The sequence below is a fragment of the Perognathus longimembris genome, chromosome 11, assembly GCF_023159225.1.
Source record: "Perognathus longimembris pacificus isolate PPM17 chromosome 11, ASM2315922v1, whole genome shotgun sequence".
Lineage (NCBI taxonomy): Eukaryota > Metazoa > Chordata > Mammalia > Rodentia > Heteromyidae > Perognathus > Perognathus longimembris.
This window is the reverse complement of record NC_063171.1, coordinates 48,788,961-49,365,676: the sequence shown is the minus strand read 5'-3', so window position 1 is coordinate 49,365,676 and position 576,716 is coordinate 48,788,961. Positions and strand designations below refer to the sequence as shown.

General features: G+C 36.8%; 2 protein-coding genes, 1 long non-coding RNA gene, 1 other non-coding gene and 1 pseudogene across 8 annotated transcripts; 2 read left to right on the top strand and 3 right to left on the bottom strand.

Annotated features, from left to right (window-relative positions):
- Nucleotides 1–66,010: 66,010 nt before the first annotated feature.
- On the bottom strand, nucleotides 66,011–66,768 carry LOC125360214 (annotated as a pseudogene).
- A 28,715-nt stretch (nucleotides 66,769–95,483) lies between these two features.
- LOC125360314 lies at nucleotides 95,484–95,590 on the bottom strand. Its single transcript, XR_007212704.1, has one exon. It is a non-coding gene; the product is annotated as a U6 spliceosomal RNA (small nuclear RNA).
- Nucleotides 95,591–103,717: 8,127 nt separating this feature from the next.
- Gpatch2 (G-patch domain containing 2) lies at nucleotides 103,718–242,962 on the bottom strand. Of its 3 annotated transcripts, none has more exons than XM_048356630.1 (10): nucleotides 240,825–242,553; nucleotides 231,874–232,587; nucleotides 226,450–226,511; nucleotides 223,966–224,148; nucleotides 223,426–223,505; nucleotides 152,909–152,976; nucleotides 147,765–147,804; nucleotides 138,156–138,220; nucleotides 116,447–116,535; nucleotides 103,718–106,260 (listed from the first exon to the last, which is right to left on the bottom strand). In XM_048356630.1, the coding sequence occupies exons 2-10, from the start codon at nucleotides 232,569–232,571 to the stop codon at nucleotides 106,040–106,042; spliced, it is 1,506 nt and encodes a 501-aa protein (XP_048212587.1). In that variant the 5' UTR covers nucleotides 232,572–232,587; nucleotides 240,825–242,553; the 3' UTR covers nucleotides 103,718–106,039. The 3 variants fall into 3 exon arrangements, with proteins under 3 accessions (XP_048212587.1, XP_048212586.1, XP_048212588.1); XM_048356629.1 differs by lacking the exon at nucleotides 240,825–242,553 and adding an exon at nucleotides 242,799–242,962 and having other exon boundaries at nucleotides 103,719–106,260; XM_048356631.1 differs by lacking the exons at nucleotides 103,718–106,260; nucleotides 116,447–116,535; nucleotides 138,156–138,220; ... (1 more) ...; nucleotides 152,909–152,976; nucleotides 240,825–242,553 and adding exons at nucleotides 221,211–223,292; nucleotides 242,799–242,962.
- Nucleotides 134,529–135,179, top strand: LOC125359103. The gene is made up of 2 exons (XR_007212489.1): nucleotides 134,529–134,934; nucleotides 135,001–135,179. It is a non-coding gene; the product is annotated as an uncharacterized LOC125359103 (long non-coding RNA).
- Nucleotides 242,963–243,227: 265 nt separating the features above from the next.
- Nucleotides 243,228–377,966, top strand: Spata17 (spermatogenesis associated 17). 3 transcript variants are annotated; one of them, XM_048357762.1, is made up of 10 exons: nucleotides 243,228–243,341; nucleotides 253,623–253,712; nucleotides 254,785–254,866; nucleotides 265,804–265,854; nucleotides 275,993–276,096; nucleotides 298,762–298,885; nucleotides 317,058–317,264; nucleotides 322,273–322,421; nucleotides 333,870–334,005; nucleotides 377,884–377,966. In XM_048357762.1, the coding sequence occupies exons 1-10, from the start codon at nucleotides 243,274–243,276 to the stop codon at nucleotides 377,962–377,964; spliced, it is 1,092 nt and encodes a 363-aa protein (XP_048213719.1). In that variant the 5' UTR covers nucleotides 243,228–243,273; the 3' UTR covers nucleotides 377,965–377,966. The 3 variants fall into 3 exon arrangements, with proteins under 3 accessions (XP_048213719.1, XP_048213720.1, XP_048213721.1); XM_048357763.1 differs by lacking the exon at nucleotides 254,785–254,866; XM_048357764.1 differs by lacking the exons at nucleotides 322,273–322,421; nucleotides 377,884–377,966 and having other exon boundaries at nucleotides 333,870–333,999.
- The last annotated feature ends 198,750 nt before the right edge of the window (nucleotides 377,967–576,716 follow it).

Below are 576,716 nucleotides of genomic sequence, written 5' to 3'. Positions count from 1 at the left end.
TGTTCTAGGGGCTGAGAATATGGCCTAGTGGCAAGAGTGCTTCCCTCATATACATGAAGCCCTAGGTTCAATTCCTCAGCTCCACATATATATAAAAGGACAGAAATGGCGCTGTGGCTCGAGTTGGCAGAAGGCTAGCCTTGAGTAAACTGAAGCCATTGACAGTGCTCAGACCTTGAGTTCAAGCCCCAGGACTGGCCAAAAAAAGAAAAACTTTTAAAAAGTAATAAAAATGTTCCAAATGGGGCTGGGATTATGGCCTAGTGATAGAGTGCTTGTCTAGTATACACAAAGCTTTGAGTTCGATTCCTCAGCACCACGTATATAGAAAAAGCCACAAGTGGTGCTTTAGGTCAAGTGGTAGAGTGCTAGCCTTGAACAAAAAGAAGCCAGGGACAGTGCCCTGAGTTCAAACCCCAGGACTGGCAAAAAAGTGTTCTAAATGTTGGAGTTCTAAAACTAATATGAGCTTTCTAGGAGTAATATTGAAATACAGATAAGGAGACTTTAAAAGTTTGCTGTCTCTTTTAACCATCAGTTATACACTCAGAACTTTTTGCTAAGGAAACAAAGGTATCCAAAATTGTTTTGATATAAAGGTGCTTGTCTCTCAAAACAGTGAGGGATTAGCTAAATATAAATAATTCAGTGACTCTTGTAAAGGAATTCTATACAGGCAATAATTTTTTTTTTTTTAGGAAACATAGGAGTGGTGGTTGTATATATTTTAGTTCAAAAGTATGTTTACAAAGAAACACTTGCAACAGAAAATAATATTGTTGGCCTTTAAAGCAAAATAGAATGGGTACACATGACAGTTCCTGCAGGAAAAACATTTACAGTATTTGTGGCAGAATTTATAATATATTCATCCATTTATCTCATTGATACACTATTAATTCACTTTAAAGAAAATGAAAGAGTTATGCCCTGGCATTATTTTCCATACTCTCACATGGCTGTGTGAGTGTGTGTGTGTGTATGTGTGTGTGTGTGTGCGTGTGTGTGTGTGTACATATGTGTATATGTGTTGAAGGTTTTGATCTGTTCTCTGGCTACATCTACTTAAACTGCATTTATCTTATTAAATAATAAAGTTTTTGAAATTGTCTGCTATCATCAAGGTAGTAATAACAACTTCCATTACAGAAAGAAAGACTATAGTCATATTAAAGAACAACGCACAGCTGTTAAGAAAACCACATGGCCTGGAGCAAGTGGCTCAGGCCTGTAGTTCTAGTTACTCAGGAGGCTGAGATCTGAGGATCACAGTGCCAGACTCTTATCTCCAGTAAACTACTCAGAAAAAGCCAGAAGTGACTCAATTGGTAGAGCGCTAGCCTTGAGCACAAAGAGCCTCAGGGACAGCTCCCAGGCCCTGAGTTCAAGTTTCAGAATTGGCAGAGAGAGAGAGAGAGCCACATGGTCTTAAATCCTCCTATTGTCTGAGAATGGGTTTCTGAAGGACCAAGGATTCCTTCCTCTCTTAATAATAAAGATCTCTTATCTTCCTCTGGAAAGACAAGCTGTCACAACAGAGCATAAGTGGGTGGAACTATAAGTTGCATTTCAGCAACCTTCTACGTCCGGCAGGATGGAATTCTTACACACCACATACATGCACACTGTTTCTTTCTATCAAGAATGTTCTTCTCAGTCTGGGAATATGGCCTACTGGCAAGAGTGTTTGCCTCGTATACATGAAGCCTTGCGTTCGATTCCTCAGCACCACGTATATAGAAAATGGCTAGAAGTGGGACTGTGGCTCAAGTGGCAGAGTGCTAGCCTTGAGCAAAAAGAAGCCAGGGACAGTGCTCAGGCCCTGAGTCCAAGGCCCAGGACTGGCAAAAACAACAAAATGGAATGTTCTTCTCAGCTGGGCACCAGTGGCTTATCCCTGTAATCCTAACTACTCAAGAGGCTGAGATCCAAGAATCGTGGTTTGAATCTAGCCTGGGCAGAAAAATGCCCATGAGACTTTATTTTTCCAATTAACCACTCAAAAACTGGAAGTGGTACTATGGTTCAACCGGTAGAGGGCTAGCCTTGAGCAAGAGGCTCAGGGACAGTGAGTGCCTAGGCCCAGAGTTCAAGCCCCACATCCAACCAACCAACCAATAAATAAGTAAATAAATAAAAGAATGTTTTTCTCTTTAAAACATTGCCTTTGTCATCAGATAAGAACTTGAAATCTGGCTAGCTTTCCCTTTGGAGGTTATAACTCTGGATATACCCATTCGTATTTGCATGAATCTTAATTCACTCATTTGCAAATGATAAGTAGTACTGTCTCTTTTAATAATTATTATAGCATTTAAACAGGAGCTAACTGTATGCAAGTGGACTACAATGTGCTTAATCTGTGAAAGGAGAAAAACAAATGAGAGATGTTGAGTAAAATTAAATTCCTGTGGCTTTCCAAATCTTACTCACTTTTGCAATGTCTAGCTCAAGTCCCAGTGCCTCTGTAACCTACTCTCTTTACAAATTTAGCCCATATTAATCTTATTTTTCCGCCAATCTCCATGTTTGTTTTCTGCTTATTACCTAGAGAACTTCATTACAAATTTGCTATAAAATTTGCTTTACCTAGATCAGTATTTACATATATTATATCTCCTAATTATTTCTTACTTCTTGTTGGATAGGAATATCTCTTTAACAACTCCTTTACCTTTTCCAGTTTGAATGAATTTAGCTGCTTTAAAGATGACTATCAATATAAGGACTTTCATATTTAAAATATCACCTCCCTAAAGACTTGTAATTTAAAGCACAAATATTACAAGGAAAATTTAGGAAAGTAAGCAGGGAATGCTGGCAATTCGGGGAAATGATTTTTTTCCCTATTGTTTCCTCTTCCCTTCAAATTACTATTGCAAGAGACAATATGACCCACTTTTCTCTGCTCTTTCCCTTTTGCTCCTTCCTCCCCATCTTCTTTTTCAACTTTATTGGGGTAGATTTTCCACGATGTCAAATTTGCCCCCTATAAGTGGGTCTCTTATTCCCAGTTTTGGATCTCTTATTCCCAGTTTTAAACACAGTGACAGATATTGGTTAGGTAACCAATAAGCTCTTATTGAAAAAAGGGAAGAGTTACTTAGCATAGTACATTGAAATTATTATTCAAACATCAAATCCCCTCAGGCAGATTTCCTGGTCTCCTGAGCACTATTTTGCCTCTAGGGCATAAGGAAAGGCAGAATGTGTTGCTGTTGTTATTATTTAGAGAATGGCGATCCTGAAAAGGTCTGAAGAGCCAGCAGCTTCCTTTGAAACCAGGGTGTTTTGAAGGTTGAATGCAGACAAAATAAATTCTGTTCTCAAATAGCCAAGTGTTCTTACCACTCCAGTTAAGAGCTGGACTTGTTAAATAAACATTTCTCTCATGTAGTAATGCACATGCCTCAGAAACATGCTGAAATAATGCACATTGAAGTCTTTTACAAATCCCAAAGCTGAAGTCAAAGGAAAGGAAGTGAATATTGTGATTGAAACTCACTTGTTTGTTTGTTTTTTTTCCTGGGGGGATGTGTTCAGTTTATGAACTAGAAACAATGATCATTCTTGGCTACCAATAATAAGAGGCAATATTGGAATATATTTTCTGGATGAGAATGTGGCAACAATTGAGACTCTTCTTTTAACAGGTAAAGTATATGCTTTTCTTCTCCCTGCCCCAAACAGCAAACAAATGCCATCCACAAACTTAAGTTACTTTAACTTTACTAAACACTGTTGTACTTATTCATATGCCAGCAGAAATCAAAGCACTATATAGAAGAATGACCAACACAGTTTATTTATATGCCTTACATCTCATTTTGTTTATATTAAGGCATGCTTAAGATTTTATCATTTTCCCACATGGTAAAAGTCTTGTATTATACTTCCTGTGCAACAAAATAGTCCTTTAATTTAGTGTTCAAGATTGTAATACACTATTTTTGTGTTATTCTCTACCAGTTAGTATTACAAGTAAAGATTAATTTATCTTTCTAGGATGATTTCAGTAGCACAGGAATGAGATCTATGAATATACCTAAGATATGACCATATCTCCCCCAGTCATCAATACTACTACTCCTCACAACCGCTCAAATCTCTTTCATAATCCACTCTTGGTTGTTTGGGCAGCTTTTGGTTACTGTAACAAATGACTGGGGTAATCACCTTATAAAAAGGGAAAGTTTGTTTTGGTTCACAATTTTGGAAGTTTCTCTCCATAGCTGATTGGCTCTGTAGCTTTGGGCCTCTAGCTATGCAATGCAGTGGGAACATGTGACTGAGGCAAACTGCTCACCTTGAGGTGGACAGTGAAAGAGAGGAAGAGGAAGAGACTCCTATCAGCCTCTTCAAGGGTCCCCCACCTCCAGTGACCTTACTTCCTCTTAAAGGTTCCACAGTTTCTCAAGAGCACCAGGAGCTGTGGACCAAAACCTTGACATGGAACTATGAGGTATACTTATCTAAACCGTAGCATTCATCAGAGTCCACCATTCTTAGGGTGACGAACAAGATCTAAACTGTAGCATTCATCAGAGTCCACCATTCTTAGGGTGACGAACAAGATCTTTATATTTAGCTTTGTCTTACTCTACGGTCAATTCTCTTGCCACCAAATGCACATTTTGTCCTAGCAAGTTGAAGCAGTTCATAGTTCCCAGGATCATCCCTGCTATTTCTGTTTCTACATATCTTGTTCCCTTTCTGAACATCACGACTTTGCTTCTTCTCTTCCCTTCTCCCGCTTCCCCTCATCCCTCTGCCAAAACTGCCTACCTAGAAAATACCCCTTTCATCCCTGAAAACTCTGTTCAGGAATCTATTCTGGGATGTGTTTCCTGTTTTGTACATCAATATGTACAAAATATCAGTATGTGCTTTTTGAGTTACTGTTTGTTGGGGGTTTTGAGGGGTACTATTTTTGAACCAAAAACAGAGTTCTATTACCAAACCTTTTATTTTTTATCATGATTATTTATTTACATGTCTGTCTCCCCTATGAAACTTGAGCTTCTTGAAGTCAGACACTATTCCTTCTTAACCCCTGACTCCCTTCTGCCTAGCACAAGATCTGTAATTTTTGTTTTGTTTTGTTTTTGGCCTCAGGCTGGGATTATGGCCTAGTGGTGGTAGAGTGCTTATCTCACGTACATGAAGCCCTGGGTTCGATTCATCAGCACCACGTATATGAAAAGCCAGTATTGGCACAGTGGCTCAAGTGGTAGAGTGCTAGCCTTGAGAAAAAGAAGCCAGGACAGTAATCTATAATTTGGAAGGCATAAATGGTTAATTTTATATTTTCAAACTCTATCCTAAGTTACCTCACAAATGATTTTCATTTGTTTCTATTGCCACCAAAGCCAAAACAGTGGAAGAATCTCACTATGTGCTTCTCCACCTTGGCCACAAGCTTCTTTTTTGTTGTTATGTGGGACTAGCAACAGAAGAGATATGCTAAGGGCACAGGGAGTATGGAAGATGCTGGGAAGATGTAACTAAATTCTAGAGACATGAAACCACAACCTTAGGTTTCTTCATAGTGACACTGGGGTTAGAGGTGGGGTAATAAACTAGGGGCTATTTCAGGTTTCCCTATCAGTAACAAAATCAAAGTTATGTTCCAGAGCACACATCTATGAACTCATCTATGACATATTTTCAAAGAATGATTAAGTGCACTAAGGTTTGTATGGGGTCAAAGAACAGCTTTCATCCCCTTTGTTATTCATAAAAATACACACTTCCCTTTTTACATTTGTACATGCACTTGAGGTCAGTATTATATTCTTGTTCATCCAATGTGATGCGCAGAACTTAGGGCTACTATGCATAATTTCTATGCTTAGATTCTTGGAAAGCTAAGAAATTCTTTCTGTTCTAAAAATAAAACCATTTTCTAAAGATATTCCATTTCACCAATAAGAATAATCACAGGGGACTCCCCCCTCCTAAGGTGTTATTTTGATCTTGGGAATTAAGCTGTAATTGAGCAGCTGAGAAAGATCTTGCTATAAATGTTAACGATGAAGCCAGCTTTTCTAATGAACTCCAGCTGATTTGCGTGGGCAGGAGAGATGAAAGAAGAGCAGAAGGTTGGAGGTTGGATTCCATATTAAGATGAATCCTATCTCCACAAATTCCTGCCCACCTGGAATCTTAGAATGAACCTTCTATTCCTGAAGAAAAGTATTTGCAAATACAGTTAATACTCTCAAAGTCAAATCATTCCTAGACTTGGAGTGGGCCATAAATTCAATGATTGGTGAAAGAAGATGACTGTGTAAACAAGACAGAGGTCACAGTGATGTATGTACAAGCCAAAGAATGCATGGAGCCACTGTAAGCTTGAAGAGGCAAGGAAATATATTCCTAGAGCTGCCAGATGGTTCCAGTTGACATCTGAAGTTGAATTCTAGTCAGCAGAGATGTGATGAGCCATATTGCTATGGTTTTAAACTAACAAGTTTGAAGAAATAACATAGGCTGTATGGCTCTTAATCCAGTAATTGTTTACCAAATATCTATTGTTTGCCAGGTTTTATGCTAGGTACTGGATGTGAAGTAATGGATAGACATTTTTAAAAATGCAGTATAGTTACGACTGCGAAAGTGCAAAATAAGTACATGTAGTTTAAGGACTCAGGGAAGGTTAGACCCACTTAAAGAAAACTGGGTAAAAGTGTCTCCACAATGCCAAACAGTATGGGAGATGAAAATATAAGATTCTAAGGAAACTACCCAAATCCTAAGAATTGAAGGAGCTTAGCTGGGCCTTTTTAGAATTCATGTATGAGTCAGGATAATTGTCAGATGAACGCCATAAGATGCCTGTTGTTCAGTTAGGAATGACAGCATGTAAAGTATTTTTTTTTCAGTTAAATATTAGAGAAGTTATTCAGAAGGTAATTACAAGCCTTCTGAAGAATTTTTGGAAGTGTGTAGTATGCTTAGCGTCATACCAAAGAGATGATCTTGTTGAATTGTAAAAAAATAAAAAGTGGGAGTAGGTTCCACACAGGCCTGTGGGAAGAGACGCAAAGACTGAGAAAAGTGACTGGATTTAAAATACATTTGAGGGAAACACATTATTGAACATAAATGATGGGGGAAAGTATAAAATAGACACCAAGAATGTACTTAGATCTTGGAGTAGAAAGTAGAAAGGAAACATATTTTAGAGACAATAATCCAAGATTCCCTTTGGCTTGCTGTTGGAACTACTTTTGAGGCCACTGTGTGGCCTTGTAGGCAATTGTAATGCACATCTGTGGATTTTGTATTCATGAACCAGCTAGCCATAGATGGAAAACATTTGCAAAAAGAAAAATCTTGCCTCTGTATGGAACATGTATGTTTTCCTTTTTATTATTCCCTATAAAGCATAGCAATGGAATCTATTCATTGTATTAAGTTTTATAACTAATGTAGCGATAAAGTTTATGGGAGAAGGTACCTAGGCCATATACAAATACCTTTCCATTTTATTATATAAAGGGCTTAGGAACTCCCATATCTGCTGAGGAAAGACTATATGAATATATATATATATAATGTATATATACACACATACACATATATGTATTATATTATGTGTGTATATACACAAATACATGTACATATGATTCTGTTAGTTATTAACAGTTCCTAGGGTTACTCATTTATTCTGTTACAACTTCATCATACCACCAAGTTACCAGATCAACGAGTTTGAAAGAACTCAATCTTGACATCTCCTTTCACTTCCTGTTCTCCTGTTCTCTCTCATCTCTGTTTTTCTCCATTGTTCATAACCTCTGTCCCTGATAAGGGGGACTATTAGTTCTTAGGTCTGGGTGAGGAGGTTCAGAAGCATACTGCTGCTGTGTATGTGAGCCTAATTCTTCCAAGAGTTCCGTCTGTCATGTACTTTGTCTCTCTCAGTTTTTAGTTCAGTTCTAGATCGAGCTGATTGGGAGACTCCTTAATATCTAACAAATAGGGCTTTATCACATAATGCCTTAGAGAGGAAAAGCATACAAAGTAGTTGCTATTCCTTTAATAGCATGATTGGTATAGATAAATGAACAAAAACCAGATATGCTTTTACCCTTGAAAAGTTTGTGCGTTTTGCTGGTTTTTGTATTTTGATAATTGATGTATTTTGAAAGCTTTGTGGACACCTAAACAACTGGTAGTACTTTGTGAAATGGAAGAGGCAGAAGCATACTAGATTTATTGATCACATGCAAGCAAAAGCATGAAAGCTCTCTTTTCTTTTACTCATCTAAGGATTGAACTACAAAAAACTTTAGTAATTAACTCATAGTAATAGTAATTAACTCAGGTCATTTATGTGAAAATGTTTCATATATTGCAAAGTATTGTGTAACTGTAAGCTATAAGGTATTATTTTAGGTATAATTAGTGCAAGTTCAATACCCTGTCTCAATTCTCATCTGAGCATTTAATATATCAGGAGTATAATAAAGTTACATAAGATAGAGACTAATCATGTACTTTTCTCATTCTAGAATAATTCTTGTAGAATTTCACCAAGTAGAAGTTAACATATTATTTATGTTTTCCATCTTGCAGCCCTTAACAGACTAATCAGTTCAATTTCCTTAATAGCAAATTATATTTCATTCCTGTAAATTATGGCACATTTTGTGGAGTTGACAAATAAGGAATAAATACTGATGGTCATTTAACTAAGTAAGATCTACTTAAATAAACTGGCAGAAAAAAATTTAGCTCATAAAATAATGGGTTTTGCTCAGCATCAGAGGAAAAAATGTACAATCTTTTAAATAAAAGTGATTTTCTGTTCATTAAAAGAAACATAAAAGTCACTCTGAGATTAAATTAGCCACCTCTTTTAGGGAAAAAATTATATGTACACTATTAACCTATGTTTTTAAGCCAGAAACTTGAGCCTGTATTTAGATCTCTGCTCAACCTGGTCTGCATTAAAATGAAGAAATTTAAAACAAATAATTATCACACTTTCAAGGTTTTTGCTATATACAGATGCAATAAAATAGCTGAATGTAAGAAATTTGAAAATGACAATTCTCATGACAGGCAATAGTAGCAGGGAGGCCATTAAAAAAAAATCCATACTGACCTCACTACTGCTCAACTTTTATCGGCAGTTGTCACTCATAAGGCGATATCGAATAAAAGCTTTCCGATCTCTAGCTTAAGTTTCCAAAGAAGGGAAAAAAATCCTATTACCTTCGAACCCTTCTCTCTAACGACCATTCTCTTCTCCTCATGTCGGCAGACCACTGACAGTTTCTCTGAGGCTAAATGTTATCTCCTCATCCCCAAATCTTCTTATTAAAAAGAATCAATTGTATAAAATTACGTGCTAGCTTATTGTGTTTTTCTTTAAGTTAGATTATATAGCACTCAACCCTATTTAGTTATCATCTCCAGCCTTCACAGGCTTAAATAAATTTTTCCGTAGCTGATACTTTACTGGGATTCAAAATATGTGTCTTTCCTTTTCTAATTATTTTTTTCCAGGCTGGGGGTCCAGCTTATGGCCTCATACTGTAAGCTATACAAGTGACCTACTGTCACAGCCCCAAAATGTGTTAGGAGAATGTAGTCATAATGTATGTTGAAAACTTAGTTTGTTTAAATGTTCTTGGAAACAAAAGATGGAAAAAAATCAGTTGTGGATTTTAGAACCCTTACTCATGTTAGATAATGTACCAGATTTATACAACTGAGTCTATGCTTTTTTTTTTTTTTTTTCTGGCATAGTGCTTGAACTCTGGGTGCTGTCATTGAGTTCTTCAGCTCAAGGCTAGGGCTCTACCTTGAGCCACAGCTCCACTTCTGGTTTTCTGGTAGTTAATTGGAAATGAGTCTCATGGACTTTTCTGCCCAGGCTAGCTTTGTTGTTTTGTTTTGTTTTGTTTTGTTGTCTGTCATGGGGTTTGAACTCTATCTAGGCCTGGGCACTGTCCTTGAGCTCTTCAGCTCAACACTAGTGCTCTACCACTTGAGCCATAGCACCACTTCCCAGGCTAGCTTTGAACCTTGATCCTCAGATCTGAGCCTCCTGAGTAGCTAGGCTTAGAGGCATGAGCCACTGGCACCCAGCTGAGTCTATAGTCTTTTAAGACAAAGAAGTTGTTGAAATGTTTATGAAGAAAGCATTTATGGTAATATTGGTTATCTAGATGATGTGCGATATTAACATTTGCTTGTTATTTTGCTAGGCTTTGCATCTTATTGTAGATATGGTCTAGAATAAAGGAGGAGCAGCACCATCTCCAGAGAAATCACCAGAGAAGGAAACTCATGAGATGTTGACAGTCGTGCAAGCCGCTGGAGCACAGTGCTCCCCAGCCCTTTACAAAGACACTGTTTGGGCTCATCCATACTTGATTTGAAACCTGGAGAGGAGTCTTCATGATATTGTCAAATAACATATTACTAATGGGTTCAAGAATATTTATGCAGTATTTGCTGCTACCTTTGCCACTTCCTTTACCCAATTGTCCTTTTCTGCGCCCTTCACGACCTTTTCCTCTTAAATACTTAAGGAAGGTATCAATTAGTGTCTTCGTAAAGCTCCTCCCACCCTCTCATGATCTACCTGACTATGGGATGAATTATTTTATCCCAAGAACGTTTTCTTCTACTTACTAACATCTTCACTGAGACATAATTTGCATATCATAAATTTCAATCTTACAAAAACAAAGTGATTTTGAGTACATTTATAGTATGTATGCCAATTGTCATTATATCATTCAACACTTTTTTTGTAGTGGGGGGTGGTATTGGTGTTTTAACTAAGGACCATATCCTTGCTAGACAGCTACTATACCATTTGAACCATACCTCCAGTCTTTTTTTGCTTTTATAAGCTGTCTTTCAGAGAGCATTTTTGCTTGGAGCCAGACTCAGACTATAATCATACACATGCCTCCTGAGTAGCTAGGGTGGTGACAGGTGCATGCGACCACTCCTCACTTGTTGGTTCAGATAGATTATCACTAACTGCACTGTCTTCAAACTTTGATTCATTGAATTCTGCTTCCTGAATAGCCAGGATTATAGGTGTGAGCCACCACAGGCAACTCCAGATCATTTTTTTTTAATCACTGCAAACAGAAACTCCATACCATTTTCATTTATTCCCTCACTCTGCCCAGCTCCTGGCAAATAATAGTTTAGTTTCTGTCTTATTGATCTGCCTACTCTTGTCATGTCCTATAATGGGATAAAAATACATAGCCATTTGGATTTTGGCTTCTTTCACAAGCAAAATGTTTTTTAATGGTTTACCGTGTTACGGAGTATGCCATTCCTTTTCATTGATAAGTACTATTTCATTGTATAGGTATACCACATATGGGTTGTTTGTTCATAGTAAATGCTTGTTGGAAATGTCTTCATTTCCTAGGTGCTAGAAATAGTGCCATGATAAACATTCACATGAAAGTTTTATATGAACATATGTTTTCTGTGCTCCTATGTGTATCTCTGCAAATAGAACTGCTGAGCTTTATCCTGACTCTGTGTTTAATATTTTGAAGAAGTGTCAAATTGTCCAAAGTAGTATATTATTCTACCATATCACCAGCAATGAATGAAGGTTCCTTTTCTCCACACCTTTGGTAATGCTACTGATTCATCATCTTTGTAATTATAATCATCCTAATATGAAGTGGTTACTCGTGATTTTGATTTGATTTCTCTGGCCAATGAGAAAATCCTGAACATGATTAACAAAAGCTTTTTTGTCATGTATATTGGGAGTTTTCAATTCAGTTCCAAATATTTATTTGACAGTGTCCAGATGGAGATATACACTGGTACAAAGATATAGATACATACATATATATGAGGTATAGAAAGAAGAATATAGAAAGAATATGTATATGCAGATATATACATATATAGAAATATAGAGGTATATATGTATATATACATATGCATGGGTATATACACCTATATATACAAATGCAAAATATGGATTATTTATTAATATTTTTAAACCAGCAAAAGTTTGTCTGTTTTTTTATTGTTCAGTGATAACTTACTTATCTTTATTTTTCCCCTTAGAAATCAATTTTAGAAAAGCAGCATGTCAGGATTCTTTATGGGAACAAATTTTAACTCAGATTGGTTGGTAGCTATATTTCAGCCAAGTTGATTACTGGGCCAGGAGCTTCAGAGTTGATGTTTGTGGAAGTCAAAGGTAGATACAGATCTTACACAAGAGCTTGTTCCCTGAAATTAGAGATGGATGAGAGATATGGATTTATTTTTCAGGATATGTTCCTTCCTGGATGTCAGATACTATTTGTCACACCGTAGATTTTGCTGTCTATCAGGATCTAGGTAAAAAGGTAATTCAGAGCTTAAGGAGTTTCTCTCCATAACAGCATTTTATCCAGAGAAGCAGTCTCAGTTTGAAAGTTTAGAAAGTTAAACAAAAACACAACAGTGCTCCTCATGATATTCAGTAGGTTAGTTATGCATCTCTGCTACTTCTTAACTCGATTGAATTATTGTCCCATGATGCTTTCAACAAATCCCTGTGCCCATGGGCTAAACATGTCCACATAGATGTAAAAAGTTCCCAAAGGTGGCAAATTAAGGAACCAGAAGAAGCCACTCAATAAAAGTTGCACATTATAATGTAGTTTGACAATATGCCTCATATGACAATATAAAGGCACCTTTGGTGATGCACAAAGATTATTTTTAGGGCTGTAACTTTGTAAACTAGTGAAATCGTGATTAAAACATTTATGAACATAAATGTTCATTATATGATTATATTCAGAGGTGAGGGAAGCCTTGGGAGGAGGGAAAGTGGGAGAAAATGAGGGAGGAGGTAACAATGTTCTACTATGTACTCATTACCTTACTTATGTAACTGTAACTGCTCTGTACATCACCCTTACAATAAAAGAAAATTTTAAAAACAGGATTATTTTCATAGAGAATAACCAACCAAGCAACTGGAAGTTGTTTTAATAAGTTATAGAATATACAAATCTATATGGAATGGATATTCAGATAATAAAATTAATCTTATAGGAAATGATTTTATGGTGTAAAAAATAAAAATATATAAAGTTAAGAATCATATAAGAAAACTATAGATTATGACCCATATGCATATGTACTTATATGCACACAGGAAAATATTGAATTCTGTGTAATGACATAAAAGAGGTTTTAATATTCTATTTCCTTTTCCATTTGTACTTTCCACAATTTGTTTTTAAATGGTAAATTACTTAAAAACCAGACAGAACTCATGGTGATTCATCTGATTTGCAAGAATCCCAGCTTTTAGCAGACAATAGTTTTTAAACATAAACTTATTATCATTAACGTGTTGTATGGAGGATTACCATTTTATAAGTCAGGTAATAAGTACGGTTCTTTTTTTATATTGCCACCCCTTCCTTCACTTTCCCCTGGTTTCACCCTCCCAATTCTTTTTCCACATAGGGTATACTGAATACCATGACTGCATTTGTCTACTTTTCCTCCTCCATTTGTGCACATCTTCCCATTGCCTTCCCTAAAAAGACAAAACAAACAAACACACCATGACCACTATCACAAACTATGACCACCAAAAAACCCATGGTTCCATTTCCTGGAATATTATTTTAAATATTAAGGATTTATCCCTTCGGATTCCTTCCTTTAGTCTAACTGTGTGTGAATTTCTAGAGTCTTATATGAGGTATCATGTCCAGTTGCATCTTACACATACTTCCACATATGAGAGAAAATATGGGTTGTTGGAGGAGACATATTTTTTCTGGTGAGACTTGACCTCAGGGCCTGGGCCCTATTCCTGAGTTTTTACACTCAAACCTAGCACTATATCACTTTGAGCCACAGTGGCACTTCAGGTTTCATGGTGGTTATTTGGAGATAAGTCTTATGGACTTTCCTGTCCAGGCTGCCTTTGAACCCCAATTTTCAGATCTCAGCCTCTTGAATAGCTAGGATTATAGTAGGCAAGAGAGACAGTATTTTAATAGGACTGATATTAAAGAGATTTGATGCATTTTAGTGAGGGCAAAAAAGGGATGAGCAAACACACAAAATTACTTTTTTTCTGCTCTGATTTCTTAATTTTTTTCACTTGAAGTGGTTATGGTGGAGTACTTGAGGGAATTTCTTTTCCACAGTTTCCTACTTCCACAGATAGCTTCTCCTATGGACAGCTGGTCAAAAGGAATTCCTAGAAACACTTCAGCCCTTGATATTGCTCTGATTCACAGGGAAAGGATTAACCTAGCTGATGGAGTTTCTAGCTCTGCTTTTCCTGGGGTTACTGCTCCATTTTATAGGGTTCCATCTTAGGACACAGCCTCAGTTTTCCCTGGTGATTTTTCTGGAGCACTGTGGAAGGTACCTCTGTGACTGTGCAACTGTGTCTAAGGTAGGGGAAAAAAATGGCCTAATCCACTGGGTGACATGAGAGATTCAACAATTCCATCAAGAACTTCAAATACAGCTCCACTCAGTAACAAGCCTGAGTTCCAAAATCTATAGATGGGGCTGGGAATATGGCCTAGTGGCAAGAGTGCTTGCCTCGTATACATGAAGCCCTGGGTTCGATTCCCCAGCGCACATACGTAGAAAATGGCCAGAAATGATGCTATGGCTCAAGTGGCAGAGTGCTAGCCTTGAGCAAAAAGAAGCCAGGGACAGTGCTCAGGCCCTGAGTCCAAGCTCCAGGACAGCCTAAATAAATAAATAAATAAATAAATAAATAAAAATCTATAGATGGCATAGAGAAGTGAACTGCTTTCTTAATTGTTGCCAGTGAACAACTTGAAACGGTTATACTAACTATGAAGAAACACAAATAACATTTAAGGCTAAGTTTAACAAACTGTCCACCATATCTACCAAAAGAAAACTAAAAACTAACAAATTAAATCAGAGAACTAAATCAGTGGAGAAGTATTCCATATTTGTAGATGATAGACTTCATATTGTCAGCTGAAGAGGTCAGGTTTACAATTCTTTAGCCTATAGATTCAAGGAAGTACCAATCTAAATTACAGTGAATGATTTTGTACACATTGACAAATTGATTGAAAGTTTATATAGAAAGGGCAGAAGTACTCAGAAAAACCTATGCAATATTAAAGTGTCAGAGCAAAGTCAAAGGACTGGCCCTGTCCACTTTCACCACATTGATTGTTGTGGTTGATTCTACTGACCTGGCTAGGTAGGCAGGGGTCCCCATCTTTCCTTACCTCTCCATGTGTTTCTGCTTAAGCAGAAACTCTGTTGAAGAGGATGATCTCCCCATACAGAGGAGGATCCTTCTCCATTCTCCAGAACAGAGCATGAGTAGCTGTGCTTTTCTGCCAGAAGCTTCAAATGAGCTTTCAAAGCTTACTAAAAGGCCACAGGGAACCAAACAGTGGGGTGTTGGTGAGTAGATAAATGAATCCATGGGACAGAATAGAGTCTCAAGAAATAGATCCCTTTTATCTTTGAGATAGGAAAAATGGCAATATGGTTGAGAATAGGCTTTGTAACAAATGGTACCAGAACAACTGAATATCCACATGCCAAAAAGTGAATCTGGATATTTTCAACATTCATATAAAATAAATCTAAGTGTATCAGAATATAGAAGGAAATAAAGGTGATTGAGGTGTTACAATGTCTACATATAATATGTAGGATATATTTACATACATATATATAAGTATATATGAATATATATCGGTGTGTCATATAGAGAGATAGATCACATATGTATACATATTATATATGTATATATGTATATATATATCACGAAAAGCATATTATATAAAATGAAAAAACTAGGGGGCTTGGGGTGTAGGTCAATGGTAGAGATCAGGCCTGGTATACCGATGCCTTAGTTTCAGTACTCAGTAACCCCTAAAAGAAAAGAGTGATGGGTTGAATTCTATTAAAATTTAAAACTACTGTATGAACGAAAGGCAACCCCTGTGACCAGGAGAAAGAAAATACTTGCACAACATATATTTGATGAATGAATAGTATCAAGTATATATTAGAAGAGCACTTAAAAACTCAGCAATAAATAGCCCAATTAAACTCTGTATCAAACAAAAATTTTATCCACGAAGAGTGGGTGTTGCTAATGAAATATCCCTTCACAAGTATCTCTGGTGAACCAACTCTGTAAAGGAGATATGTGGAGAAGAAAGTCCCTGGACAAGTCATGAGTAAGATACATGAGTTGAACCTAAGATACTTCGAGAGAGTCAATGTAGAGAGGAGCCTACTAATTTGTTTCTCTGGGACACAGTAAAGTTGTACAGCTCTCATCTCAAGTGAGGATATTAAATAAAAGGCATTGGAGAAGTTTCTTTGATTTGAGAAGGAAGACAAGACTATTCAAGAAACACCAAAGTCTAGCTCAAGAGGTAAATCTTGATTCTGTCCCTTGTAAGCTATGCAAATGTGGCCAAAATACTTGGGAGGCCTCTACTATGTATAATCATGGAACAAGCATTAGTTATTAAAGCAAAGGGAACATCCAAGAAAGTGGGCCATTTTTCTCACACTTTCAAACATATTGTTCAAACTCCAGACAGATCTGCCAGGTAATTCGTAGCAGTTTGGATGGTTTATGTTAAATGTTAAGCAAAGGTACCACCCAATTCAACCAGATCAAAGCAGGGTCATAAGTAAATATACAGGGAGACGTTATGGATGAATAATTGGAGATTAAAATGCCTTCTCTGTGTAAAATCTTCTGCAGAAAAGAAAAATGCTTCTTTTCTGTCCACAATGCAACAGGATATTTTTATAAGTAGAAATCAAACCTTGCACCACCCTGGTTTGATTATGAGGTAGAGAAATTGCTTCTACCACTTTGCTGTGACATATGCATTTGTATATAGCTAAGTTATATATCCATAGTTGCTTGGCTCCTTCACCAACCTTTCCATCCACCAAAAATGACTGGTAATTGCCATATTGAAAGTTAGTAATATAGTCATAGCTCAATAAGTCTGGTTGTTACTCTTGGTACTATCCTAATAGTTTTAAACATGCTAAATATTCATTTACTCATCAAGAAAGTAAAGAGCCAATATTGAAATTAAGCCTGTCTTCTACCCATACCTTGGTGTTTAGAATTGCATGTACTATAGAGAAAATTCAATTTTTCTTGTGAAGGTGGGGAGCCAAAAGCACTCGTTCAGTAAATGACTAATTTGAAATATTATAGAATCAGCACTGGGGAATATTTAAATTAGTCATCTGAGTTACTCAAAGTAAGCTCACAAAGTGTTTCTAAGTGAGATCTGCCTAATGCATTTTTGAATATGAGTCATTTTAAATCAGAACATTAACTGTTAGTATATGAATGGGCACTGCTGAAATATTCAAAAATAATTTTTCCCATTGATGAGTAAGTCAACCTCATAATCTTGTTTTTACTACTTGTTTTCAGAACACACTTTACTGGTGAGACCATGCAACATTAAATATCCTCCCTCACTATGTTTTTAATTTAATTAAGGTCCCTATTTTTCAAGAACTTTAAAAATATTAATACAGGATTATACTGAATAACAGTTTCTGTGGAAAAGTTTTAAGGTGTAACTAACTTGGCTGTTTATTCTTCATTCCTTTTGTCCTGATGGAAATTCAGCCAGGCATAGGATGCTTTAATTTGGAGATGAAGGTCTTTTGTTGTTGTTGCTTTGTGTTTTTTTGTTGTTGTTGTTTTTGTTGTTTTCAAATAGAAAGCACACCATTGAGACTATGAATCACTAAGGATAACATTAAATCTTTCAAAGAGATAATGTATGTCCCTGTGGTGGCTCAAGACAGTAACAAATGTTATATTTATAAGATGTGGAAATCTTTGTGGATATTGTCATAATGTAGTTCCAGAAAGGACAGGACAAGATAAACAAAATAAGAAGGCAGGATCTGCATAATGGTCTTTGCCATAGTATATTTTATATCTTATATTCTGGGAGAAGGGATTATGGAACCTACAGAGAAAAGATAGGTTTGGCGTATTTAAGACTTTAAGAAAATACTCTCCAGAGACAAACAGGCAATTGACACTGCTCTTAGCCCACATTTTGAGGGGAGGAAAAAAAATCCCCTTATGGAACTGTGAGGGTTATTCCATTTGTTTTAGAGTTCATGTTTTTCTTAATCATTGCATTAATGTTAGTCCCTCGGGATGATGGAGCTGACAGAGGACAGTAATGTCAACCCATCCCTTTGGGCTCCACTGGCTGGAAAGGTCTACTTGCAGCCGTTCCCTGTAGCTCTTCCTCAAAGCTTGAGGCCTTCCAAGTCTCTGAGTTTATCTGCAGACCACTTATGAGCAAGTGACTTTCTGTCAATGACCCTGGCTCACCTTGCACTTAGTTTTGAAGTGAGTCCTACTTTTAGACACTTCTACCTGTCTACCCCAAACTTGATGGATAGGAGCTCTCAGATCCAGCAGGGTGGGGAGTGGTGGGTGTCTCTCACTGGGGAGAAAATGGATGTCCCCCCACAGAAAATGGGACAGGAAATAGTAAAATATTTAAAAAAGGGCAAGACATTCCCATGCTTCTCTTCTCTTGGGGGATCAGACTAGGCTTTATTTGTATTGTGACATGAAAAATAAATAAAATGCTTGAATATCCTTGAAACACTGAGCAGAATAGCAGAGAAAAGTGTTAGGAGTAAATGTTCAAATCTAGTTGAAAGAATAAGAAAATGGTGGTCACTTATGGGGAATATTTAAAGTCACAGTGAAGCATATTCCAGATGGATGATGGATGTCCACATGCGTTTGGGGAGATGGGAAGGATGAGAGCTACATTGCAGAGGAGGAAAATAGTTGATGTGTACCCAGCCCAGAGCCAAGTGGCTCAAACATCCCAACATTGCCATATTACATGGATTAATCTCTGAAAGACAAAGATGGAAAAGATGGACAGTGGGAAGACTAAGTATGATTTTTATTTGGGCTTGTGTCCTCTTGGATATGGGAAAAAGTTGAGGAAATGCTTACTTATTTATGAGTTGTGATTGTATGATGCAGTCACCTCTGGCTGCAAGGGAATCCGGGAAGCCGTCCATACAGATGGCTGTGCTGAGCTCAGATCTGTCACCTGGAGCTTCTCTACCTCAAACGAACCTAGAATCTGTTAGCCAGAATGAAGGATGTGAGTCTTCCTAGGTAGACAAATAAAAGTGGAAAGAGAAGGAATCTGCTATCAACAGAAATGCATTCTAAGTCCTCACTCTGTTATGTATCTTGAGCAAGTCAGTTAGCCCAGGTTCTCAGGTAGACTCAAGAGGGTTATGTTTATCTGCACAACAGCTGGGGTTATTGCAGAAAATGTCTGTGAAATATGCTTACTTAGCATAAGGGCTTGGTGAAAGCAAGGTCTTAGAAGTGTTAGTCATTAAAATTCTGGTCCTTGGTCTATTTCTATGAGGAAACTTCTAAGCAAGAAAGCCTCTTTTGAGTTACCACAGATGAGGAAAACCATGCAACCTTTGTTTTTCTGGGTCTGGCTTACTTCACTTAATACAATTTTTTCCATCTCTTTCTAATTCCTTAAGAATGGTACAATATCATTCTTTCTGATAGATGAGTAAAATTCCATTGTGTACATATACCACATTTTTTCAGTCCATTTGTTCATTGAGAGGCATCTGGACTGATTTTGTATATTGGCTGTGGTGGCTAGTGATGCAATGAACACGGTTGGACTGATGGCTTTACTGTAACCTTGCTTGCATTCTATATATGCCCAGGGGTAGGATTGCTTGGTAAGAGAGTAATTATATGTTATTTTTCTGAGGAATTTCCACACTGTTTTCCAGAGTGGTATCCTTTTTTGATTAATTGATTTTTATTATCCTCAAGTAGCTTTCAGGGCATCTTTCTTGCATTCTATTGGGTAAATGTCCAGGAGTGAGACTTCAATTTCAATCCAGATATAGTTTTAAAACTTTTCCTTTGTTTTGGTAAACTATGAAAAAAGAAACCAACGTAATGACCATAACACATAGATGCAGGTAGAGAGAGCTACATGGTGTAGGAATGCAAGTGAGCATGTACTGAAATCAGTCTTCTGGATGGGACCTGACTTTAAAAAAAATATTATTGTCAAGGTGATACACAGAGGGGTTACAGTTACATAGGTAAGGAAGTGAATTCATTTCTTGTCAATCCTATTACCTCCCCTGATTTTTCTCCCACTTTTCCTTCTCCCCAGTTCCCCCTGGGAGCTGACTTTTGATAGCAGCTTTATCATATATGGGCCATTGTCTTGCACTGAAAAAAAGTGCAAAAGCTCATTTTCCTAATTAAAATTGACTTAAATGGAATACTAAATTACAGAAGGCCCTCTGGCCTTCTGTAACTTGAGTGACCCAAGAATTGTTTTGGAGAATTTGGGCATTATTAGGGGTTTTATTTACCAGTTCTCTATTTTTTGAAGTTGATCATTAAATAAGCTTTGACTGCCACTTAACCATCCTGATATTTATTTTCTCATTTAAACAATGGTTATCTGCTACCTATATCATAAGATTATTGTGAGAACCAAGAACTAAACATAATATAACAAGTGTCAAATCTTGTTTCTCATAGGAAAGTGGTGGTGCATAATAGATGTTGAGTTGAAACTAATATTGCATGCCTAATACAAACATAAGATATACAAGGTAGCCTGTGTGGTAGGTCAAAGGAGTAATATAATTAAATAATGAGTTAAAGCTTCTATTCCTATAAAATTAAATCTAACTGTTCAGTCTACAAAGGTCAATGGGACATACCAAAATGCCTAACAGATGTGGGCATAAAACAGCAGAGGCCTAATGACAAAGATGATTGGTAACAAGAACCCAGCTTCCAGGAAACATCTGGAGAATTCTGAAGATTTTTATAGATACCTTACTGAGTTGTTTGATTCTTGTAAACATGAAAGCAGAAAGGGAATTTTTCTCAAAGATTAAGTTTTCTAGTCAATAAAATGTGGCTAATGATGATAATGACTTCGTATTCATGTACTCAAAGGAATGAAGTATGTAACTTAATGCAGAAACTAGATTGCTTTTACTCAATAAGTGGCAAATAATATACACAGGTGATTCTAGAGAACTTGGAAACACTTCGGATTAGCTGTTTAGAAACCCAAGTCCTTTATCTCCCTGCATCGTCAGGAATGAAACCAAGTGATTGAAAGACTCTCAAAGCTCCTTCTACACAAACCATCTCATTGAGATTGTGTCTAATGTTTCATGACTACGGTTTGGAAAGGACATGGTTCTTGCCTCACTATCAATGCTGCTGGGTGCCTTCCCAGCCCAAGGCATTGTACCTCCGGTGAAGCTGTGGGATGAAGTATAGAGAAAATATACTCAAACATTCTAAGATCACAAAAATGGGGGCTTGAATTTTGGCTCTGTAACTTAGCCTAGCCCTGTGCATGTTATTCAGCCCCTCTGAGCCTCTGATACATATGATACAGTGTTGTTGCAAGAAATAAGGGGAGATCTTGGGCAGCACCTAGTGCAAATATTAGCCTAGATTACACACATTCAATAAACAACAGCTACTTGAGTTATGGCTGGTATAACTCTCACTGTTATGACTGTTACTGTTGCTAGAACAAAGCAAAATAATGAAATGGCAATTCTTTCTAGCTCTCTCTTTCTCCCACTTTATTCCCTCTTTCTTCCGTCTTTTTCAAGCTCTTGTGAGGGTACTTCTTTTTCATTACATCTTACTTCCACTGATCCCCAAATCCAGTCTCAGAACTATTCATTGCTATCTCCTCTTCATATTGCCCTTGTTCCCTCAAGAACATTGAGATATTCCTTAAGTATTCCTTATCTCCCAAGGTTGACTTTCTGTATTTTCTATCCTTTCATGCTGCTCTATGCTATCTGTATTTGTAGCAAGACTATTTGGAAATAAACTTCATTTCACTTGAATTTTGGCCTGCGTTTCTAAATAAAACCAGTGTTTGAGTAAGAAATCAAATACAAAAAGTCCGTAATATACTAATATCAAAAAATAATAGAAAGAACAATGGAAAAGCAGTGAATTTATTCCCCTGCATATACAACAGATGTGACACAAAAATACATTGCAAACAACTCTCACCAAAGGATCAAGCCTTGCAAATTAGTCCAGCCCACCTTCCTTTATAACCAGTCAGCCTTAATCCAGGAGGCACTAAAATCAGAAATCTCTGAGGAATGGAGCAAAGAAGTTGAGAAGCAAGCTTCCTGAGATACTCCATTAGCAGCTAAGATGAGAAGCTGACATTTTTCAGACAGAGGGGCAAAGGTGAGAAGCTAGCCAACCAGAAAGATATCAGTTGAGCTGAACCTGTGATTCCAACTTAGATATGGACCTTGTTTGCCAAGATAGCTGTGTCTGAGATATCTTGGGAAGAAACAGCATTCTGGATTGATGAGCCAGACACAAGGGTTTGTAGATTTTAAAAGCAGTCCATCCAGTCTGTCTGCCCCAGACTTTGGTATAAGTCTATCTTGGACTGCACATGCAGACACAAGTTAAAAGAGGCCCACACTTGAGCCAAAATATTCCAATTTGGAAGCTAAAGGCTGCCTGAAATCTTATTCAGCACTTCAGTCCTTTACCCACACCTAACTTTGTACCCAGTTTGGGTTTATTTTTAATGTCATTTTTTTTATTTACAGATTGCTTGGAAGGCAAAAATTGGGAATTGCCCACGCTTAAACCCCACCACCGCAGCTGGCATGGAGTTTTACATACAGACCCATTCTAAAGCAATGTTTTCCAAAACTGATCAGTAAGATAAGCAATGCTTAGGGAATCTGGCTGGAAAGCTGGCTTCCAACTACAAGGTGCATGCCCTTGCATTCTCTTGTAGGATTCCTGGTACCTGGAATATTCACATTCAGGATCTGTAGCAGGTAATTCTTTTTCAGGCACTTCAGTAGCCGGGTGCCATTCTGCAACCTATGCACACTCCAGGATTGCACTGCTGGGCAGAAAACACAGTGTAAATTATTTATTCCAAAAGCTGGATTATGCCGCCAATGCATCCAAAACACGATCAACAACAACATTTGCAGAGTAGCCTCAGTTATCTTCATTTCCCCACATCTCTGTGTGCATGTGTTCTTGTTTCTTTAGTATCTTCTCTCACTGAACAAACACAAGGTGTGGTTTGGGTGTCATAAGACAAGAGCTCTTGCTAACATTCCCCCATTGCTTGCTCTGTCCTTGACTCTTCTCTGGTGCTTGTTGAGTTTGAAAGATCAAGGTATGAGAAAAAGCTACCTTTGGCACACAGGTTGGAAGAAAGATATGCAAGGAATATTCAGAATAGCATTCATATTTTTCCCTATCAATAAAGATTATAGCATTCCCGTAAAATGCCAGGCATTGGCTGTGCTGAGAGTGCAATTAGGAAGATGTTATTGCTGTAACATGAGAGAGCTCCATAGCCAATGGGCTTCATTCTAATGTGGAACTAGCTATAGTAGATGGTGCATACTGAGTTTAACACTGAAGAGGTCCATTTGTAAAAGGTGATGGTGAGGGAAAGGTAAGGTAAGTCCTAAGGTTTTGGTTATATATGAAATGTCTTTACTAAGTACAGGCTTGGTAGATCCCAACCTGGAGTAGTCTCTAGCACTGTATCTTGACATCAAAAATATACAAGGAACTATTTGAGCCCCAGAAACACAAAGTAGAACAAAATACTATCTATAGGAATGAAGAACAAGAAGCATGTTCTCGTGCTTATATGGTATAGAATCTGGTGTGGAATCTTAGGTGAGTTATTTCTTTCAGGTTCACAGTTTTTGATGTATAAGAGAAGCCAACTAAATAATCAACAAGGTTATCCTGTATAATTTCACACTTGAAGACTCTAAAAACCACAAATTGGTAAAAAGTTTGATTGTTATTTCACTAGATATGGCATTCAAACATTCTAAACTCTGGGATTGGCAAAGGACAATATGTCGAGTAGCCATTCCTCTTGTTGATTTCACTAGGGCTGTGAAAAACTATTTCAAACACACAAAATGCATAGCTATGCTTGACCAAGGGGATGTGATTTGAAAGAATGACTTCTAAAAGTACATTTATTTTTCCATGCAATCAAATCTTGCCTGTGGCTTTCCTGTGTGTGAGCTGACTACCGGTATGTTTGGTTAACAAAGTGTCTTTTCTATGGACCACTTCTGGATGACATTTGTCTGGGAGTCACCGGAATCCCAGAGAATAGGAGCCACTGCCAAGTAACTAACCACTGCCAAGCTCCCTTCTGATAACTCCAGCGAACTGGTGGATTGGAAAGAGGCAGACTGAGAGAGCAGCCATGGTAGGAGGTAGGGAAGATGTTACAGTTATGTAACAGTGGAATATCTGGTCACTCTAAGGGTACCAAGGGATAAATGAACCAACAGGAAGATGTGCTCCTTAGGCAGCAAAGCTGACAGGCAAGCCAATCACTGCTCCTCAGAGCAGCAGAGGACCATCCTGATGCCTCTCATCTTGACCAATGAAAAGCTCATGAGAGAGACCTGGATTGCACTGTGAGAAATTGTGTAAACCTAGGCTTAAAGAAGCTAAATGTTCCATCCTCCACCATATGGCACTCTGACAAGACCATCTCAGAGCAAACTGTTAAGAGGGGAAAATATGAGATATAAGTTCCTCAATATTTATGGTTGAGAATTCCCAAAGCTATGGTTCTGATTAGGTTCAGAACAGGGACTGGACAGAGACTGAAAACCCTTCAGGCTGACTTTGTACATTTTCCTCAAAAGTTTTTTTTTTTTACATTTTTCTTTTTTTTAAAGTTTTTATTATAAAACTGATGTACGGAGAGGTTACAGTTTCATACGTTAGGCATTGGATACATTTCTTGTACTGTTTGTTACCTTGTCCCTCATACCCCCCTCCCCCCTCCCCTTCCCCCCCCGGAGGTGTTCAGTTCGCTTACACCATACAGTTTTGCAAGTATTGCTTTTGTTGTTGTTTCTCTTAATTTACCCTTTGTCTCTCAATTTTGGTATTCCCTCTCAATTTCCTAATTCTAATACCAGTATACAGTGTTTCTAATATACTCAGATAAGATTACAGAGATAGTGTAGATACAATCCAAGAAGGTGATACAAGAACATCATCAACAGTATAAACTACAGATACACATGGGATGTTGAAAGTAGTTACAACTGTGATATAACAATCATTTCCATAAAATGGAGTTCATTTCACTTAGCATCATCTTATGTGATCATAAGGGTATAGCTATTGGGCTCTTGTGATCCTCTGCTGTGGCTTGCCTAATCCTGTGCTAATTATTCCCAATAAGGGAGACCATAGAGTCCATGTTTCTTTGGGTCTGGCTCACTTCACTTAGTATAATTTTTTCCAAGTTCCTCAAAAGTTTTGAAAGAGAGATTATTGGAATTTTCTCAACACAACCCTAAACAATTGTCCATATGGTATATCTGGCTTTAACATTTAGAAGATACATTCCGATCCTATGTATGCTTGTATAATAGTACATGCCTGTAATCCCAGCATTTTGAAAGCTGAAGCAACAGAATGGAGTCTGAAACTAGCCTGCACTACATAACAAGACACTGCAAAACTCAAACAAAAGTAAAGAAATAAAATCTACACACTGCTGCCTAAATGACTACTCAGAATTGAGTAGCAAGTAGGTACTTAGGTTAGGAACAGAGAAATGCCTCTATAGGTGAAAAGGAAAGTATTGCTTCTGAACTTAATCCCAGTCCACATTTGCACGCTGGGCAAAGCATTCCCCCTTTCAGGCTGGCTCAGGCACAAGCACGTTCATGAGGTCTGTTGCTGGTTGTCTTTAGGACCAAGAATTTTGCAGTGAAATGGGTAACAGAACAAAGATATTTTGTTCTTGTGAAAGACAGGAGGGAGCCCAGAAATCAGAGAGCATCATGGGAGTTTCTATCTCCACGGAACCCCCAGCACCTCCTGAAACTGAGTTGGTTGTGATTTCTTGAAGCTAAACATTTTAACAGCTCTGTGGCCAAGTCTGTTGATTCCTGTCCTCCTGGGAAGTGAGAATGACTTGGAGTAATTGTAGTAGTGAATGAAGAAGCCAAGTGAACTCGGGCTATGGTGGAGGATGACTGTTTTGTGAACCATGCTTTCTGTTTACAAAATCAGGGGTTGGGTGTTTGGTTCCACCCTATGCCCTTGCTCTCCCACCTATACATTTCACCAGTAATCTCCTTGCATAGAAAATGAGGTTCTTTTCACTCACCGCGAGCTGTGTTCTAAGCCTAGTTACTATGGTGTTTTTGTAGGAGTTGGGGAAGGCCACATATGTAAGAGATTCATGGTTTGTGAAGTTGAGTTAGATGTCTACAGCCATACCACACTGAGCGTGCCTGATCTCGTCTGAAGTTGAGTTAGATATTTGTGAAATATCTATTACAGTTCCAGCTACTGCCATGTGTGATGAGGATTTTAAAGTCAATTCCTGCATTCTAGAAATTCACTGGTGTATTGATTTTAAGAATATTTTTAAAGTATAAAAACTTAGCATCTATATCATGTAATATACCATCAAAAGTCAATTTACCCAGAGAAATACAGAGGAGAGGGAATTCATCTATCCCGATGGCAAAGGTCAAAGTGGGAAGCAACCACAAGGAAAGGCATCTGGAAGAAGTGATCAGAACCTGAGTCAAGGGAAGACTTTAGCACTTCCTGGAACAATAGAAAGAGTTAACTAGACAACTTCACTGCCCCTAGTTTCTCCTCTGCAAAGTAAGAGGACGTACTTGCATCTCTACGTTCTCCAAACACAAGCCAGTGAACAAGAAAAATCTGCAAGAAGATTTACCAGTGAGGTTCACCCACACTCTGTATGCCACCAGTGAATGATATTTTGTTCATTTGTGTTTTCTTCAAGTATGATATCATAACTTTCCTTCAAGGTTCCAGTATTTTAATAGGCCAACAAATTTAGGCTCAGAAGGTGTGATTTTGCTATTCTTACTTGTGGTAAGATATACGTCACATCTTTAAATACACACTTAGCAGCAGAGCTAAGTACATTCTGGTTGTTGTGTAAATAACCATCCCCAGGAATCACCCCAAACTGAAACTGATTACCTGCCTCTTGCTTTCAATCATTAGGTTATTTTACCATTTGCATAAGAAATCGCATGTGGTTTGCTCTGCCATATCATGAGACAGATGCAACTCTCTAAGAAAACAGAGTGATGGATAGGATACTTCTAAAAGGGTGACTGATAGTTGTTGGCCTTTTGCTGCTGTTCATTCCCTGAATTTAGGAGCAAGCTGCTTGAAGACATTCTTCTCTAAACCTACATGATAGAACAGACCAGGGAGGCTCGGGCTCCCTCTACAGTTCAGTGTTATTGTTGCAACCATCTGGGATAAAACCCCAGGCCAAAAGCTTGAAGCATGGTGGAAGATACAGGGGGCAAAAGAGGAACACAACTGTTTTTTAAACTTAATTTTATTGTTAATTTTATTGTAAATATGTACATATGTACATACATATGTACATATGTAAGGTAGTGAGTACATTTCTTATCAAACTTGCTAGAGTCCTCTGAAATAGCACTTCCTCCCTCCTTTCCTTCTCTCAAGCTGGATTGCATTTCATAATCCTACCAACATTTAAATCCCTTTTACTTCCTTCCCTGTCCGGAGTAACTGATAATGCCGATGCTTTAGTACCGGAAGCTGTTCTTCAATTCAGTTTGGAATGAGTGTTTCAGCAAGGGGCTACTGTGTTCCCACAGACGGCAGAAATCAAACAACACATACAAGTCAGACTTTGACCACCACTGGTCCCCAAAGGTTTCCCTGGAGTTTCTCACAGGATGGACGCCTTCTTTGCCTTTGCATGAATCCTTGTTTGCTGGCCAGATTCCAGCCCAGGTAATTACATCCTCCCTTACCCAAATCCCTCCTGGCGAATTTAGTCCTTTCCAGCGTCTTCTTGCAATCTTCAGGTTTTCTGTGACATTTTGCTCTTGACATAGCATTTTCGTGAGAAGATTTTGCTTTTCAGTGAGAGGATGGAGATGGCTGAGCCCTCTGGCATACAAACTACCCACCGAGGAATTATAGGACAAGGCAGAGGTGGAGGAGAAATTGTCTACAGCAAAACTTTAGAGAATGAAAGACCATTTGAGGTTCCTTAATCCAGCTTCCTCCCTCAGGTAGGTTTCTGATTAAACAACTGGTGATGATTTTTTAAAACTTTTTGATGTAAAACTTCCATAATCTTCAAAGAGAGCTAGACAGCCATCTTTTTTCTGAGCAAATGACTCAAACATCTTCACGTGAAACTCTTCCATCTATCCATGCTATGTTCTTGTGTTGGATTGATCATTGGTATATTACTCCATTACACAGTGTTAAGACCTAGGTTTTCATTGATGAGCGTTGGTTTGGGGATTAAAAAATACCCCTAAGGGCTGGGAATATGGCCTAGTGGCAAGAGAGTTTGCCTCATATACATGAAGCCCTGGGTTCAATTCCGCAGCACATATATAGAAAACGGCCAGAAGTGGCGCTGTGGCTCAAGTGACAGAGTGCTAGCCTTGAGCAAAAGGAAGCCAGGAACAGTGCTCAGGCCCTGAGTTCAAGGCCCAGGAATGGCAGGAAAAAAAATACCCCTAAAATAAGCCAGGTAGTGTTCAGTGCCATGACTTTCATTTCATGACTTTTAAATTGAGCTAAGAATAGCTATTGTATATTCTACTGTGATGGAAAAAGGAGAGTACATAAATCAATTCTTCTTAGTGTGAATATTATAAACCAAATGTGTTGTAAAATTATCCTAGAAGATAATGACATACTTGTGAAGTGTGTTAGCAAACATGGAGATACAAAGATGTCTAAGCAATGGCCCTGCCCTTACTATGCTTTTGATTGAATAAAGGAATCATACATTCTCCATTGCTGTGACTTTACCATGCTTCCTTCAGTGGCCAAGAACTATGCAGTCAATACAATGAATGCTTGGAGTTAAACACAAACATATGGAAAATACTACTGAGGGGAAGTTGGGCATTGAATTTTAGACAACTTCCTAGAAATGTTTGCATTTGATCTTTTATTATTATTTTCAAATAGCTGTACAAAGGAATTGCCATTTGATGAAGCATTTTATGAAAATAATATTCCTTGTCCAATTTCACTGCTTCCAACATTCTCACACATCCCTCCTCCACTCATCCTTTCCTTCCCTCTTCTTAATTTTGGAGGACAGACATGAGATTCTTTCATTGTTCCCCTTCTTCATTCACCTACACTTTTCCCTTTGACTTTACACCACATCTTTTGAGAACCTGCTTCCTGGCATTTAGTTTTGCTGAACTTTGATTGTGGCTGTCTAAGGAAGTACACTTCTTGAGTTCTCCCTTGAAACTATCAGATTTTGGTCACTACATTTGTAAACACTTGCTTAGCATCCAACACTTTTACCTACGCATTTGTAAGCTAAATCTACCTTCCACACATAAGGGAAAATACGGATCTTTTGTTTCTCTGGACCTGACTTACTTCACTTAATATAATCTTTTGCCAATTCCTTTCATTTCTTTACAAATAGTGCAATATCATTCTTTCCAATAGATGCATAGAATTCCACTATGTCTGTATACCACATTTTCTTGATTCATTCAGTGGCTTCTGGGTTGATTACATTTGGCGAATAATAATCTGGGTCTTTTTTTTTTTAGGATGAGTATGATTTTTATAGTGAAAGAAGGAGATGATAGTCAAGAAACTTACTTTTACTGTGTTTCCCAATCATTTGCAGCTATGAAACATAAATAAAATTATAATATTTATATAGCACACAGCCCAGTTGGGTAGAACTTTCAGCCTTCACTGAGCAAATACAAGTATGTTGAAGGTTGAAAGAATCAATATTTGAAACATAGAGACAATCCATTTGCAGCATATTATTTGTGAAGATTTGACTTGGAAATAATCCTCAAGAAAACAGAATGGAATTCTGTACATCTTAGTCAATTTTGTATCCCACACACTTCAGTCCTGAAATGTCTTAGTTCAATGGCAGCAGAGTGGAGAAGCATGGGAAAATCGAGATGGCTGGTCTGTAAGTGGCATGATTGGAGTCATCTTACAGAACTCAAGAGAAAATACAGGGGTCTAGAAAGACAAGTTGGAGACAAAGGTAGGAAGGAGACTTTTGAATAGTGAACCCAAGTCACCTTTACTTACTAAGGAGTAAGATCCAGAAAGATTTGGGAATAGCGTATTCCAAATGAGGAAAAGAAGTTAGAGGTCTGTGTAACGGAGTAGGAAAGAAAAGAACATCGAGACAAGAAACTCAAGAATATGACTATTTCCTCCATTGTCTGGATGGAAGACAATTAAAGAATTTGATGCAAGTAAATGAATTTGAATTTGAACAATTCTAAATATGTTCAGAACTATTCAGCAGGATATCATTAGTTGAATGAAAAATACAAGGCAAAAGTCATATTAATATTAATTAGCTGTTTTGCCTTTAAAAGTGTACTTAACCTTTTTCTCCTTGTTCTTCTTCTGCAGAATGAGAGGCCTGAAGCATTTCTTCATGCCTATCAATTTCCAGTATTTTCAAATTTTCTAAAACTTATTGAGCTTCTCATGTACTATTAGCAAGGCCTCATCCTAATTCCTCCTTCTTCTTAGTGCATGACAATATTTCACCACAGCATAACAGACTCCTTTCTTTCTTTCTTTGAAAATTTTCAGGTAGACTTTCTATTAAAGTACCATATATAAGTTCATAAGGTATAAGGCAATGTGTTTTTTCCCTATAGCTCCTGAAGAACATTAAGTTGGAAATTTCCTTACTCTCTTATCTCATATTTATCTGATTCTTTAGTGAGGAAAGCTGACACAGATTCTGTTGCAAGAAAGAATTTTATTTTTTTCTCCATTATTAATCAAAGCTGACATATACTAAATGTTTGACATATATTCGAATGATTGATTAATGTAGTGGTGCTGAAAAGACATAACTTGGATTTTTATCTTTCCCGCCATCAGCAAGTTAGAATCAGGTACATTATAACTAGAGACTGGTGCCATTTTATCTTTAATTGTTCCTTAAGAACTCTTGAGAATCTCTTTTGCCCTCTTATGGCTATTACTGTGCTTTCCACTCCCCATTTGTAAATGACTACCTGCCTAAGTTCATTTAAAAGCTGGGGAATCAATTGTGCTACCCTGTTCTCTTGCAGCTAGAACACCCACTGTTATGTGCAGAGAAATTTCATCAGTACACCAATGCAGAACCTCTGAGATAGAGACCTAGAATGAGTAAACAAGCACCAAATCATTTGGTAAGCTAAATGCTCCTTTATTGTGTAGCAATTGGTAAAGAACTTATTAATTAAGAATATAAGATAGAAAGAAATCTCCCAGGAGGCAAAAAGCCATTACAAAGACATTGTGGAACCAATTTAGCAGTTAATGGAATACTCATAGGTCCTTATAAAAAGGGGGGGTTACTTCTTAAAAAAAGAACAAATATCATCAGATCAGTGATATTAAAGATTAGGGGGAACATCATCAAAACCACAGGTAAAATCTAAAACAAATCACTTCATAGGCATTATTTTAATATAATACAATCATTTTATTGTAACATCTCTAGATCCTAAACACATACCCACAACCACCACAAAGCATAAAAGTATATTGAGATGGAAATGGAAATCAGACTAGTGTTGCAAATGAGAATTAATAGTACATTTGCTTTTGTTCTGAGACGGGGGCATGAAAAGCAAAATAAATAAATCATTTCAAATGCCTGTGAGTTGTTTGTTTAAGAAATAACTATCAAATTAACAAGAAATGCCAGTCTCCCTTCCCCTTCCCTTCCTTAATTGTAAGTTTCCCCCCTAAAGCTCATCATATTAGGACAATATTGTGTGTTAGACAGGGATTTGGTGAGACGTAACAAATACTGGGAACCACCAATATTTTGGTTCCTCAGGAATAAAGATGAGGATGTTAAGTAGTTAGTTCACTATGATGTTTACCTTCTGAAGGATCTGATGACATCAGACTTGTGACCAGCTGCTGAAAGGGGCCAGCTGAAGCAGTCTCCTTGACAGAGCATCACAGAGCCCCTGACCACATGACCCAAGCAGCTGCCTTGGGTCCCACAGAGACTTGTTTTATTTTATCTCAATAAGCATAATTTGATAGGGTCATATGTGCATAGCTATTGAGCCATTGTGATCCTCTGCTAAAAATATCTTGGACATATTCTAGTTATTACAAATGAGGGAAACCATGCAGCCTATGTTTCTTTGAGTCAGGCTTATATCACTTAATATAATTTTTCCAAGTCTTTTCATTACCTTATGAATGGGACAATGTCATTTTTTCTGAAGGAAGCATAGAATTCCATTGTATGTATATATACCATGTTTTCTTCATCCATTCATCTACTGAGGAACATTTGGATTGATTCCACATCTTAGTTGTGGCAAATAATGCTACAATGAACATGGTTGTGCTGGTAGCTTTACCGTGGCCTTGTTTGTGATCATATGGGTAAATGCCCAGGGGTGGGATTGCTGGATCATAGAAGAGCTCTATGTTTAGTCTTTTGAGGAACCTCCATACTGCTTCCCAGAGTGGTTGAATGAGTTTACAGTCCCAACAACAGTATAATAGCATTCCCTGTTGTTTACATCCCCACCAGAATCTGTTATTATAAGTTTTCTTGATAATGACCACTCTAACTAGAGTGAGGTAGAATCTCAATGCTGTTTTGATTTCCTTTTCTTTTATGGTCAGAGATGTTGAACATTTCCCTCATGTGTCTATTGGCCATTCTTATTTCTTCTTCAGAGAAGTCTCTCTTTAAGTCTTTAGTGCTGACGCAAAATGAAACCTGGGATATACCATCATCAAAGATGCATGATATATGTTAAGTGCATGGGAATAAAAGAAAAATACATCACCTTTTCTATTTTAGAATTCAAATCTAAGCTAGCCAAATTCCCTGTACACAAATGGTCCATGCATATGGTAATGTTTAGAAATATTTATTCTATGATTTGGGGAGGGTGTAAATATCTGTAATTACTAAATAATAGAGGAAGAACTAGAGTGATCAGACTAAGGGGAGTTCATTTACTGTAGGCAGATGTTCCAGCAGGTCCATGACTGTCTCTTCCTCTATTTTCATTCATCTTTACAGAAACAATTTCTTTCTTCATAATACCTTTTCATTGAGACCTCAAATTAGGCATCTCATCCTCTTAAAATGAGCCACTTTTTTCCCCTGCAAGGTCAGTTTCATAATTGTAACTCTGTAAATTTATATATGGAGCATTTTAAGAAGCACAACAACCCGGACTATCTCAAACTTTAAGTGACCCATAGACAAAAGACTTCACAAGCATAGTTTAGCATTTTTACAGTTCTCTGGAAAAACAGCACAGTTTTAAAAAAGACAAATTGCACAATCCAATTCAGGATGGAAATTACCACAAAGAAACGGAAATTAGCACAGGAACCTACCCGCAGTAGGTTATATCTACTAAGCTAAAAGAAAATCATGCATCTGGAAAAGAATATAATGTTTTTCAAGTCATTTCCTTTGAATTGGGATGGCTTCTGATTGTGGTTCTTCCTGCATCTGTTTTGACCACACTGTAGTCAAAATGAAGTCATCTACGTGTCCGTGCTGGGTGATCAAGCAGCATCCAAGATAGCAAGAAGGAGACGAGAAAAGAGCAAAGGAAAAAGAGTATGTCACATCCTGACTACAGGGGAACAACGCACAACATCTAATCACAGCAGTGCCAGGGAACTTGAACCTGTCCAAAAAGATCCCAAGCTCTCCATGTTTAATTGCCGTTGATGTGTGGGAGCCAGTCATGCATGACAATGCCCGCGTGTCTCCCTGCCTCCTGCCTCTGCTCATTCCTGTCAGCTTTCACTCCAGGTGATGAACGCGGGCCTCAGACCATGGAGAGGGGAGTCTGGGCCAGATAGAGGGTGGGGGGAGGTAGAGTGGGCTACAGAAGCCCCTCGTGGATGCAAAGCAGCTTGTATTCACCGAACCCATCTCAGGGAGCGAAGTCTTTAGAAATAGAAATGTTGCATAACTTGCTCCAGTCCCTAGTTTCCTTTCTTCATGTCTGTAGTGTATTTATTTTCCTTGAGAGGAAAACAAAACTAGGTCATGCCGTGCAAATGGGGAGGTCATCTGTGACCCGCGGTATGTCAATTGGCTACGTGCGAGCCTCCTGTACAGCCAATTATCTCTGAGCACATGCTTGAGGCTCTGTAGAGAAATCTGAATTACAGTTTAATAGTGAAGGGCGCTATCTTTTCTGGTGACTTGATGCTCTTAAACCTCTCTTTATGTGCAAGAAGAAAAAAAATAATGCTTCTTTTGAATCTAATAAGAAAAAAAAATATCTTGCAAGTAACAGGGAAAGCTGTAAGTCTCGTGTGACATCAGTAACTGCACTCACTTTAATTGTTCATTTATAGTGGGAAGTAGATCTAGAACTTCCCTGGACAGGATACTTCAAGACAAAGGTTAATGAGAAACTTCAAAGCATCAACATTCTAGGAAGGTAATCACTTAGCCTGACACCCATTTAATCACCTGAGTATTTTATAACACTCACAAAGTAGTCAGATTCTTCTTCTTTGTGACAATACAGCTGACATAAAGAACTTAAAGGAAAGGAGGCTTCAGTCCATAATCCTTGGTTCTGCCACTCTGGTCCTGCGGTAAGGCAGAACCCTAAGGCTTGTAGCAGAGGTTGCTTACCTTATGGAGAGCAGAAAGCAGAGAAGTAAAGGAAAAAACAAGACACAACATTCAAAGGCTCACTCACCCCTAATCACTAACTTCCTCCAGAATTAGGCTCACTTCCAAAAATTTCCACCACTTCCCAAATCATACTACCAGTAGGAGACCAAGCTTTCAGCACACAAATCTCTTCAACCATAGCCTGTGTATATACTGAAATATCCTATGGTTGACCACCCCATCCCCAAATACAGACAACCTTTATGGACAATCAAGAATGAAACACAGGGCTGGGAATATGGCCAGTGGCCAGAGTACTTGCCTCGTATACATGAAGCCCTGGGTTTGATTCCCTAGCACCAGATATATAGAAAATGGCCAGAAGTGGCCCTGTGCCTCAAGTGGCAGAGTGCTAGCCTTGAACAAAAAGAAGCCAGGGACAGTGCTCAGGCCCTGAGTTCAAGACCCAGGACTGGCAAAAAAAATAAATAAATTTAAAAAATTTTTAAAAAGAATGAAACACAATTTTAAAGAAGCTCTTGGCAGAATAAACTAGTGCTGTTAATTTTCAGGAACTGCTTTTACTTGCCTGTCCCTTGTCTACACTCTCCAAACTGCTGAGAACTTAACTTCCCTTTGGACTTGAATTGCCTCATCTCTGAAAATAGACTTCTCTACCTCATGGGGATGCTAGAGAGATTAAATGAGCTAAAGGCTAGTGATGAACTTCCTTCACAGGTAAGTAGGCAAATTTCAGCATTGTAAAGACAAAGATAAATTTTATATATAATATGTTGTATATACATTTTATATATAAGGGTACATTATATATATGTATGTGTCATATATATGTATATATACATATATATGTCACAAACGTGATGATAGAATATCCCTGAAATTACCAGGAATAGATTTAAGTACCAATCTGATTACTAATTAATGTAGTTTCATGCTGGTTTTCTCCTATCAAGTCAGGTTCTTACCTGGTAGGTTATTTGGAGAACAGTTGTATCATATACGTAAGAGTGCTGACAAGTAGTAAATCCTCAGCAAAGACAGCCTAACTTCCCACTCCAATGCCCCCCACCACCCCGCAGGTACATCGCTGTAACAGATTTAGGAATATGGGTAGGATGTTAAAAATTAAATCATCCTTGATGTATGTGTGATTGTTATTAATTGCCAATTTGACATAAACCATCTTAAAACTATTTAATATTTTTCTGAGAGAGAACTAAAAACCAAGGATGAAAGCAAGTAACTTTCATCCTGTCATAAAAACTTTTCCCAACAGTAAGAATGGGATTTAGTCCTAATCATATAACCAGTATCCATTCATTATAAAAAAAATAGCTAATGAACTGATAAAGTTTAAGAAAATGTGAGAATCAGGAAAAGTTACCATGTGGTGACAACCATTAGTAATCCTTGGTAGCCATGTTGAACATAGTGTTGCATATAATATTGTATTATATTGCACATAATATATTATAAATACAGTCATACAGTCTGGATTAAAGACTGTATTGCAATTATAATTTATTTTTTATCATTTGAGCTACTTTATAATTAAAACTTCTAGCCAATAAGATGTAGGCGGTCATATGCATATTTTCAGATCTGATTTCTGAAGCCTTCCTATGTTTGATTTACTGTTCTCTCCCATTGGGGAGATAAATATGAGGACAGTAACTTGGAAATCTTGGGTTGAAGACAGTAAAATAAAGATGGAAAGAAAAGTGTTTCCTGGTCACAGGTTACCGGAAACCATAACTAAATCTATACAAAATTAAGCCCCTGAAACTTAGAACTTAACTTTACAGCAACTCATATATTCTTTATATGAGCTTTTATGTTTATTGTTATTATATTGATTTTATTATTAATTATTATTATTATTTATTATTATCATTTATTATTATATTTATTCATACTTAAGGTTTTATTTTATGAGTCTTTTTATTTATATTATTTCTGCCTCATTCTCTCCTTTCCCTACCCTCTCTTCCTCTTCTTTCCCCTCTTCCTCTTTCCTTTTTTCTGTATGGAACTACTAATGAACTCAGTTTTGGAGTATAGACTTTAAGTCACTGCCCTCCAGTCTGATGGGAGGAAAATTCAGTTTGTGTGCTCATTTGGTTTGGGGACAAAAATCTGACAGCTCTGTCAAAGGTGTGAATATTTTGCTAGCAAGTAACCAGCTCTGACAAGTTGGACTTTATCATCCTCTGTAGCCCTGAGTGAGTGGGAGGCCTGTGGGAGAATGAGATGAGACAGAATTGGAGATGGGACTTTCTGGAAGTCAGGGGCGGTGGGGGCATAACTAGAGCATACATGTAAATATACAACCACCCAGGGTTCTTTAAGGTTCTATACAATTCACAAAATTAGACCTGGATTTGTCAAATATCAATGTCAGATGCTTTTTTCAACATAACCAGAAGTGCATGAGATTAGAAAGCATTCATTTTCTAGGAAATAGGCTATTTGCACTCCATATTCAAATATTAGACAGTACCAGTAAATGTATTCTATCTTTCATTCTCACAAGCACATATTGGTAAGCCATAAAGAGTTGAATGAGAACACAAGTATTGCAGTTGAAAGGCAGAGAGATGAGTAAAATTCTGGAATCATTCAGAAAAAAATTGTAGGAGGAAAGTGTGTTTTCAGTGGAATGTTAGAAGATGGGTGGAATTTGATTGTGGTAAAGAAAGGGAAACACTCATGAAATCAGAAAAGAGAATAGAAAGATAGTATCATAGGACGTGGACTCTTTTCTGATCCTGAGCTGACTCAGACGTGCTTTAAGAGTATTGTGATTTCTTCTTGTTAGAATCAAAGAACTCTAAGGTTAAAAAAGGCAATGTAAAAGCCTTAATCGGTCATTGTTTTCTGAAAGAAACAGCTCTGAGGAAGCCTGGTGAGTAAAAGCAGGCAAATGGAGTAGGTAGAACTGGGGACTGGGTTGGCACAGGTGCCTGGGAGGTGAGGGTGGTCATGAGAGCTGGTAGAGTATAACAGTCCTGGGGATTACTACAAAATGACACCAACTTGCTCTTTAATCTTCGTGGAAATGTTTTTCTCTCTTGGAAAGCCACTCCAATGACATATGTTACTATTTCTATTATGTTTTAGGTGATTTTACATTCAGTGTCATTCAATCTGTGTGCTGGAACTTTCCATTGCTCCAATATGAGGGAAAGGAGAGTTACGCTTCACAGACGGAGAAAAGGTTGAATCTTGAGGTCAGATGGCCTTAGAATTGAGTTTAAAAATCATTCTGTGTATTCCCGTGACTTCCTAGCTGAAGGTTACTTGTTTTGACTCACTCCATGCACTCATTCATTCATTCATTCATTCAAGAATTAGCATCTACTTGAGCACTTGAAATACTCCAGGCCAGGAGATAAGTATAAGATGATGCTTTTCTTACCTCTAAAGAGTTCACAGATCCCCAAACATCAAACAGTCACCAAATATTTTTTGAAAGAATAAATCCTTCATTATTTAACAACTCATTGGACATTTCCACATACAAAAGTTGTATCTTTCCCCCACAAAGGAGATTACAGTTTTATGAGCTGAAGTAGTTGCACTTGGATAGAACATTAGTTTTCATATGAAAGTGGCAATGGTGTCCTTAGACATGATATCAAACCAAACCCAGTACCTTTCTCCATAAAGTATACTCAAAACGGCAGATTAGCAGCTTCCACTTCATCCCTCTGGCTCAGAATCAGTAGAGACAAGATCTCGGAATCTCAATTTGAGGGGTGAATGAACAGTGTTACATTTCTTCTTACTGTTCCAGTTCTAGCCCTTGCAGGACCATAAACACAGACTAATCTCTCACTTAACTGTGCATCTCCGATCTCTCTCGTGCTCTCGCTCTCTCTCTCCTTCCCTCTCTCTCCCTTCCTCCCTCCCCCAGCCCCTCTCTCTCTGTACTGGGGCTTGAAATCAGGGTCTGGCTTGTCTCTGAGCTTTTTCACTCAAGGCTAGCCCTCTACCACTTTCAGCCACAGGGTCACTCTGGTTTTCTGATGGTTCATTAAAGATAACAGTCTTGTGGAGTTTCCTGCCCATGCTGGCATTGAACTGTAATCCTCAGATCTCAGCTTCCTGCATAGCTAGGATTTCAGGCATGAGCCACTGGCTCCTAGCAACCTCTCTCCCTCCCTCCCCACCCCCCCCCTCTCTCTCTCCTCTCTCTCTCTTCTCTCTCTCTCACACACACAATCCCTCCCTCCTACCTCTCTTTCTTCTTCTTCTTCTCACTCTCCAGCTACAGGGTGAGTAGATTTGCTCTGCCTACATGCATCTGCCATGAAACATTACCACAGGTCCAAAGCCAAAACTCAAAAGCTATGAGCCAAGATAAGCCTATTCTCTTTCAGGGTTGACTTCAGATTGTTTCTACAGTGATGGTAAGATAACTTACGCCCTCACCATTCCTACTGCTATCACTGGCCAAATCTGAAGAGCTCCACGTACAAGAGTTTCTTACGCAATGTGATTTTCGGTGCTTGTTACTACTGTTATCATCGTTCATTAAATATTAATCATTTGTGGTGCTAAAATACATATAAAATCTGCAAAAGGATGCTTAATTCCTTCCACTAATGAAGATTGTTTCTTGGAACTATTTTAACTGTTTTCTTAGACTATTAGTTCACTTAGAGTTTGGCCAATTAAATTACCCAACTCTTATAAATTGTATTTGTGTCACATATTTTTTTAAGGAATGTTCTCACTATATTGCTTCAACTAGTCTTGACATCCTCAATTCATTTGTCCCACCTCAACCTTGCAAGAACCTGGGATTAAAGGTACACACCACTATTCCCTATTCGTGCCATTGGCCTTCAAATCTTACTTTCATTCCTATAAATGTCATCAGCACTGTTTTGAATCTTATATCTATTACTCATATATTCCTTTCATAACAATGCTTGGATTAAACATTACAAGAAATATGGAAATACATAGTTACATAGTCTGGAAATAAATATGAATTATGGATCGTTGTCTGTTTCTGTTTGTTGAGCTCTCTTTTTAGAAATAAAATACAGACTAACAATATAACTAAAGCAGAGTCAGAGACAAACAGTGAGAAGAGAAAGAAGTAGAAGAAAGAAAGGAAGAGGAGAAAGTGATGCGGAGAGGATCCTGAATGTTTTTTAAAAGCAGGTACATTTCTATCTGTAGACCATATGTTAAAAGAAATGATTGCCAAGTTTTTATTTCCCATCAGGCCATTTGCACTCACACACTCCAATGTAGAAGAAAACAAATCTAATGAGAGTTTCCTGAGCAGACAGCTACATGAATGATAAAAGAAAAAAAATACTTCTTAAAGTATCTCCACACAAATTGGAATGGTGCACACTTTATAATAAGGGTAATGGTAATGGGGATGATTTAGAGGCACTTTAATCAAATGCTGTATTGGAATGTGGATCCCAGAGGTGAAAGGCAGTTATACCCCACCGTACCACCCCAATTCCATAGCTCAGCCTACACCGAAAGATTTCAGTGTCTTTGTTAAAGAAGATCCCCTTCTGAATTTATTCTATTTGTAGGAAATGGGATATCAGTCTAGTAAAGATAAGAAGAGATAAGGATAAGAATTAGAAGTTACAAGGGAAAATGATAGGTTGGAAGTAGAATGGGAAAGAGATATGTTTACTTGGAAGTTTAGACCAAAAAGATCCAGCCACTTGCAAGTGACTTGCAATGTTGTTAGTTCCATTTAAGTTTGGTGAAAGTAGCTAGACATATACATTCACACAAAAGCTCATTATTGACATTATAGAACCTCATTGCTGAGATATAATTTAGAAAGTTTATACAGCATTTGGAAACCCTCTTTCTTAAGTCTCTTATTCAGAGGAAGCAGATGATAGATAGTCTTATATCCAGAACTCTGCAGCCAGAAAGCCTGGCTTTGACTCCTGGATCCACTTCCCAGGTGAGTGATAACTGTATCACTTGTAAAAGAACAAGAACAACACATGTGGAGTTGCAGAGATACTAAACGATTCTATAGAAAGAGTTTAGAACAGGGCCTGACAAAAAGAAGTTGTCAGAAAGCATTTCCTCTTATCTTTGAGGGAATGGCTTTCAAGCAGAAAATGCAGCTGGAAAATTCCATTGGCCAGTGAGTGAAAGTAGCTCAGGGGGAATTGAGTCACACCATTTTCGGATACTCTTAATACTCCACTCAAGAGTGGAGTTGGTTAATGATTAGATCCTATAAAATTTTCCATGTCATGTGCCTTTTCCCCACCAGGCCATGGAAAGTAATTAAGAATTATGGGGAGCAGATTCAGTGAGAGGGAAGGCATGCCTTTCCAGGGACAAGCTCCAAACCCTGACGAGGTTATTGGCACAGGTGTCTCCTGCAAATAAATTAATGGGGAGGCAGATCCAATCATTAATCTGTCATCCAAACTTGGTGTTTAGAGTCAGTTGGGGACATGGGGCTTCCTTTGCCCAACCTTGGTGGTGTCTGGAGCAAAGATTAGGAAGCAATGTGATTTCATTAGGATAACAAGGCTGTTAAAGAACAATCTGGCTCTTTGCATGGTATTTATAAAGCATTTCAAAGAAACTGGGTTCTGACAGCTGCTGTCAGTCTCTCACACGGGAACTGTGGTGATTTATTGATACAGCAGGGGAGCTATTATTATCCTTATTTGTAAAAGTTTTACACATACTAACAGTCTATCTCATTGAGTTGCAAACTTTCCAAAGATAAATGCACCTAATTGCATGTTTAAATTGCCTCAGCATGAGGTTTTGATTTAACAGAATATAAAAATCTCAATTACATGGTGTTGCATGTAGTTTTATAAACTGTTTCAAGTACTTCTTTTTGTTGTGGTTGTTCTACAAAATCTGGTAGATAAAGTTGTTTTCAGTTACCTGCTTGTGGATTATCCACAACCATTTCCTGGCTAATTTCTTGCTGCTTGAGCTACAGAGCAATATAATATTGAAGAATAAGAAATAATAGAGTACAAGTTTTTAGACAGAGGAATGTATAACTATGTAGTACTCAGTGTCCCATTAAAAATGCATCCAGAGGGGCTGGGAATATGGCCTAGTGGTAAAGTGCTCGCCCTATATACATGAAGCCCTGAGTTCGAATCCTCAGCACCACATATATAGAAAAAGGCGGGAGTGGTGCTGTGGCTCAAGTTGTAGAGTGCTAGCCTTGAGCAAAAAGAAGCCAGGGACAGTGCTCAGGCCCTGAGTTCAAGCCTCAAGACTGGCAAAACAAACAAAAAAAATGCAACCACACTAAAATAGGAGTGAGTTTTTAATTAATTGTATCTACATCCATGCCACCCTCCTTCCCTGGTTTAGCTAATTGAGAATTGATTCTAGGTAAGTCAAGGATGGGGTAATTTCTTTTTTCTCTTGTGTGTTGTAGACAAATGGAGTATCGTTAGAGCCACTAGGTGACTAGAGGATTGCCCATAGCATTTTGCGTAGGGCAGGGGAGCTTCTGTGTCACTTTTGGGAATAGAGGTATCTATTCACTACTTTGTGGTTAGAAGAGTGGAATTTCCCAAAACATTTTTATCAGATCAGATGCCAGTAGAGTCACAGGATCATTGGCTTTTCCTCGGCTGGAAGGGAATTTTAGAAGCTGTCTAGCCCAAGCTCATTTATTTTACAATTGAGTTCACTGAAGCCCAGGGAGATAAAATGTCACATAGCTACTGCTGAGCCAAGACACGAAAAATTAGGAAGTGCTAAGTCTTAAATGTTTATGTTCACCCGTTATGCTCTAACCACTAGTTTCCGTGGCATTTAGGGCATCCCCAGCCAATGGGAAAAAATTGGTCAGTGTTGGCAAAAATAAAAATAAATAAAACACCTCTGTTGAAGAAGCCAAAAATAGGAGGAGGATAATAAAAAATAAATAATAATGTGTATACTTATCCTTTTGCAGTAAGCATGCCAGCAAGGATCACTTAGTAATAAGTAGTAGTAATAACAATAGTAATAATAATAAAATAAATAAGAATGTTGCCCTTGGCACAACAGCCCAACATGACTTTTTCTCACAAAATAAGCAGAATGAGCCAAAACTTATTCATCACTGACCACAATACTATGTAGCTCAAAGAACAGGACCTTGAAGTTTAATAGAGATATTGTTAGACAAATGGACCAAATATTCATGTATGTGGTGGGAAATCATTTCCAAGATACGGGTTGAGATGAAAAAGTTCTAATAAAAAATAAACTCAAGTCAAGTTAAAAACAATTTTGAAACATGTTTTCAGATAGTAAGAGAAAGCAAAGATCCTGACCTGGAGACCTCAATTAAAAGAAAAAGAAGCTCACCTAAAAGCAGTACTGTGTAGTTTGGTTTTAAAACCTCTCTCAAAGTCCATGTGTTCAAGGCCTGTTTTTCTTCCTGTGGTGGTGTTGCAGGCTACAGAATCTTTAAAAGGTGGGGTCTAGTGGGAAGAAGTAAGTTCACGGGGTGTGGCCTTAGGGCTGCTGCCTTCCTCTGTCTTGTTTCCAAGCTACCTTGGAGGTAAGTAATGTCTTCTGCTGCCTGCTTCCTCCATGTGTTCTCTCTTAACACAACTTTAGTAACTACAGGGCCAATTCATCATGGACTAAAACCTCCAAAACACATAATAAGTCACAAGAAATCTTTTTTTTTTTAAGTTGACCTCCAGTATTTTGTTACTGTAATGGAAAGCTATTACAAGCATTTACAGCATAGCTTATAATACATGAAGGAATGAGTACTTTGACCTCTTTCATGACTGGATGTAAAATCCGATTATTCTTTTTTAAGGCACATAAAACTGTTTAAGATAATTTCATGTTTAGCTAATTGGTATCATGTCACTAAATCATGCCAAAATACATGTAGCTTTACCTCTGTATTTACCATTACAGATGGTATTTCAGAGAAATCAAGTTGTCTTAAGTTTTGGTGACTTGATTATGGATGTTTGATCTTGGAGTGTAACTAAGCTGTGGCCTCAATCTTTGTCTTTTAATAGGTCAAACCTATCTTCAATAAATTAACATATGCTCAAGCCATGCAGGTTAGCATTCTAGACTAAAACTTAGGCGTACTTATCAGGAAGATGTTTTGTATCTTTTACAAACAGTCTACTAGGACATGGGTTGGGCTATCCACTGCCATTCTTATTCTGTGAAAATATTAAACTCCACACTTTTTAATAGTGACCATTATCAAAGACGTAAAGTTTGCATTCTGCATTTGTTTACCTAAGAATTGGTACATACATTAGTTTTAAAGCTCTGTGAGCAAGCCATGTTGGCACATGCTTGGAATCCCAGCACTCGGACAACAGAGGCAGGAGTATGACTGGTTTGTGGCCAGCTAAGGCTCCCAAGCAAGACGGTATCTCAAGGAAACAACAAGCAAAAGATGGTTCCTCCCAATTGCCAACTTTTGACCATATTGTGCACATCATTTATATGTTGTTGTACTACTAAAATATAAAAGTACTACATGACTAAGGAAGATATTTCCTCAAAACACCAATCATATATTCCCAATTTCTTTCTCAGATTAAAAGGGAAAAAAATGGTACTTCTAGTTACACATTTTGCCATCTTTACTTAAAACTGCACTTTCTGGCTGGGCACTGGTGGCTCATGCCTGTAATCCCAGCTACTCAGGAGACTGAGATCTAGGGATTGCAGTTCAAAGCCAGCCCAGGCAGGAAAGTCCATGAGACTCTTATGTCCAATTAACCATTAGAAAATTGGAGTGGCACTGTGGCTCAAGTGGTAGAGCACTAGCCTTGAGCAGAAGAGCTCAGGGACAGTACCCAGGCCCAGAGTTCAATCCCACAACTGACAAAAAAAAAATTAAGGGGCTGGAAATATGGCCTAGTGGCAAGAGTGCTTGCCTCATATACACGAAGCCCTGGGTTTGATTCCCCAGCACTACATATGTAGAAAATGGCCATTAGTGGTGTTGTGGCTCAAGTGGCAGAGTGCTGGCCTTGAGCAAAAAGAAGCCAGGGACAGCGCTCAGGCCCTGTGTCCATGGGACTGGCAAAAAAAAAAAAAGTTTAAAAACTGCATTTTCCAGCTTCCCGAAGGATATAATTTTGTGACAGTGATATCAGTGGCAGTCTCAAGTGAGTCTCCTTCAAGAGGCAGTGATGTCCACTTCCTCATTTTTCCCCCATCATATATCTTGAAATGTGTCTGTGCTGGCTGTTATCACCCAACATCTTGGACAGAACAAAAGTCATGTCCTAAAGATGCTGCAATGTGTAAGTAGAAGGCTACATCCCAGTGCCTTATTTGCTCCTGGGTTGACCATCTCCAGCTCATTTTTAAATGATACCAAAATGAACTGTGTAACTCACCATTGGAGGGCATATGATTTACCATAGCTCAATCTAGTCCGTAACAGTATTTAATTGTGCTTCTGAGTGAAACTCAGAAACAACTAGATTAATTTTCAGCGACCGACGAAGACAGAACATAAGGACTCACTACAGATCTCTTATGCATGCAATTCCCATTTCCTATTCTGTTAGTTAGTCAAAGGTTTGGTATGTTTTCTTTTTCCCAGCCATGACTAGTTTTAATCCTAGAGAACATTTCATCCTTGAATGCTAATTTTGTGGTTCTAATGGCAGGCAATTTGGGTAGGAAAATTGGCAGTATATTTGAAATTTAAAATAGAAGTTCTTATTGCTCCCTTACAAAACAATGACACCCTTTAAAGTACTTCCTTGGAAAATGAGTGAAGAATCAAGTGCCATCTGAAAGATATGTACTATATATAATTAATAATAAGCCTTTAAAAGTACAGCCAACCGGGGCTGGGGATATAGCCTAGTGGCAAGAGTGCCTGCCTCGGATACACGAGGCCCTAGGTTCGATTCCCCAGCACCACATATACAGAAAACAGCCAGAAGCGGTGCTGTGGCTCAAGTGGCAGAGTGCTAGCCTTGAGCGGGAAGAAGCCAGGGACGGTGCTCAGGCCCTGAGTCCAAGGCCCAGGACTGGCCAAAAAAAAAAAAAAAAAAAGTACAGCCAACCATGCCTATCAATGTGTGATATACAAAAGAAAGAGCTTTTTTTACTTGGACCCAAGAAAATAAGTTCTAATCTTGGTTCTGAAAACTATTGTATACTTTTGGGCAAATCAAATCATTTACTCTCTTTAAGCTTGTCTTGCTGATCTAAAGAAATAGCAATGATAACAATAATTTATAAAAATTGACATAAGTGTGAAAGAATAGAGGTAAAAATTATTAGCCCAATGCTTTTCCATAGAGGGGTGATTTTATAAAGATCAATTGAGCAAATCTACTTAATGGTATATTTGTGACAGTTTGAAGAAGACACCATTTAACAGACAAGTCCCATGTAAAAAGGCACATGGTGTATACTGCTCAGAATTCTCTTGAAATGAGGGCAGTGGGGCCAACCACCATTTGTCTTGAGAAATCAGCTCAAGGAAAGAGAAAAGAATCAATGATCATAAGCTGCCCAATGACACATTGAAGCTTCATCTCTAGCCATACTTGCTATGTAAAGCCGCATTCTTATTTTTAGGTGAGATGCAGAATGTTTTGTACTTTATCGACAGTTTTTATTAAGACCTTTCTGAGATGATGTATTTCCATGAAAATGCTTGTGTTTACTGAAGAGGTACAGAGGAGGAAGAGACGTTTCCCACACTAGCCACGCAAATCCTCTCCTCTGGCGTGATAGAAGTCTGGCCGTGGGAATGGTCCATAACACTGAAAGTAGCAACATTGTACCTTCAAGTTTATGAGTTTGGTAAGGATCAGAACACTTGAGTCCAGTGTACTTGTAGTCTGGTGTAGACATAGGGTGAGTACAAGGTGGAACAGTATCTGTGTGTCAGTCACAACTCAAGTAGTATATACTGCAAGATGTTCAGATCAGAGATATTCATGGGAGACAAAAATGATGAAGGCAAAGAATCATTTCCCAATGGTATCCATTCTCACCCATATAAAACAACCTCTTTATACCTGGTCCCATTCTACCATAGTCTTCCACTGTCCTGGCTCAGTACCAGACACATGTCGCAGAAGACAAGGAAGGTTTGGGTAAAAAAAATTAAATTTTCTACCAGTGGAGTATCTTTAATTATTTGATCAGAAGCATGGATAATGCTGACTACCTCACTGATTTTTGGACTACAAAGAAAGGTCCTTTGTCTAAAGAAAATACTCACGTGGCTGCCTGCTGAATTCCTCTACAGTTGGGTGCCTTAATGAAAGACTGCTTTGCATCACAGCTACTCAGAAGGCTTAGTTAGGAGGATCAAGAGTTTTGAGAGGGGCTGGTAATATGGCCTAGTGGCAAGAGCACTTGCCTTGTATATATGAATCAGCACCACATATATAGAAAAGGCCAGAAGAGGCGCTGTGGCTCAAGTGGCAGAATGCTAGCCTTGAGCAAAAAGAAGCCAGGGACAGTGCTCAGGCCCTGAGTCCAAGACTCAGGACTGGCAAAAAAAAAAAAAAAAAAAAAAAAAGAGTTTTGAGAGTAGCCTGGGCAAAGTTAGTGAGACACAATCTCAAAAACAAAATACAAAGCAAAAGGGCTGGGGGGCATGGCTCAAGTGGTAGAGTATATGCCTAGCATGCATGAGGCCCTGGGTTCAGTCCCTTAGACTACAAAAAAAGAAAAACTACTTGATCATCACCTAAATGTTAGGCACATATACATATTTATTATATAATATATATCTACCAACTGTAATAGATGAATTTATATATTATTTCATGTACATATAACACATATAATTCTGAGCATCTTTACACAAATTCTATAATCTGTTTTGATCATTAACCAGTCTACAATGGAGATAATTTTATGCTAGTCTGAGAAGTAGGAAGGAAAACAAAAAAGGAAGATCAGAGACATTAAGAAACATGAATAAAGTCACGAAAATGAAGCCAATAGATGAGCAAAGCCAGGTGTATCTGACTCTAAAGATTAGATTTGGATAGTTGTGGGCTATGGCTCTAAGACTACGGAGGCTTGGCTGTTGGAATATGCTCAGCCATTTCAGGACACAGCAGAACTGGGTGCCATACCCTCATCTGAGAGGCCAAGGTAAGCAGTGATTAAAGGTACCGAGAGCTACAGAATGACTTGTGTTAAATTCTCTATTGTAAGGAATCAGCTGTGCTGTTTCACACAGCGACTCCATAACGTAGGTGTCTTTCTCCTGAAGCACATAAGGAATGCGATCCTACTGTGCCTACTTACTCTCATGTAGGAAACAGTGTAAACTCTGTCTAATTGAAGTTTGGAGACCATCTCTCTCCTTTTGTTTGACTCTGAGCTAGATCTAATGATTTGATTCCCATAAGTCATGCAAGTCACTTTTAAGATCAGTTTGTAGAAACTGATTCCAACCCAGCCATCGATCTCCTCTCTTGCCCATTCATTTAGTCTAAGTCAAGCTGGTTGCCATATTGCACACTACCCTAAAGAAAAGTTCACTAGGCAAGGAACTGGGGCGTCTGACCAACAGCCGGTGGGAGCCTGAGGCTGCTTACAACCATGTGAGTGAGTTTGAAAGTAGATCCAGCAGGTTGAGCCCAACCTTGTGAGCAGCCCTGGGCTGTTACCTTAGCTTCCACCTTCTGGGAACCCTTGTAGGAAGGGAGGCAGTAAATTCTCCCAAGATTTCTGATGCTAGAAAGTGAGTAATAAGGGCTGGGGATATGGCCTAGAGGCAAGAGTGCTTGCCTTGCATACATGAGGCCCTGGGTTTGATTCCCCAGCACCACATATACAGAAAATGGCCAGAAGTGGCGCTGTGGCTCAAGTGGCAGAGTGCTAGCCTTGAGCAAGAAGAAGCCAGGGACAGTGCTCAGGCCCTGAGTCCAAGCCCCAGGACTGGCAAAAAAAAAAAGAAAGTGAGTAATAAGAAATTTATTTTTTAAAGCAGCTGCTATATTTGGAGAGAGGAGATAATTGATTCCACAATTTTTTTTTTAAAAAAAGGACATACCTGGAAATATAAAGAGTCTATACGGAATATTTGGTTCAGCAGAGATTCCTCCAAACCTTGAGTGGTTTTTATTACCTAAAAAATCATTATCTAAAAAATGGTGGAGAAGGAAGCATGTGAGAAACAGAAGACACCTTTGTTTAGATCAAAATACTTTCTGTGGTTTGTCGTGACACAAAGCAGCCATATCTTTCTATAACTCACTTCCCACTCTGTAGATCCATCATTTGGGAAAAGAAAATTGACTCAACAATAATTATAATAATGAATGGCAAAATACACTTGAGCCTTCTGCCTATCAGTCAGATGTCACATCTGTCACTGGGCTTCTAGACACTGATGTGACTAGTGTTTTAGATCAATGGACAGATGACGAGAATATGAATGATCATAACGGCAAGTGTCAACCTTATCCTTTTAAATACACTCCGGGTTCTGTAGATAACCTGAAAGGTCACATCGATAGTTGCCACCTGCTCTTGTCTCTCCTTCCCAACACGATCAGACAACATGGAGTTTCAGGAATGGAGAGAAGGAGCTGAAATTTCATCATAGATCTGGACACATCATTGTCCTATTAAGTAATAGCCACTCTTCTCTGCCTTTTGAAAGACAGGTCTTGCTCATTCCCTTGTTTTACCCTGGCCATAGAGAGAGCTTCATTTACCCAGATAGAAGACATGCTTTTATCTTTCCGCTACAGGGCTGAACTGAACTCGGACTTTTTCCCTGAAGTCAAACTACCTATAATACTTTATTGCAGTCATTTGCAGCAATGAAACTTCTCACTATCATCAAGGGCAAAAATCTAAGCTCATGATTTCATACTAAGTCCGGGGGAAACATCTCGAATTCATGAAATGCCTACATTTATAGTACACTTTAGAAGAAATGCAACTTAGGGCTTTTTCATACATATAGTAACTTCAACTAATTGCCAAAATAAAGTTTGCTCCCCCTGGCTTTAATGAACAAATTAGTAGCACTTGCTTTAGCAATACCATTTGCATAAAATTAATTTGCTCACGCCTTTAAAAATAGTGTTCAAAGTGGCTTCAACGTGCTCCCTGCCTATTTATACTATTAATTTGCTAAGTAAACCTTTCTTTTAAGTAGGGCAAAAGTGAATTGTCAGTCCAACTAAAGTTGAAGTATTCCCAACTCCTCAGATAACTGAAGTCCAGGTCAATATGTTTTTCTCATGTTAGGATATAAATAATACTTTGCTCTCAACAAACTGGTAGTACAAATATTTAGGTTAGGACCTGACTTGATACTTCATTTTTTGAAAATGACTGTGTTCCTAAACCCACTTCTAATTAAAAATAATGACCCACTATATCCATAGTATCTCAAATGTTATAGGTAAGAATCATGTTGAACTATGTTAGGTGCTTTAGTAAAAGAGAACAAAACAGAAGAATACAAATATAAATCTAATCATGTATTTTCCTCAACTGGGATGAAAATTCTAGGCCTTAAAAATAGTAAGTACATAGAGTAATTTGCTGTTTATGTGCTAACAACACTCTGATTAAGTGTGATTCGATAGAAGGAAAGGGGTGACACTGTTCCAAAAGAAATGTTACTCAATTGCCTGACCTATATAACTGTAACTCATATCTACATCACCTTTACAATAACAATAAAAATTTTAAAAATATATGTTTGTTCACTCTAAAATTTAAATGAAAAAAGAAATGCACACAAAAATTAAGTAGAATATTTGAGGAATACACTCACTAGCTTCACCTGCCAGAGTTTGTTAGACATGTGCGCGCGCACACACACACACACACACACAAACACATACACACATATCACTGAATCATATCTTTCTTTTGCACTTAGGACCTTCTACTAGCTAACCTGGCATGCTACCACTTGAGCAAGTCTCCAGTCCTCCTTTTTGCCGGTTATTGTGGATATAATATTGGGTTGACTTTTCTGCCAGGCTGGTCTTAAACTATGATCCTCCAGATATCAGACTCCTAAGTAGCTAGGATTACAGGAATGAGCCACAAGCACCTGGCTCCATCACATATATTTGTACAGTTTGAATTTTGCTTATCAACTTAGGAATAAAACATAAAAGCATTTTCTACATTATGAAAACCTTGTACATAGTTTAAAAGAGAAAAACATCTGTGTACATAATGACAGAAATATATGATGGTATATTGTTAACAGTTAAACAGGCATTGAGTCACAAACAAATCCAGTTCAATACTATTGATGCTTAAAGAAGTAAACAAAGAAGACTTACACGTGTTTGTATAAATATGTGAATTTATAGAAAGTTTTAAAATGTCTGTACATTAAGAATAGAATGCATAAACATAACCTAAGCATACCTTTGAAAATGCACAGGACTAACTTGGAATACTGCACCAGGGCCCACTAGCAGTGGAAAGCTAACAGGTGCAAATGAGACTCAGTTAGTATGATAAAATAAAGAGAACCAGTCCTAGTATTTTCAGATTACTAGGATTTTTTTTGAACTACTGTGGTTTGATCTCAGTGCCTCGCTTTTGCTAGCAAGTGCTCTATTAGTTGAGCCATGCATGAAATTTCCAGTATATTTTTCCCTTCATTTATTTTTCAGATAAAGTGTTTATCTTTTTGCTCAGGCCCAGCATTAGGCCTCAATCCTCGATCTCTACCTCCGAAGGCACTGGAGTTAAGAGCATGAGGCATCTGGTGTGGTTAGACACTTTTACAATGAAAATACGTACGAGATTACTTTAGTAATTATATTGTCATTTTAAATTAAAATATTATTAATTTTCTATCTAATAAAAAGGGGATGTGTAAAATGTACTTAGTTTAATGAAATTTGCTGAATGAACATGAAGTTTTCAATGAACCCAACAGTAACATTTTTGTCATCATTTAGTCAACTGGTAGATTGAGGTCTCCATAAAGCTCCAAAATTCAAAGCCTTTTTACTTATTCTCTACTATCTGGACCTGTTTATTTCTTTCTTCTTTAAGATAAATAGTGAACTAACTACACACATTCATTATTTCTTCAGTTCTAGACCAAATGGATGGAAATAGCAGGAGGATCAAAATCATAGGCCTGGTACAGCTTCATAATGGGGCTGTGAGGAGACGGAAGAGGAGGAATCCAACATGCTGAGCCAGCACATTTGTCTCACTAGCCACCTAAGGTCAAGAGAAAGGAGGTTTATTATTTAAGCAGAGGACAAATTGGAGTGATGGACCAAAAAAAGTATGAATAATTAAGCAGTCACAATTAGAACTTTGTTCACAGGTATGGTCCAGCTGACCATTATCTCAAGTTCCATTGGGTTGGATTTTTGTCTTGCCTAATAAGAAAGGGCTTGTATCAGAAAGTTAGATTGGACTCTTGACCCAAGGTATTTATACATCAATGCAGGAATCTAAGGTGACTTATGAGAAGAATGGCTCATACAGAAGACAGATCCAAAATGGAAGCCGAGATGCCAATATTTTCCTGTTTTTCCGTTACTCACTGGAGTAACAAAAATTGTGGGCCTAAATGGAGAGTCAGCGCTCTTCCCAAAATCAGTTTCTTTGTATCTGTTAATATGGCAGGCTCAAAAGGTTGGGCTTTGTGTGAGCATTAGCAAGAAGACAGTGAATGCAAGACAACATCTGGGGAATTTCCTGATTTGACTAAATAAACTGAGTTCACCTCATTGTTTCAATCTTTCCTGCTGATTAGAGTATAGCTAACAATTCAGTAATTTCAGTTTAACACAGTTTTTCATATTTTCGACACACCTCCAATTTTTCCACTGTCTTTAGAAAGTGAATGGTTCAGAGACTGCTACCTAGACCAAATCCTCTTGTTTAATGAGTTTTTCAATTGAAGGCCTCTGTACTCTATCAGACTCTTGGACATAAAGCAGCTCCTTAGCAATTGAAAAACACCGCTGTTCTAACTTCACTTGCTCACCCACTGTCCTCCAGAATCCAAAGGCTGAAACCTCGAGTTCAGCTAACTTGAAAGCAAAGGTATTGGCTCAGCAACCATTTTAATGTGTTGTGATTTTTTTTTTTTTTGGCCTTAAATTGTAACCATCCTAATAGGTATGGAGTGGTATCTCATTGGGTTTTAATTTGCATTTCTTTAATGTCTAATGAAGTTGAGCATCAATTCATGTGATTCTAATTTTATTCTTCAGTTCGGTATATTCTCAGGGGAGAGCAGCTGTGTACTGCTCATTCCTAGGGATCAAGAGCTTCAACTCGGCCCATACTAAATGAACAGAACAAGAGCCTTACCCACTTGTCTACCTCTTGCATCCAGCACAGAGACTAGCCATTCAACCAGTACTCCACTTTGAAGGAACCTTCCCTCACCTATCTGGAATCATGCTGACTTTTGCCATATATGTACCACGGTTCTACATCAAGTAGACTCTTCTCAAAGGTCCTGAGATTTCTGATCCCAGCCTCTGTTTCGTAGGAAAGTGGTCAATTTGCTCCTCTGTTGGTCAGTATTCTAAATATAACTTTGTGAATATGAAAGCTGATTGAAGGGCAAATGGAGTAAGTCAGGCTCTGTCCCTGTCATTCCTTAAGGGCATTGGGCCTGCACTTCCCCAGGGCTGAGATTCAGAGAGTAACCAGGCACCACTGTTGGACAGAGTGTAGAGTCTGTGAATTTGCACTGATGTTGCTGGTGCTGGTGGGCAGAATATAAGTATGTAAATCAAAGGCTGCTGCTATGACTACTGGTGATAATGGCGGTGATGATGAGGATGGTGATGATGGTGAGTTTACAGAGATTTGAAAAAGAGTGACCACCATTCCTACCAGACCTCACCCTTTTCTTTCCATTGATTGAAATCATGCTTCATCTACCAGGAGCGGAGGACCAGCGGCATTACACCAATTAAATAAACATCATTAAAAAAAAAATCAAGGGTCTTTTTTTTCTAAGAAAACTAAGGAGGTAATCATTTTTTAAAAATAAAAGTAGAATAAGAAGGAAAAATAATCACAAAAACAAGAAAGAGGGCTAGGGTCCAGCTTGATGGTAGTGTGCTTATCTACTAGTATGCAAAGGGCCCTGGGTTCTATCTACAGCATTGAAAGAAAAGTGTGGATTGAGAGTTTTATCCAAAGATCAAATCACAGCATTTTGAAGTATTTTCCAATATAGTTATAATTATTTATAACACATATACAGTATTTTTACTTAACTCCTACTTTTCATATTGCTGAACATTCACAAATTTTATTTTTTAATGTGTTCCTAACATTTAATTATCTATTTTTAATTGCTTTGGTCAACCTGATTCCCTAGGAAATTTGTTTTTAAATATTTTATAAGTTTTTGAGCTTTTTTTGTCAGTTGTGGGGCTTAAACTCAAGGCCTGGGTGCTATTTTTGCTCAAGGCTAGCCATCTACCACTTAAGCCACAGCTTCACTTCTAGTGTCTGAGGCATTAATTGGAGATAAAAGTCTCACAGGGACTTTTCTGCCCAACCTAGCTTCAAACCATGATCCTCAGAACTCAGCCTCCTGAGTAGCTAGGATTATAGTTATGAGCCACCAATACCCAGCTTGGTTTTTTTTACACTACCAAAAACAATGTGATAATTACAATGAAACCAAAGATTTTGAAGCAGATCTTTGAGATACATTCTCTGAAGTAAGCCTAAGAGATCAATAGGAAAAAACTTTTCTAAAAAGGAAGATTTTTTAATTGAAAAAACTTCAGATTTCTATCATAAAAATATGAATGAAGATAAGTTAGGGATAATATTTTAATCATTTACCTTGCAGTATTTGTTATGGCTTCAAAACAAAAATACAGTTATCTCTGAATAAAACAAACTGTAACCTGTTTTTAAACCTAAGTGTATACCAAACATTTTTGTATATCATTAAATGTGTTTATTTGGCAATATCTCCTTACTGTATTTCTATATTACTAAATTTTATATATTTTGTATTACTATATTTTATGACTGTTACTATATTTTATGAAATATAAGTACTCACTTAGCAATGGTCATTTAGGTATCTCTCATTCTTTACTATAAATAATGCTGAAACGAACATCTTTATTGACATCACATTACTATTTTAGGTTAGCTACTTGAAGTAAAATAGCCAGAGAAAGGCCATTAGTATTTTTATGTATGTGGCCATATTATGTTCCAGCAGGGAGGGGTTGTGTCCTCCCAACAGCTTCTGCATGACTGCACATCTGCAAAATGCAAATGCAAGCAACCTAATTATGTAGACTAGTCACACCTGAAACTCTTTATGCAAATGACCTAATTCCCTGAGGATCATCCCCAGGTGTATGGATTTACAACTGGAATCCCTTGAGGAGCTGTTCTTCAAGAAGTCAGTTTATATTGTGATTGTGTGAAGGCTGATAGAGAAAATGCAAACAATATAAACTTCCTCCACATAGGTATTTATCATTTCAGTTCATCTATCATTATAGACTATCTTGGCTAAACTTATGAGCAGAGGTTTAAAGGCCCCAAAGGGTCATTGTCATACACCTGTAGGATTTTCTCACTGCTTGAGTATTGATTTATCCATTTTGGAATTCCTTCCCATTGATTTATTAGGTCTATACATCTTCTAGTGGCCAGCTTCTGTCTATAAAAGGTGACTGAGGGAACTGTTTCACTATCATGTATTTTATAGCTCACTGACATTCATTGACTGACTCTTATTTCCCCAATGTTAATGCTAATGGGTGTTACAAATTGGCCTTGGTTCACTTTTGGCCTACACTTAATATAGTGTAGATATGAAAATAAGATGTAATTATCAAACATATCTGGAGAGAAGGTGTTTAGCAATACAGGTTCCCTGTCATTTAAAACAAAGAAGTACAGAAACAGAAATGGGCTATGCAAGAGAGAAATTGAATATATTATTTGAAACACCCAAATGCCAGGTACTGGCAGCTCATGTCTTTAATTCTAGCTCCTCAGGAGATTGAGACCTTGAGGACTGAGATTCAAAGCCAGCACAAGCAGTAAGACTTCATTGCTGAAGCAACCTACAAGGAAGCAGGGCTGAAGGTGTGGCTCAAGTGATATAAGTACCAGTTGAGAGCAAGCAATGTGAGCCAGAGTTCAATCCATGGAATTGGCAAATTGAAAAACAACAACAACAAAAGGCTTACGATAAAGGAATTTCAAACTGTCTTTGTGAAGTCAATGGGAAACTTAGGGTAATGTTGAGAAATTGAGACCGAATTTAAAACATTTATAGGTGAAGCTTTGACTTGAAGGAAAAGTTAGTAACAGGTCTATAACACTACTAATACTCAGAGATAGAAATTGGACTGCTGTTTAAAATAGTCCACAAGAAGTTTGGCTTTCTTTTACATTTACTTTCTCATACCTTGACTGTAGTAAAGACCGTCTTCAGCAATGAGCAGCATGAAGCTGTAGAATCCCAGTAGCCTGAATTGAAATTCACCAAGTGGAAAATGTGTGACTTTAGATAGCGAGTTCATTCTTTGTGTTCCTCAATTTCCCAATATCTCAAATGAGAAACAGAGTGATGACATGGAGAAAGTAAAGTACTTGGTGTGGTATGCTGAAGTTTTAACCTCATAGAGCTATTCAAGGGGCAAATAAAGTTAAATGAGGTTCTTATCTATGCCAATACAACTGGTCGTCTCCCTGAATGAGGAGGTTAAGAAACATACAGATGCTCAGGGAAGACCCAGGGAGGAAGCTGCCAGATCGGTAAGTCAAGCAGAGAGGCCTCAGAAGAAATGAGTCCTACTAACAGTATAATCTTGCAAGTCTGCCTCTAGAATGGTGAGGAAATTGATTTCTCTTTAAGCAACTTAGTCCATAGGACTTTGTTATGGCAGCCCTAGCAATCTACTTCAGCACTTGACACCAGTGGGTACTGAATGGACATTAGCACTATTAGGACAGGATTGGGAGCTAAAGGTAGAATCAGAGGTGTTTGGGTATAATCGAGGAGGAACTAAGTAAGGCCACTGGTATAGGGAGTAAAGAACAACCATCTGACCCAAGCAGGCATATATGATAAAGGCCCTGCTCTGTTTGTAATTGTCTCCAATGTTTCCCATTGGTAATTAGAGTTTTTTTTTAAACTTTCTGGACCTGACACGGGAGCCAGATTCCAAATGAAAATGGTATAACATAGTAACACAGTTGGACTTTCAACTCTATTGAGCCTCTCTCTGTTAAGGCAGAGAATCATAAAGACAAGTTTGAGGCAAGCCTGAGCTACACAGTGACACTCCTTTTCCAAAAAATAAAAAAAAGTAGGAGTAAGAATGACTGAACACTTAAATTATCCAAGATGCTGATCTCTGAAGTACTCTCATTTTAATGGGGTATTATGTAATACTGCCATTATAAATATTTAAGTATAATTCAGTTGAAGAAAAGTGGCTTGATTCATATGCCAATAACTACTAATAAACTCATTTATTGAGCAAATAATTATTGAGCTCTCACCATGTTCCAGTCACTATTCCAAGTACAAGGATTATAAAGAGTCAACAAATAGGAAAACTCCACTGTTCTATAGAGCTCATTTGTTATCTTGTTTAGCATTTGACAGCCTTGCTGTGCAGTGCTATACTTGGCATTTTACAGAAGAAGAAAACAAAACTTTGGAAGTTCAGCCAGGTTCCCAAAGTCACACAGCCAGCAAAGAGAAAGATCGAAGATTCAAATCCTTGTCACTAAAACTCCAAAGATCTGAGTAATATTCCTGTGTTTCTTCCATCCTAAGACTCCAACATCTATTACTGTGTGTCAAAATAAATGCCCAGGCATTAGGACAAAGTTCATAGACCCATGGAGACAGTGGCCTTGGTTCATGCCCTACTTCCATATTGCTATGCATCATTTTTGTTTGTGTTTTGCTTGTCCCCACTCTCACCCTTGCTTTGGTTTAACTTATGCCAGAGAAATGCATGGGTAAAGACTTCAGGGACACGGAGTAAATATATACCAATGACATTGTCCCTTTCTCTGATAAGAGTCAGAGAACAGCACGCATTTCTTTTCCCCTTGGCCTCTGTCTACAGGAGCTAGAGATCCCAAGTACAAACTTGTGGCTGCTGACCAGGTCGCCTCCAGGCTACCACCAGGAAAAGTCTGTCTCTTCTTCTTCTGAAGCAGTGTAACAACAATCCTTTGTACAAGGAAGACTCTTCAAGAGGCAAGGCTTACTTCACTAAGTTCTCACAGAAGTCATTCTGCCATTCAACACTGTGTGTAATTTGGCTTACTGTCAGAATGTGCTCACACAGGCTTGAGGTCACAGGGCTTTTTTTAAAAGGAATCTGGGTGTCTGTTGTTTTTTCAGATCCTTCTGAGCTATCTACATATCTCTACAGTCTTGGAAAAGCTCTTGTAGTGTTGCTGGTGACACCCCAAGTAAGCTGATCCCAGACCTTCTTCCTTCCGTGATTCTATGTAGAGATTAAAGCAATAGTATATCTCCCTGAGAATCACAACCTCCAGGCTTCAAAATTCACTTCACAGGAGAAAACAAATGATGATTGCATCTCATTTTATTGTATCCAATGGCATGCCCAGTGCCCACCAAGCAGGGAGGACCAGTGGCATCCTTAGGTTTAAGTACGATGCTCCCTCTGGCTTTCATCTGGCCGTACCTCACCTCAAATGAAGAGCTAGGCTTTGAGAGGGACAGTGAGGATGGACAGAAATAGAGGGACCAAGGGAGGACAAATGCAACAGTGGTTACTCACTAGTCACCATGTTGAAAATGAACTCTACAACTTCTGGGTGGGGGAGAGAGAGGGAAGAGGTGACACTGTCTCGAAAGAAATGTACTCTTTGCCTGACTTGTATAACTGCAAACCCTCTGTCCATCACCTTTACAATAACAATAAAAAATTAAAAAGCAAATGAAAGAAAGAAAGAAGTTATGGAGCAATCTGGAGTTCACAGCCCTCCCTGCTTCAACTACTGAAGAGGGAATTCTCTGAATGGTGGTGAGTCTGGGTATTGACTCTTTTTCCCAGGTTCTTCCTAAATTCTAGTCTGCCGAGGGCAAACTAGACTGCAGACCACCACCATTTACGGCCACCAGGCCATATGGGGTATTACTGGTGCTGCTAGACACACATTTGGGATGTGAAGAATGAATCGTCACATGTTCACAGTGCATACTGAGCTGCACTGGGAAGGGATAAAGGTCATGCTCCAAGCTGGACCATGGGAACATTCAGTGGTCTTTGTGTTGTGGTTGGAAGTTTAGGGAGACTGAGTCTAAGAATTGCAACATTGCAAGTTATCCTTTCCTGTGGTTAAGAAGGAACAACGTGGGGCTGGGGATATAGCCTAGTGGCAAGAGTGCCTGCCTCGGATACACAAGGCCCTAGGTTCGATTCCCCAGCACCACATATACAGAAAACGGCCAGAAGCGGCGCTGTGGCTCAAGTGGCAGAGTGCTAGCCTTGAGCGGGAAGAAGCCAGGGACAGTGCTCAGGCCCGGAGTCCAAGGCCCAGGACTGGCCAAAAAAAAAAAAAAAAGAAGGAACAACATGAAAGGGAGAGTGGGTAAGGGGGATGGAACCTACTGTTTTCATGAAAATGTATGTTGATTTTTAACTTCTGAATAATGACTATATGTGAGCCTCCAATTGCATCCATATTCTGGTTTTCACAAGTAGAAATAGGCTATTACAAATCACAGAAAAATGCAAAACCAATGGGTCTTAGAAATCACCTGGTGTGCTTGTTAGAAGTTCAGTTCCAGGCTGAAACCTTTCCAATACCCAGATTCTGTAGGCTTTGGTTGGGAATCACGAAGATGTATTTTATTAAATTGTGAGGGGGTTTTGATAGAACTAGTTCAACAACTAAGCATTCTTGATTAGTCACAGTTACCAGATGACATTAGTAATTTCACTGGCAAAACATGCTCAGGGAAACAGCTGAAAGGCAGGAAGTATCACCAAGAAATACAACTCTTATACAAAACAAGAATTAAAATATATTAAGGAGCATCATCTCTTACCACAGAGAACCTTTAAATGTTACATATTGAAGCACATAGCTTACGCTGGGCTCAGGATCCAGCTATTGTGAAAAACATTTTGACATGGATTTTTTTTAATTGCCTTTGGAGGTAGATTATGAGCCACATCAAAAAGTCAGTCTCATTATTTCCTATCACAGTTTGCATGTGACAATAAACAGCATTACCCAGAGTTATGTGTATTACTTAGCAGACTCAGCTCCTATGCTTTCCAAGTCAAATATGTAATAAAAGAAGATCTATTGTGTAAACACACCTGTTTATTTTAGCCTCCTTCTGAAACTACAGTAAAGCGATGATAAAGAGAGACAAAAGGCATTAATCTGCAAAAACAAAGAAAATGAGAAAGAAGATAGAATTAGATTTAGGAACCAATATTTTAGAAACTAGAAAATGGCCAGGAACTTGACAGAGCCAAATCAAAACAAACACTGAACCTTACATGAAGAAAACTAGGTGGCAAATTAATTTTGGCCTCTCAACCCTGCTCCTGAAACTAGAATCCAAAAGTAACTCAAGAAGACACTGTATGAGATGGAAAAATATTAATTGAAATTTTCTATAAGAAGCAACTAGACCCCGAATTTCTCCCTCCATCCAAGCAGCAACCCTTTCCCAAACCTAGCAGAAGAGGTGAGCACCATTCCCCAAATATTTCAATCCAGAAATTCTCTGTGTTTTAGAACACTAGTCTCAAGGCAAGACTAAATATCCTTACTCAATAAATGGACAATTAAACAGAAATCTTCTTGAGCATTGAGACCCCTGTTTTCTTCTGATTAATGACTACAGTTCAGACATGCACAGCTTGGTAAAGCAAGTGAGAACCTAAGAGAAAAGACAAGATGGAAGATACTGTTGCCAAGTATTCCTAGTGAAGTGGCTAGTCTACACTCGTCACCATATGGTATGGCCCATCAGACTTCCAGGGACCTTTCTAGTGATTTACTCTGAATGGATTCTAATCAGACAGCTAAAAATCAGCAAGCATATGAGAAAAACTTCTTCTAGGAAAGGCAGAGGAAAATCTTTCCATTGCAGGAAAAGCACAGAGAAGAGAGTTGGTTCAGAAAACGGATTAAAAACTCTAAAACAAATGAAAGCATACACATATATGCGCACACATATTTTCTTCACCTGTTCATTGGGTGTAAGGAATTTGAGCTACTATCATAACTTGGCTATTACAAATAGTGCTTCAAAGAAAAATAGGTATGCAGCGTCCTTCTAAATCATAGAGTAGTTCAATTTTTAGTTGTTTTGTTTTTTAGGAATCTCTATAAGGATTTCCATAGTCGTTTCACTAATTTAGTTTCTTGACTTCTTGAACCTGACTGTCCAATTCACATTGTATAAGCTCCTAGTTGTACTTCCTACATAAATTTTGGTTGTGAGAAAGTTTCTGGGCTGAGCCCAAAATAAAGCTCAGTGGTAGAGCACTTGCTTAGGATGCACAAAGCTCTCTGTTCCATCATTAGCATTTCAGGAAAACAAAACAAACAGCAACAGCAAAATCCAAAGACAGCTTGGTGCTAATGGCTTATGCCTGAAATTGCATCTGCTCAAGAGGCGAGATCTGGGGATCCTTGTTCAATGCCAGCCCAGGCAGACAAATTCAAGACGCTCTTATCTCCAGAGTCACCAAAGATGACTGAGAAGTCGTGTGTGAAATGGAAGATGATTGCCGTTGTCAGAGATAGAAAAAAATGGAGACATAGAGTTTATTGGAAGAAGAGAAAAGGGAATTCAAATCTTTCTTTTTGTTTCAGGTTTAACATCTGAAGAAAGGACCAGAGAATAGCCAGTTACATGATTTAAAGTTATACTTGGAAGCATACTTTCTATAAATAGCATTATATTTGCTTATAATCTATGCACAGCCTCCTAAATACTTTAAATCACCTCTACTTACAACAACTGATACAATGTAAATACAAGGTAAGCAGATACTATACTGTATTTATTTCATCAATGAAGACACAAAAAGGCCAGTCTGTACATGTTTAGAACAGACTTAGTTTTTTCTGTATATTTTTATCTATGATTACTGAATGCATGGTTGTGAAGCTTGCAGATATGGATGGCCTATGGTATGTATGTGTGTGTATATATATATATATATTTTATACATATATTATACAAATATATATGGGGAGGGAAGAAAAAGTAAGGACTCATTGAGAATCTGAATATATAAGTTCCTATTTTGCCTGGATGATTTATTTTTAATATAAATGTTAAACTTACAGGTCTCTAGAGGGCTAGAATCATAGGGGTCACTAAAGAAGGAATGACTATAAAGAATAGAGTCATGGAAAAGTCAGTTCTACGGTGTGAGGTTAATGCCATACATTATAACTCATGATCAGTTGAATTTTTCATCATATATCTAGCATCAAGAAACTGGGTGATTCTAGATGTAAGTATAAAAAAATCAGATTCGAATATGCTTAATCACTAAAAGACTTTATTTCATTAAGAAGCCAGCCGGATGCTGGTGGCTCATACCTGTAATCCTAGCTACTCAGGAGGCTGAGATCCGAGAATCTCAAAGCCAGCTAAGGGCAGAAAAGTCTGTGAGACTCTTATCTCCAATAAACTACACAGAAAAAGCTGTAAGTGGTGCTGTGGCTCAAGTGGCAGAGTGCTAGCCTTGACACAAAGAGGCTCAGGGATAGCACCCAGGCCCTAAGTTCAAACCCCAAGACCATCAAAACAGAAAAAAGAAAAAGGAGAAGAAGAAACAATTGTAAATAAGGCAAGATACAGGAGTAGTATGCCAGGATATCTGCTGTGCTTGTCTGAATTTTCTGTGGCTCTTACCTCTTCTACAAATTGAACCTGACCTCAAGTTAGATGCCTGGATAATGTCAAGAGGGCCACTTTAGTTTTGGATGGCATTGATTGTGCTCTTCACATGAGAAAGCATGTTTCCAAAGCTTCTGGTTTTCCCTGTCCCCTTGGCTGGAATTATTGACATAGATAAGTGAAGTTTCAGCATTGAAACGGGGCCAGGTTAGGCAAAAGAAGAATAGTGTAGACCTCTGAATAAAAGAGAGGTGAATGCAATGAGGCTAGAAAAATAGGAGCTGGTACTCGAAGCCATGAGGAAGAATAGAGTCATGAAACAAACACGGTTGTCTCTGTGGTATGAGGCTAATGCTGGACGTTAAAATGCAGTGATTAATCCAGTGTCATTATTGATTTGGAGCTAATTTTAGGAGATGCGCATCTTTCTGGAATTCAAAATGATTCATTGTCACATGATCTCAACATGAGCAATCCCTAAGCCATTAACTCTGTAACTCCCATTTTCTTTTCTTCTGTCTCTCTCCTTGCCTGGCAGAGCTTTGCGAAAACCACATAGGGCAGAGAAGCTGAGCCCTCCTGCAGTCCAGTTCTGCACACTGCAATTCCAACAAAGGCAGTGATTTGTGAGCATCAAGACAGCATTGACAATGGATGCTGGGGTCAGAAATAATTTTAAAATGTCAGTGGTCAAGGAGGTGGAATTCAGAGCAAACCCAAGTGGAGCATTTAGCTGTTTTACTGCTGCATCCTTTTAGGCCTCTTTCAGCTTATAAATATTAATTTAAAGACTACCAACAAGGACAGTAAACGGATTTAGGCATAAAACTTCCTGTCAGTGGTGATTTATATCCAATAAAAGGAGAGCAGGATAGAGAAAGCCTGCTTCGCTAAGTTTATGATAGACAATGAAATAGTACCATCAAAATAAAAAGGCTTTCAGTCTGTTGTCAGCTGTGTGGGTGTCTCCTTCCTTAATAAGCAGCATGCTGGAATTGTATTGTTTCCTTTTATCAGTGCTACCCACTGTCCAAGGAAACTTTTCCCACATTGCTAATTGAACTTGTACACATTGACAGGCCCACGGCCTAAGCATGAGAGAGAGATGATTACGACTTAAGAGATAATAGTGCCAGCAAGAAAATTAAAACTGCACTTCCCACTTTATATTTCAGTAGTGAAAGACTTCTACCCTTTGTACAGCCTACAATGGCATATTCATTTGTTTGAAAGATCTGTCCTCAAGTCCAGACATGAATGATTTAATGCTGGTGAATTCTATTGCCATACTAACAAGACTTCGGGAGCTCTGGACCATGTGAGCCTGCACGTGACACTAGCAGAACTGTTTCCTAGATTAGAGGCTAATCATTTGCCACATCTATATGATCTCTGCTGGGAGATTTCTTCATGTGTCTTTTCATTATCTACAGACCCATTGCTACTTTCTTCATCATGATATTTACATGATGCACAGCCTTGGGAGAGGGAGAGGGAGAGAGAGAGAGAGAGAAAGAGAGAGAAGAGGAGAGGTGTTGGGTCTCCCTCTGGAGCAATGGATAAGTTTAGAGCTTGGACGTTATCTCCTGTAACATAACATTGTGCATTCATGTGCTACCTGGTCATTTAGATATAGCGCCTTTCTGGCACAGGTGTCTATGTCTTCCAGCATCCTTGACCAGCCTAAGAATCTCACTTCAACAGATAAAGTACCAAACTCTTCATAGCTCATGAAAGCCACCTGCAAGGTGAAAGTAATTTAATATTTAACCTTTAAAAAAGACGAGTAACTACTTCAAGCCATAGTACATCTATTTCATAAAAATTTTCACCTCTCCAGCTACAACCAGTGGGAAACAAATAACCATTGTTGAAGGAAGATACTAAGGAAAATGTCCTGTCCTTCCATCTCCAGTTGTAAATATGTGGGCAGAATTTCAGACTTATGACAAAAAAGCAAAATGAACTAAATGATGGAGTGACAAATGATTGTCTCTTCTAGTTCTGCAACTCACAAGTTTGCTGAAATGTTAAGAAATATTTATAGGGCTGGGGATATGGCCTAGTGGCAAGAGTGCCTGCTTCATATACATGAGGCCCTGGGTTCGATTCCCCAGCACCACATATACAGAAAATGGCCAGAAGTGGCGCTGTGACTCAAGTGGCAGAGTGCTAGCCTTGAGCAAAGGGAAGCCGGGGACGGTGCTCAGGCCCTGAGTCCAGCCCCAGGACTGGCCAAAAAAAAAAAAAAAGATAAAAAAAAAAGAAATATTTATGGTAATCAACCCAATTAAAATATGATCCAATAACATTAACAGACAACTCAGTAAAGAAGATTACAGATTGTAAATAATCATATGAAAAGATAAACAGAATCGAAAATGGTAGAGTGCTTGTCTCACAAGTATGAAGCTCTGAGTTCAATTCCTTATACTGTTAAAAGAAAAAATCTATATTGATAGGCACCAGTGGCTCACGCCTATAATCCTAGCTACTCGGAAGGCTGAGATCTAAAAATCACAGTTTGAAGCGAACCCAGGCCGAAAAGTCCATGATACTCCTATTGCCAATAAATTTCACAGGAAAAGCCAGAAGTGGCACTGTGGCTCAAGTGGTCCAGTATTATTAGCCTTGAGCCAAACAGGCTCAGGGGCAGCACCCAGGACCTGAGTTCAAGACTCAGGACTGGAAAAAAAAAAAAGTATATGTTTACATAGCAACATAATTTAAAAGTGTTTTTAAGTTATGTTCTGAAATTTGCATGATGTTTAGATACCAGCCCAGGATTTCTGGCACTATCCTCTTTCCTTCTCTGTTTCTTTGGTTACTATTGCATGCATTGAGAACATAATGTGTTTGGTTTTTTTGAAGCAGTAACATTTTCATCTTTATTAGTCATCTTGAATGTCTATAGACTTAAGCCTTGGGTCCCAACAGCTTTCTCTGTTGAGAATTTTTTAATAGTCATTCCTAGGAGATGGCAGTTGTAGCAGCTTCTAACCAAGCACCTACAACACCTGTAATTGCTGTTTCTCACTGTCACCTCTGCAAAAACTTTTAAAAGCAGCTTTAGGCCAGTTCTGTGAACTTGGGGTCAGGCCTTCAAAGTCCTTCCAAAGCTGACAACAGAGATCCCAAACTCTACACACCAGTTTACAGCAAGAACTGGTCACCAGGACTCGGAAGGAGGCTGTGGGTTCTGAGGGCTGCGAGCTCCACCATTCCTACCACACTGGCAGGACCTCAGTGTAGAAGGAGCCTGCAGGTCTAGTGTCTCTTGCTCACCACAGCTGTTATTTCACATCTTTCCCCTGGATTTCTTCTGTTTCTTTTGTTCTTCATATTCAAGTATTTTCTGTTGGAAATAACCTGCAGGAGGATGCCTGCTCTTCTCGGCTTCCTGAATGAAAAGAGAGAAGAGCCGAGTCTTCACAAATTTCTTCACAAATTGCCGGTTTGTCTTGGAAGTCAGAGCCTTATAGAAGGCCCGTTCTTGGAAGTGGCCTTGCCCATTGGCCTCCCGCTTGATGTAGGAAGCATAGTGAGGGACAAAGAACTGCACAAAAGGGCCCGAAACATGTTCATTGATTTGTTCTTAAGTCTTTAACTCATTGATCCCCTGACCAAGGGAGGCTAAGATGTCATCCTGAAGCTTCGGCGGTAAGATGTCTTTTTCATCACCAACTGACAATAAGAAGACTCCTTCACAAAGATCCACCAGCAGCACTTAGCTCCATTTTACAGATGTGGAGGCTTAAAGAGATGAAGTAATTTGCCCCAAATCAAACAGCTGATAGCAGCAGAGCTGGGGTCCAGATCCAGGTCTGCCTGGCTCCAAATCCACGCACTCTTCTTGCTGCAGCATACCTCTTCCATGGGGCTGTCCATCACCTCCTGCTGAAAGCCCATTTGGACTCCAACCACGAAGGGGGTGGGGCAGCAGACAGTGGCCAGAAGACTCTCTGGAACAACAGGAATGTAGGTGTGTGCCCAGCTGAAGGGGTAGCGCAGCGCAGTGGCAGCATGGATGCACTGAGACAGAGTACTCAGCCCCATGTGACCTCACATGGCTCTCTTGGGGCCAGTTGAGGTTATTGAAAGCTACCAGGTCAGTGCTTTAGTTACCTTGGGAAATTCCTAGGTTCCAGAAATCTCTGTGCAAGGATTCCTTTATGGAAAGTCCCACAGAGGTGGCTGCTGTAGGCTTTGCAACAATGCATTCTTCAGGTCATTACTGCTCAAGTCACCACTTAGTCCCTTACACACACACACACACACACACACACACACACACATAGATAGATGGATAGATAGATAGACAGATAGATAGAAAGATAGATAGATGACAGAAAGATAGGTAGACAGAGAGAATCAGAGAGACAGGGAAGAGTCAGAGAGAGAGAGAGAGAGAGAGAATCAATCTCTGGCTTCTCTCTGCTAGCTTTCATGGCTCTTCATTTTTCCAGCCAAATTGCCCCTCACAGAGGCCAATAAAAACACAGATATGGAAACCTAGGTTCCAATTCTTAGTACCAAGCTAGCACCTCCTGTATCAGAAAGCCTGAGTCTCTGAGAGTCTAGTTAAATCCCCAGCTGACTGGAAGTCCCCTCTCAGCATGAACCTCAGGATCTGAAAATTCTATATAGGAAGGAAGTTGGGGGTGAGGATATTTTCCTGGAGGTACATCCCCTAATCTGCTTTCCAAATGCTGATGTGAGGGAAAACCCATCTAGCTTCCATCTAGCTGATGACCTAGTAGCAATAGATATACTAGTCAAAGGAGCAAAAGAGGGCAGACATGCCAGGCGAAGACTCACTATTCCTTGCATTCCATGGCTGGCCCCAGAATTGGAAAAAGAAAAGTCTACGAGCTACTTGAAAATTCCATACCAATATTGGATCCTTACTCTATTGTAGAATGATGAGCCCAAGGATAAGATGTGGTTGTGGATCTTTGTGTCTCTGTGTGTGTGTGTGTGCGTGCGTGCGTGCGCGCGCGCGCGTGTGTGTGTGTGTGTGTGCCTACATGACCAGAAAGAACTGGATGCATACATGGAAATCTTTATGTCTTGTTTGAATTCACCCATTATTAGTTAAATGCATGCAACTTCCAACAAATATTTCTTAGTTGATTATATTACATAAATACTTCTTTGCTTCTTACAATCACATAAATAAAGAGTCTCATAATCTAACTTTGTCTCTGTCCTGAGAACCAATGGGCTGACAAGGATGTAGATTATTCAGTCCATTAGAACCTTTCCTTCAGAGGCTGATAAATCTGGGTCTCACACTCCAGAACCATCACACCCTTTTTCCCTTTGTCCCAAGAAAGAATGAGATCCCTGCATCCTGCACTACCTGGTTTTGAGATTATACATAAGGCAGGGTAATATATCTAGCCAAGTCACCCCCGCTCTCTGTCTTCAGAGATTGTAATGTTGTTCATCTCTGGTCATAAAATAGATAAATAAACTGAATAGGATGAGTTTTATATAAAGAATCGTAGTCTTATGGATCCCATCATTTAAAAAAAAATTGAGGTTCCCTTAGGTTCCACTCCAAGGTCTCCACTTGGAGACCACTCCAAGATTAAGAAATCATTTGGACATATGTGTGGGAGAGAAGAAAATTGTAAGTGAGGAAAGACATTTTTTAAAGAGTACAGTATGGTTGAACAAAGCTTAGATGATAGAATTAACATGAAACAAAGGTCCTCTGAGGAAGATCTGTCTGAAAAGAAATGAAGAATACATAAAACTTTGTTTAATTTATGGAATTTATATGCTGCTGACCAGTAAGTATAAAGTTCCATTCCCTCGGCCCTCACTATCACTCATGTATTACTTGTCAGTAAATGTGAGGCACTCAGAACATAACAGCGCTGGCATTATTTCAGTTCCCACTGCAGCTTTACTGCACCCAGGAAACTCTGTAATCTTTAAATTCCCTCACCGTTAACATCTGCTGAAACATTATTGGTCCCAGCATAGCCAAGCTGCTCAAAAATTACATTTAGCAGAGTAGTTAATGCTAACAGTATAATTCTAAGATGCAACTGTGTTTGAAAAGAGCTTTTGAATAAGTGGGTTTCCGTTAGGTTTTCTTTCTATCCTATGTGTTTTGTGTTACAATCACATTAGCTGGGAGTGGTCCACTGAAAAATAGTCTATTTCATGAATACAGTTCAGTATACATCACATTATATTCTGATACTGTCTATGTTTTTTTCCCTAGAACTTTAAAAAGCAAATGAAATTCCATGGCAAGATATGACTGTAAGCATTTAGCAGTTTGAGTTAGAGCATGAATCAAGTTTCCATAAATTGCAGACATTTTCAGCACTATGTTAAGGTCTTTGGAACAATTTAAATCCAAATGGTTGCACACATGAAAAATAATAAACATATTGCTTGTGGCTTTTGTTAAGGAGCTTGAGTTTAATTCCAGAATCACAAAGCAATTCCTCTTTTTCCAAAGAAAAGTTTTTCTGGGATTTAAAAAAAAACTATTTTTGTTATAAATGCAATAGCATTAAGATTGTGCTGATGTACTTTAAGATAGTATATAGTTGATGTTTCATATTGACATATAAAATATGATTATAGTTTGCATTATAGAATATGATGCTCAAGCATTTTAAAATGTTGGTGCTTGTTTGATTCAGGAAATGCTTTAGTAACCAACTATTAAATATAAATACTGAATTGTTCAGTAAACATTAAAGTTTATTCTAGAGAAAATTCCTTCCAAGATTAAGATAATAAATTTTATTTTCTCTGCAAAATAAAAGTATGTAATAATAATATAACAACCAGAAAAATCAGATGGGTTAATTATTTCTAATCTTAGTGAGGACTGGAGACACATCTTAGAAGCCACAGAGTGTGGTCTCTTTTTTAAAAGGTAGTAGAACACCTATATGTGTAGAAAAAGAGTGCTCATGTGGTCTGGATATTAACTCCACTGACTTTCAGGTAACTTTTCTCAAATGTACAAGGTATGCATCAATGTGAGTGTCAAAAATATATTGTCTTCAAACGTAATTATATAATATCTGCATGCATGGGTGTGCATGCATGGGTTACCTCCTGAGAATTTCTACATTTGAGTCATGCCTAATAGTCTCTTGAGGTCAGGAAGCAGATTATATTCTTAGCTATCTCTGCAGGATAGATGTGAGGATAAAAGCACAATTGAGTCTCTTCTTATAAAAGGTGTGAGATTTATCTTCCACCAGCCTGCCCCTCACAGTCTCTAGAATCTTCATCTTTCCCAGGTTTCTTGTTTCTCATGCCCAAAGAAATTATGGCCACTAATCAGTGGCTATAAACTTCTGCCCAGAAATTCTTTATCTTGCACTAGCACCCTCTGTTTAATAGACCTTTTCCTTGAGGCTCACAATTCCTCTTATTCCATTTCTCAGGCTAGATTTCCGAGTTTGTCTACCTTCAGTTGAGATTTTGCAGCTTGAGTATGAGCTAAGGAGAGGCCCCTTATTCAAGTAGCCACTGCCTGCTAAGCTGCTTTTAGGTACAGGTCTTCAGCACAACAATGGCCCAACTGTGCTGTGACCCTTAGCACTGTTCTGACCATCAACTTTCATCTTCAGTTCATGGGCTCCCATGCTATGTTTTACTCTCTATTTGCAACCCCTTTGTGTCTTTCTCTTGCTTTATTGCTCTGGCCAAAAATTCCAATGCTGTATCGAAAGAAATGTAGATAGTGGAGACCCTAGTCTTGTTTCTTATTTAAAAGGAAATGTTTTTTAGATTTTTACTGTTTAGTATTTTTCATCATTTAGGCTGTAGGTTTGTCATAAACAGCCCTTATTATATGAAGAAATGTTCTGTCTATTCTTCGCTTCTCCAGAGCTTTTATCATAAAAGGATGCTGGAATTTTTTTTTCCCAGAGGCTTTTTCTGTATCTACTGAGATAATCATGTGATTCTTGTTCTTGATTTTGTCATTGCTTTCTGTAGATTCAACTAGCCTTACATCCCTGAGATGAATCAAAATTGATTGAAGTATAAGGGTTTTTAAAAATTAGTTCAGTTGGCAAGAATTTTGTTGAGGAGTTTTACATCTATGTTCATCAAGGAGATTGGTCTATAGTTCTATTTTTTATTGTTCTTGTTCAGTCCCTTTCTGGTTTTGGTATAAGTGTAATTCTGGCTTCAGAAAATGAATTTGGTAGTGTCCTTCCCTTTCTATTTCAAGGAAGGTTTTGAGGAGTATTGGTAATAGTTCTTTAAAGATTTTATAAAATTCGGGCTGGGGATATAGCCTAGTGGCAAGAGTGCCTGCCTCGGATACACGAGGCCCTAGGTTCGATTCCCCAGCACCACATATACAGAAAACGGCCAGAAGCGGCGCTGTGGCTCAAGTGGCAGAGTGCTAGCCTTGAGCGGGAAGAAGCCAGGGACAGTGCTCAGGCCCTGAGTCCAAGGCCCAGGACTGGCCAAAAAAAAAAAAAAAAAAAGATTTTATAAAATTCAGAACCTGTACTTTTCTTTGTTATATAGGTCTTCATTGCCATCTCAGTTTCATCATTTGTTATAAATCTAAGTGGCTTATATCCTCTTGGGTCAATTTTGGTACACGGATATTATCTAGGAATCTAGTTTGTTGACATAAACATTGGCAAAGCATTTCCTTATAATATTCTGAGTTTCACTCATATTTTTGTGACATCCCCATTATCATCCCTAATTGTAAACATACTCATAAAGCAACAGAGATGTATACTCTGTGTTTGAGCCAAGTTTGAATTCTCCTTCATAGAGGAGTCTTTCCTCATAATCATGCCCTATTTTCTTCACAAGGCAACTGAAATTCTTTGTTACCATTGAATATTTACCTTTGATATGGTTTTCTCACAGCCTTATACAAGAATACAAATGTTGGAAATCTTTATCCCATATTCAAAGTATGAAAACAGCCCAGCTACTCTTCAGTGAATGAGTGGATCAAGAAAATGTGGTATATATACACAATGGGATCCTACTCATCTATTAAGAAGAGTGGCATCACATCATTTGCAAAGAAAGAATGTAGAGAAAATGATGCCGAGTAAAATAAGTTAGGCCTAGAGAGACAAAGGATACATGTTTTATATGTAGAAGGTAGATCAAATGTGTGTGTGTGTGTGTGTGTGTGTGTGTGTGTGTGTGTGTGTAATATTAACTGAAGTATAGTACATGTAGCAGAGAATTCAAGTGGTGTCACTCCTTAGAACAACTAACTTATAGTCTAACAAAAGGAAACTGGTACTTAAGCTAGAAGGGAGCAGTCCAGGAAATGTGATTAGACAAAAGAAGAGCAGCAGGGAGAATACAGTCAAAATATCCAATCATGTCTTATGAAACTAGGAAAATTGATGGGATAAATATAATTGGAAGGGGTGGTGGAAACTGATAAAAGAGGTGATACTGATCAAAAAGCATTATACTCATAAACTGAGACATGGAATGGTAACCCCTTTGTATAGCTAAATATAATAAAATATAATTTTAAAAACTGGAAGAGGAAAAACACTGAGTTGTAAAAATTAAGTGAAGATTGTACTGCATTTTCCCACAAGAAGGTGAAGCTTTAAAACTATGCAGTAACTAGATAAAGATACAAGTAAGAGTACTCCACGGAGAAGGAACCATGTGTGTTATCATAAGACTTGCTATTTGTTTTGCTTCTTCTTGGAATTGACATATAATAGAAAAATGTATGGACTTCCTTTTTAAGGACCTAAGGAATTCTGACTATGAAAATTAACTGGAGAATTCTGACATGTTTTTCATGAACCTTACTGTTGAGTAGAGGGTTGATGAATGAGCTGGAATTGAACTGGCAGAGAGGAAGGAGTGTATTACACTATAATCTTCCCTTGGAGTCAGTCTCTCTCCTCTTCCTTTTTCTTTCTTCCTCTCTCTTCCTCTCTTTCTTTTTATATACATACATCTCTCCAATGCATTGTAGATTATTAGTAAGCAAAATTATCCTCATAAACGTTCTGTATCAATGAGAATAGCACTAATATATAAATTCTTTACGTTGAAAGTAGAATGTGAAACATATTAAATAGTCAAAAAATTCGTAATTCGATATTCAGCCTACTTTTTATTAAACAATTTTAACCTAGCAAAAGCATATGGAAGGTGTTACATTTAAATTACAAATCTTAAACTGTCTTAACATAAAATAAGAATAATCATTTCATTGTGAACAGGATTACATAAAATAATTCATCTAAAATATCCACTTCCAATTAGGATGTAATAGTTACTATTATTAATGCAAGCCAATGTTTGGGCAAAACTGTGTGGAGACATTGGAAAGATCAGTAGTTACCAAGAAGAGGAACAGAAAGGCTTTGAGGGGCACAGTCTTAGGTCATTGATAGTATGCTGTATGACACTTGTAACCATGGGTACAAACCATTAGACATATATGAATATTATTTCATGTATTGTAAGAAGTGCAGCATATAGAAGGTGGATATTGGAGAGGCATTGGGCAGATAGAGAGAAGTATGACAGCCTTACTATGAACCTAAAACTCGGTTGAAAATTAAAGTCTATTAATTTTTTTTCCAAAAAGTGCTTCTGAAAAGCTAATGTGAACAGAGCATTTACTTTTAACAGATTCCCCTCTAAGTGCTTTATTGACGTGGTGATATATTTCACCCTCCTATCAAATTTATGGGGAAACTGAAGCTCAGAGGGGTTGAATAGCTTCATACAGACAATAGAGGGTAAGTGATGGAGCCTGGATTCAAACTCATACATTAGGCAGGCTATGAAGTACAAAGCACTTCCAGTGAATAACAGAAAACTTATTATATCCCATGACAAGTGGAAATATTAGCAGCAACTGAGCTGGATTCACAAAGTAAGAGCCAAAAGTCCAGAAATATGGTGATTCCTCATAATCTAGTCTACTTCAGTTTTTGAAAAATTTTCTAACAATGTACTTGAAACTCATAGTTTAGATAAGGAAGGCTCACTAGCTTTCTATTTGGAGGTTTAAAATGTAAAAGCAGATTATTGGGGACAATCTCTCACAACAGTACTTGAGTGCACATGTTCTTTTGGCTATTTTGCCATTCAGGAACTTGACTGGAGGAAGTCAGCAATTTCCCTTTGATAAAGTCTCCTGAGGATTGAGACTGTAACTCCACGGGTGTAAATAAACAAGGGATTTCCTTGAAACTCACCTTGTTAGTGGCCACAGGTTACTGTGTAGACTTGTCTTGCCTAAACTAGCTAGCACTCTACCACTTCGGACTTTTTCTAAGTAGGTTATTGGAGATAAGAGTCTCAAGACTTTCCCTGCCCAGGCTGGTTTCTAACTGCAGTCCTCAGATCTCAGTATTCTGATTAGGTAGAATTATGGGCATGAGCCACCAGCTCTGGCTAACAAATCTCCTTTATTAGCATTTCTTTGTCCATGTTGCTTGCAGTGTTTGGCCTTCACTCACATATTGTTATTCTTCTCTACCTTTTCTCAGGCCCTACTTCTATGTTTTAATTTGTATATTCACCATTTTTTCTATGCCAGTATTTTATGCAAAATATTTTAACTTTTTTTAGTTCCAGTTCCTCAATTCAGCTCAATGTTTTCACAGCCAAGTGTTTGGCTAAAGCTGAGAAAATGCATTTGTAAGTCATCTTTTCTGACTTACCACTCAGAAATGTGTTTCCTCTTCAGTGACTGCTCAGTGATGGTTTCCATTTCTCCAGCTACATATTCATTTAAGTGTTTTACAAACAATAGAAGAAAGCACGCAATACATTTGGTCTGACTGTCTTTTATACTTCAGTTGTGAATTTTTAGAAAGCATATTTTGCTGAAAAAAGCATTTCTTTAAAAATACTTGGGAAAGAAACATTGAAAAATAAGTGGAAAATTAAAAGTCATTCTGTGTAGGTGTTAAAAAAATGACTCTGGGGTGTGTTTTAGGAGTCAATTAATATGCAAAGCAAGCCTTTGAATGCATCAAGTTTAACTTCCAAAGCAAATATTAATGAAACACCAAAATATGCCCTGATGATTTCTAATGCTAAATTTTAGTATGATAGTAGCTACAATGGCACCTAGATCAGGTTAAAAAACCTCAGCTGACTTTTACAGAAATTTGTGAAACATAGCAATTTGTGGATAATGTATGTCAAGTTCAAAGTTATTTTTATATAGGGTAATCAAAATTGGCTTAATTTAAAAATAATCTTCTAGCACTGACGGTGCAATGCCTCCATCATAAAACTGACATAAACACAGACTGAACACAAAACCAGTGAAAGAAATTCCCTTTCAGTTTTAGTAGATTACTTTCCAATTTAAAGCCATCTCTGTCTTACTGAAATGAGCTAAAAATGTATAAGACAAAGCAACCACATAGCCAACCATGAGGAGAAATAATTTTTAAAAAATATTACTGATTTAATTAAAAATATACACACCTGCTTTAAAATTCATTCTTACAGCTAATCCAATAATTACTTTACCTTATTATCAATAAAAAGAACAAAATGCAAACATCCAGTGTAAATGTAAAATAAGAAAATATTTTTTACATTTTGGAATGATATGTAGATTAAATGTCTTATTAGTAAATAAGAAATGACCATGAACATTTACTTTGTAGTTCTTCCATGTAAGCATTATGTCCAATGAAGACCAGCAAGGAGTAGGGGACTTGATTTTTCTCCTTGAAGAAACTAGAATTTCAATAGTTTGAAAAGGTGTGATGATTTGATATTTTCAGAATTTCTTTGAATATGACAGATAATTTGCAGAAAAAGATATGTAAAGAGCATAAATAATGACCACATTCTGGATGTGTTCATTTTGGTGAATCTTGGAAAACACCAGGTTATCTAGCTTTTCATTGGTGGCAACTTCCACATGTGTCAACAGCCAGATGCTAAGGCAAATTAAGAAAGAGGCAAGTCACAGAGGCCTGGGGCTCCTCCAAATTTGCTAGTGTTCTTCAGGACCTAACCAGGGAGATGTCTCTCTTCCTTCTGAGGGGCAGTCATTCCGTGATTTTCTCTGGCTCCAGTTCATTGATGACTCTCAGATCTCTATTTTCAGCACAGATCTTTATAAACCCTAGACCCGAACACATCCAGATGGCACCATTCAGATGCCCCACTGACATCTTTAATTCAATGTCCTGAAGCAAGTTCCATTTTAAGATATGGGATTTAACTTAACGTCTTTTCCTGCCAGGATGGGGGGAAGGAGTGACTGCTAGGGGACTACAGACTTTCTTTTGGGGGGATGATGAAAATATTTCCGATACACAGCTCCACATTAGTGATTTACACAATGGTTGTACCACTTGGTGTGTGTTACAAGAAGCCCCCTGGATTGTGTACTTTAGAGGAATAGATGTTATAATGTGTGAAATACATCTCAGTTTTTAAAAGAAAATTTATTGTCCTACCTATTCTAATGCCAGAATTCTTTGATATGAGGAGAGGCACCTCCTGTTATGAGAGTCACACTTCCAAGTCTGATGTTTCATTTTGTTCCCCTTGCCTCATTCTGTGCCCTACCAATCACAAACAATAATGATATAGTCTAAATTATAATAGTGGACCATCAGGTATACTTCAGCAATTACGTACATCATAAATGAATCGTTGAATAGCTATATCTTACAATCATCTAAATCTCATGCCTACTAATGTCATTCCTGCTATCCATAGATCCTAAATAGTTTATTCATTCAAAAGTTGTTTCTTTTGAGTATCTACCTAGAATAGGCTGAAATACTTCCTAAGTATTAAATTTTTTTAAAAAAATGAATAAGAAACAAAAAGCACAGAAAAATGGATACGGAAATTTCCTTTGCCTGTAAGAGTCACACAGTCTGGTAGGTAAATGATCTTCAGTCTTACTTCAATAGCTAGGGTCTTACCCCTGTATTGCTGTAACCTTCACAGCAAAAGAATATAACTGTTCTTCTCAAGAATCTTGATTCGTTCTGCCTTTATCTGGAGAAAATTTAAAAGAACATACCAGCCTTTTCAGGTTGGCATACAAAGTTGGGACGGCTGCTGTTTCGATGCAGGCCTTGTATCTATTTCCTGCCTCTAAGAATTGTGCCCTTGCCTTACTCTATACATAGGAACTCTTTCTTTCATGTTCTTCACCCAGGCCTGTGGTTCTCATGGCACCTCTGTGTCTCCAGCTGTTTAGGACATTGGTCAGTCTCAGACCTGACTCTAAGGCCAGCAGTCTTGTGGCCAGCCCTCCTGCCAGTTCTGTCTCTGCTTATGGCCTGTTCATGTCTTATTCTGTCCTTGCATTCAGCATAGATAACGAACCTCCTAGGACCTCCCTTTCTCTCACTCACTGTCTGTTCCCTGGAGCTTTCTAGATCACCACTCCATCCCCCTCTGGTTGGAGGATATGACTTTCTGTAGTTTGGATGACTATGTCTGTGGAGGCAGAGGAAAGAGGATGGCAGCCCAAGGCTGGAGGGCTGGCTACATACATTTAAACATCTTATCTAAAAGCAAAAGGACTGCGGATGTGGCTCAAGCGGTAGGGTGGGCACACTGTGAGGGCCTGCATTCAAACCTCAAGACCATAAAAAAAAACATAATGAATCCTACCTGCCAGTCTAGGAAAATGTCAGGCTAGCAATATCTGTGTTGTACAGAGACAACAATTCCTTTGTCCTGGCAGGAATGTGAAGTGTAAAGTATCCCCACCCGGCATTGCATTCCCAGCAAGCTCTGACTGTCCGGTTGGCTCCCAGCCCCTGCGCTGTATGTGTGTGGTGAAGGGATTGAGAGAACACAGAATGAGAAGCAGAGAGAAACCCAAGCGGCGAAGACCACTGGCTCCTCCAGAGCAGCTTGACTCTTCCTGCCTGGGCTGCCAAGTGAAGGCAGTGATTAATGAAGAGATGTCAGAGAGATAATTCCTGTAGGCAGGAAGAATGGGGAAGGATTTTTCTTACAAGTACAAGGGGCTGGAAAGAAGGCAACCAAGGGAAAGAAAGAAAAAGAACTTGTCATGATTTTAAGAATGCCAGGAAGAAATGGCCTGCCCTACCACGTTTACCAACCCATGCATTCACCCTATCCCACCTGCGTCTCTCAGCACCTCAACCTTCCACTTCCTCGGTGGAGCTGCAAGCTACCTCCCCTGTTATAAATAGCAGCACAGATGTTGACAGAAAAATGCTCCCTTAATTACCATACAAACTGCTTTACTTGAGTGAACCGTTTAAAGCAGCCTCCAAAGGAAGTTCACTCAAGCAATTCCGCAGATTACGGCTAATGAACAATATTTCCTCGCACCTATTTAGTGCTCATTAAAATGTAAAAGCTTTTCATTTTAAACAGACGCACAATAAATAATTCCTCTCTCCCCTCTCTGTGTCTGAGCAGGGAGGAGATGGAGCAAGGAGGAGAAGGGCTGGGCTAGGGATGGGGGGTGGAGGGTGAAGGAGACAGCATGGCAGAAAAGGGGGTTGGGGTGCGGATGGGGAGAAGGAGGTCCAAAAGATAGCGAGGAGGTCCCGGGAAGTGGCTGCTTTGGGGGGGAGGATGTCTCTGGAGTTCCTAGGCAGATAGAACCTGAGACCTCACAGGTCTTACCTGGTCTCGCAGCACAGGCAGCCAACCATGAATGTGGCCACCGGACACAAGCAATCAAGGGTAACACCAGGACACAGACGGGGACCCCCACAGGATAGCACAGGGCGGGGGGACTCTCAAAATAAGAAATGACCCAAGGTGGTGATCCTTCAGTTTGTCCCGTGTTTGTTTTCCTCTGTTCTCATTTGTTTTTAGGGCTGGGGTTAGAAGATGCATATCAGGCAAAGCTTTCTAGGCTACTTGTTCGTAGGTGGGAACAGGGGGAATCTATCAAAGGTATGCTTGTTCCAGAACCTTCTATCAAGCCCCACCCCTCAGGCACTTTGATTGGCTAACACACAAGCAGAGCTAAAGGAATGTCCCTAGAGTTCCACATGGGTTGGCATGGAGGGGGGCAGAAGGATTCAAAGTTTAGAGGACAGTGTGTGTTCTTGTTGAGCTAAACAGTAAGGGAAAATGGACCAGGGACCTAGTGAAATATGTCTTGAATGGATTTTAAGCCATCTGACGTCGTTGGGGGAAATAAGGAGCTGTGGAGTGCATGTATCTGTAAATTAAGTCAATAAGCAAAGAAAAAAGAAACATCAATTTGGTTTTAGGGTATAAATGAAACAAATTGCTCATAGGTTAACCATTGTTGCAGGTGAGTGATGGATATGTTTTTACTATTTTCTTTACTTTTTTTATTGTCAAAGTGATGTACAGAGAGGTTACAGTTTCATACGTTAAGCCTTGGGTACATTTCTTGTACTGTTTGTTACCTCCTCCCTCATTCCCCCCTCCCCCTTCCCCCTTTCCCTCTCCCCCCATGAGTTGTTCAGTTGGTTTACACCAAACAGTTTTGCAAGTATTGCTTTTGTAGTCGTTTGTCTTTTTATCCGTTGTCTCTCGATTTTTGGTATTCCCTTTCACTTTCCTAGTTTTTTTTTTATTTTACTTGGTTTTATGTATTGCTTATTTATTTATTTATTTGGTGCTAGGGATTCAACTCAGGACCCTGAACATGCTAAGCACACACTGTAACACTGAGCTATATATACCCCAGCACTCTACTTTTACATAAGTGTGAAATATTCCATAATAAAATAATTTAATAAAACAAAAACAACAACAACAACTAAAGGAAGTTTTAGGTGGATATGGTGACATAGGCCCATAATTCTAGCTACTCCAGAGGCTGAGGTCTGAGGATTCTGGTGAAGTCCTCCAGTAAGGAAATCTATAAGGCCCTTATCTCCAATTAAGCACACACACACACACACACACACACACACACACACACACACACACACTCTCTCTCTTAGAAGTGCTGCATAGGGAATGTCAGTAGTCATTATGCTCCAGTGTCATAAATGCTGTTACATAGTATCACAGACTAAAAACTGGCAACTTCATAGCCTTTTTCCAGACTGTCTCAAATACTTGATGACATAAATACAAAATACAGTGTATTCCAGTATTCCATAACTGCCCACAACGCCTTAGCCTTATTCTAGATCTCCTCAATTACTTATTGGTATCAGCAGAAAGGGTTTATAAGAGAGTGTCAGGCAGGGTTGGGCGGAAGGCCCACTAGTGTGTAGACTAGAATCACTTTCCCACAAACAACAAAGAAACCACTGGTCAAGAAGAACTAATTCTGCACTTGGCTTTTAACTAAGGTCATTTTAAAATGGTCTTAAACACCCATCTCATTTGCTTTTTTATGCCTGCCAATTTCATGTTGTTATCAAAGTGATTAGTTTGTAGGGATGGTTTATTAGGTAATCTTTCTGTCAATCAAATATCACTAGAGTTTTAGGGCAGAATAAAGGGCACTCAGCAATTTTATAAGGATGGAGAATTTACATTGTTATTGTATTCAAAATAGGTAAAACTCATAAAACTGGAGAATACAAAGATGAATCCATGTAAGTATTATTAAAGTTAGCAAAAGAGTTATTGGACCTTCTTGAATATTTATGGCTTATTTTCTATTAGGAAGAATTCACTTCCAAAGTATGAAGCAACTCTTCATATATTTTTTTGTGCCATTGATTCATATAGGCCCTTAACAATGTGAGAAACATTGTGACGGAGTAAATGTTTGCTTGGAGCTATGTTTACGAAGGTAAATCAGGGCTATCGCAATAGTCCTAAGAATCAAAGATATTTCTACAGGTAAGAATGTATTCACCTTATGCTGTTCTGGAAATCGAGCCACATGTGGTAACTGTATTTTGTAAATAATGGACCAAAGTTTGATAGTTCTTTTTTTCTTCACTTGTATCATGTATGTGTGAATAGATATTGTCTTTTTTTTTTTTTACAATATTACTATTTCTTTGTTGTTTGTGGGAAACTGATTCTAGTCTACACACTAGTGGGCCTTCCGCCCAACCCTTCCTGACACTCTCTTATAAACCCTTTCTGCAGATACCAATAAGTAGAACTAGAATAAGGTTAAGGCGTTATGGGCAGTTATGGAATACTGGAATACACTGTATTTTGTATTTACGTCATCAACATCATTAGATGTTTATGTCATTTAAAGAAGTTTAGGGAAATCTATGTTGTGATTACTTACTATCTGTGTTTATACAGAATAATTATGTAACCCAGCAAAGCATTGGTGGCTCCCACCTATAATCCTAGCTATTCAGGAAGCTAAGATCTGGAAGATCAAGGTTTGAAGCCAGTCTGGGCAGAGGAATCCATCTCCAAAATACCAGTAAAGAGCTAGGCTTAAATTGTGGCTCAAGCTGCAGATTGCCAGCAAAGCAAGTATGAGCTAATTGGTTTCTTTCTAGACATAAATATCAATACAGGAGAAAAAATTCTAACACATAAGAAGAGTTTGATAAACACTCAGCATTATTATCATTAGTAGTATTTCAAGTAGTTTTTACTGGCAAAAGGGGTTTTTAACCTGAAAAGGTTTCTAAAAATTGAAAACTCTTTAATGTATCAAATGAGGTTCATTAATGATTATTGTATGCATTGAAATATCAAACCATTTTAATGTTAAAATATTAATACAATGTGCCTTGAACTGAAAATGTTTGTCTTGCTTCTTTGAGTTTCACCTTGTTGTGGATTTTATAGAACTGAAATGTTGCACAAAACCTTTCCTCAGAAGAACTCTCATACTGACCAAGGGAAAAGAACAAAATAAAAAGAGTCTTCCAATGAGAATAAAAGACCCAAATAGTCCATTAAGCATCCTATACAGCAATCTGAATTTTGAGTTTAGTTTTATTCTGGAACATAAAGTACAAAAAGGAAAAGGACAACAGCATGTGTGTACACATTATTGTGACTAATACAAATCAATAGCCCACAGCCGGAATTTTGTGTTTAGATATTTGAGGAAAGTAGCCTCACATCAGAAACTCTGGGATATAGCCTCAATTATCTTTAAATTCCCCCAAATGCCTACATTTTTTTAAAAAAAGAAAGAAAAAGTATATTTCATTGATTTACAAAGGCCCATATAAATATAGATATGGTCTGACTAGGGAATTGTAAATTCAGTCTCAGGCGGGTTGCATGTTCAGCCTGAAATGAATCTGCAGAGAGAGTAAGAGCCGGAGCGGCTCTAGGGGAAATTTGTTAGAGAGCGTTCTGAAAGTCAGTGCTGCCAGAAAAATAAAAGAGAAGAGTTCAAGAAAAAAAATCATACGACGTTATGTTCAAATGACCACCACCCCATATTAAACAGCAGCATTTTAATTTAATACTTCTTTTATCTGCCCTTCTTTCTGCCTTGTGGATTTAGGAAAAGCAGGTTGGAGCCATTTAGAGTTATGGTTTCATGGATGTAACAGGAAATGGCAACATAGGCTGTCCTGGGTCTTGAAGGCAGAAGAGGAAAACAAAAATTGAGCAGGCTATCTTACTTGTCTCATTTGCCAGGCTCCATCACAACAAAAGTAAATGAGTTGTTTAGTGGAGATCGTTCGGAACAATGTAATAACAGCGTTTGGTCCATAGGCAGTGGGGACAGGGCGACTCCACCCCCGCCCCTTCCAGCATAATGTGGATGATAAGGGTGCGAGGGGACACGCGCATCCTGCTGAATATGAACAACAGATTTGTCAGTGTGTGACAGGCTGACAGCCCAGCTCCCAGCCGCATGTCCACTGTTGTTACATCAGTACCTCGACTAAGTATTCAGCAAAGAGGCAATCTGCTTCCTCCATTCATGGGAGGCAGGTTGCCAGTTCAAAAAAAAAAAGAGAGAGAGAGAGAAAGAAAAAGAAAGAAACAGTATTGGCTTCAGGCTGCAGTGCCACAATGCATTGAAAAGATGCAATGCAAACCTTTGCGTGACCCTCAGGCAACGTATCACAGGCCTTAGAAGTCTAACCTTCCAGCTTGGGTTTGCAAAACAAAGAAGATAAGCCAAAATGAGATCTAGGCTAGCAAAACATCATAATTTCCTCTGTCTAAGTGTCTCCAGAATTGGGTTCTGAAAAATCAGACATGCTCAACCTTGACAACATGAGTAGGGCTGGAATGAAAGTTTGCTCAGTGTTTTGTTTTGTTTTCTCTCAAAGTTATTACAGTGTTTATTTGGGATTGGGGGATGGGAGAGTCTATGTAAATGTGCCAAAATTCAAGGTGAGGACTCAAAGTTTTCATTTTGCTACCTGAGTCATGCTTCACTGATGAAATATTACACAATACAAAGTAATTGTCAGAATGTATTGATTAGGTTTCAGTCTAATCACTATTGAGTCTAATACACATCCGACTATTTTTACTCTGTCAAATGTTGGAAATTTGCAAATTGTCCATTCTCTAGCTCTAAAAATAAATCTACAGAAATGGATTTGAAGATAATCAACGTGACTAAAGAGTTGTATATGTTGTTTTAAAATGCTTAAGGGACTGAATTAAATATTTTGTGTGAAAGAGGGACAAATGAGGAACTGAATTCCTAAAGAAAAGAAATCCAACATGCCCTTGTATGATGAAATATTTTAGTACAGCATCATTTCTTACTTTGAGTGGCCTGGTACAGTATGTATGGGTGGCAATCTCTCCAACAGGTGGCAGAGCTTGGGGGATGGTGCCAAAGAAGTAAGAGCAAACATGATTTACATCCTGGTCTTCAATGGCTCTTTCAAAGACATTATGGCCCGTCAAGCCATTCATAAGCAGTATTTAAGAGTTCCTAAGTACACATTCACACAGGATTCCCTCAGGACTTAGGGGAAGACATTTCAGGTTGTTGGATCAATAATTATCATTCCATTTCATTTCAGGCCACTGTAAAATGAACTAGTGCTGGGATCTTCTAATACCTTTGTTCTGGGATGCAGCAGAGTGGGTTGGGTCTTCGGAAGATTGCATTGACTTTGTTTCCGGTATCGCTGGAGATGCAGGGCCCCATGCACCGACTACATGTACCATTCTGATTCTTATAAACTAGACATCCTTATTAGTCCTTAATGTGATAAGTCACTTGAGTTGTCTAAAGAGGTTTGATAACAAAGCAGTAACAAAATTATATGATAAACCATTTAAATCGGTGTAGAAATTATCTGTTTTTAATGCTAAGACTTAGAATCTTACAACATTGTAGGAGATAAAAATAGTCCTGGTACTCTTTAGGTGAAAATAAAGCCAATTTAAACGAACTCCACATGAAAATTTGATGATTTATAAAATACAAAATTCAGCTACAATGAGCAGGTAAACACATTGAAACTCTCTAAAAGGTAGGAACTATCCCCTGGAGTTATTTTGTGACTATCCACAGCAATTAAACTAATCTCCTAAATGTTTTCTTGCCTCCGCGACTCTGTTTTTTTTTTTTTTTTGCCAGTCGTGGTATTTGAACTCAGGACCTGGATGCTGCCCCTAAGCTTCTTTGTGCTCAAGGCTAGCACTCTACCACTTGAGGCACAGTGCCACTTCTGGCTTTGACAATGGTTTATTGGACATAAGATTCTCACGGACTTTTCTCCCCTGATGGCTTTGAACTGCAAATCCTCAGATCTCAGCTTCCTAAGTAGCTAGGTTTACAAGAGTGAGCCACCTGTATCAGGTCCATGACCCATATTTCACAGTCTTTTTTTTAAGTCAGTGTTATAATTGTTGTTTATCCTTTATCAACTTAAATTTTATCCAAGTAGTTATAAAGGAATTCACATTTTCTATCCTTGTTTTGTTTTTTATCTTACAATTCCATTGTCAAGATTTATAATGTTTATTTTTCTCCAGAGACTATTAGAATTTTCAAGGTGTTTTTTTCTTCCTCCTGAATATTGATTAAAAAAAATGCTAAGAAGCAGAAGCTGAGCTGTTATTATTGTGTAACTTGTTTGTTTGTTTTTTCATTTTAGAACCAAATACAGGTGCAGCCACTTAAGTGAGAGACTCATGCAATGCTATCACTTAAGCTTTGCTGGTGGCAAATCTTTCAATGGAGAAATTCTTTTTTTTTTGTTTTTTTTTGTTTTTTTTTTGGCCAGTCCTGGGCCTTGGACTCAGGGCCTGAGCACTGTCCCTGGCTTCTTCCCGCTCAAGGCTAGCACTCTGCCACTTGAGCCACAGTGCCGCTTCTGGCCGTTTTCTGTATATGTGGTGCTGGGGAATCGAACCTAGGGCCTCATGTATCTGAGGCAGGCACTCTTGCCACTAGGCTATATCCCCAGCCCCCTCAATGGAGAAATTCTGTTTTTATTTTTCTGATTTTATCTGTCCCTTCCTTCTCTCTATATTTTTTCTTTGTATACAGTGATATCTACCTTCATAGTTTCTTCTTCATTTTGCTGGATAACTTAAGTAATTTTCTCCCACCAGTTTCAAGCAATATGATTCACACAGGATTCAAAAGTAGTATGCCTTCTAAGCTAGGGCACATGTAAACGTGTCTTTGCTCTTGCTTTTCTCTTATAGATTTATGGCTATAAGAACTCTAGGTTCAGTTCTTTGTCTAACAGCTTTAACAACAGCATTCCAATGGCTTCTGGCACCCACTCGTTCTGAAAAGTCTGATGCCTATTTGGTTTGTGTTCCTTTGTAGACATAATAGATGTTTTACAGTGATACCACTACCCTTGGATTGTTAGGTAGGAGGAAGTCTTTCTGACTTCTTGCTGAGGATGACCTTGAACCTCAATCCTCCCAATTTTTGCCTCCTGAGTAGCTGAGATGAACAGGCATGGGCCAGTTTGTTTTAGTGTCTTTAGGTTTCATTTGTCTTCTTTTTGGGTCTGTGTGGGTACAAGTGGAAGGCATCAACTAACTTCTGTGCCACTTTTCAATGGTCCTGATCTTGGTGTTTGTTGCATGGTGATCCCAGGGAACAGCATCCTTTCTCCTGGGCTGCAGTTTCTTCTGTGTGATTCCATTTGCCTTTAACATAGGTGGTCCTGAGAGGTTCTGGTCCAGTGAGGATATCCTTTGTTGTTGTTTGCATTTTTGTTATTTTTATTTTTCTTTCTGTCCATTTTAATGGGTTATGAGGTAGGTTCATGGTTTTAGTCTATTACCTGGCATCAGAGGCCAGGGACAATATATTATATTATTTATCTTTTCATTCTGTCTAGAAAGAAATCTTTATTTTTTTCTGACACATATTCTTTTAAATTGCAAATTTTTAGCATTGGATAAAATATATTCCTGAGAGATTACTACTACTAGGCATGAAAACATAATTTTATAATTATACTGGGTCAACTTGTGAGAATGACATAATTCATACACACATACAAATATGTACATAATAATACAGTTTCTAAATAAATGAAATGATAACTACTAAAATTGTAAGAAGAAATAAACAAATTCCTGTTTAGAACTGGAGATTTCAATATGTTCTCTCAAAACATCATTCTAACAAGTAGATAGAATAACATGAATGGTATAAAACAACTGAACAAGAAAATCAACCATAGCTAAAATGTGGAACCAACCCAGATGCTCCTCAGTAGATCAATGGATCAAGAAAATGTGGTATATATACACAATGGAATTCTTTGTTTCTATCAGAGAGAATGACATTGCTCAATTCATAAGGAAATGGAAAGACTTGAAAAAGAATCATACTAAGTTAAGTGAGCCAGACCCAAAGAAACATAGACTCTATGTTTTCCCTCATTGGTAATAATCAGTATACATCTAGGATAGTCCTAGCAGAGGATCACAATAGCTCAATGACTATGGACATATGATCACATAAGATGATGGTAACTGAAATGAACCCCAAGATATGGAAACAAGTGGCTTTTCATTGTTGTCATTATTTTTAACATACTATTTGAAATTATTTCTTTTTTCTTGCATTTTTCTTCCCAACAGTTTAGCTCCTGTTGTACCCTGGGTATTGTATTTATGTTTATCTGAATTAAGGAAGGGAAGGGGAACATCAAAACGGCGAGACAACGGATAAAAGGCAAACCAATGTAACAGTGTTACTTACAAGACAATATGAAATGAACAGTACAACTCAGCAGGGGTGGGGGATTAGGGAAGAGTGAAGGTGAGAGTAAAATGAAGGAGGAGGTAACAAGTTTGATAAGAAATGTACTCACTACTTTATGTATGTAACTGTAACCCCTCTGTACATCACCTTGACAATAAAATTAAATTGAAAAGAAAAAAATCAGCCAACTTGACCTAATTGACATTTACAAAACATTTCACCCAATTACAGCAGACTGCTTAGTCATTTTGAGTATATGCCAAACATATCTCAAATTCTGACCCCATAAGTCTCAATATACATAAAAAAGTTCAAGGCATAAGCATATGTTTCCACCAAAGATTTTTCCAAGTTTTTCATGTTAGTTAATTCCATAATCCTACTTGATCAGATTCATGAGCCCATTAGATGGGCAAAACAATTCTCTTCGGAAGGTTAGTGCAGAACTTACTACATAAGATGTCAACAAAAGAGAATATGCTTCTCAGAAGCACAAGAACTTCCATCAATGTTTGATCCAGAGAATATGAATCTTACACAGACAACAGAAGCATGATACCTTCAGAAGCATGATAGGGATGAAGTTTCTTTTCTTCTTTTTCTCACCTCACCCAACTATTGCTGTTGTCCTGAGTCTTGTCTGTCCCAACTTATGTTGGACAGCCAATGATTTCAAGTGAAGTGATTGCTAGTCTCTGCTCTAGATTTTTACATTTAAGCTGTAATTTTTTTTTTACATTTAGGATTCTCCTGTTTGTTATTATGTCCATGTTACGAAGCTTGAGCCAACCATTAGGAATTAATCATACAAGATACACAGTTGGAAGTGTCACATAGAATTTATCATGAAGTTTATTGCCAGTGGGAAGAAGGTCCAGCAAACCTAAAACTTTATTTTAAAATCACAACTTTCCTCTTCTTTTCATGATCCAGTGTTCCAGAAGAAATACTGAATCTCTGAAAGTAAGAGCAGGGGATAGATTACTATGAAATGGAAGACAAATAGTTTACCATGCTAGAGTTTGGGGGGAACAATTTGTGTACCACTCTTCAATGTTTCTGTGCTACATTTGTACTTTAGTTTAATCTAGAAAACTAGGCATTAAAAGCCTGTTTCTTAACTCCTTAGCTTTAAGGAAGATATTTTGTAAGCCAATATGAATCCTATTTAACTATGCTTAAGAACTCATTTAGAGTTAAGTGGAAAAAGAAAGGCAAAATTGTTTGTGCAGATGTTGAGAAGAAATTCCATTGCAGCCAATCATCATTTAATACCCAGTTTTGACTTCTTGAGCAATGCTTTCTCTAAATCATAAATCAAATGTGTTGGCACTAACAATAATCTCTTAGAATATAAATGAGCTAAGCAAGAATATTAAGACAATAGAAACATTAACATTAAAAAGTCCAACATGATAGCAAAGAAAGGCTAAGGAAATGGGAATGCTATGTTAAATATTTTTTTATGGTTGATGTTAATGCAATCTAGAACAGAGACTATTGTGTAAAAATAAACTAAAATACAGATTGAGGTGAAAATATTCACCCATTTAGTTGTACGCATTCCTGTGTTTGCCATACTAATGCTTTGAAATAAATAAATGGGATTTTTTTGCCATTTAAAATATAGATGCCAAGACCAACCATTTTCTTAAATATGGTTTGTCTTATTCCAAAGACTATGAGAATACCATGCAGATTTTAAACAACTTATATGTACATTTTCCCATCTTTACTTTTGCTCATCTGGCACAACGATATATCCGAGTGGATGCCCCTGAGGTTTCTTTAAGACTCCATAGGAGACAGCTGATTTTGTCACTTCTGTAAAAGAGGTTTCTTTACAATTCGAACACTTAAAGGTTTATTGTTTGTTTCGGCAGTGGTGGGGATCAAACCCAGAGCCTTACCCATGTCTACGTAAGCACTCTATTATCAGTGGTGATGCAATGTATGGTTATATGGCTACCTTCCCAGCCCCAAAGCTTTATTTTTATTTATTAATTAATTTATTTTAGTCAATTAATTGATCAAACAAATTAATTGATTAATTATTTGATAATCAACTATCTATTGGTTTCTTAATTAACATTTTTTTTGAGTGAGGGACTTTTTACATGGTCAAGATATCTTTGAACATATTGTCCTACTATTTCAGCCTCCTGCATTCTGGGATTTACAAGCTATATCACCATAGCTGGCTCCTAAAGCTTTAGATAAACACTTTTTCTAAACTATTTTGTTACATAGCATTTCAATCCTCCCATTCAATCAACATTGGAACACTGGGAAAATAGGAGCACAGAAAGGAGGAAAGTAAGGCTTCTGAAAAGCTGAGATATCACAGTCCATTCTCTGCAGCTATAACAGAATTCCAATTACTGGTTAATTTTCTTTTATTGTCAGTCATGGGGCTTGAACTTAGGGCTAGGTACTATCCTTGAGCTTTTCTACTCAAGGCTAGTGCTCTACCACTTTAAGTCATAGCTCCAACTCCAGGTTTACTCACAGTTCCAGAAGCTGAGAAGATCAAGATAACTCAATTAGCCAAAATATGGAAACAACCCAGATGCCCCACTACAGATGAATGGATACAAAAAAATGTGGTACCTATACACAATGGAATACTACATAGCAATTAGAAATGATAAAATATTGGTACTCACAGGGAAATGGTCAGAACTTGAACAAATAATGTTGACTGAGACAAGCCTAGAACACAGAGAACAAAGGGGCATGGCCTCCTTGATATATGACTGTTAGGGTGGAGGTAGGGTCAGTAGGTCTGCAAAACAACAAACTTCGTGTCAAATGGTATTTCCACAGGTTTGGGTCAGCGACTTTACATTATGTATCTAAAACCAAACAACTACTAAACATAGAAAGGTCTAGAATAGACCTATCAGTGGATCACAATAGCTCAACAGCTATGTACACATGATCATATAAGATGAGGATAAGCAAAAATAACTCCAAGAGAAGGACACAGGAGGATTCTATTGTTGTCGTTATGTGTAATGTTCTAGGTGAATTTCCTTTGGCGTACCCTATGTGGTTACTATATATGATTTTGGTACACTGGGTATTATATATATATATGCCTACCTGATCTAAGGAAGGGAAAGAAAAACGAGGGTGTAAGATCACAAGAAATGTACTCACTGCCTTATTTGTAACTGTACCTCTTTTACATAACACCTTGTCAACAAAATTTAATAAAATTAAAAAATATATATATAAGAGATAACTCCCCTCTCTCTGGCGAGGACCTTTCTACTGATAAGCCACAGGATCACAAGATTACATGGGATCTCAGAGCCTCATAGGGCAAGAGAGAGAGAGAGACAGACAGACAGACAGACAGACAGACAGACAGAGACAGAGAGCAAGACAGAGAGAGAGAGAGAGAGACAGAAAGAGACAGAGAGACAGAGAAAGGATGCAGGGAGAAGACACTGAAGTCAATACTGTTAAAGCAATCCACTTCACAGTAACTTCTGTGATACCTTCATTAATATACATTATGAGCCCATGAGCTGTTCATCTCTAAATTTCCCAGTTCTTGATACTGCTACTTTAGTAATGAAGTTTCAATGTGAGTTTTGGAGAGGCATTCAACCATCACATCCATGCTATCCAGTGTGTGTGTGTGTGTGTGTGTGTGTGTGTGTGTGTGTGTGTAGTCTAGGATTTATGCAGAAGAGAATAGCTGCTGTTTCTAGTAGATCATGATGCACTTTGAAACCTGACTTTTACCTTCCCTTAGAAGTCACAAAAGACAGGAGATAAGCAGTTAGTGGCTTACTCTCAGCCATCTTGATATTGATAGGGTTTATGCAGACTTAGAGACCCCAAATCCTTCTCACCCAGTTTTAACCAGAAGTTTATCAATTGTTGTTTATGTTGAATATGTTAACATTGCCATGGTTAGTCAATATTCTACAAAAGTGATCCCAGTCATCACAGACAGACAAGTTGCTAAGAAATGATCAACTTAAGGAGGCAGTTAGTTGCAGTTTTTCAGATTTACAAACTTTAATGGAGCTCCAGCTGCCAAACAGGAGAGAATGGAAGCTCCCACATAAAGAACACTATTTGATCGTTTCATTTTATGGCAATGCGTCTAGCATAGGAAAGAATGAAAATAACCCTATGCCTATCCTAGCAGAGCAGGTTAAGACAGGATTTAAATCCTGTACCCTATCACTTATTGGGTGTCAGGATGGTTCCTGATGTTGGAATTTCTTCATTACCTTGCCCTCCTGAGCTACAGAATTGCATGACACAAACATGTTGATCCCTTCCCTTATACTAATTCTCCCTTTAAGACTAAGCCTTTCCACACTTAGCTTTGGTTCTATTTTTATTCCTATTATTACAGTGGTCTTTTGGCTACCAGCTGCTTCTTTTCAGCATTTATGAGGATTTAGCAGTTATTTCTTTTATTTCAGTGGTAGGGAGTCCAAAGTTCAACTCTAGCAAGGGGTCCATCACACTGAATTTTTGTGGATGGATTATGCATGAGGCAGGCCCACACCTTGGCTCTGATTTCAGCTTTATAGGCTTCCTCTTGCCTCAGAACCTGTGGAAAGTTGCTTTCTCTATACCTCCCAGAGTGGGTATATGGAGAGGGAGAGAGCAAGGCTTTAGGCTAAATTACCAAATCCTGTATTTGTCCACCAGCAGGCAATAAGTGAAGAAGCTTAAACATCGCATTCCTACTGTCTGAAGCCTGCAGACCCTGCAATCAAACACAGAGACCATATTCTGAAACAATTGCATCGGATGACAGTTTATTATGGAAAGAGTCAGTCTTCCTAAGGAAGCTTGCCAATAAAAACAAAGTGGAAAAACGAGATCTCTTCATAATTTCTACTTCACAAATTGTAATTTTGTAGGTGATAGCTGAGCTATTCAGATTTTACAGACTACGCTGGATAGATAGGGACACATTGACTCACACAGGCCCCAAGATGGAGAAAAGCTTGCAGGCATCCAGAAAGCTTCAGCAGAGATGGGCCACTTTCTCTGAGCCCATTTGAGTCTGCCCAGCGACTGCCTCTAACAGCACACTGACAACCTCTGAAGATTGAGTTAAACACAAGGTCCAAACAGCAGTCAGGACTAATGGGCTCCCTCTTATTTTGGTGTTAGAGTTGGGATTTATCATCCTGCAGAACGATTTTATAGACACCCCTGAGTCAATCCTTTATTTCTAAATCAGAACACAATCACCAGGTAGGTTTGACACCAGGTAAACTTTTGTAAAATGCCAGCTGGCCTCACTAAGAAATTACATTCGCCAGAAGGAATGTGAGTTACTTTTTCCTGTCACCTCTGGCAAACGCCTTGTTTACAGAGTTCTGTGAACTTTCCTCCCAGTGAAGAAATTTGGCCAAGGGGAGCCTGGGTGAAATATTTGCTTGAAAGCAATATTTTCTCTAAAATAAAACTGTACAGTCATTCTGACTTTGGACATGAAAACAATGTTTCCTTGGCGTTCTCCAAAAATCTGAGGAAATTTTAAACATCTTTTTTTTTTTGAGTGCCCCGGATCAAATCTAGGGCCTTATGCATAGTTGGAAAGCACTGTGTCATTGAGCTACATCATCACCAGCCCTAACATCACTCGTTTTTGCATGTAGTCATTGGGCCTATAGAACTTATTTGCTTGCTTATTTGTTTTAAATTATCTTAAAGTAGTTGTACAAAAGGATTTTAACTCAACATATACATTTATGAATATAACCCATCTTAACCAGTGTCACCCTTTCTATTGTTCGATGACTCAAGGACAATGGCAGTCTAGCAAATGTGTGTGTGTGTTTGTTTTATGTGTGTTTGAGAAAGAGGGAGAGGGAGGAAGGAAAAGGCCACTTTTTATTCATTGCTTTATTCAGTTAAATTATGATTATGGGCTATTTGTTATTATGCAATTTGATTTATGGTTCAAGGAACCTAAAATATAGCTAGAGATAGGAAGGTAGATAAAATGTAAAGAAAAGGAAAATAATTAGATAAAAAAGAAAGTGATTGCTCTTCTAAAGAAAGTGGAAATAGTATTTTCACACTGTTGGTAAGTGCCTAGAAAAATGTAAATGAAGTCTCAGACTGGTGGAAAGAAGTGAGATTTAATCCAATTTCAAATAGACAAAACTATTGAAAAAAATCCACTTTGCTACAAAGGGACAGTCCAGAAAATGGGAACCAATGCTTGCACATTTGAAAGTTCTCATTGAGTTAAATGATGAAGAGATTTCTGATAAGAATTAGAAAATATCTCAGATATATGGGTTTGGATGCATTGATAGCATTCTTCTACTGTGATCAACACTCATGAGTTCTCTAAGGGATTATAAACAAGTTCAGATCAAGAGTTAAATTCGATTACTTTGGAGAGGCTGCCATGGACCTTACATCTTAGCTCATTATTGATTGATCTTGTCAGCTATTGACAGGAAAGAGCAATATAGTTTTTGTTTTCCATCCAATATATTGGCATTTGATTAGATTTATCTTTAAGTAGTTGTACAAAGGAGTTGCCATTTAACAAAGCTGTTTATGAGTACAGCATATCTTGATTATTTTGATAAGTGGCACCCCTTTTAACATTCTCTCTCATTCCTCTCTTACCCACTCCTTCCACCACGCATCTTAATTTTATAGGACTGCATTTTCCCAATTTAAAAAGAAAATGGCATTCGAGTAAGGTTGGTATTCATCAGCATGCAACACTACACTGTGTCAACTATGTAGAGCTTCAATTTGCATTGAGATGGGTTTCTACTCTCATTGACTAGAGCCAGTAACAGTCTGCTGAGGGGCTATTTGAATACCATTCATGAATTTGTGTTGGATGGCTCCAAGGAGATGCTAAGGAAGTCTCTTGTGGGAAGTGAGTACTAGATAAAATCGTCACCAATACTTTCAGTGATCTCAGTGACTATATGATAGATACTCCACAAATACCAACAAGTGGTATTTAATTTGATAATAGGAGGTGGGCAGCTTATGCATTGGCAGAATATGACTATCATGGATTGAATTTTACTCTCTGAGCTGCTTGCTAACCTAGCCTATCTACCTATGTGGTGCTTAGGTTTTTGTTTTGTTTTGTTTTTCGGTCCTGGGGCTTGAACTCTGGGCTTCTGTGCTGTCCCTGAGCTCTTCAGCTCAAGGCTAGTGCTCTACCACTTTGAACCACAGTGCCACTTCCTGTTTTCTGGTGGTTAATTGGAGATAAGAGTTTCATTGGCTTTCCTGCCTGTGCTGGCTTTGAATTTCGATCCTCAGATGTCAGCCTCCTCAGTAGCTATGATTACTGGCATAACCCACCAGTGACTGTCTCGCTTAGTTTTTTTCACAGCTGTAAAAGTCCGATTAAAGAATGGGCCCAGAGAAAACCATGGCCAAACCCTATGCTTCCCATCAACAAAAATGGACAAGAACTCCATGTTAGTATAACAAGCACTGAAACAGCTTTCCTGGCCCTAGTTACTGCCAAATGTGATGTGTGCTTGGAGAGAGGCAATCAGAATCTTTGGTGTGTTAGAGCATTCTACCTACCATTACTTCCAGAGCTGGCTCAGATTACTGACTTCAACCAAGTCAGCCAGCTCACCAAGGACTATAGTAAAATCAAGGTAGGATTTCTTTTTATCTCCTTTGATTGGCTTAATGTTTTCCATTAAAATAGATCTGTTTCTGTTTCATATAACCCAGCTCCAATTTCCTTTTAATATTTAAACCAACCAATATATACTCTTCCTATTTTAAAACAAAGGGAATTCTTGGGAGAAACCTATTTCTTCTAGATTTTTGTGTCCTTAAAATATTCTTGGGGTTATTAAATCCTCTTTCTGGCTACTGTTTAGCAAACTACACTATTCATTGCTTATATTTTCCTTAAAGTCAATCCCTTTAGCCTTTAATCATTTGTCTTGACTTTTCTCTGAACCCATTCCAATTCTTCAAATTGCATATGGAGTGAAGGGCACTGACCCTGGACCCCAGTTCTTTAAAAGAAAAACCATCATTTTCTTCTTTATTGTTCTGGGAAATCATGCTTGGGCTTTGGTCCAAGGCTAGATTGTCAAGTTCATGTTACTTTGTGTCTATGAACAGGAGTCTGGCATGCTACGAGACACATATCAAGAGGTATTACCAAACGTGAGTTGCGTGGCGCTCACAAATTTCGAATTTGTTGTAATTACAAAATGGGCTGCATTGTTCTATGCCTGTATTTTCAAAGTGATTAATCCCGGTCAGGTTATACACACAAAATTAAAGTAATAAAACATTTCAAGTCCTTTGATATGATACAGTTTGTTTACAAAGAACGATTTTAATATTAGTTCCAACAGCTGATTTTATATGATTTAATGGTTTTTAATGTTAAGTTATGCTGCTTATAATAAATTACCTGCAAACAATAACATTGAATATATTTAAGCATTAAATAATTTGGACTTTCTGCTAATTTAGGAGTGGGATTTGTGCCAATTAGTGTGCATCAGAGATATATATCATCTAATATTATGAACCAGAAATGTTGAAGAGATCTGGTCACAGTTGCCTTTGAAGTTCACTGGGAAATGATGTACAGCACCCCAGTACAGAGGAGTTACTCAGAATTATCCTTTTTTTTTTCCTGCTAAAGCTGTGCATTTTGAAAATCTGGACACGGAAACCAGTGAGTTTTCTAAACTGGTAAAGGATGGACAAGTATTTTTTTTTTTTAAATATGGAACGCTTCACGAATTAGCGTGTCATCCTTGTGCAGGGGCCATGCTAATCTTCTCTGTATCGTTCCAATTTTAGTATATGTGCTGCCGAAGCGGGCACAGGATGGACAAGTTTTGAGTCTTCATCTTTTAACCCTTGGCCAGCTCTTCTTTCACTACAGCTCACCCCCTTACCCTCCCCCCGATTCTAAAGGGAAACAAGCTATTGGATCTCAAGTTGCTTTGTGTATCTTTGCTCATTCTTCCTCATTAGCAAGGGAGTTCTGATACTCTTGGGTTGGAAGCTAGTGGTAAGCTGGATGCATGAACAATTGCTGGTCACTGTGAGTGAATGCCATCTTTGCCTCAGTGGCAGCTGTCCAGTCTCTCAGCTACCAGCAATAGGTTCACTCACTCCAGTGTATGATAGAGAGAGAGAGAGAGTGTTCACCCACTCCAGTATATGATAGAGAGAGAAAGAGAGAGAGAGAGAGAGAGAGAGAGAGAGAGAGAGAGAGAGAGAGAGAGAGAGAGAGAGAGAACGCCACAAGATGGGACAGACAGAAGGATATAGCTTCAAATTATATTTCCCAACATTGTTCTGCTATTTTTTTTCTTCCACTTCTATGGCTTGAACTCAGGCCCGGGCACTGTTTCTGAGCTTCTTGTGCTCAAGGCTAGCACTCTAGCACTTGAGCCACAGCACCACTTCTGGCTTTTTCTGTTTATGTGGTACTGAGGAAGCCAACCCAGGGCTTCATAGATGCTAGGCAAGCACTCTACCACTAAGTCACATTCCAAGTCCCTGCTCTGCTATTTTTGAATGTCAAAGTGACTCAGTGAAAAACAGCATATGATATATATATATATATATATATATATATAAATATATATATATATATCCATGAACACATTTCAAAAGCAGAATTCTCAAACAATTTTAGAATCCTCTGTAATAATGGGCCTCCCCTGTTGATAGGAATGGCATGGTTAGAATTTGATTTAGAATTGGGCTCAATTTAAAAAAGAAAGAAAAAAAAAGACAGATGATGCATTTTGTATCATCTAATTTAGAAATGAGATATTCCTTTGAAATACTCTATTGCCACAAGAATTAGAAGTCACAATAGCTCCTTTAAAATTATAAATTCTTAGATGACTGCACAATCAAAGAAAATTCTGTGGGTCAAGTGTAAGGGTCCATTCCAGTGTTTTATAATACAGTTAAATACGAGCCACTATCCAGGAGAGAATTAGTATTACATAGAAGTAACAGAAATCTTCTTAATTTAGCCTGTACAAAAGGAGACATTTATAATAAGATAAAGGAGACCTTGTGGGATGGAGGATAAGTCCTCAGAAAAGAATTATAACCATGGTAGAATGCCCTGGAGTCCTGTATTAACCTGGACAGGCTGTTATTTTACCTTCTTCTCTGCTAATATAAAATCTAAAAACCGGACAATTAACTGTTATTATGATTTTAGATTTGCTTTATCTGAATCCATGATGGATATTTAATAAATACTGGCTTAAGCACTTCAGCTTTTATTTTTTTCCCTCTGTTAAGTATTTAATGATCTGTAAATAAGCACTTGAGAAAACGCTAACTAAAAGGGACCCTGTGCTCTTCTACAATGTGAAAAATCTGTGTGTCACTCCAATTACTCATCCTCTGATTCATCTGTTTGCTCATAAAATGTTTAGGCTTCCATGGAAGTATTATGTCCAGCAATATAAGGGCCAGTTCCACGGTGCTTCTCAGAGGAGAGCCACATTTTCTCACAGAGAACTGCTTTCCTCTACAATCCCAGTGGTGTTCCTGTCTTGGGGAGAATATCATACAACCTCATAGAATGAGGCCAACTCAGGAACTTTCTCTTTCATTTTTGTTCCCACTGATCTTCTAAGTATTTCCTTTATCTTATTTGTGCCCTCTCTCCCTCTGTACCTTCACTTCTCCATAGCTCCTGCATTCAGAACCAGACACACATCAGACAAAATTGTAATCCACAGTTGAAATCCCTAGAAATTTCTCAAGAAGCTTGAAGGGTGGAAACGTCTAGGTATTTCCCAGCTTAGGCAGCGGATCCATTAATGTTCTACCATGAAGACTGAGCTGGGATATGTGCAGCTGAACCTGATCTGGTTCTTCTAGGAAAAAGTTCTCTGGTGTCTCTTTGAGATTAAAGCTTAAAAATGCCAAATGTTTAAACTATTCTTCTAGTAATTCATTTATACTCCATAGTCTGGTAGGCACTGCCTTAGAATATGCTTTCAAAAAAGACGGTGAAAACACTGCATTTCCAGGTATGTCTTTAGCTAGTAGCTTATTGTTAAAATATGAACTCTTTTTAGAGTCATAGACTAACTTTCTCCAACAGTGCTGGGTTCTGGGTTGTATAGTTTGTTCTTATGGTTCTAACCAGAGCAGCAACAAAGGCAACGGCCATGCAATCACCAGAGAACTGGCAGGACAGGGGAGGAGATGACCTGCTTGATGATTTTGAAAGATTAGTTAGGTAGTTTAATTCTGGGCTTTTTCTTTTCTTTCTTTAATGTTTCAGTAGGTTTTAAAAGCTTAGTGTGTATTAAAACCTTAATCTCACATGTGGCCACAGGCATTAATTGTTAAAGATATGCCCATCAATGGCTATGAAATTAGGAAGATTATTTAATATGACTATTTTTACTGGGACCTGTCAGCAAAGTAAAAATGTGTTTAACACTCCTCTTCAACAATCTTTATCCATGATTTTGGGCAAAGAGGAGACAAATAGGAGTAACTTAAGCACTCCATTAGAAACAGGAAGAGAAAACAAAACCCCTTCAGAGTACTTACTATGTCCTGGACAGTACTAGGGTATGTTTCCTTCCTTTTCCTTTTCTCATCTCTAGGCATTCAAACTTACAAACATGTTTTAGCCAATCTCTAAAATGGGGCAAAAAAAACCATGAGTAGTGGATATCAACATGCAATTTTTTTTATAGTCTTCCCTTGCCTTCCTTCATCCCTTCCCTATAACATTAAAGCACGTGGTATACAGATGGTGCTCTTAGCTTTAATGAAATACAGCACATGCTGCTTTGATATTTAAGCCTGGATCTTTCCAGAACTGGTCAGTGCTCATCAAATATCCATGTGCTCCCCTACTGTGAGCAGAATCTCTATGAATCACTTGGACCAGTGTGGCTGTTCCAGCCAACAGATCTCAAACGGAAATTACATGCATCCTGCAGTTCAAGACAGTTAAGTGTGTGTGTGTGTGTGTGTGTGTGTGTGTGTGTGTGTGCATCTTCTATCCCTCTTTCCCTGCCATAGCAAGGTGGGGTACAAGGGGTCCCCAGTGCTCCTTTAGTGCTCAGGCTGGCAGTCACATACAGTCACCTGACAGGTGAACAATGAAGACTAGGATTTGGCCTCTACTAAGCAATGATTAATCCTTAGTCTATACATCTGACACTTTTAAGCAGTGGTCCTGGGGTGCTGCTCCCCCTTATTCCTGCCCATTCTGGCATTTTCATCATCTGCATGCTCACTTCAACTTTCTTAGGCAATCTTCCTTTATGCTAACTAGCCTAGGGATCTGAAAGACATTACATTTTACAAGGCAGAGCATTTGGTTTCTATCTTCCAAATAGTCAGATTCGAGAACGGACCGAGAGTGAGAGTTTCAAAATACTGGGTTATTCCTCTAAGTTAGAAATACTTCAGCGGAGGCCTCTGGCTTCTCAAGAAACCCTTAGGATTGACTGGTCTCCAGAACAAAATGACACCCAAGCTTCCCTGGGAGTTCTTCTGAGATTGCAATTCTGAATACACTTTTGTATTGTTTCAGGACAATCCTGTCTGTGAAAATGCCTCATACATCTCCCTGTATCTGAAAAAGTGGAGAAAGACTATTTGCTTTGATGTAATCAGATTCTCTGGAATTTAATCCTATATGCTATTTACGGCTGGGCTAGCCATTCGAAATTAAAATGAACCTTTCATCCATGTGTATCATAAATGGGCATTTATCAGGATTATATGATTTTTGCAATCCATCTGAATACATAACCAGAATTTGTTTTCTTTCCGTTTCACTATGTAATTACCATGCAACAATAACAAAAGTGACATGTTTGAAGAACAGATAAAATGCTGTAAATTGGCCAGTAATGGTGATATTTCCTCATCTTCTGAAAAACCCATTTATTCTCTCTCAACAAATCAAGGCACTGTCAGCCCATACTCATCTTGCGGCCAGAGGGGCTCCACCAATTTCTGGATGTAAGTGAGTCCTGGAATGCAGATGAGGCTAACTAACGAAGGCTTTCAGCGCAGGCAGCTGGTCTTTGCTTGCCTCAATTTCTAAATCACACATAATGGGGCCAAGACCTCCCAAGCACTAAAAAGAGCGAGCTGACATGCTGGACAAACTGTTAATTTTTTTCCTGAAGAAGCTGCTATATTGCACATCTGTCACCACAGCGTAGACAATTACTCACTGAGTCGGGAGGGAAAAAAAAATCCACTGCTTGTTTCTAGCTGAGTTGTTAAGGACTAGCGGAGAAACACAATAACGCAGGGAGGCAAAGCATGCAGGCTTCCCGTGTGCTGCTCCACAGATCTTCCCTCAGCTTAGAAAGCTGTCCTGGTACTATTAAAACATGTGAAGTACACTATGATATATCTGAAAAAATAAGACTGGACTTAGGAATGGCACAATAAAAGAATAGGTATATGAAGATCTGAAAGAGTCAAGAACCAAGCGTAATAGACTAGGGGCCATGCTGCTATATTGTTGATTCTAAATGTGTTAGACAGTATAATTCCTTAGAAAAACAAATTTGTAGCCCAACAAGATAAACTACTAAGAAACTGTCACTTGAAAGGTGTGGGATGAGGTCAAGGGGAAGAGGAAGGGGAATGAAACGAAGGGGGCTATGCAGTTATAATATTCAATTCATATCCTCTGAAATTAAGAAAACTGAGGGAAGGGCGGTGGGAAGGATGGAGGAGAATGAGGAAAGGGGTGGCATCAATCAAGATGCATTGTACTTCTAAACTGATTTGGTAACTCCTTTGTACAACTACTTAAAATAAAAATAGGATTAAAAGGAAAAGAATGTTAGAAATATGGAGGTTTTGCCTTTACATTTAGTACCTTTCCTGTTTGGTCTCCAGAACTCCCCATTTATCTGAATTATTCTATAGGTTTTTATAACTTCTACATGCAACATGGATTTCCTGTATAAACTCAAGTGAATGCCAGCCATCAAAGGGGAACAGGAGCATTCCAGACCAGCAGGTCATCTAGTGATTTAGTGGGATCTACTTTAGTTTTACTCTCAATCTGTGTGTGTGCGCGCATGCGCGCACGTGTGTGTGTCTATCTGTCGTCTCCTGAACTCATCTGTTCTTACTAACCATGAATTTCTGACATATAAAGGAATTTACTTCCATAAGGACTTAAAGAACTTTAGTTTTGAGAAGCATATATTCAGTTTACTTCTTTCCAAAGAACACTGGCTTTAGGAAGAAGCATACATTTCCTAGAAATTTAATAGGAAGATGGGAACATACTGAGTGAACATAGTTTGGATTATTTTTATTTGGAATACTATTAGAATTTTTTGGGATACTGGGAATTGAACTCAGGGCTTGACACAAGAGTTCTATCACTTGAGCCACACCCCAGCCCATTCGTGTATATATAACAGGGCTGCAACCTTAAAGCTAAAAAAAGAAATTCAAGCTTTGTATGTGCTTTTTTAAGGTGGTAGTGATTTATTTTCAAAACTCAAACCAAATACCAAGCAGCCACTAAAGAATCACAACTTGGTTTAAATTTAGCCTTCGATTCTTATCCAACTTCATTCTTCAAAACTTAAGGAGTAAACACATGGCATTCTGATAACCCAACCAGAGTGAAGTCTGTGAATCTGGGAATGATTTAAGCTGTCTGACAATTCAAAGACAGGAGACAACTCTAATGTACAGATAAAACTCAAAGTGGAAATAGTAGATCATACTCCTGGCAGTTAATGGCACTGACTCTCTTGAGACAAATCTGGATCTACTTAAAATGTCAGGTGTTTAAAGTAATGAGTCTTTGCTTAGTAGGAACCCAGCAGAAGGAGCCTTCATGGTCCACTTGTCAGCTGAGTATATATTACTGTGAGCCCGTTAAATAAATGAGTATTTAATACCTATTGGATAAAAAAAAAAATCCACTTACTTTAACAACTCTGTTTTTGGAGGAACAGATAAAATTTAATCAACATAAATAGTGAAATTCTTTTTATAGCAAAGAAAACTCAGCACTTTGATGACTTTTGCAAACTATTCAAAATGTCGAAGCAGGCTTATGAGAAGCACAACTTTACAGGAGGAAAAGTGACTGCACCTCATGGGACTCTGATGGTTACATCGAGGAACCAGGGAATGAGATCTGTGCTATGTTACAACCACAGGGCCCTTGTGTGGAAAGAGACCGGAAGCCAGTCTAGTTACAGGGGTCAAAAAAGTGACGTAAGTGTGGTAGAACTGCTCACAATCAGTTATTCGTATATGCATATATTCACCAAATTTCCAATTTTTTTGACTCTAATTTCTTTGAGATAATATTGAAAATTTCCAGAGCCTAGAAGCAGTAATTAATTTAACTCCAACTGTAGTATTACAACTTCATTGTCAATGGGTAAAAGGAAATCTTTGCATTTTTTCAGTGCTAGGGATTGAACCTGGGACCTCATGCACGCTAGGCAAGTGCCCCACTACTGAGCTAAATGCCAAGCTATTAAAATATTGCAAAGTGTTTTCACCTCTCTTTCATTTCCTCAAGGTTAAAAGGAAAATAATTGAAGCTTAAAGATGACTATATAAATAATATTCTAAACATTTTGTTTTATTCTTTGTTTTACTGTACCATTAATGGCATTCTGCCAAAATAAACAAACAGAAAAACAAAAAGCAAACTCAAACCATTCTTAGTTAACAACTTCATTTTTCAGTACCAATTGGGATCACTTTTTTTGACAGACAATATACAAATGAAAATGGTTGAAAAATATGTCAACAGTGATTTTTCTTTCATGAAATATCTGCTTAAAATGAAATGTACTGAAGGGAAGCAATTATGAGAACACTAATTGAAACATTAAAGCAAGCATATTAATGAAACAGTAATTTGCAATGATGTCTGTACATTGCATACACATATGAGCTCCAAATATACCCATATACACACATGTATTTTTAACGCATCTTACCATAATATGGGTTATAAAATCTATCAAATGCTGAGACCAATTTATTGGCAAATTTTAGTTAGCAATGGATTTTCTTTTGCAAAGGTATCTACTGGTATGAAAACAAATGGAATAAACAAAGCAAATTTGAGAGGAATGCAGTCCTAAACACTGTACTAGAAAAAAGGAAATGATATAGTTCAAGCATATGGTCTGGCCAATGTCAAGTATAACAAATACATAAAGCATAAAAGAGTCACAGTGGAAATGGAGTGGTCTCAGCCTGTCTTGGTGGTGGGAAGAATGCATAATTTGGACAGTAAGGAAATAAACCTATGCATTTATTATTTTTTTAGTACATCTAATGAATTTGTAGAAGATTGGCTTCATGAGGAAGAGGAAATACCTTACTACTTTTTTTTTTTTTTTTGCTGCTCCTGGGTCCCGAATGCAGGGCCTGGGTGCTGTCTCTGAGTCTCTTTGTGCTCTAGGCTAGTGCTCTCCACTTGAGGCACAGCACCACTTCTGGCTTTTTCTGAATATTATTCTGGAGATCAATGTCTCACAAACTTCTTGCCCAGGCTGGCTTCAAATTGTGATCCTCAGATCTCAGCCTCCTGAGTAGCTAGGATTACAGGTGTGGGTCATTGGCACCCAGTTATCACTTTTTAAAAGAGATAGGAATAATATATTCTAAACCATAAACTCATTTGATGCTTTGGGTTCATAGGTATATTAACTTACAAAAATTAATATAATCACATATAAAACATATGCTAGTGTGTCTCATATTCGGAGATATTTGATTTACGCTGGCAGTTTTACATTTCAATTGTGTTTATTTCTCCAGTGAAACTCAGGTACAAGCAGACCATCAAGCCTATGCTTCTCTCTCTCTCTCTTGCACTGGAACTTGAACTCGGGGCCTCATGCTGTTTTTTTTTTTTTTCTTTCCCCCCTCTCACAGCTGGTACTCTACCATCTGAGCCATACCTCTAGTTAAGCTTTTCTCACTATTCTCCTGCTTGGGCTGGCTTCCAAATGTGATCCCAGGGTCTCAAGACTCTTGATTAGCTAGGATTACAGTGTGAGTCACCAATGTCCTACCGTGCTTAGGGCCTGAGTGCTGCAGGCATCCTGTAGAGGAACAGGGGAAGCTTAGGATGTTCTCTTTTCACTACGGTGAGGGTGAGTGCTGATTCTGTACAGTTAAATATTTCAGGAGAATGCACTATCTTTTAATCCTCATGGGCCAGAGAAGGCTCTAGGAATCAGGATAAAAAAGCTCCTGCTCCTTGTGGGAAGTAAGAAGATAAGATTTTTTATTTCAAGGGGAGGGGTGTTAAGAAGCTCACAGATTTCCAGACTTTCCAGAATGGCAACAATGAGAAGCATTCCTGACGTCAGCATATGTTGAATTAGGAGCTTCTGGCTGGCTGTTCGGTGTATGAACCAGTCATTTTCACTAAGAGGGCTCTGCATCCATTAGAATTAGGGAGGGGAAAAAAAAGAAAGAAAAAAATCACAACCACCAAGTCCTTAGGAGCCTGAGGCCTCAGGGTTTGTTATCAGTGATTCAAAATTGAGCTTTTGGAAATTCTGGGATATTAGGAGATTAGGAAGTTTTTTTTGTTTTTTTTTTTTTTTTTACAAAAAGCTTTTTAATACACTGTTAAATACAATGTATAATGATTACAAAGAAGTTTCAAAACTTGTATATAATCTTTCCTATCTTCTTCACTACATAAATAGAATGAATATATGGAAAGTATCATTTAAAATGAGGATAAGTCTTTTCTAATGACAAACTTGTAGAAAGAAAGAAATCACGAAACAGGGTTGCTTTAAGTTAACACAAATACGCCACTGGAGGTATAGTGTCCTAACTGCCTCCTCCTTCATATTGTAATACTTCCAGGAAAGAGGGGAATCCTTAGAACATGCGTGTACACTTGACAAATCATTAAGGCTTTCTTTTGAATGGCAGGTTGATCTTCCCCTTCCTCGTTGGAAGAATTTGTTTTTTTTTTTCAAGTGAACCACCTGAGAAAGTTTTGTCACATGTCTATGCTTTCTCTACTGCCTTAAAAACTCCGTTTTGGCAATTTATAAAAATTAAAAAAAATAAAACTATTAGACACAGGATTCACAGGGGTTATCTTGACCTTTACTTAACCAACAAAGGCAATTATTAATAGAATAATAATTTGTTCTTTTAATGATGACAACAAATCAGCATTTTTTATGAACAATTTAGATTCTCTGGCATGACAAAGAAAATGGTCTGTAAATAACTCCATCCTAGGCACAGAATAGGACTGACTATCCTGGTTAGTTTGAAAATAATAGGTTATATCTGAGAAAAGGAAGGTTGGTCCCCTCTATTTCTGGTAAATAAGTATGTCAGGGAATGGTCAGAAATTGGAATTCTTGGGAGAGCCATTTAAGTCTTCAAATAAGTTGATTCGATAGTCTAATAACTTGCTTCTGTGATTAAAATTTAAAACCAGTTGACTACATCTTGAATTGATCTTTGGGAGATGAGAGGTAGACATTGGGATGAATAGAATTTACAGTCATGGTGAATTCAAAAATACATTTTTCTTTCAATAATTATTTTCTGTTTTAAGTGAGGTAAAATTTATAAAGTCTGCAGTAAAATAATGTTCAGGGCACTATGGTGATAACAGTGATAAGGTGTATTTTTCTCAAAACATCAAGGGAAAAATTGTCACTTGTCCTCTGTGAAATTCAGAGTACACCTAATGAAGTTAGAGATTTAATGGCTATCAACTCTTCTTAGAAACCTTTTGCAAGAAAGTTAGATTCAAGGACAGAAAATTGCCAAGCCTTTCAGAGATTTGTTTAGCACTTTATCAAACAGGAAACCAGATCTTTTGGGCTACCAGACCTCTTTCTAGACCAAATTATTCAGCATAAGCATGACAGGAAACACAATCTTTTCTGGCCTAGCCTAAATTTAGAAACTACTGGGTGTTCTCACACTTGCTTGGACATTAAACACATACATGAATTGAGTAAAGGGTTAGTAAGTACTGACATCTAAAAACCACAATAAATAAGAGATAAAAACTGTCCTTTATACCTAGAAAGAACTGGCAATTACTGAGCAAACTTCAAGGGCAGAGGGTTTAGCACCATGGACTCTGATGAAATTCTATCTCTCACTGTAGCAGGATTATCTGAAATTAGGAACTAGTGAGATGAATTCAGGGGGATGGAGATTTCTGCTTCAAACCCAGAAACTATCTGGTAATTTTACTACAATGGCGAAAGAATAGAAACTGTAAAGCATTCTTTTTTGTCTTCCTTCTTAAGTGGATTTTCCTGAATTAGGGGCAGTGGTTACAGGAGTGTTTTTTGGTAGAGGAAACCCAAGTCCTAATCCTTTTGGCCTGTGCATGGCTTGGATTGGCTCAGAGATGCCCTTGCCATCTCTCCCCAGGCCTGATCCAGGTGTCCAGCCCATATTCTGCAGCATTCGATTCCCGATGTTGCTTTCTAGGATTGGCTGGGCATTTTCACCTACAAATCCTGAAATGAGAATAGGACAAAGCAAGTTAGCATAGAGGCTGATGGAGATGTCTTAGACTACAATCAAATTTCTCTAAATTTGTTCTCAAATTTCGAAGACGGTTGTTTAGTATTCTTTGTATTCTATCTAGGGTCCCTATGGAGTAGAAGATAAGGGTCCCTATGGAGTAGAAGATAAGAGATCCAAGTAGAGGAAAGAAAGATCTTGCTTAGAAGATCTTGCTTAGAATTTTGGCTGTACCGTTTAATAGCTGGGTAGGTTATTTAACTTCAGGGACTTTTATTTTCTCATCAGTGAAAGAGTTGTAAATAACATAACCCTGACTATCCTAAGCAAAAGTATAATGTGATCCAATCATGTGGTTTTGTTTTCATTAACATACTAGCCAAATGGATTCTTGTGAAAATTGCCAACTTAGAAATAAAACAGTATCTAAGATTTGTTTAGTACTTTGTCTTCTAACAACCAAAACAACCCTCTCCCAAACAAACCCCAAAACAAAACCAAACCAAGCCAAAAGCATAATGTCAGCCCAAATTCCCATGAATTTATATTCTCTTACAATGTTCTTTCCTGTTATTTTCTATTCAGTCTATCCCATCCCTTTACTCTCTTCTTCCTCTTTACAGGTCCATGTTTTAATGACTACAGAAGCAGGTAAGGAGAGAGAAAGAGGAGGAAAAAAAAGGAAGGGAATTAAAAAAAAAAAAAAAACTTAAGTGAAGACATAGCAGTCTTCCCTAAGCCTTCAGGGATAAAGGCATCACATTTTTCAAAAATCCCTTGGATACTTGTGGTAGACCAGCTCAGTCCTGATTCTAGGAAAGCTCTACTGAAATGGGACCATTTCCTCCTAGACAGGCGCTTGAGTTGGGCAACTCATCACTTTCGAAGGCTCATATGTCAGACAATGTCAGACAACTGTTGAGCATACATCACTCTTGATCACTCCCTAATTCAGGATTGTGATGAGGCTTCTTGCCTACCCTTCTGAGTTTCTGGAGACGTGTTTCAATAACTGTAATTCTTCTTTACTACAGAGCAATCATAAGTTGATTTTCAAGGGCCTTTATGAAACAGCTTAAAGTTTACGTTTGGGAATAATGGCAATAAAAACCTTTGCCATTTGCTGAATTCATTACAGAGAATAATAACTGGGTTACTATCATAATCAGTTGGCTTTGGGCTTATTAAATGGGTTCTTAGATCACTGAAACAAGTTCCTTAACAATGGAGAGGACAAATCACCAACAACCTCAAGCCTGAATCACAATGGCTGATGTCAAAAGAAAGTTTCTTAGCTAAAATTTCCTTCCAGAAAATTTCTTCACTAAAATTATTTATTACTTGAGATAAAATATATATCTATATAATATCTGTGTGCATATATACATGTATATATATGAGAATGTGTGCATGTGTGTTAGAGAGAGAGAGACCAACAGAGACAGAGAGAATAACAAAATAGATCTCCCAGTCAGAAAAAGCAAAGAAAAGCCTTTAATAAAAAAATCTTGGTATATAAGATTGATCAAGATGCACTGTATTTATAAAATGCTTTGTTGAATGGCAACTTCTTTGTATAACTACTTAAGGATAATAAAATATGTCTTAAAAGCAATTAAGGTTTGTTTTTTTTTTTTAAATTGTGATTGTGACGACCACCAAGATTGCCAAGGTTAAGTAGGTTTATTGGGACAAGCCACTGATCAGGTTTGCCAGGGTAAACAGGACCATAGCACTGTGCTTCATGTCCCCGAGTTTTCACTGAGTGCATGAGTTAATTCTGTCCATAAGCTAAAATCAGATCAGAGGTCTAATGCTGCTCTAGGCCACACATCTGTTTACTCATTCTTTTTGGTACAACAGCTTGCAGAGTTTCAGCTGAAAATTTTTAATATTTAAGGAAAATGCCAGGCCAATTTAAAACATTTCTACAGAAATTGGTAAATAATGGTCAATTGTAGTCCTGCAGTGAGCAGAGAGTGATAACAGATTCACTATCATGACTCTAAAATGTTCCTATATAGGCAGGGAGACCTAGGGTGATCAAGAATTCATTTTCTCAAAAAAACATAGCATGTTTATTTTCTTATCTTGATAAAAATAAAATAAAATGCAAGAAAGCTGTGAAATACTTTGAAGAGAAAGAACATTTAATCCCTCACATTCCATATAAAAACACACCTAAAAAATAAGAAAAAGAAAGGAACAAGTGCTTCATTTGACATGGAAAATGATTCCAGTGAGAGAGAGCCCCTGTTGGTCTCTTATCCTTGTTTTATGAGATTAAGACCTGGGAGTGGAATAACTCAGTCACAGCGCAGTATATTCCTCAAGCACAATTTCCTTTTCTTTTGCTCCTGGCAGTGCTAAATCCTTTAAGTCCTTTCTTAGAAGGCTCTCTTTCTGCTCAGGCAATTGTAGAAAAGTAGCCTGCTAACCCTTCCAGTTCATGCCCCAGCTCCCACCTGGCCCGTCTGCTGGAGCGCTTGTATGTATAACAGCCGACTTGGGCCTTTCTCCTCCAACATTCCGAAGAGTACGTGGAGGGTAATTCACTTGCATAATTGGCTCAAGAGATGAAAATCTTCTATCGGTCTCTCTTAGCCACTAATCTATCCAGCTGACTGCAAGCCTAATTGGCAGCTTGTTTAGTAATTTGGCTCCTAAAGTGTTGTATTGATGTTGGATCAACAGCTGATGGAAGGGGAAGCAACACAGGCTGACTCCCATGTAACAAGCCAGTGTTGTCCACCGTCCACCGGTGTCCCTACCCTGAATTCAGAAGGCAGGTGTTAACTTACATCACTCTTCCTTCCCTCTTCTTCAGCCAGCTGAGGGGGCAGGGTTATTGTGGTTATTACTATTACTGATGTTATTAAAATTGTGAGTTAGAATATGATCCTACATCCTTGGTAACAAGGGAAATGGACTTTGATTATTTTTTAAAACTCCAGGAGTTGCATTAGCTAAACATGATTTGGAGTGCTATTACTGTTTGTCAAGTTTTCATTTCACTCTTTTATATTACAGTGTCCACGTGACTTATAACTGCTTGTTATGCTATACTATTTAAGTAATAGAAATATAATGTAAAACCAGTCTGTTTTTTTCCTTAAGTAATGAATTTGTGTGTGTTTGTGTGTGTGTGTGCGCATGTGTGTGTGTGTGTGTGCGCGCACACGCGTGCCGCACTGGTCCTGAGGCCTGAAATGAACTTGGGGACTCTTATCTCTAATGAACTACTAAAAACCTGGCTGACTTCAAACCAAGATCCTCATCCCTTAGCGTCCTGAGAAGCTAGGACTATAGGCATGCCCCACCAGCACCAGCAAGTAACGAAAACTTTGAGAGACAAAAATCCTATGGTGTCTGGAGAAATGACATTTTGGCTATACAGAATACATTCACATTCTATTTTTTGTGCAGTCACTGCAGCTTGAAGTCATACTCCCCTCCCAGTTTTTCACATAGATCATGTTCTATCACTTGAGCCATGCCTCCAGACTGGCTTTATTTTTTTTCTGGCTAATGAAATTAACTTCTCTCAGACTTTTCTCTTCAGGCCCAGCTTGGAACCACATTTTTCAATTCTTAAGTCTCCTGAGTAATTAAGATTACATGTATGAGCCATTGGTGTCTCATCAAAAATATATTTCTTGTGGAAAGATCATATATCAAAGATAAGCATTAAAAAAAATCTTTCAACAAAACTGTATAATATGCTTGCAAATGCATATGGGATGCTTACTTTCTATAAAATCAGCAAGACCAGTTATTATTTGCCTACTATAGAGCTGGCATGGGGAGCCCTAGGCTCAGACATGATATGATCTCTACTCCTGAAAACATTGGGTAACTGGAAATTTCAATGGTCAATCATACAGAGAAAAAGCTGGGTTGAAACATGGGTCAAGCTTATTCCAAAAGGCTTATATACCTTCCATTACCTTCACTGCTTTCCTACCAGAAATTTTAGTGGAGACAATGTTTCAAACCATTTAAAAAAATCATGGGAGGAATGTGTGAATTGATATGTATATGCTATTTGACATAGTTGGATAACAGCGTAGAATGACTGCAGTCTTAAAAGTTACAAATGTTTGCCAACCATCCATTTCTTTTTATCTTCTGTATCAGGATGAGAGGCAGGCAATATTGGCCTCATTTTATAGATGAGACTGATGTCTGGAGACATCTAGCTAGAAAATGTCCCAGTTAGAACTTGAACTTATGACATCTGAGTCTAATCGTTTCCGTTTCCATTAACTAAAAGTTAAACTTGTATCTGTCAACAATATTTTCCATTATGTTATTTCTTTGGCCACATTTTCTCAAAGGACTGAAGTATTATTCTACTTGAGTAATTTAAATTCCTGGAAAAAATAGTAAGTCTGATAAAGACACAGATATCTCAAGATTCAACTTACTTACTAAAACTCAGCTAGTCTACCTTTGTATGGCTAGTATTTAAATTGTACCTTATATTTTGGAGTTTATTCTTTTCACTCATTATAAAACTGGAGTATATGAACATACTTATTCTGGTTTATTGTGTTTACTGATACATCTAGGTTTATTTTTTTACTACATTATTTAATGCTTTTCCTGTGGGTTTTTTTTTTTTTTTTTTTTGGAGCCATTCTGGAATGGCTCCAAAACATAGGTTTTTGTGTGTGCAGGTTCAGGGCCTTGAGGTCAGGACCTGTGAGCCATCCCTCAGCTTTTTTGCTCAAGGCTAGTGCTCTACCACCTGAGCCACAACTCCAGTTATGGCTTTTGGGGAGGGGGTGGATAACTGGAGATAAGACTCTCACAGGCTTTCCTGCTCAGGATGGCTTTGAACCTCAATCCTCAGATCTCAGCCTCCTGAGTAGCTAGGATTACAGGAGTGAACCACTGGCACCCAGTGGAATCCACCACTTCTCTATAGCAACTTGAAACCTGAATATTATATTTCAATTCTTTCTGTGATTACCTTTAAAGATGCATATCCTACTTATTCTCTCATGTTGTATATGTTATAGTTGTCAAGAATTTTAGCTCCATCTTGCCTTTATATATTCATTTTAATCAGCTTGATGATTATTGACATTACTATTGTCTTTACTTTTATATATTATCAATTTATCTTTGAGCATGTATTCCATTTCTTTGCTTACTGCTTCTAATTTTGATACTATATTTTGCAACGGATTCCTTTTTCTTCTAATGAGGCATCAACTATAGTAATTACGTCTTTCTCTTTTATCCTAGGGCGGGACTGGGCCTCTGTACATGAAGCTTTCTCTTATTGTCTGGCCCTCTACAAACTGAGCCATGCCTCCAATGTCTTTATCTAAAAGCAACTTTCCTTCATTCTCATTCTTGCTCTTTAGTGTCTTTAATCGTCTGAAATTCTCCAGCCTCTCTGTTTATTTTCTATTTAAATAAAAAACTTTGTGTTGCTTTTTATTCAGTTTATTCAGCTTTTAATTATCCTTCAACATATTCTGTAATTATATAATTTCTTCCTTCCTTTGCTTCTTCCCTCACCTTTCCCTTATTTCTCCCCCCCCCCTCTCCCTCCTTTCCTTCCTTCCTCTATTCATCCATTTATCTATCTCTGGCATTTGAACTCAGGGCTTTTTTCTTGCTAAACAAGTACTCCATCAGTTAAGACATACCACCAATCCTTTAAAATAGAAAGTATCTGTTCTAACATTCTGGAAGACAAGATAATATACCGTGGATAAATATGTCCACTATTAAAAAAGTAAAAATATAATTATTGGTAAGTTTGGGCAAGCAAAGAAATCCACTATCTTCCAAAGTAGCTTGGTAACATCAAACATTTGATTACACAGGATGTGACTTTTATTTAAGTGCCTATGTTTGAAAAATATGCACCCATTATCATGAAAACTCTTCCTATTGAAATATCATTAAAATGTGGAAAAGGTTGAAAAAGTTACAAAGGGCTGCAATGGCCAAGAACTCACATGCCCATGAAAACAGAGTGTCTCTGGAGCAATGTCTATACCAAGACAAGCTTTAGGCTTTTCTTTTTTTTTTTTTTTTTTTTTTTTTTTTTTTATTCTTCAACTGATTTATTTTTTTTTTTTCTCAAATTTTTATTGTCAAACTGATGTACAGAGAGGTTACAGTATCATACGTTGGGCATTGGATACATTTCTTGTACTGTTTGTTACCTTGTCCCTCATGCCCCCCTCCCTCCCCCCTTTCCCTCCCCCCCCCAGTGTTCAGTTCACTTACACCAGACAGTTTTGCAAGTATTGCTTTTGTCGTTATTTCTCTTTTTTTACCCTGTGTCTCTCAAATTTGGTATTCTTTAGGCTTTTCTTTTACACTATTTGTAGTGTATGGGGAAAGTCTGATGTCTTATAAGGGATATTTTCATTATAATAAAATTATTTCAATAGAAAGCAAAAGTCATAAGCAATATGAATTGTGAATAACATTAAACAAATACTGTGTATTGAAAAAACGTTTGTATGCACTGCCCTCACAATATCTTAAAACAGAGCAAACATACCTTAAAATCTTTTTACTATCAAATCCTAAACAAGCTATGGCTTCTCTCAGAAACAAGGACCACAGGTAACATTGCCAACTGCGTTTTAAACAAACATTAATAGTCATATTCTTCTGATTTTGTTCTTTGCTTTTCTTCACCTTTAAAGATGACATTTTTCAAACAATAAAATGCATTCTGCTGGCAAACCTTCTTGCTTCAGTAGTTCTCAATTTTATAATAGTAAATCTACATCTTTTGCTACTGAGAGACAGCCTCTGTCTTTGGGTCTGTGACTTTGAATGAGGCAGAGAACAAGCTGTACATAAAAAAATCAATATCTACCCTTATCAATATTCATTTTACTTTGTCAATACAAAATACAAAGGTGAAAGAGCAGTAAATAAGTTAAAGCGCTGAAATAAATTCGGTGTTCCTGTCACAATTAATAAATGTGCAACTGATAACCACAGCTGGCTGGTATAGAGCTGGGTGAAATTATGCTTCCTGGTTCTTGCTAAAGAAAGGCCAGAACAATATTCAGTACCTTAGAAGGTAATTATGATCAGGATTTGGGGTTGTTAAGTTACTAGATGACTTAAAAATACTATTTGTGATGGATATAATTCATAACTTTATATTGAGAGGTTAAAACTGTTACACAAACCTAACTTGGGATAGGAAAATTTAAGTGCCTAATTATAGATCACTGACAAAATTTTGGTAAATTTTTCTATTTGTGGTTTCATTGTGTAATACTTGGCACAGACAGCAGGAAGGGCAATCAAACAATATTAAAGCTACCAATCTTTGAACTTTCTTTTCTTGCATTTTTCTAGCTCAGATTTAGTGTTAAATACATGCAAAGGGAACAGTGAAAATACTCACTTCAGTGTGTTTTTGGAAGATCTGCAAGGGGCCTTGGAAAATGGCAAGAAAATGTTTTGAGAAACAATTCTACATTGCACTCAACTTCAAGAATTTATGAATATGATGGCCTTTGTATTCTGTGTGACTACATTCCAGAATCTGAAAACTGTAATTTCCAGAGACAAGCTGATCTAGGATTCCCAACCTCATTATCAAGTATATTTATGCAAAATCACTTCTTACTTGAATTTAGGTAATAATCTTTACCTTAGCATTGATTCATTAGTATTAGAAGTTCTATTTAAAACTGAACTTTTAAATAACCTCACTTTCTTCCTCTTTGAGAACAGTTACACATAGTTTTGAAAAAATGAGTTAAAATTAGTAACATTTCTCCTACTGCATTGTTTTATGAGTGATTAAAAGAATATATCAAATTCCTGTGTATTTTACCTCTTAACTGAAGAAAATCTGGTAATAAAATAAAAACCTTGAATTTGAAAAAAATCACCATAGGTTTGAAATGCTGGATTAAGCTTATATCATAAAACTGTTTTAGGGTAGCAGTTTAATGCTTGTGCCTGTACTCTTATAAATGATTCCTACTGATGTCCCTGTGCTGTTACATCAAAATGCCTTGAAGATGTGATTATGTTATCCCTCCCTACCCCATCTGCACGGCCCCTCTTGTCCACACTCACAGGTGAAGTCTTCTCCCTTACTTTTGCCACTCCAGTGAGTTTGTCCCATTCCTGATTTGTCTTGTACTATTTCTGCTACTACTGTTTGAATGACTGAGAGAATTAGCGAGATCATTCACCTAAAGCAGGGGTGATATAGAATCTCAGACTGCCTTATGAGCATCTGAAGAACTTGTGGCATGGATTGGATCCAAAATGTGCTTGTATACTCTATATTCCTGCATTATAATAGCTAAATAAATTCTCTATAAAATTTAAGGCACATAAAAGTGGATTCATGTCAACATATGCAACAGGGCAGTTTTTGCATATACACATATATATGTATACACATACACACACACACACACACACACACACACACACACACACACACACATATCCAGAAAGAGGGCAGCTGTGATACAATAGATATGTTTGGGATCCCACAGATGGGGGCTTGAGTGCCCCGTCTTAGGCAGTTAACCTGTCACTTCTCTGCATTGGAATGTTGGAATCTGAAAAGTATTGCTAGTAACATCCACCTCGTGCAGTTGTTCTAAAGATGAAATAACTCTGGTACACATAGGTACTGAGTAAGTGGTAAACATCATATATAAATATAAACATACTTTACATACATTCCTAATTCTAAATGTTTAATCTAGTTAGGGGAAGACCAGGCATTATAACGAAATGCATAATATTATAATGTACGCCCTTTCATGAAGCAATGGCAGAGTGCTTAGGGTTAACTTATAGTTATTCAGCAGATTTCTGTGCTGTGGAACAGGTTTCCTGAAAAGACAATATAAGCTTTTTTTTTTCTTTTTCTTTTTGCTCAAACTAGCACTCTACCACTGGAGCCACAGTGCCACTTTTGGCTTTTACCATACATGTGGTGCTTAGGAATCAAACCCAGGGCTTCATGTATACAAGGCAAACACTCTTGCCACTAGGCCATATTCCCAGCCCCCAATATAATCTTTATATATTTTATTTCCTTTAATCCTACCACTCAAAAGCTCCTATTACCGGTTTAGATGCATGTATCCTTATAGCTCACCCCATGTTCTGTTAAGAATCTGGTTTTCATATTCTGTAATGAAAACCATTTTTCTTATATGTTTGCTCAAATGAAGTTAAGAAAAAGTTTATAAATCTAGATGGTAAAGGATCATAGCCAACAGGTCCAAGGGTAATTCTCTTTTGTAGCTGAAAACATTTCTTTAGAGGCAGAGCTGCATCTTGAATCCATTATGGTTAACCACCATTTAGTCATCATGTACAGGTGCTACATACATTTGAATGCCCATTGGGCCTCTATCACTGGCTGTCTGTGCCTCCCTTCCCACTGTTCTTGCATGAGACTTTAAATACATACTAACCTTAGTAACATCCCTTACTTCCTATGCTTGCCCCTTCCAGGAAGACTCCCAGCCCACTCTCATCTACCATGACTTCTCGCCACTCAGCAATTACAGTCTTTCCTAACCACATCAGTTATCAGAATAGCATGTTATTAGAATGACATCATTTCTAAGGTAGAAATGAAAATGTTTTTATTCTAATGCATGCATTGCCTAAGAAAATATGAAGCTAAGATTTCTGCAGAAATCTGGAACTAGAAACTACACTGGCACACTCGAATGCTACATTGCATCTACTACATCATGGAGCCTTAGGTAAATAGCTGCTGCTATCTTTTTGGAAATCATTAGTATTAATCTCTTCCTGGGTTATTTCTCATCCCACCCATTTACTCTATTATGTTCCCAACACGTCAGAATAAAGATACAGCCTTGGAACACTGTGTATTCTGGACACCTTACACAAAATTTTGCATTAGGAATAGATGTGTACAAATGTTTCATTGATTGTCTATCTGGAAAATCTACACAAGGAATAAGCAGCACAGTCTAGTACTAAAAATCTACACATGGAATGAGTAATATAGTGTAATATCAAATGCAAATGATTTGCGGTTAACAGGTTCTTGTAACTTCTTCAGGTTCTTTTTTCTTCTTCAGTAGAGTGATTAAGCATTATCTATTTTTTATTCTTAATGATTTATGAACTCTCCATTTGAGCTCCTCTGCAATATCTTTTTCACTTTACCTGTGGTAGGAGGGCCAGACAAAGGTGCGGCTTTCCTTCTTCTTTTGATGTCTCCTGTGCACAAGGATCCTAAGTGCATGCTTGTTTGCCTACAAGTAATTATCAGAAGAAAACTATTAACAAAGGAGAAAAAAAATGACACATAAATACACAGCTTGTATAATCTGAACCTAAATCAAAACATTCTCAACAAAGATAGAGCTGCATAGTAAAACCACCAATCTTGTTTATATCGAAACATAATTACGTTTGTTGACAAGCGATCAGCAGCTAAATGCGCCATCATAAATTGTTACTGGAATGAATAATATAAAAGGAATGCTTTTTAATTTTCAAAACTGGCAATCTTTCTGGCTCAACATAAAATCAAACACTGTTGCTTCTGACAGGAAAATAGCTAAGATTAATTATCTAAAGAGATCACAATATTGTTGCTAGGTTATCAATTGGTTACTAATGCTTTACTGTCAGAACAACATTTATTACAGGAAAAGTATGATCAATTTCTTTTAGGGTATTATGGAACAGTGAATTCTCTTAAAGCACTTCAAATAAATAAAAGGAAATCGTGATATTCCTGTCATGATGCATACAATTAGAATTGTTTAATTATTAGTGAGATGAGAAAACATAATTTCTACTGCTACTAAATAGTCCAAAATAATACTGGAAAAATATATATGTGTGTTGTGTATTATATGTATATACCATGTGCATGTACATATATATACACATATGCTAAACACACAAAGAAATAGTCACTGGGAAATGGTCTTTCTGCTACTCTTGCAAACAATTACAATTACATTGTTCTGTCTATTCTTGGCAACCTTGATGAAAGAATTTTTGAAAAATAAAAGATGGGGCTGGGAATATGGCCTAATAGTAGAGTGTTTGCCTCCTATACATGAAGCCCTGGGTTTAATTCCTCAGTACCACATATATAGAAAAAGCCGGAAGTGGTGCTGTGGCTCAAGTGGTAGAGTGCTAGACTTAAGCAAAAAGAAGCCAGGGACAGTGCTCAGGCCCTGAGTTCAAGCCCCAAGATTGGCCAAAAAAATAAAATAAAATAAAAGATGTCCCAACTGGAAATCAAAAATGGTTTTCAATTCGTGCAAAGACAGGATATAAAAACCCTCAAATTTTGTAGCTGCCACAGAAGATTCTGTGTTCATTTCCTGGATCATAATCCTTGATGTTGGGAGACAGCCTGAGATCATGAAATAGAAATAAATGAAGCCTATTTACTGTAGTACATGGTCTTTTGATAACAAACAGAGATATGAAGTAATGAGGTATAAAAGAAGTCACTTGGAAAACAACCAGATTATTGGAGGAAAAAAGGAAAACAAACCAATAGTAAAACAAAGTAAATAAAAAAGAGTGAAATAAAGATACAAACAGGCATTTATATTATATGCACACAGTAATAGTTTAAATGTAAAGAAAATTATCCTGGGGAGTTATTATTTCAAACATATATTCTACCTCCATTAGGCACAAAGTCACAATGAATGATTTAAATAATTCAAGGGTCTATAAGTAGATACACATCATACTTTACTAATGTAGTTTAATAGTAAATGAGCATTTATACAGTTTTCTCCTCCCTCTTTATTAAGGCCATAGGGTGTGAATGTGTGTGAGTGTGTGTGTGTGTGTGTGTATAAAATTCAGTTGATTAACTTCTACTGCTTTGCCATCAAAATGCTTACTATCATGCAAGACTGACATTGTGATTGGATTTTGAGGTGATGTCTACCCTCATGACACCAAGTGATTGTGGTGAGGTCTACTTTCTAAAATGGTACAGAGATTACTAAAAAATTAAAACAAAATCAGAGATTTTTTTTTGCAAGATTAATTCAGCAAGTGACTTTTAGTGTCTAAAATGAGTTCAGCCTATGAATCCAGATTGGTAGTGGAAAGATGGAGAGGAGGAAAGAGGAGAAACGGGCCATTTGGGTTCCCCTACTGGAAGAACAAAATGCCTGGTCAGGGAGAAGAACCTGTAAGTATAAGTAACAGTGACCAAGGTACACAATAGTGACCAGGGTAACAGGAAGAACCAATTTTATTACACACTATTAGAAATTGTATTAATTTGCCCACATTAACAATGCTAATAAGCATGTTGAATGAAACATGTACGTTATATACATGTAAACACACATATTCCTCAGAGGGGAAAATATTTTCTCTTGAATGGGAAAGCACCCTTCCAATCATCGAATTCTGATTTTACAAGAGCTATATTACAACTCTCAGGTTGCAGATAACTGGAGCAAATGTGTAGAGAAATGCAAATAAATGCACTGGAGAAGGATAGCCCTCTCTTCAGCCCAAACCATTTTAACAATGCTTCATTCCAGAATGTTTACTTTTCACTTCCTCCTTTTAGTTGGTTCTAACATCTGCTAGTTCCCGCATAAATTAAAGAACTAAGATCTTTAACACACATAATTTTACAACTCTATGAGAACCATCATTTTACTTAAAAATAAACAATTATTCTTTTACATATCTTATCCCTCTTAAAAATCTCTTCCCAGCACAAGTGCAGACGCTTCCTGCCTGCTGCAGCACACATACCTGAAAGGATCAGTATCTATCAGGAATACCTAAGGTGACAGGGAAAGCAACTTTCTGAAAACAAGAATGCAGATGCAAGGTGAATTCTCCAGTGCAGTCTTTCTGCTATCCAGTTTGTGAAAATGAACTCATGGAATATCTACTTCTGATCCTGTTAAATCACAGGATATAGTCCCTTGGTTTAAGATTCCTGTTTGGAAAATGATGATTAGTTCAAGATGGATGTATAGACAGCAGCATGTGGAGCAGGGTCTGCATGATATGGAGGGAGGAGGCTGGAGCTGGACCCTGGGGCTAGACGTGTCACTTTACAACTAAGGTGGAACCTTCAAGGTTACAGGAGAGAAAATAGACCCAGATTCACGGATGCGGGTTGGGCAGAGTAAGACGGGACAACAACCTGAGGCCACATTTCCACCCAGGATATTCCTCCTTATTCTAGTAAGTAAAGAATGGCATAAGGTTGCTGAACCACGATACTTCTTGGTGCTAGCTAAACCAGTGAGGAAGTGGACAGAGGTGAGAAGACAGCTTGCCTCTCTAATTCTGCATGATATTATTTTAAAAAACCGAAATGGGTTTTTAAATTATTTTTATAAACAGTTGAGGGTCAAACTATGCTAACCGTATTATTAGCCAGAAGTATAATAAACACATTATTAGAAATAATTAGAAGAAATACTTGAGTCAAATACATAGTTTCTTCAACCTGAATGAGTAATTTGTCTTTTCAAGAAGATTACTGCTGATGGGGCTGGGGATATGGCCTAGTGGCAAGAGTGCTTGCCTCGTATACATGAGGCCCTGGGTTCAATTCCCCAGCACCACATATACAGAAAACGGCCAGAAGCGGCGCTGTGGCTCAAGTGGCAGAGTGCTAGCCTTGAGCAAAAGGAAGCCAGGGACAGTGCTCAGGCCCTGAGTCCAAGCCCCAGGACTGGCCAAAAAAAAGAAGATTACTGCTGAAAATGACAGTTGGAATTTCTTTGGTTTCCTTTTCTTTTTCTATCTTTCTTTCCCCCACCCCCAACATGGTATCTTCAAGAGTAACAATACAATGTCTTATGAAAGAAAGTTTTCCAAACATAAGATTAAGAATCTTTTGTAAAGTATTGTAAGAAAATTACCCATCAGTTAGATCTGTGTATTTGTTTCAGATACAGTATTAGCTTGAGAGGCCAGAAGACAAATCACAAGTAGTACATGATAAAGGACTAATGTTTGTTGTTGTTTTTGCTATGGATTTTCCAGCTATGACTGGAAACATGATATTCCATGTATAATTTCTTAGAGTTATTCTAGTAAGTTCTAGAAAAGCAGAGTTGGAAAATAAGTGTTTTGCTTTTTAAAAGACTGCACTTGGCTTGCCCCAAGGATTGCAGCAAGGTATCCTTTCATATGGCATGGTAGAAGTCAAGCTGAGCATCTAATGTAGGGGATAAATACCCCCATCTCTCCCCGCCAAAACAAAAAACAGCCAGAAACAAATGCTAGTGGGAACCACCTTGCCTGAAAACTTGGCTTTGATAGGGGTTGACAGCACGGAAGCAGGCAGTGTCACACACAATAATATTAAAGAGAAGACAATAGGAACTTGTCCCCTCACTGTATGTATTTACAAATAGAGGCTTTTTAGAGAATTAGACCTAGTTAAAGCTGCCCCCTGGATACAATGTGTCCCCAAGTAGCCTCTACAAGCTGCACAGGAGAGACAAACAGATGTGACTGTGGCCCTGGCATTTGGCAAGAACACTCACTGTCAGTTAGAACAATATCCGCCTGGACAGGGCATCAGCTGCACAGAAATGAAGCAGGTCTGTGGTGTCACTGGAGGAGCAATCTGGTGGCAGAGGGAAGGACGGGGACTGCAGAGTCCCCGGCCCTGTGTGAACTTCCCTTTCTAGATCAAACTGCCCTTCCTCCCCCACTACTCAGTGCCAGTATGTCTCAATATATTAAAATGAACAAGCAGACAGCAGTATCTAGCTTTTTTTTCTTCTTCTACCAAAATGCACACTGTCAAGAACTTTCGAGAGTAGGTATGTTTCTTTAAAAACAAATGAACAGGGCTGGGAATGTGGTTTAATGGTAGAGTGTTTGCCTACCATGCTTGAAGCCCTAGGTTCTGTTCTTCAGCACCACATAAACAGAAAAAGCTGGAAGTGGTGCTGTGGCTCAAGTGGTAGAGTGTTAGCCTTGAGCAAAAAAGAAGCCAAGGCTAGTGCTCAGGCCCTAAGTCCAAGTGTCAGGACTGGACAGAAGAAAACAAAAAACAAAACAAAACAAAAACAACAACAAATGAGCAGGAAGATGACAGGGTCCTTGTTTCAAAACACTAGTCTCTCAAAGCCCCTACTGTACATTAGATCCCAGGTCATCCATAACTGCCTTTTGTATCTGGTATGGTTTCTCTCACACTCTATAATTCTTGGTTCTGGTTTTGGTAACCCAATGTCACATTCCGCATCAATCTCATTTCATTTCCTTTTGGGACAACCTTGTTCTTGGTCAGTGTGGTTAAAGCCATTTTTTTTTTTTGCCAGTCCTGGGCCTTGGACTCAGGGCCTGAGCACTGTCCCTGGCTTCTTCCCACTCAAGGCTAGCACTCTGCCGCTTGAGCCACAGCGCCGCTTCTGGCCGTTTTCTGTATATGTGGTGCTGGGGAATCGAACCTAGGGCCTCATTGCACTGAGGTTCGAATTTATGTTCTAGTGACCCAATCCATGCTTTATTCTGAATTTACCCTATCTCATTCTTATATCTTAGCTCCTTATATATTAGTGCATCGCCTAAACTTTCCCAGGTGATCATGTTCTGGCTATGAAATGGTGATGAGACAGCTGGAGTATTTACTTGAATTACTATCTGTTGTGTTTGGCTTCTGACTTACGACAAATTCATGTGGAAACAAAAAAGGAGCCAAAGCATCTCCCTCTAACTTGGGTCTTAATTTTGTGTTACTTCACTTCATGATACACTAATCTACTATGTCCAAGTCAATAAACGTGTATATGTGTTGGTTGAAAAGTGAATACAGTATCATAACAAGATAACAATTCTTTTTGTGTTTTAGTGTTTTGTCAGAAGTTCTTCTTTATGCCTCTCATTATTATTGTTTTTTTTCAAAGTGGTACTGGGGTTTAAGTTCAGGGTAGGAGCTCTGCTGCTTGAGTTCTTCCTCTAGTACTTTTTGCTCTAGTTATGCTTGAGATAGAGTCTTAACTTTTGCCTGGCAGGCCTAATCTGTGATCCTCCTATTCCACTTCTTGCTGTGGCTAGGATGACAGGCGAGCTACCATGCCTCACTTCTGTAAGTTGAGATAAGGTCTTGTGAGTTTTTTTTCTTGGGGGGGGGGGGTTGGCTTAACAGCTACCATCTTGCAGATCTACTAAGAGATTAGATTAAAAAATAAGGCAAAAATTCTATCGATTAGAAAGGTATATACAATGGAATACTGGGATGAATTTCTTTGTGAAAAGCAAAGTCATGCTTTTCAGGTTGTGGAAGTAAGGATGCTAATTTAGGATATGGTTTCTATTAGGCAGGTTTGTGTTTGGATGAGCAAGGTATCAGGACACATAGCTTCTGGGCTATCACTCCCACCTTCCCATTTTAAATCTGAGAAAAAGCCCTCCTGCCACCATATTACCAATGCTTGAGAGGGGTCTTCATGTACCTTTGGCATATTATTTAATTTCTCTTTCTTACATTTAAGAATAGTGAGCTGACTACAACTTGCCCATTTGCGTCAAAGGTGTTTTTCGAGACTTCATTTAGACAGCACTTGTGTAAAACATCTGGCATAGTGCTTGCATGTTGCAAGCAATCAGTGACTGCTAGCTATTAATCTTACTATTTCTAACATTGCCACTTTAGAGATAAGCAACTGGGCACAGAAAAGTTACATATAATTTATCCAGGTTCACAGTTATGATGAATTGATGCAGTTTATTGTATAATACTCCCAGAAGAAAGTTTTGGTCAACTGTCACTCAACAGAGCATACAAACACATGATAATAACACTTACATATGCATACTATCAATATAATACAATAAGGTAAGAGCTACAATCTTTTTTGTTGTGGTACTAGGCAGTTCTTTCTGTTTTTTGAGCCACTCTTGTGGCATTTGTTTGTTTATTTATTTTGCCAGTCCTGGAGCTTACCCTCAGGGCCTGGACACTGTCCTTATGCTGAGCTTTTTTTGCTGAAGGCTGGTACTCTACCACTTGAGTTACAGTGCCACTTATGGCTTTTTCTGTTTATGTAGTACTGAGGAATGGAACACAGGGCTTCATGCATGCTAGGCAAGCACTCTACCACTAAGCCACATGCCCAGCCCTCTTGTAGTCCTTTTTTACTTTCCTTATTTTTAAAATAAGGCTTTGACTTTTACCTGGCAAGCCTGAACCATGCTTTTCAAGTAGCTAAGATTATAGGTGAGTCATTTTGCTCAGCTAAGAATTAGGATCATTAAAAAATAACAAGGTTTTATTGTGTGTGCATGCACGTGGTTGTTAATAGAAGGGTTTTAATTGTTCTTTAGTGTTTGGTTCTGCTTGATTCAAATGTGCTACAGCATAAAGAACAAAACACCTATTTTCACTCAAAAGCTTAAAAGTCCACATGACCTCAATGCTGAAACCCACTGACATTCTTAAATCTGCCTGTTGCTGTGGATTTTCTCTTGGCAACCACTTGGTACTGCCTTCTTCTAGGATGTCTTCCATCTTATGATGTATTATGGGCTTTATCTAAAGCCCAGAGGGACTGTGATTTCAGTCATATCTTGTCTTGAACATTCAATTTCATTTAGATTTCCATAGTCCTAAATAACTCAAGAAAATAATTCTTTTTGTCCTGTTCATTGTTCTACATGGAGGACACCTGAAAGAGGTGGGGCCTTTTCAGGTATCTGTAGATGATCTGGAGATGGTTCTATGCAGCACAGGTACTTACTGCAACTTTCTGACTGTTATGTGCAGAAAGAAATTCTCATGTTTGGAGGAATATTGAACACGCCACAGGGAAAATTGAATTGAGTTCTGAAAAATCTATTTGGAAAAGCTGCCACCGTATCTTAGCGCACATCATGCTTCCCATGTTTGTTCAATTCTTTCCAATTTTGTAAGGAGCCTCTATCACCAAGAACACATTATGTATTAACACTACAGAACATATTTATGTATTTACACTGCACAGAATATTCTATCTACTGAATAAAAATTCCTTTCTGTGTTTTCTGATTCTGCCATTTTGGAAAGCCTGCTCTTTCTTCCTTCACAGTTCATCCTACACTCTCCAGTTTAATGCTTTCTCTTCTTTAAAGCCAGTTTAATGCTTTCTCTTCTTTAAGCTTCCCAAATTTCACTAGTCTTTGGAGTGCTTTTTGTATTTCTGTATCAATTAATGTGTGCATATCTCTGTCATCATACTTATACCCAACATGATTGCAAGTTGTTTTCAGATTATAGAGGGCTGTGAGTAGAATATATTGACAATAATGTGAGACCAATAACCATGTCTAATTCCCCAAATGAAACACTTTTGCTCCTGTTATATGTTGGACATATGAGAAATATTTACTGAAGTAAAACATATCAAATTACAGTAAAACTACTGCCTCGACATTGCACATGGCAAATAAATTTGCATTCATTCATTCATTCTCAACATTTTTTTTGACGCGTTATTTAAGTTCACTCAAAAATATTCAATAATTAGTCAGGCACTGGTGGCTCATGCCTTTGATCCTGGCCACTCATGAGGCTGAGATCTCATCCAGGAAAGTCTGCAATGAACTACTTAGTAAAAGCTGGAAGTAGCACTGTGGCTCAAGTGGTAGAGTGCTAGCCTTGAGCAAAAAGAAGCTCAAAAAGAGAGCCCACGCCAAGTTCAAGCCCCAGGACCAGCAAAAATAAAATAAAATAAAATAAATCAATAAGTAACAAATATTCTGTGAAAACGGAACCAGGTAAATGAGAGGATGGGCAAGGTTGGGGGAGATGGAGGGCAGGCAATGGAAGACATAAAGTATACATGTGTCCCCTTAACTCTGAAAGTGTTTTCATTCCCATACGGGTTTGCATTTCACTGTGTAACTTTCTGAAAAGAATGTTTTCCCTCTTCTTTCATATGAGTTTTTGGTAGGTGAATATTATGCCCATAAAACTTTTACAGAGTTGTTAGCAAATATTTACTAGGCTGTAAAACACCCCATAATACTAGATACCAGGAGGCTTATGATATGTATAAGAACATTAATTCTCAATAATCAAGAGGCAAAGAATTTCAGGGATCTCTCAATTTAATTCAGTTGAAATAACTGGAATGTTGGGGTGTACCAGTTTTTTAAAATTAGAATTTGTTTGCTATTGAAATATTTAAGCCAAACTTATAATTTCATTATTTCAGTTCTATTACTCACTGTATTTGAAAGAGCTCTTAATAAACACAGAGAAAATAATAGCCTATAAGGACTAATTTCAAATATAAACTACTTTTCATTTTCTTATTTGTATAATTCATTTCTTTCTTTAGAAAAATATCGTAGCCCCTGAAGTGCCAGACTTTGAAGTCAGGCCCCATTTTACCACGTGAACCCCATTTTACCACGTGAACTCCATTTTAGAATTGAACCCTGAGCCAATCAGATTTGTACCTGTGTTCTAATCTTGCTTGCTTGCACACCTGATTGTTGTTAGTTTGTTCTTTGCCTTTATAAGCCCTGTGTAATCACAGCTCAAGGCTCCCTCCTAACCTCTGCTGTGTCGGTGGGTTGGACGAGGCCCGAGTTGCAGCTCGCTTAAATAAAGCCTTGCCTTGCTTTTGCATTTCAGAATGTCTGAGTCTCGGTGGTCTTCTTGGTGGTGGTCTCACGACTTGGCACAACACCCCTATATTTCTTTTTCTGTGACATTAGGGACTGAACCCAAGGCTTTGTGCATGGATGGCAAGTGCTCTACCACTCGAGTACTTCAAGAACTTTTTCTTTGTTGTTGTTTACAAGTTATGGTCTCCATTCTCTTTGTCCAGTCTGCCTCAAACTTGGGATCCTCCTACCTCTCTCTCCTAAGGAGCTGGCATTACAAGTGTGATCCACCACACCTGGCTAAGAATCTACATTTAAAACTTTCAGTCATCAAGTTATAATGAATACCAATGATCAAATTAGTCATGTCTTCAGAATGTTGTCACTGTTTTTGGACAGAAATTAACCTATCTCAGTAACGTTTCATATAATTATTTTAGAAAGATCTATAACGTTGCTTAAGAGCAAGATATGAGATATCTGGAAGCAGTTGAGTTACTTTTTGGGGGAGGGGCATGCTGAAGATCAAGCACACATCCTCACAAGTCACAAGTGCCTGGTATATATATCCTCAGCCCAAGATAGCTTTACAGAGCCTAGAATACAACCTCCTTAGATACTACTAACTAGGACATTAGCTGTTCTTGAATCCCCTTGGTACCTCTTATTACCGTAAGAGATGGTCGGGTGCAAATTACTGACAGCTATGAGACACTACAATGTCAGTATTTGTGTGGGAAAAGCAAATGACTCAGCAGATGCTCCCAGTAAATATTGAGAGTCAAGATGAAAACAAGCTCATCCTGGAAGTGCTCGAAATGATCCAGCTCATAAATAAGTTTAACAAGACCAAGATGTACCAGTTCTGAGTGTTGGACCAGTTAAGATCTTATACCCTCTTGTAGTTGAAAAAGAATGAAAGCTATTTCCCAATTTAAAGTCCTAGAGTAAGAAAAGAGGTGAAGTAAAATTGAGAAGGACAGAGATTGCAGGAGAAAGGGAAGCAGAAGAGACACTTAAAAATGAGGAGAACAGAAGAGGCAGATCTCAATCCAAGGCCAGAATGTAATAGAGTTCTGAAGACAACAGCAGAACTCTTCAGCCATGAAGGTACAAAGAAAGCTATTTTGTCTCAAGTCTACCACCTAAAGGCACAGGAAATCCTATTTTATTTGAAAAACTAAACAATGGCAAAGCCTTTCCAATGACCACCATACAAAATTAGCAAAAGGGGGGAAAAAAAAAGAGTATGTTCCTTAGTAAATATAAGCACAGTTTTAAAAAGGTATGTCTAAAAGAAAGAACAAAAGAATAAATTGTAATTACAGAAATTAAGTGCCTGGATAAAAGGTTTAATTAATAAGAGAGATGATGTTATTCAGAAAACAATTAGATAACAATCATTTAAAAAATGAAACAGAACTAGAAAAAGCCTAAGAATAAGTAACATGGAGATGGACCATTAAAAACAACAAAAAATGTAAAGTATAAAAATTTTAAATATAAAAATAAGGTATCAAAAGTGGAGTAGTGTTGGCTTACAAAGAGGATCCGATACATAATATGCATTTGTGAAGAAAAAAACCTTTAAATAAATGAAAAATAGCATAAATTAAACATTGTGAAAAGAGGAAAGATATCAGAAAAATTTACCATTGGAGAAAATATTTAAATTTACCTAAAGAATGATTGAACATACTTTACCTCTGGGGTAATTCCCCATGCTGACTAATACAAGCCTTAAAGAAAAGGAAAATATTCATTGAACCTCCAGGCAACTCTTAGTCAGATAAGCATGAAAAGAAAAGAAATCAACCTACCAACAACAACAATAACCCATATTACATCAGATATAAAAAACAATGTCTTACACAAATGTAGTATCATTTAAGATAGACACAAAAAAAGAAGTAATGGAAAGCGTATCAGGCCAAAATGATCTTTAAGTAAACAGGGCAGAGATAAACTATAGGAACTCAGGAAGAATTATTTAAATTAATACTTCCAGAGGATTCAGGCTCAAAATAAATTTCAAACAATAAGAACAGAGAAGCATCAACCAATTGTTTATAAAGCTAAACAGAATTAGAACTGAAACACAGGAAACAGTAATAGCTTTGAATGACACATGCTTCAGATAATTTGTATACAGCAAATGGCAAAAAATTAAAAGTATTTAGGAAAATATAATAAATTTGTTTACTACTTTACAGGTACCAGAGTCATGATTTGCCTCCAGTCAAGTGCTTGGAGAAAGCATGAGAATGGCAAAGAGATCAGCACCAGACTTCAGTAGGACTTACAAGGAATCAAGAGCAAAAGACAAAAAAAGGGGAAATGTATCAATACTTATTGGCAAGCATTAAAAGTAAAGGTAATTATTAGAAAAAAACATGTTGCTCCAAATTTACAGTGTATCAGTGAAAGAGAGAAAGCAAGAGAGACAGAAAGGAGAGCAAGAGAGTATAAAAAGCCAGAGCAAGAAAGAAATGAGAAAAAAGTATGAGAAAAAAAAAAGGCTTCTCTTACATAAACACAACCAAATTTAAATAAGAGGTTAAATTAGTGGAGTGGAGTCAGGAGAAGCTTAACTTCTTTAGAAAAATGTTATTGCTAGGATTAATATTGTGGGATCTTACATCTTTTTATAGAATTATAAAACAAAATTACAGTTTTGAAAAAGCTGTCATTGAAAATGAAACCAATAAACCTGACTATAAACAGAAAAACCTGCAGTCAGAATCTATTTTAAGTTACATTAAAAGTGATCACAAACCCTAGTGAAATGCCCATATCCTAGCTACTCAGGAGGCTGGGAAGTGAGGATCACAGTTTGAAGTTACTCTGGGCAAGAAAATCTGTAAGACACTTATCTTAAATCAACTACCAAAAATCCAGAAATGAACATGTAACTCAAGTGGCAGAACACTAATCCTGATTTTAAAAATGCTCAGGAACAAGTCATGAGGAAAAAAAATTAAAAACTCAGGGACAGCACAGCACCCAAGCCATCAGTTCAAGACACAGGACTGGCACACAAAGTACATCTCTTATTTACATTTCTCCCTCAACACCACTGTGAATAGTTTTAATATGCTGAAACCAGTGAAGGAAATTCTAAATAGTGAAGTGTCAAATTTGAACTGGAACTATCAGTATTAACCAATGAAAGGAAAAAAAAGAAAGAAAGAAAAAGGAAGAAAGAAAAAAAAGAGGAAGGGAGGGGGGAGGGAGGGAGGGGAGAAAGGAAAATAAAATGACTAAAGGAAGGGAGAAAGGAAAAGAAAATGAATAAGGGGAGGAAGAGAAGGAGGGAGGGAGGGAAGGAAAGGAAAAGGAAGGAGGGAAAGAAGGAAAGAGGGAAGGAAGGAAGGAAGGAAGGAAGGAAGGAAGGAAGGAAGGAAGGAAGGAAGGAACGAACGAACGAACGAACAAAGGAAGGAACAAAGGAACGAAGGGAAGGAAATTAAATCCTAGCTGGTAAAGGTCTATAAACACAAAATGCCCCTAACACCCAGAATGAGGTTATAAACCTGTTCTCTGGTAGGAATCTGCACTTGGGAGTAATGGCTGACTAGAGGCTGAAAAAATCCAAGAGCAGCTGAGATTATGATATAAGTAGACCACAGAGTCAAGGCCAGTGACAAGCAACACAAGTGTAGCAACCTAACAGTCTTTTGCTAAAGGTTTCAATCGTAGCATCAAGTACAGTGATAACTAATGTTCTCACACATATCAAAAACATTTACAGTAAACCAATGAACTGGCCATTGCAAAATGCTAGTGATTCTTTGAAAGTTGAAAATAAAGGGACCCAGTCAGGTATTTTGCTTGTTTTTCTTATATGATCTGTACTATACAGTATTCAAATTGTTGAAAGGGAACATTTTAATGAAAATCCAACTGATAAACTATTAGAAAAAAAATGAAAACCTCAAAATGACAGAGTTAGCAAGTCATCATTTTACAACCTCAATCAGGCACTTAGAAAATAATGGTGTGACTAATAAATCATAGGAAGAGCAAAGGAGAGAGGTAGCAATGTCACCTCTGGACTTGCCAGACAAAACGAAACAAAACATGGCACCTGAGTATAATCAGTTCTTCAGATCTAAATGCCAATTACAAGGAACACAGGGACAAAGGACTGTTAAATGACACCATGTGGAAAGTCAGCGATATTCCTCAGATGAGGGACAAGCAAACTGACATCTTCAAGTAAAAACTTTTCCAAGGAAAAGCCAGGAAGTAGGGCTTGTAAGTCCAAGGTGATTTAGGAGACAATCAATACCAAATATATATAGATATGCACACAAGTACTTATTATTTATACCTTTAAGAAGTTTATACTTTTAAGAAACTATTATTTAAAGGGCAAATGTGATAATATTGCTGCAATTTATTTTTCAGAAAGTCTTTTAGAGAAACAGACAGAAAAATTTCATTTGAAATAATGTGGGCTTGGTGGTTGGTAGGAATCCAGACTAAACAAATTTGCCCACACATTGATACATTGATTTAAGTTGATATATACACTGAGCTTATATTATATCTGTATTACTATATATAATTTTTCATGAGAAATATATAAAAGCTGCTTTTACCCACAATGCAAGTGAAAAAGCATCCTTTTAGCCCTTAACATAGATAGTATAAGGTCATTATAGGTTATTCCAGATTTTGAAATAGACTTTATCATGTTAAGTGCTCAGATTGGAAATTCGATTAAGTTATCTATGAAGTCTAAGCCATCTAGTCTCTCTCTATATCCCTGCATTGTAACCTGTTGTAAAAATATTACAAAATCTTTATCTGGGGTTTATTGTCCTTAGAAAGGATAGTGCATAGTTTTTATTCCATCTTTCTAATTAGTAATTTAAGCATATGTTCAGCATTTAACTCTAAATGTTTGCCTTTTCCCAAAGCTCTAAGACAGCTGTCCAAGATTTGAATGCCAGAAAACATTTAAATATCAACATCTGTTGAATTATGTTAATTTAGTGTAATATAATTGGGCATGAGTTGGAATTGATCATAAGTTTATGAACTAAACAAAGGTAAATTCCCAACAATACCTTGGTATACAAACAAAAATCACTAAGGAGGAGTGAGGAAAATTATTTACTTCTGAAGAGAAAAGGGAAAAGAAAAGTAGTAGTGGTAAAATAATTGATAGTTAAAAAACAAAGTTTAACTCTGTGGGATACTTGCTATCTTGCTCTTTTAAAATTGATCTTATAATCACAAGGCAATGAAGGTGGCTAAATGGATGATAGCTTAATGTTTAATATTTGTTCATTTTACATATTATTAGTGTATTTCAATTATACTTATATATGCATTAAATTTAGACTGAAGGATATTTTCTGCTATTTTAAGAGTTGTAAATATTTAAGAGTTAATGTGGTATCAGTTCTATACATATTCAACAGTATTTTTAAATTGAAATTATTTTCAATGTGGTAGATACAATTATAAATTGATTCTGGGGATTATAAGATACAAACTGTCAAGTAGCAGCTGTTGTTTATTGTTTTACTTATTTCAAATAATTCTTGCAGTCATTTATTTACTTAATAAATTAGACTACTTGTTTGTTTTAGGAAGTATTCTGGCACACAGACACAGACATACACCCAGACACATAGACACACAGAGACAAACACACACACATGCACACATACACAGTGGATTAACAGATCCCAAAATGTCCTAGTAATGAAGTTATAATGAAGCTGCAGTAGTGACACAAGCTGTTGTTATGGCCCTGCAGGTGGACCTTAATCACTTCCTAGGGGAGCATCTCTGGGAGTTAAAGGTTACTTTTGTGTCCATGGCCATTCAATCACAGAACCAATTTGGAGTGCTAACTGTGAAATTGACACCTGTCCTTAAGGAAATGTATTTCAAACTACACTTACTTACTTTAGTGAGGGGTCTCTGGGACAGGGTATACATGCTATTTTCCATCACTAGTGACCACGGCCAAATTCAGCTGTATCCCAGGAGGTGAGATGCTGTGCAAAAATGTAGTAATTTAAAAATCCGAATTCATCTGTGAGAGAAAGAGGGGACCCAACCCATCAGAGTTTCCCTAAGGATTAGATGATTTTTAAAAACACATTTGCCATACTCGAAACATTACTTACTTCCACATGGAAAATTCCTTTTGCTTTCTTTGTGGTGTGTGTGTGTGTGTGTGTTAAACTGGAAAGTACCATGTAAAAACTCAAACTGGCTGGTTGCTAATTTATTTAGCATAATCACAACTTAAAATAATACTCTGTAGTAATTAATTTAAGATACTGGCAAGGAAGAATTTCCAGGATGCCAAAAGGACAGGAGGCCTGAGAACTGGCAATTTGAGGACAGTGTGGTTTTATAAAATACAATAATTCGGTCATGTAAAATGGATTAATTAAATCCCTTAACAACCATTTTATGTTGTATATGTGATATGTTTCCAATTATTCTAAGTATCTCTGTACCTAGAAGTTATTCAGACGTTTTTAATTAGAATACATATATAATTAATGTATTCCAATTAAACACATGGAATACATACATTCTAGTTAAAAGGAATATATGAATATTTTCTATCAGCTCATTCATGCATACATAAGAATGAGTCAAAATAATTTAAGAGATCTTTTTCTATCAGATGGGTTAAGTAGATTTATTTGTAACAATGAAATCTAATGTTAGTTTTAAGTGTGGAAACAAAATAAAAAATACTAGAAAATTTGAAGGCTAGTTCTTAAAATCATTTAAAACTATTATTTTGTACATAAAATAACAATATCAAGCATTACAACTTATTTTCAAAAGTGGTGTTAAATTATTATTAGTTTTAATATGACAAGGGAGGATTTGTTTAAAAAATCCTAAATTTACTAAAACAGGCCAGGTGACATCTCATTTTACACAACTTAAATGAAGCATCATTTACTTTTGTTGATATTTAATTTTGTTCCTTCATTTCTGGGAAAAGCAACATTAAACAAGTCTGATCCATACCATTATTCAGTACTCTAATGAACAGTTATCCTCTTTCAATTTATTAACAGCTGTTCAAAAATGTAGTAATTAATAGTTTCATTTATTTTTGGCAAACCTGAAAAATGAAAGATCATTTTGTATCTGTTGCAAATTAAGTCTCTTTTTCCAAACAACAAATGAGACAGGATGGGGGAGATGAAGTACACCAAATCCTTGAACAGCTTTGGATCTTAGAAGATCAAATACAAATCTGCTGTAACTCTTGTCTTGTTGCATCTGTAACACAATGCAGGGTTCTGTACCATTCTATGGAAATGTATGTGCTCTCTATTTTCGTCAATAGGAATATTCTTTTTATCTTGACGGAGGAGGGCTGACAAGAATGCATGTGCTGATGTGTGTGCCCATATGTGCTTGGGAAGGTGATGGGATTTGCTTTGCTTCTCATATTAAATCTATTGTCATTGTGCTTTTCATTTTAGGAGACTTTGTTTTTAAACTACTAAGTAGGCAAGAGGACAGCAACAAAAAAAGCACATTTCTTCCTTCCCACTAATAGATAACAGAAAATATTAAAGTGCATGATACTCAAGGATTATCAAATCTTCTGACACGAAGTAGATGAAAAACATCAAGATTTTGCAATAGAAGGCAAATTAACACACATACTCCAAAAGATATCAAGAAAATTTAGTAGAATTTAGAAATAGCCTCAATAAAATATTTCTACTTGATTTCAAATTATATGTCAATAGACTACAAGATGATTTTTTCTATGTGTGTCTAAAGAAAAATGGTAAAAATCATACCAGTAAGGAAGGAAATAAAAATCCTCCAACCGTTTTCTTCATATATATATCAAAGGCCAAAGTAAAGCCCTTCATATGATCTAAATAATTGAAGACTCCAGAAATTCATACTTTTCAGGGTGGGGAGCAAGGTTTTTACAGAAATTAAAAACTCATCATTAGAATAAAAATGTGTCAAACCACACATGACTTAGTATCAGGTATCCTTACTGTGTGTTGTAAACTGACTTTGTATCTGGGAAGGTGACATTGAACTTCCTGGTGGTAACCAAAGATTCTGACATGAGAGATAATGTGAAATGATTTTGTTATATGAAGCCCCCATATGTTATGTGGTAAATTATCCGAGAAGCCGCATATTGACGGATCAAATCTTGGGAGTTTTTATTAGAGCATTAGCAGTCTGCAGGCAGCCAGTTGTTACGAAGGCCTAAAGCCCACAAATACCCTTAGCACTGTCAGGAAACAGACCAGAGAGGAAAGAAAGAACAAAAACAATACCGAAAAACCAATTCAGCTTCAATAAAGACCTGAAGTGGGCCGCCCTGGTGACTGAATTTGAAGCAAGAGACAGGTCACATGACACAAACATGGAGACATGTGGCATGGTGTAATGGTGCCTGGGCTAGTCTGAAATAGGGTCAGATCAGGGGGCTGGGTCACAGGAAGCTCCCAGTCCCAGGCACTTGACTGACAGGTAACCTACTAGTGGGCCAAGGGCCCACCCCTGTCTACAGGGATTTGGGAACATCCATAACCTAGGGGTAGGACTTCCCTTCCTCTAGGAATTCAGGCAAACCTACAAAGACAGATGCCAGATAGTACAACTCAACATGTGGCCAATGATGGTGCTGGCCAGATCTGACATTTCTTTAAGTAGCCTTGGAGCAACCCAGTTCACTTCCAGCTCTGGTTTAAGAGAGGTCTCCAAAGATTGAATGAAAGCTTGGTTCTCAGCAGGTGGTGCTACTGAAAATGGCTGGAGATGAGGGTAAGGATGCTAATCCATTTGTTGGATGAGTTTTTAAGAGGTGGAGCCTGATTGGAGGAGGTTATGTCACTGGGTAGCATGCCTTTGAAGCATATATAGGTTAAATCTTGGCTCAACATCTCCCATCCTGCTCCTGGACTCTAGCTGCCATGAGGTGAGTAGTTTTGATCCATCTCAAATATGTTCTGCTAAAACGTAGGCCCAAAGAATGGGGTCAAATGGGATGGGCAAACTCTGTGACTCTTCTTAAATATCACATGAAAAATAAACTACAATAAAACCAGGTGAAGTATGAAACTGTAACCTCTCTGTACATCAGTTTGATAATAAAAATTTGAAAAAAAAAACAGGTGAAACTTCAGGGTAGAGAAGCAGACAGAGAATGCTGAACAAATATAAGAATAATCAGAAAACAAAGCAGTCATGATGGTGCCAACTTAGAATCCCAGGTACTGGGAGGCTGATTGCTTAGTGGCTCTAGAAGTTCTGGGTTTGGGTAACATATTAAGACTCAGTCTCAAAACAAAAACAAAATAAAACCCCAAACCTAACAAACATCCCCCACTCCAAGACTCTGAGCCTTCTAATCACACAGAAGCATCAGATGAGAATAATCAGTAAGATCTAAGCAACATGGAAAAGCCTAAGTCATCAACTCACTATAAGCATGTAACTGTAAGTATAAAATGTTGAGGAAACACATCAAAGGAATGCATGAGGTTAAGGTTATAAAAAAATCACATCACTGACTATCTGAACATGTCTGCTCTGTAAGGGGCCTTCTTAGGAAACAGAAATGAAGCAACAAACTAAAAGACAGATTATAAAAGTAACATCACTTGATTCAGTTAGATTTTACTGATATGAAAAATCAATAATCAGTGTATTCCCTCCCTCCCAATTTTATTATTTAGAATCTAATAGTATATGTATAAAAATTTTCTTTATAATAAACATAAAATGAAAACAGTACATTGCAATTTTATTAATGACAATTAGAATAGGATGGAATGGCACATTCTGATCATCACTGCTGATAGTCATAGGGCAGGGAGGAGATACATGAAGTATGAAAGGCAAGTTAAGAGATCTTGCCCTTGGAACAAGAGACAGGAGTAGAGAATACCCTATTAATGAGGTTGAAATTCCTGGGACAAGTAACTGATATTACGAAAACAACATGGGCTATGTTTAAATGAGATTGTAAAGGCTGCCTTTTTCATATTATTAGACAGCCTTGCAGATGAAAGAGACACACTTCTCCTGTACTGTCCAGGCATTTAAAGATCCCCAGATGAATATATTAAAGTAGATTTGGCAAAAAAGGAGAAAGGGCCTAAAATGGACACCCAGAAAACTAATCACTGAAAGGATTTCGTTAGCAATAAGCATGTCCCTAAAATCAGAGATCCTGGAAAGAAAAAAACCATAAAAACAATTCCCCAAGGAGCTGTGCATGAAATCCTCTACACTCTAGAGACTCCAGCCATAACTACATAGCCCTCTCTTTGTTCAGAGCTTTTGTGGGGAATGCCCTCTTTAAGAGCATGCTATAGTCACACACTTCAAAATCTCAGTTTTGAGTCACTAACAGCAGACCACCTGTGCATTTATCTTTTCTTACTTGCTTGGTCTATTGTGGAAGTAAATGATCCCACAATTTATTGATTTAATGCATTACAGTTCTCTTCTCTAACCTTTACATTTTTTCTGTAAGTTGAAAAAGGAAAGTGCAGTCAGTCATCCAAAAGGGTTAAGAAAAGTCAAGATAATATTAAAAATAGTAAGAAAGAAAATGGATTTCAAGAGAGGAATAGAGAGTAATGCATATAAATAAGGAAGGTGAAGAATTTTCATCTTGTATTTAATAAAGCTTAAAACAAAAATCAAACTTAAGTCATTCCTTACATTTATCTCACCTTCTCAAATTGCCTAGTGCCTAACAGACCTGGTGGTTTTACAGAGTTAAGAAAATAAAATGTTCCCAGAAGTCACTGAAAGAGTATATATGAGCAGAGGGTTCAAAAAATAAGAGATTTTTAGATTTAGGCACAGTAGTGTACTTGTAATCTCAAAACTTGCAAAACCAAGGCAAGGAGATCTTGAGTTTAAGGCCAGTCTGGGTTATAGTATGACCCTATCTAAACCTATCAACAAACGAAGCAAAGAAACAAGCAAGCAAATAAGGTGGCCTTGAGTTGGGATGTAGCTCTGTGTTTCCCTAGAATTTTGGTGTTTTATTTCTTAATTAAGCACTGAAAAATCTTGTATATGAAAAGCATAAGACAATATTTAAAAGAACATTTAAGTTATAATATTGAGAAAGGCAACATATACGTATAAATTGTCTGGAATATTTCTGGAGATTTAAAATTTCTGGAGATATAAAATTTATACCCACATATAAATATACATCAAAATTAGAGGATTATTTAAGATGCTCCATTAGTTAAATAATAAAACAAATACTGAAGATGAAAGACATTGTAATAGTGACATCAAAATCCTGAGCCCAACTTACTTCAAACTAAAACTCAGTTCTTAGCTAAATCAGTCAATGTGAGACAAGAATAAAAAACATTTCAGACATACAAACTTGTCCTCAGAATGCTCAAAAGAAAATGTGTTGAGATTCAGGAAAGAGGCATCTCACACATGACCACCCTCCAGCCCCAACACCAGGATGAGAAGGAAGAGCTATGGAGGTACATTAAAAGTGTAGCAGGTCTGGGGCAAAGATCAGAATAGACATAGAAAAGATGGATTTCAGAAGGATACTATAAAGAGAAAAAATGAGAGGAGTTGTATTCTAGGAAGGAAATGTTAATTAGGATGACCATATTGGGGGAAAAAATTTAACAAAACAGAATTTTATCAAAGCCCAAAAGTCACACAGAGATAAATAATATTAAAATGCATAATCACAATAATGAAAACAATGTATATGTATTTGGTCTTTTTTAATGTGAAGGATTTTCCAGTTTGAGAATATATCTTCAAATCTTGAAGATTTGATTTTTATTTGGTTGAATAAAAAACAAAACAAAGCAAGATGGAATTATAGCAATAGGATGGAAACAATGGTAAAAACACTTTTTTAAAAAACCATTCAACGCTCTTTTTGCATATGTTATCAGAATATAATACACATATTGCTCTCTCATAAGAGATGTAACCTTTAAATTTGGAGGAGAGGGGAATTCCACTTTCTTTACATTAAAGAAAGCTCTAAAATTTGTTAATGATGGGAGATAGAAATGTTTTCTTCTAAAAATTCATCTGACAATATTCACAAGCTTTAAATGATATACATAAAATAGCATTTTTTTATTCATCACTAGTAATCCTGAAATAGATTCTTGTAAACAATACATAAGATATTTAAAGTTGGCATTTTAGAACTGATAGTAACCCAAACTACAACTCACCACATTCCTTATTAACACCGGAAAAACCTGGCCTATAATTTAACGGTGAGAATAAATTGTGATTTTGAATGGCTTACCTGCTGGCAGTTTTCACAGAACAGTTTTTCTTGTGTCCTCTTTCGGCTCGGTTATCTCTCAGGAGCTGATGGTATGTAAAGTGTTCAGACAATGTTATAGAAGCAAAAAATATTTTCATTGTGGAAAATCTCATTCACAGGGATACTAATATTTTAGTGTTCACTTACATTACCTCTTTTTCTACTAGGTTCCTCTGAAAGTAAAGACTACTATACCTTTGCTAAAGATGCCACTACCACTGTAGCAGTGTCAGTAGAGTTGGCCATCTGGTTGGCAATCCCACCAACACAGTAAACTGACCATCTTCATAGTACACAACCCTGAAGCTGGAAGTCTAGAACTCAGGTCTGTCTCTTGTCCCTGGAGTATCCCTGGAGGAAGTAATACAACCTCTAGCATTGCATTAACTGAAGTTTGAGGCTGGCACTTGGGCTGATATGAAAGAACTAATAGTATTATGTTGGCAATTACTGACCTACTATAGTCAAGTGCACTTAAACATTCTATTTCAATGAAATTATTGGCTTGGAAATACATAATTAAAAAAACAATAAGCCTTTGACTGCCTCCTCAAGATGTTGTGCCATCCACCTCCCTTCAAACTTGATTTTCTTAATTGGAAGGAAAACGAAAGAAAAAGAAAATAAAAAAGGAGACAATACTCTTCATTCTATGTTCGCACAAACTGTAGCTTATGTGTGCAGATTTATATGGAGACTGGGCTAAAAATGATGAACAGCATTATTAGAAATTAACTATGCAAAAGTAGAAGCTTTAAAATAATGGAAAACAGACATGGGTTCTAATCTCAGCTTTGCCAGTAACAAGTCACTAGGCTTCGATAATAGTTTTTCTACAGTAGGTCTATTGTGTGACCTCAGGTAAAGTATTTAACCTTTCTAAGCTCTAGTTTCTACCTGTAAAATAGATAAAATAATATTGACTGGTGAGGCTGCTGTGAGTATTAAGTAAGATAAATCATGTAAAATACTTAGTGATATGAGACTGGAACATATACATGAAATGCTGAGAATGTGGTATCCATGTTACAATTATGATTACAAATAAGCAAACTGGTTGTCTAGATATATTCTGACCAGATTCAATTACTTTACATGAAGGATAACTGCTTTCCACTGTTCGATTAACTTCATTTAGAATCAATTATTACCATGTCAACAAGAACAGACATTAGATCATTAAGCACATGGTTAGAAAGAATGTCTTAAATACATCTTCAGTTAAATAAACACATATATCTCCAGTTTCTACTTCTTTCCATCCCAACTGCCACCATCTAGTCTAGACCATCTTTTTCTTTCATCTCCTATCCCAGCCTCCTTGCCTCCAGCCTTGCGTCTGGCTAATCCATTCTATATACTATAACCAATGAGCTTTCTCAAGCTATCTGATTTTTATCTTGTGCAAGGCTTACATAAACTTTTATAATATGATTATATCTGAGAGTTCACAATTTATTATTCTCCTGTGTACCACTGACCTAATGACATATAATCCCAGCCATACTGAACTTTCAGTGTGAGGTGTGTACCATGCACTCATGACTCATGACTTGCCCTTAGCTCTGCTTATTCAACTTGTCTGCATCTCTAGGATTCAGAATTATGTCTGAACCATTTTTAGTACTCAATAAATATTTGTTGAATGAATGACTGAATGTGTAGGTGATGGAATAAATAGGGAGTGTGATATTATATGATATGTATTTGCAGCTATGTTCCATTACTACTACTTATAGAAAATAGCAACCACTACAATAATAAAGTATATTAAAAATGGTGTTTACTTTTCTATAATATTTCAAGTCCATTTATCTTAAGTCCATTAATCTGAAAGTGTTTCAATTTAGAAATAGAATCAAGAACATTAAATTATTTCTAAAAAAAATTACTTTGGAATTTCTAAACCTAGTGCCTTAAAAATATATAGACACACAAACCAACACTTGTGACACACATAGCTAGAAAAGGAAATCTCTATCTCTGTTTTAAGTAATATTTAATTAATTTTTGCAATTTTAAGATAAAATATACTTTTACAGTTTTTCTGAAGTTTGTGTTAAAACAGTTCAGAGAGTTCAAAATGCTACTTACAGTGTGGTGAAATATAAAGAATTGTATGGTTTGGTTCATAAAGTGTAACCATAATGATGAAAATAAATATGTCTCTGAGAGACACCAGGTAAATAAATTTAAATGAGATAGCACATTTTTCTGAACTTTAACACTGTATTTCTTCATATTACAGCAATATTAAGAATGACTCCTGTTTCTCCAGGTGATAACTCTAGCCACTATATAAAACTAAGATTGTTACATATATATGTATATATATATATGTGTGTGTATATATATACACACATATATATGTAAATAAGCTATTCTCAAATTAGCTCACACTACCAGTAAAAATTTAAATTTAGTATACCTTTGAAAAAAATTTTTATGCCGGTACTAGGGCTTGAACTTAGGACCTTGCCACTGTCCCTTAGCTTTTCACTAAAGATAGAGCTCTAACACTTGATCCATAGATCCACTTCTGGTTTTTTGGTGATTAGTTGACAATCTCATGGACTTTCATGCCCAAGCCCATGCTGGTTTTGAATGGTGATTTTTGGATCTTACAATCATGAGTAGCTAGAATTACAGGGGGTGATTCACTGGCCCCTGGCCCCTGTGCAAGTTTTAAGATGCAGCTGATATAAAAATACAGACTCAGATCTCTGGGTCATAAATCAAAGAAGTTGAAATATAAACACAGATTAGCTAAAGAGCATTGTTGAAAAAAATTAAGGTCGGATACTACAGTAAAAATAATATATTTATATTTTAAAGATTCCTGACATATTTTCTTTTTAAAAAAGGAAATCAAGTTAAGAGTTCCTAGTAAAAAAAAATACAACTCCTTGATCCTTGCTCAAATAGCAAGAGCAGCCTATCTTACTTTGAGAAACTCTTCCTTCTTATTATTGGTAGCTTTTTTATTCATTGAATTCCTATCAGTGTCACAAGTGAGGTCACTTTTAAGGTTCTGACTCAATAATGTCATGTCTGATTAAAAACAGAACTTCTGAATATTGTGCACAGTGCTTCTTACCTTCCATCTTTCAGATTGCTGGACTTAGGCCAAACGGAGGTACAATTCCCTTATTAGTGACCTGCAGGTGTATATTAAAAATGACGTGTGTAAGAATTACATTAAAATGCACAAATGCATAACCTAGGCATACAACTTTTAAACTTGCTGAACTAAATAGGAAGATGTGTTCCTTATGGACAGTGATTCTTATTATTATAGAAACGGAACTAAGAGTTTCTGTGGCTATTTATAATCTTTTCACAACATTATCAAAAGTCTCAAATTCTTGCCACAAGAGGAAGAAACAAAAGAGCAGAATTCCTCTCCTCACTACCTGATACAGAGAAGGCATTCAAGCTCAGAGTGTCTCGAATGGAGTTCCTTTCAGTGAACTCCACAGTTATCTGCAAAGTATTTCAAGTCTCTACATGCTCGTCTAAACTAAGATCTATGACTCATCCAGACACGTGTAAAATTCAGCTAAAAAATGAAACTGTAAGATGCTGGGGGAGGCAAAACCCCAGAAATTAAATACACACATGCACACCTGTGCACACACACATATGTGCTTTGTATACTTGCTTCTCCCTCCTTCCTCCACTGGCTTGATTCTGACATATCTCTTTTATAGTTCCTTCTATGGGTTTCTTAACATTTACCAACATATTGTAAGTACTGCTTTTATGCTCATGTTAGAGAAAAAGATAGGCTGTTTTTGAAACACAGCGGTTTTTGTTAAAATAGAGTACCTAATGGACAATGGACAATAGGCCAGCTAGTTAGTTAATATGTACTGAAAAGTACGAGCACAGTGATAAATGGAACTGGGAACAGGATTAAGCCTCAAAGATCAGCAAGAACCAAAAATTATAATTTGAGGGAAAGGAGTGAAGTTGTTTTTATAAGAAATGGGGCTAATATTACTATTATTATATTGAAAAGTTAATGTGAGGAAAATAAAAGGTGACTATGCATGGTAAAAGTCATTCATTCATTCAACAACATTTTGTAAGATTTTTACAATTTTCTATGGTTTTATATCTCACCACTTGGACCTAGGTTTCCAACAGTTTGCTATGATAAAGTTATGTTTAAGTTGAAGTAACATACAACTAGCCCTCAAAACATAAATAATGTGTATTTATATGTACAGTTGATCCGATTTATATAGATTCTCCAATTATGAATTCATTCACTTGTTACCATCTATTAGTCAATGAATAATATCACAGTCATTCTTCTGGTCCTTTAGTAGTTACCCACACATAGGCATGGAAGAGTAAACACTGTATCACTAAAGTGAGTGCTGGAGCTAAGGTCCACAAATGTGGTACTCTGTCTTCCGGCTTCAGCTCTCATACTGTGAACAGGTAGGAATTTCTGTGTTTTGTTGAGCGCTATGTTTCTTTGCAATTTGAATTTTGTGGGTAATTTCACTGTTTTCAAATACACAGTGTTTAAATTCTGGCTATGTGTATAAACTCTGAAGTTTACAGAAAAAATATGAGTGTATCATTTAAATCTTACTTAGGCATGAGTTACAGGGCTATTGGCTATGAGTTCAGTATTCATAAGCCAATAATCTATATACAAAATAAGGGATCCTGAAGAGAAACTGTTTGTCTTTCTCTGAAGAGCACTGTCCAGGAATTAATGATTAAGTGTTTGAGCCTACTTTATATAATATAATAACTACATGATGAGAGAAATACCTACATTTCTTAATAGATGATCTCTCTAGTCAACATTAAAATCTGATCTGTTTGTTATAATAAAGTTTAAGTAAAAGTCTCATTTAAGTATTAGTTAACGATTATAGAACTTAAAAAAAAACAGGTCAACTTTCTTCTTTGTAAGTTACTATTTGCTTTTTTCAGTGCTGGCGACTGAACCCAGGAACTTGCAATGTTTGGTACATACTTTAACGCTGAGCTACACTGCAGTCTTAGCTATTAATTAACTTTTCATAACATAGTAAGTTCGACTAGTCAAAGTTTCAGCTGTACAATAAAGCCCAACTTAAAGGTAAAAAAATTACAGGGTTACAATGAGATTTCAAAAGATTACACTGTGGGATAAAGTATCTCTTTTATGCTAGGAGACAATATAGGTACTAGAAGCAGAATTTTGTGGTAAGCACTCTGTGTTTTGAGGGGTATGAAGATAAAACATCTAATTTTTAAACTCTCGATAATAAGATAAATGCATCACAGTAGAGTTTCCAAACTTACAGAAATAGCCAGAATATATTCTATATTGATGCAAGAAGTATATTTAAGAGGGTAAATCACTCATGGAAAATGACTACATAACAAAAATAATTGTAAATGAATTTGAATTCCCAACACATTTTTATTTTATTAAGCTCTTATGTGTTATGGAATAAGTAAGACATAATAAGAAATATAGTACAGATTATAATGAAACACATGACACTTCCTTTTGTAAGTCAAGGGAACTATGAAGATATCATAGATAGCAATAAGAGTAAGGTAATCAATGACTATTTCTAAACATAAACATAGGCAATGCCCCTTCCTTACTCATCAAAAGAAATGTTCTTCAAGGATTTGGATGTTATCACTTCCATATATTGGAAAAGTATGCTTTTATATGGATCATCCAGTAAAAAAAATAACTCATCATTCATAATGAACAAATAATCTATGCAAAGATTCAAAGCTTAAAATGCATATGCTTTAAAGCTTCTCATAATATAAGTCGTAAATTACCTTAGCATGGTGCAGAGAGAAAAGTAATACATTCAAAAGACAAAGGCACTAAATGACTTATTATGTATGTAAAGACAACTGAAATGAAGGGCAAGTTCTTGTTAAGGTAGTGAATCATTGTGCCATCATGGACACCAAGAGGAGATTTTAAAAATTCATGGTCTCCCTTATTGGGAATAATTAGTACAGGTTTAAGCAAGTCATAGCAGAGCATCACAAGGCCCAATAGCTATACCCTTATGAACACATAAGATGATGCTAAGTGAAATGAACTCCATGTTATGGAGACAATTGTTATATCACAGTTGTAACTACTTTCAATGTCCCATGTGTATATGTAGCTTCTATTATTGATGATGTTCTTGTATCACCTTCCTGTGGTTATACCTACACTATCTGTAATCTTATCTGAGTATAATGGAAACCGTGTATACTGGTATTGGAACTAGGAAATTGAAAGGGAATACCAAAATTGAGAGACACAGGGTAAAAAAAGACAAACAACTACAAAAGCAATACTTGCAAAACTGTTTGGTGTAAGTGAATTGAACACCTCAGGGAGGAAAAGGGTAAGGGGGAGGGGGGAGTGGGGTATGAGGGACAAGGTAACAAACAGTACAAGAAATGTATCCAATGCCTAACGTATGAAACTGTAACCTCTCTGTACATCAGTTTGATAATAAAAATTTGAAAAAAAATTCATTTACAGATAGAATGTAAATGTCTAAGAAATGATTGCCAAATTCTACAATTTTGTAAAGAATTTCACACATTGATCTTATATGTAACAAAAATTACTTTTAAAATATTTCCCTCCCTTAATTCTTTGAAACCATGTGTAGTAAGTCTCACACATGAATGTGTTCCAGGCCTTTCCATGAAGTCAGTCAATTTAGGAAAACTCTGGTGCTGAGGAACATTTATTTGTTATTGTGTAAACCCCTGGTATCATTAACTGCTTTAAAAATAAGCTGAGTACTTCAATTCTTACTGCATAAAGAGAGATAGACATAATAATGTTCACTATTCAAATCTTGCTCAGTTCCTATAGGATGACTAATACCTCAACCGAAACTCTTATAAACTTCTTATAGGCTTTAACATTCAGTAGCAGATTGTGCTCCCCATAAATCCTTAATTAATCCAACAATCTCAATTACCAAGTATTGTATTTTTGAATTAGTACTCAAAGCACCTTTCCTTATAACTTTACACTATTGACTGAATAACTTTGGATAAGTAGATCAGTTACACAGACACATGAAACAACCTTTGTCAATTCAGATGGAAGTCGAATCTTTTTTAAAGATTCTTGAAGTATAATTTGAAAAAGCTGAAGATGTTAACAAATCTACAAAATGGAGTGTGTGTCAGAGCAATAGTGATAATACAGAATGTTAATATAGAGTAAGCATTTTACTAGACATGATTTAAACTTCTATAATGAGTTGTAACATTCTTTGTGTTCAGATAATTAACACAGTGCTTTCTCTGACCTACATTAATATTCAGTCTTAGCATCATTGATGAGCAATTTTATATAATTATTTTCTACCTAGAACTCACTTTTAATCACAGAAATATAATTACAAACTAATACTTTCTACATCATAAGCATGATAATATTTCTGATAATGTTAATATTTAATGCAGGTTTATTTCTTTTATTTTCTCTTAAAAAAAGAGAATTCTGGGGCTGGGGATATAGCCTAGTGGCAAGAGTGCCTGCCTCGGATACACGAGGCCCTAGGTTCGATTCCCCAGCACCACATATACAGAAAACGGCCAGAAGCGGCGCTGTGGCTCAAGTGGCCAGAGTGCTAGCCTTGAGTGGGAAGAAGCCAGGGACGGTGCTCGGGCCCTGAGTCCAAGGCCCACGACTGGCAAAAAAAAAAAAAAAAAAGAGAATTCTTTTCAACCAAAGTACAAGTTTTTTTAATTTTAATTTTATTGTCAAGGTGATATACAGAGGAGATACAGTTACACAAGAAATATAGCAGATACACACAAATCTAAATGGGATAAAGATATGTAGATGACATGTAACATATATAGCATATATGACATGTATAACATGCATGTGGCATGTGTAAGACACAAGTATGACATGCATGAGACATATTGAATGTCTAAAATATATGGTGACATGGATGTGACATGGACATGACATGTGCAACACATGTGATTCATGACATACATGTAATAGGCATGACATGCACTGCACATGTGATGAGCATGTTTTGTTTGCATGTGACACCCAAGTGACATGCATGTGAAAGGTGTGACATACATGACATGTGGCATGTGACATACAAGTGACATGTGTGACACACTGTGCATGTGACACAGGTGCTCTGTGCCATGAGACATGCATGGTGTGCAAGTGGCATGAATGTGTGTCATGTATGTGTCATGTATGGCATGTAAAGCATGTGCATGCCATACACGTGACCAGCACAACATACAACGTGCATGCTTCACATGACATATGTGATATGCAACATACACGTGACATGTATATAGTACATATGTGATCTGCACAGCATGCGTGCAACATACATACCATGTGTATGCCATGTGATGTATGCTATATATGACTTGTGACATATACCATTTGACGTTTGTGACACACATGACATGAGACATGTGCATGACATGCATGACATGTGTGATGTACACTGCATATACGATATGCTATATGTGACAGGTATGTGATGTGCATGTGATATGCATGCCATGCATGTGACACACATGACATGTTAAATACATACTACACATGACATGCACGTGGCATGCGGCGAATGTGAATTGCATGTTATATGACATGCAACATGTGACATGCATACTGTGACACACATGTTATTACATGTATGTGACATATGAGGCATGCATGCAATGTATGGCATGATGCTACATGTGACACATTGAATGTATAGTATACGACATATAGCATGTGACATGCATGATGCATGTATGCCATATATGTGGCATGTTTGTGACCTATCTGTGACCAGCATGTGGCACATGTGTGACTAAATATTGCATATATGGCACATGTGTGCAATGTACTTGACATGTGTTACATACATGTGACATGTGCAGCATGTATATATGACATGCATATGATTTGTGTGGCATGCATGCACATTGCATGTAACGTGTATAAGGCATGTATGGCATGCGACACACATGACATTTGACATGCATAAGCATGGCATGCATGTGACATATATGGTATGCATAACACCTGTGCCCTTCATGTGGCATGTTTGTGACATATGTATGATGTGTGACTTAACATGTGTGCTATATATGGCAAAAAAGAACTAGGGTGGTAACTTTTTTCTCTTATCCCAACTACTGAGAATCACTAATAGGCAGATTAGAATCCAGGCTAGCCTGGACATAAATGTAAGGTCCTATGGAGAAAATAACCAGAGTACAAACAGCTGAAGTTGTGGCTCAAATGACATACTGCCTACCAAGAAATCACAAAACCTAGAGTACTCATTTAAAAAAAAAATAAATGATAATGAAAAGGTGAGATAGCAAAGCTCATGGGATGCCAGCAAAACAATGCTAATACGGAAATTTTGATCAGTGGACTTCTGTATTAAAAAAGATGAATTATCTTCAATAAAAAACTTTACCTGAAAAAACAATAAGCGGGGGATTTATTTATAGCCTTTTTCTCATAAAGCTGACCTACTATCCTAAAGGGAAATAGATAAATATTTGAAAGAGACTGACTGCTCTTTGGATTAGGATATTCCTTACCTGGCCATGCTCTGTCCGAGCCCCAGGGCTAAACCAATGGCTGTGGAGGAAAGAGAAGAGCTGTTAGTGGAAAATGGCTGGCAGTACTTGCTCTCACACCACCGATTTGAAAGTGTTCACCAGACTGATTTGCCACCAGCTACACAGCCTTAAATATGCTTTATTTTAATGGATACTTCATGTAATTCTAGACTTACACCAATTTTGACAGAAATGTAAGAGTGCATATAACCCAGTAATTTTCAATTTAATAAGCAAACTGAGTTAGAATTACATTTCCATTTAATTATGTTAACATAAACTGCTGGGACTGTATTCATTTTATGAATCAATTTTGGTTATAAAAATCTACAAATGCTATCATTTACCACAACTTAATTATAGCATCATTACAACAAATTACGACCTTTTGATTACTAGACTCAGAAAAAAAGCTAAAACCACCAGAATATTCTCTTGCGAAGTTTTGCTCCCAGAAACAGTGTAAAAATCCCTGGATTAAAAATCTGGACCAGTAGTCAAATGTACCTCAAATTCATTTCCTTTAAGTTACAGCAACCAGTAATCTGGCTGAGAACAAGATAACAAAATTAAAATGTCATTGAACAATCAAAGACATCCCATCTCTTCCTGCCCAGCCCACCCCACTTGCTACAGCTGCCCCTGGGGTTCAAAATTCAGCCCAAGTACTATCCTTCCATTGAGGCTTACTGAGTTCACTGGCAGCATTCTGTATAAAACAGAAGGCCCATCACTTTGAGAAATGATACTGTTATTACTGCTAAATTACGGTGGAAATTATTTTTTTCTAGAACCATACTACTACTACTAGAGGTACACTTTATCTTATTCTCATAAAACCTTTATGAGATTATGTTCATGTTCCAGTTGCAGGGAATTTGCTTCCTTCCTGTACAAGGGTGCAGGTGCTTCCTTCCACCACTATAACAGGGTATGGCTTTTACACTGGAAAGGCACATCTCCTGGTTTCTCCTCCCACCCCCAAATTCTCCATGGTTATTGTATTCATGAAACATTTCTCAAGCTCATAGATGGGAGTGTTCCCTGGCAGGGCAGATTCCATGAAAATGGAGACCTGCTGGTATTACAAGACAGTGTCTGGATTAACTACCAGTTGATTATTCACCAATATCGCTTAACGAATAGCTTGACTAAGAAATATTTCCATCCTATTATGGACTGTGTCTTTTGCTTTGAGGAAAAATATTTTTTTAAGAAATCAAATGAATACAACAGTTAAAAACCTTTCATAATAAAGACTGAAAAACTGCAGCCACTTCTCCCATTCCACTGAATGAAATAAAGTATTAATTGAATGATTCATATGTAGTTTATTAATTTTACATAGATTCTTTAGAAGTACTTTAAATGAGAGGAGGCTAAACGTAAAAACAGCAACACATGTGAGCTAAGTTACTAAACCAAGGAAATTACAGCAAATCAAAAGTGGCATTGATCAAGTTTGTCTGATGTAGTTCAACCTAGAGTTAAAGCCAATCTCCCTATGAAACAATAGGTGCTAGATTTCAAAGTATAAACGTATTCCCAATGAATATAACCTTTAATCCAGGCAAATCTTGCTTTGAGCAAATTTGATATTTACACAAAAGATAAAATAAGGGGTGCATATTTACTTTACAAAGGAATACATCATAGGGTTGTAATGAGTCACTCATGTGCATTTAAAATAAGTCTGATCTATATATAATTCCTTAAGCAAAAAAAAAATCTCATTTAAAAATAAAATAAAAGCAAACTATAAATACAAATTAAAAATCAAGTAATTGATCATATTTATCTTGATTTAAAAATAACTGCCTCTAAGTGGTTGAGAAAAGTTATAGAAAAAAATTATGGAACCATTTAAAAAGCACATAAAGTAGAGCTGAGTTATCAAAACAAACCTGTTTTCTCTTTACATGTAGTTTTTATGAGCTAGTCTTACATTTGTACACATTTTCATATCTGAATATTTTAAAAGGTAATAATTAAAAACAAATTTTGAAACTTAACTTTTACAGAAAATAGATACTAATTTCTCTGCTTCAGCAGATTGAAGGCTCTTGTCATTTTTGTATGTAGCTCTCTTGGAAAATGAATCTCTGATTTATCTGTGCTAAATATTTCCTGCTAAAATAACGTATATTAATGATTGGGCTTTATGTCTTCCAAGGAAATAATTACTAGATAGTTTCACAAATAGTACAATATTAAGGGTTATTTTATAAAAACAATTACATTTTCATTACTATAATGTTTTAGAAAAATTGTTGTAGTGGGGATCACACCAAGGACATCATTAATGACCTTTTTGCCAAATTAGTTCATATGTTCAGTGACCAAAGTTGTTTCTAGCATCTACATTTAGCTTTTGTACATTTCAGAGTTCAGAAACCCTTTTCACACAAATTGATAAATTAACATAAAAAGAATAAATGGAAATAAGTCACTTGATTATGTGAACTGTGGGTTTTATGCCAAATATCATGCAACCACTTTAGAGTAAGAAGTCCTGTTACTCATCTACTAACTACTAAAAAGGAAAAGAATTAGCAACTGCATGTCTGATTTGCAAAGTGCTGTGTGACATAATCAACAAATTCTGTTCCTCAAAAAGGACACCAGTGCATTTGGAAATACATGTTTGGAGCTGATGGTTTTATACTATATGTCAAACTAAGATTAGGATAGATGGAGATGAAGATTCCCTTTTCCCCCTAAAATGGGAGAAAGGTAATTGTGGGGAAAAATTAAAAAGCAGATGAATTTCAGGATAAGTGCATAGGCAGAAGCAGGGCTGGGAATGTATCAGAGTTAAGGAGCAGACTGAGTGAGAGAAGGACAAAAAACAGTAAGAACCCACTTAGTATGGCTAGAATATGGGGAAGTGCACAAGTAAAACTATCTCTAGCCAACCTGTACACTGACTATCTTCTGTTAAACTTCACACACACACACACACACACACACACACACACACAAAACACAATTTTTAGATATATCTTGCTATGGTGATGAAAGAGACAAAGTAAGGAAAAATGGTGTGTTTCAAAGCACAGAGATGCCAATCCCCAAAGGATGCTAATCCAAGATAACTTTACCTAAGACATGTGTGCACGTATCTGAACTAATGGTTTGTATAATTATTTGTATAAAATAAGGTCCTTTGGCAATGTCTTATAGATTTTTTTCTGTCAAGAGTGGGACCTCTGGGGCTGGGGATTTAGCTCAGCGGAAGAGCACCTCCCTGGTAAGTCCAAGGCAAGTTCAGTCCTCAGCTCTGGGAAAAGGGGAAAAAAAAGAAAACTATAAAAGAGGGGGACCTCCAACAAATATAAGAAGAAATACTCAACACCCCTGACAACAACATCACAATACTGAGATTCTACCTCAGTCCAGTTTGGATAGCGATCAGGACAATAACAGCAAATTTTCACAAGGATATAGTGAAAAATGAACCCCAATACACTGTTGGTGGGACTTAAACTTGCCCAACTATTATCAAAATTAGCATATGGGTTCCTCAGAAAACTAAGAACAGAACTAGTATAGATCCCAGCAGCACCATGCTTAGGCATTTCTCTATAGGTATGTAAGTTAGGATGTAATACGGACAGTTGCACAACTATGTCCACTGAAGGACTATTCACAATAGCTAAGCTATGAAAACAGCCTAGATACCATACAACTCATGAGTGGGTCAATAAAATGTGGTCTGTAAACACTTAGCTATAAAGAAAAAGGGAATTATATCATTTTTAGGGCAATAGATAGACCTGGAAATCATCATATTAAGTGAAGTAAGTCATGCTCATAAGGACAAAGGACACGTTTTCCCCTCATAAATGGATATTAGACCTAAAATATAAATATATATAAGCACATACAGAATCATATGTGTGTATGCATGCACACACAGGTGTACCTATCAATGTATGTAGTTAACATATGGTATACATATATGTGTGACACCTTTTAACAATTAACATGTACTTTAACAAAAAGGATATTAGGTAGTTGAAAATTCCTCATCTGAGGTATTAGCATTAGTGGGAGTTCACACACAAAAGGGGAAGGTAAGGGAGGATAAATACAGACAAAATAGTGTGTGTGTGTGTGTGTGTGTGTGTGTGTAATGAAACAAGACAAAGATGTGTCTGTTTTTGTGAGTGGGAAGGGAGGAGACGACGAATGAAAGTGGTATAGGGAAAATTATGGTCAACAGAATTATTTACATAAATGGACTTGTTTAAAAAAAAAAAGGAGGCAAATGAGTAGCATAAGAACTTTGGCTCTTAGTAAAAATCAAAATGTTAAAGCTATTAACCCTGGTCTTTCCCTTTCAAAGCTAATGAGAGATATGAATCAAAATCAACCATCTTGAGATTATGAGACAATAAATCTGAGGATGTAAAAAAAAATGGCAAGGATAATGTGATGTGGTCCCTCTAAATTATGCTGGTATTTGGTCCTAACTCAAAGTATGCTTTCACGTGGAGATAGGACCTTTATAAGCAGTCAAGTTAAAATAAGGTTAATAAGGTAGAGAAACAAATAGTCATTCCTTTTCATTCTCTTTTCTGACTTTTGTGAGAAGATAAAATAAGAAAAACAAAACAACACATACACACAAACTTTTGGTCTAAGTTACTGTTAGCTAACATATTCTGTTAATTGCATCTACTATATTCTAATAAGTAAACTTAAACAAAAAACCTTGAGTAATACATAGGATTTTGGTAGATAGTGGTAGATAAAGTATAGAGGGTAGGATGTGCAAGTGACATCTAGATACAAGGGCAAGGGTAAAGGCGGCTGACCAGAGGGCTTTAATACCAATCAGTGTCATGAAAATTTGCACATTTTCAGATACAAAATGAATTCTAACACATAAGCTTGTATTTCAAATTCTATCATAAACATAAAATATACTTAAACGTCTTCATTTAAATTTTGGGCACGGATTTAAGTTAAATTGCTCTTGCACTACTTACCATTAGTATATGCCATTTAATTTTTAAAAGATAGGTAAAGATTAAACCACCTTCATTAGCTGCCACTTTTTGTAAAGAAACAAATTTAAAAAAAGTGAACAAAGTTACAGAGATACAAGGAGCACTCACTCATGATGATGAGAATCTGGGGAAAAGTGAACCATCCTCTTGTTACTGACTGGGCCAGGACTGGGGACCTGTGGGGACATTTTATTTTATTTTTTTTAAGTCAGAGATTCGTTTGCAGAAAGACAGCAGATGATAAGGATGTGATAGATGACGACATAGTTGTAAACTGTAGCCATCAACATTCATCCTCGAATCCATGGCAAAAATTGCATATGCAAAAAAATATTATCTAATTCTTGGTTAAAAAAATGACCTTTGTAGTTAAACATAGATATTCTGCTAGAATTAAAGTATAAAAGTTATTCTTAAGAAACAGATGCAGGGGCTGTGGATATGGCCTAGTGGCAAGAGCGCTTGCCTCATATACATGAGGCCCTGGGTTCGATTCCCCAGCACCACATATATGGAAAAAATGGCCAGAAGTGGTGCTGTGGCTCAGGTGGCAGAGTGCCAGCCTTGAGCGGGAAGAAGCCAGGGACGGTGCTCAGGCCCTGAGTCCAAGCCCCAGAACTGGCCAAAAAAAAAAAAAAAAGAAAAAGAAACAGATGCAAATATTGTCCAACTGCACTGCACCTGTATTTAATTTGATGCTGAAAAGGGCTTGATTAGATCAGTGGATATTCCCATGAGCCACTATATTTTTAGTTAGTTCCTAAATATAAATAACATATATTACAATGTAAAATTTCAAATGCACACAAGAATTTTGGTCAAGAAAGCATTATTATATTATAGTTTGTCCACAAGTTACAAGTTGTGTATTTTCACTGAATGAAATATAATTTTACATAAGAGGACAGTCATATCTTACAATGTAATTTTTAAACAAATGGGAAATCCAACAAAGCTTTCAGATAACGTCTCGATATAAGCTACACTCACTTTTAAAGAATTCCACAGCATACCAATTTTACAGAAAGTTCTCAAAGGTAACTAAAAATAGCACCAAGCATAAAAGAACCTACCACCACAAATGGAAGGCATAAAACTGCAGTAAAACTTTAAGATAGGCTCTTTCATAAGACAGAAGATCCATGGTTACTTATAGAAATGCCATTTAGAAAGAGGAAAAAAATGCCTGATAAGGCAGTAATATACCTGGAAAGGAAACATTTTCAAGCATTTTATTTCTTCTTGTATCTCATGGGTAACAAGGATGCCAGCATACACTCAGGAATTCCAAGGAATGTAAATATATTGCAAATGCGCAGACAATGACATTGATAACGGACGGCTGGAATAGCACAGGTAAATGTGGCTTAACTCCAAGACCACATCCAGCATTCACCTCAGAATGTGGTTTTCATGCTACTCCAGTGGGCATCCCTGGAATGCAGTAATCCATTTTCTACAGTGGGGCTATGAGAAAAGTCGACTGTGCCTATGTCATGCTTTGTTAGAGGTTCATGATCACATTATCTCATGGTGGACCTGACACTTTTATTCAGTTTACAGTATGTTCTATGTACAGGCAACTTATTTCCTTTGCCAGGGCTGCTGACAACCTTTTCCACACTATATTAATCTTGTTTACTGACTTTATCTTGCTACAAATATCAGAAAACCGAACTTTTTATCTCAGAGAAAAAATAAACAACGTGTTGACAGAAGCAGAAGCTATTTTCAGGACTAAAATTGCTTGTTTACCTGAAGCTATACTTATGGAAAAATGTTTTGAGTCTTGCTCTGGCTTAAAGTACATAATCTGAAATTTAATAAACAAAGGAATTTCACATACACCCATGTGATAAATTGTCTGATGAAAACAATAGAACTGAATATAATAAAACAGAATTTATAACTAATTTATACCATAATACAAATGTAAGCTTTCACTCTAGTCAGAAATAATCATACTATGAATTTCTCAGAAATTGCACATGAGTATAAAAAACTATAAGTTCAATTCAATTTTCAGCAAATAATTCACAAAAGATTTACAGTATCAAATGTAGACATTTACATTACTTTACATATTTACCTAGTAATGGGGTTAAAAATAGAAGCAAATTATAGTTATTTCAAGTCAATTTAAGTTTTACATTAAAAGAATAAAAATATACTCATAGTTTGGAATTTTTAAAATGGAAACAGCATCACTGACATACAGTTATGATGGTGTTTGCATGTCTTTGGTCAGTCTCAAGAAGAACCTATTCCTGCTTTAATGACCAGACATGTTTATCTAAAGTCTCAGAATAATATGTTAAACGGAGAATTCAGTTGTGAAAAATCAAGTGTCAGATTAAAGCTGGAGTAGATTTTAAACTTTAAAACACTTTTTTTCTTTCTTTTTCCTTTGAGGCAAGATCTTACAATACTGCCCTGGCTGATCCTTTATCACTATGCTGAGATTACAGGTGTGTCCCAACACATGTTTAATTCTGTGAGCAGGATATCTTATAGTGTTTATTTGAAGAAATATATTTAAAGAACTGGTAACAGTTATAGCTGTTCTATGATGAATTATGGGTACACACACATAGAAATAAAATTAAGGATTAGGTATTGAAGCTCGGTGGAAGATCACAGCAAATTAAGGCTCAACTATCAGATCAAAGTATTAATTTCTAGTAAATAATTAGGAATGGTAATGCTTTTATTTTTGCAAACATTTCCTCTAGTAATGCCCTCAGGAAAAGACAGAAAGAAATCTCAACTTTTTCTGAGAAGTAGTATTTTCTCAATCAAATTCTTGTCATTATTAAAACTCCAGGAACAATTCCTTATGTAATTAGCCAATAGACAGTGATGGCAATCTTAGACATCACATTACATGCTCATAATTCTTATCATTTATTTGCTACATGTTAATTACTACACACATAATTATAACCTAAGGCAAGTAAGAATACTTCTTTCATTACCTATGCATACGATATAATTTTTATTTTTGGTCAGTTATGAGGCTTGAGCTTGAGGCCTGGGTGCTGTCCCTGAATTCTTTTAAGGATAGTGCTCTACCACTTTGAGCTACAGTACCACTTCCTACTATACAAATTTATAAAAATCCTAACAAACTTCAAAGCCAGATAGAAATAATGGTTACTAGACCACATAACTTTCATGTCATTACAATGTTCAGCATTTGCTCTGGTTTACAGTCAACTTGTCAACCTCTTATAAGCTGGAATATGGTAGCAAGAGATGAAAATGCAACAGCCATATAAATATCACAACTTAATTATAAGCTCAGTTAAGTACCAATATGTGGGAAATTCAGGTACATGATTCCTGATACCTTTCTCTGGGAACCTACTGTCTTGACCCTTCCTTGCCTATTATATCCTCTCCTCCTCAGTTTTGTCCTTATTTTTCAACTAGTCTATTTGCCTCCCAAATGCTATTCTGCTTAGGTACCCATGCCATCAAATATTTTTTTTGTGGCAAGCTGCCATTCAAAGAAGGCTTTTCAATTGTGTGCGGACTGCTCACTCAAATCTGTGCAGCCTGCAGCTGGAGGGGGGCACTGTCTTAGTCCTGCAGCTAGCTTGTCAAGCCCTAGAAGTTTCCTGTTTCTCTTAGGACAATTATTAATTTGACTCCTTTGAAGAAAGAAATAAGCCTTTATTGTTTAGCAGGCTCTGCATGACAACTTCTAGTATGTTCCAGAAATGTGTCAGTCAAGTATATGTGACAGATATTAAAGAAAACAAGTGAACAAAAACAATTTCAAAAATATAACTTTAACCCCTGGGGGAGAAAGTAAGAGAAGGATAAAGAAGTGGGAACAAATGGATTTTGACGGTTAGTCTGAAAGTTTATTTTCATTTAAAAAGGAAATACTATTCTAACTTTTTGAGAAATTTTAGTATTTATCTTTTATCTAACATATAAGAATAAAAGATTCTCCAAGGTCATTTCAATTGAGTGTGCCTATGTTTTTACAGGAATGTTCCAAGAGTTCTGTTACAACATGGTTGAAAGAGTAAAATATTTCATTTTGTCATCTACTCTCATAAAATTACAGAATGGTTACAATTCACAAAAGGCACAATCTATTTGTGGAATAGAAAACAGATTCAAGAAAATAACATTAAAATTACTTTTAAAGTCACATGGGATAAAGTAAAAAACAAATGGGTATTACTTCCAAACTAAATATAAAAATGCAGCATTTTGGGCAGCATAAATTGGATAGTATTGATAAAATTAAAGGGAAACAAAGTAGCTATCTGATTTAGGAAGAAGATAAAAAAAATCACCCCCAAGAAGAGAGTTATATTCAGCCTATCTCTACCTGCCCAAATTCATTTTACTAAGTTGCCAAATGTAGCTTTCTAAACTGCTGTTTTTACACACAGCCTTTCTTGTCCCCATGGTCCACTATGCTAAGTTGATGGCAAAATGAACACAAGTGAGAAATACATTGAAGGTTTCCTGGCAACACTTCTTCACTTCTTGCTTAAATGTCTAGCTCCTTATGAATACACTGGTTGTTCTAAGCTCAACACTATGGCTTACTTGACCAAATTCAACAAATACTACCAAGAACTTACATAGATACAAAATTATGCTTAGATTTACTACTGGTTTCTAGTCACTTGGGTGATTTCAGGTATATTATTATTTGATAAAAAACTGAGTTACAGAACCCTTCTATTCCAAATTTGTCTCCCGGGCTGGGAATATGGCCTAGTGGTAAAAGTGCTTGCCCCAAATTTGTCTCCTGTTTCTTAAGAATAAGATTAACATGAGAAATATTTATTTCTCAATAATTCATCTTGTATCTTCACTCTCTAGGACTTCTAGCAAAGTAAAATAATAGATTTATAGAAGGTTCAGAAAAGAACTTCATTATATATTTAAAAAAACAAAAAGAATAATAAGTGCATACAAAATGCATATGATGGATGTATAGTTATTGTAAGTCTTTACCTAATAGGAGTTAGGTCTTCAGGAAAAGCCTGCATAGAAGGAACATTCAAGGATAAAGATGTAGACTTTAGATATGGGGCCCTTGTCTGATACATAGCTAGTAAAAATCTTCTACCATTCTGTGGGCTTTCTATTTATCTTGCTAACAATGTCCTCTGCCATGCAGAAACTCTTCAGTTTGATGCAATCCCATTCACACAGTAAGAACAAGGGAGGGTATTCTTAGGAAAGGATCAAAAGGGCTCAATAGGTATGTGCATATGATCATATAAAATGATGCTTGTGGAAATAAACTCCAAGAAATGAAAGCCAGAGATTTTCAATATACTGTTTGCAGTTATTTTTTCTTTACTTTTTTATTTGGCTTATTCCTTCTGTTGCTGTTTTTGCTTTCTGTACCCTTTGTTTTATAATTGAATCTGATTTCAAGATAGAAAGGGGAAGCACAGAAATGGTTGGACAAATGGTAAACCAATTCAACAGTGAAACCTACTAAACACTATATTGGAAATGAACTATACAACTTAGGGGAAGGGTAGTCGCAAGGAAAAAAAGTTGGGGAGAATGAGTGAGGGGGTTGGCACTATTCAAAATGAAATGTTTTCATTACCCAACTTATGTAACTGTAACCCCTCTATACATCACCATTTCAATAAACTTTTTAAAGCAAAGAATAATGATTATTCACTTCTTGGGACAACTGGACTACCCAAGATTAGGAAAACTTGTACTAAATTGGTAAATTTACACAATATCATTTAGTTTTCCAATTAAGAAAATATTCTGAAATTTAGGATCTTATGTAACCTGAAAATGGCACAGAAATAAAAGCCAGTTCCTCCTCATCAACCAAATGTTTAAAAAATACCAACATTCTCAGGTAATGTTGCTCTTTTCTGCAGAGCTGACACTGGCATTAGGATGTAGGTGGCATGAAGTATTCATGGTCTCCATGCCATCTACACCATATTACAGGGGTAGAACACAGTGGGGACTGTGTTAATATTTACCTGTTAGTAAAGTCAAGGGTTCCATGTCGTTGGAATTCCCTTTTAGGAAGAAATTAATAATAAGCCAATAGAGGAGGGATAATGATGAAATGACACATCACAAATTCACATAATTAGTAAACCCAATCTTATTAGCATTGAGAGCAATAGTTCTTTACAGTTCTTCCCTGCTTATAGGATTTTTCACAATTAAGTTGCCGAGAGAAGAAACATCATTATTGCCAAGTCATAGAGAAGAGTTAATAATATGATGGAGGAAAGCAGGGTTGGTATCTAAGCTGTCATGTTGATCACCTAGGGTATTTTTTTTTCTTTCAGGAAGACAATACACAAATCAAATGTTTTTTTTTTGTGTTCGAGGATATGACATAGAAAATGGTGACCATCATCTAAAGTACCTGCTTGGGAAATCTTTAGCTTAGAATGATATATCCAGGGATACTTTGGAGCTGGCCTGTATAACTTCTGGTAACAAGTCATCTTAAGGGTAATCAAAGGGGCTTGGCAGCCCAGAAAACACCACATGTGCCAATGTTGACTTAAATCACAAATGGCCCACAGCTGAGCCTAATCATCACAGAAAAAGCAGTGCATCTAAACACTGTGCCAAACCCAAGTAAATACTTCAGGATGAGAATCTGAGAAACACGGAGGAAAGGAGGAGGTGGGGGAGAGAATGAGGGAGGGGGAGAGGAAAGGGCAGAGAGAGAGAGAGAGAGAGAGAGAGTTTCAACTGGTATTTTTTCCCTCTTTTTCTTCTTTCAGAAGCAGGTATCAATCTAAATGTGAGATTACACCTTTAAACCAGGAAGGTTTTTTAAAGAATCAAAAAGTCAGAGGAAATAAACCACAGAGAAGCCCAGGGCTTTCCTTTCAATTGAGGATTAGTCTCCCCAGCAGGAATCAGGATGCTGTCACAGGGTAGATGCTAACCTTACAGCTGTCAGCACCATAGGGAGAGGTGGATGGAGACATACATACACTTCATGCATTTTTGAAGTAATCATAGTACACTTTCAACAAACACAAATGAACATACTTCTCTGAGAACTGTTAAATAAAATTAGTCTCAAGTTGATGAAAGTTTAGAAACACCCATATATACACTTAGGTATATGACACTGGTAAATGTTAAGTTTTAAAATTAAACTAAGTAGTAATTACTTCACAGTGCATAGTTCTGTTCTTAGTTAAAGTATGGTCAGGCTGGGTATGATGGTATATGCCAGTGATTCAAGCACTTAGGAGGCTAATTTCAAGTTTAAGGCCAGCCAGGGTTATATAATGAGTTTGAGGCCAGTGAACACTACACACTGACACTATAAAACTAAGCCTAAAACAATAATAAAAAAAAAACCTAGTCAGTATTAACAATTAAAAAATAACAATTCTAGTTTATTATGTTAGTATTTTTAATTGTTAAATACAAAAATTCTCATTATTAGCATATAGTATTAATGAATGACTTAAATGTTTTCATAGAAAAGATTAATCTGCAAATTTAAAAAGCAAATATAAAAATACCTTTTTTAATTCTATTTCACAGTAGCATTTTTGAGTAAGAACTAAAAAAACCAGCTTATAATGATGCCCAATAGAGACAGTGGAAGATAGCTTCACTTGGCTTTCCAGAGTTAGTAGCAAGCTGTGACTGTCCTCTACCGGCTGACCAATGCTTCCTAAATCCCTCACTAACGTAGCTGGAGATATTACAATGGGATTAAGGAAGGTACATCAACATGCTTATGTGAAATCTATGTTCAATAAAGACCTGCCTCTGCAAATGTCAAAGCAATCAACAAAATGCATGTGTGTTTTAAAAAAGTTTCTAAGTTTATTTCAGTGCTTTATACTTAGGTTACGCTGCAAATCTATACAGCCTATAAAAATTCTAATTTATAAGCCATGATAGTCTAAATGTGGATTCTCTTATTTCACATCAAAGCAATTCATATCTACATGTAAAAACGAGTGTTTTCTTTACACACACACACTCCTCCTCCTCCTCAAAATTAAGTGTTTATTTAGGCTAAAAAATCCTACCTATCTTGGAGGCAAAATTAAAAAAGAAAAGAAAAATCTTTGAAAAAATCTGTTATGTAATAGTTTATGTTTGCTGGAGACATGGTACTTTAAAGAAAAAACTTTAAAATTTCTGTATTATTTTACCTACCTTACGTCAAAATTAATTTTATATTTGAAAGTGTTTGACACCTTGTATAAGGACATGTCAATTTCAGTATCTATAATGGAGATGTAAAAAATTCTGAAATTTTTGTCCAGTGGCCGTTAATATATTATAGAAACATATAAATTAAATAATACTACATTTAATATATTAATAAATGCAAAAACATGCAAATATATTATAATTATATAAGCAAAATATGTAATTATAAATATATGCATTTTTATATATGAGCTTTAATTATACTGTGTAGATTCCTATTAATAAAAGCTCTTCATATAAGGAATTCATAATTTTTACTCATCTATTAAACATACAATTATATACTTGGTCTGGTTTATCCATTACCCAATCTATCTACTTAAAATGTATCCAATAAAAATTATTATCAAACATGACTAGAGAGTCAAAAGGTGACTACATTTAGTTTTTAAAGTTATGGTCCTCACATGTAACAATATTCTGATATATTTCATCCCTTTTTTCAGAACTCTGCCCTATTTTGTTGCCTGTTCAAAATTGTTCCTAGTTATCTGGTTGACACAAAAGATAATGGCCTGCTCACTAGGCACTGCTGAGAGGTGCCACAGTGACCCACAGTATGCTCCTACCAACCAGAAATATGGAGCGCTGGTGTAACTCCTGCCAAAGAATGTGCTTACAAAAGTTTTATTCTCTACCTCTCTGTACATTCAAAACACTTTAAGTATAACATGTAATTATTGTAGGAAACTTCAATGAACGAAAACTATAATACAAGTTTTCAGGTCTCCCTTGCACTACCTACAATTTTACTGAGGTTTAACAATAACAACCAGAAAGCCATCAAGTTGTGTTCTTCCTGGTGCTAACCCGTACTGTTTATTATAAGAAAGGATCAAACTTAAGAAACAAAAGCAATACTCTATAGGTTTTCATTCCTAAGGAGAATTGTAACATGTAAGCACACCTTATTACACTGTTTATCTTCTTTGATGTATATTTTTGATAAAACAGGACACAAAGAAACATGGCACCACAATGAGATCTTGCAAACACTTTTGTGTATATAATAATTTATTAGGACCGCTTTGTGGACTAAAAGTTTACTTGTACATTAAACATTTAAGAATCTAAGTAGATTAAGAAAACTTTTATGTGTTGGTTATAAATTATTTGATACTCAGAATCACATGATCAACCTTCAGTATCTAAAGTTATTTTCTTTCCACATTGTTTAATAATGTAGCACAGGGCTGTCATTTATATATTTACTTTTTTGGACTGTATGTTATTTCTATTGTTTTTCAAAGTTTTGAAAGTTAATCTCTTACAACATTCATCTGACAGTGATGTTGTATACAACCTAGATTTACATTGAAACAAAAAAATAAAGATGTTTAAAAAAGAAATGTTTCCTAATTTAATTTGTATTATTGGCTTCAGTAAATCTATTTCTTGCTAATCGCTAACTCCTAACCTGTATGAGGTTGTGAAGTCCAGTTTCCTATTCATTCAAGAAGAGGCCACCCCTTCTACTTGGTATGGCCAGGCCAAGGTGTCTCCTGGAGCCTGTGGAGGACAGAACTAAGAGCAAAGCCAGAGGACCAGCTCAGTAGCAATCATTCTGACTGTGCCTGATCTTTTTCCATAAGGTAAGGGAGGAGATCTGAGAAATGTGGGTGTAAGGTCACAGAGGGGTGTCTGCCTCCTGAGACACACCTGGGGAGCTCACGTGTCTGGAGAACAGGATACACATTTGAGGTATTTCTAAAAGCAAGGAGGCCACTAACAGCAAGAGAAAATATGGCTGGTTCTCAAGGTGGGAGAGGTGGGGTATGTAGATGAGCACTAGGACCTAAGGAAGTATGAGGGCTTGAAGATCAGAGAAAGGGACAAAACCATGGGCTTATCTCCAATTAACTACCAAAAAGTCAAATACAGAGCTGTGGTTCAAGTGGTAGAGCACTGACCCTGAACAAAACAAAATCAGTGTACATAGATAGAGAAATGTTCATCTGAGAAGTCTGTCCTTCCAGCCAGTTACTAAAAAAAAAAATTGGTTAGGTTTGGTAAAAATCAATGGTCACTTTTTACAAGCAAGCATATTAGAAAAACAGACATTTATTTTATAAAATGTATTGAAAGTTAAAGAATGGTCATTTTATAAACTAAGTTAAAACCTTACACTTCCAAGTCTGTACTAGGGAACTTGGTAATTTCCATGAAGGTATGAGTACTGACTACATAGGCTGATAATTCTGATGCTTTCCAATTAGTGTAAAGGTCAGGAGTTTAAATAAAAAGAGTTAAATATCTTATCTATCATAATGGCCTCTAAATTGAATGTTTTACAGCTGATTTGCTTTTCTTGGCCAATTATAAGGTCCTGAAAGAAATGAACTTAGGACCAGTTCCTTCTATTGTTAATAACAAGGAAATGTGCCTTCTGTGCTCAGATTTTTTCTCTTTCATACACACAGACATACACATGCACTCGCACATGTGCACACACACGTGCAAACAGGCATACACACAATGTCTCACTTTCTCCTCCTCTTTCCTTCTCCCTTCCTCCCCCCTGCAATAATGCTTATGGATATGATACAATATAACAAGGTTGGTTTGGTATAAGATCAGAGAACACAGAGGAGCTGATCATGCAGGTTCTGTTGGCTTTGACTCTACAAAGCTGTACTCTATTTTTCTATAAGCAGCTCTCAATCTCCTCCCAGCTCCCCCCATCCAGGAGCTTGGACTCAGGGCCTGAGCACTATCCCTGGTCAAGGCTAGCAGTCTACCACTTGAGCCACAGTGCCACTTTCGGCTTTTTCTGTTTATGTGGTGCTGAGGAACTGAACCCAGGGCAAGCACTGTAGCGCTAAGCCACATTCCCAGCCCCATCCATGTTTATATTATTACAAAGACTGAGAACTACAAAAAGCTTTTCCTTATCCAGATCATGAGTACTGGTGTTTAAAGTTTCTTATTTAAAGATTTCTAATACTACATTTAGCATGGCAAATTAAAATTTGAAAGTACAATTTTTTAAACCCAAGAATTTACAAACATGTACCTGCTTAGAAACTGGAAAATATCTGTACATTAGTGAAAAAAATGAGAGTGAAAAGACAAAGTAATATTTTACTAGCATTATGAGACATTTAGCCCTTGTGGACCCCACTGAGAATCTTAGGGGAATTCTGGTGTTTCCAGCCTCCACCTCAAGAAACACTGTGACTGTTCAGGAAAAGGATCTGGTATCACCTGGGTACTTGTTAGAAATTCAAACAGACTTTGCTCCAAACCTACTGATTTAGAACCTCAGAAATGGAGCTTAGAGGTCTGGGGTTTAGCCCTGCAAGGTGATCTGATGAAGACTCAAGTTTCAGAACCACTGCCCCACACATTATGGAGTACAGGATAGCACAGAAAAATGCTAACAAGAAGGACATAAGAAATGCTTTCAAGTGTGTAAAAGTTGGCTGTAAAAAGTATAAATAAATGACCAGAAACCAATTGCAAAAAACAACACTGACCCTGCAAACAAGGAGAGTTTAATGGAAAGGTGACTTCTGTTCTGGCTGAATGGATATTTAAAGGGAAACCTAGAAACACTGACAGATTCTGTAAACATGTATGGCACCAAACCAAAAGTCAACATTTAGGTATGAAAAATGCACGTGGGGTTGCTGTTCCAGTGTCCATTTGCCTAGGTAATATAGATGCCCGTGGGTAACAGAAGATATCAAAGGTCAACCAAGATGATATATTTATGGAGAAAACAAAGGCACTTTTAAACTTCAGTTCTCACAATAATTCTTTCTGAAGGAGAACAACCCCCACAACTAGGCAGGCTTTGTTTAGCACTATGCAGTAACTGAGCAATGGGTTTGTGATGGTGATGCACCTTACTGCCTTGATGAACTCATTTAAAAACTGTGAGTAGACAACAAATAATATTCGGTTCCTTTCATTCTATCTATTAGCTCCAGCAACATCAATAACATACTTGCATCCATAATGACATGATGAATCTCCTTTAGGCTCCAAGCAACAATGTATATTCTAATCACCATATGCTTATATTGCTTAGGACATTATGTTTCCTTATCTAACTTCTCATAGACTATAAGCACCTAAAGACTAGGAATTATGTAATGTCTCTCTCATACATTTCCCAATATGATATCTGCATTGACCTCTCCATGAAGTTAACAAAGATATCTAAAATATTTTGAATCACATATAACAAAATCCTAGTTATGTTTTTAGTAAGCCTTTACTTGTTGCATAATAGATAAATGTGTACCATATACATGAATCGAAAAACCATTTGCTTACTGAAGGCAGCAGTAGAGTTTGAACTCAGAGCCTTGTGTTTTATCAAACAGGTACTCTATCACCATCTATATCTTCAGGCCGTTTCTACTTTAACTTTTAAATAGGGTCTCTCATTGAAGCTCAGGGACAGCCTGAGAAGCTTTGTATCACCACACTCAGCTTTCATTGGTTGAGATGGGATCTTGTGAACTTTTTGTCATGTCTGGTTATGAACCACAATCATCCCAATTTCCTACCTCCTAGCTACTTAGGATTACAAATCTTACAATTCATTGCCACCTTCCTTTAAAGACTTAGGTGAAGTCATCTAAAAACCATCGAGCAAACATTCAATTCTCCCACCAAGTTGTAAACTATAACTTAAAAAATCTTATGAACTAGGGAAAGCATGAGTTATTTAAGAAGATGGACAGTTGTCCATCTTTACCAGGGTACTGAAGGTCCAGTTAACTTCGTATTTTGGAGTCTATGTATTTCACATTCAAAATGAAATGGTTTCATTTTTGAGACAGGGTTCTGTTATATTGCTTGGGTTGGTCTTGCTTGACCACTTGGACTCAAGTGATCCCTTAACCTCAGCCAGCCTCAATTTCCTGAGTGCTGGGATCACATGCATGCACCACTAGGACCTGTAAACTACGTTCATCTGTTACACTATGTATAGTCTCTTTAAAAACGTCTAGTTATCTAAAGATATGAAACTTACCTATGAGTTCCCTCTCTACCCACCCCACCTGAATTAACCAAGACACTTGTTATCTTTATATCTGGACCCTTTAGAAAGTGGTGACCACATGTCACATGACCACAAATTGACTGGGTATATAATTCACTCCAAATGAGAGCTAAGTAACTTATTTTCAGTTCAGGTTGCAATAAACATGAGGCGTGAGGAGTAAGCTACATGGCTCAACATAGCAGCAAATGACTGGTGGTTCATGCTTTGCCACTGCCACACATTGCCACTTTTCTTTGCTTCTATCTACTCCCCTCTGTATAAAGAGTCTCTAATAAGAAAGTCTGACTCATCAGGATGTTGTGGGAATGAGCCGTTAATACTCATAAAGTGCTTGGAAACAATGCCTGGCATGCAGAAAGAACTCATGACAATTTGTTTCAGAACTGATGGTTAGGATGATTCCTTCCCTTGTTACTGGTTTCCAATCACAGGACCTAACAACGCAAAACAGAAAACAAAGACATAATGTTCTGTATTCTAGAAGGTAATCTCAAAGTGAAGTATCTACTTACTTGCAGTCCACTGCATGAACTGACACTGAAGCAACCTCCAACTAAAGAAGTTAAAAAGTACATTTAAGTTTACTTACAATAAAAAAAAGAGAAGCCTGTTTAAAATGTTTTTCATGGATCAGAAATAGTACCTACAATACGTGTTAAGTGAGTAAAAAGACAACTGGTTCAGGTTTAGTTTAAAACTAAAACGCAGCCCAGAGAGAAAGAAGAGCCTACTACAAACGGTGGCAATGTGTCCACAATGTACCTTTTCTTTTTCCCTTCACAAATCACTTGATTCACCTTTGACACTAATATTTTCTTCTTTTGTTTGCATCATGCAAGCCTTGCAAGAAAACTGTTGTTGTTCATCATGGGGCTTGAACTCAGGGCCTGGGCACTGTCCCTGAGCTTAAAGGCTAGTGCTCTACCACCTTGAGCCACAGCTCCATTTCTGGTTCTTGGGTGGTTAATTGAATATAAGGGTCTCATGGACTTCCCTGCAGAGACTGGCTTCAAATTATGATCCTCAGATCTCAACCTCCTGAGTAGCTAGGATTATAGGCACAAGCCACCAGGTCCCAGCTAAGCCTCATAAATTTTATATGGCCAGTTTACACCTCTTTAATCCTCAATTTTCCTGGCTTCAGCCATCATCTCTATATGTATGTCCATTTTGACTAAATAAGAAAATATGCTTCATTTAGTAAAGATGTACTTACTATATTCAACAGTTTGGATAATTCCAAGAATTACTGACATATAACAATGCCACTGGAATTTTACTTGCTAAGGATTTCACATTTCAATTTTTGTTAATTTCACTTTTAGTTGCTCTAATCATAATGAACAGATTATAACATCTAAGTACCTAATATATTTATTTCATTCAATCCTAAACAGAAGGTTTTTTTTTTAATTGTGTAGACATTACCTCTCTTATGCCAGGGTAATTTATTTTCAGACTAAGTAAGAATAAATTAAATGTAAAGTTTTCTCTCAGTCACTTCTCATCATAAAACGAACTGATTCTGCTTCAGTCAGGTTCACGCAGATATCAAAAAGCTAGAAAATTCGATATTGTCTGCATTCTTTAATAGAACTCAAGTCTTGCAAGAGAAGTTTTTAAGGGACACTAACAGGCATATGTTAAGATTACTCCTGATTTTTGGCAATTCTGACATGAATCATAATATGGGCCAAGTAAGCCAAAGGGTTGGCACACTTGAATATATCTGTGTCATTTAGGATTTAAAAATTCTGTGTAGGGTTGTTTGTAAAACAATGCTGTTATGTGGTACAGAGATGGGTTGAATGGTAGAATCTATTTTAGTAACTTTACAAATTCTGTAGTCTTGGGTTTATAGAACAACTAATAGTCTCAAAGGCCACAGTATTTTTAGTTATACTTTACTGAATTTTATGAGAAAAAAACATTATGTTGTGCTACATTTATCACATTTTGGGTACATGCAGCTCTCAGGGCAGATGCTTTGCAAATGTCAAGGGTATCTTATGCCTATATCCACTCTGCTTACTGAAACTTTGAAAATGGCAACACCCTAGACTCTTCACTATGACCAGAGCTTGAGTTGTAAGGTTAATCACCATGAAGAGCAGAAAGCCCAACCTTGGTGTTAAGATGGGCATAAATCCTAACTCATAATGTATACTCCCATCTCCTCATAGGTTCTTTAGGTTACTATGGGCCAAGTTAATGTCTATCATGAGTACACTTGGAGGTACTGAATCCTAAGTGTTTAAAATGTTATGAATGCCTATGACTTAACACCATATGAGTTTAGGATAGATTCATGGCTATGCCTCGGGCTGTCATTACTGCTCCCTTTGTCAACTGACTTTCTACTAGTCTTAATTTAGTCTTAGAAGGCGAATGAGAAGACATATCACTGTGGACAGAATCAGCCATTTAAATCTAAAGTGTGGGCTTCTATTTAGAATTTCTATGGATTTACAGCCAAGTAGTCTGATAGGTCAACGTTAAATATATGATTCTATACAGGAAAAAATTACTTCAGTTTTTCTTAGCAAATCAGGAAAAAAATTAAAATACTGAGAAGTCTGAGTTCAAGCACAATACACTGAAGTATTAGACTGAGAAAGAAGCATGACAGTAGCTTCCAAAGTGCTGAAGAAATTACTATATTCTTAGTAAAGGAGGTTCATTAATTTCAAATTGAGGAGTACTTTATGTGATTAACACAGTATATATTTGCTCAATTTAATATCTGGAGATGCTATCAACAAGACTGAAATGGACCGCCTATCTCAAATTTGAAAAGGGCAATGCCCATATTGTTCCCCTGGTACTATACACAGGCAGGTCAAACTTTTGTTCCTCTTGTCCTACAAACAATTTTCAAGCCCACGCTCAATAAATAAATTTGGTCTCAGCACTCCCAATCAGTGTAGCACAATCCCCTCAGTAGCAGACCTATGATAAATGGACTTATTTTCCCAAATCAAACACTTGAATTTAAATTCAGATGAGTTAATGCAAAGGTCAACATTGTAATCAGTTCTTTTGATCTTTATAGAATTTCTGGAGTAATACATAATAAATCTGAAACAAGGCAATTTGCAGCTCTGTATGTGTGGCTGGCAATAAAAATCTTAACGATCAGAGCCTTTATGTACTTAGGGAGCGTTTTATCGTAATGGCTATGGTGAGGGATTCAATGCATAGGGAACAATAGCAATAGATAACCCTGGAAGACTGATTTCTTGATCATTTTACAATTTATTTGGATATGAATTTATATAAAAACAATGAATATATATCTATGCTGTTTTTGAAATTGTCATTACTTTTATTATAATTACTAGTCTTCAGTTAGTATTTGAATATAAAATTTTCTTAGAAAAAATTTAGCATATCAGGTTTAGCCTAATGTTTGATCAGCATCTTTACTACCTTTATATTTTTTTTGGAATTTTTACATTAAAAAGTATATGAGGTTAAAGCAATTAAAAATTAAATTAAATTTCATGACTGATATGGAAAGCATAATTGGTTATGGGACAATGGTAAAGAAGTTGAAATGGTCTTTCAATTGAGATTTAAGGAAGGAAGGAAGAGAGGTTAAAAGGAAAAACAGATGAATAGGAAGTAAGGCAGACAGGCATAAGACAGACAAGACCTGTCAGTGCCGCCTCCCAGTGTTGCGGAGCTAAGTGCCCTCTGTGCCACTGGTTTTTGGGTGCTACTGAGTAGCAAGACCAGGCTGCCTTCCACTTTATATTGCCTTGAGCCCTCTGACAACAATTTATCCTACAGCATCTCAGATTTATCAACCAAACAACACATGATTAAGGATGGAAGTAAAATTAATTTTTATATTGAGGGCAGCAATGAATAAATCTTGTTCATTTAAAAATCAGAAGCCTTTTTCTTTAATAATATAGGCAATGATTACTCTTCTGAACAGCAAAACAAGGTTGTCAGCATAACTTTACTATACCAAAGTACAAGGTGTCTGCTCAACAGTATTCACCTCTAGAGGTTCCTCTCTTGACTCCAGTTCATTAGACCACTGGGAACAGTTCTGGTGGTAATCAGGCTGAAAAAGTACTTTCAATATTCAAGAAAAACCTTGCCAAAATATTATGCAAAAGCACTCTGAATTCTAGGAAGGAGGAATGTGTTATCCACAAAATTTGAAGCAGCTGTCCTAGGACAGTGCGGCTAAAGGGTGATAAGATTTTTTTTGAGAACCTCTAAAGTATTATCTAGTAGTATCTGTGCACTCATAATCCCTCTTCACATCAATTCCAAAAGCAAACATTCCTAGATCTATCCTTGTTAGTCCTAACAATGACCATGAAATGTCCAAAGACTTACAGCTAAACAATGTTTTAGGGACTAAATGAAAGTACCAGGATATTACAAGGCATTCTGCATAGGGTTTGGCCACAAAGCAAGAAAATTTAGAATTCTTCCAGGAAAACAAGTAAACAAACAAAAAACCCTTCATCTGTAATGAGTTTCTATAATCAGTTTTGTCCTCATTGCATTAATCAGGTTTGATTAAAATCATGGCTACTTTTAATACATTACTACACTTGTAGCTTGTAATAGCACACCATTTACAATTTGAGGCCAAAAAAAAAGAAAAGAAAAAACTTGACTCATACTGAAAATCCTATGTCATTTAAATTGAGATTTTTATTTTCCCAATAAAGCTGACAAAACGTCACTAAATCTTTGATGCTACTAGACTCAAGACAATTGGATAATGAGAAATGATTAGGAACCAGGTAATAACTGCTCTATTCAAATGTCTAACATGACTCTAAACTTCTGTACTTCCTAAGATAAATCAGCAATGTTTTTTTTTCTCCTGTAGTTTTTTAAATTTAGTCCATACAGATATCCTGTCACAGTAGTTTTAAAAAGTGCTGTTTTGTGCTACCTTCATCCAAGCAAGAGCTACAGCAATGGGTAAGCAGTACCCAAGAACGCACTTGATTGAAGAGGACTAGTCGGGAAGAACAAGTACGAGATGTAGGTTTCTTTTGTCAAAGTTCTGATCATAGAGCTACTTTTCCTTCCACTGGAATGGAAAACAAGGGCTTCCCCTTTTCCAAATTGGAAATGTTGGTTCTTCTTTCACTGAATGTCTTAACACTTACCACCCAGTCTGAAGAACTCACTCTTGGTTAGTGCTCTGAAAGTCAAGACTGGTACTAAAAGTATGCACTTTTCCTTTGCTGACCATAGCCGCAAGCACAATTAATTATAAGGATAAGCCAAGGGAATCAAGAGGCCACACACACTGGGATTGTCATAAAGGCCCTGATTTATAGAAAACTAAATTAGAACATCAAATTAGTAAAACATCAGACAAATATGACATAATTTCACAGATATCATAATATATTTGCTGAGTATGTAGATGTTAAACAACCTGTAATTTTATAAAGTCACGAGTGCCATTTCAACAAGTTTCTGTGGTTGAGAAGATGGCTGCGAGTCTGAATGCATGCCCACTGATCTTACCTGTGAAAGGAAGATTCTCTCACTAGTGTGCCTTTACATCACAAAGAACAAAATGACTATGTGTGTTGTGAACACTGAGGCACCTGCTTCTGTCACTCGATGAAAAATCAGAAATATCAATGCTAAAAAGAATACTCTGAATATGTATAGGCTTTATATAATGGATTCAAAAATTTATTCATTTAATTCATTTTTTTTTGCCTAGACTAGGAGGCACAGCAGTTTGATGATGTTGCTATTTTTTTTGTAAAAACAAAAGTAAAAATATTACCATAAAAGTTAACACCTGATAAGTTTGAATTGCCAGGTGCAAACATTTCTCCCTGTATACAATTGCTTGTTCTGTTTTCTTTCCTATGCAGCCTTGCCTAATGGCATCTAAACAGCTTCTTTTCAAATTAAGTTTTTGCTTAGTCCTCAAGTTCTATTTATTCAGCTAAGATCTAGGGCTAGTGTCTCTCAGTTCATTACAGAATCATTTACTAAGCACCTAGCGTATGCTAGACAGCTTGCCTTTCATGAGGCCCTGATTCAGTATTGCAAGTAACAGCAACAAGAAAAATCCAAACAAATATAAAACAATCACACAGGAAAACTTCATCAAGAAATGAATCAAAAAACAAGTTCCTCCTATGCAAACTCATGAGAGTAAGAAAAAAATAGTTTATTGACTGAAAACTTTCACTATATGTAGATCCAGTTTAGTTGGGTACAAATATCATGTTTTAGATCGATGGCAATTGCGTTATATTAGTAAAAACAAAATCAAAACTCACCTCTGATTAGCTCCTTAACAGAAGAGTTCTGCAAGAAATAAGTGTCTATTTTCCTGGTTTTGTTTCCTGTTTTCCTAAATGCCAGTCTCAAGAGCACTCTATTTCGATCTCTCTAAGAACTACATATGTGTTGCTAGTTTTCTTCAGGAATATGAGATGGATGGGATTGGGGCAGCACCGCTTAGTGGTAGAAACCTGGGTTCTATGTCCAAGGACAAGGGTCTATGACTCGTTAGCTATGATAGACAGCAGGTTTCCAATCTCTTCAAGCTCAATTTTTTCAATCATTTTCATAGGTCTTGAAGGTAACTATTTAATACTTAAACACAACAACCATATTATTTCTCAGTATAATTATTATTAAAATTATCTTTGTGCACTGTTCATCAAGTATTTATAGGTACCTGCTCAGTGTTGAACACTGTCTTCACCCTGGGTGTGTGGTGATAAATAAAATAGACAATCATTGACTTCAAAGTTGTTATGCCCACAGATTAAGACTGAGTAAAAACACATAAAAATTAAACTAAGATAGTCTTAAAAATAAACTGATATTAATCCCTCTAACTTAAATTCTTCTTTAGTAAAGGCATTCGTCCACAATTTGAACTTTCTTGTCCTTTAAAAGAATCACTTAGCAAAACTATAAAACAATATAAATAAAATAAAATTAAGATGTTTAACAAGGCTTCAGTAATGGCAATCCACTAAGTAAAATTTGTTTCCACAAAACAAAGTAGCTTACATTGTACCTGAAATAAATTTAAAGTGATTTTTAACTTCCATTTACCAGACAAAAAATTTGTCTATTTTACGTAATCTTAAGGAACACATCTAATATAGGCAAGAAAATATCTGATACTAGACTATATTTTTGTAATTATAGACTGTATTAAATTTAAATACATGTAGGGAGACAAGTTATACATAGAATTAAAATATGCACTTGCATGATTATCATTAGTTATTATATGTGATTATATAACATATAATCACAAAATCTGTGGACTTTACAAGTACAGCTAATTTTTCATATACTTACTTATTAGAATATAAATCTGCAAAATGATTCCTAAATTGAATTGTTTTATTTTAATCAAAACTGTTCTAGAAACTTTAGATTATTGAGGAAATAAAATTAAAAAATTTCACAAATTGTTACTAAAATAAGGAAACGCCTGGACCAATGGGACCAATGGTGAAGAAGCAGAGGCTTTAGAAACAGAAAAAAGATCTCTGCTCAGAACATGAATTCCTAGTGTTTGTAGGCCTGAATGAGTGTTCTATGCTTCCATTAATAAGAGCAAACACAGCATCTTATATACTCACTCATTTCACTCTCAGGATAGTTGATCAGTGATCAGGATCCTGGAAAAATCAGGCTACATAGGAGTTTGATTCAAATACAAACACTAAGACCCTATCTCACACCAAGGGAATGGGAAATTGGATGGTGCTCAGTAGCTTCTCCTTTACCAAGCCCTCCAGGTAGTTCTTATCCACAGCACAATTTGAGTATGACTGCTCTAGCTCAATGTAGTCGAAGAGTAGTAGTCTTCTATCACAACCTTGAACATAGTGCCAAGCCCCCAGTGCCAAATGGTGGAGCAATCTGAACATACATATAATTCTAGGCTGTATTTGAATAATAATATCATACAAAAATTGCTGTGCAATGTTAGTCACTTTACTTCCACTGACACAGTAAAATGATATAGTGGAAATATCAATATTAGCCCATTTCATGAGGGGCACTAGGCTATAGCCAGCTGCGCTATGTCTGTAAGATCAGATGTAGCAAAGTTGCATGCCTGTAGATAAGAACTATAATCATTACTATCAACCATTTTTCAATTAGTGTAAGATTGGACCCTCAGGAAATAATCAATGACAAATGCCCAGCATTTTATTAGTGTAAATTAAAATAATATCTCATTTTGCTATAACCGTGATATATATGTGTGTCTGTCTGTCTCTCTCTCTCTCTCTATCTGTCTGTCTGTCTGAGTGTCTATCTATTTATCTATGTAAGATACCTAAAAAGAATACTAGCTGACTTAATACCAAGCCACTTTGACATGTGTAAATCAAGTTTTAATATCTTCTCCTAAGAGTTGACTGCACCAGCTCCAACTAAAATTCAATCTCTCACACACAAAGACTCACATAATCATACCATTTAAATTGACAATTTTTTTTCTGGTTGAAGGTCCATGTGGCCTAATACAAATTTAGTACTAGACTTTCCAGAAGCAGGAGAGGTAGTATTGAAAGGAGCCGCAGAAGGACAAGGGGAGAAGAGCCTGTGTTCAACAGAGAATTTCGGCTGGACAGTGATGAAAAGTCCATATGTTACAGTGCCACCATAAATTATGCTAGAATGAATGGTCAGGCCACAGAGGGGTTCCAAAAATAGGTTGAAACTGCTCACAGCCTGAAAACAAATTGCCTAAATTCCAATATGAGAAATCAGTGTTCTTGACATATATTTTCATGTGGTCACTACTGGTGAAGCTGGGTCTACAGAGATGAAATACAATATGCTTTTGCTTTGAAATTGGAAGTTATTATTCCATCCAGACACTAAAATGCAAAGAAATCTGCATGAGTCTGGTGCCTCAAGGCTTGAAGATTTATGACAAAAGAAAGACAAAATAAACGATGGCATGTCAGTTGGCCTGAACCCTGGGAGTGAACCTGCATTCTGAAGAAATAGGAACCTCAGAATTCTTACCTTTTAATCATTTCAGAAGTTTGAAGCTCAACTGTATAATTATTGGTTTATCCAAAAATACATATTTAATGATAATAAGGGAAATACTATAAATCAAAAGTAAAAATGCCCAAAGGCTTTCACTATTCCTAACAAGTTCATTTTTCTTAAAGACATTTTAAATCTAAAATGTTAAGAAACAGATACATGATAATTTCTCTTAGATAATGACAAACAACAAAAAAAGCAATGAAAGCACACCAAAAACAGTTTACAATGTTTACTAAAGATGTCTGTAGTTAATAGGAAATTTAGTCACTTCTCAGTTCTAAGTCTTCAAAATGTATTTTAAGAAATCATAATGATAGTAAAGGAAATATATGTTAGATCATCTTCAGATAGCATATTTGAGACACAATTCTACATCTTAAAAAATTTGGCATGCTCTAAGGAAGACCAATAAGTCCACGGATGATATATTGATTAATCTTATCACAAAGATCATAAAATGCTCAAGTGAATATGGATTCATTTTAAATCATATAGTATTCAATTTTCAATTCTGTCAGAACTTTCACAGAAATATTTTTAAAACATGCAGACAATACATGTAAATAATGCAGTATTTAGAAGGTATTTGGTAATACTTTAAAAACAGTAAGATTCCAACATCTTTTTGTATTGTCTACCTCATTGTTTCTCAAGACTTAATGAGGATGAATTGCATTGTATCAGAGGAACAATAAACACATTCTAATTCAAGATTAAAAAACCTGAAATGCTACAGAGCACAGATTTCAATTGTGATTCCAGTTGGACTAAAACCATGTCTCATTTCAGAAATTACTTGGTAGCAACACAAAATAACATTAGCTCAGTTTTCTGAAACTGAGTAATATTTTCATATAGCTGAAAAGTGACCAAAACCTTCCAACCAGGATAAAAATGTCATATTGAACTATCAAGAGAGAACTAAACAGTGTAAAGCCATATTGTCCCACAGCATGAAACGATCAGATACCTGCCCAAAATGATGGACAGCTCTGACCTAGTGAACAGGCCAAAAAAAAAAAAAAATCCCATTTACTCTCGTCCAGATGGGACCAACTGGACGCTTCAGCGCAAACAACTCATCCTTCTTCGGACCTTCTTGTCCAGCTCTTGAGCTAGCTCCAGCTGATAATGATGAATATCAAGGCTACAGTAAAGTGGGTGACAACAGAAGCCTTGTTATAGCTGCCACTCTTTCAGTCTTGTCATTATTACACATTGAAGATTTATTTGAGTTTATTGTTGTGCACAGGGTCTAGCCATTTGCAATTCATCACTTACTACAGAAAGTTCAAGATAGTGGCTGAAGCTATAATTGCCACCTCCACCTGCTTCTGGAAATTATGAGGTCACTAGCCAGGGCAGCCCAGTCCTTACAGAGCCCAAAAAGTCACAGTAGCCTAAAAATAAAGCAGGATTCATCAGTAACCTGAGCATCTCCTGCTATCACATTAATAATGCTACATTTCCTAGAAATTAAGTTATATGTATAGGATAGCCAGTTCTATAGCAACACTAAAAGGTTACAAACACAGCAATGACATATTGAAACTACTAGAGCTGACACAATTTGAACATAATTGTTATTATTGTAAATGGTGTAGTTACTATGTGTTGATTCAGGGCCCATACATAAACCCATTGGGGTACATGTCTTTTATTTCATCCAATATACTCTTTTGATCTGCAGAACTCAAACTAGTCTAACAAAATCTGTTTTGATAGCAAACAGAGTGTAAATTCTGTATAAACAGAATCATTTTTAAAATTAATATTTTGATTATATTTGTAGGAGAGCTAAGTCAAATGTAAAGATAATACTTCACTTTAACATAAAAATCCTCATATTTGGATTTACATGTTATTATACTAGAATGTTAAATTTGATTCAGAAAAAAGCATAAGCATTCTTAATTTTTTAAAGTCTTTTACATTTACTAGGTTTTGAAAAAGATAAAAATGTTTCTTCATTTTCTCCACAAAAATAGCTGCCTGCCCTAGTGACACTCAGGTTTTACAGGCAATGCTACAGAATGGAGCTTATGTGATCTCCATCCTTCTAAAAATACATGACTCACTCACCAGTTTGCACAGTGTACAGATGGCTTGAAAATTTTTATGATATTTGAATCTTTTCCTGCCTGATGTTATACCACTACTTAGTTGCTACATCCTCACTGCTAATGGATTTCTAAAACCAAGATTTACTGAGATTGACATTTTTTGTTTCAGGTCCTCTTAAAAGTCAACTGGGCAAGTACTGCTGAAAAAGGTAAGCCAACATCACAATTTAATAGAAAAGCTCAACTATTTGGAAAGATTATCTACATCTTGTTTTATTCCCTAGAGTCTAATGATATTCAATAACTTCATTTTACAAGGTTATAGAGGAATCAAAGCTCTAAGTGGGAGCGTCTGTCTGCAAATTCTCACACAAGTGCTTTCACAGCTATACAACCACCCTGGCTAACGTTGGTTCCAATAGAACAATCTGTTCCTGATTGTATGTTAGAATACAAAGGTCTGTACATATCCTTAGAAGTTTGGCCCTTTTTCAACTTCCACCTTGACTATAACTTCTGTGGCATAGTGAGGAAAAACTAATGTTCAAAAAAACACGACAGTAATCTAACTAACAAATTAATATCTCAGTGAACTCTCCTCAGTCAGCACTGTGCAAGGTTGCAGAGAGAACTGGATCCAAGTGCCTTCCTCAACATCCTCCTCTGCTGGACCAGCTCAGGTTAGCATGCTACCTGCAGAAATGTCTACAATGGAAGGTTAAAGTTAACTAGAGTCATGGCTAACAGGACAGAAATTGTCTTCTTTTCTTGACCCATTTAAGAAATCTTTACAGTTCAAAAGAATCAACTACTGCTTTCAAATCAGCTGCAGAAAATAAAATTCCTATAGTGGCCAGAGTACTCAGCCATAGACGAGGGAAGCTGGAAGACCGATGTCACTGATACTTTGCCCCAAACCTGCACTTTACCACAGAGCTTAATAACTTCCATGCATGGCCTCCCAAGCTCTTGTGTGGCGAAGGATTAGTATATAGCTTTATAGGCAGAGACACTGAGGCTCAGACGGGGGAAAGATTCACCTACAGTCTCAAACTGGCTAATTGGTGTAAGTAGGTCTTCAATGCAGGTCCTAATCAAAATTCTTCACTTTGTATAACACCACAGGCAAAACTGATCTTTGTTTTCTAATACTAGAAAGTTTTTAAAAAGCTTAGTGCACACCCCTCCAGTACATATCTAAACCTCTAATGGCACTGAAACAAAAATAGAAAAAATCATAATACTTATTAGTTTGCTTTAAAAAAATTACTAGATGTAGTTTATGTGAAAGAGGGAATAGAAAAACCTACAAATTTAAATAAGTAACATTGCAATGTGTTGAGATATCTAGATTCACAGTCATATTTTCTTCCTCTTCTTTTTGGGTAGGGTAGTTATTAGTACAACCCTGAATTCCAATTTAAGAATGCTTTCTATTTGCTAATTGCCACTTTTGTACATCAGGCAATATTAGTTGTTTTGCCAGGGTTTAAGCTTTAAACAAATGGTACATATCATGTTATTCTGTAACTTGTTTGAGATCTACTAATGTTGGTACATGTAATGGAAGGTAGCTCATTCATTTTTTAAAATATTGATCCCACTGAATGAATTTACCACATTTTTTCCATTCTCCTTCAAATATACATTTGTGGCTTTTCTGCTAGTTTTATGCTATAACGAGGATTGCTACTATGAATGTTTCCTACTACAAAAGAACAAAATTTTCTCTAATGGATATACCTGTAGTAATTATAAAATTCATGAGCTATGTGTTCTTCTGTTTTTTTTTTTCTGAAAATTAAATATATCAGCAAATACTTCCAGAAACAATGTTTTAAGGTAGATCCTTACCTTACTGACAATGCATATTGTTATTAATTGTTGTCAAGTTGATGACTAAATCATATCCCATTGTGACTTTGACTGTAATTCTTGTTGAAAATACCTCATGTTTATAAACCACTATGCTTTTTCCCCAACCGTTTTCACTTACAAATTTTCTTCAGTCTGTAAGGTTTTGTGTATGTGCATGCATGTGTGTGTGCTTCCGTTTTTCATTCCATTTATATTATTCCAAAATGCCAAGTTCTTAATTTTAATGTGATTGAATTTATCATTCTTCCTTAATGGCTTAAAGCTTTTTTTTTTTTTTTTTTTTTTGCCAGTCCTGGGGCTTGGACTCAGGACCTGAGCACTGTCCCTGGCTTCTTTTTGCTCAAGGCTAGCACTCTGCCACTGGAGCCACAGCGCCACTTCTGGCCGTTTTCTGTATATGTGGTGCTGGGGAATTGAACCCAGAGCCTCATGTATAGGAGGCAAGCACTCTTGCCACTAGGCCATATCCCCAACCCCGGCTTAAAGCTTTTGGTCTTGTCTCAGAATTTCCTATTTGCCTTGAAGTCATGAGATTGCTCTCCAGTATTTACTCTAAGTATGCTTTAGCTATGCCTTTCCCATATGTGTTCATTTTACATAGAATATATTTTTTTAATATGCTATGAGGTAAGGATTCCAATTTCATTCTCACTACATGTATAACTGATTGTCTCTTCATCACTGATTAAAAAGTTCATCCTTTCTTCAATGATCTTTGTTTTATGTCAGATAAATATTTATGTTTTGGACTTCTGGCTCCTTTTCATTTGTTTATTTTTAATCACTTATACAATATCATGCTACCCATTATCATGCCCTATATGTTAATCCTTGAATTTTTCATGATATACTAATATTGTAAAATAAGCAGAAGCAAACTTTATTACCATTTAACGAGTAAGCTAAAGATCTAAGTTAATCTATAAAATGCTTCTGAATCATGATCCACATTTTATGATTCTCAAACCACTGATTTTCTAACGACTGACTTCTTTAAACTGTTTTCATGTTATCTCATCAATTGCAAATTAAAAAGGATACTAATTATTTATAATAGTCTCAGATTATTGTGGAAAAGCCTAGACTTTAGAGTCATAGCCTTGACCAAATCATTTATTTTTCTGAGGCTAAAGTTATTTCATCCCTACTTAAGCATTACGTTGGAGGATTCCTGTGTCTAGTAAGAGTTAATAAGCAAAATACTTAACATATATTATACACTGATAATAAATAAAATTAACCTTGAATACATATCAACTCATCTCTTATCAGTAACATGTGATTAAAGATAATACTTGAACAATAGAATCAGGAGTCAAATATACAAATTAAATGAACTATTCCATGCATTCGAATGGCAACTAAATGTCCAGGACTAATGAAAGAAACCCACCATTTATCATTCCATCAACTTCTGTACTTTAGATTCTTCCCCCCCCCCCCAACACATACACATCTATATTCTCATTCTCTCTCTCTCCTCTCTCTCTCTATATATATATATACAACACACATATGTACATATATACATACATGTCTCTGTGTGTGTGTGTCTCTCTCTGTGTGTATATACATATATATTTATTCCGTTCGGTGCTTTTTAGGGAGAATTAAACCCACCATTTGATATTACAACTATGTATTGAGGTTAACTGCCTGTTATAAAGCCAAATCAATTCATCATAAACAGCACAATTTTGTTGACAGGAGGAGCTCTGATGTCATCAACTGATATTTACCTAAAAACATACACATCATTTACTGCCTAAAACTAAATTTAGAGACTAAAAATCTGAAAACACACAGTATATCTTATTCAGCAAGATTCACGGTGTTACTCTATGTGTATACACTTAAAGCATTAGAGACAAGCACACTGCATTCATATAGGCTTTTTTTGTGTGTGCATGTTTGTGTGCCAATACTGGAGCTTGAAGAAGGCCTGTGCTATTCGTTAGCTTTTTCACTCAGGCTGGCTTTCTATCACTTGAGTCACACCTTCACTTTCAACTTTTTACTGTTTAATTGGAAATAAGTCTATCAGATTTGTCTGAACAGACTGGCTTCAAACTCTGATCCTCAGATACCAGCTTCTGGAGTAGCTAGAATTACAGGAGTGAGCTACCAGCATCCAGCCCTCTTTAACGGTTTTTAATTGCAATAACCATCTTGCTTTATTGTTGCTTTCAAATTTCCAATTCATTTTCATAAGTATATTTTCATATACTGCTATTACTCTTCCTCCTCTCCAGCCAATCATCTCTTCCTCTCTTGCCCCTGAGATAAATGCAGTAGTCTAGAAAGCCAAGTGAAGCTGAGAGGAAACCCCGGGAGGTAGACATCCATCAGATGGACTGTCATCTTTGTTCTCATCTTATACCTGAGCACACACCAGTTCTACTCTTTACTGTCAGCATTATGGTACCGAAAAACTGTACCCATCCTAGTGTACTGGGAGTCATGCTTAATTCTGCCAATTGCAAATGGCCTGAGAAGAACTCCTGCATTTGGAGAGGAAGCGAATGACTTCTACTTCACGGCACTGAAACACTGTAGACAGCCCCCTCCACCATAATGTAAATGCAACATTAGGATTGCTCAGTTTATAAGCCCATCCAAGCAGAGCTACAGTAATGATGTTGCAAGGAACAAAGGCCATTATTCTCTAACTTCTTCAGCAGTGGAATTTTTACTAATAGAATTCCTGCATAGAACTCTAGAATTGAGGGAATCACTATGACGTATGAAGGCTGAATTCCTGTTCTCTTAACCATTCTCTGGCACCCACACCCAGGCCTGAGGCAATGGATCAGAACAAAACTTCAGAAGACACAGTTGGAAAAGTACTAGGCCAGAGAACACTGATCAAGAAAATGTAATACTTGGAAAACTAACAAGGCCAGGAGCAACAACATTGTGCTTAGAGGAATAAAGCATCAGATGAGAAGCACAGCTCTGAATTTATCAGTATTCTAAATCTAAAGTTGCTCTGCTCACTGAATGTTCACTAACAAAAAGGAGACAGACAGACAGTCTTACACCATAGGGTTTGATGAGTCACTGACGTGCAGAGTGATCCTGAACAAATAAGGGCTCTGCACTTCAGTTTCTTCACCTATTACACAGAGACAATACTGTCTACCTCAAGTGGTAGCTGTAAAGTTTAACTAATGACTTGGTACATCAATACTCAGTAAAGGTCACTTATTTCTCCTAATAGTTAAGTTTGCAGTAGTAAACTGGAAAGTATAAAAAGGTTGGGGATGAGGCTCATTGGTAGAAATTGTATTTATCACAGATGAGGCCTTGGCTTCCATCCCTAGTACTGGGAGCAAAAAGGAATATATAGTATTTAGTATTCTATTATTAAACTTCGGTGATTCTTGTGCTGAGATCAAATATTTGAGGCAAGCTGCTAATGAACTCTGGCCGACACTTGAAATTCTAAGGATTCTTCTCCCTTTCTAATATACTTGTTCAAACTTCCATCTTGGATTGCTTTGCAGGATTCTACATTAATCTAAGAGATTCTGAGATGGATCAATAATTTGTCCATGCATTTGATGCTGTGCTTGTTACTCAATATTAGCCTTTTCCACAAACTAATTAACTGTGCGCCTCTAATTACTTAGGAATATAAAACACAAATCTGTGTGTATTCTTCAAACTTTCAATAGAAAACTTTGCTACCTAACATGTTCCCTCCATCTGGATAACAGCAACATTAATGAAACCAGTGCTTCAGTTAATAATACCTTTCTAAGACCTACTGTGATAGTAAGAAAGAAAAGATTTACAGGCTAGGAAGGAGTCCCATATATGCCCAGAAAGGAATCTAAATATTAATTTAATTGACATTGATAAACAAGGTATACATTTCCCTATTACTAGGAACACCTGGCATTCATCTTCCATTTATAACAAAAAGCCAAAACTTCCAGAAAAAAATAAAATATAGAAAACCAATCATTTGTGACCGAAACAAAATGATTTACAAAGTAAAAAAAGTAAAAAAAAGTGTTTCTTTCTCTTTTAACTATAATGTATAGGCATGACAGGAGAATGAAAAGATTTAAAGTAGTTTGTATAAAAAGGATAATTTATTCCAGAATAATTTACAGATGGTTAGGAATGTTGTGAATTACTCAAGAGTTCAAAAAGTTTAACATCTTCCTTGAAGTCTGATAAAAATCCTCACTTAAAAAGAGGATAACGTTATTTGCAAATTGAGCAAGAGAACCGGATGATAGCCATATATAATCAGTTGTCACCTTGCAGCTCAATTAGCCCTCATGTAAAAACGAGGCATGTAAGGAGAAATGAGGTTTTGACATTATCTCTGCCAGCAAGATAATTACACAGCCTTCATTTAACAGTAGGGCAACACTACTGTAGCAACAAATTAACTCAGCTCCATTTGCAATTCATGGTGTGTTTTCTCATTTAATACCATTTGTCTTACCCCAAGTGAATGTTTCCATTAGTTTTCTCCAGCACAGCAAATACACAGTTTGAGTCCACACATTATATCCCTGAGTCAAAGCTTACCTTCCAGCGACTCAAGAGAGCAAACACATTGTGCAATATAATATTCTGCGTTATTTTCTCTATATTGCTATTACTTTCTTCTAGTTTATGGCCAAACTATACACAGGAATATCTGTGTTGAACAATGAAGTACACAGAATTACACAATGTCTACAATTTATTCAAGAATACTATCTTTTCATAAAGAAAAATCAAGCAAGAAACACCAGGAAAGTACTAACTAGGTACTACCATCAAGCTCCAGGTTATTAATTTAGTCCATAAGGTATATACACATCAGGGAGGAAAAAAGTTGGCTTGTGTTAAGGTCTGAGACATAATTAGCTTAAAAAGACAACTCTGTAAACTTATTCTTTTTAACTTACAGGACTTACATTAAAAACTATCCCTTAGCTTCAATTTCATTGTCACAGTCCTCCCCGCAAAGTAGGCATATCAAGTTGAGTGTAGAAGGGAAATGCAAGTGTATATATTGCAAACACAGAAATCAGAGACTGCAGAGCTTCTATATTGTCATCAAGAAGCTGACCATGAAAATTTACCTTTCATGTTAAACGCTAGTGCTAACTTGATAGTGATTTATTTGAGATTTTGCACTGAGTTATTCACCACTGATTTAAAAAAAAAATGAGGCTCTAAAAATTACAGGAATCTTGAGTCCCCGAAATTGCTTTAACACATAAATTGAACAAAAAAATTGGAGCTCTAAAGCATGCAAATGTATAAGGCAAATACTTTTATCTACTTATAACTAATGTAAGAGAAAGAAAATAAAAATTATTCTTAGCAGGAGACTTCATTGTGAAATTTAAGGAAATTCCTAAAAAGAAAACCAAAACATTGCAGGTTTCATTTCATTTCATTTCTCACAGTAGTGGCTACCAAAAACAGCCACAAAATACTGCCCAATTTCATGCTCGCAGAGTTAAGGAATCAAAATAAAACAAAACAAAAACAGGTGCATATATTTACACAATTTATTTGCCAAATAGTTACTATAAACTATAAACCAGCAAGTTATCCATGATGGTTTATTTTCCTTCTTAAAACTATTAAGATAATTCAATATTTTCACATTTCAAATTGAGTAATTTTTCTACTGAATACATTATTTTTCTTTTTTTTTTTTTTTTTTTTGGCCAGTCCTGGGGCTTGGACTCAGGGCCTGAGCACTGTCCCTGGCTTCTTTTTGCTCAAGGCTAGCACTCTGCCACTTGAGCCACAGCGCCACTTCTGGCCATTTTCTGTATATGTGGTGCTGGGGAATTGAACCCAGGGCCTCATGTATATGAGGCAGGCACTCTTACCACTAGGCCATATCCCCAGCCCTGAATACATTATTTTTCTACTGAATACATTTAAGGCTCAAAATTTAACATATTTCGAGGTCTATATCTTTTCTGTGTGATCTAACCTGTCTACAAAGTAATTCCAAATGAAATAAATTTTTAAAAATGAATGTTTTGCTAACTCTTATTAAAAAAAAAAAACCTTACAGTGAAACTTCCTTAATACAGAAATTATTTCAGTACTTGACTGAACTACCCAGCCTCATCTCAAAAAATGAAAATAAGGAAAAAGTATAATAAAGATAATGAAAAGTTAAACGTTCCTTTCTTTTGTCCCACTGGCTAAACCAAATTCATCATGTGCTGTGGCAAGGTAAACTACCTTATCTTCAGGTGTGCTAGCTTAGCTCTAAAACTATATGTACTAGTACCACACAGGTCTCTATTTTCAACACCAAAATAGTAACTAACATACAAACATGGCAGATGTGCCACTATTACACCTTTAATAGTTGATCCAAATCAATATTTTGGCAAGACATGAATGGTGTAATATCTACTATACACACACGGTAAATTAATTTACTGACTCAATTATAAAATATATATAGGGAAATACTCATTCTTTTGCTTTGGAAAAGCATGTAACTAGAACATTGCATATAAGGGCTTGGATGGCTGAAGTGATAGAGCGTTTGCCTACCAAGCACTATGCCTTGAGTTCATACCTTAGCATTGCCAAAAGCCAAATCAAAATGAAAATGAACTAAACAAAGCCAACAATATTGTGTGTCACATCCAAGAAGAGAGTTATTATATACAATTTGAAATTTCAAAGGTTTTACTTCTAATAAACCTTACAATTTCTTCCAGTAATATTAGAACAATTATGTCAACTTGGAGACTAGGCCTTTAGATTTACAACAACATAGATATTTTCAAGGAAAATACTAAATGGTGTCTGATAGCTCTGAGTATATAACTATAATAATGTAAGCATCACTCAGCAAGTTATTTTAATTACATCTTTAAGTTGTTAAGAGTGCTGGATTTTCCAGTTCATGATCAGTATTATCATTAATGTAATGCTTTACAAATATATGATAATGCATAAACTCACTCAAACAGCAAAACAGTTACATATAAGGTACAAACACCATACCAAAGCTGGTTATCAGTGTAACGCCTACCTTCTTATATACAATTTGCTTGATGAACACACATTTATACTGCAGGTAAATGCACAGATAAAATTCCGTGTTATGTTTGATACAACATTTATTCATAGTATTTTGGCTTTAAATATATAAAAGTATCTATAGTCTTCAACACAGTTATTATTGAAATTAACTTTAAGAAAACTCCTTTTGTGCCTTAGAAGGAAGAATCTTTTGTTTACCAAGATGTTCATCTAGTATTTTTTCTAACAGTCTGAAAGAATGAGAGCCTAATACAGGGAATACCTTATATCTACATTGTAGAATATTATGCAATCATTAAAAGCTGTGGCTACTAATATGTCTTCTAAGTTAATATGCAGCATTAAAAGCTGCACATTCAGCATACAAACATCCATTTCAAAATTGACTTTGTTTGCTATATGTCAGGCAGTATGCTAGGCTGTGAACACAGAACTGTGAACAAAACCAGGTAAGAATCTCTAGCTTTCTGTAGTTTGTATTTTTATAAGAAGAGGCATGACTAAAAGCAGGTGCATTTTTGTTGTTGTTGTTTTTAAAGGACATTGAAGTGAGATACAGAAAAATAGAACTTGAGGATTGTATTCTTAAGTAGTCAGGAGATTAGGAACAGGAGAAAGTAACATGCATTTACCTGATGTAAGGGCATTACAGTAATAAAGATCTAGAGCTGCCTTTCGAACAGGAGGCTGCTGGACAGAAGTTGAGCAAAGACAAATAGCAGGAGATAAGGATGACAAGGGAAAGGTGTTAATGTACGTCTTGTCTTGTAAGCTATAGTAAGAACACTTTCACTATAGTGAGGACGGAGGCCTTTGTGGTGCACGATTGGGGGAAGAATATGATTGCTGAAACTAACATTTTTAACTTGGTCACTGCCGCTCAGAAAACATGTAAGAAAAAAAGGCAAAGCCCACGGCTTTTGTAAAAATCAGAAGAGAAATGAAATGGTATTAGAATAAGGAGGTAAAGATGAAGGGGATGAGAAGGGATCTGATTTTGAATAGATTTGATGACATTCACTAGGATTCACTGGCACATTGAAATACTGAGGCAGAAAGAGAGGAATCATGGATGACACCAAGGTTTATAGAATGAGTAACTAAAAAGACAGTACTACTGTTTACTGTTTAGGGAAAAACAATAGAGGAGGGAGAGGGGTCAGAATTAAACACAGGTTCTAGTCCAAATGAAGAATGAGGGGCTGGGGATATGGCCTAGTGGCGAGAGAGCTTGCCTCGTATACATGAGGCCCTGGGTTCGATTCCCCAGCACCACATATACAGAAAACGACCAGAAGTGGCGCTGTGGCTGAAGTGGCAGAGTGCTAGCCTTGAGCCAAAAGGAAGCCAGGGACAGTGCTCAGGCCCTGAGTCCAAGGCCCAGGACTGGCCAAAAAAAAAAAAAAAATGAAGAATGAGAAAACATATTCTGCAATCCAGGTTTTTAATTAGTTAAGTAACAGGCTTGATTCTGATTAAAAAATGCTAGAAAAAACTAAATTAAAAAAGGTATTTTACTCTAGTCAAAAATCTAGGTAATAAAGGAATACTTTATTATGCAAACCAGCAAGGTGTGCAACCAATTTCATGATGCCAGTATTTATGCTTATGAATCAAATAAGCACAGACTTTTAAAGAATATATATCTATATGAAATGAAGCCATTAAGAACATAAAAGACTATCACAAACTCATCAGACTATCAGGAGAAAGACAGGAGATCATAATTTAAACTGCAGCTAGTGAACAATGTGAAAGGCAAAGAAAAGTATGGAATTCTAGTTTATTTTTGGCAATGTTTGAAGCAAAAAAAAAAGAAAAGATACAGATCCATTACTTTGTAGATTTAGTATACATGACAGATTTTCCTTCAAATCCTCAAATATTTGAGTAAATTAATCTCTCTAGGCTTCACTTTCATCAGAAAATGTTTGCATAACAGTATTTACCTACCAAAGGTAGTGTGAAAACAGAAAACAAACATAATGCAAAACAAGTACTTAAAAATAATATTAGTGTTCTTCTCTGCTCCAGGTCAAATTTGATTTCTACCCTAAATCTGTCTATAAGTGTCTATCAGACAAGACATATAAGAGTTCTTTTTTTTTTTTTTTTTGGCCAGTCCTGGGCCTTGGACTCAGGGCCTGGGCACTGTCCCTGGCTTCTTCCCGCTCAAGGCTAGCACTCTGCCACTTGAGCCACAGCGCCGCTTCTGGCCGTTTTCTGTATATGTGGTGCTGGGGAATCGAACCTAGGGCCTCGTGTATCCGAGGCAGGCACTCTTGCCACTAGTCTATATCCCCAGCCCAAGAGTTCTTTTTAAGAAGAGTATGTTCTAAAAAGAATTTTATTGAATTTAGTAAACATTTTGTTAAGGATACTATCATGAAAGTAGGCTAGAATATGATGAATTAAAACTTCAATAATGTATCTTTTACTTATTTTTGGTATGACCTGCAAGGAGAATAACTACGGCTGGTCAAGATTTTAGTTTGGTGAAATTATAGAGTTGAATAACATCAGGCAAAGAAAAGTGATTAATGTACTTCAATTAAGACAGCAAGAACTCTGTATTCATAGGGTTCTTAGTACCATCCTTGGCTTCTTCAGTTTAATAAGTATTTTTTTGTGTGTGTGGAAATATTACACCAGTAATTTCTACCTTGATATGTACCAGAATTTAATCAGATTGATGATGTATATATGTAAGTGGATATATTTTTATTCTGTATCTGTTTTTAATATTTCATGTTCATATTTTATTCCTACCATTACATATGAGAGAATACATACCTTCTTTCTCTTTCCGAGTCTGACTTACGAATTCAATATATTTTTCACCTGAGAATGTGTATGTTTGTGGTATTACAGGACCACATTCTGAGGGCCTAATGCACTTCTTAGCTTTTTCCTCAAAGCTAGCAAACTACAACTTGAACCACACTTCGCTTATTTCTGATTAATTAGAAATGTTTCCCAAGTAGCTAGCTAGCATTACAGGTGTGAGCCACCAGCACCCACCTCAAAGTATCTCTACACTTTATAGTCATTTTCCATTTCCTATTTTTAAGAAAATTAATGATTTGGTTTAAAGGTCCTAAAATCCCTTGTCATCACTTACTTTTGAATCCTCTTCTCTAAACCAATGGGACTATCCTATCCTACTATATTTGAGGATATCACAAAATTTAATAGGTTTATAAATACAGTCTCTTCCCAGTCATTTTTAATACCACCTCCTCTCCCACTCTCTCCTGTGGGAACCTGTAGAGGGCCAGCAGTGTCCCAGTACAGGCTTATATTGTTCTTGATATTCATGTAAGTACTACTATGGACTTTCCATCTCTCCCACTGTTGTAGTTTGGAACCTTGTAATTTCCAAAGAGGCAAGTGAAGGGATCATTAAATGCTATGTTCCATATTGAACATCACAGACATCAAATCCCAGAATCAAGTTACGTAGAAGATCAAGTTTTTTGTTGATTTCTTCAATAGCAGCGCAGAAGCCAAGACCAAAACAAACTGGTGGTTCTTGATGCTAAACCTCCATAATCAGCACAGAAAAACATGGAGTATTTCAAACTTACAATGTCAATGGATTGAATGCCCATGAATATGAATAAACCCCATAAAAATGAGTATTGTTTTAAAGTCTCAAAATGAACAAAAACATGATGTACTTCTCAAATTCAAAGGTATCAAAGCAACTGGGTGCCAGCTACCTCTGTAATCCTAGGGAGGAGGCTGACATTGGAGGACTGTGATTCAAAGCTGGGCAGGACAGGAAGGTCTATGAGACTTTGCAATTAACCACCAAAGCTGGAAGTGGATCTATGGCTCAAGTGGTATAATGCAAGCTTTGAGCAAAAAAGCTCAGGGTCAACACCCATTCCCTGAGTTCAAGCCCCATGACCATGGAAGGAGAGGTATTAAACCAGGTTAGAGTGCCAGAATCACAATTCCAAGGAAAATTTAAAAAGTAAAAAGTTAAGCCACACATATATCATATGTACAAACACAATGCTCCAGAGAAAATGGAAAACTTTGAATTTGACAGAAGTTTGCATAAATCACAGGTTTACTAATAAATTGAAACAGTGTGTTCAATATGTTCAGATTCAATGCTAAATGTGATGCATACCCTTTCTCCCTGTCTCCAAATGAAGCTCTGTTAGGCTGTTTCACAATAACTTGTATTAGAAGAAAAACATTCAAAACTTAAGTATTTTTTTACTTGTCACTATATTTGAAGCATATTACAAAAAACAGGTAAATCAAAGAAACATCTGTGCTTATCTCAGAGGGTTTGATCTCAGAGCCTTGAGCTCTAATCTGGCTTTTTCACTCACAGCTTGCATTTTACCACTTGAGCCACACCTCCAGTTCCAGCTTTTCTCTGGTTATTGGACATAAGTCTCATTGATTTGTTTGCCTAAGCTAGCTCTGAACCTTGATCCTCAGATCTCAGCCTCCAGAGAGCTAGGATTACAGGCATAAATCATGAGCCTGGATTAAAAAAGCATGTCTTTTTGTTTTTAAAGATAAATCAGAAAGCTGTGGGAAGTAGAAAATATATTTCAAAAATAACAGGAAAGATTAGGAATCTAGGATAAAAAAGACATAAAACTGTCTATGTATTTGGGGGGCTCTCATATGCTGCCTCTTTACTCCCCTCCATTGACACCATTGTTGTACTCAAGGGTGAAACCCCCAGGCTGACAGGGGGTCCTGCAGATCGTTTATAGGATTGAAAACTAAATTTAGGGCCTAATGAAAAAGGATAACCTACGGTATTCTCTGTAATTTCAACGGTAGAACAAGATCAATCTGATGTCAGCTCACTAAAAGGAAGAAATAAAAGTGGTCATGCATGTATTCCATTAAGTCTAGACACAAAGCCCCATGTTATCAAGAACAACCTCAGACCAGGCGTGGTGGTGAACATAAGACATGTGAAGCAGAAGAGGGAGGAGTGAGGATGGCTTGAGCTACATAATCTCTCAATCTCTCTCTCTCTCTCTCTCTCACACACACGCACACACAAACACACAAAAATGGTAATTGGAACTAGAGGCACAAATCAAGTGGTAGAATGTCAACGGTGAGGAAAAAAAAAAAAGCTGCTTGAGAATACAATGACCTCAGTTCAAGCCAAAGTGTTTTACACACACACACACACACACACTCACAGACACACACAACTAGGCATGGTATGCATACCTGTAATACTAGAAAAATGGAAGGTGAATACATAAGAACCTCAGTTTAAAGCCTGACCAGAAAAAAATGTTATCAAGACCTTATCTTAAAATTAAGCCAGATATGGTGGCACATGCCTGTGGTCCCAGCTACTTGGGAGGCAGAGGTAGGATTGGACAGCTGGATGCTGGTCAGATAGAAGCAGCATTTGAAACAAAGTAAAAAGTAAAAGGAATAAGGGATGGCTCACATGGTAGAGCACAACTGAGAGGTCACAAGCTTAAACCCTAGCACCACAAAAACAAACACCTTCACAATATATAACTATTGTTTCTAGACCTCACATGCATCCAGTATTTACTGTGCCACCTTAATTATTATTCCAGATGTTCCATAATCCCTTAATCTGTACAACAACCCCAACGAACAAGCAGGATCCTATTAAAGACTAACATGATTTCCTCAAGGACTCACTAAGTGAATAAATTAAGAACCAGAAATCAGCCACGGTCTTCACCGTTCTTCCACCGTTTTCCCACTTGAGCTCCACATTAGAGTCACCAATTTTTTAAAAAACATCAGAAGTTTGACTGTAAGTAGTGTGGAATGAGGCCAGGTGTTGAAACTTCTATATGAGTTCCCAAATGAACAGGTGCATACATGGCCACATCTATATAAGACAAAAAGCTACTTGTGGGCAAGGGTTAATATAGAAAAATTAGTAAGAAAACTTAGCAAAAATAGAGTGATCAAGCATCTTGATAAAGCTCCGTTTCAATGTAATTTTTGCACTATTTTAGATACAGTGAAACATGACCCAGATATCCTAAGATTCAAACACTAACATGCACAAAAAAGGCAGTGTGACACTAATGATATTAGCTAATTTATCTAAAATATGCTTTGTAAAAAACTAAAATGACATTTTCAAAAGGCAAATGCAGTGAAAAGATTATTTGTCTTTAGCACAAGTGGCAAATGTGTTATCATTCTCATCATATTGAAAGCTTATCCAACTGATGCCCTCTCTCTACCCTCCAGTAGTTCTTTGTCCACTCAAAATTAGCCCCACTATCACAGTTTCTCTGCATTAAGCAATTTAAGATATTTGAGGAGGTTTTTGTTGTTGTAAAATGAGCAAAGTTGCATTAAAATAATTGTGGACACTTGGAAAAAAAATCGGCAAAATACAGAGCCAGCATTCTATTTCAGCTATCCCTTGCAAAGCACTAGCAGTCTTCCACTCTTTAATTAAAGAGATACTCTTTAAAATCAGGAAGCAATGTTCAATTGAATGGCATCCCCTTTCTCCTAGAATGAATGATCTCTGATAAGAGTCTGAACCATCTGAACACAAACACAAAAATGTGATTTAAGAAAAAACCTCAAACAGGAACTTTCTTGTGGTCCAAGACAAATGAGAACTATTCTTTATGTGTAATTAAAAAGAAAAGGAGAGCTGACAAGCAGAAAAGTTGTGAAGCAACTTTAAAGCCAGATGTTAATGGAGTGTCACTTTTTGTTATAAATGCACAAGGTGACTATTTGTGTTTTGATGTGCTACTTAATTCAACCCACAATACAGGATCTGTCTTTTCTTGTATAATTAATTCTCAGTATCATAACTGCTAGATGTCCTTTTTAGAATCAACCTATCTTGGCTGTTAAATATACTATCGAAATATGTCCAAATAATGTTAACAGCCAGAATTTAGTACTCAAAGAGCAAGTTTTAGAAAAACTAAATTAATGACTTACCTAAATATGTTTACTTAATTATTTTTCAGAGAACATGAGAATAGTATTTGCAGATATGGCTTTGGAAAAGAAAAGAAATGCATAATCTTGACTTGGGTGTAAATCAATAATCATGGTTTGGATATAAAGACAAATAATGATTACGCCAAGATATTCCTAACACCAAAATATTATTTCCTAGGTTTCACAGGTGCTAAGAGAAACAGAAGAAAAATACAAAATTTGTGACTTTTACATTTTCATACTCTTGCAATTATGTAATTTTCTCTATGATCATATGTTCCCGAAGTCTCAAATGAGTCTATGTCCCAGAAGCTGACACACAAATTTACACTGAAACCAAGAAGCCCTAACAGCTCCAGGGACAGCCTGGAGTGGACATAGTTGCCTGGGAAATTCCCACAGCTCCAACAGTGGCTTAAGTCTAAGGAGTCTCCTTATGCTGATGCCTGGGTGAGCTGAATGGTTTATCTGAGTGCTCCCTAGCAATGTTTATCAAAGTTAGAGGATTTGATAAATGGGATAATCACAAACCTAAAGAAATAAAAGGGGTAAATTAATATTTTGAGCATCGAGTTATGCCCATAGAACCACTCCTCTTCCATAAACCTTCCTAGGTAAACATTTTTCTCATATGCAAATATATAAACTAAGGTGGAAAAAGTTGACAGTTAAAAATCAGTAAGTACTAATTATTCCCCATGAGGAAAACCATAGAGTCCATGTTTCTTTGGGTCTGGCTTACTTCACTTTAATAATTAGTACATCTCTAGGATAGTCATAGCAGAAGATCACAATAGCTCAATAGCTATGCCCATAGGACCACATAAGATGATGCTAAGCGAAATGTACTCCAAGTTATGGAAATAAGTGGTATATCGTTGCTGTAGTTATTTTCAACATGCCATGTGAAACCATACCTCTTTTTCTCTAGTATTCCCTTCCTGTGGTTTTACCCCTGCTATTACTATAACTGATCCTAGTAGCCCAGATACTGTATATACGTGTATTGGAACTAGGGAAAGGAAGGGGAATACCAAAATTGAGAGACAAAGGATAAAAAGACAAACCATTGCAACAGTGATACTTAAAAAACAAATTGTTGTAAGCCAACTGTACAACTCATGAGGAGGAGTGAGGAGGGAGAGATGGGGGAAAAGTGAGGGAGGAGGTAACAAGTTGGAAGAGAAATGTATTTGCTTTAAATATGAAAATGTAACCCCTCTGTACTTCACTTTGACAGTAAAGAAGAAGAAAAAAGAAGTAAATAAGTGACAGTCTAACAAGATGTGTGCTGGCTCTTTAGGTTCCTAAGAACATGCTTATTTAGCAAATGACAAAGGCAGACAAAATTCAAGAGTAAGTTCAGTGATAAATGAAACACATAAAACTGAATCACCTATACTCAATATCTGAAAAGTGTAATTCATTATTTTTTCACTTTAATTCCTGATAAGTCCACACATAATTTTGGATAGTGAGGCATGTTTTTTTTCTAATTCTAGAAGTGATCTGGACCTTGGACTAATATAATTTACAAGTTAAAAAAAAAAAAAACATTTTAAAGTCCAAAAGCCTCCTCTTTCCTACAGATATCTTGCCCCAAATCATAATTGTAGATTTCTGCAAAGCTTAAAAATCAAGTATGACCTAGAGTTTGCTATTCGGTCTACTACAATGTAAAATTGTGTTTTGTTTTTCCATTGGTGCTGGAAAAGGCTATAGCTCTTAGTTCCCTATGTATATGAAACAACCAAGAAATAACATTAAAAATCCTCTCAATCAATATTAGAAGATTCAATCATTATCCTAAGAAGAAAACCAATCAATGAGTTTATAAACATTTTATTAAAAAATAAAATGGCATTTTTAAAACAAAACCAGGTAGGTTTATTTATGTAAAATAAAATCTTGGATTTATTGGTCAAATATGAGGCTCAGATTTAAAATACAACTGATGTTAAAGATCAATGCATCATGACATGAGAAAACTGTTACTGATTCTTTATGTGCTTCCAAGTTGATTGCTTTGGCCTTCCAAACAAATAAATGGCAGTACCAGAAACCTATTAGTATGATAATACAGCTTCACTCCTGGATGTGTACAATCTCTACACTTGGAGGATAGCAAATAAACAAACAAAAACCACTGCAAAGGCCTCTTGTAGATTTCAGTTTAATAGAAGAGTATTACAAAAATTATAAAACATAATGTATAATCAGAATGCCTATCCTTTCCTTAAGACTCTACAGAAGCTCATTTCTTTATGTCTTAAATGTTCCTATCTTTTAACTCATTGTTTCTTTGAACTCATTGTTTCTACTTTAGTTCACATTTTTTCAAAGTCTGGTTTTTAAAATTCCAACCTTACGAGGTTCAAGTCATTGTTATTTACTACTATCTAAAATAGTGAGTATGAGTCCTTTTAAATACAGAAAAGAGCACATATGAAAGGAATGTTTGTTAATTAATGTTATGAGCAAAGAAAATGGAAATATGTATAAAGCATATGTTGATATAAAGATGAATATATTTATGTATACATACACTCACATGTCCATATTCCAATACTTGGAATGGTTTTGCTTGTATTATATACTTCTCATTTCTTAAAATCAAAGTAGTTAAATAATTTGAAAATGTATTTTATACTTATTTATTATGTAAGCAAATGGAAATATGTAATAAAAATAGAAACCTGATGAAGAACTGGCTGGCAGTAATTCTATGATTTAAAGTAGAAACATACTTTCTGAGAAATTAATACTGCAAAATCACTGATGTCTCATTATGTAAAAAATATATATTATAAAATACTGGTTGCAAAGAAAAAAGAAAATGGATACAAGTGTCCGATTTTCGTTCAACCTATATAGTTTCCAAAAAAAAAGATATGTATATAACCATGCTAATGAGGTTCTCAGATTTTATCTATTTTATCAACTCCATTGTAGCCAACCATATAATTCACACGCAGAATTATCCTCCTCTGAACTAAATGAATTCTGCTACAGTGGAGAAATAAGACTTAAAAAAAATTGCTTACAATTGCACATAGAAGTGAAAAAGATAGCTAAGTCTAAATTAAGATGTTGGCTATGAAGTTTCCAATAGGACCTTGACATGACTGTTGACCTACTCATGACATAATCGCACCACTACGGATTTTGAATTCTATTAGTATTACCAGAGGAAAAAAAAAAGTCAAGGAGTCATCAAGAAAACAAATCTATATCTTCTACTCCATCAGCCAATTACTGTTGTTAAAGTGGAATTAGATGGGTATTGACAATGCGAAGGGGATAAGGATAAGCAGATGACTGAATATATATAGCAAGCAGTGGTGATCATAGTTTGTATTTTTTTCTATTATTTTGATTTGCTGCACAATGTTTTAAAAATATTCTAAAATAGAAACCAGAAAAGTTGCCTAATTGCTAAACTCATACCAGAAAAATATGAATCTACTTTCTTAATGGATAATATACAAAGTTTCACATAAGAGATGCATTTTATGCAAACACATATTCAACAACTTAGCAGAGATTTAATAGAAACCTATACTTGTCTATAAATAAAAGCCCACAAGAAATATAATTAAAGGAGTCTTTTAAATTCATGATCATATTGTGAGCCAAGAAATACCCCAACTCCATTTAAAACTATTATCTTTTTCTATAAAGTATAAATAATACAAGTGATTATAGAACCAAAACATTGCTAGCTTATGAGAAGGCAGTATGCTAAAATACTGGAGAGCACAATTTCTGTGTTACCGGAGACCTAGTTTCACTTCCTGATTCTGCTGTTTGGTACAGCTTCATGACCCTGAGATAATTACTTAACCTACATCTTGATTTCTCAGACTGTAAGACAAAGATATAATACCTGCATTATATGGCTATTGTGAGGTTAAATGAGCATGCTTGTGTAAAAAGCTTATAACATAATATTCAATTAATGTTGGCTTTAGTGATTATAAAATATTAGTTTTGTACTGTCATTGAAATCGTAGTTACATTTTCTATAATCAAAATTCAAATTTGTTACATGGTGAAAATTACTGGGGTGTTAACTGGTTAAAGTCAAGAAATGAAAACCCATTTTGGTTCCTACTGTCCATTCCACCAACCCTCCTCCACCCCCACCTCCACCCCCACCTCTACCCCCTGCAAAAAATAAGTAAATAAATAAGGTGAATTTATGTTATATTGTAACCTCCAGTGATCTGGAGAAGGGAGCTGATTAAACCAATACACAGACCTGATTTAACAGCAGGAAGATGATTACAAGGCTAAATGCTGTAAATGACAGCATCAAGACGTAAAATAGACTCAATAAGCTGCAATGGTTTAAATAGAAATATTTCTATTTGCCCTCACTGCCTTCCTCATGTTGGGAGACTGAACTTAGAGCTTCAAGAGCTGGTCACTGGAGCCACATGCCCAGGTCTAAAGACTTGCTTCTCCTTTATTTTTTCAGGTAAGAGTCTTGAGGTTACTTTACCCAGCTATCTTTGCCATGGTTGGCCTCAAATGAGGATTCTCCAATGCACCCTCTGAAATAGCTTGTATTAGCAATGAATGTCATCACAATCAGTCCTCCTTCCTCCTTTCAACTATTTTACAAAATCCTGGTTAAACTTTACAGTAGTATTTTTTATATTTTTCCTAGCATTACTAATTTTGCCCATTTATAAACTACATTTTATTGGTTGACATTCCCTCTTATCATTGAGTAAATACTTTTATATTAAGAACATTTAGTATATTTTGTCTTCTAAAATCAACTTTGCATGAAATGATATACAATAGATATGATCATATTTATGCTAGTGTAAATTATGTATGTAAAATTATCTAATAAACATATCAATGAACCTAGAATATCATCATTTGATCAATCAAGAACACGAGATTCTGTGGCCAAAAAAGAACAGAGAAATGCTTCAGAACATAGAAATAAATGATTCTCTCATACATCCTAAGGGCCTGAAAACAATATTCCATGTTAGTAAAAACATGCAATTGTTCACCTACAAAATCTTATGTGTTTCAGTTAGATATACTCCTTGAAATTATGATGGATGAAACCTAAAGCTTCTTCAGCCTTCATGAAAATTTTCATGTTTCCGGTGAGCTGAGTTTCCTGGCATCTCTGTCTAATTGTATATACAAAGAGTTAATCTTTCCTAAGCTTAAAAAAATATTATTTTGACACAAATAAAACCCAAACCATCATTTTTTTTTTTTTTTTTTTTGCCAGTCCTGGGGCTTGGACTCAGGGCCTGAGCACTGTCCTTGGCTTCTTTTTTTTTTGCTCAAGGCTAGCACTCTGCCACTTGAGCCACAGCGCCGCTTCTGGCCGTTTTCTGTATATGTGGTGCTGGGAATTGAACCCAGGGCCTCATGTATACAAGGCAAGCACTCTTGCCACTAGGCCATATCCCCAGCCCCCAAACCATCATATTTTTATAATAGCAAATTAATTATAAAATTACATTGTTTAAAAGCATGAGAGAATGCCAAAAATTCAATAAGGAATGCACAAGGTTCCAATGGCAAAACATTCACAAAAAAGAGAAACAAGGAATGTGTTATTAAGTTCCTAGTACTATTTTTATAAAATTCTAATCAAAAATAAAAAAAAGAGATGTCCAAACATAGACACGAAAAAAAATTCCCTAGCAAACTTAATAAATTCAACTTGCCCTGCCAGATCTCTTAACTTATTGGAAAATTCACTTGACTTAATATTGACACCAAGATGTGTAAATCAATACATTCAGAATGAAAGATATATTTTAATTTAAAAATGTTCAAACTGCAGCAGTAAATCTATGCACTTAGCACATAAAAATCATCGAGATTGTAAATGTTGAGACATACACTGGAGGCTGACCAATATCTAAAGGTGAATGCCAAATACTAAACTCTAACCATTACATTTCTTACTTTTTATGTCATTTTAAGACAATCTTTATAAAATTTACTGAAACATATTTATAAGCAGCAGAAAAACTGAATTTCATTGAGACACTGTCAAAGCCTGCAACCAGGGCACCACCTACCTGCTGCTGATAAAAAAAAATCCCACTTTTACATAGGACTGTGAGCTATTGCGGTATTTCAAACTGAAATAAGAAACAGAAAATAAACTGAAGAAGCAATTATTTTCCATGCAAATACTGTACTACTCAATGTGGGACCCACCAGTCATATTCGGTATCCAACTACAATGTGTTTAAAGAGTAAGGCAAATAATGTACTTTGAGGATTATAAAAATGCATAAAATAGCTCATCAAATTTCACTACCATAATTTCACTATTGATGTACATATTTTTAGGATACAAAAGTAGATATAATCATTTCTTCAGAAATGCAGTACGTAAAAAGTGAGACTTTGCAAAGGTAAGCACACAATTTAATCACGTCTAACTGGTAAATAACTTGAATTCCAACAAATCAGCTTAAACAAATTAAGACCTTACCCTCTACATATTGTCTGACAAATTATATTATGGAAAGACTACAAAACCTAATGGTTATGACTCAAATCACCAGTAAATTAAATTTTTAACTTACAAATGTATTTAAAAAATTAATGGTGAAATGTGGCATTTCCAAAAATCTGCATGAAGCAAAAAAGAACCATAAGGAGCTTCTGTTTACTAAAGTAAATAAGATCACATCAAAAACTTTCCCAATAATTTCAATAATATCACAGCAGATACCTAGCAGAAGACTGTATAAATAAAGACTTGATAAATGAAGAAAAGGTGAAAGACAGGCCAAGGAAGAAATGGAAACTCAGAGAAGTTAAAGACTTACACAAGTTGGTGTAGTTAATTAGGTACAAGGCTAAACAAGAATCTACACTGCATATTGATACTCTGGTGTCACACTTATTCCACTATGTGACATGAATAGCAAGATTAACTCTGAGTTTCTAAATAAGTCTCTCTTTTACTGGATGTGTAGGAGAAGGTATGATGTTTTGCTGAGGTGATGTGTATGCATACTCCTGCCTAACTCTGGAGTGTTTCCCAGGAAATAGTGCTCTCAGTATATTAAAAATACAACAAGTGTGGCATTTATTTTGAGGGCTCAATGTATATGCATTAGTGTTTCTTCCATTCTGCCCCAAATTACTGATGTCTCTGAGAGGTGAAAATCAACAAATGAAGAGCAAAGGTTATGAGAGATATTTAAAATGGAAATAAATGGCCTTAACTGTGTTGGACAGTTTACTTAAGTCTGCCACTGCTCACTCTGCTCTACTTTATTTTATATCCCTCTTCCTCTGTGTCACCTTCTTCCTGTCCAACTGCCCATTGCTTCTTTTCTTTAACTGTCCCAGAAGAGATAAAGCTGAAAAAGTTACTTGAATACTGACACTCTTTAGAAGCATTCTGATTCGAAAACATGATTCTAATTTAACAGAAAATAACTCACAATTTTACAGTATTTTAAATATTTATCAAGTATTTTTATACATTATATTCATCAAAATAGCCATTGTAATACCATGCCAATATTTTAAATATTAATATATTTACATATTTAAAAAGTTGGACTCTAGTTTTTAACATGGTAAAAATATATATTTTGTTGTTGTTATTGTTTTGTTTTGGTGATACTAGAGTGCGAAGTCAGGAGTTCATGTTTTCTGGGTAAGGGCTCTAATCACTAGAGCCATGCCTCCAGCCCTTTTTTATTTTTGAGATAAGGTTTTGCTTTTGTTCAGGTTCAGTCTGGATCACTATCCTCCTATTTACACTTCCACTTTAGCTGGAAAGACAGATCCATTCCACCAAACAACTGCCTCCAGAAAACTTTCTTGTCTTGGCTGACTTGTGCAAAAAGCATATAATCCTCTGGTTATCAGCCTCTTTAGTAGATGGGATGATAGATATGAATCACCAAACCCAGCTCTTAGTCAGGATGTGACTCAGCCATTTTGTTGTGGTTGGCCTTGAACTGCTATTCTCCCATTCAGCCTTCCAAGTAGTTGGGATTACATCTGAGAGTCACTGGAGTCTGTAACCTATTTACATTTGTAAAATAATATTTAAACATTTGCAAAAAGGAATAAATTCAACTGAATGGGACAAAATGCAACATTACAATCTTACGTTCAATAAAGAAAAATACCCAATATAAAAGTTGGTATGAAATACTAATGTTCAAAACTAATGCTTTAATATCAATATATCATTGAAGTACATAACAGATTAAATTATGTCTGATGAAGGACCTATAAGGTGGCATGTATATAAACAATTCACAATACAACTAATTATTTAATAAGTAATCAGAATGTTAAAACTTGAATAACTGGATTGGCTCCTTACATATTTTCATTTAACTTCTGAGTATAAAATAGATTTTACTGTGATTAACAAGAGCATTTGAGAGTGCAGAGCTCACACTATAAGTAAACAATGCCATTTACGATCAGGATATTATACATGGCCAACTTTATTATGGCAGTATTTATTAAAATTTTTAAGCATTTTGAACTCCTTATTGGTTTAAATGAAGTAAAAACATGGTAAATTAAAGACTACCATCATTTCATGAATAATTACAACACAAGTAACATTATTCTGCTAACAGATTAGATGAGTTAAATAGCAGATTAGGAGGGGAAAAAAAACCACAGAATAAACTGGAAGAAACAGCTGGAAGAAATCACCTACAACATAGCAGAAAGCCAAAGTAGAAACTAGAAGGAAAACTCAAGAGACATTATCAACTGAGTAAGAAATTAAAATACATGTGGTATAGAACCATAAGATATTAGATAATAATAAATGAGAGGCAAATTTGTATGAGGGCTACAATATTTAAAGAACTGGTTTAAAAAAAAGGAATTCCTAGATTTAGGAATAGCAATACAGGGCTGGGGATATGGCCTAGTGGCAAGAGTGTTTACCTCCTATACATGAAGCCCTGGGTTCAATTCCCCAACACCACATATATAGAAAACAGCCAGAAGTGGCGCTGTGGCTCAAGTGGCAGAGTGCTAGCCTCAAGCAAGAAGAAGCCAGGCTGAAACATAGCATGTCCCAAAGTATCCTCTCTCCAGGGAACTTTACCTCTTACTTTCAGTTATTTTTTTAAAGTATTAGAATAAAGTATCTTATGTTGTCCTACTAAAGAATGTTTACAAACATCTCTAAATCATTAGAAATAAATGTTCATTTATGCAATATTCTAATACGTTGAGTTCCTACCATGTGTCAGGGATTGTTCTTCACACTGAGGACAGAGGTAAACAGGACAGAAAAGAATCCCTGTCCTCTAGCAGCTTATATCCTAGCAGTGAGATATTAGATAAGAAAACCTGCTATGAATACTGTTCCTGTGGTAAATGAAAAGGATGGTCTTATCTGGGAAGATAATTAAAGATGGGGGAGATAAGAGAAAGCAAAGTGCCTTTGCTTAAGATCATGAATTAAGTGGTAACTCTAGCTCCTTTAAAATTCCATAGCTCCTGGTTTTTCTATTACCCTTCATAATGCTCTTCATAGAAAAACCTAATCAACCAAAAGCATTGCACAAATGACCTCTGTGCTATCCCCTAGTAGAAGTGATCATTTTCTTTACTGTGGTCCTAAGAATGCAATTGGTTTATGAGTCTTGCTAAAGCAGACAGTTTATCTGAGTAAGCCTAAGTCTGTATATCCCAAATGCAGTCTCCTCTAAGACAGAAGATATCAATTCATTATCTTTGAGTTCTGAGTAGAGTACCTGCAATATAGTATAGCTCCATACTTTGTTTTTGAACTCACTGATGATTTGCATTACAGATAGGATCCAAACAAGCACTATTTGTATAAACTGTATCTTCTTGAAGATTTGGGAATTCTTTAAAAGAAATAATGGAGTATCAAAATAAATTGTCATGATAAACTAATGGACATGACTAAAGAAAAAGCTAAACTTTTGCAAAGGTAAAGTAGACTCTGAAGTGGAACAAGGGAAGGCAGAGTCTATGGCACCATTTACAATTCACAATCTGAAGTACGTTGTTGAGATATTAAAACTATTCATTCTTGCCTCCACTGTGGATGTATAGGATTGAGCTGTACCTCCTATTCAGAGTTAAGAATTATGACTAGAATAAATGTACAAACTGAGGCAAGATGCTAACATTACTCAGTTATACTGGGATGGGAAAATTCTGGAAACCACTGGGTTAGTCATAAGGAACCAATGACAAAATGCTTAGTTGTCTCCTGTAAGTATGAACTGGAAGTTTTAGAGCAAAATAAGAAGTACAAAAAGTGTGACTAGAAATAAAATCAGCCAGAAATGGCAGTAACATACCTTTGGCACATTGATATGTAACATGAAAATATTTATTATACACATCACTAATACATGAGTATGCTGAGAGCCAGCTCTCTTCTTCCAACGCAATCACAAATTCCCTGTCATGTGGGCTGAATATGGGAACTGACACTCTTGCCCATAACTAAGACTTCACTTTGAGTCCTCTACTCAATGAGCAAGCCTGGATTTCCAGTTTGAACACAGATCTTGCTAAGTAGCAGACATGCTAGTGGCATGCCTCTAACCCCAACTCCTCCACAGGAAGGAAGAGTGTAAAGTTCAAGGCCAGGTCAAAGTTATCAAGACCTTATCTCAAAAATAAAATAAACCTTTATTTAAAAAAAATTTCAGGGCCTGGGAATATGGCCTAGTGGCAAGAGTGCTTGCCTCCCACACATGAGGCTCCTGGTTCCATTCCCCAGCAACACATATATGGAAAACGGCCAGAAGGGGCGCTGTGGCTCAGGTGGCAGAGTGCTAGCCTTGAGCGGGAAGAACCCAGGGACAGTGCTCAGGACTGGCCAAAAAAAAAAAAAAAAAAAATTCAGTATTTGTCTAGAATCAGAAGTATATGCATATCCTAAGCAGAAATGATTTAATTTATAGATTTATGTGTGGAGGAAAAAAAAACAAAAACCAAATTAAATCAAATGAACCCCAAAATGAACATGAGAATGCCAGTCAGAAACAGACTAAGAGAAAGAAAATGATCTGATACAATAAAGAGAACCAAGGTGAGAGTCATAACAAGATGTTAAAGCAATAAATTCTGAAGAGAAGCATAAAGGAATATAAGGTAGAGAAAGGCTTCAAATCATTAGCAATGAAAAGAATGGTAACCAAGGCATCCAATAGTAGAGAATGATTTTAGGGTAGTAGCAAGGGATAGAAAGTATAGACCAACAAAAAAAGTTAAAAAATACTAAAAGAAGTTTTCTCAGTAGTATAGACAAAGACTTAATTACAAAGGATCACTGATAATAGCTACCGTGTTCTGAAAGGTAGACAGCATTATGCCCAAAGACAAAGTCAAAGAATGTAACTCAAGTATAAAGAACTATAGGAAAGCTATAGCATGAGAATATTTTTGGTGGTAGTGGTGGCACTGGGATTGGGATTTGAACTCAGGGCCTTGTGCTTGGTGGGTGAGTCCTCTATCACTTCTGCCACACCTCCAGCCCTTGATGAGAATATATTTTTCAAGCACAAAGTTATGTTTTAAATTATTATTGAGTATCACTATGATCTTACCATTAGAAAGGCTGAAATTTTTAATAAACCACTAAAATTTAAAATAATCCAGACTTTATCTGAAAAAATCATAATCATAAAATTAAATGCTCTACAAAATGAAGAAAAGGCTAAAATAAGTCATAAACATCTTCTTTATGGCTCCTTTGTTCTATCATTATTTGAGAATAATAAAATGGATTACACCTTCCTAATATAATGCAACCTAAGACAGGTAGATGTTACAAACAAATCTCAGCTGATATTATGAGAGGAAATCCAAAGACTAAGGACGATAACCATTTACCAGAAATGACAAATATCAATATTTTGCTGTAAATACATAAGGCAAATACTACACATTTTAAATATGACTTACAAATACAAAATATAACCAACTGTGCAATTAGAAACAGTCTCACAAAATTGTGTTAATATGAATTAGACTGCAAGAAATGGAAAAATGCATTTTAAAGATACTTTCAATGAAGAAAATCTGGAGAATTATGTAGCAGGAAGAGATGAAAAATGATGCTTCTCAAATCTAAGCATAAGTTAGTCTTGCTCAATGTAGGTTTTCATATGTGAAAGAATGTGAGTTCACCTACCAACTCATTTAATAATCCTGCCAAAGGCCTGAACATCTTCATTAAAATCTCTAATTGCCAGTACCTCAGGCCCTTCCTTGCTGTCTTGCACAACCACCTTCAGTAAGTGCCTGTGGTTGCCAGCAGATAGCATGCTGTTCTGGTTCTGTCCAGTGTTTATCCTATTGTCCTCATCTTCATAACAACCAAAATTTTACCTACAATGCTTTCAAGCTCTATCTCCTTGAGGAGTCATTCCCAAACTGGAGGCAGTCACTTTAGTAGCATATATTTTGAAAAATAGAGTACACACACATTAGATCTTGAGATCTTTCACTTTATTCTTGAGTTAAATCTATATTATCTTCTTTCAAAGATCCAAGAATTAATTGTACCTAAAGTTAATAGTGGATCCTAACATTCTGGATAACATCCATTTTTTTCTGGGTTTTTTTTGTTTTGTTTTTTGTCTTCTGTCAGTTGTGGGGCTTGAACTCTGGGGCCTGGGCGCTGTCCCTGAGCTCTTCAGCTCAAGGATATTGACCAACCACTTGACCCACAGTGCCACTTCCGATTTTCTGGTGGTTAATTGGAGATAAGAATCTCAGATACTTTCCTGCTGGGGCTGGCTTTGAACCCTGATCCTCAGATCTCAGACTCCTGAGAGAATTACAGGCATGAGCTAGGACACCCAGCTGATAACATGAATTTAAATCGAAGAAAGCAAATAGTACGTTTCCTATATTACTGGGAAAATCCATAACCTCTATCTATTCATTCCACTTGGACAACTTGTCTTATCTTTCAATACTCCTCTAACTTACTTCACTGTCATCACAATGGGAGAACAACTTCCTTGCTCAGTGTTCATGTAGAATCTCATCCATAAAACTTCCCTCTATGTTCTAATCTCTACAGCAAAATCTGTTTCCATAAGTAGTGTGTAAGTTCTTCTAAAAGCAGGAGCAAAGACTCCTTTTGCTTTGTATATCTCATAGCTAGCCAAAAGCTTGACATATAATCGGCACTGCTTGATGAAAGCACTACAAAGACTATTTGGCTTGCAAATGGCAAAATGGTACCTAGGACACAAAAAGAACACAACTATTTTAAACTAATGTTTCATAAATGTGTCTTGAAATGGTTTGAGAGATATAAAACATTAGTAAATACAATTGTCTCTATTCTCTCTGTGTGTGTATATATACATGTATGTATGTATATATGTATACATATGTATGTATGTATGTATACATATATATGTATATATATATATATATTTTAAACAGGAGAGCAGAGGAGCTAGAGAGGAGCCGGAAAGCCACCTCTGGAAGCCAGCCGAGCCCCAGGAATTCGCCTCCCTCCAGCCCATGCCCAGCTCGCAGAAGGGCCCAGAGGCCAAGCCGACCTCTCCTCTTGTCTGAACAGCCTCTGCCTCATCTCCAAGCGTCCCATTGCATTTCTTTCTATATTCTGAAGTATAATAAGCACATAGCATTGTAAATCTTATACATGCATACATACACACAGAAAGATGAGAGAGAATAGGGTTGTGTAATTACAAACTACGGAAATTATTTAGACAAGTTTTAAAAAACCCTACAATAAATCAGTTCTCAGTGAGTCAAAGAAAACAGGAAAGAAAACTTCAAAAAAAAAATGTATTTAGGTTAACTTGTGTCACGAAGCTTGCAGAGTGAAGACTTTTAATTGTCTCCTTGATTGTTCCCCACAGAAGAACCTTTTCTTTATTAGATACTGTGGGAAAGTTAAATGAGGCCAAAGGATTTTATGTCTCTTTTCTGATGAGAGCATTGTATCACTATGATAATAAATGTCAAATTAATAAAGCTTTGGTTTATTTGTAGTCGATTAAGCTAATACAATCAAGTTTATATTAGCTAGGAGTACAGCTATGCTTATATTTTGAGTTATTTGCAAAAGAGCACATTGGTTTTCATCTCCCTGTTATAGAACTTCTCCTTTATCTAGGCAGACGATATTCATATGATAACTGCACAGACAATCATTTCACGGGCAAATACGAAAAATAAAATACAAAGAAAGATACAATAAAGTCTTTAGGTTTAATTTTACTGAGTTAGTGTATATTACTTCCTTTTAAAGATTGAAGAACTGTACCTAATTTAAGTCTTAAAGAAGTTTATAACCAATGGATAAGACATGCTGAAATTTTTAAAGACAATAAATAGCACACATTTCCAAAAGCATAGGGAAAAGAATCAATAAATCTCAAGCACTAGGGTTTTCTTTAGCCAATTATTAAGGATCAAAAGAAAAAAGCAATTGAATGGACTAAGCACTAGTCTCAAACTTCCTGTTCTATTCAGTCTGCCTAGAGTACTGGAAAGCAAAGAAGACAAAGGACAATGACATTTTTTCAATTAAAGTGCCTTAATTCAAATAACTCTAATGAGTTTCTGTAGACAACTCTATTTGTAAAGGATGTAACTTCTACACCACCTATACACAGAAACATGAAAGGATTAAAGGAGAAACTATGTTCTACAGGTCTACCTGTCTAGTTCTTGAAATACTCTCTGATCAAAAAAAAAAAAAAAGAAGCTTAAAATGGAAACATTCCATTTCCCATTATACATTAAGTTTCAGCTACCCACTTAAAAATTTACTTACCTACACACCTTCCCAAATAGTAATTTGTTTTATTGGGGGGGGGGGGGGTAGTACTGGTACTGAACGCAGGGTCTGAAAGTAATCCCTGAGCTGTTTCACTCAGGGCTGGCATTCTACCACTTCAGCTACAGCTCCACTTCCAGGTTTGAAGGTGTTAACTGGAGATAAGAAGCTCACAGACTTTCTTGCCTGGACTGGCTTCGAACTCTGATCCGCAGATCTTAGTCTCCTAAATAGCTAAGATTATAGGCATAAGACACCGGAAGCCACCAAAGCCAGAATTCAACGAGTAACTTAATCATGCCAAATTTTGCAGAAACACAATGATGCTTTATACAGCTCAGGCTCCAATAAAAGATAATGCACAAAGAAGCAGCAGTATTTGGCCAGAAAACAAACATTTTACCCCTTTTGTTGGCCAACACAGTATCTTTAAAAAAAGTTTTGCTTTTGTATACCCATAGTAGCCAGAAAATGAACTTTCCAGTGTAAAGCTAAGCTATACACAAGCATATTACCTAACTGGCCCCCAAAGGAATTTCAGCTTTGGACTCCTGAAGTAAATGAGTTATAATGGTCCCTTCACAGTCCACAAAGTTCTACTGCATACATTATTTCATTCTATCTTTTAATATCCTGATTTTAGGGATGAGGAAACTGAAGATCAAAAAGTGGTTCCTCCAAGGACACACAGCCATTAAATCATGGGCTGGGAAGAAGCGAGTCTGTTTTCTAGTTCTATGCTTTGGCATTGTTCCACAAGTAGTAAAAACATAGCTCTGACAGTAATAAAGTAATGGGAGAGGTAGATGCCTGAGGGAGGTGGGACACAGATTTCAGATAAGGATGCAACTAAGAAGCATCTTAGACTAACATGGGGAGTGTCATTTCAAATGATAAGAACAGTAGAGGCAAAGTCATAAAAGCTGGAAAATGATAGGCACATTAAATGTATCAACTTGGAAGAGTTAGGATATGAACATGGCAAAATAAGCTGAAATCCCAATGATAAAGTCTTAGAACATAAAGAAAAGGAATCTGTACTTTATGTGGCACTAAAAGACTTAAATTAGAAGTTAAAGGGACAGTAAGAGCTCCTTAAGACTGCTAGTGAAATGAAATAAAGTAGAGGGAAGGATTAAACAGAATACTGTGAGTGTATGTCAGTGGTCAACAGACTGAATTAGAAAGTATGAGGGGTTATGATATGGCCTAGTGGCAAGAGAGCTTGCCTCACATACATGAGGCCCTGGGTTCGATTCCCCAGCAACACATATACAGAAAACGGCCAGAAGTGGCGCTGTGGCTCAAGTGGCAGAGTGCTAGCCTTGAGCAAAAAGGAAGCCAGGGACAGTGCTCAGGCCCTGAGTCCAAGACCCAGGACTGGCCAAAAAAAAAAAGAAAGAAAGAAAGAAAGAAAGTACGAATACAGAGATTACTAATAGATCTGCTAAAAGTCTTTTGCTACAAAAATAAAATTCCATTGGTGATTCCTACAACTATGCTTAGGAAGCAAATTTCAGTGTGTAGGATGAATTTGCATTTAAATAGGAAAATCAGAGTGACAGAGAGAAGAAATAAAAATAAAAAACAAAAAAGCTGGAGTAGGGAATGAGGACTGAGCCTAGCTCTGCCTCTTACTAATTATTTCTGTCACTTATGCTCTTCAAACCTTAACTTTTTCTTTTGAAAGACAAGTAGGAAAAATTTATTGTTCATAGAACTGGATTGTATCATGCAAATGACAAACTCTAATATTATATGTGAAGAAAAAAAACTTAGACATTAAAATGAACTAACTCCATATTAATGGTTTTTAAGACAACCAGAATAATATCAGAAAAAAATATTTTGTATTTATAAAGAGAGAAGCATTTTAGTTTACCTTTATTTACTTATTTTCATTTAAGAGAATGAACTGATATACTTTCATGTTTAATGTGATGAGAAAAAATATACTAAGAAGTACTCATAATAGCAGAGATTAGTTTGAAAGCTTTTACAGATAAATGAATTTATTAAAAACTAAAATGTTAATAGAGAAATTAGTTCAGATAGCCCAAATGAATAACATAAGAAATCTATGCATCAAAAATTTAACAAACTGACAGATTTTAAAGAGTTATTAAACAAATCTTGATATTATTCTGATATTTGCTTTAGAAAATGTTTCCTTCACTGAGTGGGCAGTGGAAAAAATGTATCATATCTGGCTATTCTAGCTACATAAATAAACACAGACACTTGCCAGTAACTTACCATTTTCAGATAAATGACCTAATATCACTTTCACCATTAATAATTTACATTTAAACATCTATTTTAGAATTTTAGTTGATATAACTTTAAAAAGTATAGACTTATTACATTTCTTCCTACAACATGTTGGTTGCAAATAGATTTTCAATAAATAAATGAAAAAGCAAACTGATTCTAATTTTCATTCTTAAATTTCATATAAAAGCACAGTAAAGCTCAAGGTGAATAAAAGGAGAATTTCCCAGTTTAACTTTATTGTGAAATATGTAGACAAGTATAAAATTAAGTGGTTACATATATATAAAATCAATATACAGATATAGATATATATGGGGGAAATCTTTAAGTATGAATAGGAAATGTCTGTGCATCCTATATAGAATTCTCTTACAATGATGACTACAATCTAGAATTCAGTGTATAATGAAAACCTAACTGAGTATACATACTAGAAAAGAGCAATCTGGAAATGAATATATAGAGAATAAAAATATATACCTAGAGATTAACAAAAAGACATTTGTGTAAGACAAATACAAAATGAATCTGATTATTTCTGCTTCTTTGTATTGCTTGTAGGCCACTGCTATTAACAGAAAATGACAGTATTTGATCCTAATTCAAATAGGTACTTTTCTCCCCTCTGTACTTAATATCTTACATGAACTGATGGCACAGACCCAGATCTAACTGTCCTGCTTTCCTCTCCCTGTCCACCCCAATACTCCATTCAAAATGAATCTGTGGCAACAATCATGTAACAACCTCCTAAGAGCTTGTTTTATAAAATCTGGCCCTTGCTCAAGAACTTACATTGAAAAGTCTTTTAATCTCTTTCTGAAAAGAATTTACTGGATCCCATTTAAGTTCAAGTTCAAGGGTATTAAAATGTACAAAGGAAAGTGAAAAGAGTGCCAGGTTATAGATTTTAACTTCTTAGCTAGAAAATTGACTCAAAATAGATTTTCTAATTTACAATGAATCAAAAGAGAAAACATTAGACCATAGCAAAAGTGGCACAAATGTATCAAAAACCAAATGAATAAACATTTGAGGAGATTTATTATTAGAAATTGCAATAAATTTTAGAAAGATGAATTGATTTTTAGTTAAAAGGTATAACTGACAATTTATTGGGCGGGAAGATGCATTATTTTCCAATTGTTATCCATCTACAGTAAAACTGATTTGTGTCCTATTGTATTTTATGGAAAAGGAGAGTGCAACTTTCAGTGATTTAGATTAAATGTATTAATCATAACCAAGCACTGTGAACTATATATCTACTATTAAAGAAGATTTTTGACATTTAATTCTGTAGCAATATTTTGGCTCTGTACCACTCTTCCTAAATCCAATTCCTGCTACAGTTGGCAGATTTCTCCCTTTTAATTTTATGAGGCTTAAAGTAGCATTTAACCACCCATGCGGTAAATAATGCAGGATTAGAAATATTTAGTGTTTTGTTTCCCTTTCAAGAGTGGTAATCCATCAAATCCAAAAATGTTCTCTAAAATTTTTCTATATTTTTGGCGATTTCTAATATATGATATCATAAAAACTATAAAATTAAATCAAGTCCATTACACAGCCAGAAGAGAAGTGCTGTATCCTGCAACAACCTGAAAGGAGCGCGTAAAATGCACTTTGGATAAGAAGCATGCAAACCTTGCTGGAAAACAAAATCAAAACTAAGAATTAAAGTACAACATTTAATTGGAATCCTTGAAATTTATTCCCTTGGGTAATGAATCTTAAGTGTCCAAAACACTTGTAAACAATTTAAGTACTCTGTATATCTCTCTAAACCATTGCTAAAAGTGTTGGACACAATAGGAGACTATGTCACTCAATGTGCTACAAAGATAAGTGTAAATTTTAAACTTAATAACATATTGATACATATTCTCAATAAAGTTCATTCACAATTGTTCATACAGGTAAAGCAAAGGAAAACCTGAAGTTTTCTCCCAATGTAGCTAATATTTCAATTTATAACTTAAGAATACTTAAAAAACATGTTTATCATTAACATGTGAGCTTAAAGGTAATTAAACTTCACAATTTAAAAAAGTATATTACTAAATCAAAGTAATGACCAGAAGTAAAACTGATATTAAACAAAATCCAATTCAAACTTTGAAATCTGAATTTATATAGAATGTTAATTTTGGTTATTAATGAATCCAAATTATGTAGTAATCACACTATAACTTACTTGGTACTTTGAGATATATCAAAGTAGTAAAGTAACCTATCAAATGACTAATTATCTACATTTAATATATATGTATATATTATATATAAAATGATCCAGAAATAAGTAAAAGTCTATATTTTACACAAGACACAGTAATGCTATATATTTATTGCTAGAACAATCGAATTTCTTCATAGACATTCATATTTTACTTGTAATTCAAGACTTTCGTTGTGCAAATAAAATCAATGATTAGAAACTAGGTTATATATGCATCCATATATGTATGTGTATATATATGTATATATATGAAAATGTTCCTGTACATTTTTAATACACAGTACCTGCTCTGTCCTCCTTGTCCTTCACAGAGCTACACTGTGATGCTGGAGTTGTACACTGGGTGAAGGAAGAAAACTTTCCTGTCAGCAAAATAGGTGGTACCTTTAAAAAGCATTTCAATGAAAAGTAAAAGGCATTTCAACAAAAACAACATCTGATTACAATGATTTGTTGAAGAAAGCTGGTGACTCTGAAATCATGTTTAAAACAAATGAGTTAGACTAACTGGTATTTCTGAATCAATGTGAAAGTTGAGCATATACTAATGTTTTAAGCTAAATGAGGATGTTAGTCAAGGTAGAATTAGTATATATGAATAAAGGCTAATGCTGAGCTTGTGACTTGAGCCAAATTATCTATTTCAATAGAACTTAACAATTGCAAAGCATTCAGCAGTAAAAATTCTTATGTCTTTCATCAAAATGAGAACTCGACCAAATTTTGATCAGGTAACATTACAAGTAGATCAGAAAGTTAAGATTCAAGTTTGTGTTTTCAAAGGCTACCATTACAAAAATTAAAATCACCAACTCTGTCTGAACATTTAGAAAGGAGACTTTTGAGAAATTTTACTTTGGGAAAGATTACAGACCAGAAATTATGACTCAGAGTCTTCTTACTCTACCTAGTTCTTTAAAATCTCTACTTGCAAATCCATAGAATAGGGGTATCAGTAAATGCAAAAGGAAGGATTTAATTCTTTTGTAAAGGTACAGCTTGGGTTTTTGGTTTGCATCTCAGCAGAAGTTCAACTTCATTATATGAATAATACTAAATTAGAAAGAATGCTTTCCTAGGGAGTACCTGCTACATCTCTATTATAATCAGTGAATGTTCCTTGACCTTTGCTTTGCAACAGGAATGTGAGAGAGTGAACACAAACACCATCATCCTCACACCTAACTAGAGACAGAACATTCTCTGCACCTAGTCAAAGAGAAAAACCTATAAAATGGATTGTTAAGAAATCTCCAAGAAATGGTCAGCAACTCCTGTATTTGTACATGAGACAACCAATAAGCTTGATAGTGCTCTCTCAAAGGCAAGCTACTTTTTCTTGGGCACATGAAAGATCAAAACAATAAATAACTTAAGGTATTTACATTAGCCAGGAAGGATTTTGCTTGTTAGGGCCCACATTGGAAAGCTAGCTTATGGTAGAAAGCTCTATAGCATCACAGCAAACAGTTAAAAAAACATTAAGTAAACTCTATGTTTTAAGACGTGGTCTACCACCATTAGGGTACTACATGTAACTAGCAATATGATACAAGAACAGACAGAGGAATATCTATATAAAATCATGTTACCCATCTATGAATGAATACAGAAGAGACAGAGTGTGCTTATCCAGGATGTCTATAAACTAAAATTAAATGAGATGAAAAGAACAATTTCTAGACTATTTGAAGTCTGTTCAAATCTAAAAGAATTTTTAAAAACCAAGAACATACTATGAAATCACATTATAGTACACTATAACCCACTAAGACACTATGACACTAAGATCTTGGAAGTTTTGGAATATTTCAGCAGCAAATGAACCAATTATCAGACTTAACTATAAAATTCTAACAGGAAGGAACTATACTATTGATGGTAAAAGTCAGTACTCCATTTTTACATAACAAAAAGTGTCAACTTCTACTTTATCCCCTACTAATTACTGAATAGTGTTTCACACAAAAATTATAAACTGTGTTGGCATAAACATAGATACATGCTTTCTGACATGCTTTATGATTTATCAGCGTCCCAAGATTCCACTATGATAGGCAACCAATATCTGGTTGGCATTCACCAACTATTCTAGTACAGTGAATCTTCTCTATGGAAAAGAATTCTTTGTGAGGTCTCTAAATTCACCCTCAATGGAAGGCTGTAAGTGACTTCAGTATAGGAACTTCTTGTTAAGTATGTTTTCAAGTGCTATACACATCCTAAACTTTTCTGACAGTATATATTTGACATATGTAAGGTAAATAGAAAACTTTTTTATAGACCATCAGGATAATTCTATCAGCAACATATAAAGCAGAAAAACAGAGTTGAAGTTTTTTTAAATGAGAAAATGTATGCAGTATTTTGGTTTCACTATTATATTTAAAAGAAAAATGAGGATGCTTAGAATGTTACCACATTTTAAAAGGGCAACTAGAAAAAGGTGCCAACTCCTCATTGGTGCAGTCAAGTGGCTATTAGTCAGAAGTCATAATTTTGTTAAAAAGAAGCATTTCAGAACATATTTTAAAGGTTTCCATATGATAAAGTCTTAATGATAACTGTAATCTATAAAGTAGGTTTAAAAAAAATGTTACGCTGCTGGACACTGGTGGTTCATGCCTGTAATCCTAGCTACTAAGGGGCTGAGATCTGAGGATCAGAGTTCAAAGTCAGTCCAGGAGGAAAGTCCGTGAGACTCTTATCTCCAATTATCCACCAGAAAACTGGAAGTGGTGCTGTGGCTCAGGAGGTAGAGCGCTAACCTTGGGCTGAAGAGATCATAGACAAGAGCCCAGGCTCAGAGTTCAAGCCTCATTGACCAATGGACAAAACAAACAAACAAACAAACAAAAAATGCTATCCTTGCAAGTTCAATGTTTTTGATTAATTAAAAAAGCCAATAGATCACATCTTAAACAAAATCAATTTTAAACCATGTCTCTACTAATACAAAGAGGACTTAAGGAGTTCATTCAAATATAAAAGTTAAGAAAGTATGGCATTTTGTGCATTTTTCAGTGTAATGAAAGACTGGGTGTACTATCCAATATTTAAGAAACCATGAAAGCAGACAGGTAAACTGGTAACTTCTAAAGGGAAGTACATTTTCAATTTCAGAATAATCACTATGATTAAATTTAAAGAGGATAGCTAAGTTATTACATCATGATTACATGTTTATGTTTATCAACACAAAATTTTCTTCTTTAAAAAATTTCAAAGCACAGATAGTGATTCAGTACTTTGGACACAGAATGCTATTTGTTCTTCTATCTATAGTGAATGATATTTAAAAGAATCAACCAATATTATCAGGAATCAGAAGAGACAGCTAAAAGCAAACCCAATTTCATAAGTAATTTTTTGAATAACATGCACACCTGCTACTTTTCCCATGCTGTTATGAAAGTGATCTGAAGAAAGGCACAAGACTAGCCAAGAATGAAAACTGTAACACATGAAACCTCTTCAATCTTCTCCATGTCCTACACTTATCCTATTACCTACCCTGACACTCTTCAACCAAGTTTGGTTTATTTATTTTGCACTTGCCCTGGGGCTTGAACTCAGAGCTTGGGAACTATCCTTGAGCTATTTGTTTAACTGCAGATAGTCTTTCAAGGACTTCCACAATACTGAGATCTCAGTTTCCTGAGTAGCTAGAAATATAGATAGGCATGAGCCACAGGCTTCCTGCTCTATGTTCATTTTATATTCTGATTTTTTCCTATAATGTAAGCTGCTGGAAACCAGGTACAAGCAAACCTTAAAACAGTATTTACCAGTATAAACACTAATACAGATAGCACTGATAAATCTTTGTTAAACATATGTATGCCACCCAACGTTGATTCAATTATCTGGTTCAATAGAATGTAAGGGCTCAGACTAGTCTACCTACTAAAGGACTAAGTGCTGAATTTGGTATCTTCATACACTCTTAACTTGTAACCAACTACCTAAGGTACTTTCTGTTACTGTCTCTGTAATCAGAGAGTGCATGGGTTCACAAGATTCCTATGGACTACAGAATATATAAAGATATAACCACTGCCCACCTTTTCAGCCAAATGATGTCTGCTCCAAACTTATTTGCACTAACATGCATTAGATCTCAGTGGAAATAAATTCGCCAAACTGGAGCCCTGAATAGGCTTTTCAAAATGACAATTCCTGAATGAGTTGGTAAGCTCTGACTCTTTCGTAATATAAAAACACCTTCCATCAGTTAGAAGTCTTCCCAGAATTTTACCATGTGATGTAAGGAAAGAAAGAAACAGAAAGGAATATAGAAGATGTCATCACAATTGAACTTTGTCAAATTTTACAGCTGTAACAACTACAAGGCATATCCCAATATAGGCTAAGGAATAATGAAGTTCCAGAAGAATAAAAATGAAGAAGTTTCTAGAACTGGATGATGTAATGATTAACAAGCTACTAAAGCATATAGTATATCAAAATAATTCATACTTCCACTGGTTCCACGTAAACAGGTACAAAGCTACTTTAGGAAGATTATACTTATTAACATGATAATAATATGAAGAAATATCTAAATTGCACTATCTTTGGTCTGTCAAAAGGAAAAAAAATAAACTCTGTTATAACCATTAGTCTACATTTTAGGGATGTTACTATGTGTGGTACATAATACCATTACTGTGCTATTATTACTAACATTCACTTTGGACAGTCTTAGAACTCTAAAGCACTCCAAACTCAAATAGTAAAAGTCAAGCCTGTGATAAATTAGGGAATCTTAAATACATGGAAAAAATATATGTGTTCAATACTAGTATGGACAAAAACACCAAGATGTAACATCTGTTTTCACAGTTTTCTCTAAAGGATTTTTAAGATTAAACATGAAGAGCATCATAAGCATTCAAATACACTTAACTGAATAAATGAATGCATTACTATAATTCTACCACTTAAATTCATATTTATATAACTGTTTCAGTTTTAATAAAAAATGCAATAAGAATACCAACATTAATGTTGATACTATTTAACAGCAGTTAGAGATATTAATTTCCGATAAATGTAGTCAAGAATGACAACCAAATGAAAAATTTAAAGCAAGTAAGATACATTATTAAAATTTCCTTTTATAATCAATCTCTTAATTTGTAGTTTTTAAAGGTATAACATTAACTTTAGGCCAAAACAAGATGTAAGGAAAAAAACCATGTTTCTATTGAGAGAGCTGGATCACAAAATGATTCAAGATGAAAACTAAATTAATATATACTGTAAAAGGTGAGAACACATATCATATTTTTAACTCTTTGTTTAGCTTTCTAAATATATATCATTCTGCTATTGTGCAAAGTATCCAAAAATGCTTTCAGAGAACACACAAATACCAATGTACAAGAGTTACAATGAAGCACAGGATTGGAAAATTTGATGAAAAGATTCGGACTACTAATCGGCATCCAGTCAAATTGTGGGTATTTTTAGAAAACATTTCTGATTTGTTTTCTATTATAAAAATAACTTTTATTTTAGGTTAGCCTAAGAGAAAATGGCTATGTAGTTCTTTTTTTGAGCAATGCCATTTTAAATGCTCTGGTTGAAAAAAAAAAAACAACCCAACAACTATATATCAGCCTAAATTTTTTAAATTCCTAAGAAACAAAAGAATTCCAGCAAGGCAAAGACTCAGTCACTACACTATGAGTATCAGTACCTGTGTAAACATCCCAGTCACAGAGTCCTGATTCTATAACTTCACAGAAGAAAATAACTAAACTACTATTTCTTTTCTCCTATAGAGTCTAAACATAAAAAAATATCTTGTTCTGGGATATTGTATGGGTAATGTAAACAATTTCCTTATTTGTATGGCATGACAGTTGATACTAAGAGTATATATACTTATGGGCTGGGGATATGGCCTAGTGGCAAGAGAGCTTGCCTCGTATACATGAGGCCCTGGGTTCGAGTCCCCAGCACCACATATACAGAAAACGGCCAGAAGTGGCGCTGTGGCTCAAGTGGCAGAGTGCTAGCCTTGAGCAAAAGGAAGCCAGGGACAGTGCTCAGGCCCTGAGTCCAAGGCCCAGGAATGGCCAAAAAAAAAAAAAAAAAAGAGTATATATACTTACACATTTTTCCAGATAAACTTGTTAAACATGTGTAAATTAGAAGTCAATTAAGTCATTAATTAAGTCAAAATCATTTTTTGGCAGAATCAACATAAATTTCATCACTATCATACGTACTCATTTGAACTATACAAGAATTGGACTTGTAATTTTTTTAAACAAGATTATATAATTTACTACAATTTCCTATATAATACTTCCATTAGTTCTCAAGAATTGTATTTTAGGCTGAGTCAATCGTTTATTTCTGATCTTCTAAGTAGATTACCTATTTTCAATACTAACTTTCAATGGACAAAGGTAACAGTTATTCATAAGTCATCAGTTTTAAACAAAAAAGAATTTTTTAACTGCTTACCTTCAGAAAACTTTTATTAAGTAGGATAGCCTGGTTAAGTAGAATGTATTATAAACAGAGTTATTTGAAGCTCATTTCTTCAGGAAAGCTCCAAAAGATCCAATCACATTTTGGAAATCATTTTTAAAAATCCTAAAAGATGAGATAAACTCCCCAGTATTGGTAGCTCAGACTTTTAATTCTAGCTACTCTGGAGGCTAAGACCTGAGGATGATGGTTTGAAGCCCAGGCAGGAAAGTTTATGCAACTCATATCTCACATGAACCATCAACAAGGCCAGAAGTGGAGCTGTGGCTCAAGTGGTAGAGTACTAACCTTGAGCAAAAAAGCTCAAGGGCCTGGGACCCGCACTAAAAGAAAAATCTAGAGAGACAGATAGAGGGGGCAGGGAGGAAGGGAGAAACACAGAGCTTAGAAATAAATGTACCAGCTAGGCAGTAATAGTTGAGATATAGCTATAAGCTATTTGTATACTTTAACTGTAGTTTCCTTTATACTGTTCTGAGTTAAAAAGCATGTCTAGAAAGTGAAAATAAGTTATTTGAATTCTCCTTGTAATAACTATATGCCACTAGAACAGAATCTGAAGTCATATTTGTGCTATGTGAGAGCTCTGTTCCAGAATATTCCTTGGAATTAATTATCACTGACTTAATTCTGCTAACATACTCCAATAAACTGGTATTTTGTTTTAAAAGAGAGACTGTGGTAATAATTCCTAACAATATTAAATTTTCATAACTGCTTACATTATATTCCATGTGTCTGTTATATATTATACTCTATATAAGCATATATATGGACATAATTATTTTTGAAAACTAGGTAAATTTGACTCAAAACTCAAACACTTTAGGTCTCTACAAAAGAACTGCTTAATTATTTGGGAGGGATGGGATACTAAGAGTTTAGATGAGGTTTTCAGTAAACAACTCAGTTATGATAATTAATTCAGTGCTTGTCAACCTAAAATTCATTCAAAATGATTCTTCACAAACTATATTAAAGACAAAGGACTACTAAAACTGGTATATAAAGAAAACATAAAATTCTATCATATAAATCACTGAATATTAAACATAAATTATAAAATATGAACAGAAACATTTAAAATCCTGCAATTTTCAAAAATCTAGTTTGCAATGTGATTTATGTATCCAGATACAGTGTTTAATGACTAATAATTATCACTTACTTACTATATAATATGCACGAAAGATGAGACTGAGTCCATTAAGGAAATATAATCTCATTTAAACACAACACTAGTGCATGTTAAGTATTACCTGTATTTAATAAAAAGAAACTGAAGTTCAAAAATATAATCATAAGTAAAAAAATTAAAAGAGTGGATTTTCAAAGGTCTGATTTAGAAATTCATACATATGTATATCATTTTGCTCTCAATAAAACTAAACAGTCAATTCTCACTCTTGTTGGAGATTCCATATTTGCAAATTTGCGTACTAAAACGTGTAACTCCTCAATCAACATTCTCAGAGCTTTAGAGTCATTCATGGACTTGTGGCAGTGATGAAAAAGACAAGTCATCTGACGTACATGTGCATACCCAGCTGAGGTCAAGGAAGTGATTGTCCATCCTCTTGCTTCAGCTCTGCTACTGTCAACATATGTCCTGTCTGTAATCTATTTAGTGCCTGGTTGGCTGTATTTCTGTGCTTTATCTAGTGAGTTCATTCTTTATTACCCCTTACTACAGTGATGAAAAGTGAAATCTGACATTACAAAGCACAAAGAAGGTTACTATAAACTGTGGCTAGGCTTAAGTTACAGTGCCAATACAGTGTAACTAACTTTAAGCATAAACACATACCTTACATAATCATTTTTTTGATGAAAATGCTGCAGCCTCACAGGAACCTAACTTGTCTTTCCCTTAGGAACAATGGCTCAGGATTTCCTAATTCAGAGTTCATACTGACATTAGAACAGAATAACCTACTGGACATTGACTCTCCATGCTATAATGTATACACTGATATTTTAGTTAAATATTTTCCTACTCCCATTTCCTCCAAATATATTTCAACAACATATATATGTACACACACACATATATATACATATATGACTGTATATGTGACTGAATACACACACATGCACACACACACACGCACACATATACATGCACAGTCATCGCTTGCCTACAAAGATACTGTTTTTACCATTCTGTTTAATGGGTTGCAGCTACATGTGTTTGACACCAAAAATGACTCTTTCTAAAAAGCAATATGTCTTTCCAATGTGACTCTAAGGCAATTACAACTCCTTTTTTTTTATTATTATAGTAACTAATGGATACTGCTTAAAGATTATTCTTTTGTGAAATTAAGTTTTATAAGTTAATTGTCTGTATATAATTTAAGCAAGAACAAAACAACTTTACATATAAAACTGGAAAGTATCAACACAAACTAGAATTCTTACCTTTCTTGCCTAAGTCAGAGATTTTATTGAAAAAATAATTTACAGTACTTGAAAATTCAAGCAAGGACAATTCAGGGTTGAAAGAAAGAAAAGCTGAGGCAGTCCATTGTCGTCTGTAAAATTTTGAATACAAAAGCATAGACCAGGAAAACACTTCATGGCCTAATGCACTAGGTTCTATGATAAACACACACATGTAGTATATCTCCATCAAGAGAAACTTAATCACCTTTTTGTAATTTAGAGAGGAAAGGCAGCTTTTAGTATGGTTCAGCCATGTATCATCAGTAGCATGAAGCTAGCCTATCAGGTGTAATAGCTTCTATAAAATACCACAGTGAGATTGCAATAAGCCTAGAAAATGGGCTACAAATCCCAGCTATGCTCAAGCAAGCAGTGAACCAAAAATAAAAATAGGTAAAACTAAACCAAGAACCAGATAGCATTCATTTAGATTCATGATTGGTAAGGCAAAGTTCATAGGCCAAGGTTTTAAAGTGACTTTTTTCAGATCTAAAAGACAGTCATTATACAAAATAAAAGAATTTATATAATTCAGCTAAAAAAATAAAACATGAAATTTACCTCCAAAGATACAGCTTAAGTTCAAAGAAGCTTACTTACAATTGTGAAATACCACATAATTATACTACTAAATATATAAAGGTAAAGAGACTCAAAGTTGTACTTTATAATTTTTAATCCCTCTGTTGTAGACAAATAATCTAAAAGGAGATATCACACATTCTGCTTAAAGTATTTGTTGAAATCCTTCAGATTATAATAACTTTAGGCAAAATAATGTCATCTTTCCAGTCTTATAGGATTTGCTTATTAAATGTGAATTAACAAACAATTCATACAATGTAAAAATACACATATTAAAAGCACACTGACTTAACCAATAATTGAAACTTAAACATTTTAAAGAACTCAAATGGCTTGAACTTAGCATAGTGTCTAAATTATACCATCAATATAAATGTTACATTTCCCCATACTTGGCTAAAATGAGCTCAGGCAAGTATTTGTGAAACTCAGTGGTACATACGGTCTGCCATTTTAAGGAAAAACAGGCAGCTCTCCCTTTTAGCTATCACGATATAAAACCAAAGACAGTACTTGATAAAATACCAGATTTCTTTCACATAACTTCATTACACTCTAAGCCATAATAAAAATTGTGATGTATTTCAGGTCAGGTATCAAACAAATACATCATTTAAATGGTAATAATAAATGACTCTATTAGTGTAAACTAGTTATCACTTTGCCTAGTTTAAAAATAGGATGATTTTTACAGTACAATAAAAACTATACTATAAAGTACAATGAACTTGCAATACAGATAAAATTATCCAAGTAAAAAGAAAACTGAACAAAATACAAGCTCTAGCAAAGATAATTAACCTTACCTATTACTTATCTTAGCCCTTGTTAAAATACCCTGAGTAAAATGTATTTCTTAAATAATGCTGGTTATAGAAGACTCTCTAAATCTGAACCATAAATGTCAAGACAACACATTTGTTTTATTTACAACAGTCAGATATGCAAAAAAAAATCATTCTTAACCAGTTATAATATACACATTAAGGAATACTTAGGTTCAATCTGGAAATGTTCAATGTTCTATATTTTGTTAGCACTTTGGCAAATAAAGTAATACATAAATGGATTCAATGTAAAAAATCATAAAAGAGAAAAATATATAAAATTTACATTAGTTTCTATCCACCCTTGGCCAGCCTAGATATCTAGAAATCCTCCCCCCAATGAGGTTCACTTCGGACTAAAAGGAAAAATACCAGTCCTCCAGCAAAAACAGCCTCATCTTTCATCAAAGAGGCTCTCACTTCAATGATATTCCTCCTGGGAAGAGGACAGGAGCCAGGTTCCCTCGAATGTCATTCCCCAGGTGTTCAAAACGTAACTAATTTATTAGCATTAGTAGATTTGGTTTATAGGGGAATCTCACTGGTCCAGTTTGTAGCCTACAAGAAAATGGATTCTTTTTAAGTATAATATTAGAACGTAAATAAAGGATGAGGATGTGGTTTTTTATTCCATAGAAATGGAAATTTTTCCAAAACAGGACAATTTAATTTTTTTTTAAAGTATGCCTACCATTGAAGTTGGAGTCCCTCCAGGCTTTTTAATATTCTTTGAAGACATTCCATGAAGGCGACTGAGTCTAGCTTGGAAACCTGGAAAATCAAAACAATCAAATCAGAAGATACTGTAATCATGGAAGCAAAGAAGATCCTATCAATAGAATTAAATGCAAGTTGGTGGTAAACGTGAACATCATGAATATGACTGGGGAAAAATGTAAACTTGTTCTTAAGAGAAGCAATATCAGTGGGTTCTAATGACTTTACAGAATAATGTTCAGGGCATTTCTTTCTCCCAATTCACATTCCTATGAACATGTTCTCTTTGAGCCTAGGAAGAAAACAAGTCAACTTTTTCCAGTCATTCTAAGGTATGATAAAGTAGCTATAGTAGCTAAAGGTATGATATAGTAGCTAAAGTCAACCTGCTTCTTCATAGTAAGATGTGTTTGCATTTTCTAATTGCCATGGTAAGCTAACCTCTTTCTATGAGCATTCCAAGACTGACACTATCAGGTTCATTATGTTCCCCAAAGATGGAGGGGCTACTGACCTCTTCTTCCTGGATGTGACATGAGGGGAAAAGAACCAGTTAAGATACTTTCAAAGACAGGATCCGGTAAATCTTGGTCTAGCTCAGTAGGATCTTCCTTTTCCCACCAGGGCACAACCCCAGTGATGCCACATGCTCCCCCTGACTCCTTTTCATAGAACCAGTCACTCTGCTCATCATCACCTGTGAAAACACGAGAAATTCCCCAAATACTCAGGTTTATTATCTGAATATGTAATTCAGGCTGTGAGATCATAAAAATCTATCAGTCAAATCTTAATTCCAGATAAAAGATAAGCTTTTTTAATCTTAGTATGCAGTATTTGCTTTAAAGTTTCATTGTGAGTGACCCAACAACTGGACAGGACAGAGCTGTACTAAAATGTTGGAGAATTCAGTACCTTACATGGTAATCATAAACAAAAAGGCCTTAAAACAAAAACTTTTCACTTCATACCATAGATTCACTTAAAAGGAAAAAAAATTCTGTAATACTGTAACCTGCATAGCCAGCACCAAAAACATAAAATGTTATGCTTCAAACCAATTTTTTAAATGTGAAAAAGTACTATTGTATCTGAAAAATCCTGTCCCAGATACAATAGGGAAATGTACTGACCTTTTCACATTATACACCTACCAAGAATTAAAAGGTAAAAAATTTGTAGAATCAGTTTTTTTGCAAGTGATAAATGTATGAATATCATGAATAGAAAAGAGAAAAATAAAATAGATGTGATTCTAGGAGTTAATCCAATTAGGTTCATAAGGAGGTGTAAAACTGTTAATTTTCAATGAAAAGGGACATTATACAGTTCATAAATTATATGGAATTACTTGTCAAATTTTTATAAAATCAACATTGGTCAGCAGTGTTACTTTTGGAAATATCCACAAGTACAACCATGGCATTATGAATAGCCAATTTAAAGCTCAGGTAGAAATAAGCCCTTCGTGCAAACCAACGTTTTTGGCTTTCTGGAGTTATTAAGACTTATATAAAAGAGACATAAATAGATTATGAGATAAAACAGAATACAGATGGTTGTAAAAATGATACACAAAATTTTGACTCAGTCTTAAAAGCCAACCAATAATTCTGGTTTCTAAGAGGGTTATATAAATCTGCCAAGTTTTTCTTTAGGGAAAAATAGCCTATGCTACACAGGAGGCTGAGGTAGAAGGACTGACAAAGCAAGCCTGGGCTATGTAATAAGAACGAGTTTCAAAATATATTTTAATTAAGTATATTACTTTAAAATTACTCAAGCACTTTGGAAAGTGAGATGTATAAGCAAATGCTAGCATATTTTTCTGAGCCATTCAATGCTTTCTAAAGAATGGCGGCTTACACAAAAGTTATTTTTACAAAAGTTTCATTACTTTCAATACTAGTATCAGCATTTTTATATATTTTTGTATAAAGATCTACAATTTAATAGAATCTATGTTATCAAAATAGTTAAGTTCACTTTGGACCCCAAGGTCCTAACATATTTCAGACTAACCTTTAACTTGAAAAGTCTATGGTCACTAATTGTTATGTATCTCTTTATCTGAGACAACTGCTTTAAAAGCAAGCAAAAAAAAAAAGAATGATCTTTCCATCTATACAACTCATATTGCCAGGAGGAGGGCAAAAAGACTAAGAAAAATATAGGGATTGCCAATACTCTGTCCTTTAAAAACATAACATCTTTAAATAATTTATACTTCAATACACTATTTCATATTTCCCTTTGAACTTATTGTCTTCTGCTAATGCATAAAGGAAGAAACATCCATATGTATTAGCTTAATTTCATGCTAAGTATGGAGAATAAAACAACAGTCATGAGCAGATGAGACTAGAGAATTAATCTAATCAAAGGATTAATCCTCTTTACATACTAAGGTTTTTCATACTTTTTATTGCTTCAAAATACTTCCATGTTATAGTGTGAAAAGTTTCAGGAAGTTTAGGAGATAAAAATAATCTAAGATGTAAGACTTCTGTTTGATAGTTTACAATACGGATTTCATATAACTCATCTAATTACTTCCAAATTGGATAGGACGAATAAATATCCCAGCTCAATAAAGTTGTCAAATGACTTGTAAATCCACCTTCAAGAATGCTTAAAGCGTTGGATACATTTGGAATCATGTGCACAATTAAAACTAGTGTCTTGAGAAGTTGCTAAAGAGCAGAATTGTAAAGGTGAAGAAATGCATGCTTTCTCAAGAAAGCTAATCCTTCCTTGAGTGTTATCACAGCCCTAGAATAGGTGTTGGAGTTAGTCTATTACTGTTAATCAGGAAAGCAAGATGCCTTCCATAGCTTGTAAAAATACCAGTCCAATGCTGTGCCCTAGTCTACCAACTTGTGTTTATAATATAAAAGGCCTGTACTTACCACATTAAGAAACAACCAGTAATAAGCATTACTTTAAAATGGAGATTTTTTTTTTTCCAAAGAAAGAAAAATAAAGAGCATTTCAGTACCTTGTCTTCCCTCATCATTGGTAAATAAACCAGCATCAGTGCTGCTGAGACTGCTGGAATCACTGTAATAAAAAGGAAGAAAAAAGAAAAAAGAAAAAAAAACAGATCAAAATAACAATTGATCTCTCAGATGTAAAATTTTAAAGAGATATGGCAGCTCATAGATGGAACTTGAGTCTGACAAAGATCTGAATGAAAACAGGATGACTTTTATTTTTTAAATCAATTTGCAAATACCTGGTTCCATTAACCACAGAGCATATTTTTTTTGTACATAAAGCCACAGGAATCTAATGGGACCCTGACAGTAAGCCAGATGTGACTGCAAGAAGGGGCTGATACAATTGATGCATGTTATTATCCACTTCCATCATACACTCGTGGTTTCTCTTTTTCTTATGCTGTGTGACACTGCTTAGGCCTAAAACACTAATGCTTAATAAAACAAGGAAAGCTCAATCAAAGCAGGCTAATAGTTTTGTCTGTATATGAAATACAAGAGCCTACTATAAAATTTTTTTTACAGCCACATTTTCAAATATTCAAGATATTACCTGAGAATTCAATAAAACTCTACTACTTGGTAAGGAAGAAAAGAAAAAAAAATATGACATGGTGGCAATCCATAAAATTAAGTTCATTATAAGCAATAAAAAAATACCAACATTAAGAGGATATCAAAAAGTTCCTTGGATCCCACTACTTCAACAGAAATTTGAGAATATGACTAGGATTCAAGCAAATTCAAACAAATAGATGCTCAATTAACATAAACAGTCAATTTTAATGGAATAAAATGACAACTGCACCTCTAGAGAAAACTGAGTAAAGTTCATTAAAAATTCTCATGTATATTTTCATTTTTAAATTATAATTCTTAATTTTATCCAATCAAGAAAATGACCCAGGTGATTTTAATTAAAATATTTATGTAATTTAGAACCAAAAGTAAGTGACCTATTTTGAAAAGGTATTTTAACCTGCTTCAATATTTTTAAATTGAGACATAAACTTAAGGTGTAATTTATTGATTAGCTACAAATTCACTTATTTTTCTGAATATATCAATTTTCAGCTATTTGCAGTTAAAAATAAGTACAAGTGGAAAGTTTAAGCAGTTGTCAAAAGGCAAATGGCATGTAAATTCCAAGGGATTTCAAGTCTTTTTATTTTCTTCAAATTAAATGAATGTCTGAAACTCTCAATACTATAAATTGGGTGATAAAATACTGTTTTCTAAGAACATCAAATCCATATTGCCTTATTGACAAAAATATAGGTGGCACTGTAATGAGAGAATTAGGTACTGGCTCAGCACAGTGGCATACTCCTGTTGCAGGAGAATCAATGTCCAACTGAGTTCTTATCTAAAAAACAACCTAAAAACAACAGGGCTAGAGAGTATGGCTCAAAAAATAAGTGACCTCCTTACATGCTCAATGTCCTGCATTCAAATCCAAGCACAATATCAAAGTATCAAAACACATCATGAACTTTATCTTTTATGCTACTTAGTGGTTCCAAGTACTATTGACACTTTGCTCTGTTTTTTTTTTTATTACCTCTGGCCCTTATCAAAGGAAGGTGCTTATGCATTCCTCAGGGGTATTACTTTTCTGTAACCCTGAGGCAAAATATATTTAAACTTCCAACTTGCTTGAATTTTAGAAAATACACGCAGAAAAGCCTCCAATGAGTTGTAATACCCCATAAATCAATTCTATGTTATAATTCTAAGTTAAGCAAATGACTATGTAGATAAAATTCAATCCAGTTAATTGTGGCACAATTAAGTTAGTTTTCACAACTTTTCAAAACTCAAAGTTCCATAAAGTCAATATGCAATTTTTTTTTTGGTACTATGACCTGATCTGAGCTCAGATTTTACCACCTTGTAAATATTGTGCATACAGCCAGGTTCATCTTTTCAAACCAAACTGGGTGACTAAAAGTGATATAGATAACCTGGAAAAGAAAAAGGACTTTAAGTAAAAGAAAAATTGTAATAAAAGGTAGACTACACTTAAAATTATATACGTATTTCACAAATGTGACAGGGTTATTAGCAAGGTGATATATGGATAATAACAAAAGAGAAACTGGATGTAGGATATATGGAAGTAGAAATGTGATATACATGAATTCTTTGTAATTTTTATATAAATTTATAAGTGTTTCAAATTTTAAAAAGGTTACAAAATATGTAGAAACAATCTTAAGACAAAATTCTATCTACAACTCTAAAATTAATGTTAAATGTCTACCACAAGGCTTTTTACGGTGGGTTTCTACCTAAATTCTTCCCATTTCTCATTTCTGATCCTTTAATGTTCTGCATCCAAATGTCTCCTCTCACCTCTCTCATTTCCAATTGCTCACTTTCAAACTTGTAAAGAAATCAGAATCCGGTCTTTTGAACCAGAACCATCATAGAGCCTAAGGATCCCTGTTCTCTCTGTGTGTATATGAGTGTGTGTGTGTGTTTAGAACAGCCCTTTTACCTTGTTTACATTCCACTTGATCACTATCTGTATTATGTGCTTATTGCTCTGATCACTAAATCAGAAGAATTTAAAGAGAAGCAAGTTTTGTGGGTTTTTTAGCAGCTAATGTCATTACAGCTATCTCCAAGAACATTTCTTTCCCCTTCTTTGGTTATGATTTTTATACCCCATACTCAGAAAATAATATATTCTATGCAGAATTATTTAATGTATTATATGTACACTAAGACAATTTCAGTGACCCAGTGTGTTCATTTTCGCTATTTCTGACTGAAACCTGGACATAACCTGAGAGTATCACCCTCCCAAATATAGCTAACCTCTCATTGATTCTAATCCTTACAACTGCTCTCATATATACTCTCAAATATTTATTTTCCTTTAACATCACAGCCATAATCTACCTTTCACTTAGAAGGACTGGAGGTCAGCTGATGTTAAAACAATAACAACATAACACTGTTACCAGGATTAGGCTTGGTAAGTGTGAGTTATTTCACTGCTAAAAATTCTCCTTACAAGTGGCCTTCAAAAACTGTCTCCTGGGGCTGGGAATATAGTGGCAAAAGTGCTTGCCTTGTATACATGAAGCCCTGGGTTCAATTCCTCAGCACCACATATATAGATAAAGGCCAGAAGTGGTTCTGTGGCTCAAGTGGCAGAGTGCTAGCCTTGAGCAAAAAGAAGCCAGGGACAGTGCTCAGGCCCTGAGTTCAAGCCCCAGAACTGGCAAAAACAAAACAAAACAAAAAACAAAAATGTCTCCTCCTGCAGCTAAGTATGCTTCCCCAGACACCGTACTTGTTTCACAATCCATGCCTTTGCACAAACCACACCCTCTACCTAGAACTGCCATGTTCCTCTCTCTTTACCTCTCCTTTTTCTAAGTAAGTCTTAGCCTTTGCATTAGAGCATAAGAAGTCTCCTTTCCCAGCACACCTCAATCAGTATTTGTTTGCAGGTCTACTCTGGCCTACGATTTGCTGAGGCAGTCTGTATGCTCTTCAGTACACAGCAATTAATCAAATGTTGGTTTCAGCTTACTTCCCTCTCTCCATTTCCCACTCTTTCCTTCTCTTTTCTCACACATACATACAATTAAGTCCTAGAAAATATGTAGCTTTTTATAATTAAAAAATTTTGAAAAATAGTCTTAAAAACACCTGAATTTGTTAGGATACCTTAAATATACACAATCTTCATATGGAAGGAATGCACCTTAACTCTAAAGTGACAACAGTAAATTACATGAGAAAATATTAAAATCAGAGAAAAAAAATATTATTTTTCCTTTATTCACAAATGAAAATATTCTCTTGGAAAACTTGTACTTTCACTGTTAACTACTGCTGATATCTAACAGAGACTCAACTATATATATTTTTTATAATGAAGAGAAAAAAATCACAGGAATTTCATCTCATTTCTGTTCCTGGGTAGATGTCCTAAGTAGATCAATACAAGGCAGACATCAAAATAACAAATAAAAAAATTTTTGAAATGTAAAGGAGCATTGTAAAGGGATGCCCATGAATTCATAAAGTTAGTAATCTAACAGTGAATAATCCAGACTTGAGGAAGTTTCTCCACTGGGGCCCACTAGTCTTAGGAACTGAAAACAAGAATTAAGTTAGGCTGAACACCGCTCAGTAACAATGGATACTGTACACATAATTCTGATTCGTGTATAAAACTGATGACTATCTTGAAAGAAGGACTGTGACCGTAAATGTTTTCAAAACTTTCACAAAACATGTTTTAACTTTAGAAAAAATACATAAACAGTAAACTATTGATTTTATAAACTCTTACCAGGTTCTCATTCTATCTGTAATCATAGTTACAAACTTGAATAAGTTAGACTGCATAAGCTACAATCATGTTCCTAATGGTATACACTAAAAAAATCAAATACTCTCTCAGATTTGTTTTTACTAGCTTATCATCAAGCATTTAGTTTCAGGGACAAAGGCCTAAAATGATGAGCAGTGTCACAAGTTTTACCAATGTTATATAAAAGAAAAATGATCACTTACCTTTTGATGTTTAAAAATGCTACATACCAGTTTTCATGGTGATATACCTGCTTACTAGAATGGACAGATTAGACTAAATGCAAAGTATCAGTGCTTCTTGAATTTTTCTAATCCTTGACAAAGATCAGGTATTTCTGGATTATGTAAAACCATAAGTCAGATTTCACAATTTGTAAGTAATAAAAATCCTTAGCAAGCTACTGATATTCTAAAATATCAAGCCAACGGGCTGGGAATATGGCCTAGTGGCAAGAGTGCTTGCCTCGTATACATGAAGCCCAGGGTTCGATTCCCCAGCACCACAGCGCCAGAAGTGGCGCTGTGGCTCAAGTGGCAGAGTGCTAGCCTTGAGCAAAAAGAAGCCAGGGACAGTGCTCAAGCCCTGAGTCCAAGGCCCAGGACTGGCAAAAAATAAAATAAAATAAAATAATAATAATAATAAAATATCAAGCCAAATATATATTGAGAAGAAAACAAACTTTCAATTCATAGGACTGAGTAGTAAATTATCTACTTTATAAATCTCAAAAAACTAACACTCTAAAATTACAGAGATAAATAATTACATATATATAATTCTAAAGTTATAAATGTACTATGATTCAAATGCATATTTTTCCAACTGAAAATCCCTTTCCAATTCTCTTTGTAGCTGAAAATTGAGTCATTATAACACAATCAAGACTTTGTTTAAATCAAATAAGCAATTTTGCTCTGTATAAAAACATCATAAATTATAAGGAAATATAACCACAGTTAAACCATAATATTGCTAATCATGACTACAATTTATAATTATTTTAAAATAGAATTAATTAAAATATAAAACATTCAACCACAAACATTAAAGACAAACAGTTTCAAATTTAGAAAATGTAAGTCACCTTTCACTCATGAGTTCATCGGAGACTTTTTGTTCTTCATATTCCATTTTGTCCTTATTGGTCTGGCTTACTTCCTCATTTTCTAAAACAACTCCTTCATCTTGGATTTTTGGTCCTTGTCTAATTATTTTCAACTTCCTTTTTTTAACTTTATTTTTGGTAAACTCTTGATACTGATAAGCTCTGTTGTCCATATCCTGATCTCTACAACCTTCAGGTGGCTGGGTCATTGTCCGTTTGTTAGAGAGGTCCTGTGGGAGATCTACTGCCATGCGCTTTACCTTCCTCCTCCTGCGCAGAGTCCTGTTCCCAAGGTTGTCTACAGCAAAATCAGGCTCATGCCACAGAGGTCTTTTCCCTCGAACATTATTATTCAAATTGGATGATGGCCTGCGTTTTGCTACTAACATTTGGTCATCAGAGTCACTATGATCTTTTTTGTTACTATTGTGATTCTCTCTATAGTCCTTGCTTGGTTCTTCTAAACTAGAATCAGAACCGTCACTTAAGCAATGGCCAGTATCCCATGGGTGGTGAACATTATATGACCTCCTCTTCCTCCCTCTCCTTTTCCTGGCTTGGCGTTTCAGAGGACATGACATACTTCGAGAATGGTCTCCAGTCTCAGCAAATCCACCTCGAGCTTGTTCAGAACTCTCCTCCAAAGCTGAGACAAGATCATGAACCAGTTCTTCCATGGTTCTACTAAAATGCCTATAGAAAAAGAGAAGCAGAAGGCTGTCATCCCTACTCTTTATCTAGTTTGCCACAGCAGAAAATTCACTCTAAATAAGAATAAACTTAAGTCATTACAAAATATTTGAACATTAATTTACCTATTCAATATATCACAATTTCAAATGTTTTGATTCCTAATTATGCCTTCTTGTATAATTTTTAAATTAAATATAAGAAAATCTAGACACCTGCCTATAATTCCAAGATTCAGTAAAGAACATCACTAGCTAGAGACTAAATCGTAGTACATAGTTACACCTGACTATATAGTTAGACCTAGTCCCAATTAAAACAAAATAAAACCCACATAAATAAAATAAGCCGAATTATTTCAAGTTAGAATAAACATAAGCAACAAAAGTTGCCAGTATTTTTGTATTTTTTATGATATAGTTATGGAACATTTATTCTACTTAAATCATTTCTACCTAGTCTGCCCTGGTCGTTTTCTAGAACTAGTTTTCTTAGAACAAATAGAACTTTCTCAGTCCACTCACTACCCACTAATTTCTAAGGCAAGAAGGCATGAAATCCTCTATTCACCCAACATTCTGAACAATCATTGCCAGAGTACACGAAGTAGAGGAATATACTTAAGCTATGGCCTATCTCAACCCAACAATGAAAACACAATGTTCACCTTCAAACTGACTTGTACTAGTCTTCAAGGAACAGTCATGAATCTACTCTGAAGCAGTCTCTTAGGCAATTTTTGTAAAGATAAGCATCAGTGTTCTTTGGGAACTTTAATAAATTATGTAGTTCTTTCCAAGCTAGTTTCTAATTATTTTTAAGCTAGCAACTGATTGTATCTTTTAAACCTTACAAATAGTTTACCTATTTACCTTTCTCATGAAGACCATAGGCAAACACTTTTCCAGCTGAGTTCTAAAAGCACTTGGAAATCAAATTATTCAACAACCCTCTAGGGACTTATGTACTTCCTAAAGTCTACAGCCAAGTAGGCACGCATTTCTAAAAGGCCAAATAATATAAAAAATTAGGCTTTGTAGGTCATTAGGTACTTTATATTTACTCATCTTGTCATTAAAATGCAAAAAAGTAACCACAATTTCTACACGAATTAGTAAATTTCCTTTATTACAAAGCTTTATTTATGAAATTAAGTAATGACAAGTAATGGTTTCCCAGTCTTTTAGTCTATATATAGTCTACATAGTCACCATCTATAATTTTCAGGATTTGGCTAATTAATTGAAACAATTTTTGTTTTACTTGATAGCTTAAAAACGGACACAAATACTAATACAACTGATACCATTTATACAACCAGACATCTTCTGAAAGGGCGGGGGGGGGGGGGGGCTGTCTCAATGGAACATAAATATGTGGTAAAACAAGATAGCAATCCACTTCCAGAGGGGCAAATAAGAACTTAACCAGAGCTAAGAACAGCTAGCCAATTCCAATATCCAGTCTGTATTTCTTTTTTTAGTGTGATTGATCTAGACCAGGCAGTATTACTTCTTGACACATTAATGCATGAAAGCTAAATGGTTCAGTTATAATTTACATTTAATAGAAAAAAGAGGTGGGAGAACTAAATTTACACCAAAGAGTGCTATAGTTGGTGAGAGGAATTAAACACACACACACAAAAAAACTAGCATAGTGGCCAGTAGACTGTACATTTTGGGTAATTAAGTGTATAAATTAATCTGGGTTTCCATGTTCCAGATACATTACCTTTGCTAATCTGCAAAAACAAAAATTCTATTTGGATACACAGGTTTCAAAACCATGGTAGGGAAGCAGATATAATATTTGAAATAAATTCTGGAAGACTGGCTTAACTTTTTCCTTTACAAGAAAATCCTGGCATCAGAGTACAGCATTAAATTAAGAGAAATGTACATCACAAAGGAATGGGCATTGAGTCATACTAGGGGCAACAACATGGACTATTTTGATAAGCTACATGGATTTTTCCCATTATCAATACGTTAATAACTGACTTGATTTTCCCTTAATGCAATGCATGTCTTGTTCTTTTCCTATAGCACTAATTCTCTGGAAGAAATGTAGTATGAAAAACCTGTTAACTATAGACATAATGCTATACCTCTAACAAAAATTCACTTGAAGTCACTTTAGCATGTATTAAAGATTTCTTTAGAGTAAACTACTTTTCACTTTAACATGATTAAAGATTTCCTTAGAGTAACCTACTTTTCAAAGACAGTATCTTTATCAATAAGTTAATGATTGGTTCTAAATATTAAAACATCAAATTACTCAGTGCATAAAGTACCAACTAAAACAAATATATCAATGAATATAAAGTCAACTAATGGGGCCAGGAATATGGCCTAGTGGTAAAGTGCTTGCCTTGTATACATGAAGCCCTGGGTTTGATTCCTCAGCACCACATATATAGAAAAAAGCTGGAAGTGGTGCTGTGGCTCAAGAGGTAGAGTGCTAGCCTTGAGCAAAAAAAAAGAAGCCAAGGACAGTGCTCAGGCCCTGAGTCCATGCCCCAGGACTGGCAACAAAAACAAAACAAATAAATAAAATCAACTAAAATTCAAGTTTATTTTGAAGAAATAATTCAGAAAAGTTGGCAGTCTGTTTCTGTGTATTTGGTTTTGGATTTTAAAACAGGGTGCAAGCTGGTTTCACATGTGGAATCTTCCATCTTAACCTCTAACACACTGGTATTGGAGGCTGGCGTGAACAAGCCAGGCTTAAATGTTGGCCTTAACATTAATTTTGTTAAGTATATGCCATTCAGTTCACTGAAATCTGATGCTCTAGGTTCATTTTCATCACAAAAATTAGACTGCTATGACTAAGAATCTAACAAAATAAAACCAAAAAGTACAAAGAAATTAAATTTCTTCAGAATAGTCAACTTTATTATTTCTCAAGAAAAATAAATTTTTTAAAATTTTTGATGTATTGTTATCGTAGAGGTCACATACAGTTACATGAATCAAGTAATGAGCACAATTCTTATTAACTCTCACTCTCTCCCAGTTTTTCCCTCCTGTCCCTACTCATTAGATGTACAGTTCATTTTCTACATAGCGTCTATGGAGTACTACTGTTATATTTACCTTTGTTCCACCTTTACTGTGTCCCCCCCTTACCTCCCGAATATAAACAAGTGGAAAAGAAACCAAAAACAGAAACAATGGCAACTAAAAAGTGTCTCATTTCCTTTTCTTGGAGTTCATCATTTCATAAAGTATTATTTTATCTGACCACATGCGCAGAGCCATTGAGCCTTTGTCAACCACTCCTATGCATATTTTAACTACAAGAAACCAGTTTATTCCATGTCACTAAAACATACATCAGCTAAAAAATACTTCCAAAGGTTATTTTTGTCAAATACTCAATGTAAACATAGGAAAATACATTTAATATAAATAAAACTTATTTAATATAATTATTTATTATTTAATTATTTATTATTTAATATAATAATTAAACTCATCTACAAATCCATTACCAACCCTTATCTCTGTCAATGAGTCACTAATATTAGCCCATTAATGTCAAATTGTTTCACATCTCTCAGGTAAAACAAGGATCACTGGCTACAGAGAAATAAAATCATTAAAGGCTCATGTGATCTATAGCTCCTTTGTTTCCTTTGCTTTGCAGATGTTCTTAAGTAAGGCCTTTCTTATTTGAGAAGAAACCTGAAAATATAGAACTTTTCTGTACAATTCTAATTTTTAAGAAAATTTTAAGAAAATTATTTTTAAGAAAATTTTAAGAAAATTATTTTCATTTGGAACTCATCTGGAAATATTTTAAATAAGCATTAAATAAAATGTTTATAACAACTGTTCAGTAATAGTATATTTGTTTTCTTAAGAATAGTCCTAAACAAAATTGACATAATACTAATTATTTCAAATTGGAATTTGTAGAGTGGGAATAAACATATCTTCATCTTATTTTCAGGTAGTAAATGATTATGCAGAGAAATTATAACATGTATGAGCAATCTAAGATTTGATAAGCCATTTTATTTAACAAATTTTTGGTCAAAGGTCAAATATGCTTGTCTTTTTTTCTAGGCAATTCCACTGAATTATTGTACTTTGGTTCTTCACCACCAGGCTCTAATCATTTCAGAAACAGTCATGCTAAAAATGTCTGTTTAAAGTCTCTGAAAGATCAGCTAAAAAAGAAAACAAGGCATTAAAAGGAGATTCCTTTAAAAGACTTTGGTTTAAGAAGCATTAGGAGGGGCTGGGGATATAGCCTAGTGGCAAGAGTGCCTGCCTCGGATACATGAGGCCCTAGGTTCGATTCCCCAGCACCACATATACAGAAAAACGGCCAGAAGCGGCGCTGTGGCTCAAGTGGCAGAGTGCTAGCCTTGAGCGGGAAGAAGCCAGGGACAGTGCTCAGGCCCTGAAGTCCAAGGCCCAGGACTGGCCAAAAAAAAAAAAAAAAAGAAGCATTAGGAAACTGCCTTAGTTCTAATGCTTACCAAAAAACCAAGTTGACTGACTGTCCAAAAGTATTTGTTTACTCATTTATTTAGATAGAATCTCACTCCTTAACACATACTGGCCTCAGACTTGGGATTCTCAAGTTAAATGATTTTATTAGTGGAGAACAAAATGTAAATTAACTACTCTGTAAGTATACCTTTATTTGTTGTCAAAAACTTAGGGAAGAAATATCTCTTTCTGGGTTAGATTTTGCATAAATACAATTTCAGAGTGTATTACAACACAATGGTAGACAATAAAGCCAGATGCAGTGGCTCAAGCCTGCCCGGAATCCTAGTTACTTGAGAAATAGAAAAGGGAGTATGGTTTGAAGCCAGTTAGGGCAAAAGTTTAAAAAAAAAAATTACCAAGAGCTCCATCGCGATCAAAGTCTGAGCTCAATGGTATGCACTAGTCACCTAAGCTTTGTGGGGAAGTACAAATAGAAAGAACATCATCCAAGTCAGCTTGGTTATACAACGAGACCTATCTAAAAAAGTAAAAACTAAAACTCATACACATAAACAAACCAAAAGGGTTAGCAAAGTGATTCAAGTGTTAGAGCAAGTACATAGCAAGTACAAGGCCCTAAGTTCAAATCTCCAATACTAGTTTGCCAAAAAAAAGAAAAAAGTACACAGTCAAGAACCATTATATTATGACTACCCATGCACTTTTAAGAAAATATTTGAAATTAAATGATATTTCTCCATTAAGTTACCCTTCATTGATATTAGGAAATACTAAGTTAGGTCCTGTAGGAAAACAATGAAAAGCCAACTGTACAAATTAAACTAACATAAATATACAAATGGTAAACCTTAAAAATTCCACACTGAGGGTTGCGCTTATGATTAAACATATGATCCATAAGAATTATCTTAATTCAAATTTCTGTTTATTGGATTTTATAAATTTCCTTCCTTAATGATACTGTTATTTATCAAAATAAATTATTTATCAACAATGGGTTTAGACTGTGGTTCAGGGCAAGCAGTTGTCTTGAAAAACCAAGAATACAGGATCAATCCTTGTAACACACACACACACACACACACACACACACACACACACACACACACACACTGAACTACAATTTAGTAATTTATTAAGACAAATACCACTTCGATTTTCTTTTATATATTTTGAGGGTGAGGTCATTTCAAGAAATGAGTAACCCTAACATTGCACTTATGCTAGTGTAGAAATTCCTTGACCTATTTATGTAAACTATTAACTAGAAATACCCTTTCAGTATCCTTTAGAAAGAGGAAGGGTACAGTAGGGGAACTATCTTTTTATGAAAGATTTAAATGATTACTTGTGATTTTATATTAACAGTAGGTAATAAATACAGAGTTGAACTCTCTAGAAAAACAAGCACTGGTAAGAAAATGTAGAAAATCTAAGTAAAACTCCAAATTTTGAATTTGTAAGTTGTAGTCTTGTTTTATTTATTCATTAGCTATAAGACCTTGGGCAATTTACTTAGCTCTTGATTCTGTTTATTCATCATGCAAAATAATTGCCATTTTTATTCCAAAGGGATTTTGTGCTGAGAAAATTTACTTCATCTTTCAACAATGTCTCAAAAATAATAGAAATTGACCACTGATAACAACAAACCACTCTGCTTTATAGTAATTTTACAATGGATCCTGGAATTAACTGGACTAAAAGCAAAAGTCTTCAGTCTTCCTTTGGTCATGAAGCATTGTGAGTAACAGAGAAGCAGGGGGGCGGGGGTGTCTACAGAAATGGGCAAAGCTGTTTATACAATTTTAGGAAGTTCATGGACTCCTCAAGAATTGTATCAAGCTAAAATCAGAATCTAAAACTCCCAAGTGGTGGCAAGGGGGGATATCTAACCTATTTTAATATTCAGTTACAAATAAGAAATAAGGAATTACTAAAGAAGATAGTACTTCTCAGTTAAAAAATCATCAGCTTCCCCACTAAATAAAACTTCATTTCTAAAAGGAGAGCAGAAGCTCCCTGCCTGGTCTTCAAATGTAGGTGCTGCTGGCAGCTCCCACTTTGTTACCACAGGAACACATAGGAAGGTTCCTGTTCTAATCCTGATGATTTTTTTTTGGGGGGGGGGGGAAGTTTAATTCTACTTTGCAAATTAATGATTTAGTAAGGCAAACTCATTAATTATTTATGCCTGAAGATCACTTTTTTCACTTTTTTATCTCATTTAGTAGCTTTAAGACTCAACGTTATTATTTCTTCTAATTGCTTTAAAAATATAAACAGATTTTGAAACTGCCTAAATTAGTTTTAATCAAATAAGCTAAAAAAATTGGATTAAATAGTAATGTTCTACTTCTTGTCAACAAACATCCTAGTATCCTAAGCAAATTTTCAGTAGGATAAGAAATGTCCTATTTGTTGCTCACACGTTACTGCCTAATATGTATTGACTCAATTCCTAAGTTAGGGATGCGAAGAAAACTGAATAATTAATTTTAAGTACCTACCACGCTTCTTGATATATAAAAGGTGTTTTTAAAAAATCAGCAGGATAAACAATCAATGAAAGATTAAATAAAGGAGCAAATAAAATAACAAGAGGAAAACATAATGACAAAGTTTTAGAGGATTTGCATTTTGTATTTTCTGCCACATTAACAACCCAGACACTCTTTAATTTTAAGTAAATGTGAAAGTAGATTCAAATTACCAAAGATGGTGTAAACTTTTCTAGCTTGTCATAAATAAGAATGTTTAGGCCCTCTACTAAAACTGAATTTTCTCCAAATCATACTGTCTGTTACTTTGATCCTTAATGGAAAGATAGTCTTAAATCGAACAAACATAACAAGAAGAAACTGAATTCAAGACAATTTGGAAAAAGAAAGAATAAAACTCAGTAATTTCTGAATGCAGTTTTTACTACTCAGCTTTCCAGACCTCAATAAAATCAAAATACTAAGCAAAATTCAAAGTTCATTTTAATGGCTGTTAAAAAAAATAGCAAAGTCATATAACAAAGTTAAAAAGAATGCCATAGTTCAATAAAATAATTGTACCCATTTATCTATTTGGTGCCTAAAATTAAAAAACAAAAAACTAACAACCACAGAGTAGAAAAACATCTCAGGTAGGCTGGGAATATGGCCTAGTGGTAAAGTGCTCGCCTCATATACATGCAGCCCTGGGTTTGATTCCTCAGCACCAGATATATAGAAAAAGCCAGAAGTGGCGCTGTGGCTCAAGGGGCAGAGTGCTAGCCTTGAGCAAAAAGAAGCCAGGGACCAGCACTCAGGCCCTGAGTCCACGCCCCAGGACTGGCAACAAAAGCAAAACAAATAAACGAAAAACATCTCAGGAATTCCAGGCTGCAACAATTCTTGGCATATACAATTTACATATTCCTTGAGATACTGTATCCTTTTTTTAAGATAGACATGAAGTACATCAGAGTGGTTTAGGGAATGTTTATAGGTACAATGGATTCATATTGCAAATAACACTTAGATAAGTAATTTAAACTATTCCTGCCTCTGTGTGACTTTTTTTTAAATACAAAGTGATGAATCTACCTCAGAGATTTACTTATGTGTGCAAAACCTGATTACCGGGTATCTATTTAGTGGTAGTACCCAGATCATACTAGGTTTTCAGAAGTTTTCAGGGATAAAACTAACACACACGGTAGAGCAAATAATTGTTTACTGAATAAAACAGAAAATTCCATTAAGAAACTCTGAAGCAGGAAATGTTGGAGCATACCTGTAATACCAGCACTCATGAGGCTAAAGGATGGTGAGCAGATTTAACTCTGGCTATGTGAAAACCCAGTCTCCAGGCACCATCACCACAACAAAAACAACGAGGAGGAAGAGGAAGAAAAAAAGAGGAGAAAAGGAGAAAGAAAGAAGGGAATGTAGGGAAGGGAAATGAGATAGGAGGACAGGACAGAGTGGGGAAGGGTAAGTAAGAAGAAAAAGAAATTTGAATGACTGGATAGTTGTGCAGATACCCTAGAAAATAAAGGTGGCAGCTTTCTGGAATATACTAATTTTTTTCTGAAAATCAAGACATTTAAAGAGTTTCACTAAAAAACATCAAATGTTGGCCTTATGCTATCTATACACTGGTGTCATTAGAAAATACTTGTATGTCAAGAAATAAAAATTGCTCTTCAAAAAAAATGAAGGTGTTTCTATATTACAAAAGTGGTAAATATGAAGTACAGGTAGAGCAAGGAGTTGAGAGGTCATTTAAAAAGAAAATAGTTAACCTATTAATCATTATAACCATGTGAATATGAGGATAGGCAAATACTGCTGAGAGAATTTACTTCATCTTTCAACAATGTCTCAAAAATAATAGAAATTGACCCCTGATACAGCAAACCACTCTGTGTTTACAGTAATTTTACAATGGATCCTGAAGTTAACCAGACTAAAAGCAAAAGCCCTCAACCTTCCTTTGGTCATGAAGAAGAGAAAATCAATCTATATAGCATATTTCATCTATCTCCCTTTTCAAGATACTAAATGGTGAATCAATAGGAAGTCTATACCTCACAGAAAATGGCAGGATGGTAGAAGAATTCTCTATCTTGTTTGATGTGGTAGTTACACAAACACATACAACTGTCAACATAAATAAAATTAAGGACTTCAAACCTTGCCTTTTTATCCCTAAGCTAAGTACATCATTAACACGGCTCATGAAAATTGCCTTCTCCTTCCTTCACTGAAAACTGTCTTTAAAAGTAGCTTAAACAAACCTATAGTCATTACAAAATAAACTATAAAACCACCTAAGCCAACTTGAAATAACCTAGGTAAGATATTCCTTTAAATCTTGTAATTGATAAAATTTATTCTTAAACATTATAGACTAGAACTCCCCTTTGTTTTATTTCATCAGAATCTGAGAATAGAACACACTTTCAAGCTCTCACTCACCCACTAGTCTTAACTTCAAGGACCATTACAGTAAACTTTCTTATTTGTTCCACTATCTTGTGCATATTTGTAGGAAAGAAGATTGGGAGAAATGAAGGACAGACTCCAAATCCCAGCTTCTAGTTCAGAATTAAAATGTGCAAGGAAACACTGGACAACTCACCTAAGTCTTCTGCGCTTATGATATGTATTCTGGTGTCATAGGGCTGATACAAGAATAGGGTGTATATTGTGAACGTGGTTTGATATGTTAAAACAACGTTATTCTGAAATGTCACTGGTGAGATGATAATGATATGGTCAAACCCCAAATTTACTCCTGGCATTTGTGTCCTTAGACAACACACTTGCTCATCTCATTAGGATCAAACTGGAAGTGTAAGGGAGTAGACATTGCAGACCGTTCCATTACTCAAATTCCAGAACTCTGGATTTCTGGGATTCTATATTCTAGGAACCAGGGTGTACCTGGTCGTTTCGGTATGGGTTTGGGGAGTAAATTGTGAATTAAAACTATTCCAGTCTCTCACCTTGTTGGCAGTTAATGGGGAAGGAGCAAGATTAACTCCCAAATAGGTCAGACAGGTAAAAGCACTTATTTACAAATCTTTAACCCAGAGCCAAATGCCTCTCAAGCACGGGTGAGGGAGCAAGGCCTAAACGTGTCTGTAGCGTCCATCAGCACCTTCTCCCCGGTGCAGTCCAGGTCCAGAGACCCCCGCCCCCCCACCGCCCGCCGGCCATCACACCCCTTCCGGATGGCCCGTCCCCGGGCCGCCAGCCTCACCAGCTGTTCCCGGCGGCTGGAGCTCCGTTCAGTTGGCGCCCGGTGGCCCCGAACATTAACGACACCCAGGAGCCTGGCCTTGAGGCTCAAGCCCGAATACAGACGCCAACTACCTCGGCCCCGACGAGGTCCGGAGAGCGGTTCAGCATTTTGAGAGGAGCTTCCGGAAGCTGCCTGGAGGCGGAAACCGGAAGTTAGAAGCAACCATTCCTTCTCCACGCACATCCCTCCCCATTCCTTCCTCTCACTGTAGCTGCCGCTTTATAACTCGGAGAAGAGAATAAATTGGAATTTTGAAAACACAGGGGAAATAAAATCTTTCTTCTCTTTCCAGTTATGTTCAATCCTCAAAGCGGTGGTGGGGAAAGGTGTGAACCAAAAGGAGACCCCCCCATCTTGAAACTGGATAATGGTTTCGCCCGGTTGTCATGGAGACCGATAGAAACACCAGTGGCTCACTCGTGGCCTGGAGGCCATGGCCACTTTAGCTCGGCTGCAGGCTCGGTCGTCGTTTGTAGCAAATCAGTATTACTTTAGGAACAGGTAAGCCATAAGGAGATGATGACTCGCACAAAACCCTGGAGTGACGTTAACCACTTGGTTTTCAGCGGGAGTTTGCTGCTTTCAAATCTCTTCTTTCATGAAACTGCTTCCAATTCTCCCCTGAAGTAGCTGCCAAACAAGGATGAAGAATGCTGAAAATACTGGGAGAGTGTAGATAGAGGGAGGACATACATTCGCAAATTGAGATCATTTAAGGAAAAGCCAGGCGTAGATAAGAATCATAAAGTGATTCACTTTTCTTCTCTGTCATTTTCCCATACTTTTATAAAATCTGTATTCTCCCTGAGGAAGGTCCAAAGGCCTGATTGATATCACTCAAGCTCTCCAGGTCACTGAGCTCAGTATGTCCCTTGTGTCCTCTGTGTGCCTAGGAATTTGAGCCTCTCTGCTTTCACAACTTCATGGAACACAATTGTTCTATGACTCATTTATCTTAAAGTGAAAGTATCAAAGCTAATGTAAAAAGATCATTACTAACCGTTTTTAATTTAATGAGAGATGACTCAAGGAAGACTGTCAGCATTTGCCATTTTCCCATTCCCAAACTTCTTGCCTAGGAAGGGGTTCATTTTAACAGTGGCCTCTTTCCAACTTCAAAGAAACTACAAAAAGTAAACTGTGATAGAATACACTGCCAAGGCAGACCAGTGGGAAATATATCAATATGACAAAATCTTGCTAAAAAGTTCTTAACATTTATCTCATCTACTGCATTATAACTGTGAACCTCTTAACAACACATTGCATTGCACCTCACCTCTTGGTAGAAGCAAAGACAGCCTCTCTTTTATCTCTATCATTATTTCAGTGTCTCTCAGTTTCCTGACACTGTTCTAAATATTGAAGATAAAACACACAACAAAAAGTCCTAGAATAAGAAGAACATTAAGCCTAAATATCATATTTTTACCTTATAGTAAGTATAACAAAAGTAATGTCTATCATAGCTCCCTGACAGGTGACCTCAACAGTAATTATTTACTTAATAACTCCATTAATAAATCAACCAATCACTGTTTTGGCTTAACTAAATATATGAAAATAACTAGCAAGGCATTAATCAGCACAACAGTTGTTTACCACTCATTGAGAATATATGGCCGCACACATTTATTTGTGACAAAAATATATCAGTGAAACAAGTTCCATCCCTCATGATATTCACAGCCTAGTAGAGAATTGGGGCATTTAAAAGATAATTATAAGGTGGACAGTAGGGAAACAACTAACATTTCTTGAGCAGTGACTATAAATGATTTCTTTGCACTAGAACCATTTACATTTTCTTTAGTTTCTTTCAGTGATGACTTCAATATTGGTAACAAGGTAATGAATGACAACATGTCCACCTAGTAGCTGGCACTAAAATGAGGCTGATGAAAAAACTTTGTTGAGAATATATTTTACTAAGTAATGGGATGGGTGGTTTTTCCAAGTTAATTATTCACCTTTAAAGTCTACTTTCTATCCTATTAATTTTGTTTTTTAGTGGGAAATAATTGTATTTTTCATTATATCTACTTGCACAAATCATTTTTAATCAAAGCTATTCCTGAGAAGACTAAGATCTGAGGATCATAGCTTAAAGCCGACCCAAGCAAAAAGGTCTGTAAGACTCATCTCTAATTACCAAAAGTAGGACTGTAGTTCAACTGATGAAACATCAGCCTGAGTGACAGCTAAGCAACAGTGCCCAGGCTCTGAATTCGAACCCCAATACCATAATATACACACACACACACACACACACACACACACACACACACATACACACACACATCTAAGGAAGTTACAATGGGTCCTTTCCATTGTAGTGATTGATATTTAAGCCTTTCATGTGTATCACCCTATTTAACCTACATTTAACTTTTCATAATTTCTTTGTATAAGCTATTTTAAAGATTAAAAAGGAACTTCTTTCTAACATTTCTTCTAAGAACTTAATGTTGTGTAGTAAGATTCTCAGTACTATAATTGTGAATGAGATAGTCCCTGAGTAATTCAATATCTCCTGAACACTTCTTATTTGCAAAACAGTGTTGTAAATATGAAAGTTATATCAAACAACAAAAAAATCACGAGGGAAGCAGATCTTAAACTTTTAAGTGCTGAGTGTCACAGAAGGAATAGGCAAGGTAAGAACACAGTGAACCAAGTTGGTTTTGTATAGAGCATCTGGAGAAGCTCTTTTGATCAGGTGATATTTATGCATGAATCTAATCTACAAAAAGAATTAACAATTGGCCTTCTATATAGATATATCCAGACAGTACAATACAAAGCCTGAAGAGTAAGTGGTAAAGCCTTGTCAGAAACCTGAAAAAAAATATGTGTCACAGGAGAGTGTTAGCAGAGCAAGTCAGTAATAAGTTATAGAAGAGTAGAACAATGTAGGCCAGAGCACTTAGAACTCTTCAACTGTCATAAGAATATAGGTTCTTACTCTGATCAATATAGGAAGTTTAAGGTATAGCAGATGTTTCAGCAGAGGATCGGCATAATCTCACACTGTTTATAAAAACAAATAATAAAATAACCTTTCACTTTAAATTGGATATGGCATTTTGCTTCTGGTTTTCTATTCACTTCCTCCTTTTATTAGTATCTTAGTATACTTTATCTTAGTAGTTCTTGACAAAACTCAAGTCACATCCTCTTCTACAAACGAAAAGTAAATAGCATTTGAAATAATTTCAAACCATGTATAATTTTGAAGACAAGCAGGAATATACCTGATATCACTAGAAATCTTTTTAATTTACTTAGATGGAAAGGAAAATATATGTAAGGGAAGGTCGAGGAATAAGTTGTAGAGAAAGAGGGCTAGAAATTCTACAGAGACAATTATAGAAACCCTGTATAGGACTGTCTGAAACTAACATGAACTTATTTCTACCATCTAACCCTCAGACCCCGTTCAGGCTTTACTATTATCCTTAATGGTTTTTGGATGAACAACTTAATCAGAACCTAAATAGAAACCTGGAATGTACCAATAATATTTTCAGCAAATTTTCTGCTTATCTCTCTCCTTTTGTGTATATGTGCTGGTACTAGGGCTTGAATTCAGGGCCAGAATGCTTTTTCTTAGCTGTGATTCAAGGGTTGTATCCTATACTTGAGCCACAGCTCTATTTCCAGCTTTCTGTTGGTTAGTTTGATAGAATCCCAGACTTTTTTGTGATTGGCTAGCATTGAACCACAATCCTCATATCTCAGCCTCCTGAATATCTATGATTATAGGTATGAGTTACTGGAACCTAGCTCTTTCAGTTATCCTGAATTTGAAAACCTTTTCAATCTTTTATTTTTATGACTTTGACACTTTTGAAGGTTCTAGATCCCTTATTTTGAAGATTATAGATCAGATCCTTAAATTGGACTTTTTTATTTTCTTCAGGATTAGAAATGATTTATGCATTATTTTCAGGAATATCATATACTTTTTAATGCTAGAAATGTATGGTTTTCCTGCTAGATACGACATCATGGTATCCCATTAGTGATGGCACCCAATTAGATCACCTAAAGTGATGTCCGCTAGACTCTGCCCTGGAATATTCTTTGGTTTCACGTGTAATTAATGGTCTCTTTGAAGTAGGTCCTTTGACACTATGTGTATTTCATGTTCTTCATCCAATTCTCACAGTGTAGGCTTGTAGTTTCCTATTTTGTTCATGAATTAAAAGCATTATCCTTACTTCTTTCATGCTTCCAATGCCCCAGATTTGACCAGGGGAGAGATTCCAGAATTTCTTCTGTCTTGATCGATGTAACACTTCTTTGCTTTCTGACACAAGAAAATAGTTCAGGTTCATCTGTACTTTTCCCGTTTTGATCCATCATTCTTCCACAGAGATTTTTTTTTTCCTTTTAGTGAAACTACATTCCTATTGGGTGTTGCAGCTCTTGGAACCTGACAGTGAACAGAGCTAGGGTGTGTGTGTGTGTGTGTGTGTGTGTGTGTGTGTGTGTGTGTCTGTGTGTGTGTCTGTGTGTGTGTCTGTGTGTCTGTGTGTCTGTGTGTGTGTGTGTCTGTGTGTGTGTCTGTGTTTCTATGTTATACACATTTTACATATTTATTATGTCAGTCATACATCTATTAAAACCCATGAGTTCTCATTGACAACTCTTAATTCAGCACCTTAAGATCCATTCTAGTTTTTCTTCCTCCTCTTCTTCTTTCTGAAAGACAATCTTTCCATGTGGCCCTAGTTCTGAAATTTTGAACTCAAATAAACAAATAACCACCCTTTGCCCCCAGCCTCCCAAAACTATTTGGGACACTAGATTTGAAATACCATACCTGGCTTCTCTCCTACTCCTACAGTAACAGTAAAAACCAGCAAACAACAAAATCTTGTCCCTGTTATTTTTGTTATATCTATTTATTTGATCCATTTCTGATTATCCGTTGTGACTACTTCACATATAGACCCTCTCTTTACCTTCTCTGACCTCCCCAAGTCAAGCCTTCTCTTCATGGAACACTGTCCAATTCAGCTCAGATTGTGGCAGCCTGTCCTATGAGGAACTCTCTTACCCTACACCTCTATGCAACAAACCACATACTTTATTTGCCTGTTGTCAATGGTTTTAGGACTTAATTTGTTCAGGAAATTAAGTGAGAAGGAAGAAGATGACAAAAAATTTAAAATAAGGAACTATGATAATTTCTACTTAATGATCTCATGCATATTTGCCATCTTTATTCATTGAGCTGAGAAGAAACAATGAGGAGTTAGTGGAAGACAAAAAGTAGGTGATAGTTCTAAAGTCCTATTTCTTGACATTGAGTGCTTCTTATTTGGCACGTGAGTGGTATTCAGAGGGGAAAATAGATTAAGTGAAGTATCTCACTTTATTGGGTACAAAATACTAAAAACCTAATGGATTATATCCCCAGCAATCATTTTGCACATCAACATTTCTGATGATACAAGGCCATGAATACTGGAATGGTATTCTAGTTTCTTAAAGTAGTTACACGCATCCAGTAATGAAAAAGGAGTATTGTATTTTTAATCTAGTATTTATACATAGCTAATATACATAAGTTAAAATAAGAACAGTGTTTTATATGAAAAGGCATTTTTGCATATTACTGGAATGATATTAAGCCACAAATTCTCTTTATATTTTCTATTTATTGTCAGTTAATTTTGACCACTCATGACACTAAGAATGTAGTGATATCCAGGGTTATAGTACTTATTTCTAGTTGATGATAAAGTGACTGGGAACTTCTGCGTTTTTTTCTTGATTTTTATTACATTGCTGGTAATACTTTCAGTCTTTCATCATTATTAATTCATTTAGTATTCATTGTGATAATACTGATCATAATAAATTTATTTCAAATTCATGTAGATGTCATATTTTATTCACTGCTATAGGATTTTCATTGTAATTTGGAACTAATTATTATACCATTAAAATAAAGTGTTACCCACATTTTTCATGTTAAACATAAAATGTCTAGCAGTTCATGACATATTGTGTGAGTGTTCAGCATCCTAGTGATAACCACAGTATCTTTAAATTTCATGTAGCAGTTAAAAAAAGAAGAATGTGTATAGAAATCAGATCTGAACACATAAGTTAAGGCTTAGCAGTAAGTTAGCTACTAATTAATTTTTAGTGTTCCCTTTCATTGTGATATATAGTTCTTATTAATATATGTTCTTATATTTATATACATTAATGCCAGCACTCCAAAAAGATATTAATTTTCCCCTTGACCAGTGTCACCAGGAGAGATTAAAAAACAAACTGAAAACAGTGAGTTTGATTGCTTATCTTCTGCATTTCTCATGACACTTATAAGTAGATGGTAACTTCATAACATATTAATAGCCAATATAATAACTAATAGATTATTTAAAAAGGAGTAAAAAGTGGAACTGTATACTCTACTCATAATTCCTTTGTAAAGGCAGCATGTTGTTGATTATTGTGGGGAAGAAAAGGCAATATCTTCAGCAATTGCAATGGATCATATTAGAATGTGGAAATCTAGTTAGTAGATACCTTGCATGCTAATGGTAACTAAACATTCAATTGTCATAAGAAATAGTGTCATCTCATTTTCATTAAATTTACTTCAAATTATTTCTGATAAATAACCTTGTCTTTGAAGCCTGTTTTCTTTGAGCTGCCTGCTGGACTGAACATTGTGTTGCTGTATCTCCGCTATATTTCGTATCAATGACTTTTTTAATTTGTTTCCTCTTGTGACTGTCTATAATAAGACTTTGGAAGCAAAATGAAAAGATCCTGAAACCCTGAAACCAGACAAAATTAGTCTTCCTTCTTGATGTCTTTCTGTTAAGTTCTGGGACATTGTAGTATATGTGGTGTGTATAACAATTGGATGTCATTTCATTGTTTTGTATTTCATGTCTTTCACTCTAAATTTTTATGAGCCAGAAATTGCTGAACTTTGAGGATGTGCAGTTCCACTTTCTGTTACAATGATAATATTTACAGAGTTACACATTCCTTAATGTTATGTCCAAAACATTTAATACTAAGGTCTTATTCCTTGATTTCTTCAGTTATTTGACATGTGTTCCTTTCTTTACTTCTCTCTCCCTCCCGCTTTTTCCTTTCATAACATTTGCTCAACTCTCTGAGAATAAAGATATTAATAATATGTGAGTGTTGCATTGAAAAATAAAAATATTAACATTAGCATGCAAAAGAAGAATTTGAGTGGTATAGAGGTAAAGTGTTCTTGAAGTTGTAGTTGGAAAAATAATTTCACAGAGAGGGGTAACTTAGTTGTGGTCTGATGGTCTACTCAGGGAACTAATGGACCCAAATGACCCTACCAAAGGAGGAAGTGTTAAAAGAGGATAGGGGCGATTTGGACCAGGTCATAACTGGCAGGCCTTTGACACTGTGAGAGCTTTAGACTTACTTAGGAGACTTGAAATGTCCTATAGGCTATCAGTAAAAGGTTTCAAGACAAAAAGAACGTGTCTAATTAGATTTATGTTTTCAAAGATCATTCATTCATACAATAGATTGGAGAATAGAATGGAAAGATCACATGGGAAATAAGACTTTTGTTACTGCTTAAATAAATATGACTGAACTAAAACAGACAACTAACTGCTTCACAATCTCTCATGTAAGCTACTAAGTAGAAAATATTGCTGTTCACAAGATAAGAAAAATCAGAAAAGAAGCTCCTATTGTAATAAAATGGAGGTGCATGTGTGAAAGAGGAAAGAGTTCTTTTGTATATATTGAATTTTAGATACTTGAGTATTCCAACCAGATATTTTAGGTACACAGATCGAGATAGTTGCCTGTTCTTTGAGAACCTATTCAGATGTTTCTTTTGGTCCCCCTTCTATGTTTTTCATGATTTTTTTTCTAAAATCTCCAGATATTTGCTTTCTATATATTTTTTCACTTTTGATGTATTTTTATCATTGATATTGTTTTTTAGCTCAATTAGTTTGGAATCTTTTACGTGTGTGTGTGTGTGTATTTGGAGAAGCATGCAATATTGAAGAGTTTATATATAATAAATAGATGTTTTTGTAAGATATTAGCAAAATACTGCTTTTCCCACAAAACCCACGGAGATACTTAACATTGCATGATAGTACAATATAAATATTACCCTGTTGTCAAAAAGTATTTGTGGATGTATCTTTGAAATTAAGTCTTACTGTGCTACTTAAGCTGAACTTGAGCTCTTGGATTCATATTCCTAGGCTGACCTCAGTAATCCTCCTGTTCCTGAATACTGGTAACATAGGCAGTGGTCATTGCTTCTATCTCAGTAATACCTTTCTTTGAGGTTCTGTATGATATATGAATTCTAAGCTCTTTATAAGCAAATATGCCTATGATATACCATATTGAAATTTTAAAGAAGAAAGTAAATTTTGGGTGAAAAAAATTGCACAAACTAATTCACCTATCAGTGGTATAGTTAGGGGTTGAAGGAGGGTTTCTACAAAGCTAATATGCTTCCTTCTGTTCTAACTAGGCCGTGGCTCATATTACATTAAAGGACAACATTCTTAAGAGTTGGGCTCAGATAAGTCTCCTTTCCTTAAACTTCAAAAGTAATTCAGTGCGTTCTAAAATATAGTAGTTTATTTCTTTTTTCTTTTTAATTATAAATGTATTACATGACTATTATATAGTAAAGTAATGAATTCAGAACTTAATAAAGTCAATTTATCTTTCCGGATTTCATTCTCTAAAGATAACCACTTTTAATAATTTCCTCTGTACAGAATCAAACTTTTCTTATGAAAGCACTGACATGTATATAATTTTAAATGCTTTTTGTAAAGTAAAAATACAAAATGCTACAATATATCCTCCTATTTTTCTCACATTATAATGTTTTATCTGTCCATGTTCAGACATATTGGTTTATTTAAATATTTTTATAAGGATAAAACTGTATTCAATTTTGTAGGTATACTACAGGCTATTATTTAAGCTTGTTCCTATTCTTTCAAGAATTCTCTTCTGGGTTGTCTGTCTTTTGCTGCTTTTCAATAAGATTGTTACTTTATTTTTTTCCCTAATTGATTATAGCACAAAATCTGTAGCCTTCTTCTTTATTGTATTCTCAGCTTATGTAATAATAAGGTATATATATATGTATATATATATATATATATGGCACATTTTAGAAATTCACTCTTAATCATCTCTGTTCTGGAGCTAAGCCAAAATTGACTTTCATGGGGTTAAAAATGTAATATAAGGATATATATTTATTTGTTTTACTTATTGTTTTATTGCTTAATATTTTGTTTGTGTTAGCTCTTAAGCTTATTTTTGCAGCAGTCTCTCCCTCTGTTCTCTTCTGGACAGCAATGGCCCACACCTGTAATCAAAGCTACTGAGATCTGAGGATTGGCAGCCTAGGCAGGAAAGTCCTGGAGATGCTTATCTTCAGTTGCCCACCAAAAGCCAAGTTGGAGCTATGTCTCAAATGGTAGTGCATCAGCCTTGAGCAAAGAAGCTGAGGGACGGCACCCAGGCCCTTAAAATGTTCCCAGCTTCTAAAGCCAGATTACCTAGAATTCAATCTTAGCTCGGCCATTTATTCAAGATGTAAATTTTGGTATTTCACCATACTTTTTCTGAACTGGCATCTTTCTGTCAAAGGGATTATCATTTCATAGTTCTGAAATAATTATATTTAATATAAGGCACTAGTATTTAATGTGTTCGGGACATGCTGGATTTGGTTATTTACTCCAGACTCACAACAGGCCAAAGAGGGAATCTTGATTTCAATAAAAGCATGAGCTACATAGCTAAGGACTTGTAAAGGCCTTGTCCCATTGTCTTTGTCACAGACAACATCTATTGCATTGCCCCAAAATTGTATAAGAAGTATTAGTATAAGAAGTAAAAAATTTATCAGTAGGTGTGTTTTTATTTAAAATACCTATTGAATATTTGCATGAAATATATGTGCTTAATCTCACATTATGAAAACCAAAAGTGACCTTTCCAGAAAGGCACAATACTGAGAGAATTTTTCAACAAGAAACAAATCTCTATTTTTTCTACTATTCATTAACAAAAAAAATTTCTAACTGTAGTAACTAGTATTCTAAGAGAAAAAAGATAGAAAAGGTAGATCAATGGTAGTTAGCCTACACAATAGTACTTATTAGCAACAAACGGGGAGAGAGAATAACACTACCATAAAAATAGGATAGAGATTTGTTTTGACTAAACTTTTTCTTGTTATAATTCAGTAAAATCTGAGAATGCGCTGCCTCCCATGACTAAAATGGACATTCTGAGCCTTCTAGACAGAAAAGCTTCTCTGTGATAGATTCATTTTAGTTAGAGGCAATTCATTTTACTGATGTCCAAGTTAAATATGCAAACACTTTGTCTTGCATTATATATGCAAAGTGGCATTTTAAACAGTACAAACAATTATGTTTTTAAAATAATGACAAAATAACATTGCATTTTCATTTTCTAATAAAATTACTGGCAAATTAATTAGTTGCAAAATAGGTGATTATAAAAATTAAAAAGTAAAGCTGTTGAAAGCTCATGGCTTCTCAGAGAAAGGTTAAGTTTGAAAATATAGCTCATGTTTGTTGGAATGTTTTAATTTGGTGTTTTAATTTTATTTAAGGTGACATTTCAATTATAATTATCATTTTAGAAGAAATTAAAAATTAAGGTTAACAGGTTGACTTGTCATAAACTTTTGTTAGATACTAATGACATATTTGCTAATTTTTTTAGTAATGTAAATGAATTTAGAAAACGGGAGAATGATGCAGCAGTTAAAATCCAGAGCTGGTTTCGAGGATGTCAAGTTCGAGCATTTATCAGGTACATGGATTTTGTCATGCCTATTTCAGCTTTAAGATGGAATTTGTTCCTAAGAAAATGCAATTAGTTTAAGGAGTGCTTGTTTCTGGTTAATTTATTCATAATGAGGTTATCAAATTGGGTGAAATCTTTTAAAGGAAATATGTAGGACTTCTGACCATTTTTAAAAAATTAAAACCTAAATTATATTGGCCATATGTGTCCTTTGAACAGTTCTCAATATCTTGAATGTGCATGGATCAGATTCTTTTCCCCAAATTTCATAGGAAGTGACAATGACTGGGCTATCTTTATAACAGTGAGTTCTCTGCAGGTAAGAAAAGCAGGGGTGTGAAAGAAGTTATTCTAATTGCCAAAAGTTGACAGACCAAACCAAACCATGCCCAAGTGATGTCATTCTAGTTATGCAAAGGGTTCTTAATTCCTTCTGAATTTACTTTATTGCCCCCAACATTCCCTCTATTTTCCTTTCTTCTGAAAAAGAAATACTATCTTTGATAAGGTAGAGAACTATACTTATAGAATTCAGCAGCCTAAGAATCACACTTTATAATACTTAATTACTATCTAGTAGAAACCAAGTGTGCAAATTTCAAGAGGAAGATGAGGCTTCTCTTTGGGCTCTTAAACCAAAAAAGTGGCAGAAAAGATACTTTTTTTAATTCATCAGGCAAGGAGACTATTGGCTTGGACAGACTGAGAATATAAGAAAATAGTGAAGAGAAAAACTTTTTATTATTTTTAAGTATTGAAGAATTTTTAAAGTATTTGTCATGATGTAAATCCATAAACATGGCTTATTTCTCAAAAAGTCACCATGTTCTGCATGTAGTCCTAACATAACATTAGTTAAATAAATAATAAATAATAGCATTTAATTACAACCCCAAAGAAACAATAAATCATTATCTGTGTTTTTCATCTTTCTAGAAGTGAATTGTTCTATCTCAGAAACACTCCTAATCTCTTAAAAATACAGGGAACTTGGCTTTGATAAGAGGATGTTTAAGCAAATACGTAAGAGACATTATGTTTCAATGAAATTATGCTAATGAACATTTTTTAATCGCAGGTATTTAAACAGAACAGCAACAGTTATTCAAAAATGGTGGCGAGGTTATGTAGACAGGAAACAATATCAACTTATTGTCGAGGTAAATATAAGTTTTATATACATTTGCTAGCATTGGAGTTATATAACATAGTAATTTATTTACATTGCATTTACATAGAATTTAGAGAAGCTAATGATGATACCTATTTATTTAAGGGCAATTATGGCTTGGATATGAATTGTTACCCCACAAAGTGCACACATTGACATCTTGGTTCCCAGAAGGAGGCAATATTTGGGGTTTCTGGAAGTCTTCAGAAGTGGACACTACCTGGAACATGTCATTGAAGGCTGAATTTTACCCCAGTCTTCTCTCTGTTTCCTGGCCATCAACTTTGTTCCTTCACTTTTCCAACCCCTCACTAGAATGGTCTGCCTGGCTAGGGCCTAGAAATAATGCATCAAGTTGACCATGTATTTTGTAACCTATGAAATTGTGAGCCAAAATAAATCTATTGACTATTAGGTTGATTTTCTTGGGTATTTGTTTGCAGAGCTGTCTAACTCAAGGATGAAGTTGGAGTGGGTTATTGGTGAGGAGCCTTTCCTGATTTTCTGTGGATAGCTAACTTTTCTGTACCCAAACCATATTTTTTTTTGGTTTCACATTGCATGCCTTTTTATGTGCTCACAATATATAGTTTCTAGATGGTGAAGTTTTTGTGAATAAGTACTGGACGATATTCACCTTTGCATCACCAGCATTTTGGGGTAAGGCCTTGACCTGAAAAAGTAAAAAAACATAAGAATGCTAAATTGATAGAAGCAACAGTGACCCTTCTGTCCTACTCACTCAAGGAGTTCCTACTAAATTTTGTATTGTAGATATAAATAAAATTGAAATAAGTCAATAATTTCAAGGTTTTAGAAGCATAATTCAGTTGGTAGATTGCTTTCCAATCACCAAAAGTATCAGGTACTGAATTTGAATCCCAGTCTCAGACCTAAAATAAAATTCCAAAATGGATTTTTATAGGGAATTACACATATTTATGAATATATCACTGATGTATTTGAAATCAATATTACTAGAAAGCAACAAAAGATCATATGGCATCTTTTATACTAGTTTATTTATTAAGCACCTATTTAACAAGCATTTTGTATAATTTATTCAGTTTGTTTTTCATGCTGCTCACTAAAAGTTAACTATTATAGGACCAATTTAGCAAGTGAGGAAACTAACACTCATATACTTGCTATGAATATATTATACCATATTTCGATACATAGAAATATGAAATTGCTGTCAACATTGTTTGATAACTGACAACATCTTATAATAATTCCTGAAAAACAGAAACTGTCATATTATCATTGTATTCTGGAACATTGATGCATGGCAAATGGTAGGAATTCAGTTAGCCCATCAATGACTGGAAGAATGAGCACAAACTCTCCACTGAACTTACTATGTCATTAATAATCCCTTTATGAAGTAGAAAACAAATATTGAACCTAGTTAGTCTTTAGTCTAAGTGTTGCATATCCTTTTGTTTACTTTACTGACCTAATTTTGGTTACAAACATAATTTAAAATGCAACTTTTTAAACTCAGAAATCAAACACATCTATTTCTGTTTTGTTTAACATTTTAGGAAGGAAAATTGAGAAATATAGTTACAAGTACATAGTTATTTTAGGAATTTTATCTATCCTGATTTGTGATTTTATACTGTTATTTTCTCAAGTTGAAACCCTGGCATTTTGTTAATACATATCTGTTATACAGATAAACAACTCTTGTAATTTATTTGAGGATAACTGAGGCAAATAATTTATTTGGCCACAGAAGCTATTGCATATCTCATCTGAAATTAATTATACTGTCTATAGTAAAGAATTTTATTTCAGATTCGAGTCCATTTTGTCCTTTAAAATGGAAGCATGTGATCAAGTATCAGTGCTTCTGTCATATATCAATTGCTAATGAATATCATATTTTCCCTTTTTTGCTAGCATGGATTTTAGATTCATTGTAATTGTAGTAGCATTTTAGGCTATTGAAAAGGTAATTTTCATATCTTGAAGTAATTTTATAGAAAAGTTATAGAAATAGTACAAATGACTGTCATATAGTTATCACTCAGATTTCTTCAGTCACAGAGAAATTTCCTATTATTTTGTCTCTTTTGTCTCTCTATTGTTTCTAATAATTTGACACAAAGTTGCGAAACCAGTGCCTTATATGTGAATATATAAGTGCCTGTTTTCTACATAACAAATCCTAATTGTAAAAACAAGAATTCCAGTTGCTCACATCTGTAATACTAGCTACTGAGGAGTCTGAAATCTGAGAATTCTGGTTTGAAACCAGCTTGGGCAAGGAAGGTCTGTGAGACTCCTATTTCCAATTAATACTAAAAAAATTGAATTGGAGCTCTGGCTTAAATGTAGAGTGCTTGTCTTGGTAAGCTCAGGGTAAGAATACTGGCCGTGTGTGTGTGTGTGTGTGTGTGTGTGTGTGTGTGTGTGTGTGTGTGTGTGTGTTACTGAGATTTGAACTCAGGGCCTCTGCTTGCTCAGCTTGTTTGGTAGCCTAGTGATCTACAGATGAAACAACAACTCCAGCCCTGATATATTGCTTGTTATTTTGGAGATAGAGTCTAATAAATATTTCTGTTCTGGTTGACCTTGAACTTTGGATCCTACAGATCTCAGCCTCCTGAGTAGCTAGGATTACAAAACCATGTAATCCAAACTAGTCCAAACTACTATGTAATCTATAGTCTTCATATTTGTATTCACTGTCCTAACATTATTTCTGGCAAGAATATATTCTCCATAGTCCAAAAAACTTCACACTTCACATAGTCTCTAGTTATTTTTAATCAAGAATAGTTAATTCTTCAGTCTGCCCTTGCTTTTCATGCTCCTGATATTTTTAGATTAATCAATTAATTAATTAGTGAATCCATTTGTTAATTAACCCTCTTATATTTATGGTGCTGAGGATCAAACCAAGGGTTTTGTGCAAGCTAGGAAAGCATTCTACCACAAGCTACATCCCAGCCTCATGTCCCCATTGTTTTTGATGAGCATTTGGGTACTTACTTTCCAGGTGGCTTTTTAGTTTTACTTTTTTGCCCAGTGATTGTTGATGTTAATTTTGATGGTTTAAATCATATCCGTTAGCACTCTTCATCATAAACTTTTGCTTTCTACTTTGAGGAAGTATTTAAAGATTCTACATATGTCTTCCTTATCATACTTACTTATATTAGGCATAGCATTCATTGATGCTACTTATCATACTCAATTGTTATTATATTCATCAGTTACTTTCTAATTCCACAGTTTCTTATGTTTCCTCATCAGCATTCTACTATAGAGCCTTTATTTTATTCTAATTTATTTATTCATTTATTTAAATCAGTATGAACTCATGGATTCCTTTTTTATTCAATGGGTTTTAATCAATCACTGTCACTAATTGGATTTACATTCAGACTCCCAGATTTTTCCAGTAGGAGCTTTTCAAGACAATTAAATTACTTAAACAGGATAATTAAGGAGGTAAGATATTTTATATGGAGTAAGTAGTGACTATGGATATATGTCAGTAGTGTAGACAGACAATTGGTTATACTCAACCCATTCATCATGTGATTGTGATACTTCTTTTAGTATTTAACTGAGTGTGTTATACACACACACACACATACACATATTTTAATGATGATTGTCAAAGTAGTCAATTTAGGACTATTTATTCTAATGATACTGGAACTGTTGAAATTATATTTTTAAAATTGCATGTAAGCAATAACTTCTCCATGAAATTTTGTTTTGTGGACTTCAGTGTCTCAAATGTATTGTCAAAAGTTCATTTGATGAAGACGGGCTCTGGTTACTTGCACAAGGACACAGTGTTAGTGATAACTGAAGACAAGTTTAAATCCAGTTCGATCTGATTCCAAAATTTTCTCTATTGAGTAGCTAGATAATTCAATCTTAAACATTACTAGAGATTTTTCTTTTCTTTCTTTCTTTCTTTCTTTCTTTTTTTTTTTTTTTTTTTTTTTTTGCCATCCCTGGAGCTTACCTCAGGGCCTGAGCACTATATCTGACTTCTTTTTACTCAAGGCTAGCACTCTGACACTTGAGCCACAGCGCCACTTCTGGCCGTTTTCTATATATGTGGTGCTGGGAAATCGAACCGGGGTCTTCATGTATACAAGGTAAGCACTCTTGCCACTAGGTCATATTCCTGGCCCTACTGGAGATTTTTCTTCTTCTTCTTTTTTTTAATCTGGCTAGAATTTTATTTACCACACGGTGTCTGCATTCTACCATTCTGGGAGCAAAGTGTAGCCAAGATTTTCCTTCTTTGACATATACAAAGGCTTGTGGCACCAATATATTAAGAGATCCTTGCCTTCATGTAGCTTTAATTTTTAAAAATGCATGCTATTTATGATTATATTTTTTATTTTTTTCCAGTTCATTCTTTGGAGACTCTCACTTCTGGGTCGCACTAAGGAAATGAGAATTTATTTTATTTTTGTGTTCAGAGCTAGTATAAAGCAATGAGAATCCACTAATAGCAGTCACCTAGCTTATTCCTAGTAGCACTATAGCCATTAGCAACAGTGCTATATTACTTCATCTCAAAAGATTCTTTCTCAGTTTTGTAGAAGCTCTGCTCCTCTACTTATTTCTGTAGCCACACCATTTCTTTTACTCACCGTCAACCCCCAGTGTCCAGCAGAATTTGTCAGAACTCAAGTTTTAGGAAAGCAAACCTAAGGTTGTATATGGTGTAAAGGGAGTGGCAATTAGCTAGGGCAGGGCTAGGAAATCACAAAATAGGAGTGAAGTTGGGTAGGATCCCAAGTGCCAAGTCCTAAGTGCCCAGCTCCCAGGGGAAAAACAAACAGTACCTGCATAAGCAAATTTCATGACATTTCCTTAATCTTTCTACAAGTGCAACATTGCTGTGAGTTATGCAGAGAGACAGACAGAATTCCTTTCTCCTCCGTTTTAGCCAAACTTAGGTCAGTTCAGTTTTCTAATACTGTATGTATTATGTTGTTTGCTCTTAATGGATGTGTTTCATCCCAGAGCACTGGGTCATATGGCCAGGACCCCAGTAACAAAAAGACCTGCCATTTTTTTCAGTTGGTGAGTGAGATATGAGTTGTGGAAACTCACCCTTAATTATCTTGTCACACTCATAGTTTACACTATCACATATACAGTCATTGAGTGATTTTCCAAAACATGACCATTTACCAAATTTGGTTCTGTATGTTTTTGTCCCAACACCTATATATAATAATGATGTTATATTGTATATGTTTTAATTTTAGAATGAGGGGTATAGAATAATATTGCATATTATTTCATTATAGAATGAGGGGTGTAGAAGAGTGACTACAAAACTCTAATGCCAGAACTCATCTTTTAATGATCACCTTATTAAAATGTTTAGCCCTGTAAATAAAACAGGGCTATACAATAAACATGTTTTAGGAGGTAATGAAATAGAACTACCTAGAGTCTGTGACCTGTGTTGCCACCTAAGCTACCAGAGCATGATTTGAAAGCCACTGATTTAATTTGCTTATCTGTGGAAAGACCTCTGGAAGGATCTCACACAAAAAACCACTAATGATATTAATTTGCCTGCAGGGAAGAGAACTGAGTAGTTGAAGAATAGAGGTGGGAAGGAATGTCTTCATTGTAAACTCTTCCCTAGCTTTTGAGTTTTAAACAGGGTGAATAAATTTTTGGCTAAATAAATTAATTTAAAAAGTCAACGGGATAATCCCCTCATCAAACACACACATACACACACACATATGCACACACACACACACACACACACTCCATATGATATACCTGACACACATCCAAAGAAGTAGAGATAATAAATGTGTACCTGGGGAATTAACATACTCTGTAAAGGCCAAGGAGACAACAGTATAAGTGAAGTGTGAAATTGGGAACAAATATGGCACATTGCAGAAGAAGAAGAACTATAAGAATGTCGATCTACAGGACAAAAACTGTTGGAGACTAGGGAAAGGTTGCTGACAAGTTCAGCATGACCTACATGATGCAATGTTCTGTGTGATTAAAGGATGTCTTGGTTAAAAACATGTTTACATTCTTCTGTTCCCAGTAATACTTTGTCATTTAAATATGCAAAAATCTTTCTTCATTTTACACTGAAGAGATATGGCTCACAGGTACTAAAATGTGCAACTTAAGTTTCTTAAGTTTTTAAATTCATATCGAAATACACGTTCAATACCAAATAGCTTCTTTTTTTTTTGGCCAGTCCTGGGCCTTGGACTCAGGGCCTGAGCACTGTCCCTGGCTTCTTCCCGCTCAAGGCTAGCACTCTGCCACTTGAGCCACAGCGCCGCTTCTGGCCGTTTTCTGTATATGTGGTGCTGGGGAATCGAACCTAGGGCCTCGTGTATCCGAGGCAGGCACTCTTGCCACTAGGCTATATCCCCAGCCCCCAAATAGCTTCTTAATGTCCTCCAAATACTCTAAATCTGCTTCCATGTGCCAGAGTAGATTATATTCTTGTTTGAAATTACTCACCCTTTACCCTTCCTCATAAAAAGATTATTAATCCCCTGCCTTTTGATTTTTGCTTGGCTGAGTGTTAGAGCTGATGAAACACATGTCACACCCAAATTGAAGATTTGGGCTTTCCAGCTTTACTCCAGTTTCTGGCTCTTCTCACTTCTCAACTGAGAAAAATAATAGGGAACCTTAGCTTCTGAGTCATGACAGTAAGAAAGAGCCTTTTGTTTTCTAAGTTAGTTACATTTTTCAATTTAATTAATTAATCAATTAATTTAGTGTGTAAATATACTGTGTTTATGTGTTGGTCTTGGGACTTGAACTTAGGGCATTGGCATTTTCTTTGGGTTTTGTGCTCAAGGCTAATGCTCTATCAGTTGAGCCATAGCTCTCTTTTTGGGATTCTGCTAGTTAACTGGAGATAAGTTTCATGGACTTTCCTACCTGGACTGGCTTTGAACCATGATCCTCAGATCTCAGATTCCTGAGTAGCGGGGATTACAGGCATGAGCCATTGGCACCTGACTGATAGTTGCATTTTTTTTTTTATCTCAGCAAAGCTCATTCTTAGTTACCATGCTGACAAAAGAAAAAGTATTAACAAGAAGCATTCTGAAAGAAGTTGCTCAGGGAGGCTTACAGAAAGATATTTTTGAACTTATTGAGTTTGCGATGATGTTAGGACACCTCCATGTGGTGATAATCTTGTAAAGCATTGATGCTGTTTCAGCAGTGTCTGGTACATCATAATTAGCACTCAACAAATGTTTATTAAACTAAGCTTTAGTTTGAGGGCCAGAGCTAGTGATAAAGGTTTTATAATCATCAGCATAAGCTAAAAGGATTTTCTACCTAAGCAAAAGGCTCAAAACTGACTCTTGTGGAATACATTTCTTGGGATTTAAGAAGGAAGGAAATTAAAATAGATGAACAGTCAGAAAATAGAATGACACATTGTCACAAGGACCTCAGGAGAAAACATGTAAGAAACTTAGAAGTGTCACTCACTGTATTATATTGTCAAACAGACAAATGACAGAATTCCAGGGATCTCTTTAACAAGACTATCTTTGAGGGCTGGGAATATGGCTAAGTGGTAGAAAGCTTGCCTCGCATGCATGAAGCCCTGGGTTCGATTCCTCAGCACCACATAAACAGAAAAAGCCAGAAGTGGCACTGTGGCTCAGGTGGTAGAGTGTTAGCCTTGAGCAAAAAGAAGCCAGGGAAGTGCTCAAGCCCTGTGTTCAAGTCCCAGGACTGGCAAAACAAACAAACAAACAAAAAAAAACAAAAAAACACACTACCATTGAGATGATCTTTCTCAAAATGCCACTAGACCAGAGAATTCTTATACAGATTTTAAATAGTTCTTAACATGACATGATCAGCTTATCAAAACCACGTAGCTGTTTTAATTGGATACACTGATGTGTTCCTGTAACATGGTGGGGTTCAAAGCCAATCTGGGCAACATAGCAAGACCCTGCCTGTCTCAAAATAAACAGAGAAGGTTATTTTAGTTCACCATTTATGAAGTAAACTAGTGAGTGGTAAAGAGAATCTGCATAAAATATTACTTAGATGGCTCTTATCCACTCTAGCAACTAAAGCCAGTTGATTGGCAAAATTATATCCTTATATTACTCAAAATGAATACAAGTATTGCTTTATAGGTTCTGCTTTTGAGATGGTTGACTATTTTCTCCTTGAAGCTCATCTTGTCTTGGTTTTTCCAACCATAATATCCAATAATTAGAGAAAGATATATTATTTTGTTCTGTTAGTTTTTTAAGTCAAGTATTTTACTTGTTACAGATGCTTTGTGAATAACACTAAATGAAGGGAAATGCTAACTTATTCTAGTTGGCAGTATTAGAGAAGAAAAGGACTCTCATGAATGTTTGAAAAAGAGGAATGAGAGAGTAAAAGAGAAAACAGGCACTGATTCCACTGAGGAGAAATAAAATTTTAGAGATAATTGGAAAAACATTGAAAAAAATGTGTTCTTTACCTGATTTATGTAACTTAATTCCTCTGTGCATCCCTTTTATAATAAAAATAAAATTTCTTTTTAAAAACTGGGCCCTGATTAAGGAAAGCTTTGAATATTACCTTGACTTGTAATCGAGTGGTTCCCTTTTATCTTCCCCTTATTGAAAATTATGAGGTAGGAGCGAGGAGGGAGGAGAGGGAGAGATTTGGATACTATTAGAGGCCTATGATTTTTAAAAATTCAGAAAGAACTTGATAAACTCAATACTTTGTAAAATTAATCTAGAGATGATGTTCAGAATGATTAAAATTAAGATGAAGCAGGCATGAATACAATGGCTACGGTAACAGAAGTCTTGAGAAAGTTCTTTAAAGTCAGAAATGATCAATAAAACATGAGGAACTCAAATAGTAAAAAATTGAAAATAAGCCTAGCCACTGTAAAAGTGAGACTTCAGAATTGCTAGTCTCTAAAGCAATAACTCTCCTACTCATTAGTTCATAATAAAATTTAGCCTTTTATACTTTTGGAGTTTTGTATATATTTAAATTTATATTATTCAAGCCACAAAATCTGTATTGTACTTCTGAAAACTCCTTATATTAATTTATAACTTTTTCTATGTTGGAAATGAACTTTTCAAGTTGGGGGGCAAGGGGTGCCCAGAGGGGAAAACTGGGAGAAAATGAGGGAGGGGGTCACACTGTTCAAAAGAAATGTACTCATTACCTGACCTATGTAACTGTAACCCCTCTGTAAATCACCTTTAAAATAATTTAAAATCATTATTTTTATGTAGTTGTACAAAGGAGTTGCTTTTTAACATAGCAGATTATGAATATAATGTATCTTGATCAATGGCACCTCCTTTAAAATGACTTTCAGCTATGTGGGAAGCACTTTACTATTTAATGATAATTATAATAATAATTGTTAGTATTGATCTTCACAACAGCTTAGTGAAATATGCAATGCTCCACTTTTGAAAAGATGGATGTCAAGACTAAGAAACTTCCAGTAACTTTTTTGAAGGCTCATAGCTGGTCTTACACAAAGTCAGAGATGGAACTCTGGTCTGTGGCTCATGGGCTCATGTATTCAATTATTTGTAATTAAATACTGATATGATAAAGATAATAAACTTCCTTTCTTAAGCCAAAATGTTTGGAATGTATATTTTGGAAAATACTTTTTCTTTATAAAAACCGTTAATGGCAATGTCAGTTTCTATATGACTTGAAGAAATCTGGTATTAAAGTAAATATCTTAAATCATCTGAAATTATGCTCTGTTTGTTTTGAGGAAGAAAGGATTTAAAGTGAAGTAAAATCATGGCTTATTTGTAAATAACATATTGCAGGCAACTGTTTCTTAATTGCTCAGACTTTATGAATAAGCCAGCCCTGCTCTTCTGTATAGACAATTTGCTACGGGATGACCAGGCAACCCACACACTAATTATACAAAAACCTTCTGTATGAATTCTTGTTTGTCATAGGGAAGAAAACTCCTTGATAAAGAGTTAAGGTTCTTTTTTTCCTAATATTTGATAGGACCGTAATACTCACAACCTGAGCTGAATTCAATCAATTTCAATGGGACAAAAATGGAGAATACCATTGCTTTTACTGCTTACTTTGTACTGTAGTTTTAATGAAAAGATTGAGGCACAGGTGGAAACAGTGTACAATGATATTTTCATTGAAATAAATGACACCACTAAATGATTGTTTACTAGAACAGAGATTTATAGTTCATAGATAAATGTGTGTTTTCTAGGAAGAGACAAAGACTTTAGGAAGTCTCTACTCTGCCTAGGGATATGCTGTAACCTGATATCATTGTATTTATGATTTTATAGTGCTAAAATGAATATTAAATGAAACAAAGTTCCCAGGGATTGTTCAGGAGTCGGCTAAGTACATAGCATTTTGCATAGATGGTTGGAAGGCACAATTTTGCCCCATCACTGCGTCCATATCCTTGAACGATTTCGACTGAAGACAGCATTTCTTTGAATTTTTCATTAAACCAGACGTCTTGAAATATGAATTCCTTTTATGTTTCTGTGAGTTTGGGCTAAAAGAACCCCAGTGAATAAATCATATAATACTACGTGTCACCAGCACTTGTGAATATTTCTGCTTTGTTATTCTATTCTCAGTAGAGCACCATTGATTATCAAACTCAGCGGAGAGCATTTTATGATCATATATCTCCATTAGCTCCTAGTTTGACTACCATAGATTTTTCTGGTTAAGCTTGCATTATGTATTAGGAAGCCTATCTCTTCAATACAAAGTTTGATTTCATTTTTTTCTAAGCCTAGAACTCTTATTATGTATTATGTATAAAGATTCTTTTCTTGGATATGTAAAAATAGGCTGCACTGTCTTTGTGTAACTGAATTGTATGCAATCTCTTTTTTTTTTGATTCACAGTTAGCAAATTGTAATATGAAGATGGATCACTATAATACAATGGCTGTCGAGGTAAATATTTCTTCACTTGTTAAGCAAATGAAAAGTCAATTGTGCTCTGAATTCGATTTTAATAAAATGAGCAAGGCAGAATAATGCAAATTTGATTGATATGCTAATGGAAAAGAGAGAAAAGAGTACATAGTTAAAAAGTTAGTTATGCTAAATAATCTTGGCAGCATTAAAAATTAGAGTAAAATGTAAAATGTGTAATTATAAATGCTTATGCTGTAGAATGTTACATATCTGAGCCATAACTAGAGAAAGATTGTAAATATTAATGAAGCAATGTATTAGTTTCCATACATCATATGGAATATTGTGATAAATTGGTGAACATGGTGTTGGAATATAAGAACCCTGCCAATACAAATCAATTAGAAATTATTCATATGATTTAACAGTAATATACTCAGCTTCCAGCTTTATTTCTAACACTTCTACGTTCATTTTTAAATGCTATTTTTTTTCAACAGAAAGCTAAATTTAACAACAACAGAGCTTGAATCTAGTTTCTGCACAGGTTTTGGAGATGGACAAAACATAAATATTACTTCTGTTGTTTCAGACAGTATGGGAAAAACCTAATTGCTAAAGTACAACGAATGGAGACATTTCGGACATGAATTTCATTAATGTTCCCATAACCTATATTGCCTATTCATTTTCATTAATCTATTAACTCTTCTGTAAATAATAGGTTTGTTTAAGGTGTGAGTCAAGATAGTAAATTCATCCTGCAAGGTATGAATTGAACCCGGAAGCTACATGAACAGTATTTTGAGTGTGTACTGCTTTTGGAAGGGTTGCTTTCCTCTGCAGATGTGATGTGTTAGGAGACTAATCCTACTCTCCACCGTCTAGCCAATCTCTCTGCCCTCCTGGAGTTTATTAAAAAAAAAAAATACAAGCAAGAGGAAGAAATACATCTATCTTCCTGCCTCTTCTGAGCCAAAGGCAGAAGCTCCAGCTGCATTGTGTTAATCTTCTCAGTAATATTCACATAGGGAAATGATTGTATTTTTCTTTTTTAATAGGAATGCATTTGAGAATATGGATTTTAATTCCCTTCACAGGGTCTCTTAAAGACTTAATCTTTTAGGTTCTTTCTTTTTATTTTCTGTTTATTTCATGTCAACTATGTCTCCAAAGTAAAAAAATAATAGAAATTTGACAACCTAATACAGTTAATGACCAAAGCCTTTAGGTTATAGACTAAGAAAATCCAAGCTAGTAGGGAAAAGAACATAAAATGGAGATAGAAAAAAAATGTGTATTTGTGATTATAATTCAGCTCTAAATCTTCATATTGAATTCTGATTTAACACATTTAATGGAGGCTCCTCTTTCCCTAGAGTAGGTATGTATTAAAAACTCACATCAATAGGAACTATTTGGAAGGCAGAGTTTTTGAATTTTTTTTTGGTTTTTTTTTTTTTTTTTTTGGTGCTGATACTGTGGCTTGAACTCAAGGCTAGGATACTATCCCTTAGCATTTTCATCCAAGGCTGGCCCAATACCACTTGAGCAACAGCTCTACTTCCATATTTTTGGTAGTTAATTATTGATAAGAATCTCACAGACTTCCTTTATTTGCTGACTTCAAACCTCAATCCATAGATCTCAGCCTCCTGAGTAGCTAGGATTGTAGTAGGGAGCCACTGGTACCCAGGAGAGTTTGTTTGTTTGTTTACTTTTTCCAACATAATGATAAAAGCTACCTGTTCTCCTAATGTCTTAAAAAAAGATACAAGGCCACTGGTCTTATGCCTTAGGCTGTAAGTTAACTAAAAGTAAGAGAAAGGCTAATTACCCAACCTGCACTTTGTATGTGTGTCCTTTGATCTGAACCATTCTGCAGTTGATTTGGGCTCCCAGAAGAACAGGAGTTGACAATAAGCATCTTGTGACAGAAGGCAAATTGCCCCTCAGATAGGCAATACCTTTTTTTTTCTTATCATCTTGTGGAAAAGGCAAAACTGCCCGTCACAAAGAATACTGCCCAAATCTCAGGACAGAAAGACAGACCACCTGCTGGGCAACGTTGACACATTGGTTCTGGTATGACACACACATATGTAAACCTTGAAGAGACCTTTCTAATAGTAGGTAGGGAAAACAAAAAACTTGCCTCTTAATTGGTTTCATGAACTGTACCAATTGCAAGTTATGCATTTGGCAACTGAGAGCTAACATGACACCTAGATTATATTCAGTGACTTGTTAAGCAGTCTAATGGAACAGCTTATTCAAATTTATTTATAGTCAATCCTAAATAGATGGTTGTACTTTAGTAATGAAGTCTTACATATATGTGATGTTTCTATGTAATAGATATTAATTTTTTCATTTGCTGCATTTATTTTTTAAAGGGTCACCTTTTCTCTAAAGGATTTATGATACCCTCTACTCCTGTAGAATTGATCACTCTCGCTTTTTATTTCCCTATTTGGCCATCGACATACTTTGGTTACAGAACTTGTAACATTTATTATCCTTACTAATTTATATGCCAGTCTCCACCCTCCACATTCGGTAAGTCCCCTGAGGCCCAGATCCTGTCTTTTTCTTTGTATCTCTTAAGGCTTGACTTATGGTAGGTGGTTAGATAAATATCCCTGAATAAAACAATGAGTGTGGGTCCTCTGATTTTTCTATGCAAGGAATTAAGTTAGTGTGCAATTCATAAGTGAATGGAGACCCTCTGTCATTTAGGATTTTATCAAAGTATTGTAACACCCAGAGGTCTGAAGGTTTCTTATGATACATGCTACATTCAGAACTCACAGTATGCCTAGTACAGAACCCTTTTGCTAATTTGCTGCTAGGCCATTGAGAGTCAATTAATATAGTAGTAAATTGCTCAGTAAATTTTTATCTTATCTCCTGGGGGCTTATTCCTCCTGTGTGTCAATGTGACACTCTATTTCCATTTTGGTCTTCAGTTTGACTTTATCCCAATTATTATTTTGTTTTTTCACTTCGCATTTTGTCCATTATTGTGGACCCTATTTAAATTTGGCGCCTGATTTTTATTTTCAAATTTTTCTCTTTAGACAGCTTTCCATAGCATACATATGCATTTGTTGTATGTCTTTTCACAGTGTGTCACAATATTGAATAACCTTTCCCCTTCTGATGTTTGTGAGCTTATGTAAGCATTTGACCTTCACCTCTGGCCCACTAGATACTGAACATAGAGACTCAGGCTCCTGATTAATACCATAACCATGTTAGATGAGGGTAAGAATTACTTTGTGTGAGGACAGCCTATTTTAAAATATCCCCGGGTAGCAAAATAAAAATTCCACCTTGATGGAATTATTTCATTTCATTCATTCTAAGGGCAATTACTTGTCCCTTTTTCCAAGCGGATTAATTTTTTCCTCAATACTTGATGTTTTCTCTTACAGTTTTTACTTATAGGTTGATCATGTCCATGAAATCTCCTTTCATCCATGTGTAGGGAGAAAATGACCTACCTGAGATCAAAATTGCTTATATTCACTCTGCCTTCCTGTTTGCATTCCTTCCTTCCTTCCTTCCTTCCTTCCTTCCTTCTTTCCTTCCTTCCTTCCTTCCTTCCTTCCTTCCTTCCTTCCTTCCTTCCTTCTTTCCTTCCTTCCTTCCTTTCTTCCTTCCTTCCTTCCTTCCATGAGATCAAGTTTTAGATCCTAGGTCCAAACTCCACAAATTCCACATGTTATATGTGGTTATTCACATCAACCCTATATGCCAAATAAAGAGACTTAGTGAAAGATAGAAGAAGGAAATTTGTTATATTGGACCTACATGGCATGGGAAGACAACTTTTCAGTACATCTTCAGCTGGTCTCCATAAACTAAAAACACAATGTAGATATATGACGTGGCATAAGCTTTGAAAGCTAGGAGATTTAAACTCCCTTTAGAAAGTTTCCTTTGGGTCATCACATCCCTCTTGAGACCTCATCTGCCTGTCCATCCTAGGACAACTGGAACAATATCATAGGAATGTAGATTCCAAGAACTGCTATTGTTCAGTTCCTTAACGATCGATATCCTTTATGAAATATGTTCCATCTCTGCTTCAGAGATTTATGAGGAATGAAAAAATGGTAATAATCTAAAGCTTACAGAGGTTTAAAGAACTACAGACGTAATTGATTGTTTCAAGTAAAATTCCTTTTACCTTGGCTTCCTTGTACATGGTATTGATCAATTACATACACTTATTTAGTGAAACTGCTATATTCTGGAAAATTTTAACTGATTTACTTCACTTATATTAAATGATTTAATTTGCTTTTAGTGCCCCCAAAACATTTTAGTTCAGATTGAGATACTCACTTTAAAGAAAATAAAAATTATAGTTACCAGAGAGACACTAAAGATCAATTAAGACAACAGATTTGAAAATTAAAGTTTAATGACATATTTCTTCTTATACTTTCAAAGCTATATCTTAACAACTTAGATTGTAACATCAATCTATTATTTCCATATTTCCATTTATGGAAAAACTGAATCCTAAAATACAAAAAATATTAATTGTAAAAATCATTAATATATCAGATAACAAAAATTATTTCCTTAATGTTATTAACAATGTCAAATATATAAAGACTCATCTCAGTCTCCTTGTACTGTAAAGGAAATGAGCATTTGTATTTAAATATGGGCATTCAAGTTTAAATGGAGATATGGAGGTCTAATCAAACGATACTGTAGGTATCTTTTTTTTTTCTTTTTGCCAGTCCTGAGGCTTGAACTCAGGACCTGAGCTCTTTTTGCTCAAGGCAAGCACTCTACCACCTAGCCACAGTACCACTTCTGGCTTTTTCTCCATATGTAGTGCTGAAGAATTGAACCCAGGACTTCATGTATGTGAGGCAAGCACTCTACCACTAGGCCACATTCCCAGCCCTGGAGGTATCTTGTCTACTGGGCATTATAGCTGAGGCATATGAATACAGAATAAATAACAACTTGTCTTTCCCAAAGAAGGGTTGCTCCATAATTTCACCCTTAGGATTAAGAAATGAAAGGGTGCCATTTATATATCCTAAAATGTTACCCAATAATAGTTCCATTACCACACAGAAGAATATTTCTAACTTTGTGCTATTCTAGAGTCAAAATCATTGTAAAATCTTTAATAGATTATAGAGAAATGAAATATACATTCAAGTAGGGATTGAAAATGAAATGTTTAAGAAACAATGTAGCCTAATTATTCCATGTTCTCAAATATTTTGTTAAAAATTTTATAGACATTGTATGTATGTGTGTATACATATCTTTTCACATATATTCTATACTTCCCTATATAAATGTTGATGAATTCATATATTTATAGTTTTGACATAATGCAGTGGTATCTCACATGAAAAAACTTGTGTTGGGGCTGGGAATATGGCCTAGTGGCAAGAATGCTTGCCTAGTATACATGAAGCCCTTGGTTCGGTTCCCCAGCACTACATATACAGAAAATGGCCAGAAGTGGCGTTGCGGCTCAAGTGGCAGAGTGCTAGCCTTGAGCACAAAGAAGCCAGGGACAGTGCTCAGGCCCTGAGTCCAAGGCCCAGGACTGGCAAAAAAAAAAAAAAAGATAGAAAGAAAGAAAGAAAGAAAGAAAAATCTTGTGTTATATTGCTAATTTTTAAAAACTAAGTACAATCACTTTTCCGTGTCACTGTCCAGTGTTTGGCAGTAAGTAAAAGGAGAAGTGAGAAGAACTGAGCTCTTGCTCTAAGCTCTTCTCCATATTGAGAGAATCAATTCCAGGTGTGTTATTATTAGTGAATTTGTTTTCCATGTCTTCAATTTTAATTTTAGGAGAGAGGATTTTTGTTTTCTCTCTTCCCATGGCAATTAAGGTTACTAGAGATTTTCAAGAATAAAAATAAACCCAGTGGAGGAAAATCTTTTCTATGAGCAGATGGCTTTTGATACATCTAGGTTTTGCCATTTGTTTTAGTGCTTAAAATAAACATTATTTATAAGACCACTTACATTTTGATGTTACTTAATGAGAAATATGCATCATTGATTTGACTAGCTTAAGAGGTCATTTAGAACTTGCCCGTTAACAAGCTGCAATATGCTGAGCACAGGATGACTTTGTTTAACATTATCTATTCAGAGCTGATCGATGACAATAATTGTTTTATACCAATCACTTCTGAAAGTTGCTAATTACATTGGAGGGCATATTAGCTATTTATACTATTACTTGTTTAGAAAGTTATAACCCATTCACCTTGAACTGAAAAAAATTATTAAAATTCATTCTGCTTGTGTAGTTTTAAAAAATTACATTTACTCACTAGGATAAGAAAATGTAGGAAAATGCAAAATCTCATTTATTCTTATAGAAGGAAGTATGGTTGAATCTCTACCTATATTGTATCTTTTTATATCTATCCTTTCATAAACTGAGATCTCTATAATGTAAGAAACTGATCTCTTTAAAAATGAAAGAACACACTATTTATTTTACACGATATTAGTGGAGAGATCATGGGCTATAAGGTAAAACAGACCTGAGCTTGTTTCCTGACTCCACCATTTACTCTTACTGGTTTTGTGATCTTGGGCTGATTACTTACCCTTAGTTTCTTCACTGAACATGGAAGATCATGCCTTGCTCACAAGGATATTGTGAGACTTATAGCAGTAAATATAATACTTGGCACATTCATGGAGCTCAATAAATTTTAGATCCTTTCCTACACTGATGGCACCTCCCTCACCTACTCTGATCCTTCATTCTCCTAGCATTTTTGACACTTATGCTGCCTGAAGCCAGTTAAAGACTGATTGATTGTACCTTCCTGTGGATAGGTTTTTAGCTTACTATCCTATTATTTACTTACTATATGCTCTTTACTCCCCAGTCGTGACTAAGAGAATTTGTCTTGGAAAGGATTTTATCGTGCCTCGGGTAAATGTCTAGGATAGAAGGTCCTCCATAGCATACCATAATCAGAGTTCCTGAGTGTTCCATATTGTTTCCAGATATTGCTGGACATGGAGAAGGAAGGAATCCAGGACATTTTTTAACATGAAAAAACACCTGGATTTTGCACAACATTTTCAGCCAGTTTTAGTTTTTGTCCTTACAGATCTCTTTTCTTGGAAATGGGTTACTTAGCTGGGTATGGTGGCATACACCTGTGTTCTCAAAACTCAGGAAGTTTAGGCTTAGGCAAGAGATCACCAGTTCCATACAGCCTGGGCTACAATAGCGGCACAATCATGGCACAGTGTTGTCTCGAAATAAAACAAAAACTCAATAGATCAGCTTGGAATAGAATAATAATTTGGCACACCTACTACTCTAGTATTACCTAATCATATCCCATTATTGTTCTCCATTGTCAGTTTTCTGGCATGCAGTTTTGATGTCTTCTGGCAGAATTATTCTTATTTTATCAAAAGTTTATTGAAATTTTGCTACCAAAGTGAGTCCCTCCCTATGTACTCTCTCCCCTTTTCCCCTGGAAAGATGAGTCACTTCTGTTGCTGAGGATGGATGACTTGCCAGTAACACGGCTGAATATTTGGATCCTTTCTTATAGCTATATGGCCATAGACAACTATTTAACTTTTTGAGGAGTCAATTTTCTATTTTCTCAAATTAGGCTAATAATAATCTCCACCTCAATGCGATGCTGTAAGTTTAGGTCACATGAGCCAAGGAAATGCTTCACATATATGCATTAAGATATGCATATGTATATTACAATTCATTATTTTTATTAGAAAGTGCTTTGTTTCAATTCCTCCTCTTCCTCAGCCATAATGTGATTTTAGTCAGACTAAGGAGATTTTCAGAATTGAGCACTTTATTATATTATAAAAATGATTTTTTTTTGCTTAAATCAAAGAACTGGACTCTAAAATAAGGTAATTTAAAAATAGTTTTGGAAAGCATTTTCTATAAGCATTGATATGTGGCATAGTTTTATTTTCTATAGCTAGTCTCTGGTTTAATTGTTTTTATGGATTGTTTTGAATATCTTCTTTATTGTATAGTTTTTAAAATATTTTCCCATAATCTCAGATTCTGAATAACTGTAAAATATCTTTTATAATTGCTATGTTTAAATACAGAGAAACTAACAGGATGCAAATTCAAGTAAACATTATTTCCATTTTTTATATTGTCAGTGTTCCACTTATAAATATTTCAAGATAAGCATCTTTTAGCTAAAAAAAACATAGGCTTTGGGGGAAAAGTAATAAACTAGGTCCTACTCTCACTGGTATCCAGTCCTATTTGAGTAACAAGTATGTCTAGAGAAGAAAAATGTTCTCTGAGCCAGAAAGTTACAAAAATTTAATATCCTAACAGATTTATTTTTAACTTGTAAGGCATCCATATAGACAAACTTGATACTTGTAGAGGAAGAAGTTAAATTCTTCATGGATGGCTCAGTGAATATTTCTCAATGTGTGTTCTTCTTCCTCAAATCCTTTAGGTAAATTCAAGCTATTTCTCCTGCAAAATTGTTATCACAGATTACCATTATTTTAATTATTCAAAAAATTTGCCTCCTTTTCAACATTGAAAGGACTAAGGAATGAGTTTGCTGAACTATAATTTTCATTAGCTGTGTAATTATAGGAAATTTATGTGATCTCTTTTTGTAGCCATTTTCTTACCTATATATGTGGTATTATGAATATTTATCTGCTGGGCAGATAAATGGAGGGAGGGTTGTGGTTTGAGACCAGCCCAGGAAAAATGTTTGAGGAGCATCTTCTTGTCCAGTACACGGACATAGAGGCACATGCATGGCATTCTAGCTTTGTGGGAAATGGAAATATGCTGGATCACAGTCATGGTACACACCCGGGCAGGAAGCAAGTCCTTGTCTTAAAAATAACTAGTTCAAAAAATGTCTAGAGGAATGGTTCAACAGTAAAGTATCTGCCTACCAGTAATGAGGCTCTGAGTTCAAACCACAGTCTAAGAGAAAGAAAGAGTGAATGAAGGAATGAAAGTAGAAAGAAATTAAGGCAGAAAGAAAAAAAGGAAAGGAGGAATGTAGAGGGAGAAGGAGAAAAATTTATCTCATAGACGTATCCTTAAGATTGAATTTATGAATGGAAATAAAAACTCTTAGAATAATGCCTGGCACATTACTACATAATAAATATTAGCTACTGTTGTTCTTATGAAAGAAATCTTAAGATGTTATGATTAAGGTGGAACATAGAACCTGGCAGGTGGTTCATTCACTGTGACCCCTAGCTCTCTGGAGGCTAAAGCAGGATTATCACAAATTTTAAGCCAACCTGCATTCCATAGTAAGACCCCATCTCAAAAACAAAAACAAAAACACATGGCAATATTTTATTTAAAAATTTTGCTGGGCTGGGGATATGGCCTAGTGGCAAGAGTGCCTGCCTCATATACATGAGGCCCTGGGTTTGATTCCCCAGCACCACATATACAGAAAATGGCCAGAAGTGGCGCTGTGGCTCAAGTGGCAGAGTGCTAGCCTTGAGCAAAAAAAGAAGCCAGGGACAGTGCTCAGGCCCTGAGTCCAAGCCCCAGGACTGGCCAAAAAAAAACACCAAAAAACAAAAAATTTTGCTATCACTGAATTAAATAGTTAATTAAAATTATTTTAATGACATCAAATACAATCTTCAAGACAGCTAACCTGTCAGTGGAATGATAGGAATTTATAAGACATTTAAATATTTAGATAGCCAATTATACATATTAGTTGTAGTAACCTATACTTATATTTTTAACTATGTAATATTTTATGATAAATCTGTGAATACAATCTACATTTCTAACTGATGTACTATCATTTTTTAGCACAAAGCCTAAGACTTTGCTTGACATGAATCATCACACATAGTTTTGATTTTGAAGAACTGTTAGTGTTTCTAATAAAAATGTTCAGTGAGGGGCTGGGAATGTGGCCTACTGGTAGAGTGCTTGTTTCGTATACATGAAGCCCTGGGTTTGATTCCTCAGCACCACATATATAGAAAAAGTCAGAAGTGGCTCTGTGGCTCCAGTGGTAGAGTGCTAGCCTTGAGCAAAAGTAAGCCAGGAACAGTGCTCAGGCTCTGAGTTCAAGCTCCAGGACTGGCAAAATACAATATACAAAGACATGTTTTATCTCCTTATTTACATTGACAGATTCAGAGACGATGGCGAGGCTATAGGATTCGGAAATACTACTTTAATTATTATTATTTGAAAGAGTACTTGAAAGCTATCTCAGAGACCAATGAAGCAATTAGGTAAGTAATACAATCTACTCATGAAGGTTTTAGAGAGATCTCTCAGTGTGTGTATGAATCATTGCCAAACTTACAGATGAATTCTGAAGTTTAGTGATGTTTTAGGCAGAAATGCCTTAATAAAAGATAGTTACATTATTCCAGTTATATGATTCTATTTATCTTAAAATGTATTATTATGCATTAACTACCTTAATCTTGATTGGTTGGATTATTTGTGTGAAACCACCTTGTTCCTATGCAAAATGTTTAGTTTTATGAAACCATCATATATTGATGTGGGTTTATCTATAAAACAATTCTACAAATGAAACCAAAATTAAGTCTCTTAGATATATTTTGAGAACTTTATTCTAGAGAACTCGCCTCTCAAAGAAAATAATAGCATGAAATATATTAAAAAGCACCATCAGTTTTAGAAAACTGTGAATTTTTCCTAACATTTGAAAAATTATTTAACTGGGAAAATAAGATTAAATTTAAGCTATTTTGAATCTGCTGTCAATATTTGCAACATTAAAGGCACCATAATACTCAATACTATTCCATCAAGTATTCCAAAATTCTTTGTGTTAAATTTTCTTTACTTCTTTTTTGTTTTATTTGTTTGGGTATTACTGAAATTTGCACTCATGGCATCGGGCTTGCTAAGCAGTCACTCTACCATCTGAGCCAGTCCTTCAGCTCTTGTGCCACTATTTTGTAAGAGAGTTTTTAATTCTCTTGTGGTATGCCTGATCCTAATGACATATGTCTACAATGCTACTCAATGAAAAGGAAATGGTAATGAATAGTCCTTGGCATTTATATAGTACTTTCTTTAAAAATTGTCCATATATATTATTTTACTTAATATTTCATAAACTAGGATTAACAAATTACAATCATTTACTTAAATTTTTGTCTGAAAGGCCTAAAATAATGTACTAAGATATATCTGAAAACTGCTTTTTGTGTATGTTGTAGATATGAAGGATCTAGTTTTATAGATTAGAAATAGAGAATTTAAGCTGAGCATGGTAGTGAATGTCTACAATGCCAGTATTCAGCAGACTCAGGCTGATTCAGCAGGATCTGGACTTTGAGGCCAGCTTGAGCTAGTTTTAAGCCAGCCTGGCCCACATAGAATTAGTCTATCTAATTCATTATGAATGATTGAATGGTAAGTTCTGCACAACTTTTACAAAAATTTAAAATCTCCTAAATCTGAAACACCTCTGATTCTAAGCATTTCATATGAGGTATATTCAGTCTATGTGTTTCTGTTATCCTTTTTTAAAATTTGGGAACTTTTAAGGGACAAAATGGTAGAGGTACCTTTATTATTTCAAAATGGCAATTAATTACTTAACTTTTTAATACAAATCGTATTTCCACTGTCTGTTACATTAGCAATGCTATAAATGCCAATGATTGACATTGTACAAGTTGTCATAGAGAAAGCCCAAAGAAGGCAAACCTGAATGGTGAGAGTCAGAGTGGGCTGGAGTCATGGGCTTAGAGAAACTTCTCAAAGGCAAGAAGCTGCAAGTTGTGCAGAAACTAGGACAGTAACATGGGCAACGTTGCTGGGTTTGATGCATGAAACAAAAGGTAAGGATAAACTAGGACTAAATGCACACAGTACACACAACTGGAGTCCTAAACAGCCCAGGGCATTTAGGAATAGCAAAGTTCTGTTATTTTCAGAACATTGGAATGGACTATCTTCTCAAAGTGTGAAATGATATGGTTACATTTGTTTCTGTGTTTTTTACACATTCAACCTTAATAGTTACATTTAAATTGTAAAATTTAAAATATCTATTAGGATTATTATTTTTTTTGAGAATACAGTGTTTTTTCTTCTTATGGAAAAATATACACCACATATAATTAAATTGCTTTTTCCTTTCCTTTTATTTTTTTAACTCAAATGCTGGGCTCTAGATAGTCTAATTCCTTTGCACTGTGTAATGAATTATTCACAAAGTGGCTTGGAACAACATTTAATGTCTTATCATTTTTCTCAATCAGGAATTGGGGAGCAGCTATGCCCTGTGTCTAGGCTCGAGGTCTTTCTGAGGCTGCAGTCAGGCTGTCAGCCAAGGAAGGTGTCTCAAGTGAAGGCTCATGGGATGGGAAGATTCATTCTTAACCTCCTCTTAGGGACTCTAATTCCTCTGGCTGTTAAACAGTAGTGTCTTGTTACATGGGACCTCTCCAAAAGCAGTTCATACCCAGATATTAGCTTCCTCAGAGCAAGTAAGCTCTAGGACAGGAGAGAACATCTGAAATGGTAACCACATTTTTGTAACTTAATATCAGAAATGAATCTAATTGCTTTCACTATACTCCATTAAGCCCTGAAACTAAGCCCCTCCCATACTCCAAGGGAGGGTTTTACACAAAGGAGTGAATTCCAGGAGGGTGATTGGACACCATTTTAGAGAATGATTTCCACACACAGTGAGTTGTATATAGTATTTAAATACAGCTGTTTGCTTTCAGCATTTTGCCAAGGAAAAAGGTTACTTTACACTTACTTAAAACAATATCTCATTCCATATTTTTCATAATTCCACATTTTTAAGTTATCTGAAAGCAATTGTGTTTATCCTAACTACTTATACTAACAAGTATTAAAATTGGTGCTATGTAGATTTCAGAGCAAATGAGCGCATTACTCCAGGCCCCTGTCTTTGCATGGGATTAAAGCATTTAGAGTAAAAAAAAAAGACTTAGTATATCATTTTACATCAGAATATGACATATTTTTGAATTGCATAGGATACCAAATCACATTGAGTTTAACTTTGGTTTATATAATCTTTGTCAGTGAGAAAATTGACATGTTCTATATTTAATGGTGAAAAATTATGTAAGGCATATAGAAAAACATATTTTCTTATCAAAGAGTTGAACTATTACGAAGATAAATGGGATTGGTTGAGGCTGAATTGTAATCCTTTGCAATCACTGGCTTGATATGCAAATACTGCCCCAAGTTATGAAAAAATTATGTAATGAAATTAAAAATTACATACAGAGGTACAGATTGGTAGCATTAATAAAACATTTTTAGCTTACAGTACAGGAAACTTATTTCTTTGTCTTTTAACATAAATTTAAGATAAAAATAATGTATCCCCCAAATTTAATGTGTGAATGAATCAACTGATTATAATAGTAGTGCTGCTGTTTTGAATGTCAATCTGACATTTATCAAAACAAATTTGTTTCTTGGCATATTAATTTTCTATAATACAGCTTAACTAGAAAGAACTTTGTGGGTATTAGACTACCTTTGATTTGATGTGTCAGGAAAGTTTTTAAAACTATGAAACTGTAGCCCCTCTGTACATCACTTTGACAATAACGAAATGAATTAAATTTAAAACAATTAAAAAACCTATATATATAGATTCACTTATGTATATATTTATATTACCTCTATGAGTTTAAAATTTTCCATACCATTAAATACATACATTTAAGTGTTTTATTTTGTTTATGTATTTTAATGCATTTAATAGTAATATCATCCTTACTGTTTTTATTTATTTATATATTTATTTATTTACTTACTTACTCACTTACTTATTTTGGCCAGTCCTGGGGCTTGGACTCAGGGCCTGAGCACTGTCCCTGGCTTCTTTTTGCTCAAGGCTAGCACTCTGCCACTTGAGCCACAGCGCCACTTCTGGCCATTTTCTGTATATGTGGTTCTGGGGAATTGAACCCAGGGCCTCATGAATACGAGGCAGGCACTCTAGCCACTAGGCCATATCCCCAGCCCCATCCTTACTGCTTTTAATTTAAAACTTTTTCCTCATCTGGCACACAATTTTTATAGCCAGTAACAGTCATTTCCCATTCTTTTCTCTCCTCAGCCTTATAAGTACGAATCATTCTATCTTTACATTTTTTGCCCATGTTAGATATTTATATGAATTGAATCCAGCAGTATGCAAACTTTTATGACTTTGTTCACTTAGCATGATGTGTTCAAGGTTCATCCATGATGTAACAACGTGTATCAATTCTTCATTCCTTCTTATTGAAAAATACTATTCCATTAAATGGACAATCCATGAAACTTGTATCCTTTAATCTGCTCACGAATATGTGAGTCGTTTTTAATCTGGGCTGTTATGAACACATTCATGTAGAGATGTTTTTTAAAAATGTGAACATATGTTTTAATGAAAGCTTCAAGCTGATAATTTAAGATCTAAGGAATTAAGAACACCTGTGCTGGATATAGATACACCTGGGCTAGAATTGGGGTTCTTTCACTTTCCACCTATACGACCTTAAGCTAGTTGCTCAGTCATTTAAGTTAGATTCCATCATCTGTATATTGTGGTAGATATTTTCATGTAGTAGGTTTTGTGAAGCATACAGTATATGAAATACTGGGCACATAGCTCACATTTGACAAATGACTTATTATCAGGAAGAAGGTAGAAAAATAGAGGAATGATATAACCAAAAGGAAGTGGAGAAAGCATTTATTCCACAATTCAAATTTGTATCTGATAAAGAAAGAGGAAGGAATGAATATTTGGAAGAAATGGAAATAGTAAAGTATCTCCAGTAAAGGTACAGACTGATGAAGCCAGAGACACCTCAGGAAAGAGCCTTCTGCCCAGCCAAAGTGGTCCTGCCCCAACACACTGTCACTGTCACTGGACAGAGGTGATCTTAGCATGAATGAATGGGTGAGCCCAGTGGTATATTTTTACACTTATTACACAATATTTTATAATTTATATTTTCATGAGATTTCAGAAACTTCTTAGAACTACTACTTTTATTATACTCACTGTTTTGAGAACCCTTCACTTCTCCAATTTATTCTTATTTTTGTGATAATTTCTTTACTTCTCTATTTCCTTCTCTTTGTAGTATTTCCTTTTATTTATGTATTTTCAGTTGTTTTATGCAGCCATCTTGATCCTCCTACCTCAGAAGTCCTGGAATTATAGACATGTACCACCATATCTAGCCTTTTCTATTTCTTCATGCGTTCTTACTAGTAAATTTTGGCACCTCTGGAAGTAGTACATTCTATTACACTTTTCTGATTCATTCTCTATGCTGGGCCTTTTCTTTCCTTCTTGCTCTTCTACTAGAATTTTAATTTTAGTAATAATTTTTCACTTTGTTGAAGAATTTCTAGTATTTGGTTACTTTTTTCACATCATCTTGTTCTTTTTTATATATTTTATAGTCCTTTTATTGGAAATATTCAGTTTGTTCGATCGAGGAGGTTCTTTGATATAACTAGTCTTCAATGAAAACTTAAAATGTTGGTAAAATAAAATATACCACAGAGGCTGAGAATATGGCCTCGTGGCAAGAGTGCTTTTCTCATATACATGAAGCCCTGGGTTCGATTCCCCAGCACCACATATATAGAAAATGGCCAGAAGTGGCGCTATGGCTCAAGTGGCAGAGTGCAAGCCTGAAGCAAAAAGAAGCCAGGGATAGTGATCAGGCCCTGAGTCCAAGGCCCAGGATTGACCAAATATATATGTTCTTATTAATAAAATATCTCACATTTCTGATGTGATGAGCATCTTGTCATGAAGAAGAGTACACCTGAGGTGGGTCACATAGAATTAATGGAAAGGATGATTTGCAGAGATGTGGGCACGGTTAAGGAATCTGGAAAGGATGTTATGACTGAGGGACCAGCAACAATAGGAAGATGTCACCATTGTCATAGTTAAAGGATTTGGCAGGAAGATACAGTACTAATAGAATACAGTGAGAGCCGAGGAGTTCACTCCAAACCTCTGGCCACAAGTTGTACTATGATCAGATAATACAATTCATCACTAGAGGTTAAGTTTTATCCTAATGTCTGAACTGTCAGATTCCTGCAGGATTTAACTTTCTTGTTTCCATCTTCCTTTCTGTGTCACAAAATCGATGATCTTTTAGTGTTTGTTGATATATGATCATGAGAAGTTGGAATAATTTGAATGTACACATCCAGAAGTAGATTTTGTTGACTGGTAGCCTTTGTTTCCTCTTAAAGTCATTGAAGAGAGTTAACCCTTTTGACTAGAGGATGTTCAAATGCCAGGACACATGAGCGTCTATTGAGGAAATTAATGCTAGAGGTACATTTGAGTATATGATGAAAGAAGGGCCTTGAATTTCACATCCACAGGCTACTGTATTTGAGTCTTTGGCTTTTTCTCAATTTCTTCAGAAAGCATATCTTTGATTCTTCACTGAAGAGATAAGAGATTGGCTGCTCGAGTTTTTTTGTGTTAAAATTTAAAATATCGAAAGTATATAGCTACTGCACTTGTGCCGCTGAAGGTTGGTTATATTACTGAGTCATGGAAGAATTCAAGAGGCATTCTAGAGTTTTTGACATCAAAAATGATATTTGTTTTCCAGGATATTGTATTATTTTCATGTATAAAATATGAATTAAATGATAACTATTTCAGAAAATAAAATCTCTTTTGTTGGGGTATGTTTGATTTGTGGTGTTAAATTCCAATTGCCATTATTATGATGAATACTGGCCAGAACTAACCTGTATCTTCCAGCAAACAAACTGGGGATTTTATGGAGTTGAGGAATCAAGAAGTGTAGATGATAAGTCTAGAAGAAGGCGTGACATTTCTTTTCAATTTTTTAGGTCATTGATTTTGAAAAGGGCAAATATGAGGACAAAAGATTTGTGCTCAACTTAAAAAACATGTTTCCAATAATTACAGTTGATCAATGATAGGCTGATGAAGTCCACAATGTGTGGACAAAATAATTGACTCAAAACATCAAATCTTATGCAGAAAGGATTCCCAAAAGCAGTGTGAAAAACTATAAGGTTTTCAATATCCCTTTAAATCTCAGATATGATAAATTTGGTAATGCATATGTATTGAAAAGCCACACAGATTTATATTTTTGTTTAATATTAATTTTGTAAAAGTATTCAATTTTATTTTAAAATATTGATTTTATACAAGTATAAGAAAAATTACATGAACCTAATCTATACCTTAAGAAATATGGTAAAGTATATATGTAATATTCATGTATCATGATAAAGATAATATTGTAATAAGTGTAAATCAATAATTTCTAGAAGCATATGATGAGTGTGTGTTTAAAACCTTTAAATTAAAAAAATGCTCTAGATTAGCCATCAAACATTTTGAGGAATTTTGAGCAGGTTATTTACTGTTGGACCATAAAGGTTGATTTGTATTCCTAGGGAGAAAGAGGTTATCTCAGAGGTGACAATCCCCTACAAATCATGGAATTTGTCTTTCAAACTTTTGGAGAAAAATAACTTGGAGTGGTCATTAATGTGAACAGTGTTCCAATTTTAATAGTATTCTAAGAAGTTCTTGGATTCATTGACATGCTAGCCAAAATGCTAATGGAAAAGTCTCTTAAATAACCAGCTTTCATGATTTGTATGGTGCTGATGAAATCTCACATTGATGAGACCAACTGGTAGTGCTTTCCAGATCCCTGGATACCTCTGTCATATTGGCATAAATGGGCTGAGGCTTTGGTGTCCTTGGTTACTATGAAATCCAAGACCCAATATCGTAGCTTGGCATAGAAAACTGACATCATGTTCTTTGCCATTGTTGTTTCATTTGTCCAACCTTCAGTTGTACTAAGACAAATTCTTTTAGATTTTAAAATTCAGTTTCTGTTTATTTTTAAACACTACCAGAGATTTTCCTAGTGAACTATAGTCACAATCCAGAACTATGCTGCCTAACAGCTTCTGTTTGGATATATTTATATAATAACCTTTGTTAACTACTGTCATTGAAATCTGCTAATTTGTTATTGTTTTGAAGGATAAAGCAAACACTAAGTTCCTGTAAAACTGATCTTTAGGACTATGTGTCTAGTTTCTAGGAAACTCAATTCAAAAGAGTTTTGAATATAATCTTCTATCCTTCCAATAATTATCTCAGAGCCTCAGTATAATGTCCACCAGTCTTGAAGTAATCTTGCTCTGGTAGAAGATCATATAGAGCCAACCAATGCAATAAATAAAGCTGATGCTAAACCTGAAGAAAATTGAGATCATGTCTGTAACAGGGACACAATGTACTAAAGATTTCTAGTTCTCTAGAGTTGAAGTCACTTAATAGACTGAGCTATGTAAGCAGCACATTTCCAATTGTGCTTTAATTAGCAAAGAAATAGAGACACGAAGAAATCAGCATGTTCCTTTGGACTGGCAATACGCAGTCACCCCAACTCAAAGTAGCCTCCTAGAGTGATATCTACAGGACAGGGTTTAAACCTGCCCTCTTTTATTGTCACATATGGAGTCTTCTGAATTTTTTTCAGCACAGTCTGAAAGCCACATTAATATTAAATGGTAAAAGATAAATGCAAATGGTAAAAATCTGGAAGAAAGGAGCCTATTGGGATAAACTATATGCTTGATAACGGTAAGTTCCTCTTTAGGTACAAGCACTACAGAAAAATATCATAACTGAGTAGTTGCTGACATGTTGTAAGTGTAAAGAGAAGGCTTATTCAGGAACCTCTGGCTGTTAGAAGAGTGCACCTATATGCAACTGGTAAATAAGAGTAAGGGCAAGAGCAGTCTGTCATGTTATAATCAGAAATGCATTAAGTACTTAACCAAGCCCAATGTTTAGATGGATAAATTTAGATGCTGCAGACAATGACCAGCTAAGTATATAGCAATCACAATCAGGTTTCCTTAGCGCCTTTCTTGTGGGTAATGTTTTATATGCCATTTCCTTTCTGCACACGAACCATCTTTTGGAATATGTGTTCTGTATATTTTGTTTCTCTTCAACTCCCATGGTCACGAGAGATACAGCACAGGGAATGCTGTGTGTATGCAGGAATGTGTCCCTGGAACAACGATTGGTCACTGTATCTGTATTTACGATGGATCAGAACAACTGTTCCTTTTCCATTTTCCTTTATAGCTAGTGGGAGGTATTCTTGGGGTTATTCCTGTTCTTCTTCACCATTCAATATTGGTTATGTCGTAGGTGGGCGATTTTTATGTTACATTAGTTGACAGAGTATTTAGTCATACTCAGCATGGTGGACAGGACTTCATGTGTGACTTGAAATTGATGGCAGTAACAGAGATTTGGGAAAGGGCTGAGTGCACGCCATGTGAAGTTCATGTAAGGAAAGAAGGCTGTTTGGTATCAGTAAGGGACTAGTTAGGAGACAAAAAAAAAAACCAACACAAAACACCAATAATCTGAATTTGCAACACATAATATGAAGCCTTATTAATTAATTCAAGAGGAATAGCTCCAAAAAGGGACAAATGGAAATGCTGAAGAGTGCAGTAACAAATATTGGGAGATGTTAGCCTTTCTAACTCTAAGTAACAGGACTCCGGGAGGAAAAGGTACCACCCACCCATTGGTGCTGAGCTTCTACCTTCATTGGAGAGAATGAGGATAGAGTTCTCTAAAATGCCACCAGCTGGAGCTGTTTTACAGTCAATGAGTGGCCCTGATGAACAGCCACTGGAGGCAGATTGGTTGGAGCTCATTAGCAAGGACCTGCCTTTCAAGGTGTCAGCAGAGCTTAGTAGATGTTGGGGAAACTAGGTTTTTTGCATGGATCTGGTAGCCATACCATACAGCATATTGGATCCAGAAAGAGAAACTCCTTCTTTTGCTGTATCTTGGAATAATCCTGCAAAACCCTTTATTGTCAGAGAAGAAATATGATGACTGGCAAAGATTAAAACTGTATGGGTCCAAATCTGAACATAGTAAGGAATAAACTATTGGAAAGCGAGGTTAAAAAATTGGTAACTGACACAAATGTGGATGATGCAATGACATAAGGCTATGGTAAATTCCATACATTTGATACTCACCGTTCATTCTTACCCAAATTTTGAAAAGAATAAGACCAGCACACAAGTAAAATTTTTTTGAGAATTTTTTTCAAATTTTTATTATCAAACTGATATACAGAGAGGTTACAGTTTCATACGTTAGGCATTGGATACATTTCTTGTACTGTTTGTTACCTCGTCCCTCAGACCCCTCTCCCTCCTCTCTCTTTCCCTTTCCCCAATGAGGTGTTCAGTTCACTTACACCAAACAGTTTTGCAAGTATTGCTTTTGTAGTTGTTTGTCTTTTTTTACCCTGTGTCTCTCAATTTTGGTATTCCCTTTCAAGTTCCTAATTCTAATACCAGTATACATGGTTTCCAATATACTCAGATAAGATTACAGAGATAGTGTAGGTACAACCACAGGAAGGTGATACAAGAACATCATCAATAATAGAAGCTACAGATACACATGGGACGTTGAAAGTAGTTACAACTGTGATATAACAATCGTTTCCATAACATGGAGTTCATTTCACTTAGCATCATCTTATGTGTTCATAAGGGTATAGCTATTGGGCTCACAAGTATAATTTTTAAAACCTATGACATCATTATTTCCAACGTACAAAAGAATAGATATCTATGATGATAGCCTGACTCTGTGCTTATGTTTGCTCATAAAACAATTCATGTCTATGCAGTCATCCTTGATGATATAAGAACCAGAGAAGACTCAAGCTCTCTCTGTGGACAGACTGTATGGTTCTGAACTGGACTCATCTCTTAATCTCTCAAAGCTGCTTTGTACAAGTGGTGCCTTCCAAGGAGCTTGTGGAGAATTGTCAGGGTTTGGTTTGCAAACTTGCCTGGATTATAGAGGTCCAGGCACAGGACATTGTATTCTAACTGATATCCTTAACTCTCTGGCTTTCCACCTTGCTTGGGGCTGGAAGAGGCAGATGTGTCATGTTGCTTTCTTCTTCTAGTCTCTCCTCTCCCCTTCTCTAATCTTCTCTTCATTTTAAGACAAAACTTATTATCCCAGTGGATGCAATTAGATATAGTATAGAAAATAAAGTGGCTTACTGATAGGGAAAAAGGGGAGCACTTTCCAGTCCTACCTTCTTCTCTGATAGTATTCATACCAATTGGGAAATGATTTTGAAACTAGAAAAGGGTAGCATGTTGAAGTAGAAATACTTATTATTAGCAATCCTATAGATAATTAAAAATTAGTAGAAAAACATACAAAATATATTGAGAAAGGTTTACATCCCTTTATCATTATTTTCTCATGCATTACGTGCTTGTTCATTTGTAAAAGTTTCAAAACATATAGGAAATTAATAACATATTTTATAGGAAAATAGTTTCAGTTGCAAGTAAAATTATAAAGACACTGAAAAATCATACGACCTATCAGAGTATCCTTTAATGTTTTTTTCTGAGCACCTATACGTATTGGTGAAGGACATTTTGTCCCTTTAGAGAATAAATCTGTCTCCAAACCAGTTCACTTCTTCTATACTGTAGGGACTCCAATGCTTGCTTAGTTATTCTTGCTTTCAGGAAGGACTTAAGGTGTCATGCAGCAACCAAGTGGCCAGTGCCATCTGTCCACCAGTGCCTTTGCTCTTATCATCAGCCCAGTACTTCCAAGGCTCTCTTGGTCTGCAGGGTTTGGTATAATTTTGTTCCCTTTTAGGAGTGCTTCTGATGATCTGGATTGACGCTAGTGGCTTGCTTTCTACTCTACCCTATGAGGTCTGCACCCATACTCTCTCCCATACCATCTGTTTCTTCTAGAAGTGATACCACTTCTGAATGTCTGGGCTCAGAAGGTCAAGACAAAATATTGCAGATTAGATAGGCCCAATAGATCTTTTGTGTTCACAGACTATCAAAAATCTGTGTCCTCCCATACACCTTCAGTGCCAAGCACAGAAAAGTAATTTGCACAATTCTTCAAAATCATGTTGAATTGACCTCTGTAGCATTTGATAACTCTCTTGCCAGTCAAATCAGCTTGAGACCATTCTAATTTACCTTATCAGAGCTTTTACCAACAGCATACGCTAAAAGTAAAAGGTCTGAGATCTCCATTTCTTTCCTCCAAAGATTTTTTAAAAATTTTCATACCTGAATTAAATTGCCTATAATCTCCTCAGTGACCTTCAGTGCAGTCCCTGGTGGTCAGTCCATTCATCAAACCACATGAGTTCTTTCCTAAGGCTATGGGTCCCATAAAAGATCTCTTTTTTTTTTTTTTTTTTTTGGCCAGTCCTGGGCCTTGGACTCAGGGCCTGAGCACTGTCCCTGGCTTCTTCCAGCTCAAGGCTAGCACTCTGCCACTTGAGCCACAGCGCCGCTTCTGGCCGTTTTCTGTATATGTGGTGCTGGGGAATCGAACCTAGGGCCTCGTGTATCCGAGGCAGGCACTCTTGCCACTAGGCTATATCCCCAGCCCATAAAAGATCTCTTTCAATCCTTTACATATCCTCTTAAATGTTTCCATTAATTTTTTCTTCTAAATCCCTTCTTATCCCTCTTATACCCCATAAACAGGTTAAGATTTCTTGCTACACACTCCTTTAATGCTCTGAAATTATCTTTGGTTTTATACCTCTGAAAATTTTTGGAGTTGCTTTCCTAATACCTGTCCCCTTGGTTGTAAAACACCATCCTCCTGGGACCTATCATGGCCTAGAAAATAACAGTGGACTAAATAAGTTGCAGGTTTTTGGAACCCTATTAAATCTTTCTTTCCTGCAGATGTTCTGGGCCTATAAGAAATAAGATAAAACAGGAAGACAGGTGAGAGACCAAAAATACATTTATGATTGATAAAGCTCAGAAACTTATATAGTATTTATTTTCAGATATATGGAATTTCATATAATACACAATGAGAGGTAGACAAATTTCCTGTCATTTACAAACTCACTGTCCAGACACCGTCCACCCACCAGTATTAGACCTTGGCCAGGCCAAACTCTGAACCTCTAGTCCCAACGTGACCCTCTACCGAGTGTTGGGTTGAGCTATTTTCCAATCACATTAAATTACCGTTCCAACACAAGAGTGAGGGAAGTCCTCTGAGCTGTGACAAGTAACATTCAGGTTAACAAATATAAATTGTGTCAGACATTTAAATGCTTATAAGGTGGATGGATAGATAGGTAGATAGGTCAGATAGATAAAGAGGGAGAAAGAGCAAGAAAGGAAGGGAGGGAGGGAGGGAGGGAGGGAGGGAGGGAGGGAGGGAGGGAGGGAGGGAGGGAGGGAGGGAGGGAGGAAGAGGAAAAGAAGATATTTCTATTATAACTTTTATTTATTTAAGTCCTGACTATAATGAATTCACTATTTACTATAACATCCACTGTAACACCTATGAGCCTAAAATCATTCACATTTATATTGTTACATTTTTTCTGAATAATTCTGTAAATGAGATATGGGGTAGACAGAGTAAATTTTATAAATTAAAATGTAACTTTTAATATTCCACAATAAAATTATCAAGTTGTACTTCCACCAACAATGCAAAGGATTCCTTATGTTTTTGTCCAAACTGGCTTTTAGTTTTTTTCTTTTTTAAAAATTATTGCCAATTTAATAGAGTACATAACTCTAATTTTTTAATTGAACTTTTTTAGTTTTAGAGATGTAGGTATTTTTATTGGCTATTTGTACTCATTAATGTATGCTGACTTGACTATATTCTACACTAAGTTTGTGGTTAAGACAAATATTATATACTTGGGTTTAAGTTAGATGGTGGAAAATATTCTCTATCCTCGTAGTTACTCTTCTGAGTTTGATTGGAATTATTACCATTTCTTTGTATTAATTAATTAATTCCACCTATGTATCTTTCTTTGTGTATATTTTGCATATTTCAGAAATGGTTTCTAGACAAAAGATCACACATTCATTGTCTTCCTGGAAATATACACATTTATATTTTAATATACATTTCATTAATATTTGAGTTAATGTTTTCTTTAAATAGACTATAATTTTTGTACTTTTCAGTCTTACACTTTCCTCAAAGTATGGATTTAAGTTTTGTGTTTGCAAATTTCCTGATAAACCCTTATAAATATTAGGCACATAATATATATATATACACTGTATGTATACCAATGTAGTACTAAATACTCATCTCCCTCAATTTTTACAAACCTATAAATATCTATCTCATTACTTGTAAATCTCATTATTTGTAGGATGAAGTATTGTAACTTACCTATAGCTGATAATAAATACCTACAATCCTAGCACTTAAGAGGAGGCTGGGATAGCAGGCTGACAAGTTCCAAGGCCAGCTTGGGCTACATAACAAGACCCAGCCTCCATATGATTTGATTTCCATTTTGTTTTATGGAATTGTATACTCCACGATGTAGTAGTTTCCATTAAATCCTTAATATTTGAAATGTGAGTGCTACTATATAGATGTTTAATAAAAGATTAATTATTTAAAGCCAACTATAAAATATCAACAATGTATTATTTCATAAATGTATTTAACTATAAAAGTCAAATGAAATTCAGAATCAAGGCTAATTTCTAGATTGTGTTACTTTGCCTTGATATTTCCTAATCTACTATTTTGAAAGATTTTTTGATTTGGAAGTTATAGCAAAGACTATTCTTGGTGAATATTTTTTGAAGTCAGGAAAAGAATGATAGCTGTTCAGTGTTTGATACATGACAGGTCTTAGAATCATATGAAATGGCTGTTGTGGAGATTTATCCAATAGATAAAGTGTCAGGTAACTTCCATGAGTGAGCTGTCACATTATTATATTTATTTCTTCTCATTCAAACTTAAATTAACTTAGCAGCCGCACCGTTTATCTAGTGTGAATCTGAACAGTCAGGTAGGACTGAGGCAAAGGTGTAGTTTCATGAAGCTCGAACATCATTGTCTGTCAGGTGAGCCTTGTTACGCTGTCCATCCTCATTTAACTATCCCACAAGATCTCTTAATGAAGTTAAGCCCCAAGTTCACTCCAATAATTCCGTGGCAAGAGTTTGTGCATTGTAACAATTCATCACTTGTCAGGAAGGCACTTTTAGTTTATACATTTAATAAGGGCATCCTCTAGCTTGGTTAATTAGAAGTGAACAGTTTGCATATTTACTAAATGTGGAGTGTCATTGCCACCACGGCCTATTGCCTACATGAATTATTTCTCTATCTGCAATAAACAGCTGGGTAATTATTACTGCCATAATCAGATAAATTCCCTCTGTAAGGCTTTTCTTACATGGCAATTCTTTGAACTCATCCAAAGCTGAGCAAAATTTATGAACTCCAGCAGCTAGGCCACTTGTTCAAACTATGCTGTCCCTGTTCCCTGTTTCAAGGACATATGTAGAGCACTACAGATATTGTGGAAATAAAGACAAAAAATAAGATTGCCTATTATCACATTTTCATAGACCCATTTAAAAAATATATTCTGGTTTCCGCTATCTAAATCACATATAATATGTATGTAACATATATAAATCACATACAATATTTTCCTTTATATACACTATACATATATATATATACTGTATAAACACATATATTTTCTCAGTCTTACTTGAAGATTTGTTTAAATTATCAGGGATTTGTATTGAGAAAAGTTCACTGTTGCTGGAAAATTATAACACTCCACTATTTGGTGGAGTATTTGGCCTTTATTGTTGACATCATGAAAGCAGAATGACACTGTTAACTACTCTTTAGCATCTCTTATAACACGAGTCCTCTGAACTCATTCTCTCCTAGTTTCCTTTCTAGTCTTTTAATACTTTTTTCCCTATTTTCTTTAGATAGTCCCCTTTACTTCCCTGGCCTGAATTATTAGCACTCTCTCTTTGTTCACCTTCCTTTTAACTAGACATGCCCTGGACAGTCTTTCCCAGGTCTCTGACTCCTGCTCTTCCTGGTAAAATCCATAAGCACAAATATTCCCTGACCAAAAGTCTCCCTAGATTATTCTATCCATCAGATCAAACTCCCACATTAGAGACCTCAAGAAGTATATTTGTATACAAAATAATTTTTTTTCCAAATCTTTTCATATGGTGAATTGGACCATTCTTCCCATAGGTACTTATGCTAGAAACGACATTCATTATAAGTTTCCTCCTTTTCATTGGTAAAGAGGCCTGATCAATATTATCCTAAGTCTCTATTCTTACTCTTCATCAATATATCCTTGGTCTCATTGCAATGATTTTTTAAAATACAAATCTGATTATTTTTGTTATTTCTTTCATTTCAAAATTTCTATAATGAAAAAAAATTTCTATAATGAAAATGATCCTAAGCATATAAATATTATGTTACACAATATACTAATTCTTAACTCGGTATTGTATAACTGTGGTGTGATAATAGATAAGTACTACATTGCTCATACTAATCAAGCCCAAAATAAATACTCACATAATATTTTAAATAGTATAATTCTTAAAGCATAAGTCTCAGAGTGTAAGGGATAATAGCATACATAATAGAGTAGGTGGTAATTTTTGAGAAAGAATGAATTTTGTGAGAAAGGAAATTATGCAATGATGAAAAATACAATGGTTTGATGAGCATCATTTAATATTTTTGTACAAGGATTATTTTCTTCATTTACTCTTTTGTAATATTTTCCAGCTTTTTCTCTTTTCCTCTTTTATATCCCTTCCCCACCCCCATTTGATGACAATGTCCAAAACGAAATGTACTCCTTACCAGATTTAAATAACTGTAAACCCTTTGTACATCACCTTTACGATAACAATAAAATTGTTTAAGAAGTTGCTACAGCACTGGCTTCTATGCCAGTGCTAATACCAGTAGTACATAACACTAAGTATTAATCCAAGTACTTTGGGAGGACCACATTAATTAATACACTTTGATCCTGATTTTCATGACCTGCCTTAGTTAGTTTGGGCCACTCTAACAGTATGCTGAGTAGCTCAAAGAATAGAAATTTATTCCTCACAGTTTAATTGACTGGGAAATCCAAGACCAAGGGGCTAGCAGATGCAGTGTCTGCTGAGAACTCTCTTTCTTACTGTTAGATTACTCTCTTCTCATTGTACCCCACGGGGTGAAGAAAGACTGCATCTCTCCTGTGTCTTTTTTCATAATGCATGAGTCCCACCCAATGGGAGCCACACTGATGTGTTAATTACTACATAAAAGTACCACCTCCAAAATCTATAATTTTGGATATTTAAGCTTCATCACATGTATGAATTTGGAGGGATGCAAACATTTATTTCATAGTCCTCTTAGGACTGGGAGCATAAGGAATGTATGTATGCATCTGTGCAACTATAATACCTTACAAAATATAAATTAGCTGTAAATTAGAAATACATTATTAGAAGAGGGGTAACAGCTAAGGATTAATTATTGTTGTGGGGAAGCTAGAAAGCATTCTTACAGGAAAGGGTAGAAGATTTTGCTTTTCGGTTCTCACTTTGTAAAGAAGAAAAGTAAAAAAATGAAAGTAAAGATTCTGTGTTTACCACCAAGATAGCTAGCTCCTTTCTGAGTGATACAGGTGACCATCTTCCTAAGGTTTTTTTTTTATTATGCTAAGCAAAGCTTTTAATTAGTCTACTGAGTGAAAATTAAACTGTGCATACTTAACTTGTTTACATATAATGTCACATTGCATATTAACATGTCATGTGTTTAAGTATTTTTTATATTAAACATGATTTATTTGTGGAAATAATTTAGTTTGGGGCAGAATTTTTTTCCTGAGGTTTCTGGAAATATTTTTTTCAGTAGCTCAGAGATTAGGAAGACTCAAGAAACAACTTCAAAAAGTTAGGATTGGAAATCTGACTGAAGTGGACTCGCCTAACACACACACACACACACACACACACACACACACACACACAGAAAGAGAGAGAGAGAGAGAGAGAAAGAGAGAGAGAGAGGAAACTATGCATTGTAAGAAAGCATAAATACTGCATGAAATGAAGCAATGTTAGCTCTCCTATACGCTCAGAACCCTGAACAGAATTGGGTAATTGTCTTTACATTAACTTCCTATTATGGTAACAACATGCACATAATGCACCTGTGATACTTGGAACAGTTAGTCATGTACATAAACGTAAATACTTATGTGGAGACAATAAATTGTTTAAAGCCATTTATAGCCAGCACAGTGGTCCTACTACTTAGGACTATCTTCATAAAAATCTTACTTGTTCATTCAAATAAACATAGAAAACAGATGAAGTCCTTATTTTTATGGAGTTTAAACCTAGTGGGGAGACACTAAGTAAGTAGATATATCCATAGATATATGATAATAAATTTTGTTAAACTTTATGGGGAAAACAAAAATTGTAGTAGTATCTTTTTCCTTTATTGTCATAGTGAAGTACAAAGGGGTTACAGTTTCATATGTAAGGCATTTCTTGTTCAACTTGTTACCTCCTCCCTCCTTTCCCCCCCCCCCCCGATCTCCCCTGGCCCCCTTTCCCTCTCCCCCTGCCCCCATGAGTTGTAAAGTTGGTATACACCAAATGGGTTTGTAAGTATTGCTTTTGGAATCATTTGTCTTTTTATCCTTTATCTCTCTATGATTAAGAAGAGCAGTGGGAGGAGAATTAAGTTTCCACAAAAAAAGGCACAAAAAACACAATAGAAGTGAATTCTTGAGGTAGAAGAATGGTGAGCTGGGAAATGAAAGTGGCCTTGTGACCAAGCATGGTGATCCTGAGGTGGTGTGGTGGGTAGTAGGATGGAGAAGGTGATCAGGGGTTGGTCCACAGCCTGTGTGAGTGTGATTGTTATTTGCATTGTGCCAACAGTCTTTTAAGGATTTTTTCAATTCCAATCTCTCTTTATAGGTTTATGTAATGTATATTAACATCCCCTACTTGCTCAAAAACTAGCAAGTACATTTTAAGGAAGGGAGACATATTGCCATAAATGAAAAATTAACATTCCGTGGTCACACATAGATAATATTGGTTACATAAGGTTATGATCTGGAGCACTGATAGGTTACTTATTCCCAGGTGGGAAAGCCTTTTCCCTTTGTGTGCTTTAAAAATAATAAGGGCACTATAATCTTCTCAAAAAATATACTTCTTAAAAGGAGGTTTCCCATTGGAATCTAAATAAAATACTAGTTTGGCCTAAATATATAATTTGAGTATAGAATGGATTTTGGAGTCAGATCTGGATCCAGATTTAGATTTCGAGTTGTAGAGGGTTGGATGACAGTTAATTTCTTTGACTCTCATTTCCTGGTTTATTTATGCAGTTAAAGATATTGTGAAGGTACTAAATGAAGTAATGTATATGTCGCATCTAGGAACTTTTTCAAAGCAAACAATAAGTCAGTGATTAAAGTTCTTGTATTCTTTTTGGTGGTACAAGACCAAGGCAAGGAGAGTGAGGAAAAAAGGGTGCAGGTACAGTGTTATAAATGGGAACAGACTATAAGATAATGATTTGATGGATGCGTTTATTAAGGACCATTTTTTTGGTAGTATCTTTACAGAAAAGGAGGAAAAGCGGAGTGGATGTTGGGCTGTATCAGTGACTCCAGCAAATCTCAAGTAGCTCTGAGATTGGAATGGCCCTTTAGAGCAATCCCACACTGAGCCAAAGGATCTAGCTTTGTGTCCTCCTTCAAACCCCAGTTATGAGGTACAGCCTGAGGAAAGAGGGCAACACAACCTGGGCAGGATGCCTGATTTTCCCCAGTGAGACTTAGCTTTGAGTCTCAGACAGCATCCAATACTGCTGGTAGCCACAGATTTTTTTTTGGTAGGTTTGCAAGGTAAAACCAGTCATCAGAGTAAGTAATATGTGAAGGACAGAGAAAAATGAAATTAATTTGCATATTTTTTCCTGTCTCTCCTTTCCCAGCAGCCAAGGTTTATTATCGTGCCAGGTGTATTTTAGCAACTAGGTGCCATGCTCTGCCTGTGTAATCTCATCCACAGAGTCTACATTCATCAGATTATCATCAACAGAGCTAGGTATAGCATGAAAGATATGTAGTAGATGAATCAAGTAGCATAGTTCTTAGCTTATGGTCAATGTTTATGAACTAGTTAGCGCTGTTAGCTCTGTAATATTACCAGTTACTACTCTGAGTATGTACCTGGATTAGTCATTTGAGCCTCATATTAGTTTGAGGAAGAAAGTAGTATGTGAATAATTTTGCATGTTAGAATAGAAATATATGTGTATATATATGTGTATATAGATATATATGTACATATATATATATGTATGTCACCCAACTTAAACAGCTAGTAAGTACACAGTAATGCGTTTATAACCAGGTATCATTTAAGGATACACTATATTACCTCCAGTGGGTACTATTATTTTTATTAGTGCTACTATCATTAGACTATAAAGATATATTATTGCCACAATTAAGCTATTAATAAAATATATTTTAAATATACAATATTGGCAAAAATCACAGTAGAGATTGTTCTATAATTTTAAACTGACATCACAAAATATTTTTGAGGGGTAACCAAATTCATTTTCTTTTTATCATCATTACATAGTTGTATAAAGGAGTAGCTATGTAACAAAGCAGTTTATGACTATAGTGGAGAATAAAATGATGTAGAAAGTCTTGTGATTTTCACATAGAAGTCAGGATCATAATATTAAAAAAAGAGGTTAATGGGAAGTGAATATGACCACAGTACATTATACACCTGCTTGAAAATATCATGATGACACCTATGAAAAATGTCAAAGAAACATAAAAGAGAATATGCATGACTAAATCATGAGAAACTATTTTGCATGTTCCTTGTGTTGAAATGACTGTCAGCGTTAGTAAATCTGAAACTCTAGATTTTAATTCCATTCTGCCATTCACTGACTTGATATTTGGGGCAGGTCACATACACACAAAAGGATTATTAGTAAGATCACTTGTTATTCTATATTATGTTAAAAGGAAATAAGAAGACTTATAGAAGACATATTTTTTTTACTTAATATCAAAAGTAAATTAACATTGTTAAAATTAACAATGGAGTAACTTTCTTATGTAACCTGTGATTGCATTTTTTCCTGGTAAAAGTTTCCTTTTGTTCATATGTAACTGCCTTGAAATCTGTACCTTACAAACAAAGAAAGGTCACCAATTCCTCTAACTCCTGGTTCTTTGTCAAAAATGGACACAGTTAATGAGGTTTGTTTGGTAGGGAACAAATTCTCAGACACAGACAGAGATCCTTTCAATGGAAACAAATTTGTTTGGCTTTACCGGCTTACTTAGCGATTAATAATAGCCTTGAGATGCAGGTCAAAAAGGTCATGGTACCAGCTTGCCAATACAATCTAAATGTACAGTTAACCGAGCTCTAGGTGTTCAGTAACCCCCTAAATACTATGCATAAAGTACAACAGGCTATTTTCGGACTCCTTTTTTCATATTAATAAGCAATTTTCAAGAGAAGGGTGGCAAAATGGGGGCCATGCCACTCCAAGTAATTCATTTACTTTGCAATTTAATCTTATGTTGAAAAAAATTGCTGTGCTGCAGTAGCATAACCTGGTGATTTTTAAACGTCAATGTGCTTCATAAGTAACCTTGTGGGAAGTATTGTATTAGTAGCCTCTACAGAAAATTACAAAAATATATATTTCTAGTTGTTGAAATAGAAATGAGAATCTATTTATTTTGGAATACTTTCTTGCACACTTCCCTGATACATTTGAGGAAAATGCTCAGACAGTTTTCTTAAATTTTTACTTATAGAAGTGATACTGAATTATGTATCTACTTTAGGAGAAACATAAAAATTTTAAAAACTATTTTGGCATGGATAGTTACACTTGTCCTTTCAAAATAAGAGATTGCATCATTTTCCATATTTGACAGTATAATATTCTGTTTTTTGCATAGTACATTTCAAAGCCTATTTTGTTTACGTTTCTTAGGCATACAAATAAATGATAAAATTGTCATTATTGTAATGGAATTTGTCATACCTGAAAAAATGCTTCAACTTACTCACTTAATCTTTAATACTAATTATCTATGCAATTGGGCAGATTGTCCATCTTTTAAATACTGAATACTATGTGTAATCTTACTGGTATTTTAACTGTTAAGTAAACTTACAACCAATTAAGCATAGATACAAATTTTATATTTTTAAGATTATCCTGTTAATTGATATACAAAATAAGTAGAGCTGTAGATGTATAAAACCAAAGTTTAAAAGAAATCAGTGGCTCAAGTGCTTCCTTGGGATATGTAAATATTTCCCAATAGCTAAATCTTCAACTCTAAAACTGCTAATGTAGAAAGTCACTTACTTTGCATTTGATTTTAGTATTCCCTCTATTACTGAATTAATTGTAATGTATAGGCCTTGGAGTTTTAAAACCTCAGTCACTGCAAATCGCTTAAATGCTTTCTGAAGATTACAAAGTTTCACACAGAATACCCAAGTAAGATAGACTGCACTACTGATGTTGATGGATGTGGGTGACAGGTGCCCCTCCCCAAACTTTTTTTTTTTTTTTTGGCCAGTCCTGGGCCTTGGACTCAGGGCCTGAGCACTGTCCCTGGCTTCTTCCCGCTCAAGGCTAGCACTCCGCCACTTGAGCCACAGCGCCGCTTCTGGCCGTTTTCTGTATATGTGGTGCTGGGGAATCGAACCTAGGGCCTCGTGTATCCGAGGCAGGCACTCTTGCCGCTAGGCTATATCCCCAGCCCCCCCTCCCCAAACTTGATAATCATCAGAGACAGAATGAGAATATCCTCTGATAGGGTCAGAAATAACTGGGGATGGTTTTGATGCAGGGAAGCCCTGGAGGAGTTTGCAGAGATGAAAGAACAAGAGGAGAAGAAGGCGGCCATCGAAAAGGAAGAGAAGGAGAGAAATTACCAAGCCCGAAAGATGCATTACCTCCTCAGCACAAAGCAGGTTGGTCTGCCTATTCTTGACAGCTCCCGGAAGCCACCTGGGCCCCTAGCCTGACAGAGACAAAATAGCAGCCTGAGTGAGACATGACTTGTTGAAAGATACCGCAAAGACATGACTTCCAGTTCAATTTCGTGCTTCTCTGTAGGTGCGTGGGTACCACGGCTGTGCGTGACAGCTGCTTCATAGAGGCAGCCACTGCGACAAGGCAGGCAGAAAGGTCCACGCCACGGTGATACCGCAACACGGGGGGGTTGGGGGGGAGCACAACCTCGCCCCACCCCACCCATCCCCAGTGGCTTAGTGTTGTGTTTCAAATCGATCCAGAATAACAAGTTAATAGTAAGCAGGGGCAGCCTTCCTGTTTTCTCTTTTTACTGAGTGAATGTTGAAACCAGTCTTTTGCCCTGCTTCAGTTTTGATGGAGGCTTTCAGATAAAGCTTTTAAAGAAATTGATTCTGCAATCACATGCTCATATAGAAAGATAGATGGGAATCTAGAATATTTAGATACTTATTCTCTCACCCCTGCTAACGTGTCATTTCCTCAGATTTCATCATGACTGACAAGAAAGCACCGAGTATAGAATATTCTGCCCACAGAGAAATATGATTAAAATACTTGAAGTTAGGGGTTGACACGTGTTTTCTTACTAGAGTTCTAACCAGGACTAGCAATTCCAAACTTTATTTTTTTTTCTCATAAACCTCCAACTCCAGGGCCATAGTTGTAGCCAGAGTCACATGGTCAGTCAGATGTCTTCAGGGCCAGGCCACTCCCAGCGGTGACAGAGACCCAAGATTGAATGTCATTCCTAGAGATATTCAAATAGAGAGTTCAGCAAGTGGTGACCTTGTGCTTGCTTGGAAAGTAGTTTTCCAGCACCTTGATCCACACTTCCTAGGCTAATGGTAGTAATGATTTTGATCCCTATCACTCAATTACCTTCATCCAGCAGATAAGGAAGCAAACTCAAGAGTGCTTTTGTGGCTGGCTTTACAGACACAGAGCTAGCAGGCATAGATCTGGTCCTCTAGCCAAAGATTTTGGGGTTTTTTTTTTTTTTACTGAAATTGACAATAATTTCAAAGTAATTTTAATACTAAGAGACAGAAAATCTTTTTAATATGCTGTTAGTTACAATGTAGAATTTTACTCGTAATTAGTGGGCTCTGTTTCTATCTAAAATTCAAATCAACAATTCCTTTTCAGCAAAATGCTTTTTTTTTCTCCCCCAACCTATGATTATTTTCAATTTTGACAAAGCTAAGAAGGCTATTAATATAATGTTAATTCTTTTAAGATTTATCATGTATTCCTCAGGGTGCAGTTGTTAAATTTGATTATGCCAAAACCTCTTGACACTTTGATTGTTTCTTAATTTTAGTTGTGCTATTTATACTTAAAGTAAGTAGTGAACTAGAGAAATAAATAAAAATGTGACAAAGTCCTATTAACTGGAATATTTGTTCATCTATTTAATTCAAGAATATTGAGGTATTGATTGTTCATGGGAATGATTTAGGAAGTCTATAAAGGTAGGGTGTGAAGTTCATTGATAGACTACTTGTAAAAAGTGTTCATGAGACCCTCACTTCTATCCCTAGATCCACATAGAAATTAAATTAATTAAATAAATAAAAATTAAAAATAAAGGTCTGAGAATGTACATCATTTACCTAGAATGCCTGAAGCCCTGGATTCGATCCTTATTACCAACAATGAAAATTCATAATAAAAATATATGAATAACAAGCAAGTCAAATCTGTTAGTTTTACTAATAAAAAATACTACTAATAGAAAGAGCCATAAGATAATTACCACATGCCAGATTCTATCCCAGAGACTTTACATCGATGATTTCTTTAACTATTTTGATTGCATTTCAGTCTTAAACGTAAGCACCTGTTTAGGCAAATTCATGCATCCAAGTGGGAGACTGGACTCACAACCTTCCAGTGAGATTTCAGATAATGCTGCCATTTAGTTTTCCACATATTTGTGTTAATGAGCACAAGCTATGAATGCTGCTTCCATTTCCTCCATTCACGCCAGCTTACAGATGTATGCCAACCTTGCTTTTATGAACCCTTATCTCCAGATGGTGGGGCAGTATAGTTCGATGAAAAGAAAATAGTTGTTATAACCAGACTGGGCTGAATTTGCACCCCAGCTCTCCCATTTAGTGTAAAATTACTTTGAGTTTTCTGAACTTCTTTTTCACTCTACATGTGGTACAAAGAAACCTACATTGATAATAATTAAATATAATATCTTTAAATAGCACCAGCCCTTAGAAAGACATTCAGTACATGATAACAAGAACATTACTAAAGGTGAACTTGCTAAGCATAAGCTAATATTGTAGGCTTCTACTTTCATCTGTTAATTAGACCAATTAGAAGTATTCATATTGTCATTTCTCTTCTTTTCTTACTCTTAGCGATTAATGATAACTTATTAGATGACTTCATACTAGGATCTTTATATTAGTTCCCACCACCTCCATTTCATACTGGCTTCATACAGCTCAGGGTGTAACAGGTGAAAGTCTGGCCAGTCACTTTCCCTTGGAGAATAGTAGCATAAAAACATGAGGTTTTAATTGTCCCTGATGAGCCACTATACATTGTTGTGGTGATCTAATATTTGACCATAAATAACTTAGAGAGGTACCAGGGCAACCATATGAATATAGGGCGAAAAGGGACACTTCTTTTTTGGTGGTTGAATTTAGTAGTGACATCCTCTTGTCTCTGTCCATTTTTGTTCAGCTATTACAGGAAAATGTACATGTTCTATAACTTATATTGCCAACAGATTGGCTTTGTTTATATTTAAATCAGTAGTTTTATAAATGATACAACTGATGAGTCATAGTGGCAAGCTATAGCTATCTAAACAAAAGTATGCAACGCTGACAGTTGAGTGAATATGGAGCTTAGTCAGTTGATCACTGCAGATAACGTGCTCAGAATTTAGTATAAGTATATACAAGGTGAGGTTTAGACACAAGGCATATTCTGCCTACGGTCTATGCCCATGCAACTGTTTTAAATAGAAGAGAACTGCAAGCTTCCACTATAGCATATAGAAACTATTTCAATGAAGTGAACAGTTTTTTATGTTTATGATTTTACTGATATAATGAACTACCTTGTTTTACTTAATAAAATAAAACTTTAGTTTTCCTAAAGTGAGAGATGCAAGGAAAAAGAAACACACACTTTATTTTCTTATTGTGTCTTGGCTATTGAGTAGACATTAAACTGCAGATCTAAAACTCTTTATTAAGAAATCACTCAATAAAAGCATTCCTCTGTCCTGTTGTTTAGATTAACTTCATTGCTTACTTTATGTACTTTGATTTCAAATTACATTAAGAAAACATTGAATGCATCAGTGATACTTAGTGGACACTATGTTGAAAATGAACTATGCAACTTGTGGGTTGGGATGGGAGGGAAAAACTGGGAATGAGGGAAAGGGTGATATTGTCCAAAAAGAAATGTACTCATCACCTGACTTATGTAACTATAGTCCCTCTGCATATCACCTTTATAATAACAAAAAACTTTTTAAAAAAACCACTGAAGTGTAAAATAAAAGTCAAAAGGTTATTGAACTTTTTAATGTGCTGCTGAGGAATTGAACTCAGGGTCTCATAACATGCTAGGCAAGCACTCTACCACTAAACCAGATCCTTAGGCAAAAGGTTATTGATTTTTAAAGACATATCTGTTTTAAATTTAACTTGTATCTGCAGGAACTCTCAAAGATAAATAAAGATCTAAATGTAAATAATTCTTATAAAAATTATATCACAGCCAGGAAAATTTATTGACCTCCTTTAAAAAATCCAGCATTTTTAGCAAAAAAAAGTCATTTTTGGAAGTTTCAACTATTTTGGAACTGTATCCTTAATATAGTTTGTAGAATATTAATTTTTACATTAAATTCTCATTGATCTTATATAGCTTAACTGAAGCAAGTAAAAATACAACATTAATTTAGACAAAGATTTTAGAAAGGTGAAAAATTTTAGTAGCCAATTTTTTGGTTAAATTCAGAGATAATTAATAAATAAATCATGTATTATTACCTAATGCATAAATAATTTTGGAATAATTATTCTGACACTTCGATGTAAGTAGCAATTTTAAAGACAGTGTTAAGCCTATTTTTAGTACAAATCTAATGTATGTCTTAAAATAGTTCCCAAAACTATTGCTGATTTTTATTGGTATTCATTATCTCATCTTTATTCAAGCAAGTATGTTTGTGCTAATAGGAATTACACGAGTAAATAACTAATATTGCAATGAGTGAACTAATAGACCCCTCAGGGTTTTATTAATTAAAAAGTTCAAGTTGTATTAAAGTACCTTTTGTATATGTTTATTTCAATCAGAAAGCTGAACCTGGTAACTTATTTGCATAAATAATCAATCACCATTTGCTAGTAGTAATAAGGTTAATTTGTTGCCATAGACATAATAAGATTAGTCAATTATATTTCCAAGAAAATACTGCTTGTTATGCAGTCCATCACCTGTAGAACAGGATTGGGTTTGGCGCCCTTATTAAAAGAACACGTAAAAAAATAATCTTTGTCTCTGTAGAAGTTTTTTGAAAGGAGAAGTAATTTCAGTTGATTTGAATAAAGCAAAATCCAAGCATTGCCTCCATTTTTAAATTTATCTTTCTGCAAAGATTTATTATTTAATACAGTTATTTATTTTGATTCAGTGACCAGTCAAGCTAAATCTAACATACATAGGGCATATTTCCTTTGAAGAAAATCTTATTTGCAGATTTGTTTTATTCAGAATACACTGACATTCATTCTTTTGCCCTTGTTCCTGGGTAATAAATTATGTTGTCTGCTCCACCTACTGGTAGATATATGCAAAGGCCCATCGTTCGACTTCAATGAGGCTTCTAAAATGTTGGCAGTGTTTGTATGGATCTTCATGGAGGTCAGCTAAGTTGCAGAGACTTCAAGATACAAACTATAGACATTACTGTTTTGAAATAAAAGATACTATGTAGAATTATTCACAGTATTAGCTACAGATGAGCAGTCTTACCTCAGTTTTTGTGTTACTATGCTAACAGAAAAGATGAATAGATCCAAAAATACACACATAACTCAGGATAACTGTATATATCTTATTTGGGTTTGGTATTTTCAAACCCGCCACCTGACATCCATTTCCTAAACGCTGAGCAAATGTTTTGTCCTTTACCCTAGGACATTTACTTAATCACTGTCAGATAAGTGTTTCTAGGGTGGTGTTTGTTTTTTTTTTCCTTTTCTCCTTGTAATGTATAAACCTCCTTTTGGTTCATACAATAATATCCATAGTTTGCAGCATAATCTCTTCCTAATCTGATTTAAGAAGACAGATTTTTGAGGAGAGGACTTGAAAATACTAATGGCATAATTAATTCACAGACTATCTGGGAGAAGAATAGGAATCCCAGCTCTGATGTGGAAATGAGAAAGACAGACAAGAGAAATTAGTTTGGTCATGTTTCTTAGATTTACTGCTGTTTGATATCAATTGTGACTCTAGGTGCCTCTTATTTTATTATCTGCTCTATGTCGAATTGTCATCTGTCAATTCCTAAAATTACCTGACCTGCCACTTGTACAGGAGGTGTAGAGACCCGGAATTAAGACATTTTCCTATGTGAGGTTCAGGAAGTAGCTTTTTAAGTGTTGCACAAAGAATCTTACATTTGTTTTAGTTAACTTCATAAGAATTAGAATGAATGTTTTCACAGAGAAAAAGTTAACAAGAACTCAATAGAACTGCTCAGCAACAAAACTGTTGCTGAAATGGCCAGAGCAGCTGGGGGAGGGTCCTTAACATAGTCTCTCTAGCCCTTCCTTTGTGTAGATGAAAAGAAGGGGGTCTGCGGGATGAATCACTTCATGTGATTACACAGATGCTCTATAAACTAAGATGCCATTCTCAATGCAATCATCCCTAGTGAAAAGCTGAGGTTAGGGGGTGCATCTGTGACCTCATTCATTTACCTGAATATACTCTCTCTGGAAGGAATATTACCCCAAGTCTGTGAGTATCCATGATCCTTCTTGAGGGACCTTCACTTGCTCTATTGAGCTCAATTCTCCCCTGCTCTAAAATGTGTTCATGTCTGTAGAACCATTGATTCTTGGTGAGTTCATGTGCAAACAAACAGAAAACCTAGGGCCTTTGTATGAAAGGAGAAAGAAACCCAGACATCATTTTGATACCTGTGTTATCTTCATGTGCTTAATTTACAAGTAACTACAGCAATTTATGATATTCTTCTCCATGGGAGTCTATAAAGCAGCAGTTACCTCTCCATTGACAAAAAATATTGGTCATACTTCTTTTTCATCCTCTGGATCCTTGGTGGATTTATTCTTTCCAAAGACTATGTAGTGAAGGAAGGTCGGACCTTTGATCTTTGGATCCACAGTTTACGTGGAAGGTCTTCAAGTCTGATCATATGTGCATAGTCCCAACTGGGTAGACCACATCAGAAAACCATGAGGTAATTTGTTACTTTTGGCAGTCTCTCTTCAGAAAGGCCAAGGACTGAACCAGCACCAGAAGGAATTAGCTACTAGCTTCCACATTTTTATTTCCTGCCTCTCTAACAATACAGTTTTTATGATCTTGTAATACATGAAAGTAATAGCATCAACTTCTCTTTGAGGAAGCAGAATGAAGTGATTGCAAATCTTGCTGTGACACCCAAAATACCCCTTTTCCTGCCTTTCAACTTGCCATTTTTAACTGCATCCCATCTTAGAGGCAAAAGTTCTGATAGAAACAAAAATAACCTCAAAATTCATAGAAGGACAACCCTCACAGAGTAATAACTTGGCTCTTTCATATACATGTAGTCTTTAGAAAGTTATTTTAAAATAGATACTCTAATGCATATCTTAATACCTTAAAGGTGAGCAGCCAATTCATGTGTTAAGGACCTGGAACATAACGCTTGTTCATAAAAGAGTAACTGAGTAGGGGAGAAAGTTTGAAAATACAGGAGATGAAATAGGTGAGTAAACCTGGAGACAGGAAAGGTCAGATATGACATATAGCACATAAATCTGTACAGTAAAGTGGATGAGAAAGACTTCAAAACTCTGTCATTAGTAGGACTGAAATGAAGGCTGTATTGTGTATGGATCTTTTGTAGGGAAGGTCAGAGATTAAAGTAATTAATGCCTGAGTGTTTCAATATTTTCAACACGCTTCTAGGATTATACTGAGAATCACAAAGGTGGAGAGGGGCAGGGGAATTGATTGTTTAGTGGCACTGAAGGCCCAGCTAGGGTACTAGTATGCAAACATCACATCAAAAGTCTGCCTACATATATGATTTACTCAAGCAGTTTATCAGCAGCATATTTTAAACACAGTAATATAGTAACAGCTAAAACCGATGCTTACTATGAGCCAGATTCTTGTTGGTCATTTTCATGAGTTATTTTAATTCTCATAAAGTGCCTTATAAGTTATATTATTATCATCCCCAATTTAATGATGGGCAACTAAATGACTCAGAAGGAACCCATTTTAGTAGAATATCAAGAAAGGATCAGACCTAGAAAAAATGCCCCATCAAGGAAAAGAAGCGATCTGAGTTTCACTCTTTCAGCCTCATTGAAATAGGGAACTCAAGTTACAGATCAAGGGAGAATGATTCAGAGAATGATTTTCCTGAATGGCCTTTAAATGAAAATGATCTCACAAAGTTTGTAGAAAGTACAAGATGGTCAGAGGAGAATGAGTCTCCCTCGCTCCTGTTTCACATTCAGATCAGTTACGATCTGATAACTGCCACAGAACAGGATCTGCTTTTGCAGGGATCACCTGTCACCTAATTACCATTCCAGGTGTGCTTCCTCAGGCTCATGCTGTCCCATCCCTCCCTAGCATCTGACACCGCTGACCTCCCTGGGACCGCCTTGACCCTTGCGGCCTGCATCTCCTCTCTCAGAGATTGCTCTCAGGAATGCCCTTCATAAGTTTCTCTTGTCCCACAGATTTTATAAATGTACACACTCCTAACAGCTACCCAGTCTACAGTTTCTCCTTCAGTGACCTCATTCATCATATATATATTAGAAAATACTCAAATGCTAGCACAGGACCCCTTCCCTAATCTACTTCTATATACTCAATATTTAAAAATACCTAACTGTCCAGAGTTCAACCCTAATATTAAACTCCAAAGCAGAAATTCATATCACTATGTAAGCGCTTCTCTTTGCCTGTTAAAACAGCTGTGTTGCTGCATTCTCTTATACTCCTCTTAATGAATCCAGTCTCACTGTCTTCTGATTTTGCTTCTGTCAGGAACTGAGACAGGTAAGCCAGGACTCTCACCATTGGCTGAAAATCAGCCTCAGAATGCAAACCTAGACAAATGATCAGGCATGGGCTTCAAAGACTCTGATGGCATTAGTCTTGGAAGGAGTTCGGATGACTCTAAAGTGAAGACAGGTTGAGAACCACTGACCTGACTTAGATACATGTCATGTCATGAAAACGGGTGGTGTTCTTGTTATACTAGAACTTAGATTGTACTTGAGTAGATGGGCATTAAAACCAATTCCTCTTATATATGTATAATTGAAAATTACAGCATCATGAGGAGAATAAACAAGTTCTATAAAAGAATAGAAAAGGACAGCCTACTTCAGAGGTATATGGATTATGGAAATCTTTGTAAAGCTATATCTAAGGTCAGTTCTTAACGATAAGTATGATTTGGCCAGGCAAATAAGTAGTTAAAAAACAAAACTTAGTTTGCATCTTAGAGAGGACTGGTATGTTTTTAAGAAATGAAAAAACAAAACAAAACAAAAAGCTACCATCTAAGCATTGGGGTTGGAAGTGGGGCAAAAAGAAACGGACCATATTAAGAATATGCTATGTTGTTTCTTAGGTGCATTAAAAACCCAATTACAGTGATTTATTAAAAATCTAGAAACTGGGGCTGGGAATATGGCCTAGTGGTAGAGTGCTTGCCTCATATATGTGAAGCCCTGGGTTCGAGTCCTCAGCACCACATATATAGAAAAAGTCAGAGGTAGTGCTGTTGCTCAAGTGGTAGAGTAGAGTGCTAGCCTTGAGCAAAAAGAAGCCAGGGATATAGTGCTCAGGTCCTGAGTTCAAGTACCAGGACTGTCAAAAATAAAGAGAGAAATAATCAGGAAACTATTTTTTTTTAATATTACTCTGGCTTCCCTGTAGATAGAAGATGTGAGAGGTCCAAACCTGAACAGATGGAGACAAAAAATACCAGTGTGAGGTACAGTGAAAAGGCTACTGTGGTTGCACAAACATGGTACCCAAGAAAATGAATAGAAACGTATGGATTTACGATATGTTATTGAGGTAGAATATGGAGTATGGATATATAAGGGATAAATTGGCAGATTGTGGTTTAAGAGATTGAAAGATTGCTTTTACCGGTGAGATTTCACTTTTGAGAGGCTTCAGACTTTAGACAATTTTTAGGTTTATAAGAAGATCCATATCTCTCACCTACTCCACAGACTTCCCACAGCTGTGTGGTAGGTTTGTCACCATCAGTGAACCTATGCTGACACGTCTCTTTGCCACGTACTTGGTTGAAACATGTCTGTCAGATGTGAGAGTCATGCACCTTTTACCATCGGCTTTAACAATAATATGAATTTAGTATTTATTCTGCCTTATATATGCCATATATTCTGTCATTCTTTTACTTTCTTTTCGATATGGGTTTTTCTTTCCTTCATTCTTCCCTTATTTCTGTTATTCCTCCCTTCCTCCATCCCACCCTCCTTCTCTTCCTTCCTTTCTCTATTTTTTTTAAAATTTGAGACAGGGTCTCATTATATTGCTTAGGCTGGCCTTGAACTCAAGATCTTCATGCTTTTGCCTCCCAAGTGCAGAGATTATGGGCATTTGTCACTGTACCCACCATAGGCCATTTTGTTTTACTACTAGGAAACATCCCAATGATAGTGGTGGTACAGGAAGTACCTTTTAACTTTTTGTTTGTTCCTTTTCTAGTTATATTTCTACTTTAATTGCATTATGACCTGAGAGAACACCTCTATGATTTCTTCTTATATTCATTAGGTGTGTGTCATGATTCAGAATATGGTCTGATGTGTATTCTGCTGTTTGCTTGGTAGAGCTCTGTAAAGACATCAGTTCATTGATGTGCTGTTAAATTCCACTATGTCCTACTGATTTTGGGGGGTGGGGGTGGGGGGTGGTAGGTGTCATTTCTGATAGATGATCTTCACCAGAAGTAGTTGATTCATACATTTCTCCTTGGAGAGCTATTAGGTTTTAGCCTTAAGTATTTTGATATTTTGTTGCATATAAATGAATGATTATTAGAACTTCTTGGGAAATTGTCCCTTTTATCATTACCTAACACCTGACTTTATCCCTACAAGCCTTCCTTTTTCTAAAATCTTTGTCTAAAACTAAGATACTCCAGATTCTTTTGATTAGTGTAATTAGGATGGTATATATTTTGATATATATATACATATATATATATATACAAGGTAGATTTCTTTTACACTGCACAGAACTGCCTTTTTACTGACTCTGATCTTCTTTGTCTTTGTTGTTACTTATTTCTTGATATTTGCTTTGTCATATACTTTGTATTGTTAAGCAGGCTTTTTATATATTTCCATTTCATTCTTTTCTTAGAATGTCAATTATGCTCCTTTTTTGGAACTGGTTTATTGGTTGCTGTAGAGTTTGCAATACATAGTTACAACCCAACCAACTCTACTTTATACTTACAAATTCATTCTTTTAAAAGAGAAGACATTGATCAGAATGCATTGTATTCATCAACTACTTTGCTAAATGGTAACTTGTACAACTACTTAAAGATAATAATTAAATGTTTATAGTCTGAAAAAATAGCTTATAAAACTAAACTCTTTATTCTTCCATAGTTTCTCTTGTATTATTACTCTTATTTATTTCCCTTAAATATGGCATTTGTGTATATTATATATCTTCACGCTGCTATTTCAAACATTAGATCAAATAAAAAACATTATAAAACTATTCTTTACTGTAGGATATTCTTCAACAACACTGTTTTTTTGCTTACTTAAATTTGAATTTCTCTCCTGTATAGTTTTCCTCATCTCCTAAGATTTCTTTCAGTGTTTATTTCAAGATACGTCTTTGGGAACAAATCTCAAGAATCAGACAGTCTTCATTGCTCTTTAATATTTGAAGAATAATTTCACCAAGTATACATTTTTAGCACTCTCACTCTTTCTTGTTTTCTCTCCATAGTTCAAATATTTCCCTACAATTTTCTCTTATATAGTTAGCAAGAAATTGGATGTTATTGAGGTAATATATTTTACTTTTGTAAGCTTTTTTTTTTTTGGCCAGTCCTGGGGCTTGGACTCAGGGCCTGAGCACTGTCCCTGGCTTCTTTTTGCTCAAGGCTAGCACTCTGTCACCTGAGCCACAGCGCCACTTCTGGCCGTTTTCCATATATGTGGTGCTGGGGAATCGAACCAAGGGCTTCATGTGTAGGAGGCAAGCACTCTTGCCACTAGGCCATATTCCCAGCCCCTATATTTTACTTTTGCCTTTACATTTTAAAGCTGTTTTTCTTTTGATTTTCTGAAGTTAGAATGTGCAATACCTAAGTTTTTTGTATTGATTATCATACTTAATATTCTGTGAGCTTCCTGGATCTATTATTTGGCATCTAATATCAGTTTAGAGAAATTGGCAGTCATTATTGCTTCAAGTATTTCTTCTCTTTTTCATATTCTTCTCCTGTCATTTCCATCATGGATAAGTTATAATGATTGCAGTTGTGCCACAGTTTGTGGGTAATCTATCCTGGATGGCTGTTTTTTGTTTTTGTTTTTGTTTTTTTTTTTTTTACCAGGATCAGGACTTGAACTCAGGGCCTTGCAGTTGCTCAACTGGCACTCTACCATGCCTGGTTATTTGGAGATGGGAGTCTTGTGAACTTTTCTGCCAGGCTAACCTTTGTCCTCTGAATCTCAGCCTGGGGACTAGCTAGTATTACAGGCATGAGCTATTGGTGTCCAGATTGTGTTCCATTTTTATTATATTTTTTCTTTTACTTTACTTTTCCCCTTTTATACATTTCTACTGATACATTCTGCAGCTTTGAAGATTTCCTTCCATCATGTACTATCTACTAAAGTGCTCATCAAATATGTTCTTCATTTCCATGACAGTGGGGTTTCTTTTGTAGAACTTCATTTTCTCTGCTTAGGTTGGGCATCTTCTTTTGTATAAGAAATATATGTAGATAAATGGATATTCTCTAGAATAAAGAAGGTACACCACAGTAATTAGGGCATCCTTCTAAGGGTGAGCTTTCTGATATATGTCCTTGACCCTTGCTCTGAGTAGCTCTGAGGAGTCATGGCGCTCGCTAAACACACTCATGCTCCATGAACTTGCTGCCTTTGAAATTCGCTCCTCTTCTACAGCACTGAGGAATTCAGGAAGAATGATCTTCAGAAAAGCAAACTCACAACCTGGTGATGAGCAAAATAATCCCCTCGATAGTGCTCTTAACCTCCTGGGTCTGAGATCCCAGAAGGATTTCAAATGCTCTTTCTCAGGATTACAGTTAATGTGACATCACTGTAATTGGTCTCAAACATTATATATATATATATATATATGTGTGTGTGTGTGTGTGTGTGTGTGTGTGCATATACATATATATGTGTGTGGTATATGTATGACATACATACCTGATATATGTGTGTGTGTATCAATCTGTCTATCTATCATCCATCTATCCATCCACTCATCCATCATCTACCTACCACTCATCCATCATCTACCTATCTCATTAGCAGGATTGCAATAGGACCAAAAGCTTGTGTGTGCTAGACCAAACACCCTACCACTGAGTTATAACTCTTGCCCTAAAAATTTCATTTAACTAAAGTGAAAGAGGAGAAAAAACAAGCATTTGGACTTAGTGGTAATTTCTTTAAGCCTTGCTTTATGTAATTTAAAAATCTATACTATAGTTAATAATAGTCATCTTTTTTTGTTTATGTGATGGTCCTGCATCTTGAACTCAGGACCTGGGCACTGCCTGAGCATTTTTGCTCAAAGCTAGTGCTCTACCACTTGAGCCACAGTTCCACTTTCAGATTTCATCTGTATGTGCATGGGAGGGTAACTGGAAATAAGAATCTCACTGACATTCCTGTGTTGGCTTCCAACAATGATCATCAGATCTCAGCCCCCTGAGTATCTTGGATTACAGGCATGAGCCACCAGCACCTGTCTGTAATAATTTTTTTAAAATAAATTCTATCTCTATGAGTTTTGCACGCACGGCCTCTCACTCTCATTTGACTTTCTTGCTGAAGTTTGATGCTAGACCACAGGATCTGTGCCTCCAGCCTGGCTTTCTGATAGTTATTTTGGAGATTGAGTATCATGAGCTTTTCTACCCAATCCCCAGTTAGGATTACAGGCATAAGCCCCAAGACTTGACTTACGATTTTTAAGTCTTGTTTTATGTGGGTAAATCTTGTAGCAATCATATTCCTCTGAATGCCTGCTCCTTTCAAAGATGTCTTATTCCTTCCAGAGTGTTGTATCTAAGTGTGGCAGTGATCTGAAATACAGGGAACTATAAAGTGCTGGAGCTGAGAAATGACTGCTTCCTCTTACTTCTCAGCAAGAGTAATTGAATAGAGAATATTTTACTAAACGCTGGACTGTGACAGTGTGTTAACACTCTGGCTATCTCCTAACAGCAGGGCAATTATTTGCTGTGTGAGATCCTTATAAATCCCTTGGCACAAGCATGTCCTGATAATTATGATGAACTTCCCTGGTCAGTGTTGATTCAGCAGTCCCTACTCTTGCAAATATTTCATTCACAGTTCTCTGGCCCACTTTTACTTTTCTAGTCGTTAGAGGTCTTTGCTATCCTCCCTACTTTGAAATTGCCCTTGCTTTAAGCTTAGTCATGTTTTTTTTTAGACAGGCATCCTTTAGAACTTTGGGTCACAAATTGTGAATCAGGTACACTAAATCTAGTTTTAAATTTGGTTTCCTTTTCTGGCAATTTGTGACTCTTGTTTGGTGTACCATTATCATTTGCAAAAGGAAGATTTGACTTCTCTTCTCTGCCTTGTATGCTTAGCTGGTTTTTATTCCTAGAATAAACATACTTTCAAAGCTAGAGACCTCACTATGTTTCATATGGAAAAATATAAAATTAAAACATTAGAAATTATTCTCTGACAATTATGAACATACATTATCTGGTTATACATTGTTCCTGTTTTATGGAAATGTTTTTTACTAGTGTATTCATATGTTTTCAAATCAGTTGCAATTTTCAATTCTTTCCCATATGATACTTAAGAACAAGAATTTAAAAAAAAACTTAGAAGAGATAGATTGTTAGAAATATGGAATAGTTCAAAATATGAATATGAAGCTAAGGGTGGCTGGGTAACAAATGGCACATTTGCTCATTGCTCAACCTGACATAATTAATATTCTAGGTCATGCTTAAGTTCCCATGATGGAAGGTCTGAAAGGGGGAATTCAAGAAAAATATATATCTATGATATAACTCATTGCCTTTTTTTTTTTCCTTTTGACGAGTCAGAATCATAGCCTTAAAAAAAAATTCGGTGCTTTCACACCTCATTTGCCGTCTTCACCACTGGGCCACTATCAGCAGCAGTGGGGTCGGCGGCGGAGAGGTCAGTAGAAGCTATTAGCAGAGTCCTCTCCTGAGATTTCTTGGGTCTTATTGAGTTGAATGTTAGCATGACAGTACTGCAAATAACTCAGTTGTAGGCTTTTTCTTTCTTCTTCTTCTGCTCTTTTTTTTTTAACAGTTAGCACAGATTTCCCCATAGTGTTGGTCACTCTAGAAAATTATTGCTGAAAATGAAGTCCCCAAAGCTAGCTTGGCAGTCGCCCTTCCAAGTTGTGAAAAATGTGAAAACTGGAAAATATGTCATAGTCCCGTAGGGTTAACCTTGCCTTTGGTGGCTCATAATTTTTTTTAATAAACAAATCATTATTGTTAGGTGGCTAATAAATTGTGGAAGGTGGCTATTGAGACAATACTAAATTAAGGTGACTTTATTAAAGAAACGCTCATTGAATGAATACTATAGCAACATAAATGATAGGGCACTTGCTTGCTATAGGGAGTGTTTTTATTGATGTGTGTTAGCAAATGCATTAAATTAATTTCCAAAATACACCTTGAAGATTCTTAAATGATACATTTGAAATTCAATTAAAATATATATTCTATCTCAATTTGATTTAAATTGCAAAGAGAATACACATGAGAAGGTTCCTATATGGGTTGCAAAATATAATTTAAGAAAGCTATCATGTCTACTGATCTATTTGCATTTCCCATCTAGCCCATGTATACACGTGCACACAAATGTGGATGGAGATCAAGATTCCTAATGGGGTAAAGTTAATATGACTGGTAGCAGTTGTTCAGGTAGATAGATATTTTAAAAGCTAAATTATAATCTAGTTAAATTATACATGTTTTGCTATTTTAACTTAGGTGTAGAAATTTTAGTTATATACTAAGAGCTTCCAATTAATGAGATCAGACTTGCCAACCAATACAGTGTTCTACATTTTTCATAAACTGTTTTATTTAGTTACATGTTAATCAGAATATTCTTTTTAATATAGCATTTATTATTTTTCATTACAATCAATATGTTCTTTGAAAATCATCTTAAAAAGCACCATCTACTTAAAAATTACTAGGCACCCAAGGGTATTGGGATTGTGTGCATATTTTGTCTGATTAGTATTCAAACTACCTATCTACTTTGTGTACATTTACTCCATAGTGAGAGAATCATAGCATGGCTTTTAAAATACATTATAAAGCTGCCTTTTACTGGTTAAATGGAGTAGTTTTTTCACAAATCAACCAGTTCAAAAATATTTTAGAAATATTTCATATACTGTGTTTATATTAACTTTTTAGTACAATAATATTTAGTCCTCAATTATACAATATCAAATGGTAGAAATAGAGCTATGGCTCAAGTAGTTGAGTATCAGCCTTGAGTGTAAGAAAAAGCTAAGGGACAGCACTAAGTCCCTGCGTTCAAGCCCCAGTACCAACACACACCCACACACACACACACACACACACACTCAGGCAGATATTGAATTGGAGGTAACTCAAATAGGAGTGTGTTCATTTAGTTCTAGTTCACATTGTTATTGTGACAAAGCAAATTGACACATAACAAACATAAAAGTGACTAATCTATGAATTCCTTGAAAAGCAGTCAATAATATATTGAAATAAATCTCAAAGGTTTTGCAATGAGAGGGCTAGGGTAAAGTAAATGATTTCACGGGCTTTGGGGGTCTATGTGTTGTTCTAAGTATTTAGTCTTCACTTATTGAGTTTCTATTATGTGCCCAGCATTCTGCTAGGCCTAAGATTGCAAAAGTACCTGCATGAGTGTCCCTGTACCAAACTGCTAGTTTGTAGAAGACATGAACTCACAAAGATAAGTATGAAATGAGGCTTGAGATGTTGTCGTGGCGATATCCCAAGGCTATTAAGGAAGCATTAGAGAAAAGACCTTGAATCCAGTGTTAGTAAATGTTTGAGAAATAGGAGTTTAACTCTTATTGAAATATTGGTTGGAAATATAGGATTTTCTTGCATTGTTTTTTCAAAGGCAGCCTTCCTCGTTCATCGTGGTACCTTGGAATATATGATTCTTGGAGACTATAACAGCTAGGAATATTTGTGAATAGGATGGCATAAAAAATACACATTTTAGGGAGGAGGGAGGGGGGTATGAAGGACAAGGTAACAAACTGTACAAGAAATGTATCCAGTGCCTAACATATGAAACTGTAACCTTTCTGTACATCAGTTTGATAATAAAAATTTGAAAAAAAATACACATTTTAGGAAGAACAGGTAGATTTAATAAATACATTCTTTCTATAGTCCAGTATGTCAACAGAAGAAGCAAATCTAGTCTCACAATCATTTAAAATATATAACTTTTCTCTATGAATATGCATTTGCTTTTAGGATATATATATATACATATATATATATATATACATCATGGTTCTGTAGACATCAATAAGGAAAAATGTGCTTCTTTGCAGCTTGTAGACTCAAATAACATCAGGTAATGTGCTAAACTTGTGCATGGTAATGTGCTAAACTTGGACTGAGTATTTGTCACATATAAATGGGTAGAACCTCTGTTGCACAATGGAGCTTTGCTGAGTATGTTTGAATGATTTGATGCAATGTGTGGCAGCCAGTGACAGAGCAACCAAACAAAGAGCAAACCAATGTACTGAGCCATGGTACTTTTTATGTGTTTGTTACATCTAGGGTATGAAGTGCGATGATCAACAAAACAGAGTATGTGCATAATACCAGTTTGATCACTTTGGAGCAGGACTTAAAATAGCTGTCATTACAATATGTGATAATTAACCATTCTGATCTTCAAATTTTTACTAAGAACATACCTTTTTACCTTTATGGGCTGGGAATATAGCCTAGTGGTAGAGTGCTTGCCTCGTATACATGAAGCCCTGGGTTCGATTCCTCAGCACCACATATATAGAGAAAGCCAGAAGTGGCAATGTTGCTCCAGTGGCAGAGTGCTAGCCTTGAGCAAAAAGCCAGGGACAGTGTTCAGAACCTGAGTTCAAGTCCCAGGACTGGCCAAAAACAACAAAAAAGAATTACCCTTAAAGTAACTCTAGCCATGCACATTTGACTTCCTGCAAATGAATGCATGATATACAGATATGGTTAAATATACATAGTATACTTTTCTTAGTGATGATATCAAAAGACTATGTGTGGCGAATACTCACCATATGTCAGTAGTGTTTGACCTGTTTACTACTCAGTTCACAAATGTGTGATTGCTTTGTAAGATCTCCTTTGATGGGTCTCAAGTCTACCTCTGATTAAGAGCCAGAGTTGTTCTTGGTTTTTACACTTTTCAAATGAAAAGCTTCACAGTCCAACCTTACCTTCCTCTCACTCCATGCCAAAATGAAAGAGAAATCTACAAATTCTTTCTTTTTCTTTAGATTCCAGGTATATACAATTCACCATACAGGAAAGAACCTGATCCATGGGAGCTGAGGCTGCAGAAGGCAAAGCCTTTAGTACATCGACCACCAAGAGTGAAGTATAACAAGTTCACCACCAACCTCGAGGAGTGGCTGGAGTGCACAAGTGCCCGCTCTTTCCCACGGGCTGACTACCTGCCACCCATTAACAGGAAATTGTGCCAGGTACTCAGTATTCCTGGGAGAATTCTGTCAGCAGTTTATCATTCTGTTCTTTCTCCTCAGCTTTTTAATGTATATAACATGAAATTTACTATCTTCACTTTCAGTGGAATTACGTACATTCAGGGGATCATGGGGCCTTTACCAACATCTGTTTTTCTTTCTTCCTGAATGGACTCTTCTACCTAGGATGGTACCTTTTAGGTACCATGTTATAGCATGTTCTAGGATTTCCTTTTTTAAGGCTGAATTCTATCCCGTGTGTATATTGGTTTGTGTATCCCTTCATTTGTCAACAGGTATTTTGAGGTCTTCTGTTCTTAGGTTTGCTCTTCTCTATTTGAGCTATATAGCCCCAGCCCTTTTTGCCGTAGTTATTTATTTTTTGATAAATCTTAGTTTTTCCTTTCTTATCCTTTAGATTTCAGGTATATACAATTCATCATTTAGGAAGGAGCCTGACACTGATTCTTCTATTCAGGCTTCCTGCCACCGGCAGGATGACATGCGCAAACAGATTGTTGCCCAAAAGTGGAATTACAGTTTGCAGTATTCCCCATCCCAACCAACACAGTAGCTAGGATTACAGATGTGAGCCACCAGCCCTCTTCTTTGGAGAAATGTCTATTCAAATCCTTTCCCTTTAAAAAAATGTGCTGTTTATTTTGGTTGTAGAGTTTTAGAAATTCTAAATGTGTTTTGAAGAAATGAAACGTTATAAATTGCTCATCTTAATATTTCCTTCTAATATAGTAGTTTCAGCTGTTACTATACTTTTCTCAATAAAACCTCAACACAACTGATTTTAATTCTTACACAATTTTCCCTTTAATGCCAATCTCTCTCTCTCTCTCTCTCTCTCTCTCTCTCTCTCTCTCTCTCTCTCTCTCTCTCTGGGTGTGTGTGTGTACAAATATATGCAGTATACAGTATATATGGAATACATAGGTGAATTATATATTTCCATAAATAAAAGATATTTTTATATTTATAGAGCATACACACAAATTATATATGCATCTACATTCATTAATGTATATGTATGGGAGATAAATGTGTTATATATATGCAAACAGCGTGTATATAGAAAAATTTCTACAAGTTTGTATAAAGAGAATGAGAAATGTATATTTTAAATAGGGAATCTACACATATATGGAGGATTTTTTTTAAAGACTTTGTTTGCTTGTTTGCTGTTTTAAAGACAAGATTTTACTATGTAAATGCAATATGCCCTCAAAGTTCTAAGCCTGCCTCAGCCTCTTCATTCTGCTGGGATTACAGGAATGATCCACCATTCCTGGCTTAAGTAGAATACATTCATACATACATACATGCATGCATACATGCATGCATGTGTGTATATTTACCTACACATATATGTACATGTACACATATATACACATAACTTAAAATAAAGGATATCTGCAAATATGTTTTGTTTCCTTCTCTCCTTCTCTCTCTATTTTTCTTTTTTTTCCCTATCTTCTCCCTTGGTGACCTCAGATTTCCTTCCTTTCTGTCGGGATGTGTTCCATTCTGTCATTTTCTTTCTGCTTTCTTCTTTCCACTTCTCCCCATCATTTCTTCCACTTTATTCCTTCTTTTCTTCCATTTTTCTATTTTTCCTTTTTCTTCCTTCCTCTTTTATTTCTTCTCTTTCCTTCCTTCATTATTCTCTTCACAGAATAAAATTATTTTCTGTTGTTTTGTTTATGTGATACCTACTTTTTAAAAATGTGTGTATATATTAAAATTGAGAGCACTTTGAAAAACTATATACATATATGCTTTATATACCTATACACTTAAGATATGATAATATTTGAATGAAAAACTTAGCACTTCATCAAATGATTTTTTAAATGTATAGGGAAGTTTTACTAAGTTAGAAAATTAATCGTGTGATGACGCTTTAAGATTGTACAAGATGCCTATAAAATAACATGGATTATTAAGAGAAATAGTACAGAATAAGTAGGGTGCAGTAAGTCATGCCTATAATCCAGTTTCTGAGGTTGGGGAGGGTAAAGTTGGAGGCCTAGGCAAAAAATTTAATGTGACCCCATCTCAAGAAATGAGTGGAGCATAGTGTCATGTTCCTGTCACCGTGTTCCTTGTCATAGTTCAGGATGGCCTGGAAGAAAAGCAAGACTGTATGCAAAAATAATCAGAGCAAAAGGGACATGTGTGGCTCACATGTAGTGTCTACCTAACAGACATGAGTCCTTGGGTTCAAAGCCAAAAACTGCCCAATAGGTGTGTTTATGTGTGTAACTAAGAATCCAAGAAGATCCTGAATAGTCCACACACTTACGGGGCTATTATCTGGAAATTAACACAATAAGTATTTACATGATATGCATTTGTTTCCAAAATCTAGAATTATATGTCACTGCAGACATGGTTCAAATAAGTGACTGAGATCTAAAGGGCAGGCTAGCAAGCTTTTGGCAAAGGGAACATGACAGCAGATGTCAAGTTCTCAATCACGAGAGGACCATTAGGCTCAAAAGCAAGTCTGGTTGTCTGTGATACACATGTATGACCTAGTATCTAAAAGACAAGGAGACAGATAGTTGGATATTAAGGTATCAACAACAGTTGGAAGCTTGACCAATGAGAAGACCAATCATTACATCCCACGCATGCTGCCCTTTGAAGTCATAGCTTCAGCATATTTGCTGATTTCTTTGATGCTACATTATCCAAAACCTTCTAAGTCTCATCTTGAAAATAATAAGAACAGTTGTAACAACACTAACACTTGTTTGCAACTTATAAGTGTTTATTATGTTCTGTGTATGATATTAAGGCTTGAATAAATAATTGTATGAGATACATATTATTCCATTTTACATATGATGAGAATAGTCCTAAGGAAGTAAATTATGTCCCAAGGTATACATCCAACTATTACTCCTTTTATACCATAGGATTTGTCAAACATAACTGAATTAAAAAAGAAACAAAGACTGATTTCTTAATGGCAGGTGCAATCATGATACTGTCTCTTTAAAAAGTAAAGTTCCAATAAAAATCCATTAACTACTTTCAAATATAGCAATCCTCCTGTCCAGCTGTGAAAAGTACTAGATGATACTTATTTGCCATTTGTGTTATTTACGGTCCATGACTTTTATGGTAACTGGTTCCTATTATTGGTTTCTATTAATGTAAAACATAAGTGAACATAAATGAGGCGTGAATCATTTCTTTTTATTAGCCTCAGAATCTCCACTCAGGGCCCGCGGTAACTCCAGCTGTGTCTTGTTAGTGATAACCTATTTAAAGAAGAGAAGTTTAAGAATAAGGAGTATGATTAGACATCTTCATCCATTTTATATTGCTTCTTTCTGGCACAACAGTGGTAGAAGAAGGCAAACAGTATGTAATTGATGGTACACCCAAGTCTCAGGGTGCCTGGCTTACAGTGTATTTACCATGACACTAATTGGACAAGCAGTGGATTCTAGTAACTAGTCTAAGTAGCTACCACCTTCACAAGAGTGTCATAGGTTGCTTCAGAGTGCCCTATGGGTTTTTCCGTACTCTGTTTTTGTGTCTTTAAATAGTAGCACAGCCATTGAACAATAGAATTTAGAATAATCAAAATAATGTCCGAAAATTACTAAAAATGCTCGCTTTTCTATGTTTAGGAGAACCACCACTTAAATATGAGGTGTTTCTCTAAAAGCTTTAATTAAAAAAAATTAAAACCTTGTACTCTCCAAATTGAATGAACAGATGGGCTTTGGGGGAATGATGCTAAGGTTTGATTTTCTTTTCATACTTTCTTTTCATACTTGTGTGTCAATTCAAAAGACACTGGGCACTATGTTGAAAATGGGAGCGAATAAGGAAAGGGGTGATATTGCCCACAAAGAAATGAACTTACTACCTGAGCTGTGTAACTGTAAACCCTCTGCACATAGCCTTTATAATAACAAAAAAATAAAAAACAGAAAAAAATTTAAAATGCAGTTCTTAGTTCAAGAACCAAAGGGAGGATGGGGGAAGAATCATTTTAATTAGAGGAAATGTGGCTTAAATATTAGAAGACACCAATCCATTAGCCCATGTTTATTACTTACAGGTGACAATTTCTTATTATAAGTAGGAAACTTCTTTTCATAATCTAAAATAAATTTTTGCCAGTACTGGGATTTAAATCCAGGGAGTCCTATTCTTTCTCAGCTTGCTTGCTTGTTTGATTGGCACTGTACCACTTGATTCATGCTTCTATCCCTGCTTTTTGCTTGTTATTTTGAAGATAGATTCATTCAGATCTTTCAGCCAAGATTAACTTTGAACCATAGTCTTCTAGATTTCAGCCTCCTGAGTAACTAGCGTTACACACATGGGCACAAACCATGGGCACAAGGCTATAATCTAAAAGATTCTGTTTTGTTTGGGTTTTCTGCCAGTCAGGGATTGATCTCAGTACCTGTTCACACATTGCATTTTAGCTCCTTGCTGATACTCTACCACTTGAAATATACCTCCAGTTCCAGCTGCGGCTGCTTTCTTCCTCTTCCCCCTCCTCCTCCTCCTCTTCCTCTTCTTTTTCTTCTTCTTCTCCTCCTTCTTCCTCTTCTTTCTTCCTCTTCCTCCTCCTCCTCCTTACTACTTCTCCTCCTCTACTTATATTTTTGGTTAATTGGAGATTAGAGTCTCATGGATTTGTCTGCCCTGACTGTCTTCAAAACATGATCTTCAGATCTTAGCCTTCTGAGTAGCTAGGATTATAGAAGTAAAGCCACAGTCAGTGCCCAGGTAATAGAAAGAAAATTTTAAGGTATCAGTTTAGCTGAAGGTAACATTTCTGGAAGACAATCGATATTCTTGTTTTTTCTGTTCTTGTGTTTTCTCAGAGAAAAAAAGAACAATTGTGTTTTAAAAATGATGTAGTAGAGTTTTTATACTTTATGTACGTTTACTAACCATAGTTGTCAAGAATACATCAGAATATCTTCCATAATGAAATACACCCCTCATCTTGTCTTGTCAGGGGCCCTTCAGAGATATAAATGAAGTATTAGAACAACGCTACAAGCCTTTGGAGCCCACGTTGCGAGTGGCAGAACCCATTAATGAGTTAAAGTTGGCCAGAGAAGAGCTCAAAAGACAGGAACAGTTGCTAACTGTAAATGACAATATGTAAGTTCTTAGTTTAGAAAATAGCTGTACTGCATGTGATGCTTTAAATGTTCTCATATTTTTAATTCCTATTTAATATTTTCTAATATTAAATAATATTGGTAAATATGTTCATAATTATGTTAGAATATTCATTGCTAAAATTGATTCTGTTGACTTACATCAATCATATTTTTTTCTACTTCCTATTTAATATTTCTATTTTTATTATTAGTATCATAGAAAATCCTTCATCTGTGAGAAAAATGTGAAGCCATTCTTGAACTATTGAGAGACAATCATTTTACAACATGCAAATATAGTGAGATCAGTATTGAAGGCAAAATATATACACATCAATCAGAAGAAAAATGATGTCACCCCCAAATATCTATATGTACAGTTCTCAAAGATGAGTAGGGAATGAATGGTGCTTTGAAGAGGATAGATGACAAGGGTACAGCTAGGAAGATAATTTTTAGTAACCCAATGAAAGCATCCATATTTATGATGCTTCTAGAAGAGCCAATAAAACAAAAATCATTTGCTCTGGAAACTTCCATTTTAATACAGTAATATAGATATTATAGTTTTCTTAAATCAGACACTAGGAATGAGATAGGTTATAACTGAGGAAGATGGCTAGAAAAGACAGAGAATGATCCAACAGTATAAGGAACATTAAATTATTTTATTAGCATTAATGATTGGGTCTTAATGCATACATCTTTCTCCAAGCTTCTTCTTTCTCAAGGTACCTTTTCACGAATAGAGGCCTATGCAATTTATTTGTAGTTCATTTTAAATCTAGAATGGCCTTCTGTCAATAAGGTCATTAACATTATCATCCTATAGTTTAAGTTATGAAATTGTCATTGCAATGTGTCTTAAAATGGTAAGTCATTTTATGTCATTTTTCATTTTATAGATGTTAATTGATATGATAGTAATTAAATATAGTGTTTGGCAGATTTCAGAATTCATCAATAAATGATGAATAAGAGAATTAAGAAATTGATCAAGATTTATTGTGCTGATAGACTGGTTTGTTGAACTGAGAGCCATTTGCACAACTGAAGATAATAAATAAGTAAAAACATTTTTTCCAAATGGTTTTCAGGAAGCAGATTTATTAACACAGACATTAGAGATAATGATGCTATAGTCAAAATACACAAGTTAGTGATAAACATTTGAAGTGTCTTATGACTCCAAATTATCTATTTTCAACAATGCATTTGCTATATTTACTTGTAAGGTGATTGAGATTGTTGATCATTTTATGCTATTTCTTCAGAAATCATTGTATCTCAAAAGTACTTCAATAATCATCCTCAGTATTTTCCTCCACAAGCTTTTATAAAAGGACCAGATAGCAATGCTACTCCCAAAGACAGCTGTTCAACTTGCATATTCCACAGAATACTGGTAAAAATATCCTCTCCCTACATGTTGTTGATACTCTTAACCTGGAACTTTCAGGTGTTGCTGAGATTATGAAAACAAACAGAAATACTATACAAATTGCCTAGAAATTCAAAACCAAACAATTGGTCTTAGCAATAGCCCAAGGATAATTCTATTAGGACTGGGACACTGATATTTTGTAGCTTTTGATACTACTTTGTTTTTTTTTTACTCTAGAGTACACATAATTATATCTTGTATAGCAAAAGAAATATTATAAAATTAGATTTTATATCTCTGCTGATAATAATTCTGTGGTAGAAATTAGGTCGAGTACATTCTTACCACAGTCAGAGAAGCCTTCTCCCACATTCTTCATTTACCTAAAGAAATTAAAAGCAAAGGGGTTTGAAAGAACAAATTCTAAAGATAGACTGGACCCTAGTGCATTTCAGCTGTCTGTAAGCCTCAGGACCCTTCTTGGAAAGCTTCTTGGAAGCTTTCTCATTAGACTTATAAAAGGCAGGTCCTCTCAGCTGCCATAGCAAAGTACCTAGATCTGGAGGCTTAAATAGTAGATGTTTATTGCTTTATAGTTCCTGAGGCAGGCAATCTCAAGTCAAGGGTGGCAGTGGCAGAGCTTCTTTCTGAGGGATGTGAGAATAACGTGTTCATGTCTTTCGCCAGCTTTCTGCACATTTGCTATCCTTGATTTTTCTTGACCTGTAGAACCATCACTGATCTCTACCTTCATCCTCATATGCTATCCTCCGTGTGTGTGTGGCTGGATCCAAATTTCCTTTCCTTTTTCCCCCAAAGCTGAGGACCAAACTCAAGGCCTTGCACTTGCTAGGTAAGTGCTCTTCTACCATGCCAAATCCCCAACTCCAAATTTCCTTTTCCTATAAAGGATTCTAGTCATATTGGATCAGAGCCCAACCTCATTCCATTATGACCTCATCTTTGTCTGTTCTATCTGCAATGACCTGAGTTTCAAGTAAGTTCACTTCCCATTGTGCCAGGGATGAAGGCTTCAAAACATGCATTCTGGAAGAACAGATTTCAATTCATAGGGCTTAGTATGTTCTGAGGCAACTGTTAGGGATGATCAAATGCTTTGTAATAATCACAAGTTGAGCTGGGTGTTTTCAGCTCATGCCTGTAATTCTAGCTACTCAAGAGACTACCTTCTCAGTTGGAAAGGCAGCCCAAGTTTTTAAAAGAAAAAAAAAAGTCTGTGAGATTCTTCCTTCCAAAAAACTACTGAAAAGCCAAAAGTGGAAGTATAGCTGAAGTGGTAGAGTACCAGCCATGAATGAAAAAATATCCTGACCATGAGTTTGATACTCTGAGTTCAAGTGCAAGTCAAAAACAGAAAATAAAGAACAAAATCAAAAAAAGGAAGAAAGAAAGAGAAAGAAGAAAGAAAAAAAAACAAGACAAGAAGGAAAGGAAAAATGAAAAAAATCTCTCAGGCTATTATTTATACATGTTCTTTAAAATAAGCACACCATAAAAAACAGTAATGGTGTTTACAGAGTATGGATAACAGAATTTTTTTTTCCTGGAAGTCATTTTAAAGCTTTGCATTTTTCTCTTGTTCTTAAACTTCATTCTATTTTCTCATGCTTTTTAAAGACAATTATTTCCTTTATTCATGTATCTAAACTTTTTGAAACTAGGTGATTAATTAAACTAATTAATAATAGTAAAGGACCTTTTCTATAGGAAGCTGTCATTAGGTATTGTGAGAAATAAAAAAAAAAACTTCAAATTTTCTAGGCTCAAAGTATTTAACAGTGCATGAATGAAAGTCTCTGTTTCCTAGAAATTAATATAATTTGCAACCTAACCAGATACACTAATGAAATTTTGAGTGAGAATTACCAAGTACTTGTAAATTGGTCATTTTGTTAAAACAACTACTGTCTACATGTAGAGTTGTTTGTCCCGGTCTCCGATGATCTAGAAATCTTTTTCTTTTTGCTTTTTTACTTTTATGATGGTAGGGCTCAAATCACTCTTTTTGCATATGAAGCAAGTGCTCTACCATTGAGCTATATTTCCACTAGGAAAGTGTGTTTGACAAAAAAGAAACTGAATTAGTTCCTGTAAATGATAGTTAAGATTCTGACAAAGAAGTATATAAAAATTAGGTTTGTGCGATATACATATAAGAAAAGATATAAGGAAAAGTTAATGGAAAGGACCAGACCAATTGGATAGAAAAAAACAACACTAATTTTTTTTGTTAGAGGAGAGTAACAAGAATAGTGAAAAACTTGAAGAGCAAAGATTTACAAGTTTATCCTGTAGGCAATGGGAAATTATTTAAAGCTTTTAAAAATGAAAAGAGTACAGATCTGTTGATTTTGAGACAAATGTGTTGGAGAAAAAATGTGGTAGGTTTAGTGAAATCCATTAGGAAAATACTGCAGTAATTTTAGAGAGAGGATACAGGACAGAGGTAAACTAATGGCAAACTCAGCCTTTCTTGTTCTGCACTTTCTTCTGTCTGCACATAATCTCTCAGTGCCTGCATCTCTGAGAGACCTCAGCTACCACCTCCATGCCAGTGATTCCCAACAGAAGATCTTGCATTCCAGAGAATGCAATCTTACATGCCAGGGTAGTTATATTTTCAACCACCACCCTCTTCTATATCTCTATCACATGTCCTAAACGTGGGCACATAGGAAGTTGGCCTGCTCATTCATAACCTGAATGTGATTTGCAGTGCCAACTAACTTTCCAGGGTAGAGACTTGTGAGTTCCCCTCTTCTCCAGCATCATCCATATCTGCAAGTCCCCAAGTTCCTGTTTATTCTGACTTTCAAGTATCTTTCAAATTCTACCTCTCTTCTTTCTACTCCCTTAGGCCCTTGCAATTTCTTACTTTAATTATCATAAATGCCCTCAATCTTATCTACCCAGTCTTAGTAATGAGATAATCATGTTGTTGTTTGGGGCAAAACTTGTTTTCAATGGCTTTTTGTCATGCTCAGGATGAATTTTAATTCCTTTTGCAAGACATGCATATTCTTCCAGATCAGACCCCAGCTCTGTTCCTCTAGTGAACCTTTTCTACATTCTAGGATTTTTTTGATCCATAGACCTAAGTCTTTTTCCTTCTTTACATCCCATATTCTCTTCATATCAAGAAAATTCCTGCTCTCTTCACTTCAGTCTTCTCTAATCCATTTTAAGAATGAAAAGAAGTTCTCTGTATTGTTAAATTTTTTATTTTAAAAACAAAGATGATGCACAGAGGGGTTACAGCTACAAAGTAAGGTAATGAGTACATTTCTTGTCGAACAGTGTTAACCTCTCCCTCATTTTTCTCCCACTTTTCCTCCCCACCCCCCAAATCCCCTCCTTCCCAAGTTGTAAAGTTCATTTCAAACATAGTGTCTTGTGAGTATCTCTGTTGTATTGGTTCACACTTTGTCCTTTTTCTCACCGTTTTGTTGTTCCTTTTCCCTTTCCCAAATAAGATAAACATACATGCAAGACACAGGATGCCAAAATCAAAGCCAGTGATAACAGGTCATAGCACAGATTTGTAAAAACTTACATTTCATACTGTGACTTCCAGATATGTTCTCCAGAAGAAACTACCATCAACCATTTCTTCTATGTCCATGTGATGACTTTACAGTTACATATGCATTTTTGTTCTTTTTTTGCATTTGTGTTCTCTTATATAAATATGACAAGTGGCTATCTTTACTTCCTCTTCCTGAGAGTGGGTAACTAAAGACAATTCTAAGGCTTAACATTTCAAAGGAGGATACTTTAAGGAATATTTTCAATGTGCAATTGGACTATGCAACTTGGTTGAAATGAGGAAACATTTATTATTATTAAGTAGTGGAAAAAATCAGAGGTGTATTGGTACCTGAACTATGAAGATTGATGTTTAACATAGCTATCAAAGAACAGAGATGGAGCACTAAGTCAGATGGTGTGGGTTCTGCTATGGGCTTCCCTAATTTCGATGACACGTATGAAGTTACATACATTAGCTCAAGTGTTCCAGTCTGACCCATAGGGATCAATCCCAGGATCTGCGGAAGATGAGAAAGCACAGATTGTACCAAAGTCTGGGCATGCCACGTTCTTTCCTCGTGAAGCTGAGAATGCCAACTTTTCCATTAGGAAATAGTTTACAGCTTCTCGGTGGCATCTCTAAATTGTTGGATTCACTATTCGTTGCTTTGGAATGGTTGTGATGTAAATCAGTGTTAACTGAACATAATACTCCAATACCAAGACAGTTATAACTGATACACTAATAAATGATCAGCACCAATAACTGAGTCAGCTACTAAGACAGTAGCAGGCTATATGCAGGCAGCATGGACACTCTCAGACTAGCGTCATGTTTGTAATTAAGGTACCATGGTGCAAGCATAGGAAATGTGTGATCCTGGACTGGCTTTTGTTAAAAGCGGGAGGCTTTACCTGGAAAATAACTTAAAAAATAAAAAAAAATCTGGGAGTGTGGTTCAAATGCTAGTGCAGCAGTCTAGCAAGCCCAAGGCCCTGAGTTGAAACCCTAATATCGCCAGAAATAAAAAAGGACATTTGAAAAATGTGGTGCATATGGTCAAAAACCTGATTATACTTATCACTAACCAATAGCAAAAAAAAAAAAAAAAAAGAATTTAACACTGCTCGAAACTTTGACTTGCATGATTCTTCACACTTTACACCTGTCCAATTTGCTTTTTTTTTTGCCAGTCCTGTTCCTTGGACTCAGGGCCTGAGCACTGTCCCTGGCTTCTTTTTGCTCAAGGCTAGCACTCTGCCACTTGAGCCACAGCGCCACTTCTGGCCATTTTCTGTATATGTGGTGCTGGGGAATTGAACCCAGAGCCTCATGTATATGAGGCAAGCACTCTTGCCACTAGGCCATATCCCCAGCCCTGCATATTTCTTGAGCTGTTATTATAGTATAATAAATAGGGATTACCATAAACATGCAGATATTGTTCTATTGACACATCAACTTTTATTTTTAACTCTTCCATTGACCTTAATTACTAGCAGTGTGCAACATTTATTAATCAGCAGAGCCTTTTTAAGTTAAAATACTAAGTTAGTAACCCCATTAGCACATAATACTCCAGACAGACAGTAATAGGAGCAGTAGTTACTACGCAAATCGTATTATCCATGCCCGCACACTCCAGGGCAGTTAAGCATGATTACCCCCCTTTGATCCAGTACTCCAGCTCATTTCCAGTGAAAATTTACAAAGTGCTTCTTTCATTTTTCCATCTGAATTTTTCTAATGAAGTTCTGGTACTTCGTAACACTGGGGAGATAGATAACAAGGCTGTATATAATTAAGGAGTCTAAGATTTGTCTATTTTGAAGCCCTTTATTACTTTGGTTACACAGTAAGAATTCTGCCATCCTTTTCACTACTGTTCTTTTTGAGGAAAAAAAATCTTTTACACAAAAGACCACTGAGTACTGAAATTTAGCAGAAATCTAAATCTAAAGAAATTTAAAATTTGTACTGTCTTTGTAATTTGATCATATGAAGTATGTTGTGTTATACCTGAGAGTAGTGCATATTGTTCCTATGTTTTATCATATGTTCAGTACTCTTCCTAATATAATACTTAATGTATAGCAAGGAAGTTAATCAACTGATGTTTAGTTGGCTTATGAAGCATATGAAATTACTTTTGTGATAAACATTCTATACATCAACGTACAACCTTGGTGATAGATGGATACCTCGGGAGAAACTTGAAATTAAATGCAGGTTTTCAAGAACTGCTTTAAAGTTTTAGGGCAGTGGCTCTTGGTCAGGGTTACTTAACTATCACCTTGAGGTTTGAGGTTTGGAATTATGTACATATGAATTCCAGAGTCTCAATCACAGTATAGTTCAGTGGGCATATATTTTTGGAAAATTTGCCCAAGTGATTCTATTGCAGAGTTCTGGTTAATTTAAGCTATTGGAAGAAAATGATGAGTCACACAAACTACAAGAGACAAGGAGGAATTGTGCATGCCAGAGGAGAGGGGAATCCACCAAGAGAGAGGAGGGGGCTGACGTCCTATGGAATTAGATAGTGAACCTCATAGGGATGAGAGATGAATAGGTTCTTGAGCCTTAACTCATATCCTGTTGTCAGCAATGGATGGAATGTTCCCATCTTGATCCCGCATTCCTTTGCTACTACTCTTGTACCACCATACTCAGCTCAAGCATTCAAGGCCTGTGGAAATACTTCTCCAAGCCTAACTCCACCCCCCAACTCCCACAGGAATAGAAGTCCTCTTCTGGGCATTGGTGGCCATATATGTACATATGTATGTGATATGTAGATCCACATATATCCATACATGTGTGTGAGAGTGTGTGCGTGCATGTACGTGTGTGTTATCTATCACAACAGTTACCCGATTGTACTTGTGTTTAGTTCCTCATCCGGTGTTCCTAACATGAATTCCTTCTACATATATTGTGTCTTCCATCATGATATCGCTGCCTTTCCAAGTGCTGAATTTATAAAGGCAATTCAATCAGTGTCTCATGAATAACTAAAAATTGAGGCAACAGAGACTCTGGTTGTTAGGAGTGAGTGGACTTGAAAGCCTGGATGAGCTGGCTGTTGAGCTGGTGTAGAAAGCTGAGCCAAGCTTGGATCCACATTTCAGGAGGAAATGCTTGAACAGAGACAAAGAGGTAAGATGGGGGAAAAAAAAAGAAAGAAAAAGAAGAATGGCATTGTTACTTGGGCAGGTATAGAGTGTAGAAAACTGAAAAGATCAAATGAATTCTAAAAGGGATGACAAGGAGGCTGAAGAAATTAGGCTTGAATCAATAGGTTGCTAGCTAGCACTTCATAACTTGAAATTTGAATTATCTGTCAGTAAAATAAATGGCTTGACAGAAAACCTAGAATTATAAATGATAGTAGTAGGACTATAGGAAAAGGAGGAAATGAAAGAGAGCTATGGGAAAAACAAAGGTACATGATTTATTTGGAAAATTATGTTGTATGTAAATATTCAGTGTTCATGATATGATCCTGTGCTTTCTGGAACTAATAGGCCATTTTTAAGTTTTGTTTCTGTCACTTCTGAGACTTTGAAGTAATTACTTGTTTGTACACACCACTATATTTTCACATTGTTTTTAAGAAATTTTTTCCAGATCTTTGAAAGACTGTAAAAATAAGTAACCAATCTATGTCTTCTTCTTTAACATGATGTTAATTTGTAAGGTATTCTCATATATATTATATTATTTATGATATAGCTGTAGTATATCATACTATTATATATTATATAAAATTTTGCAAAAGATATTTTTAAATCAGTTGATAATTCTCCAAAATTTTTATTATAAGCAAAAGCAATTTGTAGTTTCTAGAATTTCTTAACTATTTATACTTTATTTGATCATTCTACTTAATGATTAAATTTCATTTTTGCAAATCAATATTATTAAAGGTTATTTACAACAGCTAATTTTCAGCATGTCATATTTCTACATATTTTTTATCATATGTATGTACACCTGAAACTATGTTCCATGCTATCTTCATGAAACATTATGGCTATATGAAAGTAGAATTAATTCATAGTCTTAATACCTAGAATTAATACGTAGTCTTTCACCCTTCTCGTCTATACAGTTCCCTGAGAAAGGAAATTTTATATAGAAACACACAAAAAGGTACTCTCAAAAAAAAGTTTGATAAGAAATGTACTCACTGCCTTACATATGAAACTGTAGCCCATCTGTGCATTACTTTGACAATAAATAAATTAATAATAAAATTATTTAGAAGTGATTAAAAGATAAAAGCTTTGAGTGCTGAAGCCTGCACATGTACCTCCTTTGTATTTTCTGTGATATTGGTCCACAGAAATTCCTTCAGTATCCAATGTTCATCCTTCCTCCATGTGCAGATTAGCACAGACAGACAAGAAGCCCATGATCTGTCTTCTAAGAGAACTTCTTGCCTCAGGGCAGAAATAACACATGCTCCTAACACTTTGTAAAATTAAAAGCCGTATGTTCTGTTTTATTTGAAATACTGTTAGAAAGTATTTACTAATAATATCAAGGAGTTTATTAATAAAGGCTAAAAGGAAATTGCAGAGGTATATAAAGTGATTAAACAAAGCTATTTTCCTATTTATTGTTCATAAGCAAATGTATTGCAAAAAAAGATTTGGATTTCTAAAATATCTTCCTTATCTTCATGGAATGAGATGTGTGAAAATATAGGCATATGATAATGGTGATGATTACATAGGTATTTTTTGAACCTCAAGTATATTTTTTCAGGGTCTGAATTTCAAAATATATTGTTCTTTTGTGCCAACACTGGAGCTTGAACTCAGGATTCTATGCTCTTGCTTAACTTTCTCACTCAAGGCTGGTACTCTACCGCTTGAGCCACATTTCTGCTTCCAACTTTTTACTGGTTAATTGGAGATAAGAATTTCTTGGATTTCTCTTCCATGGCTTTGAACCATGGTCCTTAGGTCTCAGCTTCCTAAGTAGCTAGGATTACAGGTGAGAGCCTCTACCACAATACCTGTGAAGGTGCTTGGGTGAATTCTCTTTTATGTTTATATTTGTAAGTTTCTTTCATGTTGTTCTTTTTTCAATGAGCAATGTTTTTAAGTTCACATTACAAAAGATCAATTTAAACCTTTAAAGTCTCAAACATGATGTGAGTGTGGCTCTTTGTGAGTGATAGATTTCATTGTGCTATGACAAAAAAAAACTTTTGATAAAAAAAATCCCTAAATGTAGAGGATTGGGCTTATTTTCTGCTCGTTCACTTAGTGGTATCGAGAAATAAAATTATGTCATTGTGCAATTCCATCTGGTACCTCATCTTGGCTTCATCAAAGCTCTTCTTGACCACACAGATAGGGATGAGGAACTGGGAAGTTACCCCTTTAATAGACTTCTAATCAGTGTCTACCTGTATTCTTTACTCTCACCCTGTGCAGTACCTGTAGCTTCTATCACCAGCTTTCCCAGGGCTCTACAGGACAAATTGCCTTATTTCTCTTGGGCATCAACCATCTCTAGTATTAACTTTCTTCTACCTGTTGCAATTCTGCAGTCTTCTTCACACATGAAAAGAATGTGTTGCTAGTTTCACCTGCTTGTCATCTTCTGTCCTCTTTTCCTTGTGGCTTTTTAACTTTTTATTAATGCACTTACTCTTATTCTCATGTGCCTGGTGAGGGACTTGAACAAATTACTGTGTTACTATACAGCCTATCATAATGATAGGTGTTTTGTTGGAATTTGGTATGGATTTTGAGAATTGGTCTTCTATTTCACTTAGAAGAATGCCTCAAATTAATCATGATGATGATGATGATGATGATGATGATGATGATGCAACAAATGACTGATGCAACAAAAATAACTTCTCTTTTTATTTCTACTCTGAATATCATCATTATGTATTGTCCCTTGTTCTTTTCAGGGCCCATGTTAAATGCTGTGTATATAGCACATTTTGCATTCCCATTAATAACCCTGCTTAGAAACAAAGATTCATAGATGTCAAGGGACAGAGGTAGAAAGAACACTCTAAGATGTAAAAGCAGGTCAGGTTGATTCAAAAACTCTATTATTTATGAACTCTACCAAAAATGACTGCACTTAGGGGAAATTTAAGATTTGAATCAAAATGATTTCGATGAGAACTTTCTGTCATGACCATTTTTCTAGAGGGGGAGACATATCATTCTAATTAGGAATATTTTTACTTACATGATGAATTTTGAGTAATTTGGCTGCTTTAATTCATAGATTCAGCATTTGCCTTGTTTGTACTCATAAAACTTCCATTAGAAAAGGCTTGGTAGTTCCACATTTGAAGAGCAAGAAATGGAGATTCACAGAACCAGTAGTGACAGGGGTTAAATAGAATCCAACTTTTCTGATTCCAGACCATGTGTTATTTTCTCTATAGCATTCTCCCTCTTCTAATCTTATTTATTGCATGAAATATCTTTAGAAATCATAGTAAGAATACAATGTAAATTTTCTTTCAGGTTTTTGCCATTTTCTTGCTACCATAAAAAAGAAAAATATACACCATTAATACATTCATCAAGCAAGTATCACCCTGATTCTCCAGATAAGCATCAATTTCGAAGTGAGAACCCTAAAAAATGGATATCTGATAAGGTGAGTGGACAAAACAGTAAGAAATAGTGCTCCTTTTCCAAAGTTAAAAATACATTTTGATTGGAAAAATATATAAATATTTTCATTACAATTAAGGCTCTTGTGGTTCCAAGATAATTTATAGCTATTGTGTTTAAAAATGGTACAGCTGATTTATGTCAATAAGAGGTTCAAATATTTTTATGCTGGGTTATAATTTTTATGATAATTTATGGTGTATGGAAGGAATTATTGACTTTTTACATAAGACCAGAGTCAGGATTTGAATGCAAAGATACAGAATGATAATTAGTAATTGCTTGCTTATTTTCCATTTGTGCATTTGTATCTAGATGGGGTGAGAGAAGGGAAGGCAGCTGCCATCTCCTTGTATGTTCCTATGATCTGTTCTTTGAAGGAAGGGAGAGAAGGAGGAACATGCTCTTATGCTTCTTCTTATAAAAGCACTATATCTCATCAGATGAAGGACATACCTTCATAACCTATTTTCCCTTAATCATCTCCTTAAAGTCCTTTTTTCCCTTGAAGTCACATTGGAGATTGGGCTCCATCATATATATTTCAAGAAGACACAGTTCAGTCCTATAACATGATGTTTCTGGACCAATAAAACTTATGTCTTCTTGTATACAAAGCACCTTCTTTGTACCACAACAATTCTAAGAGGCTCATGTAATGTTCACTATAAAATCTAAATCCAAAGTTCCAAATAGAATTTAAAATCATAGGGCTATGCTAAGATGCCCATTCTGAAAATTACTGCTTAATGTAATATTTGGCTAAAAGCAAGGAGGTGAAAGAAAAGAAAAGAAAAGAGAGAGAGAGAGAGAGAGAGAGGAAGGAAGGAAGGAAGGAAGGAAGGAAGGAAGGAAGGAAGGAAGGAAGGAAGGAAGGAGAAGAAAGAAAAGGAAGAGGAGTGAAGGGCAAAGGGACATCCAAATTGGAAAGGAACAAATAGAATTGTCTGTTTTCAGGGGACATGATCTAAACTATAAAAACCCTAAAGACTCCATTACAAACTGTTAGAAATAATAAACATATGTAGTAAAACTGTAGGTGTAAAACTTATGTACAAAAATTAGTAGTAGTTCTATACACTATAAAATATGCCAAACAAAATGCAGCCTTCCAATTCATAGTAACATGAAAAAATAAAATAGAATTAAATTTAAATGAGATGAAATATCTATAACTGAAAACTTTAAATATTTATGAAAGTAACTGAAAAAAATATATTAAAAGATATTCTATACCCACAGACTATAAGAATTAATATATCCTTACTACTAAAAACAATTTGTAGATTCAATATAATCCCTATCATACTTCCCATGTCATTTTTTCACAAAGGTAAATAAAACAACTTTAACATTCTTAGGAAACCACGAAAGACTATGAATAAGAAAAAATTATTTTGACCAATATATACGAGAAGTATCTCACTATCTGGTTTCAAAATACATTACAAAGTCATAGTAGTTAAAACCACATGAAACTGGCTTATAAACAGATATATTTACCAGTGGAAAGGAGTGGAGAAATAAACCCACATATTTATTTTCATTTGATCTTTAATTATGGCGAATATATACTCAATGAATGAAAGCTGCTGGGATAAATTGGATATCCTCATGCAGAAAAGTGAAACTGAAGCCTTATTTTTTTACCATAACAACAATCAACTAAATAAAAAGATAAAATACTTTTAAACATTAGATCTAGAATGCTAAAACTACTAGGAAAAAAGTTCTAGATATTGGTCTGGCAATGAAATATATGTATGTGTATATGTGTGTATATGTATATAAATGTATATATATGTATTCATGTATATGTACATATGTGTGTACATATACACACATATATACATACACATATAGGCTATTATGAAAAAAATTGAAGGGAAATCAAACTGGCACAATTTTAAGATTTCATAAAAAACTTGCTTCTACCCAACAAAGGAAACAGACAATAGAGTTGAGACAACAAATGGAATTGGAGAATATATTTGAAAACTATGCTACATCTTAATTAGGGTGAATGTTAAAATGCATAAGGAACTCATGCAATTCAGTAGCAAGTTTAGAAAAAGTTTCCTCTGTCTTTCTTACTGTCCTCCCCCTCCTAACTCTTGTTTATTTATTTTTGAAACATGACCTCACTATGTAGCTCAGGCTGTCCTGGAACTTGAAATCTTCCTGCCTCTGCCTCTGAGTACTGGGATTACAGGTGTTAACCACCCCATTGGCTGAAACTGGGTTTTTTTTTTTTTTTTTTTTTTGGGCCAGTCCTGGGGCTTGGACTCAGGACCTGAGCACTGTCCCTGGCTTCTTTTTGCTCAAGGCTAGCACTCTGCCACTTGAGCCACAGCGCCACTTCTGGCCATTTTCTGTATATGTGGTTCTGGGGAATTGAACCCAGGGCCTCATGTATATGAGGCAAGCACTCTTGCCACTAGGCCATATCCCCAGCCCCCTGAAACTGTTTTTTAAGGACATGGTAAATATTGGACCGCAAGGGACAAATACATGCTTAGGAGCAATTTGAACATTTGGTTTTGTATGGATGACCTTTAGACTTGATTAGCAGATAGAAATGTGGGTGGCGTCTTTCTATAAAATGTTATAACCAAACTATTCTTGGCATTTTAAGAATAACATTGTTATGCTTATGATATAATTTAAATATGATAATTAAATGTTTAATTTCATCTTTTGGATGTGTATGACCTATATCTCATGTATTTGAAAAACTTTTTTCACTTCTTTTTTTCAGTCTTCACTTCTTTAAAATATAAATGACTTATGTTAGGGCAGTAAGCTACTTCAGAGCAAGAAATATCCTAATGCAAAATGTTTGTTTCTTAAGCTGGGCACTGGAGGCTCATGCCTATAATCATAAATCCTCAGAAGGCTGAGATCTGAGGATCAAAGTTTAAAGCCAGTCCAGGCAGGAAAGTCCATGAGACTCTTGTCTCCAATTAACCTCCAAAAAGTAGAGTGTGACTCAAGTCCACAGCACTTACCTTGTGCACAAAAGGGACTGCACTCAGGCCCTGAGTTCAAGCCCTAATATGGGAGCACTCACATACACACACACACACACACACACACACACACACACAACCACTTTACCTCATACATTGAGATATATTTCAAAAATATTCAGTTACCTAACTAAAACAAATGCAAGAAACTTTTGAATACTCATTAAAATGAAAATTGTTATTTTTTTTTTTTTTGGAAAAAATCATTACGTGCTTTGATACACCCATGTGCTCGAAAACTAAGAAAGGGCAAGGTAGAGATTTACTAAATCTCAATAAAACACTGTACCACCCTACCCCTACATAAAATTGGGCAGAAAAATATGAAGTGGAAGTTTCCTTCTCCTCCCTCTCTCCTCCCTTCCTTTGTTTCTTTCTATCTTCCTCCTCATCTCATCAAACAACCATACTGAGTGATCACATTACCTCTCCATAGAGCTAAATGTAATCTGCACAATGCAGAGCTAATTGTTCTAATGCTTACTTGTTAAATCTTAGAGGTATTAAATTATTTATGTTTGATTTGATGTTAAGTAACTTGGGTGAGACATATACTCAATAGGTTGCTAAAAGTAGGCTTATTTTTCTCTACTTTTATAAAACTTTGCTTTTTGATCTTGGAATCAGAGACCACATCTTATTCATTATTAGTAGATTAAAGGCTGTCTTCAGGAGACCAGAATTGTTAGGTTTAAAGTGTTGAAAGCAGAAGAGACTGACAAGAGAAGAGACAGAAATGTCTATTTCTATGGGAAGGTGGAGTGTACCTGTGCACTTTACATGTGACTGTGCATATATTTAGTTGAAAACAATGCCTTGATTCAGACAAGAAACAGCCTTAAGTGCTTTGGCTCCTGTTCTTCAAACTTTCTGTCATGATTTTATTTTGTTTTTTGTTTTGAGGCAAGGTCTCATCGCCCAGAGTGGGCTAGAATTCACTCTGTAGCCAAGACTGGCTTAGAACTTGCTATGCTTCTGGCTCCCCAGTGCTAACATTACAGTAGTAAACTATCACTCCCAGGCCTTAAGATTATCCATACATGGAAATTTTCTGTCTCTTTTAATCACTTTTAAACATAGATCTTATTAAAAAAAAAAAGAGTTGTTAACCAGTTTTGTTAAAGGATATCAATAGCAGGGTGCCAGTGGATCACTCCTGTAATCGTAATTACTCAGGAGACTGAGATCTGAGGATTGATGTTTGAAGCCAGCCCAGGCAGAAAAGTCTCCATGAGATTCTTATCTCCAAGTAACTCAAAAAACAGAAGTGGTGCTGTGGCTCAAGTGGTAGAGCGCTAGCCATGAGCACAAAGAGGAGCCCAGGCCCTGAGTTCAAGCCCCACGACTGGGGAAAAAAGGAAAGATATCAGTAGACAGAAACCCAAATGCTAAATACTCATTGTTTAATCACGTTTGCATTAATACAATTAATACATGAAATATTATTTAATTTTATGTATATTTAATGTTACTGATTTGTAGGTCCCAATGCAAAGAAATCACAAGCAGAAAATGCAAATAATACTACTATGTGCTTCTGAAAAAATTGAAATACACAATGAAAACTTGCGTTTATATCATTTTTCTTTAAAAAATAAAAACAAAACAATATATATATATCATATAAATTGCCCTCATTTTTTTGATGTGCTTATAAGCTATGCCAAATTAAATCTGTTAGGTTCCTACTCTGTATTGTAAATAGCCAAACTTAAATTCAGGTAAATCCTTTGCATTTCTAAACTATTTTTATAAAAAATTTCTTACTATCTGCAAGTAGTTGTACAAAAGAGTTGCCATTTAACAAAGTAATTTAGGAATACATTATATCTTGATCTTGATCAGTGTCATCCCTTGAAGTACTTAAGAATGTGGATGTTAAATAAGGGATCTGATCAAAGAGTCCCTGCTCAGTTTTTCTGGGTAGGTTTTAAAAAGTTATACTATAAAACAATTAATAAAATACAAATGAAAACATTCTTGTGGTTATTAAAACATTCACATATGTGCATATTAACTAAATCAGAAATTATAGTCTTTGGCCTTTATCTGAATGGGAATGAATTTCCATGTGCATTTTAGACAGCTGATTTTAATGGAACATTCCAATTTTTCTTGTTTGCAAGTCCCGGAAGTGACTCTGTTAATGGTTCATATTGATATATCCCTTCTTCCTCTGTCTCTGTTATGGGTGAATTATAACAGGAGCAGTCCTTGTCTGCTATTTTCACATGTATTTTGGTCCTAAACAGTATCTTATATGCTACAAAGCATAAAAATATTCAACACTCCGAAGAATTAATTTAGAGAACCTAAGCATATTGCACAGAACATAAAGCTGACCTTTACTGTCTAAGGCATTTGGAATGGAGTGGGACGTGGAACACATCCTAGATTTAATGTGGCACATCGCCTTCCGCAGAAACTTGGGTGGGACTGTGCCTGCTTGCCCAGTGCACCCGTGATTGAATCTGCTGTCACCAGCATCCTGATAATAATGAACACTCGGCTTAACGACCGTGATTATGATTACCGTAATTGACGTGCCAGGGCGGTGTGTGGGGATCATTACAGCTGCACTGTACAGCAGAGAAACACGCCTGGGTTGTGGATAATTTTACTTTTATGCAATTGATTGGGATAAAATATGCCTTTCTATTTAAATAGGCCAGCTTCATATAATTTTAAGATTCTTTGAGTTCATGTTGATTGATGATTATACACTTGCTGAAAAGCAGCCCCTTGTAGTTGTTTATTTTATGTTTTTCATTTCATTAGTAAGCGTAAACAATTAAACAATTAAGTGTAATTGCAGGAAAATATTTTGCTTATGAGAATGGCCTTAAATAATCAAATATCTGGTTTAGTGCTTTCTTTCTCTCCTCACTCTCTTCTCTCCTTTCTCCTCTTTCTCAGCTGTCTCCTCTCCCTACTCCATTCCCTCCTTCCCCTCTCTCCTCTCCTCTCTGGATAATTCAGGGGCTAAAATTCTTCAGTTTATTCCCTTAATTATTCAGTAGCCTTCCTACTGTCAGTAAGCTTTGGAAAAAGTACAAATTTATGTAAATTTTTAAATCACAAAACTACATTTGTACGTGTATATATTATAGATATACACTTTAAAAAAACTGAGCAAAACCATATATTGCACTATATTCTTTCTTAAAATGATAATTAATATGTCTGACAGTTGAAATGTAGGTGATAAAGATGTATACATTTATGCTTTGGTTTATAATCCTTATTTCAGATCACTTTTTGCTTTGCAATTTCCAATAATAATGTTTAAACAGTTTTCACAGAGATTCTGATTTGGATTTTAACTTGTGAATAAAAGTAATATGGGTAATGGCAAGTCCCAGATTTTCCAAAGATTATATCTGTCCATATTAATGTGTGATCATTAACCTCAGGCTTTAATTTGCATTTGACTTTAAAGTATTTCAGTTGAATAAAGAACAAATGGAAACATAATGGAACAAATTTTTATAAAGAAGCAGAATAAGCCATTAAAACACCTTATATTTGTAATTGCAATAAAGTCTAAAATTGTGAGATATTCCCTCAGATTATTAATGACAATAACAGCTCTAAAGAGGCTATGCTGAACGTTCCCTTCTGAGATCTCTAAAATTTACATTACCCCAGGCTCCGTGCTCGTCCTAGGCGTGCAGCTGCATTCTGTGCTGGAGGACAGAGCTTTGTTTGACACTGCGAGGTTTTATAGTTTGCCTATAAAATTTTCTGTCTGAGGTTTTAGCCCAGTGTGATTCATGAACTTTATGGAAAGTTTTCCTGAAAGGTTTTTAGACTAAAAATCTTCAACAAGTGCCAATATGCTCCACATTATTGCTCATCTAGAATAAGGAGAGTTAAATTCAGAACCCGAGAAACATCTTGGACTATGTCATGCCTGCCCTTCCAGGCAATGAAATGTTTCACTTCAATATTTTTAAAATTGAAAAGCTTCAGTGTGCTTATTACTGTGCTGTTGCTAGACTAACACCATTGGGAATTTCAGCCTTCGTATCTATTGCTCTCTTCCTACAGCATGAGATCATTTATTTCTGTGACATCATAATCTTGATTTGACTTGGCAGAAAAGTAGATTCCCCAGTTTTACAGGGCTGTAAGTGACCATAATGTAACCAGAAAATAGACTTGTTGCTTGCTGACTTTGGTGCTGAGGATTATGGAAGAATCTTCACCACAAGAGTCAGCGTGATCATTCTGTCTGTGTCTGGACATTTGTCCAGGGGAAGTCAAGGGGACTTTTGTATGTACTTCTAGGTAGGCCCAGAACACCAAGTAGTGGCACTGTGGGATCCTGCCACTGCACATTGTCACACAGAAAATTTGGCATAACTGACTTCTTGAAAGAGAATTTTCTGAGTCAGAAAGTGTTAGAGTTAGTTTGTATGAATTTGATTAGATTATGGTGTCATTATTAATTAAATATTAACCTAGGTGGTGGTGGAAAATATTTTGCAGTTGGTTCACAACTATAATCAGTTATCTCTAAGATTTCCTTTAGCATTATGGGTGGGCCTTATCAAATCAGTTAAAAGCTGTAAGAGGTTTTTAGAGAAGAAATTCTGCCTTTATGCTACAACAGCAAATCCTGCCTATGTGTTTAAAGCCTGTTAGTCTGCCCTACAGATTTTAAACCTGGCGGTTTCCAGAAATGCATTCAACCCATTATTTTTAACAATTATTTTTAGTCAAATATGCTAAAAACAGAGGGCTTACAGTTACATAAGTCAGGCAATGAGCACATTTTCGTTTGGACAATGTCACTCCTTTCCTTGCTCTCTTCCAGTTTTCCCTCCCATCCTACCCACACGTTGTATAGTTCAAATTCAATATAGTATCCAGTTAGTACTGTTGATGCATTTTTTTTACCTTTTGTCCTTTCATTTCTGTGCCTCCCCTTGCACTCCCAAAGACATATAGACTAACAAGACAAAAGAAAAACAAAAACTAAAAAGAAAAATCTCTTATTTTGCTAACCCATTATTTAAAATGATAGCTTTCTTCCTCTTCCCTTTTTCTCTCCCCCATGTTGCCCTGAATTTGCACTATAATTCCACCATAATTTACCTTATTTGGTTGTGACAACTACTTTTATTTTTAAAATCCTTTAACCTAGTATGTGTTGTGTCTGCTTTTATGTGCCCCTTGAGATGATTATGTCACTTGAGAAGAGCAGCTGATATATGGATAAATTTGGATTTAGGCAAAGTCCATTTTCTTCTGGCCAGCTAAATGCAGTAATCTTCATTCATACTATACCTCTTCTGGGTCAGGAACTAGGCTAGACATCAAGGATGTAATCTTGATCTTTGACCCCTTTGAGCTAATAGTCTGCAAGGAATAAGATAAATTAATTGCTCTTCTAAATGTTCCAAAGGTCATGTATCTGTAAGATCATATTTGTATGAGGAATCTGAAGGAACTCTATGGGGAAATGATACTTCTGAGGAAATATGAAGAAATGGATATAAAAACCAAGTTTTCAATGTGTGTGTGTGTGTGTGTGTGTGTGTGTGTATACGTGTGTGTACGTGTATGCATATGTTTTTGAGTGTTTGGTGAGTGGATAAGAGAGGTAGAAAGCCTCCTTGGACATAAAAATTGACATGTGCTTGAAGCATCCATGATTGCAGAAGGCATGAGCTTCCAATTCTCAAGGGCCATGAGTTTTTCAGTTTGAGGAAACTGGAAGAGGCCATTAAGGCTGACATTGGAAGCCTGACAGGAAATATGTTGCCTAACAAGGCTGGAGGTTAGGCCAGCAATAGAAATATATGGATCTTAAAATTTTTGCTCTTTATTCTAGCAGACTAAAAGTGTTCTAAGCTGCTGGGCACTGGTGGCTCACACCGTAATCATAACTACTCAGGAGGCTGAGATCTGAGGATCATGGTTCAAAGCCAGCCCAGGTACACAGGTCTGTAGACTTAACCATCAAAAAGCAAAAGTGGAGAAGTTGCTCAAGTGACAGATCTCTGCCCTTGGGCTAAAAAGCTTAGGGATAGCACCCAGGTCCTGAGTTCAAGTCACAGGACCAGCACACACACAGTGTGGATGTTGAATTTTAGAGAGGCCAAACCAGCTTGGAAGCAATCATCTAGATAAAATTTAATGGTAATTAAGAATATAAACACCTACAGTGTTTATGGATTAGATGATAGGATATGCTAATTACTCCTAATTTTCTGTGAAGGACAGCAGGATTTAGGGTGGTACTGTCATTGGGATTGGGACAAGAAAAGTGTCAATTTGGGAACCATATAGAGAAGAAAGATTGGATTCAATCTTGGTCATGCTCAAGTTGGAGATTAGTTTGGCTCTTCCATTTAGTCATGTTAGCTGAATATGGAGGTCTGTTGCTTGAAAGTACAGTCTTGAGTCACAACTTTGGGAACTTTAATTGTTTAAAAAATGTATTGAGGGCTGGGGATATAGCCTAGTGGCAAGAGTGCCTGCCTCGGATACACGAGGCCCTAGGTTCGATTCCCCAGCACCACATATACAGAAAACGGCCAGAAGCGGCGCTGTGGCTCAAGTGGCGGAGTGCTAGCCTTGAGCGGGAAGAAGCCAGGGACAGTGCTCAGGCCCTGAGTCCAAGGCCCAGGACTGGCCCAAAAAAAAAAAAAAAAATGTATTGAAACTGTGAAAGTAGACAACATTTCCTAAAGTGAGAATATACAATAAAGAGAGAGAAGTTTTGAGGCATGCTGATCCTGAACGGCCATCTGGAGCAGGATGAGCACAGGGAAGGAGGTAGGTAAAATGTGCAGAAATGTGAGTAGAGGTGCTTACCAAAGGAGTCAAGGGCAGACAATGCAGCAAGAGGAAAGGTGTGATGAACCGTGTCAAATGACGCCATGAAGTCCGAGATGAGTACTTAATAAGCTCCATAGACTTAGCAAAATGAAGGTCACTTGTTACTTAGCAGGAGCTGATTTAATAACAAAATGGAGACTTAGCCTACACTGGACTCAGATAAAGAGGGAGTGGAAAATTTTTTAAAGATATTGAATGCAGATAATCATTTGAATAAGTTAGGCTGTTGGGATGGGAAAAGAGAGAGCCATCTCTGAAGGGACATACATGCTAACACATTTCCTCCCTTGTAAGATAAACCTGATAAACCTATCAGGAAAAAGGTAGGCTGTGCTGTGGATGTATTGTTTAACCAATTTTTCCTGTGTGTTTGTTGTGATCTTTTCAATTTCTCCTTCCATATTTTCATATTCATATTGTAAATATGTTCATATTTAGAAGTAATGTTTCACCTACATGTGTATTTTCTTAGTAAATTCCTGGAAAGGGGAATAGCAGGTGAAAGCAGTGGCTTTCTTCCAGGGGTGCTTCTGCCCTGTTAGCCATGCCCTTCTAGTTGTCACAATTGCACCGAGGATGCTACAGTGATCTTGTGGGAAGGGCCAGGCAGCTTCCCCAACAGTGGAGACTTATCTGCCTAAAAGGTCTGTCTTGCCACTGTTGCCAAGCCCTGGGTTAAAGACTACAACTCACTCATGACTTTTGTTCTACCTTTCCAAACATCTTATTAATTTAAACTTCCAAACATCCAAGCATCTTAGTAATTTAAATCACCAAGCTAATTTACATTTCCAGCAGTTATTTCATTACATTTTCATTCACACTGTAATGTGATGTGTATTACATATAATACATACACACACGTATGTGTTCATGAGTCAAGCCATATATATGTGAATATGTGTACATATATACATATATGTATACACATGTATGTATATATAGTACCTTATCATATTCATCCTTTTAACTGCTCCTTTTTTCATCCTCTACCTATTCTTATTCCCTACAGGTTTCCGTTAAAGTCAGGTATTATTATTATCACATATTCTTTTTTTTTCTTTTTTTTTCAAATTTTTATTATCAAACTGATGTACAGAGAGGTTACAGTTTCATACGTTAGGCATTGGATACATTTCTTGTACTGTTTGTTATCTTGTCCCTCTTACCCCTCTCCCTCCTCCCCCTTTCCCTTCCCCCCCACCCCCACCCGGAGGTGTTCAGTTCACTTACACCAAACAGTTTTGCAAGTATTGCTTCTGTAGTTGTTTGTCTTTTTTTATCCTGTGTCTCACAAATTTGGTATTCCCTTTCAATTTCCTACTTCCAATACCAGTATACACAATTTCCAATATACTCAGATAAGATTACAGAGATAGTGTAGGTACAACCACTGGAAGGTGATACAAGAACATCATCAATAATAGAAGCTACAGATACACATGGGACGTTGAAAGTAGTTACAACTGTGATATAACAATTGTTTCCATAACATGGAGTTCATTTCACTTAGCATCATCTTATGTGTTCATAATGGTATAGCTATTGGGCCTTGTGATGCTCTGCTATGACTTGCCTAAACCTGTACTAATTATTCCCAATAAGGGAGACCACAGAGTCAGTCCATGTTTCTTTGGGTCTGGCTCACTTCACTTAGTATAATTTTTTCTAAGTCCTTCCATTTCCTTACAAATGGGACAATGTCATTCTTTCTGATAGAGGCATAAAATTCCATTGTGTATATGTACCACATTTTCCTGATCATCACATATTCTTTATTCCTGTCAGTACTGGAGCTTGAACTCAGGGCTTCAAGCTTTCACTCATCACTATCACTTGAACCATACTTCTTTCTCAATTGTTATATGAATATCAGAACAAGAAGTATTTGTAAAAAAAAAAAGTAAAGATTAATTTCCTTTATTAATATATTATGTATTAATGTATGTATTTATTAGTATGTATGTATTAATACAAATAAGTACTATGCAACATAGTACCTTTTAACATAAAGTTTAAACATCAAAATTTTAAGTACATAAAACGTATAACTTACATTACTTCTGGTTTTGCTTGTTTTCTAAAGCAGTGTTTTACCAGGCAATACTACCTGTGATCCTTCTGCCTTACCTTCCCCCACCTCTGATTCAAGAATTACAGGCATGTGCAACCACACTTGCCTTCCAGCTTGTATTATTTCTAAGGCAAATACATGAAATACAGGTTTGGATTTGTAGATAACATTTCATATTCTTTTGTATCTTCTGACTGACTTTATTTCAGAATGTAATAAGGGAGCTCCTAAGCCAAGTTGATACTTAATAATTTCTTCTTACCTTTTGTAAAAGGCCAAGAAAGCAAGTGGGGATAGGGACTTTCACAGCAGCAAGCACACCAAAGACTTCCCTTAGTTTACATGACCAGATCACATCTGCCACAGCCTTGTGCCTGGCGTGCTCTGTAGCACTGGGCATGGGAGTCCTCTCCTGAGCATCTGCGCCACTCGTCTCTATCACACACTGGCTTCCTGCTTGGAAAAAAAATGGGTTCCATTGTGGATGTTTTTCAAAAGCTGTTTAAATACAATATATTTTTTCCTGAAGAACCATCAAGGACAGATTCTAGGCTTGTGCTGAGAATTGTGCACTTTCTAAGTTCTTCCCTCTTTAAGTGGCTGATAATTCTGCTACATCTGAATTAATTTACCAAGTTATTTTTAGGCAGTTACTCAGGTGAAGCTATGTAAACTTCTTTACACGTTAAAAATTTTTTAATTTTAATAAACATGAATGACCAGATAACTAGAAAGTGATTACTTGATAGTCCCGGCAGCAAAAGTCCTTCAGGATATTGAGTAAATATTATGAAAACACAGAAGTAGTCAAGATATTTCACATTGTCACTCATAAGAATACAAATGTTAACCTTAGTTTCTTGTTAAATGTACTCAAAGAGCTATTTGCAAAGGTTTAGCTCACCACAATTAGAATATTTAATAAAATCTAATTTTCCTCTTCTGTAATTCCTTAGTCAGAAAATGTGGTCCCTTGATGATGATCTAGGGCTTTGAAGAATAAATGGATTCTAAAGACAGAATTAGATGGTGCTTATTATGCTGTCTAACTAGCAGTGCATTATCATTTGTCTGTGGAATTGTAAGCGCCTTACTTCCTCTACCTTATTCATTTAGTCATGCAACTTGCCTATATTCAGCGTTGGAGAATAAGTGTTGCTGTGCTTTTCATTCCATTCTTTTCTTCTCTTATTCTGCAAATAGCTTACACGTATATGTCCAATAAAGAACTTGCTGATGGTAATAGGTCTCTTCTAAATTTCTTCCCCCCAGATAGTCAATCCTTACACCAAATACTAGAGAGTAACATTACCCTTAAGGAAGCCACTCTTCCCCCCAGGTTATGATCACTGGCAAGTTTAATTGGTATTTGAAGTCAAACACTCATACAAAAATGACACCCCAGTGCAAAAATACATTTTCTTATGAAAAGTAAGATATAATTTTGTGCATTTATTTACTATTTTATTTATTTTGTTCCATAACCTGACTGTGTATTTGAAAGAACCAAAAGATTTGCCATTAGAAAGCTGGAGGCTTATACCTGGTCCCTAGCTACTCAGGAGGCTGAGATCTGAGGATCATGGGTCAAAGTCAGCCCATGCAGAAAAATCCATGAGATTCTCATCTCCAGCTAGAAGTGGAGTTGAAACTCAATAGGCAGAGCACCAGCCATGAGTAAAAAAAGCCAAACAAGAGGCCCTGAATTCAAGTTCTAGAGCCCTGAGAACTGGCACAAAGAAAAAGAATAATGAATGAATAAAAAACAAAAAGGAGGGGGAGGGAAAGAAGGGAGGCTTTTTTGTGGTTTATCAACACTTACCAACCTAAATCCCTACTTCAGAATGCCATTTCTTAAATTAATGAACAATGGTTAACATTGACCATATACTTCTTCCTGCGCTTTTGTGTCATGACTGTACTTTCAGAAAATTCTTACTTCTAATTGTCCATGTGTTCAGTAGAAACTCATTTGGATTGCCTACAGTTATAAACCATTTAAGAAGACTAACATTTTCTTGAAAATAGAGCTTTATAAAAGGAATAGACAAACTCTATCTGTTTGAATTTGAAGCTTTATTTACTAACTTTTATAACTTTTGAGACCACATATTGTTTTGCTAATTGAACTCAGACATCATCTTAGTTTTGATATGTAATATGCATAAATGATATCTGAAGAATGGAAACAATGTAATCTGCAAATCCCAATATATAGTTTAGTTCTAATGACATAATTAAGGAGATTCTACATTCAAAATATGTACTTAATTCTAAAATAAGTTTCTGTGGTCATAACTCTAAGCTAAAATTCATAATATAGTTTTAAAAAGCTGAAAAATCACCAGAAAGATAAATGATAGAATAGATTCAGTTACATATATTTACAACTGATCTGAATATAATATGTATACTTTTTAAATCTTAAAATGTTACTGATAAAATTCCTCATACTCTGTCATCTCATGGATAAAAGTAGACAGCTGTTTACAATTTTAAAAAGGTTATGCATTGATCAGACTGAGAAAAATTTTCAAGTATCAAATGTCTGTTATTTGGTGTCTTATGAGGAAAACCATTGCTGAATGTGACTATTGCATTAATATCAAATTATGACTAAGGAACAGGAAAATAATGGTAGCTTTAAGGATTCATTTTGGAAGACAGTCTAACATTAAAGTTCACTTTCCAGATATCTGATTTCGGATATCAACTAAGGCATTATTCCAAAGCAAAGTCCATTATTCCAAACCTAAAGAAAGATCTTTTCAAGTATTTCCTGTCTTTCCAATATTTTTCTAATATTTTGATACTCATTTTCATCTTATTATGACATATTATGATCCTGTAGGAAATCACAATGTGTTTGGCTTTGTTTCTTTAATGCTACAGCAAGAAACTTAATTTTTATCTTCCAAGTACATTAGCTGAAGTATGTCTGTGGTACACATTCAAAATCTGAGGATTTTTTTGTTGTTGTTGGTTGTGGGGCTTGAACTCTGGGCCTAGGCACTGTCCCGGAGCTCTTCAGCCCAAGGCTAGTGCTCTACCACTTGAGCCATAGTACCACTTCCGATTTTCTGGTGGTTAATTGGAGATAAGAGTCTCATGGACATTCTTGCCCAGGCTGGCTTTGAACTGTGATCCTCAGATCTCAGCCTCCTGAGTAGCTAGGATTACAGGCATGAGCCACCAGCACCTGGCTAGTCTGAGGGCTTTTGTCCCATTGAATTTGCTGGTCCTTTCCCACACAGCTGTGAACATGCCCACAGATAGGAAAGATTCCACAGGGAAGTCACAGGAAAGCCATCTCTTTCATACTGACACATAAAAGTGATGCTCTGTTGTATCATCATTGACGCTATGAGAATAGTAAGAGTGATGCCAGAACAGCAGTATCTCTGACACGGTTGTGGGCATGGCCTTCAGTGCTCGAGACTTTCCACTTGTCTACCTCATAGACACCTCAGTTCCTGGATGCGGATGTGTAAATCATCACCTTTCTTCATATTTAGCTTTACTTTTCTTTGTGAGAAATCTTTTGGCCTGCCTCATTTCTTGCACTTATTTTACATAGGAAGTTTTATTTAAGTATAAGGTGGCACTGTGGGATTCCATTTTAATTTAGGAGACTGCTGTTTTCTTTAGAAATAATGTCAAGACAGCAAATTCATAATTCAGTACCGTTTTGGATGGTTTGACTTTTTAGGGAGTCATTTGGAAGCTGTGGAGCTTCTCTCTAGAAAACAGTGAAAACATGCAAATATTTCCTGAATTTGCATATCGCTTGTTTTAATTTATTTGTAAATAATTTTCTTCACTGATCAAATAAAAATAGACTTTTTATATAGTTATATATCTTCAGAGTTTACTTCAGAAAACTGTGTAAATACATTCATGCTTTTTAACTAAAGAAATGAAAGTAGGTAAAAGCTGATTTCAAATACTGTTGTTGCTTTACTTGTATAATAATTTGAAAGGATCTGAGCACTGGTGTCTCACTCCTATAATCCTAGCTACTAAGAAAACAGAGTTCTGAAGATTGTGTTTGAAAGCGAACCCAGGAAGGAAAGTTCTCTACATTCTCATCTCCAATTAACCAGTAAAAAGCAGGAAGCAGAGGTGTGGCTCAAGTGGTAGAGTGATAGTCTTGAGTAAGAAAGCTAAAGAATAGCACCCAGGCCCTAACTTCAATCTACAGTATAAACATAAAGAAATAAGCAAGCTGACATGTTGGAATAGTCTTTTAATAAAAATGCAAGAATATGACTTCAATTGACAAGACCTTGATTTCAGTTTTATTTTGTTTGCTGTTAATACCAGAAAAATAATAAAAGGAATTCACCTAACAAAAGGAGTCCAATAGACTGCTCTATGAGAGAGCAGAAGTTGAATACAAAAGAATAGAAGAGATTTCTAAGAAACCTCGTTTGAGCTCATTACTTTTCATTTCCTTTGTCCTCATGTCATTGTGGTGATATGTACTACATTCCGCTTTGTTGAGGTGTCAGCTGAAGGTTACAAACTCATGTACCATTTGTGGAACATGGAAGCAGAAACCAACATCCAGAAGGTACTCAGAGATTTTCGACTATACAGAAACCAGGAAATTGTCTTCAGTCTGCCAAAGCAGTCCATAATTAGGTAGTAGGAAGAGTTATATAAGTATCTTCCTCTGAGCTTATTTTCTAGAATAGAAGTTTATTCAAAAATATTCATAACTTTACTGTGTTCTGTATATTTAACTATACTTTACTTAAATATGGAAATTAAGTAATCCAGTCCAATGAATTCTATCTTTTGGGGGATGTTGGTAGTTTCTAGTTTCTGGAGCCGGCTCTAAACATTTTATCTTCCTACCTTAGCCTTCTAAGTGCTAGAATTACAGGTATGCACCATAACACCCAACCTAAATTCATTCTATTTCTTTTAATATGGCTTCCCATTTCTCTCAAGTAATTTTCAAATTTCCCCTTAAAAACTTGAATCTTCATTTTCAAGACTTTTCATATTCTACTCTTATTTACTCAAAACAATCCCTGAAAAAGGCTCTGACTCTGAAACTGTCTAAATGAGAACGCAGGATGCCATTCAGGACTGGGACAGTAACTAATGTTAACATGGAAAGAAATGGCCAAGATGGAACTTTTCCACAAAGAGCAAAGCCAAATGTGCTTCTCAAGATCACAAACACTCTATTTAGGCATGAATTTTCCTCCAAATGAAGTTATGTTCAACAAAATGTCACTTAACCAAGCTGAGGACAAGAAAAGGGATTTGGGGCCTGGCTTTGAGGATGGAGTGCTTGCCTGGCAACTATGAGGTCTCTGAGTTCAACCCTCAGTGCTAGAAGAAAAAAAAAAGGTAACCCTTATGTTTGGACTGGGATGTAGCTCAGTGGCAAAGCACTTGCCTAGTAAGGGCTATGTCCTGAGTTCTATCCCCAGTACCAAGAAAGAAAAGACAAAAGACACACACACACACACACACACACACACACACACACACACACACACACACGCAATCTGAGCCATTGCACTTTCCCAAAACAGCTCAAAATGTAGGACATGTTCTATTATGAGGCTAGTGGAAACAGAGCAGGTATTTATGAGTTGGTGGCTCCCAGAGACATGTGAAATATCCTGGAGCAGATCTTTCTGTAAGGTTTCCTCTATTTGAGAGACAATGAAATATTCCTTCTATTTTACTTGTTTCTTCTAAGCCAGAGTGCAACTTTAACAATAATTTTCATGCCATGTGATTTCTTTCCAATAGTCTATGCCTTCTCTCGCTGTATTGCAATCAAGTCATTGGGGTTAATTTCTAGCCTTTTCAGGTGAAGTCAATGTTTGTGACAATTAACAACCTCCTCTGAAGTATTTTCACAAAGGAAGGGTTTCAGTTTTTCACTTCTGTCTGTCTGTGTGTGTGTGTGTGTGTGTGTGTGTGTGTGTGTGTGTGTGTGTATGCCAATTCTGGGGCTTGAACTCAGGGCCTGAGCGCTTTTACTGAGTTTTGCTAAAGGCTAGCACTCTACCACTTGAGCCACAACTCCACTTACAGCTTTTTGCTAATTAACTGGATACAGTAGTCTACTGGACTTTCCTGCCTGGGCTGGCTTTGAACCATAGTCCTCAAATCTCAGCCTCCCCAATAGCTAGGACTACAGGCCTGAGGCACTAACGCCTGGCTTTATTTTACATTTTTTAAGGCAAAATCTTCATTTTTCAAGAGGTTATTTCTTTTCTTCAGTGTGTTATAATTTAAGCCTCAGGAATCTTTCTGTGCATTTAATGGTAGTAAGAGGAATGATTCAGTAGCAAGTTTGAAAATTATGTAGGAACTACGAAAGTTATTTGGGTACATCACTGACTGTTAAACATTAGATTGAAAAGGTGGAAATGAGGAATTTGTGAAAGTAAAGCCTTCCCTAGGCTGTACTATAGTATGCAGCAAAAATAATTTCTAATAATTTTTGGATAGCAAATTATTAGGAAGATTAGCTTGAGATTTGCTTTGTTATGCTTTCCACAGGACTGTTTAGAGCCCTTCAACTTAAGTGCTTTAGTTCTGAACGTATTTCCTGAGATTTGTAAGAAGAGAGAACTTGATGAGAATATCAAAACCAACAATATAGCTAAATTAAGCAGACATTACTAGGTACTTAACTGCATAATCAGTATGACCAGATGCAGAAAGCCTATTTTATTTGCCCATTTACTGAATGTAATTTTGACCAAGCATGAGAAAAAAAAGTCCTATGCACATTCTTTGAATCAATTGATATGGAGAAGCCCACATTCAGTTTTGGAATAACTTCAGTGTGTCCAAACTCTTTGCATCCTGGGCATTGGTGATTTTCCTTAGCACAGTTTTCCTGGAACCATATTCCCTCATAATACCAAGAGTCCACTGTAACTATGTGTAGGCATGAATGGTTTCAAAAATATTTGCTAAATATACTGGAAAATCATTAAACAATCGAACTATTCCAGGGTTTTTCTGCTGGTATGGAGGAAACTTCTCAATCTCTGGGCTACCGCTGGACCATGGAAGACCTAATTCTTGCTTTTAGGAACTATTTACTGATAAATAATGAAATCATTTCCATGTAATAACAACATGTATTTTCACACTTGTGTGTGTACCAGAAGACTTATTCCTATTGTAGGATCTGGCACTGTCTTTCTGGCCCATGTCTGGCTATTTTCAATCACAGCAGTGAATAGGACCTTCCACCATCTTCATTCCCCTCCTTTGGACTGTTGGCTTCTTACATCATCCATATTCCCATGTTATTTACTTGGTGCGAGGATGCTTACAATCCGTGTGCATAGGTACTTGTACTCTTCATTGTCTCATTTGTTGAGTTTGTAACTGCATGGAATTTCAGAACTGCTGTTCATTAAACAAAACTTATTTCCCCTGTCTAAATATGGGTGATTTAATGAGATAGTTTTGTAGCTATGGAGGGTCTGATATGTGGGTTTTCTGATTTGAGATATGCCAGAAATACAAAATATATATTGGATCTTGAAGCTACAATTTAAAAATCAGTGATGTTTCATTACTCTTTTTACATTCATGACTCCACAATGATATTTCAGATATCTTGGGTTAAAGTATTTTTAAGATACTGTTATTTTTCTCTTTTGTTACTATTTTAATATGGTTATGGCCAGAGTAAAATTACATTTGTAGTACATGTAAACTTTTTCAGATAATGCTGCTTATCTAAATGATGTGTTTTCCTAATTTTAATGGATAAAAGACACTTGTCTTTAGCAGAACCTATGGAAAATTACCCTCTGGAAACCAAGACAATCATTTTTCTCTGATATTGTAGGTTTTTTCCCTTTGAAATATTTGTATTCTAGGTTTATAGTATAATTAAAAATAATGAAACATAGACAGGTGCTGGGGTCTCACACTTGTAATCTAGCTTCTCAGGAGGCTGAGATTTGCAGTTTGAAGCCAGCCTGGGCAGGAAAGTGCATACTACTCTTATCTCCAATTAACCATCAAAGAGGAAGAAGCAGAGAAGAAGAAAAAAAGAAGAACATCAACAGTAACAACAACAAAGTGAGCTGTGGCTCAAGTGGTAGATCTCTAGCCTTGAACCATAAAAACTCAGATAGTTCCCAAGGCCTGATTTCAAGCCACAGGACTAGCACAAAATCCAAACAACAATTAAAAAAAAACAAACTTTTTAAATCATGGCTCATTCTCCAATTTCTCACTCAATTCTCTCGTTTCAATCAATCATTATAGACTAAGGAGGGAATTTCTAAAACCAGGCTTGTAGTAGAAACTCTTAAAAATACCTTAAAATAAGTAATATTAAATGCATGGACATTAGAAATTTCACTGTGCTACTATTTCTATGCTACTGATTTGGGATCCGCTTTGCTTGTGACACAAGAACTAAAAAAAAAAAAAAAAAAATACTTGTTTTGGGAAAGTAGTTCTTTTTGGCAGTACTAAGGTTTGAAATCAGTGCCTGAAGTTTCTGGACAGGTGCTCTACTACTTGAATCTCTCTCCCAGCCTTAAAATAGTTATGTTCTGAGGAAACTGAGTAGGAACCCCTTCCTGTCTTTCATTTTAGTTAAACTTTGTAGTATGAAAAGTCAGAGTTCATGTCCTTAACTCAGGGACATGTATATAGGGCCATACTTCTAAATATATGTAGCTTTGTAAATATCTGTAGCTTTCCAAGTTGATGTAAACATTTCCAGTGTTAGAAGGTTTACACACATACTTGAAAAATGACACTACACACGCATAGAGAGCGGCAAAACACTGTTTTGCCTATGTATGATAAGAAGAAAGCTATGACTTGGACTGAAGACATTAACCAAATTCTCAGTATTTGAGAGGGGGTTTGAAGAATTCTAATATAAATAAATAGATGTGACTTGTGGACCTAGAAACAGGAAGTGAAAAAATCAATCAAAAATACCCTGGATATTAAAACAGATTTTGTGCTCTAACATGAAGCTGCTTGATGGAGGAAGAGAGTGTCAACCATATCTTCCTCCTAATGCTAAAAGTAATGTGCATAGACAGAGTGACAATCACGGCCCAGACTCCCATCAGCAATAATTAATCTTTTAGTTAACAGAGACTTAGAAAAGCCTCTCATCAGCCTCTTCTGAAGTCTGAGGGACCCTGTTTTTTGATGTTTGCATTCTGAAGAAAATTGTCCCCACCAGTTCTAACAAATTGAAACACCAGGCTAATTATGGCAGCTAATGAAGTGTGTGGAATGGTCACAGCTTGTCGTGAAACTGTTCCTTCAGCTTGGATTAGAGTTTCATCAATCACTTTTTTAAACTGATCCAGAATTGCTTCTGCCCAGTGCTTGGCATTTTTAATGCTGTTTCTGTAATTGGTTTTTTCCCTAAAGCTTAGACTGTTTGGTTTTATTTTTTGAAATATTACAGTCTCTGGATAGAACTTGCAAAGTTGAGTTGATAAAAAAATATTGTTAGTGATATCAGCTGATCAACTGATAGAAGCTAATAAAAGGACCACCAAAATAAAATTTGATATACTACTACTACTCCCCTCCTGCTAAAGGTAGCGATATATTATATATCTGCAGATTTATTTTTCCTGATGTATATGTATTCAGGATAGAAGAAGCAAAATTCTTTTTGATGACTGAAATTCCACCAAGAGTGTGTATAATATTACTACACAGATGTTAGCTTCATTTTAAGGAATAATAAATAGTTCTTTGTTTATAAAATGTATAAGATGTATGTATTTCATGTTAAACCAAACACTTTGAAGTACTGAAAATAAAGGTGTGTGTGTGTGTGTGTGTGTGATTGATTTTTTTTTTCCTTTACTTAGTTCAAATCAGCCATTCTACATAATCCTGAGGATCAAAGCATTTTTGTCTTAGCTCAGTCATTTCTCAAGCATGACCATCATTTTTTTTAACTAGCCAAAACTTTTAATTTTTTAAATTTTTTTTGTTGTTGTTTTGTTTTTTGCCAGTCCTGTGCCTTGGACTCAGGGCCTGAGCACTGTCCCTGGCTTCTTCCCGCTCAAGGCTAGCACTCTGCCACGTGAGCCACAGTGCCCCTTCTGGCCGTTTTCCATATATGTGGTGCTGGGGAATCGAACAGAGAGCTTTATGTGTAGGAGGCAAGCACTCTTGCCACTAGGCCATATTCCCAGCCCTAATTTTTTAATTTTTAAGTAGGCGTACAAAGGAACTGATGTTTAATGAAGCAGTTTATGAATATAGTGTGTCTTGATCAGTGTCACCCGTATCAACATTCTCACCCACCTCTCCTGACTCACCCCTTCCCTTACTTTTCTTAATGTTACAGGAATTACATTGGATCTTGTCTACATTTTCCCTTCATTTGTCTGTTCCTCTCTTCTTGGCCCTATCCCACCTCTTGAAAGTAACCATTTCCTGGTGCTTATGTTGTTGGGCTTTGACATTGCCTTTCTATAGACAAAGTTGTCCCTCGAATCTACCATATTTCAGTTAATTCATTTGTAACTACATGCATAATATCTAATATGTTTACTTAAAGGCTTCCACGTATGAGGGATATGCAATCTTTGTCTCTCTGGAACTGACTTAAACTTCACTTGACATAATTCCTTCCAAATCTTTCCATTTCTTTAAAAATGTTACAAGATCATTCTTTCTAATAAATTAGTAGAAGTCCACTGTGTTTATATACTACATTTTCTTGATTCATTTGTCCATTGAGGGACATCTGGCCATCCCTTGGCTGTGGTGAATAGTGCTGCAATGAATATAGTTGTGCTGGTGGCTTTACTGTAACCTGGCTTGTGATCTTTTGGATAAATGCCCAGGAGTGGAATTATTGTGTCACGGGGAGTTCTATGTTTACTTTCTGGAGGAGCTACTATACTGCTTTCCAGAGTTGTTGAACAAGCTTACATTCCTACAGTATATTAGGGTTCCCTTTGGGCCACATTCTCAGTGCTGAGAAGGGAAAATAATGCAGAAAGTAAAACAAAACCAAACTTCAAAGCCTACTACAGAGATACAGTAATGAAAGTAACTTGGTACTGCACAAAAGCAGTACTGAGGATGAATAGAACAGTATAGAAGACCCATAAATTAACCATCTAATATTCACTAAAGGAGCCCAGAACATAGGATGGAAGAAAAAACAGTCTCTTCCACAACTTGTGCTGGGAAAACTGAATATCAATCTGCAGAAAACTGAAATTAGATCCTTATATATCAACTTGCAGCAGCATCAGTTCAGAATGGATCAAAGGCCTCAGTAGTGTCATGAAACCATGACATTATTACAGGAAGGCATAGGGGATACATTAGGGTTCCTTGGCACAGGTAGAAACTTTCTAAGATCCAGTTGCACAACAAATCAAAGAAATGCTTAATAAATATGATTGCATCAAAATTTAAAGTTTCTGCACAGAAAAAGACAGCCAATAAGCTAAAAAGATAGTGTATACAATTGGAGATTTTTGCCAGCTACTTTTTGCCAGCTAAATAAGACATGGGCCTAATATCCAACATATACATAAAGCTTAATGAGTTAAACCTTCAAAGAATCAACAACCCAATTAATAAGTTGGCTAATGACCTAAATAGATAATTCTCAGAAGAAGTAAAAATAGCCAATGAGCACATGGAGGAATGCTCAACATCTCTGACCCTGAAGGAAATGCAAATCAAAACCACACTGGGGGGCTGGGGATATAGCCTAGTGGCAAGAGTGCCTGCCTTGGATACACGAGGCCCTAGGTTCGATTCCCCAGCACCACATATACAGAAAAAACGGCCAGAAGCGGCGCTGTGGCTCACGTGGCAGAGTGCTAGCCTTGAGCGGGAAGAAGCCAGGGACAGTGCTCAGGCCCTGAGTCCAAGGCCCAGGACTGGCCAAAAAAAAAAAAAACAACACTGGGATTCTACCTCACTCCAGTTAGAGTGGCCATTATGAAGAAAACAAATGATAATAGTTGCTGGCAAAGATAGGGCCCAAATGACTATTTTTTGTTTGTTTTCGCGTTTTTACTATTGCTTTTTGGTGCTGCTGGGGCTTGAACTCTGGACCTGGACACTGTCCCTGAGCTTATTTTACTCAAGGCTAGCACTTTACCACTTGAACCACAACTCCACTTCCAGCTTTTGTGAAGTCGTTTAGTAGAGATAAGAGTCTCACAGAGTTTGCCACGGCTGGCTTCTGACCACTATCCTCAGATCTTAGCCTCCTGAGCAGCAATGAGTACAGGCATGAGCTATCAGAGCCCAGGTGTGAATATGATTTTTATATTCTTAAAATTCATTTTTAATATTAGGAAGAACATAAAACAACTATTGAACATCAGCTATGTGCAGGGTATTATCTGGTAAGATAATTCAATAAAATACAAGTACTTCTGTCCTTTAAAATGATACAAAAATGGAATTTGGGTATTTTTTCTGGTATTGTTTTCTTTGGTCACAGATTACATGTTCAATAAAGGATTTTCACACTACAAATTTTTGTTTTTAAAATATTAGGACTCAAATATAGGATGTATGACTTGTAAGCAAGCCTTTAATGGTTTACGCCATGCCACTAGCTCTCTATTTTTTCTACTTATTCTAATTTTTCAAATGGAATTTCACATTTTTGCCTGAGTGTACCCTGAATCCACATTGTCATACCAATCACACGCATATAGCTAGGATCTGTGTGAGTCACCATCCTCAGCTTGTATATTGAGGCAGGGTATCACTCATCTTTTGCCTGGGCTAGCCTGAACAATGATACTCCCAATCTCTGACACCTGAGAGACTAAAGACATGAGCCACCACACCGAACCCCACTCTTCCCTTTTTAGTGATAAATTATTTTTGTTACAACTATATTCATTAAATGGACATGTATTTAGTAGAACTAGCTTTAGATATATTGTCACTGTTAATCCTCAGAATGAACCTAAGATATTGGTGATATCATTTCCTCATTTATAGATTTAAAACTAGGAATAAAATTAAGCACTGCCAAAGACTCACATAGTAATCATTATGCTGTATCAGCTCAAGTAGCTCTAAAACCCTCCTTTCCCCCATTTTAAGCCAGCTTCTAAGATTTTATCAGTTCTTTGTAGATATTTGGAAGATTTATTGATAATTGTACTACTATAGTATGTCAGACCTGGAAATATTTACAGCAGTTTGGCTCTGCTTTATGAATTATGAATTAAAGTGCTACATATATAAGTGATATGCCGATCTATAGATATCAGATGTGTACATACACATATATGAAAAATATGAATTAAAAATGTGTCGATATTGTTTTTTGGAGTAAAATTTGGCATTGTATAATTCCAATAGAATATTTATTTTAGGTGACATTTTTCCCTTACAAATATAATTTTTGTCATCAAGCATCTACTAAATAAATACAGTAATTGAATTGCTATAAAACCTATAAATATATTTCACCATTTTTATTATCTTTTAGTGCAATGTTCAGTATTTTCAAAGACAATAAGGGAAATTTGAAGATAGCAAAAAGGAATGATGAATATATTTACAGTAATAAATATACTTCTGATGAGAGTTTTGCCACTTTTGATAAATTTGGGTGTTTATTTTCTCACTAAGTAACCAACATAACATTTTAGACTCAGCCATATCTTCAAAATGTATTTGTTAAAGCTAATCAGTGAATGTATTATACATATAGTTTACACAGAAATAATTTTATATTTTATTGTATTTTTGTAACAATTCCTCCTCAACTTTAACTTTATATTCAATCATTTTACTAAACTCACTAATAAATTATCTGAAGATTTTTCTACAAGTGAAATCATATTGTCCAGAAAGTTTTAGTTCTTCCTCTTCAATAATTTCTGACCTTAAGTGGGATGTCTTTCAATACTTTTGCATTAATTACATTTAATCAGACTTCATCAAATTAAGGCTGGGTCTTTTGTAATGGATGTCATTGTCACAATTTCCCTGCAACATTGCTCTTTTTGCTCAGGATTGCTTTGGCTATTCAAGAGGTTTTGTGTTTCCATGTGAATTTTATTGCTTTTCTTTGGTTTTGGTTTTGGTTTCTATTTCTATAAAAAATGAGAGTGCATTTAATCTGTAGATTGCTTTCAGGAATATAGCCTTTTTTTTTTTTACACTATATTACCTCTACCAGTCCATGAACACAGAGAGTCTTTCCATCCTCTATCTTAAATTTCTTCAGTGTTTCGTACCTTTGATTGTAGAGGTCATTTTACCTCCTTTAAGTTTATTCTGAGATAGTTTTTGAGGCTATTGTAAATGGAATGATTTTTGCTGATCTCCTCAGTATGTTTGTTGTTGAAAAGCTGTTCCATTTTGTGTGATTTTTTTTTACCCTGCTACGTAGCTGAAAGTGTTTGTCAAATCTGAGAGATTTTTAATGAAGTCCCTACAGTCTTATAAGAATAAAATCCTTGTTTGGGGCATGACTCAGTAGTAGGTAACTTTCCTAGAGAACACAAGAAAAAAGTATGGAATCATATCATCTGCAAATAGAGATAATCTGACATTTTCCTTTCCTATCTGTATCCCTTTTATTTCTTTTGTACTGTTAGCTCTGGCTAAGAGTTCAAGTACTATATTGAATAAAAGTACAGAATGGATAACTTCACTCATTACTGACTTCAGAGAAAATAACTTTTTCTCAAATATAATGCTAGTAATAGTTTTCTCATATATAGTATTTATTATGTGGAAACGATTCCTAGTTTTCCAGGCTTTTTTGTTAAAAGAATGCTGAATTTTTGTCAAGGATTTTTTTTTTTATTTTATTTTTTTTGGCCAGTCCTGGGCCTTGGACTCAGGGTCTGAGCACTGTCCCTGGCTTCTTTTTGCTCAAGGCTAGCACTCTGCCACTTGAGCCACAGCGCCGCTTCTGGCCGTTTTCTATATATGTGGTGCTGGGGAATTGAACCTAGGGCTTCATGTATCCGAGGCAGGCACTCTTGCCACTAGGCTATATCCCCAGCCCAAGGATTTTTTTTTCACCAATTGAGATGCTCATATGATTTCCCACTTTATTCTATTATATGTTATGCTTATTAATTTTCATACACTGAGCCATCCTTACATCCTTGAAATAAAACCAATTTGATCATAGTGTATGATATTTAAATGTGTTCTTTAGTTTGAAAGAATTCATTTGGAATGTTGTTCTGTTCTCATCTGGTTTTGGTATCAAAGTAGTGCTAGAATCATAGAATCCATTTGGACATAATCTTTCACTGTCTGTTTTATGTGTAGTATGAGGAAGATTAGTGTTCTTTTAAAAGTTTGATAAGTTTTAGTTGTGAATACAGTCCTCAGATTTTCTTTGAGACAATTTCTGCTTCGATACTATCACTTGTAGATCTATTTAAGTAGTTTGTATGCTATTAGTTAAAGTTTTTTAGGTCATTTGCTTCTAGTGACTTATCTATTTCCTCCAGAGTAACAAATTCATTGGAATATTAATTTTCAGAATATTAGTTAATTGTATTTTGAATTTTACTGATTTCGGTTGTAGTATATTACAATTTTATTCATTTGAGTCTTCCCTAGCTTTTGGTTAGTTTGGCTAATATCTATCAATCTTGCTTAGAAAGATAATTCTGTTGTTTCCATTTTACAAGGAGATTATTTTTAATCATATATTCAATTTTTTATCAAATGCTTCTGTATGAAATTGCCATGCAATTTCTTTTCATTTCTCAATTTTGTAGTGAATTTTGACATCTGATTTTTTATAAAATAAAACTATTTCATCAGGAGACAGCAATTTTTTACATAATTCAACTTGTTAATATTTACTTAGTATATTCTACATTTATATTTGTTGGGTAGATTTTAATTTTCTTTTCTTCTCATGTTTATGTCAAGATGTTCATAGCAATATTATTCTGACATCAGAAAATAATTTACCTAGTGCCATCCACCAGTGGCTCAAGCCTGTAATCCCAGCTACTCAGGTAGCTGATATCTGAGGATCACAGTTTGAAGCCAGCCAGGCAGGAAAGTCTGTAAGACTCTTATCTCCAATAAACTACTCAGAAAAAGCTGGAAGTGGTGCTGTGGCTCAAAGTGGTAGAGCACTAGCCTTGGGCAAAAAGAAGCTCCGGATAGTACCTAGGCCTTCAGTTCAAGCCCCAGGACTGGCAAAATTTAATTAACTAATTAATTTACTTATAAGTTCCCCCCTTTTCTCGTTTTAAATAAATTTTGAACATTTTAATTGTTTTCTTAAATACTTCAAAGAATTTACTGTGAGTCTATCAGGTTTGGAAAGTATTCTTGGGGGATAGAGTTTTGTGTACTAATTCAATGGTTGTAATATGAAAAATACTTCAGATTTTCATTTCTTCTAGTTTCTGTTTCTTATGTGTTTTGTCAGTAGTTGACTTATGCATCTAAATTTCTAATGTCTGTGGTTCATATAGTGATGTCACTCTTTAAGTTCATGGAGATGGTTAAAGGTTTTCTTATTAATCTTAGGAGGGACTTTTACATTTCACCTATCTCCAGAAAGCTTATAAAGCTCACTTTTGTATTTGTTGATTTTCTTAAATTAATGATTATTTTCTGTTTTCTTAATATTTTCTTTTACGTTTATTTTTTTCAGCTTGTTGTAGTTTGTTAAATATGTTTTTCTTTCTTTTTCTTCTTCTGCCAGTCGTGAGACTTGGACTCAGGGCCTGTGCACTGTCCTTGGCTTCTTTTTTATCTACCTCTTAAGCCACAGTGTCATTTCTGGCTTTTTTCTGTTTATGTGGTGCTAAGGAATCATACCCAGGGCTTCATGCATGCTAGGCAAGCACTCTACCACTAAGCCACATTCCCAGGCACCCACGATTGTTATTCTTGACATTGATACTTAGGTAACTAATTTTGAAAATCATGCTTCTTGGTGCATATCTGCAATCTCAGCATTCAGGACTAATGCCAGATATATGTCACTAAATGTACTTCAAAATATGGGTTTAGTGAAACCCCCACAAGTTTTTATCTTAAATTTCAAAATATTTTCTATTAGTTATTTCTATCTTAGCCCACGTTCTTATTCAGAAGTAAATTATTGAATCTTGGAACATTTCAAGATTTCTGAGTTATATTTTATAAATCCTTTGTCTTAATGTATTCTGTGATTTTTAAGCCCCTGAAATATTTAAGAATGGCTTGATGTTCCAGGTTCCAGTTGATTTTGTCACTATTTCATATACATTGAAATAATATAGATTTACAGATTTATAGTATAATAGTCTAAGAATTTTTATGAATTTTGTTAATAGTTTCAAATCTCCTATATCATTATTTATTATTTGAGATCATTTTGATGCTATAGATATAATATCATTGATGTTCTTCCCTGGGATGTAAGAAAGAATCATTTCTTTGATGTGTGGGACAGTCCATGGGGGCTTTTTTTTAGAAGACATTGACAGTACATTTTCTGAGGTTCAATATCTGTGACAGAGTTCATTCTCAATCATTATTTCCATTGTTCTGTGTCAGGGGTCAACAAATATTTTCTTAAAGGACTGGATGGAGGATGTAAGTCTGGTGGGTGGAGAACATTAGACTTGGGGGTGGTCACACATGCCTGCATTTCCAGAACCCAGAGGATGAGACCTGATGATTGGAAGTTTGTGGTCAGCCTGGGCTATTAAACAAGACCTTATCTGAATACTGTCACCCCCACTCCAAATGACAGAGAGAGCATGGCAGGGGGACAGGATTGGATCTTGTGTTATTCTCCAACCTCATAGGTGTCTTAAGTTTTATTCTTAATTTCTTTTAAATTTTGTACCACTCCCTGGATGTTTCTCAACATAAATTATGACTTGGGATCACTTCTGTCCTCTAGTTGCATGGAAGATATCATGTGCAGGATGTTTGTAACTCTCTTATGTATGAGGGTAAGCAATCCAAGAGGATAGAAAGTCACTGCTCTGCCAGCTGAAAATGAAGCCCTTCTAAAACTGCTGCTCATGGCTCACATCTCTAATCCTACTGTCTTTGGAAGCTCAGGTCAGGAGGATTACAGTACAAGTCCAGTTGGGACAGAGAAGTCCATCTCAACAAAGGGAAGTAGGACATGGTGGCATTTGTCTAAAGTAGGCAGATCACAAATCAAGCATGTGTTCAGGTGGGAAGTGAGACTCTTCCTCCATAAATAACCAGTGGGGGAAAAATAGTAATAAATCATAGCTGAAAGTGTGGCTGGAGTGACAGGGAGCCAGCCTAGCAAGCATGATCCAGAGTTCAAACCCCAGTCCCACAACAAATAAAATATTTAATAATTCCAACATACAATTCTATAGCAGTTATACAGAAAAGCATTTGAAATATAATGCCTTCATATAACAGCTAAACCACTTATGCATACTTACAAGACTTCATTTTCAAGTGTATTTAAGCACTATAGGTATGAGTGTAGGCAAATGGAACTGACATTTCAAGAGAGAAGGATCTCTTGGAGGAAGTAACATTTGTATATAAGGCTGAATGTTTGAGTAGGATTTGTACCTACAAAGAGTTTAAATATTTGTTCATATAATATAATAAATATATTTTGCTTTTCATTTCTACTTCTGTTTGTGGAATATATTCTTTTCATCATTAGGTATTAAGCATCAAGCAATTAGTTTCACTTATTTTTCTCTTAGTTTTCTAGAAAGACACTAACAGAAACATTTCCATAGAGAACACACACCATTGCATGACAGTTATTGATATATCCTATAATTACAAAGATAGCCCTCCTATGAGAATTCCATTATATTAATGATGCATGTATGTTATTAAGACTTATAAATATTGAGCAATAAAGCCTCATGTTCGCATGCTCCCAGATGTTATTTTGGGGTTACTAGATTAGCAATTTTTCAAAAACATAAGCAGTAATTAGAAATCCTTTGTAATTTCTTTCAGAAATGGCACTTGATTTTAATTCTTTCATTTGCAAAAACTTGTAAGGAAAAACCCATAAGAACTATTGACATTTTTATAGCTTTGACAAAAATAAGCATAATTAAAATGAAATATTTGTTGCATAAATTAAACTGCAATTAATATGTTTTCTGCCACTGCTTGAAGGATCGGATTGAAATGGTGATGTTGGCAGACTCCCTGCTGTGAGACTAATTTCTTGATTTTTATACCACACATTAGCATGCACAGAGTCTCACAGTACAAGAGCAAACCAACAAGTAGGAAACACCGAGGAAACTAGTATACAGCAGGAGATAAATACACTTTTATGAAGTCAAGGCAATATTGCTTTTTTATTTTAAGATCTGATTCCAAGGGTATGATTTGCACTTTTAAAACCATTAAAATAAGTAGAAAATTGCCCTTCATTTTTCTTAGCTATGCCTTTTAAGTTAGCCAGCCTATTATTTCAGGGATGTTTGCCTTTTCAGGAGGTAATTAGAGAATGAACAAGACATGTTGTGCATGGAAGTACCCTACAGCTAACTAAGAAATGATGATAAATTCCATCACAAAGGCTCAGGCATGAACAGTGTCAAGAAAAATGGAAGAACAATCCATTCTAAGTATGATCTTTGTTGGTTCTTACCTACCCTTAATAAATCTCACTTATTCCTATTTATAAGAGAAGGAAGGGAAGGAAGAGAAGGAGGATGAGGAAGAGGAGCATGAAGAGGAGGAAGATAAAGAGGAGGAGGAGGGGGAGGGGGAGGGGGAGGGGGAGGAGGAGGAGGAACGAAGAAATATTTCAACAGCAGCTTGCCCAGTCAATACGTCCAGTATTTTCTTTTTCTTTTTTGGCTAATTATTTTTTTCATTTAGATTCCACTTATGGCATTAATAAAAGAAATAGGTGATAGTTATTAATAGTCCTCTTGTTTGTATTTTTAATGATGGCCGGTCTCATGGGGTGAGATGGAATCTCAATGTTGTTTTGAGTTGTACCTCCTTTATGGCCAGAAATGGTGGACATTTCTTCCTGCGTCTGTTGGCCAGTTGTACTTCTTCTGAGATGTCAATATTTAGCACCTTTTTCAATTTACTAGTTGGGTTATTGATTCTTCAAGGATTTAGTTTGTTGAGCTATTCATATATTCTGGATATTAAGCCATTGCCTGGCATATAGCTGGCAATGATCTTCTCCCATTCTGTAGGCTTCCTTTTTAGTTTATTATGTCCTCTGCTGTGCAGAAACTTTTTAGCTTGATGCAATTCCACTTCTAAGTTCTCTCTTCAATTTATCAGTCCCTAATACACTAGCCAGAAAGTTACTTCCTGTGCCAAGTTCTGATTCCTCTACTCCCTCTTATAGTAATTTCAAGATTTTCATTCTTACTTTGAGGTCTTTCATCATCCCAGATAGAATGGCTATCATCAAAACCACAAAAACAAATGCTGATATGGGTGTGGGGGAAAAGGAACAGTAAGACACTACTGTGTGAATGTAAACTGGTATAGCCACTGTGGAAAGCAGTTTGGAGATTCCACAAAAAATGAAATGTAGAAGCCAGGAGCTGCTGGCTCACAACTTTAATCCTAGCTACTCAAGAGGATGAAATATGAGGACTGCAATACGATGCCAGCCTGGGCAGGGAAGTCCAAAAGACTCTTATTTCCAACAAACTACCAATGCCAGCAGTGGAGCTCTGGCTCAAGGGCTAGAGCACTAGCCTTGAGTAGAAGAAACTTAGGGACTGTGCCCAGGCTCTGAGTTCAAGCTCCAGGACCAGCACAATAAAAAGGAAGGGAGGGAGGGAGGGAGGGAGGGAGGGGGAAATAGAAGGAGGCAGAAAGAGAGAGATGGAAAAGAAAGTGAGACAGAGAGAGACAGAGACAGAGAGAGAGAAAGGAAAGAAGGAAGGAAGGAAGGAAGGAAGGAAGGAAGGAAGGAAGGAAGGAAGGAAGGAAGGAAGGAAGGAAGGAAGGAAGGAAGGAAGGAAGGAAAGGGAAGAGGAGAAAGGAGAAGAAAAAATAAATGTGGAACTACCCTGTGATCCAGCAATACTCCTCTTGGGCATTTATCCAAAAGGTTACAAGGCAGGATATAGTATATCCTCTTCACAGCCATATTCTTTGCTGCACTATTCACTATAATGAAGTTATGGAAATTGTCCAGAATGGATGAATGAATCAAGAAAATATGATATATATAATTGAAATTTTCTCATTCAGAAAGAGTGATATTTGCAAAGAAATGGATTCATCTGGGAAAAAAAATATGTTAAGTGAAGTAAACCAGACCCAGAAAGACAAACGTTGCATGTTTTCTTTCATATATGGAAGTTAGCTCTAATTTATAAATATGTATGCAAGTATATAAAAGGTCATATGCATATGTTCCCAAACATATTAATTAAAGTAAGGTATATGTGGAGAAAAATTTCAATAGTGTATCTCCTTTGAACAACTAACTTACGGCTAACAAAATAGATAACAGACAGCTGGAAATTGAGATTTCAGCCAAGTGAGGTCAAGGGAAAAGGATAGGTTAAAGAAGAGAGGACTCAGTACGAGAATGCTGTCATTTGTGGAACGTTTGTGAAAATGAAATTGGGGAAATTGAGGGAATGTGTGGGGCTAGGAGTGGTAGGAAGAACCATGAAAGGGGTGACATTGAGCTCATACTACTAACATATTAATTATAACCCCTTTGTACAACTGTATAAAGATCATGAAATTATAATAATTTAGACAATAATTTTCTTGTTTCCCCAAGTGTCTCTCTGGCAGTGCAGTTTTGGGTATGAATGTAGCAGTGAGGATTAGGGTCTTTCTCAGGTTGAATGACTCCTTGGTGGAGTCACCTTGCATTCAGTGAAGGCTGCAAAAGGAAGTGAAATTACTAGAAGTTTTCTTGTAAGGTTAAGGTGCCCATCCTGCCTACACAGAAAGCCATCTTATTCTCTAATCCTGAGATATATTCTGCATTAAAGTGTCACATTCACTAAACAGACCTCAGAGTTTGGACAGTGTTTCTTCACTCCTCACCTCTTCATCTCTTCCCTGTCACCGGCCCTCTCACCCCCCCCCCCCAAAAGTAATACATAACACCTCAGAGCCTGATAAACTGATCTTTTCGGATATCCTAGTGGGATCACACTGGGGTTATGCTAATTGCATGATTGTTTTTACCTCTGTGCTTTTTGATCAGATGTCACTTAGAGGCAGCTTTTCCTGAAACCAGATTTAAAGTCAAAAGCCCTTTCCCTAACTCCAGCAATCCCTCCCCCATGCCTGCATTTGTTTTCTTCATGGCATTGTTGACTTTCTCATTGCTCTGATCTTACTGCCTCCCCTGCACTTGTGCTTGGCTTAACTAGGGACTTGTACCATACTTTTTTTTTTATTGTCAAAGTAATGTACAGAGTTACAGGTTACAGTTACATATGTAAGGCAGTGAGTACATTTCTTATCAAACTTTTTACCTCCTCTATTTCTCTCCCACCTTCCCCCCTCCCCATTCCCTCCCTACTCCCCCCTGAGATGTACAGTTGGTTTATAGAATATTGTCTTTTAAATATTGCTGTTGCATTAGTTCGCCTTTTACCCTTTGTCTCTCCATTTTGGTGTTCCCCTTCCCTAGTTCTGATAAACGTGCATACAATACTCAGTGTGCCAAAGTCAATGACAGTGATATCAGGGGTAAAACTATGGGGAAAAAAGACAAAACAAAAAGGCCTAATTTCATAGGGTACATTGGAACAAGGATTGAAAGAGTGAGTAAGTGAATGTTTGAAAATGTCTTTCAAAAAGAACAGGAAAATTAGGGGCTAACAAAATAATTCCTGGCAGTAATTTGAAAATCTAGGTTGGTCAATAATTATGAGAATACTGTTTGTTAATGCTTTATTTTTACATTATCTTATTTTTACCACAGAGAAATTATACTGAGATGAAAATTATTTTAATAAACTAAACCAGGTTAAAACCTCTAGAGACTGAGCATCTTCAATACAAGATCCAAAATAAAATATAGCTAAAAATTAATTTTTTTTGCTTATTAATTCATTGCCACAAGTAGAAAATTCCATTTTGTAAAACTTTCTTTTCAAACTTATTTAAGTATATTTGATAAAATACTTTCACTTACATGTGTAAGATGCTTATGAAATGTAAGTTTTTATTTGGATTTTCCAAGGCTATCTAATTAGGTATATGCAACTATTTTTAAAAATCCAAAACACTTTTTATGCCTAGTATTTTGGATGAGTTACTTAACTTGAATATGGCTAGTGTCATGAAACATTATTTACAATATACTTATGAGTTGTGAGTTCAATAATTTATCCCAGTTATTTATGTTTTCATTCATTCATTTGTTCTGTGTTATTTATGTTGTAGGGCATGTGGCAGAACATACCAGTTTGTCATTTAAAAAATGCCAGTTTATCATGGAAAAAATAACAATTTAGTTATATTGTTGATCCTTGTTATTTGCAGTTGGTACATTCTATAATGTCACCCAAATAGTGAATTGATGAATATGAAGAATGCTATAGATCCAAACACTTATGAAAACTCTCTATGTTTATGTGTAGGTTGATACTAAAAGACAAACATACAGAATTGTGATTAGAAAAAGAATGTGATGTAATAATAAGAGACTGAGTGTGGAAACCCAGAAAGGTCAATCTATTCCATATCCTTGTAGACTCTTAGTGCTACATTTGCTCCTTGAACTTATAGGACATGATCACCTCCAAATAAAGAGGTTCTTATATCCTTCCTACAGGAAGATCAGAGAATTTCTTTCCAGACAAATATCACAGAGAAAGATGAAAGAAGATTAGAGCAATGTTTTCAAGTTGTATGAATGATTTTAATGCAAGAAATCCTAAATTTCTATCACTTAGTCTAGGGGAAAATTCTAGTGGCGATAGCATTTGAAAGAAAAGAGATAGAAGAAAGAGAAGGAAAAGTTCAGAAAGATTTTGCTTCTGAGCTGCTTTCCTTTACTTTGAGATTGAGTGTGTTCAAGGTGGTATGGGTGAAAATACTCTCTCCAATTCGAAGTGTTTGGCTATCATGACACAATACTTTAAGAGATGCGTCCTACTGTGGAAAAATAACTATAAAAGCACTGTGAGTATTAGTTTGGAGATTACAAATTTTAGCAAATAGATAAGGAATCTGTGAACAATGAGATCAGTGATCACTTATTAGAAGAAGTCATTATTAAACAGCCTATTTACTGATAAATTTAGACATTTTTCTTGTGATATAGGGTTCTACCAAGTGGAGTTTATATTTCTATTTAGTCAACATTTATCAAGTCATGATCTTTGTCAAACATTGTAAGTCTCCTGGGAAAACAAGAAATCCTCACTTTTACCTGATGTATCTCCCTCTCCTGATTTCTGTATTTTCCCAAACATTTTGAGACCCAGATTATTGAAAGAGGCATGGCTTTGACTGGATAGAAAATGGAAGGTTTCTGTAGGAAAATATAGCACACTTCTGAAGGACTCTGGAGGTCTTGACTCCTTTACTACATGTAAGTTTGCTACATGTACGAACACATAACATCGTAATCTGGTACTACTGTTTTCATATTATTCCTTCTCTTTTTAAAATAAGGAAATAGCATTGCAGAAATTTAAAAATAACTTGTTCCAAATCACTAAGTCTCTTAAGAATAAAGCCAAGTTCAGGTAGCTTGGTGCCTCAGTATTGCCCCTGAGTAGAAGTCATGAGAAAGACTTTGGATAATGCATGCAATCATTGATATGCAAATACACTTGATTTCCTTTATAGAGTTAGATTGAACCCATCATGAATTCATATCAGCTAAAGTTTGTTTCTTTAGGAGCATGAAAGAAATACATGATAAATCTTAAGGCTTTTGAGAGCACAAATAATAGAGAATGCTTGAGGGTGTTTTCCAGAAAACCCAGAGTGAACAAGAGAGAAGGGAATACCTTCCCTGATGCAAATAGCTATCTATATAATCTCTTATCCAGACTGTGGATATACTCATATCACCAGAGTTTTCTCCAGATGATGAGGCTATCACTGAACCAAGCATCCCTTTTACCCCACCTGCCCCCTTCCCCAATATGCTGACTGCTAAACCCAGAAAAAAAAAAAAACAACAACTTCATTCACAGTCAAATTTGAAGAGGATGAAAATCTCAAATATGACTTTCACTCCTTCGCTAGCAGATAGGGATATTTATGGGTTAAACAAGCAAAATGGAGGGCTCGGAATGTGGCTTAATAGAAGAGTGCTTGCCTGGCATGCATGAAGCCCTGGGTTCGATTCCTCAGTAACATATAACAGAAAAAGCCAGAAGTGGTGCTGTGGTTCAAGTGGTAAGAGTGCTAGCCTTGATCTGAAGACACTCAGGGACAGGGACCAGGCCCAGAGTTCAGGCCCCATGAATGGTTAAAAAAAAGAAGGAAAATGGAACTGGAAATGGCAGCACATATATGGCAGCATATAATTTCAGTGCCTGAAAAGCTTATCCAGGTGGATAGTGAGTTAGAGGCCATCCTGGGTTAAAAAAAAAAAAAGAGGGAGAAAGAATGGGAAAATGGGGGGAGGAAGAGAAACAGAAGACTGGTCGAGAGAAATATGATTGGAAGTTAAATAGGCAGTGGTGTACATATATATAAACCATCAAGATGAGAGATGTTCAAAAAACAACTAGTGACATCAAAATATCTTCTATCAGACAGCTACACAGCTTAAGTGTAGCTGCTCAAGTGAAGAGTTTTCAACAAAGGGAACTTGGTCATGATTCTCACAAGAGATTATTATTATGACCCATCCAGCAGAAGTGTTACCCATGGTGAATCGAATGGGAGACAGACAATATGTTGGATGCCTCCAAAATTAGTAAGTTTTTAAGTCAACTAAAAGCAAATATAACTAAAATCAAGGTAGAAAGTTTTTGTCGGTTTCCTCAGTGCTTTGAGAATGAAATTTGATCTTGCAGAATATATTTTAGACCTACCTCTGGGCCCCCACTTAAAAACTCTGAAAATTACCAAGGGCTAGCGAGGTTTGGCAGAGGTCTCAATCAGCAAATATTTTTGGTTAAAATAGCATTTAGTATTTACCCAAAGGGTTTTGCTTTTTTCCTCTTTTTTAGTTCTGTGTGAAGGCTTTATAACAGTTTAAGCTGAACATGATGTGCCTAACCTTTGATTTCTTTTTGTCCCTCTAATCCTGGGGGTTTTGTCTCTAATGCCTCACAGCTGTCTTGCTTACAAACATTGAAGGTTGTTGTCTAAGTACTTAGATGTGAGTATCGAGTGAAAGGCCTTAACCAGACAAACAGTGTGGCTGCCAGCCTAAGGTAATCTTACACATTGGGGTGAGTGGCCCAGGAAATTTGCTCTTTGGCATTTTGACTTGGGTTTGAAAATGGACCTGGGCTGCATTCCAGCTCAAAGAGCCATTCAGTCCCAAAGACTCCTAAATTGTCCCAAGGAGCTCATTCTGGCAGCAGATTCTTTGTGTTTGGCTGGCCATCCTAATAGCAAAAGCTGTCTGCCTTGGCAAGCAAGAGAGAGGGCAGGATTCAGCATTAACCATCCCCAGTGTTTTTGTTTGATGAGGTTATTTTTCAGAAAAGCAACCCCCACCCATCATGTAAAAAGTGACACTCTGTGAATGTTGTGCAGGTGGTTTCCATGACGCTCATGAATAACTTCCTGTGACAGGGTGAATTCTTATTGTGTCAGAGGCAAGGTTTATGGAAATGATCACATGTACCACAGATTTTCTTCCTGCCCATAATCACTTCTTCCAATACCAGCTACTGGTAGACTAGGGAATGTAGGAAATTGTGAGATTGTTGCTTAAAATAGAAGAATGTTCAAAAGAGATTTTTTAATTTGAAAGGTTTATTTTTAGAGAATATTATGGACAAATTCTTGAAGAATGTCAGTATCTCCATTGTCTTTTTTGATTTTGATGTTAATTCTGTGTAATCTAAGAACATACCATGAACTTTGGCCTTAGGCTTTCTTAGATAGGTGCTCTTGACCACTCTAGCCCTGCTTTCTCTGTTGTATGTCTGTCTGTCTGTTTGTATTTTTTGCTGGTTGATTTTGAGGTAAGGTCTCTCTTCCTGCCTGGGTGTGAACCTGGGTGTCATCTGCCCCTCTTAGACTCTGTATAGCTAGAATAACAAGGGCATGCCACTACAACCACTGTTCATTAAGATAATAATCTATGAACTTTGCTGCCGAGTCATCTTAAACCAAAGTCCTCCCAACCTCATCCTTCCTCCTAGCTAGGATTACAAGATAATCCGTCACATATAATGGGGTGCTGAATTTGTGATAATTAGAATGTGCCTATAAATCTGCAAGGAAACCTAGTGGACAATAAAAGACAAATAATTATACCTGGACATGATTAATTAAACAGCAGTCTAAACATTCATACAGTGAGAACAAAGGAGGATATTCTTGGGGAGAGGATGGAAAGGGCTCAATTAGCCATGTGCATAAGATCATATAAAATGATTCTTATCAAAATGAACTCCAAGAAATGGAAGTAAGAGGTGTTTTTTTTTAAATATACTATTTGAGGTTATTTTTCTTCTTTCCTTTTTCTTTGGTTCATTCCCTTTTGTCGATGTTTGTGATTTCTGTACCCTTTGTCTTGTACATAAGTTTATCTGATTGGAGGAGGGGAAGGGGAATCTCAAAAATGGTGGGACAAAGGCTGAACCATTTCAGCAATGAAACCACTAGACACTAGTTGGAAATGAACTATACAGTTTTGGGGGTGGGGAAGTTGGAGGGGGAAATCTAGGAGAGAATGAAGGAGAGGGTGACACTGTTTAAAAAGAAATTAAGTCAGGTAATGAGTAACTGTAACCCTCTGTATGTCACCTTTCCAATAAAAATTTAAAAATCTAAGAGAAGAAAAAAGAGGTATTGAAGTCCTAAATATAGTAGTAAATTTGTCTATTTCTTTTTATAGTTTTGTCAGTTTGCCTTAGGTATTTTGACCTTCTGTTGCTAGGTACATACAAATTGAGAATTGTTCTCTCTTCCTAGAGACTTGAAACCCCCTTCCCCCCACCAGCCTCCAGCTTGTCTTGGAGCTTGAACTCTGGCCTTGAATGCTGTCCCTGGCCTGGGTAGGATAGCACTTGAACTCTGGGCCTGGGTAGGCTAGAGCTCTACCACTTGAGCCACAGTGCCACTTCTGGATTTTTCTGAGTAGTTTATTGGAGCTAAGAGTCTCATGGACTTTCCTGCTTGGGCTGGCTTCAAACCAGGATCTTCAGATCTCAGCCTCCTGAGTAGCTGGGATTACAGGCAGGCATGGATTACAGGAGCCACCAGTGCCCAGTTTGAGACTTGAACCTTTTATCATCATGCAGTGACCATTCTCCCTGATGATTTTCCTCATTCTGATCTTTGTTTTACTCCAAATTAATACAGATACTCCAGCTTTAGATTAGTGTGCATTTAATATATTTTCCTCTGTCTCTTTATATTGTCTATTAATGATTTTATATTTAAGGTGGATTTTATAGACAACATATTATTAGACCTTTTAATTATCTTATTGACATATATTAATTGTATAAAAGGATTTCACTGGATGTGTCCATGCATGTAATTGCTTTGATTAAATTCACATCCTCTATTACTCTTTTTTATGCCCCGCCCCATTTTACAAACAATTTTAACAGGTTTCATTAATCTATTTTCACAGTCCTGTCACTTATTCTTTTTTAGATCTAATACTTTACACATGAGGGAAAACATGTAATATCTGTTTTTCTCAGTCTGACTTATTTCACTAAGCACAAGGATCTCTAGTGCCATCCATTTTTCTACATATGACATAACATCATTTTTCTTATGGCTGAATAATACTCAATCACATGTCACATTTTTCTTTATCCATTTCTCAATTGATGGGTGCTTTTCTGGGCTGATTTGGTAGCTTGGCTGTTATGCATAGCTGTGATAAACATGGATAAGTAGCACATTGATTATATGCTAACTTACCATCTTTCGAATACATGTGGGATCTTTTTCATCCTTTGTGTTTCACTGAGGTATTCAATAGTTAAAGTATAATTGAATTACTGCCTCTATTTTTGTAACTTCTGTCCTTTCACTACATGTGTTCTTTCTTTTCCTCATCCATGAGCTGGAATTGCCAATTACACTGTTGTTATCTTGAAAAAAGGATTATAGGTTAGGTCAATTAAGAATAAGGAAAGTGGGTTGCTGGTGGCACATGCAGGTAATCCTAGCTACTCAGGAAGCTGACATATGAAGATGGCAGTTCAAAGCCAGCTGAGCATGAAAGTCTGTGAGACATATATATAATTAGTCACCAGAAAACCAGAAGTGGGTCTGTGACTCAAAGTGGTAGAGTACCAGTCTTGAGCGAAGGAGCTCAGGGACAGTACCTAGGTCCTGAGTTCAAGCCCCATGATCAACCAAAGAAAAAAAATAGGGAAAACAAGGCTCTCCTGTTAAATTCATTTGTTCATCTGTTCATTCATGGCACTCTTTATTTCCTTCATCCTGAAAACTTTAACGTGTCTTTCAGGACAGTGTACATTTTTATGACATTTCAAAAAAAATAATGTTATTGCAAAGATGATATACAGAGAGGTTACAGTTACATAAGTCAGGTTAAGAGTGCATTTCTTTTTGCAGTGTTACCCTTTCCTTGCTCTCTCCCAGTTTTTCTTTCCTGTCGCCACCCTCAAGGTGTCTAGTTCATATTCAACACCATGTCTAATGAGTACCACTGCTGCATTTGTTCACCCTTTGTCCCTCCATTTCTGTTCCTCCCCTTGCCCTCCCATAGACCAATAAATGAACAAACAAGGCAAAAAGGAGAGAAAATGAAAACAAAGCCAACACTTCTTGTTTCCATTTCCTGGAGTTCATTTTGATAAATATTATTATTATGATCAGAGGCACATAGGTATTTTGCCTTAATATTCCTCCTCTATGGGGTATCCTCTATTGGTCTCACTATGCGTGTCTGGAGTCCCATAGAATTTATTGTGTCTGAGGGTAATTTAGATCTAGCTTCCACATATGAGAGAAGACATGTGCCGTCGTTTGTTTCTCTGAGCTTGGCTTATGTGTACATTTTTTTAAAATAAAATATCTTATAAATTTATTTTTTAAAATGAAACTATTTGTAGCTCTCAGTTGTAGTATTCATCAAGGTGCAAAAGCAAAAATAAAATCACCTACCTTGTAGGTTCCCAAAGCAGATATTTAGGGGCAGAGGCAGTGATGGGGCAGAGGTAGTGACGGACTGGAGAGGCAGGTCTCTAGTTATGGAGGCACTGCTGCCCCTGGGCCCACTTGTTCTTAACTTCTTAGTCATAATGTGCTTACAGATTATCAGCCAGAACACAGGTCCTTCTTATGCTTGAAGAATGAAAAAAAAATCGTCCAAAACACTCTCACTAATTTTCTAAGAAGAAAATTATAACTTTATATATTCAGTGTTGATTTAGCACCTCCATAGTGCCTTTGCCTGTTAAACACAACGAAGGCTTCCATCTCTGCCCTCAATGAAATGGTGCTCCTCTGGTTGTTGCTTCTAAACACCTTCAGCATTCACTTGAATCACTCCTTTAATATGCTGTCTCTTCTGCCCTTCATATGGTTATTGTGAAGTACCATCAGTCTCTTTTTAGTCAGTCAGCAAATATTTATTTTACACAAAACAAAGACCCTAGAAAGCCAAGTAAAAAATATTGTATTGAATCTGAGTGCCGGTGGCTTATACCTGTTAAACCAGCTATTCAGGAGGCTGAAATCTAAGGATCAGTTTGAATTCTGTGAGCAGAAAAGGCATGAGACACTTATCTCTAATTAATCACCAACCAATCTACAAGCAAACAAAAGAACCATGCTAGAACTAGAGCTGTGGCTCAAGTGATTGTGCACTGGCCTTGAGCAATAAAAAAGCTCAGGATCAGTGCCCAGACTCTGAGTTTAACCCTCAGGACAGGCACAAAAAAGAAAACAAAAAGAATTTGTTGAAAATACCTTGAATAGATGATTATGTCAGATATTTGCATTTCTCTGAGCTGCTTGTAGGTGCTATTCATGGCTGCGAAACACTGTGTGTTTGAGAAAGTTTTAATAAATGGCTAAAGAAAATATTATATGGTCACATTAGTCTGTACATACACATGTATGTATATATGTATGTATGTATACACAGAGACCATGGAGCATTTTACAGACATAAAGAAGAATGAAATTATAACATCCAGGAAAATGGATGGAACTGGAGGTCATCATATTGAGCAAAACAAGACAAGCTCAAATATCATGTGTTTTCACAGATGAATCTAGAACTAAAATGATGATGATGGTAGTGGTGATGATGATGATGATGATGATGATGATGATGATGATGATGATGAAACATTAGTGTGAAAGAAGAACAGTCTAGGGGAGGGTACTAGCAAGTGGAGGAGGGGAAAAGGAAAAGTTAATGAGAGGTGAAGGAAATCTAAGTATATACGTGTGTGTGTGTGTGTGTGTGTGTGTGAGAGAGAGAGAGAGAGAGAGAATGGGTATTTACAGCATACAGAAACCCATCAAATACTGCTTGAAAAAGGAAGAGAGGAGAGGGAGCTAAGAATATCTAATGATGGTGTGTACCTGTTTAAAGTATGCTATGCATCCATGGAATTATCACAATGAAATGCCCTTGTATTAGTAATGTAGGTTCATTTTAAAGTTTTTTTTATTAAAAAAAAAAGTTCCAATGTATCTGCAGTTCATTTGTGAAATTTTCAAAAACTTTTCTTTTTAAAGCAAAATAGGACACTTGAAATGTAGTTAACTGTCCTAGCAATTTAACATAACTCAAATAATAACAAAGTTGATAAGAGTTCTATAGTAATCTTCCATCTTTTTTCCATCCTAGAATTTCCAAACTATATTACCATCATTTGATCTCTTTTCAAAGTATGGAAAATTGTATTCAAAAGCTGGACAAATTATATAAAGGTAAGAAATACTTCAAAAGTATAAGTAAATAATGAATGAGATCAACTTAACAGTCAAGAATTTTCAAAAACATTATAATAATATTTATAGTTGAGATTTTAAGTTCCTTTCCTTCTAATCTCATACTTTTGAACATTTGAAAATGATAGATTTTATTTTTTAATCTCTTCTCCAAACTGGACAAAAATACATTAGATGAAGCTGACAAAAATCTGAGGTACTGATCCCTTTAAATGAAATAATAAAATATAGGCTTATACAGTAAAGTGAAAAAGTACTGACGATATCAGAAAGCAGGAGTATGAAATACTTCTCAGTACTATATTGATACAGTTTCTTTTTAGATACTATATTCTAAATGTACTTTATGTGAAGTACAAATATCTTAAGAGTTACTGGGTAAATGGAGTTTATTGTTTCTGATTATCAAAGTTTCTAAGACAGAGAACAAAGACTGAAATTCTAGAAGAAACTGAACTCTCAATAACTGCTAAGGTATTTTGCAGCACAAAAATTATTGCAATCTGAGTGAGACAAATGGAAGGTATTGTGGCATTTTTGAACAGACTTAAAGGTGGTATTAGATAAAGACAGCCAAATTCACTACAGTTGAAGGGGATAGGTGGGAATGTGAAATTATGCTTGTTACATAAGAACCATGGGGAGATCACTGGCTCATTGGAGAGAGCTCAAAGTAGATTTAAGGAACTTAAAAAAAATCCTCCCTAGATTCAGCATTACTCTTTCTTCTACTGTACATATAACTCTAAAGGCCTCAACTTGAAAGTTAGTATGTGAAATGTGAATCCCAATATTTTCCTTTTAACTGCTAGAAAGGAGTTCATGAAGGAAAATATATTCTGAGCTAATAGGAATACATATATATACATATATTTATATGAGTATCATCACCTATGGGAGCATGTCATAAGTTTATAAACTACAGTGTGAAGTAGACAAAACCAAAATCTTGTTCATATATAGTAAGCTAAGAAACACACACACACACACACACACACACACACATACACGCAATACAATTCTATACAAATGTTAAATTTCTTAACATGGAAAGTTGATGAAGAGAATAAATTAACATGAATTTATAAAAGTACTTTGTTAGCATGTATGAAATCAGAACAATAAAACCTGTTGAAATTGGGTTAAAGGAGAGTAATTCAGGGGTGAAGTTGATTCTGATGCATTGAATGTATGTGTGGAAATGTCACAGTCATACTCTTCTTGCACAACAAACATATGCTAACGAAATAACGTCAGCAGGGCACTGGTGGCTACTCAGAGGGCTACTCAGGAGGCTGAGATCTCAGGGTCTTGATCCAACCCAGGCACGCAAGTCCCAGAGACTCATCTCCAATTAAGCACCAAAACAAGCACAAAGTTGAGTTGTGGCTCAAGTGGCAGAGTACTATCCTCTAGCAAAATGCTCAATGGCAAGTGCCCGGGCCCTGAATTCAAGCCCCAAGACCACCTCCCTTCCCCTCCCAAGACCCTGAATTGAAGCCCCAGTACCAGCACACGCAAAAACTGAAGCAGCCTGTTTAATTTCCTCAAATATATTAATATAAATGTGTGTTTACACATACAGATGTCTACATGTGTTGAAAACATACTTCCAAATGCTTATTTACATATTACATATGTAGAAGTATACATTTATGTATTACACACATGTGAACAGTAGTTCTCTGTGGGAGGTGAGATTATGAGGGCCTTTGAACAATATGCTACTGCATTTCCATTTTTTTCATGTTTTATGAAAAAAGATAGAAGTAAAATGTTCCAGTGCTCCAATGGGGCTATTTGTTCTGAACCAACAATTGCAAAAAATAAAATCTTGACCTTATTCTGTTTATTTAAAATAATTTAGAAATGATTATCTTTTCTCTACATACAAACTAATTGTCCAAGTATTTGTCCTCAGAGACAAGAATGAGTAACAAACATTTCATCCTATGTTAATTGAAAATGTTTGCATAAAGGCAAAAATATGCCATAAGTATTCACAAAAAAACGTTTGTTAATCCTCTCATGGATTTTGAAGTATTTTTAATTGATAATATTATCAGAATGCCACCTCTTCCTCTTAGATGGGAAATGTATGTGTTTAATTTTGATAACTGGTCTGAGCTGAGGCTCTCCTATCAAGATTTAATTTCACCAAAAACAACAGAGTGCTTCCGTTCCTTATAAGGAAGACCATGTGCCCCAAAACTGCTGCATAAAGATGCCACAGTAATTTTTAGAGCTATCTATTGGATTGCACAGGCTTTGCTTCACTGTGGTTCACCTGCCATGCCACTTATAGCCACTACGGCATGTCTCCATCAGGCCTATGGAAAATAGTGATGCCTTCATCAAATGACCGTTCTTTCCTTTAGCCTGTCTGCTTTTAAGATAAACAGAGCCTACACCTACCTGTCATCATTAATGCACCACGATTTCAGCCCTTGAGATTGCTAGGAAGTGAAGCTTCCATTTCAAATATGCATATTTTAAAAGCTGTACTCTCCATCTGAGATACTATGACCTCTTTTAATTTCTTTAATTTGTCTTTATAACTAGTCACTTTTTGTAACCTTTGATAGTTTCCCAAAAGCAATTTCATCTAAATCAGGATGGGCCTTGTTCTGTCAGAGTGCTCTGCCATCCTCCGCTCCATTCATCTTTCCAGGCAGGAAGCCTCTTTCACCATTAGAAAGACACAGTGAAATCACTGGAGGTGATTTTATGAATAGAATTACTTATTCAACTCAGTCTGGCATCAGGGTGAGTTTCCTTGTATTGTGTGTTTCTTAATATTCTCAAATGCCTGGCAATAGGCTTTGGTCTAGAGTGTCTAGCTGAAAAATGTGGCTCAATTTTGAAGCCAGATGAGATGGGTTTTCATTAAACTATTTGTGAGGGACACAAAACAACTGATCCTTTCTCTTCTTCTATGGGAATCAAGCATATGAATGCCTCCAAGAGCTAATAAACAATAAAAATAAGAATGCAAGTAAAACATAAATTTGGTTGCAACCTGGATTGAAAAGCAGGTAAAATACTGTGTTGTCTTTCTATAGAGGAAACAATTTCTCAACAACTACAGAAAGACAAGTTATATCAGGGACAAGCAGTACCACACATTTAAAGAGAGCTTGTGCCTGCTGAAAGCTAAAATTTTAACCCAAGAGAAATTCTTAACTCTACTCACTCTGCTTGGTGTTTGAATTTATAACCTTGGTAGTTAAAGCTAATTGGCAAAGAAAAATATACTTCCATATCTTTCTCTGGGGTGAATTGTCCTTTGACTTAAGATGCTCTGATTTTCCATAACTGAGTCTGATTTGCTGAACGCATCATGTACCTTATGTCACACACAGTCACAATTATTAATCCACATCTCCAGGCAGAGCAGAGAACAGGCTCTATCAGCAGGATTTAAATGAGTCAAGGGTTGGAGCTTTCCAGATATTAACTAAGCTTAATCCCAGGAAGAAGATGTAATAGAGAATGAGAATATTCATGGTAATAGATTCCTTTTCCTCTCTTGTTATACGGTTTTGTTTGTAGAAAACAAAAGAAGACAAGATATGAAGATAAGATTATGCTGTGAAGAGAAGGTAAACTAGAAGAGCCCCCTGCCTGGAGTCCTGAATTCTGTTTCCACGGCTGAAGAGTAACCTTGATCTGAATGTCCTAAACCTTTGCACCTTTCTCTTTCTGTTATCTGTCAGAAGAAATTCAAAAACCATCATTAGTTTATTAGAAGGAAAGTATAAATAAGACTCTTATATAGAAAATATTCTTAAACCACACTTACTATGATTTGATAAATATTTGTAGCCCTAGTCATTGTAATTTGAAAAGGGGTGTGTGTGTGTGTGTGTGTGTGTGTGTGTGGTGTTGGGTATGTGTGTATTTTAATTCTCCAAGTTTATCTTGGAAAACAAAAATTTAAATTTGCAACTGTGAATGTCTGATAACAACTTCTGCCTCTGGTGATCAAAACTGGCATGCGTAGTTTCACTGTTCTAACTCGGTCGCTATGGTCACAAAAGGTGGGGCTAATATTCGATATCCAGATGGTCAGCTAGCATCTAAGTGGGACTGATGAATGATTTAAGGTGTGGATGGAAGGAAGCAGTTGGTATAAAAGCCCTTTCTAGAGGGAAATGATGACTCACAAGATCAGGTATCTCCCCCTCAGGCCATTGAACTTGACACACATACACACAGACATGGACTTGGGAGTGTGGGAACACAAACACAGGTGCTCTCAAGTGAAGACAACACCTCTAGGTATCTGCTTGGAAGGGAATGACAAGTAATGTGGTTTCTAGGGTTGTCACATCCTCTAGACATTGACTTAGAGTTAGCTTCCAGAAAGCTGGGCTTTTCTAAGTTTTTTTCTTCTTCTTCTTTTAAGAGAGGCCACAATCAAGGTTCCTCTATCCTTTAGTCTCACCTCATGTACCTCCTTAACAGCCATACTTTCCAGTAGACATAGCCCGAGTTTGGTTTGGTTTCTTGAATCTGAAAAGAGCAACACAAATCTTACTGCACATCATTTTTGGCTTGGGACCAATGATAACTCACAAGGACAGGAAATATGACTTGGTAATCAATCATAAAAGCTTTATTTAAAATTGCTGTTTAACAAAAACGCAGACTCTGGGAAATGTTATTAGTCAAATAACCTGTTTCTCCAACAATTAAATTGCAAAATGATAAAAGGAAAAGGAACCAATTTTAAAAAAGTGTATCAACTAATCCCAATGTGTGCACACTTTGGGGGTTTTACCATAAGACATTATAATTCGTTATTTTGGATTACCCTTTCACAGTGGCTCTCATTTGTGAGCTGTCTCTCACAGGCACAAGCATTCCAAGGTTGTACTAATCTTATCTTCTATTTTATTTTTTCCAGTTTTTTTCAGCCTAGCTCTCCTTTTAACTTTATCTTTGTTTTACATTATAAGCTGGCTGGAAACCTCCTGGGAAAAAGATTCAATACTAAACAACTCACCAAATTTTATTCAGAACTTACTCAAGAAGTAGGGGGATCGGATTAAGTGGTCATGCGTCTGGATCGGTACAACTAAGTTAGTTCAGGTTGCAGATTGTAATGAACCACTGTACACGACGTTAAGATAACGTTTCTATTGGGAAGTGAATGAATGTATGATCCAGTGAGGATTTTATTAGAATTGGTCTACTTTCCATCAATTAAATTCCTGTCTCTTTGTTTATTCAAGGCCACATGTAAGCTGGGCACCAATGTCTCATGACTACAAGGCAAAGAGCTGAGGATCATGGCTAGAAGCGAGCCCAGGCAGGAAAGTCTCCTATCTCCAGTTAACCACCAAAAAGCTGGAAGTGCAGCTCTGACTTAAATAGTAGAGCACCAGCCTTGAGAAAAAAAAAAAGTTAAGGCACAGCACCTAGGTTATGAGTCAAACCCCAAGACTGGTACACACACACACACACACACACACACACACACACACACACACACATACACACACACGCACAGAGAGAGAGAGAGAGAGAGAGAGAGAGAAGAAATCAATCAATCACACCTTGTTTGAATATGTCAGAAAATACAATAATGAGGTTATACTTTGTCTCCTTGAGACAATTCCTTGTTTCTCAAACCCTATAGAATCAAGAAAGCAAAGTTCAAGAGGAAATAGCAGATATGATAATGAAACCAACCCTTTGTAGTGTTGCGGCTACAGGGAAGATATATACTTCAGGCCAGGTTTATGCAGGAAGGAAAATCATGAAATATAATACAACAACAAAAATAGCTGCTACTACTATCACTGATAAGTCTTGTAACAGAATAATGATAAGTCTTAGGTAAATCCACAAGACAAAGAACACTCATATGAATGATTGCAGTTATTGATAGTTACAAATAGGAAAAAAAACTGACAATTTGGGATGAGACTCTAATAATGGTAAGGGAGCCATGGTATTTTCTCACTCTGTTTTTCCTCTCCCTCTTATTTTCCTTCTCCCTCTCCCTCTTTCTTTTCCCTTTCTATTCCTCCCTCTATATCTGTGCTCTTTTCCTTGATCTAGGGTATATACACATTTGTGGTGAGAATTAAATGAGCTGTATTTTTCCTCATTTGTGCTCCTTCCCATAAGTGTGTTTTACTTTATCAAGTTTGTGAGGGGAGGATGTCAGAGGTGTTGAGGCAAACAAGAAGGAAGACCCTGTAACCTGTTCTCTTTGAAGATGGCAGGTACTTCACAACCCCAGCTGGTTTGGCTTATGTGAAAGTAGTCACAAGTAGATACTCTTTCTCTCTCTCTCTCTCTCTCTCTCTCTCTCTCTCTCTCTCTCTCTCTCTCTCTCTCTCTCTCTCTCTCTCTCTCTCTCTCTCTTTCTCTCTCTCTCTCTCTCTCTCCCCTCCTCTGTGTGTGTGTGTGTGTGTGTGTGTGTGTGTGTGTGTGTGTGTATTGGGGACTAAATCTTGCATTTGCTAGGCAAATGTTCTAGTATGTGTGTCCCGCCACAAGTCCATCTTTGCTTGAACTTTCCTTGAACCATGATCCTCTTGCCTCTGCCTCCTGATTAGTGAGTGTTAATAACACCACCACTATGCTTAGCCCCTTACCTTCTACCTTTTAAGAGAAACTATAATAACTACATGAATATCTCTAGGTTCAGTTGATGGCAATGATTTCCATTGTGAAATTATGCCAAGTACCATCAGAGCTGGATTCTTTCCTGGGTTGGCACTTTGGACACCAGCGGTGGCTATTTCAAGTGTTTCTGACACTGTATTTGGACAATGTTTCATAAGCCATTGAAGCTTCAATTTACTCACCTCTAATAATTAGCATACCTTCATGGTTATTGAAAGGAGTGACTGCATATAAAAGCCATATAAAGATGTACCTCTGATACAGGAGGCTCTCTATAAATGGTAATGTTTTATTATTGTTTCATTTTTGAATTAGCATACATTCATAGTATGAGGGGATTTCATTGTGATAATTGTTAAATTTGCTGTTAATATTGACAGAGTGTTGTCTGGGGATTACAAAAAAGAGAAATGAAATCTTGAAGCAAAGACATACAGCTTCATCTTAGTATACCCATATTTCCACATCATCAGCTCATCACTGTCTTTCTCCTCTTACTAACTACATACCTTGCCTGAATCTCTTCCTTTGTAGTCCTCCTAAAAACCACCAAATCCACAACCACAAGTTTAAAATGAAAGAATAAAACAGCTAGACATCTCTATTTATTTGCTGTTTCAAATTGAGTTTCCAAACTCATAGTTTTTCCTAATAGAAATACATATTACATAGCATGTAACTTCTAAAACTTTGCCCTTGTTTTGGAGAAATTAAGTAGGATTCAAAGGGGTTTTGTGAACTGTCCTGCATTACTTAATCCTGATGTATGATGCAGCATAATCTCTTGAGGTAGATGCAGTTGCAAATACAAAATGCCTAAAAACTTTAAAACAAAAGTAATAGGAACTGTTTACATTCACAAATCCATGCTCTATATTTTTGATGTTTTTACTTCATAAATAAGCAAACTAAGAAATAGGCTTGGCAGAGAGAACAAAACTTAAGAGTGGATCAAAGAGTGAATAATCACCACACATATAGTCAAGAAGTTAATGTATTTTGACCATCTATAGTTATTTGAAATACATTTAAATTCACTTGTCCATATTTTATCAGCATTTCCATTGGAAATCAGTAATAGCCAACTAATAACAATTTGTTTCACAATTATTGTTCATAGTTATTCTAATATTTCCAAACCATGTGAAGTTAGGATTTATCATCCGCATGTTCAGCTGAGAAAATTAAGACAGAATAGCTAATTAATTCACAAGGTACACTGCAAAACTGAGATTATACTCATGCCAAATCTGCACTTTCAGCTGAGGCCTATAGTTGTTGGGTTGGGATATTGCTCCTGGAACAGGAGCACTGTGGAAACCAACTACACATCCACTTATCATTGCTCTGATGAAAGAATTCCATTTTGGGGGTAGGATTAGGTTGGTGAGCCCTTCAGATGTACTTTCAAACTCCAGAAATGGCATTATTTCATTATGCAATTTTTATGAAGGAAAATAATGGTTTGTTTGTTGTTGTCGTAGCAAATTATTTTTTTCTCCTAAGACAAAGTGAAAGGAAAGGCATATGCACTACAAAATCACATTTTGGAATAAAGAAACAATTCCTTTAATTTATATGTAATTGTGTATAAGTAATTATATACATATATATCTATGCCTAATTAAAATACCTGAAATATCTCAACAAATATTATGACAGAGATTATGTCCTCATACTTCCTTGCTCTCTGAAGCCACTGGCTTATTATGCCAGCATATTCTTTCCATTGTGGAAAAATGAGCAGAATTTTTTTTATATAAAAGAGCAAGTCAGCACTCAGAAGAGAAAAAAGGGATAATAACATGTTGGGAACCGAAACTGCAGTGTAACTAGTGTCTCCCCACCTTCATTACCAACCGTCCAAATAAATCTCCCTCCTGCTCTTGAGCTGGAAAATAAAAAAATCAAGCCACAAGATATATGTGCTTGCTTGTCTTGATGAGCCTCGCCATCCATCTGCCAGTGTGAAGATGGGCTGCAGGGAGAATTAAAGACTCCACAAAGTCCACAGCCTCATCAAGAAGGCTTTTTTCTTCTGACTATACAGCTTTCATCTTTGTCTTGTGTGATTTTCTCCCATTCTCTTTCACTCTGTGGCAAAAATGCTGATTGCTAGGGGGACAATAACTGATCATACAGCTAACCTTCCAGGGCAACCAATCGGTTTCAGATCTGGGGCACAAAGGCTTCTGATAAGTTTCATTTGGGGAAGGACTGTGAGGTTCAGAATACCATATTCACAGATTAGAATCCCAAATTTGGAGACTTTTATTTCTCCCAAAGATGATGTTCAATTTAAATGTATGTTTGGAAGTTTTTAGATGAAACATGGCTGTTAAAATATATGTCAAGATACACATTGCCTCATATAGGTATAGAAATTCAGTGGAAGTAGTGTGTGTATGTGTGTGTGTGTGTGTGTCCGAGAGTTGTGTATTTTTTTTATTACAAGATAAGTGACCCTACTATAGGAATGGGTGTTTCCATTGTTATAGATGTAACATCATATCCTAATTTCCCTAAGAAATGGATTGATATTTCCTACCTGCTTAAGTCCTTTCTAATACATACATAGCCTCTGCTCTAACCCTTTCAAGCCTTGGAAATTGCTTTCCCTCTCATGAATGAACGTTCTGTTTTGGACTTCTCTCGTTGTTTAAGTGTTTTGTCATGGAATTTTTGACTTCACTTACTGGTTCTAAGATGATGCTTCTAATAAGCTGATTATCCTTTTTTGTATGGGTGTCAAACATTTGGAAAGATATTTGAGAATTCTTTTCTGTGTTAAACATTGTTAGGTTCCTTAACTTGGTTGTCTAATTGTTCCTTCCACTACCTCTCCCTGGCAGGCATTGCTAATCCATCCTCCTTCCCACTGACCTGAGCTCAAAATGTTCCACATGGCTCTGTCTTAGACCTTCGTTATTCCATTTGACTTAGAATGCAAATCGAAACCCATTTCCCAGCCTTGGGAAAAATATAATCAAATTCAATAGAGATGGAGATGTGGTATGGATTTAAGCTCTTTAATAATTTGAACATGTTCTATTTTGGATACTGGTCCAAGGTTGATGTCAGTGTTTCCTCTACTCCAAATTAAACTAAAGAACTATATAGAATGTCAACTGTGCCCTTGATGCAGAGCTTCCTTTAAAAAGAACTGTGCCTGAAGCTGATCACTGGGACCAAAATATGCATATTTGGTAAAAGAAAATCTTCAGTGCTCAAGAGAATAAAGTAATAAAAACCAATGGCTGAATGATATCTGAAAACATGACATCAGAATTTTGGGTTGTGTTTGATTTAAGAAATAAATATTTCTCTTTTATTGCTACTTTCATGTTTCACGACAGTGTCAAACACCCAGAATCTAGAATATCCTGTTTGACAGCAGTGAATACTTTAAGTTCATATCAGGCTTCATTCAGTAAGGCTGTATCTTTATAAAATATGAACATAATGTTTTGTGAAGAAAATGCCTGTTAGAAGTCTGACCTCCTTTGCCACCCTTTGTCATCTTCTGCCAAGAGAACTGGGGAGTGTTCTGTCTTTGTTGCGTAAAATCATACACACTGACTGCCAAACTCGAGCGAGGCTACCAGAGTACCTATTTCTTCATCTGTCAGCACCAGGAAACCATTGAATTTTATTCATAGTCATGCATTCAACTTTGGGGCTCTTTCTCTGGGTGAAATATTTGGTGAAAAAGTTAGCTATCCAAACACAGTGATTTAGATCACTAAATCTAATGATCTGTATCATTATACATCAATATGTACACTGTAGTGTCCAAACACAGTGATCTATTAGGTTTGATTATTTTTATTTAATATTTTATTATCTTTAAGTAGTTGTGCAAAGTAGTTGCCATCCCACAAAGCACTTTGTAAATACAATGTGTCTTGATGAATGCTACTTCATTATTTTTAATCAAGTTGCTCTCACACAGTAATAGAACACTTAAGTCCTAGTACTTAGACACATCTATAAATGAAAATAAGCAAAAGCATCTGTAGACAAGTGAATAGCTCATCAAACAACCCATCCCTTCACATAGTAGTATGTAAATTCACAATATACGAAGCCATTGAAGGAGATTTCAAATGAACCTAAGGTCTGGAACGGGTCATCTATTTCTTCATTCTTGGGACATAACTATATCTATTCCTTTAAGTCTGTAAGACAGGAGATCACAGATGTTTGGAAAGATGTCATGTTTCCCTGTCATTCACATTTGTTCAAACCTTCATTGCTAATATCAGGAAAATTGAATTTTTTTAAAAAAATTTAATTGTTCTATTATGAATGGACTTTCAGACACAAAGATTGCTAAAACAAAACAAACAAAAAAACCACAAAGCAACAACAAAAACCCAGGCCATCCCCAAACACAGAAGAGTGAGAGGAGAGGGATAGATGGAGAAAAGAGAAGGAAATGAGATCACTTTCCCAAAGCGCTTACGTGCTCTGATATCATGCTCTCCACAAAGCAATGAAGTCATTTTGGCTTTAGTGTTATGCTTAGTGAAAGCCATGGATTTGAAGGAGAGTTTTGTATAGAAGTCTGCAGTAATATATCCAATAAATCTGCTCTGTCATCAAGAGTAGCAGTTTTAATAGCAAGTGTCAGAGCTCAGAAAAATGATACTACAGAGTATGATATGGTGAGCACCTTGAATGAAAGAAAAAGGGAAAGTCTTAGACACTGCCTTAAGTTCACTCACTTTCTCTAACCTTCTTTTGTTTTTCTTCCTCAAGTTTTGAAAGCCAGTTTTCTCTGAAATTCCTTATGTACCTAAGAACTGGATCCACTAAAAAGAAATACAAATGCTTTTGATTCCTCTCTGATTCCATTAAGAGGATTAAATTCTTTTCTCAAGAAGAAATATACCAACATGCCACTGCACCTAGATCAACTTTGTCACAAACTACCTTATGTTCTTGTCTAGTCAGCTTCCAGAGAGAGTCATTCACAAATTATGATCTGTTCTTTGGGCCTATTCAATTGCACTGAAAATCATTTACTGCCCTCAAAATTATTCACATTGCCTGAATTTCCTGCTCCCCTCTGAAAAAGTGCATTTAAGTTTCCAGGTCTCATTTTTTCATGAGATACTCATCTTTTTGTGATGGCCTTGTGTACTTGTATGACATGTCCTTTCTCTTGTGTGTCTCTCTCTTGTGAGGCTGTGTCAGAGAAGTCACTGTGTGTTACACCAGCAGAGATTGCTATAAATCCACCCTTTAAGGCACTAGGAAAGCTTTGTACAAAGGAGTGTGCACCAGAGTCCTTCTGCTACAACCTGCCCCTGAGGTTGGACAGCCAAGTTCCTGACTGGAGCTACTGCTGACTGCCACGAACTTCAGGAGTCTGGCACTGGAGAAGCTACTTATACTGGAAGAAACAGATGCCCTGGAAGACGCCTACATTTTTGGAGTCTGGCACAAGAACCACATGCTGAAAAGGGACACCCCTTTGAGCCCCTGGAGAAGCAGGTGCTGCAAGGGCGTGCTGATGTGCACACTTGAACCAGGAAAACCCTCCCTCCTGAAATGTCTCTCCAGTGCCCTCTACTGATAGAATTTGACAGCATCCCAGACCGTTCAGGTCATGGTCTATTTCTTATACTTGGTCCTCAGAGACTTTAGAGAACTTGAAGGTACTTTCAGTGCACCCAACTATTCATTCACTCAGCAGTTATTTGTTCTTTCATGCATTGATTCATTTCATATACACATTTTATATTGGACATATAATTCTCCATGGGTGGTTGTAGGGAGAAGGATGATTGCAAAAATGCATGACAAATTTCCCATCTGGACAGCACTTCAAATCATGCAGTGCAATTGCCATAGTGTAGAGGAGATTATGATAGATTGCTTATGAGCATCACAATGGCAAACCAAAGGGATAGGAATTCTTTCATCTGAAATTAGTTAAACATGGACTTTGGGATCAAATTAGTTAAAATGGAGCTTCAGGATCACAACCACATAAGAAAGGTGGTTTGAGATTTGGGCTCTTTAAGGAAGGACTCCCAACATGTTTGTCATACTAGCTCCTGGTCACAGCAGACATTCTTAATAATAGATCTGATAGTTTCCTATATGTACAAGTGAATTTGTGAATGACTGAAGACCTATATGGAGTGGCAAAGATGAATGACAGGAGTTGGTTTTGTTCTGATTCTATAAGTATCTAAATTTGGAAAACCCATTTGTGTCAGGTGGAACACAAAGAACGCCCTCAGGATTAGCGATTTGCTGGGAGGACTTGCAGAACCCAGCAAAGCTGTTATAATTCTTATTAGAGTTAAATCAGCCCTAGGAGAAGGAGATTTGGAGATTAGTGTCCAGAAGACATCATGAGCAAAGTTTGGCTGTCCTCTGAAACCTCATGAGTCATGCAATAGCACTCACGGTATACTGCCAACCAGCGATGCCCACCTGAGCTTAGTATCCAAGGTTTTGACCATGAGAAGGACAGGCAAGATTGCTAACTACCCAGTAGCTGATCTTAGTGTCTAGCCCCACCAAAGGTCAATAGAATTGCACATACCCTAAGATACCTACCATAAATCACATCCTAACAGAGACTATTTGACAAAAATACAAAGTCCCCAGATAAACAGAGACACTCTTCTCCTATAATCCTAGCCACTTAGGAGGATGAGATCTGAGGATCATGATTCAAAGCCAGCCCAAGCAGAATAGTCTGTGAGACTCATCTCCAATTAACCACCAGAAAACCAGAAGTGGTGCTGCAATTCAAAGTGATAAGAGTGCTAGCCTTGAGAGGAAAAACTCAGGGACAGCACCCAGGCTCAGAGTTCAAGCCCCACAACTGAACAAAAAAGTGCAGAATGTGGGCAACCCCAAGTTAATCCTTTACTACTCACCATTTAACCTCTCTCTTTGTCTGGCTAGTTTTAGCTATAAACTGAAATAAAGTTAAGATGGACTTAGATAATACCTAACTTTTAAATGCTGCAGTGATTTAAATTTTTAATTAAGCAACACAGAAGTTTAGTAAGCTATAAAGGCCATTCTAATTCAACAAATAGTTTAAGAAACAGCAGAGTGTAGAGAAACACACATTTTTGTATATTTCTTACAATCAGGTAATAGTTTTCTTTATCTTTGCATTCAGCTTATAAAAACAAATTCTATGTTCCAACCCACATTCCCACCACTTCCTGGCCTTTTACCCTGCCTAGAAACCCACCCAAATCTCTAGAAAATGAGCGCCTCTCAGGAGACTTTGAAAATTAGTTCAGGCTAATTGCTGCTGGATAAGTAGGGTTTAGCAGCTGTTTAAAACTAAGGGGGAAAAAGGAGATGTGCTTATATTGCAAGAAGAATTTAGGTTCAATTTAAGGACAATTTGCTAGCCAGGGAGAATGTGAAAAACTAAAATAGTTATTAAGTTTATGGAGTTTCATCTAAAAAAAGGCAAATTAGGATTTTTTTTACAACATAGAATGTATACTACTATATTGAGGCACTTCAAATTTAGATCTAAGCTTACAAAGGTACTGTTTTTCTTTAAAAAAATCCCCATAGCTCAGAAGTTAAACCACATCCAAGATAAACTCAGCAATTTGGGTTTCAAAAGCAGACTTCAGAATGTTTCAGTAGACAGAGCATGTTTATGGCACTTCCTGTTTTAGTACAAGTTCCAGCTTCAAGCAAGGTTAAATTTGAAGTCTTGTATGGGGGTTATTTGGGATGAGAAATGGTAGAATCCAGAGTTATGTTTTGAGCTAGCATTCCAGTTCTATGACACAGGAGGAATCTGCTTATCTGCTAAAATGGTTCTGAAACTCAAAGAACAAAACAAGCAATCAGTGCCTAGTTGGGGAAGTAATATGGTAAAAGGTATCACACCAACGTGGGCAATATATGATACCTTTCCCCATGTATTATAAAAATTTGGGTCAATGTAATAAAAGACAGGTTAGCATAAAAGAGAAACAAAACCAATTTATTTCACAAAATTTAGTGTGTCACAAAAGTCCTCAGAAATGAAGACTCAAAGACCCAGCGAAGGTTATCATTTTTTGTGCTTATGTATCATGAAGAATGGACAGCCATGTGGAAATGTGATTGAGAGGGAAGCTTCACAAGGTCTCTTTAGGTTCTTCCTGGCACGTCGAGCTATTTCATCACGGCCAGTTATAATACAGAGGTGGAGGAGGAGGAAGTGTATTTCTAGGTTTTATGATTGGCTTTCAGGAATAAGAGGTTTAGTTTCTGGAGATCAAAATGGCTCTAGAGAAAGGGGACCAGGAAAAAGAAAGACTGAAGAAGTAAGCAAGATCTTTCTACTGAACTCTACTTTTAAAAACTGAAATACTGGAGATAGAACTCAGGAATTATGGTTCCCATGCATATACTTGGGCCATATCCCTCGTCTCTCCCTTTTATTATGTTTTGTGATACGGTCTTATAACTGATCATCTTCCTACCTCTGTCTTCTCAAGTAGCTGGAAACAAGGACCTGCCATTCTGGCTACAACTTCTCTTTTGTTCAAAGTTTTCAGCTTCTAAGTTGCCACAGTTTGAAGCATCATATTTTGAACCTGAACACAAATTAATGTGCCTAATAAGGAGATGGGAAATTAATATTAAATGGGCCAGAGTGACACATTAATACCAAGAAGTAAACAAAAATGAAGGTCAAAAATTGAGCAGCATACTATGCTACCCGTCCATCTTCATTTTTCAGATATTAAGTTACAAAGATAAGAAGACATGCAAGGGTTATCTATACCTGCTCTTTATTCACTGTAAGATACACACTTAAAGACACCAGCTTGTTTATACTTTCATACTGAGAGACACTGTTCTTCCCATTTCTTTCTTTTCCTTCTTTAAAAAAAAATATAAATGGGAAAAATACATTATAAAGATGTTGGGGATATTTGCATTAAGTCATCTTAATTTCTAGAGTAAGGGGTATTGAATGGACTACAGTGTACACTTTTAAAAAATACACAGTGCATGTGTCCTAATATTTCCCATCTCATCACTCTGGTATTAAGTAACAGAGCTACCAACTACAACAATGGATTTGTATGATTCTCATATTGTTCGTACTGTGATTTTCTGAATTACACACACACACACACACACACACACACACACACACACACACACACACAAGATTCTAAGCTTCTCAAAGCTATTTTGATAATATTTTGAGGATCATCTTTTTAAAAAATTCTTCTCATGTATTTATTTAATAGTTTTGTGGTTTGACATCAGAGCTCAAGTATCTATTATTTTCAGCATTTTAAATAATTTTTATTGTCATTGTGAAGGATATACAGGAGGTTACATTTGTATAAGTCAGGTAATGAGTACATTTCTTTTTGAACAGTGCCACCTCTTTCCTTGTTTCCTCCCAGACACCCCTTCCTTGCAAGTTGTATAGTTCACTTTCAACATAGTGTCTAGTGAGTATCACTGTTGGGTCACTCTTAAGTACTTGCTGGGCCCCAATTCTGCCTTTCATGGACAAGATTCTGTGGCTCTGTATTTCTGGCACATGACATGATATCTTTATATAATAAACAGAAGATGGGTTTGTGATTTGATCTCTTTACAAAAAATAAACAAAATTTGAAAAGCATAAATTTCATAGCAAGCTCACTATAGGAAATGGGGCTTTCAAAAACAAAATGGCTTATAGAACAGCACTTCCATATCTGGTATGCATAGTGCAGTTATAAATGCCCATCCATTTTCTACCCACACCTATCCTGCTGTTCTTTGGAGACCATGTCAGAACTACCAAGCTCATCAGCATTTATGAATATGCATTCTTTGTTAGCCACCTATATACAAAAGGGGAAAAAAAAGGTTTATTCCAAACAATGTTGACATTAACTCAGGCTCATGACTTGATCCAGACACTAGATGCCCTGTGTAGCCAGATGGCAACCTGGCTTCAAATTGAAAGAAAAACTTGATGGAATTTGATTTCTATTCATCTTTTCACCTTACAGCCAATAGAGAATTTTACAGAAAAGTTCACTATCGAGAGAGTCTGGACAGGAAATCAAAACACGACTGTTCTTATTGGTGTTATCAGTAGAAACAGGCTCATTAGTCTAAACATTTAGCATCTACCTCAAATGAAAACCAAATCCTCATATTTAGTAACATTGAGATGTTTCAGTATATGGCTGTATATAAAATAGCCTTTGGATTGTGGCAAAAAATTAGTTAGGTTCAGTAAATGCATAATGGAGCTGTGTTCTGCAAGCTGGTGGGGCATTGTAGAAATGGAAGCAAACACAAGATCTTGATCTCACCGAGTTTACACCTTAATTTCTGATTTCACAGAATTTACTCTTTAGTGAGAGACACGATAAAGAACAAGCAAAATATGTAAGAAAGTAATAAGAAATAAATTAGTGGATATACAGAATATTGACTAGCAGTCAATGTAATGGAGAGGTATTGGGAAGGGTTCAACTTACACATGATAGCTCAGCAAAAGCCACCTAAAGCTTGCATTCTGACTCTTGCTTTGGAGATGACTGTGACATGAGTTGTAGGATGGGTAATATTGCTTGTCATCTTTATTCAATCATGAAGTGCCTATGAAATTTGTCAAGCACAATTCTAGAGGTGGCTGTGAGGCTGGTTCTAGAAAGTATTATTCTATAAGGACATATCATCCTATAGGCTGAGGGCCCAGCTGAAATAAAAGTGGAAAAGGGAGAAAACCTCCCAGGATAGGCATTTTTCTCCTTGTGTTCTGCTTCCTGGCCACCATGAAGTGAAAGGTTCTCATTGCCTCTCTCTCCCTAGCATGATGGATGAAAGCCTCTGAAACTGAGTCCGAGTAAGTCCTTCTTCCCTTAAGTTGTTTCTGTCAGAGGTTTGGTCACAATAACAAGAACTGAGAACACAAAGTGAGTAGACAATAGCTTTTCTGGTTCATCAATATGACACTGGAGAAAGTAAGAACACTCCTTTCTAGAGGGTAGACATTGAACATTGGCACTGTACACTAGTGTCAGCCTGGGTGTTAGCCAGGGTCGGTGCTGGGACTGCTCTCTGTTTTAGAGTTGTCACAGAGGAAGTGAGACTGGAGCTCCTTGAAGAGGAGGCTAATGTATTCTGACCGCATTGCCATACTTCTCTGGAATAATAATTTTCTTGGGACAGACAGAGTGCCCTTCCCATGGGATAAATAAGCTGAGAACTGTGAAAAGGCAGACATTTCAGTTCACCCAACCCTCTTCATCCAGTCCCTCACTGTGTCTATCACTCTTGTTCCATCTACTCAGGCCCCCTGGTAGGGCCCAGCTCATGAAAATGAGGTAAAACCTCACTGAGACTCTCAGTCCTACTCGGGGAGCACAGAAGTAAGTGGCAAATGAATAACTAAACCAATAAACCAGTGAAGAAGGAATAAGATAAATGACATAATAGGTCAAGTTCTCTTAATTTTCATTTTGCAAAGCCAAAAGAGGCCAAAATTCTCCCCTCTTTAAAGAAACAAAAATGTAGATCTCCATTATCCACCAAGTGTCACTTCTGCTTCCTGTTGCTTTGCGACACATATGGCTGTGGCTGGGATTCCACAAATCATTCGGTGAGTTCATTTTTATTAGTAGCTTTTGCTTAATTAAGGGATATACCATGCACCATCAATCAGGCGCTGTTCATTGGAGTCATCCCCAGTCACTCCATCACTAATAGATGTAGTTCTTGTGCTTGAGGGAAGGTCTGGGACATTCTAGTTCCAAAAGTCATGGAGGGTGACATTTGACAGCTGCAACACTGCTGTGGACATTCTTTGATGCATGACACTGAATGGTCACCAAGGCAAATAATATCTGAGCAGTGCCTCTTTCCTTCCAAGATAAGAGCTTTATCTACTGCACCAGATACCTAGAGTGGATAGCTGTTGCCCATGATAAACATCAAATTGTATACAATAGACTGACCTATAGCTTTCTATTATTTAGACAGTATGCACTGTAAGATATGTAGAATGCCTGGAGATAAGCAATCATGGAGGAGAACATGATTGGCATATGGTTTTAAGACTCTGTTGTGGCTTAGGGACAGACACCTCAATGTGGTACTTGGACATGCTGAGTGCTCTAAAGAAATAGGCTCAATCAGGTGGGGGAGGGGGATGGCATACACTTATAATTCAACACTCTGATGGGGTGGGCAGGGGGACCAGGAGTTCAAGGCTAGCCTGGGTTATATAAGGAGACCTTATTTCCAAAAAAACAAAAGGTCATCTCAAAACCTATGTATCCAACTCTCTTCCACTCCATTTTTAAATCAGAGGCCAAATTCTTTGAAATTTCCTCATCTAAGAAATCTTTTAGCAGAAATGGAATTGTTATGGTTCTTCTCTCTGATGTTTTATTGAACAGAAAAGATAAATTCATGGGAATACTCTACCAGGGCTTTGCCATGGTACACTTTCTACTAGCCAATATCCATTCATGTATGGGCTGTTACCTGAAAAACTTCATCTACACAGCACAACCTCTGTTTACTACATATCTCGTTACCTCAGTCTCCTACAGTCCCCTAATCCCAAGATCCCATTCCTTTCTCTATCTCAGAAACTGATTTAAACTTCAACTGCTTTCCCATTCTTTGACTCAAATTTTGTGGAACATACACATGAATAAATGGGTGTGTTTTTTCTTCTGTGACTCTATGTCATTTTATTTAGCACATATATTTAGAAGATTCACTTAGCACATCTTCAAAGGGTGGGAGGTGATTTTCCTCCATTCAGACTCCCCTTTTAACTTCCTTGTTCAAGGTAAGGCTCCAGGTCAGAGTATTTATTTAATAGTAGCTTTGGCTTGAATTGGTTTCCCAGAGCACAAGATGCTATTGATTATAATGGCTGCTGGTTTGGTTTTGTTTCTAAATTCCTGCTTTAAGAAGTGTTTAGGCATGTGAAGAGGCAGCAAAAGTATTTGGTAGAATATCCACAAAGAATAATGTGAGCATGTCCAGGGTTAAATTTCAGCTGTTATATGTCTGGCACACACATCAATAATAGCATGGCCACTTACCCCAATCTTCTTCCATGCTGAGTGGGGCTAAGCACTCTTCAAGGAATAACAGCAGGCAGAGGCCTGTTGGAAAAACTGCTCAGTGGAGTCCAACCTATAGTTCGCTTGAGAGGAAAATAAAATTTTCCTTTAGTCCTTGAGCAGTGAGAAGGTAGCATATTAACCCCCTACATTGTTTCAATAGTGTGGAAAGTAAACCTAAGTTACATCGCATCATGAATGTGAAGCTACATCCTCAAAAACACACATGCCAACATTTTCCCCTGATATTTTTTCCCAGACATTTTATTCTCTCCACACTTTATTACTAGGATACTCTATTTGAAAAGTATGAAAATGACAGACCAACATTGAATATGGGTGTTCTTTTGTAATACAAATAAGGGTGGTCCATGGTGTTCTATGTGTATTGTTGTATGCATTCATTATGGCAATGAACATGTGGAGGAAATTTTAGATCAGAAGGGCTAAACTCTGGCTATTTCCCCCCCACACCCCCGCATTTATTCTTAGAGAGATTTTCTCCCTAAGGGACTACATTAAGAAGTTTTGTGACTTTCGGAAGTGAATATACAGATGGTATGAGGTAGCCGTAATCCTCCCCTTGCCACTCTGTGAATTGAGTTGGATTATGTCATTTCCTCTGATGCCCTATAATGCAGTCTTAAGAATAATGACCCTGCATTGTGGCTCTGCTGAAAATGGCTTTTCTAGTGCCAGAAAAAGATGATTCATACTTGGCTTAGGAGCCATTTCTGGAAACTGCCAGAACAAAGGATGGAGATAATTCACTAAGGGGTTCTGTCATCATCCAATCTAATTTGGAAACAATGGTACAACACTAAATACAAACGCTTAGATGGATATACTTCTACATATGCATATGTGCTACATTCATATCAGTTTTGAATAAAAATTTATAAGCAGATGTGTTTATGCATGCATATAACAATATTGTATAATCTTAAGGGCATAGGTGCTAACATTATCCTTTAGTCATTAATTTCGATTATGTGGTCTTAATTGGTTAATCCACTCCTGCCAGTTGTAATTCTACCATGGTTCACCCTCTTGTTTAGATGAATTAATAAAAACCATATTAAACGTGGGGCATTGATGGCTTGTTGCTGTGATGCTAGTGACTCATGAGATCAGAGGGACTGTGGTTGGGAGCCAGCCGGGGAAGGAATATCTGAAAGACTCTTAAATATCAAAAAGCTGGAAGTGGAGTTGTGCCTTGAGTGGTAGAGCCCTAGCCTTGAGCACAAAAGCTCAGGGAAAGAGCCCAGGCCCTAAGTTCACGCCTCAGGACCAGGACAAATAAAATAAAACAATACATCACACTAAAAAAAGAAAAAAATCCCTCTGTGGTGGTCTTGCCCACTTCTATAGCCTACTATCAAAGTTCAGGAAGCATCTGGTCACCAGAGGATTTCCATTGCTTCATAGAACTGTGCGGGACAGACACCTCATTAGGAATTTGTCTCCAGCTCCAGAGAACAGCTTCTCGTCAGTGCCACACACACCTCATTTGACCACTCACTTATCATATTCCTCCTTGGCTATGTGTCAAGCTGCACATTTATTTTTCTTAATCTTTGCTCAAAAATCAATTCTGTGAGTCCCTTAATCATTTTTATTGATCTCCCTTGGAATGTCTCTAATATGATGGTCCCTATCTGCTCCCGAAGTTACAGATAGGTCTCTGCTTCATCCCTCCTCACCATTCCGCATCCACATCAGCATGGAGGGTGCCAGCTAATTTCTGCCTCCAAAAGCATCTATTCCAAAATGCATTTTAACAGAAATCTAATAGCCTACTCATTTGGGGAATCTTCTTGTGTTTGGGGTGTTTTCATTTTTGTTTGTTTCTGTTGAATTCTACTATGAACACAGCTACACGTTATTAAGTGGTGGGGGCATTTTCAAAGTCACATCTTTGAATTGCTAAGGCTGCTGTGTCTAACTTTGCATCTGTAACTCTTGCTTCCCATCTCCTCACTAAACTGGAAAATAAAAATAGATTTTTTTTCCCATTTAAAAGTGTCCTATTTTGCAAAGCTAGGCCAACTTTTCTGTATGAAATGTATTTATCTGATAAACAACAAAAAACCTGGGAATTATCCCAACAGATTGATGATAGAGCATACATGATAATAATTGTTGTCCTTCTGTGAAGTGGGGTTTGCTACAATGAAACGGGGTCCCTCCCGCAAAGGGAGGGGATTCCTGGTTCCCCCAAGAGTCCACCACACAGTCTCCAGCTACAAGATGATAAAAAGATGGATTTATTGGGTAAGTAAAAAGTGAACAAAAAGCTAACTGACCAGCCTTGGTCGCAGCCCAGACTCCGGAGCCTAAACTGCTGACCACGTGTGCAGGGTCGCGGCCCAGACTCGGGAGCTGGAACTGCCCGCATGTGTGCAGCCCGCGCATGTGTGGCCTTCCAGCCTGGTTATAAGGCAAACATCACAGACAAACTTGCCACATGCAAGTGGCCAATGAGGATACAGCACATACAGAACATGCTAGGCTGCATGCAGGTGGCCAATAGAGTTACAGTCTGTCTCATAGTATCTGTTTGGACCAACCTATCATTCTAGTTAGAATTGGTGCATGGATTTGATGTCAAGTGTATACGCCCACTCATGAGAGGGCACATGGATTTGAGGTCAGGTGGATACCTACTCATGGGAGGGCACAGGTTCCCTTGGACCTCCCAGGCCTCAGGTGGTCAATTTACATAACTTATCATAATAAAGGGGAACTTTCCTGGATAGGGTGGGGGAGATCTTAGTTAAAATGGAGTTGGCTTCTGCTCTAATCTGAGCTAGAGTCAAACTGACGCCCCTCCACAGTCAATGATGGTGCTGGCCAGATCTGACCTCCCTATTATATTCTGTAAGTCTCAGATACTATGCCAAGGTAACTTTTTAATGTATCTTATTTAAGTTCAAAACAAGTTGACAAAATCACAATTCTTCTCCTTCTCCTCCTCTTCCTCTTCCTCTTCCTCCTTCTTTTCTTCCTCCTTCCTCTTTCCTTCTCCTCTTCCTTCTTTTCATCTTCCTCCCCTTCCTTTTCTTCCTCCTCCTCCTCTCCCTTGTTAGTGCTGGGAATTCAGTCACATTGAGCCACAACCTCAGTTTTAGCAATAGTGTCTACCACTATCACTTGCCTAGGCTAGCCTCATGCCTTCATCCTTCTTGTGTCTGTGGGGTAGCCTGGATTATGTGCTGCCATGCCTGGTCTAAGTTGGTTATATTTGCCGATACAGAAACGAAGGCATAGAAGCATTGTATCTAAGATCATCAGAGTTTGTAAAATGACAGAGTTTAGAACTCAAACCTAAGGAAATTATTTAAGGACCTGAAAAATGATAGTACTTCCTAGTGTTGGGAATAATCCCACATTTGTAAGCCATACATAAATACATATGGGTAACAAACTTTCCTGTGAGTCAAGTTATCAACAATATGATGCCAATTTTGTGATTTTTAGGAAAGTAGACAATTCTAACTGAAAAGAATAAATAGCAATTTACACGTGATTTAAATAAAAACTTGTCTCTGGTTAGTGAACAAACATGTAAATGTTAATATACCAATAAATAAGCTTATTCAGGCAAACAAAATGGCAATACTTTTCAAATTCTTTGCCTGCTGGGTTCCTGTGGCTCGCACTTGTAATCTGAGCTACTCAGGAATCTGAGCTCTGAAAACCATGGTGAAAAGCCACCCAGGCAGGAATGTCCATGAGACTCTTATCTCTAATTAACTGCTCAACGTGGAGCTGTAGCTCAAGGGCTAGAGAACTGGCCTTAAGCAAGTAAAGCTAGTTGACAGGGCCCAGTCCCCGAGTTCAAGTCCCAAAACCAGCACATACACAAACAATTCTTTGCCTAGAGAAAGATCATCTGTGAGCATCTATCCAAAAGAGCATCTATGAACCCAAGTGCCAGGGCTTAAACCTGTAATCCTAGCTTCTTAGTAGGCAGAGATCTGAAGATCATGGTTCCAAGCCTGCCCAAGGGGCAGGAAAGTCCCTGAGACTCTTGTCTCCACTTAACCAGCAAAGAGCTGGGAGGAAAAGTGTTCCTCAATTGGTATAGAACCAGTGCTGAGGCCCTCAATACTGGCACAAGTGCGGGGTCACACGCACACACATGTACTTCAGATCTTGAAAACATTTGTTTCATACTTGTCTTTCAAATCAAATTTCCTTTCCACTTGTTTGTGCAAAACAAATATGAATGAAGGGTAAAGATTTACCTGGAAATGAATGCCAAGAAAACTGGTTCTAGAACCTTCTCAAAACATAGTATTCCTTAGTCTTCATTAGTAATGTAAGAATGAGTTTCTATCTCATTTTAGGATGCATCAAAGCTAGGCAAAACTCAAAGACATATTCATCAAATCTCTCAGCTTGGGTCTCTGACATTAAAATGATAAGAGTAGTATTTTTAGAGGATTTAATTTATGTTCCAAGAGACATAAAACCAACCCTAAAATAAGAACTGTTTCTGCAATGAGTTATTAGTGGCAACCCCTGGTCAGATTGTCCAAAACTGTTCCCAAGAATTAAAGATGAATTTCCTATTTCTCAATCCCAGAGTGTAGAGGCCTGCGAGAATGAGATTCTTTTATCAATGACTTACTGCCTGTTACTAAGTGCCAATAAAGTTGTGCCAATAAATTTGTTCACAGCTCTAATTGTGTTAATAAACTGACCATAGTTAAACTTACAATGTTATGAGTTCCTCCTTGCAGAATTCAGTAGATTTTTCAAAAAAAAACAAACACAAAAAAAGATCTCAAGGGGAAAACAAATAAATTTAGAGAACAACTTCTGCCATCAACTTATCTCTGTGAAGCAAAGCTAAAACTTCGGGAGTCTGAAATTATGAAAAACATTTCCCTCTGAATAAGTTTTGTTCAATTTGTAATGACCATGGCCTCTCCTTGGATTAAATTCACAAGATTGCAAACTCCTTTTGAGTAGAACATACATATTATTTTATGTTTACCTCCAGCACACAGTAGAGTATAACAAATAAAATGAATAGTGAGTGGAGATAGCCCTGAGAAGAAATCCAATATGAATCAATATATCGTGGACTTCTTGGTATAGGGAAAGCCTTAGCATTTACATTGTCTCATATTGTCTAGTCACTAGGACAGAAGCTCTCACAGACAGATCACCGGCTGATCTCTCCCATTAGAGGACATCAGAATATCTCCATTTGATAGCTGAAGAAGCTAAGGCTCAAAAAGGTTAAGTAACTTACCTTAAACTCTGAGCTTAGGCAAGTGCAAAACTCAAGATTTATATCAATGTGAGGTTTTTTTCTTATAATACTTACACACGTTTTCATAGCCAGCCTCAGTCTGTCCTCAGAAAAATACCTGAGAGGAAAAGTTTGCTTTTGTTGCTTCTGAGTTAACAAAAGCAAAATGAAACACTATGACTGTGAAAAGTTATCAAGGGATCTCCAGGCACCAAATACTTCACTTATATGGTTTTCCTTTTCCTAAATCTTTCTCAAGGTACTCTAGTCATACTGTGGTATAAGAGCCATACCTTTTGCCTTTCTCTTCTATCTGCTGCCATAGGTCTTGCTTACCTTGACTGTGTAATGAATGAAAATTCTGAGAGAGGGAGATGAGGAAGATAAAAAAGAAAATGGAAGAGAAGGAAGAGGTGGAAGAGGAGGAGGAGGAAGAGGAGAAAAAAGAGGAGGAAAGTTCAAATAAACTAAAACAATCACAAGCTGTCTTATTGTGGTCCAATAAAAACAGCTTCGTGAAGAGGGCAGGGTAGTTTAATCTACATTTCCTGAATTCAGAAAAAAAAAAAAAGAATTGAGTATCATTCTAAAACGCCTGATGTATGACAGGCTAGCTCTCTTCCTGTAAATTGGCATGTTGTAGACATGGCTTCTGCATTGGGGAGCACTGAGAGCCCCAAGCAACCCAGGACACGAGGTAAGAAGGCAGGAAGCCGACAAGCTCATCCTACAGATTCATTTCCAGAATGTGGGGTAGGTTGGATAAAACTCAAGGACCCTGTACATTGAGAGAGGCTAAAATAATGACAATCTAAAATGTACATATGAGGGAGGATATAATGGCAAAACAGCTCAGTTTGTCAGGAGACCCCCCCTTCTCAAAACATTGTTAAACAAGTAATCAATGGCCTTCAGATATCCAAATAGATATGACCAAGCCCAAATCTCTAGCATGCTTAAGCTCTGTCTGAAAGCGTTCCTTTAATATAAACTCAATGTCCCTTAGATGCTCTAAAATTTGAGCCACAGCTGCACTTCTGGCTTTTTGGAAGTTAATTGGAGTTGCAGAGATTTTTCTGCTTAGACTGGCTTTGAACCACAGATCCACAGATCTTATTCTCCCAAGTAACTAGAATTCAAGGCATGAGCTACCAATGCCAGGCCCTTCTCCTGCCATGGGAGATAAGGTGGGAATGGGGAAACATTCTGCCAAGTAGCCAGCAGCCTGCAAATGTGCCCACTTTGTGACCATTATTTCACTTGTGTCGACTCCAGGGGAAGTTTCTTTTCCTGAGAGCCAGGCTGTCACCTTCGCTCAGGCATCCCGCACTCTCTGTCATGTCCGTCACACATATGGCGCCTGGCAGGGTGCGCCTCCACTCCAAGGCCCTTTCTGGAGAGCATCTGCTAACCCTGCCAGTCTGACGCCTCCAACCTCAGCACCACCTTTTCCCAGGTTTCTTGCTGAATCAACCAATTAGCTCAAATCATCTCTGACTGTTTTGAACTATGTCTTGTTAAAACACGGGTGGATGGGGACCTGATGAAGTCCAAAAGTCACTCTAAGAACAAAGGCTCCTAACACACCATGATTTGGTAGCCCCTCTCTGTTCCATTCAGTACAGTGAGTGGACTTCGTGTTTAAGTTTTGGGAGTGATTTCTCGAAAAATACAGATAGAGATTCTTAGTGACACCTTCACTGAGACATTCCTCATCATTTCCTTTAGCGTATTTCCACAACCTGCACACTTAACCACACGATCATTTTGAAAAAAAAATTAATAACGGACTCTGTGCTCAACAGATCAATGATATATTATATCACAGATTATCTTGCCTTTAACAGCTGCTCCTCAGCTCACAGAATCTTGTGAACCTCCTAATACCTGAGCCTTGAGGAGTCAAAAAAAAAAAAATCATCCTGAAGTTTCAACAGCTCTGTGGCCAGTAGCAGAATTAGAGAAGTTGTCCAGGACTTCAATGTTGTCTATGGGACTGTTGTGTTCTCTGCATTCTCCCAAAGAATGTCCCCTGTGGGCTACTTTGTACTTTTCCAGACTGGCTGAAGTGGTGCACAGAACTGTCCTATCACCCTTGGAAATTCGATCTAGTGACCTGGAATTTGTTTTCTTGGCAGTTGTTGTCTTTCTCTGGTTCTAGCTACTTACTCTAGTTCTTTAAATTGGACTGCAACTAGCATTAAAGCTAACTAGGAGCCTAACATGAAAGAAAGCTCATAAAAACATGCCTTCGACAACACACTAGAGATTTTTGTAAGTTCCAAAATGGCCCTTTGGAGGTTTTTTATTTGTTGTAGGTGAAATATTTCCATTAAGAGTGTAACTTTCACTGCCTTGGTGCTTATCATTCAACCTAAGGACTATTCTAATTTCTAACCCATAGGTTATATCACACTCATCCATCAATCAATTTCCTGAGAGAAAACCTGCATCTTAAAGGTAATATCTGCCATCATTATTTGCAAGGGGCTGTGATATCACAGTTGACCTCTTCATAAAGGGAATAAAGAAGAAATAATGCATACACAATTGCTTCTTTTTTCTATCACTACAGTACTTCTTCTGACTAAATAGATTATTTTAGGTGTGCACATTTAGTGTAATTAGTGCATATGGTCCAGCTGTGAAGAAATGGCGGAGGACTCCTAACTTATTATTAATTAGGCTCATTAAAATGCAAGTAAGAGAACGTTGCCTAGGTAAACAATACCTTATGTCAAAAAGGCATTACTTGACAAGAGCTAGTCTTCCTAACTAAAGTCATTACTGATATTTTGTGGGGGCTTTTTTGTCTGAAGGCTCCGTAGGTGCCAGTTAACTACTTTTGACTGACATCAAGGACAGACATGCAGAGCTGGAAGGAGCCAGGGCTGGAGCACAGCAATTCTTTTCATAGCATTTCAAAATACGTCTGGGAGAGGTTAAAGGTTGACAGTCCAATGACAGGCCTTCTTCAACTGCCGTGGTGTCACAGCAGGAGTGTGTCAGGAAAATTTCCTCGGCCCCTCTGAGTTTCTTACATGTTCACATTTCTTTTCCTGTCTCACAAGTAGGGAGGGATTGGCAGCTTTGTGACAAACACCTGGGAAAGAAAAATGTACAGCGTCCCTGTTAGGAACCAGGGGGCAGAGAGGTGAAAGACACCTGAGCTCTAAGGGGAAGTTTTTCCTGATGCTTGGCCAGATTGGAGAGGAGAAAAGGCCACAGAGATCCAGAGGATCTCACCCATTGGACCTCCCTTCTGGGATTTATGCACTTGGCCAAGACAGTGTATAGGTTTGTGTGGTTTCCTTTCTCTGGAAGTAGAGCTCTATAGTCTTGTAAGTCAGAACTTTGCTGAGCAAATGTGGTGGTGGCCTTCCCAGGTAGCTGGGAGTATAAGCGTGTGCTCTTTCTGCAGGCAAGGCTTGCAGGATGAACTCATCCTCCACACCTAGGCCTTAAAAAGCTCTGACAGCCACAGGAGCAGCAGCACATGAGCTGGCTGATTTCTTGAGTTCTACAAATACTGCTCTGTCTTTAAAAGTCCATGCACGCTTGAGTATAAATCACAGCACTGATGCAGGCTGTAGTCTAAATGGATCAAAAGAAACTATTGACAGATGCTGAAATGAGTGTCTACCTTTAACACTGGGTCAATTGATAAGTGTCTGACCTAGACTTTTGACTGACATGAAGAGCTGTCAGGAAGAAATCTTCACCAGTGATGACAATGAGGCAGGAAGAGAGGAGAAAAAAGAAAAAGCAGCACAGGGAAGGGTCTCTGATTCAACAGTGTTGTGTCCCTGAGATGTACCCTAGGCACCTGCATGTTTGATAACTGTGCCCTGCACTTGGGCTGGATAAAGATGGGAGGAGGAAACTCTGAGAAGTTCACAAATAGGATTTAGATTGAAACTGATGTTTGCCTCAATCAATACCACATTATTATTATTATTATTATTATTATAATCCCCATTCCAAATGATTACAGGAATAGCACAAAATTGAAAGCCATATTTGCTCATGCTCTATCACAAGTAAGTTTATGGCCTTGAATGAAATAGTCACTGGAGTGTTAGGCGCCCTCTTGTCTGTCTCTGTCCTTTCTGATCTAATATTTTCATGTAAAACAATGACCTTGTCCAGGGGAATGTGATAGGGTTATCCTATTTTTGCAATATTTGAATCCAAGAAAGGTCTGTAAAGTTATTTTGAGTACCTTTGTGTGTTAAGAATCTAATTTGAGGGCTGGGGATATGGCCTAGCAGCAAGAGAGCTTGCCTCGTATACATGAGGCCCTGGGTTCGATTCCCCAGCACCACATATACAGAAAATGGCCAGAAGTGGTGCTGTGGCTCAAGTGGCAGAGTGCTAGCCTTGAGCAAAAAGAAGCCAGGGGCAGTGCTCATGCCCCAACTCCAAGCACCACAACTGGCAAAAAAAAAAAAAAAATCTAATTTGATAGTGTGCAGGGGGGTCATCCCTGTAATCCTAATATTTAAGAGGTGGAGATCAAGAGGATCACAGTTCAGGATCAGTCAGAGCATAAAGTTCAAAAGACTAAGAAAGTTGCCAGGTTTGTGTAGTCACTGGTACTTGATAAAAGGAAACTTGGGGATAAGTTATTCTCCCAAACACAATAGCACACTTGCTTTTTAGTGACATTGGAATTATATTTAAAAATTAACACAAGACTGACACTGTCCCCAGGAGTCAGTCATTAGCACCTGGAGTGACGTAAGACATTCACTCGCTTCTCTCATTTTCTGGAAGGAACTGTCACTGCTGACACTTTGATTTGATACCTCTAACCTACTTACGTAACAATTTTTTTCTTGTTTAAATCTGCCAGCTTCGAGATAATTTGTTAAGGCAGCCCCAGGACCCTAACATGTGGTCCTTTCAAAATATGCCCAGAGTACAACTGCCCCTTAGAACTACACCTCTGTCACCCTCAAAGACGCCATTGCAGTAGCCTCCATATAGTATCTCCATATACTGCCTCCCTTCCCCACTCTGCCCTTAATTTCCTAGTCTATTCTCGTGTCAACAGCAGAATGATACTCTAAAAGTGAAAATCAGATTGCCTGAGTCCTCAGATCAAAGAAACACACTGACCAATTCAACAACTCCCCATTGTTTAAGAGCCAGAATCTTTACAGTGGCAAACAAAGCCCCCTTTGAACTCTGCTTCAGACACATAAGCCTCAGTGGTGTTCCTCTCATGTGTCAAGCTTGATTCTGTTTTCCAGCCTCTGCTTGAGCAAGGCTGCTCCCTTCTCTTTGATAAAGCTTTCTTTTACGTCCTCAGTCTCATGCCTCTTCCTTCCAGCCTTTGCCTCACAAGACCCTCTTCTCTATGAACTTATTCAAGCGTCCTATTTTACACTATGCCCCTCACCTCTCTACACATTCCTCACACCCACTCTGTTACTGTGTTCTAGTTTTTCCAGATGAGTCATCATCTTTTGACATACTGTAAAATGTAAATATTGTCCACAGTGACTCTTTTCAATCCCTCCTGTTTCCCAGTAAGCTCCATAATGCAGAAATCTCTCTTAATAACTTGGATGTTATTTCATGTGTTTAGCAAGGTGCTGATAACATGGAACCCACTCAAGAATATTTTGTGGATGGATGGATGAATGGATGGATTGACTAATTAACTAATGGAAGGGAAGTAAGCATTTAGGGAAGTGAAGGGTTAGACAATGACAGGGACCAGATTATAGAGGGACTTTTGAATTCTAGGGAGGAATTTAAATTTTATTCTGAATAAGAGAGACATCTAATCTGTGAGAAGTTTTTAATTCTTCCTCTCTCCTTGGGGGTCCTATTTTACCTGCTTCTGAAAAGGATCACTTGAAGAACTTTGCTAATATCAGTGTCAAAAGGTTTTACTTACAATCTCACTACAGAGTAGGAACCAGTCAACCTCTATCCACTTGCCTCACGGATGATAATCAATGAATTTGTTTAAAAGTATGTTTAAAAGATGACCAATTTGGAAGCCGTGTGCAGAACAGAACCCAGAACCTGATGAAAAAGTGAAAAGAACATTACTGTCATCAAAGAATTCGAAAGATGGTTGAGAGGAAATGTCCGCTAGCTTCTGCACCTTGCTGCTTCCTCAGCTTACTCGATCTCATATTTTAGGACAATTCTCTATATGCGGCCAGGTTCACTAACCAAGAATCCCTTCAGCCAGCCTGGGTGGGCATGTTTGTCTGTTTGTTGATAAAATGTCGGTGCTTTTATCCCAGAGGCGGTGTCTCATCTAATCTTCCTCTCACCTGAAAGGCGTGTCTCTAGGAAATGTGTAGCATTTTGCCTTCTGTTTTGTGCTACAAATTGGTGATCAAAATGCTTTCCTGACCTTCCCTTTCCCTCTCCATCATGCACTGACATAGCTAGCCTGAATTTGCGTCTTGCATCACCTCGGGAAACTCATGGCTAATTTCATTATTTGGGAGAGAAAAATGCAAATGAAGCCAGACAGCTGGCGCTCTCCTCCAGGCGGAGAGTGATGGAGGGGCCCAGGCTCACCTCATCAGAGGCCCTCATACCCTCCTGCTCAGACGGGCCCTGGCTGGTGGAGAGCAGGAGGCTACTGAGCAGCAGGAACAGATGGCCAGGAGGAGAAAGATGGAGGAGCTCAACTTGCTGGAGTGGTTGGGGAAAGGTAGACTGTCAGCTGCTAGGCAGTCAGCGCACAGGACCGGGGTTGGATGGGCCCAGTGTTACCTCCGTCAGGGTGATGGGACCCTGGTAAGCAGTTTCATGGCATTGTCTGTCAAAGGCACACTTTGCGCTTTTGCTCTGGGCTGCATGGCCAGGCCTATTGTTTTATCTTTTGCTTCTATATCTTCAACATCCTCATTTCTACCAAAGAGATACTGACACAGAGAGAGACAGACAGACAGACGATAAGGGAAAAGAAACAAGATTCCATTGCTTTCACCCCTGATGAATCTCAGTTTGCCAACATGATTGTACATTTTGTTCCTACAACTTTGTTTTCTTACCACTGAACTTCACTTCATTTTCAGGTCATACATGGTTGCAGTGATGGAAACTTTATTCCCCTCCCTCCTCCTAGACTTCACTAAAATACAAAGAGCTTTAGCAAGTTTCAAGGGAGAGCCATCATGTCTTGTGTCAGCTGCCATTTTTCCCTCTGTGAGGTAGTCCATCATCCTCTTCAGTTCTTGGATTGCTGCTGAGGGGGTTCCGTTGGCTGCCTTCATTCCTTCTTACTCCTTGGCCCTCTGGTACACATACACATAGCTCATTCTAGAATCGATGTTGTGTCAGGCTGGAGTGTTGTATATACTACTCAAGCTCCATCTACCCTTATTACACACAAGTTCATAGTGGCTAACTTAGCCAGGCCTCTTTTCTCCAAGGAAAACAGTAAGAAGCATGTCTCACCAATCCTGTGCCTTTGTTTTTTTTTCTGGCCCAGAGGTTTGAACTCAGCATGTGGGTGGTGTCCCTGAGCCTTTTTGCTCAAGGCCAGCAGTCTACTACTTGAGCCATAGCTTCATTTGAGCTTTTTTTCATAGTTACTTGGAGCTAAGCATCTCATGGACTTTCCTGAGTGGGCTGGCCTTGAAGCCAGATCTCCAGATCTCAGAGTAGCTAGAATTTACAAGTATGAGCCATTGGCACCTGGCCTTGTATATTGTTTACTTCCTTACCAACTTACTTTAGAGTGTCTTCATCTATTGTGGGGCAGTCACCTTGTTCTTGCCCATTCAATATTCTCTAAAGATGTCAACTAAAACCTGGGCCCAACTAAAACAAACAAAATATGGTGGGGGGGGGATCAGTATTTCAATGGTATGTGCTATTATACACATAAAAATAAAAGATGGGTATGAAGAATGGGGACTCCCAGCCAAATTCTGTTGGAGCGGATCTGGAATTTGAATATCCTTGAAATTGTCTGCCAGCTGATGAGCTGTGTGGTTTGGTCAATGCCATCCGTCTACCACACTCTGGTACTATGGGAGTTGATTCGGAGCCATTTAGTGGGGCTCCCCTTCTGGGTAATTCAAGTAACATTCTGATCTCCTGTGGTCTACTTTACATTGGATGGACACCTAAGATCCTGGGGAAAGAAAAGTGAAGACTGCCTAAACTAAAAGGATAAAATTGTTGTGAAAGTGTGAGGAAGAAAGGGAGGAGGAGCTTGAAGCATTCATTTAATCACAGCAGGGTTAAATCATCCCACTGATTACTGAAAAACTGGAGAGGGCTGCTGAAGACTTGTAATCACCGCCTTGGATTTCATAACAATCTTGCTTTGATTACCTTGCTTTGTACTCATAATACCTATGTTAAAAAAATTGTGTTTTAAAGGCAAGAAAGTAGGTAGTGATAGAAAGCACACACCGTGGTCCTTTGAATCACAGTTGTGTCTCAATCTGTAGATTTTCTTCAGCACCTTCCCTTCTACTCTGTACCAGGAGGCTAGGAAACTTGTTTCACTTTCTAATTTATGTGTACCTACTTGTGCCTACGTCTTTGGACTCGGTTTCATTCTATCCTACAACTAGGCAAGAGGGAAAATTGTTTTTCCTGATTCTGGATCACTGGTCCAGAATTTTAAGCTCTGAATTGGTCTTAGTTCTTGATAACTACCAGATGTACACTGTATTACTATGGTCTCTGAGAAACCCATCTGCCTTCTGGACATTAGCAGTGCCCTGTCCTTTATGGGAGCAATATGGAAATTATTCCATTTCTGCATCTTTTGTAGCCTATGCAAAAATAAAGTGTATGTATGTATGTATATATATGTGTGTGAAGGCATATCATAAATATTCCATCTCTCAAATTTATTTCCCTTCCAAACATCAAAGGCTCTGGTCTCCTATTAATTTTGAAAATATCCAAGCAGAAGGCAAAACTGACTTTGGACCAACATCAGATGAATCCACATGGGAAAAAATAGATACACACTTTCAAGAGCACAGTGTCTTTTTAGCTTTTCTTTTTTCTCATTCACACTAGAGGCTATAGTGCATAGCGACATAGGCAATTGCATTATCAAAACCTGGTATTTTGGGGGTCTGGGAATGTGGTTTGGTGGTAGAGTGCTTGCCTCGCATGCATGAAGCTCTGGGTTAGATTCCTCAGTACCACGTAAACAGAAAAAGCCGGAAGTGGTACTGTGGCTCAAGTGGCAGAGGGCTAGGCTTGAGTGAGAAAGCTCAGGGACAGTGCCCAGTCCCCCTGAGTTCAAACCTCAGGCCTGGCAAAGGATGTGTTTACTCACATCCAGATATGGATGCTCCAAAAGTTGCAGTCACTCAGAGCCAGCCTTCAAGGTGCTCCCCTGGTGCCCTGAAACTGGCCTGTCACATTCTCTCCTCCGTGGCTTCCAGCCTCATTTCAGGGAAAAGGAGCTGCTGAGAAGTTCTGCAAAGGTTGTAATAGAATTTGTTAACCACTTCCACATGATTTTTAAAGTAAATGTCACATTGCATTGTGACACCGTGCTAACAATGCGTTCACAGGCTCTCATTCTCGTTTCATTGGCTTTTCCATACTGAAGTGACTGAGATGCTGGCAAGGACAGCCAGCCACGTTCAGTGAATGACTCGGCAGCTGGGCCATTTATTTCTTCACGTCTCCCCTGCTGCCTCCCTGGGTGGGTTTTGAAGTTTAGTTATTGCTATGCTTTCCCTCATGCTGCTAGCCCAGGAAGAGTGTAGCAACTGGTTTAAGAAGTTGTCAAGTCCACGTGTTTATCCCACTCTGCCTAGTTGTCAGGGGAACTCTCTGCCCCCACCCCAACCCCCACTCCCTGCTCTCCTAGCCCTGATTCCTTTGTCTGTGGTTGTGCTCATGTTGCTGAGCTGCTGTCTCAGGCTTGCCTTCATTCATGCTGCTAAGGAGAGGATTGTGGAGCTTTCAAATCCATATGTTGAAATTCCAATTTCTCATGCCTCAGAGTACAGTCTGTTTAGAAATAAAGTTATTCCAGGTGTGATTAGCTAAAAAGTCCTATAGAAGCCATAATAAATGATATGCCTAGGGGAAAAAAAAGGAAACTTGGCTGTGGATACACACACAGGTAGATACCACTTAAAGACTGAAGTTATGCAACAGGCAGATAAGGAGTTATAGGAAGTGTGGAGGGTCTTTTCCTAAAGCCTGAACAGGGAGCTTGGTTCTACCAACAGGTTGATCTCTGACTTCTGCACCCAACCCATATTGCTCCCAAAGAAACCCCAGAATCATAAGCACCTGGAATCCATCCTGCTTCCCCTAAGCTCTGAGATACAGTGATGGCTGCAAAAAAACAAAAACAAAAACAAAAAAACAAAAAACAAAAAACAGGCTTCATCTTCTTGACCTCATCTAGTGCTACAGACCCCTGATAAAGAGGAAATTCTAGAGTTCCCACATGGAACTCAAGGCGAGAGAGTCTTGGAAGGTCAGGGTTTAGGCTAAAAGGTATCTGTGAAAGCTACTTTACAGTCCTTGGCACAAAGAGAGATTTGAAAGAATAGAGATACACAGAATGAGTACAATTCACCTAGTAAGTATTCCACATGGCCTAGCTTAAGAAAAAGGGGACATTTTAACTGCAATGACCAGTGGTTAAGTCTTTGTTTCTGACACAGCTATATTCAGAAATAAATACCTTACCATCTGAGTTTTACATTCTACATCCCTGGTCAGCTACCATGTGATAGGGGACACAGTAGTTGCCAAAGGCCTCAGATCAGCCTATCACTACAGGAACCAGGGGAAACTAGCTTCTTCCCTAATAGCTACCTCCAAAACACTAAGACATGCTGGGTGTTGATGGCTCACATCTGTAACCCTTGTTACCCAGGAGGCTGAGTTGTTAGCTAGCATCCTGGTTTCAAGTTAGCTCAGACAAGAAAGTCTATGAGACTCTAATCTCCAATGAACCACCAAAAGGCCAAAAAGCTGAAAGTTAAGGTGTGGCTCAAGTGGTAGAGCACCAGCCTTGAGAGGAAAAAGCCCAAGCTCTGAGTACAAGCTCCAAAGTGCCATTAGTAGCAAAATAAATAAATAAAAAGTAAATAAATAAGCTAAATAAATACTGAGACATTTATGTTGAGTCTTGTGTTAACGCTCCAACTTGTCTGGATGTTGTCATGGTCAAGCTCATAAGTCTTTGAAAATATTTTAATATAAAAATAGATCATTATGCATGCCATTTTAATCACTTCTAAGAAAAATATATGCTTACTTAAGCAGAGTTTTATTTATGTATATGAATGTAACAAAAATACATTCTCAATGCTTGCAGAATATTCTATAGTATGATTTCATCATACATAATTATCACATGAATGGCATGGGATCTGTAGAAAAGAGCAACTACGTGACTTGGGACAGTAGAAGTGTTTGTGGCCTTGGATAATGTCTGTGTATTCAAATGTGGTGATTTAAGTGCACACAAAAATACACACAAATATTTACACAAGTCATGGTCATCAAAAAGTTCCTCCACATGACACCAGAAATGGTCAGAATCTACAACCCCTTGGCAACCCCTGAATTACTTTAACCAGCCAACTGTGTAGCCTCTGTACGGATATGAAGCTGCAGGCTTCAACTTCATGCTTGGCAGAAAAGCCTAGAAATCCATGTCAGATGTCCATCTCATATATGACAGACATGAGCACTCACTTCAAAACCCCACTCACTTTAACAGAAGCCAAATAAACAGGGCAGGATATAGGACTAAACCATTCTCTCTCATTCAATAAGCAATTAAGGGGATTTGTAGCATTACTGAGAGCAGAAGAGAATCACCAAGTTTGAAGTCTGAGACAAAATATTTTTGTTTGTGTGTCAGTCATCTAGTGTTTGATCTCAAGTCCTTGTACTTACCTTTAGGTTTTTCACTCAGGGCTGGTGCTGTACCACTTGAGACACAACTTCACTTTGTGGTAAAATCTCACAGATTTTTCTAACAGCTAGCTTTGAACCAGGATACTTAGATTCAGTCTCCTGAGTAGCTAGGATTGCAAATGTGAGCCATTGACCTGGCTAGAAAAGTACTTTTTAAAGTAAACCATATAAACACACACACACACACACACACACACACACACACACACACACATACACACACATACTAAAGGTGTTATACAGAGGGGTTATGGTTACATAAGTCAAGTAATAGCATATTTCTTATTAAATGGTGTCACCTCTTCCCTTGTTCTTGTCCAGTTTTTCCCTCTGTTCCCATCCATAAGTTGTATAGTTCATGTTCAACATAATATTAAGCGCCACTGATGTACTTGTTTACCCCTTGTCCCTCCATTTCTGTGCCCCCTTTACCCTCCTTTAAACAGATAAACTTACAAACAAGACAAAAGGTACAGAAAACAAAAACAGCAGCAAAGAAAAAATAACCTCATGTTTCCATTTCATGGAGTCATTTTAATAAATTTTATTTTATATGATCATATACATACAGCAATTGAGCCTTTGTGATCCTTTTCTCAAAAATATCCTTCTTTGATTTCACTGTGTGAATGTTTACAGTTCTGTGTAATTTATCATATCCCAGTGTATCTTTTTTGTCTACCATCCAGAGTGTTTACTTGTAGATTTATAGTCACATTCTAGTTACCATAAATGAGGTAGCCTATATAGCTTACATTTCTTTGGGTTTGACTTACTTCACTTAATACAATTTTTTCCAAGTCTTTCCATTTCCTTAGGAATGGTACTTCATTCTTTCTGATGGAAGAGTCCAATTCCATTGTGTATGATTGCCACTGAGGGGCATCTGGGTTGATTCCATATCTTGGCTATGGTAAAGGATGCTGCAATTAACATGGTTGGGCTGGTAGCTTTAGTGTGGCCTATTGGATAAGTGCCCAGGAGTGGAATTGTTGGGAAGCAGTTTCTGGGAATTCATAGGGAAGCTCTGTTTAGTCTTCTCAGAAAACACTTAAATCTTGCAGATTTATTTTCTCTATTAAAGATTCCCTTTGCTATTTTCCAGTGAATCAGTGCTATGTTTTTAAAAACAGAAGGCTGTCTGCTGGTGCCTGGATGCCAGCCTCACAGAAAGGCCCCAGTCTGTGCAGTGGGCAGCTGAGTCAGCTGCTTCCTTCTGCTCTCCAGCTCTCTACTTCCAGGCAGGAACTGACTCTCTCTGACCTGTAGACACAGAAGCTGTGCCAATCTCCAGCCTCCCTACTGTGAAAGCCACTGAGATGGCCAATAAGTGCAAGCTGTGACTAGGGGAAAGGCCTTAGAGTATTAAAAAAAAAAGAAAGAAAGAAAAGAAAAGAAATGCCTCTGTGGACTCTGGCAGAGGCCCAGAGAGAAGGGGGAGTAGCATCAGATGTGTACAACTTCCTATCATTTGCCCAGCTCCAACTACCCCTGCCTGGATGGAGGAGAGAGTCTGCATGGCACAGGGATGGCTTATCAGAAGTACAGTGGCCATCTCCTGCTGCCCAGGTCTTCAGATCCCTTCCCAATGAAGAACACACTGGATTCTGGTATACATGGTGCTTTTCATCTAAGAAGGGACTCCAGGAGAAGTGCCTTAAGAAATTAAGAAAATACTCCAACATATAAGTCAAGTCCTTATATGCCTGTAGTCCTAGCTTCTTGGGAGGCTGAGATGTGAGGATCAAGGTTTGAAGACAGCTGAAACAGTCCATGAGACTTCCAGCTAGAAGTGGCACCCTGAACAAAAAAAGCTAAGTGGCAGCACACAATCCTTAGTTCAAGCGCCAGTACTGGCACCAAAAGAAAAAGAGAGAAAGAGATCAGAGAGCAGAGAGGTAGAGAGAGAGAGAGAGAGAGAGAGAGAGAGAGAGAGAGAGAGAGAGAGAGAGAGAGAGAGAGAGACAGAGAGAGAGACAGAGACAGAGAGACAGAGAGACAGAGAGACAGAGAGACAGAGACAGAGACAGAGACAGAGGGAGAGAGAGAATAAGCATACAGATTTTTTTGGGTCACTTGGTAGAGGAGTGACTTGTTTTGAAAGCACTTGAATGAAAATGTGCATATTTGTTTCAGGCTTGCTCCCAATCAACTCACTAGCTGAAAAAGAAACTGCTGTATACTTGTGAATAGCACAGTAAAATGGGGCACAACAAATATTTTAACTTTGTAAGGAGATCTCACTCTTTGAACTACTGATTCTTTCCTCAATATTTCCTAACAACATAACTAAATGATAAAATAACTAACGATGTTTTTGCTTCTCTTTTAGTAAGCTTTTAATTTTGCTAATTCTATTTTAATTGAGAAATGATTTTCATCAGTTTCTAGAATAAATTCTGTGTTTTGTTAAGCAACAAACTCCTTTTCCAGTTAGTATTCAGTTAAACCAATGGCCAGCTTACAAATACATTCTAGTCTTACTGGGAAGTTTTTTAAAAATATGAAGAACCAAAATCAAGATGATAGTGTAGAGCACCTGCTAAGTTTTTATTCAAGAGGTAAATAGATGTTTCACACTAGTGGATTATTTAAATATGACATTCCAGATTGTGATGTATATATTGTTTTGTTTCTCATTGTTGGCAAGATGGGTAGATAGACAGACAGACAGATAGATGAGTAACAGGATAGGTAGTTTGTTAAGATAAATGATTGAGAGATGGCTGATAGATTTGATAAATGATAAGAAAAAGAAACATTAGATTATAGGTAAGATAGGAGATAGGTTAGATAGGTAGATTTAGTGATTTATTTGTGATTCCATCCTCAAGTAGTTGTACACAGGTTTTTCAATACAGCATGTTGGTTTATGAGCACAAAACATCTTGAGTACCGCTTCCATTTTTTTTCTCTTCCAGCAAGCACAGTTCTTATCCCTAAGGAAAAAGACATTTATTTGTTTGCTTGTTTGTTTGTTTATTTATATTGTAAGGGTGATGTATAGAGGGTTCATAGTTACCTAAGTAAGGTAATGAGTACATTTCTTGTCAAACATTATTACCTCCTCCCTTGTTTTCTCCCATTTTCCTTCCTCCCAAGTTGTAATGTTCATTTCCAACATAGTATCTTGTGAGTACCACCGTAGCATTGGTTCACCCTTAGTCCATTATCTCACCCCTTCTGTGGTTCCACATCCCGTCTACAAATCAGGTTAACTTATATACAATACAAAGGGTACTGAAATAAAAAACAGTGACAACAGGGGGTAAACCAAAGGAGAGAAAAAAGAAAGAAAATGCATATAGTACACTAAGAAAAAAAAGCCCTCTTGTTTCCATATCTTGGGCTTCATTTCATTTCGAATCATCTTTTGTGATCATACGTACATAGCTTTTGAACTCTTGTAATCCTCGGCTAGGACTATCTTAGACATATACTAATTATTATAAATGAGGGAAACCAGGCAACCTGTGCTTACATCTAGCTTACTTCACTCCATGTGGTTTTCTCCAAGTCTTTCCACTTCCTTACATATGGGGCAGTGCCATTCTTTCTGATGGAAGTATAGAATTCCATTGTGCACATATACCACGTTTTCTTGATCCATTCATCCACAGAAGGCCATCTGGGTAGAAATGGCAATACTGCCAAAAGCTATCTACAAATTCAATGTAATACTCTCCAATTCTAACAACATTTTCAATGCTATAGAAGAAGCAATCCAAAACTTCATATGGAATAGGAGACCACAAATAGCAATAATAATAATAATAATAATAATAATAATAATAATAAATCTATGCGTAGAAGGAAGAATAGTGCTGGAGGAATAACAATAGCAGACTTCAAACTCTTATAAAGCCATGGTTATAAAAACAACTTGGTACTGGCATATGAACAGGGCTGAGGACCAATGGAATAGAATTGAAGACCCAGAAATGACCAACATTTTTAACTCTAACTCTCATAAAAGGACATTACTACACAAGGAGAGACAATTTTCAAAAGTATGTGGTGAGGACAATTGGGTGTCATCATTGATGAATAAGATAAGCTCAAATTCTACGTAGAGTCCTAGGAAAGATCAAGCCCTCTTTAGGAGGAGGGCCCTGAAACCTGAATGGTCTACAGGCAGTACAGTAGAGGTGGCTGAGTGGATGGCAAGAAAATAGGCAGACCGCTCATGGAATCCACTGCAACCCCAGAACAGAAAAGAAGTGCATATGATATATTCCCAACTCTTCTACTAGCTCCAGTTGTAGCTGGGAAAGTTATCTGAGCTTGCTGCTAGACCAGTGCAGGTATTTACAAGTGGCATCGGGTGAAATTTCAAAGGAAGACATAGCTTGGGCCACCCAGAAGAGATCATTCAATGTTTCTCAGCAAAAGTACATGGAGAAGACCTGTTTGAAAAACAGATGATCAGAGTTACAAGTTGAGCAGATTCCCTACTGGGAATCTTAAGTGACACTCCACAACCCACCTGAACAGCTGAAAGGAGGACCAGAAAACCCCAACTTTCCTGAATTTGGAGTTAAGAATGGCTGCATGATTAGGGGACTTGACTGAATTTACCTATACTTATCAGTTTAAATTGCCTTCCATGAAGAAGAAATAGAGGACTCAAGACATCTACTCCACTTCGTTATGGGGAAGAAATAAATAGCTTGTCACCACACCAGCTTTGGGGACATAATTTTGTACCTATCACACCACATTGTTTTTCCAATGTGCTGACCCTTCAGAACCTCAATCTTCTAAAATCTATTCCCAGGTTGTTGAGCCTTGGGGAAGAAAAGCACACCAGATGACCAAATGAAGGAGGCTGAGGTACTGGGGGGAGGAAGTGGGTGGGGAGGTAAGGCGGCCTTCCAGGTCTACGTTTATTTGATGCACAGAATTTAGACACATGTGGGATGGTGAGGTGACCAAATAGAAATGAATAGTTATGTAAGATGATTGAGCTTGTAGCACAGGCATCTTCATTCACATTGTCACACTCGATGTTTATAATAATCTAGGAAGGAGGTGGATGTTCCTTTCTGTGATTTATCAAGGACAGACAGCCTGTAAGGCTGTAGAGGCTATACTTACACAACCTTGGTGACTCTAGAACTCTTTTTTTTTTCTTTTTTTTGTCCCATTCTCTGGATCCTCATTTGGTGCAGCTTATTTGCCTTTGGTGTTTGCAAGTTTCCTTTAGCTGATTTGGTAAAAGATTGGCTTTTGCCTTTGGAATAATCCCACTTGGTCTTAGCACTGTCACTAAACAAATGAGTAACTGAGGCTGGCTCACTTGTTCTAGGTTATGATACTGTCAAGATAATGAGCTCAGGGGCTGGGGATATGGCCTAGTGGCAAGAGTGCTTGCCTTGTATACATGAGGCCCTGGGTTCGATTCCCCAGCACCACATATACAGAAAACGGCCAGAAGTGGTGCTGTGGCTCACGTGGCAGAGTGCTAGCCTTGAGCAAGAAGCCAGGGACAGTGCTCAGGCCCTGAGTCCCAGGCCCAGGACTGGCCAAAAAAAAAAACAAAAAACCAAAAAAAGATAATGAGCTCAGACTTACAGTAGATTTTTGTTTCATGTTTCAGAAAGAAGCCTACCCATTGTATTCCCACTAATAATTCTGAAATAGCACATCATCAAAGGGTATACTTTTTAGAGAAGGAAAAAATTGCCTTTTTTCATGGAGAACAATTAGTGAAGAGTTAAACTTTTTCCTTAAATTCTTACAAATAGCACATATAGATCACAATAAGAAGACAGTTGTATGGGATTGTTTTTCCATCTCCTTTCACTGAATTTCACTGAAATTACATATTTTACATATTCTAATCTGAAAAATTGAGCACCAGTGTAATATCTGTGAAAAATGCCTGGCATGAGGAAAGCATTACTCTCTTAAGTGGAAAATCTTCCAAGTTAAATGCTTATTATTGTAAGCAAAACCAATTCTTCAATATTAACTTGAAAATGACTTCGTTAAAAAAAAAAATCACTTCCCGCTGCTTTCCTTCCCTTCTTTCCATCATTTTGCTGCATTTGCAATTTGATATCTCATTTATGTCTCTTCTGTCTAGAAACTCTGTTTAGTGCAAAGCTTTGCAAAAAAAAAAAAATCTCTTATTTGACCATGAACTTTCGATGATCTAGTTAGCGTTACTGTCAAGCTTCCCGCGGTCTTTTTGAAAAGCAGGACTTGTCCATTCTGCCCTCTGGCCAACTTCCGTGGGACTAAAGCGCTAGCAAGAGCCATCAAATTGCCTGACAGGCTTGTCACCAGCGAGGCTCCATTAATTTACACACATTTTCCACTGTTTGGCATCTACCATGATAACTCTTTTTCTCTTCCAAGCAGCTCCTGTTTGCATTTAACACTTGGGTTAATTTTCATCAGAGTTTAAATTTAGCCATCAGTTATTTCAGGGGAGCTGTCAGCCAACATATGGAGAGAGGGAGAGGGGGGGAAAATCCTTCTGAATTTATAATACAGAGGAATCTGTTGAATGTGAAACAAAAACCAACTGCAATATAGAGAGGCCCCGGTGGGAAGAGCGGGGTCAGCAAAGAATTGCAGAGTGGATTAGCTGTTCTGCTCAGCAGAGCTACATCTGGGCACCTCCAGAGCTTTCTGATATATCGAAAAATGATGGAAAGACACAGTTCAATTTGTCCCCCTTTTATAAAGGATAATTAACCTGTCACTCTTGCTACTTTAACAACTTCATTAAATGGGAAGCAAAATGGGTGCTGAGAAGTCTTGTCTTTATCCAAAAGGAACACAGGGCACTTGTGTAAATAGTGGAGGAAGAAAGAACACACACACACATAAGTACACACCGATAATGCTGTCTGGTTCCTGAGAAATGGAACATGCTTCTTCCAATTATGTAATAATCCTGCCTTTACTATGACCTGCTAAAAGTAATTTTCTTAACTCAGAAGGCAGAGGAAATAGTGTCACAGCGCAACTAAGTCCAAGAAGCACACCATTTAAAAATTGAGGTTAGAGGGCTTCGAATGCGGTTGGCTCAAGCTGTTTGGGACCTAGAATGATGGTTACTAAAGGTGAATAGCATTTCCCATGGAAAAAAAGAAGAATGAAAGCAGAGCTTGCTCGGTCCTCCACCTCTTCTCACATAGCCCTCATGCTGCCTTCCCCCGTGAGCATCTTCCCAAGAAAAAGGAGCAGCCCTCTTATGAAAATGCTACACCTAAAGCAGACTCACTTCGAGAAAAGAATAGTTGGGCTTTTTCTTTCATAAGAGTATACCCTGAATCTGTTAAGCAACTGAAATGTGTAGTTCAATTAAGATTATATCTCCTTAGAAACCCACTCGCTGAAGAAACACACAGGGACAGTGAAACTGTTAAATGTATATTTTTTTCAAATGTAGCTAGGGCAAACATATGCTATTTCCTGTTGAAATGAAAATGGTTTTCTGAGGTTGACAAACAAGTCTTATATTAGAACACATTTCATTTCCTCAAAGTAATTTAATCATTGCAAAGGTATAATAAAAAAGATAATAATAAAAATTGCAGCTAGCTCTATAGTTAAGAATAAAATTTAATGTTTCTTTTGTCAATTTTTGTCAGGTATTCTATTCTAAAATTTTAATCACTCAAAAATATTTTTCAATGTAAAAATTATTTTTTTTCATGTGTTTTATTTAATTTAAAAATATTCTGAGGGATTAAAATTTTTTCTTTTTAATAAATTATTTCCACAAAGATTTTTTAAATAATAGTAATTTATATATAAAGTTAAAATAATAATAAATAATATAGTAACTTAATTAACATATTTAGTTATATATTAATCAATATATAAATAATATATTAAGTTAATCTTAACCTTTTAAAGTTGACAATCTCAATTCACATTATAATTTATGATGCTTATAAATCATAGTCTTAAATCCAGTTACAATGCTTGATAATATGTGAATAAACTAGAAGGCAAAAGGAGAGAAATATCATTCTAACTACAGTGGAAGCTACTTAAAGAAAAATCATCTTTACACTTTCCCATCAGTGATTGTTAAAGAGTGCATGTATTATCCTGTCATGCTTTCTCTGGTGAGGAAGCCAGAATCCATCTGGTTTTGTTTTACTTAGGACAAGATTCCATCAGGACCCTGGAATAATTCAGTCACTACAACAGCATCTTAATTGATATGTGAAAAACATAGATATTCTTTATCCTCTTAAAAATGAAAATTTCCTAATTTCATAAAAACAAACTAACCAAAAAAAAAAAAAAAAAGGTAAATTGCAACCAGAGACTTTCAGAGCACGTCTGGTTGGGATTTCTGTTTACCTCACCTAATTAAGGACAGTATTCATCATCAAGAAGACATTTTTGTCACAGTATTTGGAAAGAGCCGATCCTCGGCTATCTCCAAGGGGACTTCTTCTTCCTGAAGCTGCCTGTCTTGCCTCTACAGTTACACAGTGATTAAGATGATGTGTCCTCTGTTGCTCCATCTTAAACCCTGTCTGCACACATTTGCTGGGGAACCGCAGAAGCTTGATTAGCCCTGTGCCTGCAAGAGGGTAAAAAATGAACCGTGATTTATTGTGGCAACTGTTCTTGCCACTGGTGCTTTTCCAAGTTGTCCACAATCTCAGAAATCATGGTGGAGGAGGCAGAACACTGTGAGTCCCTTCGCACAGCAGTGACAACACCCGGCCTTTTATAGATAACACTTGGCATGTTTGTTTGCTGTGTCTTTTAGAGGGAAGACCCAAGGGCCACTGAGATTAGCAGGCTCCTCAGCCGTGTCACCCTCTCCAGCTGGCTTGGCACCAGGGGCACTGCAGACTGAAAAGTAAATGACTCTGATTCTGTCTGAACTAATGTTGGGAGACTGGGAATGTTAAGAAGGAAAGCAGCCTCAGTCAGAGCTTATTGAACATTCATTGTGTATAAATGGAAAGGAACAGGGATGGAGGGAATAGGTTTGGTGAGTTAGCATCCGGAGGTAGAATCACTTGTGCCTCTGAAAGAAGTGATAAGGTGCTCAAAGCTCAGTTATAGAACAGCTGAGCCACATCCTCAAACAAACCACTGAAACATAGAAATGGCACTGTCTTTTGTCAGTGCTGAGTCTCCAGACAATGTTCCCTCAAAAAAACTCTGGACCAAGTGCATACTGAATCGCTTTTGGTCTTGAATGAACAACGTGTTGTTTTCATTCAACTGGGCTCATCCTTCCTGTTTCTTATTCTAACAAAACAGAACACCACTAATTTTAGAGTCAAGATCAGAGCCAAATGCTAAGATGAGCAGGGAATACCACTAAATAAACGTGGAGGAGAAGCTCAATTTTCTATTGTAACAAAATGCTTAAATTGGCTCAGATCTAATCACTGTAATTTAATCATTGCCTGAATGAGGGTCAGCCATTTGTTGGCTATGAAGCTTTTTATTCACTGGAAATATTTTTTCACTAGTAACCTTCAGATTTATAGTCAATTTATTCTAAGAAAATACAAAATAATCAATGAAGCATAAATCTAATTATGTTTCCTTATAGAGAGCACAAGTAAAACCCTACAGAGGCTATCAGAGGTTGATTTTAAGATTAAGTCCTAGCTGATTGTGACTGCATTCATAATTGAGATTGAAGTGTTTTTTAATCGAAAATAATTCGTTATTTGTACTAACTGTGAAAAACAGTTAACTTCATTCCATAAAATTTCTGTTTTCACATTAGCAACAGATCATATAATACAAGCAACTTCTTATACTACTACCATGATAAAGAGGTGGATGTACGAGAGTTATCTGAATAGTTCAAGTAACATAAGTTGGGTTAATAATCCCTTTATTTTTAAAGCTGAACTCATAGACTTTTAGCTAACACAGTGCCACAAATGTATCCGTGTCAATGTAGCATTGGAGATAAATAAGACCAATGTTTCCTGAAGGAAGTCATCTGGGAAGTCACCAGGTCGCTGTGAATATGTAAGGACACCCCTTCCTCAGAATCTTATACCAAAGAGAAATCCCTCACTTTAGTTGCAATCTGTCAATGTATTTCTAAAGACACTTCTGAGTATCTACACTCTCACAGTGGGTAGGCACTGATGTATGTTATGTTGTACCATTCTTGTAATGAGGAACGTAAGACCCCAGACCTTCCAAAAATAAGGAATGAACCAAGATACAGAGATGCTGAATAAGGTGACTTGTACAACCTCATTATTCATTGACAGGATCTGGTTTGAGGATTTCTTGTTCCATGGTATTTCTGCCTTACACATCCTCCAGGCTTAGCACACAAATTAGTTCTCCTTGTATCAATCAGCTCAAAGTACTTAGCATGGTTATCATGTTTATGGGAAGTACCCAGTAAGTAAGTATTCTGTGATTCAGTAAATTCTTAATATTCTCTAGATAGGCTGCCATGCTAAATAAAACTCAGCCTCTTGATCCTAGCTGCTTATCTACCATCCCTTGTATGAAGTATTTACCATATTTATCCCTTGTATGTCCAATGTCTGACTTTTGTTCCACTATCAATCATTAAGGGACCCTACATGAGGAAGTAACCTGGGAGCTGTAAATGTTGGCAGAGGAGAGAGGATCACCACCTTTCATGGTGTTGGAAAGATAAAGCTTCAAGACCCTTAAGGTTATTAATAAGTTTTTCACTTAAGTGATAGAGACTTTAAAACAGTGAGCACTTTTGTGCTGTATAATAACTGTAGATGTACATGGACCATGAGATTTTTGTAAGAATCATTGTGGTCAAGCAAAAGGTTCTGAAGAGTACTTTTGTTTGCTTACTTTTCGGGAAATCACTATATTAGTTTATTTTTCATCAGCGATGTCATTCCCTAGAGATTTTGAAAGCACTGCTTCCTCATTTAGCAATCAAGTTGTATCTCTATCCTGTTGAGTCCTGAGCTCACAATGACTGCAACTTCCAGACACTGGAAATCACACCAAATATGACTGCGTACCTGTCTTTGCCTTTGCAGCAGGAAGCAGAGGAATACATACAATAATGCCCAAAGTAAGCGCAACTAACAGTAGTATAATGAATCAGGTCTGTCTCTCATAATATTGAAATCCTAAACTATAATACCTGTAGATGTGGTCATTTGGAGAAGAAAATTTTTCATCAGTTAAGATGAGCTCATCTGTTCGTTAAGAGGGAGACCCCTCATGTGGAAATGAAAGTGGTGTTTCTACAAGCCAAAGAATGTCGAAGGTGGACAGCAAGCCACCAGAAATTTGAAGAGAGATTTGGATCAGCTTTGCCCTCCTACTTTCCAGCAAGGACCAACACTTATGTCTCCTTTACCTTGGATTCCTAGTTTCAATACAATGAGACATTATATATATATATGTATGTATATGTATATGTATGTGTGTGTTAAACAACTCAGTTTGTACTATAGTAACCCTAGAAAATTAATACACTCTCATTACACTAAAATACTAAGAGTTATGGACTAATCTTCTAGTTGCTCAGAGGCTGAGATCTAAAGACCATGGTTCAAAGCCAAATCCATGACACTCTTATCTCCAAGCAGCAAAAAGCCAGGCCTGGAGGTATGGCTAAGTGGTAGACCACCATCCAGAATTGGGATAACGTACATACATACATACATACATACATACATACATACATACATACATGTAAAATGATGGTTTTCTGATTAATTCCACTCTATTCCTTTTTTTGTTAAATGAGGCTTTAGTGATACATTCCTGATGTCTCTTATGTCCTTTTCTTAATTTGGGTTCATCATAGAGCTGATATGTCGGGGATACTGGAGTATATTTGAGTACACAATTCATACTTTACAAAAGTTGGATCCAATCATCTGAATTTTAAACATCTCACAAACACAGAAACCACCACTGCTGTTGGATTTCTGCTTTGAGGACAGCAGTAAGAATGATGGTAAACTCCATTTCTGCAGACATTCTTGACAGGATAATCAAGATGACACTGATGACACTATCGGGAACGTGTGCTCTCAGACTGCTAACATAGGCCACTCCTTCAGACTGGTGCTTGGGAATAAATCATTCACCTTTGACACAACAATTTAGCAGAGGAGTTTTGCCTTATACCCCAGGAAGGTCCTTATGGTTGGAAATGGGGTTCATGTCACAATTTATATCACAAAGATTTATATCTTCAGTTCTTAGCAATTAGTAGGTATTTAACAAATTCATGCAGTAAACAAACTAAGAGTAGGCTAGTGCCATTACTGATGCCAATTGCATAGAATGAGTGCCATTCATTTCAGTGAGTTATTTCTCACTGAAAAGAAGATAATCTAACTAAATTGCTTTAAAGTAACTCTCTGAAATATGACAGAGAGCTACAGCTTGTGTCTTCAATATCTTCATCTGAATCCATTTAAAAATAAATTAAGCCAGATGCTGGTGGATCATACCTATAATCCTAGCTACTCAGGAGGCTGAAATTTGAGGATCATGGTTTGAAGCTAACCAGAGCAGGAAAGTCCATGGAGACTCTTTTCTCCAATTAATCACAAAAAAAACCAAAACAAACAAACAAAAAACAGTGAGGAGGTGGTAGAGTACTATTCTTGAGCAGAAAAAAGCTCAGGGACAGTGCTCAGTCCCTGAGTTCAAGCCCCATGACTGACAAAAATAAAAGACAAAAGTTTTTTTTTAAAGATAAATTAAAATACAGCCACTTGAAAACAGAACAGACTACACTGTGCATTTATGTCAGTTTCTGGAATTAAATCTACTGAGTCTTCCCTTGGCTGATGAATTAGTGGTAAAGTGGCATCTTTCCAGTTATTGAATACTTGAAGGATGTTTACCTCATTCACAGCTAAATCCATGCATTCCAAGTGTTTGGATTGGGGATGCCCATTGAATCAGTTCAAATAAAATATCTGTTAAAATAAATAAAATGCCTCTTAAAAAGATTTTTAAATTCAAATAAAACCTATCTTCTTAATGTCTCCTCTTTGCTCACTTTGTCTTTCCTTCTTGTTTTGCAATCTTGAAAAAGCAAATTCTAAATATTTGGAGAGCAGCTACTGCACATGGCTCCTTCATCACAGGGCTCTGCTCCTTTTCACCAGCAGACTGAGTGCAGATTTCAGTGATCACATAGGTAATGGGACATTTGGGATTTCTGGAATAAAACTAGCTGAGTTTCCATAACACCTACCCCAGTATCGCCTTCGCATTCAGATACTATACTCCATGTGCTCTTGTCCATATGGTCTTAGCTGGAACTCTTTCCTGTATTTTTTATGTTCTGCCTGACCTTGTCTGAGGGACTCCCTCCACTCCTCAAACACAGGGAAAGTGAATTCTTTATCCCAGAAAATCCATCCCTTAGCTGACAGGGCTTCTTTACATATCAGAGGCAGGGGTAAACTGTTAACAGAGCAAAGTTGTCTGCCTAATATCTTTTTTAATTTTTAAATACAGTCAATTCAGGAAAGCAACTAAGCTCTATCTTCCCATCTCTCTCTTTTGCCTTCCCTCTCTTCTCCACTTCCCCCACATGTGAGTAGGTGTACAAATTCTTGAAATTCAGAAACTCTTCTGTTAGCTTTGCTGACTTAGGCCAATATCTACATTTTGGGGGGAGCAGAAGAAGGCAGTGGACCCTCCCCTTAATACAGGGGAACCTAGGAAGCACACCTGTGGTGGAGAATGAATATTCTAATGCTTCTGAACCTTTTGGTGAAGGTGAAGGGGGCTTGTTGAAAACATTGCTGTGAGCAGATGGACCCCTGAAACCATCTGCTATGAAGCAACTAAATGTTCAATGATGCATTACGGAATTATTTAGCTCTCAAAGAGCCTGAAAGTAGTTAGTAACGATGGCATCTGTATCGAGAGCAAACAACCTATTTATATATGATATATTACTTCATAAACTGTTTGGAACCCCTCATTTCTTAAAGCAGCAGTAGCCATCTTGATTGCATGGAAAAATATTATTACTGAAAAAAAACTGTCATTATAATCTGAAAATTACCATCTATTTTCCTCCTCTGGGATTAAATAAATGTTTAGTTGAACTCAGTGTTTTCCCCATTCTCCTATAGAAGTATAATTAAGTTAGTTTGATATAATTTAAACTAAAAGGGAATAGACTTTTCATTTTCCAAAATCATATCCCTTAGACACTTTAAATTTCTCATCTTTTCCAAAATAAAGTTTTCATATTAAAAAAAAAGGTATGTGGCCTTTATTTAAAATCTGACAAGTAAGAGTAGAGAGAAAAAGAAAAGTTATCCATCCAGAAAAACCACTGTTAATACTTCTGATGTATTCTTTCTGGGTCTTTCTGTTTTCTTTTCTTTCTTTTTTTAAAATTTGGACGCATATAATAACATTGGAAATACTAGTATAATACAATATTATGACACATCTTATATTCTTAATCTACCAAATAGAAAGTTTTATAATGTCTAATAATCATTTGACTTCTTTTAAAAATATAGTCTCATCTAAATCTATTTATTTTAAGAATGATTGATTGTAGAATAGCCAAAAAAGGGTCCTTTTATATATTTAAAAAAAAACTAAGTCCAGTTCTGTAATTATCTTGTAGAAGTGTACATATTCTTCTAGAGTCTTGCTGTTGCCACGTACAAATTAATAGTATTCTCCCTCACTCAACTTTTATGTGTTTTATTTTTTTTAACTCATGGCCTCAATCATGCTAGTTAAGTACTCTATCACTTGGGCTAGTCTCTTAGCTTGAAATCTTCTCTTTTAGACATGATCTCCTGAAAATACACCAACAATTCCAACTACCAAACTCATGTACTGGAATACTATCCAACAACATGCAGAATAAACTATATATGCAAAAAATGTATTCTGCATATTCATTTCAAAAAGATGTTTCATTTCAGATAGTCTTTAATTATAATAATTTTATTTAGTTATATTTAGAATTATTTTTCAAATTCTAGAAAAGTTGGAAATTGTATATTAACAACATTTATATTGTGACATGTGTACTTGCATGAATAATAAATGTAAAAAGAGAATGAAATGAGCATTTTAGTTCTGATTGGGTCTTTTGTAAGAACTTCCAGGATTTAATTCATTATACAGACTAGATATGGTTATAAAATATAAAGGTTATAGCTATGTGTATAATTCTAAAATAATACCCTGAATAATGTATGTTTTCTACCACTAAAAACAGAAAATGGCTGGGGAGGTGGAGTGGCCATTATCTGAAATTGCACTTGCTTAGTATGTAGGAGCCCTAGGATCACTCCCTACTACCACAAAGTTAAATAATTAATTTTTAAAACACCAAAGCTCTCTGTTGAATTGATCACTGATTTCTTCTCGAAGATTAACAAATCAAAATGATATTTTTATATACAACTTGAAAGCACTGCATTTTTCCTAGATATATTTGAGATGATTCTTTTTACAACAAGATGGTCATCCAAATTTGAACACTGAGAACTCTTTCAGGCTGAGGTACAATAGTTCCTAATCAATCAAATATTTTCCAATCATCCAAATTATCATATGATAATTCTGACAGTAACTGCCTTACATTTTACTTCGAGACTTTAAAAACTCTTTGTGGCTATGATTTTGTTTTTGCTATCCCTGTTCTTTCTTATTCTCTATTACCAAGGACAGAGAAGATAAAGAAAACTTGCCATGTAGTGCAGAATCTATCCCTAATTTGGATTTTATGAGTGTAATTAATATTTGAAGTTGATTAGTGTTTTTATATAACAAAATGTATTCTATATCCCAAACCATAGGAAATCATGTTGTTGCCCTTTTTATTAGAAATGAAGAACTTACAAAATCTAGTTCTTTAATTGAAACTAAATTTCTTCAAAAGTGAAAGGATATTGTAAAGCAGTAAAAAAAATGTTAAAAATATAGAACTTTCTCTGTCTCTGAAAGTAAAATTAGAAAGTATATTATTATTATTTTACAAAGAACAAGTGTTTCATTTCTCTCTGCCTCTCTCATCTGTCTAGCTTTTGTTTGGGGTTATAGTATACCAAACAAAGTGCCTCAAATAGGTCTCCTAAAACTCCAGAGGTGGAATACAAGCCCTCCCCTGTCCCTGATCAGTGTTACTTCCCACCTGCCACTCTATCAGCAGTCACTCAAAGAGAAGGACAAATCAACAGCTGAATGACAGTCAAGTGGCTACTGCTTTTCATCAACTGTTCCTAAGTCATAGTTTGTGTGGGAATAGACTCTGTTCTACCATAGTAATAATTTGCCATTTCTGTTCATTGTAAGCTATGATGGCTAGGCTCCTCTGGCAGGGTCTCCCCCCCAACCCCCCCCCCCCTCTTCTTGGAAGGACAGCGGGTTTCCCAAGCCTCTATTGATTTGACATCAACAAAGTAGCCTCTGATAGTGAAAACAAGCAACCCCACACTTTTCTTCCAAGTTAGACTTTAGACTGGACCTCCTTAAGTTGGCTGGCAAAAGAGGTAGGCGAACTGAAAGAGTAAACAGGCAGCCTGTATTTCCCACAGCCGAGAGAGAGGAGCCGAGAGAGGCAGTGCTGACATTTAAATACGGATGGATGTGCTCTTCCTCACTTGGGTTTACCAGAGCTTTCAACCTTGACCTGCAGAGAACACCTTGCAGGAAGTGACAGGTAATTTAGCCTTCTTGCTAAGTTCTGGGGCTCTCTGGTGGTGAATTATGTATGGTGCTTCTATGATACAGACACCTGTCCGCTGAGAGCCAAACCAAAGCTGATAGATTCCTCTTAAAGACCTTAGATTAGATACAAACTACGTTTTTCCCTCTAGAAAAGTCACAAGGATGCCAATCACCTTGCATTTCTTTTCCTCACATCATTTCAGGGATTTGAGAGAGGCCAAAAGACAAACTGAGAGATGTTTGCTTTTATAAAGTGATTTTTAGGGAAGTTCTCTATTTCCACTCTTTCCACTCATCTGAAATAGTTCAAAACCTCTTTACATAGGAATAAATGCGTGAAATTGTGACCTACTGATACTTGTAGCTGTCCCTTAATTATTTCTTAAGATAATTCACTGAAGTTTATAAATAAGATAATTATATTGCTTAAATCAGAGTTTTTAGCAAAGTTGTCAACCAGCTCAAAAGCAGCTTTTGGAGGAAAAACAATTGTATCATACTGTATTCCTATAGTATATTGTGATTTGAGAAATGTAAGCCAATTATTTTAGGTAGGAGAATTGGGGATAGGCAAGGTTTAGGATATACAAAATCAGTGATGGGTATAAAGAGAGATTACATGCTGGCATGTGGAGTTCACAGTGTAAAGTGGCTTAATCTTAGCTACTCAGGAGAAAGATCTGAGGACTGGACTGTGGTTTGAAGCCAGCCCAATCAGAGAACCAAGAGAAATACATATCTCCAATTATCCAGCAAAAAGCCAAAACTGGAGAAATGGCTAAAATGGTAGAGCTCTTAGAGGAAAAAAATGCCAAATGAGAGCAACGGGGCCTAATTTCAAACTTTGTTCCTCTCTTTCTCTCTCTCTCTCTCTCTCTCTCTCTCTCTCTCTCTCTCTTTCTCTTTCTCTCTCTCTCTCATTGTCTCTTTGTGTGTGGTAGGAAGGTAGAGAAGGAATCAGTATTGCATTGGCAGAGACAGGCATCTCCTCAGTAAACCCTAAGTTTATATCTTGCTTGAATGGTCTCTAGCCAGTCAGACTTCAAGTGAGACTTCATCTGAAATCCAGAGAACCAATCAAATGCAACTGAAATGGTTCAGGTACTCTGATGGGCCAAGATTTGTTATTTTTTGTAGTTCACTGTGGATCATGTTAATAGCAAGATAGTAATAAGAATACTTCACACAAAGGATCAAATGTCTCTGAAATGGGGCTGAACTCCTCCTTTCCATGAATGATTCTGCAGTCTCAATAAGTGCTGTTTTCATTCCCTGGAGATGACAGAGCTAGACACTTCTCTACAGGAGTCTCCCCATTTTGTGACCAGCAGAATCCAGGAAGAGAAATAAGATCACCTTAAAACTCAAGGGCAGGCAGGTCCATATCCATTAAAGATGGGATGTAAATGGGGAGAAATCTCCTGAGATGAGCCCCCCCCCCCCCACCAACAGTCCCTGCGCTCCCAATCTCCTTCCACAGTGCAGACAGAGAATCTCATTAGGAATCTAATACAATAAAGACATGTAGATCTTAAGGGTGGGTGCCAAGAGCAAATCAAATTAACTTCATTACTTTATTCTGCACCTCACAGCGCTTCTGCCAGTGGACAATTACATTAGATCAGTGAGGAGATCAAAAGGCAAAAACTCCCTGGAAATTCATTGTCTGAAGACAGTCTTGGGAGGGTGGGGGTGGAGAACCCTGGAGGAGGAGGTTAGAGGGAATTGTGTTGACCCAAGACATAAATTGATGACATCCACCCACACTCTAGCTAAGACCTTTCCTTCACTCTCTTAACTCCTGGGTCAGTGTCATGATTTAAACTGGTGGTGGGAGATGGAACCAGGAGACTAAAAGCAAGAAGAGAGAAAATAAAATGACTAACTCCAACTTAGTTACAGCCACACACTGAGCTTTGAGAGTTGCCTTTTTTTTTCTAACGCTCTCTAATTTGTAGAGAGCCCCTAGAATTATCTTGTGAATATGTTAGAAAGTCTTACAAAAATCTTACTAAAATAACTCTAAATTTTCTGTGACATGTAAGATATATAGAAATGTAGATATATTCAGAGGAGGAAATCTAAGTCTCGAATAGATGTTGTGAGTATGGTTTTTACAAGAGAAACTACAACCAGAATTATTATTGTTTTGAAAATGAAACTACAGATAAATGTTATAGCAAAATAATCTTTATTCAATAAAAAATACTTTTATTCAGCAATTATTGAGTCACTATGGGGCATAGTTTGTATCTTGAACATCTGCCTAAAGCCCATGGGTTTGGTTTCTACTCTGGGGAGGTGGTAGTACCTTTATAAGGTGGAGCCTAGTGAAAGGAATATAGATCATTTCCTGAATTTCCTTGGAGGGGATAATATAACCCCAGTTCCTTCTTTTCGTTCCCTTGGATGCTACCACACATTCTTACCATGATGTACTATGCTACCACAGACCCAAAACGCAGAAGCAAAGCAACCATGCACTGAAACATCTGAAGCTGTTAGCTACGTGCATCTGTCCTCTCTCAGGTACCTGGTTGTACCAATGGAAAGCTGACTAGCACAGCAGTTGGAATGACAGGTACTATAAAATAAGAAAATACTCATAACTTCCCTACAAATGGCACAATTATGAGTTTGAGTGTGGTGGCTCATGCCTGTAATCCCAACATTCAAGAGGCAGAAGGATTATCATGGTATTTTTTAGGCTTACCTTGAACTGCAAAGCAAGACCTTATTTTAATTAAAAAAATAAAGGGCTGGGATTGTGGCTTAGTGGTAAAGTGCTTGCCTAGCATGCATGAAGCCCTGAGTTCGATTTCTCAGCACCACATATAAAGAAAAAGCTGGATGTGGCACTGTGGCTCAAATGGTAGAATACTAGCCTTGAGCAAAAAGGAAACCAGGGCTCAGCCCCTGAATTCAAGCCCCAGAACTTGCAAAATAAATAAAGTAAGGCACAGGGAGGACAATAATCAACTTAGAAAATACACTTCATGTCCAACATTGGAACAATTTAGGCAACAAAATAATATTGAACTATAACTGACTATAACTACATATGCAAATGTCCACAAATCCATATTGATGCAAATAAATGCATTAATAAGATGAAAGCCACAAAATAGCCTGCATAGCAAGAGTCTAAATAATCTATGTAGAGGAACATGAACATTCTCACATTTTACCTATGACATCCTTGCATAAAGCACTGGATAGAAAGTTGGGGGAAAAGGACCAATTTTGCCATGGAGAAACCTGGTAAATTCTTCATCTGCCAGTTGTTCTAGGTTAATCTCAACAGTGGTGAGTCATTGTGACAGGTGATTTCTTTGCTGTACTGGTATGAAAATGTCATTTTATCTCTATGATGACGTAGCGCTCAAGAATCCTACATCTATTCTCTAAACATAAGAGACACTATACCCAGAGTATTATTGTTCTGAGAATTAAAATATAGATAAATAACTACAGAGACATTTTAATGGCTGGGCAGTCTACAAATACCTCCCTACTCTCAAGGTCAACAATAACGAAAGCCTGAGAAATTATCACAGCCAAGAGGAACCCAGGTGTGCATGAGTTAAGGTCCTGGAAGAGGAAAAGGACTTTACATAAAACCACAGGAATTAAAATGAAGTGTGGACCTTAGACAGAAATAAAGTATGAGTTCTGGTTCATTAATGGTAATGAGTCTCATAGTATCAGATAATAAATAGAAAACTAAGTGCTTGTGCAGATGTGAATACTGTATATTCTTTTCAAGTTTTCTGTAAAATCAAAAACTATTCTAAATAATAAAGATCATTAAAATAAACAAATTGCCTAGCTCTGCTCTTGAAGAACTTTAAATCAAGTGGGAAATAATCCAGAGACCTCCATAGAAAATTCCTTTCCCTGTGCTCACCCAGAAAATCAAATTTGTGTCTTGCCAAATTGAACTTACTTAATTTAATTTTGTGATTGAAAAAATTAGAGAATGGTTATTGACATTGAAGCTAGTAAAGTTTGGGGTATACTATAATTGCAGGTGAGAGTTGGAAGAAATCTAAGATTTTTTCTTCATAGACGTGGTCTTTAAATACGATTCATGCAAGCCAACAAATCATACACGATAATATCCAATCATCACCTCATTTCTCTTTGTGTCCTACACACACATTACATTTTCTCCTCAATGCCTTCCCACAATTCAACTCCACCACAATCCAATCACCTGGGACACAGGCCTTTCTGGAATTCCCAACAATCCATTCATCCACAAATCAATACATCCAGACTGACAATGAACTTTGTGCAGTGGCTGAGAGCAAGGTAAAAGGAAACAGTACACAGCACAAAAAGCTAAAGTGACACATGAGATATAGCAGGAATGACAACATTTGTGTTGCAACAGTTTTGAACACTAAGCACAATCATTTCCAATGATTACTCAGGTGCATGGTAACTTTTTAAGCTTGTTTCTTGGGGAGAAATGAGCAACTTGATTGTGAGTGTCCTTGTACCTCTACCAAAGTGCAAGACATTTCATTAAAGTCTGTGTGTGTATGCGTGCGTGTGTGCGTGTGTGTGTGTATGTGTGTGTGGTACTAAGGTTTGAACTCTGCATCTTGGGCTTACTAGGGTATCAAATTTTTATTCAGGCTGGCCTCCAACTTCAATCCTTCTGATCTCTGTCTCAAAAGTAGCTAGGATTACAAGTGTGTGCCACAGTTCCCAGCCAATGTCTTTCATTTCTATCTTTCCTGATATCCTCACCACCCAGTGACTGTATCAAATTTGAGGACTTGACGAAATCTCACTTTTTCTTTTTCTGGCTCTGAATGTATTTGTATTCTCTGTCCAACTAGGTCATAAGCATCCTGGTATCAGGATCAAACTACCTGATAGCTTTCAAAATGTGTCTTCAGTGATTCCACCTCATGGGTACTCACAGCCTGCAACCTCTGATTCACCAACAGAACATAGCGAGGAAGGTTGTAAAATCCAGAGTTTGATCTTATCAGACAGAACAAAGCAAGAAAATCCCAAAATGTAAAAACATAAAATCAAAGGAGTCCTTAAAATGATTCCAAGTTCTTAGCCAGGCACCAGTGACTCATGCCTATAATCTTAGCAACTCAGAAGGCTGAGATCTGAAGATCACAGTTTGAAATGAGACCATGAAGGAAAATCCATGAGACTCTTTACCACCAATTAAGCATCAAAACAGCCAAAAGTGGAGCCATGGCTCAAGTGTTAGAGTACTAACCTTGAGCAAAAAGCTCAAGGACAAGCCAGGAGCCAATGGCTCACATCTGTAATCCTAAGTACTCAGAAGCCAACCCAGGCAAAAAAATCTCTGTGAGACTCTTATTTCCAATTAACCACAGGAAACCTGGAAGTGGTGCTGTGGCTCAAGTGGTAGAGCACTAGCTTTGTGCACCAAGAAGCTCAGGGACAGTGCCCAGGCTCTGAGTTCAAGTCCTGGGACACATGCACATACAATTCCAACTTTTGAATAAACCATGATAAAAAAAAATACATGGCAAGAATGTCTAATCATCCACTAATTAGTCTCTAAATGAAATGGCTATTTTTATAACATAAGCCAGTATCTACCTTTGATCACACCTTAGGATTTTCTCTTAGGGATGGACTAAATATAAAGCACAAACCTGCCTATGTTTTCTCGCTTACCTGCATTTGTCTGCCTGCCTGCCTCCCTCCTTCAAAGCTTGGTGTCACATTGCTCCTGCATTTGCCCATCCCAACTGCTGAACTGAACTTCTGAAAGAGTTTAAAGGGGAGGTGATCTGACAAGGAGATGTGCTTGTCTCCCAGCTTGGCTGTGCCTGCCTTTAATTAAAAATGGTATTGATTTTTCTCTGCTGTAATGATAGGCAATAATCTGCCCTCTTGGTGCTAGGCACTGACAGTTTAAGTATGAAACAAAGGGCATTTATTCAGCACTAAATGCAAAATTATGACTGATTAAAAAGTGATTTATCATGAGAACGACATCTGTAGAGACTTCAGGGTTGTTTTTTAATGCTCACTCTAGCTAGGGTGGTGCAGGATGATTGGAACAATTCTCTCCTTCCCTAGTGTTTGCACAAAACTCCACCGAATCCCAAAGTGATAGGAAGGAAGGAATTATAAAAGTTAATATTGTTCCACCTCCTGGGAGGAACTGGTATGTGATCAAATCACCTTCAGGGAGCAAAACCCTAAGTCCTCATCCCAAGACCACCTTCTTCTAATGACTGCTTCTTTCTCCTTTGCTACTTACTCCCCAGAGTGTTTGGCACTATGGAAGTTGGCCCAATATCCTGCTCAAAAAGTGTTGCTAACAGGTTTGAATCCAGGAGATTGTACCCACACAACAGAGTCTGTTTGCATCCACCCAGTGAGTTCATTCATGAGTGAACGGTCCAGTGAGTACTCACATGTCTTCTTTGGTTACTAACACAAGATCTGGAGTGAAACTTGTCAAGGTTCAAATCTCACTCCTGCCACATACTAGAATTGTGGCCTTGAAGGTGTTGTTTGTTTATTGTTTATGGGGCTGGAGGGTAAACCCAGGGCCCTGAGCAGGCTAGGCAACCAGTTTACCACAGAGGCACCCCTTCATCTCTTGGCCATTTTGTTATTTAATCTTTGGATGCCTCAACTTCTCCACCTGCAAGATGGAATTCATGGAGATTAATGGGGATAATTTTCCTGAAATTTATAGCATTAGATGTAGATTGAACTATTTTATACTAAGTTTACTGTTACTGATTTAAAAGACATTACATACTTATTTTTGTACTCTGGGTATTGTATATTTGTTATCAGAACTAGGGAAGGGGGCTGGGGATATGGCCTAGTGGCAAAGAGTGCTTACCTCATATACATGAAGCCCTGGGTTCAATTCCCCAGCACCACATACACAGAAAACTGCCAGAAGTGGCGCTATGGAGCCCCAGGACTGGCAAAAAAAAAAAGAACTAGGGAAGGGAAGGGGAACATCAAAATGGAGAGATAAAGGGTAAAGGGCGAACCAACGCAACAGCAATACTTACAAGATGATATGCTGTAAACCACTGTACAACTCAATGGGGAGGGGAGAGAATTGGAAAGGAGGGAAGCTGGGAGAAAAATGAGAGAGGAGGTAACAAGTTGGTAAAAAAAAAATGTACTCACTGCTTTATGTATGAAACTGTAACCCCTCTGTATACCACTTTGACAATAAATACAATTTTTAAAAAGACATTACACATCAATTTCTGGATTCCATATAAGAAGTTTAGAGATTGCTAACTTATTATTTCCTTGGATCTATAAGAGAAATAATATAGGCAGACTGCTTCTTCCAAAACTGAGGGGGCAGATGGGTGACTACAGGGCACCTTGGCTTTCTGGGCTGGACAATCACAACCAAACTGCCATGGAGACAAGTATTGGTAAGGAAAGCCTAAACTGTAACTGAAGAACCACTGGAAGCCCAGTGTTTGGGGTTTTACCTTTAAGAGCTCACGTAGGTTTTCACAGTACATTTCAAGGAAATGTCTCCTCATCCTTCAAGCAGAGAAGAAAAAGAGGAATCATTTTGCACAATGAGGAGGCATTTTATTCTTCCTAATAAGGCCTTCATTCAGGAGAAACTGTTTAAACAGAGATGAATTTGTGGGGAGTTTCATCAGAGCCTAAGTGATGTGGGGACTGGAGGATCCCCAGCTGCAGCCTCTCCAACATTGTACTGCACTTGAATGGGGGAACAGGAACTGAGAAACACTTGTGAAGTTCCCAGTCCCAGGATACAGATTCACGAAGATGGAGGCCTGGGTGTAGAATGTAGACTGTGTCTCCTGCCCCACACCTGACTGCCAGGTGATTCTGAGAGGCTTATTTATAGCCATTCCTTCTACCTGGTATTTTGTACTTAGCTATCAAGAAAAGCTTACAAAAATGCAAATCTAAAGTTAGATAAATAGATAAATAGAATAAGAACAACCTAAAGAATCAAATAAAGCATCAGGAAGAGACATGTCAAGAAACTTGGAATTGGGGCCGGGAATATGGCCTAGTGGCAAGAGTGCTTGCCTCTTACACATGAATCTCTAGGTTGGATTCCCCAGCACCACATATATGGAAAATGGCCAGAAGTGGCGCTGTGGCTCAAGTGGCAGAGTGCTAGCCTTGAGCGGGAAGAAGCCAGGGACAGTGCTCAGGCCCTCAGTCCAAGGCCCAGGACTGGCCAAAAAAAAAAAAAAGAAAGAAACTTGGAATTCTGAGACTGAAAATTTAGAACAACTTAATATGCTGGGCTGGGAAGGTGGCTTAGTGGTAGAGTGCTTGCCTAGCATGCATGAAGCCCTGGATTCGATTCCTCAGTACCACGTAAACAGAAATGCTGGAAGTGGCTCTGTGACTGAAGAGGTAGAGTGCTAGCTTTGAGAAAAAGCAGCTCAGGGACAGTGCCCAGGCCCTGAGTTCAAGCTCCAGGACTAGCAAAAAAACAAAACAAACAAACAAACAAAAAAACACCCACCAATTAATAAAATGTAGTATAGAGTGTGATGCAGGAATATTGGGGCCACATAAGAACTAAAAAGAAATACTTTAGATAACAAAAACTAAAACTAGAAATAAATGAAAAATGTATATTAGTATGCTGGATACAACTGAGGCTGAAACACCTGAGTTTGTAGATGTATCAATATAACTCTCTAAAACAAAAGCTAAGAGGAACAATGACAACAGACTACAACAGCCTATCCAAAAACTATGGGAGATCTACAAAAGAATAACCTACTTGGAATGGGAATCCCTGAAAGACAAGAAAGAGATTAAAAAGCAACAACAATATATATCCAATACCAAATCACAGACCTAGAGAGCTCAGAGAAAATCAACCAGGATAAAAGGAAAGAAAAACAACAAAAATGAAAAACATCTATGCCCAGACATGTCATTTTCAAACTACAAAGAAGAGGTTCTGTCAGGCCTGGATGACTTTGTTGGTAAAGTCACACAAGCTTTTAAATATGCTGTGACTCCAATGCCACACAAATTCTTCCCAAAAACAGAAAAGGATACTCCAACTCATGTTATCTTCATTCAAAAATGTTGAAGAGGCAGATTTCAGAGCATGAACATAGCAGCAGCTTTCTTTAACAAAAAATCAGCTACTGGAATGCATTGTGAGGAAATATGGGTATATCATTTTTTAAAACATTTGGGGGGGGGGGGCTGGGGATATGGCCTGGTGGCAAGAGTGCTTGCCTCTTATACATGAGGCCCTGGGTTCAATTCCCCAGCACCACATATACAGAAAATGGCCAGAAGTGGCGCTGTGGCTCAAGTGGCAGAGTGCTAGCCTTGAGCAAAGAGAAGCCAGGGACAGTGCTCAGGCCCTGAGTCCACGCCCCAGGATTGGCCAAAACAAAACAAAACAAAACAAACATTTAGGGGGGTAAATTAAAGCAATATTTATCTGAAATACGAGGGTGAGGGGAGGGAGTCTCCCTCTAGGGAATCCAAACAAATGACTTCATATTGTCAACATGTTAGGAGGGATTCAATCTCGTAGAAAAGCAGCCAGTTGGAGAAATAAGATGTATACCACTTTCAGATGGCAGGATGAGCTGATAAACCAAAAACAAAGCCTGACCACAAAATGGGAATGGAGGGGTTAAAAATGTTGAGGAAGTAAGAAGGACAAAAGAAGAGATAAGGATGGGGCAATAAGTCTTTGGCATCACAGCCTTACAGGAAACTGAAAGGAGACCCACCAATCACAGCTCTGTAATGAAGAAGACATCTGAGAATCTGGCCCAGGTGGCTGACACAGGCCAAACTTCTGTGGCCCGTATCTATGCGACCTGTATCCTTTTTCTGATATACCTATTTCCAAATCAACTTTTCTGTCACCTTTACTTATGTATCTTGAGTGAATTCTCTTGCCATCACTGAGTTGATTTAGCTGCTCTAAACTTTCTGGTAACATATTGGGTACATTAGTCAGGAAGTTAGGGATTAAGATGTCTTTTTCTGCCTTGGATCCATTGAGTAGTCATATGTTTTGGTGCTGCGGCTCCCACTGGCTCTTCAAATTACAGTTGTTGAGCTAAGATTCCTGGCACATGGACTGATAATGCTTCTTAGGAGGAAGCCATGATGTATGGAATGTCCTTTCTGATGTCCTTGATTTAGGGCCAGATATAGCAGACACACTTTTATCAAAAAACCTTGTGATGACTGAAGTGTGAATCTTTAGAAAATGCTTTTTTAGGATATGCAAATGTCTGAGTAATAAAATCAAAACATTCCATTCCATGAAGACTCTCCAAGGTCCAAAATAATGTCACTTAGGGATGTCAGCTGTTATTCTGCTCCTGGAAATGCATGTTCTGTGCAGGATACAAGGATGTGAAGAGTCCTGTGAGTGTCATAGACCTCTCCTTGCCTCACTGATCTCTCTGGATCCCTGTGTCTTTCACAGTGTCAATGACACTGGATGATAGGCACTGGCTGGTTCAGTATGTTAGTTCAATGACCTCATGGACTTCATGCCAAATAAGCAAGTTGGGTTTACATTTTAAAAGTCAATTGGGGCTGGGAATGTGGCTTAGTGGTAGAGAGTTTGCCTAACATGCATGGAGCCCTGGGTTCAATTCCTCAGCACCACATATAAGAAAAAGCCAGAAGTGGTGCTGTGGCTCAAGTGGTAGAGTGCTAACCATGAGTAAAAAGAAGCCAGGGACAGTGCTCAGGCCTTGAATCCAAATCCCAGGCCTGGCCAAAAAAAAAAAAAAAGCTAAAAAGTCAATCAATGTGAATAGAGCAAATGACAGTTATACATATAATGCCATCTCATGACACTATAAATATTTATTTCCAGGGCTGGGAACATGGCCTAGTGGCAAGAGTGCTTGACTCATATACATGAAGCCCCGGGTTCGATTCCCCAGCACCACATATGTAGAAAATGGGCAGAAGTGGCGCTGTGGCTCAAGTGGCAGAGTGCTAGCCTTGAGCAAAAAGAAGCCAGGGACAGTGCTCAGGCCCTGAGTCCAAGGCCCAGGACTGGCAAAAAAATAAAAAATAATTAAATAAATAAATAAATATTTATTTCCAAATATTTATTTATAGAGATTTTCTCTAATAGGGACTCCACAAAACTCTCAATCTAGTAGTAGGATAAACTCATATGCACACACACATATACATACATACACATGTGCATGCACACAACACATACATATATATCTCTACCAAAAAACAACAACAACAAAGTCTTTGCTCCCCTCAGGCTTATGTTTGTTTGAACCTGGCATCAATAAGAAAATTTCATGTAAATATATTTCTCAGTTATTTTCAATTCAGAAAACACAAGGTGCTGATATCTAACTGTGCGAATGATCAGAACCTAGAATAAGCACTCTGGCTTATTAAAATTCCCTGTAGTGGTGAACTAGTCCAGTTGTGGAGAGGACATGGGAGAGGGGCGATCATGCTAGATCACCAGGTTGTCCTTCTGCAAGCTTCAGGACTCTAACAGCTGTTTGCAATTTCAGTGCAGCATCCAAAAAGCCATACACTTCACCTTCTGTGAAGTTGAAAAGAGTGACTAGTGAGTAACTACAGTATAGGAATCTTTGTTAGGGAACTGTAATTATGTGTGCATTAGATGTAGTGAAGAAGTCTGCCCAGCAAATGAGGATAGCTAATTACACACAGGCCTCCTGGGTATTCCCTTCAGACTCTGTGCATGGGTTCTCTAGGCCTAGGCCTCCTCCCACATGCTAGAAATCAATACTGCTGCTTTTCTAGCACTGAACGAGTGAAAACTCTAGTCATAAGCAAAAGAGCCATGCTGACAATCCCACTAAATTCCAATTTTCTGAACTACCAAGAAATTCGGAGAATTCAAATAGTGGGAAAAGCAGATGGCATCATTTCACAGCATACCACACTTCCCAGGCTGCCAAGACGATGAAGGAAAAACATGCTGTAGATTTTGTGTTGATACAAAGAATACTAGACATATGGTCTCTGACCTGCTGAGCCTCTTGAACTCTACCAAAGAAGATCCACTTTGGTGTGCAAACACTAGGAAAAAGAAATTTTGTGTATGGATGTATGTGAGAGCTGATAATGGGACTTGAATTCAGGGTTTGGGGCTGGTGCTTTACCACTTGAGCCACACCTCCATGCTTAGCTTTTTAGTTTTGGTGATTAACTGGAGATTACAGATCAAAGCCAGCAAGTCAGAGCCAGCCTGGGCAGGAAAATCTGTGAGACTCTCATTTCTAATTAACCACCAGAAAACTGTAAGGGGAGCTGTGGTTCAAAATAGTAGTGAGCTGGCCTTCTGTGAAAAAGCTCAGGGACAGCACCCAGGTCAGATCTGACTGCCCAGTCCTGGCTTTAAACTGTGACCCTCAGATCTAGCTATGAGAGCCAATATGAATTGTCTTTTAAAGAAATTAACAAATGAGGAGTATTATTTTCCAATTAGCTGCATACATGCTATTTCTGTATATGTCTATTCATGTGGTGGATTGCAGCTTTCTTTGTATTTATCAAAGTTCTGTACAGAGGGGTTAAAGTTTCATACATAAGGCAGTGAGTACATTTCTCATCCAACATGTTACCTCCTCCCTCATTTTCTACCACTTTTTCCCCCTCCCAAACTCCCTACCCCCCCCAAGTTGTACAATTGGTTTACAGTATATTGTCTTGTAAGTATCACTGTTGCATTGGTTTGCCTTTTACCCTTTGTGTCTCCATTTTGATGTTCCCCTTTCCTTCCTTAGTTCTGATAAACACACATACAATACCCAGGGTACAAAAATCAGTTACAATGAGATCAAGGGTAAAACCCCATGGAAGAAAGACAAAAAAAAAAAGGCATAATTTCACATGGTACATTAAAAATAACAACAAAAATGATAAACCACCTATTTCCATAACTAGTAGTTCATTTCGCTTAGCATCATCTTATGTGATAATATGTACATAGCTGTTGAGCTATTATGATCTTCTGCTAGGACTACCCTAGACAGATACTAATTATTATCAATGACGGAAACCACGGAGTCTGTTTCTTTGGGTCTGGCTCACTTTACTTAGTATGATTTTTCCCAAGTCTTTCCATTTCCTTACGAATAAGGCAATGTCATTCTTTCTGATAGAAGCATCGAATACTATTATGTATATGTACCATGTTTTCTTGACCCATTCCTCTACTGAAAGGCATCTGGGTTAGTCCCATATTTTAGCAATGGTAAATTGTGCTGCGATAAACATGGTTGTGCTGGTAGCGTTAGTGTGGTCTTGCTTGTGATCCTTTGGGTAAATGCCCAAAAATGGGGTTGCTGGGTCATAGAGGAGATCTATGTTTAGTCTTTTGAGGAACCTCCACACCTGATTGCAGCTTTTATCTGGCAGAATGTCATTCCTCCTGAAGAATTTGTTCTAATATTGTGTAGTGCGAGTCCATTTGCAACACATTTCTCACAGATTTTACTTTATTTTTTTTATCTTAGTCCTTTGCCTTCATATGCAGTATCATTGGACATAGAATTCCAGTAGCCATTTTTAATGGCTTTTTAGAATTCTCTGTAGCCCTTGTCTGCACTTCCTGGACACCTGACCACTTCTATCCTTTGAGTCTACCCTCAATTTCCTCCATTTTATTGAAAACAGTCATAAAAACAATTTACTACATAAATTAAAATCTCAAGCATCATCTTCTTAGAATAGTCTTAACTGTACACCACATTTCTATTCTTGAAACTATTTTTCTCATATGTCTTCTATAATGTCCTGTCCTTTAAACTTTTCCCAGTTTCTTATCCTGTTTTTCTCATCTTAAATTTTGCTGAGTTACCATGCCATTCTCTTACACAAAGAACTTCAGAGTTCATCGGGTTAGGTTTAAATTCCCCAGTCTGTGTCATTGACAGCTTCCCCATGGATCGTCCTCAGGATTTAAATGTTAGTCTAGGAGGTGGAGGACACAAGCACTTTTTTACTGACCGTTCCATGTTGCAAACAGACATCTCTGCCTGAAAGAAGCAGCCAGAGCCCCAGCTGTGCTGCCCTAAGACATGGAGTTTGCAAGGTCAGGTTCAAAGAGCATGGTGCCTGCCCACCCCATGCTATGACAACCCTCTATAAACGTGGATTGCCTACCACTGTCCAATCAGTAATGCCAGACAAGGGTAAAAAAAAAAATGATGACAGACAGACCCAGGAGAATGTAAGTAACAGAAAATTTCAGCAGAAATAGATGGGCCACCTGGGAGGGAACATCTGGTTTCAAGTGACAGTTAAACCAGATCAGGGGAAGCATCCGCTGGGTTAGGCTGGGTAGATGCAGAAGGGCCTTCAGTCTACCTGTCAGGTTCCAACTCAAAAGACCACTTGTAATGCAGCCAAGAATGGGCAATGCCAAAGTACACCAAAGAGCTCCTTGCCATCATGGAGTGCATTCTCAGAGAAAGGAAATCACAAGTAACCAATGAAGAGAAACAACTATTCACACAATGATGTTGCCCTAGGTGCAATTCCAGGAAGGGGGTTCTAGTAGTTAACCAGAAACATAATGAGAATCAGGTGACAAATGTTAGCATTTCCCCTGCCTCAGGTCCTCAGCAACTTTCATTAGCCCCCAGATTTACCCATACCTAATGAGCCACTCCTACTCACTATTAAGACCTACCTACTTCCCCTTTACCCACAGAGAGAAGCTGCCACCTCGATAAGGTGCACACACCATGTAGCTCCCTCTCCCATGGGAGCTATGGCCCCACTAATAAACCTTCTTACAAACCTTCTCCTGTCTGTGATTATCTCCGCATGGTCCCCTGGGATGGCTGGGACATATCCTTTCAACAAATATTAGTTGTTATGACATTGTTTAAGAAAACTTTAGAAAGCAACAGAGCATCAATGGGTCTCTCTCCTAGCCAATCAATTGAGCTAAATGCCTTTCAGCAGCCTCATGGAATCCCATCATCTGTAAACTTAGTAGTCTTGCATTGAATGCAGGTGAGGGAAATAAGGTTTAAAGAAGCCAAGGACTTGCCTCTGAGAATGGTAGAAGCAGAAATCAGGTCTAAATTTCTTGTTGATGCATTTCTTCAGTTGATGCACCAAGCATCAATACTTTAGAGGATTAGCAAGGTTCAACTCAATATTGGAAAGGAAGATATAAATCTTTTCCTTGTTGGGAAAAAATATCACCCCTACTTCTCAGATAACAGGTATTGGGCATAGACAACAATAGAATAGTTGTGTGTGTTTGTCTGTGTGTTGAAGTCTAGCCAGGTGCTGATGGCTCTATAATCCTAGCTACTCAGGAAGCTGAGATCTGAGGATCGCAGTTCAAAGCCAGCCTGGGCAGAAAATCAGACTCTTATTTCCAATTAACCAACAGAAAACTGGGAGTGGTATTGTGGCTCAAAGTGGTAGAGTACTAGCCTTGAGTACAAAAGCACAAAAATGGGCTGGGGATGTGGCTCAGTGGTAGAGTGCTTACCTAGCATGCATGAAGCCCTGGGTTCGAGTCCTCAGCACCACATATACAGGAAAGGTTGGAAGTGGTGCTGTGGCTCAAGTGGTAGAGTGCTAATCTTGAGCAAAAGCTCAGGGACAGTACCCAGGCCCTGAGTTCAAGTTCCAGGACTCGAAAAACAACAAAAAGCACAAAAGTGGGACAGCGCCCAAGCCCTGAGCTCAAGTCCCATGACTGTATCAAAAATTTAAAAATCCTGCATATATATGCAGCTGAGTTGAAAAACTGGCTCAGCTTGAACTCCTTGTGCCTTGGTTTCCTTACTAAAAGGATGGAAATCATGTCTACCTCACAGGCTAGCAGAGAAGCACCATAGCATCCACAGATCTTGATTGTCTGTCCAGTTGCAGGAAGCTGGTAGAGGTGTTTACAGGAAAGGGAAACTCCTCCTGCTGCTGGAATTGACAAGCAGCAATCGACTAAATGTGTGAAGTGGTCTGTTAGGACACACAGGGAGCACATGGTTATGTATAGATGTCATAATCTATAGACTGTGGCCAACAGAGGTCCTTTAATTGGTCACCATTGTACTTGAGAAGTGTCTATACACTTGCAGTTCTTCATGACTGCTTTTCCTGGATTCTTGTGGCCCTTCCAGCTTCCAGGAGAGAGCTGGCCTCTAATCAGAACCTGGGGAGAGAAGCAAATGCTTTTCTTCAAGCTTTCTCTCCCCCTCACTTGAACCACACCAAGGCCAATCAGCCAATGGCACTTCACAATATGCTCCAAAGGCCCTTCCCAGCCTTCCTTGGCCATCTTCAATTTCTGTCACAACAAGGTCTCTTGGCAATCATTTCCCAGGAATACAATGCCATTTTTTTTTTCAAAAATTTTTCCTGGGAAGTCACGAGTAGGAATCATCCAGGATTACCATTCACCTATGCCAGGAGGTTTGCACCCCCATCGGGCTAGACAGCCCCTACCTGCAACACTCCCAAGTTTCCTTGTCCCCAAGATCAGGGAGCTGCTTGCCTCTGGCTTTGAACCTGATGTGGAGGGAGAAGGGAAGGCGAGCAGTGATTTCGGGTGGTGACAGGGAACCATGTCCAGGGCATCTCACATGGAGGAGGAACTCACCTGAAGAAACTCCCAGCTAAAGAGAAAGTTGCCTGGCTGAGGGCAGGAGGAAGGCGCTTCCTTTCAAAGCACTGCTAATGACCTGTGGGGAAGCGGCACAGCAGTCATTTCCAGATCCGATGGCAGGTCACCGCGACAGATGTTCCCAGCATATGTGAAGAATTAATTACCCACTAGTAAACAAAATCTGTGATGCGGAGACTCATTTTGTCCAAATTTCTTACGATTTTGCTGTTATTAGGAGCTTAATTTTTCTTGATCATCTAGCCCCTCTTGGATTAAAGCACTCGTTAATGGGCTCTGAGGAACATTCCAAAGAAAATCAGGGCTTGGTAGGCTGTAGGGAGGAGGGGGAGTAGGAAGAGGAGGAGGAGGAGGGGGAAGAAAAGAAGGAGGAGGAGGGGGCCTCAGCAGCCTGGAGGAGCCAGTAACCAAGCATCTAATGAGAGGCTCAGCCACACTGAGTGATTAGCAAATTATTTGATTAAAACATTAGAGGCTACTCATAGTTTTAAAAATATTCTAATGGTTACCTCCTATTTAACCACGTTTACACTTAATTTAACTGCTTGCTGGGGAAACAGCTGGAGTTTCCCAAGAAAATTGCAATATTCTGAGGAGGCTTCCGAACAGGGTTTCTTTTGAGTTGCCTTTAAGATTCTGAATAGACACGTCTCTGAGGTGGGGAAGCAAATTCTAATATTCATCAGTTAAGAAAATAGATTTTAAAAAAGAGAGACTCAAGAGTCTCTGGGACCTCCTAAGACCATTATTTCCTTGGCCATTCTCATCTATTGCAAAAACTTCAAACGGTAATGATTCCCCTAAGTAAACAGAGCTGAAAGGCTATTAAAAATAGAGAAATCCATCCATTCAAACATTTGTCATCCTCCAAATCTTAAATTCCTAAGCATCTCACAAATCTTTGATGTACCAAATAAGAGTAATATTTTTTCAAATCTGCTAGTTGTATCAAGCATTTTCTTTAGGTAAACACGCACACACCCCCATACATGCTTCCTCCCCACACCCCGGTTGTTCTCATTCATCGCCAGTCTTATCTACTCAACCAATATTGTTCCTAGTACTGGATGAATGAAGATAGTTAACAGAAGTCCCATGATTTCAAGTAGTCATGCAGAAATAAACTTTCATCTAATCTCCTAGGACCTACCCACTAAGTGCTAGTCCTATCACCACTGTAACACCCAAGATGCCCTCTAGGGGGTGAAACAGTCCCCAGCCCAGTTTAGAAGCCCACAATCAGGCCACATTCAAAGAAAATTAGGTCAAAATTTCTTTGGCAATGTTCATCGACAGGAAGAAACTTTATTGTCACTCCAGTGGTGAAACACAAAGAAACAAAGTCTATTGATGTCAACTATAAAATGCAAAGAAACAACACACTCAAGACAAAGCCCACTTCTATTGCATTTCTTACTGTAGGCATTGATTTCCTGTCTTTTCTGTCTACAAACATGACCCATGATGGGAAGCAAAATTCTTTGTAAAACGGTCCATGATCTGAAATGTCAGATTGGGATTCATTTTTGCTGTAAGTCAACAGCATCTGACAGTTGATATTTATTCGAGAGAAAGATCTCCTAGAAAATAAAAATGACTTCTTCCAATTTCCCAGCAATTCGGATTTTCTTTTTGACTTCCTAGAGCTTGGAAAGGCAGGGTTGGCCCCAGAGCTGGTTTTACTACATGTGGTGGCTATATTACTTGGAACAACAGAGCTCTTTTTTTTTTTTTTTTTTTTGGCCAGTCCTGGGCCTTGGACTCAGGGCCTGAGCACTGTCCCTGGCTTCTTTTTGCTCAAGGCTAGCACTCCACCACTTGAGCCACAGCGCCGCTTCTGGCCGTTTTCTGTATATGTGGTGCTGGGGAATCGAACCTAGGGCCTCGTGTATCCGAGGCAGGCACTCTTGCCACTAGGCTATATCCCCAGCCCAACAGAGCTCTTTTTAATGAATATTTTCTCATGGAGTTCCAGTTCTGGTATCTAACTTTCTTAATGTTCTATAATATTCACTGGGGGGGAGGGGTACTGTTTTGAGTGATGACAAGAAACACTTAATAATCTGCCATGTTGGGCAGGAGATGGGAGATACAGGCGAATGGTTTCTGTCTTGCGTATTAGCTGGATTAAGGGCTAAAAGCTCAGACTGTGAAAGATCCTAGCCCAGTTATTTGTGAACTACCTACCACTACTTCTGAACTTTATGAGATTTTTTAGTTTGACAACATAGGTGTCATTTTACTCCTTTTCCTGAGCCAGCTCTCTGGCATTTTCCAGTTTGCATTTTATTCTCTTTCATTAGGTTAAACAATAACAACCTAATACAATTCATATGTTTGCTACTAATCTCCGTACCATTGTTCCCCTTTTCCATTTCAAAGTTTATACATCATTCAGTTCTATTTGAACACTGTGATAACGTGGCACACTGTGTCAAATATTTAGATGCAGGTCCAAATGGACCCAGTTCAAGAGACAGCTTTCCAGACCTCAGCTGCAGCAATTTATTACTGCTTGCAACAAATGATTAAACCAATTCTCTGATTAATCAAAACTGTTCTTAGGAACTATACACATGAGACTAGAATTTTAAATCATATTACCCAGACTGTGGCAGTAGAAAGAACAAGATTGAGAAATTAATTCTATAAGAAATATTTAGCAAATAAGCGCTAATCTTCCCTCAGACTCCATGGAAGAATCAAAACTACCCTGGAGCACACTTTAAAACATAGGAGGGCTGGGAATATGGCCTAGTGGCAAGAGTGCGTGCCTCCTATACATGAAGCCCTGGGTTCAATTCCCCCAGCACCACAAATACAGAAAACGAACAGAAGTGGCACTGTGGCACAAGTGGCAGAGTGCTAGCCTTGAGCAAAAAGAAGCCAGGGACAGTGCTCAGGCCCTGAGTTCAAGCCCCAGGACTGGCAAAAACAAACAAAAAAACAAAACATAGGAATTGCCAAGCACCGAGGAATATAGCACATTCTTTAGATAGGCACACAGTGGTACTGAGCTCATTTTTTCCCTGAAGGCCTTCAGGACTGTTAAGGGCATTCTCAGATGACACAGGCCCTAGAGAGTGCTCCCATCCTTCCTCAACACTAAAGGAAAGGGTCTGCTTCTCCTCAGTGGGCTGTTACCTCCACAAGTGTAATTCATGAGTTCTCCTTCATTGTATGCTTACATGATTTAATTAGATGACCATCACTTAAGTTTACCTTCCTTTCCCTACTATCTTTAAACTCAAATTACAATTTGAGTTCCTGTTCTATCCTTGCTCTTCTTAGTTTGTTCTTACGTTCATGGATTTATTCACCAAATATTGTTCAGCATTTCCTAAGTGTCCAAGGTTCTGACAAGTGTCAAGAATATAAAGATGAGTATGAGAGATCTTCCATTCCCAGAGAGGTAAGGATAGAGGACTAAGTATAGGTTAGACTTAGGTAGGGAAGATGTGGTTAGTTTGAGGGTCCAGTGCATTCTGTCTACAAGGGTAATACTATTTTTGTGGTATACAGGCCAATTTGTTATCAATATACCATTCTGGTATTCAAGAACATAACATCCCATCATATAGATTATCCTGGTTCAGAAGAGAAGACACACCAACACATACTATCCTGTTACACAAGAGAAATAGAAGTAGCATAATAAAGCTAATTATTATTTGGTAACCCAAATGGTAAAAGTAAGTATAACTGTTATTCTGCAGAGGCATATATTTATGGCAAGCTCCAAACCAAAACTCAGTCACTGGTTTAGATTTTGTACCTACTACCAGCCACAGGCATCCCTCCCAATGAAACAGGCACAGAGAGTAACCTTGCAACATATCTATCCTGTATGGGTTTCTTACCTCCCAAATGGTAAACCCTGATATTCACCTCTTTTTTATCTAACCCAAATCTGGTTGTTCTAACAGGTATCTTGGTTTCCTGCTGGATTCCGTATGGTTTCCAAGCAGTGAGCCTTCCCTGTCGATTGTCAGGTTCCCCAACCCCTTCTTGTCTTCATTTTGTTCTCGAGTTTAACTACTGGACACATATCAACTCTTCTATCCCCAGTACTTATACCAACTTGCTGACTCCAGAGCTAATATAGTCAATCTCTAAACACGAATCAATTGAATTTAAAGGTTGTTTTTTTTTTCTTTTCTATTCACATCTATAAGTAAGGATTTTTTTTTTCTTTTTGTTGTTGTTACTTTGAAAGTCTACTTGCCCTAGTTCACTAGGAACTAATTGCTGGATCTCCAAAGTAACTTCTCAGATCTTCAACTCATCCCTGAGCACCTTGCATCCTGTCCCAGCCCAGCCCATGTTCTGGTGTACTACTATGAACTTCATGAAGCCTACAGACACTTTACAGTGAAGAGAACAAGTCATCACAAAATTTCCCCCAATTCCCTACCTTCCGTAATAGAGGTTCATGTAATCACTCCCACACACATGTTTTTCATCCGAACTAGAAGATAAAATGTATTTACTTCAGGTTGAAGACAATCCATTTGTCTGTATTTTCGGTATTAATAAGATGCCTCCCCTCTCTTAGAAAACTTTCTGAGCAAATATTCTCTTCTCCCATCACCTTTCTCACCTTTCAGTCTTCCCTTTTCCTTTCCTGGCACTACCTACAAACTGCTGGGATGCTGAGAAAGGACCAGGAGAAAGTGGCCCTATATTTTCATAACTCAATAAGTCACTAGTCGTGGGGCACAGCTGGATATCAGTGGCTCAAGCCAGTAACTAGCTTTTCAGGAAGTCATCCTGGGTAAGAAAGTTCATGAGATTCTAAGTAATCACCAAAAAAACAAAAACAAAAAAACACCTGGAAATGGAGCTGTGGTTCATGTGTGCAATAGCCTTGAGCAAAAACACTTAGATTTGGTGCTCAGGTCCTGAGTCAAGCCCCAAGACTGGCACCCATACCCCTCTGCCCCCACTCACAAACAGCCATGGGCACAAACATTAGGCAGGTTGATGGGTCATCTCCTTATTTTCTTTTGTTTACAAAATTAGAATATTGTAATTTAAGCACGTATTGTGATCAATAATACATTCCGCCTAAAAGACTATCTTAAAATAGCTGTGTGTTTTCCCTAGATAGTTGAATAATGTCCTAGGTATTTCTAAGAGTGACTTTGGGGGAACACAGTATTTTTCTACTTCATATTTGTTGCAAACTTAAATGCTCCTTATGTTATTGTGTGTTTATAAGCAAAGGAAGCTTTGAATAACTAAATAAACATATTATAGTCCTATAATTAAGGCTAAATTTTAAAGTAGGCAAGAGGAGACCTCTATCATTGGCAATTAAGAATCCTGGGCATTGAAATTAACTCACTTCAATTCCCTAATCTGAGTATACTATCTTCTTAACAAAATTAACATTTAAGACATTAAAAGACATTTATAACAATTAGAAACAAAACTTGGAGGAAATTAATTTATCTGTTAACGACATTAACAATAATCACTTAATGTCCAAAACACAACCAAATTCACATCCTGCTCAGGAAATGTTGGCTTTTTCCTCCCTTTCTGGGTTTAAAGGTGAGAAATATGCATCTAGAGTATGTTTATTTCAAACTATTATTGTTATTTTCAGCTAACTGAAAGATTGAGCATTATGTACAAAACACCTAAAATAGATAAACAGATTAAAAAAAAAAAGTTGGATGTTGGTGGCTCATATCTGTAATCCTAGCTACTCAGGCTGAGATCTGAGAACCACCATTTAAAGTCAGCCTGGGGAAGGAAAGTCTGTGAGACTCTTATCTCCAACTGACCAGCAAATAGCTGGAAGTAGAGTTGTGATCAAGTAATAAAGAGTATCAGTCTTGGGCAAAAAAAATAAAAGCTAAAGAATAACACCCAGACCCTGAGTTCAAGCCCCCAGTACCAGCAAAAATAAATAACAAAACGAACAACAAATACATCTAGTACTGCTGTCTTTAGTTTCATAATCTTTCTTTAGAAAAGGCCATTTTTGGGGGAGGGGGTGAGCAACAGAGAGAGAGAGAGAGAGAGAGAGAGAGAGATATTATTATTTATCTCTAGCTAGCTGCCTTTGCCTGGCCTAACTGGAGAGCTTCACATCCAGTCACAAAGTTTTCCATGCAGTTTTTCATTTTTTACAGCAAATATTTCCTGAGCCTCTGTTGTATGCCAGGTACTGTGTTACACAAGAAACACCCAGGTATAAACAGCGTGTCCTTGCCTCTGTTTACAAAGGCAGCTTTTGTGTTCAGTATTCCTTTAGCTTCAATCAAATCGGCAATCCGGCCAGCCAGCCTGCAGGGTCTATGTCTGAGCACGTGTAGCAAGGATGTGTTGGAGAAGAGAACTGAGTAAATAAAGGCCACAGCAATGGTTCTCGATTATATCGGTGTTCACAGAGCAGCTCTGGGAACACCTGTAACTCTCTTCTTTCTTTCCTCTTGGTTTGTACTGGGATTTGAGCTCAGCACCTTGTGCTTGCTAGTAAAGTACTATACCACTTGAACTACATTCCCTGTCCTTTTTTTTTTCTCCTTTAATTATCTTTCTAATAGAGTGCCCTGTTTCTCTGTGGTCAGCTCCATATCCTATTTTCTTTCTGCGTAGATATAATTACAGATACCTTACCACTATTCCTATCTTACTGTTTGAGTCAGATTTAACTTTTTGATACCTGACCTCAAATCATGATCCTTCCAATCTCCATCTCCCAAGTAGCTGGGATTATAGGTGTGCTTTATCACTCCTGACTTCCCCCTTATTTAATATCTTTGTCTTCATAGTTCCCTAACTTTAACTGTAGTTAATGTATTCCTTGTCCATTAATGTGTACATACTACTCCATTTAATCCACTCAGGGTCCTTTTGAAGGAAGTTTTATCATCTTTTCTCCAGATATGAAGAAACTGGGATTTGGGGGTAAGTAGTATGCGCATGCTCACATCTCTAAGCAAGAAGCAGCATAGTCAACTAGGAAGGAACTATAATATGCCTTCCCTGGAAATGACACTCCATTAACATGGGGTAAGTATCTCAACATGGGGTAAGTAAGTAACAAGTGATAAGCATCTAAAATAGGTAAACTGATACAATGAAGGCAAAGCATGTGTGCAGCAGCTGCTCGCCTTAGTTTATGCACTTCCTGTGAACTTGGACATCCATTTGCAGTTACAGCATCTCAGTGCACACTTAGTGTTAGACTCAAAGCTACTAACTATCCTTGCCTCTTGTACAGGCTGTTAAACTTGTTCGAAGGGTGACTAAAAGTGGAAGCTAAGAAAATACAATTGCCATTCTTTCTGTAATCATTCAAGAGACTACACTGCTTAAAGAGAGATTTGTTTTTTTTTTTTTTTTTAAGAATTACAGAAATGGTGGGACAAAGGGTGAGGTAATTCAGCAGTGATACTCACAATACAACTTGTCAGAGAGAGGGGGCTGGGGGAAAAAGTTGGGAGAAAAGAAGGGAAGAGGTGATGTGGTTAAAAAACAAATGTACTCAGTAACTATAACTGACTTACGTACATTGCCTTTACAATAAAAAAATGCCTAGAATTATATCTGGGTAGTAAAGAAAGACTTTATAGCTACTTTAATTGCCTTAGCCTAGAGAAATATCAGTTTCGCTGCTTCTTGCAATAAGAACATGAAATTTAAAAAAATAAACAGAAAAGAATTACAGTTAAAATGAAAAAAAAGAAAGAAAGGAAGGACACAACAGTTGATCATCTTGGAACAAAGGAGAAATAGTCGTGATTGCCTCCTCTGACTCTTAACTGATTTGGGCTGAAGAACTATTGACTTAATTTGCAATGATTTTTGTGCAGTAAGTGGATTACTGTGAGTGTGAACAGTTTGTATGTGTACCTTTTATTCCCACAGCAAAAATGTCGGTGAAGATACCAGTACCATTAGCTTGGCTGCATTTTTATCTCACCCAGGGAACTGCCACTAAAGCTGGGTTGTTTCATGTAGATTGAATACTGCTAACAATATTGCATTGCTGCTTAGCGCTCAACCTCCGTGTCAGGGTAACAAGAGCCAGGTTCTCTTCTTAGACCTGAGCAGTCAAAACTGCCTACAGGATGGGAATGGGAGAACTAACTATGTTTAGTGTTTTGAACAAAAAAAAAATTGTAAATATTACTTCTTTGTACTCAGAACTGTTTTTGCTTTTTATTTCCCCCTGGAGCTTGAACTTAGGGCCTGGGTGCTATCCCTGAGCCTCTTTGTGCTCAACCACTTAGCACACTATCACTTGAGCCACAGCACCATTTCCAGCTTTTTCTGAGTAGTATATTGGAGGCAAGAGTTTCACCGACTTTCCTGCCCTAGCTGGCTTTGAACGGTGATCCTCAGATCTCAGCCTCCTCAGTAGCTAGCCACCAGTGACTGGCTCAGCTACTGTTTTTTAACAATAAAGCCTTTTTTTTTTTTTTTTTTTTTTGGCCAGTCCTGGGGCTTGGACTCAGGGCCTGAGCACTGTCCCTGGCTTCTTTTTGCTCAAGGCTAGCACTCTGCCGCTTGAGTCACAGCGCCACTTCTGGCCATTTTCTCTACATGTGGTGCTGGGGAATTGAACCCAGGGCCTCAAGTATACAGGGCAAGCACTCTTGCCACTAGGCCGTATCCCCAGCCCCAACAATAAAGCCTTTGAATAGCAAGTGAAAACTGAAGAGAGTGAGGAATCCACACTGCTGTTCTGGACGAGAATGCTGAAGTCCCACATGTTCTGCCCTCTGATTTGTGTCCAACACTTACTCATGGCAGATCAGTCTGTGTTCAACTTGAAATACAAGTTGCAGGCTGTGGGGCTAATGAAAGCCTTGTAGAACCAACACTACACATATAAACCCACCCTTAAAGCATGGAGAGCTGTGAACTCCTACTAACTGCCTGAGAGTAAAATCAAGTTCATGATGAAATACTTGTAATTTTATTGAAAAGAATGGGGACCTAGCCGCAGGAAACATGCTATCAATTTGGAGGACAGTGCAAATGTTATCTGTTTCTTCAGTGGTTAATCGTATTACTGATCTTTAAAATATGATCCATATATAAGATTATCTTAGATCTTTCTGGGTGGTATTAACCAGATCAGAGCAGGACAGACAAATCTTACCAGAGGTAGTTCTGCATACTGTGTACAAAGCTTCACACACCTTCACCTCATTTCACAAAGCATTTCACAAAGAAGTAAGCAGAAGGAAGCATTTCCTTCTCCATAAGCAGTCCATCTCTACTGAAGCTCATACATGAAAGCCAGTGTCAACAGTTTTCTTGTAAGTAAAGAGAATAAATAAATAACAAGACAATGTAGGGTTTGATCCCACCCCTTTTCTTTTTCCTTTTTTTTTTTTTTTTTTTTGGCCAGTCCTGGGCCTGACTTCCTTTTGCTCAAGGCTAGCACTCTGCCGCTTGAGCCACAGCACCGCTTCTGGCGGTTTTCTGTATATGTGGTGCTGGGGAATCGAACCTAGGGCCTCGTGTATCCGAGGCAGGCACTCTTGCCACTAGGCCATATCCCCAGCCCTCTTTTTCCTTTTTTTATCTTTTTTTTCTTCTTTTAGCTGCAGGCAGCCAAATGCTTAAGCACTGAAATGAGCAAAAAGCAGTTTTAAGAATATAGGTCAGAACATTAATATAAATTTGATCACCTCTTTTTTATTCCCTATTATTCCTCACAATAAATCAGCCCCATTTCTTCTACCCCCCTTCTCACACATGCTTCACCCTCCCATCCTGATTTCAGATGGCCTGGTGTAAATCTGTGACAAAGGTATCTATATATAATATTAATGGTGCCGAGGAGGGCTGGTGGGAAGTAGCAGCACTTGCCAAGGATTGAGAGATCTGAACCCAGCCATTCATCCAACCCCTGCACTCTACAGCATCCGCAGGACAAATGTAACATTTTTAGGAGAAAAAGAGAGTGAAGGAAAGAAAGGAGGAAGGAGGGGAGGGGAGGGAGTGAAGGAAGAAAAGAAGGAAAGTAGGAAATGGATGGAGGGAGGGAGAGGGAGAGAGAAAGACAGAGGAACAGAAGAGAAGCAGGAGGGGAAAGAGAGGGAAGGGGAATGGTAAAAAAAAAAGAGAGAAAGAAATGGAAGGAAGGCAGGAAGAGATGGAAGAAGAAAGAAGGGAAGGAAGGAAGGAAGGAAGGAAGGGAGGGATGGAGGGAGGGAGGGAGGGGGGGAGGAAGGGGATAGAGGGGGAGGGAGGAAATGAGGGAGGAAGGGAAGAGGGAGGAAGAAAGGAGGGAGGGAGGGAGGAAGGGAGGGAGGGAAGGAGGGAGGAAGGGGATAGAGGGGGAGGGAGGAAATGAGGGAGGAAGGGAAGAGGGAGGAAGAAAGGAGGGAGGGAGGGAGGAAGGGAGGGAGGGAGGGAGGGAGGGAGGAAGGGAGGGAAGAGGCTACATACTCTGTAAGGACATGGCTAAGTTGGAGCTTCCAATCAATCTTACTAAGCCCGGTCCCCTGAGATACTGTCAGCCGCTACAGGTAAAACAGATTGCCAGAAAGATCCTGTGAGGCAAACAAACAAGCAAGCAAACAAAACCCAGGAAAAATACAAGTTGTTATCGGAGTTTTCTTCAAGTACCAGCTGGCATTTTAAATCTGGCTAGTGGTTTATCCCTACTTTATATGCCCAGAGAAGAGAAAGAAGTCTGCTTGATCTGTAAGAGAAGAAAGTAGTCCTATATGGAGTAGTGTCAAAAAGTAGCCAATAAGCATCTGTTGTAGATGCAAGAAGAAATTACTGCAGGTATCTTCTAAGAAAAGATGTGTTTTTTAATATGCTAAGGCAGAAATTTTTGAGTTTTGATCTTGCTATAAGACCAAAGTCCAGATGCTGGGATGGTGTGAGCCTGAGTTTGTCAGGAGAGCACTAATGAACTTACAAGGGCAGTGCCTAGCTAAAATCTTTAGGCAGTGATACCATACACAGTTGATGGACAGATGCTTGTGTCCCTCAGAATCCATATGTTACTTTCAAATAATGTTAAGTAAAGCTATTGGTCCTGCCAGTCATTTAATTTAGAGTCCTGCTTACTAAAGAGGATGAACTATAGGTAGTTCTAGATTTAGGCATGCATACACACACACACACACACACACACACACACACACAGAGTGCTTACTTAATGCAAGCAGACTAAGCAAATGCAAGAGTATATTTAGTTACATCAAATTGTATTCTTTAAGTTTGTGTGGGATTGGGTTATTGGCAACTTCTGGATGCTAATCTTGCCTAATAATTCGTTTTCCCCTCCATGAATGACATAGTTTTGACTGATTTCAGATGTATAAAATATGTTTCATACTGAGATATATAAAATTATGAAGATAATTATTGAATAAAAGTAGAATGTTTTATTAGAAATAATATGCTAAGTAGAGACAATATACTCTTTCATGCAAAAAAGACTGGATCCCTAAGTAAGCCATTCAACAAAAGAATCTATTGAAATAGAAATTTTATTTTATACACATGGCCCATTATCTGATTCTATGAAAGGAATGTACTCTAATCATAATTATAGCTGTGCTAACAATTCACCAACCCATTCTGGAAAAAAATCAAGTACTAACAAAAATAACCAGTTAAGGGGTCCTGGGAAAATGATTTGTATCATATTATGGTCCCTTCTCTTGCAAAATAAAGGATAGACTATGCCATGACTGTCAAGGCATGAGTAGGAATTATTTGCTTCTGCTTCTTAAAACAATTAAGCAATGGGTAAATATTACTCATATTAATTTTAAAGAAATAAATGATGCATTTGCTTCTGCTTAATTTCATAACACTTTACTTCTGTAGCAGTGGAGACATTTGCAAAATGGCAACCAATGTTATGAAGATAATTTGATTTAGGTGATCCTGGTTGGTGGCTTATTTTTATGGGGTCATCTCTTTTAGATTTTAGATTAGTAGGAAATTTATTTCTTTGTTAATGTATAATTTTTGTCTACTGTTTTCTTTGCAAATAAGATTGATTTGCATTATGGAAGTTACATAGTAGAACATAATTTTGCAACACTTTTTGGAAAACGATTTGAAATAGAGTTCTGGTTTTCGAGTTAAGAATGCAGGAATGAAACTGTCTCTTATTCATCTTTCACTCTGAGCAGCAACACAGGACTGGGCCCTGAACTGAACGCTGTGACTTTGTGTAAGTCACTACCTGTCTACAGGCTTATTATTTCTTTGATTAACTGGAGTTGTGGATGAAACGGTCAGAAATGTGTTCTTTGGGAGAAAGCTATGATTTGATGAATTATGCACTGAAGACACAGAACCTGCTCTGTTGGATGTTGGTAGTTGTAGGAGGGAAAAATCTTGTAAATAAATCACACTTATATAAGAGAAGGCAAAACATATAGTATAATGGACAAGCTGCCTAGGAAGTGTTGCTAATCTTAACCTAGGAATAAAGAAAGACTTAAAATGAAGACACATTGAGCTGGATCTTCAACGACACATAACATTACTAGGAGAGAGAGTGCGAAGGCATGTCAGGCTGCAGGAAGAGCCTGAGCAAAGATAAGGCTTGTTGGGAGCCTGGCTGATTGGCTCAGCAGAGCTGAGATGCACTAGCTGAGAACACATGTAATAGGAGATGGAAATAATACTGATATTAAGAAGCAGGATTTGTGAAAAAAGGAAGAGAAGGTTTGGTGAGGGTGCACAAGAAAGCTTTAGCAGATGAGATGGGATTTGAGCTGGATCTTGGAAAATGAGTAGGATTTAAAGAGGAGTAGAAGAGGATAAGACTGAATTTAATATAGAGACGAGTCTATCTGATCGACTTAGGTCATCTTAATGAAGCATCTGACTGAAAATCAAGGCTGTAAATGGAGAGAAAGAAGATTTCAAGGAGGATGGAGCCTTGTAGGCTAGAGAGTTTGCCCATTTCTCATGGACAGAGCACAGTGTGGGCAACAGGAGAAAATAATGATAGCTTTGGGAAGTCTTGCCGTGTGTCAGGATAGAAAAGTCTAGAAAAGCACAGAGATTACATTGGCAGAATCAATGAGAAAACAATTGTCCACATAAGGTAATGCATAAAGAGAAACACAATTCTCAGAGCTTAGTATCAAGACAGATGGGATATGCAAAGTAGAGAACATATGCAGAAGTGTGTGAAGACATGGTAACACACACACACACACACACACACACACACACACACACACACACACACACACATGCACTCCTAATATTGAAAAAAAAAGTTTTGCCTGCAAGTAAAGTAACATAAATTTTATCATGCATTGTAAAAACAGAAATTCAGTTACCATACATAAGAAGATTATTAGTACAGCTCTTATGTTGAGGTTTGACTTGGGACTTTATGCTATAACCTCTTTTTCTTTTAGGTCATAATCAGGAGGAAGGAATCCCAATTTTATTTAATTGAGAGGCAAAATCCTACCTATGCCTCCAAAGTAGCTGTGATTACAGGTGTGAAACAGTACTTCCAGAATGTTGATTGAGATAGAATCTTGCTAACTTTTACTCGGTTTGGCTGAAATCACAATCCTCTCAATGTCTCCGAAGTAGCTGAGATCACAGGAGTGAGCCACCACTTCCACCCCTACTCTGATGTTCTTAAAAATGCAGGTCTCAGTGAATATTTAAACTTAAAACTCATCATATTCTCATGACTCTATTATTTTTCTTTCTTTTTTAAGTAGCTGCCTATCGACTACCCAGTTTTACAACTCATGTAATGCACCTTCTTCTCCCTCTTGTAAGTACAATGATCAGATCCCAAGATTTGCCTCTCAAATCACTCTTGAATCTGTCCATTTCCCTCCATTCCACTGCCAGAACCCAGGATCAAGCCATTGCCTCCTGAAGAAATAAATAAAGTATCCTTCTTACCAGTCACCATAAAGCAACATTTCTCTTCACCAAGCTGTCTCCATCCTACAACTAAAACAATCTACTTTACATCCTCTATGGCTCTATGGCAAGACAAATAAAAGCTAATGCTGAGCCTCTTCTACAATCCCCATTCTCATCTCCAACTCTTTATTGGTTCTCAGTACTGTAACCACACAGGTCTTCTTTAATTCATCAAATTCAGTGACCTCCATTGGATTCCTAATTCTATGTCTTCATTGTTTCATTCATAGTTTTCTTCATCCTTATTTTACACCATACTGCCTCTTAGATCCTTCCTATCCTTCTTTGATTTGACTCAAATATTACTTCCATTCCATTGCCTTCTCTAGGCTAAAGCCTCCTCCTAGTTATGTTCTTTTTTCATAGCTTCCATTGGAATGTACTTACTTATATTATTTTTAAGTAGTTGTGCAAAAGAGTTGCCATTTCATTGTGTTTTTATAACTGCCCTTTTCTAGTTTAGTCCTAATGGTTCCTCATCACACTGCACAATCTAGGAAGGCAGACAGAGTGAATTTACAGTCATGGTATCCTCTCAGCTCCTAGTACATGACAGACTTCCAAACCTGTTACATGAAAAAGTATCTGAGCCAACAACCTGGATATACAGGATTATTCTCAAGATGTAAAGATGAATCAACAGAGAAACATGAATTTAATCCACTTTCATGTGTTAAAGGTGTGATTGCAAGTAAACATGTGACCCAGAATACTTTCTCCTCTAGATGAATGACTGTACATACTCTAGTCTCACTGGTAGCCATAATTGCTGTGATTGTCTTGGCAATTTTGAACAGATACAATGATGTTCATCATACATGCAAACATTAAAAGACCTCTTCAGATTCCCATCATATTTGGCCCTCCTCCCATAAGATTGCATAGTCTCTGTTAGAGATAACAACTCTCTGGATTTAGAAAGAAGACAACAAAAAGAAGACATGGGGCTGAGAGAGAATGTTTGTGATGCATGAGTGCCAATTAGGGCTCTGTTGTCAGAAATCCCTGAAATGTACACTTATCTGTTACTAGAATATTCTAGCATATGTGGATAGGGACTTTCTCCATATTCTACATTTTTTTCTGAAAGTCTTAGGCAACATAATAGGACTTGAAAAAATACAGTATAGATAAAAATAAGTAATCAACTTTATGCAACTTTAAGAGAATCAGCTAATAACCTCTAAGAATAAATTCAAACTTGGGTAGGAAACATTTATTATAAACAAGACTATTTTTGGTCACAAATTACAAGCCAAGAAACATAAAAAATAATTCCACTTAAAAGAGCAATGAAATAACTTAAGTACTGAAAATTAATGACAAGTGGGCATGATTTATAGAGATAGCTGTGTATATATATATATATATATATATATATATATATATATATATATATATATAAAAGCAATCATTTCACATTCAGTATGTGCAAAGTTCCAAGAAAAATCTAGAGTCAGAGTACAACAGTGGAGCTCTCTCTGAGTTTTCATGAGATATGGGATTGAGGGACAAGAAACAAGTTAGCACACTGATATATAAGTGATATGGGAAGGCATGTTAAACAAGATTTAAGGGCAGGAACTATGAAAGGTCTAAGAAGCAGTGGTGTTCTGTGAAGGATGAGAGTGTGGTATTTAGGTGGAAACATGGAAAGGTATGGAGTGAACCATGAGCCTTACGTAGGTAGGTGAAAGGAACAATAAACACAAAGACTCTTGAGGGAAATGTAGCAGGCTCTGGTCCATCAAGACAGCCAGTGTGGCTGAGGTAGGCTGTGGGAGATAGGATCTCAAAGATAACTGGTCTTGCGAGTAGAGCACACTTACAGAGGTCTTGTAAGTTTCAATGTGGGATGGAAGCCCTCAAGTTTTATAGAAGAACATTAAAACACACAGGGAGCATGAGGGACAAGGTAACAAACAGTACAAGAAATGTATCCAATGCCTAACGTATGAAACTGTAACCTCTCTGTACATCAGTTTGATAATAAAAATTTGAAAAAAATAAATAAATAAAACACACAGGGACAAATGCAGAGATAGAGTCTGGAAGGGCTCACTGTTTGGGGAGTTTCAGTACCAAGTCATTCAGCCCTGTTGCTCTGTGCCTGTGGTGACACAGTACATTATGGAACAAACATGAGCATAGATCTTTTCCCTTCCTAGTACCCAGGAAGCAAACAGATAAACAGCCAGGATCCCAATATCCCCTTCAAGGGCATACCTCTCAACCTAGCTTCCTTCTTCTAGGCCCTTGGACTAGCAGGAAAAAAAAAGTACACATTTAATTTAAAATACTTCAAAAGTATTTAATTTAAAACAACTCAAAACTTCAGATAAACAAGATGAATAAGTTCCTATAATCTCAGCACTTGGGAGGCTGAGGCAGGAGGACCATGAGTTCAAGGTCATCCTAGGCTACATACAAAGACTCTGTACCAAAAATAAAATAAAATAATAAAAAGAAAACCTCAAAGATTTCCCCCCATGCACAAAAATTAGGATAGATTGATGGTTAAATGTGTTACAAAGCAAATATGGTAAATTGGATGACACTATTGAGCTGGAGGGTATATGGGCACTCACTATAAAATTCAATTTTCTGTGTGACTTTTCAAATTTACAAGATAATGTTAGGTGAGCGCCCACTGCAAAGAGGAGTTGGTTGTTAGTCATATAAAAAGAGGAGGCTCAGATGCCAACAGGGAGAAGCCTAGATTGGCAGAGAAAGACAAGATGCATCATGCTAATTCAAATTCTAACAGGTTTATGTCAAGTGTGTCATAAACAGCAGTTAACAAAGTCCAGCCCAGCCAAAGCAAGAAGCCCCTCCTCGCCTCCAACAACTGTCCTTGGGAGTTTAAACACAAACGTAGGAGACTCAGCTCTTCACTTGATTGCTGTGTAACCTTGAGGAAAGCATTCGCTGTTCCTTGCTTCATCAGTCCCCCTGGAAAATGGGGAGTCCTCTTGATCCCAGCACCACTAGGGTGTTACAGAACGCTTCTTAAAGCACTCGGAAATGCTTTCTATATATGAAATGATTTTTTTTTCTTCTTACTGCTTCTACTCTTGAGTATTTTTTGAGATATTCCTAAGAATGTATGATGTAGATTCAAGATGCAGTTTCCCTCCCCATCCTCCCTCCAGTGCCTAGATGAGTGCCCTATCCATAATAATTGCTCAATAAATATGGATTGGCCTGCTCTGATAACCTAACAGTGTTAGAAAGCATTTATTCAGAAACTATATTAGTCATTTGATCATTGCAATCACCTTGACCGCAAGCCTTGAGACTTTTCTGATGTGACAGAAACTAAGTTCAGATACTAATCCTGGGAGACCTTGACTTGAAGACAATACTCTGTTTAGGACTCCAGGTGTGTGTGTGTGTGTGTGTGTGTGTGTGTGTGTGTGTGTGTGTGTGTGTGTGTCTCTGTGTGTGTGTGTTTGTGTGTATGTGTTTTCTACAGTGATACATATCATAGAGTGAAGAGAAGAGATAATAAATCTAATTGATTGCCTTGTAGGTTATCTCAGCACAAACTCAGGCACAAACTCAGCTGCACTATTTAAATGAAAACCACACAGAGTCAACACGATGCCAGGGAAGAGAATAGACTGATATTCTTAATTCAGAAAAACTGTATTGGTAATCAATTGGAATGCGAGAGCAATTGAAAAGCTGTCCAATTTTCAATTGCAGTATAAGTTGGGAAACAATTTGAAAATAATAGCTTATACAAAGAGTTTTTGAAGTAGTCAATATGAACTTCATGTGAAGGACAAATAGGAATTTGGCAACATATGCCAGATCTAGCTACCGTGTATTCTGCAGCAGCCCCGAAGGGACCCCTCCCAGAGAAGACTGAAAAATTTTTCACAAGGTGGTTCTGTTGAAACCCTAATAAATGGGGCTGAGAAAGCATCTCTGATGAGTGTGCAGTACTGAAAAGTTTCCTTTTAATATGTGCACATTGTCTATGTATTTATATGTGTGGCAATGGAAACATTTCACATTAGAAAATGGTCATTTTTAACCTCTTGTGATATACTTATGTTTCCAGACTATCCCTTCCTTGCGTCATCTCCCAGAGATTCTGATCTACTGCCAGAATTCTTTCCCTTCTATAAATCCTTGACAGCTTTCATAAAAAAAGAAAATAGAATAAAAACAAAACCCAAACCAACACAGAAATCTCCAAGCTGTTATTTATTTACATGAAGCCAAGGCTTGTTGGCTCAAATTCACTCATCAAATACTATGAAAGTAGAAAATGTGTATGAGACTCAATCATACTGTTTTTAGAGTGTTAGACTGATTTTGAAAGCTAGTTACAAGTGGAACAGACTGAAAATGTTCTGTAGAGGACTATCTTCCCTTATGATCCCATCTTGCTTGCTCTGCTCAGTATTCCATGCCCATTTTCCTATATTGTATTCTATCTATCTATCTATCTATCTATCTATCTATCTATCTATCTATCTATCTCCTATCTATGTAAAGCATGTATTAACACTGAAAGCAAAGACAAACAGCTAATTGATTTAATATTTTCCTGAAAATGTATCTGAATCTAGTTTTTTAAAATGACTATGACTACCAGAATGAAATAGTTCTGCTATATTCTCTATAAAATCACTATGTACTTTTTTTCTTCTAAGCATGTGTTGTTTCTAATCCTCTTTAGAGGCATGCCCTTGTCTAATGACCTTAACTAGTAAACCAATGCCTCTTTCTGGAATAATTTAAACACACTGTGTTTGAAGATGCCAGAGATGGGTTCTGAATCTCCTTTCCAACTCTGGGTTTGCTATTTTTGATAGAGACACGTTTTCTGAGGGCCTCATTGCCATCCATGCACACACAAGGAGCAGACAGCTGTTTGCCCACACTGTCTGCACTTGGACCACACAGACATGCAAATTAGGTGATGCATGCTTAGTGCAGTTGTGTGTTTATTAAATTTACTCACTTCCTAATCGGCCTACTTGACAGGGCCTGAAGGAAGACCCAAATGTTGGTCTAGTATGTAGGTAATAAAGAAGTGCTGCTTTCTAAATATACCATGAAAAAAAAAAAGGAAACATTGGGTAACTACAGAGAGTGTTTTCCTTAATCCCTGGCTGTAGTGACTAAATACAAACATTTTCCCCAAATGGTTAAAAAATGAATTGGAGTTATGCAAATATGAAATCCATCAATGAAAAGTAATGAATTACTTTCCTTTGTGTTCCAAACCATCTCCCTCACTGTTGAGTATTTTATTTCAAATTTGAGTTTTCATTCCCAAAACAGATTTTCTTCTCTATAGATGATAATAGTACATTCTGGGAGGAAAGATACCCAAAAGGACAAGATTCTTGTTCCTTAAAGCAGGGGTTCCATAACCCATGGGAAAGGAGTTTCTTTTGGGACCTTAAGTTGTGGCTGGAAATCTATGTGTACCAAGCATTGCTTATAGGTTAAAGACAAACACCCATTTTCCATGTGCATTACTATAGTAATGTTTTCAATGCATACACTGAATGTACCATTGAATATTATCCTCTCTATGTTCTCCAAGCAGGTATTAAAACTTAATTGCAATAATGTAATGGTTACAGGGGTTTGATTAATTTTTTTAATTTAAGGATTCAACCTCAAGCTGGATATCATATAAACTGTTAACATTGGATAATCTTTGCTTTTCTCCCTTCTGCTACAAAATGAGAACAAAGGCAAGAACAAAAATCTAGCCCTCAATCTAATTCCAAAATAGGAATAATGTCACTACTCAACTGTTGAAAAGGTGTTAAGTTTCCTTCTAAATATCAAGCCTCGGGAGTCACAGGAAGATAAAGAACTACCTAATGCTCCTTGGCTGGCCACAGATCTAACAATACATGAGGATCAGCATATGGCTCTTATGAATAGTTAACTTCTAATTTGAGGGGATCTTTATAGAAAATTTACTATGCAGTGTGCGACTTATACTAGAAAAGTTAAACTTAACCACTTAACCCACCACTTTGTCCACAAAATCGGTGTTCCTTCCCTTTCACTGATAAATGCAGTCTGACCTCCTCGGACTACTGTTTTGTTGGTCATGGGACTTGATCTTGGGCCCAAGCACTGTCCCTGAGCTTTTTTGCTCAAGGCTAATGCTCTACCACTTTGAGACACAGCTCCACTTCTGGTTTTCTGGTGGTCAGCAGGAGATAAGAGTGTCATGGACTTACCTGCCCTGGCTGGCTTTGAACTGCAGTCCTCATATCTCAGCCTTTAGGGTATTAGATTATAGGAGTGAGCCACCAGTGCCCTGCTCGTTTTTAGAACCAGGATAGGGTATTTTTGTCACCTCTTCTTTTGACCATATACAGGGTAGTGTTAAAAATCATTTGATACCAGAACATATTACTCTTCTTTTTTTCCAAATTATAAGGAAATATGAGTGGAATGCATCTTAATCATAGTAATAGATTATACATTCCAGTGAAGTCTTCCCTTTCTAGGCTATCTTCAAGAATTCTAACTTCAATCCACTCCATTAATTTTAACCTTGCTTCCTCTTTTTCCACTCTGTTGGAAATTGGATATATTTGATGACAGTTTTTCTAGTCTCCAATGCTTTCACTTAAATATAAATCACAAATAACTTCATCAGCTGGGAATCCTAAACTTCTTAGGTTTACAATATGCCTAATTTAATATTCAGTTTCTTTTTGGGTCTTCTCAAGATTTATTATTTCAGTTTATCCAATTTAGTTAGGACCTTCAAACTAAGTTTTGATTACTGTCAGCATAGTATGAGGGTTAGTCATTCGGTGGGTGGGGGGGGGTGCTTTTCCTCTCTATTTGGGCTTTCAAGATGATGACCTTGTAAAGGCACTGTAAGACCGATTATGTTCAGCTTGTGGTGCACTCGAAGTCATTTACTTTCTATGGTCTTTCTGAATCTACTCATTTCTAAAGCTAAAGTTTTATATCCCCAGAGCACTATCATTGGCCAATTGGCAAGTTGTACTATCTGGCATCTTGTCTTGATGGGTGTGCCTGGAATCCTAGAGGAAGGGAAGTCCCATCTCCAGGTGATGGGTGTTCTTGAATCCCAAGAGACAGGGGTAGGCACATGGCCTACAGGTTGCAGGACCTGCCAGTCAAGTGCTTCGAACTCGGAGCTTCCTGTGACCCAGCCCCCTGACCTGACCCTATTTAGAGACAGGCCAGTCAGGCGCGATTATGCCATGCCATATGTCTCCGTGTTCCTGTCTCCTGGCTCCTCTCCAGTTACCATGGCGTCCCAAGGTAGCTCTCCATTGGAGCTAGATTGGTTTGTTGGTATTGTTTTTGTTCTTTCTTCACTCTCTGGCCTGTTTCCTGATAGTCTTAAGGGTATTTGTGGGCTGCAGACCTTTGTAACTACTGGCTGCCTGCAGACTGCTAATGCTCTAATAAAAACTCCAAGATTCGAACCTTCAATATGTGGCTTCTCAGATGATTTACACACATATAACATTATGTGTCTGAAACTTGCCAAATATTTTTAACTGTCTCCGCTTTCAATAAATATCTCCCTAATACTCTTGACATTTTTAATATAGTTAAAAACATTTTAAGCAGTATACATTTTAAGTAATTTTTAAGTGTTTACCTTCAATTTTTTTCTAGGTCTATACAATCAGAGAAACTCATAAAAAGGTACATGATGCTTGTCACAGGGTTCAAGGGAGGGGAGTCCCTGTCCCTCCAAGAGTCCAACACTCAGAGACAGTCTCAAGCAAAAAGATGTATTTATTGGGGAAGCATAAAGCGAACTGACCGGCCAGGGATGCAGCACAGTCTTGGGAGCTGCCACTGTGACCCCGAGCAGTCCTCAAATTGGGGTTTATAAAGGTAATGGCGTAGCATAGATCTGGGGCTTGATGCAGGGGGTAGAGCAAGCAACAAATAAGTTAAGCAAGCCATTTACAGAAGCAGAATTTGGGGGTCAGGTTGACGTAATCTACTCCCCCCCCACACATTTCCTACCATGTTTCCCTAGTCAAGATGGAGTGAGCTCTACAATAATGCCTATTAGAGGGTAGGAAAAAGATCATACTTTTCTGAGTATGTAATCATGGTACTTACAACTTCAATTTGGATGCTAATCTTAGTTTCCTAGGATTTAAAATTTCCAACCTTCTCTGTTAGAGCAAAATATTACGCTGGGCAGCATTTTAAGAGATCATTCTGTATGTTAATAAGCAAGCACCCAGTAGTTCTTCCCTGCTTCACAATTGTGAGACACTACCTTGGAAGCCATTAACAAAATTTTCTGCTTTCTGAGTTCCTACTGCATTCATTATTCATGCTATAAAATAACTACTTCACTGTTTCACTGTTTGTTTCACTGTTCTGTCCACTATTCCATGTATGTTTGTTATTCATCCTCAGAAGAATTTTAAGACATATTCATCATTAAATTATGAAAATATGATGATGATGATGATGATGATGATGATAGTGAATGGATAATGAATATCCTTGTTTCAGCCTTGCTAGGGGAATGAGGAGTGTGCTTGTAAGCCTTTTCTTCTTAGTCAATGCTTTATCCAATCATGTTTCTTATTACCATATAACTTGGATGGCTATGTGAACCTCCTAATGAGTACCTACTCAAAAACTGGAAACGAATTTTAAAGTTTGCATACAGAAAAAGGGGACAGTGAGTGTCTTTCTTGTGACAACACGATGCCAAGTTCTGTGTTAGGGACTTAGACATTATTTCACCTACTACTGAAAACTTGTCCTGACAGTCTGCATGCACTTGCGTCTCAGGGTCACTGTGATGACTGTAAATGATCTGGGAGTATTTACAATGCCTGTAATAATCTCATTTCCAATAATGGGTCATTGGAAATTTGCTGCACCATGGCTTCCCATTTCATCTTTATGTAAGAAAGCTGAATTGTTCAAAGGAATGAAACAAACAAACAACCCTTTTGGAGAAAGGGAACCTGTTGGTTTTCGTTTTACAAATGGACATTATAACGATTTACCAAATTCTTGAGTATCTTTCCTTCTGGACTGTGTGGTATGCCCTGGCTTCCTGGCTTCCTGTGTGGGAGACCCAGCATGCCATGCCACTGCTTACAAACAAGCAGCAATCAATCTGTATTCCCCCCAGCATCAGGGAAGCAGCAGGACTGAAATGGAATGTAGAGTTAAATAAAAACCCTCACTCTACATTCCTTTAATGGAAAGGCCCATTCCTGCCCTCCCTCCCCACCCCCCCTACCCCCAGTAGCTTCAAAACAAGGTTCATTCTCCAGGCGAGAATGGCTGTGCTTTGTTAGCTGATTGCTTGTGACATAATTAGCTGACAATCTGGCACCAGGCTATCACTTTGCAGATAGAACAACAATACAGGCGAGTGTGGTAAGGGTAACCAGTTCACAAGCCTTTCAGCATGAAAAGAAATCCTGAAATATATATATATATATATATATATATATATATATATATGTAAAATAAAATAGACAAAACCCCAATGCCGATTCTTTCAGCCATTATCAAGTTGAGTCAGTAAAATAATGATAGAAGCAAAAATAATGCTAATTTGTTCCAATATAGAAATATTTACCAAAGGAAATGCAAAATCTCCCATTCAATATTGCTACTCCTCCAAGGGGAAGAAACAAAGCTGCCGAAGTATGAAGTTGGTGATTTTAAGATTAGGGAGTTAAGAATTCACCGCTCCAATATCCAGTGAGTGTCATCTTAATGTTCCTCCCTGGGAGATTTTTAGATTATTTCTTTCTCCATGATCTTTGGATGTTATTTTTTGAGGTTCGATTACCACAGCTCTGAAATCTCTGGTGCAGACAGGAAAAGTAAAGAGGAAAATGAAAAGCCAGGAGAGAAGACATTGACCACTAATGACTACTAGATAGAGAGAAACAGAAAAATCTATATTTGCAGAAGGCAAAGAACCCTTTGCTGCAAGCTGCAAACTGAGTTTGTTATGATATTACAAGTGATGTCTGAATTTCTCTTTGAAAGGCAATAAGCTGTTCAGTTACTGCCATCTTATGTCTCAATCAATAGCTGGTCTTTTCATTCTTTTCTCTCCTTTGCTATTCCAGACTGGAGTTTGGGTTTGTGGCTGTTTTGCCGCCTTTGGCTTTTGGGCTGTCAGGTGTCTAAGCAGCACTGGAGGGAGAAAGCTTGAAGATCTTGGGAGTGAATCACAGCTCTAGTGAGCCCTTTTCTAGGACGATGAGTTTGATTAAAGGAGACGCCCCCCCTGGCTCTCACAGATCACATCAATCTCGTTGATCAGCCACTGAAAGGCAACATATTGTCTGGGACTCCGCCAAGGAGGGATATCAATTTCACCATTGCACTGATGTCTTTCAGCCAGGAACCAGTTTATTTTTGGCTACTGAGTCTGAGACCCACTTCGCAAGGTGCATAGACACACTTTCTGCCAGTTTTCTTGGTAACTAGATTCTCCTCAGTGTGTCGCCGCCTGCGTCTTTGCAGAGCAAACTCGCTCCATGCACACTTGAGTTGGGAATTACACATTTCTTTTGTTAGGAGTTGTCTTAGATTTTGACAGTTTTGAGGTCTGTTTTTGTCTTTCCCCCTTTTCTAGACTCAATTCTTTTAGATAGATTCTTTGAAGTGGGGAGGTCTTGATTTAAGCAAAGATGTAGGTGTGGGTGATATTTAGTTGAAAAAAAGAAAAAGATAAACAAGAGCAGTTATCTGAATCTTTACTTTCTGACATGGAATAATTATTGGCAACATTATCAGCAAATCAATCTCAATGGGTTTATGTAGCTTGGGGCTCAGTATATTTTATGCCTACTGTTTTAATATTGTATATTGCAAATTGTAGAAAAGCATTTGTACCATGTTTCTTCAGACCTTGCCAACATTTGGTAAGGTCATAAAATCTCAACTTATAATTATTCCATATTGTTTGTTTACCTATAACATACATGCTCTTTTTCAATTCATTTAATTACTGTTTTACCTATTTCTCTTTCTGTGTCCTTAGCTGACTCCAAAGAATAAGAAGCTTATCAGTTGTTTTACAGCAAAAATCATTAAATACTTGCTGAGAGAAAAGTTCAAAACATACTTTTTAAAGCTCCATATACAAAAGAAATACATCTTCCAACTTCTGTCTATATTTTGCAAACTAGCTCAGGTTACTGAATTGAAGCACAGATAATCCAAGTGTGCTACCTGGCCATTTTGTAAATTATGTAATGAATTACAAAACCAAAATGAAAGACATTTTAAAATAAGTTTCTTGATTTTCATATTCAAACACTTGAAAACAACGTAAATTCAATAGTAAAATATTACTTTCTCTTAAAATACTCTTAAGAACGATATCCCTGTAGGTTTAATGGTCAGTGATCACAACATCTGTAAACTTCTTTAATAATAAATGATTAAATCCCCCAATGATTGTGCACATAATTGTGAGTCATATGCATTCAAACTTAAGGTAAATAAACCTATTATAAGATATCTTTCTTTGAGTTTAAATCCTTAGGAACAAGTAGATTTTAATAACTACTTTAAACGCTAAATTCCTCATGTTATATGAATCATTTTTCTTATGTAAAGCAGGTCTTAATTAAAACTGCCTAGTGATACATTTGATCCTGGTGTTTTCTTTGGAATCACCCAAAATAAGTGAAACTTTTTTTTCCAATAATTTTCTCAGACAGTAAAGTATAGGAGGCTATCATCACAATGTGTTCCATTTTAGTGATTATATTGCAGGCGTTTTGAATTGTGGTGAGTGCTGAAACCTTATTGTGTTTAAATGAGGTAGGATGTGTTAACTACCCACAGCAATAACTATCTTTGAAATGTACTGCTGGCTGTTTTAATTACCTTTAAATGCTTTCCTTAAATTATTTTAAAATGCTTTCTTCTTGGGTTCTGGGAATATAAATGCTTTTACTTATCGTAGCCCATGTTCACAATTTAACTTTTATATCTATAGACAATCTGGGCTAATTTTTTTTAGCATAAGGACTATTTGAGCTAGGACTTTTTTTTTCACCATTGATACAAAGTACCACAAAAATCTAATTTTAATTTTCACTCCTGCTATTCATTCCAAAGCAGATTTGTGTAGTCAAGTTCATTTTGGAGGACAAAAGTACCAATTAGCAATTTCATATCAATCAGTGTCGGGATAAAAATATTTTTAACCTCCTATGTTAAATGTATGGGACAATATGACTGTCACTCAATCACACATAGGAGGAAGATAAACGATTGCAGTTTGTGGAATGGCATAAATTGTCCTGCTGAATTGTGATTGAGACTGAACAGAAAGCCACATTTTTCTGAAATTTAGATTGTGATAAAATATCTGTTTTGATGTAGCTTTGATTAATTCTATGTATCCTTTGAATTAAAAGTGTTTGGTTCCCCTCTAAATCATATCACAAATCTCAGAGTTGAACGTAACAAGAAAAATGAAGGAACGCTATTATTTGCCTAAATGAGTTTCACAAGCTGTGATAATGTACCATGAATTTAACTGAGTTTCCCTGACTTACTTCATCTTGCTTTCCTGGCTAGAAAACTACTACTCACTTCAATACATAGCCAACATTACCATGCACAGGACTAAGTCAGCAGTTTTGACATCTTCATTTCAATGTCCTTTTCTGTACCTTCAGCAATGTTAATGTTACAAATTATAGGAGGGCATATTAATAGCCATACCCAAGAAGCAGAAAGAAAAGTGCATTTTTTTAAACTAAGTACTAACTTGGGATTTCCCGGGCCCATTGTCAAGTCAGCCGAACTCACAGCTCCTCCATTGTGATGATAATGGATTCCGTGTTGTGGGCGCAAAGGTGGTGGGGTCACCGTAAGCTCCTTAATGGACTGTGAAATAACTTTAACTGCATTAACCTCTCTGGATCACATGGGTGGCACCAACAGCCACTCCTGAAATTCTCATTCGCTTATAGAGACAATACCATTAGATTATTATATTTTCCATTTGGAATAGCAATAGGCTCAAATCAATTATGCAGCTAAGCGTTTCCATTAACTGAATAGGACCTTAAGGAAGATTAACTAGAAAATCTCTGATATCAGATACCTGTATTTGGGGGGCAGAGGCAGATATTCTAAAAATGTCACTGGGCTTTCAGATATCTTAAGTCTCAAAGTGTCTACTACCTTAGGTTTTAGGCTATCAAATACTTGGGTGAAAGGCAAGCACTTCATACATATCATCATGAAGCTCTCATGGATCCGTCATGCTCTTTGAATTGAGCAATATGTTTACAGGATACACATATTCCCATCTGCTGATTTATCTAAAGTGAATAATCTATGAAACCAAGAGAATAGTGAGAACCAGAAACTTGAACCAGAGAAAACTGAACTGTACCCTTTAGGCTACCCTTTCCTTGGCATTTAAGGCCCCCTCCCCCACCTCCTTGTAACTGCATACCCTTCTCCCCAGGAATTTAAATGCTCTGGTTCTAATTCCAGCCTGCCAATTCTTGTACTTAAAAGCCTAAGTTTTTTTTTTTCCTTTGAAACCAAACAAAGCTGAGGAGTCCTTATATCCAAAGGAAAAGAATAATTGCTGCTGGTTTGCATAGATATAATCAGGCATCTTATTTACCCAGAAGTTAAGCCTTGTTGGATAAGTAGCCAAGTGAGATTTAAAGAGTTCCATGGCCATCAGTATTATCATTAAAGTGCCTCATTGTCATCCTGATATGACAGTCAGAACAGAATTTACCCCCAAAAATGCCACATTAAACACATGTTTTAAATGCTATGTGATTTTTCAACTGGGAGATCATGAGCTGGAAAGTGAAAACAACTTCTGTCTCTTTGCTTACAATAAGTACATCTTAATATTTTTAGAAAATGAAGATCCAACTTGCAATTAATGTTTATATTTAACATAGAACTTGTTTAATACAAGGAAAACTATTATAATGGAAAGGATGATAGAACTGGAAAAACATAATGAATTAATAAGATGTAAATGTCCTTTAATTTTAGTTTTGTGTGTTATGTGTGTTTTAACCTTGGGAAACTGATTTTACTAAAAAAAAAAAAAAGAAAAAAGAAAAAAAATCTGGCACCAGTGACCCATACCTGTAATCCTAGCTACTCAGGAAGTTGAGATCAGAAGATCTTGGTTCAAAGTCAGGCTTGGCAGATAAGTCCCTCAGACTTGTATCTCCAATTCACTAAAAAGACAGAAGCAGAGTTGGTGCTTAATGGATACAGTTCCAGATTTGAACAAGAAAGCTACAGGAAAGTGACCAGATGGAGTTCAAATCTCAGTATGAGCACCAAAAAAAAAAAAAGTTGAAGGAGATGGTTATTGTTGTTTGCAGGAAATGAAAGAGAAAAGATGCAGTTGAATGTAACTTTTAGAGTACAAAAATGACACTCTTTATAGTATCTAAAAGTTCTTTTTCTTTTCCTATTGGTGGGGCTTGAACTCTGGGTCTGGGCACTATCCCTGGCTCTTCAGCTCAAAACTAGAGCTCTACCACTTGAGCCAAAGTGCCACTTCCTTATCTAAAAATTCTAATGCAATGGGTAAATAAATGATACTTCTGCCAAATACCTCAGAATCTATTTTTTGACCACAGTTGTGGTTTTGGAAGAATATTTTTTGTAAGTCTCTTTCTTTCACTAAGAGTGGCTCTCTCAGGCTTTCCCAATCAGCACTATTCTGTTTCTGGTCCATCAGTTTAAACACACTCAGTGAAGAAGTATTGCATCCCTTTTGTATGCCAAGAACTTTCCATACACACACATTGCCCAGATGGAAACTAGGATATGAGAGATGTATTGTGACTGAGGTTGAGGGTGGCAATAGTGGGGCTCTGAAAAGGACACTTTCACTGCACTTCCTTAATTGTTGCAGTAAAGTTGTACTTCAGACTTCCCTATCACCTTTTCTGTTCAGCTCATAACAGAACTCCTACCCAGGAAATGCAACGTTTCCTGAACTAGCATGTCTGTCTTGCTCTCCTTCTAGCTTCTTCACATGACTCTCCCAACCTTCCTGCTTTCTATGGAACCTTCATGGATATGCTCAAGGTTTCAAACATGAAATTGTAGGTTTCACCAGAAAGGAAACCCACCACATTTTTGTTCAGGCAGAAGGAGTTTATTGGGGGGAAAATAAACTGCCAGCCCATACAAGATGAAGGTGTGGGGAGACAGAAAGGAAGGAAGAAGGGAAAAAGAGAGAAAAGAGCAAGAGAGAGTAAGAGAGAAAAGGAAAGAGTGGGGACCATGTTGAGCCCAATTATATAGGAAAAGGCAGGAGATATGGCCAGGTGGATTGGATGTGACCTCAGAGAAGGAGAAGGTAATTGCCTTCAGGTGTGCCAGTGACCTAGCTAACTCAGGTACTAGGTGCAGACTTAAACAGGTGGGGGGCATCTGCATAGAGCCCTCCCAAGAGTGGACCTTACAGAAATGAGGACAGCTTTTATGTCTCAAAGGCAGACAGCAATCTGGGTACCTGGTATGAAATAGCAAGGGGGTGGCTGAATTTTTTTAGTCAAATGTGTGGAGTTGGGATTGGCTAGGCTGAAGTAAACTATCATATGATGGAGTAAGTTTCCTCATAATTCTTAAAGAAGCCAAATATTTCCAATAATGGTGAGAATGCCAGGAAACAGTGTTAAGTCAGTATAATGAATAGAAAATACAGAACCATTAGTGCAATGCTTGCATTTCTCTTGCTTGCAATCATTTTGTCAGGAATATAACTGTACACTCTGTATAAAGATTTTCAAAGTCTACAGTCGAACCAGTATTATATAAGAAGAATTCTACATCTTAAGATCCCAGAGATGAAAAGTTGGCATAACATTCCCAAATCAATTAACCTAAAACCTATTGATAGAATAAAAACCAAACCACATGATCATCCTAACAGTTCCAGATAATGAAACTAATTTAATTCAATATTCATTGTTCATTCAATGTTCAAATCCAAGAGAACAGTCAATGTTCTCTTGGCATAAAGCACTCAACATATTAGAAACAACCACCACACAAACAAACCAAAACAACAATAAAATAAAGATAATATGATAAGGAGGATATTATCCCAGTTAGATCAGGAATGTAACATTTTTATTAGCGGTTGAAGCTAGAGCAATTGAGCAAGAAAAGGAAATAATAAGAATCCAGACTGAAATAGGAGAACTATAATTACCACCATCCTCAAATGACATGACATTTTATTAGAAAAGTCTAATCACTTCAATAGAAGAGTATTAGCACCAATAAAAGAACTCTGCAAACTGCAGGACACAAGATCAGTATACCAAAGTCAATTATGTGTGCAACAAGGAATCTGAAAAAGAAAAAAAACAAAAACAAAAACAATTCCACTCATGGAAATTTTGAAAGTAAAACAGGAAGAAACTTAATTAAAAAAATATAAAACTTGTACTCTGAAACCTGTATAACATTGTAGAATGTAACTAAGGCAAACAGTAAATGAGGAAGTATGCCCTTCTCATGGGTTGAGAAATTTTAACATGGTTAACATAGCAATGATCCACAAATTTATATATAGATTCAGTGTAATCTCTCCTACATTCCCAATGGACTTTTTGCTAAATGTTAACAATTTGGTTCTCAAAATCATATGGATTTACAAAGGGCCCAAATAACTAATGTGCTCCTGACAAAGGACTTGAAAACAAACTGTGAGGTAACAGTAATCAAAAGACTGTGTTTTCTGTTGGTTTTGTTTTAAAACAAATGGTGCAGAAACAACAATACCCACATAATAAAGTTAAAGTTGGATGATTATATCAAATCTTATGTAAAAATTAGCTCAAAATAGTACAAAAATCTAAAGGAAGAGCTAAAAGATCTCAAACTACAATATCTTGAACAAAACATTGGAGCAAATTTCCACAATCTTGGATCTGAAAAGTTCTTAGATATGATGCCAAAAGCATGAACAAGAAAGGAAAAAAAAGACGTGAAAAATATATACATAATATTTCATCAAAATTAAAAATTAAAAAAATAACTTTCTTTAATTGACACCATCACGAAATTTGAGAAAGCCATAGAGTGAAAAAAGAATTTACACATAATAAGAAACCAGTATACGGAATGTCTGAGGACTTTTTACAATTCAATGAAAAGATACAATGATAACAATGAGCAGAAGATATGAGCAGACATTTCCTCCAAGGAAAATGGCTGATAAATCTACATGGATATCATCCACATCACTGGGTTTTGGAAATGCAAATTAGACTCACAATGACATACCATCTAGTTTGGCTAAATCTGATCTGTCAAACCACAAGGGTGGAAGAGGATATGGAAGAACCATCCATAAAGCTCATATACTGCTGATGGCAACATAAAATGGTTCAATATCTTGAAAAGAGTCTGATGGCTCCACAAATAATTAAATATTAACATATATAATCATGATTTTAGACAAACATGAGACCAAAATCTGGACACAACACAAAGTAACATTGACAGGTAAACAGGAAAAGGAAACACAGGATGTCCATACCATAGAATACTATCCAGCCACAAAAAAAGAAAAAGTATCCGTACAGGCTACAATGGAGGTGAACTCTGAAAACAGTAGGTTAAGAAATACAAGCTCTTCATGAAAGATCAGGAATTATGTGCTTCCATATTTTTTTTGTGAAATTCCATTATAAAGTAATCTATGGAAAGTGTTTGCTTAGGGCTAGGATTGAGATTAAGGGATAAAGATGGTACGTAGAAGGATGACAGCTAATAATTACAAGGTTTCTTGTTTTGGTAATAAAGTTGTTTTAAACTATCCATGCTAATAGTGTAAATATTTGTGAGTACTCTAAAATCCACTAACAAACTTCAAGTGTGTAATTTGTACAGTATATGAACTATATCATAAAGCAGCAAAAAAAACTCTACAAAACAGTTCTAGAACTTTTGTATTAACTAAATACACACACACACACACACAATTATTTCCCAACAATAAACATAACAGAGACAGAATTTATTCCCAGAGTTATACTTAAAATATCAAATTGGGGGTAGAAGTTAAAATCATTCCTAGCAGATATTTGAGCCAATAGGAAATTTTAAGGGCTTATTTATAAAAAGCCTGTGTTGTTTTAACTTCAGTGTCCATATGTAGATTTACACAAGTAAGATTGAACTCTGAATATTCAGTCCAAAATTTGAAAATATTTTTGAGCCAGTGACCTGAGAAACATTGTATGAGAGCAGCTACAGTCTTGATTTGGCAATTAAAAGGGGATCTTTTCTACCATAGCTACAAGTGGAACTGAAAATATTATTTTTACATTCTAAATTGAAGCAATATTTAACAAGTGTATGACCATTTCAGGATCAATATAACTACTGAGCTCAAGTGAAGACCCTGAGATCCATTTCTTATCTGTTTGAAGAGGAACGGTAATGGGTGAATATGTCTACATGAAGAGTCCTCACTGAAGTTTATTTGCTTGGGGTCTTAAGGTGGCCCAGCATTTCAGTGTGCAGGCATTTGCAGCATTTCACTATTCTATGGAAGGTGCATTGCCTTCCAGGTCTTGCTCCCATTAGTACCACTCAGTGATGGATTTTTAATCTACCCAGGCATTTTTCATATATCAGAAGACAATTTTTGCAAAAGCCCTGAGATTCCTATATTAATTTCATCCTCTTCAAAATTCCCTAAAGGACTATATCCTTTTCTCTCTTCAGTGTAGATGCTTTAAGAAAATATCGAGCACCATTATGCATTACATTTCATCTTGGGAAAGGATGGTTAGAGAAGTCCTCTGGGTCATGGAAGTCAGCTTGCTGACTAATGTCTTAAGAGAATCACATCAAGACTCAGTTCTGTGATCAAGTGTCTCAGTCATCTTTCTGTTACTATATCAAGATACCTGAGAAGGGGCTGGGGATATAGCCTAGTGGCAAGAGTGCCTGCCTCGGATACACGAGGCCCTAGGTTCGATTCCCCAGCACCACATATACGGAAAAACGGCCAGAAGTGGCGCTGTGGCTCAAGTGGCGGAGTGCTAGCCTTGAGCGGGAAGAAGCCAGGGACGGTGCTCAGGCCCTGAGTCCAAGGCCCAGGACTGGCCAAAAAAAAAAAAAAAAAAAGAAAAACAAGATACCTGAGAAGAAGACTTATTATTATTTTGGACAGGTGGTCATAGTTTCAGAAGTTTCCACCTACAGATGGTTGGGTTTGTCGTTCTGGGTGCCTGTGGTGAGGTTGAAGATTACAGTAGGCAATGTAGGGTGGAGGAAAGCTGCTCACCTCATGGCAGCCAGGAAACAAAAACACAGAATTCCATTCAAGTACACACTCCTGATGAACTAACTTTCTTCCACCAGGATGGTGACAAAGTTATCAACACATGGCCTTTTGTAGGATATTAAAAATCCAAACAATAACATTAAAAGTCTCAGTCATCCAACCACTATGTATCAGGTAGTTGTCATAAACAAAGCATCAAGCCAGTCAGAAAGAGCAATGCACGAATACACAGGATTCAGCAACTAGGGGGATTAGAAAAGACGATCCATAAGGTATGATGTCAGAGTGTCAGACTATTCAAAAGGAAAGAATTAACCTTATATATGAGAGGTCAGAATAAATTTCTGTGAGGGGAAATCATATCTCCATGTAGGTAGTGATATTTGAGAATGGATTACATTTCAACTACTAAAGGAATTCGAACCTATTAAGTTTAAAGATGGGTATTCAAAGAGAGGAGAGAAAAAAAGTTTGAGATATTTTGAGGAAAAGCAAGTAATAATGTTTGGCTGTACCATAGATGGTTGATAGGAAAACATCTCCAAGATAAGTTGAAGAAGAATCATGAATGAGATTATAGGATACCAAGGGAGGAAGTCTGATATTTACAAGGAGTATGTGAATTAGCAATTAGCGGTCTACACAACTGTCAATGTGAGCTTTCTAGACATAAGTAACTGGAATTTTAGTAATGAACTTTGTAGAATTCAGGATCAGGTGTCTTATTTCCCAAGAATTTATGTGTTGGAAGCTGGGAACTCAGGTAAGAAGTGAAGGAGAACCTTCAAAAGCTGAAATCTTATAGGAAAATAGATCATTGAAGGTATTGCCCTTGGGAGATATTGAGCTCCTATAAGTCTGAGTTAGTTCTCATGAGAGGGTTATTATAAAAGAGCAAGCCAGATCCCTTCCATTGTGTCTCTCTCCATCCACCAAGCCTGCCCCTCTTACACACATGCATGTGTGCACATGCATGCACACACACACACACACACACGCAGTCCTCTCATGACACCATTCTCCATGTTGTGATTCAGCCAGGAGACCCTTGAAAAGAGGAGGACCATGCTGTTTGACCCTTCAAAACTGTGAGCTAAATAAACCTCTTTTCATGCCAGGAATTGAAGACTGAGGGCACCCTCGTTTCTAATAAAAGGAGGAAAAGAAATCAAGAGATGGTAGCCAAAGGTGGCATGGCAGGGGTGAGGTGGACTGTGGAAGAGGATGTCAAGGAAGAAAGTCTGGATAGGCAACAAAGGATGAATGGAGATTGTGAAAAGGAAGCCATGGCTTGAGATCTGACAACCAGGATCATGTTTGGAAAGAGTTCAGCAAACAACAATACCTGAAAAAACAATAATACTGTAATGGTCTGAATGTGTGTGTCCCTTTCACACTTAGCATATTGAAATGCCCATCCCCAATATGGAGGTCTTAGGAAGGGAGCCTGGGAAGATAATTTGATCTTGCGGAAGAAGACCTCCTTAAAGGGAACCCCTGAAAGTAGCCAAAACAGAGCTCCAAACCCCCATTTCTGAACAGCCGCCAGGGAAAACACAAGAGGACAGAAATGAAGGAAATCAGCTACCTGGTTCAAGCTTGCATGCAACAGGTGGCCACTGCTCAGGGCAAGTTTTTGGGTCTTGTCATAACCCAAGCCATCCCTTCTACAAGCCACCACCCAGGGTAGGGTCTTGGGTCCTGCTGTAACTCAGGCCAGTCCTTCTACAGGCCACCATCCTGTGGTACCAAGCAGGAAAAGGTGTCGCTTGTTTCAAACCAATCACCATTTGACAAATGGCCAAATGGGTGGAGAGAAAGATGGCAAGGAATCATACCAAACAGACTCTCCCGGACCATATGGTGGACAACTGGTTTCCAGTCCTGCTGCTCATCCTTCTGAGTGGCCTTTATTTTCTCCTTACTAATTAAACTCTTTACAACTGGGGAGTCAGGGGTGGGGGAAAGGGAGCTTGGAGAGTTCCTAACCACTCCCACCACATGTGTTAAGGAAGAACAGATGGAAATAGAGGAATCAGGTTCTCACCAGACACTAAATCCACCACAGTCTTGATACTGGTACTTCGAACTTCCAGAACTACAAGAAATAAATTACTGTTGTCTATAAGCCACTCATCCCAAGAGGGCATTTTGTTATAGCAGCCTGCAACAAGATGAATCCTATTCATAACTTACAGTTTTATGATTGTTTGCACTGAAAGTAATTCAAAACTTCTGAGGAATGTAGGGGATTTTTACTGAAAACTTAAGTCTTCAAATGAAGTTTCTAGCTTAAATTCTTATTTTTAGAAAGTCAAGTAGGAAACCAGTGAGAAACCCCATCATAGATGAGAGAACAGGCTAATTATCATTAGAGTATAATTAATGCAATTTATAATAAATTAATAGAGATTAACCTCAATGAGACCCTCAAATTCCTTCATCATTTGTAAGTGGATCAATCTTAGAAAACCATCTCATATTTTAAAAAAAGGGAAACACACCAAAGTATTGAATTTGAAAAAGGGAATTGTGAAGGTCAGCTTTCATCTTTGTAACTGTAATAAAACTGAGATCACTTTTCCCCTAAATTCAAAGGTTAAATAAGTATCAAGAAAAAGGTGTACCCAAGGCAATTATTTTTAAACTCAAGAGGATAAATATACCCAAGAGATTGACTGTAAAACTCAACACATTCAGGGCACTGGCAGCTTCTACCTGTAATCCTAGCTACTCAGGAGGCTAAGATTTGTGAATTGCAATTTGAAGCTAACCCTGGGCAGGAAAGTCCAAGTGACAGTTATCTCCAACTAACTATGAAAAAGCTGGAAGTAAAGCTTATTCAAGGGGTAGATGGCTGGCTTTTGTGGAAAAAAAAAAACAAAAAACCTAAAAAACTAAGGGACAGTGTGCAGGCCCTGAGTTCAAGCCCCAATATAGGTACATATAAACATCAACAGCAACAAAAGCTGTGCAGATCTTCTTTTTCACCAATGATACATTTAATTTTTATGTCATTTTTTTGTTCCTTTCCTATGAACAGAATATAAAAAACAATGTTTCTTTTTTTTTTTTTTGCTAGTAATTTAAACTCAAATTTCTAGGAAGGAACAATACAAAATTATCAAATTATGTCCCTGTTTCTTTTTCTAAGTAAGCAAGTATCTCAAACATAAAGGCTGTTTCCTTTGGCAAGTTGGGAACCTCTGTTAAGGTGACGCCACTTAGTTGGGAGAAGATAATTGTATAACTGCTTTGAATGAGTTGTTCTAATCAAATATTCAACCATGCAACCTTCTGCCCTGGTACAAGAAATTGACACAGTGCTAACACAGATGTGAATGAGGAAAACTACTACCCAAATGCTCAGAAACTTCAGTTTGAACCTAAGCTTTCTTTTCTCTGAATAGGCATAGGCCTGGTTTTTAACCTTAAATTTCGAACTTTTTTCCCCTAGAACTCTTACCACTTGCTTCTTTAAAAAAAATAAGTCACATGTTGTAAGCAAAACAGAGACTGGAATTCTGGAGTCACAGATGAAAACCAATAATGGTTAGAAAACGGAGGGAGCATTCTCCAGGACCCAGCGATGGTGAGGTCGAGGCCCTGATGTCAAGGCCGGCAGGTGCGTGTGCCACCTGTCTCCCACACTGGAATGCAGGCTCCCGGAAGGAATGTACAACGTGACCTGGCACACTCTAAATGCTCTCTTGTCAATTTGGAAATAAATGAATAAATATTGATTTATTCAAATGGAATGGAAAGTTGCTGCCTTCAGAGGAAGAGAAGAGGGATTGAATTACAGAGAATGTGAGAAAATGACATCAACATTGTAAAACTGTACACTTTTATTGTTACAACAGGTTTATTTTTACTTTATATTTTCTGTTTTATTTTATTATTTTATTTCATACTTGGGCAGCTCTAGAGCTTGAACTTTAGGCCTTGCACTTGTTGGCTGGCGTTCTTCCACTTGAGCTACTCCTGTAGACATGTTTTTCACTGATTCTTTTGGAGATAGAGTCTATTAAACTTTTCTGCCCAGACTGGCCTTTCTAGCAGCTAGGATAATAGCTGTGATCCACTAACTCCTGGCTAGAAAAAAAATAATTTTAAAAAGTAGTTAATTCTCAGAAGTGGAGCTACGACTCAAGTGGTAGAGCACCAGCCTTGAGGAAAAAACTAAGAGACAGCATCTAGGTCTTGAGTTAAGCCTCAGTGCTAACACACACACACACACACACACACACACACAAAATTTTCCTAACCCTTTTTAAGGAAATCTAATGATAGAAAGCTGAAATGAAATTGAACAATTTTTTTTTCTGTTAAATTCTACCCCTGCCTGTTAAAGAGCTCAGGTCTAGGAAGACGGATGGAAGCTAGCAGACTTTGATGGCAGCACTTCAAATCCAGTCGCCAAAATGCCACATTGTAAAGACAAACAAGAGAAGTCTTGAGGAGACTGAGAAGCAGTCTTGAAACAAAAGCTGTACATTTTGCTTTCTGACTTGGTGTTTAGGATGTCCCAAACTGAATGTAGTCATCAGTATCTGGATGGAGCTTATGTTTCTTTTTCCTGTGAAAACAATTTTTAAGAATCAAAATACAAGTTTTTAATTTTTTAAGGATTTCTGAGTTACTAGATTTAAATCTCTGCAGACTTCCTCCCAAGCATTAATTTCTCTGTCTCTCAGTCCTTCTATAAACTTACTACTACCCCATCCTAAATCCTGTTTTGTTTTTATAATCAATAAGAAGAAATCATATTTAAAATAAGGTTTTATTTTTAACATCCTATGAATTAGTAATATTAATGATTTTTGTTTACTTTTTTAATATAGTTAAGTGTTAATAAACAGTTATAATAATAGTTGAAAGACAGCATCAGTGTATGGAGATCTATAGCATGGATTCTAAAATTAATATTGCAATATAACTTGAGAAAATTCTTTCCAGACCTAACAACTTAGCATCTCAACAATGAGAGCCAGGCAGATGTATTTCCAGAGACCCAATGAAGTTGAAGATATGACCTTTAGACTATTACCTTTTTATAGTCATGCAATGTCACTTTGATTCTGTTATTCACTGCATAATTCTATTTACTATAGTGTACACTATAAATATTTATTATATCTCTAAGTTCATTTCTCTTGTTAGATCTGGGATGGTGTGATTCTGGTGCACAGCCCAGCTGAAAACCAGAAATCACACCACACAATTCTAGATATCTTAAGAAAATAATCAGAAAGGAAACAAGTAGGTGTGTAAAGATGTTCATCACTGCATTATTTATAGTAGGTGATTCACCAATTGTTCACATGTTATATTTTATAGTAGATGACTATTCACAATTATGGCTATAGAGAATTTTAGGATGGAGAAAACTGTCATAGTGTTAAATGTCTGCTAGAATGTAGTCTTCTGGTGGGTGGGATTTTTTTAATTTTTAATCTCTATGGCCTATTGTGCTATCTCAGATTTCTAAAGAGTATCTGACATATAATATGTGCTCATTAAATACATGTTGAACTTTAAAATAACTTAAAAGGATACAAACTGTGCATACCAATAGCTCAACTATTTAAAAAAATCATTAAAAACCTGAAGGAAGTATGATGTGTGGGTTTTAGTCAGAAAAAGAAAACAAATTAGAATCTGTTTTCAAGGCATCAAGGATGCTGTAAGGAAGGTAATGCATATTTTGGCAGCGGAAATTGTGGACTCAGAAGAACATCTCACATACTCTCCTCCACCTGAAGCTCAAGAGTGAAATCAGTCAGGAAGGGAAGAACATATCAGAGTGTCATCATGGAGAATGGGATTTGACAAGAAAAATCTCAGCGATGGGATTCAAAGGTAGCCACAGGAAGACCTCTCCTTGTCTTGGCAAAAGCCAACAGTTCTGATTTGCTCTCCCTTGAATGCTTCAGAGAAACTTTTCGCTGTGAGTCTAGCTACTGTGGCAGGCCACCTGCTTTGTATGCTGATCTGCAGCAACAGAGGCCTGTTGGGCACACCACCCACCACCATGAGCACAAATGCTTAACGACTGACTGGCTGATTGGAAAGAGGAAAGTATGAGTGTGGAGGACAGATTATCCATTCTAGATAGTCCCTTGGGGGGGAAGAACAGGGGGCAATCCAGCCACTCTGCCCCAGGGAAAAAACAAAAACAAACAAAACACATCAGGCACTAAGTAACAGACATCCCACAAGGCTAAGAGGAAGAAGCAGAGCAGGACTAAAATGTTAATCTTGAATGCATGCCTTTCTTTCCCAGTAGCTTCATCTCTCTTACCAATGAACAGGGTATTCCTAGGAGTATTGGGGCCCACACACAGCTCCCCAAGAGTCTCAACATGCCCTCAGGTTTTAGATGGGTTCTGAAGTCAAAACCAAATGGGTCCCATGACTTGCTCCCTTTTTACTCCTCAAGCATTGAGCTTTCAATAACTTTTCCTCTCCAAAAAAAAAAAGTTTATTTGCTGCCAGTGAGAAAGTATGGGTCTTTGTTATTAATGTTGTAGAAATACAAATATGTCCACCTCAGAAAGGAGTCTTCATTAACTCCCACAGCCCAGAAAATTAAGGCATGCCTCATCAGCACCAGCGCTTGCTGTGGACTAAATTGCAAGGGACTAGTTGAGTTGCTCAGACCCATAATGCTGATGGAGCGGTTTCCATGTGAGTGAAGGATAAACAGCGATTAATTTCAGCCAATAAATAATGGTTTGAGGCCCACATTGAAAGAGGAACAATTACTTTTCCATTTTTCCTGCCAAATGAGCTGATAAGCGAAAACAGGGGAGTTGGCCACGTAAATCAGTCTTAATTTTATCTTCTCCATTAAAAAGCAGCCATTAAGACCATCTTCGGCTCATTTCATCCTCCTCTTGTTTCACTTTTTCAATTTGCACAAAAGGGGGGTGTTTGCTCATCATAAAATTTCACTTTGGCCAACCTATCATTTGCATCTGGGCCAATAAATAGCAATTAGCATAAACATTTAAATCAGGAACTGGAACAAATTCTTGTTCCCCCCAGCAAGCTGCTAAATTACAGTATTTTACTATATATAAGAAGCACTACACAAAAGATCTGTCGGGCACTATTATCCTCTCCCAAATAGGATATGGTTGAACAAGAAATAATAACTCCAAACCTACAAACTTCTCACACTGGGGGTATCTGTCTTGCGTGGTCGTGGCCCCTTGAATCTGTGTCTCTTGCCCTCTGTTTAAAGCTCTCACTCAAGCAAATAAGCTTTACCTAAGTTTTGTGCTGTGTAAAGATTGTAGTGAAAACTTTTCTTTTGCATAAAGACATGTTTTGCATTCTTATTACAAGATGAATCAGTAAGAGTTGGATTGTACTCACACTAAAGTCCATTCCCTGAAGAACAATACAATGTGTGTCATCAGGAGACAACTCTCCTGATTATTCTGTGATCAAGCCTCAGTGCAAGGCTAGGTGTGGTGGCCCACACCTGTAATTCCAGCAATTTAGGAGGTAGAGATGGGTGGATGGCTGTTTGAGGCCAGCTTGGCCAAAAAGTTAGGGAGGCTCCCATTTCAGTACACAAGTGTCTTGCATCAACAAGCAGGGATAAAAAGGATTTCCAACGGGAGTGAGGAGAGAACAATGAGAACTTATGTGAAAAATAGCTAAAGCAAAAAGAGCTGGAGGCATGGCTGAAGTGACAGAGTACTTTTCATGGCCTGCAGTTCAAACCTCAGTACTCGGGGGTGGGGGGGGGGCGGGGAAGAAAGAAAAAAGGAAAAAAGAAAATGCCCAATATGAAGCTGTCCAGACTCATTGTTCATCCTGTCCTGGCCAGGGGTCATTTCTCACAGTGATCCCAGGGGTGGTTTAGTATAAGAGCTAGTCTGTCTTACATGACATTGTTCCCAAAGTCAGAAGGACAGCACCCAACATGCCTTTATCTAAACCTAATGTCAACTTTGGCCCCTGCTTTTGTGTGATGTGTCAAAAGGCAATAGTACGGCTTTAGAGATAAATATGAAAAGGAAAAAGAAAAATGGAGGCATGCTCCAGGTAACTGTCCCCAAACCTGGCATCTTCTTTTCCCTTTAAGCCACTTTTAGTTCCAACAGAAACCTAGTTCATTATTTATCTATGGCTCATTGAAAGTCAAGGTGAGTGCCTCTCTTGATTAGACCCTAATTAATTTGGGCTAGAAACCCAGAGTGGAACAGAGTGGGGTTTGATGTTCTCTCTGAATGGTTTCATGGGGGTACTTTTGGGTTTACCAGAGGAAAATCTGTTAACTGTTTGCAGTTTGCATAGGTGTAAACTTCCACCTAGAAGCTAGTGAGAAGACACTGTAGTTTTAAACTAATTGTTCCTTATTACTCTTGCTGGTCATTATTCCCTTATTTTTTACAAGGCGTTTTGAAAAAGGGGAGGAAAACTGCACAACCTGTAAGGAACTCACCTAAAACCCTAAGAAAAGTGCTTCTGCCACTTTGAATACTAACAAAATGTCAGACAGCATTGTTCCTATTTCTGTGGGGTGGAGGGGGCACTATGGCTTGAACTCAAGGCCTTCACACTGTTCCTGGGCTTTTTTGCTCACAGCTAGTGCTCTACCACTTGAGCCACAGCTCTATTTCTGGCTTCTAGGTAATTAATTGGGGATGAGACTCACCGACTTTCCTGACCTGCCTGGCTTTGAATCCAGCTCCTCAGATCTCAGCCTTCTGAGTAGCTAGGATTACAGGTGTGAGCAAGCGTCCTCTGGCTATTTCCCTTTAAAAAATATATTCTTCTTGAGTAGCTGTACAAAGAAGTTTCAATTCAATGTATCAGTTTCTAAATACTATGCATCTTGATCAATGTCTCCTCAATTTCCCTCAAATCTACCCATCCCTTCAAGTTTCCTCATTACATTTTCACATACATACATTGAACATTATTTACCTACCCATCCTCTCTCCATTTATCTGCCAGGTCACCAAATATAACTCAACTTTTACCTATGTGTCTATAATGTATCCACTTAGCTATGTGGGTGTTTTATTCATTTCTCTAGACCTCTCCCCTTACTATCTGGTCTAACCTATTTTCTAACAATTATTCCCATATTCCCATCATACTTACATTTGCAGTTGAGGATGAAATAGGAGAGAGAAGAGGAGAGATTCAAAGTAGATTCAGTTGAACTTAGACTCTGTCCCAACGTTCAAGAAAAAGAGCAGACTCAAAGACAACCAGGAGTCCCAAATCCTCTTTCTACCTTCCCAGTGAAGATGATAATAAAATAGATTAATATATAATCTGCAAGTATTTATTGAGTGCCTGCTCTGAATCAGACCCTGGGGAGCCCCTAAATGGAAGGCCTTTACTCTCATTTCAAATTTGCGCAGTAGAAAAAGTACTATAACAAGTTAGAAATATTTGCTAAGCTCAAAGCACCAATGATTATTTCAGCTTGTAAAAATATATAAGCTCTTTTATCTCTCCATACTGTAGTCCACTGCTATTATTGTTTCTTTATACCACTTCATCATTCCTATGTTTCAATCCATTTTTCCACTGTCTTGAGTTTTTATGATATTTTAATGATATTTTTCTTAAGAAGAACACAAAAACGTGTTGTATTTTTGAGTCCTTTAGCTGAGAGCCACTTAATTCGGCTCATTTCTTATAGTGATAAATTTGTCTTTGTATTTAATTATTAGGTTATGAACTGTGGCTGTGTTATCTTTGAGGTCTAAGTATGTTAGAAGGGAAGTCTGAGTCCAAGTCCTTTTAAGAAAAACTTACCTTTTCCACTTGCATGCTTCTAGTTATTTATTATTAAAACTCAAAAATTTTCTTCTATATCAGCCCCTTTTCACATAATAAATATAAATTCTAGACTAATATTTATTGAACTCAGATTTTTTTCTACCCTTTTGTTCTAGTTTGCTCCTAAGGTGTACAATTAGTCAATTAATTTTGCAAATGTTTACTGAGTACCTACCATGTGTTGCTTCCTTTGTTAACTTCTACAAGCTTGTTAAACAAAATGATTCAAAACAATTGAGAATCAATATAGAATTTTAACTTCCAGGAAGATGTATGTGTATATATAATTCTTAGGATGTGTACTCATTCTTCATTCTCTTGACCCGAAGTCTTACTTTGCCAGACATATTTGCCATATCATCTGTATTTTATTGCTACTTTTTCAAGTTTTAATCCCTTATCACTCTTAATGGTCTCTGAAGTTTCATTTTTCCTCTTGAAATATCTATACATAGTGTGTGGATGTGCTCGAGGATGCTTTCCTCATTATGGCTACCTCTCATCTTTCTTATCACTTACTTCCCTTCAATCTGTTCTACCTTTTCCTTTGTTATAGAGACTATGTCTTCAGATCTCTTACAAAAAGCAAGTATACCATTAAGGTCACCATTTTAAATTGGAAAAGCCAGTGGATTTATAATATTCTTAGTGTTATCCAATTATTACTACCATGTAAATCTAATCTGGAACATTTTTTAGGACCCTGAAAGGAAACCCCTTACCTGTGAACCAGCTCTCTGTCTGCATAACTCCAGTATCTGGAGTTCGCCTCATTATTTTCTGTCCTTATGTGTTTATCTGTGTGTTTCTGTATATTTTGTATATTTCATAAACACAGAAGGCATTCTTCTTTCACTCAGCATATTTTCAAATTTCATCCTGGTTGTAACATAACTTAGTACTTCACGCTTTTATATGACCAAGTAATATTTCATTGTTTACACATCACATCTCATTTCTCTGTTCATCAGATGAGTTACATTTGAGTTGGTTCCACTTAATACCTATTTTGAGTAATGCTGTTATTAACCCTTGTGTCTGTTTATGTCAGTCTGTGTTTTTAGTTTCCTTGGACACATCCTTTGGGGTAGGATTTCTGGGTCATGTAATAAGTCTATGCTGAAGTCCTAGAAAATTAACAGCCCATTCTTTTCATATCAGTGGTACTAAAATATATTCTTACCAGCGTGTATATGTGGGGTGCAATTCCTATATATCCTTGCCTATATTTGTTGCTTATTCTCTCTCTCCCTCCCTCTTTCCCTCTCTCCCTCCCTCTTTCCCTCTCTCCCTCCCTCCCTCCTTCTCTCTCTCCCTCCCTCCCTCCGTCCCCATTCCTCCTGTCTTTCTCTGTCATTTGAGACCTGATCTCACTACGAATTCCAGGTCTAGGTGACCTCCTTCCCTAAAGTTATGTGTTGAATTCAAACAAAATCATTTTCTATGTGTATTGTATTAAATTCAGATAACAGTTTTGAATCCATAATAAGATGAACCTAGGAATCTGAAGTGTAAACTTCTTCTTTCACAGAGAGGTGCTGAGTGTCACTCTATTTTCTGACATCAGCTCCTAGCCAGGCATGCTACTTACCTTTGAGAGAAAGGCCAGCCCATGACATTTCTTCTGAACAGGTGAGGGAGTCCAGGGATGAGTGTGTTTTAATTATGAACTAAAATGAATCTGAGAACTCTTATAGCTCAGGAAGTTGGCAAGGATGGTTTATTTCTACCTGGATATCTAAAAAGATTTAGGTAATGTGACTTTCACTGATTAGAATTGCATTGCAAATTATCTCCTCTTAAGGCTCTTTAATGAATGGAAATTTTGTCATAATTATTAGATACACATAAAAATTTTTACCACAATATCAAATCTTGAAATACCCTCAAAAATTTATTTTAAAAGTCTGGTAGTTTGCTGATACTTCTGAAAATCTGTTGAAAAGAATTACTCAATAAAATTCATTGACTCTAAAGCCACATTTACACTGTAGGAAATATTATATGAAGCAGAATATTCTGCTATCTGAATGTTTGATTATATAATATCTAATAGATAACAAATAACAAATAAAAGATAACAAATAATTGGCCAGATGTTTGGCTTTTCATTTGATTCATTATTTTCTGTGGTTTTTTTCTACCCCAACACACCTAAGGGTTACAACATACCCCATCACTATAAGTATTACTCAAAGTGGAGCAAGCCTGCTCAACTCCAGATTGAGGGAAGGGGTTGGATAAAGCCCCTCAGGTGACTCTGACATGTCCCCCTCGGGGGCCATCAGGTGGTAAAGACTAAGTAGAAATGAGGCATTTTATGAGTGAGCTGATCCAGTGGTATCACACTGAAAATGACATAATCAATTATGGTATTTAAGTCTTCCATTTCAGAGATGAAAACCCTAGACTGATTCAAAGGCTGGGCTATCTGGAGCAAGATAAAATAGAAAACATGACAAGACTGAGAAGAATTACTCACTTTGAAACTCTGAAGATGTCTAGCCAGACAAAAGAGCTATAATACCCTCATCTTAATTCTGCATAATCAATTGAGGGAGTCCTTATTTTGGGAAAAATTATTTCCTTTATTGTACTTACCTGTTAATTTATTCAGTGTTATTTTTTTCAGGGGGGTTGTCCATTCTGGGACTTGAACTCAGGGCCTGAGCACTATCCTTGAGCTTTTTCACTCAAGGTTGTACTAGACCACTTGAGCCACACCTACACCTCTGGCTTTCTGGCAATTAATTGGAGATATAAGAGTCTCAGGAATTTCCTGGCAGGGCTGGCTTCAAAACATATCCTTACATCTCAACCTCCTTGAGTAGCTAGGAGTGTAGGAGTAAGCCACAGACACTTGGATTCCGTGTACATTTTCGATACATCTATTTTCCATAGTGTATTCTCAAATGGGTTCTATAGCTTCATGTTTTATATTTCTATTAGTTCCCAGTTTGAACTGGAAACTTAATTGCTTTTTTTTTAAAAAAAAACCCTCAATAAATGCATTTCAGCCTTATAAATAGAAAATAAATCCAAAGTCTGCTTTAAATTTCAGATATAAAATTTCCCCTGCTTTTGTGAACAACACAACTCCCATGTTCTTGTATGTTTGTATAAGAACATATTATATACATGTACCTAAGTGCCATTGTATGAAGATACACACAATTTAACTATATTAAACCAAAGATTAATGTCCAGAATTAGGTGACTAATATACCACATGAGCATCATCGTTTAATTAATATCAAATGCTCAAACATAAAATAAAATACCAGAACTCTTCCCCTTACTTTAGCATATAATTTGCCTGGACAATTAAGAAAGATGGAATCACAGAAGTATAATGTGCTTATAACTCTGTTCCCTGCTTTGATTAATTGTTTTGTTCCTGACCATGCATGGGTGGATTCCCAATTTCTGAGGTCTCCTTGTACACAAATCCAAAGAAATCCTTCTCAGCTCCCATTACTCAGAAGAAAAATGCTCCTAGCCATACCGAGATGCCTTCAAGGAACTGCCATCTCATGTAGTAACTTTGATATATCACAATGGCAAAATCCACCTGGTCAGTCTCAAGATAGGCACAATTCTTTTATTTTTATTTTTTTGCCAGTCCTGGGCCTTGGACTCAGGGCCTGAGCACTGTCCCTGGATTCTTTTTGCTCAAGGCTAGCACTCTGCCACTTGAGCCACAGTGCCACTTATGGCCGTTTTCTATATATGTGATGCTGGGGAATCGAACCCAGGGTTTCATGTATACGAGGCAAGCACTCTTGCCACTAGGCCATATCCCCAGCCCCGATATAGGCACAATTCTATCACAGGCCCAACAATTACAAAGCTTTCTCCAAAAATTATTCCTCAGAAAACAGGCACTTTAAAGCCAAATGTTATAAAATGAGGGGTATACTGCCGATTATTTCATTTTCAAAAGTAATGTATTATTTAGGTGGAAAATTACCAGAACTCTAAATGACCTCAATTAAGATTGCTGATGGAAATAGCTTTGGAAAAGAATGCAAATGCCTGAAAACTATAATGCAGATTAGTAGTGTCCTAAAAGTATATGGCACAATTGTTGCCATTAGAATCATGCATTTTGAAGACCATTTGGGATAATATTTTAATAATCATGCTGTGAAGAATACAAGGATACACATAACAGATAGAAAATTGAAAGATGTCTAAGTAGACTATGGAGAGGCATCAATACTGGGTAATATTTTTAAAGGTATGACTCGAAGGTATGCTAGAACATGGTACAAGTAAGCCACTGTTAGATGGATGACAAATGAAGCTCAGTGGTGACAATGACATGAGCTGAGAGTTTGAATTAGAATGATCTGAAATGTGACAGTGGGTGGAGAGTTTATTTCTTAAATTAGTATATTATTGTATATGTAAGTGTCTAAAAGTAAATTACATGTAGGTAGACATTTGACCATTTTCAATGGATCTCAAAAGTATTTCTTCAAGTTGAGTTATTGTTTTAAGCATCTTAATGGAATATACAAATCTTGCCTTATATTTGAGCTTACATTATAATTGTATATAGTTTTAAATTTTACAAGTAAGTCTGTTAGTCTGGGCCCAACACAAGTAAGATATTTATTCACCTTAAACACTGTGGTTTAATAGGCTAACTTTATTTTTTTCTTTTTTCTTTCTTTTAATAATGTATTTTAAGTCACTGTAGTCAGAAAATAATCCATTGGTCATTTGATATTTTCATTTATAATGTGAAATGAGTAAGGTAGTCAGAAATGCCTATATTTATTCATCATTTATTTGAAATTAAGATTTAATCAAATTTCCTGGTAAATCCTTTGCTGGAGTAAATTAAAAATGTGTTTCTTTCATGTTTAAAATGAATGAATGGAGAAAACTGTGTGTGGCATTTTCAGTACACTAATTTGGGAGACCAGTTTACTTTCTTGATCTCTATGCATTGAGAAATGAAAACGAAGCCTAGCCTGCCATGTTGATTCTCTACTTCCTAGGTCATCAGGTTGTCTGCCCTCCCACAACTGGTATTTATGTATTTTATTTTCACTCCAAAAGGCTGTTTCAGAGAGAAATTTCAGGAAGGATGTCATTTCAAATGGCACAATACGGCGCAGGAGGCTGTAAATGACTGCAAAGGTGGGAAGCACTCAGTTTACCAAGGAAACATTCCTCGGAGGGGGATTCCAGATGCATATCAGACAATCTTAAGATCTGAGCTAGTTCTTTATCTTGCCAGCCTTAAAAATACCTTTAAAAAGGGGTAACAGGAGGATTTGGTGGTACGCCTCCATAGTAGAGTCCATCACTGTTCTGATTACATTGCAAAACATTACACAAGGGTCAATTACAGATGTTGCAATACCAATTTTCATCAGGTGATTTCTCCCCAGCTCACTGACACTTGGTTCTCCTTTGTGTACAGGAACCATGTGTGTTCCAATAGTAACTAGCAAAGTAATTCCCATTTCATCTCTTTTCCCCGACTCCCCAGCACAAGTACATACAGACCTTGATAGAACAGAGGAGTTCCTCTCTCTTCCTTTTTTTAAGGATGCACTGGCACAATTACAAAAGTCACACTTCTATGCTAGTCCTTTATTGGCTAACTAGACAAAAACCCAACAGGTGTAGTGACCTGTTCTTTTTGCTTTTTGACAGTGCCAAGTCAAAGTACTTAACTTCAATCATGATCTCATTTACAAATCCCCTCCCCCCAAAAAAATAAAAAGCATGACAGTGAACACTAATATGATGGTAATTTCATATTGTTTCTGCTTATGAATTTGTCTTTCCCTTATTAATCATCCAATAAAGTACTGACACTGCAGAATTCTGACGCGGCTCAACAAACCATGGACTAAGGACAGTAGCACCCTAAAGGAAGAGGCTACAGCCAAACTGGAAAAGCGCAAAGCTTTTATTAACACCAGAGGCCCATTAGAGTGTTCTCCGTTCACCTTCAGTGGAGCAATAAATGAAGAGAGCTTCACAGGAGAGGACTCCTACTGTCTTTGTGCTGGTAATGCACAGCCAAGCTGTAGTCATGTTGTAACGCTTGTAAGAAACAGATGTTCCTTCCCTGACAAATCTCCTTTCTTGATTTATTATTCATTTGCTCAAATCACAATGGAAAGTCTTTGGCCCATTAATTAAATTCCAAGCAAAATAAAATTTGCAGCAGAACTCATTACTGGTAAATGACTTTGACACTTCATCAGATTTGAAGGTAAAATAGGCGACTTTAGGAAGTTAAAGGTGGAGGGAGCCTAGGCCTTTTCTGCAACCACTGCAAGATGATAAAGATTGTGATGAAATTTTTATGTTAAGTACTGATCTCGGAAAGTTCAATTTTCTCCCCCTCCCTTACACCCCATCTCTGTCCCCACACTGATCTACTTTCTGCCTTCTTTTAAAGGAAGGTCTGAAGGAGACATTTGGATTTCAAATATGTTTACGTATGTGAGGATCATATCTTGTTCAAAACACAAAAGCATATACTTCTTTTTGGTATGCAGAGAAAGTTGGCACATTGTATATTTGATGTATTACCTTTTGAATAAAGGTCCTAGGGAAATCTAATAACCATGAACTGCAGCATGATAAAGGAATTAAAATGGAGACTTCAAGAAAGAGCCCAGGGAATTTTGATATCCTGATCCAAACATCCAAAAACATTAGATAAAGTAAGACGAAGTTAACATGAAGCAAAAATAAATAAACAAATGAGTAACATAAAGTTATAATTTCAAGCCATGCATGACCTACACCAAGTCATAAGCCAAACTTGAGAAGGTAAATGCTTTCAAGAAGAGTAGAACTCACACTTTTTCTCTTTTATAGAACACACCATTGAAGATGTATTCAAAATGTGGAAGAAATAACCAGCTATACAAAAATGTTTGCTTTGGAATTCTAGTTCTGGATGTGAGTTATTGACAAAAGCTACCTTAGTCCAATGACTCAACCATAGTTTCCCCAAACAACTGTGTCATAATATGTTGTAAAATCTTTTTCCTGTATTTGCATAGACACTAAGGGCACAAAAGGTTAAGGGTGTCAAGATTTTACATGTTTCATCTTGAAAATAGGGGAAAACTTGGAGGAAGAAATGGTTAGTAAAACCTTATTTTTAAAAAAAGTGTGTGAAGAAATAAGACAAAGAGTATATTTTTATCACTTGAAGTCAAGTATCCATAAAGAGTGTAGTTGAAGATTCACCATGGAATCTTAAATGATTGCCTATCTACTTGAAGCTCATTTATCATGAGATTCATGGAAAATCCATGAGCAAAAGAAGAAGACATGATGGCCAATATTAAACAAAAGCTTAATTCATTTTTCTTTTGAGGGTTGGATAATGATACCTGATTAATATTAAGATGAAATTGTTGATATCAGACTTAGGTAAGCTTTCAAATAATCAATGTATTCTCCAATTAGCAATGTTTAGTAAATAGGCCTCAACAACAGCTTTGAAGCCACAGGGATCTTTCTGGAAGAGTTGGCGCTTACTTCTTTTATTTCCTGTCAAACTATTTGTTATGTGAGATGGCACCAAGAAAGAAGGATATTAACATATTCTGGAAAATTGTGTATGTTGCCTGAAAAGATTGATAAGCCACTCCATTTCGATTGAAACATTCATCTCATAAACCTACCTTTTGCCATGTTGCCAGAGTTCCATCTAGTCCCTCCATTTTTAATTTCTGCCTTTTCTACTTGGTCTAAGAAATAAAAATACAAGAAACAAAGAAATCTATGGGTATAAACACCACAATAAAAGGTAAAACTATGGGTCCTACACACCAGGGAGCCAAAGACAGCCAAGAACATATTATAAAATACAAAGAAGGAAAACAGAGGCTAGTTCTTAATTCTGCCAAGACCAGACACTTGCCCTGGCCAAATAAAGGATCCTTTTTCTCTCAGTAACAGAAACTAGATGACTTACAAAGAGGTATCCTCTCAGATAGATTACTACAAAGATAGTCATGTTTGTTGGCTACTCATTTGTTCTAATGGCATTGTCATTGCTCAAAAATTTCTGTAGCTCTGTAGGGAGTACCTTAAAGACCAGTGTCAATGTTTTACAGTCAAATTTCTATGAAACCCTGGGTAATGCTATACTACTAAAGATCAAATTATGCTTCCAATTTTACTCCTGTGTGACATTTGGCTATCTATAAAACACAAACTTATCTTCCAAAACTATCAATTCGTGATTTACCAGGACATTCTTAGGTTCTAAAGATTATTCGCAAATTAGAAAGTTGTATGATCTTATATTTTCCCCCATGTCATCAGTGTGAAGAACCTGTTAAATTAGGGCAAGGGTATAAGGGCAAAGGTGTAAGAACAATAAACAAAGACCAAAGAGACAGAATGGAAAACCTCCAAGGGATGTTCAACTTTGATCATTCAGAACACAGGATGATCCTGTGGTATTTGAATGCTGTTGACAAAATACTATAGTCAAGTGACCTGTCATCTAATGAACAAAAGCATTCTGAACTTGAGTAATGCTCTATTGATGAGACATGAGTGTGGACAGAGCTGTGCATGGCACACATGTCTGATATTCCTTGACATCCCATTGACATTCAGTTTTCAATGCTCTGTCAGCACAAAAATCCAGAGGAATCATGAGTTGGAGTTGGTCAAAATTCAAAGCAAGTACAAGATCAGTGTGTTACATCTATGATTGAACATGGGCATTGACAACCACAAGAGGCTGCCTTCCATGTGAGTCAAGAATGCTTTAGATAGAAAGAAGGCAATGACATCCTAATAAACATGAATTACTAGAGAACTCTATTATATCCTTACCAAACTTCCTTGTTTACCGCTTAAGGCAAAAATGATGGCATAGAAGAAAAGGAAAAGAAGGCAATCATAGGTCCCTTTCCTTCTCAATCCAGTACTTTCTTATTTCTGCTCTCCAAAGCTAAAGGCGGAGTGAGAATAGAATATACTCATGTCAAAAAGCAAAACAAACCCTGTGGTTTCCACTGTCTAAGAAGAAGGGAAAACGTGCATGTTTGAGTTATGAAATGTGTAAGGTGTAATTTTGGTGATTCTGTACTCTTCTATTCGAAGTTAAAACTGCTATTGTACAACAGAAGGACGAATGGTGAAATTGATGCTGGTAGTTTCGAGTTTTAACTTTACTTTGCTTAGAATAACATCATGACAAGTCGAAGACAGACCAGGAAAAACAGGGATAAGGTTTATTTTTTAGTACCTTCAATCTCACTTTTGCCCCTGTCTTTTGAGAATGAGAGCCTGCACTTTCATTTCATACTGGGCCCTACAAATGATGCTGCTGTCTGTGTTTATAGGTGGGTAGACATTTGTAGAAATGGTAGAAAACATAGGGACGTTTCTTACTAGAGGAAGAATAATATTTTGTGAGTACTGAAAGTATGGCCATGGACTGAGGATGTTCTCTGGTGAGATGTAAAGAAATAACGAATGAAAACATTTAGAAAAATCCCAGCAATTTGACACAGTGCTTTTATGATGATTGAATCAGTAATGAAAAATATTTAAGCTTACATTTTGCATGTATTTGGATTTCTAAATTCATTTCCGAGTGATTTTTTAAATTCCATTTTACAAAAATATCAGATCACCAGAGATTGGAAATGAAAATAAATCAACAAAACCTGCTCTTCCCCAGTTAGTCAACAACAGACAGAAACTGATTATTTCACTCACCCTCAGTCTCTTTGTGATTACTCTGGGAAATGTCTTAGGATAAAAGCTCCCTTGGAAACTCAAATAGCTATGGTCACACCCAATCCTTGACACATTCTCAGTTTAATTTCTCTGTTTCAGCCTTTGATCTGAAGACATGAATAGGAGTCCCACAATGGGCTAATTAATTCTCTCCTAATGAGAGAATGTGACTCATTGGTGTCTCTGGGTTGTTCCCATCCTCTTTGCTTATACCCAGTGGACACTGTCTATCAATTCACCTGCTTTATGATATCTGGACTAGAGCAGGACTACCGGTGTGATGCTGTAGCCAGAGTCCTAGGCCAGGGGGCCAACTCCAGGGGGTTCAACATATCAGGTCCAGCCATTTTCCCTAACTAAAATTTTATACAGGCATTCAAGACCGACATACAGAGAAGCCACATTTTGAGAGGCTGAATTGGGAGTCTGTATTAGTAAGCCAGCGTCTGAGCAACTGCAGGCAGAAACATGTCCCCAACAAACTTGCAGCCTCAAATACACTTAACACTGATAGAAAACTGAGCCATGAGGGTAGTAAAGCAAAGAAAGAGAAGAAAAACAATCCCAAGAAACCAGATCAACTTTGATGGAGTGCCAAAGTGGGATGCCATGGTGACCCGAGGAAGGTCAGGAGACAAGCGGCATGGAGCAAAAATGGCGCCTGAGCTGGTCAGGGCCTAAATAGGGCCCTGGTCATGGAGCAGCGTCACAGGGAGCTCTAGACTCTCACAATTTCATGACACAGGATTGGCAGGTCCAGTAACCAAATGCCCAAGTCCCCGCCCCTGCCTCTAGGAATTCAGAGAACCCATCACCTGGAAGTAGGACTTCACCTTCATCTACCAAGATGGCATCAGTTATACCCAATTCTCTGTCATCTACCACATTGCCCAGATGACTCCAGTTGGACCCAGTATCCTTTATGTTGAAAGAAAACATAATGGTGAAACGAATTTACTCAAAATTGTTGTGCAGATAAGTTTCTTAGCCTCCATATACCTCAGTTTCCCTATCTATAAATGGAAATGAGGACAGCACTGAGACCTGTTAAATAGATCAAATAATTTAACATAAGGAAACAACATAAACAGTGTTTGGGATACAGGAAACATTATATAAGTGCTTGTTAAAATAAGAACAAGTCCAATTTTCAAGAGAGCATTACCTGTTCAAGTGAAGAGTGAACGTAATTCCAGTGTACTCTGTAGTGCCTGGCTCAGTTTCAGTGCTCTCCTTTTTTTGGCAGCCTTGGAGATAGAACTCAGGGCCTCTCACTAATCCGGCACTCTATCATTTGAGCCATACCTACAGCCACTTTATGCATTGATTACTTCGGAAATATCATCTATCTTTATCCTCCAGGCCAGTTTTAGCTACAATTCTCCAACATGTGCTTCTCCCATAACTAGGATAATCAAAACATACTAGTGCACTCAGCTATTGGTTGAGATAGAAGCTTCTGAACTAGGAGATTCTACTTCAGAAACACTAGAAAATCCTGCCTAGGATGCCCTCAAACAGAAGGTTTGCAATCTCTACCTCCCAAACAGCTAGGAGTGCAGGCGTGAGCCACCTTGCATTCCTTTCCTCTTTCCTACCAGTCTCTGATATATATGTATACACACACACACACACACACACACACACACACACACATTCCCCGCCTCCCCCAGTCCTGGGGCTTGAATTTAGGGTCCTGGCTTCTTTTTGCTCAAGGCTAGCATTCTACCACTTGAGCCACAGCAACACTTCTGGCCTTTTCTATATATGTGGTCCTGACGAATCGATCGAACCCAGGGCTTCATGTATACAAAGCAAGCACTCTACCACTAGGGCATATTCCCAGGCCCTGATAATAGTCTTAATCAACCACCCTCACTCAAGCCTTGGTCTCTATTGCCTGTTCATTGTTTCCAGCACTTTTCCCAATAATTTCACTCCTTTCTCTTCAAGATTGAATCATTCACCTCACCATAAAAACATGTTTAGCTCTATTCTTCAAATAAAACCCTTAAAAAAAAATTCTATCTGCTACTCCAATTCCCATTTATCTTTCTTCCTTTGTAGTTTCTTTCTCTTTGAAGTTTTTCTCCATTGAATGCTTTGGTTTCACTATAGCCTTTTCCCTCTGAAACTTGAGGTTGGTGTTTAACAAACATTGTGAAGTATTATTAACAAAGTAGAGACTTAACTGGGCACTGGTAGCTCACACCTATAATCCTAGCTACTCAAGCAGCTGAGATCTGAGGGTCATGGTTTGAAGCCAGTCTTGGCAGACAAACCTGAGAAATTCTAATCTCCAATTGACCAGAAAAAAAAAAAAGAAAAGCTGAAACGGGGGGGTGGGGTGGGGGGGAGTGTAGCTTAAGTAGTAGCACTCCAGCTTTCAGCAAAAAAAGCTAAGCAAAATTCAAAGCCCTGAGTTCAAACCCTAGTACACACACACACACACACACACACACACACACACACACACACGGTTAAAAAACTTGCTAAGTAAAGTGTTTAGAGGTAGAACTTTGTGGATGTTGGTCTAGAGGGTAGACAAGTTAATTATGCTGGAACTCTCATCACTGAACTCTGGTGACTAAGAAGAAAACAGACTAGAAGATGCACACAGGCTCTGTCTCTCTCGTCATACCCTGCCTTTCTTGCACTTTCTCAGGACTCTGCCAACAGGGAAGCCATCATTCCTTGATGTCTCCACAACAGACCTCTGGTAACCTCTTGTCTTTATAACTTATTTGGTCTATAACTTACCGAGTCTGTTGCTATTATGTCATTAGCAACAGAGAATGGATGAATACATTGAACAACTTTGCTATATTCACTAACCTTTTGAAGATTAGTTTACCACTTTTGCTTAAGAAGACACAGACTGGGCTGGGGATATAGCCTAGTGGCAAGAGTGCCTGCCTCGGATACACGAGGCCCTAGGTTCGATTCCCCAGCACCACATATACAGAAAAAACGGCCAGAAGCGGCGCTGTGGCTCAAGTGGCAGAGTGCTAGCCTTGAGCGGGAAGAAGCCAGGGACAGTGCTCAGGCCCTGAGTCCAAGGCCCAGGACTGGCCAAAAAAAAAAAAAGAAGACACAGACTGTAATAGTTTTATCCCCCTTGGTTATCAACCACTTCTCTGAGAGAGAGAGAGAGAGAGAGAGAGAGAGAGAGAGAGAGAGAGAGAGAGAACTTTAACTAAGTCTCCTTTTCTCTGACTCCCATGGCTTTCTGAGCTGTGCTTCTCATTTGCCTATCCATTCTTTCCTTAATTTGGTGATACATTTTCGTGGACCAACAATCCAAGCATTCCTAAACATTTAACTTGGGCTCTAATCCCTTCATTTGTTTTCTTTCCCTTGATAATCTCATTCAATTTCTTTTTCTATGTAGATGAAGTGAAATTCTCTAGCTTCATTCTCTCTGTGTATATATAGGTGAAATCAAACTCTCTCTCCCTTCCTCCCTTCCTCCCCCCTTTCTCCACTTGTCCTAGCCTTTATTGTCAACTATGAACAAGACACCACTATCTTGCTGTCATGAAGATATCTCTGATTTGTTGCAAATAAAATTCAAATGAGCCATTTGCCTCTCTGAACCTCCCGTGTTTGCTAATTTTATGGAAGGCATCCCTTTCCTGCTTGCAAAGTAGATTTCAGTGCTAGTTTACAGGTTTCCTCTTCCCCAGCTTTCTCCCCAGCATTCCAGGACAAACTACAATAATCCCAACATCAGTTTTTTTTTTAATTTCCATTCCTATTCTCATCTACTTCATTATCTCTCAGCAGAGTGACTGTGATACCCTTGACTCTGCCACTAAGTCCTCCTTGCTAATTGATCCTTGACAGTGTTACCACAGAGTTCTGATCCCATTGTGTACCACAAGTTTGTTTCCCCCCAAAGGAAAGAACTTATTCCTTAGTCTAGTATTTAAAAATCTTCCACAATCCAGACTCATTCTACTGTCTAGTACCTGAGCCAGGGTCCAACTCAACTAATCAGTATTTGAGGCCCATGCACTGAAGTGCCTTGCCTCTGTGCTTTCTTCCTATCATTCGCCATACCACACTCGATTTAGCCCACTGTATCGCAGTCCTCCCTGATTTTCAGTGTGAGTGTCTTGAATGGAATTTAGAACAAGGCCAGAAGGTTGTCTTGCATAGATCAGAGTTGTTTGGCAACAACAGATGGAAAGGTGGGTCTATTTACTTCAGATCTCCATGATGACAAGTGCACCTTGATGTAGAAGGCCACTTGGACTGGATTAATGATTTGGTCTGTGCCCTAAAGAAGGTCAAGAAATTGACACTGTGAATAATGACTATAGATGCTGAGAACTTACCTGTAGCAGAAGCAGCCTAAAGTAACAATCATAGTATGCTAATAGTTTAAATTTACACAGCCCTCTCAACATTCAAAATTGTTTTGGTTTAGTAATTTAAAATAACATTAAAGATGTGTAAGAATAATTGGGACTTCATTTCTAATGGATGGTACTGCATTATGGGACAGACAGAAATCATAGCCACAGACATTTGTCTTGCGTCTGATTTCAGCTTTGTTGCTTCCTCCCTGGACTTCCTCCCATACCACGTCTTGTTCTCAGTTGTAATTTTCTCCACAAAGGTGCAGCAGAAAAGGTTAGCCCTAAAAATATAGTTCTCCCTGTCCCCACCCTCAACCACAAATCCATACATGCTGAAAATTGATGTCCAATAGTGTGATACTTTAGGGGAATAAATATGTACTCTGACTGTAGAAAGAATTTATTTTTCAGTAAATACCTGAACTCTCCAAAGGGTTTAGTTTCACTTTTTGAACTTTATAATAATTTTGTCAATTAAATAGCATCAAAATGTCTCATTCACCAAATATATAGAACCACAGGTCTAGAAATGGAAAAGGATAAAACAAAACTAAAGAGAAATTACAGGAGGAAATAAAAGACTAAATGTCAGAAATTAAACCATGCATCTGGCTGATACTTAGAAGGAAAAAAAAAACAGTATAAACTAATGTTTAATACCCCTTTGTAGCCCATAGCCCAATCAGGCCCTCCATTCCTACAAAACAATAAAGGAGGCTGTTTCTTTTCCCCCCAAAGTAAAGAGTGGGTGTTTATAGTGTCTTAGCTACGGGTCAGCTTTCTATTTTTCCAAGCACCAAATTGCATCTAATAGTTGGAGCCATAGAACTTTCAGGTTAAATTGCTATTTAAGAAGGGTTCATGATATAAGAATGTGACTTATTCCTAAAGTAAGAAACAAAGAAGCAGGAATAAGTTTGGGAATCCAAAAGCTGATTTCAGGTGTGACCTTGGAAAGGTCCTGAAGCCTCTGGGCCCAAGTTTTTATTCCATAGAATAATAACTTGGATTTCTATGAAAACCCTTTCAGTGGCTCTGAAAGCCAGAGTAAGATTACGTATTTCCCCAGCAGTCAAAACTCTCTCTCTAACTGATGATGGCTTTGTTTTTATTTCTCCTTTTTCTTTTTAATGCACAAAAAGATAGACACAAATATGAAGAGATCAGTCTGTGCTTAAATAAAGTTTTCTCCTGCACAAAATAATGATGCAACTAGCCTGAGCACACAAAGCTAAGGGTGATAATTCTATCAGGGTTTATGCATTCAAAGGTTTCCAATGCCAAGCAATTTGAGAGCATCAGAAGCATACTATGGGCAACAAACAGGCCCTTTACATTTAATTAGGCAAAGAAATGCCAGCTGAATGGGTTAAAAACTGCCACTATTTCACAGTAAGTGATTTTCTTAACCCCCAAGGGTTCAAATTACTTTGGCAGGAAAAGCAATTATGCAATTAATAGGGGAAAAATCTCCAGAGCTCTGTAATTTGCGAAGAGGTAAAGGTTCTGCGCCGGCCTGCAGGGGACAGCTGATCTCTGAAGCATTTTCTTTTCCTTTTCCTCCCTTTCTTTTCCTTTCTTTCTCCCCCCACCCCATTTTGACCACACCCATTTTTAAAAGGATATTTTGAAAAGTAGGAAAGCACAACAGTTCAGCTAATGCCTACACTCGTATTTTCCTGACAGGCTCATCAGAGTAGATGCCTGCAATCGGAAGATTAAATACCCATTTACCAGCATCGGAGGAGAGTTTGGTTTTTATAATGTATTGTCCTCTATTTCCCAGGAGGCTGCTTTGTTTGATAAAATGCTGAGTGTGGTGTAAAAATATCCCTCTCTCTGTAATTTGCACTCCTCTCCATTTAGAGCTATTCTTGCTGCAAACGAGAATTGAAAGCTGCTAAAATTAAGTGGTGTCAGTTCTCAATGACACTTTAATGATAGAGCGCTCAGCAAATGAGATGAGAATGAATTCCAACATCTCCGCTAAAGATAGCAACCGGCTTCAAATGCTGTACGGTTCCACAGGGCCACACTTCACCTGCTTTCATTCATATGTAGTAGAAGTGAAATAAAGAAACTCTTATTTAAATGGGCATAGAAAAGAAAGGTAGAAATAGCTGATGGCCTTTGGTTCAAAGAAATGGAGTTTGGGGTTGTGAGTGTAAGATCCTTTCTATGGCTCAGCACTTTAATGCTTTAATAAAATAAGCTTCGTTTTTTCTTTTCCCAGACTGGGACTTAAACTCCATCCCTGTGACTCTGGAGCTCTACCACCTGAGCCATGCCTCAATCCTCACCAAAATTATCATAACAGATACAAGATAGGAGCTCAGGACATGCCCCATGCAACAAGAAGGTCTTTTCTAGTACGACAACCAAGAATATCTGCGTTTTTAAAAACTGAATATTCACTTCCACTAGTGACTTGATATACTTTATGTAGTTACCTTCTGATCCACCTGAGTGTCTGAATCACCTTGTACTACCATGGTGGCATAGAAGGAGAGAGATGAGTCCAGTCCCACTTTGAGGAAGAAAGCTCTAACATCATAGTTATTAGCCTTCCTAAGGCTCTGTGGCACCAGACAATACCCCTCAGGAGGCTCACTGAATAAAACAAGAGCCTAAATGAGTCATGGAGACTCAATACACCACACTTAGAATTACAGAGAAACTACAACTTGAAAGTGAAATTTGTTCTCATAGGTCTATAACTTGATTCATTGATTTTATTATGTAAGCCTCTAAAGATTACCCTAGGACATTTAAATTTATACATATGTATACATAAGCATATTGATTTAAATTCATGTATGCATATACTCACTCATATATACATATATATGTTTGTAGTTAGGTATTTAGGATATATACAACCTACTTAACAAAATAATCACGGAAATTCTTCATGTTTATTTCAAGCAAATTCATGAACATGTCTACCCTAAACAAAGCAGAGCAGATAGCTGAATGTAGGAAGAAAAGACCACTTTATCCCCAGGTGATGTTTGGTTAAGAAGGGGCATTCTCAGGGAGGTGACTTCAAGATGAATCTGGAAGAAATAAGACTGGTGTAAGTAACAAGGATATTAAGATAGCTGACAGAAAAATATGTAAAGTTATGGACTTGCTATTTGATGCAGCATTATAAGGAAACACCAGTTGATAGTCTAAGAGATATATTGCCTGGATACCTTGATTTCTGACTAAAGAATTTGAATGTGTTCTAAGTAGTAACAAAAAGCTGTCATAGACCTTGATCATCTGATGAGTGTGTTGTGAAAATGCATGGAGAAAATGTGCAGGAAAGTTAGGAGCTCTACAGTGCCTGGCTGATGATGCATACTAAGTGTCCGTCTGTTGAGTGATTCTTTTGGAAGGGGGTGAGACACATGGAGCTGGCTGCATCAGGAACTGATTGGTGCAAGATGAACCAGAGGCTGGGAGAACTGAGGCTTCAATCCAGCTAGAAGGTGACAAGCACGCCTCACCACTGCAAATGCAGACCATATGTCCCTGGATTTCCCAAAAGCTGCCATCTGCCATCCTAGCAGTCTGAGAGACCCCTGCTGCCTGGATGACGCTAGCCAGGGACCTGCTGGACAATGCACCCTACTGTAAAATGCAGTTCACATGTGTTTCTTGAAATTATAGTGTGGTTTTAGAAATAGGCAGATGTGGTACCCAGGAAACTAAGGAAAATTATGAGGCCCATTGATTACTCTTTTATGCTAGGATTTCATTAACAATCTGGAGATCACTGAGATTCCTCCTGGCAAGGTGCCATAAGTGTTTGTAAAATATACTTTGCTATCTTAAAGTGAATGCCCATTCTTGCAATGAGATCATAATGGAAAATATCGACACAATTTTGTTTCTGCATCTCTTGAGACCATTAAGGGTTTGGCAGCATCGCAACATCTACTGAAATCACTTAGCCACCACTGAGCTTTGGTCTTTCACATTCTTCTATCAACAATGATTGAAGGAGCATCACGAGTTTTGCGGTGGCTAAAGGTGCATGTAATATGCTTGACACCTGCGCCTATGGTCTTTCACTTTCAGTAGCATTGCTAAGCCAAGTGTGTGTGAGTTCTTTACTTCACTTTGGGGAAGGAAGGCTAACCAAGTGCTTTGTTTTAATTATCTATATCCTAGCTTTACTTTGTACCCATAGCAATTTTCCTAGACTCATTGCTCTATAATTTAATGTGTTACATTCTATGGTTTACAATATACTTTAGGTGTACAAATCAATAAACTTTGACATTTGAGTACATCCTTGAAACTCACACCATAATCAAGATAATTAATATTTTCTTGGTCCCCCAATGATTTTCTATGCCCATTCCAGGATCAATTTTTCTATAAGACAGAAAAAATTTTACTAATACATTAATACATAATAGTCATTTGATTATGAGGCATTTCATGCTAGAACCATATGGATATGGTATTATTTTAAATCATTACTGCCAGGGAAATTTGTGCATGATGTAAATATAATTTCCCTCTTTAATCAAGTCATATAAAGATAAATTTCAGGTTGACTAAAACTTAAGTATGATAGGCAAATCAGGATGGTTTTAAAATGTAGGAAGTTACCATTATGATAATTTTAAGGATGTATTCTTAAATAAACAAATTAGCTTAAGTAAAACCTATAAATTGTCTACATAAAATTGACAAGACACTATAAAATGAATAAAATTACATATCACCAAGGAGAAGAAAATTTATATAATTTATGTAACCAACTAAACCTGGGATCAAGACATAACTAATAAAAAATAGATAAGGGCCCAGCGCTGGTGATTCTAGCAACTCAGGAGCTTAATATGAGAAGCTCAAAGCCAGCCTGGTAGGAAAATCTGTTAGATTTTTTTAAAATTTTTATTGTCAAACTGATATACAGAGCGGTTACAGTTTCATACCTTAGGCATTGGATACATTTCTTATACTGTTTGTTACCTCCTCCCTCATTCCTCGCTCCTCCCTCCCCCTTGCCCTTTCCCCCCATGAGTTGTTCAGTAGATTTACATTTTTTTTTTTTGGCCAGTCCTGGGCCTAGGACTCAGGGCCTGAGCACTGTCCCTGGCTTCTTCCCGCTCAAGGCTAGCACTCTGCCACTTGAGCCACAGCGCCGCTTCTGGCCGTTTTCTGTATATGTGGTGCTGGGGAATCGAACCTAGGGCCTCGTGTATCCGAGGCAGGCACTGTAGCCACTAGGCTATATCCCCAGCCCAGATTTACATTTTTATCTCCAGTTAACCACAAAAAAAGTGGAGCTGTGGCTCAAGTGGTAAAACACTAAACCTTGAGTAAGAAAGCTAAGAGACAGAGTGAGGCTCGGAGTTCAAGTCCTGTGCAGCACCAAGGAAAAAAGAGACAAAGTAGAAATGACCAAAACTTGAAACATTTCCAAACAATGAAATGTAAATGGTTAAAATACAAAGACATATTGGCTAAAACTAAAGAGCTACAGCTGAAGGTGTAGAAGGTCATTAAAAAACAGATTGATTTTTTTTTATCTTCCATTAGTTGTACAGAGGGGTTTCATTGTAACATACAAAGCATCCTGGCCAAAGCTCCCCCCTCAATCATTCTTCTCCCTGAGTGTACCCTGCTTGGATAATGTCTGTGATCCAGAGTACCCTTACATCTTTCTCTCTACCCATTGGCTGAGCCTGTGTTTTCAAGATGTTTCCCCCATTGTCCTGTGAGGAAAGCTGTCCTCTTTTCTCTAGGATCTGAAAGTAATAAAAACCATTTTAATAACTAACAAAAGTAGATAAAGTGGAAACATTCTTTTAAAAATGCAACTTACCATGAATTAAACAAGAAGAAATAGAAAAGTTCAAATTGCGCTATACATATTAAAGCCATTGAAGACTTAGAAGCCTTACAAAGAAGACTTAAAGCCCCAATGATTTCATTAGTAAATGCTCTCAAACGTATTATGAAAAGAATGAATATCAATTCTTATGAAAATCCTTTTAGAAAACAGGAGTGAACTCCTTCCAATTCATTTTGTAAGGCCAGAATAACTCTAATAACAAAAACCTTGTGAAGTATATTATCAGAAAATACAATATGGATCAGTAGTTCTCATGAACATACGTGCAAAAGCAACGAACTACTAATATATACAAAAGTGTAAAGCTCAAAACCATCTTGAGTGAAATAATAGTGAAAAGAATTATTTCATAATTCTTTTTTTTTCAAAAAGTTCAAGAAAATGTCAAAACTACAATGAGAGGAATTGGCCATACTGGAGTTTACATTCGGGGCCTTGTGATTGATAATCAGGCACTCTACTTCTTCAACTATGTCTTCACCTAAAGTGAGAGAAATTAGATGTGTAGTGTTCTGTGAGGAGAAGGAAGCAGATAGAGATGGGTGAAGGTGGGTGTGAAAATTTTCTGGGTTGCTGGGTTGTTCTGCATCCTGAATGATGTGGTGATGAAACAGATATAGGGACAGACAGACAGAAAGAAAAAAGTACTGGGTCAATCATAATCTACGGTTTTAAAAAAAAGTCCTAAGAAGTAAAAATGATCAGCGTTCGGTGGCCAATTACAAATGGTGTGTGGAATTCACAATAGCTAAAATATGGAAACAACCCAGATGCCCCTCCACAGACGAATGGATCCAAAAAATATGGTACTTATACACAATGGAATACTACATAGCGATTAGGAATGGTGAAATATTGTTATTTGCAGGGAAATGGTCGGAACTCGAACAAATAATGTTGAGTGAGACAAGCCTAGAACACAGAAAACAAAGGGGCATGATCTCCCTGATATATGACTGTTAACAAAGGGAGACGGAGAGACAGTAGAGACCAAGTCTGTGAATACTGTATATGTTCTTGATACATTGTATATTGCATGTATGTCAACCTGACCTAGACAAGGGATAGAAAAACAGGTTGTAAGATATCATAAGAAATGTACACACTGCCCTACTATGTAGCTGCACCCTCTTTGCACAACACCTTGTAAAAAAATTTATGTCCAATTAATAAAAAAAAAAAAAAAAAAAACAAATGGTGTGTGGAGAAAGAAATGTCATTATGATGAAATACAGATATACATGGAGAAAATTTTTCCAGCCAGAAAGAAAAGATGCGTAAATTTGTTTCCCTAGTTAGATGATGGAAGGAATACAGGATCAACTAAGTGATGTCTTCAAAGAGGTAAATTGCTAGTTATGTATTTAATGTCAGTAATTTTAGAAGATTCAATATATTCAATTTACAATATATAAGAAAGTTCTTGGGAGAAAACTAAATCCCACTAGGGGGAAAAAGAGTGTCAGAGAGGAAAACTGCTCACGGTGCTCCCTGTTAAAGACTATTGATAGCCTTCTACTGGGACCCATACCAAACCCATCTCACAGCTCCTGTCATCCCATTCATCCCATTCGTGCCCTTCCTTGAGGGTACCTGGGCTTCCTCTTCCTCTAGTGCCTCTGTGTATAAATTTAATCTTTGATTTGCTTATACGTAAGGCTAAGGAATTGACAGAGAACTTTTCTTAGTCTTATTTTCCTCAATTGTCTTTAGCACAAAATTTTCTTTATGGCAAAATGGCATGTTCGAGGTCATCATTTTCTTATCTTTGTCAGGTGAAATATAGACAGAGAAATTAACAGTAATAAATAGGTGAATGTAGTGGGGTGTGCTTGTAATCCTAGCAATGGGGAGTCTGAGGCTGGAGAATCATGAGTTTGAGGTTAACTTGAACTACATAGAAAAACATAGTCTCAGAAAAATAAATTAATTAAAGCCAATAAAGATAAATAATCAAGTGTAAGGTACATGGTAAGTATCAGGCACTTTTCAAAAAAAAAATCTTTGCATTTTCTTCTCATTCTACTAGTCTCATAACTTATGAATTAAGAAAAAAAATCCAACAAGAACAAACACATTCTTGCCTGAAATCATACATCCTGGAAGGAGTCAGGATTCAAACTCACCGTGGTACCAGCAGCTACTTTCTCAGACACCAACAAGCCTAGGGTACTTCACCTCTAGTGGAATGGCATAGTTCTAGGCTACTTTTATATAAAAGTATAAACACATCCAGTGACATTCACTCATGTCAAATAAGAAGGGGAGTAACGTTATATTGACAGCTACCTGTCAGTATGGTTTATACCCCACACCAAAGTTAAGCTGTTTGTTCAAGCTAAAGCTCAGCTATAGCAGAAGTTTCTGAGAGTGCAACCAAACCCAGAATTAACCTGTCTCACAATACTAGGTTCCCTTGCAGACAGAAAAGGAATCCATGAAACACCCTCAGTGTATTAAAAGCCTAGGTATAATTTGTTTATGTATCTAAGTCAGTGTTGAGTTGGTTCAGATCAAGGCATCAAATTTGGCTTTGACTGGAATTATTATATCAACTGAGAAGAGTAAAACTGATAGCTCTGCTAATGTAAACTGTTGGAGGGACACAACGAGCTTCAGGGTTACCTTCTGTATAGCTGTTAAGAAACAAAAGATGGGGCTGGGGATATAGCCTAGTGGCAAGAGTGCCTGCCTCGGATACACGAGGCCCTAGGTTCGATTCCCCAGCACCACATATACAGAAAACGGCCAGAAGCGGCGCTGTGGCTCAAGTGGCAGAGTGCTAGCCTTGAGCGGGAAGAAGCCAGGGACAGTGCTCAGGCCCTGAGTCCAAGGCCCAGGACTGGCCAAAAAAAAAAAAAAAAAGAAAGAAACAAAAGATGGTGTCATGTCACTTTCCCAAGTACTCCAGTGAATGGTTTCAGAGTAAAGTGATATAGAGCAAGCCTGGAGCATCGTCTCTCTCAGAGCCCTGGAGTGGAGTCAGCCGGGAGGGTCATTCTTTTCCTCTAGAAGATGCGGGGCTGGACCAGGTAAGTCTACGAATGGAAGAAACTGATTATAATCATGGATGCTCATTAAGGACCCTAAATATTAATGATCCACTAAGAATTTTCTATTATATTCTGTAGGTTTTCCTGTGGATCAGAATCATATAGAAGCTGTGGTAGAAGGAACTACATAATTAAACCATGAAGATTTGTGTTTCTCAGGATATATTACCTTGATTAATTGCAAGTATGTTATTTCAGGGTTTTAATTTCAGGACATACATGAAAATGCTTAAAAATCTTTGAAGTGATGCCTAGTGTTGCTACATTTCATATTGTGAATATGGCATTGATTCTTCTTTGTAACCTAAAGAAAAACTTTAAGACTAAAATTAGACCTAGACTAAATCCCCTCAGTCTCCATATACTATGAAGACCCAAACTCTACTGTTCAGCTATCAGAAGATTCAGATGCATCACTTTATTTTTAGTTGCATTTTTTAATATCCTACATGGGTAGTTTCAGTTTTTGAAATTGTACACCACTATGTTGGGGGAAAAATGCTTGTTGACACAAATGGTTTTTATTCCTTTCAGAGAAGATGGGCTGAATCTTGATGTCAGAATATTCTTTGGAACCAAAGAGCAGGAGCCATATTGGACTTTGTGTCTTTAGTAATCCAAACTGAAAAGCAGAGATTGAAACACAATCAAGAGAAAGTTTTTAAAGCTTCTTGTGCTTTTGATTTTCCTGAAAATAAGGCCTTCCTATGTGCATGGTATCTTTAACCTTCACAATGTCCTTTCCTCAGCAAGCCCACTACTTTAGAAGCTATGTGTTTATTTAGAGAAATCTAATTTGTGTTTTGCTAATGTGTACTGTCTTTATCTGCTATATTACATTAAATGAGAAATAGAGTTACCAAAAAATTCATCATACTTGAAATCATTCACAAGCTATCAACAAGGGAATCCACACACCAATTTCCTTTTTTGCTTTATAACTATCCAGAGCACTAACTTGACCTTTCCCTAAACAGGACTATAATTGCAGTTAAGATTATATAATTTACAATAACAACAAAAAATTACTTTGGAGGGCCTGCTACCGGCTACAAATGTCTCACAGCCATTAACAATATCATCCATCTTGAGAAGAAAATTATTCTTATCTGCACCGACATTTTTAACATAAACTGTAGTACTCTCGGTTGGCACTTTTTTTTAACATCTCCATTAATCTCAATAGTAAAGTCTCAATCTCACCCACCTACTCTCTGAAGTTTGGATGTCACTACTGTGTACAATAAAAATTGTATATTCATGAACTCCATTTGTTTTATGTCCTTCTCTCTGTCAAAGCTTCCCAAGCAGCATATGCTTTGCTCTGTGGAGAATAAAATCAAATTTGTCTGTCTTGTCATATTGTCATCAAAGTGATAGTATCACAATTAGATTAACATTTTGTGAAGGAGCTGAAGGGAGGGAAATGAAATAGGAGCACATTATAATAAAATCCACTTAACCCTTTCAGTCACAAGACCCTTTTCCTTCTGCACCCGGAGGCAAAGAAGGCAATCAGACTCTAAAATAAGTGACACCGTCAAATTATTATGATCTATGTTGGAATCAAATAGGTCAGTTACTAGGCCTGCAAGGTACATTTTCATTTGAAGGGACCATTAAGATTTTGTGACAACAATTTAAAGAAGTAAGACACATCTTGGGGTTTTCTAAACTAATCAGTTTGGGATTAAGTCTATGAGAATTGGTTAGAGTGGTCGGTGACCCTATTTGACCCTTGATATATTGACACTCATTGAAGTCTTATGTTCCAACCCCAGGAAAATTTCCTATGTCATCTAGAACTACCTATTAGAAAATTCATTGAATCAAAAGAATTGGGTATAAGGGGGACTTTTATTTTTCATTATTGTTGTAATTTTAAAAAACAGTATGGGGCTCGAATAGAAAATTTGATGAGTTGGAACTAACACTATTAGTCTGACATTAAATGACAACTGTAGTGTAATCACTTGCCAAGTTTTTCTTGTTCAGATGTGTGTAGAACAAAAGAACTCACTCATACAAAGAAATGGAACTTCTATTAGCTTTTGCTCTTGCGTAAAGTGTAAAATAACTTCATGGAGGCAGTTTCCACTGAGAGTATTAGAGAGAGGAGGAGGAGTGTGAGTAAAGGGTACCATGGCCTCGGGGCTGGCATGGGCCTCTCCATCTGCCCTGATGTTGGTAGCAAAGTGACCTCTCACCCTTTTTTTTTTTTTTTTTCCAAAGAGGAGGCAACAGTTACAAGGTTATGACTCCCAGGTCCTAGAGTACAACCACATCCTGGTAAGCATCTCTCAGTCTACAAAGTTTTCTCTCTCTGATATCATCTCTCCTAAGTCTTCATAATATCTAGGTCACACTGGCTATTTTTGTGATCATACCAGTGATTTTTCTCACATGTGTGCATACACACACACACACACACACACACACACACACACACACTTCTTAGAATGTCCTGTTTACTCCCTTCACTCAGTTTTCTCCAGGCTCAGCTCTAGTGCTATGCCCTGAAGGAAACCCAAGGGAAACCAGCCCCTTTTCTTGGGCTTCATGCCCTCTTGTCATAATTTTCTCATCGAATAATAATTACCTTCCTCTTTTTAGACTCTGAAACACCCAAGCAATAATTTACACAAATTTTTTCTCTGCCATACAATCTGTTACCTAGCATGTAGAAAATTCTCATCAACCCGCAGTAGGAAATAAATAAAAGCATGACAAGTCTCTAAACATTTATGAAAAAAGGCGATGGTTTCTATAATGTGGGATGTTCAAGAGAAATTGTTGTAGTAAAATTTCTATTTCATGTTTGAATCTGGATCATCTGTATCAGGAGAACCCATTATACATCTTAATTTGAGTCACTTACAAACACTCATTTCTGTTCTTATAAGAAGGAGAACTATGGGCCAAGTACTGGTGTCAATCAATATGCAAGATACACAGGATAGACAAAAAGCTAATTCTTTTTGACCATTACACTGGTCCTTAGAAGAAGTTCCTGGTGAATGGGATTTCAACTTAGTTTTCAACTCTTTGTCTTAAGTCCACCTATAAGAGTAACAGGCACAACATCTAAGATGTTGAGAATTTACTGTAAACTTTTCATATTTTAACTCATCTGAGCCTTTGGATGAAGTGTCATTATTAGCTAACTTACCTTTCAGGAAACTGGGGCCCAGTGTGCCTGATGACAGGTTGATCACATCTTGAGATGACAGAAAGCTGAAATGAATTATCTATTGGACTACAAAAGCAGGCTTCAACAGAGCTCAGTAGACTGGAATAATGGATGAAAACTCAGGTACATAAAATGGGGAGTCTTTGACACTGTGCTTATGTTTTTAAAACCTTGCATTAAAGACTTACAAAAGTTTTGAAATAACAATACTACTCAATCTTAGGGAGGAAATGGGTAAGTTTATTCACCAACTCTCAAACTTATATAATTGGTTTTTTTTAAAGAACCAGAAAGATTTTTAATATTATTGGTTCTTGGAAATGGAAGACAATAATTTGACACCAGATGTATCAAAAATTTCTGCACATGGAATTACTGAAGCCAATCCAAGTGCTATTACAACATCCATTACCATATTCCAGGATAACCTGCCAAATTCACCTCTTGTCCTTCAACTTTGTCATTTATCATCCTTAACGATGCAGTTTCTAGACTTAGAAAGTGCAGCTGTTAGAAACCTGTAGAATTGCCTCTTAATGTCTCTTCAGGCTCCAGCTTCTCATAGAAAGTATATCAAAGAACTGAGATTATTTGCCCAGATTCAATGTGGCTGCTTCAGCATTGATATCTGGAATCTTTAGGCATTAGCTATACAAAATTGCAATGTAGCTCTGTTTCACTTCTTAGGTGTGAAAATGTTCTACAAAACAGCACACTTAGGGTATTCTGTGTAAGTATTAGTTGTGTTTTGGAGATTTTTATTTAACTTTAATACCACTTCATCATTTCTAGTGAAGCCTCTAAAACCTTTTTTTAAAAAACAAGGAAAGAAATCTACATCTCATAAGTAATGTTATGAACTAGGTAGTTCAGAAAGTCAGGGTTTTTAAAGGCAATGGGAAATGGTAAAAACATGAGAAGCACTCATAAAACTACCCTTCCAAAGAAGGGGAGATGTGGCTCAAGTAGGCCATCAACTATGACTGGAAAAAGTCAAGCTAAGGCACAGGGCCTGAGTACAATATCCAGTACACACACACACACACACACACACACACACACACACACACACACACACACACACACACACCATTTTAAAAACCCAAACAAACTGAAAACACAAAGCAACAGACCTGGGAATGGGAATATGGCCTAGTGGCAAGAGTGCTTGTCTCAAATACATGAAGCCCTGGGTTTGATTCCTCAGCATCACATATATAGAAAGGGATAGAAGTGGTGCTGTAGCTCAAGTGGCAGAGTGCTAGCCTTGAGCAAAAATAAGCCAGGGACAGTGCACAGGCCCTGAGTCCAAGGCCCAGGACTGGCAAAACAAAACAAAAACAAAACAAAACAAACAAACACAAAAAACCCCAGACCTACTCTTTTTAATTCATTTGAAGAATGTAAGAAAATAATAGATAATTGCTTTGATTATCATGTTTATATGATTTATAAGTACAATTTGTTTGCATTTTAAATTAAAGAGCATGATTAAGTCTTCAAATAATTTTAAGAAGTGTACCCTGTATTTTTAAATGTTCCCAACATGGTAAAATAGTTTGAGAATTTTTAATGAAATATCCATGCAAATGGACAATTGTGTTCCCTTGCACCCACCCTCCAATATTTATCAATAGAAATTCTACTATCTTCTGTAATCTGTGGCCTGTTATATTACTTATAATACTCAAAGGAAATCTTTTTTTTATTTCTTATGGTTGTTTTACAAACTAGTTTTTGAGGCATTTGTTCATTTAATTTACATCAACTCATTGACATAAATTTTTTAACGACATGTACTCCATTATTCTGGAATGTCCTTGTGAAGAGCTTGACTAACCCTCTTCCCAATACAGCAGCCATTTAACTTTAACAAAAAGTGATTGACTTCTTGACATCAGTGTATAGATTCTGATCTAAGAGATGACTGGAGAAATAGAACAGAGTCATCTGGATCATTCCCCTTTACAGAACTTTTTTTTTTTTTCTCTCAAATTTTTATTATCAAACTGATGTACAGAGAGGTTACAGTATCATACGTTGGGCATTGGATACATTTCTTGTACTGTCTGTTGCCTTGTCTCTCATGCCCCCCTCCCTCCCCCCCTTTCCCTCCCCCCCCCAGGTGTTCAGTTCACTTACACCAAACAGTTTTGCAAGTATTGCTTTTGTAGTTATTTCTCTTTTTTTTACCCTGTGTCTCTCAAATTTGGTATTCCCTTTGAATTTCCTACTTCCAATACCAGTAAACACTGTTTCCAATATACTCAGATTAGATTACAGAGATAGTGTAGGTACAACCATAGGAAGGTGATACAAGAACATCATCAATAATAGAAACTACACATACACATAGGACGTTGAAAGTAGTTACAACTGTGATATATCACTTGTTTCTATAACATGGAGTTCATTTCACTTAGCATCATCTTATGTGTTCCTAAGGGTTTACAGAACTTTTGACACATTGATCTGAGAAGAGAAACATTTGTGGTCATCCCCTCCTAGGACAGAATCATAGCTGCCTTCCATCCCATGTCTTGAGGGTCAAGCTCTGAAGACTAGATGTTCCCATTCCCTCAGTATCTATGGAGGCACCATAGGAAAAGTGGGCCACTCTCCTATCCATAGCAATAGTGCAGTGACCTTGAGGTTCTGCACAGGAGAGGAAAAGATGGGAATCTCTACAGCTTGAACCCTCTTAGATTTTTTGTATCAGAATAGAGAGGTACAAGCATGAGAAACTTGTCAAAAACAATAGAAATGGGAGATGAGGAGCAGTATTGGTGTTTGAACTCTGTACTTGCCTGGAGGTGCTCTTATCACTTGAGCCATACTCCAGCCCATACTCCCAATAAAGATCTTGTTAGACAACAATTAAAAGAATGCTGCAAATTCCACAGAATGACTAAAATTTCATGTATGATGACATTTGGTAGATAAAGGGAATGGAATAGTCAAGAAGAATCCTGCTGAGATCAGAATTAGTACTGCAGTCTGCAAAGCAGAATGCAGACATTAGGCTGTATCCATACCCTTAAACCAAGTGGAGACCTGGGGAAGCCTTTAAGGCATTTCCTAGGCCACACAGATCTACCGGAAAATGGCAGAAGCCTTACTGGCTCAGATTATTTTCCCACAGCATCTGACTAAACCCCTGCTTGAACAATTGTGTCTGGCTACATGCAGGACATAGTTATAAACTCTTCAAAAGCATTCTCAAGAGACAAGCTACACCCAAAAGAAAAGCATAAGATCAAACTGACTTTGGGAACTTAAAAATAAACTTTGAACAATAATGATTTGTGATATTCTAAAGTGATACATAGAAAGATAAAAAATAATAAAAGGAAAAGAACTAAGTATCACAGACTGATCATTGTAGGGGAAAAATGGACTTTACAGAATTACTTCAAACCAGGCAATTGAAAAACAAAACAAACAAACAGCTGAGCAAACAATAATCAGCCCCAGAGGGATAGAATCAGCACCTAGAACTGTTATATTATATAAAATGTTCAGCTTTGAGCAAAAAGTAATGAACTATGCAAATGAACAAAAATGTGGCATAATGAATGTACCTTATTAACATTAGCTCTTAATCATAGGTGAAATTGTGTGTGTGAACTCACTGTGCTATCTTTGTATATGTTACACTGTGAAATAATAAAAAAAAAATTTACTTGAAAAAGAATCACATAGAACTATAAAATTGGAATGTGCAGCCAGAACCTGATAGCTCACATTTGTAATCCTAGCTACTTAGGAAGCTGAGATATGAGGATCATGGTTTAAAGCCAGCCTAGACAGGAAAGTTCATAAAACATTTCCAATTAATCACCAAATGGCTGAAAGTAGAATTGCAGTACAAGTGATAGAGTGCTCACCTTGAGCAAAAAAGTACAGAGGTAGCCCCCAGTTCCTAAGTTCAAGCCCTCGGACTGGCACATAAAAAAAAAAGTAGAATAGTATACACAAAAATTTTACTAGAGGATCTCAACAATAGATTTCAGTTCACAGGAGGAAATGTTGAGGTGCCTTTAGAATAGTAGAGATTGTACAATCTGTATAACAGAAAGGAAAAACAATGGCTAGGAATGAAAAGGCCCAAGATGATTGCAGAATACCACTAAATATACTAGCATACATATCCAAGAGTACCAGAAAGAGAAAAGGAATGTGAAAATGGCAGAAAATGGCAGAAAAACTCCTCAAATTGGACTTAAAACACTAATCCACACAACTCAGAGAACTTAACAAATGTATTCTTCAAGAAGAATAAACCCAAGCAAATCCATCCTCTGGATGCCTCATGGAAGTTGAACTGTTGAATGACAATGACTATCTTAAAACAGCAAAAGGAAAAAAAATCATGCACAATATATAAGAAAATCACTTTGAAGTTAACAGTGGACTTTTCGCCCAAACAGTGACAATCAAGGGGCAGTGGAATCACATATTTAAAGTACAAAAAAAAAAAAAAAGAAAGAAAGGTATTTAAGCCCTCTGTTCACTAAGAAACCCACATCCAGTAAAGCCATCTTTCCCAAGGTAAAATAAGGACATTCCATTTTTTTTAAAGAATCATTTCTAGTCATTCTTCCTTTAAAAATAAAAGTGAAAAGGAAGTTCTTCAGGCTGAAAGAAAATGACACTAGAAAATTAAAATTTATGTTTAAAAAATTAGAGTGCTTATTAGAGAAATTACATAGAAGACAATAAAGAACCAAACAATTGCATATTTATTTTATTCACTTTACTTATTCTGTAGAACACATCAATGATTGTCTCTTAGCATCTTTGTAAAGTTGTATAAAATAATAGCTAACAATGGACTGTTAGTTTGTTTTGTATATTCAGTATATGCATATGCAGTATGTTTACCATATGCTATACAAAAAGAAACAGGATATAGAGTCCTACTGGAGTGTGTTTTTACATCTTGTTAGAATTAAGGTAGTATAAATCTCAAGTAGGAACAATAACATGCAGGTTGTAAACCTTAGAGGAACCAATACATAATAGAAGATTGTGGACCTTAAAATCTATCCGCTGAGGGCTGGAAATGTGGCCTAGTGGTACAGCTTGTCTAGCATGAAACTCTAGATTCTATTCCTCAGCACCTATACAGAAAAAGCCAGAAGTGGTGCTGTGGCTCAAGTGGCAGAGTGCTAGCCTTGAGCAAAAAGAAGCTCAGGGACAGTGCTCAGGCACTGAGTTCAAGCCCTAGGACTGGCAAAAAAAACAACAACAACAAAAAAAAACAAATTATAGGGATATTCCATCCTTCATTCTTGATGATAATAACTGATGTTTTCTCCTTTATTTTCTCTTGGTCAGTCCAACAAAAATGTTAAATAGTTGTATTAATCTTCCTATATAACCAACTTGTGTCAATTTGATTTTCTGTTTGACTTCTAGTTCATTGATTTTTGACACTTAGCTTAAGTATTCCTCTATTTCTAATTACTTTGGGCTTAATTTGCATTTTTCTAGCTTTCTAAGGTGGAAGCTTATATATTGATTTTAGAATTTCTCTCTTATACAAAATATGAACATTTTACTTTATTTAAATTTGTTTTTTAACCAGCATTGATTACTATACAAGGGCATTCATTTAAATATGTCCATTTATTTACATAAAGCATCTTGATCAGAGTCACCCCTTCTATTATTTTCTCTTCCCTCCCTTACCCAAACCAGCCTCATAAAATTTTCTGGTTGCAGTTTTACATGTCCATAAAGTATTTTACAACATTTTCCCTCCTTTCCCAGCTCCATTTATTTCCCCCCACTAACCATAGTACCCATATCCCACATTTCAACTACCTCATATTCATTTTTTTGTTAAAGGGAATGTTAACTACTCAACAAGGTTTGACTCCAGAATCTTACACATATACATGTTGACAGACTGATCATGTCACTATGATCTTATATGTATTCATAGGTATAATTATGATATCAGCATTTTATTTATTTTTTTCAAATTTTTATTATCAAACTGATGTACAGAGAGGTTACAGTTTCATACGTTAGGCATTGGATACATTTCTTGTACTGCATTTTAAAGCACTAAAATTCCTCTAGTCACTTTTCAAGATGTTCTTTACAGGTATGTGAATATATTGCATTTTTTGTTAATATTCAGCAAAAATCTTGTAATTTCCCTTGTGATTTTTTTTTGTAATTTTCCTGGTGATTTTTTTAACCTGTCAATTATTTAAAAGTATATATTAATCAATTACAAATTTTGGAGAGTTTTCTAGTTATTTTTGATTCTAACCCTAGTTATCTTTTTATAACTGAGGTTTAATCAGTGCAGTTAAGTACATAATTGCAAGATTTCATTGTCAGTATACAATTGGTCTTAATGAACAGCCTATGAGGTCTTACAATAATATGTATCCTTTATTGGCTGAGTAAGCTGTTTTGTATTTACCAATAACATCAAAAAGATTGAGAAATTGTACAACTTCTAAATTTCTGATGATTTTTACATATTCTGTTTATTGAGAAACAGTGCTAAAACTTCCAATATTTTGTAGATTTGTTCTTTCTCCTAAGTTCTGTAAGTTTTAAGTCTTTTGAAGCCTTGTTATTAGACTTACACACATTTAAGTTTGTCCTTTCCTCACTCTGAAATGCCCCTTTTGATATGCCCCTTTTCTCTGTCAATTCTTTGTTTTGAAGTCTACTTGTACATCGATCTTTTGGCCTGTAGGTTGGCACAGTATACTGCTGGTTCTGACCAGCAGATAATAGGGCAAGGGATGAAGAAGTGCTCATGTAGTGAATAATCCTTTATTTCACTCATGGGGCAAAGAATGAGTCTAGCCAACATAGTTAAACCAAAGATGTCTTGCCCAGCTTCTGCTTTCATTAACTCAAGATTGTCTCTGGACTATCTTAAGGGAGTTACAGGAAAATACAAGGGGCATATTCCAAGAAGTAGGTAACAAAAAATCAGGAAGCAGTATTAGTAGTTTGGGTAACAGATCCAGGATACAAAGAAGTAGTAAGATAATACCCTCAGGCACTCATTCCTGTCTTTTGTCAGAATTATTGCAAAAGGTCAAACTCTCTCAGCCTAAACAAATACACAATCAGTGTGTTCTGCTGGCATCACTAGTACTCCAAACACACCAGTCAATCTCCTGCAGCCAATCACAGCCCTTACAGGGCTCTGGGCTTCACAGATAGTGTTTCCTGTCTTTCAGTTTTCAACCTATTTGTGTGTTAGTATTTGAAGTGCATGTCTTGAGGTTGGTGAAAAGTTGAGTCTTTTAAAAAAAAATATTCTATCTTTTAACTAGAAAGAATTAGGTTTGGAATAAGAACTAAAACCAGCAATGAGACTGCTTACTCCATTTATAGTTAGTGTACTCTTGATAAGACTTGGTTATTTCTGCTATTTTACTCTTTTCTTTTTATTTATCTACTTTATCCCTTGTTTACTTTTATTGTGCTTTGGAAGCATTTTGAGTTATTCAAACAATATTTTAGCATTTCATTTCATCTACTTCATTGGCTTTTACTTGTCTTATTATTTTTACTGTGATTTCTCTAGAGATTTCTATTTGTGCCTTTATTCACTGCATATCTCTAGTAAATAATACTAACTTTATACATAGTGTAAGAATCTTTTAGTGCTATCTTTAAATTTAGATTCAACCCAAACTTTGTGTAATTATAATTCTATGGATGTTCTAAGCCTTAAACTGATACGTTACTAATTTACTTTAAGCAGCCTAATCAATGTGTGTGTGTGTGTGTGTGTGTGTGTGTGTGTGTGTGTGTGTGTGTGTGTGTACCATAGTTTGAACTCTTGGCCTCATGTTCTTGCTTGGCTTTTTGCTCAGGACTGATATTCTGCCACTTTGGCCATGCCTCTTGATCAACAGTTTGCTTGTTAATTGGAGATGACTTTTCTGCCCAGGCTTGTTTTTAACCACTACCATGTAAAGAGTAAATAAGAGCAAGGGGCCAGTGGCTCATGCCTGCAATCATAATTATTCAGGAGGCCAAGATCTGAGGATAGTAATTTGAAGCCAGCTGAACAGATAAATCTCTAAGACTCCTATCTCCAATTAATGATTAAACATACAGAAGTAAGTTGGATGCTGATGGTTCACTCCTGTAATCCTAGCTGTTCAGGAGGCTCAGATCTGAGGATCACAGTTAGAAGCCAGCCCAGGCAGAAAAGTCTGTGAGACTCTTACCTCTATAAACTATTCCGAAAAAAAACCAGAAGTGCTGCTGTGGCTCAAGAGGTAGAGTTCTATCCTTGAGCACAAAGAGTCTTAGAGACAACCCTGGCCCTGAGTTCAAGTGTCAGGACCAGAACAATAATATCCAGAAGTAGAGATGTGACTCACATGGTAATGAGTCAGTCTTGATCAGAAAAGCCAAGCAAGATTGTGAGGTCCTTAATTCAAGCCCTAGTAAAGGCACCAAAAAAAAAAAAAAAAGGAAGAAAGAAGAAAGAAAGAAAGAAAGAAAGAAAGAAAGAGAGAAAGAAAGAAAGAAAGAAAGAAAGAAAGAAAGAAAGAAAGAAAGGAAGGAAGAAAGAAAGAGAAAGAGAGAGAGAAAGAAAGAAAGAAAGAAAGAAAGAAAGAAAGAAAGAAAGAAAGAAAGAAAGAAAGAAAGAAAGAAAGAAAGAAAGAAAGAAGGAAGGAAGGAAGGAAGGAAGGAAGGAAAGAAAAGAGAGGATAAATTAATAACAGATCCAGATCTCTAAATTCTTAAGCTAAGATTGTTTTTACAATACCACTTCATTCTCATTCATTCAATAATGATATTCTTTTTTTTTGTACCAACGGTATTTATTGCTAGAAACTTAAACTCCTTTAAAAAGGTGTTTTAAAAGTAGATGACATAAGAAAGACACCCATGAAGGTAGGAAACAATCTCATTTACAAAGTGCTGCAAATTTGATAAATTTATGGTGCCAAAAACTCACTTGGAGGTACTCTTGAATATGTAGATAAAAATCCTTAAAACAGAGAACAGAATGCCCAAGTGGATATAAAAATACCCCCCAAAGAGAATGAAGCTTTTGGCAAATTGGTCATTTAGAGAGCTAAACCTCGTAAGCACACAGGTTTCCGGGAGCTGCTGTGTGTGAGGCATTCAGCATGGGGCCAGTTCAGCCAATAATGATATTCTTTATTCTCAAAGACAACTTCACACTCAAAAAAATCATTCCTGTGATATTTGCAACCAAAGATTTTTTTTTACATTCTATGAAAACACTCACCAACTTTAAACCTTGGTAAGATCATAACTAGAGATTTATTTTTTATTTAATTGACTCCCAGACAGAAGAGAAAATACGTAGTAGGCACTTTGGAGAGAAAAGGGAAATTTAAAAGAATATATAACATAGGGACCAGTAATTAGAAGCAGGAAATGTTGGGAAATGAGAAAATAATCCTTCAACTAAATTTTATTCTAGCAGTCTTTGGTTACTGTAACTTGTTTACTACATACAGATACTAGCTTTGGGACATTTTCTTGATGAAAATTATTCAGTAGCTCAAAGAAAGTGGCTCTGAAATCAGAGTCCATTCTTTTCCAGCCATTATGTTAACTGTAGTCCAAAAATATACCCATAGATTTATGAATGCATGAAGTGTTTACAGCTGCAATAATTACAGCAGGTCATGACTGCATGTGAATGTTGCTCAGAGGGTAACTAGAAAATCAAAGCCATGTAAAAACATTTGAGAGAAAAAGAATCTATGTGTATATAATCAAATCCAATTACATTTATTACCTCACTCTGGGATTTTTTTAATGAAAAAACCAAAACTGTCAGGCATAGAAATAAGCACTATAAATAAAACATAAATCAAACCCGTTTAAGGCCTACTCATTGCCTGAGAGATCCATTCTTGTAAGAGAATCACACAGGTATACAAAGCTACAATGTAACAAGGAAGTTCAAGAAGAGTCATTGCTCCCATGTGCTTTTCAAATAAGGGCAAGAGCTTACATTTCACATCCTTAGAGGAACTAGGGTTAGGATTGAGAAATTGGAGGAGGATGATCACCAGATTACAATCCAGACAACTCTGGATGTTGGCTGAGCATTTGGTCATATAAGCTACCTGGGAAGTACACCTTTGATTTTGAGTTCTGTGTTTAGAAATGCACATGAGAGAAGAGCAGAACATTGTCCTTAGAAAGCAGATATACCAATTAATCCTTAGTTGAGGTTCTCTTTTTCTTTGTTATGCTCCCTCTTATTCGTAAACAGCTCTTTGCAATATAGTCTCTGTGTATTCATGGGATGACTATGTTTCTGAGTTTCAACTGGCCATTAGACTCATTAAGTGGGTTAAAAATAAGACTTGGAGGACAATGTCGATGTTTACTGACATTACATGGCCCCTGTGATGGGAGTCTTACCCCCGAATGTCTTGTCTCTGGTGTGAACTACTGACTCTGTGCTCCTGAATTGTTCAAGGACATGTTTTTGACTCAATGGTGTCTAGAAGTCATAAACACAGCTTCAGGCCAGAGAGCTGCTGTGGGAACTGTCTCCAGCCACCTAAATGAAAACTGACATCTCAGCCCTGGATTTATCATGTAAAATTCTTCAGTTTGGAATGATGAAATCTAGCTAGAAAAGGAGATGGCATAAACTGAGTTTTTCTGTTTAGTTGTTTGTTTTGCTTTGGGGCAGCTCCTTTTTTTCCTTTGCATAAATGTCTATTTTAAAGAAAAATATTTCTGATGCTTAAATGATTAATCAAGAGTAGTTATTCCATTTTTATGTCTAAAGTGACCTGAATGTAGCCCTTAGTTAGTGTGTGTACTGTCAAGAGAAGGTGACACAAGGACTTCAGAAGTTTCTTTTACCTTCTCACAAAAGAATGTGTGCTATCAAAAAGGTTGGCTAATAGAATGCATAATTAAGTTCCAGTTAGTGATAATGTTTGGTTGCTATATCAATGATCTGAAACACTTTGCAAACATCTTACCAGTAGTCTCCAAAGCAAGAAGTTCAAATCCAAAGGATTTGTGAGAATACCTGAGATATAGGAAATAATCATCTAAATTTTATTTACACTTCTAATTAATATCTTTTAAATTAGGCTTTACTGATCTTCAATATAGAAATGGAGACCACATGCCCCTTTGTTCCTTGTGTGATGGATACAACCAGGGGCATCCTGAAGACATAACACCATACAGCATGTAAAATACAATATTTGTTTAATTTTATTTAAAAAAATCCTTTCTACAGCACATAACATTTTCAAACAGATGATGATCTCCCATCGTACACAATCCAACACCTCAAGACCTAAATTATAGAAAGCCATCCTTTTTTTTTTTTTTTTTTTTTTTGGTCTATGTGCCAGCACCAAGACTTAAACTGAGGGCCTAACACTGAAACTTGGCTATTTATGCTCAATGTTGAGGTTATACCTCTTGAGACACACCTTCACATGCAGCATTTTGCTGATTAATTGGAGACAAGAGTCTAAAACTTTTCTGTCCAGGCTTACTTCAAATCATGATCCTTAAATCAAAATATGTCATCCTCCTGGCATATTTTGATTTCAGTCTCTCAGTTACAGAAATAATCAGAGGTACCATTTTCTTTTGATTCCTCCAGAGATATTCTCTGCATTTACAATAAGAACATGCTTCCACATTCCACTTCCTAAACTCTGATTTTCTAACAGAGACCAGGGCATTTCATAAACACTTTGCAACTTCTTTTTTTAACTTCTGCTTCATGAAGAGTTTCTTATCAGTACACTAAGAGTTTCAGTGCTCTTCTTGATGACTCCCCAATGTTCCCTCTTATAGACCAACCATAATTGGTCGAATAGTTTCCACATGATGCACATTTATGTCACTTTTCAGTCTCTACCTATTTCAGACAACCTTGGATAATCATGTTTTATGTGCCATATCACACACATGCTAGTGTGATTGCTGCATAAATTCTGAGGAGGTCAAATATCTGGATCAGAAAACAGGTGCATTTGTAGTTTTGAAAGATAGAGCCAAATTATCTTCATAAACGTTGTACCAATTTACATTCCTACCAGCAATATATGAGACTGTCTGTTTCCCCAGTCTTGCCAACAATAAATACCTCTGCGTAATTGAGCTTGGGGTTGAAAAATGAACATCGTGATTTAGTAAGATGGGCCAAGAACAAACTTCTTCCATTTGGATCTATCTTTCTTCATAAGCTACCTATTTCCCAGAAATGATACCTCTTAAGATTCTGTGCTGCAATAAAGACCATGAAGACAGACCTTCAAATCACTGTGTTCCAAAGAATTAACAAAGAATTTTTAAGACAAAGTAAGCATAGTCAACCAATTTCCATTACATTCTGCCTTTTATTTCATTAATAGTAAAAAACAAAAATTATTTTGTAATACCCTTTAAAAGTTCTATTTTGCATTGGCTTTTTGTATACATGCTGTATACTCACATATACATGCACATGCATATATATAATTTAGACATGTTTTACAGTAAATATACTATTACAATATTAGGATAATATACAATAGTTCCAGCAAGAATTTCTTTCTTTCTTTCTTTCTTTCTTTTTCTGGCCAGTCCTGGGGCTTGGACTCAGGGCCTGGGCACTGTCCCTGGCTTCTTTTTGCTCAAGGCTAGCACTCTGCCACTTGAGCCACAGCACCACCTCTGGCCTTTTCTATATATGTGGTGCTGAGGAATTGAACCCAGGGTCTCATGTATAAGAGGCAAGCACTCTTGCCACTAGGCCATATCCCCAGCCCCTCCAGCAAGAATTTCTGCAAAATGGGGTTTTTCAATCCTTTGTTCATGTAGCTTTCCACATACCTTAAAATGTTTAATTTAATTTTATTGTTATTATAAAGGCAATATACAAATGGGCTACAGTTATGTAAGTCAGATAAAGAGTACATTTCTTTTTGGACAATGTCCTTCCTTCTCTCACTCTCTCCCAGTTTTCCATCCCCTGATAAATCCTTTTTATCTGAAAAGATATGGGACAAAATCATGTGAAAATTACTGGTCTATATTTTCCAAATGATTTATAAAACAAAGGATGCTTAAAATGGACACATTTTAAAAGCTAAATTTTGCCTCCAATTCCTTGTGTTTCCTTGTTTAATTCTGGTTGGATTTTTTTTTTTACAATCTATCTATGATTTGAAAGGTCCCACATAGTGGTCTTTAAATACCATCAGATTTTCAAAAGAAAAAAGTGTCTCCTGCGGGAGGAATATAATTAGAAATTGACAGTCTTCCCCAAGAAGACAAATTAAACAGAAAAAGGAAATGGAGAGAAGGATTGGAAAGGGTGGGTTATTTCCTTACAGGAAGGCTCCGTGCATAATTCTGAAGGTGATTCTCTGAAATTCTCCCAGCAGCTGCTCATGGAATCAGTGTCTCTGACCAGGTCATCCTTCCCTACCATTCTGCATTCCCTTCCTATTTGGGGCAGCATTTCCCAAGCAAAGCTCCACAACAACTTGTCTTCCTTCTCCTTCATGGACTCTTAAGTCCCTGAATCACTCAGCACAACTTTTGAAATGCCCATTTCATCCACCACCATTTACAAAGGTTCTCCAGAATTTTAAGGCTTGGCAAATACAAAGAATAATAAAGAGCAAAGAAAATTTTGATATAGAGAACATTTTTAGCTAAACTTGTCATTCAGAGATGACTGTTAACTTTACCTTGATGTCTCCCTTTCTTTACTCACTATGAAATATTATTCTCCATAATGAGAGATTACATAGCATATGTGTATAGTACGCATAGTTTTGCATTTTGATTTTGGTTCTACATAGAATGCTATCGATACTTTGTGTGGCATTGAATGCACTGTCCCAAGGCCTTTTGGGGGATGCTTATTGTAGAGATCACTGTATGTTTGAGTCATATTGAACCAAACACCACTACTGAACATTTATAAAAGTAAAAACAAACCCCCATGAAACTAATTTTAATAATGTATCTTACCTACTCCCTAAATGAAGCCTTTCTACATGTCATGAAGATAGAATGTGCTCGTGAGGTATTTTACATTCATAAGTCTTCCAAATTTGGTGTCTGGTGTTTGCAGCTCATCTTAATTTGGACCAGTGACATTTGAAGTGCTCATTAGCCACATGTGGCTAGTGGAGAACATACTAAAGCTGAAGCTCTAAAGAGTTTTCTAACAGTGCTAAGTTCCTTATTACATTTGTAAGAATCTGTATATTCCATGTAGGTGTTCTGGATAGTCTTATTTTCCCAAGCCAGAATGGATAACTAATAATTAGCCATTGTATAGTGTGACCCCCACGTCACACAATTACAAGTGACTCAGAGTCTTTTTTTAAAAAAATAATTACTTATTTATTGTCAAAGTAACATACAGAGGGGGTCACAGTTTCATACATTAGGCCATAGGTACATTTCTTGTACTATTTGTTACCTCCTCCCTCATTACCCCCTCCCCCTCGCCCTTTCCCTCTCCCCCCATGTAACTCAGAGTCTTTTAAGAATGACTTTTTTCTTATCTTTCCCCCATCACTGCCTATGTATCATAATCTCCTATCTTTGCATCAATATCCTTTCAGTTTAATCTTCCCCAAAATATACCCTGTCCCCAGTCTTTCACAATTATGTACCTCTTCCCAAGTTCCAAGAGGATATTTAATTTCATTTCCCACCTATCTATGTAGGAAAAGCTGCGTATTCCAATTTCTTCATATTTTAAGGTAGTGGGTAGTGGGTAACTACAGTGGTGGCTTAATTTCCAAAAGGGAACTTGAAAATACAGTTTTTTGACACTGTTTTAAAATAAATAGAAAGTTCTCAGTAAACTCTTATGTTACTCCGCAACATGTTTTGTTAGAAAATCCCCTGGTAGTATCTAAAATTGTGTAAATCATCAGTTTTTAATCTGGCAGCAAGTAGATAGTGGCCCATTAAACTTTTGTAATTAAATTTTCCCTCTACCCCTCCACAGAACCATTATCTGAGTTTTCTAATTAACACAAGAGGAGGGAGTCAATTCAGATTGATGGGATCTAGAGCCATCCCCTTTCATTTTAATGACCTTTAATAAACTTTTATTACTATTGATATTGATAATTATAATACACCCTTTAATTCAGCAATGTGATTCTAAGGACCTTTATAAAAATTGCAAAATTCACCTTTAAAGCTAGAGTAGGCAGAATCATTATATTCCCAGATGCTGCACATTTAAGGCAGTGACTTTAAGTGAACCAAGGGTAGATAGGTATCTTGTCAATGGCTTTCTCTGTCTTTGAGCCGGAGGGGGCTGGGGTGGGGGGTGTAGGACCTCTGTCTTCACACAGCCTCCTCATTAGACAGCAGCACAGTTCCCGACCCCCACCCGGGGAACAGCACCTGGTCAACTGATTGGGTGGTGGTTTTAGATATACAATGCACAGAGAATGAGGCTGAACTTGCTAAATTTGTTTTGTTTACAGTTGGAACTGTGTTGAGACCAGGAGGCCAGATGCCCAAGAGGATAAGCCATTAGGCAAATAGGCTGGTTTCCCAGAATATGTTCATGAGATTTAGCCAAAATTTTACATAATTCGACAGTCTTCTCAGTGCTGCCATTGGAGCTGAGCTTTCCAGGTGAGAACATATTTTTGCCAACATGGACCACATGAGCACTGAGAAGAAGTCTGCATTAATACTTATAAAATTGGTTTCAGGAATGAGGTTCTGAGTCATTTGTGTGGTGACTGATGGAACTGGGATTTACAATGTGCAGTTTCATCAGGCTATTCTGTCTGCAAAACCACAACAAACATCTTCTGTAGGACTTTTGGTAATGTGCTTAATAAACTCAAAAGTTATCACCGTGAAATTTACCAAACTCACAGTGATTAGGGTAGACTGTGCAGTATTATTTCATGATCTCCTCGCCTTTAATGTGGCAGATAAAGTAGTTTTTGTGAGCCTGGCACAGTGGGGCATACCTTTTATCCCAGTACTTCAAGAAACAGAGACAGCAGGATCATGAGTTCAAGATCAGGTTATGTCATGTAGTAAGACTCTATCTGAAAATATGAATTACTAACTAAAAAATAATAAAAATGTAATATTTTATATAAAAATGTTTAGGATTAAAACCATAAAAAGGGAAAAATGAATATATACTAGAGATTGTAAGTCATTGCAAAAGCTTAATGTAGTTATTGCCTGTTTCTTTATAGCAAAACTTTATTCACCTACTTGATTTGACTTTAAAAAAAGAAAAGTAATCTTTGAAATAATATAAATGATCTTTTGATAATATCACATTTTTAATAGAACAATGTCCAGCCTACTTTAAACAAATAAAATCTAATACTTAATAGTGCATAACTCACAATCCCCAGCATCCCATAAAAATTACTAGGTATGCAAATAAGAGGTAAAATGTTATTCATAACTAGAGGAAAAGTCACTGAATAGAAATGACTCAGGAAGGATAGAGATGCTGGCATGAGCAGACAAGGTTGTTAAACAGCCACGATAAATGTGTATTTTTTTTTAAAGAAAGCATGGGTATAATAAAGAGAGAAGTAAAGAATACATAAACCAAACAGAACTTCTAGGAATAAACCCCACAATATTCCTGATATAAATTTGCGAGAGTAATTAATTGTGGGATTAAATGTGTAAAATTAATAGCAGATTCAACTCTGCAAAAAGAAAAGAAATGGAGAATTGATAGACACAATAGAAGTTTTCCAAACAGAAGCATGGAAGAAGAAGGAGAAGGAGAAGGAGAAGGAGAAGGAGAAGAAAAAGAAAAAGAAGAAGAAGAAGAAGAAGAAGAAGAAGAAGAAGAAGAAGAAGAAGAAGAAGAAGAAGAAGAAGAAGAAGAAGAAGAAGAAGAAGAAGAGGAAGAGGAAGAAGAAGAAGAAGAAGAAGAAGAAGAAGAAGAAGAAGAAGAAGAAGAAGAAGAAGAAGAAGAAGAAAAGAAGAAGCTAGGAGAAAAAAACCCCAAAAACAGAACCCCAGTGATTTGTAAGACAAAATAAAGGAAATTAACATTGCAAGAGGAATCCCACCAAAGGATGGAGACCAAAATAAGCAAAGAAGTAATGGTAATACTTTTCCCAATTTGATGAAATCATTGATACAGAAAGGTTGATAAACTCCAAGAAAGATAAGCAAAAAAAAATTAAGATAAATTATAAGCCAATTGTGGAAAATTCAATAAAAAGAAAATAAATGAAAAAAAAAGAATATTTTGTCTCCATATATTGAAAGAAAAGCTCTCAGCCTAGATTTTTACATCCATCCAAACTATATTTCAAAACTGAAAAGTCTGGGGCTGGGGAGATAGCCTAGTGGCAAGAGTGCCTGCCTCGGATACATGAGGCCCTAGGTTCGATTCCCCAGCACCACATATACAGAAAAACGGCCAGAAGCGGCGCTGTGGCTCAAGTGGCAGAGTGCTAGCCTTGAGCGGGAAGAAGCCAGGGACAGTGCTCAGGCCCTGAGTCCAAGGCCCAGGACTGGCCAAAAAAAAAAAAAAAAAAAAAAAAAAAAAAAACTGAAAAGTCTATATCAATAATAAACAGTAGGTATAACTCTGGAAAAAAGGGTGAACAAATGCAGCAGTGATACTCACTAGATACTACTTTGAAAATGAACTATGCAATCTGTGAGGGAGGGGATTAGGAGAGAAAAACTAGGAGAAAATGAGAGAAGAAATGACATTGCTCTGAAAGAAATGTACTCATTACCTGACTTACGTAATTGTAACTGTAACCCCTCTGTACATATCTTCATCATAGCAATGAAGAGAGGTGTAAATTTCACAAACTATGTAGAGGATCTATATGCAAAAGAAAACAAACTTTTGTTTAAAAAATGAAATAAGCCAGCCTCCAGTGATGCATGCCTGTAATCCTAGTTACTCAGGAGACTGAGAAGTGAGGATTGTGGTTCAAAGCCAGCCTAGGTAGGAAAGTCCAAGAGTCTCTTACCTCCAATTAATCACCAGAAAACCAGAAGTGGTGCTCAAAGTGGTAGAGCACTAGCCCTGAGAGAGAGAGAGAGAGAGAGAGAGAGAGAGAGAGAGAGAGAGAGAGAGAGAGAGAGAGAGAGATTGGCTTAGTAATTTATGAGCAAAATGAATTGATTTTTCACAGTTTTGGAGATAACATCTTGATACAATAAATAAGTATATACACACATATATTCTTAAGTATGTACTTAGATAAGTACATTATCTAGGTTCAGTCTCCTGAAACTGAACTAGAAAGGAGATTGAAGGTTAATTCAATGATGTTTGGTGCTCCAAGTTGCAATTTTTATTAAAGAAAGGAAATTATGTTCTCAAACTACTAATGCATTTCTTTGCACTTTTCTAGCACTAAATCTTGACTTCTCCATATTTCTCAGTAGGAGGGGAAACCTGCCTATGTCTAACACCTTTTATCTCACTTGTCCACCACAGGCAACCGGTAGTCCAGGCACACCTGGTCCAGGTCTGGGAAAGAAGACGCTTTTGTCCAAGCCATTGGATTTTTACATGCTGCTCTATTTGCTGGCTTCTCAGGTCAGCAGTCTCCTGCCTGTACAGTCCTTCACAAAGTCTGAATTTGATGGTAAAAGAGTGACTCCTTGACTGTTACTCTCAGAATGCCATCTGTATGCATACTCACACGGGCATACTTATCACACAACCCTGGAATGATTTCATCACTTCTCAAGTTACTACTTTATAGTTTGAGCTCCTTAACTTGTATTCTTAAATTTCCAGTTATTAAGAGCCCCTAAAAGAAACCACCTAGCAAAACATCAAGATTATGGTAAAATAGAGTCTATTTAGTGCTTTGGTACATGTGATTCCTTGAGACTTGTCTACTCTAGTGAGATGAATTGCTAGAGCCTGAACTTACAGGTTCCTGCTGTTCATGTTTAGCCATCTTAATGCATCACGGCTGATTGGACACAAGGAAACTCTCAATTAGTCTTGTTTTGCCATGATGCCTATAGCTCTATCCTGAAACAACAAAACACCATACCACTGGCTGATACTGGTAGAAGAGACAGCACATCTAATGCTATAGTTTTAGCTTTAAGAGATTATATGTGAAACTGCTGCCCTCTGAAAGACTCTAAACCTTCCACAATATTGAAATTTCTTCAACAGGCACGATGGGAGAAGCTAAGACCTTCATGGTGCTGATCACTCTTAGTTGTGCACTTTGATAGATAGAAACAAGGAAGGTACACTTCAGCCATGATGGCTAGAATTTAAAGAGCCAAAATGAAAAAGTCTAGCCAGGCTCTGATGGCTCACGCCTGTAATCCTATCTACTCAGGAGGCTGAGACCTGAGGATTACCATTTGAAGCCAGGCCTTTCAGGATTTGGCAGAAACCTCCAGTCAGGATTTGGCAGAAGAGTCCATGACATTCTTATCTGCAATAAACTGCTCAGAAAAAGCCGGAAGTGGCACTATGGCTCAAGTGGTAGAGCACTAGCCTTGAGTACAAAGAGGCTCAAGGACAGCACCTGGGCCTAAGTTCAAGCCCCAAGACTGGGGTGGGGGGTGGGGAGAGATTTTCATTCTTACTTTGAGGGCCATCATCAAAACCACAAAAACAAATGCTGATGTGGGTGTGGGGGGAAAGGAACAGTAAGACACTACTGTGGGAATGTAAACTGGTATAGTCACTGTGGAAAGCAGTTTGGAGATTCCACAAAAAATGAAATGTAGAAGCCAGGAGCTGCTGGCTCACAACTTGAATCCTAGCTACTCAAGAGGATGAAATATGAGGACTGCAATACGATGCCAGCCTGGGCAGGGAAGTCCAAAAGACTCTTATTTCCAACAAACTACCAATGCCAGCAGTGGAGCTCTGGCTCAAGGGCTAGAGCACTAGCCTTGAGTAGAAGAAACTTAAGGACTGTGCCCAGGCCCTGAGTTCAAGCTCCAGGACCAGCACAATAAAAAGGGAGGGAGGGAGGGAGGGGGAAATAGAAGGAGGCAGAAAGAGAGGGAGGGAAAAGAGAGTGAGACAGAGGGAGACAGAGACAGAGAGACAGAGACAGAGACAGAGAGAGAGGAAGGAAGGAAGGAAGGAAGGAAGGAAGGAAGGGAAGGAAGGAAGGAAGGAAGGAAGGAAGGAAGGAAGAAAGTCCATTGAAAATGACTGTTCATATTTTATTAGCAATAAGCAAAAATCATAAACAATTCTGTTCTCTACAGCACCAAGTTATTTACTTACAATGTCTCAACCAAACATGTCCTGCCATGAAGAAACTAAAAACTAAAACTAAAAATCTTACTTTCCATACCAGTTCTACTTTCTTACCTCCAGCCCTAGAACTTCATCCTTGCTTAGCTACATACATTTATCTTTTTCTCAAAAGAAAGGTGTTCTTTTTTTTTTTTTTTAAGCTGGGCACCAGTGGTTCATACATGTAATTCTAGTTACATAGGAGGCTGAAATCTGAGGGTCATGGTCAAAAGCCAGCCTGAGTAGAAAATCTGTGAGATCCTTTATCTCCAATAAACTATTCTCAAAGAGCCAGAAGTGGTTCTGCAGCTCAATTGATAGAGTACTAACCTTGAGCTTGACTAGCTCAGGGACAGTGCCCGGTCCCTGAGTTCAAGCCCCATGACTGGCACCAAAAAAAAAAGGAGGCTTTTTTTCTGTTGGGCTTGAGGAGATTAATGAAATTTTATTACTAATTTTACTACTAAATTTTATTACTAGAACACAATGGCCTAAAATAGATAACAATGCATAATGAAGCCTATGCTGGCTGCATAATATGCCAAACCTTTGGTAATATATCAGAAGTAAGAGAGGGAGGCAAACTCTGTTTAAGCAGAGGTTCAAGGTTTACTTTGTATATTCTGCTGACCACAAAGCATCCAGAGAGAATGATCCAGAGAAAAAGAAACATGGAAGCTGACTCTAGTGTCACTGCTATCAAATGACATTCAGGAGTTATACACATTTCCATACACCTCCACGATTTGAAGTGCTTGAATTTCTGGTCAGGATTTGTGAATTAAGAATTCATTGTAGCTGAAGCCCACAAACCTAGCCAGTCAGGAGGCTGAGATCTGAGGATAATGATTCAATCCTAGGCAGAAAAGTCTGTGAGAATCTAATATTCAATTAACTACCAAAAAAAAATAAAAATAAAAAACAACCCAGAGGTGAATCTGTGGCTCAAATGGTAAAGCACCATCCTTGAATAAAAAATTTCAAATCCCATGAATGATACCCCCCAAAAAAGAATTAACTGTAGAATGAATGGAACATATTATAATAAGAAGATGAAAGTATTTGATTGCCTCTTCTACAATAATTCCACTGAAAGTAAAATATACATAGATGGAGTTGGAGGGCTTTTGAAAATTGTCTGATGTGTGAGAGGCATAGCACGAGGGTTTTTAATAGAGATCTGGGGAAACATAAAATCTACACACATATCCATACACACATGCCCACACATGTGTGCACACACAAACAAGGGAGTTTTACATGACTCTTAAATAGGGACAGATATCCCTTGTCTAATATGTTTTTTAAAAAAAACAAACAAACAAAAAACATTGAATCCGTGGATTCAGTGGTAAAGTTCTTGCCCAGAATTTCGTGGATTCAATTCCCAGCCACAACACCTCTGAGTTAAAAATAAAGCACTGTTATTAAACAGGATTTGGCTATTTACTAGTGCTTGAAATTAATTTTTTAAAGCTATGGAAATGCTCTATAAATCAGCATATAGCTAACATATTTTTGTAGATATGTTTCACACTTATGCCCTTGTAAATCTGAGTTTAAGTCATTAGTTAAATCAATAACAAAAGAGAGATATTGGATAGCAGAAAGCAAGGCTCCGTGTTTCCATCAAATTCCTTTCGGAGCCCAGACGTCTTTGTCGTTAGAGACACTGCTTAGATGTGAAATTGTTTTTACTGAGTTATTGATGACTGTATCTAAGCAGAGCCTAAGTCAAATTATAGTGTATTATGGAAGCAATAGGTTCCTTCAATCTTTTGCATTATTGTACTGTAAGAGCCACCTAAGCCCATTACAAAGCTGCCATGAATATTGTGTCTAGGCTATAAGTCATTTTGGTTTTAACCAAATTAAGTCCCTACTACATGACTCAGATTTAGTATCTTCTGAACGCTGTGATCTGCAACCATGGAATTATTGTAAGAGAAAACTAAAACATAGTGCCTTATACGCAAGGGACGGACAATAAATATTTGTTGAACTAAAGATATGGCCTGGACCTACTACAATTCTTCCCTATTTTTCTTCTCTAAGTGAAATAAGAGCTACCAATCAATAATACTTTTATCATGTCATCAGCCTGATGCCTAGAATGATAGTCTTAAGAAGATTTTAAGACTCACAGTGGCAGAGACAAAAGAGTTGAGCATGCACCCTCTACAAGAACAATGTGCTCCTCTGTGGTTTTTGTTGTTTGTTTTTCAAGCACTGGGACTTGAACTCTGGTCCTTTCACCCTTACTTGGTTTTTTCTCTCAAGCTTGTTGCTCTACAACTAGAGCCATACCTCCACTTTTGGCTTTTTATGATGTGTTGTAATGGGGATGGGGAATCTTTGTGATTTGTTGTCCAGGGCTGGCTTTGAACTGGGATTCTTGGATCTCAACCTCCTGCATAGGTAGACAAAGCTATGTAGACCTTGACTAGACATCTATAAAGAGAAATTATGATTTTTTGAAGACTAAACAAGAATTTAAAAGAATTAATCTCTATATGAATACTTAGCTTATGATGACACAGTGTTGTATAGAGATAAAGGCATAGCTGCAATTCATCTTTGCTAAGAAGATAAAGACGGAAGGAAGAAAATGGGTCTATAGAAAAGAATGAAGAAAATAGGTTAGATAAATTCAGTTTTTGTATGAATTTCCTACTGAATTCAATTATGTAGCAGCAACATTTTAGAATCTCTCTCACACTCTCTTACATACATCCCCCCCCCACACACATATCATTTTAAGGAAGTCCTACCTGAAGATGGTAATGAGATTAAGAATAATTTTTGTTTCGTTTTTCTTTTTCCTTCCTTTCATCCTCCCTCCCTCCCTCCCTCCCTCCCCTCCTCTGTGTGCCAGTACTGGACTTGAACCTAGGGCCTTAGTACTGCCTCGTTGCTTATTTTTACTCAAGTCTAGTACTCTACCATCAAGACAGCTTCCCTTTCAACTTTTTGCTGCTTAATTAGGGATAAGGTCCTCACAGACTATGCAGCCAGGCTGCTTTTGAACAATAATCCTCAGGTCTCAGCCTTCTGGGTAGTTAGGATTACAGGCATGAGCTACCAGCACCCAGCAAGAATTATTACTGTATTAATAAAAGCTTTGGAAGTAGATATAGAGTTTGAGTTCACATGTATGATTATATCAATTATTCAGTCAGGTTAAATAATTGAACTCAAATAGTTATTAAAAAGACCAAGATCACCAGTGTGTCTGTGTTTACGAATATGAAAAATGTATTTTCTAAGCTAAATGTGCATACACTTACAACTGAACTCAAGCACATGGAGCAACTGGATCAATAATTTTGATATTAATTGAAGGAGATACACATTTGAGCAAAATTAATATTTTGTCCACTGCATACAGGATAACTTTATTTTGAAAACATACTAAGATGCATTTTATTAAGTTCCTCAAAGGGCTTAGTCAGAAAGGATGGATTATAGTTGGAAGTAATTGTTCTCTTTTGGAATTAGCACTTTAGTACTTTAATTTTCTTTGGTCAATTTTGAGTTTCCTGTATGTACTGAGATCTTCTGTTTCCAATCAGCCAGCAAAAGAGTCCTGCTGAAAACCATTGTCACGGTTTTAACATTTCCAGCCTCAATTACATTATACCAATGTCAAAATTCTTTCTTTCTGTTCGGTGGGAATCCAGCACCCCTGAATCATTGTCTGCCTGGTCTAGAAAGAGTTAAATGCAAAACACGGAGTCTTAAAGTTGAGCAGTAAAAGCAGTAAGTGTTTTACTTTTATCTCACTCAAGACCTCCTGAGGGAAGAAATTAGTGAGTTCTGCAGACTTGAAGGGAAATAAAAAACGAAATTGTCCAAATGCCATTCAGTAATCAATTGGAGATTTAAAAAAAAAAAAAGCCAGTCAGTATCAGGTAATAAAATATGGAATTAGGGTAGAGCTCTTGCCTGAGGATATATCCTGTAGTAAAGGTTATTTTTCATGATTTATACGGGTTTTTAAAGAAGCTTTGCCCAACGCCACGGGAGAAATGAAGACTTGGGGAAGGCTTTACATTGTCCTGCAAGTGTTTCCATACTACTAGTTTGTGTTTGAAGGTGGGTGTCGGGTGGGGGACGGTGGGATGGGAGAAGAAATTGTACAGCGAGGTGGAACGGTTATTGACCAGATTGATCACGGGAACAAATCTGCCGGTGGTAACCTTGTTTAATGATATGTTGCTGGGCTCAGCACCTTGCTGCGGCTGTGATTCTTTACCGGCTGGGCCCGCTTGATGGATCGCGGTAGGGAGCTGATGGCGCAATCACTCACTGGCCGCCCGCACACCTGCAGCAAGCTGACACCCGTCCCGCTGAGCCGGGAGGGCGGCCGGGCCTCCGGGCCCACCGGGAGACCGCCGACTCCTCCAGGAGCCTGGAGTGCATCGGCCTCCACCCTGCCCCTTCCCACTGAGGGCGTTGCTTGGCAAGATTCTGTTCATCTTTTTTTTTTTTTTTTTTTGGCCTCTTTTGTAAAATAACTGGAGGCTCTTTCACAACTTCAGACTACTCAGTTCCTGACCCCCTAGAAAGATCTGGAAATCCAGTGAACGCAAGTATTTTCTACCAGAAGGGAATCCTATCTGATCATATTTTTCTGTTTTGAATGATGGAATGAACTGAGTAAAAATCCATTTGACACCTGATGAGATCTGTTAGTGAATCCGATATTCCTAAATTAAGAACTCTTTATGTACAGGGCCTGTGTCTTTTTAATGTTTATAACCTCAGGCCTGATTTCTTCTTTTCTTCTTTTTCTTTTTCTTCTTTTTCTTTTTCTTTTTCTTTTTCTTTTTCTTTTTCTTTTTCTTCTTCTTCTTCTTCTTCTTCTTCTTCTTCTTCTTCTTCTTCTTCTTCTTCTTCTTCTTCTTCTTCTTCTTCTTCTTCTTCTTCTTCTCCTTCTCCTCCTTCTCTTCTTTTTCCTCCTCCTCCTCCTCTTCCTCCTCCTCCTCTTCCTCCTCCTCCTCTTCCTCCTCCTCCTTTCCCTCCTCCTCCTCTTCCTCCTCCTCCTCCTCCTCCTCCTCCTCCTCTTCCTCCTTCTCCTCCTCTCTCCTCCTCCTGTTCCTCCTAATCCTCTTCCTCCTCCTTTTCCTCTTTTGGTGCCAGTACTGGGGCTTGAACTCAGGGCCTAGGCACTGCCTCTCAGCTTGTTCACTCTAGGCTGGTGTTCTACCATTTGAGTCACAGTTCCACTTTGGCTTTTTACTAGTTATTCAGACAGAAGGGTCTCATGGAGTTAACTGCCCACGTTAGCTTTAACTGGTATCCTCATTTCTCAGCCTTTTGAGTAGGTAGGATTACAGGTTAAGAGCCATCAGTGCCTGGCTCACACCTATTTGCTGGGGGGAGAATACACTTTCAATTGGCTGGAAAAGCAATGAAACATTGTGAACAGTTCTCACAAGACTACTTGATCAGTCTACAATAACCTGTCCCTATTGACTAAACTATTAAATTTAAACTTACCTCTCCTGCAAATATGGCCCCAAATACCAGACTATAGACTTCCCAGCCTGACTTTAAGGCTCAGCCTCCTGCCCATTATTCATGCCAATTCTTGATTGTGCCTTTGCTTTTCCTTTCCCACTGCTGGAAGTGGTATCTTTCTCTCCATGTACCAGTCTAGAGCCAACCTGCACCACCTCTTATAAGATGACCTCTATAGTGCTGCTGCTTCTATTCACCCCTTCCATTAGATGTTTGAAACCTGGTTGCTCTTTGACAAAAGTGGCATGCGACTCCTTATTCTCTCTTCCCTCCTTCTCAACCATCCTTACATCTGTTTGACAAAGCTTATGTTTCCAGGGACGTTAACTTCATCCTTAGCTTTGTAAAGAGGGACTTTGAGCCCTGGGCCAAACTCAGGATCTGAAGCACCTCCATAAGCATGTTTGGTTCAGGGCTCAGCCTCTGAAATGTTGGGACAAAGACAAGCTCTCTTTTTCTGCTTTGGAAACAAGGCTGCAGGGGTTGGAGCTTTTGGGAAGCATCTTGAAAGCATGAATAAATCAGGCTTGAGATGCAGGTGACTGCTCTAGGTAGAGAGAGAGAAAAATGGGATCTGAAGAGTGCCCATTTTTCTTCTGTGAGGAGGGGATAAACAGACAGACAGACACACACACACACACACAGAGAGAGAGAGAGAGAGAGAGAGAGAGAGAACGAAGAACTGGGGCTTGATCTCCAGGTCTTGCCTTCTCATTTCTCTTTTTCTCTCAATGCAGGTGTTCTATTTCTTGAGCCACACCTCCTTTTTGTGGCTTTTGGCTGCTTAATCGGAGATAAGATTTGTCTGTCCACACTGATCCTTAGATCTCAGCTTTCTGAGTAGCTAGGAGTACAGGCATGAACTCCTGGCGCCTGGCATGTTTTTCTTCTTGACTCCTCTCCTGTGTGGGTATTAGGTAAATAAATACTCATCACACATGCGTGGTTTGATTCTTCAGACAGTAGATTGCCATATGCTTTTGGACACGAAAGCTGCATAGGCGAAGAGACTTCAGCACAAGAGTCACTGTGGTCTCTCATGTCAAGAAGGAGATTTATAAGCAGAAGAAGTAATGAAAAGTTCCCAAGAAGATCTTCAGCACACTTTTATTCATCTGTCCAAAAACATGTGCTGGTTAAGTTTGTGTTACATTGCTTTTTCTCTTATGCTCATCTCAATTTAGTTACAGCCATCATGGCATTTCTAAGAAAAGTCTCATAACACATTTTTGTCAAAGAACAACCATTATCCAGACCAATCACTCCTGGTTTCTGTTACTCTCATACTTCTTTTGTGATCCATGGTAGGCAGTTATTATTATATCCCAGAGAAACAGACTGGTAATGACTGGTGTTTCCAAACCTTTGGACAACACACACAGTCATTAAATATCACTCTGACAAACAGCCATTGCATGGAAATATCAGTACTTAGCACACTTGCCCTTTATGTGATTAAAGCAAATATGGGACATGTTCTTACATCACCTCAATTTATTTAAAGGTGCTAACATAAGCAAATTATATAAACTCAGTAAGGGGAACTTCAACAGATTCCCAATTTCAAAGACTTTATGTACAGTTTCAATTTTGTATAAGGAATATCTTCAAAATAAATCCACTTAACATATAAACTATTTTCAGAAAATACATTTTGAGAGGAAAAAGAACTAAAATGTCTGTAGCACTTCACAATCTTGGTTGTGTCAAAAAAGTAACAAACTTGCTAAACTATAGATTTCTGCCTCCCTCGACCCCAAGAATTGAAGCTGGTGGGTCTGGGATAGAATCCTTGTCAAACTAATTACTATTGAGAAAAGTTGCAATTAAGAAATTGAAAAATCAGGTTTCCACCACAACAGTCACTCTAGTAATTTTTCTGAAAGAACCTCACTAGGAAGAAAATAAGGAGATGTTCTGAGTTCATTTGTTGGGTTGAATGGAGACATATATTCTGGTTTGCCTATATACTGTTTTTCTTCTTTTCCTCAGACAGATACTTGAGTCCCATCTTTTCTGTATGATTTTTGATGTTATTAATGAAGTTGCTGTCAGATGAGAAATACACAGATGAACATTAGAAGTAGCATGACTACTGATACATCACTGTGCTATATCTGCTGGGAAAGTTTCATTTGCAGACTAAACACATGATACTATCCAGGGGGAAAATGCTGGTTTCCTACAGCCAGAAGAATCCAAGACTGTATGTAAGACATTAAACAAAAACGTGTCCACCCTGAGAGCTGCTAGGGGACAAAGAGGTCGTCTAGCAGGTGACAGTTGAGCCTTTCCAAGAGAACTCATTTGTGGCTTCCTTGTGGTCGTTGTCTTACTCTGCTCATTTGGAGAGGCATTGGAAAGACTCCACCAGTTCTGCAACTAAAAGGTGCTTCAGGGAAATGGAACTTGACAAGCCCTGTCTACAACCTTCAAAAGCTACAAATTGAAATAAACAAAAGTACAGGGAGTGTTATTCAAGCTAACCAAAGACACTTGCAGGCTTCATGTTTTCACATTGTCTTCTATTGTTTTCCCTTCTTTGCTTCCACCAATGCACCACTCCAGCATTCCTTAAAGAATCCCATGGGGCAAGTGCATTCATGCTTCTGTGCTTGTATGTTAGGAAAATAGAAACAATATGTTTCCTAGTTCTGAAACAAACTTACCTAGTGGTCTTATTGGTAGTTTCTTTGGGTTCTCTCTCTCTCTCTCTCTCTCTCTCTCTCTCTCTCTCTCTCTCTCTCTCTGTGTGAGAGAGAGAGAGAGAGAGAGAGAGACAGAGGGGGGAGAGAGACAGACAGACAGACAGAGAAAAAGAGAGAGCCTGTTCTCGGGCTTGATCTCAAGGCCTGAGCACTGTCCCTGAGTTCTTATGCTCAAGGCTAATGCTTTAATACTTGAGCCACAACTCCTCCATTTCCAAATATTTTGGTAACTAATTGGAGATAACAGATTTTCCTGCCCAGGCTGGCTTTAAACCACCACCCTCAGATCCTAGCCTCTTGAGTTACAGGCATGAGCCACCAGTGCCTGGCTGGGTCTGCTTTTTAAGCACAATATCTTCACACACATACACACACACACATACACACACACACACACACTAAAAAGGTTAACTTGCTTGTACAATATTATATTTGGTCTCTTAGTCCATTGTTGAAGTCTATATCAATATTTAAATAATATTCTAAAGACTCAGGGTGAAAGGGGTTGGTATTTACTCATACCCAACTACTTTCATACCAATTAGTTTCTTGTACTCACTCCCGAAGTTTCTGTTTAACCACAATCATCTTTTGATCTTTATCCATTTTATTTGTAAGTCATAAGTACAATTCAATGCAAACCTCAAGCTCACTGATATACAAGAAACCTGTAGGTTTTTCCCTATGTGTATGTACAGGCATTTCTTCTTAAATAGGACCTTAATGTAGTGTGATTTCACAAGGCAGAAGACATTCTTCATTTGTGTAATAATAAATGACATATTAAAGGAACGTTCTGTGTCATGAGCACATTATAACTACTGTTTTTACTTGGTGGTTAACAAAAAAATTGCAAAATTAACTATGGATTCAGTACAGCCCAATGCTAATTACAATAAAGTGGTGTGCATTTTAACATTGTCTTTATATTTTAACATCTTAAAATGCACTTTTCCTAACAGCTAAACTAGACATCTCCAAATATTTTAAGACCTCTCTTTAAAAAAGTTGCCTCAAATGAAGCTAATTAATACATAAGCTTTAAAAAAGATAATGATGGATATTGCTTATACTTACATATGATAGACCCATCGATGCAAAATGCCAGACATTTACTCAGCACTATGCTCATTTAAATAATGTCCATTAATTTTTTAGATATCAAAGGCTTACTAGAAAACATTTGAGATTTTATGTCCCTTTTCATCCTAATTCTTGTTATAAGCAGAAAGCTGCAATATAAATTACTATTTATACTTCTTTAATATATCTTTATAAATGCTTCTTATATCAGCCATTACCCCCAAACTGATTGATGACCCAAGCCATCAGATTTTTAAACTGTTGTGCATGTCAGGTTGTTTCAATAATAAGAAAAATATGAAAACAAAAAATGCTTTATAAATGTAGGTCTCTTTCTCTATTTATCAGCCACAATGTTTAGTCCTCCTTCTGAGTATCATTTCTCAGTTAAAAATAATGTGCCCCAAATGTTCATTGACATTTAGGAATATAATTAAGTTGGCAAAGTTTTCTAGAGAAATTTCATATTGTTTGCTGCAATAAGTTTGAGATGGAATGATATAAAGGAATGTTCTAGTGTCAAAACAATTAGAACATTTTAAACGACATTTCACTCTCTAGTTCTAACATTTTAAACCACCTCTTTGGCTGTATGTAAAAGCCACAAGGAAACATGTTAAAGCTTTGCAGTGGAGGCTTGAACATCTGTGGACATCGTTGAAAGCTACTTAATAATCCCAATGAAAGAAGTTTTACATTTTAAAATCTGAGACCTCCTTATGCAAATCATTTTGCCTTTAGCCATTTCAAAAAAGAAATGAAGGACCTAGAGGATTTTACAGTTTTACATAACACTGGTGAGATGGTTGTCAACTTTGATCTTACATTAATTAGTTAAGATCCTGACTGAACACAGCAAAAGCAAACTCAAAAATCTGGTCCCCAGTTAAAGGAAAGCTGAGCCACAATCTACAATGAGAGAAAAAAAAAAACACCCCAAAACCTTCTGCTTTGTTTCATCTTATAGTCTCCATGATTAGGGTTTTATTAAAAGACATGGAATATCATAATTTGTTGTCTAGTAAAATGATTCACAAAGATAGAAGTATATTCTTCAGTCTTCTTATATAGACATCCGGTTGAGTATTAGGTGGTTGAATCCTTAAGCCACTTGGGGGTATAAGACAAACATTTAATTTTCTGTTTAAATACTAATATGTAAGAGGGCAACCATAGATTTAATATCATTATGAGAAATTAGGCTGTAGGGGTGCTTCTATAACATATCAATCCTAAAAGAAATAAAGCCTATTGTGTTGCAACTAGTATTTCATTTTTTAAATTTTCCCCAGTATAAAGTTTACTTTAAAATAAGCCTTACAACTAGACTTAACTCTTAGGAAATATGACCTTTCTATTATATATCAGGAAGTAAAATTTAAAACTCACTAACCAGCCAATCTCTGTAAAGAATTTCTCCCTCTCCCTCTCTCTTTTTTTCCCTACAGGTAGTACAAATGGAGCCCAAATGACAGGACCCCATCTGAGCCTTCGCAGCTCCCCCAGTCTGCACAAACCCACTCTATCAATCATGGCAGGATAATGCATAGTGGCTGCACCTGTGACAGGAAATGATTGAGTGCTGAACACAGGGCCTGCCTTGCCTGTCGCTTTGTGCATTTGTATTTCTCCAGGGCCGGTTGGAGAATTTTCAGAACTTGGGGGGGGGGGGGGGTGGGGGGGCAGGTGAGATTCCCATTGTATTTTGAAGAGAAAAAAAAAGAAATAAGAATACAGTTTGATTAGCAAGACACAACACAAAAGAGAAATTAGGCAGCAAGATGCCCCATCCACTCAGGTATGGGAGAGCACCCGAGCAGCAAGACACAATATTATTAAGCTGTAATTTAGTTTAGAGAAGTAGAGGGTTCTGGGTGGGGCCGTTCTTTGAAAGATGCCTCACTTACTCAGTGGCAATAGACATTTGCTCTTTTATAACCCCATGAAAAAAAAAAGAACAAAAGGCTAAAGCTCACCTATTGTGTAAGTTGAGTGCATACTCTTAGTTTAGGATAGCAGAAAAAAAATTCTCATTTACCTCTGCTTTTTGAAACGTGTTTTAACATCATCATCTAGTTATTTCAACGGTTCCACTTATGACAAATGTATGTGCATCCTAAATAGATTACAGTGAAAATACATCCCAAAGAGTCTATTATTTTAAGGTAAGCAATATTTTGCGTTGACCTTTCTGTGTCAAACTTTACACGTTTTCTATTATACAAGTTCAAAACAAAACTTGAAAATAGATTTTATTGCTGTGTGCTGTTTATGTAACTTAAGCTTCGATTTCTAAAATGAGAAAAAATGCTTTTGTCCACATAATAAAACCTGGTCAAGAATAGAAATTTTGAGCAAAGAAAACCATTCACCACTCAATAATTAAAAACTTTCCACCAAAGGCCCTGGAGGGGGTCCGGGGAGGGAGGGCACACAGAAACAATAAAAGTAAACAGTGTGCAAAGTAGTTTTCTTGGGTTAGATTTGGCACATTTGTCTGAATTTTTGTTGTTCAGATATCATAGTATGTCCAGACTTCTAAAAGATGTTAGTAGAGAAGAGGCTGCTGAGTGCTTTAACTTTTTTCCTAGTCAGTCTTTTTGCTTTCCCTCTGCGGAGACAAATACAATTGTAAAGAGGCAAACGCGGCCCTGTTAGAGTGCTAGCTTCGGGGACAATTGGATGTCACTCCGTGTGTGTGTGTGTGTGTGTGTGTGTGTGTGTGTGTGTGTGTGTGTGTGTGTGTGTGTGTGTGTGTGTAAACATCCACGTCCCCTTCGATCCATTGTTTGCACTGCGGAATCTCTGCTCCCCGGCTCTCTAGGTTTTTTGTTGACCCCTGGCCGCCGAGTCGGCGGGTTAGAGAGGGGCAACTGGTGAGGCCGCGGGGCAGGCACTGGCTGTCTTTCCCGACGCGCTGGCCGAGTCTGCCCCCCCACTCCCCTCCCCCCGCCCCCGCCCCGCTCCTTAGCGAGGAGGGTTGAGGGTGAGGTGTTGAGGGATCCGGCCGGGCACCTAGGCTTCCCTAAACCCAACTCCTTCGCCCCGGAGCCGGCCTGGTCACACGCACCAAAGCAGTTTCCTTCCCGTAGAGTCATCAGAAAGGACCCGGGCAGCCGGAGTCTGGCTGATCGGAGGAAACTGGGCAGGCATGTGGGGGGCTCCCGTAGCCAGTCCCTGAAGCCCTCCGGGTGGGTCGGGCCACCTCTGTCCGGCTGGACGGCTGGGGGGCTCTGCCTCTTCCCCACCCCGTAGGACGCTTTCCTGGACTAGGATCTGGTGTCTAGACCTGGAGACCCAGAGACTCCCCTAAACTCCTGCTGCTACTACAAGGCCGGACAGCGGCCGTCCATCCAGACTCGGGGAGCCCCTGCAGCCCCCCTGGCAGTTGAACTGCTGCCGCTGGGCTGCGGAGCGGGGGTGGGGGGTTGGAGGGTGAAGGACTCGCCTCGTGGCTGGGGCCTGGCGATTCCAGCGCCCCTCCACCGAGTGAGGGGTTAGGGTGCCACGGAGCTGCTCATCAGCCGCACGCGTACCCCTTCTTCTTTGGGGAGGGGGGAAACCCCAGGAGCTGCTCCCCACCCCTTACCCCCCCACCCCGGCTGGCATCCTCCCGCGGACACCGACGGCGATCGTATCTGGCGGCGGCGGCGGGCTCCGCGTCCCCCTCGGAGCACCCCCCGTCTCGGGAACTAAGCGCGCGACTTCTCTTAATTGTAGACTTGACACGCACATCGTCGGGGTTCAAAGCGATCTCGCCTGGTCCCCCCCCCCCCCGCCCCCATTCCCCCACCCCGGAGTCGGCTGGAAAGGGCAACCTGAGAAACAAAAGCTTGAAGGGAAAGGAAGCTACTTTTCAGTCCGGGTTGAACTTGGAGGTGGGGCGCCGGGGGCGCGGGGCGCGCGGCGCGGGAGGCCCGGAGCCCCGTTTCCCAACCGAGCCGGGGAAGAGGGGAGGCGGGAGAGAGTGCACACGGAAGAACGACAAACATCTGGGGAGCCGTCCAGATGCTGACGCTTTGTCTCGTCCTTCAAAGTTCCGCTGCCCTTGAAGTGATTTGTCAGGCGGCCCACGGGGTGACGGGGAGGGTGTGCGGGGGATGGGGGGGTGGGGGGGGAGGGAGGAGGCGGGCGGGGAAGGAGGGGAGGGAAGAGGGGGGGACGCCGAGGAGAGGGGCTGCACAGTGACCCCACCGCCCGAGGAAAAGAAGAAATCAGTACCGGCCGAGGTGCGAGCTGGAAGATCGTGAAGCCGGGTGGTTCCTGCTTGGGGGGGGGGGGGGGGTGAAGAATGGGAGCTGCACTGGGAGACCGGGAAGGGTGGGTGGGAGGATGGGGGGCAAAATGAGAGGCCCGGGAAGGAGGACGGAGAACAATTGAAGAGTAAAAAGTGTGCATTTTAGGAACGAGAGCTTTAAACAACACTCCTCCCCCCCCCCAATTTTTTTCTTTCCCTTTTGCCCGCCGACCGCTGAACTGATTAGACTGTAATTAAGGCCATAAAGCCTTCCGATTATACACCTGTTTATTCACTAAAGTCCGGGTCTCATCAAGCAAATTAGCCGCTTCCAGGCTTCCACATTGCCACCACCTCCCTCCCTCCCCCACCCCCCCCTTCCCGAGCTGGCCTGATTAATGAAGTTTATTGGGAGCTGTTAAAAGCAATAACTGGAGAAAATCTCAGCAATTCGTCATATTTAAGGGATGGAAATTAAATCTTGCCATGCAAATGAGGGGAGAAAAAGATTTAAAACTATCTTTTCAGGGTTAACTAGCTGCCTATTATTTTTCTTTAAAATTGAGTTCCGTGGGAACGCATTGCAATGAAACATGCTTTAACTTCCAAGTGATGGAAAGTATTCCATCCCACCTTCCCTGGCATTGTGATGAGGAATAGAAAGCAAAATACGAAGATGCAAACGCCATGTATGCTCTGATTCCCAATGCAAAGAGATTTCCCGCCCCCCACCCCCAGATGTCCAATCACAAAACCAATATTGACAAGAAGTGACTTTTAACTGTTAAAATTAAGATATCCAGCTAAAGAAGGCAATTTGGGAGTAATCCTTCGAAGAATTGGAGCGGTGTGATGATGGATGGATGGAAAGACCGCAGAGGGGCATGAAAATAAACACCTAGCCAAAGCAAATCGCTGCTCTTGTCATGAACTGGCTATGGAAAGCAGCCCTGCAGTCAAAGTTAGTCACTGGACTCTGTGTAGTTCTCTTTGCAGGTGCAGGAAGGTAGAGTTAAGAAGCCAGGGAGAGGGAGAAGTGCAGATTTGGGTGGGGAGGGGGAACAAATAGCACACTGAAAACAGAGTCTGGAGTTTGCAAAGTGGGCATGTTCACTCCAGGTGCTGCTGCCGGATCTCAGGGCCACCGGCACGTGTGCTCAGGGCTGACAAAGTAGAAGTGGGGCAAGGGATTTCAGGGCTTTTTCAGCAGGAGCCATAAAATCCCTGTGCAGACTCTGTCTGGTTCTTGCAAATAAACACGTGTGAAGAATCAGGTCTTTAATTGCAAAGTTTGTTGTAATGCAAATCTTCCAATATTTATTTTCTTCTCTTTCCTCTAAAGACATTTTTAAAAAATTTAATTGTCAAGTTACACACCTATGGTAGTGAAGACATTTTTTTTAAGCATACAGTTCTAAAATGCATGGTTAGTATAGGAATGTATATGTTTAGGATAATGGTTTATCATTTCAGTCTAAACCCTAGGAATCCAAAAAGAGCTAAGAAAAAGTTGGATGATTTTTTAAAGAAAAATAATCCCTTTGCCGTCACCTCTTAAAGATTCAATTTTAATGCATTTAATAGTTTTTTAAGTTATTCTCACTAGTCTTAAATAGGCAAAGATTTATACACTATGAAGAGAAATCAGAATTTATCTCACTACTGTTATTCAAAATTAATTTTATGATTAATTCTAACTTATTTAATTTTCAAAATGTACAACACTTGAGATGTGTTAATTTCTACTTCAGTAAAGTTACAATTGGCTAAGGCGAATACAATAATGATTTTTATTAATATTTTGGTTTTAAAGGTTTAACTAGAATCCATTTTTTGTCCAATTTCCTCCTCCCTTTGGTAGGTGTAATATAACTCAAAAAAATTGAATTAAGATGGTAGGAAATTCAAGAATGCAAACCTCAAGAATAAGTAATCTTGAAAATTAGTCTTCCTTTGTCTTAATTCTTAAAAGTTTAAAACTTGCTTATTGTCTTCTAAAAATTGTCATGTATTCTAAATATAAGTCAACAAAAATTCACTTGTTATTATGAATATGATCCACTGTAATGACTTACAAATAGATTATTTTGTAAAAAGTAAAATATATCATATAGGATCATTTAAATAGTTTTGGCTAAGGACAAAGTTCTTGACAAATGAATCTATCATGTTCTTTGGATTATTTAGAGCACATTGTATAATGATAATCACGAGGGAATCCTTCCATAAAAGAGAATACATGTAAATAGAATTCATTTTTTGTCAAGCAAAACAATTTTTATAACAGTTATTTCTCCCATAATAATTTTCAAGTAAAATGAAACAAACAACTATCTTTCTTGCTGAAAATTGCCCATTTATCAGGACCTTGCTTTAATTTTAATGTTTGATTCAATTGCATAAGTGAGGGAAGAGAGACAAGCTCATTTCTCTGAGCATATTTTAAAAGTGCATTTTGCTGTAAATACATTTTTAGAAAGTATATGTCCCATTTGTAGAATCAAAACACTTAAATGATATTATACTGATCTTCAGTGCTCATCATTATGGTGTCATGTGCCTAACAGTTCATTTAAAATATGGATATTTTTGTACAAAGATAATTTGCCTTTAGAGTGAGTGTATAGTCTTACAGAAGGGGCTTCTGAGCTACGGGCAAATGGGTATCAATTATTGTCATTTGTATTTCTGATCTCTAGAGTAGTATGGATAAAGAAGGTCAAAATGGTCCCTGATGAAAAGAAACTTTTAAAACCATTTGGAAAAGTTAATGAATTAGATTTCCCTGCACTGGAAGATATTAGGATTGGGAGATCAAGATTCCCACCAGCCATATCAAGAATATTCACAGTTGACAGGAAAACTTAAAGTTTCTTTTCCCTCCAGAGAAATGTCCTTCCATAGCTAAGAGGTGGTAAGTCATCAGAATGACATATTAGCTTAGCAAGTATGTACTGTAAGCAAGGAACTTTAAATAAGTGCTCTCACCTAAATTTTGCTATATTTATTGCAAGCAGCCCTTCATAAGTGTTGGAAAATTCTCCTTGTAAACAACAATCCCTTTTTCCCCTTTATAATGTCTATAAACTATAGCTGCTGTCTTTTAATCTTTGCAACAATAATGAAGGCCCAATACAATGCCCAGGATGGCAAAAGTTGCTCAACACTTCCCCTTTCATTTAAAATAATACTAAAATAATTTATAAAATAAAAATAATTTATGTTGGCTCATGCCTGTAATCCTAGCTACTCAGGAAGCTGAGATCTGAGCATCACGGTTCAAAGCCATCTGGAGCAGAAAATTCTCCATAGGCCTCTTATCTCCAACTAACCACTCAAAAGCTGGAAGTGGAACTGTGGCTCAAAGTGGTAGAGCAAAACTTGCTCAGAGGGCTGGGGATATGGCCTAGTGGCAAGAGAGCTTGCCTCATATACATGAGGCCCTGGGTTCGATTCCCCAGCACCACATATACAGAAAACAGCCAGAAGTGGCGCTGTGGCTCAAGTGGCAGAGTGCTAGCCTTGAGCAAAAAGGAAGCCAGGGACAGTGCTCAGGCCCTGAGTCCAAGGCCCAGGACTGGCCAAAAAAAAAAACAAAAAAACAAAAACAAAAAAAACTTGCTCAGAGACAGTGCCTAGGCCCTGGGTTCAAGCCTCATTTTGGAACAAAAACAAAACCAACAACAGCAACAACAACAAAAACCCTGCTACTTTAGCTTACCTTTCATAACCAGTCTACCTATTTTTCTCTTCCTAAATGTTCAGAATATTAGACTACATGTGTCCTGTTAAGACCTACTGCATTTTATCGAAGCCTCCCCAAAGGGGAGGTCATTTAATGCATTAGGTAATTTATCAATTGGTTTCGAAGGTGTGTTTTCTTCATTTGTTTTTACAGAACGGGTCATGGAGTGATCCTTTACACATATGGCAAGGCACATGCAAGTCTGCAAGTCTGTATGCTACCTTCCCTGCTTTAGGCACACAGACCTGCTTCCTTCTCTGCAGAAAGGGACTTACATGTTCAAATTTATAGTGCAAAACTGTTTTGGTCACCTTAATGCTGTAAAATTGCAAATGGAAAAAAAAAAGTACGTGAAGATAATAAAGCCAGTAATACTTTCTTTCTCAAATACACAAATATTGCCCCCAAATGAAATGTGCTTCATTATGTTATATTTGCGGGAAAAACTTTTGAGTCTAGAAAGGTCAGTAGCAGGATTCTATTTTGATACATGATATGACCTGATTCTTTCATCAGTTACAGAAATCCAAGGAAAGTAGAGGGTGCTTCTTTCTTTGACCCAAGTCTAAATCCCAACAGTTAAAATGCCTTCTTGTAACTGCCCTGACATCAGTACAGTTTAACTGTGGAATTATTCAAAGCAGGGCCTGTGTAGATCACAGTAACCTAAACCAAGGGTGATATAAAGAGTTCTTGTCAACTATCACTGCTTCAAGGAACTCTTAATAATAAGGATGGAGAACCTAATAGCAAATAAAAGCAAAATGATATCCACTCACTACAATATATGTGTATATTCATTAAAAGTCAGATTGAATAAGGCTTTTGTGTAAAGAAAAGAAACCCAAAAGATGATATGTAGCAGCATTAAAAAAATAAATCAGGGGCTGGGGATATAGCCTAGTGGCAAGAGTGCCTGCCTCGGATACATGAGGCCCTAGGTTCGATTCCCCAGCACCACATATACAGAAAACGGCCAGAAGCGGCGCTGTGGCTCAAGTGGCAGAGTGCTAGCCTTGAGCAAAAAGAAGCCAGGGACAGTGCTCAGGCCCTGAGTCCAAGGCCCAGGACTGGCCAAAAAAAAATAAATAAATAAAATAAAATAAAAATAAATCAATGACAAATATGTCCACTTGGTGTTAAAAAGAGGAAGATTCTAAAAACACTTCAGATCAGTTGAGTGAGAAGTTTATTAAGACAAAAGGGTATGGTTATTTGTATTTTTACTTTACTAAGTCTTTAAAACCAATAAAATAAAATAAAATAAAAACCCAGAACCACCCATTGTCAGCCCTGGTCATCCTAAGGAAATGGTGTTTTTCCACTAGGAAATATATTAATATTAATGTCAGTGTGGTTGAGAAAATCTCAAATGTTTTAATTCTTATCACTGCCAAAACTCAACTAGATTCTAAAAAGGCTTCCTTAGCTTGATGAAACTAGAGGAAATTAGCTAGAGTTAATAAGATAGTTCCATCTAGCACAGATTCAGATAATCTGTTTTCTTCCTTCCCTTCCCTCCATGATAACTATCTTTTTTTGTTGTTGTTATCTTCAATGATTTATTCATTTTATGAATTAAAAGGTGTGTGTCACTATTCCAGTTGGGTAAATCACATTGAAGAAGTAAGCTGTCTTGCAGGTCCTTTAGGTTTAACCAAATGCTTTCCATTACTTTTGCTGTGTATAATACTAAACATCATAATAAAATTCTTTAGTATTAGCCACACTCAAAATGCTGCAGTGCAGATGTGAACAGACCAGGTTGTGAAATAGGGCATCAGGAGCAGAACTAAGAATTAGACCAGCCCCATCACGAAGGAAGGCTCCCTCGCAAGCCTCGAGGCATGAAACAAGCCTGTTCTGTTGATAACTATCTTTTTAATTCAGTGTAACTTCGTAGTAATTTTATAATTTACTGGAGTAAATAGTAAGCCAGGAATATAAATAATACTCACCAATTTGTTAACATACTTTGATATTTATAATTTAAGAAAACATTTTGAGTGATTAAGATAGAGAGTATGGTCATTCCTGGCATATTCTGTTCTAACTACATAGTTCTTAAAAGTACTTAGGTTCTGGATTATGTAGAGTGAGGCATTAACTAAACCAGTGAATATTAAACTTAAAATCCAGATACACATAAAAACCAAATTTTGCAGCTATTGGTTCATATTGTTTCTTAGGCTGTATTTTTATTGATGCATTTCAGGAGTTACAAACAGAACTAGATACCATTCTTTTAAACATGGAATAAAGTAATATTAAATTACTTCAAAATTCAAAGTACTTTATATGTAACGTAAAGGAAAAATAATATTTTAATAATATTCAAGCACTTGAGTGATAGCATAGATAAAATAATAAGATACTACAGAATTTTGATGTTTACTTTGTCCAGTTAAAATTATGCTAAATTAAGTATGGTAGTTCCATTGTGTTTATGTCTCAAATGCAAAAAAAATGGAGGATAAATGTTGTAGAAATTTATCAGAAAGCAATGGCTATTTAACACAATACTTCCTCATAAATTCCCACTTATTTATTTTGCTAGAAAATAAAGATGAAACTACACTTTGATATTCTGAAACTAAAATTATCCATCTTTTTCTATATTTGATTTAAAAATACCCAGATTGTTTTTCGGCAAATATGTCACTTTTATTTTTTAAAGAAATATACTATTGGTGTGCATGTATAACTGTCATGAGAACCTACATAAAACTCAAGAGTGAATTAAAAATCAGAATACTCTCACTGGATGCTGTAAATGTATACCTGAACCAGCTAAAAATCAATGTCTGCAAATCTATTCTCAAAGACAAGTTATTAAATCATGTGCCCTTCTGGAATTAAAGCAGAAACAAGGACAACATCAACAACAAAAAAGAAGAAATGATTTCATAATGGTGAGCAACACCATATGAAAGAAACATAACGTCGTTGGAGGACTTAAAATTTACAGTGAAAGCCTGACATCTGGTGGTTAATGGGAGGAGCATCAGAAAAGAGAGGTGATTTTAATACAGGATTGTAACATAAAAAGCACACGAAAAACTGGAAAATGATTCTCCCTTCGTTTAATATTTTGCAAAGTTTGAAGGCCTTGTTCATTTTCTCCTAGTGATTTTTATTTTATCATGAGTCCTTTGTCTAATCACCTTCCTAAGTACAGTTTAAGTTGGCGGTATTTTTTTTTTCAAGAGGATCAACAGCAGATACATTTCAGCTCATAATAAACATTCATCAGAAAATAATTATTAAGACAACAGTCATAGAAAGTTAAGGTACGTGTATTCTTGGAAAAAAATGAGCTTATCCTAAGTACTCTCAATAACTATGGTTTTTAAATCATTTAAAATTCACCAGGTAATTTAAACACAGTTTTGATTTTTTTAAAAAAGCAAGAACAACAAAGACTTTAAATAGCTACACTGAAGAACAACCCTGGCTTTAAAAATAAATATCAAAGAAGATAATTCTTTAATAACTAATTGCATTATTATTAAGGAAATACATAGAATGAACAGATAAAAAATTTCCCTCTTAATCTGTAATGCTATGTGTGTGTTTTTAGTGAAAATGATCCAAAAGAATCATACAATTGTTAAAGCCATTCCAAGATTTATATCTATGCCACTTATACTTGCAACTAATCTTGCTTAAATAGCACAGTAAGGAAATTATAACAATAGCATGAAAAATAAGTAATATTGTATAAAGCTCTTCAATTAATTTCATGTTCCTCAATACATTCTTTTAAATTTCTTTAATTTTTTAAAAATTAAAATTCTTTAGAACTTCTTTAAAACTTTTTTTTCAAAGTTACTGTATCAGAATGATAGAAACCTCTTTGGATTTCCTTCTCTCTTTTTTTTTTAATCTGTGAATTTCAAACTACAAAACTAGGAACAAATGCAGAATTTTATACCTCCCTTTTGCATATTCAATACAAAAGGTAGTAGCCAGAAGGGGAAGCTTTTGCATAATGTATGTTCCCTAAAAGATTTGACCAAAACAGTGTGAAAATTGTTGACAATTTTGAAAACATATCCTGGTAATAGCTTGGAATTCCCATTCTTCTGGGTGCACATAGGCAGAGCCCAAGTGCTAAGCTTGTTTCTATTTGTGGCTCTTTGACATCTTCATCTAAGCAGCAGTGTTGACACTCAGAAAGCAGCTGATGTATGGAAAGGTTCCCGTCTTGTAGCATTTCATAAATCCTTCTGCACTAGCAGCTGTGCGGTGCCATCCTCGGATCAACATCTGGTTGTTCCTCATTTCCTGAAAGCTTTAAATTGAATTAGTGTATGGGGTGGATGGCCATTATAGAGCTGGTTATTGGTCTTCTCATTTGTGCATTTGTACAGGGTGGGTGATTAAATTTCTACTCTATGGAGAATCTGCTGTATGAACTTTTAGGAAGGCATTTCTGATGCTCAAGAACACTTGTAACTGAAGGAGGAAAGGACTGCCCTCCAAACACTGAAGTCAAAGTCATGAAACTGCTTCTCCTATTCACAAAAAATTGCTGATATTCTCACTAATTGAAACAAGACTAATTGAAACAACTGCCACGTTCTTAAAAGCAATTGTGTTACAGTATTTTGATCTTTTTCAATGTGAATTAAAACATGGAAAAAACATGGATACATTTTTCCTATCTGTTATTGCCAGATTGTTCGCACATATTTATTTTTCAAAGACCAACTATTGGTCTGTGTGTATAAATGTCATCTTAAACATAAAACTCAGGAGTGATTTGGAAATCAGAATACTGTCTGTGGAAGCTGTAAAAAAGTATACCTGAAACAGCTATAAATCAATGTCTGTGAATTAGTGTTCAAAGACAAGGTTATTTCAAGAATACTTATCAAATAATAAAAACCATAGTTTTTTTTTACTTTAGAAAGTTCTTTCTATTCTTATATTAAATAACGTCTGTGTGATTACTTCATGTTTCAAAGCTCCAAGTGCTTTGAAAATGGGAATTTTTTCTTAGCAGAGAGTTGTAAATCCATAATACAAAGTAACTTCAAAGCATTTTAGAATGAAAACAACTCTGTGTGTCCATTAATAAATGTCGGTGCTCATTTTCCTCATAAAAGCCACTCAGTTTTCTTTATCAGAAAAAAAATGAATATATTTTCCTTCTGAGAAAATTCTGTTTGAGTACTCTTCTAATGGAGATTATGTATTCTTCCTTTCTAATAACCTGGACCACCTAAGTATGGGCACTTTGATTTTTGTACAGGTGTGAAGAAAAGGAACTGTCTCAGTGTCTGCTACGTAGTATCACATCAATATTATTTAAAGAAGTAAGCAAATAAAAATGAACAAAGGCAAAAATACTTTCATTTTCCTTCTCTAACATCAGTAATCTTTTCCCTAAAAGAGAGCATAAAATTGCTATATGTGTTACTGTGGAGGGAAAATAGATACATTTATTGCCATACACACACACACACACACACACACACACACACACAGAGGCACTCCATGTGTGAAGGCTTTGAAGGGTCTTTGGACAAAGAGAGCGAGAGAATGAAGGATGCGTCTCGTATATCACAGCCTTCACAATTAAGCAATCCTTGGGGTCCGTGTTACAGGAGCAGGTACATGAAGTAGGTAGCTAATATCTGCATTGATAATGTTTATTCAGTGAGATGCCATCTGCTGCATGAGCATTTGCACATATTAATGGGCCCTGAGCTTGCAATGATATATTTTACATGCTGAAGCATGTCGGAAATTTGTAACAGATCAAATATGTGGACCCATAACAGACATTCCATTATCATGTGTGCCATAATTTGAACATTTGGGGTTTTGATGATTTGACTGGAAAATGATTTCTTTTTCAGACTCTTTAGTTTCTACATCTTTTCTGACCACTCTTAGCCACATTATTTTTTCCCCTTTCTGTACATCTCACACCACATACTCACTAGCCTCTCATTTGCTAATGACAACTCTGTTTTACTATTTTCCTGTTTACTAACGACACAGTTGTCTTTCACAAATGGTTGGAATTTCTCCAGTCAGCAAACATGCCTTCCTCTTCAATATCTACATATTCCACAGCACCAGGGTTTTGGTTTTTTTTTTTAGAGAAAATATGCCTCCTGGATAGTCCTGGATATTTCCTGGATAGTCGTTTCTATTAAAATGCCACTACATATAACGTGTGTTCTTCTTTGTAAGTTCATCAATGTCATCTCTTCTGAACACATCAATCTCTACACATCGTGATTGTGCTTCGGGCTGCCTGCTAATTTCTTGGACTTGCTTATCACCTGTTTCCCTCATTAGATTATGCTACCCAAGAACAAGGACTTGCTTTCTGCCTTGTTCTCTGAGGACTACAAATACGTCTGCTTGGGAGAGGAGGTTAATGAATGATGGTTTTTCTACTTAGAATGAACATTTTTTTTCTGGGAAGGAGCTCAGAGTTGGAGTGCATGTCTAGGGCTTGAGTTTGATCCCCGGCACTGACACCCCCACAAAAAAAGAGGAATAACACCTTATATGATCAGAGACTCATAGTCCTAGAACCCAAACCCAAATTAGAGTTCTTAACAAATGTGAAACATAATGATTGCAAGAAAAGTACAAGAGCAAAAAACAAACAAAAACCAACCAAACAACAACAACAATGACAAAACAAAAGTAAAATCTTGTCTGGGAAAGAGGTAAGTCCAAGCTGGGCTGACTCTACAATAGATATATGACAGTACATTCTTCTTTCTGTGTCCTGTTCCTGACCCACTACAATAAAATGAACATTCTTTTTTAAAAAAATTAATTTAATTTTTATTGTCAAGGTGATGTATAGAGGGGTTACAGTTACATATGTAAGGCAATGAGTACATTTCTTGTCAAACTTATTACCTCCTCCCTCATTTTTTCCCACCTTTCCTAGTCTCTACCCCCCCGCCCCCCACCAAGTCTTACAGTTGGTTTACAGCATATTGTCTTGTAAGTATTGCTGTTGCATTGGTTCACTTTTTACCCTTTGTCTCACCATTTTGATACTCTTCTTCCCTTCCTTGGTTCAGATAAACATATATACATTACCCAGAGTACCAAAATCAAATACAGTGACCAACAGGGGTAAAACCATAGGGAAGAAAAAACAAAAGGAAAAGGCATAATTTCACATGGTCCATAGAAAATAACAACAATGATAAACCACTTATTTCCATAACTTGGAGGTCATTTCACTTAGCATCATCTTATATGATCATATGTACATGGTTACTGAGCTATTATGATAATGTGTTAGAACTATTCTTGAACTCAGAGCTTTTTTGCTCAGGCCTGGTACTTTACCACATGAGTAACACTTCTACTTCCAGATTTTGTTCATTAATTGAATGAGTCTCATGGACTTTCCTGTCACGGTGACCTTTTGAACCATAATCCTCAGATCTCAGCTTTCTGAGTAGCAAGGGTAATAGGCAGGAGCCATGGAGGCCTGGTTGCATTATTTTTCCCCCTGGATGTAAAAATATAGTAAGCCTTCAACAGTCAAAGGGCAAAAAATGAATACCAATGAGAAGAATTAACATTTGGCTTCCTGCTATATGAAATTGGATTTTAGAAGATTATTTTTAAAAATGCAGAGTCCTTATATAAACAAACATGTATCACAATTATTTTAGCAGCAAGTAACAGTAATTTCTAAATTGAAATGTCTTAAGGAAACATTATCTCAAATAGCCAGGAGTCAAAGATCTACAAGCACAGCTTGGGCTTTTTCTTTGAGTCCCATTGGTTCCTCCTTGTGTATCAGCACTGTCCTTCCCTGGGCAGGAAGATGGCTGCAGCATTTCCTCATATCACATCCACACTCAGTCAATATCCAGGAGGAAATATCTTTTATAATATGTTCTAATTTTGAATGGAAAATGCTTTAACATTGCATATTCTTTCATTCAGCAATTGATAAGGGTCAAGCCATGTTCTCAATGCTTGAAATGAGCAAAACAATAGACCTATCTCCATATCTCATTGGTTATAAATGGGTCACATGACACGTGCTAGCCAATCAATGGAAGGAAGATGACTAAATAGGTCCACTATGATTGACTGAGACTTTATCCAAATATTGGTAAGGATAAAGGTTACCTTCCACTAAGTCACATAAGGAAGAATAATCATTTGAGCAAATTGGTGCTTTTCTAACAAGGATTTCTGGGGAAAGGATATTTAAGAGTCAACCAACAGTAGCTACAGACAATTAATGAAAACACATTTTTATTCAATTTGTGAAAGCAGTGTAACAATACGGAAGTGTTTGACTATACAATAATATGTTAAATAACTAAGAATTAAAAAATTATATATAAAATAAAATTATACATTAGATTTACATAAAACAATAAAAACATATAGTTAAAAATTATACCTAGATTTATGTTAAAAATCTTTGCATATTTAAAAGACCAAAAAGCAATACAAAATGTTTTTAAGTTGAATATTAAAACTATTTGTGTATTTGTATGTTCTATACTTTCTCCCCTCTTCCTCCTATAAATGTTCTTTAATGATCTCTTTTTTCTGATAATTCTTTAAATAAAAAATAAGTTCTTGTCAACTGTGTCCAGATACATTATCTACTGCCTAATCCATCTAAATCAAATAAAACAAATTTATGAAGCTTGAAGTTTCCCAGTTTCAGATCAAAGCAATGACACCATTATTATTTAGTTTTCAATATTTCCAGCCTAACCAAGAGATGGCTATTTCAAACAAAAAAGAGCCTCTTTGCTCCCTCTCCATACCCCTAAAAATATCTTTATGCTAATGATCAGAGATATATGATATTTTAGAGGTCAAAATTTCATAAACTATTAAAATAATTATAAATTCATTGAATGTATATCTCACAATTGTATTTGTGTTTGGATATTGTTAAATTAATAATAACTTATCAGGAAATCTGTTTGAAGAAAAAGAAAATCTGCTCTAGGCTGTTCAAAAACTATCTTAAGAATCCATATTTTGATAACCTTAGAACCCAAGTAAACTCAGACCACAAAGCAAATGGAATGTCTACAGTTTGTCTCTCTTGCTCATTACATGTTGGTTTCTGTTTTCAGAGGAACTCATGTTTGAGGGGCTAATTGTGACCAGGCAGACTTCTAAGAGTATACTCTTTCAAAAGATAATCTACCAAGGCTGAAAGGCAGCAAGGCTGATGTCTACTTCTGCAGTCATGGCAACCTACAGAATACCTTCACTGAGGCATGTACAAAGCTTTAAAACAAATCACATGTCCCACTTTTTCCCACTGCAATTCACATTAAGAAAGCAGAATCTAGCATCGTTGTGCTTTTGACATGGTATCCCATTTTTCATGAGCAGGGCACAGTTTGAGGCTTTGTAAAGTAGCTATGAAGATGAGACAATAGTGATTTGCTTTTGAAAGGTGACCGCCCAGAAAGCAAAAAAAAGAAAAAAATTCTCATGACAAATGCTAACCAATCATCATTTGCACATCTCTCAAAGACAGAAACCCATCCAGTTGTGGAGCGATGTTAGCTGTTCACTCTCAAACTATCTGCGGGAGGAATCGTGTGAGTATTGCTCTTTCCTATCAACTTGACACCTAAACAGCTCAGAGCCGATAGGATTCTTCATCAATCACCTTGATCACAATGGCTGTATGGACAGGAGGTTTAACAGGGCTGATCTGCTCTGTCACTTTAGGCTATGTGGAAAACATTGTTCCTTTTTTCCTTTCTTCTTTTTCTTCAGGCCATCTCATCCATCAACCAAACTACACAACAATTGAGACCTAAAACTAAAAAAAAACACATATAATGACACTTGGCTAAATGATTGGGCACTGCCAAATCCACAAGGAATCAAGCAAACTGCTCGGTTTGATTTAAAGAGCCAGCCCATCAGTTGTTAGACACTCACAGAAACAAAAGGGGATGTGGTCTCCTGTGTCATTTAGCCAGAGTATGGTGTTGGAAAGATTTTAAATATCCCATGTCAAAGGATGAATTTTAAAGAATCAAAGACTTGGAAACTTGGGAGTAAATTCCATTTGGAATGAATCAAATATTACATTCTCAGAAAAGAAATAGAGACTGTAAACATTCTGAGAAGCTTCAAAATGTGATCCACATCCAGGAATTTATAGCCTAGAGATTTGAAATTAAGTTTAAGTGGGGGTATAGGTGCGATAGCCATTTATGCAGGCAGAGGAAACACAATTTACCCAGTTTCCGAGGTTCCAAGGGGCAGTGGGCAATCTCTGACACTTTTGAGGTCACACCTCCATCTGAATGTAAAGGTGCCTTATTTTGTCTTTTACACCAGCAGATATGATTAAACTCCTGCTGTTGTGCTAAATTTCCAAGATTGTAAAAAAAGTCAGGGGAATTAAAAAAGGTCACTGCAATATTTCATTTCACTTGCAAATTATGGGATGATGCTACAGGAGAACATAGAGAAGAAAAGTACTTGAAAGATGCTGTACCCAAATTCTGGTGATCCTCTGTGTGGGTGTACACAAAATGGGATTCCCTAGCATGTGTTATCTTCCAGTCAAGAAAAGCAGAAAGTCATTTTAATAACAAACATGAGGCTAGATGTTGGTTGTTTAGTGGAAGACTTGCCAGGGTTTGTTTCCAGCTCCACTTTTCTGTAAAAGTCTGAAGTTGTAAGTAGGAGATAGGGATTCCACACCTTAACAGTACAAAGTAACTGAGCACTATCAGCTTTCCTATTTGCATTTGGTTTGTACACATAGAATTAATATTTTCTTAGGAGAGGATCACAAAGGTGCAATAGCTATGTGCATCTGATCGGATAACGATATTTACAGAAATGAACTCCAGGAAATGGAAACAAGAGGTGTTTTTCCCCCTATGTACTGTATTTATTTTCTTCTCCTTTTGTCTTGCTTGCTCATTTATCTGTCTTTGGGAAGGAAGGGAGGAAGGCATAGAATTGGTGAACAAGGGTGAACAAATACAGCAGTGATATGCACTGTTGAAAATGAACTATACAACTTGTAGGTGGGAACAGGAGGGAAAAACTGGGAGAGAGGGATGTCCCTGAGTGAGTGACATTGTTCAAAAAGACTTTAGGTACATCATATTTACAATAACAATAAAAATTTTAAACCAACAAAGAACAACAAAAAAGAAAGAACTAGAGACCAGTCCATTCAAGTCCCTTCTATGAATGTATAAGAAGAACTCATACTGGCCATAGTTTTAAAAAAAGCAATGTATGCTATTAAGTAAAGTGTGAGTGCTTAGAATTAAGCCCAATTAACAATAGGTAATATTTGAAATTCATGCTTCAAATAAATCTTAAGCATATCAATCGAAAGATTGCCTCAAGTTTCCTCTTAATGTATACACAGAATGAAAACACCAAAGAACATCTTCAAAATAGGCTAACATTTATGAGACAGAGCTATGTAAAATATAAAATACTTTCCTGTAATTAGTACAGGTTTAGGCATGTCACAGCAGAGGATCACAAGAGCCCAATAGCTATACTCCTATGAACACATAAGATGATGCTAAGTGAAATGAACTCCATGTTATGGAAACGATTGTTATATCACAATTGTAACCACTCTCAACGTCCTATGTGTATCTGTAGCTTCTATTATTGATGATCTTGTTGTATCCCCTTCCTGTGGTTGTACCTACACTATCTATGTAATTTTATCTGAGTATATTGGAAACCGTGTATACTGGTATTAGAACTAGGAAATTGAAAGTGAATACCAAAATTGAGGGACACAGGGTAAAAAAAGACAAACAACTACAAAAGCAATACTTGCAAAACTGTTTGGTGTAATTGAACTGAACACCTCATGGGGGAAAGGGAAAGGAGGAGGAGAGAAGGGGGTATGAGGGACAAGGTAACAAACAGTACAAGAAATGTATCTAATGCCTAATGTATGAAACTGTAACCTCTCTGTACATCAGTTTGATAATAAAAATTTGAAAAAATAAAATAAAATACTTTCCTGGCTTTTCACATTTAAATTTTGGAAGGAAATACTTTAGGTTCTCCTAGAATGAATGGTATGCCTTAGTGAACAATTATTCACTTTACAGATTGTGTTAGACACAAGTTTTTTTTTATGTGTTGTCTTAATATAGCCATAAATTCTATAAGAATATTATCCTTACAATTTTACAGATTAGAAAACTGAGATTTGGATAAACTAAGCAAGGTGGATGAAATGTACCACAAAATTGGAACACAAACCCACAGCCAAGTTTGCACATGATGCACCATGTAGCCACAAACCATCATATGTGACTCGGTAAAATCAAGTGAAAATTCTTACAAACACAGTTTGATCATAGGCATATTGTCCAACTTTGAAATTAATCCTTTAATTAACAATACTAAATATGGCTATTAAAGAATGCATATTAATTCTAATGTGTTGCCTAGATTAAATTAAAATTAGCAATCTGGATCAAAATATTATAGTGTAAATACCATAAATGTCACTGAAACAACTACAAATTTTTCATAATATCATAAGCACCAGTATTGTTAGATATTCATTGACACATCATTGATAAAAGGAGCTGGTGGAAAAGTTTTCCTGGAAGAACATGTAACAACTACATGCAAAATAATTGACATGCTCATATACCCAAAAGAATCAGGACCAAGGTTAGTAGAACAAGACTGTAATCCTAGGAGGTTTACAGTCACAACAGAGGTAAGATGTGAAGTTCAAGGCAGCCTAGCTATACAGCAACACTCCACCTCAAAATAAAACAAAATAATAAAAAATAAACAAAATAACCTGCTGCCTTTGGCTTTCCTTAGGGAAGGACTTGGCTTCAAGAAGTGGATATGTAGAAAGTGATCTTAGGAAACAGGAGTGAAGAAGAAAGGAGAGAGAGAACAAATAGGAGGGCCACGCCCTCCTGTGGGTAAGGTCATCCCCATCTACCTGGAACCTTTTAGAATGTGTCTTCTGAGGTATTTATCCAGGGGCTCTTGGTTGCCAGATTTTCCTGGGGATGGGAATCCTTTCTCTCCTTTAAACCGTGCTTGCATGTACTCTAAGCTGACTTACAGAAATGTCTAAGTCAGAAAAATGGGGAAAGCCAAGAGCCTCCAGGAGAGACACTGTCTGCGTGCATGAAACCAGCTCAGCAGCTGAGAAGTCAAAGGTGAGTAAGGGATGCACAGCCAGGCACAGGTTTCTAGGAACGACCTCTCTGGTCTTTGTAATATCTGCCTAGGCTCATCTTTTCCTCCTTGCAGCAGTGACCTTCACTTAAGGAAGCTAGCTTTGTCCAAAGGCAAAAAGAAGGGAACCAGAAATGGCACTGTGGCTCAAGTGGTAGGGTGCTGGCCTTGAGTTCAGGAACAGCACCCAGGCCCAGAGTTCAAGCCCCATAACCTACAGGAAAAAAAAAAGAAAAAGAAGGGCACTCTGAAATCCACGGACCCATTCAGGAGTTAAACTATCATTGACAACTTACTGTTCCTGTTATCTAACCAACTGACTACCTAGTAGGTAGCTATAGTTTGCTTCAAAGAGAATTACTATGATATAACTGGCTATTGGCTTGTTTAGAGAACATAATATACATGTACATATGTGTATATATATGTATATATATTGCACATTGTAAATCATTACCACAGCCAAGTTAATGAACACAAAGATCATTTTGTTTATTATTTCTAGCTATTGTAATGATTACTTTCCCTTATTTTTGTTTTATGATAAGAGTATTATTAACAGGGGTTGATTAGGGAATTGAACTAGCTTTAGCTTCCTTTCTGAATGAAACTTCCTTAGTTCCCAACTGCTCATAAACAGAAAAGATCACGAAATTATATGGACCAGTGGGTCAAGTTCAACCTTGTTTGAATTATAGATTATTCTCCCATTTTCTTGTGGTGTAGCTTTGGACATTCAGTTAGTAACTTACACCACAAGTAGTAAACTAGATTAATAATGCTACTATTGGAGCCAAAGTAATAATAGTCAACAGCCTTTTTTTTCTTACAGTGAGCTGAACCTGACTGACATTAACATGAACTATAGAACCAGTGTGTATGCGCATGTGCTCCTCTGTGAAACTCCTTAATGGAACATTAACTTGGTTAACAGACTCCAGGCCTTGGGTTCAGTCCCCAGCACAGAAGAAAACAAAAACATCAGCTTTGAGTATGTGGTTCATTATAATAACTATATGTGTCATTTGGAAAGATATTTTTGCACATAAAATGTAGTAATGGTTATCGAACTTGGAATTAAATACATTTGGTACTTTAAAAAACAGAACTGCAGGCATTAAACTCCATTCCAGGATAATTAAATTAGCCTGAAAGCAGAAGCTGGATCAAGCAATCTGTATTTCCAAGATCTACTAGAACGTAGGGGAAATATCACTGAGAAAAGCCTCATGGAACACTACTCAAATGTGCCCAAGGGCTTTCCTTCTCTCCCTCCCCACCTCCATCCCTCCTTCTCTTCTAACAAGAATGAATTACACTCCATTCTGTCACATGGGAAGTGGAGAGAGGATGCTTGAACAATCCTGTTGACGGTGTAATCAGAGTCAGCCTCCTCTGCCCCTAATGGCAGTGGGTCCAACACCCAGGAATGGGAAGCAGCAGCTTATAAAACACCAAACTTTGACCCAAAGTTAAATTCCTTCTGTGTATTTCAGGTCCTTGTTAAACCTAATATCACTGAGAGGTGGATTTTTATTTAATATCAACAGATGAACTTTCTAAGTTTTCAGTTGGATTTTTGTTTAAAGATTCAAAGATTCTGTGGTTGTTTGTAGTTTACAGAATCTCTTTAAATGCCTACTTTGCCCACTTCTTCTGTGAGTTCAACAGCATGTGTACAGCATCTACACCTTTCCTGTGCTGCCTACAAACACAGATAAGCTAAAGATGGAAAAGAAAGGACTGCTTGACATTAAACTCCATCCATTAAAACACCTAGAAAAGAAAACAGTAGTTTATAAAATGCCTTTCAGATTACAATGTTAAATTCTTTCAGACTCAGGCTTTCGTGTGAAATAGATTTTTTAGGCTAATATATTTTATCATATATTTGTCATTCAAATCTGCCTCCCAACATAATAAAGAGATGTGGAAGGCACACGTCTATTTGGCATTGGAGCCCAAATTCCTAGCATACTTAACCATAATAGATATTCTTCAAATATTCCTTAATCATGAGTGAATAAACAAATTCATTATTGAATATTTATTTAATGAAGTAAACCTTATGTAAATAAATTCATACATGTAGTATATACAGTAGAAGAAACATCATAAATAGGCATTGCCATAGCTTAGTCCTCAGCATTATTCTACTAGATAGATAAGGATATCCTCCTTTTAGAAATAGCAAAAATGGGGCCGGGGATATGGCCTACTGGCAAGAGTACTTGCCTCATATACATGAAGCCCTGGGTTCGATTCCCCAGCACCACATATATAGAAAATGGCCAGAAGTAGCCCTGTGGCTCAAGGGGCAGAGTATTAGCCTCCAGCAAAAAGAAGCCAGGGACAGTGCTCAGGCCCTTAGTTTAAGCCACAGGACTGGCAAAAAAAAAGAGAAATAACAAAAATGAACATAAAGCCGAGGAAACACGTGATTTCTGGGCAATTTCATTTTTTAAGTTGTAAGGTTTAAGTCTGAGGATAAAAACATAACTGAAAATTGTTAAGGAAATTAAATTTATCCAGGTAGCTTTTATAAAAAGTAAATTAGAGCTGGGCACCCATGGTTCATACCTATAAACTCAACTATTCAGAAGGTGAGGTAATAGACTGAAATCAACCCATAAAAAAGAGTCCATGAAATGCCCTTTCAATAATAACTAGCAAAAAGCTGGACTAGAGATGTGCTTAGATGATAGAACACCAGTTGGCAAACATGAAGCCCTTGAGTTCAAGTTCTGGTAAGATCAAAGGGGGGGGGAGGGAGAGAACAAAAGAGAAAAAGCAAAAGAAAGAGTGTGTGTAAGAAAAGGTAAAGTGAAAAGAAAAGAAAAAAGTCGGAGAAAAACAAAGGAGGAGGTAACAAGTTTGACCAAAAAAAAGTGTTCACTGCATTACATATGAAACTGTAATATTACTTTGACAATCTTTAAAAAAGAAAAAGAAAGTAAATCAGAAATCACTTCTAAAATTAACTTAAGCCTAGAGAAAAAATAATTTTGTATGCAAATCAAAAGTTTAAGTAAAAAGCACTGTCTTGGTTTGTGATGCTCTAACAGAATAGCACAGCCCAATCAGCTCAACAATATATATTACTTCTCACAGTTTTGTTGGCTGGGAAGTTCAGTATCACAGCACTAACAAGCCTGGTGAAGATTTTCTTCCTGGTGTGATGACAGCTGTTTTTACATGGCTCAGAGAGGGAAGAAGGGAGAGAAGGGAGGAGAGAGAAGGAAGAGTGAGAAAGAGAGAGAGAAAGAGAGAATACAAAGTAAGATGAAAGTCACTTACCCATTTAGGGGGACCTCACCCCTTCAGGTGACCTAACCACTTTCCAGAGCCTCCACCTCTCAACCCATCATGATGAAAGCAGAATTTCAACATGGAGGTACATATTCAATCCATAGCACTATTCTTCTATTTGAACATTGGATATGGAGAACACAGTATGTATATTCTCATGCTGTTGCAAGGGATGATGCAGAACGATCCCACATACTCCTTTCCTGCTTTAGGTTATTTTTCAGGTTGGATCTCATGCTGTTTAGACTGGCCTTAGACTGTGGTGCTCCTACATAAGCCACTCAAATAGCTGAGACTGAAACCATATGGCACCGTGCCCAGCTTATTGGGGATTTCTTTCTTTCTTTTCTTTCTTTCTTTTTTTCTTTCTTTCTTTCTTTCTTTCTTTCTTTCTTTCTTTCTTTCTTTCTTTCTTTCTTTCTTTCTTTCTTCTTCTTTCTTTCTTTCCTTCTTTCTTCTTTCTTCTTCTTTTCTTCTTCTTTCTCTCTCTCTTTTCTTTCTTTTCTTTCTTTCTTTCTTTCTTTCTTTCTTTCTTTCTTTCTTTCTTTCTTTCTTTCTTTCTTTCTTTCTTTCTTTCTTTCTTTCTTCTTCCCTTCCCTCCCTCCCTCCTTCCCTCCCTCCCTCCCTCCCTTCCTCCCTTCCTTCTTTCCTTCCTTCCTTCTTTCCTTCCCTCCTTTCCTTCCTTCCTTTCTTCCCCTTCCTCCCCCCTTCCCTCCCTCCCTCCCTTCCTTGCTTCTGTTCTTTTTTATTTTTGGTGCCAGGACAGGGATTTGAAGCCAGACTCTGAAGTTCTTACTTGGCGTTCTTGCTCATGGCCGGTGCTCCACACTTGAGCCACACCTCCACTTCCAGTTAATTGGTTTTGATGGATATCTCACAAACATTTTGCCCAGACTTACCTCAAACCACAGTCTTCTCAGACTCTGTTTCCTACGTAGCTAGGACTGTAGCTGCGAGCCACTATGGTAATAAGCTGTGAGCTTACTATCCTGTGGACAGAATAGTAAGTCTTTATAAGAATATTTCTTATTATCATTCTCTTTTAAAACTTCTATTCCTTATATAACTTCAATTTCAGTTTAAAATTTTCATCACCCTTAATAGGCTAATGTTCATGTTTATCCATGCTATCATAAAATTATTACCAATTCCACACAACATCCTCTGTGATACATGGAATTCCCACCAGAGTGTGGCAACTAATCCAACCCACCGACACCAGACAGCACACTAGAGTTGTCTGTTTGTATATGACCACACCAGAACTTTAGACTGTGGTCAATATATATAAAAATCCTGGGTTAGGAATGTAGCTTAGACCTAGAGTGCTTGCCTAACTAACATGCATGAAGCCCTGGGTTCAATTCTTCGGTACCACATAAACAGAAAAAGCAAGAAATGGTGTTGTGGCTCAAGTGGTAGAGTGCTAGCCTTGAGCAAAAGAAACTCAGGGACAGTGCCCAGGCCTTGAGTTCAAGCCCCAGTACTGGCATAACAAAAATCCTTCAATGTGTTTCCCAAATGTTTTGAATATGCTGAGTGTAACAGAAAGACACACCAGATGGATAGATGCCTGGGTATCTTTCTTTCAATTATTGCCTGAAACTATTGGATTTATGACTGTGATGTCTGGTTGCTTAATGGTTTGGATTGTTCTTAATACAGACTAGTGTTAGAATTACCATGAAATAATTTACTGCCACCCAACAGTGTCCTTATTAGGGTCCTCTTTCTTTTCATTTTCTTTTCTTTCTTGGGGGGGGTGTTCTGAGCACAAATCATGATTGAATTGGAAAATACTATAGGTCACACATGTTTAAGATGAACACATTGTTAGCAGGTGGGGCCAATTCAAAACTCAAATTTCTCTGGGAGCCATGAAGAACTGAAGAAAATGGTTTCCATACTTGGTCCTAGGTATGCATGTTGTTATACATTTCAAACCCTATGTTTTAGTTTTCTTCAACTTACTGAGGCTCACAAAAATAAAATGTAAATCTGATGGTTTAGTATTTTCATCCTCATTGGACTGTGGAGGGAATCAGGTTAGCATTCTGATTTAGGACAAAAAATGTACACCAATATTTCAGATTTTATAAAATATTTTCCAATTTTCTTCATCATTGCATCCAACTAATCTGTTTATAGGTGCTATATTTCAAACAAATACTAAATGGTCTTACCCTTTTGGACCATCACCACTCTTCCACCTGGAAAAAATTCCTGTCTACTGTGGACAGCTGAGGCAAACCACAAATGAACTAGAACATTCACCTTAAAGAATTGAGTTAACTGAATTGAATTATCTGTCAACCCAGCAGGCAGTGGAGATAGGGGGAAAAGGTCTTACAGTAGAAGCTATTTTAATAAGCACTTAATGCATTTTCATTAAAAAAAATAGTCTTGGAGGCATATGTACTTTAAGTGTGTTGGTTTCGTCTTGAAAAAGGAAATTTATTCTTTGGCAAAGTGAAAGGATAGATAGAAAAAAGTAGAAACGTACAAGCAATCACTATAAATGTTTATAGACATAACTAAAGCCTTATCTAAAGTTCATCCTGTCTAAGGACATGTTTTATGTTGTACAATTCCTCTTAGAATATCAATCTAATAAGCACCAAATGAGGCTGAGGACAATGCTGCTTTAAAAAAAATGGAGAAAAATGATTAAAATATGATAATTATACTGACAGCTTATATGCTCAATCTAATCAACCAAGCTTCCAATTTGTCATAATGTACACTCGCTCGTACATTATTGCTTAATTATAGCAACACTTCTATTTGGAAAGGTTGTCAATCATGTGAATACCCATCATTTTTCTCCTTTTTTTTCTATGAAGGAGCATATTTTAAGCAAGGATTTGAATCTCCTGTGCTGTTGATTTAACCCTTGGAATACGTTTTTGTGGAAAAACCATGGCTCTTACTGAATGTTTTCTTTGTACACAGACTTAGATCATTTTACACTAGATCATATTATTCTCTTACAAGAGTACAAATATGCAATGTTTTAAAATTAAGTACTGACGGGATTTGGTGATTTTAAGATGTAGATACTTGAACTAAAAGAAAAATCGCAAGCTATTTTATAAGGTAAAATTTGTTATCTTTTTCCTCTCTGTATTTCACATTGACTAAGGAGTGTACAAGAAATGACAGTGAAGCTAAATTTTAAATAATCTTAAAGAGACATGAGTAGTAATGGAAAGACTACATATAGCATATGAAAGCATTTTTTATTTTTTTTTAGTACCTTACTCAAGGAACCAAGTCAACTCTACCCAAAGGAAGTAATAAATGGAAGACTATCCCTACCATTGGAAAGAATGAATCTTGGTTTTAATGAGTTGTTTTGAATATATGATTGAATACATAATATGAAATATACTGTACACTGTGGTATGGCATACAGATTATCCTTTAGTTCTGTAGGCATTGGTTTCAGGATTTTCCAATGCATTCCAGGATGTCCTGGTTGACACCCAAATCTCAAATCTCTTACTTCAGTCTTTGGTTTCTTTAGTGTTGCATCTGTGGATTCAATCAAGCATAGATAGAACATGTTCCCTGTTTTTGCCTTACTATTTTCAGGTCAGGATTCAAACAGAATAACTTTGACCCATAGTGGGTTAAATCTGCAAATGCAAACACCATGACTGCAGAATCAATTGTAGGCATAAGACTGTATATCATTTGTAGATATAAATATCTGCGTAAGTTTACAGTGTATTTGAAAATCTTCAATGTGGCTTATTAAAAGGTCACTGTCAAGTGGTCATAGTATGTAAGAATTGAAAGATGCTTCATTTGATCCTTACATTATGGTCTCTACAACTCCAAATAACCGCTGGAGTACACAAGGCTATGGGAAAGAGGAAGACAGATTTCATTTCTTCTGTATTTCTTTAAATAGTCTTTCTTGTAAATGAAAGCAATGAAACTAATCTTCAAATTTTCAAGCTCCATTATTTCTCAGCCAGCACATCTGAGTTTTTGGGTTTTTTTGCTCAAGGCTAGCACTCTGCCATTTGAGCCACAGCGCCACTTCTGGCCATTTTCTATATATATGTGGCGCTGGGGAATCGAACCTAGGGCTTCATGTATACAAGGCAAACACTCTTGCCACTAGGCCATATTCCCAGCTCCAAGCTCCATTATTCCTCTAAAGCTCATTTTGTACCAGGTATCTGAAAATGTTTGGGGGCTGGGGAAAGCAAAGAGGGGTGGCACACAAATGGACCAAAATGGAGGGAGGAATGGTGAACAAATGCAATCCTTATATTCAATGTTGGTAACTTGAGGGTAAGGATGAGGTAAAATGGAGGAGAATGATAGAAGAGGTGGCATTGACTTATATGCATCATACTCATATCATAACCTGACTTCTGGGATTGAAAACCCTAGTTTATAAAAACAAATACATATTTGAAAAAAAAAAGCTTATTATGCAATGAAGTACACAAGATGAAATACACAACTGTATACAATTGCCATTCAAACACAAGATGAAGTACACAGTTGCCAAGTAGGAATCTGAGCCCATTTGTCCATGGCACTGAGTTTCCATCGCTTGCATGAATTACTGTTAAGCAATTGATGTCAAGGGTTTTGTTCTTGGAGGCCTTAGATTATAATGCAAGTAGCAGCCAAGGACCTAAGGGCAATTGGCACACACATTACCTCTTTCAAGGAATTTATTTTAAAATTCATTATGAGTTAAAATATGAAAACCTGCAGGCACAATTAAAATAGAATTATAATGGTTTCAGGTCACTGGGAGCTATCCTATTACTTGCAATCTTTGATCCAGTTCTGTATATCAGCTTATCCCAGAGCACAGGGTTCATATCCAGGTGGCTTCGTTGCTTTTTTTTTTAACTTTGTAATTCTTTGTCTTTTTTTTTTTTTTTTTTTTTTTTTGCCAGTCCTGGGCCTTGGACTCAGGGCCTGAGCACTGTCCCTGGCTTCTTCCCGCTCAAGGCTAGCACTCTGCCGCTTGAGCCACAGCGCTGCTTCTGGCCGTTTTCTGTATATGTGGTGCTGGGGAATCGAACCTAGGGCCTCGTGTATCTGAGGCAGGCACTCTTGCCACTAGGCCATATCCCCAGCCCCGATTCTTTGTCTTTTTGAACTCAAAATTTTTTTTTTTTTTTGGCTGGTCCTGGGCCTTGGACTCAGGGCCTGAGCACTGT

Bases quoted from the DNA above. Each gene is read 5' to 3' on its own strand.
- Gpatch2 (XM_048356629.1), bottom strand. From the start codon at position 242,854: ATGTTCGGGGCCACCGGGCGCCAACTGAACGGAGCTCCAGCCGCCGGG. The intron at 232,588-242,798 runs GTGAGGCTGGCG...CTTTTTCTATAG, and splicing joins CCAGCCGCCGGGAACAGCTG to GCATTTTAGTAGAACCATGG. The intron at 106,261-116,446 runs GTAAAGTGAAAA...TTCTCATTTCAG, and splicing joins GTCTGGCCCTCCTACCACAG to GATTTGTAGGTGAAAATGCC.
- Spata17 (XM_048357762.1), top strand. From the start codon at position 243,274: ATGGCCACTTTAGCTCGGCTGCAGGCTCGGTCGTCGTTTGTAGCAAAT. The intron at 254,867-265,803 runs GTAAATATAAGT...TTTGATTCACAG, and splicing joins AATATCAACTTATTGTCGAG to TTAGCAAATTGTAATATGAA. The intron at 276,097-298,761 runs GTAAGTAATACA...GTTTTGATGCAG, and splicing joins GAGACCAATGAAGCAATTAG to GGAAGCCCTGGAGGAGTTTG.